This window comes from Plectrocnemia conspersa, unplaced genomic scaffold (assembly GCF_051122295.1).
Source record: "Plectrocnemia conspersa isolate PC_06_02 unplaced genomic scaffold, ASM5112229v1 ptg000013l, whole genome shotgun sequence".
In the NCBI taxonomy this organism is placed as follows: Eukaryota; Metazoa; Arthropoda; class Insecta; order Trichoptera; family Polycentropodidae; genus Plectrocnemia; species Plectrocnemia conspersa.
Genome location: NW_028277177.1, coordinates 7,814,842 through 8,317,844, shown reverse-complemented (window position 1 = coordinate 8,317,844; position 503,003 = coordinate 7,814,842). Strand labels below are relative to the sequence as shown.

General features: G+C 30.1%; 15 protein-coding genes and 1 long non-coding RNA gene across 38 annotated transcripts in view; 8 read left to right on the top strand and 8 right to left on the bottom strand.

Annotated features, from left to right (window-relative positions):
• Positions 1-74,237: 74,237 nt before the first annotated feature.
• LOC148227204 (Ig-like and fibronectin type-III domain-containing protein 1) lies at positions 74,238-166,540 on the bottom strand. The gene is made up of 26 exons (XM_088201783.1): positions 166,380-166,540; positions 135,281-135,363; positions 106,620-106,835; positions 103,634-103,762; positions 103,343-103,562; positions 102,631-102,803; positions 102,220-102,556; positions 100,448-100,601; positions 100,149-100,309; positions 99,867-100,083; positions 99,670-99,795; positions 97,928-98,108; positions 97,708-97,854; positions 97,471-97,646; positions 97,192-97,327; positions 96,984-97,116; positions 93,126-93,318; positions 92,944-93,049; positions 92,713-92,853; positions 90,548-90,726; positions 86,927-87,218; positions 84,249-84,453; positions 83,983-84,155; positions 79,188-79,363; positions 79,000-79,083; positions 74,238-74,878 (listed from the first exon to the last, which is right to left on the bottom strand). Exons 2-26 carry the CDS (start codon positions 135,351-135,353, stop codon positions 74,606-74,608), a joined length of 4,401 nt encoding a protein of 1,466 aa, XP_088057909.1. The 5' UTR covers positions 135,354-135,363; positions 166,380-166,540; the 3' UTR covers positions 74,238-74,605.
• Positions 166,541-188,892: 22,352 nt separating this feature from the next.
• Positions 188,893-191,677, top strand: LOC148227203 (serine/threonine-protein kinase RIO3). Its single transcript, XM_088201491.1, has 2 exons — positions 188,893-190,241; positions 191,198-191,677. The coding sequence occupies exons 1-2, from the start codon at positions 188,928-188,930 to the stop codon at positions 191,513-191,515; spliced, it is 1,632 nt and encodes a 543-aa protein (XP_088057617.1). The 5' UTR covers positions 188,893-188,927; the 3' UTR covers positions 191,516-191,677.
• Positions 191,663-193,203, bottom strand: LOC148227202 (nucleoporin NUP42-like). The gene is made up of 3 exons (XM_088201492.1): positions 192,954-193,203; positions 192,644-192,888; positions 191,663-192,579 (listed from the first exon to the last, which is right to left on the bottom strand). Exons 1-3 carry the CDS (start codon positions 193,045-193,047, stop codon positions 191,722-191,724), a joined length of 1,197 nt encoding a protein of 398 aa, XP_088057618.1. The 5' UTR covers positions 193,048-193,203; the 3' UTR covers positions 191,663-191,721.
• Positions 193,204-195,163: 1,960 nt separating this feature from the next.
• LOC148227201 (transmembrane protein 70 homolog, mitochondrial) lies at positions 195,164-196,832 on the top strand. Its single transcript, XM_088202911.1, has 2 exons — positions 195,164-195,699; positions 195,766-196,832. The coding sequence occupies exons 1-2, from the start codon at positions 195,247-195,249 to the stop codon at positions 195,970-195,972; spliced, it is 660 nt and encodes a 219-aa protein (XP_088059037.1). The 5' UTR covers positions 195,164-195,246; the 3' UTR covers positions 195,973-196,832.
• Positions 196,833-197,460: 628 nt separating this feature from the next.
• Positions 197,461-214,662, bottom strand: LOC148227200 (UNC93-like protein MFSD11). Its single transcript, XM_088202910.1, has 7 exons — positions 214,490-214,662; positions 206,379-206,548; positions 202,435-202,611; positions 200,418-200,713; positions 200,219-200,344; positions 199,847-200,151; positions 197,461-198,885 (listed from the first exon to the last, which is right to left on the bottom strand). Exons 1-7 carry the CDS (start codon positions 214,580-214,582, stop codon positions 198,655-198,657), a joined length of 1,398 nt encoding a protein of 465 aa, XP_088059036.1. The 5' UTR covers positions 214,583-214,662; the 3' UTR covers positions 197,461-198,654.
• A 10,557-nt stretch (positions 214,663-225,219) lies between these two features.
• LOC148227199 (uncharacterized) lies at positions 225,220-225,992 on the bottom strand. Its single transcript, XR_015812106.1, has 2 exons — positions 225,858-225,992; positions 225,220-225,275 (listed from the first exon to the last, which is right to left on the bottom strand). It is a non-coding gene; the product is annotated as an uncharacterized LOC148227199 (long non-coding RNA).
• On the top strand, positions 225,950-233,291 carry LOC148227198 (rho GTPase-activating protein 92B-like). Of its 2 annotated transcripts, XM_088202909.1 has the most exons (7): positions 225,950-226,289; positions 229,482-229,732; positions 229,931-230,106; positions 230,177-230,432; positions 230,504-230,653; positions 230,726-232,540; positions 233,110-233,291. In XM_088202909.1, the coding sequence occupies exons 1-7, from the start codon at positions 226,237-226,239 to the stop codon at positions 233,121-233,123; spliced, it is 2,715 nt and encodes a 904-aa protein (XP_088059035.1). In that variant the 5' UTR covers positions 225,950-226,236; the 3' UTR covers positions 233,124-233,291. The 2 variants fall into 2 exon arrangements, with proteins under 2 accessions (XP_088059035.1, XP_088059034.1); XM_088202908.1 differs by lacking the exon at positions 233,110-233,291 and having other exon boundaries at positions 230,726-233,080.
• A 4,891-nt stretch (positions 233,292-238,182) lies between these two features.
• LOC148227197 (sodium-independent sulfate anion transporter-like) lies at positions 238,183-249,579 on the top strand. The gene is made up of 12 exons (XM_088201076.1): positions 238,183-238,457; positions 246,040-246,231; positions 246,307-246,502; positions 246,573-246,793; positions 246,863-247,040; positions 247,117-247,281; positions 247,356-247,517; positions 247,576-247,716; positions 247,779-247,924; positions 247,987-248,178; positions 248,238-248,391; positions 248,465-249,579. The coding sequence occupies exons 2-12, from the start codon at positions 246,058-246,060 to the stop codon at positions 248,554-248,556; spliced, it is 1,821 nt and encodes a 606-aa protein (XP_088057202.1). The 5' UTR covers positions 238,183-238,457; positions 246,040-246,057; the 3' UTR covers positions 248,557-249,579.
• Positions 249,580-249,940: 361 nt separating this feature from the next.
• On the top strand, positions 249,941-286,271 carry LOC148227196 (sodium-independent sulfate anion transporter). 8 transcript variants are annotated; one of them, XM_088202953.1, is made up of 13 exons: positions 252,582-252,682; positions 252,755-252,872; positions 280,206-280,436; positions 281,517-281,712; positions 281,775-281,995; positions 282,114-282,289; positions 282,510-282,664; positions 282,735-282,896; positions 282,964-283,076; positions 283,147-283,320; positions 284,891-285,041; positions 285,116-285,292; positions 285,362-286,271. In XM_088202953.1, exons 3-13 carry the CDS (start codon positions 280,218-280,220, stop codon positions 285,559-285,561), a joined length of 1,944 nt encoding a protein of 647 aa, XP_088059079.1. In that variant the 5' UTR covers positions 252,582-252,682; positions 252,755-252,872; positions 280,206-280,217; the 3' UTR covers positions 285,562-286,271. The 8 variants fall into 8 exon arrangements, with proteins under 8 accessions (XP_088059083.1, XP_088059080.1, XP_088059079.1 ...); XM_088202957.1 differs by lacking the exons at positions 252,582-252,682; positions 252,755-252,872 and adding an exon at positions 249,941-250,110 and having other exon boundaries at positions 282,100-282,289; XM_088202954.1 differs by lacking the exons at positions 252,582-252,682; positions 252,755-252,872 and adding an exon at positions 249,980-250,110.
• On the bottom strand, positions 286,261-306,651 carry LOC148227195 (uncharacterized). 2 transcript variants are annotated; one of them, XM_088202960.1, is made up of 8 exons: positions 306,432-306,651; positions 304,138-304,384; positions 297,214-297,321; positions 296,706-297,134; positions 290,432-290,633; positions 289,724-290,363; positions 289,359-289,493; positions 286,261-286,936 (listed from the first exon to the last, which is right to left on the bottom strand). In XM_088202960.1, exons 2-8 carry the CDS (start codon positions 304,370-304,372, stop codon positions 286,805-286,807), a joined length of 1,881 nt encoding a protein of 626 aa, XP_088059086.1. In that variant the 5' UTR covers positions 304,373-304,384; positions 306,432-306,651; the 3' UTR covers positions 286,261-286,804. The 2 variants fall into 2 exon arrangements, with proteins under 2 accessions (XP_088059086.1, XP_088059087.1); XM_088202961.1 differs by lacking the exon at positions 286,261-286,936 and adding an exon at positions 289,194-289,264.
• Positions 306,652-343,680: 37,029 nt separating this feature from the next.
• On the top strand, positions 343,681-384,134 carry LOC148227194 (uncharacterized). Its single transcript, XM_088202886.1, has 22 exons — positions 343,681-343,930; positions 363,183-363,365; positions 363,436-363,590; positions 367,264-367,445; positions 371,960-372,089; positions 372,158-372,287; positions 376,153-376,348; positions 376,417-376,557; positions 376,626-376,888; positions 376,962-377,087; positions 377,148-377,300; positions 377,374-377,546; positions 378,154-378,289; positions 378,367-378,638; positions 378,707-378,880; positions 378,947-379,327; positions 379,850-380,277; positions 380,342-380,607; positions 380,678-380,827; positions 381,100-381,246; positions 381,323-381,479; positions 383,280-384,134. The coding sequence occupies exons 1-22, from the start codon at positions 343,920-343,922 to the stop codon at positions 383,529-383,531; spliced, it is 4,206 nt and encodes a 1,401-aa protein (XP_088059012.1). The 5' UTR covers positions 343,681-343,919; the 3' UTR covers positions 383,532-384,134.
• Positions 384,130-399,334, bottom strand: Not1 (CCR4-NOT transcription complex subunit 1). 2 transcript variants are annotated; one of them, XM_088202885.1, is made up of 13 exons: positions 399,024-399,334; positions 397,053-397,265; positions 394,210-394,390; positions 391,613-394,136; positions 388,859-390,842; positions 388,550-388,795; positions 387,811-388,479; positions 386,598-386,744; positions 386,390-386,524; positions 385,889-386,317; positions 385,638-385,822; positions 385,297-385,560; positions 384,130-385,231 (listed from the first exon to the last, which is right to left on the bottom strand). In XM_088202885.1, exons 1-13 carry the CDS (start codon positions 399,123-399,125, stop codon positions 385,165-385,167), a joined length of 7,146 nt encoding a protein of 2,381 aa, XP_088059011.1. In that variant the 5' UTR covers positions 399,126-399,334; the 3' UTR covers positions 384,130-385,164. The 2 variants fall into 2 exon arrangements, with proteins under 2 accessions (XP_088059011.1, XP_088059010.1); XM_088202884.1 differs by having other exon boundaries at positions 385,889-386,524.
• Positions 399,335-402,297: 2,963 nt separating this feature from the next.
• LOC148227192 (ATP-dependent DNA helicase Q1-like) lies at positions 402,298-404,383 on the top strand. The gene has a single exon (XM_088201954.1). The coding sequence runs from the start codon at positions 402,411-402,413 to the stop codon at positions 404,331-404,333; it is 1,923 nt and encodes a 640-aa protein (XP_088058080.1). The 5' UTR covers positions 402,298-402,410; the 3' UTR covers positions 404,334-404,383.
• Positions 404,384-405,331: 948 nt separating this feature from the next.
• wmd (serine-threonine kinase receptor-associated protein wmd) lies at positions 405,332-411,818 on the bottom strand. 2 transcript variants are annotated; one of them, XM_088201956.1, is made up of 8 exons: positions 411,555-411,818; positions 406,976-407,110; positions 406,749-406,904; positions 406,569-406,693; positions 406,421-406,502; positions 406,184-406,351; positions 405,866-406,120; positions 405,332-405,438 (listed from the first exon to the last, which is right to left on the bottom strand). In XM_088201956.1, coding segments are annotated over exons 1-8 (1,035 nt in total). In that variant the 5' UTR covers positions 411,667-411,818; the 3' UTR covers positions 405,332-405,436. The 2 variants fall into 2 exon arrangements, with proteins under 2 accessions (XP_088058082.1, XP_088058081.1); XM_088201955.1 differs by having other exon boundaries at positions 405,879-406,120.
• Positions 411,819-412,998: 1,180 nt separating this feature from the next.
• mRpL12 (mitochondrial ribosomal protein L12) lies at positions 412,999-414,022 on the top strand. Its single transcript, XM_088201957.1, has 3 exons — positions 412,999-413,174; positions 413,374-413,662; positions 413,722-414,022. The coding sequence occupies exons 1-3, from the start codon at positions 413,113-413,115 to the stop codon at positions 413,923-413,925; spliced, it is 555 nt and encodes a 184-aa protein (XP_088058083.1). The 5' UTR covers positions 412,999-413,112; the 3' UTR covers positions 413,926-414,022.
• Positions 414,023-419,742: 5,720 nt separating this feature from the next.
• The window catches only part of Axn (protein axin), a 115,338-nt gene continuing 32,077 nt past the window's right edge, over positions 419,743-503,003 (bottom strand). The window contains exons 1-18 of one of the 12 annotated variants that reach the window (XM_088201937.1): positions 494,963-495,349; positions 469,357-469,456; positions 427,229-427,310; positions 427,058-427,160; positions 425,570-425,711; positions 425,332-425,486; positions 425,148-425,262; positions 424,934-425,071; positions 424,697-424,875; positions 424,044-424,190; positions 423,835-423,946; positions 423,616-423,759; positions 423,448-423,550; positions 423,151-423,370; positions 422,992-423,081; positions 422,740-422,919; positions 420,182-420,454; positions 419,743-420,106 (exon numbers count right to left, since the gene is read on the bottom strand). In XM_088201937.1, the coding sequence (XP_088058063.1) occupies positions 419,980-420,106; positions 420,182-420,454; positions 422,740-422,919; positions 422,992-423,081; positions 423,151-423,370; positions 423,448-423,550; positions 423,616-423,759; positions 423,835-423,946; positions 424,044-424,190; positions 424,697-424,875; positions 424,934-425,071; positions 425,148-425,262; positions 425,332-425,486; positions 425,570-425,711; positions 427,058-427,160; positions 427,229-427,262 (2,262 nt within the window). In that variant the 5' untranslated portion in view covers positions 427,263-427,310; positions 469,357-469,456; positions 494,963-495,349 and the 3' untranslated portion in view covers positions 419,743-419,979. Of the gene's footprint in view, positions 420,107-420,181; positions 420,455-422,739; positions 422,920-422,991; positions 423,082-423,150; positions 423,371-423,447; positions 423,551-423,615; positions 423,760-423,834; positions 423,947-424,043; positions 424,191-424,696; positions 424,876-424,933; positions 425,072-425,147; positions 425,263-425,331; positions 425,487-425,569; positions 425,712-427,057; positions 427,161-427,228; positions 427,311-432,406; positions 432,426-432,704; positions 432,800-469,356; positions 469,457-494,962; positions 495,350-503,003 lie in introns of those variants that run through there. The other 11 variants (XM_088201941.1, XM_088201938.1, XM_088201942.1 and 8 more) reach the window with 11 other exon arrangements.

Genomic DNA, 503,003 nt, shown 5'->3' with positions numbered 1-503,003 from the left:
TAAAAAACCTCAAAAGATTATATAGAGATATCAAACTTGCGGTTAAGTCAATCTTAATTATATAATAATAATTGTATAAGTTTCTGTGACTTTACAAGATGCTTCACACCATGGCTAAAGTGATTTTTTATATGCGCTTCTAAACTGTATATACACATACATACGTATAAGCATTTCAATGATGTAACTTTGCAAACGTATATAATCATAATTTAGCTATGATAAAAAAACGTTCAAATTCATATGCAAATGTGTATAAATTTTAAACTAGATACGCGCAAATATAGCGTTTAGTTTTGAAGCGAACACCCATCAGACCGGTCTAAACCTCACTCAACACCACTCGTTTGGTCAATAACCTGGCTTTAAGTTTTATTTAATAGTTCGAAACGAGTTACAATGAGTGATGATACAACGACCTTTCCTTGAGTTCTACTAAAAAAAATTACCAACGTCTTTGCCCTCTGTTACTGGGTTGGAAATCTCGATGAGTACGTGCCCTCGTTATTCGGCCGACGTAAGCCTTTTAATAAAGATATTTTTTATTATGATAGTACCGCAAAAAAAGTTTATTTAAAAAACCGGTTGTAACGAAGGTTAGGTCGTTTGAAAACAATACTTATTTTTTAACTATTAAAGACGGTTGTATAAACAAATAATTTGTATATATTATATTTATTTTTTATACATTAATAAAAGCAACAAATTTTACTGTTACTATCTTAGCTTTTAAAGCTTTCCGATTTCATTTGAAAGGGTTTTAAAAATATTTAAATAATCGATATACGCAAAAGCCTTATAATATAAATTATTTTCATTTTAGGTAAAGGTCAAACTTAAATATCAGTAAGATAACTAATGCTTGGTAATGGTTAACATATTTGGTTAAATAATATAATTGAAACCTCAATTTACATTTTATTTAACGAACTTAATATATACTATAATAACCGTCGCTCCGATGAGATATTTTCTCATTCTGGAGTGCGACAGGGATCCAATCAGTGTCCTTTGCTCTTTTTGCTCTATATTAACGACATACATACATGCGGCCATTAATAACTCGGAATATTTATTATATGCTGATGACTTAAAAGTGTTTCAGAGTATTCGCACAGATTCGAATTCATTCTCTTTACAAAAAGATCTAGAGTGGCTGTGGAAATAGTTGATCGACAATCGACTACCTTTCATCATTGCGAAGTGTCATGAATGCTTTTAATTGTTTTACAACGACTGCATTTCTTTATATAGCTGCATAGATAAGGATGGGTCTGTTCCTGACATTTTAAAGTCATTTAAAAAAAAATACTGTGACCGGAAAGTTGTAAAACTTGTTATGCAAAATGTAACGCTGCCAATAACTACGTAAAATTAGACTTTTATAGAACTCAATGTACTCTACAACTTTGCATTACAATATTTGCTATTTTATACAAATTGCAAATTTTATCGATCTTATGCATAGGGTAACATCGCCAATAACTGCCGTAAAATTAAATCTTTCAGCATGATAACAATTTAAAAACATTAGGAGTATATAGGATTTGAAGCAATATTTTTTAGAATATAGTCACCAATCTTTACCACTGGTTTATTGCGAAAGTAAGCTCACTAAACCATCTGATTTACAAATTAGTTAAAATGCCTAAAAATTAAGTACTTTATAGTGTTATTCTAAGTTCAAAAATATTAATAGTCAAACAAGCAAAATTTACAATAATTGAAATGATTTTAAAAACACACAAAAATTACAAAATAAATGTTAAGCATTATTGAAAGCAGCTAAAACGTGTTTGATTCTGAATTCTAAACATGTTTGATTCCGAAGTTGAACACTATATAGAAAAATATCTATCTTCTAGATCTACTTAATGTATATACAACAAAAAGAATTTTATAATGAAAATCTAGAGAAAATTGTATTACTAAATAAAGGCCTCTAACTAAAGAGTTGGCTGTATTTAAAACGACTAGAAAATGTCAGAAAATTTATATATATATAATTAAACCATTTAATGAAAACGACTATAAACTCTCTATTTAAAAAAAAATATATCTAAAACGTTAGCTTTAGACAATGAATAAAATTACTTTAAAATAAAGAAATTGTTGATTTAGTTAATTTAGTTTCAGTAAATAATTTCTTTGTAAATATCTTTTATTTAAATTTTACATAATCCATGGGTTGTATTTCTATATTATTTAAATGTAAATTGAACATTAATATCTGTATATGACTTTAAAGATAATTTTTTTATTGTTTTGAAAATATATTAGACAATGATTTTAGAGAATATATGTCAAAAAAATGTGGCAAAATTATAAACACCATAATTTTTTAATTAAAAATTGCTGAACTTAAATACGAATTACTGCCTTACATACATTATTTGCCTTCAGTTTTATGCTTAAAGTATCTCACTTAGAGCTTAAGCGAATTTTCACCAAGAGGAGCTACGCCGACCATCAACTGAGACTTATAAAACTGAAGCGCTTTCCACTTTGCGTCAGGCCTAGTCCAGCTACTAAGTCTGAAGTCGAAAAATACGAGACGCAATAGTAAATACACAAAATGTACGTGAAAAAATAAAGTACTGGATAATTTCTAAATAAATTTGTTTGAAGAGATTTTATACATATTGATTCTAAAATAAAAATATATAATATAAAATATTTATATATTTTAATAAATACCATTCTTGCTTAATACAAAAGTAGAGAGTGCATTTGAAAATCGAACCAATTTTCCGACCATTAAATCGCAAACGACTTTTAGAATTCAGAGGGGTCATTTTCATTTTCCTCGCGTATTACAAACGCTAACAAAGGCTTTGTGTTTTAATAATATAATATATTAATGTGACTGGATTGAATGGCACTGTATAGGCTTCAATAATTTAGCACGGTCGAATGTTAATGTAAAGTTTGTTAATTGCTAATTGTCCCATTGTTGCCGATGAGCATCAGCTCCACGGATATCGCATCTGAAGTGAAATCGTTATTTTTTAATTGTCCCACAATTAGGTATATACTGTTTGAACACGGATTAATATACCCCGAGGGTTCGTAAGGTCTTTGAGAAAAATAAAAGCATTATTCTCATTAAAATTTTTTAAGTAGACTTATTATGATAAGTATGTATCATTTTCCTTCAATAAAAATTAATTGCGGATGCTCGATATTTGAGATGAATATTGCAAGAAAAACAAGATTTGAAATGAATATTTATATTGTATTATAAATTATTGATAATTTTACACCTATAACGTATGGTTAGCAAACAAACATCATGAAAGCGCTTCGATGCATAACCACAGAATGGAAAGAGTTGTAAATGTAACCGCAATAAGTTATATTGCCTTATATTAATAAGATTTCTAGAACTATTTTTAGATACTCCTTTTTAATTTATTTTCAATTTGAATAATTTATAACAACGCAATAATATATTTACACAAAATTAATTAATGATGAATTATTTACAATAATATATTATAAAAAATACGAAAAAACTCATTATTTAAAATCAACACATATACCATAAAACAGGTTACGGAATCTTTGTGAAAAAATATATAAAATATAGCGTCATAATTATCCGTAAAAAATCGACTATGCTAATAAAATACTTATGCTAGCGCAAAACTAATACCATACATATAATCTATACATCACTACAATAACTTGAACGCTTACTATGAACTGGAAATCTTGAATATCTATCTCTGTTGTAAATTATTTGTATCATTCGCAGTGTATAAAGTATTACAATATATTTATAACAAAATACTGATTTTTTTATTATTTTGTAAAGGCGCCAGTATACTTATTTAGTTAAAAAAGCAATAGTAAATATGCTGACGTTTTTTATTATATTCGCAATAATTTTCAATCATATACAATTTGTGTAATTTGTAAGTAATTGTATATACAAAATTAAGTTTTAAAAAACATTGTAAAATCATATTTTTTAATATGAGAAAAATATGTATGTTATCCAAAATGAAAAATATGTTAAGTATAAACACAAAAAATAAATTTCAATAGTACCATATTACCTCATTTTACTTATGGTATTATATATGTTTAATAAATTAGATAAACAAATGTTGCAAAAATTACAAAATAGGGTAATGAGAGTAGTCTTAAATAAAAATAGATTTACTAGTTCTAGAAGTATGATTGATAAATTAGAATGGTTAAGTGTTCAAGAAATATTAAATATGAATGTTTTAGTATTTATATATACGTTAAAAAATCATATGTTACTAGAGTATTTAAATAAATAAGTATTTAATAAGAAATAAAGATGAACATAGATGTAATACTAAAAATAGAGAAAATTTAAGAATAGGTATAAGAAAACGAGTACGGCTAGGGGAATCATGTACGGAGGTGTGAATTTCTATAAGAATATTCCTAGGACAATCCGCAAAAATAAAACTGTAACGGGTTTCCTAAATGCAATAAAAAACACCGTCGTGCATTAAGAAATAAATTATAATAATAAGCGTTTTTTTATTTTCTGTTTATGATATATAAAGGTGTCCCAAAATTGGGCGACCAGGAAATGTCTATTCACGGGCTGTATGGCATGTGGAACCGTCTTGTTGAAACCACATATTGGCCACATCAATATCATCCAATTTCAGCAGAAAGAACTGTGTTATCATGTCGCGATATCGAGCACCAGTAACAGTTACTGCTTGACAAGTCTCATTTTTAAAAAAGTATGGTCCAATGATGCTTCCAGCCCAAAATCCGCACCAAACAGTGACACAATTTTTTTTCATGACGCCGAATTGATGTTCCGGGATTTTCACCAACACTCTCACGCACTGCTTCGATATTGACATTTGAACGTCTTGTTTTTCGACGACCAGTGTGTTTAGCGTCTCCAACTGATCTAGTCTCTCTGAATTTTTAATTTATATCTTCGCAGTTGACGAACTTAAAACACTATTCCGACCATATTTTGTATTAAATTTTCGAATTGCGGTCGCCAAACTTTCATTATTTTTCAGATATTGTGTAACGCTCCATTTTTACTAACCCTAAGCTTTCAGCTGTCAAATTTTTTTTCAGGGTTGCCAACTTTTACTGCACAAATATTGCGTTAATTTTAAAACACCCTTTATTATATATATGTTTAGTTAAAATTTGTTTGATGTAAAAATTAGCTATTAAGCTAAATAAATTAATAAAATAAATAAATAATGCACCTATCCGCTAAACAAAATTAAATTTAGTTAAATTGTATAGACTCAGAACGTGATTTTTAATATATTATATATAAAGTGATAAAATTCATGAGTCTGATGTATCTATTAAATAATATATAAGAAGAAACACACATTTTTTAATAAAATATCAAGAAAAGTGCAAATTAGTATTTATATGATTGAGCTATAAAAAACGTTTAGGTTTAAAATTAAGAACAAATATTAAAATGGTTTGCTTTAAAGATACTAAAAGGCAATCTCGAAATATTTTATACAGCTTATTTTAATTATTTAAATACTCTCTGAATTTTGTACATTTACTTTTCGAATATCCTTCTTAAATACATTAAATAAGTGATAAATTCATTCAAAATATCTGTCTATGTAATATTTATAATCATTATTTTTGATTATAATAAGCATGCATTATTAAAAGTGATAAAGCATATACTGATTGTATTACTTTAATAATACGTTGTGAATAAAAAGCAAATAAACCCACTAGTGCATAACTGCTGAATTAACTAATATATTTATTATATGCAAATCATAATAAAAGTGTAATTTTCATTTAAAGAGTTATAAAATCAGCTGATTAAATTATTGATCGAATCAAAAACTAGAAATCGAGTGTTAATAAATATAATAAATGAAATTGAAACTGATCATTAACATTTTTATAACACACAATAATTTCACTGCATTAATCCATTTTTACGCACATAACCATCGGATGTATATCGCTTGACGCCAATCAGTTAATCGAAGCAATCGCTTTCGTTTGTGCGCTTTCGCTAAAAGCGCAACGTCCGAGCCCGAGGAAATTGCTCGGCAAATACAAAATACACACGCTGCCACCAACACGTACCAACAACAGCACCGAATGCTTATTTTATTATTCAATTAAAGAGACATACGGCATACAATTATCCATTTAAAGTGTTCGCACTGCCGTGTAATGGGACGGAGCGTTTTGAAGGCGCTACTACTGCAGTGTCCCTAGTAGTAGTAGTAGGTATTATTCTAACAAATGGATGGTGCTGGACTGTGTAAACCGGTTAAACTGGGGATTTGGATCCTAACTTTGAGATTATTAAATAAAATTTAAATATTAAAAGGATCATCGTATGCAATTTGCATATTTTATTTTTTATATGCCATGATATAGTATATTTAAAAAAATATTCGAATTAGGTGCATTCTACATATTTTTTCTATCATAGCTTGTTTTTGCACAAATTAAATGAATCTTATATTAACGTGATGCAGGAAAATTGATGATCTCATGCCACATGAATTACTTTAGAGAATGTGAAAATTATCTTATCATCCCGGAAGGCTGTGGAGATTTTTCGGGTGCGCACAATTCGCGCCGATAGTAATGCATCGCGATGAAAAAACTTTAGATGGCTATAAAGATATCGCTGATGCTTTCATAGAGTATTTTTATTCCGTCTATGACGATTCATATACAGCTTCCGATCACAATATTGACAATCTGACCTTACGATCTAGCCGGTCGCCCGTTTTAGATATAAACGAAATTGACATTTTAGATATGAAGTACAGAATATTTTTTTTTTATATTTTATCAAAGTTTATTTCTAAAATATACATATGTATAATACACTTAATGAAACATTTAATGCTGCTATTTTTTTTTATTAAATTTAACTGCTTTAAAAATGAGACATGGACATAAAACTATATATGTATGTTTTAGGAGCGGGAGGTGAGTTACTTTCCCTCTCGATCGCTTACTTGCTAAGTAACGAGAGGTAATGAGAGTTAACGGCATGCGGACCACATGTTCTTATCTCTCACTCACTCTCATTACTTAACACGCGAGCGATCATGAGCGAGTATGTCATATTATATATTAATGTATATATAATATGACATACAAAACAAAATATTACATAATTTATATAAAAATGTTATAACAAAAAATAAACAATACTAAAAGAAAATTAAAAAATGATGATTGAATAAATTAGAGAATATTGGCTTAAGTGAAATATTTTTTAGATGGCTTGATAAATATTTAAAGAAAGAAAGAAAAAGGTAAAATAAATTATGCATATTCCAAAGAGAAATTAATATCTCACGGTGTACCACAAGGTTTTAAATTAGGACCATTGTTATTTATATTATATGATAACGATATAGTCAATAATGTAAAAAAATGTAAAATACATCTGTTTCCGGACGACACATTAATGTATTGCATAAATGATAATATTAAAGATGTTTTAGATAATTTAAATAATGAATTAAGTATAATAAAAATATAGTTAAAAAATAATGTACTTTAACTAAATGTATGTTTATTAATTAAAAAAATATATTAGATAATAATATAAAAATAGTTATAGATAACTACTCTAGAAATAGTTGATAATATAAAATATTTAAGAGTAATTGTAGATAAAAAATTAAATTTTAGGGAACATTGTAATTACATTTAAAAAAAATAGTAAAACATTAAAAAAACAAATATTAAAAAGTACAATAGTATCATATTGCTCCACTTATGAATGATAAATATATAATTATAATTTTGATCAATCATTATAAATTAGATTTTCCTAGATTTTTCTAATCTTTCGGATATATATTATAATAATTATTTTAACGTAATTTCGTACATATACGATACGGAAAAATCTCTAAAAATAAGCTACTTAAGCTAATAGGGAATATAATATACGTATATTTTTTTTAAATAAAAATATGCTACGGTAATGTTAATAATATTTTTTCCACACGTGTTATATGTACAGCATGTATCATATTACAACCCAATCTTAATAAAACTCTGCAATGTTCCATTTTATTCCGTCTAGTTTGAATTTAAAACGTTCCCCACTTAAGAAAAGCCATAGCTTACTGTTGGCAGAGCATTCAATGACCCCACTAGGCTTGTATTTAAATTGGACTGCCTTTGCTAACCATTTTTAGCCTCCTTTGAATTTCCTTTATATTCCTTTTATATTGTTAATAATAATGGAGTAATAAATTACATACTGTGTGAAAGATATTGTATTGGTTTTTAAAATTTACAATTATGTTCATCTGTGGAGACAGGATATAAATATATTATTTAAACAGTATATATTGAATGTGATATGTGTTATATTATGTTATAATTTAATTAAAATATAATTTATAGTAATAAGTTATTTTTGCATATAATTAAATTTAAGATATATATTGACTATATGATACAAAGCACTACAAAAAATAAATGTTTAAAGACAAAGGATCTTAAGCTGTTAAATATAAGATAAAATCAGTCACCATATATAAAATACCATAATAAAAAAATTAATATCAATATAGCTAATATTTAATGACTGGTTAATTTAACAGAAAAAAATGTTATGTTTAATACTTTGACTGTACCTGTTTAAAACGGCTATAATAATTAATAGGAATAAAATTTGATTTTAATAATTTTTAATAAATTTTTTTTTTTTTAATACTATCTATATTTTAGTATAGGATTATATGGGATATTTTTTTTGTATGCGTTGAAAACAGAAGGAACTGCTCATAAACTAAACATTGCTTTTTATGTTAGTATTGTTAAGACATGTACTGTACAATGATGCTTTTAAAAGGTCGTATAAATAACAAGATCTATGAAGATGAATGACTTTCGTCAGTTCAATAAAAAATATAAATAATTTTGCAAATTATTTTTATATTTTTTATTGAATATGATATATAAGAAATAAAATAAATGTATTTTTTGTATCACATGTACAGAAAAACATATCTTAAAAAAATCCCTTTGTTTATGTTTAGTTATGCTAAGAGCAGTGGTATCCAAACTGTTTTATTCGCGTAGACAAAAGACCTAAACTAAGAAAATAGAGTACAAATCCCTGAATATTTATATATGAACATATTTACATATGTTTGTAAATGCCTGTAAAAAATCATGGATGAACCTTTTTGATTTTAATAGTGCAATTTAAATATGCGAGCTACTAGTTGGTTTGGACACCACTGTCTAAGTGAAATGCAAACAATTTTCTTAATCAGATTTTGATATTGTGATTTTTTAAATGTTAAATATAGATAATTGAAATCGAAAATTATTATATAAATTGCATTTATTTATTATATACAATTTTTAATACACAAATTTGACAACCACTGACGAACAAATTGGCGTCAGTTTAGGAAACGAGTCGTCCATCATCATCACGCAAATTTTCATTATTGAAAAATTCTATTGACCATCACCCGTTTCGTGCAAAATGTATTTCGAACAACGAAAAAGCGAAGCGACAAGGTCGGGTTTATTTGTTTAAAACACACACAGTGATTGCATAACTTTTTACTCGGTCGTCGAGAAATATTTATACTTAGATCATTAGCTGTTGACACCTTGACATAGTTATCACAAACTGTGGGCCGCGGGGCGAACGGCGGCTGCTTTCGATCACGATGCCTGCATGATGATAATGATAATGATGATGAGAATGACAATAACGATGAGCTGGTTGCGTACGGATTGTTTTGAAGAAAATTTTTGAAAATATCTTAAATGAACCGGTTTTTCAATTGACACTTTACGCTGATGAAAGAAAAGTTATTATTACAAAAATAAACAAATTAGTCGATGCCTTCTGTGTTTATTTAAAAAATAAGTAGGAAATATATTAAAAATATTTGCAACATAAAAAAATATTATATGTTTGAGATTAAATTATATACCTTTTTTATTATAAATTTACGAGAACATCTCAAAGAAACGACGATATTCGTTTCAATAGAAATTGTCATACCGCGAACGTTAAATTTTATAGGCTCTGTCATATCCGACGGAAAATTTTCTCTCCAGGGGAGACGAGCTGACTGTTAAACGTGAAAAATTCACTAAAAATTTCACCCTAAAATAGATATTATTATTTAATGGATTTGTGTCTGAATAAATGAAAAGAAGCATATATCTCTTATCATTATTGACCATTTTAAAGTTGATTAAAATATGTTTATATATTGCTTAAATATTTTCTACAAATTTCAGTTGATGTTTTTATGAAACCATAATGAAATAACCACATATATAAAATATAAGCAGCACTTCATCTGAAAAACATTGTAATTATATTTCGCTGAACGAGACACAATGACTATTGTTCGATTCTACTAACCAATTTAATTACAGTATATTCAACAGTGAGTTTCATAATATACCTTTAGATGTATGTACACTATAGTGGTGCACATTACTTTTTTAATAATATAAAATATTCATTGCAGGTTATTACAAAATTAAAGTGTAGCTAAATGTAATAAGATTTAAAGTAGAAAAATTTTACCAACATACTTTGCCTTAATAATTTTTTGGGATTGTTCTACGTTTGATACGTAAGTGTATTAATTATTTACTTTTTATTAAATTTAACAAAAATGCAATATACCCGTTTAAATATAAAATTAAATACTAATTATAAAAATAATAATAATCGTGTTTTAAAATACTTTTTCACCTATTTCTTTTATGGAGAAACAATTAAAATCTCAAAAATAATTTTCTTCTCATTTTTACATTTGGGATTGACATCAAGGTTTTTATCGATAAATTTCCCGAAAGAAAAAATTACATCTAAATATATATTTGCTATTGCTTAATTTATAAAATACATATTAAATCGCTTTTTTGTGTTTATGCTACTTGTCTATTGGTATTTATAGAAAGATTACAATTTAACAAATAATTTACTTAGTTAATATACATCATATAACGCCATTGCAATTCAAATTTAACTGTAGCATTTTATATTCACTAGCAGAACTAAAGTCAGAATAAACAGATTGAATAATTAAATATATGTTCATTAGCATTTAAGTGAAATTCAGATCATACCATATATTTTTACCGGTAGTAATAAAATTTAACTAGTAAAAATAAAACCTTTCAGTGAATGTGGATTTAAATTGTCATTTGACAGGCGTAAATTACGTAAAAAAGCAACGTAAGTAGTGGTCTTTGACTGAAAGTAAGCAAATCATATACGCCATCAGCAAATTTCGATTAAAAATATAGTTGGTGAGTGACACATCACATATATAATTAGCTATGCCTTGGTTTGTTTGACAAACATAAATCAATTTAGGTTTAGCCTAACCTAATACATCGTTTAATAAACAAAATTTATTTTTATATATCTATATAATTTATATATTTTCGCTTAAAGCTAGTTAGTTTATATATAATACATATAATATTTAATTTAAATTTAAACTCAAAAGTGAATGTGTTAAAAAAACTTTTGGTTACTTTTAATTATTTCTAGTTGTGTGCGTACAATTATTACTAGTATTGGTATAGTAATTTATTATTTAATTTAATTAACCCCTATTCATCCCTCGAGTCTTTTTCAACTTCAAACGATTTGTTTCGGCAAAACACTCCAAAATAATAATACTAAATGACGTTTGAGAATTGTTTATATGTTTTGTTTTTAAGCAAAAAATCTGAACAGTGGTTTCATCCCTGTAAAAATCGTAACACTGGAGTCCCTCAGGTCTAAAACGACCCATGTGAATCATCGTATAAATTACAGCCCATTTTTTATGTTTACATTAATATTAAGGACACGCACAGATGTGTAATGTTTATGTGCTTCTGGGAAGTACTATTAAGAAAGAATTATTATATATATATTTTTTCTTTTATGAAACTATTTGTGCCACACTGATCTGATTTCATTATAAATAAAAAAATATGTTATTTAAAAATTTTAATTTTGATATGCAGGTTTAGCTTCATTGGTTTCATACCGCAAAAAAAAACAATTTGACAATACGGGGCAAAAACCAACTATGTATGGAATAAAAATTGGATGCTGTGCAATAACAAAAATATTTATGTATTGAATATAGATGTTTATACTATAAAATAGCTGGTGAAACACCTGATAGAATATAAGGCAGGCAAGTGGTTTTTGTTTGGTGTCCACAAATAGAAGGGAGAAAAATAACAGTTTTTCGTGTCTAGTCAAATATTGCTTACTAAAAAAATAATGTAAAAAAATACATCGACATTTGCATGTCATGTGTCATATTTAAAAAAAAATTAGGCGTTATTCTTGAACGCACTCTTCATAAAATTAAAGAACTATCGGGTGATTCTGAAAAAAACCCAAACGTTATATTATATCATAACGCAACAAAAAGAGCAGTTGATTTTAAAAACAAATAGATAATCAAATACTGTTTTTATAAATATAATAGATACATCATTATCGAATGCATTTATTATTTTTATAAGTGCTTATCCAACTTGAAATGCTAAAAAACACATTATTTAAGGCGACTTTTTATTGAAACTGTTAGAAAATTAAATATGCGACGCGAATACATTATAAGACTGAATTGAGATTTTAATTGAAAGATTTCAACCTACTGTTACAAAATATAAAAAAAATCTACCGGCAAATGAAAAATTATTTAATATAAAAAAATGTAACGTTCTTAATTTCGAATTTGTTGTTTCCTAAAAAAAATTTATCGTTTTTAAATATTTTGTGTCATATTTTTTTTTAAAAGACCACTATTATATTTAATTTTAAAATTATGTATTAGTAGATAAGTTTTCGACAAACAACATCATAACTTACATTATTCCACAATTGAAAATATTCAATATCAGGTTAATAGATACTAGTTAAATATAAAAATCTTTCTGAGGAATATATTATAAAATACATAAAACATTATAAAATTCCAATAACGAACTTATGTAAATCTATAAATTAACTTATAACGTAATTCGCGTCGCATATTCAATTATTGATAAAAAATCATATGACGGATTCATTTGCCACGAGCGGTTGATTGGAAATAACTAATAATGAAGCAAAAAAATATCTGCATTTATAAAATCATCAACAGCAAGCACACAACTTTTTGTTGGCAGATGGTACAATTTCCAGAAATCCAACAATAAACATGCATTACGATGTAAAGATTGTTTGTTTGTTAAAGGTACATTTTCAAAATATATATTATAAGAGTTATAATATATTGATATAGTTCATACTTATTATTCTACTCTTAAACATAATGTTTTCAAAAAATAAATATATATTTTTTCTCTTAGTTTCAAGTCATTTTATGGGTCATAAAAACCCGAGGGGCTTTAGTGTATTGATTTGAGAGACAAATAAAGATTAGGAAGACTAATAAATATAGTACACTTTTTCCTACACCAAATCAGTTTATTGAAAAAGAAACTCTTCGCTTTGTTTTACATAATTTGGATTTTTTTATCCCTTATTTTTATTATATTTCAAATGCTGCCAAATAATTTAAATATGTTTCATTGTTTCTTAATCGACGGAAAAATCTACATTCTTACTAATTTTCTTAATTGTATGTACATTTAAATTTGAGTGTATTAAAAATGAATTTTGTAGTCATCTATCATCACTTCCACATCTTCATCATACTTTATTTAATCGTACAACTGCTACGTTAAATTGTTCATTGGGTTATTTCCTAACATTTTGATTATTCCCTGAGCCTATGTAACATCATATTAATTTAAAATAAGATACCTTAATATATACATTTTTTTTATAATTATAATTATCGTCAGTACTAGAAATTATAAGTTGATATATGTGTAAAAGCATCATACATTCTCGAAACATTTTTCGGTATTCAGGATTATTTTTTCTTATAAATTTCGTAAAAAATCTCGATAAAATCAATAGTGGCAAGTGATCAAGATTTTCAATTAAAATATCGAATTAAATTTCAGAATAAATACACAATGCTTGTTTTTTAAAACGAAGTATTGAATTGGAATTTGATACACGCCTTCAGCGACGCATTCCTTTCATTGAGTTATTTCAATAACACTATCGAACCTCATTACTCAATCTCGCACGTCGAATGCTAACGAAAGTGATTCGTAAGCGATGCCAGTAGCATACTTTACTCACCAAAAATTTTCGTCTCATCTCGGGTCATTGTCAGCGGTGTTTTCACCCGTCGAACGCGCACTTCATACCAATCGATTTCTTTCCAATAGAGGAACGAGGTCGCACCATCCTAACGCAAACAAACAAAGAACACTATTGGAGCGTTAAATTGCGCTTCGTTATGCAAACACCAACTGCAAGACGTGCCGTAACGCGATAATTAAATACAAAACGTGTGACAACGTGACCGGCCGGTGTCAAAACATCATGCCAATTGATAATAAGACACTTTTATTGGACGTTGAATAGGTCTGGTAGCATTTTTGCTGCACGTGACGCTGCAATGAGCTATAAGAATGGGTACACAGTTTAATGGAGACAATCTATATGTAATTTTATCTTGTACGTACATAGTACTAATACTTAGTTACAATATCACATTGCTTAGTCTGAACGCATAGCTTAGTACTCGGCCGAGTAATCTATTTTCATCCCCCCTATTGGCTACTCTTATGTATGTAAATGTAATACAAACGACGTTTCATGTGAAGAATAATAGGAATCTCAAATATTTCATGTTTATAAGTTAAATTAATGCAATAATTTATGGCGCTACCTTAAAGTCTTCACAAAAATTAAACTCTCAACTATTTGGCTAGATGAAATCTGACAAACATAATTAGAGCGGCTTCAAATATGGTGTCTGTGTGAATTCAGCTTCGATATGCTTCACTAGATATTAGTTCAGGGCTGAACTATTGTGTATTCAGTGAAAGTTCTGAACGGAAGTTGTAGTAGAAGTAATTTTTCTATGGCAGCGTTTCAGTTTAAATGTATATTATATGATTGTAATAAGAGAAGATCAACAATCCTCACATTCCTTAATTCCTTAAGAAATAATTAAGAAAATAATTTAAGGTGGAACTGGAAAATGTTTTCACTAAATTTTAATTATAGAAAATATGTGTCTCGTGGAATTTTTAGGTACCTATTATTTACTGGCTTTATTGTGTGAAGAACGGTCGGTTAAAATCGTAGTACATTTTATTTGGTTTGAGTTGTTTACATCATAATTCACATTTAAGCGGTAAAAGCGAAAAAATATATTCTTTGCTGATTAATAATCCAATTTTATGCACGTAAAGAGGACCATACATCTATTTTTAATATGAATTTTACACTAACAACTTTTAATGAACTGTTCCATATCATCCAAAATTATTTTAAATTATACTAGCTTTTGAATTGTTTACTGTTTATTTTTATTAGAATATTTATTTTGTAAGTATCAAAATTGATTTATAATATAAATATGGTAGTCATCTTATTACCCCAATATAATTTGAAACCATTTTTTTTATCTAATACTAGATAATATCGCCACTCAATTATGTTGTGGCGGCCGACATGTGTCACACAGATTAAAAAACAATAGAGTTCAAATGACTCAAAAGACCGATTAAATAGCACCCGGTGAGATAATAAATAAATAAATTTTAAATAGTAATTCCAACCAGTGGTTTTTAAACTATTTTAACGGCATACTTCTAAGACAGAAAATATTTTAGAGCGTATCCTTGAACGTATACATACATTTGTTATAAAAATATTTTTTTTGTAAAAGATTTACGGTCAACTCTTCTACGATTATTCGAATGCATCGCAGCTGTTAATTTCTCGTTTATGTATTTAATACATGAAGTACCCAATTACTGATTAAAACGCATAATCCTAATTCAGAATATATAGTCCAAGCCAGACTTATAATAGAAGTCAGGTCCATCACTAGGATCTTTGGACAGTTGGCTTCTCAGAAATCCTCTAGATTTTCGTTAAAAAGTACCTGCTTAAAGCGCCTCTTTAAAGATTTCAGAGAACATGCAGAGAACACAACTCTGAAGAGGGCACACGCATGAGATCCACTCTTAGACGTCCACTAGCTCCAAAAAGGGTACATTTAAGAACTACGCAATAAGGACTAGTCTCCCAGAAATTAAAATTGCTTAAAAAATATAGCTCCAATGTATATGGTGAATTACCGTGCAGTGTAAATAATTGCAAAATCAACACCAAATGCTTGATTTTTAATTTCACAACCTCTTAATAACCTGACCTTAAAGGATAGTGATTAGATTCATGAGTTTGGATGGCTATCAATATTTCAAAACAATAGGTTTGTTAGAGTCAAAAATCTTTAAGCATCCATTTATTGCGTTTGCTATTAATATTCTTAGCGCCTCATATGTACCATTTTGTTTGACGTACATATACGTTAGTGTTATTTTCGTCATTCTATATGTTCATTAAACCTTTTAAGTACAAAGTGAAATGCTGTTTATTCATTTCCACAAAATGTTCAATTCAAAATTTAATTAAAAAATATAAACACATTATAAAAAACACTTTCCAATAAAGCAATTTACATTATATGTATATCACCACATCGCAAAATAATAAAATATAACAAGGAAGCTAAAAACAACGAGGCTCATTAAGAAACGATATATCTTACGTATGTCACTAAATCAGTGTTGAAAAACATCATTTAGCATGTAGCAAATAATTTCCAAGCCATACACGAACGCTTATTGGTATTCTATTAAAAATGACCATAAACGTTTTATTATGCAGATTTGTTGCGTTACACTTAACACGTTTTCTGCGCGCAAGGTCGCACGCTATACGAATACTTAAACAAGTGACATCGTTTAAAGATGTGCATTATGAACATATCCATTGATGGTAAAAAAACGTAGGCACCTGTCACTATTTAGTTCAAGATCATGACCGGCGTGTTACAGGTCGAATTGGTTTATAATAATCGAGTTCAATCGGTGCTGTGTGTGCTAAACCGGTTGATAGCTAAACTTAACTGGTTGTTAAGTAACGTGCAGATGTGCAGAATGGCACTTTGCACGATATTATAATAACGCTACGTTGTCCTTGAGTGATTGATTATGTTAAATATTGTGAGATAAGACAACACGATATAATAATATTCAGTATGCATACACAATCAAGGCTTTAATTGTATTATACTTATTCGATAGTGTATTTAAGAATACATAAAACAATTACTTAGTTAAAACTATATATTGTTTTATTTATATGTCAAAATAAACATTGTGATAGCATACCAATATAATTTATTGTTTTTTTAATGGATAACTATTTTTCATAATATTTGTATGTATACAGATTTAATAGCTTGCTCTTAATTTTTTACAGAAAAGAACGTAATTAATTGATAAATTCTTCAGAGCTAATTAGTGATCGTGTATATCGCAAATCTAATTATGCTATAAGAGGCAAAATATGCGCAAAATTATATAGAACAGACTCAGATTAAAAATATCGCTGCACTGGTGATGAAAAACAACTAAATAACTACTATTTTCAAATAATAATGAAAAGATAAAATGCATATTGCAAATATATTAATATGTGCGGTAAATGTGTATTTTTCTCTTATGCTTAAACAGAAATATTTATTGTACTTTTATATTAAAATGAGCTATTAAATATTACTAATTTTATTTAGTTATTTTTCTTCAACTCGTTTATTTTTTTTCTTCGACTTTAAAAAAGTATTTTTTACGATAGATTTTTATATTTAATAAAAAAACTAACCAATTTAAACAAAAAATAATATTTAATAAGAGACTTTTAAAGTACTAAATTCAATTTAAAATACGCAGCCCTTTTTATAAATAGATCGCACTAAACCAGAAGACCTAAAATTTTAGGTACAGAAGTATTAGTATAATGTTTTGGAGATATCAATTTAAGAACATTTAGGAAATTTAACATATATTAATAGAAAGACCACGTAGGATTTTATTGGATACAAAAAAAGTTTAAAATTTTGTAATCATTTTAAAATATTAAATAAAACTTAAATTATTTAAAACAACAACAGAAACCTAACATAACAGGTTATTAGATATGTATGTAAAATTAATACAACTAACAATTTTACTAATTTAAATAAACATAATCTGTTTTAATGCATTTCAAATGAGTAAAGTAAATATTTTATGTATGCGCTTATATACGCTTGGTCTGACTGGGAAAGGTATAGTTGGTCACCCACACCTGCCTTGACGGTAAATACAAATAATAAAGAATATAGATTATTTATTTTTGCTTGATTTACCACCTTTGCACTTATTTATGCAATTCTACATCATTTGTTTTTGTCGTTATTCTTTGATTTAATCTTTCAAAATATATTATCGTCTTTCGATTAGTCGTAATAATTAACGGTAATTTTGTTTATTGCGCTTATAACGCGTATTGCGACAAGCTTTATCTCACGGTCAGTGCGTCAATTTTAATAATGGTTTTATACCTGCACAACTGTACAGTATCATTGTATAGAGAAAGCTTAACATACTTCAGAGGCATTATTATTACTTTCTAATATATGGGGGCGTGGATTTAATTATAAATAAATGATTTCGGAAACGACAGTAATCGCTTTCAACAATGAAAGAGAGATAATAGATTTGTCACCAATTTTGAATTAATAAATCATGCAAACAATCTTTAAACAACGAAAAAGAGATTTGCCATACAACAAAAACGTTTGCCATCAACAATAAATATAGAAATCGTGCACGAAACCTGATATTGCACAATAACCATAAAACTTTAGAATTATTATTAAGCCTTTTTAAGAGTCAAGACACGTCAGAAACAATCGAATTTTGTCATTTGAACCATTTGGGCTATGATCGTTTTCTCTTTGGAGGTAGGTTTCGAAGATTGCTTCACAATTTTCCATGATTAGCATTCATTACTTTGTCAACAAGCACATTGATAGATCAGCATGAGATTAACAAATTGACAGAGAGATCACAACATCACGATGACAGAGATTTACTCACTCGCTTACGGAGGATCACTGAAAGCAATTCTGAATATCACTACAACCGAAGCAGAATAGTCTCAAAAGATCACCCGACTATCACTCAACACCCAAACAAAGACTTTCATACTTCTAATAAATGTTATTTCAATTATACTGCCTGATACTGACAGCTACATTGATCTATTTATATACATATATGATAATTCATATATGTTTAAAAATAAACTGTTACCAACTTTTCTGGGTTCTATCTAGCTGCAGAATCACATACAAACTTGGCACTTAATCCTAAATTTTTCTTTGAAAACCAATGCTTATGATCAATTCAGAGGTATGATGGGATTTACATTAACTTTTGTAGGTGTATTTAACGATCACTAATTGTTCTAAAAAAATATTTTTAATAGATATATTGAAGATGTGTCTATACATAAATTTAAGTTAAAGTTAATAATATATAAATAGTAGAAATTATAGAAACAGTTTTATTACTAGGCATGTACAACAGATACACAAGCAATTTATTCAAATTGTTTAGAAATTTTTAGCATTAAAAAAATAGTAAACAATAAAAAAGAGCTGAGAATATGGAAGTATATAAACCATTTCTGACGTCCTTAAAAACATATGTTTATTGCTCATTCACTAAAATAAACTGTAGATCTTGCTATTAAATATATTATTTATTTAAATATGTACGTTTCTTAATAAGAAAATGAAAGCTTTAAGTCTTAAGCATTTACACTAATTAAACACATTATAACTGCAACTTTGCTTGTTATTTTACAGACTCTTTATAACTTTGAAATAATTAAGTCGTATCTATGCGAATATTGTTCATTCTTCCCGTTTTTACTGCTTCGTGTGAGAGAAGTTTTAGCAAGTTGAAATGAATTAAGCAATATTTTAGATCGACTATAGGAAATTATTTTATCATTCTGTAATTTTAATTAAATATTAATTATGATCCTGTAATAAATGGATTGACCATGCTTATATATTGTATACAAAACTGTTTCTATTGTAAGAATTTTAGGGGCTCAAAAATTTAATTTTGCACATTGTATGGAAGCTGCTACCGCTCTGTATATTCTAGTTTATTTATTAAAAATAAATTTATGCACATCTATGCATCGCAAAACAGGTATTCCGATTCTATCGATTAGCCACATGCATATGTATAATGTGGTATCCTTCACATTTTTGTTGCTGTTATTGCCGTTGCTTTACACCTGTTTTATATTTATATACTCCTACCTATTATAATGCATCGTAGTTAAATCGAACGAAACGAGTTTACCCGCAACGCTTAGCGCCTTTTCAACAAAGCAACAAAAGTTTATTTTGTTGCACGTAGTAGTGCAAATTGACACTGGGTCGTGCAAAAGCGCACGTGAAATTTTCGTGCATTTATTAGCCTAGCTCGTTGCCGACGCGCGTTTTCCCAGGCAAGAATGGCGCTTTTATTGAGTTTGAATAGTGAAATCTGCCTTTGTGTAAGTGCAGGGTTTGCATTTTTGCTTTACGCCAAAGGGATGGCTCAAACGCGACCGGTGACTACTGCGGCCAAAGCCAAATGTAATATTGGAAGCTCAAAGCCCTCGCGGCTTTCACTCTAAGCTCTAAGTTAAATGAAAGCCAAATTTTCATAAAGTACACCGGACGTGTCTGTTCATGTTTTGTTTTTTTTTTATTTTCATGGTTTAATACTACATATTAAATTCTACTGCAAAATCAACAAAGAGTATTTTAAATAAATGAACAAACCAATCGAAACCAAACCATCTTAGTATATAATATTTCGTTTTAATTAATAAAACTGAATAATAACAATTACATGGAAATCTAAACCGCAACTACAACGTAAGCACACCATTACATTCAAAGGTGTAGTTTTATTTATACAAAATACTTATTTAGATTGTGCACTTATATCATCCAAATTGAGAAAAAAAAAACTAGACCAAAACACGGATTAAGCTCCTAAATGTATTTGCCAAAAAATGCCACAGGAATTTTCAGCATTATGTAAATTTTATTAAATGTATGCAGTAAAAAATATAATATCACAAAAATAATTCAATTAATAATAAGCTAAGAAAAAACTCCATTTTAAAAATAATTTATTATTGGTCGCTTTTTTTGGCAATCTGTTAGCACATGGCTAAAGAATCAAATTAATTCCAAATACCCTTTCCGTATTTATTGATGGTCAATATATCATTTGTCGGGGAACGTGTGCGACCTTAACAAGGCCATTACTATCGAAGGGTACGTCCCTTAGGTCGTTTATGCCAAACGGAACTTCTTTAATGGACACTTTCATTCCATTGTACTAATTCGATCAATGGAACTTAAAAAGCTCGCCGCGCACTGAGCGGATAAAACCCACTTTTTCCTTATGGATATTAGTTTTATTATAAATTCAAAATAATATTCTAAAAAAATAAGTATTTCACTAAGCTTTTTATGTAAAGTTGTAACAACATAGTGTTTTTAAGCGGAAAATAATGGACAATGAACTGTTTTATCAGAATGTTTGGTGTTTAGGACAATAGATCACACTGTGACATTTTTATATTTTATATAACAATTTGCATATGTATTGTAAATATATACTTTTTCTAATCATCATAATTTGGAATAGCTATAAGAACCTAATCTGAACTATTATATTTTTAATAATATAATCAATCTTCCCGATACTTTAAAGATTGCTACACTTTACAGATCTTTTATAATACATACACCTACAAGCACATATATAAGTAATAGTATTATTGAGTTGAAAAGTGGCTCAATCTAGACTCTCTTGCCTTTTATAACCTATAAAGCTATAATACTCATTCACATCTTTTACCTTTTACATATCATATATCTATAATATATTTATTGTTTCAGATTAACATATATAAAATATTAAGTGTTTATATATATATGATAATAAAATTCTGATGCTATAAAATATATATTATATGTCTCATAGGATGGCCAAATATAATAGTAATGTCTATTCTATTAAAATAATATAATATGTATATGATGTTAAAGCAGACCTTTATTTATTAAAGAAATTTTTCATTACTATGGCCAAGGTGATTTTTTTTCATTTTAATAAACAAAAATACTTTTACAACCCGCCTGGAGCCGGCATAAATAAACCATTACTCAAAAACATACGACATACCTAATTCCAGACATTTATTGTGTGGCTCAAAATCATTATTATTAAATAAGAAACACCTAGATCCATGTGTAATGCATAAAGTTGATTACAATGAATGAATTTAAACCTAAGTATAGTTTATATACGTAGATGTATGTCTACATACATAGAATATCAAAATAGAAAGACAATAGTTAGAGTACTAATGTTTTCTCCACGTAATCTCCCTTAAATTCAATACATCTCATCCAAAGATCGAGTGGCATTACCCCGATGGTAAAGTGCGATTTGCCAAGCTCTTGAAAATAGACATCCATTCGGACTATTGTCTCCTTATATGTTTTAAATTTATTCCATGAAAATATTATTTTGAATTAAAAGCAATTATTGTCAATGCTTGTATTTTTAATGTTTGTATTGATTTTGTGATATATTGCGTTGTGTTCAATGTCGTATTTTTAACAGTAATGGCTCGTAACTTGTTTAAAAGAGCACAGTATTAAATTAAACTGTTTTTCTCTTTTGAAAATATCCCGAGCATCATAAAAAAATTAAGCCATTACTTTGCATTTCTATGGATCTGCTTTGATTTTTTTGTGATCTCTCTTCTCTCTTAGTCAATTTCTCTTAGAGCTAACAAAAGCTACAAATGCAAACTAAAAAGCTGTTTATTAAATTTTCAGATGCCTTAGACATAAATCATCGCTTTATTGACATTTTGTGTAATAACTGTAACTACTGCCTCTAAATATTCTGCTTATTATAAATTTATCAGTTAATTAATATCTTTAAAAATACAAATTAAAGAAGTGTACAATATTTAAAATTATAATTATAATAAAAATTGTCAAACAGAATTATCAAAACTGAGGGAAGTTTCGTGATGGTTTTGAAACATAGATGATTTACATCATCTATGTTTCAAAACCTTCTTGTGCATGTAAAATAAAACATGTACAATCAAATAAATTTGATTATGTTTTGTAAATAAAATGTATTCTACAGAGATTTTTTTCTATGTACAATACAGTATTATTTAAAGTTGAATGCCATTGAACCAAACGCAAAGTCTTTTATAAATCCATATATCTGAAACAGTATGTTTCTATTAAATGCTAATGTAACTGCAGTCGGTTTGCAATAGTATTTTTAACAGATAAAGTGAGTCAAGAAAATTGACCGATAAACTGCAAGAAGCTGAATGTATAGTTGAGAAAATGTAATCATCTCTATTATACAAGTAATATGTAAGATGTCTGAATAAAATACAAGAACACAATGTTGGACTTGCTTTGCGTCAAAGCGGTTCTAAATATAAAGACAACCTATTAAAACGTTGCCTCAAATAATGTGTTTCATTGCTTTAAAATTATAATAAACCAACATTATAAATTATTAAATTAAATACAAATAAAATAAAGTGAGAAGCAGTGACAAAAATATAAATCGATGCATTTGTAAACTTTAATGAATACATTGAAGATATAATTAAGATCATTAAGAATGAAACGGGATCGTTTAAACTTAAAAATGGGGATAAATTATTATGGAAAATAACTAAATTGCTCAAAAAATAACACAAAGAAATTGTAATATCATAGTTGACAAGGATCAGGTAAAGATTCTAGCTAATGTTTTTTTTAATATTGTATGAACTTACTAATTTTTTTAAACATTCTTAAACTAAAAACAAAGCGAAAAGATATATTAGAAAAATATAAGCATCCGCTGTAACGATTCAATTTGCAGAATAAGCTCAAGGAAAATATAAAATAACATTTAAAATTTGATAAATAAAAAATATTCTAAAATAATACTCCAAAGTAAACAGGGTAGTAAGATAAAATAAAAATCGTTAAATATATTGGCTTACATTTGAACTCTAAGGTCTAATTTAATAAAAAAAATGTAAACTTGACTGTAAAGAGCTTGCTGGCATTATGATCCGAAGACCGATATTAAATAAAAAGTGGCACACAAAAAAATTAAATCCTCAATCACAAATACTTTATAGAAACATTTAAACATATATCTTCCTGGTGAAGAGTAATACCAGTAATACTATTTTTTCGATTGCGAGTCACCCAAAAAAAAAACATTTTTTTTATACCATAAATTAATATAAAAATATTTAGCGTAATATTAAGCTCATGAACAAATATCAATGGTTCCAGATTTAAAGCTAAATGTACTTAAATTTACTTTTTTTTCTTTCATTTACCCTAATAGTTACAGTTTTTTTTTACTTTTTTCCTTTAAATAATATTTAAAAACGTTTAATATTGTATTATACTGTGGCTAATAACAAAATTGTATAACATGGAGAAAATTATAAATCATTAACATTTATTCTAGAGTAAAGATTAAACTGTTGTTTTACGCCTAGATTCACAATATAACTAAATAAGGCTGCATACAACCAAATTTATAAATGCCATATTGTTTACTCAATGCTCATAACTTTAAAAATATTTATAAATTATAAAATCAATGATAAAAACATTTATAAATGATCGAATTTTCTAATTCACTATTTAAAAACATATAAGACATCACACAGTGCACAGTATTTTTTTAAGAATGTCGTTTTGCGTTAGTTAGCTACAAAAAAATGTTAATACAGCTATGATTAAATTTAAAGAGATTTTTGGATATCTAATTGAAAATCACTCACAAAGCACAGGATTTTTATTTAATAAATCATATTATAAAAGTGTTGCAGTACTTTTATAATAAAAAGGACAGTATGTTGCGATACATTGGAAAAACTGATTGGTAAAATAACACAAAAATAATTTAAAATGTTGATATAAATATTTTTAGAAACACTGCTTAAACACTAACTAAAATTTCTAGTAATTAAAAATAAATAGAGAAGCCATTGTAAAATATGTGTATATAAATATTTTTATTTTAAATATATTCATACTGTATAATACTATAAAAGAGATAGCTGATACTATCTATCCACACGTGGGAAAATTGAATCACATTTTCCTCGCATGCAAATGTTAATACATCTCAAACGAATGATTCTTTAGAATTTTCCGACTTCGGAAACTCACTCATCGGCCGCCAGGGGCGCTGTCGGTAACGATTTTCCGATAAGTTCTATGCGAAAATTAAGTGAAAGCTCTGTGCCTCCTCGAAGAAAAATGTACGACGATCGTTTATTATTTAAATGCTAACACTTTCTAAAATATCGAGCTCGTTTAATCCTTCGTCTCGTTCAATCTCGCGTTTTCGCGAGACTCCTTTTCGGATCGCGCATCGGAAAATTTAATACATTCTTCAGGCGGCGACTCGAATCCGACAAAACGAAACTGTTTCTTATTATGCCGAATCCAATAACGAATAACGGAACCCTTGTCTATCGACGTACTTTAGAGAGGATTAATATATTATAGTATACTACACAAACAGGGTGTTCAAAATCGCTCCTAAAATATTTTTTTATTATTAAAATACTGTTTCTTAGATAATTAATTTATTTGTAATTCATGCCTTTTTTTTCTTTAAATAAAACCTAAACTCAAGTGTACATATAATACCTACTTACATACAATTATGTGAACATTTTTTTTTATTTAAAAAATAAACTGTATAACACTAACTTGAAATGCCATACTTTATATTAGGCACATATTTACCATGATCTTTAAATCTCACAGTCTGATATCATCTAATGTAACCCTTCCTAAAATTCCAGATATTCATCAACTGTGCAAACATCGACCCTTACTCTGGGGGTTGATTTCGACGCATGTTTTTCGCAAATCTCGTACGCACAACGCCGGCGATAAAACAAACGTTCGCGCGCCCATATAACCGCGTGACTTTTATAAGACGAATAAAACGAAATGCCTGTTCTTGTGAACAAAAGGGGCGCCCATCAGTCTGTTCTGTCGTAACAATGGCGGCCAGGAGTCATTGTTTTAGTTTAACACCGACAATGGCCTCAATGTCCCCGCGGGATTTATTATTTCAACCCGTTCCCCGTTTCAGATCTCAATTTCACATCCGTGCACCCTCGCTCGGTTTACACACTGTCAGACCCATCCTGAAATTTTCAAGCTGCTTGTATTTAACACCCGATTTTTGTATAATGTATATATTCACTGCTAAGTTAATACGTCTAAAAATGCCGCTCAGTTTGGCTCTGCCTGTTTGTTATTCGGAGCTTTTTTATTTGCGTGTGTTGACTTGGCAGAGCGGAGTTATTGAAACTTTGAGAAGATTAAAACGCAACTGCAAAAGCAAAGCTTTTGACGTCGCATTTATAATTATATGTGCACAGTACAAAGCGAATATCGTAAGGCGCTTATAATACGAGGACTGTTAACTTAAAAAATGCATGTTTTAAAGATAATCTACTTCAAAGTTGGTAAACTGCTTAAAAATAATAATAAGGACTTTCTATACTAATGAGACTGATAAGTCTGTCAATAGCAAATTATTAAGTGGTAAGAAAATAGAAAAATATTTCGCCTACAATAATATTAAAAAAATATTATTAGTTGAAAAAAATATTATTTATTTACATATATAAATTATATCCCAAATTCCTGTCGGTTTTTTAAATTTTAGTTTTAACACAATCAGTCGTGCTTTGGTCATTGATACATGAATACGTGTTTTATTGAATCTGTATTGGTTTTGGCCACAAAAGTTGTAACTGAAATTGTATAGCAATTTTTGTTTATGCGTATAGTATAATATTTATCGTATAAAGTAATCAAAAATATAACTTTAATCCTTGAATATTTTAATATGTCTATTAATTTTGTAGTGAAAATATTTAAAGAGCTATTTCTGGCCATAAATGAATTACCAAAAAAAAATATAATTGCTAATTAGAAAAATGCAATAAAATTAGATTTTAAAGCCAAAATGTGAAAAAAATTATGTAATAAATATTAAAATAAAATTATTTTAACTAACAACACTGTGATTTTATATTTTTAAGAAAAATCTCTAAACAAGTTTAACAATAAAGTTTTAGTAATTAATTACAAAATATGTTTTTATTTTAAAATAAATTTAATGTATTTTTTTAAATAAAATGTATATTTTTATAACCTATGCATTGTTAATGGTTAAAACCATAATAACACGCTTAACCAATGTATTTAAAATAACATACGCTCTGCAAATTTCATTTTCAGTTTAATATGACAATGAATCTCACTTGACCTTTTCATATCACGTTTTCATAAATACTGTGAATTTTCCCGGAAGTCCTTAAATACCTGAAAGTTTTAGTATGATGTTTTGCTTTGCTTTTTCATATTTATTTAAATTAATATTTCAGAGCTAAGTAAAAAACGAAAAAACATAATGATTTTTATGATATGTTTATAAAAAACAACTTGATATATTAAAGCATTATGTATGAAATGTATAAGATGTTTAAATATTATATATGATAAATAGACAATTTTTCATCTGAATATCTCACGCAGACCCTTGAAGAATTTTAAAAATTGGCAACGTTACAACCCGCCGTTTCGGTTATAATATATAACCTTCGAGATTAGAGCAATATTTCACGACTCTCAGAGTTTCAGAGCAAAAAATGTATTTATATTTATGTACGCAATAAATTATATTATCCAAACTAAAAAATAAATTTATAATATTAATTACAAATATGAATAAATCACTTCGGAAAATATGTAATTACTTAACACCATATTTAATTATAGCAAGTAATCTAAGATTAAACCACAAATCGTCCCTTTTTTCTTATATAATACATTGAAAAGGTACTGCAAAACATCCACACATGCGAGAACGTGTCTTTAGCTGAAACATTTTAAGCTAATTGGAAGTAAATTTAATCTATCCATATAAATCAATCGAATTGCCACAATAATTGCCCATAAAAAGTAGATGGGATAATTAAATTACATATAAACTTTAAGCACGATAAATTGCTGCTATAAAACATTTTGGTGAAATTATATTTTTGCATAGTAAAATGTAGACTAGAATCTGTGCAATCCCTTCTACGATGCGCTCGACACTAAATCTGGTTATACCAGCTGGTTAAACACTTAAAGTTGCTCAGTAACTTGCAGTTACATGCACTTTGCATTCAATGAAAATGCATCTTGCCATGAATTATCCGTTTTAATTTGTTCACACATTGTGTGAACTAAAAAGCTTAACGGAGTCAATTAAAGCTTTGGTTATATAGTAACACGTAACTCCTACCCTATGGAAATTGCATTAAAAGTAAATTAGTACTCACTTTTATATTTTTATAACTCTTAGTATAAAAAAAATAAAAAATAACTAATATATGCAATCTGTCTATTTGGACAAAAATCATTTTTTTATATTATATATATATTTTAACAAATTTTTCTTTCAACAAAAAGGAACGAAAAACTAAAATAACATGTATGAAGTCTTCCACTGAAAGCTTCCTTAAAATAATTACCATACAATTATGTATATAAATATGTTTAATTAAGTTAAATTAAAGTTTTATCTCTACATTATATTATAATGGGTTAATTCTGTTGGGTTCATGATATTTTATATGGAAATCAGTTTTGTTATATATACATATTAGTATGATAAGATGAGATTTTAATCTCTCCAAATACTGTTCATCTTTTTAATTGCCCTAAGGCACATCCGATGATATTTGCTACAGTTTTGTGTTATTATATATTTATTTGGAAGTGTCCATCTTTCAGGTAGAATTGGATTAATAAGCATATGTTGTATGAAAGCAGTCTCCTAATTTTTTCGAGTAAGATCGAGAGGGTGTCACACTTTTTCAAAAGCCTAGATTATATCTAAGAATACGGTTGGGCAGTATTTCTTATTTTCATGATATTCATTGAAATTTGTTGCCAACTTATACACTTTCTATGTAAAATGTTAATTACTCAAAACAAATGGATAATTAAGTTCCATAATTACCGGTCTAATTCTTTTTAATAATTTTTTTTACAATAATTTTGCCATAAGTAAACTATTTATAGGTTTTTAAAAGTTAACATCTTTTATTTATTTTCCCATGGTTTCAGTAAAAATATATTTTGAGTATCCTTTCATTAATTTGGAAAATAGTTTAATCTGAATACTAAATTGAATTGGTCAATAATTAGATGACTTTTACTGGCAATTGTTTTATCACTTAGCCTTTTTGACATGTATATTCTTAAATTGAGACTTTTTCATAATTGTAATTATTTAATTATTTTAACAAGTGTCTTTCATGGCAAATGACTTAAACGTATTAATTAAGTGATCCCCGAAAGCTTCAGCTTTTTCTCTATCGTCTCTGACCTATTTTCCGCTATTAAGTCTGTTCGGGGGAGAAATGGTTAAGGGTTTCTTATTATCTTTGTTACTCTTTGTTATAAAATAATACACTACAATTTTATATGTAGCTATTGTATATGCCAAAAATCTAATACGTCTATGTAAACAATTCTAACGTCCAACGAAAAATGACAATGGACCATTCAAAATCGGCTGTCGTTGTCAAAAAAATATTTAGTACTATAGATATTGTGACGTTTTCCGGTTTGGATTTACCAATGAACTTGGTTAAAAAAGCTTTACGTTTACCAACGTTTTACTAGTCACGTAGTGTGACGCTGAACTTTGTCGTTGAATTGCAGAAATCTGCAGACATCTACACCTCATCCATTGTACTGTCGTAATGAAAAGGTCGAGCATTCCAAAGGATGATCGATACGGAGAGCGGCAATATTTCTGTATAAACTATATCCATAGAATGTTTTATAAAGATCATATTTTAAATTACATTTTTTATTATATCGTAGAATCTGGTATATAATGAAATAAAACCTTGTATCAATTATAAATTAAAATGTAAACCTTTTAGATAAAGGTTATGCAGTGTTCTTGCATAACTGAGCATCGGTTTACATATTGAACTTATAATAAAAACAATAGCAAAAATATCAAAATGATCTTTACAGCCGATAAAATAAGAATTTATTATCAATGACTAGATTGAGTATTTATAATTAATTATTAAATATTTATTTGTGTAAAAATTTACCCAACAATAAATGATGTATTATATACTATTATATAAATTAAGTAACTTATGTATTAGATAATTCAAGTTGTAATATTTAAAATATTATACGTGAAATACAGTAAAAAATATCAGTGAGAATTAAAATATTTTATATACATTTATTCCCTGTTCTATTATATTAACTGAATATGTATGGTTATATAAATAGTTTAGCAAATTTTTTATCATTAAAAAATTGAATGTATAGAAAAAGTAAGATAAAAAGCAAAACTGAAAATTTAAATTTACATGTGTACTTGTTGATAATAATTAATATTTATTAGAACCATAATAATACTATTAAAATATTTGCTTAATGTGTGTGTATATTGATTTTTTTTTATGAAAAATTTGTAATCTGTTCTTATGGGACATTAAGCAATTTGTTTGTCCGTTTAGTGGCAGGTGGGTGAGTTGCCCATCAGCGATTCACTTTAATGTATATTGATAGAGAATTAATTAACACACATATAATTTTTATTTAATGTATTTAAAGGTACTAATGTTTTTAAAAACTTAAAAAAATTAAAATACGAATAGTTTATATAAATACAATTAATTAAGCTTAGATTTTTGATTTAATTTAAATTAAATTCCATTAAAAATTCCGAAAGCGATCAAAGGCTTTAGAGTATATATATTTAGATGTGCGAATAAGACTACTACAAATATTCGCTAAAATATTTCTAATTTTTAATCAACATAATGATTTATTATATTTAGTAATACTTCTAAATAATAATAAATTAATTATCATTATCCCTTAATATTGTTCGTATAAACGCATAGTTTGGATTAGATTTTCGCTAGCAATCGGAATTGATACAGGAATTATCTGTAACTTCGATGCGGATATATCAAATTCTGGGTCTCTCAAGGTTTTGTCAAACAATAAGGACGACGCGTGATAACCTTATCTACTTCCAGCGGGTCCAAACCCTTCTTGCAAATCTTAACCAGAACACGAGAGCATTGTTCTCTATTGCAAAGATTCAAATTACTCTCAAAATACCAACGGAACAGACACGTACTACAAAGACGGTATCAATTTCGGGTCGAACTCAAACGACGCGTTTTTTAAAACCCTTTTCCGACTATTTTTTTTATTTTCAAAGAAAAACAGGGTAAATTTTCACGGCTGAACGATTGGATTCGAAAAAAAATCACTTTGATGTTCTAATTCTTTTTATAGACGAAAAGGAGGCGATTTCTTAATTAAAAATAAAAATCGGCGTTCCCAATATAATTTATTTTTAACTCTTAATACGTGTATAGCGTCCCTGATTAAACCTTAATCAGTTAACCGCAAAACAATTACGTAATATAAGTTCTAAAAGAACGCAGATTACGTGAGCCGCCGCCATATGTTAAAAAAAGTTATATAAAGATATATTATACATGCAAATTTTTTTTGTGTTTTTAAAAGTCCGCTTTTCAAATGCACCCACTCTTGTTCAACAAGGGTTTAACCTTTTGCTAAAAAAACCGCAAAAGTAGCCCTAACAATCCACTCAAATAATAATTAGTATCGTTAGTATGCGCAAACTATTCCTTTCGCGAATGTAAAAAATGTAAAAAGAAGCAAGACTTTTGAAACGTGTGTAGAATATTAATACAGTACACGTTGAATGTAAATCTAAAAGTTACATTGTATATGAGGGTTGAAGCTTAGATTAATTAATTAATGACGTAGGATACTGACCACTAATCGCAGGGATAAGTGTCATAATCGCACCAAATATAGTGTGTACAGAATGGACCAATATATAATTAAATAAGAACATATCTAAAACTTTGCCTTCATTCAAAGTATATACTTATATACGGTAGATTTATTATGTGTTTATATCCTCTAAAAATTTATATTTCTCTTTGACAATAAAAATAGAATATATTTGATCCTCTTCATTCTCACATCTTGCATATCCTCTTTCAAACTTTCCAGTTCAACTTACAATGCACTCGAAACAATGTTTTATATATTTTTTTTTAAATATTTAAACTACTAGAAGCAAACTTTTTAATATAATAGATTAAACGACATTTTTATGTTTTTTTATCAATGAAAAACTACACATAAATTTAAATAGTACTTTTTAATTAATCGTAAATATATAGTCATGCATTTCGTGGTTAAACTTAAATAATCAGTTACTACCATATTTAAATAAATAAATATATGACTTGTGTAAATTCGCTATCTTTAATTTTTAAATAAAAAATACTTTGAAAACCCACTTTTTTCCACTACTCTGATACTTATGCTATGAAAATCTCACAACAATGAAACAAATAATGCTTTTATTTGCAATAATATTTCACTGCACTATAACTTTTAAAATATACCATAAACATAGTATGCTGTACAGCTTTTTTGTAAAAACCATTTACACCCTAGGTCATTTATATACAATATGTACACATATAAGTTAAAACTATAAATATTAAGACGCTATGACTCATTTTTTTTATAAACAGTTCGAGTGAATCACCATGTTCTAAAAATCTTATAATAGCGTTGTTGCCGCATATTTATGTGTGAACGCGTTAAAAATATGCGTTCCAAATTTTCACCCCCATAATATTTCTATAGGTGGGTAATTACAGTATTGACCCTAAATAGTTACTATAGTAACGTTTTAACAAAACAGAACGCCGCTTATCTCCAAAATTATCGAATTCTCGAAAGAAAAATGTCGCGATTTTAGGCAAAGAATATTTTAATTCAAATGCATATATAAGTGTTACATGGAATCAATAATTGGCAAGCTGATTGCTAAAACTATTTTAGAATATCGGTATTCCATTACAACGGGGCCGGTTCGTCTGAAGGTCGCAGTCAAATTTATTTCCATTATATAGAGCGACTGTTTTATACACTTTGGTATTTTATCATGTACACGATTAGGCGATTAAGTTTCTGGGTTGGGTAAATGAAGATAGAAAATCGATTTAACTGGCAGTAAATGAAATGAGAAATTTATAAATATACTATTATTTTATATGTAAATGTAAACTATTAATAATTTAATAAAATAGCAGTTAAATAAATAAGCAAACATATAGTATTCATCTAAAATATATAAATACTTTTGCGTTTTAATACTAATTAAATATTGTTTGTAGTATGTATCATAATAATTAATAAGTTAAAACATATATAAAAATAAAATAATCTCTTAATTTTTATGCTTCCACAAAAAAAAAATATAAAACACATTTGACATAAATGCATATGTGTTAAATATTACTAAAGATTATTATACTTTACGTATATTTTATTAATAAAAAAGGTGTACTATGCTTTTTTTAAGGAACAAACAAGTTGTATACAAATAAAATTTGCACAATAAAAACAAACTTAAAGCATTTATAAAGCTAGTTATTAAAGTAATATCTAGAATCACATTAACGACAATAATACAAAACATTTTATTTTATTAGAAACAGAGATCGATACAATGATATCTTTCGCTTTCAAATTTACAGTTAATTTTATTTGGGATTTTAAAAGCTTATTAAAAATAAGGTAAAATTAGTTTAAGTTGATAATAAATTAAGATCCGTGTTAAACTTAATTAAAAAACCTAAAATCTATTATCATTTGTGATAATTTAAAACATGAAATAAAAATCGAAAAATTTCTCAAAACAGAGCTGCTCAAGAAAATGATCCACTAGATGATGCTTAACTATAATTTTAGCGTAACTTTGTAAAATTAAAAAACGCATCCCAGTAATTATTTCGTAAATAATAAAATCACGTATAAATATTAAACCAAATCTAAACATAAAATAAAAACTGTGATTTTAACAAATTATATGCGTTCTCAAAAAATTGCTGCTCAAGAAACAAAACACTAGATTATGTTGAATCATAATTTTGGTGTAACGTTGAAGATTTAAAAAAAACACATCGCAGTAATTATTCCGTAAATATAAAACAGCTTTAAATGCAAACTGTTATTTTAACAAATTTTGTGCGATCTAAAAAAATACTAGAAAATTCTGAATGACATTTATGGCAAAATACAACGCAGTAAAAATAATACAATTAAAAAACATTTAACTATTAAACCTACATTTGAATATTTAAATATTTAAAATATAACAAAGGTTTAATAAAGTTAACTAATTTATTAAAATAATTTCTTTATAAAATGTAAATTTATTTGATTTTAATTTAGAGGGTTGTTTTATATTATTAATATAACAGTTTATTGAAATACGACAAATGGTTTTTAGCCCCAGACAAAGATTTAGTAAATAACAAATATTGACATGTGTGTTTATATCTTAAAATAATTTAAAGATACATTTAATATATACATATGTTTTATTATGTAAAAAAAATATCAAAATATATAAATACATAATATTTAATAAAGTTCAATGTATTCTGTCATTTTATACTCAAAGATAAGTAAATATTGTGTCTAGAGGTCACAACTTTTTACTTAAAAATATGATGAATATACATTATATTATTGTAATAAATATTTCACTATTTTTAATTGCATTAATGTTTTACTGCAAAATAACTCAATTCTCTTACTTGCGTATCTATCAGAAAAAAATGACACGTATTTTTATATATTATAATATCAAATATTATATAAATATCAAAATAAATAAATATTTAATAATTATTAAAGTTCAATGTATATTGTCGTTTTATACTCAAAGATAAGTAAATATTTTTTCTAGAGGTCACAACTTTTTATTTAAGAATATGAATATATAAATACAATAAATTATTGTATTAATTCAGAAGTGTATTAATAAATGTTATATTAGAGCAATATAAATACAAATCAATTGTATAGAGTTGTTTTTAAAACGCCACTAACTTTTATCACAAGTGTTTTCTAGTCGGTTCTGCCAAAATAAGTATAGTCTTATTCTTTAACATGAACACATTTAAAAAAGAAATGAGCAAAGCATAAAAATACTTTGACGTAATAACTTTTAAAAATATTAATCAACGATGTAAATACATACATTGCTATTTTATGAATTACTCAAAAGTAAATATTGGTTCTAAACGTCAGATACCAATAACTTAAAGTGTAAATAATTTATAGAGATATATCTGGTTCTTTTCACAGTAAAAATATTTCAGTGTATCTACGTAAACTTTCCATTCTGACAGATTCGTGTATAAAATAATAAATTTATTCTTTAGACATTTTTGGCAATTGAGTAATTAAATTTCCTTGACGTACTATGTACAAGAAAATGGGGAAGAAAATGGCATATTATATATATACATAAATCTATAAAATACATGTTTTAGTACATAACAATTCAATATTCTATATTCGATTTAGTTTTTTAATATCATTCTGTCACTCACATTAATCAAATTAATCTACAAACTTTTCCACCCTACAATGCACGTATTGTATTGTACACAAAACATACATATAGAGTGCACTTGTAAATAAGGTATATAACTCACGTGCACAAGTGCCGCTCATCCGAACATGTCTCTGAGAGGCAGGGGAGTCCGTCACCAAATTACATTTCCCCTGATGTCAGGTGGATTTTCCCGCTCTCGCATCGGAGTTTTCCGGCTACCAAAGTTTTCCCCAGCGGCAGGAGCGCGTCCTCGCACATTCGCGGCCAGGCGGCTACTGATCTATGAAAACGTAATATCCCAGACGGTTTCCCGTCTACTTGTGCCGTCCTGGTGCCTAGACTATTTTATTCATAATTCTGATTGAAGCCTTTCGTGAACCAACGCTACTTTGGCGCAAGGCGTGCAAAGCCGACGCGAACGGAGCGCGCGTTTTCGCGCGGAAAATTCTACCCTTGTGTGTTGTGTTGTAAATTTAGCAGTGTTGACAATCGGCGAAATAAATGTGATGTTATACAGGCGTATTTATTTGCTTTCCTATTGCTTGTTATTTGTATGTACGTTATATGACAAACAGTGTAGTAACTAGCTTTTCATGTGGCATGTTTAAATTATGAATGTGCAGTGATGAAAATGTTTTATGCACACAGAAAATGTTTATTTATTTAAACTTCTATAATAAATGTACTTAATATAAAAATAACGTTAATATTACATATTTTATGTTTAAGGACTAAAAGCATTTTCGACTTGAATCCTTATTTCTAAGGCATCATACAAGTCATTTAGACTTGAAAAGAAAAGAAAGGGATGCTTGTATCTAAACTCATTTAGCATTGATTTATACATATTCGGCTAAAATCCGTAAAAATGTTTTTAACTTTACCATTTTTAGTGATTTTTTTCTTGAGTAATTAAAAGTACAAATATTATAAGTACACCTAGCGCATTCCTACTTATACGTTATCTATATATTTTTTTCAATAATAAACACATATGTGTATATTTATAAAACTTGTTCATTAACAATATTTTTTATCTATAAGATAGCCATTAATATAGGTAAGGCGTTTTTCTTTAATCATTTTTAATTTTCATGCTATACTACTTCGAAAAGCTTTCTTGGAAAATATCCGATTATGTTAAAAATACGTTTTTTAAAATCTAATTATTACTAAAAACATAAATTTGTGAAATAAACGGTCAAGTAGTTGTTTCAAACAGAATAAAATATATCTCTACCATTTTTTATATAAGGCCTAATATTCTGTGCTTTTTTTATGTTGTTCTACTATTTTCCTTAAAAATCTTGTTTAATTATTTGGGAATATTCAACACTATTTATTTTTATAATTCATATAAATATTTAATGCACAGGTTTATTTTTAATTGGTGTCATTTAAAACGAGCACTCGAACAATTTTAAACTCACCTCGGCCCACAGAATCGAAGTTTTGAATTAGTTCGGCAATTAATTATACTTTGCTTCCAGTAGTAGGCTACAGCCAGTTTCTCGCCAGTGATTAATTGGTTTTCGCTTATTTATGCGCTTGGCGTGAAATTAAAATCAATTATTGGCAGATCATCCTAACAAAACGAGATGATTTAATTATATCCTTTCGAGTTCCAAACCAAAGAACGAACAAAACGGCTTTAATGTCCCAAAGCAAAAAAACATTAGACTTGAGGGTTACACTTCTCTATTTAGAATTGCAAATTAATTTTTAGGCTAATTTTCGTACGTACGCATGCATATTTGCGTTAAACGCGAAACCCGTGTTACACGGTGGTGTACAAATAAAAAAAATATCTTTGAAAGCTCCGCTAATGAAGTGCTTATAGAAAAGCTTGTTAGATGAGTTTTTCTACCGTAACTCATTAGTGAGCCTTTCAGTCTTAATGCATGGCTTTTGACCGAGCCATGATACGAACAGAAAAAATATGTATATAAATACGATAATATTACATTTTCACTGAAGCGATTTAATGTCATACATAATTCATAAACGCTATTATACCGTGCGTATAATTTTCGGCGGTATTTTTTTTATACTTCACTTTTACCCATAAACGTATTTCACGTATCGCTCTGATACTTAACGTCACTTTAGTCAATTTTACGATACATAAAGTAAACTACGTTATATAATGTAAAGTTAACGTTTAATTTCGTTGTTATTTATTCGAACACAAAACAAAGTATCAAAACCCATCATCTTTTGCTGGATGATAATTCGACAAAAGTATCCCAGCAATAAATACCCTCTATCTCTCTCGTATCCCGCAAATTCTGGGATAAAGCTTTCGGTTAATTAAAACGGTTTCCTTACTTTGCAACCGAGAGGAAATTTCCCCGTTCTTTGTGCATAAGAAATCTAATAAATCTTGCATACTAATTTCAACATTATATTATTCTATGAAAACCTGCCTCAAACTCGATTACGCTCATGGATTTCAGAAAATTTGACGTTGGCTGTGAATTTTTGATTAAAAATTTAATAAGACGAATATTGGCTTAGTTTTTATTAAATATTTAATCATGTGGATATGTACTAAGGATTCTGTCCCAAAATTTCCAAATCACAAAAAAACATCATCTAGAAATATTACTAACTTTTTTTACTGCAATAATGCTGTATTAAAAATGCTATGATGAAGTATTCAATTTAATAACATACAATTTTAACATTTAGGAGCGCAATAAAGAAGTTCAAGAACATATAAATAAATGAAAAGTAAAACTAATTAATAAAATATATTAGAAATATATTAAGAATACGCTACGGCTTTTGTATTCATACCAAAGTCGTACATAAATTTTTTTAGAATTCGCTGACAGATAAATTTTAAATCCCTACAAATAAAAACATGAACTTTTAAAAATAAAATCGACGCAAATAAAGTTATATCATTAGAATTAATCACGAGATAAAACTTGATTGATAAGATGCTTACAGAGTAAAATATTTTTTGTACTTTTAAATCACAGTGATAGCGAGGGTACTGATAAAAGTGTAGTGGACTATTATTCAGTATTTTTTTTTTCGGTTAATTTTTAGTATTTAATCTTTCTATATCGGATTTTCAACAATAGATGCATATTTATCAGGCTCTTAATACTCGTATTTGACATGTAACTTGTATTTTGGAATAAAGCAAGAAATCACTGTTATAGAAGTATCTTAATATTAATTAAATGATACTTTTTAAAGTAATCAATATCATAACAATGTTAAAAAATTAAAAAAGATTATGAAAATGAAACTCATTCAAGAAAGCAAAGAAGAGTTTACATCTACAATATTTTAAATTCGTTATTTTAGAAGTAAAATTAAATGTCACTTTATTTTTAACATATATCAACTTATCATATTTTGTAGAAAGCTGAGATAAAAAATAAAATACAAATGTGTTTTATAATAGGTATAACCAGGGTTTTTCTCATGTAACGCGGTAGAACAGCGTTCGATTTTATTGCTTTTGACGTGAATTTTTTACTTCTGAGAAGTGATGCGTCCTCCTATTGAGCAATATTTGGTTTGAATACACTTTGACCGATACTCTCATAGCAATAAATTTTGAAATAAACAAATGTCTTATAAAAAAACTTATTGATTCTTTTATGCGCTTCGTGGCATAGAAAAAGCTGCTTTAAATTCATTTAAATGCTATTTAAATTTAATTTTCTTTATTAAAATGAAGTGAGTCTCGGCACTTTCTTGTTTAAAAAAAGCCCTGAGATAAATGTGTTTTTAAAAAAATCCAAGTTTCGATAAAATCAAAAATCTTGGCTGGAAAGTTTTATCTCATCCAGCTTATTTTGTAGACCTTGATCCATCCGACTACTTTTATTTTGATCGATGCAATACTTTTTTAAAAAAATATTTGAATATTTTGCATTAAAGTATCTAACAATTTATCCTAATGAAATTTAAAAAAAAGAGATAAGTGGGAGAAGGTTACATCTTAAGAAGGAAATTATAATAATAAAAAAACATTAAGAAGTGTCTTTTTGTATTATTTATAAACGGCATTCATTTCAGAAAAATCATATAGTAATTTAAATTATTCATCACAAGACCTAAATTATTAATATTTATTGGATAAAATTGAAGAATTGCATAAAAGCATTAATTAATCTAGGTATAAATAAAAAAAGTAACAGGTACGATTATTATTCTTAATTCTCGGATTTTTATGCTTTCAGAAATCTTGTATACCATTACAGCCTAATTACTAAAATAAACGAAAAATAAACGTTCTCGGAATCTGACGGAGATTCAATATGTTATTAAAACACAATATAAAGTAGCGTACATACAGGGTAATATGTAAAATTTTCTCTTTGAACTAATGAATTTATGTATAGAAACTGCCACAACAATCACAACCAATTCATTTTAAAACAACAATAAAAGGCCCTAAACTTAGGTTTAGAATTAAAATTTTACGCAAAATTATATTATATCAGAGAGTTATATAACTACGTTTATGTATTTATTTTTGCAAGTCATCATAGATTTGAACAAACTACTATTGTTTATATTTGTGTACATTCCTGAATTTAAATCAAACGATAATAACTAGTTCAAATGAACACTTCGAGAAAATTGCAATACGTTCAACACTTGTCAATTGCATAATGCACAAGTACAAGGTACTACTACTATGCTTTATATTGCCTTGACACAAACTATTGTTGACTTCTTGCGCTCACGTTGTCAACTGACAGGAAAATTCAGAGCGTCGTTTCACTGGAACGTCTATAATTGGATAGATTTAACGTCCAATTCGCAACATTCTACAGCAGGATATATACAAAATCTAAGCGATGGGCAATTTCACAACCTTCAGGATATTACATGTATCGCTCACACGATCAAACCATAAAAAATGCATTAATTTTCCAATTTTATTCAAAATTTTTCAAGGCCTGTTGTATAGTTATTGCTTCATTACATTGTTAATAAATGTAACAATAAGTATTTTTAATACGATAGTGGCACGTAAAGAAAGTATCCTATTAGATGTCTCTCTATATTTATTTATACATAATCTAATTTATTTTATAACTAACTAATTAACTGATTTATTTGTTTATATTATACTAATTTACTAAATTTACAAATATTAATTATTTATTTGCTATATCTGTCACATGGCTTTAATCGTCTAAGTTCAGTGTATCTTCAGATCTATTGTACATTCAAGTGGTCAAGCGAAAAAACAGAATTCAATAAACGAGTTAAAGAACTAATGGCTCGACAACTTAAAAAATAAGTTTATTGAAAATTACTTACATGAATAATTTGTTGGCCGCATAAATAAAGCGACCCATAAAATACTCAGCTAATTAGAAACGAAAACATTAAATGGATTAAAAGTAATAGAGAAGAGGTAGATATGTTTTCAACTCACTTGAAATATGTATTCACACTATTTGATCTTGCGACAAAAACTTCAATAAATGCAAAGAAAATCGCGAAAAGCAAGTCCAATAATTAAGAGAAAAACTCCAAAAAAGCGCCGGAATTTGAATCAATATCAATAAAATTACCAAAAAAATATCAGAAAAATAAATGAAATTTTTATCACAATAAAATTGAACGCCATACTAAGTCTTACATATTTTTCCTCTTTCTGAAAAGTATCAGGCGTAATATTGATACTAAAATCAGGAAAAATACTCTAAGGAGGGAGATCATATGAAAATAATCAATGATTTTGAAGTCAAAAAATATTGCACAGCTTCATTCATAGATATCAGTCAAGCTTTTGACAAATTCTGGCAAGATGGACTGCTCTATGTAAAAGATAAAAGTAAAACTGTCGAATAAAATCTATAAAATATTAGAATCTTACATAAAATGTAGATATTTTCACGTGAGATTCAACGCGGAGTGCACGGAGCTAAAAGAGATCAATTCCGGTGTTCCACAGGGAAGTGTATTTGGATCATTGGATCAGTACTCTACTTAATATATAAGGCTGTTTTCTCAAAGATAGGTTCAGCAAAAATGGCGACATTTGTTGACGATAAAGTTGTGATGGCTTCTCATCAGGGCATATTGAAAGTGTCGGAAAATCTCCATATAAACTCTAACGAAAGAGAACAATGGATGACAAATTAGAGAATGGAAGCAAATACAACGAAAACAACACATGTAACGTTCACATTGAATAAAAAAATACCTACCTAAATGTTTCGCTTAATGACCTAATGTTACAACACAAAGAAGAGGGCAAATACCTAGGAATATATTTGGACAGAAGACTTCCATGGCGAAAACATATTTTTGTAAAAGAAAACAACGAGGAATTTAATTTTGGAAAATGCACTAAAAAATAGAAAGAAGACCCCAGATGACACTGGTAAACAAAATACTAAATGTACAAATATTGCTATTATAATAAACCCTTTTATCCTTAAATTTCAACTTATGATAATGAAAAAGAGCAGGAGTTTTTAAACAAAATTATAAGCATTAAAATTTAGACTTATAATACTTTTGTACATATTTATTTTTAAGATTTACGTGAGATCAAACTCATAAAATATGTATATTGATTAGGTGTAATTAGTTTCATAATATTTTGAATCAATATGAAACCTAATCATTTGAAAAATCATAATTTTTGTGTAACCTTAAGTTTGATAAGTAATAATCGAATTATTATTTTAATGGCTTTTATCACTTTTTATATTTTTTTTAATTAATCAATAGCTTACTACATATATTTTAATATAAACTTCAACGTAGCCCGTATTCCAAAAAAATATTTTTTACATGCCTGATCAACTTATGAAATTGTATTTTTAACCTTTTCGTGTACTTTGATGTCAGTTAATTTATTTTTGCTTTGATTTATAATATATAAATTATTATTCTATTCAATAAAATACCTAAAATTATAGTAGATGAAAGGTATTATATTTAAAATCAAATGTGAAAATTTTAGAACATATCTTTCAATATATTCAATACATTTAAATAGAGAGAGTGGGTTGGAATTCGATTGAGTTGTTTTATCTTTATTAGATTTCTAGAATACTAATAAAACAAAATGAGACATATAGTCTAATTTACATTCATGTCAAGAGAAGAACAGTAATTTCAGTGGGTGAGATTATTTTTTTCGGGGTCTTAATGTATGTGGTGCAAAAATTTTAAATTTCATATCTACAACTGTTATTTTTCACTTAATTATTCTTTGCCAAAATATGGATCATTTTCAGTATATAATAATTGTTAATCAATATATAAGTATTACGGTGTATTATCTGTGCGAATTATCCGTGATTAAATAAAAATAAATTGTTTTAATTACCTTTTTTAAAAAAGACTGCGCGTGTGTTATGCCATGAATCAAACGCTGTGGTCAGGCCTGCTGAGAGGAGAGGGGAGACGGGACAAATTCCTGGGGCCCTTTCTCCTTGAGGGGCCCGACTCTGGAAAAAATAATAGCAAAAAAGTAAAAACCGCCTCAAAAAACAAGTCTGATTTAAATTAGTTATTTGAGATGTATATATGTATAGATGTATTTCAGGTATAAATACCTTTAGGCCTTTTTTATACATACAAGAAATAAAAGGAACGGAACATTGCCTTCAAAAGCACCCACTCTTTAGGAAGTACTTCGATAATATACATTATTTTTCAAAGAGACTGATTGTTTTGACGCGGCTCATATTCATCACTAATTAAATGAGTTTATCGTGCTGATCTTCTCAAAATTCTTGTCGAGGAAGATGATGGCTTGATATTATTTCTGAAAAAAATTAGAATATTGGATGCTATACATTAAATAGTACTTGTTCGATCACGGAGAATGATTATTTCTAAGATCGATTTTGAAGAGACTGTATCTAAAATATTCAGATTAATAAAAAAATGACAATGCATTAAAAAGTCGATTAGGAAAACATCGAAAAGTGGTTTGCTCGCAATTTGATACTGGTTTTCAATGTTTCTGTTGTCACTAAAACGGCATAGAAAGGAAGTGATATTGAGAATACAAGTCAAGGTGATACTTATAATTACATTATTCACAAGACGGTACCTGCTTCTGTTCTGAGGATTCGGATATAACGATATAATAGCTCTTAGAAAAATTGGTACTGACAATCGAAAATTATGAAGAGATTTTAAAAAAACAAACGAATATCTCAGGTTTTATAAACAAAAAATTAATAATTATCTCTTTTGAAAATATAAAACAAATTTCATATTTTAATAAAAATGAATTATACGTGCTTTTTAATTATTCGCGCCCTTCTTAACCTGCATATAAAAAAATCCAACTTTTTATTTCTTTATGGTTTTTATATATGGATATATTATAGAATATTGCAAGTATTATTTTATGTGTCCCAGATCTTATCACTTCACATTATTTTTCGGAAAATATTTATGAAAGCTGGTAAAAAAATAGTTAAAGGTTGCATACACACACACGGTCCCGTTAGAAAGTGTCACTATCACACAAGTCGATTAATCAATTGCATAGTTGTTTCTGAATACTTTCCCCCGCGACCCGTTAGGGGTAAGTAAGCAATGTTCGGAAGGCCCAAAGGGCGAACAGTAAAGCCTTAATGACGGCCAAATTGCGCCATTGTGTGTCAAAAGACTAACTTTGGAGCAATTTTGCGCAGATAACAATTGCCCGTTGAACGGACCCTGCGAGCAGGGTCACGGCAAAATTAATACAAATTGCGTGAACAATTCTTACCGGCGGACTAATTTAAGGACTGCGTCCCCATTCCGACCCTGCGTAATGCGAAGATTGGGACAATTTCGCAGGCCGTTGCAAATTGGCCGTGCGAAATCGACGCGCTTGTGACCGCTAATAAAAAAACTGATTTGCTCTACGTATAATGATTCATTGTGTAATTTGCATGCATTAAAATAAAAACCACCTAGCTTAATATTATGTTGAAAAAATATTTATATATTATTTATAGGTGTTTTAATTACGTATAAAACACTTCAAAATATTATTTTATTATAAATCTGATCATTATGACCTGACAGATTTTCCCAATGCGTCATTATGGGCATAATAAAATCAAAAATAAATATTTAAAAAAACATTAGAAAAAAATTCTTCCAAACAACATTTTAAACTTTACTAACGCCTAAATGCATATCATTAAATTTTTCGGACGGTTCGTTTCTAAATATATGTTTCGGTAGCTTATGCTATACTTAAACATTAGGTATATAAGTTGTATTTGCCAAGATCAATTTATAGATGTTATATATTTTTATGCTTTTTAAACTTTTGTAGAATGTCTGTCTATGGCAAAATTCTTTTATCGTCTCTATGCTTCCAATTTGCAAGTAGAGTTTTTTGACGTTAATTCTTGGGTGGGCATTTGAGGCAATTTTTAAGCATTTGTTTTGCAAAATACTTATCTCTAGGAAAGATCCATGGGTTATGCTTGATATTACAGGAGCTCCATGTGTCATCAGCGGCCGTATCAAGAGTTTATTTTTGCAACTGAGACTACTTTTTCTTCATAAATTTGGATCAATAGCTGAGATGGCTGCGATTCTTTTTTGTCTAATGACTTCAACTTGTTTTTTCCGATTTCTACGGCAATCATAGTGCAACCCGTGATATTTGACAGATTTTGCCGAGGGAATTTCTCAACCGTTAATTTTTATTTGTGACAAGCGAATCCCTCTTGTTCTATGAGAAAACATGATAGATTCCATTTTGCCGTCATTTATTTTTATCATCCACTTGCCTTAGAAGTTGTGCAGTTGCCGCATTTCGCTTTAGAGTATTTTGGAAATTATTTTCCTGCTTGATGAGCAGGTATAGATTGCCAAATCATCCGTACATAGCGCAAGTGTACTATACTGTGGGGTTGGAACGTCATGTATATATAGAAAAAAGATGAAGGCCGAGAATTCATTAACACTTAGTCGACGGGTCATTTTTTGCCGCGTGATTTTCGCGCAACACAGAGTTACATCGATAAAATTATTTTATCAGCGACCTGCTTCTTGCATAAAAAAATAATTTAAATAATAAATTTCGTATAAGATACGTTTAATTATTTTGCTTCGCGTTTTATTAAAATTCCTAGTGTCATTTTACGATCTCGATGTATAAGTTATACAAAAAAAAAAATATATTTCCATACCAGAAAAAATACATCGTCGATCGCATATTTTTTGTCTATATGCGAGTAACTATATGTATATTTTTTTGCATTTTGCAAATTTTATACAAAATATTTAGTATTAAATATTTTTTAAATGTACTTGCAATGTAAATTTCATTGCAATTAAAATGTCAGGCACAAAAAATGTACGAGGGAGACGCCCTAGCCCACTCTGGCCTCATTTCACCACTACTCAGATTGGATCCCTGTGATATCCTGTGCTATGTGAACTATTCATTAAAGCGACGATTGGCATAGCTCACGTATTGACGGCACGAGGACTAGAGTAACTTAAAAAATCGAAGTTGCTACACTTTTTTTAAAGTAGCTCATGACAAATTTTTATCAAATGCTTTTTAAAAGTCGGTAAAGACCACTCGACCTAAATTTTAGAATCGAGCTATTTTGCCACTGCCTTTGAAAAATGATATTGAAATAAAAATATTTATTGACAGTATTCATTTTTCAAAAACTCGGTAGTATTTCTATCGAAAATTAATTAGGACTATCTACATGTATATTACAAACTTCACTGCGCGGTAATTCAAAATCTATTAATACTCAAACCAAAATAAACAATAGTTTAAGTATAGCTTTTTTTTTGTAAATATAAAAAATATAAACTTCTGTTCCCACTTCGGAATCCATTATCATTTCCAGTGAAAAGCATACAATACGAACGTGATTCGATACCGACGAAAGAGCTTTCACGTTTGTTCTTCTATATTTTATAAGAAAAAAACACATCAAATATTTTTATATATATTTAAGTCCATGCAATATGCAGTTTAAGAATTATTTAAAAAAAAATTAAAGCCATCTTACATTTACTTTTACGGAATCTTTTTAACGGGTCACTGATCTAAAGTTTTTCCATTGCATTATGCAAACGGTTACAGTGGAATATATATTTATTTTCTGATTCAAAATGATGCTCGTAAATAATATTATAATTTTAATTATCATTACTTACATTTCAGATCTAATATATTATTATTAATTAAATCGTAATATCGAGTTTCAAATTGATTGCACGCTCTGTAGAAATATTCCATCAATAAAGCTTTTAACTGCCTATCTTAGAAAAACATCAATCAGAAACATAATATCCGCTACAGAATGGTTTATTTATTAAATATATCATATCGTAATTGAAAAAAATACCCTTCGAAGAATTCTTTTGTTCATTGATATTTTATACCACATTGTTAGAGTAAAATCTTTCCGTTTTTTATACTATCTAATTTTAAGTGTGGGTGCTAAGGCGTTGTTTGTATGCTCCTCCCGGTGCCAATTGTGGCGTAAGATTTATGTGGGGTAATAAATTGCTCTTCAACTCGTGCAGGTAAGGAAAATTCTATTAAACAACCTCGAGGGTCCAACCTTAGGCTCTTTTGGCCACTCTCGCCGACTCCTGACGCTTTCGACGTCAAAATTTATTAATATCGGCTTCATCTCGCGATTGAAATATGTTTTTTTATAATATTTTCTCGCATACCTGTTCAAATATTCCATAAAATATACTCTAAAGACTTTTCGAAATTGCTTTTGATTGATTCGCCCTAATTTCGAAAATGGATATATTATAAATATTTATATCACATGTGAGTATTATATGTTTGTTAGCGTAAACAAATGTAAATGTTTGCTTAAATCAGAATCATAATTGTAAACTTATATTGATACTATGTTAAAATAAATACAGTGAAAATAGTTCTTACTGAGCAACGGATATTCTAAAAGCAATATATATTGTTTTAAAAATAACTTACTTAGAACACTAATGTATTGGTTGAATCGGTGAACAAGTTTCTTGGTTTTCTCTTTTAAAGCACACAATGCGCGTATAGTTTTTTTTAATTATAATTATGTTAAATAGCACAATAAAGCAGTGCATTAGTCGGCAACTAATACTTATTTTCTGACTCAGCTTGGCCGAATTTGCAAAAGCGGAGCTAAAGAAATTATAGACCAAAACAACTGTAAGAAGTGCGAGGAAGCAGCCGCTTTCTACTTCACGTCACAACTGGCTCAGCTACGAAATCTAAGAATGAACTCAATTTTTGAAGACGATTTGAGGACTTTGTAGCACAGATAAATCTACAATAATAGCCGTATGTATTCTATGTTTGATTTTAAAAATATTGTAACAATAAGAACCATTTTTTTAATATTAAATATAACATATAAAAAATATTTAATTACATTATTTGGATGATTAACTATATTTTGGTAATAATTCTAGAGAATAATAATTCTATAATTGTACGAAAAACGACGGAGGCCTACCGTATTATTAGAATTTATAGATATGCTAGAAGTACTTTATTAGACATGTATATATTTGGTACGAGCGACAATGAGCACCGATATATAATAAAACAGCTTTTAATTTACATAGACAAAGTTTTAAGTAGAGCTATCAGTAAATTTAATAACTTTTGCTTTTGTTCCCAAGTGTGATTTAAAATTGATTATGCGAAAAGTAATTGTCTATCAAATAGTCTTATCATAATAAACTCTTCAAACCTTAAATATTTTAGTTAATTTTGTGGAGGATCTCATTCTTGAAACTCGCGTTAAAGACTACAACCAAAAATAAAAAGGCCCCTGTTATGACTAGCACTAAATAATTTCCCATAAATAACACGCAAGGATTCTCCGGTGCATTGAATGAATATTTCTTTGTTACCAAACGGTCACGGGAAACAATATATCACCGGAAGACAAAAAGCACTGTAAGGCCACAACTTCCCGTTGCACGATTCGACCTGAGATATCCATCAAGCAAATGTTAATTTCTAAAGGCGTATACATATTTTGTTGTTCTGAGAAGCGAGTGCAACGATTAGCTGGATGATCGCTGAATGATTATGATTGGTCAGCAAGCTTTGCAGCCCTGAATATATGAGGCTGGTCTCCAAAGAGGACCAATCAGACACCGGCAGACACCCAAAGAGTCAGCCCGCGGGCAACATACGGTCATGGAAGCTCATATCCTGAGAGAGCATCGCAGATCGTCTATAAACATCAATCCTGCCCAGCTTCACCACCGCTACCAAAGAAATACATCTCGCCCTCTCATAGTATGTCGTAATATTTAATATAATCTAATAAAATTCTTACTAGTTTCCACCTGCGTCTTACTGGCTGCAAAGTCACACCTCAGGGTTAAAATCCCGAAAGCTACTAAATTTTTATGTTAGTTAGTACTGCTTAAAACTTTAAAACAAATTAAAGAACTGGATAATTGGTGGTCTTTTACGTATACTATTCTTACAATGAAGTAAAATTATCGTTTTTCAACTATACATTTATTTATTCTGCTCTTCAGCCATTGCTTGTTTTGAAAAAAAGGTTGTTTGTGCTTATTTATCGATATGTCGGCTTGCGATGGCAGCATAACCAACGTCAATGGGTTCGTTTAGATATTTTTATGATAATCGAAAAAGAATAACGCCTAGTTCTTTGGTCGTAAACCTCTTCTCTTGGTCTTAAACGCCATTCTCACGACTTATAAATTATAATAAAAATATTTTGAATTAAAAAAAGCTTTAACCCATTAATTTTAAGTAAAACGTTTTGTAAAAATCATATGTTATCAACAAGTTTTTAATTTGAAAGCAAGCGCCATGAAGAACTAAAATATATTATTTAATAAAAAGACAAATCTATAGATATATGCATTTTTATATATTATACATGTATGAAAACATAAGTATCTTTTTTATTGTCTCGGAAAGGAGTTAGCGGTGAATTGGAAACCATTTTACCATATTTCTGTTTTAATCAAAATCCCACAGGGCGGTCAGAGAGTCGATAATTTTCAAATATCTTTTTCGATCCAATAAAGTAAAACGGCGAGTGTGTATATATTTCCATATTGGATATTCGCGGTACGGTGGTTTAACGTGTGTATTGTGTGAAAGGGCGAACTCGGGGAGCTTGTGGAATTTCAATTAATTTAAGCGCAAGGAGCGTAGCGGCCGCTCTTATTTGGAAGGGCGATGTAAGAAAATATTTCATGAAAACAATTTTTCAAACCCCTATTCAAATTAGACCCGACGACCCAGTCGTCGTCGTTAGGTGAATCCTGATAACACCTTGCGTAATGAAAATAATACCTATGTATCTATGTTTCTCTTACGTATGATAAAAGATAAACATATAAATAATATATGTCTAAAGGACGATCAAAATTTGGCTAAAAACGTATATTAAATTTATTTTTTAATTTAATATAACTTTTATACAATATTTGACACTTGATATTATTTTTTATTATACATAAATATGTATAAATTGACTTAGATAAATGCAGATATAACGCATGGGAAATTCAGATCAGGTAATACGAGGCCTTGTCTTATAAGAATAATTTTCTTATGAGATCGTCGCTTATTTGTTAGAGAAGCTTTTTAATATAACACATGAATTTTAAATTAGATTGAAAATTCACCCTGCAATCTAAGTTCCTGGGGCTGAGTTATATATTTTTATTAAAATCAATAAATGATGCTTTAAATGCCGAAGAGCAGGGCCGCTACTCGAAACGATATACAGGCGGCCCTCGACTTTTGAACGTTCGACTTTCGCACAATTCGCTATTTCGTACGTTTAAAAAAAAATACAAACAGGTCTACGATATGTTCAATTTTGCAAAATAAAAACATAATTACCGAATACGCTAAAAATTGTGGAAAATAAAGATATATTTCCACAATCTTTAATGATATGTTTAAAAAAAAACAGCAAAAAAAAAAACATGGATGAAATGGAAAATCTTTGTCATCGAAGATCGATGACCAACATAAAAAAGATGTCCCTCTGAGTATTTCAATTATTCAAGCAAAAGCTCTTAGTTTGCACAAAGATTGGAAAGATAGATTAAAAAAATATTTTAACACAGTTTTTCAAGGAAGTAACGTTTGGTTTTACAATTTTAAAATGAGGTATTATTTTCATAATATTAAATTTACTGGAGAATCGGCTGATGCGGATAAAGATGCTGCAAAAGAATTTATTTCCTAATTATCCAAAATTATTGAAGATGTAAAATATTTCTCTAGCCAAATATTTAATGTAGATGAGACAGGTTTATTTTGGAAAACTCTTTAACAATGAAAAATATGAATGAAGCCTTCACGCACCATAACAAATTTTTAAATATTATGGAAGATTGTGATCCCAATGGAGAACGCATATCTGAAGTGCATGAGGCGATCAATAAAAACATAGCATGTTATAAAATACTATATGAAGAAAAGAAAAAGAATAGTGGAAAACAGTTAACTCTTGATAACTTTTCAAAGGAAACTTAAACATGTCTCTTAAAATCCTCTTAAACATATTATATTTACTTGATAAATGAATATTTTAAAATACACACAATTTCAATCTTTTTTACTTTCCTCGACCTTCGTACATTCAACATTCGCACACATTTTCAGGAACCAATTATGTGCGAAAGTCGAGGGCCGCCTGTACCATAACATTCTATATATTTAATAGCCAACAGCTTTAACGAAGCGTGTTCGCGTTTAATATTTGGTACGTTCTTGAAAAAAAATATTATTTTAAGCAGGATTGTCTATATTATTTTTTAATAGTCAATCTGGATCACCGTGCTTTTCTGTAACTAAGGCTAAATATACTTTGCTACGTCACGTGGACCCTAGCGGTAATATAGTATTGCTAACAATATTGTAATCAAATATTTTTGTACTAATTATTACAGAATATGCATTTATTTTTATTTTTTTTGAAATTTTCTATATGAATTTGGTGACACTAGCATTTGAGGTGGTCCGCCATAATGACTCAGTGGCGATTAAAAAATGTATTGTTTTCTTAAATGAATAAGATTTTTCCCATGTCGCAGTATAGACTATGCTGTATTATTTTTTTAATTTTTATTTTGATTAACGTGACTCGACTACGCACATTTTATTAAAAATCAGCAACTTACAATGAATACGTAGTAAATTTATATTTTCACTAGTATAAATAATAATTTAAAGGTCGGAACAGCGTAACCCGTAAGATCTAAATGTCTAAAAATATCATATAGAATTTCCTACACATAGATATAGGTCACGCTACACGCACTGCTGACTGTATGGGTTGATATGGGTTGCTATGGGTTGTGTTGCACATTCCTGTCAACTGAATATTTTTTTAAGACAGCGTCCCCAATCAACAAATATTTAATTCAGATAGATAAATCTATTATTGCGGGTGAAAAAACCTGTTTAAAAAGTATGTATGTTTTTAAGTTTATATACATAAATATTTTATTAGATTGTATTGTTTTTGGCAAAGTTTCAAGAAATCGAGTTTTATGTATACTTCGTAAATAATTATGCTTTCATATTAAATAACATATGCCAGTATTAATTAAAAGATTCGTACTAAAACGTTTCAAAGTACCAACTGCAACACCACTGATAGTCCTTTTGTTTGACAGTTTTAATAAGAGACACAGAAGTTCGTCAGAGAAATACACACAGATACGAAACTAAACTTTTGATTTGCAAAGTTCTGAAGATACTTACTGGACATCACCCGCTCTTATTAACGGCAGTGGTCTGCGAATTTCGTTAATATTTGGTATTGAATTTTCCAATATCCTCAGTTTATTTTTCCTTCGATTTCATTGCAGTTCGTTAGCAGAGAAAGAAAAGCAAATACCCATCGAACAATAGTAAAAATATTTCAAAACCGCCGTCGGGGAATTTCCAGACTTTAATATAAAATTAATCTATGAAAGCACAACGAAGCATCTCTAGAATTTTATGAATTTATAAATATGTATCGGTATTTTATAGCAATATTAATATTAGATGCTAAAACCCCATTTCATAATATGAACCGCAATAGTTTAAAGTGAATGAATATATACTATATTTAATATTAAATTAAGGTTTTTTGGTACTAATATATAATTAGCTTACTTCACGCGTTGAAGTATTCAATTATAATATTTTATATATAGTGCGTATACTATGTATTATATTTAATATAAGATATTTGCAATCACACGCTCGCTCGCCGTAATTGCTTGTGCGAATTTTGATTTGTTCTCAAAGCGTTTAATACTAAGTTTCCTTTGATCAATTAAATTAAACTTGTAAATGATAACATCGCACAATAATCTAATTGCTGTGGATATGTCTCAAAGTGCGCCAATTTGTTGCGCAAACATCAAACGATTCTCGTTTCTTATGATAAATTCGACATTATTTTATATTACACCACACAAATTTATTAAAACGAAAAGAGGATAATATTTCCATAAAAAATAATTATATAAAAAAAGTAATAATATAAGGAAAAAATTAAACTGTTTCATATTACATATCAGTATAATCAGTACCAAATATAATATAATAAGTAATGACATTACATTTTGTAAATAAGTTTTGTATATAAATCTTTTATATGAACAAATTTTACAGTCCTTCAAAAATTTACATTTACTTGAGAAATATATATATATTTTATTTTAATTTCTGAGCAATTTTCAAAACTATTTTCTAGAATTAAAATCGAGATGTTTTAGATTTACCATTATCATAAAAATTCCCTGACACAATTTTTATATATTATCGTTTTATTACAAATAAAAATTGTTTAAGTATTATGAAAAATATAGCGATGTCATAAAATTTATTTAATGACAAAATATTTTTACTAATATTCAATGAAAATGGAAAATGAACACTTTGTATTTAGGGAGAGATTTATTTTTCGATTGGTATTTTACATCATAAAACGCGACGCAAATTATGTGTAATCATGCTTTCGATTTTTGTTCATATTGACTTTGAAATTTTCTCGTTTGACGTGCTCGATTTCAAAAGCTATTTGTGTTTCATGTCTAATTTGTGTCGGTCCAAGTATGGTTTTTGCCGGGATACGTGTATGTACTACAACTGTATGCTTGTGTGTACGCACGAACACACACATATATTGATATAATATAGTACACATTTATGTGTAAGTGTTACCTGTAGAAGCACGCAACATCATCAATAATAATGAGCGAAAGCATGTTACGTTATTTAATTACGTTTCGAATGAAAGCCGATGAGGAAAATACTTCGACGATATGTGTATATTACAAATCGACCGTTTTTTTTTCGGTTTTCGCATTTTCAGTTTGACTTTTCGCATTTTTTTTATAAAACGGCACAAATACATATATTGACACTCACAATAGGTTAAATTAATCACACATTAATTATTATTTTATAAAAAAAGGTTGCACAATAGCTTTCCATATTAAATAAATTTATATGAATTTTTTTATACATATTGTAAACTAAGTTATATTTTTAATTTATAAAAAATGAGATCCTAGTGATGAAATCTATATATGTACTTATTTTTTTATTAAAATCCAATTTGGACAATATGCAATTTTTATATTATATATATATTATAAATATATATTTCCTTCTTTCTCCTTTCTCCTAGCAACTTGAGGAAGGAAAAAAATGGCATGTAGGAAGTCTCCCACTGGAAGCTTTCTTTAAATAATTACAATAAAATTATAGTATATTGATTAAGACAAGTCTTATCTCCATCCTTTCATATTATATTATTAAAGGCTAGTTAGTAGTACTTTTGTAAGTGGTAATGCTATTACTCATATTATTTTAATCTATTTGTTAGTTTTAACATATTTACATTTATAGCAATGTTTTTCAGTATGTTGGGATGAATTTTTAATCTGTTGAAATATTGTTACGTTTACACTGGCACAATTGATTATTAGCCATAAATCAAAAAGCACCAGTCATCAACCCGAATAATTTATTCTGGAATCTCTCAATAATATTAATATAAGATATGGAGGTCACACACTAAATCTGTTTTCCATAAGACTACGCCAGTTTTATGATTTTGATCCTGTAAGTCAGTACTGCCTGCGAAATAATAGTCTCAGATGTTTTTTTTTGTTCCAAGTCTTCTGTCTTGATGCATGTAAAGATATTCGGCGGAATTTCCTTGTAGTTATTATTTTCTGTTAAAAGATACTGGATGACAAGTATCTTTATTTAGCATAAATGTAACATGGATTGATTTAGTTTCATTATTTCTGATCCGCCATTTAGAGAGCCAAGCTTGGATTTTCGAAATATAATCTTGCAGTCTCTTCGATACTATTTTTGGGTCAAGAACACAGCCCTTAGATACGCTCGATAATATTTGGTACAGTTTTGTGTTTACTACTCTGATCTTTCATATATGATTACATTATTAAGATATGTTGAAGTAATCTCTTAAATTTGTAGAGTAGTACAGGGTGACACTTTTCGAAAAAACCTAAGTTATATAATAAATAATAATAATATATTTTAAAGTCTTCATTGATATATTTTGTCAACTTATAGACTTGCTCTATCGTAGAACATTTATTTCTTTAGTGAAATTGATGACTTAGTAAAAGATTAAGTTCCATTATTACAGGTTCGATTCTTTTTAAAAGCATTGTTTTTATTATTTCATTCTCATCGTCTGGTTCTTTTTGTGGTTTTAGTAAAATTATAATTGAAGCAACCTGCCATTATGTTGGAAAGTAGTTTAATCTAATTACCGAGTTAATTGTCATCAGTCTGATGACTTTCACCTGCAATTCTTTTATCACGTGGCCGCTTATTAGGTCATAATCCGGTGTCTTCTAGACATTTATATTTTTTATTATGTATTTTACTTCATATATTACAACTTTTTTTTCTCATCCCATCTGAAGTCACTGTTCATATCATTTTCCCAAATAAGTGAACGCCGAAAGTTTCAGTTTTTTTCAATCGTCTCATTTTCCTTTATTAAGTCTGATTGGGGGGGGGGGAGAACAAGAAACTTAATGTGATGTTTTTTAAATAAACATTTTTATGTATGTAAAGTATATATAAAAATATGTATTTCATAAAAATTGCTTCGTATACATACAACCATGGCCATAATAATGGGACACCTCTTAAAATGGTAAACTTTAAACAAAAAATTTTAGCAAATAGTTTTAACGGTAATTCTAAGAAATAATATATTTTTTTATATACGTGCGTTGAAGAGTCAGAGAAGAATATCCAACTGTTTGCGTAGTACCCAAAGTCAAATATAATGGCGGAAGCGTCATGATTTGGGATTATATGGTATCAGCAGGAGCAGGAAATCTGCACACTTGCGAGGATAGTATGAATAGTGACATTTCTAGTTCAATGTTGGAATCCACTTTGATGGATTCATACTGAAAAATATTTCTAAAGACTACCATCCGATTCCAGCAAGAAAATGTTTCGTGTCATATTTACGAAAAGCAGGGTTTGGTTTGCGTCAAAGGGTTTGACGCTTTTATAATACAACAAGAATACACAGTCACAAGTCCTATAGAGCATTTGTAGGCAAAATTAAAAGAAAATGATGCCCAACACAATTGCAGACCAAAAATTACGCTGCGGGAAAAATTGCAGATGGAATGGAGAAAACTATCTCCGTCCACCTGCAAGTCATTAGTTGACAATATGCCAAAAAGGGTTGCGGCTGTAATTATAGCTAAGGGTGGCTTACTAAATATTAAAAATAAGTTTAAAACAAGCACTTTAAACAACCATAGTTGCTTTTTTCTTTATATTTTCACAGTTTTTAAAATATATATAGCATGTTTATTTGGGTGCCTCATTATTATGGCTTAGCCTGTTTATTTATATAAATTAATAAAAATAAAACTCATTTATTGCATATGCCTGCATTACATTAAACTAAATATCGGTCACACATTCCATTATAACTTGATCCGTGATTTGACAGATGAGGTAATATATGCATTAGTATGCGCTAACTTCCCTATTAGTAACATGAGTTAATTAGCGTATAATGATTTAAATAGATATACTCAATTATATGAACATGTATAATACAATTCATAATATGTATTAAACCTTATTCTCAACGATATAATTCATATTAAATATATCTAAATTAACGTTCAGTTATACGTATACGTATATTTACAATTCAAGAATCGCTTAACAAGTTTGTGAATTTTATACGACCATTGTGATTCAATTTATTACTACGATACATCAATCCATTATTACCTATTGTCGTGAGAAATTGTATTTTCTGAGAAGCTACATTTGAACTGAAAAAGCTTTTTTCTGGTAGTAATAAATTCACTGATACAACTAACATATATACTTGACGATTTGATAATAATTGCGGTTTAAAACAACATTTATTATTCAAGTAAAATATTAAATTAAATATATATACATATGTATTATTTTTAAACCTATATATTGTATATTAAAAATACCATTTCTAAATATAAAAAATATTACACAAAATAAATTCATTCTTTAGGAAATTATATATTAATTGACTAAATATATATTATTAGACTGAAACCATTATGATATTTAAAGATTTAATGAAAAACTTGTACGATTTTATCTATTTTTAACTTCATTCGAAACAATATATTTCGTGAATGTTATAAAAATATATCTGTGTTACCTAAAGTCGAAATAAACTGAATTTAATCAACGTTTTTATTTATAATTACTTGTTGACGACATATTTATGTGCTACTATTTATGTTATTTTTTGTTAAACTGCTGCTTTACTCGTTACAGTGAATCTACCTCATTACTTGCAAACATCTGGTTTCTAACAAAGTTGCTCTCAAACTAAACGTGTCCATTTGATTTTATGCACCTCATTGATTTTCCACTCCCATTCACTCACTGGTTTTGGTAAATGTAAGGAAACTACTATAACTAAGAAAATATCAAGTTACACTCATACGCATTTGTTCAGTAATACGATTAAATTACTTACAAATATATTGTAAAGTTTTCATCTAATAAATACTGCTTAAAATAACACAAACAGTGTTACAGATTTGTACTTCAATACTTTTTCATAATAAATATTATAAATGTATAATCAACTGTACATTACTGAAAAAATACTTTGAATTATAGTAATGGTATATTTTAAATTACTCTAAACATTACTAAAAAAATATTTTAGAATATAGTAATGGTATATTTTAAATTCATAATTAATATAAAAATCAAAATATAAGATTTTAATTTAGATATGGATAGTTAACATATTTTAAATAAATACATATTGCTATTAAATTGCGTTCTAGATACTATTCTACAACTACTAAAATAATAAAGAAGATAAGTATTGATTATAATAATATTATTTTTAACACAATAGTACTACTCCTTATTGTGCAATAATTTTATTATTTTCCTATAATGTATATGTATTAAAATTTAAATAGCTACTAAAAAAAAATATTGTGTAGTTATTTATAATAACAAAGGATTTATATAGAATAGAATTACTCTATATTGTATAATGAATAACCTAATAACATTAAACAGATTAACAATGTAATAAGGCAATTAAAATAATACCTATGTACAATATATAATTTATATTCCCAAAAAAATTGTAAATTAATTAGTCGTAATCAAGGTTTTATTAATTAACTTTTGCAAAAAATTTGCTAATATTAGAGTGGTATGATTATTTAAAATGTGATTGCTTTAACCAAAATACTGCTGTTCAATTTTAATACAAAATTACTAATAAGCAATATTTTTTAGAGCACTTATTCGTCCTGGTTTTATTTTTTTATTTTCTAAAGGTTTCTGTCAGATTTCACATATTTTAATTGGTCCCTTTGGAACTTTATAAGCTTTCGATGCCTTCATATAACCCATCTTTGTGTTTTAATACGTACAGAAAGTACTAATATTTATTTTAAATAAGATTCAGTAAACTAAGTGCAATATAACATTAAAAAATAATATGATCTTTTAATATTTTATTTTTTGATTACCGTCAGTTAAAATAGCAATTCAATTTTCTATTCAATGCGTATTTTAACTTTTTAAATTGTAATTTTCTAGTTTTTATATTAAAGTAGCATTTATTACAAAATTATGAATATATAAAAATCGTCTAGATTGATCAAAGAACCGAGGAATATTAGTCAGTTTATCTCCTCCCTTATCTGTGATAAGACAGCATATAGCTATCAGTGATAAGATTACGATATTAACATTTTTTTATATGTATTTCGTAATAATCATTTTATATGAATATTTTTTGATTTTAACAAATAACATTTAACATATTTAGTAGAAATAAACTTAAGTTTATATTATTTCATCTGGGGAAATATGTTTTGCTATAAGAGTGTATTGAAATACGACTACGTTTTAGAAACGAATTATGCTCATAATCATAAGGTTTCACTGTACTTATATTCACTTTTAATCTTGTATTTTCATACAACAAGCCAAAGTTAAAAAAGCTTTAAATCCGAATTTCACATTATGAATAATACAAATTTATGTCTGACTATCTATAATATAAAAATTTATTTAAAAAACAGTGTTAGTGAGTTTTTTAAATGTTAATATAAATCGACAATTAACTTTTAATATGTCTGGTCTAATATTAGCAATGTATAACACTTACGGTACATTTTCCTAAAATATATATATATATTTTCACAGATCAAATGTAAAAAATTTAATCTACCACAACATCGACCGAGGAGTCAAACAATATTAAATCAAACGTAATCCCTCGTCGGTTAGACTCGTCGGGAGTAGATGCCCTATTGTGGCCGTGTCCATGGAAAAGCGTCACCCCTTTCGTATAATTTATTTACGCCGTTTTTCCCCGGCCGGCGTCGTAAATTGTGCGACTTCTGTCAGATTCCATGCCGGAATTCTGGCGTATTTCGCTCCGACTCATTTAAACGCAACATTCCACTTGTTAAGTCGTCTCATTTGACTCTGTGACCCTTTTCAAGCGCAGTTGACAATTCCTTTTATGTGTTGTAAGTAATGAACACACGCGGGAAACGAGAATTTTCCATACGTCCATCGTCGAGACACGACCTTACCCTAGATATTTTTAAGATATTTTTTTTGCTGAATATATATAAGATATTTTCTATGAGCTGAAATCTAAATACCTAGCATGTATAACCTAGCTCGATTAAAATTAATCATCACGATATTTATATGTGAGATTAAGAAAATCAAAACAAATATAATCTGTGATCGGAATTATAATTTTAAAATAATCACTAATATCGATCTGTAAAACACGATATAAATATAAAAACTTAAAGTACATATGAAATTCAAACCCAGATCTATTAGGTTAATAGCGACCATTACCACTCGTCTATCTTTTATGGTGTTAGTATATTCATAATAAATACCTTTTCCTTCTGATTTTTTATACGAAATGTAAAATATGTCTTCATTGATTAGTAAAACATATTAAAAAAATATGCATTTAAACGAGAATATAATATATTACTACATATAAAACAACCCCTAAACAATATCACAGAAAAGTCCTTAATCATAATTGGATATTTAATACTTAAATTTGTAGGTGGAATCAGTTCTTTGTCAAATGAATTTAATTATCTTTTAGAAAGTCCATGAAAAATCCATAGTAAAGTAATGAGACTTGTTTATATTTTCAACCTAACAAATGTTTTATTTATAATTAAAAAATTAGTTGAGGCTTCAGTTGCATCTAAACTATAACTTTAAAAATATTATTTATTATTCAAGTATTTTTTTTTTAATTTTCCGAGAAAACTTGACCGATAACAAGACAGATTTCCTAGTTGAATGCATGTGAATGTTATGGAACAAACAACTAAAGTTTGACATGAAATACAAGGTAATGCACAATACCTTTCGAATATTTTAATAGATGTTTTATCAGGTAAACATTTCTATGGAAATTTAGCGAGTAAAATTCTAGCGCTACTAAGATAAACTTGCTTGGATATTTGCACGGAAAATAATAATATACCATCTGATACAAATATCTGATAAATTTATTTTTGTATCCATTTCAATAAATAATAAGGAATATATTATTGTATTATAAAATCATGACAATTAACCACTTATAAATTAATATTATTCAGTTATAAATTTTTTTGACGTTGAAACATTTTGCATATATATAGTATGACTAATACAAATAATAAAATAATTTATGTTTTAGGTATATGTATATGAAAATATCGTTAGACATGCATATGAAAACTTTCATGCACGGCATTATAATGATGACAACAAAAAGGAGAAAAGCATATCTGCATTAGTGGTTTGTATATTTTATTTATTGTGCTGCAGAATTTCTAACTAAAATATATTGAAAATGTATAGGGAGAAGCAATAAATATATATTTTACTTTACAACCTATATTGTTTTATTCTGAAATGATATATCATAATAAGCAACGATCATAGAAAACATATTTTTACATCAGATAATCAAATAAAAATATTTCTTGTAACTAATCCTCAATATCGTAAGCTATGGTAAAAACAAAGTCAACTTTCAATTTAATTACAAAATACCAAAGCATATTTTACATTATTTTATTAGTATTTGATCCTTTGTTTCTCATTTTTCTAATTACAATTATCCAAGTTTTTTCTTAAAAAGTGAAAGCGACTATTCTAATTTTCTCCTATTATTATTTATCTTTTACAATAGTTAATATGAAAAAAGCTACACATAGGTTTGTCAATTTATTTAAGTTAAAAAAAATTATGGTATGGAAATTCTTTCTTAATATTTATAAAGAAAATATAATTAAGAGTTAAAAAATAGTTTTTAATTATATATTTATACCATTTATTTTAATTTTCTATAATAAAGATGCTCAGATTTTTTAATTAGTATTATTTTAGTTAATGAAATGCAAAAGTATTCTAAAAATGTTGATAGTCTATAAAAAATAAAAATGTGCTGACACCTTTTCAGGTATGCGACTTACTTTGTTATGCAACAGCAGTTATACAGAGAGCTTATTGTAGTTATAACATAGTGGCTTCTTTGTTGCTCCCAGGTAAAATTTTCAATCTGTACAAACAGAAATGAATGTAATTATTTAAAATCAAATATTCATTAATCGTATTTTTACGATTAATGAATATTTGATTTTACGTTCTTCGTGGGAGTTTCTCACAAAAAAAAAAATTATTGTTACATATAAAAATAATAATAGATTTCAAGGAAACATATAAGTGCTTAATTTCTTTATAAATATATCTTGCATGAAGCGCTAATGTATTATTAAAATAAGTGGAATTTTCATTCCGCTTTGTGCCTTCGCGGTGTACGGACGCACCTCGTGCTCTGTGCGTAGACCACGCTGCTGTACACACTCGGACCTGCCAGCTGCGCCGCTGAACAATTTTGCTCACTGCCTACCAAACAACAGCGCCATGAAAAAGGCGCAGACGCGTAAGCGTTCTGTGGGGACGATTAAGGCGTTCCTTAACCCCAGTCAAGATTCGGAATGGCAACTTCCGAAAAAAACTGCCAGACCATCCACTGAGTCCAGGAGCCCCGGACCAACCCCGAGCCAAAACAGGTTCGAAAAGCTTCCCGAGGTATTAGGAAGCAAATCAAGCAGAGTTCCGCCTGTGATTATGGAGGTCACGGGCTCACATCTTCAAACGACGGACCTTATTAAATCCGTCACCAAATCCAGCAACTTCACGTTGCGTTACACTGGAAAGGGCAACGTGTCCGTCCAGTGTTCTTCACTCGAGCAACGAGCCTTACTAATGGAAGGATTGAGGGGGCATCGCCCATTTCATACCTTCACCACTGACGAGGACAAGACAGTAAAGTCTGTCCTGAAAGGACTACCAGAAGTTCCAACTCAAGACATAGCTGCTGACCTCCAAAGGCAAGGACTCAATGTCGTCAAAGTGACGACAATGAAGACAAAGACGGAGGTACTGGGAGGTTCTCGCCTCTACCTGGTTCAGTTCTCTTCGGATACCAAGACAGCTGCAATCAAAAACATCCGGTACGTTTGTTTCGCCAAGGCCATTCTGGAAAGGTATAAGCGTAACAATGGACATTTAACCCAATGTTTCAGATGTCAGCTTTATGGACACGCAGCCAAAAACTGCCACCGAACCCCACGATGCGTCAAATGTACCGGCAGTCACGCAACCGCTGACTGCTCGAAAACGGATCGTGAGACACCAGCGAAATGCATCGGATGCGAAGGAGATCATCCGGCCAACTTCAAGGACTGCCCTCGCAGGAAGGAGTATCTCGTCCAGACTCAGAGGAGACATCAAAGGCCAGCTACCGTCGCGGCTGTCGCCCCGGCTGCACCTGGACCGACATTTAACTTAGTTCAGGAGCATTTTCCCGCACTCCGACCATCCCAACCGGCTAAGAACTTCTCAGCTGCGGCCGCTAATCTCAAACAGGCTCAAAGATCACAACCAGAGCCGACAGCAGCACCAAACACCGGCGCAGAGGATGCCCCCATGTCGTCCTCGGATCTACGGAAGATGCTCCTCGTACTTCAGGAGATTCGGGTCAAAGCTGGCAAGTGTGCGAGCAAAATGGAGATAGCCATCATGATGGTAGAGTACCTTGATGTCCTCTTCTAAGAAGAAATTGAATTTGCTGACGTGGAATTCACGTGGAATTCGACACAAAACTGGCGAGCTGGAGCTATTGATCAGTGAGTATAAAATTGACATTGTCATAGTTACCGAGACGTATCTTAAACCTCACGTTAAAATATCTTTGCCGAACTTTGTTTGCCTCCGGAGAGACCGACTCTCAAGGCCAGGTGGCGGGGTTGCGATTTTTATTAAAAAATCTATAAAACACGCGCGTATAAATCCCGACGTAATTAACTTAGAATCTGTCGCGATCCAAATTAATAATAATAATAAAATCATCACAATTGCTGCCGCATACAACTCACCCGGAGACGAATTGTTGCAGAGTGATCTAGATGCTGTGCTTGGACTTGGAAGCTCTGTTATATTAAGCGGAGATTTCAACGCCAGGCACTCGCACTGGAATTGTTCTAGTACCAATCGATCCGGTACCATGCTCTTTAACTACTTGCACGATACTGACACGGATATTCACTTTCCAAATTCACACACACACTATCCTTTTAATAACATGTCTCCATCAACTCTTGATTTCGCATTAGTCAAAGGTTTTACGCCAATTTCGGGGATGCACTGCATCCAAGCTCTATCTTCGGATCATCTTCCTGTGTTTTTTGCTCTGGAAGGCGATGTTGAGGTCATCCCTGAAATATTTTTTGACTACGGAAGAGCTGACTGGAAAGGTTTTAGAAGTTTCATTGAATGTCGTCTACACGGCGCTCCACAGATATACACTTTACAAAACACCAGGCAAATTGACGATGATATTAATTTTTTTACAAATTTAATCGAGCAGGGTAAACTATCATTTATACCGACGCGTAAAAATATACCAAATAAAGTAAAATTAACTCCAGAAATTATCGAATATATAAAAATCAAAAACAGAATTAAAAAGCAATGGCAAAAAAATAGATCACCCCAACTTAAAACTTTATTAAATAAATTAACCAGTGATATCCGCGTTAAAATCCAAATAATTAAAAATGATTCATGGTCGCGTAAACTGAAAAAACTAAATCCCGCAGATAACTCATTATGGAAAATCGCTAAATCAATTAAAAATAAATATTCAGACATTCCGCCGTTAAAAAATGGAGACGACATAGTAACCTCGAACATACAAAAAACTGAGGTATTAGCTAATGCATTCTCTACATCCTATGTGCTAACGCAAAATTATACGCATCTAAAAACCCAGAGTAAAGTTGATCGTTCAATTCAAAGACTTGATAAAACTAGAATAGATAAGAAAACTATTAACGAAATTACCCCGTTCGAAATTTATAACATTGCAAAATCACTTAAAAATAATAAAGCTCCGGGAATTGACCGATTAGATAACATCTTAATAAAAAACTTTCCATTTAAATGCTTTCATTTCCTAACTAACATATTTAACTTTTGCTTATCTATTGGGTATTTTCCAGGTATTTGGAAAGTTGCAAAAATAATTCCGATAAAAAAACCCGGTAAAACTGATAGCATCCCATTAAATTACCGACCGATTAGCTTACTACCGTCCCTAAGTAAATTATTTGAAAAGATTATCTTATCACGTTTAAAAGAGTGTCTAAATAGTAAAATCATTGACGAACAATTTGGCTTCCGCGAAGGACACTCAACAACGCATCAACTTAATAGACTCACGGAGCACATTTCTGCGAATTTTAACAGGAAAAAAGCACAGGATTTTTAATGTTAGACGTAGAGAAGGCATTTGATACTGTGTGGCATGAAGGGCTAGTATACAAACTAGATAAGTACAAAACCCCACACTATCTTATACAAATTATCCGATCATACCTCCAAGATCGAAGCTATGTCGTCTCCTTAAATAACGATAATTCGACACCGCGTAAAATACCAGCCGGGGTTCCTCAGGGGAGCATACTTGGGCCGTATCTTTATATAATATATACAAACGATATTCCAATTTTAAAAAACACCAGTCTCTCTATTTACGCGGACGATACGGCCGTTTTAACTAGTTCATATGGTCTTAAACCAATAGCAACAAAACTACAAAAATCTTTGCATAACTTAAATAAACATTTAAAAAAGTGGAAAATAAAAATAAACGATGATAAAACTGAGGCAATCATTTTTACGATGCGCCGGCAACCGTTGCCTCCGCCTTTAAAAACCGAGCAGGGCAAAAACATTGAATGGAAAACGAGTGTTAGGTATCTGGGTCTTCACTTAGATTCTAAATTAAAATATACAAAGCATATAAAAGAAGTACGGTCTAAAGGGCTTGCCGCCATTTCAGCTCTGAGACCCATTTTTAACAGAAAAAGCGCGTTGACGATTAAAAACAAAATTTTATTATATAAACAATTAATACGACCGATATTAACATACGCTTGCCCAGTGTGGAGTAATACGTGTAAAAATAATTTTAATAAGTTACAAGTAATTCAAAATAAAGCTGTAAAAATAATTTATAACACCCCATATTATACTAATTTAAAGAAACTCCACACTCGATATTCTATACCTACAATTAAAAATCACATTATTACTAATACGATAAATTATTACAAAAATATCTCGCGTGAACATAATAATAAATTAATTGCAAAAATTGGTAACTATGACAAAGTCACACTAAATTTCAAGTATAAACATAAAATGCCTAAGCACATAATGCTTTGATAGCAAATCTGTAACCACGACTTCAATAGCCCCAGTTCGTAAGTGTTATTTTTAATTATGTATCTTATATTTTATTTATTTTATTTTCTTTTTCTTATTGTATAAAGGTTTTAGTATTTTCTCCTTAAATTTTACTTATTAAATATTGCATAATGTCGCCTCTATTTTTATTTAAACTATTGTAATTTCGCTTGTAAACATGATAATGGCTAAAAGCCAGAAACATGTAATTTATAACTTGTATAAAACTAAATTATTTTTGAAATAAACATTTAAAAAAAAAAAAAAAAAAAAAAGTGGAATTTTAATTTTATGTGTTAGTGGGAGTGGAAGTGAGAGTGTGATTTCAGGCAACAATTCAATAACATCGTATTTTGATGTTGTTGTAATTGATCTGAATGTAGTACTCAATCTTTATAATGTGTTATACTGAAATAATATATTATTTTTAATATATCTATAAGCCAAGGTTATGTTTGTAGATTTAGATCCTTTGAGATGCTTTATTCTAAAAAATGTCCTGTAAAGTCTCACGACAAAAAAATAACAGGTGCATCAGATTCTTAAGAAGCAAATACAGATATTTTTTTACTAGATGCATATGAGAAAATATGAAAATAATAAATAACCGATTAAAATATACCTTCTGTTCTCTCTCTTGATTTGCAATCTGTCTTTATCCAGGACAATAAACAGGCTTTATGTCAAGCTGAATTTCCTTGTGGAGGAAAGCTCACTAGCTATTTTACGTAAAAAAACAAAAACAAAACAGTAACATAGCAACACTATTTGATATTCCATTTTTTTATTATTTTATTTGAATATTTAATCATTTGTTCTATCTTTTCACGACTACGAAGCTAGGCTAAAAGTTTTTTAATCATTTGGTTCATCTGGTTGCAGTATACTTCTGCCGTGATCAATGAGCTAGATTTCATATACTAAAAATGGATCACACCTTGCAAAAAGCAGCCTAAATTGGACTACCGATCGACTCAATACTAGACCGAACACAGCACAAATGACAGTGTTGGAGTTAGAAGTTCTCCTCCATATCTTGCCTCCACTGACTACTACTGCTTCCGGAATTCAGGTAACTTTTTCATAGGAAAACAATTTGATTTCGACAATGCCAGGAACGATCAGGCCTTCCAAGATTTCATTGACTTTTACACCACCAGACAGAACAATCTACTGCTGAAATGACAAAAGTATATTTACAATATGGGTGCATACAATTCCTTGTATTTTTTAGGTGCATAAATATTAACAATCTTTGGTTTAATTTCTACAAATTTCATATTTGATGACTTAATAGTGTGTTTTTAATTTTAATACAGTACCGAGAGACTTTTTTATTTGCGATAATTTTATTTTTAATATTTTACTTAGTAAAGATATTAGGTTAATGATACAATAATTGCTAGGAATCCTATCTTCTTTCTCGGATTATTTTATTGAGTTAATTTTAGCTGTTTTCTAAGTAGTACAAAAACATATTTTTTTTCATGAGATTTTATTTTGGTAACAATTTTATTTTTTTCATTAATTATAAGCTAGATTTTTAGTAATTAATATCATCATCGATTATATTAGTTACTTGCGTATAATATATTTTCTGTTTGAAGTATATACAATATTCGGAAAATATTTTGGGCTTTTTCAGTCAGCTCTCTCGTAATCGAATATTATTTAAGGAGCTACTTTGGTATTATCTTTTAGTGTAAAAAATACTAAAAATTAGTTTTTAGTATTCTTTCACTTTTTCTTTAAATATTTTTCTTTGTATAGAGTGCATCTATGAGATCTTAAAAAGACCCTTGACAAAAACCATTTTTAAGATTGACGGTATCATGTTATCAGTAGTGAAATGCATTAATGATTTTGGGTGGTAGATAAATATTAAAACAGAATTCTTCCTGACTGGTTGGCACCAAAACGATTTTAATGAGAGAATCTAGCATTAAAATTGTGAGTTAAAAAGATGGAGCTTAAAAGTAAAATCACTCTGAAGCAAACCGTCTCCTAAAAAATTATAAGCAGCGACAATTTTTATCATTTTGTATTTAAATCGCAACGGTTTATAAGTATGGATTAAATCTAATTAGGCTTTAAGAGACGGTCCTTCTGGAGGTAGACAAAGCATCAAAAAATATATATTTTTATCAACATTGTACTCACTAAATAGTAACTTCAGTAGCTCTAGTTTGCCAGTTTGGTTTAGAATTTCAGGAATATATTATATCAGTATATTAATATTACTCTTAAAATAAGTCATCAAGGTATTTAGCCAGCATCAGTGCTATTTCTATTTTACTTGCGCATCATCAGTAAAATAGACAGCGAGCCGGATATGGCTCACAGGCCGTAGACGACCCCTATCATAAATAATGCCCAGCATCTTTTTGTTGAAAGTAAAATATCCGTTTAGGCACGACTCTCTCGTCTCGTTTTTGAGTGAAGAATGTATTCTTTCTTGCCCAGCTAATCTTTGAAGTTCACCGGATGGTCTTCACTGCATCCGATGCATTTAGCTGGTAAATCTCAGATCTTCTTGGCACGGTCGGACGTAGTATGATTGCCGGTGCATCTTAAGCATCTAATTACTTATTTAATTGCTAAGAAAATAACGTTTTACCGTTAATGTTTTTAAATTTATGGTTAGTGTTATATTATTAAAAATACTATTTTTAAATTTTATTTAAAAAAAATTAATATAGGATTTACTGAAATAAAAAATTCAATATATTTAAATCAGAAGGTTATATACACTAAAATTATTTTCCCAGCAACCCTTCATTATGCATGACGCTTAGAGGTAACCTGTCTGTAAAATTGGTTATTTTTATTTATTTTTTGATTTTTCCGCCGGTACGATTTTCACATAATTCTCCAGAGGTTCCAACCGTTCCAGATTTTTTCGTCTACTGAATTCGTTCCAAGCATGCGAGGTTTCATTAGCATATTTGCAGCGCTACGTCGTGCGTTTGTACACACAAACATACATCCCGATGGGGAAAAATAATTTTCATCCAAAAGCTCTTATGCAAATATATAGAGACTGCTTTTCGCGTCGTGTTTTCTGCGCGGAGCCTTTTTCGGAAAAGTCTCGTCGCATGTTTCGCTTCAGCGAACGCCCTGAACATGTTCGACGGAGCCTTTAAGCCAGGAACAAAACATTGCACCAAAGATTCGACCGTAAACTGAGGGAGGCAAGGACTACAGTAGTTGGTGCTCGTCTTGTGTAGGTACTAGTCTCGCCTTACGTACATTCTAATCCGGATATACGTACACACGTGCGCCATGCGAAGCGTTAAAAGCGAACGGAGTGAAAGCAAAATTAGCGCGAGACGGTTACTGCCGCGCGTGTTGCTTTTTTAAACGCAAAATGCGCACATTATACATTTTAAGTTGTTTGCTTAGTTAAATAAACACTGCGGATGTGTGTGTCGATTTCAACATTGGATGAAATGTTTTTCCTAGCCCAGCAATTTTAATATTTTTTTTAATAAATAAAAATTTATCTAGAATAGAAGATACTGAGAATAATTTTTTAAAGCAAATATACCTTTCCATACATACGAATTTTAAATGGCGGTTCTTACGAAATAGTATATAAATGTAACAACACTAATAAACCGTACATAAAATTTAATTAAAGTAAGACAGTTATTCGTTTTCGGTTAATGTTTAATCGGACTTTAACATAGATATATTGTATAGCACAACTTAATAACAAAGTAATGAACATTAAGGACCACTTAATTTGATGCGATCTTAAAAAATATAATAAAACATTATAATAAAACGTCAACGAAGATAATGTGAATATGCAACATTTACTTACATTATTTTAGAATCATTTGAGACATATATATCAATTTGACGTAGTTTTAATAAAAATAATAAAATTTGCATATTATAAAGCTAAAAGTTTATTCGCTTTAAATCGGTTTGTAAATATTAAAAGTTTTTCATTTTAAATATTTTCTAGCTTGCCGTTTTCTGTTAAGTGCAAAACTTTTGATTCAGAGTAGTTTAAATTTCAACCGATACTTTTAATACTACCTTGCGCTATAAAGGTATATAGTGATTGTATTTTACTGCAGGCAAAATCACCCTAAAATAGCCTTGGTCCTTATAATAATTATTAAGCACATTATTCCGGGAGTCATAACATATTCCCTGGCGTAAAACAAACACAACTGAAACAAGGAAGCCAAAGTTCAATACTCTGAAACCGGAATACTTAACTTAGTTAAGCGCGGATCGTTTACTTAATTCGGATTTATTTTGTTTTCTTTTTGCCAATTTATTTTTAAGCAAAACCTCTCCGCGATACTTAATCCACTTGTGCTCGATCCCCGGGCGTTCAATTTGGTTTCAATTACGTCGCCGAAGGTGTTGATCTCGCGGCTTATCGAATCCAGGCCCTGCCAAAAGCCGCGGCTAATGTGCCGTGAAGTTGGCTTTTCCAACTGCTTTTCATCGAAGCTGTGGAAATGGATTTCCAATCTTCCGATGCACTTCAACTCGCCAAGAGAGCAGGATGCAATTACACTTCCTGAACTTCTGAGCGCGCTGTGAAAATTTTCTCCGGCTACGATTTTATTTCCATATTTCATACAAGTTCCAGCAAAGTTGAGCACATAAAATATACACTGTCGATATGTCACCTACAAGACGTGAACTGGCGCTCAAATGATCGATGAGCACAGGCTGGCCAATAAAAACTGTTGAATTTTTTTAAAACTTTACTTAAAAATAAAATGCTTGTTTTAATAGTTAAAGCTATTTATTCTTTATATACATAACAAAGAGCGCAAAACAATTATTATTTTTAAAAAGGCAAAAATTCACGTCAAAGGCAATAAAATCGTACCGGCGCTAAAGAGCGTTCCCATTGCGACGATAGTGGCACGATTTTATTGCCTTTGACGTAGATTTTTGACTTCTGAGAAGAGATAATTGTTTTTTGCGCTCTCTTTTTAAGCAAAATTTTGTTTAGATGTACTTTATTAGATTTTCACGCGTAGTATTGTTACAAAAAGTCTTCTCAACTCAAGCGTTTTCCCCACGATGGCACGATTTTACTGCTTTGACCTGAACTTAAAATTCAGTATATGGCAACACTGAGCAGCAAAGAAAACACGACTAATATTCTTGTAAATATTATTAATGCCTAATAAAAGTATTTCGCATTAAATATTATTTCAAAAAATATGTCGCAACGATGGTTAATTTTTATATTTATTTGCAGCATAGAAAGTATTAACTCTTACTTATTATTATTTATTCAATAAATTATATTACGATGTTATAAAACATAAAAATATATAAAAGCCCGAAATCTTTGTTTTTCCAGTGTTTTCGCTCTTGGTGGTCCTGTCCATAGTTTCCAAGGGTTTCTAAAGTGTGTTTAACTTTGAATTCCGACCGTCGAGCTGGATCAATGGATGCGAAGAGAGAAGCGGTAGCTTCTGCATCATTCGATGGTCTGATGTTGAAGTGCGTACGAACAAAGTGAGTCCTAGTTAGAGAACTCTTAAGATTCTGATGAATTTTTCAACTCTAAAGTGCCAATAAAAGAGTCAGTCTAAATGTATATGAAAGTGATCGTTAATGGTTCGCGTTTCTGTATTTATATTTCCATGTGATATTTTTTTCACAACTTTTGATGGAACGGCTAATTAAATTGGACAAAATTGGAACAAATTGATGTTGGCCGCTAGAGCAGATTACGAATCACTAATGCATGGGTTATATTTTTTTTTTGAGGCGTTTGCGATGTATACTTTTAATCTTACTTAATCATATCAGGTACTTTGCATTATTCTATAAAAAATATTTTGCATATTGGTGTCTTATTTTTTTTGTCTAAGACCTTTAAAACTAGCATTTGTATATCGCATGCTAAAACTAATATTTAGCAAGGCTAAGTGCTTTTCGACCCTTTTTAGACCTACTGATATAATCCCTTTATTAAATGGTCCAATATATAAGTGAAGGGTGGTTCGATTGGTGAACCGGACAGTTAGAATTCATTAAATGTGAGCGCAAAATCTCATTGCAGTATGTTTACAAAATATGTTTACGTGTAACAAACTAATAAACAATGCTTTTAACATCATATAGCTATATTTGTGCTGGTACAGGACTGCTTAGCATTGTTTTGAATTATTAAAGTGTGCATGATAAAGGTGTATATACATATTCGATCTTTTAAGCAATGTTGTAGTTCGGGTTGCTCTTAAACTTTTTGTATTATATTTTGAAATGTTAAAGTACGTAACTATAAAACTACAGTTTAAATGCATATTCCACAATTTTTGTGCTTAGTACCAATTTAGCCAAGGCACAGACCCTTGTTTTTGTTAAAGTAAGGTCTACGGTTTTTATGAAATTGCTTTGAATTTGTTAATGAATTTTATCTGATCTACGTGAAGGAGAAGGAGGTAATTTATTTATATACAGCAATAGTACTAAGAAAATTAGGTTATATATTTTTTGGCAAGGAACATTCACATTGCTAATTCTACGTAATTTTTTGCTAGATAAAAAACATATTTTTTTTCAATGTGCCAGTAAATAAAATTGTCTTGAGTCGCTTTTTACATTTACATATTTTTTAGACAGGCGCATATGGGGAGATACATTCCCTTTCGCTCACTCGCGTGTTAAGTGACGAGAGTAAGTAAGAGATAAAAGCGTGCGTTACATGTGTTCCGCACGCGCATTTCTTCTCACTCACTCTCGTCACTTAACACGCGAGCGAGCGAAAGGTAATGTATCTCACCGTACGCGCCTGGTTTTAGAGATGTAAAAAAAAATAAAAATGGAACTTATCAAGATTTTTTGATTTACTACATAATCATCGTATAATTTAAATAATTTTGATTTATCATTTAATATACAAATTACTTATTTTGAATTAATTGCTTATTAAAATAATATTAAAAAATATATTCATTAGGTTTCCTTGACTATTAAAATTAGCAGTTCCTTATAATTATCTTTATTCAACTTTACTTTATATATATATATATATATATATATATATATATAAATTTAACTTATTGCCAAATCTCTTTTATTCATGGATATATTTAATGTTTATTATTCAATATTTTGTTTATTACTAATTAATTTCGGATTTGTTCTGTCAAAATAAATATTGTTATTTTTTTACAATTAATACAGTTTTTTTTTTTTTAAATAATTATAGTTATTATTATTTTACAAAATATAAGCATCCTGTATTATATAAAAACATCGTCGTTATTTCTTCCAGTTCATGTAGTATGTATTATATTTATGAATGGACGTGTTTTCACGTTCCCCTTCAAAAAATCTTAGCTTACCTTTCTTTCTATCAACAATATCAATGTCTGACCCGTATTATCGACCCACGTTTGAGTCGCATTCACTGGTGTACCCTTTTCTATACCCTTTTAGCATATTTTCAGGCCTTCTTTTCACCCCCCTTTGCCGAGATATGCCCCTTGCCATCCACGATACAGCAATTTGTATCGTTCGACGTAGAACCACTATCATTGATAAGTATATATAGTATATTTTTAAACAGGATCTAAAAAAATATAATCAAATAAAAACAATAACGGAAAATACTTCGTTTATTTAATATTTTATATATATACAATTTACATACATTTCATGACCGTTCTTAAATATTTACAAATCACATCTCTAATACGTCTAAAATATATAAAGATACATATACGAAAATTGCATATTTTATATCATACTTATACTCATGTAATAATTTTATATGTACAATTTATTATCGAATTAAAATAAAAATTATTATCAGTTGATTGTGTAAAATTGTTGTTTAATTATAGTGTGGTCCTAATATATTAAATAGGATGGTCCTTTCCTATTGTTTTTCTTTCTATGAAATCCACAAAGAATTTTATAATAATTATTTATTAGTTTAATATTTACAATTTAATATTACATTCAGACTTTTCAGACATTGCGTCGAATCAAATACATTAATGTCAATTTAACTATCTTATTTATATATCATCTTTTCGACGAGATTTTCAATACAATAAAGGGGGTTCAAGAAAATATTTTCATACTCAAATTATCAAATTTAATAAATTGGAAGCCCGATATCATCAGATTGAAAATAATATAATTATATAACATACAGAATAACTAAATAGTATAATTTTTAAAATAATAAATATTTTTAGTTTACTACACCTTAATAAAGATACAGTCAACTGGTCAAATTGACTATTCAACTGAAATATAAGTTGTTAATGCTATAAAGTAAAGTCAAAAATAGTAAAAACTCTTAGTTAATACAAGTTGTTAGAGAAAATTTTTAATCCATTCGTTCAAGATGGAAACACTAAAAAATATTATTATCAATAACTTGAAAATTTTTAAATTAAAGAATAAAATTTATAGTATGTCACTATTTCGACACTTCTTTCACACAACGCTTTTTTATTTACAAAAAATGTGATTATGAACATCGTGAACCGAAATTAGTTACCATTCGAAAATAGTATTGTTAAATATTTGCTTACGTTTTTATGATCTTCAATCTTAGCAAAGTCGACATTTTTATTTTCAATAAGCGTCCTTCCTCGGCGTCTCGTCGAAAAGTTTTTCCTGCGCTATTCTCGTGAAGCTGTCTTCGGAGGGCCCCTTGGAGACGAGCTTCAATCTCTTGAATCCGGCCCCGTCCTGACCGAGTTTCAACTCCTCGTACAAGGACGGGTTGACTTCCTGTTGAACTTGGAGTAGCTCCTGCCTCAATACTGTCCCGCCGGAAACCGATGGCAAACTTTTAATTACGCTGTTCGTCGTTTCCGTCACGCCACCGCTTTGGGCCACCATACCCTGAAAATACACACACACAAAATTTACACACCATAACCACCCTTAAAAAGCCTACCCAAACCGAGCTAAGTGCTAGGCGTATTGTGCAACAATGACTTAATTTCGAACAACAACCCGCGCTCGGTTTGTGGTGGTTTCAAATCGTAAGGAGGCAGACAGCTGTATATTATGATTTAATTTTAATAATTTAATTTTATCTCATATAATGGACTTAGTTTGCTTTTACTAGAGTCGTTCGAGAGAAAACTTATTGTTTAATAAGATTTACCGCCGGTTAGCTAAAAATAATGTAAAGGTAATAATATAATATTTTAATTTGTAAGATAATAAAATTATTTGGTATCCCTCCATGTGCTAAACCTATGTATCTGTATTTGATGGTTTAAGAACTTAAAAAATATATCTGCTTATTAATTATTTATAATATATACCGTTGATATTTTTAAATGATAAATTTAGAGGCAGAATTTTGTTTCTATTATTACTTAAGATTTCTAAGAAAACCACATTTAAATTATGATTTCTATAATAAAAATATTTTTAAAACCTAAAAAGTGAATAAGGACATTTAATTATAGCATATAATGACAATAATAATCTAAAATAGCCTAACAATTAAATTAACGTACACTGCGAAAGAAATTATGCCACAAAAATATAATATCAATAAAGCAATTTCACACTGATTCTATTTTAAGTTCTGGCATAGATAATTATTTTCTTGATTTTTGACTATCGAGTCAAAGTTTTTATTTAAAATAACTAATTAAATTACACAATATGTAAAACATTTCTGATAAATAGAAATGATAATAGCTAAATATTGAGCCTTATATTTTAATTTTAAAATACAAATTTGACTAAAATATTGTCAACAAAAAAATAGATTTTTTTCATTAAGTTTTACATATAACAGGTATTGTATGAAATGCAAAGCTAAGAATAAACTCTATATTTTATTTTTTAATTATAAAATTAAAAAATATAAATTTTCTAAAATTCGCTACAAAAATATTATTATAGTTATTGAAGTTATGCATTAAATTCACTGTTTTCAATATACTTTTATTATAACATATATTGTACGTAATGTACAATATTAGTAGAGTATATTATTTATATAATTATTTTACAATAAATAAATATTTTTGCCACAATATTCAATAAATTTTTAATTAATTTTTAATTTCATGCCGCTTAATCTTATTCTTAAATTTAATTAGTCATCGATTTTTTACTTTCTTCGTTGATTTTAAAATATTCTTTCAATACTTTAGTATTATTAAATAATTAATAATACCGATATATTATATTTAAAAAATTTTGAATAAATTGAAAGATAATTTTCAGACTCAGATAAATATATAAAATAAATATTTGTTTAGACAAATATTTTAATACATAAAATAAAAAATTCGGTCAAATTTTTTTTTGTTATTGCAGTAACATAAATTTCACTACTTTTTAATGAAATATTGCTAAACATATATCTTAGATACTGTGCCACTGGATGTTTACCAAAATTATAAAATCTTATTTAGAATTCAGAAATTCATTCTGTATAGTTTTTTATTTTTAAATCTTACTATTTATACATGCTCGATTTTTTTTATATTTGACAAATTTCATAATTTTACTGATTTTTTGCTATTTTTAACTAAGTTAAAAATATATTGTATAAAATATTATGTGCACGTAGAATTAATACTTAAAATTGTGTTTTAGGTTTTTTTTTATTACCTATTTAAAAACATAATAATTCTTAATATTTTAGATACATCTATAATAAAAAATAAATTATTTTACTTTTAATTTAAATATTTCTCAACACATGTTGTTTATACTGTGCAAAAAGATTTATGCAAAAAATTAATTAATTGCTGATTTTTTTTCCAATGAAAAAAAATGGTATTATTGTCGATAAGATTTTATTTTTTTGCTATCTTGTCGACTATAATAATTTACTTTAATACTAATTGTTACTTTTTATTAGTTTAAAGCAAACTTTTGGAATTTTTCTTAAAAGTATTTATTTAAAAAAATAGAATTTGCATAAAATTCGTTTCAAAAAATAATATTTTAGTTACATAAATAAAATTTAATAAATTTTTGCTCAACATATATTCTACAAATTGTGCAAAAAAAAATTTATAAAGAATAAATAATCTGTATTCATTTGGGTATTTAAAAAAAAATCATTCGTTATTGCAGTTACATATAAATAATTCACCACTTTTCAATTAATTAATGCTTAACATATATTTGACATACCGTGCAACAAGAATTTTTTCAAAATAATAAATAATCTGAATTTTTTTATTTGTATTTAATCAAAGCTTTTAAAAAATTCAATGTGCACGTTTTTATATTAAAATGCTAAGTTTTAGCTTTTTAATTTTTAATTAATTTAATTTACTACAAAAAATGCCTGAAGATTTTTGCATCCCTGCAAGTATTTACATAAATATAATTCGTTACTATATATTAAATTATTGCTTTACATATCATATATTTTACATAATTTGAAAATGAGTTTTTAGGTTTAAATTATGAATTCAAAAATATAAAATGAGAAACTGAATATAAGAATCTATAAAATATTTTATTGTTATTGAAGCAACATTTATAAAAAAAAGTTAACTGTTTTTTTTTTTTAAAAAAATAAAAAAAAACATTTAGGTAGTTATCTGTATAAAATTTGTTTTAATAAAAAAACAACTACGTGTAAAGCATATTATTAAGCTTAGATTAAACTTATTTACTGTTTTTTTATTTAATAATTTTATTTTAATTGTAAAATTATTATACAGTAAAATTTATTTATGTATTATATTTTAACCCTTAAACTATATACAATATTGTACCATGTGTCAAATATTAGCAAATACTATTTAATCTAAAATTATATTTTTATATATAGTAGAAAGTATATTTACAAAAAAATAAAACCGTTTTATACATAAGTAGCCAACTTGATATTTGTATTACAGTTGATTATACTATTTTATATAACTAGCTAATTACTTGTATTTTGAAAGTTTTAATTTTATTAATTTTAATAAAATTATAAAATCGTATTTTTTTAGCAACACAAACTTATGATGCTTGCTTGGCAAAATTATCGTAAATCAAAATATTATTATTTTAATACCAAAATATGTTTAATCTTAATAAAACATAAATCAACATTTTATCATAAAAATACACTTCAGTCAAAATATGTATATACTTAAAAATTAATAGGAATATGATTCCATACAAAAAATATCTGAGTAAGTATAATATTCTACCTTGAAGTTTTAAAATTATTTTTAAAGTTAGGTTTTTTAAATTGAAAATGTTATTATATTTTGCCTAAATATTTAGTGAAAGTTTTTTTTAATAAATATAATTAATACACAATTTATTAAAGTTGATGGTAATCTCTTTAATTAAAACACAATTCTCAGAAACTAAACATCATAATTATTCACGTAGTGTATAAATCATGTTATTTAATATTAATTAACTATCAATACAAATATGAACGTAAATTATATTGCTATAACAATACACTTTATATACTGAACTAAATAACTTTAGTAAATAATAATATAATTTGAAGCTTATTAGGCAAACTTAAAACAATTTTGATAGCGCATTTAATTTATTAGTATTAATCAAATAATTTACTATTAATGAAATGATAAAGATTTTCTAAGGTCCATCAACGTAATTTTTTTTCTGTGGCAACGTTTTTGGCACCTTAAGGTAGAGCATTATTTTAATCTCTAATTTCAAAATTAAACAGGCCAATTGACCAAAATGTATGTACTATGTATTCCTGCCCTTATTATGCGGTTTCAAATAATGTTAAAATTCATCGTTATAATAACACTAAAACGTACACGCAATTTCTGCAATTTTACCCGTTAATAACTTTTATAGCAACAATTCAATTCGCTTATCAGCGGCATCGCGGAATATAAACTCTCACCCAATAACCCAAAAATAACATTTTGACCTCAACCCAAAACATGTACAACGCATTTGCGAATCGGCCTAGATTGTTCCTAAGATTAAGTTACACACATGCGAAATCGCAAAATTATATACCCTGCATACACACAAATTTTACTTACGTTTTGCACTACGTCCGTATTGATCTCTTTCAGGTAACTGGGGTTCTCGAACGCCACGCCGCTCAGAGATTTAATCCCGAAGATCTGCGATTAAAGGCCAGACATTGTTATTATATAGCGTTAAATGTTATATATATAAATATGGTGTTCGTTCGAGCAGTTTAATGCGAGAGGCTTCGGATACATACTTTTCTGTTTCTGACAAGCCATACGAGACCAATGAGCAGAGATGCGACGATAACGGAGATCAATACGATTCCGATGAGCAGTCCTTTGTGGGGGAAATTGTTATTAATCGAAGCTTCGGCGACCACATATTTGTCGCCGACTGTGAACTGTATAGGCTCGGTCAAGGCAGATGTGCCTGTTGATAGTTAAATAAATTAAATCAACAGTTTGATAAATTGTTTTAGAAAGGTCAGAACCATAATACAACTAAGCAAACCAAATAAAAAATATATTATCACATATGCTTATATTAAAAAAAACAATTCTTTAATATACACATATCTACTATATCTTAAAAGTATTAGTGTGGAAGCATATACTGGATGTCGTGTTATATAGAAATATGTAACATACAACCATGCTGAAAAAGTCGTCTTTTTCCGTGTATTTTCTTTGACTACGTGCAAAGTTTCCTAATATAGTACCATAATAGATTTTTACGCCTGATCGTCGTTGACAGTCTTGACATATTATTATAGTGTGATTGAGTCACTTTGCACACTATAAATTCTGTATGAAATTTGTGGAAAATGTTAAATAACCAAAAATTCTTTTAAATATATATCATAATATATTATTGCTATATAGAAAAAAAATTACTATAATTTTGTAAAAATTATAATTAAGCTTTAAATCACATAAATTTAGCAACAAAAACAGGGGTCATACAATAGCTTAAAAATAATAATTTAAAAATAGAATTTTAAGCACTTTAATTTAATAAGTAATACGTTAATAATAAAAAAACAAGCTTCTTCAATTGATTTTATAAGGTTAAATAAAAAAAGGTTAAAGCTTAAAGTGCTTAAATATTTATGTTTTAAAGATATCTGTAATATTATTTTCAGTGATGATATTACTTTATAGTCATACATCGATGAAAAACGCTATTTTAGTGTGTTTTTATTATATTTTTAAAGCAACTACGGTTTATTATATAGCAAATAACATAACTAGGTTATTTTTAATGCTATACATTTTATTTAATTTATTTTAATATCAAACAACTTATTAAATTTATAAATATTATCTCATTTATCCAACAATTATTTCATCTTGTGACAAAAATGGTATAAATAAATTAAATCAATCTTATATTTTATATTACAAAATAAAAAAATGAAAGGTGTTAAAGTTACTTTTATATTTTACAATATCATTTTATTCAACATTGCTTTAACAATATTCCTAAAACTTTATTTGGACACATTTTGCTATTGATGACAAATAATTATTTATGACTACATATTACATATTAGTATTGATTACTACATTAAACTAAAAACTTACATGTCTTTATTACATTGGTTCGTGAATATTTACGAAAATATGCGATGTTTTTCCATTGAAATTAAATCATAGTAATATTTTACAGAATTAACTGTTTCTATGAATTTTATCAGTTTCTTTCCATACTTTATTTTGTAATCAAATAATAAGTTAATTATTAGTTTCTTTGATACGGATTTATAACGTTTCTTAAACTTTTTTTTTATAAATGTCAAAGTAATATAACATAAACATATGTAAGATTTTTTTTGTAATGGCATATATTAAGGTTTGATAATAAATAATGATGTTATATTGTATTTTGCACGATATTTATTTTCAGATTAGTACAACTGATTTTCAGACATATTAAATGCATGGGTTGTGATTGACAGCTTAGTATTGATAACGCATTTGTCATGCTTACTGATTTTTTTATTTTGAAAATTATGACACTTTCACATTAAATTTTTCGTTCTAATAATTTTACAACCGAATGATGCAAAGCATTTGTGTATGTAACACGACAGAAATCTCACCTGGAAAACCCATATTTTGAGTTATATAAGACCTCTAAAACTGAACGATAAATATATTATTGCCAATTGGGCAAAATCTCCCAACTGACTACTCGTATTCAAATCTAATAATCAGCAAGCAACTCCAGCATAGAAATAATTTAGAGGTTCCAGAATAAAATTAAAGTAATATTAGACGCTTTGTGGTTAGGGATTCTGTGTCGAGACAACCCGGGAATTTATTCCCGAGAATTCAAAGATTTTTTGCTGTCTCGAGTCCCGGGAATTTAAAAATGAATAACCCGGGACTCGAGACTTTCCGAAGTGCAATTTTACAAAAATATGTAAAGAGCGAATTTGATGTCGAGCTTAATTTATGTCTTGATATGGAGACAAGGTGGAATTCCTTATTACCCATGATCTCGAGATTTTGAAAGTTACGAAATTGCATTAGAAAATCATTAATTGATCTTGGCATTGGCCAAATTTGGAATGAATCGAACATTCACGTATTGGAAAATATTTGTGAAGTACTCACTCCTATAAAACTGGCAGTTAAAGTTCTAAGTCGTCGAGATGCCACTTTATTTACTTTCGAAATTATTGTTAATTTCCTTTTAAAAAAAATATTTGAAATCAACACAACTCTGTCGCACGAACTACCAAAATATTTCAACGACTAGAAATAAAAATTCCAACTTTAAAAAGGAGTTTCAGATATTAGATTCAACTATCAAGCGAACTCCGAATCTAGAGATTTTATTCAAATCATTGCTTACAATTAAGCCAACATCTACAGAAAGCGAGAGAGTTTTTTCTACATCTGGAATATTTGGCACAAAAACCAGGAACAGGCTATGTGATTCATCATTAAACGCCTTCGTGTTTTTAAAAACATATTTTTCCTTACAAAAGTAAAGGTTTTAACTTAATATTGATATAAATATTTCGATTAAAAATATTTTAATAAATTAAATTTAAATAAATATCGAATAAAGTATTTTTAAACTGTTTCAATAAATTTTCACCTATCGTACCTATAACACAAATAATATAAGTTAATAATAATAAATTAATTAAAGTTATTAATATTAAGTTAATTAAAGTTAATAATAATAAGTTAATTTTTTAACATATTTTTTTTTTATGATTATACGAAAAATAATCAAAGTCTCGAGTCCCGGGAATCGAAAAAACCCGAGACTTCAGAACCCCTATTTGTGGTGTGTCCTAAATATTATTTTTCATAAAGACCTTAAATTAAAATTGTCAAGAAAGAAGTAGAAAATGCAAGACAAAAATACAAGGAAAGTCTGGAGAAACATTCCAACAAACAGAGCAAAGTTTGAGAAGTGGAAAATTAAAATCAACCAAACTAAAACATAAGCAATTATATTCACAAAACGTAGACAAACTCTGCCACCATCTCTCTTAAGTAAAGAGGACAATAATGTCGAATGGAAAACAAGCGTTAAATATATGGGCCTACATCTGGACTCTAAGCTTAAATTTCGCTGTAAAGGGCTTTCCGCCATTGCGGCTCTTAGACCGATATTTATTATAAAATAAAATTTTAACTAGACCCATTTTAGCATATGCCTGTCCAGTATGAAGTAACATTAGTAATACTACTGTTTCTAAATTACAAGTCATGCAAAACAAAGCTTTAAAAATAATATACATATAATATACTTTCTTATACTAATCTTAAAAAATGCATATTAACCCATAAATACCAACAATTAGAAAACACTATCATTTTTATACCTGAAAATAAAAATAACTCGCGAAACCACATTAACCCAATAACATCATGTAACGGTGTCTATAAAATTATTTGTATTATTAAAATAAACGTATTTTAGACAAAAAAAATTGAGCAATAAATTGAATACGGAGAGATCAACTGGAAAATTTAATAGAAAACAAATTGATTTATTATTGTCCTGATGAATTGCTGATGGACGATTCGCCTACGTGAGTTTTTAAGATTGAATTTTTGCTTAACGTCAAGATGAAAAGACCAATTGCAAAAAAATGCGTTAAAAATATAGCAAAGTTTAGTGAAGTAGTAGTGCAAATAAATATTTAATTTTATAAGTGTTTTCAAGCCATAAAGACGTCAATATATCAAGGAAGATGGTTGGTCAAATATATTAACGACTGATAAAAATGTTGGAAAAATTAAGAAAACCCTTATTAAATAAGGCATTTTTGATTAACATTTTAAAGTTGAAACGAGTAGCAGCCAAATTTGTTTTTAAAACTGTTCAAGTCACAATATAGACTGCTGAACAATTGTTGAAAAAAACGACTAATTATAAGAATCATAAGTTTGTTCTAATATAAGCACTTATAAAGACGAGACCAGAAGATCACGTTAAGCTTAATTGAATAATAAGGTTCAGAGTCCAGTAAGAATTTTCACTACCATGTTGTGTGGGCAATAATGAGTATAACTTTGCAGTTTTGCGTTGTTATGAGTAATTCAAAAGAAGACTACAAAATTAAGAGCAAACATTGTGATTTGGACTACGATAACGCATTGAATCATGATTAACTTCTAATTCTTAAATATTTGATCGTCGTGACATAGTCACAATATTCACAATAAGTTTTTCTGTTTCCGCGGATCGAAAGTTATTGAAATTTTGCGTCCATAGAAGAGATAAAGGCAAAATCGCTGAGTGGGTTTAAAACAAGTCCAAATAGTGCTTTATACAAATATTTTACAGATTAAATAAACTACTACTAAAGCTGTTTTGTATATGATAGAGACTATATAGAATCGAAAAATAACAATAATGCAGAACAAATAAATTTGTTGTATTTTTTAAATTACTTTGAAAATATATTAACTAGTTATTACTATAAGCAATCTTCTTAATGTAACTTAGTTGTATTGATCTAGTACTTACAAGCAAATTTGGTTCTGACCTTCCCTTTTTAAACACACACAACTACTAACCAAAGTGGTTTCCGGCCTTGATCACACACTCATAAGTCACACCCTCCTTCAAAGCCGTGATGTGCAAATTCATCTCTTTCGTATCCATCTTCTCGGGCGTCCTGACCCCTATGGGCCTCCAAAACACCCGATAAATCTCCACTGTGTGCGGATTCTTCATGGGATGATCCCACCTACGTATAAAAAACATAAAAAAGAGACAATAGCCGCGGGAAATCGGACGAAAATAATTTTAATTTGCGAAATTTTCGCATAAATAAACATACCTGATTCTGACGGACCTGTCGTCCAGAGCCACGACCCTGACGTTCTGGGGTGGCCCCGGTAATTTATCGCGGCCCTCGTGAAAGCACCCTGCTATTTGTTTGGTGTGCGAAAGAACGCAAAGTTTAGCGCTCAAAAGTGGCTCTCCCCTGCACCAGTCCAAACACCTCCTAGGCACACCCCAGGCCGCGCAACAACTTCGGTGATCTAAGTAAATACGTATATGTGTAGGTGAATTTATTACGGGGAGATATTTGTGGTTGTGCGGTAGCAAAAATAAAACCACCCCTTGCTGTATGCGGTCGATATGTAAGTGAAAGCAAATTGAGATATATAATAACTCATAAAAAATATTGTTATAAATATAATATTGAAAGATATAATTATATATATAAACATATAGCTTTTAGATTACATTCCAAATTCTGAGACACAAAAAATGCTTTAAAAAGTATATTAAGCAATGCTTAATCACTTTCTTTTTAAATAGTAATTTATATTACTCATTATTAATAAAATATCATCAACAAATCACAAACTTGTTCATAACAAGTAATAAATATTTAACTAAATATCTATTGTATATATATTTAATAATCACAAACATAATCTTTTGTAAAAATTATATGTAAAACTATGCGAAATTAAGTATTATTCGTCGATCGTTAATATTCGAATACAAATTTGAGCTTACAAACTAACTAAAATAAATCTATTTATACGTAAAATTACATGCTATTTTAAGCTCTATTATGTTTCTCAAATATTTTTTATTTTAATTAAATATATACGACATTTTAAACTTATTCAAATACAAGTTTTTTTATATATAAAAATTACGCTTTTTATATTATTTCACTATGAAAAAGTATCTAGTTTCTTTGTACTTTAGTCGAAAATATTGGAACGGTCAAGTTTAATAAAAAAAACATATTGTAAATAGATGTTCAGTGGTTACATAGTAGTTATTAAATGTTTTTTATTTAATTAAAATATAGGTTAATAATTAAATGGTCTATTTTCAGGGCTGTGGAGTCGAAGTCGGAGCATTTTAAGTGTTCTCCGACTCCTTTTTAATCAATATATTTTTAATTGTTCGTCATGCGCCATGTGTTTTTAGTCGTTAATATGAAATAAACAAAAGTTATTATGCACTTAATCAAATATCATACAACAGCCGGCCGGGGTGGTTACAAGTAGACACAAACAATGGCGCGGCACTAATCCTGAGAAATATTAATATAACTAACGCAAATAAGGTATAGAAGAAACATTTATTCTAAGCAATCTGACTACTTCATGTATTGTCTTTTTATGTTTTTTATATATTATAGAATCCACTGGCTTAAAACTTTTTTGCTAGCATATGTATTTTATTATTTATCACACAACTCTCGCTGTTTCTTATATGTGGTATAGAGGTTAAACTCAATTTTAATACATAATTTTCTAAGCTAAGAGCCGATACTTTTTTATTTTTATAAAACATTAAAAAAATATAAAATTAAGTTTAATACGAAATCGTACTACGTAAATAAAATATATACGTCAATATAAAAGCAGATTAAATTTTGTAAAAACTTTTCAAAATATTAAAAGCAATTTTACTTTTTTTTATAAAGTCTAAGTTTTAGCTTCGTATAAATTAACAATGAGGCGTTTCGAATATTATAAGTTAACCCAAATAGATTTTTAAATTAATAATTTTAATAAAACATCCAATAATTTTCTATTAACATAATTATTTACCTTTCAATTCGATTATTTTAAGACATATACATTGGTTGAGTTCACACTTAATATTCTTTATGCATCATATGTTTTGTTACTATAAATCATTGTCACTCATAATAATATTATAAAAAAAGATATTGCCATAACAAATTATTTAAAAAAAAATACGTTATTAGTGTATAATTAATCATTTAAACCGAATTATTATATTTTATTTAACAAAAGTCAGAAAATATAGTGTATGAATGTAAAATGTGTATTTTAAAGCAAAAAGTTGAGAATCAGTCAAAAATTGGGCTTTAGAAATTGGCATAAACTCACGCATTTTAATTCCGACCCCACATAACAATTAATAAAATTCACTCGGACGACTTTGGAGTGATTAATTTCCATTAGGTCGCACCCAAATTCGCAAAAGTTCAGCAGAACAGCAATTATGGAAAATGATTTCGGTACTTAAATGCCCACTTGAACGCTTTAATTTTTCATTCGCCCCTAAAATGTGTAAGGGCGAGTGAATGAAAATAGATGTTAAAAATACGTCAAGAAAGTCAAATAAAATGAAATAATTCAATTAGTTGATGAACGCTCTGCTTTCGAGCATTAATATTAATTTTCACGGCTTGAGACTGCTAACGAAAATTATACGTATATATTAACCATATAAATTTTAATACTTTCAAGAATCAGTTTTAGTATTCTTTTATATTATTAAGCTTTTGATTTGTTATTAACGATGCAAATATACTTCTAATTAATATCTCATTAGTTTTAACATAGCTCTTACTTTGATCGACCGCACAATCTAATTAAACCGGGATTTTATGAATTGAATATATATTATTTTTATCAAAATCTATATTACTACGTTATTGAATTACACGAATATAATTCGCTTTTATAAGCGTCTTGTGTATTATATTATATGTATGTACATGTTGGTTACCTGATCCGTCTGCAGCACACTTCATGAGCTTGTCGAAATCAGCAATGCACTCAGGCTTTTCTATAACAGAATCGATGTCTAAATAGAAATTGCACGCCTCCATACAACCCGAAGTCACATTTTGTTCGATGCAACACTGGGTTACGTTATGGGTGGATGCTGTGTTATGTATTCTGACAGCGACTTGTTTCACCACAGAGCCGAAAGCATTTTCGGCGTGGCAGAAATAGTCTCCCTCGTCCAATTCAGTTATTTCTTGAATCACCAGACGCATCACATATTTGCTCTTCTCCTACAGGTAAAACATAAACATGTTTATTAAATTACATTTAAAATATTTGTAATAAATCAAATTTATTTTATAGAATTTATTGTATTATATCAAAAGAAAAACAATAATCCAAGACTTAACTCATTACGGTCCGTTCACGCATTTTTGCGTGATAACGAAACTTTGCGGTAAGTCCTTTTGCGCGTTTTCGAGAGTTAAGTAAATGAGAACCTAATCGAGATTTAAACTTTGCTCAAGATATGGCAATCTACATTTATTTCAGTGGCATAAAAAAATTCAACTTTTGTCAAAACATATACATATATTACATACATTTAAAATTTTGTGTTTACCAACACAAAATTTTGTCACTTCGTATTTTTCCATCAATATTCTTAGATTATTTTAATGTCGATACACTTATTAAATAAGGTTAACCTAATTACAACTGGAGAGTTAGAAAAATCCATAACTTGCTTATTTTGAATGTGCAACAAGAAAAATGCATTGATATAATAATGTAAATAACAGTAAATGTTCATCAATTTATTTTTCTTGGCAACTTTGATGCGTTTTAGCGGCCAACATGTGTCACACTAACAGGGAAAATATATCAAAATTTTAATCTTCAATTTACGTTCCTAAACTATCAACATTAAAAAACAAGTTAAACAGCTAATCTAAGCGTCTCTCGAGGACATAGAAATTGGGATCATCACCTTGGCTGTTTTTCTTTTTAACAGCATCTGTAGATATCGCAATTTTACGAAGCGACCACCATCAAGAATAAAACATGAATTAAGACATATAGCTTATTTCGTATTTTCAAGGCTTTTCAGATAACAAGAACGAAAAACACTGCGATCTATATAAGAATCAGTAATTATAAAGCTTAATAACACTATTAAAAATGCCATTTTAGATTAAAAAAATGCTTTATATATTTATCACCATCGTATAAAAAACAATTTTCGGACTTAATAGACTTCTGTGTGACAAAAGCAACATAAGTTTTAACAAGACCAATGCTGACAATACATACAGGCAAAAATGCTAACTGGAACTTAATTAAGGACCTGGTAGAAAAAAAACACCAAACTAAATGTTCTTCTTTAAACTGAAAAAAAATAATTAAGCAGTTGTTAAGGTTACGGAAACCATACAAAACTTAGTCCTTAGAAAAAAAACACCCCCAAGAAAAGAATCAACAAACCAGATAACTTAACTCTACTGGTTAAACAAAATTGGAAGCAAGCATTAAACCTAAATTGAATACAGCCACGAAAAAATACTAATCTAAAAAAAAAAATTGCAACTGAAGCCGCAAGTAAGATTCTCTAGAAAGCAATAAAAAATATCAAACTCCCACAAAACATCAAAAACCATCCATTAAACTAAAAAATGGAAACTAGGCAAGGAATAATAAACATGCTTTGTATTCTCTGATCGCCTAACAAAGTTTTCGCATCCTGTCTATAAAATTAAAATAAGAATAGAATATAAAAATAAAAAAGTCATTTCTGGATTCCACATCAACTCGAAATAAATAAAAATTTTAAAGAAACTCTCGTATGCTTAAAAGTCTACCGGAAAAAAAATAAAAATAGTTGCAAACATTTTCAGCGCAATAATAAGACATATTATTAAGCACAATAATAAGACTCATATATTACATAAAATCTTACAGGCCAATTAGTCTTTTGCTTATTTTATCAAGGATGTTTAAGAAGCTACTGCTACGTAGAATATATACAATAGTACAGAAACGAGAAATAATCCCAAGCCACTAATTTGTCTTTCAACAAGAGCACGGCACAATTGAACAAATACACAGAGTGGCAAACGAGATAATAAAAATCTATTAAAGAGGAAATATTGCTTAGCTGCTTTCCTAGATATAAGTCAATCTTTTGACAAAGTACGGCATATAAAATTAAAAAGGCACTACCTCACTATATATATGAAATTATAAAGTCATATCTGAGCGATAGATATTTTACAGTTAAATATTAAGACAAACAATCTGGAGTACCTCATGGCAGTGTACTAGGGCCCGTACTGTACTACATATATATGTACAGTAGATTTGCCAACTACAAACATGACTACCTGCGCAACCTTTGCTGCATATGATAACCCAGACACAACTTCTACTTATCTTCAAAATAACCTAAGTAAAATACAAGAATGATAACCTATTAAAAAATAAAGGCAAACGAGTCTGTCCGTGTTACGATTATCATGAAAAAAAATCTTGTCTTCTCGTCCGATTAAATAACGCAATAATCCAATAAAAAATATTTTAGAATGAACCTCAACGGTATATTTACATGGAAAACCATATTTGGAGTAAGAAAAAAGCAACTGGGACACTAAAAGTAACAAGAAAAATCTTCTGGCTAACGGAAAAAACCTCCAAAAACTGATATGCTACTCGTATATAAATCTATCTTAGGAGCAAATTGGATATACGGTATTTAACTCTGGGGATCAATAAGCAACTCTAACATTTTGAGAGTGATATAAGATATTCCGTGGCATGTCCAAAACTTTCTTATTCACAAAGATTTGCGAATGAAACATCTCAAGAAAGAAGCGGAAATTCTAAAGAGTAGAGAAAAATCTTAACAAATTGTACAATAAATTACAAAGAAATGGACTGAAAAATTAATAAGAAATATTAATGTTTTATAATTGTACTGATTAAGTTATGATGGGCGATTTACTCTTGTAATAATTAATAATATAAGTTCTGCTGAATGTTAGGATGGATAAAAATGATTCAAGTTGACAAAGCTTAGTTCAAATTTATCTAAAAGTAGCATTTCCATTTTATTATTGTTAAATCAAATATGTATTTTTTTCTTAGTATATATAATATTCAACGAATTATTTAATAATATATACACATCGTTTTTTTCCCTTTTGTTATTTATAAGAATACATTATTTAAATTGTATTATTCGTTTAAAACTCAATTTCCATTAAAATTCCTGGATTCTAGGAATCATAAAAAACAACCTTGTTTACATCACTTTATGCGTATATACAATAAATATATAGAATCAAAGCAAATAAAATAGAGTAATCGATATATGATATTATTCATAACATACAAACATACATATTATAAACGAAGCTAAACCGAAATAGCCCCTTAAGAGGAACTACAACTGCTAAAATCGATCCATCTAGTACCGAATTAACCACCCCAACACACGCCGAACCGAAAACAAACGATCGACCAAATTCTGATGGCTATCCTCGACCGAGTGTACATTTAGTTTTGCCCCAGAGAGAAATACCAAGGAGGCGACAAATATTTGTTCGCAGAGCATGCATGTACTCACCTCATTGTCTGGCAGGATATTAATGTCATATTTGGGGCCCTGTATGACCGGTATACGACCCAGCGGGTCCCTCCAGAATGCCATTTGGGGCTGGGGTACGGCCGTTACGTTACACTCGAAGACCGCCGATCCGCCCAGGACCGCCATTGTTGTGCCGCTCGCTTGTATTATTGGCACGTCTGTGAATTAAAGATAAATTTAAAGGACAAACAACAACCATTGTACAATATAATGGAAGCAATTCGATGGCAACAAATTAGTATCCGATAGTTACTTTGCTTAAATTTTATTCATCGTGTATGTAAATAAATTAACTTAATACTTCCCAACATATTATACTTTTATAACAAGCAAAACGAGTAAAATTAGAACGTTCCAAACCTTCCAAAGTTTTTGGTTATATATATACTCGACATATCTAAGAGACATCTAATTTTATGACGAATTATTTTTCAACCCTATTATACTATATTTGTAAAGCTCATTTTTGCTAATATAATTGGGTTTAATTCTAGATGTTCCTAATAAATAAATTAAATAAATATACAAAACAATAAAAAATATTTTTTGATAAAGTTGCTCAAATTACAAAACTACAAATAAAATGTTTTGTTATTTTTAATATCCAAAATGATTCTTTATATTGGTTATAAAAACAGAGTTAATACAGTAAAAAATTATTATTAAAATAAAAAATTAAATTAAAAAGTCTTATTTATTATTAAAAATATATTTTTTTCTTGATCTTTAGATAAAAAATGACAAAACGTAATATACTTATATAAAATATTTTTTTGCGTTTCCAACCATCCTGATTTTGATACAGCAGAATCTGATATCAAAATGAGAGCAGTAACAAGTATGAATGAAGATGATTAAAGTGAACCGATACGCTATGAAAAAGACAAGAAATTCATATGATACTATCCACAAGAGAATGTTTAATATAATATACAAAATAGATAAACTCACACCGGAAAGAAAAACATTTAATTATTTTTAAGCACTTTTGTTGTAATTATTTTTTATCGTAATTTATATTTTATTGTATTATTAAAACATCGAAATACAACAAATTTAATAAATAAGCAAATATTTAATATTATAGCTTGAATTTGTAGGAACCGAGAGGTGGCTAACCAACGACGTAAATTAAATACGTGCGACTAGCGGCGGATTCGAGCGTGAATTCCGTTCGTCCAATAATCGAGTGAGCTAATTGGCCTACCAACATCCACATATGTGCTAAACTATCACATCGGGAGACGATCAAGCGATTTAAGATGAGAGGCAATGACACGTATCGAGAGATACGATCAACCTATTTAGGACGATGGACAACCAGACCGAGACCGTGAACAAACAACAACGACAAACACGGATCTTCAAGAGGACACGGCTTCTCCACCAGCTTCTCCATCGGCACTCAATCCATGAAACATTATTTACGTGTAGAAAATTGTACTTAATAAGAATAAACTGTCACCAGATTTTTCCGGCGTCTATTTTGGCTGTGAAGTTAAACCAATTTGCCTTTAAAATACAAAAGTTCGGAAGAAAGAAAAATGATTGGTTGCGAAACATTCGTCTATGGACAAAATATTTAGTGACCAAAAAGGATACTAAGAACTTATCAACGAATAAATCGCCAACTTCTGAAATCGGTCATGACACTAGAAGAAGAAGCTGCAACTGGCATTATCGCAAATTAAGAAATTATTTAATCGACTTTTAGATCGATTGCTTGTTTTTAAAGCCATATTATAAACTTTTAAAAACAACTTTTATTGCAAGATTAAATCATAAACTATTTTGAACTCAATTTTATTGTTAATATTCTATATTAGATTGTGCTAAAATTTTACACGTATGCTCGCTATTTTAATTAGTACTGTAATAAAAAAAAATAAAAGCCGTTGAATATAATGTGAGACAGGTATTAAAAACATTTAAATAGGGTCTATAATTTATTAAAATAAATATTATATAATCAAGGTTACGTTAAATCGATATAAGAAATATTGTCATACATTTTGTCTGAACATTTTTTTATTATGTATTATGGAATAATGGTTTTCCTTCGCATTCAATATTTATATTTCAATATGAAAGAAAGTGTTGTAAGTACACGTACAGTATATAATGTGGTTATTTATGACACTTACGTGATATTGTAATCTTCCTGGAAGCTTGCATCGGCGTTCCGTACCCGTTGTCGGCGTAGCAAGATATCTGATCCATGTCTCTAGTCACGTTATGGATCTTGGTCACCATGTGCCGGGTTATCTCCTGTCTTATCAGCCGACCTGATCAGATTTTGAAAAGAAAAAAACTATAAAATTGCCCATTCAAGTCCATAATTACGTTCTAGATAAGACTACGTTTTTGGCACCGACCTGATATGTAAAGCGAAATAGTTGGCATCGGCGTTCCCATGGCTATGCAGAGAACTGTCATGCTGGAGCCCTCCATGATCAGATTCACCGGGTGAACGGTCGGAGGCTGTACAACGGAAGATAAGTAAATCAATTTCATTTAAGAATAATAAAAATGTTATGTTAAAATGACTTATTTATACCTCGACGAACGCCGGATACGCCGGATCAGTCCAGGCGACTAATGTCTCGGAAGGTAAGCTTTCGCCCTGGGGTATGTGAGCTGTGGCATAAATGATATATTGCTTGTTCGGGGTCAGTTTATCTAACGTGTGACTCGTTACACTGGTGGTCACAGAGGAGAAGGCCTCTTCGTCGGAGGATTTGTACAGGAACCTGGTGGCACAGTATCGGTGAAAACTTTAGTTGAGAAACTTCACATTAAATTAATTTATAATGTCAACTTGAATCAGAAACCTAAAAGTCCAAACCATACTTACTTTACATAATTATAATTTACATATATTTAAAATACTATTTCCTTAAAATGTTAATCATACTAGCAAACTTATCATAAAATCGTCTATTGTAAATCAATTCAAATATATGTAACTAATTATAAAGGATTAGACAAATATTATTGTTTTTTGAAGCCAAATAATTTGCTAAATAAACGCCAGTGATTATTAATGGTTGGAGACATTTGAGCAAAGTACATAAAAAAACCTGAGAGGATATTCACTGGCGTTAATACAACAATAAGTTAAATAAAGGGCTTAAACCGTAAAATATAAAAAAACATACAACCCTTAAGATTAACTGAATATCCTGCATTATTTGTTTAAAGCCTACAAAGTGGGTTACTTGTGTATATACAACGAAATAATTAATTAATATATTGAATATAATAATTAAATTGGCTGATTTTTATTGATTTATAGTCAATCTTGTATTTGCATATAAACACAATAATTTCAGTCGTATTAAGAACATTTTTTTTGTCAAAAACAGTACTGTAACGGTCAATTCAGAAATGATAAACTAATTTAGTATTACTTAAATAATTTTAACTAAATTTTAAATTATCACACACGTCATGTATCTTAAAATATATTTTTTCTGCAACAGATAATTTTATCTATATTATGTATATTTAAAAAAAAACATTCTATATTGAATTTAGCAGTATCATTCAAGTGAAGGACAAGTCTATTCATAAATTAAGATGTTATCACGTGTCAAACCGTTTTTCATAATTTAACGGTTTGAAGAATGCTTGCGTCAGAATGCTTGACATTATTACAATATTTTTTTATTAAAATTTCTCAAATGTCATTTAAATGTTTATATTAGATTAATTTGTATCTTATATGTTACAGTGAATGTGTATTTTTTAGTCAAGATATATTTTCAGTGATATAAATATAATTTTAATGAAAACATATCCGAATTATTTTTTACCGATAGAAACATATTTATAATATCAAAAATATGATTGAACCAATGCGCTAGTCAAATTATATGTTCCACTAAAATATATATGATACTCAATTTTACATTTATTAAACAGAAATTTGCTGTTTAAACCCAAACCTAACCTAATGAAAGTTCAAAAATTACAGTAATTTTGAAAGTTTTACTTGATCAAGTTGAGTTCGGTTAATTTTCATTGGTTAATAATAGTTAAACTGTATTTATTCACTATGCAAATGATCCGGTCAACTCATATTTGCAACATTTTAGATTTAACATATGATTTGCCGCCTTACAATTTTTTTTGTAAATTAAATTAGCTAGTAGCGTTTACAATTAAGACCTAAAAGATCTACGTTTCATGCATATCAAATTTAGATCAGAGATTAGATAAGCATATAATTTCATTAGCACCTGACAGATTAATTTTATATTTACTAGTAGAAATATATATCTTAAAGGACGGAATAGTGTAGCCCGTAACGTCTCAGACTAGATACTCTGAGGTTACGGGTTCGAGCCCCGGCAGTGGTAATCGAATTTTGACATCGTGTCATCTATTGATTATAAATTGTATAGCACATATTAATTTATATTTAATAATATAGATGTCACCAATACCCAGACTTTCAGTTTAGTGATTATTACTAGCTTGTAGGTATTCATTATGTCCGATTGACTTACAGATTTGCCCATTGTAATGCATTGGGCTTACGCCTGTCAGGTTACAATGGAAGATTAAAAAATTAAAAATAATAATATATAACGTTAAAAACATATTTCGATAAATTGCACTGAAATGCTGATGAAAATATATTTTCACTGGTAATACACTTACAATGTTTATATAATAATTGCCATAAAATTTAATATTTACATTGAAATTGAAAATAATATTTTTTAAATAATATTTATTAAAGGTTTGATATGATGAAATAAAATTTTATCTACAATTAATCTGACGATAAATAAAAAATAAGATCGTATAGAGCAAAATATTGCTATAATTTTACCTGAAATAAATAAAAAACTAGATATTTATAATAAAACAAGTAAATTTATATGTTTCACTGAATCATAATTTAGATTTTATCTAAAATATATGATAAATATAAATAGAAACAACTTAACAGTCAAAATATGATTGATTTGTTTAATTAGAAGTCAGATCAAGCAGCTAATACTCCGATCATACCTCCAAGATCGAAGCTATGTCGTCTCCTTAAATAACGATAATTCGACACCGCGTAAAATACCAGCCGGGTTTCCTCAGGGGAGCATACTTGGGCCGTATCTTTATATAATATATACAAACGATATTCCAATTTTAAAAAACACCAGTCTCTCTATTTACGCGGACGATACGGCCGTTTTAACTAGTTCATATGGTCTTAAACCAATAGCAACAAAACTACAAAAATCTTTGCATAACTTAAATAAACATTTAAAAAAGTGGAAAATAAAAATAAACGATGATAAAACTGAGGCAATCATTTTTACGATGCGCCGGCAACCGTTGCCTCCGCCTTTAAAAACCGAGCAGGGCAAAAACATTGAATGGAAAACGAGTGTTAGGTATCTGGGTCTTCACTTAGATTCTAAATTAAAATATACAAAGCATATAAAAGAAGTACGGTCTAAAGGGCTTGCCGCCATTTCAGCTCTGAGACCCATTTTTAACAGAAAAAGCGCGTTGACGATTAAAAACAAAATTTTATTATATAAACAATTAATACGACCGATATTAACATACGCTTGCCCAGTGTAGAGTAATACGTGTAAAAATAATTTTAATAAGTTACAAGTAATTCAAAATAAAGCTGTAAAAATAATTTATAACACCCCATATTATACTAATTTAAAGAAACTCCACACTCGATATTCTATACCTACAATTAAAAATCACATTATTACTAATACGATAAATTATTACAAAAATATCTCGCGTGAACATAATAATAAATTAATTGCAAAAATTGGTAACTATGACAAAGTCACACTAAATTTCAAGTATAAACATAAAATGCCTAAGCACATAATGCTTTGATAGCAAATCTGTAACCACGACTTTAATAGCTCCAGTTTGTAAGTGTTATTTTTAATTATGTATCTTATATTTTATTTATTTTATTTTCTTTTTCTTATTGTATAAAGGTTTTAGTATTTTCTCCTTAAATTTTACTTATTAAATATTGCATATTGTTGCCTCTATTTTTATTTAAACTATTGTAATTTCGCTTGTAAACATGATAATGGCTAAAAGCCAGAAACATGTAATTTATAACTTGTATAAAACTAAATTATTTTTGAAATAAACATTTAAAAAAAAAAAAAAAAAAAAAAAAAAGCAGCTAATATAAATATTTTATAGGGGCAAAAATTAAAATTATACCTATTCTGATATCTTAGATTTGGACAAATATTTTATGCAGAAATTTGACCATTTGTTAAGCAAATATTTATTTTATATATTAATATCTTAAAATAACATTATTATTTTTAACAAATTAAATTGTATTTTACTTTAAATATATTTTTCATAAAAAACATACTTAGTGTATAAATACAATAGTAATACTTTCACAAACTTGTAGGTTATGTTGTCCATCGGATGACTATAGCTAGGTGGTTGCCAGCTGAAAGTTATCCACGTTGCTGAATGTCCAGAAACCGCCAAAGATTGTGGTGGTGATGTTACTCCAAAAATATCAGTATTATTCTCTTAATAAAAATAATATTAAAAATATATTAAAACATACACTTTAATGATATGTAAATACAATAAAAGTAACATACTTTGTTTATAGCACTTGATAATTAACACACTTGAAGGCAAAGATGATCCCCAATTATTGTGCGCCGTCACATAAATTTTATAAGTCTGCTCTTCGTTGACAAACACTTCTTCAAATATATTTATCGTCTTTTTTTCCTAAAAGTAAATATGAATCACTATCGCATGATGTTATGAATATAATAATAAAAGCATTTTATGGATTTATGGGTATGATAAGAAACGCAAACCGCAGATAATTCTTTAACGTGACACATTAATCATATTTTTTATATGCTTACGTATTTGAACGGTTTTAATAGATCGCTTGCATTCTCATTGTGATACTCGTCATAATGAACCATATAATGAGTTGTATTATGGCTATTTCTCGGAGCGTTCCATTTGACCATCGCCATGAGATCGTTACGGCAGAATCCGTAGAATTCTTCCACAGGTCCAGGAAGCAAGTCGGTACCTTGATATCCAAGAAACAATCAATTTCGATTCTAAGTACTGTATTATTGCTTTGAAATTACCTTCTTCGAAGCATTGGACTATGTTTCCTATATAAGGACTGCAGTTCTTTGTGATGTTCGGCAAAGAGTCGAGCATCTCTCCATTACAAAGGGGTAAACAAGCGATGGGCACACCCCGTCGCTCGCAACACTTGCCGTGATCTCTTCCTTTATAAATTGGACACTTCGTTTAATATGAAATTGCAACTAAGTCATGTGTGATATTCGCATTAAGACTCACCTCCGGCGCCGCATTTCAAGACCTTATGAAAGTCTTGAGTGCACATGCTCGCCAAAGACTTTAAGTCGGACATTTTAGCATCGTACGTACACAGCGGCATGCAAACTTCGGATAATGAAACGGCTATGCAACACGATGTTACGTTGTAAGTTAACGACTTTTTAACTTCCTCCTCAAACAACTGTAATATTTTTGCAAACATTTTAAATCCGAATACAAAGAGACGTAGAAAATAAAAGCACAGTATTAGCAAGAAAATCGGCGAGTTAATAACACTTATTATAATTTTAATTTTAGGATCAATGAAAATCTCAAAAAAAATTAAATATAGATATATATACAACCACAAATTATATTTATATTTAAATACAATGTACAAATTTAAAGTTTTATTTTAATATAATAATTACTACAAAATATAACCAAGTACAAATACAAAATAACTCATAGTCGAGAGAAAAATTCATAATTATTTAAAAAAGGGAATAATGTAACTACTGCGACTAGAACTGTATGTTTAGTGTACGGTGAAAATGTATTAAAAATCGTACGTGTCCAGTTTTACAAATTTTAATCAGAAAATATATGTGAATAACGAAATAACAATTGTGAATGTGGACCGTTGACTGACATCCATAAAAGTTACAAAAATATTAAGTATTGTTCGGTCAAAACTCCATAAACTGGGAATGCTGGTAACGCTGTGCTTGGGTGCCACATATTTTTTACAGAAAAAATATTAGATAGGCTGACAATGCTTGCTAGACAAAATCAAAAACGGGGGACGTAAAGTTGTTTGAACACAACAATTTTATAACTAGAACAGCACTCCTTTATATCCACTAGAAATTATTTATGAAATATTAAAGATACAGTGTATTATAAAATTTAAAAATACTTCAAAAAGTTATCAAAAAAATAATTATAGCAAGGCGTTTAATGGACAGAAACATTATTTTTTACCACGATGACATTAATTAGGGAGTTTTACATGCTCTCAATACTTGGCAGTTTTTTGTTGTTGTATACAGCTTTGGCCATAATAATAGGGCACCCCTTAAAATGGAGTGTAACTCTTTACAAGTGCATAGTTAAATTGAAATATTTTAGCAGGTATTTCTGAGAACTACATCTAAATTTTATAGAGCATTCATGACCAAAATTAAAAGGAAAAGTTGCCGAATATAATTGCATATCCAAAATTGAGCTACGAGAAAAAATACAGGTGTAATGAAAAAGCTTGTCTCTGTCCAACTGCAAATATAAGATATACTAAAAATGTTTTTTAGTATATCTTATATTTGTAGCAAAAATATAGTTTTACAGTGTATGTATATAACATTTCTTATACCTTTTATATATTTCCCCGGTAAAACTACAACCATTATTAAAGATTAATTGTTCTTTGCGTACAACGTTAGTAACATTTCCGTAATAGTTAACAGAAGCAAGGTTTCGTGTATTATCTCAATTTTTAAATAACAATAGCTACCTTTTTTTGTATGCAATTGTAATAAAACGTAAGTATCGATTCTGTGCAATTAAATCACATGCATTAAGAAACACTGAATGATAAATAATATTAAATAAATACATTCTTTACAGTACTTAATACACATATTTTAAATTTTGTAAATTAAACAATTAATATTTGCAGTGTATCTCTTTAGTAAGCATATTGTAAACGTTTAAACCGTAACTTTCTTGCCATACTGTATATCACATAAACCACACTGAAGTACCTTGCTTTGCGTTTTGAATATTAACCTAGCGGACGGTTGTCCGATCCCATGGGCATTAACCGGATTTAAGTAAATCTCATATTCAGTATTTGACTCTAAGTTTTCTAAAATATAAGGTGGATGTACCTAAAATATATTACATGAATAAATTATTTATTATAAGTTGTTATTATATATATTATGCATTTTTAACAAACCTTCCTGATTATCGAATATCGAAATTCTTCATAATTGAGCTTTCTAAAATATAAATTGTAGTACTGCACCGTATCTCCGAGAATATTCGGAGGTGACCAATGCAAAATGGCATAGTACGGAGCCACATTCGTGACGTGGACCTTTGACGGAGGTCCCGGCAAAACCCCGTACCCTTGCAGTAGGCAATTTACATAATCCGTCATGAACTCGAGACATCTGTAAAGCACGTCACGCGAAATCGTTACACCATAAATCAAGTATAAATACAAAAAGGTTTATACTTGTAATGGTCGTAGTGCAAAGTAGACACGTTTCCTCTACAGAGGTCCAAGCAGGCCTCTGGTAATCCCCTGCTCTTGCAGCAAGGGCTATGATCGTGTCCATTTGCTAAGCACGAAAATGCATCGGGAGCTTTGGAAGCGCAGTGCAAGAGATCGTTTTCCTAGAATTTAACGCCAACGCTTAAAAGCCGCTCCGACATTTGAAACGGGGTAATAAATTCGTTGCCACTGAAGCAACTAAATGCTATTTCAACAATGCTAAATGCCTGTGAAATTGTATAATATAACTAGATGTATACCTTTGCTCTGCCCGAATTGCTCGCGTCGCAAAAAATGTTTATACATTTCGCATTTGTAATGCCCTTTTCAATGCAACATTGTTTCGTGTCAGGCACTCGAGGTGGTTCGGCCACTTTTAAACGTTTCAGAATTCCAGGGGTTAAAGTTAAAGATCTGCAATGTTACGTTATAATAAACAACGTGACTTATACTTAAGAATAGAACCAGATTGTTTCACATGAAACGCCCAATTTTTTTTTTTATAAGTGTAAATATAATAAAACTATTTATACTAAATTTTGAGAAAATAAATATTGTATAAATAAACATAAAAAACATATATTTCAATTAAGCGCTTTTAAATCTGAAATACACCAGAAAGGTAATGCATTGTACTCGATGAGATATAAAGAGCTTTGTGTATAACAGTTTCCTGGAACTTATCTTTAGAGTAACATAAAATACTGCTTTATAAAATACTGATTAGGTGAGCAAAAAAGTGCTGTCATGATTAAAAAAATATTATATTAAAAGGTAAAAATATTATTTAAGCTTTCAAAAATATACAATGAAAATATAAATAAGTGGAAAAGTGGATAGTCGCCATCTTAAAATATACAAATTAAAAAGTTAACTAATAACTATATTTTCTGAATATTATTTATTTTTAGCTATTCGCATATCAATTAGTAAACTATAAAATATTCTAATTAAGAAGAATCGCCAAATACTGTTTAAATTATGAACAAAGGTTTATAATTTAAACTTAATAATAATTTTATTTTCTAATTTATAGCAAACCTATTTATTTTGATTTTAGAAATAATATAGCATAGAATGTTTTAAGCTCTAAATCAGTAAGAAGTTTAATTTTAATTATACCTGCAACCGAAAAAACTGCAACTCAGTATCCACAAAAAAAAATATTACTATAGTGCATTACTTAAGATAGACCTAACAGTAAAAATATTCGTAGTGTTTTATTAGAGATAAAATATTACCAAATTTTGAGAAAGTCTACAGATTCACAAGAATAACTTGGTAAATGAATATTTTCCGTAATTTCGGCAATTACAGAATGTTTTTTTTAATTGTATTTTGTTTGTGGTCTATATTTTATAATAAGCATGGCTATTTAAAATGATCTGAAGATAAGTTATACAAAACAAAAAGAGCACAATTGGGCTGTAGATGAAGCAAATATTTTTTAGATTTTTTTTGATAATTTTAGGAATATTTCTCTATAAATATGAACAAATACTGTTAAACTGATGAATATATTTAATATTCAAATATACATTTAAATTATATCAATATATATTATATATGATTTAATCAATTTAATATAAAACATATTTTTTATTTTACAAAAAAGTACAGTAATCAATTGAAAACGTTAAAAAAATCTGCTAACTATTGTTCCATATAATTTGAATTTACGAGAGTAGCTGACCTTTGAACTCTCATATTTCGAGTCTGAAATACTATAACAAAAACGTATCTTTACAAGAATAAACTAAAAGAAAGTCATAAAAGGGAATTCTGTAATGGAACAAGTTTAATAATTACGCATCTAAAAATTTATGTCATATAAATATAGGCTCTCGAAATAAATGTATTAAGCTTATGTAAGCTTAACAAAGACTGAATGATATATTGCAGAATTTTAATATTATTTTTAGTAGCAAATAATAATATTATATTCACACTATTTTAAGTATAAAATATTGCCATTTCATACAAAACAATCATTTATAAATATCATAATAAAACACAAAATTAAATAAAATACCTCACAGCATTACTCGGTAAGCTCGTTCCGTGTATATTAACAGCAATTGCTGTTATTTCATACATCGTAAAAGGAGTTAAATCGTTTAATATGGTCGATTCTTTATTCGCCGGTACTTTCACCTGCCATGACCTCGTTTCTGTGACGTCGGGGTCCGAGGAAATTATATAGCTCTCTGACGTGCTTGTCGGATTGTCAAAGCTCGTCAAATATGTAACGTTTATTATATACTCCGTCACAGAGGCATGATTCCGTCTGCTCAAAGACCAAGAAACTTTCAAAGACTTTTCAGTCAAAGGTTCTACTTCCAAGTCTTGAGGAGGGCTGGGCAATAGCTCTTAATACATAAAACCATATTACATCATACATTTGCTCGAGTTTGTATACTTGAATGAATATTTATTAGCATACCTATACCGCCGGCTATACAAGAAATTGTTTGTTCCATGTACGTGGAACAAGACGTGTGAGATTTTACGTAGTCCGTAATTGACGTGTATTCGCCCCTACAAATATCCTGACATATATTAGGCACCTTTTCTTCTATACAACACGGCACGTGGTCCCTTCCGTCCATCATACACCTACATGTTAATTTCAAAATTATATTATACGCTATGTTTTATCAAAATGTATAAACAATTATAAAGTTGTTATGTTAATCTAGAATGCAGAAGGGCTGTTTTAAAATTTATAGCTAAATCACTAAAAAATACTTAATAAATGTATGTATTAAAGAAGTAAGTTAAAAGTAAAAATAATACTGCCACATTTCACGTTATTGTATATCTTTCATTTTAAAAGTATTGTATTAGGAATGTTATATTATCATAGGTTGAGTAACACTGATCAGGGCTACACCAAAATATGATATAATGCTATTATATTAAACTTATTAGATCGAAATAAATCTTCGATATCAAATAAAGCGATTATCAATTATAAAATGTTTTTTTTTCATAATCGATCTATAAAGTTTGAAAAGCTCAACTTTTAACAATTTCCGTATATAATCTTCATTGAAATGTATATATATTTGTTATGAGTATCAAATAAGAATATATTCTAAGACGTATCCGTATCATAAATCAAAATATTTCATGATAAACGTCAAAAGCGTGACCTTCTTATGGCCGGAAAATCCTGTTCACAATTTTCCGGATCCTGTCCGGTGTTGCCGTCTAATATCGACTGGACGTTGCAAAATCCATAACAGGGCTCGGATACATTGTTCGCTTCGCAGCATCCGGTGAAGTTAAAAGCTGCGAATGATTGCTCACGCGAAAGCTCCCAATATTTCTCCTTCAGCGTTCTGTTACGTGGCACGGCGAATTTCGACACAACTAAATACATATATACAATTGATTTTCTTTTAACATTTCATTCTTATTACTTTATTAAAAAAAATACATACCGTTCAATTTGGATAAGCTCATGATTTTAGGCTCGTTTATTATTTCGCACACGTAAAAACCGGCGTCGCTCAATTGCGCAGATTTAATACTTAACGCCCACACGTCTTCGCTGTTCTGCTTAACTGCACCTGTTAATAATAATAAATATATTGTTAAATTATATCATCTAAAATCTTACCAAGGAAAGTCATTAATAATTTAATTAATCTAAATTCACTAATAAGTAAGAGTTGTGGAATACTAATATCTAAAAAAAAAACATTTATTTTTCAAGTCTACTTTTGTAAATTTAAATCTAATTTTGAATCAAAGTTTAACGTAGCGTTAAACCCATAAATGTATTTTTCATAGTTAGTTTTTAAATTTATGAACTATTCGGAACTCTTTCGCTCACGTCAAATTCAATTATATGCATAAACTTTCCGAAACTAAAATTTAAAATTTGTAGAGTTCAAAATGCAAAATTCATTCGATTTAATGTTGAATACGTGAAAATGATAATCTTATAACCCTGACATATTAATAAAAATTTAACCAGTTAAATAATTATATACACAAAAGTAACTCTTCCATTTCAGGTGGCGGTTAGAGTACAGTCGTGTTGCACAGAAGTTTATATTCGAAACTCTGGTTGCTTCTTATCGTATTCCGGTCCGTACCATCCCTCGCTTATCGTTTCCGCAACAAAGCCGTTTATTCACAAAACACAACCAAAACGCCGTATCCGCCTTGATAAAACACAATAATAAACTTGATTTACAACAAAAGTGACCCAAAATGCCAAAATATGCACGCGAGGTTGATGCGAAATCTATCAACCCTTCGGAAAAAAACTTCCCCCGGGCGCATGTTGTGGACTTGGCGTACAAGTGGGACCGTTGTTTGAATAATAATAAACCCGAGGTCAAAATGGTAATCTCGGTTTGGATTGGAGCCCTTCAAATTTTATCCCTCAACTTATGAGCGGAATATTAAATATTGACGTCCTGAACGAGCCGTGAAAATATTTGCATACGCATTATATGCGTGAGTATCACCTGGTATACTTATTTTATTAAACTTATCAAACTAAATTTGCATGAACTTTATTAAGATATATTAAGTAAACTTAAAAATAAAAATATGGTCTTATATATAGGTACTTAAATAAGATATATATAGTTTATTTTTTTTACACACTTCTTATTAATTGCTGACAAATATCAAATTAGTGCTTGGCTAGACCACAGCTAGTGAACAAAGTAAAAGCGGCTGCTTATCTTCGAGCCTTCTTTGCTAATCTGACGTAATTTAAGACTGATTTTGTACATAATTATACATCGAAATCGAAGCGAAAAGTTCTAGTAAACGCGTGATAATCAGAAGCAAAATTGAATGCTTGGAGAAATAGGAGGAGATCAACGATTTGACAAAAAAAATTTGAATTTCTTCACAATTTCTCATCAATGAAACCATCCTCATCATCGCTCTCCGCTTCTTGATTCTGGCGCTGACTAGTTGTCTTTTAATATAAAGAATCTATAATGCGTGTTTATAGCAAAGGTGAATAATAATATTCGAGTAAGTTCCATATTTTTTTATTACCGCTGCACAATTATTTGTAGACGCAACAACGTCACTTTTTTTATCAATGTCAAATTTAGCATACTTATTTTCAAGTATGCCAAATTTGATTTATTTTTTTATGAAATATAACTAAATGCATTTTTTAAGTAATTTGAAATTATTTAAAAATATATTTTATTCGTAATTTAAGTTAATTTTACAGTTCACGAATAAAGCAAAAATTCGAGCAAAAATAAATCATATCTAAACTTTTCACAACGTTTTTAGCTCATGAGAATTTTTCACATATAAAGTCGTTTTTTGCGTGTTTAAGAAACGGCATATTATTTTACATGTAGTAGATAAATACGTACGTCTAATGGTCAATGTGAAATTCATATATAATCTAAAAGATCAGGGACAAAAGATTATAGGTTTGTAAAATGTACGTACTTTACATCCTAACCTAATAATATTGTATGATATGAGAAATTTATCTGCACAACAGAACAGTTATTTTATATGTGTAGAATTCCACTTTTTAATAGTCGAATTTTAACTAATGATAACACCATAATTCACTACATGAAATTCACTAAATTTACTACACTAAAAACTTGAAATTTTTTAAATATTAAAAACAGAAACATTAAACTTTTTCAGTACAAAAAAGAGCAAATCTTTATTTAAAAATAGGTTATAGATTATATTTTTTAATGTGTTAGAAGCAAATTGCTTATTTACTAATTAATTTAATAATTATTTATTAGCACCATATTCTTATTAGATTTTATAAGAAAAAAAATTATACATCTGGGACATTTCGTGACCTACTTAAAAAATTCGGACAAGTGCTTCATCAAACAAAATTAGATGTAACACGCAAGATTGCCATTAAGTGAAAAAATGTACCATTTATCGAACGCAAACGAGTTGTAATAATAAAACAGTTGTTTTTGGCAATGTAACCTTCAAACGAAAGCACAATATAAGCGTGACAAATAAGTAAATTATTAATTCATTACCACTCATATTTTAAATGAAAAAGTAAATATTTTATGAAAATAAATAAAGCTTTGTCAATTTTATTAAGAATATATTATATAGCTGAAATTCTCACAGCCACTATAATAAAAAGCTCTTGATAAAAGAACGACGTCGCGCATAAATTGAATAGATTTTCTTAAAAGGCGTCGCGACGCCTTTTGACCTGTCAAATCGTTAAGACGCCATTGTTTCAATATGAAAATGTATCTGAAATAATTAAATAACCCACAATAAAAATTAATATCTCAAAATGTTCAAATATAAATATATTTTTTCTATATTAAAAAGAAAACTATGTGAATTGTTTCAACTCATTTCTATGTTTTTGTTTTTCACCTAAATCTCTTGTATTTTTTTTATTACACCTCGCAAACAAGCATTGTATTTCATTACCTGGATTGTGGACAACAGAAAATCGTGGGTCACGAGTGACCCTCGTCTCGCCGGCTGTTAGTAACGTTTGGAACCGTCCCGGCTCATCCTTTTTCCACAACTTCCACAAAACAGGACGTCCTCCGGCGTTGCGCAACACACACGTCATCAAAACGTCCTCGTCTTCTGTCACTTCCCATGGCACCTTCACCGTGTTGGTTATTGAAGGTCTGGATGCTGCGAAAGAGTAAACAACTTATTGAAAAAATATACTTTTAAAAGCAATATATGTAAACATGACATGAAAAAATAAAATATTATTCTATAATATATGTTATGTGGTAAGATCATATAAAAGCTTTATTTAAGAAGCATCTTATGATACTATGATAATATTGATTGTGAGATCAGTTGACGTGAAAGATCTATGCATGAATAAAATTGTTAAGAACCACCAAGTTTAAAGTACTTCAAGCATTTTTAGTAATAAAGTTATTTTAATTTCAATTAAAAAAATCAAAATCTCGAGTCTCTTTTTTTTGGAATTTTGGAATTCCCGGGTTATCAGACACAGAATCTCTAAAACCGTACAATGAACCATTCAAGATCACTTATTATCATACGATACAGAGCAAAAATTGGAAATAAATCAATCGTTCAGAAACAAAATGATCATCTACCATTTGATTAAATTTGAGTTATGTACGTAATTATATATAAGCCAAACTTATTCATTAGCCTACATATTTGTTTCAAAACAGACATTAGTAAAAGTATTTGATAAAGTTTGGCGTTAGATGAAAAATGATTAACTTCTTTGGTGATTTGTTACGGATGCTATTTATATAAAATACGTTTAAATTATTTGTCTGTATTTTATCGAAAATATAATGTCATTTTTTTATCCATTATTGATATTAAACGATTATTTAGATAAATATAATTGCGGTATGAATGGCATATATTGTAGTTGCTACTCAAAAGTCTAGATTTACATTAAAATTATCGTACTAATTTTAAGTTACATTTCACCAAATGGCGTTTCTAGTCTGATACGGACTAATACTTTTTTTGCGGCTCTTGAATATATATTGATGCTATTTGCACTGTCTGTGCAAATAACATCGATAGTGGTAATTTTTTTTAATATTAATACAAAATAAATCTGATTATAATATATACATATTTTTTACCTTTCCAAGCAACTAGGCAATTTGGGAAAGAAAAAGAAAAAATTGTAACAAATTATTTAATAAGGGTAAATCCAGAATAATCTGCTGCTAGATATGACTCTGATAATTATGATTTTAAAGCAATTTTAAGGAAACAAACAGGTTAAATTAGAATACAGCAGTGACGAAGTTGTATATCAAATTTATTTTTTATTGTAATTATAAAGTAATAATAAATATTTTTATCAAACTCTGATTTTTTATATTGATATACGAAAACGTACATTTTACATTTTAGTGAATTAGACATGGTTTTCCATATTTTAATATTATATATTTTAATAAATACAAGAATTATATTTTTTTGAAAGTTCCATATTGTTTAGTGTTTGTAACGTTCTTATTATTTTATCAATTTATTTTTGAGATGTACTGTCACATAAGTAGATAAAAAACAGAAATAAATAAACTTTATTTAAATATTTCTCTTTACTTAACTTTACCTTATATATGATATTAACAAGCTATTCGAGTTAGCGGCTGGGCCGCGCTATTGTGAAAGTCCCGACTTAATCTTTTTTCAAACTTTTTTGTTAAGCAGACAAATCTTTTTTAACATACCCAAAATATATTTTTTAATAATACTCACATCTAAATAATTATATTACGAAAGAGATGAACAATAAAAACATAACAAAAGTTTTAACGAACCATTTTCACAAAACTTTCAAAGTCGCACTCGCTCCCGTTGTAAAACTAACAACATTCCATATTTCAGACAACATTAAAGTAAGTCAGAGAACTCGGACAGTTTATTAAACGTTAATATTTATATCACATATATATGTATATCTAAGATTACACTAATAAACTTCAACTTCACATAATACATACACAGATCCACAGAGCGTAGTTTATTATAAACAAGGCCGTTGTCCGTCTCGGGATCTCTCGTCGTACCGGGGGCGGATTATTAAACGTGTTACTAAAACCGGGGGATGTTTGATGAGGGTAAACACGCAGAGTGGGCACAGAAAGACATATTCATCAAGCGAAAGTGGAACTGTGCGGCTGACACATAAGCGTAATGCTTACAAATGACATGTGCCCCGCACGAGACGAATTCATCTTCGACCGAACTGTGATGGACGCGGTTTGGTGATTCGCTATACTAAATGCGAAACAAACGCTCAGTTCAATCACATTGCTTCCGGACGTTTTACTGGTTATATAGTGTAATAAATAAAAATAAATATTTGCAAGTATAGTTGTTAAAAATGGTTTTTATTCGGTCGGTAACATTGCCGTTTTGTTAAGATGCAAGTGCTTTTAGTGTTTCTTTTAAATTCCTAATTATGCTTAATCTGTTCAATAATATGTTTATTTTATGCAAAAAGTACTAATGTTAAAATTCAGATATAAAACTCTAGTGAGATCGAAATTACTGTTTTATATTCATAATATAATCTACCACCTAACCATATTAAATCAAATTTTAAGTAATGAACCTAAGTTTATCTAAGACGTCATGTTTGCTATATATGTATACATGATGCGACACAGCAATAAAATGCGATTACTTAACACCTGAATTCAGACCCATCTTACTAAATATCCTTTCATCGCTGACGTCATATTCAAAGGGTCTTAAAGCTAATTTATGCTACACGTGACGTTTAAATGCTTCTTACGATATAACATCCGTTTAAACTTTGCAAAACAAAACGTATGAAGCTACAGGCTATTGGCTTAAATAGGTTTGTAATGTCCAGGGGCAGTGGAGCTGATTACCTACGCCGTGGTTTCTAGTATGTTTGAGTTTCAACCCCCTAGATGCCTAGATCGTTAGCACTTTACCAGAATCTCGTTTTAGACAATGCACAATCCGAGCTTTATGCAATCTAATATTGCAGGATTAATTAGAACACCACATATGTTGACCTCAAATGCATTTTAAGAAGACCACGTAATAATAACATTAACTGTAAAATAACTGCATCAACTGCTAATGCTTTGTTGTGGTATATTTTATATATGAACTAGACTTTTTAATTTTGGTATAGTTCCATTACTAAGTTTATTAGAGAGGCTCTATAGCGCATAGAGCCACTCTATATATAAATACCTATTTTCCTATAGACATTAAAAATAAATAAGTACAGTTTTTAATTTACAAAAAATCATAAATTCTTTTGCAGAGTAAAATGAAAATTCATTAGTGATTTATTTAAATAATTAACTATAATTAATTATTTATATTTATTAACTTAAAAAAGAACTATAGCTACTAAAAAAAATATACCTCTAAAGCGAGATATGTGTTCTTAAGTAATATTTACGGAATAGATTCCAGATTGTTTAATTCTTTATTTTTTTTAAGGATTTTAACCATAGAATATATGGTTTGAAATCAGGTACGTCATTTCTGCTTTTTTCAGGGAGAGGAGTAAAAATTGGTGAGTCAGTATTTTTTTAATATTTTGATTTCATTCAAATTCATTATTAAATGACATGCATTTTTCTGGCAAAATTCCTTTGGACCCTATCACAAAGCTGCTGTACATTTCACACCATGATTTTTTTTCGAAAAAGATCGATATTCCATGTTTAAATATGATGCTAGATAGAAAAAATGCACTTTGGGTTCGCGTACTCGACTAAAATTATCGGTCTGAAGATACTGATGTTTAGTTGACATTTAGAGAGATGGAATTTTGGAACATGTCAATCAGACTACCATATACGAAAAATAAATGATTCGTAGATTTCGCGAATAAATTCTCGAAAACACATCTTGAAAAAATATGTATTAATAGAACGTGAGCACGGGTTTTCGCAAATGAATCTAATTATTACCCCAATAAGAGTTTCGTTAAAGACCAATATATTTTCGGTACTCTTCGGACCTCCTTTGACACTTCTCGATCCTTCAGATATTAGATTTTATTCGACCAAAGATACTAACACAAAAAAGGAATCGAGAAGATTTGTCAGAAAAGAATTAGACAAAATGTATGCTGTTTTACAAATTAATTTTACATTTAGTCTTCAGGTATTTATTCGTTTACCTTTAGATTTTACATGTCTAAAGTAAAGAAAAAAATATGATAAACTTTGTTTTATATTTTAATAAATAATTTAAATAATATGTAAATATTTCATTTAACCTTTTAATATAATATAATACATATTGTGTTTTATTATCAGCATAAATTCACTATTAAATAAAATTTGTATAATGCACATAATAGATTATCAAAAAAAATTGCTGCATAATTTAATTTTGATGTTATACCGTGAATATAACATAAAATACAATTTAAAACACATGTTACCAATAATAACATAAAATAAGAAAGTTAATAAATAATCATATACATCTTTTAAGATCAAAACTATAATTTCAAGCCAAAAGCTCAACACTAAATAAATTAGGGTGTATTTTATATCAATAATGCAAAAAAAAAATTACAATATAAACAATTATTTTGCAGACTAATATATAAATTATCTAAAAAAAATTGAAAAACTCGTCTGTATTATAAACTAAGAGCTTATGATAAAAATATAAAATAAATTTTTGGTACGCTTTATATAGAGCAGATAATTTATAAAATCGAAATATATTTAGCAACTAGTGTATTTGAGTTTCAATGTTGTTTTAACATTTCTCCTACACTTTATATTACTTGTATGTGGTTTTACCGAAGTACTACTTTATAGTTGTATCGTGATTGTGTATGGCAATAATGTTTATGAAGGCATGTTCTTGCAATCTGCTGTAGTTATTGCATGTGTTAATTTTCTAAGCAATGCAATTATGTTTAATATAAGACTTTTTTCTATTATAGTTTAACTTTTGATTCGGGTTTCTTGTATCGCTTACATTATATCAATGTCAGTCTTTATGCGTATTTGTAATATTAGTCTTAGTTTGTTGATTTAATTTTGTCCATTAGTAAAATGTACAATTTTTATTACTGCATCTTACTAAGTAGTAAGTCAGCTTTATATGTATGCTTTTATTTACATGCAACAATTTTCTAATGAAGTTGTTTTCAAGTGTTTATCGCGTACGAGGTAATACAAAATAATCATCACAACCACGTAATTTGTATTCAACATAGTATTCACATGCTTCACTAGATCCGAATCTCTCAAATTATGAACCGCAACGTCAATTTGACAAAACACCACAAGACGACCATAATTGTGTTTGTCTCCCTTGTTCTAGCCTCACTGTAAAATCGTTAGTGCTCACGTGCGAGCTTTAAGCTCTCGCGCCGCGGAAGCGAGCTTTCTCATCACACATTTCATTTGCGTCAGATACGTCCACGTTTGCACTAGTGTTGCGTCAAGAATCCAAAGTTGGCTCAGCTCTTAATCCACTTAATGCTCCACAGTCTCGCGGAAGTTGTCAAATAATATCGCGAGGGGTGACAATGGGCCGGGACCGCTCTCGTCTGCAAACTCGGCTAATGTCCCGGTCCCGCAGGGTGATAACATCACGTAGTGTCATTAGGCGGATGCCGTAATAAAACGGGAACACTTGCACGGGATACTTCGATACAAGAGTCCCGCGAGCTTTCCGGCTCTGCTGAATGACGAGAGTACGACACACGTAGTCCGACATCACCCCTGCTGCCATCTCATTACAACACACATTTGAAATGTTAAACGTGACAAACAGTAAAGCGTTTCGGTAGGCACGAGATTGCTATTACGTCAAAGATTTCTTAATCCAGCTTTCATAAGATGCTGATAAAAAAATCACCAAAATTAAAAAAAAAACAGAATTTAAAAATATACATAACAATTATGTTTATTTATATATAACATTAGCTAGACTGCCTATATCAACTGCAAGTACATAAATAATAATAAATTAATACTGCTCTAAAGAAGGTTAAAAAGCTACTTCAAACAACACTTAAGCACTGGTAATAAGGTGGCACACAAAAACAAGGTTCTTCTAGAATCTCCAGATTGTAAATATTCCCAACCAGCAACTTAAATAAGTGCTTTCTCAAGTACACTCGTCAACGCAACTCAAGGAAATTATATCACGGCATACATTTTTGTGAGAAATAAATATGGATTATATTTGAATCTGTAGTCCTCTTAAAATAGGACAACTAGTTAATGTGCTATAAATCACATTGTTATCCGTGTTATACTCTAATATAAGTAGTATTTTTTTTCTGAAATATTGCATAGAATAAACGTGTTTATGGAAATCAACAGAATGCAAAACGATTTAGGGCTATTTTTCTTGTTTTGATAATCCAAAATGTTTTTTTTATATTGTTTGTAGTAAAACTTACTCAAAAAATATATTTGATTTATATGTATTAAAGATAGTCTTATTTTTTATTTATTATAAAATAAATAAATAATAAAATGAAATATAAAGTGCTATCAATATAAAGGGTAAAATATTAGATTTTTTATAACGTGTTATCCTTTATGTAGTATTATGAATATTAAACTGAATGAACCCTACCCCTGGATATTATATTACGAGCAAATTTTATTTTATTTCATACGTGAAATCTAGGTCTGAATCTTACCCTTTTGCTACTTCATAATTCATAATAAAATAAACTATAATATTTTATTTTTATACGTGGCTTTACTTATTTAATTGGTAAACAATAAATATAATCATACTTTTTTTTAACAATTAAAATTATAATCATGTTTTTCCGTATATAACTTGAACATACTTCTGCTTGAAAAAAGTGTGCCATTCGTTTAATTTATTAATATTTGATTTGTATATATTTGTGTACTCAAACTAAATCCATTTTTACTCTATAAATATAATATTTCCTATTTCAATTTTCCTTGAAACCATACTAAATATATAGTCAGATGCGGTCAACTGAGAAATGTCGGTTATAACACACCTATTCCTATTTATTTTGTATTTCTAATTTTAATCATAAACCAGCACGTGTAAATCAATAACCTGTGCTTTAATTTTGGATGAACCTTAGTGGAATTTTTTCATTTTAATCGTGTCTAACTAATCGGAATTAGTGCTTAATATATTATTAGAATTCCGATCAATCATTTCAGATTTGCTTTACCTATATTTTGTTAATCATATAAATAAATATCGTAATGATTTAATAAAATCAAGCTTGGTCATGCATACATAGTAAAAATAAAATACTCCATATGTATAAACAACAATGCGTGAGGATAAAGGGTATTTCTGTTTTTTTAATGGGTTTAATATTGCTTAAATATTTTCTTTACATTTTTATAAAAAAATGTTTAAATGTCTAGTCAAGAGATTTTCCAGATTTGCGTTTCTAATATTTTTTGATACATTAATATTACTAATTTAATTGATCTTTAATCTGGTTACAATATTGAAGATATGCAGTAGATTTTGTATTACTTTTTATGAAAAAATGTTTTTTTACTATATGAATCGAGCTGCACAAAAAAGATATACTTTTACACTTTATAAAATTTCGTGCTATACAGCAAATTTATCCTTAGTATTTTCTTTAAGATAAATATCAATTTATGAGTAATATATATATATATATATATTTAAGAAACACAAAATAAAAAAAAACAAAATACTTTTTGCACAGTCTACATTAAAATTTTAGTGGGGACCGCTGGCCTACATATTATATAAATGTACATATTATATATACCAAATCTCCCCTTGCGAGCACAATAGTTGGTAAACAATCGTAAATCTCTCGATGCGAACAACACAATAAAAATCTATTTATCTCGCTTTGCAAAACGCCGTTGTCGTAGTCGTCGTTGAATCGTTAAATAACGACGTTATTAAAATACGAGTGTTTTCCAAGCGATAACGATGCACACAAGCGCCGAAAACTCGCGAAAACAAAGTTCAATCTAGTCTACATACACACAAGAACGAGAATGGGTATGACAGGATATTGTAAGGCGCGAGTTTAACCATTTCAAGGATACCGTCGAGATTAGTGTTTATTCAAATTCGCTTTTGAGACACTCGCAGAAGCTGCGGTTGAGATTTTCCATGCAAGAAACTGTCGCATTGTCTTTGTGATGTAGGGATTGTTAATTAGAAGTGTACTAACAATTGATAATAACTATAATTAAATAATGGTAAAATCACGAAGAGAATGTTGAAGCATTTAAGAGATCAACGAAAATGTAACAGGCGATGTGTTGAATCAATATTATATACATATATCCCGAACAATTTATTAATGGCTTATTATTAGTATGAATGGCTTTTTCACAAGCATTTTGTGGGAGTCCAACCAACTGTAACATCTTATTGACTCTGAGGTCATTTTAAACTTATAAATAAAAAATAATCAACTTGTTTACAAAGGCCTAACAGTAGAAGTGAATACACAATGCTAAACAATTGCGTGAAATACGTAAAATTTCACGTGATCAATAATAATTACATGCAAGCATCGAGAAAACAATCATTTTGTTCGTAAATACAATGCATCTATCCTGCGTAAAAACCACTATTGTCATTTTACTCTTGTAAGTATTAAAAGTTTTACCTTTCACTGAAGCATAAAGGCGAGAAACATTATTCAATATTTGGGTTATAAAGCGATGTAATTGACTCACCAACATCTGTATCTGTGATTCAGAAGAGACGTCTCGAATCGTTATTAGCATATATGTGACAGTTTGTCACATCGGCAGACGATTAATGGATTCGAGACGAGTGACGATCAGAGGTGAGTTCAGACAGACAAACAACATTTGCGACAGTAAATGCCATCCAAGGCAAACTGAGAGAGATCCGCATTGACACAAGAGACAAACGAATCATACAGACTACATCTCGACAATAATCGCAACTTCTCCATCAATACTCAATCTACAGAATTTGAGTTGAGACTATTTCTCTTCTGTCATTACGGTGCTAAATTTTACTTAATAAAAATAAACTTTTAACAGCCTTTCCGGCGACTACTTTAACTAAAAAGTCACACCTCTTTGGCCTTAAAACACGAAACATATATGTTATATGTATACTCATATACTCATCAATAAAACAACACCTCACAATAAACATTTGTGTACCAATTTTTAAAACTTGATACAAAGCAACAAACACCAACAATAAAAAAAACAATATTATTTTCACACTAAAATAAACAAATATTTCATGTTATCAAACTGAATATTAGAGAATACAATCAAAACAAAGTACAATTAAAATATAAAAACAAAATTCCATAGCACATCTTTTTATAAAGACAAAATGTTTTAGCTAAATATATTTTTATTAGTCCATACTATTTTTTATTCTTGCTTTCATTTAAAGTGTTACACAGACGAAAAATTAGAGAAAAGCCTACTCTTTAATTGCAGTCCATCGACTTTTCATCCCTTAGAGTCAACGTCGCTATGGCGCTGAATCACAAGAGCGTCTGCAGATATTACAATGCTCACCCCCGGGGCTCCGCCCTTGGCCTGCTGCCCCCCCCTCTCCTCTTTAAAAATGTATAGCTCTAAAGAGAAACCGCTTATTAAAACTAAAGTTACTGTATTATAATTTTATTTTATGTATTCTTAAAACAAAGCCTACAATAAATATAATATATTATATAAATAATATTACAATTATTGTAAAAATAAGCAACATGAAAATAAGCAAACTTAATTTATTTCAGCATTTGTAATTGTATACATTATAGTGAAATAATAATAATGAAGTAAAACAATACTTATGACAATATATATAAAATGTACTTTTTTAAATGCTTATTAAGTCACATAGTAATTTTAATAAAATAATTTACATATATTTATTAACTAATAATTTAATTTATTTATATTCGAATTAATTTAATATACTATATGCCATGTATTTTTTAACAAGAACTTTATTTTTGTTAGCACATTTACCTTATTATACATTTTTATAATACTGTATATAGTAAAGCGATAAAAAAAGGGATTCACATGTAAATCTAAAAGCTTTTACGGTATTACAAAACAATATGTTATTGTTCTATATTTAACGAAAATATAATACCGATTTTTCTTAAATTATTTCGATTTCCAAAAAAGATATGTCGGAAACGTTGAGAACATATTGATACTATTTCTATTGTCAAGAGAGTTTGTGAATAAATTTAAAGTGGAAGAGTGTTTTTTCGTGTTAAGATGCATATTATTTATTTACTCTATTGTCAGACAAAAATAGACTAAAGCTTTAAATTTCAAAATAATTTACATTTACATATATATTGTAAATTATCTACACATACACGCAGCTCTTGATTTTAAAAATTAAGCTTATTGCTATTATAGTTATATTTAAATAACCATAAGATACTTATAGTTGTGTGCTATCTTGAAATGAATACATAAAACATTAGTTCAATTTTATAGATTCAAATGTATATATTTAGAAAATAAATACATAAATTTAGCAAACATTTGCGAACTTTATCTTAATCACAGAAAACGTCCAGACATTAAATCAATAAAACTATTTACAGACGGCACCGTAAAAGTATGGATTATAAAATAATTAGTTACAAACTATATAATTATTATTTTTAATAATAATTTGATCTATATTTATATACTTATATATTGTCTTTTAAGTTGTAATGGTAATCTAAATCTTTTTTTAAATACTTTATAGTGGCAACTAATTTTATATGTAATTTATTTTTAACCATATTAACATTATATAAATTAATAATTATACATATTTTTAACACAGATTAATTAAATTTTCATTAGGGATTTCTGATTTGAACGTATTTAAATTGTATATCATATTCCTCATATGGACACTGATTATTTGTACCTGTTGCAACTGTCTAGTAATGGTTTTGAGTTCAATCGATTCGAAAATATGGTATACGAATAAGAGCAAGGTATAACAAAAAACTTTACAATACTCCGGTGTATAATTAGAAAAATAAGGATACTGTTCAATTTTTTTATAATTTAGAGGTAGTTCTAATGCATATTTTAAACAAACAAAAACACGTTTCGAAAACCTTGCTTTTTGTGATCTCGTGACCAAACAATTGCATTAATAATTATAAATTTTGCACAGAGCACCTTATAGCATATATGTTATAAGACGTTAATCACTTATAAATACCGCCAAAAAAACTATTTTAAAAGGACACGCGCTAAAGAAACATTTTGCCCTACGCATAATACTATTGATATTCTACCCTATGGTTAACGATCGTCAGAGTAAAAAACTGGACAGTTTCTCTTGTCTCGAACCAATATTGTAAAATATGTGACACTTGGTCACAAAGATGCAGAAGACAGCGGAGGAGAGACGCTACGGAGTCACAGCAACTCAGACAAACAAGAGACCACATCGACCCCAGATACATCTACGGATCGTCAAAAGAGCATCGCGAGAGCACATTGCAACAATCTTAGTTACTCTAATGAAATCACAGCTGATAATAGTATAACTAGACACGCCAACAAATACTCTCCGACTTCCAAGACCTGCTATTTCAACTCCATCGCTTGATAGCGACATCTACATTGCTCCATATGGTATAACTTATATATGTTTATAAAATAAACATCATTTTGCTTTTTATATATGTAATATATTGTAGTATATTTATAATAAGCAACAATAATTCAAGTGCGTACTTTTTATTAATAAATACTGCTTAAGCTTAAATATCTTTGCACCATAACAATCGGCTTTAGAAGAGCTTTTTCTATGACTGCAATTAGTCATACAGAACAATACGTCTTTACGACCAAAGAGGGTAAGAAGTCGTTATTGCCGAACACCATAATGAATCGCTGTCAAAAACACACACATACATGTATGTGTGTATATATGTATATATCCATCGGGGTGCGTTTCTTGCGTTTTATTTAATTAATTTTCTCTGGTTCGTCACAATTCCCAGGAAATGCGATAAGGGGATTACCCGCGTGAAGCGCGCTTATCAAAAGAAAAAATAAATAGATTGAGGAAACTACCACTCGCCAAAGGAAGGGAGTAAAAGAACAACGGGAAAACCTCCATAGCCGTTTGAGGGAAAACTTGCGATTTTCCCGGCGCGTGCGTGCACGTACGCGAAATCCCCTAAAGAAAGATTCGCTCTTTATAGTCTCTCGGGCTACTAAATAAAAGCCAATTCGACCTTTGTATGCGAATATCATTGTCGAAAACGAAGCATCAGCGAATTTTTCGCGCATCGATTGTGCGAATTTGTATTCGCCCTTTGTCGAGCATTTTTTTTTCAACCTATCGGAATAAAACGCCGCAGGGGCGTACACGTTACCTAATCGGCTGTGCGTGAATATTTTTATTTATTTGTTTATTTTAGGTAACGTAATAAAAAAATACTTCCTCGTATGGTATACCATAAAAGCATAAATTTAATGTGGCAATGTTATGATTTTTTAAATGCCGAGCATATCAAGTTAGAGATCGAGCACGATTAAGATAGATTGCGTATAATAAGTGACTAAGTTATTTAAGATTGTGCTCTTCATTGACTTTAAATATATCATAATTTTATTTCTGTGTGCTCAAATGTGTTGACTACATTTTATATGCATTTAATATGGAAGAATATCTAAGTATTAGGTAAAAATATTTGAGGACATGTCGGATAGTCAGATAATAATTCAATTATGATATGAAAAAATAGTTTGTTGCTACAATCAATAAAAAATAAAAGTTGATGATAAAACGTTTCTTGTTAAAAAAACTTTTCCACTCAAACGAATGGAAAAAAAACTTAAATTTAAGGGCATAATAAAATAAAATAAAAAACCATCGTTATGTACATATATTATCCTAAATATCTGGAACCATTAGCCTTTAAAGCAAATGTGCTTTGTCATTTTATGCTTATATTACAATTCAAATTTGTTTCTGTCAAAGTCTCAGATTCATGAGATTGGTGGGTTATACAAAATATTTTTATAGTATTTTCTGATTTGAAAATGACGATGTTAATTTATTGATATTTTTTAATTAGCTATTCAATAATAAATTATTTATTAAAGAAGTACACCCTTATACATTCCTTATGCAGTATTTGACAGCATTAAAGCTAAGATGTATCTGTGATTCTGTGATTGTACCCCAAACATCTGGGTCTTTATAAGAGGCAAGTGAGAAAGAAAACATTTTGAAATAATTTTAAAATAAAATTACGCTAAAAATTAACTGATAATTTATGCCATAATAATTATAGATATTTAAACTTTCGAATAGTATTAATCTTGAGTCGAGACAGTTAACATTTATATATTCATTATTTAATATTTTACTATTCCTCTTAGCAATTATGATAAGATGGATAATAAAACCTATAGAAAAAACGTATGCTAGCTGCTGGGTCTTTGAAAAGCTTCAGTCAAATTATATAAATCTCAGAAAGCATTTTTCACATATTACGTTCGTAAGAAAATATTAAACAAGGCCATTAAAATAATAACCTTTAATTCGCATAGATAATTTATATTTCAATAAAAATAAAAATGTCTGGTTAGTATTTCAATACAGACTAGACTAATAAATCCTATCTGCGTGCATATATAATGTTATATAATTATAAATAAAATTGCATAGTGTTTTAATTGCGGAAAAATACAAAAAATATATTAAATACAACCATAACAAAGTTAATTGTAATTTTGATTTTACACAAATATTTGTTATTACTTCTACGTATTTTAATATTTATTAATAGTTTTTAATGCTACTTGACCTTATTATTTTAATTTTTTAACCGTTCTAATGCCACACGCCGCATATATATAATCTGTTACTTACGCTACAAAATCATATAACAAGACTATTTATGCATCTTTGGAGAAACTGTGTGTTTCTCCAGAGATGAAAAAAAAAATGTGCTTCTTTTCAACGTCGTTAGGGTTGCCACTAGGAACTTACGCCTTTGAAATATATGTAACGTAATTTTTAATATCAAATGATAATTGGTGTAGAACTTGACAAAAACTATTTTTGTTTCCCAAAATCAGTATGGGGTGTCTCTCTAGTCCGCGCCTTTTGTTGTGACAACCCTAGCACAACAATTTTTAACAGCTGAAAATATTTTTGTGTTGTGACAACCCTAGCACATCTGAAAATGGTGTACAAATGCACCGGAAACGGCACTGTAGGCTTCTTTAGGTTAATAAAAGTCCTTGACAGGTCGTTAATACTTAGCATATATATTTTTTTTAATTCTAAAAATAGATGTTATTTGGGTTTCTGTAGTACGAAATATATTGTGGCACGAAAACGGTTAAATAAAATATTTAATGTGCAATATATTACCATAATAAAAAATAATTAAATATACTATTAACGTAAATACCTCAAGTCATTATATTTTTACGGTTAATAATTTCCATTACAGTCAATTCAAAGCACTGTTAAATTTAAGTTTAAGAAGCGAAATTAAAAGTCGAATCAATATTATCAAAACATACAAATTTTTTGCAGAAATATTTTTATATCACATCTGCTAATGTACAGGACATATTTAAACATTCCCAAATCCCATTGTTATCACAGCAGTTTATAAAAATAATTTTCTCGTAAAAAAATTAGAGTTATAGATAACAACGATCATTTATTTATTGTAATGTTTTGTTGTAATAAGACAGATGTTATACAATTTATGCCTAATAGAGAAATCCCAGACTAAAATTGTATATTTTATTAAATATAAATTACAATTAATGTATGTCACGATTTACGTGTTTAATTAATATATAATATTATAAATAATAAATCATTATACATAAATTATTTTTAACAATTATGGTTTAAGATATAAAAAGATATCACTACATCGATTTTTTTATTTAGTATACTCGTAGACATTAAATTCATTATACGATACTCAAAAACTATTCTTAACTTACATATGTATATGGTAAAATAGTAAATAAATATTATAATTGTGACTTTAATCTAGTTTGACAGTGTAAACCTCCACCCTTGTCCCTTTGGTGTAGCGGTTGACGATTCAGTCTCAAATTAACGTTAATCGTCTGTGGGATAGACAATTATGATATGGGAGGGGCTCGAGGGTTCAAATTCACGAGGGTCTTCCTAAGACAATAATAAAGAAAGTAATGAAATACTACCCTCAAATTAAAATATTACTCATCGCGTTTCTTCTGATTCTAAGGAAAATGAAAATGAATTGGTTTAATAAAAGTAATAAATTAAATAACTAAATTACATAACTTTATTACTTATAAATCTATATATGTATGTTGGTATGTATTATTAAATTAACTTATATGTATTACATTATATAGTTACCATTAATTTATATTGATTGTTTTAATACTTACTAACATGATATTGAAAAATTATTAAAAATTAGAATTTAAATAAAAATATGAATTAATGCATGTTTTCAACTTACTAAATAAAATATTATATTACTTCCACTATCAAATATATAATTATGTAATTATTACTATTGATAAAAATATTGTGAAATTTGGGTTTACGTCGAAGAAAACAGTTTATCTGTTTTCTTTGACGTAACTTTGGGTTTATCTCTTATTTGTTGGATTTTCTTCAAATTGATATAGCTTTATATATTGCTTTTGTTTTCATCCTGAATCTACCTAATCAGCTACATATCCAAATACTTATGTAAATGTATAAGCATTGTTGACTTGTTTTTATACATGTGTGTAGTATACTAAGAAAATTATTGTAAGGTTAATTTCAGTATTAAATTAATGACTACATATATATGATAATCCCTTAATTAAAAGTTATCACAGTGCACATTAGCATTATTATGCACAACTAACATCATAAATCAGTTTGATTCCTAGGACTGAACTAAATACAAACATAGTGTGCAATAATTTACGGGCTATTAGTGCTCGAGTTAATTAACGTACTTACTTGGGCAACTGTCTCGTAGTCGCTTCACGTTATTGCAACACTCATTGCAGCGACACATATATAGTGCAATTATAGCCTAACGTATATCCTACTACTGAAAATTTAATTAAATTCAACGCTAAACATTTATATAAACATTTACAATTTATTTTATTTCCCTTTCGCCGTTGATTCTTATCTGTCAACGGCATCGGTTCTTATGTGAAAACTTTCACAGCGAGATGGCAGTAAATAATATGAGCGAATCTTTTCGGCGGCGTACGATTCGCCATAGGAAAAGTGGAAACTTCCCGTGTCAAACGAATTTTCCGCGAATTTTGCGCGAGCTTATCTGTGGAGGATAACTTTTATACTTATTAACGACCAAGTTTCAGCCGTGGATTTATATCGTTTTTATGTATTATATTTATAAGCCTGGAATAAATTTTAGTATTGGCAAAATAAGTGCAATTAAAAAAATGTGATTATGTATTGAATAAATTTATTTTGTTTATTTTAATGATAAATCTTTCGCGTTTATTTGTCAAAATTACATTAAAAGAGAATTACAATGCTTAATCTTTATTAATTATTTTTATTTTATTTGCTGAAATTTTATCAGAAGCTATATAAATGTATATTTTGCTGTTTGAATCTATTAAATAATTCTACAATTTTAATAAAAAAAAGATTGTGAAATGTTTAAAGAATATATTAATAATTTGCTAATAAGTTACAGTGCTTAATATTTTATTGAAAGCCCAAGTTCTTTACTTTTTTTTCTAATATAAACGTTTGTTTTATCAAAATGAATAAATTCACATAAATAAATAAATTCAATACAATACACAAAAACACATGAGACGGTTTAATTAAAAAAAAAAACTTTAGCATTTTGAGATAAATATTAAAAAAACAATCTAAAGACCTTAACCGTTAAAATGTGTGCTTTGGCATTATTAATTATAAATGTATTTGAGGTTGTTATAATCGTAGTCTCTGACATATAAGATTAGTATATTTTAATCAATATGTGATTTTATTTGTGGATTTAAGTATTAAACTCATTAATATTTATTATGAGCAAACTTTACAAATCTTATGAGCTGTTTTTTTAAAACTTTATAAAAAAAATAACTCGATTTTATTGAGATTAAGAAATCTAGATTAATGTATATAGAAAAATCTGTAATGATCGATACAAATTAAAAATATAATATACATCACTAATACTGATTTTCCAGATACGATAGAAATTAAAAAACATTAAGGTACATGTGAAATTTGAACCAAGGTTTTTCAGGTTAATAACCAGTGACTTATATAACTCGACCATTGTGCTGGTCATTATTTTTCTATTTACTCTTTTTACGCGGTTATCTATTGTTATATTTTTATAATATTTCTTTGCAAACCCCCTTAATTAATGCAAAGGATAATAAAGGCATTTCTAATATTTTTTCCCTAGATGAGTTGCAAAGCATATAAAGAAAAAGGTTAAAGTAGTTTGTGTTGTAAATTATTGTATTAAATAAAAAAGTTTGCATGGCTGCTGTGCAATTTTGAATGATCCGCCAATTTATTGTTTCGATTATTTCTAAATTCTATAATTAAAATCTTTATATATAATTATTTTTTTATGCGCAAATGAAAAATTGACATTTTACCCGATATGAGCAAATAAAATAAATATTTAATTTAGTTAAACAGATGTTATATAAGTAAAAATACTATCAAATTGTATTTTATATTTGGAAAATGGAACTGTTTAATAATATTTTTGTCACAAAATAAGATTACTATATTTTTGTAATACGCATATCTATATTTATTATTTTGCTTAGATTGATTGAAACTTTTAGGAACATTATCGAAAATTTCCAAAATCAAGTGTAATATTAGATTCTTTTGTGAAAAAATTTTGTTTTAATTTAATAAGCTACCAAAACGAAACTAATAAAATTTGTTAAGTACATAATTTTTTTTTACAAAATAAATACAAAAAATATATTTTAGGTCAACTAATTCCATGCATATCTCATATTTAATTTATATTTTTAATAAAACAGCAATATGTATTTTTATGTATAGGGTATATAATTTACTTAATTAAAACAACATAGTTAAACTAATATTATTAAATTTAGAATATGCTATTTAATAAACGCTTTTTTTTAATATTCCCATGGAATTTGTTCTAACAAAATATTTTAATTATTATCTAACCTATAATAATAACAAATAAAATATTTTTTTCATACAAACTTTAATAAATTTAATTATTTACCATAATACAAGAATTTAATAGAGAATAATTATAGATTTGCAATATAAATGTGTGTTCTATCTGTTATTTAATATTATCAATTTGTGGCAAAAGGTTTAGTTGTATACTGCTTGAACTGCATAAAGAGACGCATTCATTCAATTTACAACTGGCATTATCGTAAACTGAAATGTTTGGAGTTAAGAGCTTTTTCCAGTTCATTGGTCGTCGTTTGATCTCGTGAAAGGCAGATTTCTCGCAGCATCAGATAATAAAATCAGCGTGGTATCTGATTTAAAAAACAACTCAAGATCAAGCGAATTTAATTTCGCAATGATCGAACGAGGGATTTCATAAAGAACGCGCTAATAATATATTTTAATTTTTGATTTCTATAACAAGCGCTAAAGATATAATCTTATGCGAATAGAGCTTTTATGCGAAAGCTCACATAATCACTCGTTTAACTTACGCGTATAAAAATATTTCACTAAAAATACAGCGTTTTCTTTTGAAATTCAATGCATATATTACATTTTTTGTTGGGTGTATATTTTTTTCAAGACAACCTTTTTAGTCATTCAAAATGAAACGCTCCATTTGCATACGAGAGAAAATGAGTATGAACAAAGAATATTTTACATGCATACATTATGTTAGTATCTAGGCATAGGGTATTGTATGAAGCATAAAAAGGTCAGGGGCATTTTTACGTTTAGCCTTAAAATTATTGTTATTTCTATTAAGTCGTGAAAAATTATTTGAAAATATTTGCATTAAAAATTATAATGTACAACTAAGTATTGAATAATCAACATCGATGACGTTGTTAATACTTATATAAAGCTTTATTAATTTGTCAATACTGAAACGTCACACGTGATTGATGGATCACGTCAATACTCTTTGGTATTCAAAATAAACGACTCGTGTTTTCGACGTTGAGGGATGAACACGTTAAAAAGGTAAATAAATAGTTCTTTGTCTCGTAGCTACCAAATCTACATTGAAAAATCTCTACAGACGTCCGAATTAATGTCTACCCAATCGAATCTTTTTATATCGATCTTTAAATACATTTACCGAGTTCAGTCGTTATAGAATAATAATATTATTCAATGGAAACATTTCAATTTACAAAATGATACAATGAGCACCGTCGTTAAATTCCGTGTAAAGTAGTTTTCCGATAAAAGCTGAAAGGCTTGCGATAATTTAACGTAGGCGCCTTCGATAAAGTAAATGTTAAGCGTAGAGCCTTTCGCTGGTTAATTATTATTTTAAATATTCACACAATAATAATGACGGCGATAACGACAAACTCGAAAACGAATTTGTCAAGCTATATTTCAAAACGTTAATACGAAATCGATAGTCGTGGTGATACTATTTATTTTGTGAGTTTTGCAATTAGGTAACGTAAATTTGAAACTTGAATGTTAAATGGCTTGTCAAAAATTAAATTACTAAAAATTAAATTAGATATGGTAATTAAAACATTTTGATGAGCGGGTAAAATAATGTTAAAAGGGAATAAAATTTATAAAAAATATCAAATATACATTTTTTCTAATTTTTCAATGTAATTTAATAATAAAAATGCTTCGACTAATTAAATATAGAATATTAAAAAAAAACAGTTCTTTTACTGTTTTACAAAAGTTTTAATGTTACATCGTATTAAAAATAATAATATATATAATTGTTTAATTTTTTCAATATTTAAAATTTATGTATGAGTTTTAAAAACGCGATTGAATAAAACAAATATTGGTAATGATAAAATATTTAACATTAGATTAAAAAACTTTTAATAATTAATGTTAATAAAACTACAAAAACCAAGCTTTTTATCCTTTTGTCTTTTAAAGCTTAAACAAACTAATGATCATATGTAAAAATAAATAATTATAAAAATACTACATATATATAATAAAATAATAATTTTCATAAATAAATAAACTTATAATAAAATTATAATAATGCGATTAAACACAGCTATTACACAAATCAAGCACAAAACTTGATAAGACCCTAATGAAAACCTTTCAACAAATGTATTTAAAAAATAAATTTTATTATATCTTTCTAACATGAAATCATTGTATACAGTAACATCTAAAATTTAGCATAGCATTTGTATATCTAAAATATATATTTTATTAAAACTATCGAACAAAACGTTAAAAGCGCTTCGCCGTTTTAATGCTAAAAGTCAAACAGGAAATGGGGTGCAAGGCTAAAAAATTCTAGCTTATTATTATGGGTATAATTTATAAATGATAATAATAAAATTATAAACAAGAAAATCATAATTACATTATAGCAAAAAAGATTTGTTCAATCAAAAAATATAAATACGAATGAAAAAAACTATTTTTATTGCAAAAGAATTTTTGTATGGTTTATATTTGGACAGTTTTACATTATTTAAATTACATCTTTTTAACATATTTTTATGGTAATTTTTGTGTCTTCTGATAGTGTAAACTCTTAACGTTTATTTAACGTTTACATGTTTTCATGAATTAAAGCGGTTGAAATAACATGTAATTATTAACCATATTAACATCAAAGCGAAAGCTATGATAGTATTAAAATTTTAATTAAAATAAAAATTCATTTTCCACACAGATCATCTGGTAATTTTACCAACCAGAAGGAGAGCTTCTAATAAGAGCAAGTTTTAGCCTAAATTATTATACGCATATTAGGGCACGTGCACACACGCGCAATATCCGCGTCCGCAAATCCCGCTTTACGATAACGACGCAAAAGTTTTCAACGCTCGTTTTAACGAGTCGGACTTAATCGGGGGCTTTGTCATTAGTGGAGCATTAATTGAATATTCAGCCGCATTACGTGGTGGACCCATGTGAATAATGAAAGCCCGGCCCCGTGCTCTACCAGCCCTTGACCAGAATAAACTCCAGACCATCGACACGAAACCGGCTAATGTTTATTTATGTGCACGTAGGTGCACAGAAGTAGCCTCCGGACGTAGAAAAATCACCATTGAAAATCTCGAACAATGCCTAATGCGCCGAGGAAACTCCATGCTGAGTGAAAGCTCAGTTGAAAGCTCGGCGCCGTATAAATTTCCGCCGGATGATGAATGCGATAATGATGCAAGCATTACAAATTGCCGTTTTTCATGGCTGTGTATCCAAGTGACAAAAGTGTAGTTAAGAAAACGTGCATGGATACAGAATGCTCCTAAAAATACTATGTGGCAAATTAAATATATTTATAAATAAATATTTTGTATGAAGTTGCAATAAATATGTTGTATAAGAGATATTCTGAAAGTAATAATTAGGATATTTTTGACGTATTAGAGTTCGCTGGACCTAAGTCGCAGCATCGTTATCTTTTATAAGCAATACTAATTCTATTATAATATGATATATGTCATTGGTTTTTTCTGCGCGAAAGCATAGACTACTACTAAAATTATACACCAGCTTAATTATGTACGAGTGAATGACGTTTCAGAAAATGTAATACATTTAAAATAGTAAGAAGAAGAAAATAAATCATATATGATGTAAAATGTTGTCACTTAAGAAACGAAAACAATTATTAAGTTATTTAAATTTCCAATGAAAACTGAATCGACAAATTTGACTACTGATAGCTTTACGCACGTGAGATGCAAAAAATAAACCAAATGATATATTAACTTTACTTATATCATAAGGCAGTCCCAAAAAAAATATTAAAAAATATCATGTATATATTCTAACTATTTTCTAGTAGGTTTTAAAAGTGTAAATAATATTTTAAATGGCAGTAAAAAATTTAAAAAATCAAGAGCGCCATAATTTTTATATAAAACTAATTTCTTTACTCTCTGAAAGTTATTTTTCTTATATTTTGAATATATCTGTATTGCAAAAAAATATTTTATATTTTGTATTTCAGCAGTATTTCTAAACTATATATTTTCAATAATTATATTTTTGTATTAAACGTTTATTTCACAAAGATAATTTAATTTACAAACATATGTTTGAATATATTCATGAGATTTTAACACATTAAATGTTTATATTAAAGATTTTTTACTACAAAGTAATGAAAAAAAGAAAAACATTATTGGGCACAATTCAAGACAAAAACCTTTAAAATTGTATGTAAGAAAAACAAAAAATTTCAGACTAAGATTTACTTTATTAAAAATCTTTACTTAAAAACTTATTAATTTCTAGTGTAATAACAATAATATTTAATTATCAATACCTAACATAAAGATTTTTAAATGTATATTTAAAATATGTATTTAGCTTATAGATTAAAAATAAAATTTAGTTATTACTTAAAATAGATCTGATGATTTGTCTGTAACATTATAAAAAATATATCCTTTAGCTAACGCGATGCTTCTAATAAATAACGGTCTAATAGTAATATTGCAGCAAGCCTTTAATGGCAAAATTTCAAAATATATTTATTATATAGATGATCCAGCATAATTACTTAATAAAAATAAAAAAAAACAATCAAACCCTCAGGAAAAATCATCATATCAAGAACACCCAAAATAAACAATGCCTGCGGCAGATTAAAAAATCTTAAACATTAATCAGCAAAATTTGTTAGTTGTTTGTCATCCAAGGCAACAAATACCTATACAGTATATTATTGAGATTATTGACAATTCAGCCTAATTTATCTGAATAAGTATTTTATCCATTTGTACAAGCTTCTGTAAAGACATTTAACACTGACGGCTCACTTAACCAATACCACAATTAAAGTCAGAGAAAACGGATCACCAAAAATAATCACTAATCACTTTTTCAAAAACACTAATGCTTTTACTAACTAACTATTTTAAAGTATATTTTCGATCTACCTGTAAGCAATTCAACACCGATGTCCAATAATGAACCCCTAATTATATCTGCTTGTGTTAAAATATGAACAAATCTTTCACCGTCTAAGTAGATTAATGAGTTAAAGCACTTGGCGTAAAAATCTAAAATTAAATTAAATTACAGCTTGAAAATTTAAATTATATAGAGCTTTTTTCCAATATTCAACTACCCTGTTTACTTTAGCGAGGCGGTAAAAATGTTTGTCTAGGTTTCAGGAATAAATTGCAATTTATTACTCAAAAATATTGTTGATCCTTTTTAATTTTCCTATGTATTTATTTTTTCAGTAATTTAGTTTAAAACAAGTGAAAGGAAAAACTCAGCAATAATTTTAAGCGGTCGCAATATTAAAAAAAAAAACAAAGATTAGCTGATAATTAAAGATAATATTCAAACACACATAGCACCATACAGCAAAGATTTTTACCATAATCAAAAAAGGCCTTTCTCTTTTTTATATTAAAATTACGCAAATATCCTTTAGTGAAATATTTTTTCATTTTAAAGATACTTGTTTTAAAAATTTGTTTCGAAATCTATTTGATTTCGATTGTTCACTAAGGCCTTGTCTTTTTTAACACCCCAAAAATAAATAGCTACCCTGCAACTAAAAATATCTTTTAACTATTGTTTATCAATCAACAATTCTAATTTTTAAACAAGTGTTTAATAATAAATAATACAGATGTTATAGAATATTCAGAAAATGTGCTTCTCCAAAATCTTTGTAAAATGAGTTCTGCATTAATAAATATATACTAATACATATTTTAAAATCAAACATCAGTATTTAAGCTGTTGAATTAGTCACCTAATTTGTCACAGAATATTCAATAATAATCACTAAAAAAAAATTACACCTCTAAAGAGGAAAAAACAACATTTATTTATATAAAACCTCCTTGTTTTATATTAAATAAAATTATAAGATTATTTATTACAAAAGATAGATAATCCTACATGAAACAATTTTAAATATATTACAGCTGCCTTATATAATATATAATTATATATTTTACTTTTGCCTATTCACACCCTCCTGCATTACTAACGAGCTTTTCCTTTATTCTTAGCATTAAAACACATTTCGCTTGCTTCATTATATTATACATTTTATGCTTTTCTGCCATATGTATGCGCTGTTTTAAACTACGAACATATATATTTTTTTTCGTTTTAGTTATTTTGTGTTTATCTCGCGTCTTGTGCCGTATTTCTCGAGCTGTTTGTTATATGATGCCTTCGTGCTTTTATTAAAATTTCGCACCACGTGTGGGTTGTAAATAACAATTATGTACATAAAACGATACTTTTGTAAGAATGTAAAATGTGTTTTGGGAAAACAAACATAGTAATGAAGGGAAAAAAGCGCATTTTTCAATCTGTATTGCCATTATTTTAATACTAATATAGTCTATAAAGCTTGCGTGCTTAAATTAATTAAACTTTAAATATCAATTTATTAAATCAATATTCGATTTACCACTAACCGCAAACCAACGTACCAATATCTAAATATGCATTATTAAACGCACCAATAACCTACCAAAAGTTATATATAATATATAGCATTTAGACCCCAACCTTCAGTTCATTATCAAACTTAGTACGCAGTAATTTAATAAGTTCTAAATTTGTTTTGAACATTGTACTTATGTAACTAAATGAAGGTGACTAGATTTCCGGGAAGTAACTTCAATCTGGGACGCAAAGTTGTATTAAGGAAAAACACATTTGATTTGCAATAGCTTCAGATAGATTGGAACAGGACTGGTCACCCTTATTTGTGTATTTCTATCATCTGGAAGACAGACAGATGAGGATCAATACTCGACCAAAATAGATATATATAGGTGCAGATGAAGGCATATTACCTGTAAAGATAAAAACAGATGTAGTATTTGAATGCAGTTATTTGTTTTTATATTTGTTTTTATTCAACTAAAAACGATAAAATTATAAGAACTGATTGTTTCATTGGAAACTTAAAAGTAATAATGGATTTACTGGAAACTTAAAATTAGCGATTATTAATTCCAAATAAATATATAAAAAAATTGTACAAAATAAAAATTTTATATAAAAAAATGTATACACTGTATACATTTATGTAGACACATATCTCTCCATAAATCACATATAGACGTTTCAGGATTTCCGAAGCGACTTTTATTACCTTACACAACAAAGGTTACGTTTTTATTTTTATTTTTATACTACAAGCTATTTTGGTATAATTTAACTTATTTCCTAACTCTGTTGAGATTTAAGGTTTAATTTTGAGAACATGCATAATATAAATTGTTTCCAGCCCGCACGTAATTCGCTCATGAGGGTTTAATATAGGCCAACTATGAATGATGTAAACAATTCCATTTTCGGAGGGTACAAACTAGATGATTAGGCAATTGTTTATCTTCTTGTCATCTGCAGAAAACGCTCGACAAACACGACGTGATCAAACAAACCCGAGTTATAATTGTTGATTTCAACCTAAACAATTATTTTATATATTGCTATATTTCGTACTAATTTATACTTCTGGTACAAAATATATTTAATATCGATTATAAATACAAATCTATGATTATCCTGACATAAGTGCACGCGTACCAAGATTTACGCGAAGAGAGAAGCGGCTACTTTTTATGTTTTAAGTCAATGTTAATGATCGGCTTAGCTCCATTTACACACATAAATTTCACGGCAGTTCGGGTGAAATCTCTTATATCCGAAGTAAGTGAAAATTTGTGTCAGAAGTCAGTTCCGAATAGAATCTCTCTTTGTCATGTACCTACTTGTTGACAAAACAATGGCACTTACCGACGAGTCAAATAGACTAATAGCAATTTTATTTATTGCGCTTTTTAAGCGTATAGTAACAAGTTATTTCTCACGCTTAGTGAGTCAATTTGCGTTTGCTGCAGTCTACATCCAATGAGCTAATTTTTTATTTTATTTAAAATTTTGTTTATATATATTTTATTAAACACTAATAAACAAACTTAAACTGATTTCATCATATTATTTTTTCATTTATTATTTTAGCAGAAACCACTTTCCAGGCAAACGCTCACATATGAGCGCAAAAAAGTTGGCACACATATGCGTTCCAACTCGTATTGAAAAAAGAATAATGTTAGGAGAAGAAATCTGATCCATGTCGTTCACATGCGTCTACACGCATGTGAACGACATTTATAACAACATTATTTTACGAAGGTAATGAGCTAAGCCAGGGGTCGTCAACCTTTTTTCCCCTTATTTTTTATGATTAAATTTTTTACCGCCCACCAACATCGCTACATTTTAACCCAGTATATAGTTTAAAAAAAATCTAGAGGGAATTCAGAAGATTTGAAAAAGAGTTTCCTCTTCTTTTTCTCTCTGCCCAAAGTGGGCGGTACGGACCAGGTGGACGACCCGCGATCTAATATGTTGTTTTCTATTTTATCAGTGGCTCTCAACATATTTTTTATAATAAAAATAATCAATAATTTTAATACATATTCAAAAATATTTTTACGTTGTAGTTTAATTTAGTACTAAAAGTAATTATAAGATACAAAATAAGTTTATTTGTCACGTCAGCATTATGCATACGCTTGAGTTAATTGCCTTTTGGGGTGAATTAAGATCTATACAAAAGCCAGTCAATGCCCATTTAAAGTCAAACAATCGGTGAAATATGCCTAGCAGATACCCAAATTAGAAGAGCTCAGATATATCATTTATTAATATATAAAAATATACTTTAATCTATATTGATACATTCTGTACATAGATTTTTATTTATTCCCTTATTATTATTTTTATAAAAGGGAAATAAATTTATCTGATTGAAAAAGAAGTATATAGTAAATATCAAAATAATAGTAATAACACACAATTACGGCGAATGAGATAATGAAAATAAATCATGCTATTTAGTTAGCAGATTAATATACTCGATAAGAATTCTAGGTAAGAAATAAAGTTTGTTGGGATCAACATAAAAGTATATTTTCAATTATTAGATAGATTTATATCACTCTTGCCATAAAAATATATTTTGAGCTTGAATAATCTAATAAAATATTATAAAAACTTTCTTTTTCCACAAGGCTAGGATTATTTGCTTTATATGTAATAGTAGACATTTATTTTTATTTATTAATATAATGGATTATGTTTAATATATCTACATATATAAAACACAATGCTTTCTAGATAATATTAAACATATTTAAAACCTAATATTTAATAAAAAAGACTGCAATAAAATTATTTACAGTATTTTGTATTATTGTAAAGATGAAAAAGTCTATATGATTCCAATGTATATTTTTTGTGTTTTTAAATAAAATATATCAAAATAATAAGAACATAATTAAATATAAATGAAACAGCTATCATAAAAATCCGTATTACTAAAAAAGCCTTATTAAAATTATTTCAAAACTGCTATTTTTTCTATTATACAATAGCTTAAATTTAAACTTAAGTAGAAATTTTAGCACACGTTACAAATAGCTTAAGAAAATTAAACCAAATATAACAAAAAAAAAACTAAATAAGTCGCAAATAATATAAGAATTGACCCCTTAAAAAATCATATTACTTTCAAAAATATAATTACATTTAATCTTATAACCAAAACTCAAAATGAAAACTAAATTTACAAGTAATCATACCATATTTCATTGAAATGTATTTCATTTAAAATTACACTATATTTCATTTTAAATAGCATTAAAATGCAAAAATAGATGATTATAAATATTTTATAGAGTTTGTAGAATTTGTAAAAATTAGAATTTACTAAGTTTTCATAAGATATAATTTTTTTAGAAAACTGCTTATATGTATGTATAAAATTTAAAAATTTAGTAAACATTAACCTAATAAATTTTAGGTCATATAACACTCGCAAGAGTCACTATCTATTTATATTATTAGAACATTCGCTTATAAAAAATCTCCTAATTCACTAAAACAGTTTTCAATAAAAGTTTGGCAAAATTGTAAAATAGGAAGCAAAAGAAAATTCATAAATAACAGTTAAAACTAATTTTTATGTATAAAAAACTACTTTTTCACTAAGCCTAATAAAAAAGATATAATTGAGGAATCCCGAATTAATAAATCTGGTTGTTTTGATAACTTAAGTAAAATATAATAGTAAATAAATATTTTTTAACTGTTTTATTTATTGTAAAAATGTTAATCTGGTTTTAAATAGTTGCTGGAAATACTAGAATATAAAAAACATAATGATTTAAAAATCTTTATAAAAGCTTTGATATTTTCTTAGGGCAAATTTTATATCTAGAATTTGTTCGAAAAGTCAATCGACTGTATATGAAATAACGATATTGTTTGGGGTTAAAACTACACAGGTTTAAAATAAGAGCTATATTATTTTTTCGAATAATAAAATTAATATATATTACTATACAACGTAGTTTTGACTAAAACTAGTTAATAAAAATATTTTATAAACTTACCATCGCATAAGCAGCCTGCCATGATAACAACACCTACGACGCTAATCCACCATAGGAAACTTTTGAGCCCCATGATTCGGCACCTGCGAACAACAACGCAAACACCTTTAGTTTGTTAGCTATTTAAACGCTTCGCTAACTTCCGCAAATAAGTTTCGTTCGTTAACTGTCTTGCACACATTACTACAATGTTTTAAACTAGACTGACTACAAGCCGATCTGATCCGCCTCCATAGATTCGGATCACAACGTCAAAATCTTCAATAACGTCTCAAACCATCACTCCACATAAATTATTCTTACCTTGAAACACGCTGTGGGTTAAACACATTTCCGTGTTGCTCAACGCCCGAAAACATGCACCTACCAAAGTAGGAGTTTCCTCGAGTGAATCCTAGCTACGTATATATCCTTACATGACGTACACGTACGAGACGTATGAGATTTAATATCGTCTATTTAATAATTTAATTCACTTTGCATCCGTTTAATATTGACGAGATTATGTGTATGTGTATACGCAAGTGATAACGCGAGTACTTGATTAGACGATCAAAGCGAAGAACGAGTACTCAAATATGCACGTAATTAACGTATATTAAAGTCGCTTGTCTATGGATGTAATACAATGAAGAAGACACAATATCGATTTTAATTAAATAAAATATGGTTATTAAATTTGAAGGTTTAATTATAATTAAATCGTTTAAACGACTCGTGTACAATTATGACGTACTCGCTGTTTGTAGCTCAGATATATTTTAAAAGACATTAGCTGGTAATATAATATATAATTTTATGGTAAAACATAGAACTGGCGTTTGTTACAATTAAGAACTTTGCAGTTGCTTATATTAAATATTTTTTTGAAATAGATCTATAAATACAAATAAATTGAAAGTCTTTAGTTAATCGAATTACGTTAAATATTATTAGAAAAAACTGTGTTGTGACATTTTTTAGATGGATTTTGACCCTGCGAGATATTTTAAAAATATATGTAATTTGTGTGGTAACTTAACAGTACATTATAAAAACAAATTTAAGAATGCTTAACAGTATTCTCAACGTCTTATTAAAAACCGCGTTTCAGTGTATCTGTTTGTCATTATATATGATAAACAAGAGTCACTTAACATTCAATTTGTATTTTAAACACTTTGTTTTTTAGCATATTTAAATTTTAATGGATAAAATGGAATCTTGCAACAATAAAATATTTAATATACAGAGAATAATTAAAAATATCTAATTAAATACGTAAGTTTACATTAAGAGCACATGCATTTGATATACTGAGTTTTAAAAATGTTTACTTAATAAAATAGTTGTACAAATATATCATAAGAAATTGTTTTTCAATACTCTCTTAATTTTATTTGCTTATCCTGGGATACGCTCATGCATAGATGCTTATATTTTCAACCTTATATGACTTTCAGCGAGAGCAATCTAACCCCTGATTAAAATTTCTAGAAGGATCTCTCTATATTCTATATAAAGTAGTTCATATTTCGTACATTGCGCCATCCCAGAGTAAATATATAATAATATCTCTGGTACATCAATTGAATAAACTCAATTTGTAAAACAGCACGGACTACAATTATTTTAACTTAAAGAGACGTTTCCAGACCGATTAATCTTCATCAACTGATCGGGCTTAAATCTCCAGATTTAAGCGCTCCAGACTTTTGTTGTGAGTTAATCATACAAAACGTATATTTATCAACAAGCTTAAATTTATTTTATAAGTCAATAACAATATTCATATAGTAGTAGTCAATATATAATCCTAATTTTTTTGATAAAACACATGTGGGTGGCATTACACTTATGGCACCCAAAAAATTATATTTAATTTATCCATTATAAAAAAAAATTGATAATGTTTGCAAATTTTCGTGATTTAAAAATGAACGCTGTTTGGTACCAGTTATTTATCTAAGATTTAATATTATCAAGAGCTTACACAATTACAAAAATAAAGCAATAAAATTGTTTTTTGCATTAGAAATATAAGATATACGTAAATATTGTTTAGAATTTTTCACTTTAATATATATATAAATATTTTTAAATATATTTTTTCTTTAAATGATATCTAAAATATATTAATAATAAAAAAATAATCTCTTTATGAGCACATTTAAATTGATTAAACAGATACTACCTATACAAACTATAATTAATTTATATGGAATAGTAAATAATACATTTTCTAAAAATATACTATAAATAAAAATATTTATACTTAGCACGTCAATATATACAATTGCTTGTCATAATATTTTACGTAAAATCGTAGTATTTTTATATAATTTACTTTAATATTTTTATATATTTTTTTTTCTGTTTCTTGCCTCTGGTTAATTTTATAATTAACAGTTGACTTATTAATAACAGCGATAAAATATTTATAATAAATATATATATTTGGGCGAATGTCTTTGAAAGCAATATTTTTATTAATTTTCTAAAGCAAAACTTAAATAATAATTAATTTAAATAAAATACGAATAGTTAAAGTCATTATTATAAAAATGAATATTTATTATTTTTTTAATTTTGCTCGCGAACAGAGCTTTTTTTATTTTCAGTTTCATTTAAAAGATTTTTCAATAAAAAATAATAAATAAATTCAGTCTCGCAAATTTATCTTTTATATAGATATTTTAATTATTTTTATTTTCATAGTGATTATTACTTATACCATTTTTATACAAATACTATAAAATAAATCTAGGCCAAACTTTTGTTTATAGTAATATGCTATTACAACTTAAAATGAAATATTTTTTTTTAATCGTTACATACCTATTTTTATGAATTTTGTGGTACGAAGTGACATTACTAAAAAAAAAATTGTTTATATGCTACGCGTTTTATTTAACCTTCAACGTACAGAACAAAAATCAACACGTTTGCAATTAAAACGAGGTACAAATAAACTATATTTAAATATTTGTATTAAAGAAATATATTAGTGCAAATAATGTTTATGGGAATTTCAACCACCTGCTTATTTTTTTATATAATTCATAAGTTAATTTTACGACTACTTCTATAAACGAAAAGAGATGTCAAAAGTTTAGAAAGTCATGCCACAAACAGTATATTCACACAATGATGAAAGAAAGATCACAGACGTTCGGCCGAAAAAACTACTCTTTGATTGAAAAAAACGCGCTTTAGCTGTACATAATACTATTGGTTTTCTAACTTTGGTAGCTGATCGCTGGGATGACCATCTGGATCGTTTTTTATTAATATGTGCACACATTTAGAGGATGTGTCAAAGAAGCGATGAAATTTTCTCGCAAACGTCCTTATCTGAGATTCGCCAGAGCTGTCTTGAACTAGCATAATAAAAGATATGACACTTATTCAGAGAAAGAGAGAGACGACTGAGTCACAGCAACACACGAGAAATGACAAATAAAAAACCGCATCGTTACGAAAGACTTTAGCGGATCGTCTCAAGCGTATTGCGAGATAACAACACAAAAAACCCAGCCGCTTTACCAAAATCACAGCCGACAATAATACAACTCGACATACTATATTTATAAAATAATCTGTTACCAGATTTTTTGTGTCTATTTTAGCTGCAAAATCACACCTCCCTAAACTCAAAACCCGAAAAATATAAAGATAAATACCAGAGTTGTGAAAACATCGTATTCACAAAATATGCAACTCTGCGACATTTTCTTGCTACCTTAGATAAAAAATATTGAGAGTTTAACGTTTTGCGACTATATAGGAGATTAAAGCAAAACCCCTATTGAACTGGAACACATGCTAAATACTTCATTTTCCAAGTGTTTGCAGAATTAATGTAAACCTATTATATCTGATAATGGCAATATCGTTATAATTTAAATTCAAATTTATAAAGCTACATTTTGGCCATCCAGTTAATACATAATCTAATTCACATCTCTATATAAATTATGAAAATTTATTCGATACTCGTGCGTGTACATATATTTTTACGTGCGTATGTAAATACCTTCTGATCTTCCTTCCAGACGTGATAAACCTCATTAATAATGGGGGCGATGTGAAAGAAAGAGGAAAAAGGAAGCCCTAGTTACGTGGAGGGCTCTCGTCGCTCGTCAAGGAAGAGAGAGAAAGAGACGTTCAAGAAGCGGGCCATTATCGAAGGTAATTAAATCCTTGCCCGTCCCACAGCACGTCCAAGGAATGGAATTTCCGGATAAACATCGTGATAAAAGCAATTAACCGACAACCACCGAAAACTGAACACCCTTTAATTCCGGCGGTATCTTTGGATAGGGCAGACGAAATTTGACAACGCGCAACAATTCGGTGCTGGCTAATTTCCATTTCAAGGACTTCTTATGATCTTTAAATCAAAACAATAATATTTTCATTGTATTTTGTTTGATACTATTATATTAAAAAAAAACTTATATAAACCGAATGATGTAAAATACTTAGTATTAAATTAGGTGTGCTTCTTGAAATCCTAAAAAATCAAAGTTAAATTTTGCCTTTCACAAATTCTAGCGACATCGCTTATTTTATTTTGCATAATTGATTCAGGATATTGCTTTTAGAGCGCTTATTTTTTAATAGCAAGAAATTAAAATTATGTATACAAAAATATAATGAAAGTACGCTATTATAAAACCAAAAGAAAATGCCTTTTAGATCCGTTAATTATGTCTTCCATTTATACATAAAGCTTTACCACATACACGCGATTGAGAACAAGCAATTTTACTGACGCACAGTGGTGCAAATTAACCATCTACAAAAAATCGCACATAAACAATGTAACGAACAAAGTGTTATGCTTTACGAATGTGAGTTTTCAAATTATTTATATTCATAATAAGGTTGGATTTACACTATCTATACTATAAAACAGAAAATATATCATATATATTTTTATATATTTCATATAATATTTTAAAATACATAATATGTATTATTATGTCTGTCTGGTTATATATTTGTCACAAAAACTTCTTTCAAACTGCATTTTTTTCTACTTTGCTCTTTTCAACTTGCAACTTTCAACTCAAAAGTTGAAAGTTGGAATCCTATTTGAACAGCGATGTGCTGACTACTGGGTACAAAAAAGAGAAAATATTATATTGTAATATAGCTATTATTAAAATATTTTTTTTAATAACAAGATGCATAAAATTATATATAATGGGTTTTAAAGCTAGTATATTCTTATCTAAAGTATAATACAATATATACACAAGTATCTGCATGCCTAAATATATATATTAAAGTGAATTTGTATTACCAGTTAAAACATATATTTACTGGGATTTCAGTGAAATTTTATCATAATATATTTTCGTCGATAGATATTTATTTCTACTAGTGAAAATAAATTTTATCTGACGTAATTTATATGCGTTTGATGTCGCGAAATAGTAATATTCTACAGCTGACAGTTGTGAATGCCATTTGTTAAATGACACATCAGCTGTTAAAGCCAAATGTTATAAACGTACGTGTACCAGTGAAATTATAAATCAACATTTAAAAATACATGTTTTGTGTAACATTTGCGAAACGTTCATTTGGTGTTCAAACCCAACTCTAAACGAATTAACTAAACCAAACTTGCTCTAATGAAAAATCTGAAAATAATATTTATAAAATTTATTATTAAGGTTAGGTTTGGGTTTGAACAATAAAAGGACGTTATTAAGTTTCATATACATTTATAAGCAGCACATATCAGTTAAATTATATTTTTGTTAGTAGAAATATAAATCTATGAGTAAAATTGTTTTTACCTGTAGATAGTTTTGCCTTTCAAAAAAAGACAAAACTATCTAGAATTAAAAAATATAAGAGTATATATTTTACCCAGATGTCGTTGATCACTGTGTGTCGCGACGTTGAAAATCTTACGATTTTCTTTAATGAATAATGCGTCAGGTTTGGAATTTAATTTTTGAATTATTCACGAGGAAAATTGCCGCCCGCCGAAATGGCACAAGGGAAAAGCGGGAAAATTCAAAGACAGCATCGCAGGACCAAATGAATAAATTAAGCTAACCGCGGTTTTCCGCGGAAACTCTCAAGTATTTTAATAACTGGAGTGACAATCACGTAATTTTAATTTGTAATCTAGAGATTGGTCATATTGTCAAATTTAGGCAATACATGGTTCACTTAAAGCTTTCATAATTTTATATTCTAATAAAAATAACAAGACTATATGGGAATTTTTCACTAAAAAATTATACCTTTATTTTTTTTTAACTTCTTGGAACACTTTTATTAGAAACTAAAATACATATTTATAAGAAAAAAAAACAAAAATAAAATTTTATTATTTTTTCTTTACTTTGATAAAGAGCTTTTGAAACATTCATCGTTTCAGTTGGACTTTTCTCAAGTATAATAACTAACTTTGCCTTTTCTTATGCAACCTTTAAATTTTAAGTAATAATTGTATTTATTTATTAAATACATAGCTCCATGGTAAATTATATATTTAAAAGAAAATTGTTATATAAATTTACGTAAACTGCTAGGACGCATTATTAAGTTAGGTGTTTTAAACACACTTTTACAGTGTGATTTATGGGACGTTCATCTTTTATGGTATATGATGGTCCCACTGACTTTTCATTTCACAGCATTGTTCGAAAAGATAACACTTATCTTCCTATTCATCACTGAAAAGGGCACTATTTACGACGACAATGGCCACTATTATTCTTGGGCGCACTTTCGTCGAGCCATTCTCAACACGAACTATATTTTCATGACGTGCTTTTGGATAAAATCCACCAAACAAAGACATCTTGCTTAAATTAATAACCCGCCATTAAAACGTGTTTATGTCAATAATATTTATTTTTGATATTGAAAATACGTGGTATATTTATAATTTATAATTAAATTTTATTTTATATAGATATACGCATATCAAGTTTAAGTTAAAGTTCCTTTAAAGCTCAGTAAAGTGACATAGGTAAAGGACAAGTTTGTTGTCCTCAAGATTGCTCAACTCGAGGGTAGGAAAAGCGATCCGTTTTCACTTTTCTCCAAGGGACCTTAGCCATAAATCACTCTTACGACACTTCCACGGTGCGCCAATAATTGATTCAATAAATGATAGCATTCACGTCAGATAACAATCAATAGGTACAAATTATATTGTTATTATGAATAATAAACTAAAATAAATTCTAAAATATAAGTAGCTCTTAATTTTGAATGAATAATGTAGTACAGTATATTATTCCTGATTCTCATACAAAGGTAGAAACTGGTACACAAAAACCTTACATAATCCCATCGTTAACTAATTGTTGCTGGAAATTAATTTTCGGTACATTGTTTTTACAATAAACCCAAAGCTGACGGGTGTCAGTGAAACTTTTCAAAAAGTACTCACACTTTAGAAATAAGTTTCCGGAGCGTGTTGCCAATCATGTCGACTAAAATTTATATGTGGTCATTAATCATTGGATTAATTGCTCCCTTCAGTGTCCTTTACAGGTCCCAAAATTTTGCAACGTCATCGAGGCAACAACAAAAAATTTAGGCGCCAACAAAATAATTAAAACACACATATTGTATACAAAATACTGAAATTCTTTCCTATCCATGAACGTATCTCTTTGAATGAGCGCACAGGAAAGAATGTGAGTTATCGGAGTTTTCCTTTATATTTACAATGACGCAGTTTCTAACAGAGGACTGGCTCTATATATTCATATTGAATACAAAATAAATACATTCTCCTTTCATAACCTGTTAGAGAGACTAGAAGAAGTCAATACAAACTCGTATCTTGATGCTCGAAAACGACTCGCATTAAAAAACCAGCCGCATTTTTCTCTCGTACGTGAATCAATACTTCATTGTTCGTGTAAAAATATATACGGCCATAAAAGCCTCCAGATGCACGAAGTGTATGGCGAAAAAATCTCTTAAGGCATGTATAAAAAATCCACCATAAAAATAACATAAAAGTCGATGACGTAAACGATTGCCATTGAAGTGATATATATTATTTTTTCGGCATACTTAAAAATAACGGCGTCAGATTTTTATTAGCATATTTTGAAATAATAAAAATGAGTGCGAAAAATGATGAAATTAAAAAAGTATATAATTCCTTCAATTTATTAAAATTTTAAGATCCGAAATTAGGGTCTACTATAAAATTAAATATTATTTAATAATTCTAGCTATATTCTACAGACTCTAGAACGGACAAGTACTGCATATAACTAGTTAAATAACTACGTATCATTGAAATATTCAAAGATTAAAGTCTCACATAAAAGTTTGTATTCAAACTACTAAAAAAATCGTGATAATAATATTATAAATACATATTTTGTCGAAGTTAAGCATATAACGCATAAAGTCGATTATGTTCACATTTTTTTATATTAAGGATTCATTTATATACTACTTGCAAAAATAAAAAATAAATCACAATCTATATAATTTTGATAAAACTATATTATGTATTTAGATCTGATACGACGTTTAATAATAACACTATAAAATATTTGTGATACAATTAGGAGACTGCTTCCACGCAACATATTCTTAATAATCCAAAATTAAGATATGGTAATCTTAGATCATCCTGAAACGGACTTTCTACATTTGATGATGACACTACAAATTGTAGTGGCATCATTAAATGTAGAAAGCCATCAGGCGTCTGACACTGGACCAAAAACAGCTTGGCTCTCTAAAAGGCGAATCAGAGCTAATGAAACTTAATCAATCCATGTTACATTTTAGCTAAACAATGATACTGGTCCTCCAATATCCCTTAATGGTAAATGGATATCACAGGGAAACTCTGACAAATATCTTGGAATTTATTAAAACAGAAGACTGACATGGAAAATTCATATTGGGAACAAAGGGAAATATCTAGGACTTTAACTTTGCAGGCTCACAAGACCAAATTTAGGCTTACCATTGTAAACAAAATTATAATATATTATTTTATAATAAAACCGATGTCGCCTTGTGGAGCTCAGATTTTTGGTATGACAAATATCAATATTATTGATTGAGGGATTCCAGAATAAATTCCTTAGCTCCATGGTTTGTGCCTAACAATTACATATTAAGTGACTGAAACTAGGTTTGTGTAAAATAAAAAATAAAAAGATGAGTTAAAACTCATCCAAACATACTTTGAAATAATCTGCTAAAAGACAATGTTATTACTAAACGTAGACTGAAGCGTATAACTATGTTAACACTAACAAATAAGTTTAATTAACATAAGTAATATTATAACCACTAATAAAACTACCACCAACTAACCTATAATAAAGTAATACATAAAGATAGAGATAATACTTTCATTAAACATAATAAAACATATTATAATTTTATGTTAATTTTTTAAAGTAAACTTCCAATGGAAGACTTCCTACATTATATGTTTATGTTTCCTTGTGCCTGGATGTTTGGAGGAAAGAGAAATATGGAAATACATACGAGTATTATAAAAATTACTTATTGTATTAAAATTATATTTTTTCTACATCTAATGTAAAGTATAACAATTTTACGATTGAAGATTAATTTAATATAATTTGTATGCAAAATTACACGCTGATTATTTTTTTTACAAAGATTAATTTTTATTTTTGCTTTGACTTTTTCTTTGACGAATTACTCGAAAATAATTAGTAAACCATGTTCTTTTATCATTATATTATATTTTAATACAAAGAATAATTTATATTAAATTGAATTAAATAAGAGTTCTGATCTATAAATATAAAAAATATTTAATTACAAATTGTAAAAATATATGTGAAATTTTCTATTAAAAAAAAATATGATTCTATCAAATGTATTAATCAGTTGGAACAGACAGACATTTGCTAAGATTTTGCTAGAAGGTTCTCAATAAACTAATTTATTTATTTTTGTCCCTGAACTTTTTAAGAACAAGGTTTTTTTTCTCGTCGTCATAAAATAATCCTGTACATATTTAATGGAATCTATTTAACGATATCTACACAGTTTCATATGTATTTAGTGCCCAAAAATATCCTAATTGACAAATGCATTCAAACTGATACCAAAGACCAGATTAACAACGTTGCTAACATTGAGCGATTTTAAACCACTATTAGGCAGATACGGCTTAACAAAATCATTGTTTTCTTCCCTGTTTCCACCCTAAATCATCAAGACAGAAGACTGAAAGAAACGTTGGAACTCTGCCATTCTATATTACTCCTTTTAGCACTTTATTGAGAAGTGCTACTTAACTTCTAACTTGAATCAACAGTTCAGTAAAGTCTCAACAAACAGAACTACGCTAAATTGATCCCAAGAAACCGATAAAACTGCAGCTTTCATATCAACCATCAGATTCACATCAGCTAAGTTATAACCTTGAACCAAAGAATTTAACTGTTACTTCGATATGACTTAGAGACTATGCCGAAGTCACGTATGCATATAAATTAATTATTGCACATATTGCAAAAATAAACGTGTGTATCGGCAGATATATATAATATCCAACTGTATTCTTATATTATATTTATGAACCCCCCAACGTATTTTATAAAAACAGAACTTAAAATTCACGAAAGCGTAAGATAATCACACAGTATGCTTTTATAATATATTCAAAATAAATATTTAATATTATTATTTTAATATCTATCATTATTAAAATATATATTAGTGCATTCGCAGCTAGAGTTCCTTATATAAAAAATATTTAAAACTTAAAAGCAAAGAATAAAGCAAAAATTTATGCAAACAGAGTTATTATATATAGGGCGTCTGATTTTAATTTAATAATTTATTACATGATTTAATGCAATAAGGATGAGTTTGAATAAATATAAAAAAACTTTCACTCTATATATTTTTTTGATAACAATTCGAATTGAGTGAAGCATTGAAATCAATTTGTGGCCATAGCGAGTAAACCGCCCCATGTGGGTCGTTCACACAAGCCCCCAAAAAAAAATACCAACCCTTACCAAAATTGAAAGTTTTCGCTTCGAGTGGCACACAAGAGCTAAGAGTAATATAATGTTTTAGATATGTTACTTTACCTCCAGAGCGTGATTCCTTTCATAAAAAAAGTCTCAGGAAATTTTGAGCTTATAGCCGGGGGTGGCAATATACGGTTTAAGTGTCGCACGTAGCTGCAATGCGCATATTGAAATTTTAGCACATGCATCTTTATTGAGTTTACCTTATGAACCCATAAATCAGGGAAAATAAAAATGACATTCCTGTCACGTAAGCAATTTTCACCTTTTTGCGAAACTAGCTTGTAGCGCTCTCCTGTGGCCAATATATCGAGTAGGATATAAGTTGCAGTAGACCCATGACGTATTTTTATGTCACCGCAATATCTACGAGGGTTTGTTAAATGCAATTATTTCTGCCCAAACTTCTCGACAATCGACTGTCAAATGATTGAATCATCAATTGGCACTTTTCGAGTGTGGCTTAAAGTTTCGAAAGCTCTTTACAATAGGGAGACGCGTGAATTTGTGCAAAGTTGTGCGAAGAAATAACGGCTGACAACTTTTCGTTTGGATATTTGCGGAATATCCTCGTGTTTTGTTCGGTGTGGGATGATGCTTCGGAGAATTGAAAAACTTTTCAAATTCAATTTGTATGGAGAGTTTTATTTTTTCATAAATACGTTTTCATTTTCTACGTGCGTCTGGTTTGTATAATAGGTCATGATTTCCGAGGGGTTTCTTTAAGAAACCGATCAGTGGATTCAGACCGAATAAGTTTTTTAACTTTTCGTTATCATCAATTTCGTGTTCTTTCGTAATTTGACTCGATTCTCCACCGCAAAAAAGTTTGAAGGCGCTCTAGAATCAATTTTATATTCTTATTTGAAGCCTACTTGCGCTTTCTATTGTATTACTATGATATCAATAATATTTTTTGCTTTTAGTATTTAATGATGAAAGTTTTCAGGCGTCTAAAAATACTTGTTCTCAAACTTATACAATATATACATAAGCATATTCATCATATTGATTAAGAAAACAAATATGGTTAGAATAAGTGTCTAGGGGAAAAAAACATCACAACTTTTCTATTATCGTATACCATAAAAATCGACTCTCATCCTGACCAATTTGTAAATCTGATATTTTGCGAGGATATAACCGAAGGGGAGATAATTACTCAGACTGCCTTCTGCTCGCTTTCCCTTAATGGCTTTTTTAACTAAGCACTGTCAAAAACAAAGGGTCTCAAATTTGCGTTAGTCTTTGTGAAGAAAGTGCTCGTTTTCTATTGAAAAAATAACTCTCAACTTTAAATGCAGTTAAAAGATAAATAAAATATATTATATTAATATGTATTTTAGCTTAAATATATTTTGTATTAAAACATATGTTTATATTATTTCTTGGTTCTTCACATTATATTTTAAGGTCTTTCAAAAAATCTAGTGAAAATATTTTTTTTTAGCAAAGATAAATAATTACTTTTACAGATATTATCCTAGCGTCTTTTTTACTGAAGTTAGTTGTGAAAATATTATAAATATAAATATTATCTCACATTTATTTGCTTCCATATTGTATTTTTAAATCTGACAAAATATTTCAGATTTTGAGATATTTTTCTAGGGATTCAAAATTGATTGTTAAATCGAGTACTAAATCTCTAGTACATATATTAAGATTATTTAATACTCAATACATCGCAATCAGATAATTAAAATGACATAAGCAATTTTATTTGGTCTCTATTAAAAATAAGATATGTTATAATGAGCTAGTTTATAAGCCTATGATCTACTGCTTATACACAAGCATTAATATTATGCACTAATGGCGTATCATTTTAATGTATTTAATTAATTTAAAATTGGCATGTGCGTACAAAGCTCAAGGAATTTTCTTACCATTTATGAATATTTTTCTGACGAAATACTTTCTGAGCGTTAAAAACGTCCCTCGCCGTTATTAAATTGGCTTTCTTTATAAAAGCTCGGCTCGAATGCAATATGAAAAAATATTTATATTAGGGGAGAGCTTTCGGAAGCTCGCCACGTAGCCCAGCACCCGCCTAGGTACGAATATGTACGTTGACACTGAAGAGTCTGGGGCGGAAATAAAAAATGTCGCGGCACGAAAGTAGGCGTAATATGAAATATTGGAGGTGGTTTGCAAAGTGACAGGTTCACCCCGCGCTGAAAGGGGTTTCCCGGCTCAAGTGGGCCGAGAGAGATAAGAAAGGGAGGACAGAGACCGTACACCGACCCCTTGTACCAGAAGTCCTCTTGTAAGCGAAAGGAGGCCCAGCTGTAAGCGAAAACACAATCGGAGAATTTGCCAGAGATTTAATAACCCGGTGACCTTTTATTTGACGTCAGGGTTTGGGACTCGAAACCTTTAAATGTTGCCAAGTTTTATATCGAAATGCAAAAGTCTAGATTAAAAATGTTGTCTGCTATTTTGAATTAACGTTGGCTTATTTATATCACAAACTTTTATGTTTTTGCATATAAGTTTAATTGTTCGACATTTATTCCGCGTTTTGTTTATTTTAACTTTTGTGTTTGACATTTCTTAAGTGAATAATTCGTTTTGATATAAAAACATAATTTTTTTCCGAGTAATCCGAATACCAATTGTGCTTTATATGTAGTATAATAAGATAATGGATTCGTAGAAAAAGTGAATTCTCTCCAACAACAAGAAGTGCTTTGCTTCACTTTGAGTCTAGACAATAAAGTGATATTTGAAAGGACGCTACAAATAAATTGTCAACGTGTCATACTAATAAATTATTAAAGTGACACGCGCTCCGCATAACAAAGGCGAGCATCCTCTATGCCTTATCGCTAACTTTGACGTCATAGACGAAAGTATTTATGCTTAGAACACCTCTGCCTAATCTGTAAGAGAATTCTGCTCGGCAATTGTATTTGTAAAATATGGCACGGTTAGCATCATAAGATTCCCTATCGAGCTCGACGGTTTACCGTTACAATCTAATTAGAATCCACTACTATTTGCCTCTCAGCCATACACCGTGGGGGTGTTACCCTGTACTTCTAAAGAAATATTTACCATTTTATTTTTATTATATAATAATGCTCTTTTCTTATAATAAATATAAATATTTTATTGGTTTTGGAAACAAAAGTAGTAAAAATACATTTAATAATGACTATAATAATTATATTTATTTAAAATATCGTTGAAATTCCGCACAAAATTAAAAAAAATCAGATACATAAGTAGTAAAATTATAGAATGAAGTTAGTGGTATTGTAGGTTAATCAAATTTATTCATTTAGCTATCCAGAACTGACGCCGATCCCCTAGAAATAAAAATGGGAGTGGTGTCGTATGCAACGAAGAAAGAGATAAAGCATGCTCTTTCGTGTAACGGTATTTCGTCCAGATGACATGAGAATCTTATGAAGCGCACGGTTACACTTATCGATGCTAAAAGGTCGTTGTTTTCAATCGACTACTTCCACAGCAAATCTAGATTTTTTTCTATAAAGAGAATAAATCCGAATTTTTTATGAGCATATGTTATTAATTTCCGCGTGTATTTCGTAAATAAAGAGTAAAAAGAGAACCTAGATTTGATCCCTGTGGTACTCCAGAATGAGCGAAATTCTCATTGCCGTAGCTAATATGTACCCCCGTTCAAATAAGACGAAATACCGCAGGTAGTAAGTCTCGCAATTCCGAGCAGAACGGCAATATATTAATAGTATTATTAACTAGAAAATATATTATTTAAAAATCTGAATTGAAGCAAAATAAATGTATCATTTATTTAAAAAGTTACACTCGATTCATTTTTAACTTTTAATTTATTCTCGTCCATTCAATTAACTATCATGAAACAAAGAGAATGCTTCTGCTTATTAAGAACTTAATCTAATTAAAAGTTTACTTTGTTTTATCAAAATATTAATAAATTCAGACCTTTAAATAAAGAGAAAATGTCGAGCGTAAATATTTTATTTAATTAATGCATAAAATCAAGAATGAATTTCATACACATTTTATACATTTCTTTATTCATTAGCTCTATGTATAAATTAATAAAGTTATTATTTCTCAACAAAAGAAAATAAGTATCAGGTTTATTTTTGAATACTATTTTTGGCAACAAGAATATTTATGATTATTTTCAATTTTAATAAAATGTAAAAGAAATTTGGAAATATTTTCAGCAAAAAATAGAAAGCACGACATAAATTCAATAAAATAAAATGTCATATATACTATATATATATTGGTATATAGTCAATGTAATAACATTTAACTATAATTAATGTACACGTGAAACTTTCGCTACGTCTAATAATCATTAAGAAACGCCAAAGTTTTCCACAAGTGTTATACGAAAATTATTAAAATGTGAAATTTCTACGCCAAATCGTTATGGGATAAATTTTCAAACAAGAGCTATGTCCAACAACCAGTGCCAACTCAAGTTGAGAAAATAAAATTTTATCTCTTAATATAACAAGCGTTTGATTATGAAAATTCCGCAGAATCGTTAAAATAAATATTTTAAGAGATAAGTTTTTGCCTTCCTATATATTTTCAACTGGTGGTTGAAAATATGTATGTGATTTTAAATTAAAATTAAAAAATAAAATATAAATACATATTAATAAATTTATTTGTAGTATGAAAGATCTTAAGATAATGTTTTTAAAAAAATAAATCATTTTTTTCTAATAAATTAATTATAAAATGATTACAAGATTTAGTCCAAAGTAAGATATTTAATTTTAATAATATTTTTTTATTTAAAAATATTTTTATAGACGCATTTCATAAATGGCAAAAAAATACGATTGAAGTGATGGCCAAAAAGCGAATATAACTTTATCGGATTCCCAAGATCTGAATCATACCACATATGTAAACAAATTGATTGTTCACGTCACGCTGTCCAATATACGTTAAAAGGACTCGGTGAATAATGTATTCCAATATATCTTGAAGTAGTGAAAAAATATAATATAAATATTTTATATTCATTACATTTTTTAACTGTATTAAGAATTATGTTAAATCCCAGGTTCTTAAAAAAACGTGAAAGTATCCTTAGAACCAGCTAATAATTAATCAATTTAATTAAAAACACTAAGCAAAAGGGTCAGCAAACTAAAACTGACTTTTAAAAATAGCATATAAACATATTCATTGTAAAGAACTATGAAATATTAATGCCTCTAAGTTTCTTACAAAATATATTGATCTATTTAATGTCAGCTATGATGAGCTTGTCCGGTTCGTATCATTTATTTTTAACACTTCTCTTACATACAAAATAACAATTTAAAGAAGTTATTTTGTCTTCCTGTATATAAATCGCGCATTATTTGCACGCATTTATTTACGCCCGGTCGTATTTAAAGTATATAATAAAATATACAGAACCATAACCGAAGTGTGCCTCATGTAAATACGCCATGATATTCAAAACACAACACATGTTTCGAATGTTTGCGCTGAGCGTATTCCCTTCAGCCCTCAGTCGTTATATTTTTTCCCCTGACAACGTTTGAAAATGTTAAATCGTCCCCGGGTGATTCTATTAAACAACCCCCTAATGTTGACGCACGTTCGCAATAACCGGGATTCGTGTTAAAAGAAAAACCTCGCCGTGCACGTACGTGTATATCGAGTGAATAATTTTTCACGAGAAAAGGAGGCGGTGGGAAAAACAGCTTCCGCCGATGCGGATGTCGGTTTTTGAACGACACCGTTTCCGGAGAGCTTGTGATCGAGATAACGTAGTATCGCGATGCTGGTTTGAAATGTTAAAAAAACACAGGGTTGGAACAAGTTTACGGTTGGAACATCCGGTGAGTTTAGCATAAAAAAGCACACCAAAATCTGTCTACATTTAATTAACAAAATATTCATAAGGGTCTAATGTGAAAATCTATACCATACTATAAATTTTTGTTACCGAACATCGCTGCATGAACCTTTAATGATGTTTTTTTATTAGTTCATGCAGACTTTCAGATGTTTTTATTAACTCGCAATAATCGGACTATTAACATGTGTGATGCATTTTTGGTTTCAAGCAAAAAATTATTAATTAATATAATAATTTTGCAGCTGATGTATCGTTGTAAAAAAAATATTGCCAATAAAGACAAGTATTCAAAAATGCCTTTAATTAAAAGAAATACCGCAACAATTAATAAATACTATTAATTTTATGATTTTTTCAGAAAAATTCCAAAACAATATTAAACTACTTTTTTATAATGTATTATGGCGCACACTATTAATACATATTTTCTATAACTCTTATATAAAACGTATGGTCCATACATTCTAGCAAAATAAACGGAATTGTAACTCCAAAAATTATACCATGCTAACCAGATATTAGATCTATACAGATTATCATCATTAATAGACTTGAAAAAAAACGTTCCTTTAGATTATGTATGGCTTCTATATCATTATGGTTGACGACCCAATATTGTTTTTTTTTATCAATATATTTTTAATACCTAGCTTCATTTAATTCAATTATTACGATATCCGTCAGATCAGGAAAATCTAGAAAAACCTTATCTGTAATCTATCGAAATTATAATAATTTAATAATCACTACTTCTGATATTTTATATTTAATTAAAATAAAAAAAACACGAAGCTTTACTGGGAATATAATTCAGTTCTTTAGGTATATAGCAAACATTAAAAATTATCCCACAAAATGTAATTTCAGATTACATTCAATATGAAAAAGGAATCTCTTTTTCGATACAATTTTTCAGAATAAACACGATAATATTTGTTAAAACTACTAGCCATCATACAATAAAACGGTTTTTACTAAGTTCGTAAAAGTCGTTTTATTTTATGATGGCTTGTTGATTATTTTAAGCAGTTACATCGAAAAAGAGATTCGCCTTTTTTGTTTTGACTGTTATCCAAAATTATATTACAAATACACTAGGCAATTCGATTCAAGCGGCGCCAAAAACATCATCACTCTACTACACAGTTTCGACATCAATTTAAATTACGGATTTATGCATAAAATTAAAATTACAGATTCTTCAAACTATTTTATCTGGAAATTGCAACCAAATATAAAGTTAAATCTAAAATAACCTCAATAAATAATCAAGTGATCTAGGAAACGACAAATTTTAATGAAATATAAATCGTGAAGACGACATTAACGTTGCCATCCATGACCTCACGGGACTCGCAAAAGCAATCAAGAAATCATCATGAGATCACTACATCACCAGGTGACGCAAGCTATAAGAAAAACATCGACTTCCCCTGAACAAAGGCACTTAAAAAAACAGCGAAAATTCCAATGGATTTTCAATGCATTTTAACCCATTTTAAATTTTTATTACAAATATATTTAGTTATAAAACTAAAAAAATACTGGTTATAAAATATTTTTTATGTAGATCATTCGTTTACCCTAGCTGACTACTATGTAGTAGTAGATTTCCAAGAAGCTTAAAAGCATAAGAATACAATAGTCAGCAAACTACGCCAGCTGCTTATTTTAATCCGGTCTAAGATTATATTTCACATTTTCTAACTAAATTTCAACTTTTAAAGTATACATTTTAACGTAACGGCCAACTATCAAGTTAAAAGTTACGAGATATGTCCGAGATGTGACATTACGGAGTTACGATTTGGCATTTTACGCTTTTTGTGATTTTTTTTTCTCATTTTATTACTCGTATAACCATGTCACTGTCAAACCCAGCAAAAAGAGATTAGTGAACTTTGAATGTCGCACTTTTTACGCAGAATGGAGTGTTAATTACGCTGTTATCAACTTAAATAAAAAAGCATTATGGTTAATGTGTGATGTCTTGATATATGTACTAAAAGAATACAATTAATGTCATCACAATAAGACGATATTCACAACTCACAAAAAAGCAACAATTTTTCATTACAACGCATATTATATAGATATGAGTCCGTAACTTATTTAATAACTATTAAATAAAAGCTTTTTACTTATGGTGAATTATTTAAGTCATGTTTGATTGTTACAGCCGAAGAAATTGGTTCTGATAAAATATATTTCCAGTTGCTAAAATAGTTTAATACATTATGCATAACATCAATAACCAATGATTTTAAGTGGTTGGAAAATAATAAGTTTATAAAAAGGCAATATGTTTGAAGCCACTGTTTTTTATTGTATTTTCCATCAGAAAGTACTTTGCGAGAAATATCTCAATCTATTGCACCACTTGAGCAAGCGGTCAACTTTATTTATTGTAGACTTCACCATCGTCAGTTCCATATTTTTTTTATTATAAATGAAAACGAATATTCTAACATGCACTAATATACAGTAGTTCGATTTTTCGCTACTCATTAAACTTTTCCTTGACAAAAAAAAAAATACTAAATTACTTTGGAAATTAGCTTTTGCTGCATATACCCTAACACTTCTTAACGACAAAAAACAGTACATATTAAAGATACACTACGGTGAAGTCATTTTATTGATAACTGGTGTTGGTTAATTCACAAAGCATGTCAAGCTGCTTTGCGTTTTTTTCATGGTATCAAATTTCGAAAATATATGAAATCTCTATATCTTATATTAAAAATAATGAGGCTGATATATTTTCAAAGCTCAAACCACAATTTCAACGGCATTTTTAAAATCTTGATGAAAGTGCAGAATATATTTCGATTTTTTTAAATGTATTTCAAGAGTCTTATTAGGTAATAAACAAAATAAAACAGAACCTTTTTAGTCAAAATCACAAAAAATAATAAAATAAAGGGGATGAATGTAAAAATGTGGCATCCACAAATAATTCTTTCGTCCTTTTTACATTACATGACATGATCAAAAATCAAGATTCTTCTTGGATCAATTTGTTCTGATCCAGAATCAGCTAAAAGAAAACATTCTAATTGTGATGAACTGAATTCATGATTTAAATATTCTACATGAATAATTATTGCTTCATTAGAATCAGGATTAATTGGGGATTTTAATTTTTTAAATCTTTTATGATTTGGAAGCATTCCTTGTACTGCTGAAGAAAAATATTTTAAAATTAGAGTTCTGATTTGTGATGGGTTGCTCATTATCATATCTGCTAATTTTTAATAATTTAAAGTTTATTTAATTTCCAAGGCTCAAAACCTAAAAAATAAATCGCGTAAAGGACAAAATCCACGATAAACATTTGTCGTACAAGTGCAGAATATATTTCGATTCTTAAAAATGTATTTAAGAGTATAATTAGAAAACTGTTATCTTACTTTTATTTGTAAGTATTTTCTAAAAAACAAATTAAAATAAAAATCTGAAAGCAAAACTATAAAAATGTTTCTATATAAGTGTGTACGATAATTACTGGAAAAAAAAAGATTTTGTGAGTAGACTTATCTATTTTATAATTCTCGAGTTTAATTATTGGCTAGCCAAACCTAAAATATTTACGATCTGGCTATGCACAAATAAAGTTGTATGACCCCTGATCACGAGTAATGTAATCGAGTTTAAATACAAAAAAGGATGTAGATAAAGAAGAACCGTTTGCATGCACTTTTTCACGTATTTAAATATACACATGTGTATAGAAAAAAATGGTAATAATCGAATTAAAATTCAAAATTATATTATACAGACTTCAGGCTCATGACCAGTCATATATTTTCCTTTTCACTCTACTAAATAATCATGACGTGTTTTACTTATTAAAAGCCAAATAATGTGTATCATAGTATATAATGATTCATATCATAAGGATATTGAAACCTTTATGCGAGTATTTTAATTTAACGTTTACTTAATAATATTAATAAAAATATATTATAAAGTAATTTCAGTATTATCAAAGGTTTGTGCTTCTGATACCTCATTCTAGTCAATAATCAGTAAAAAATAATAATTACATGAAATCAATGGTTTGATTTTCATTAACAATGCACTCTCACTATTAGCGCATTTAAATAGTTGCACCATTAACACCTAACACTCAACATCAAAAAACCTGCTTCCTAAGAGCGTAATTGGCGTTTTTACCCTTGCAGGGAGAATTTTAAAAAATATTTTTCATCGAAGCGTACGCATAAATGATTTATATTCGCCCACATTCGCCCGCTCGTAGCGACGGGGGCCTTATCACATTATTCCCCCTTATAAAATTCAATCAATCGCGAAACGCGAAACGTTCGAGTGATTTTCTAGAGTTTTTCCGAAATATTTCCCGTTCACATTATACGCACATGTGTAATGTAAATACACATCAGTGTAAATCGCGCGTATGTAGTAGGCATTATGTTTTGCATATTACATACCTTATGAATGTACACACACATATGTGCACACTCGCAAACATGGCAGTAATGTGGTAGAAAGCGCGATCGCAAATTAAAACGACGTCGTTTCGTATAAATCATTTGCAAATGTGTAGCACGTACAACTACGTGTATGTATAAGATGTATTCCGAGTATCGGAACGAAAATTCATTACAACGAGAATTAATCGCTATGCGGGGACAATAAATTGCCAATATTCAATATTTTAAAAAAAATATTGGACAATGCAAAAAATGCAAATAATTTACGTAACGAATAAAAATATTGATATTTTTATATAATTAATACATATTATTAAAAAATATTTTCTGATTTTGATGATGTCACATAAGACACCCTTTTTTTCAATCGTTTTCAAAAATATTTTGTATACACTTATTGCATTAGACATTATTCATAAAGTTCATCGATCAAACCGCATGATATAATATGGTTTGGAAAATAATAACTTTAAGTGCTATAGTTTTTCCACAGTCAGTGTAATCTTGTCATAACCCAAGCACCGTCACTGTGATTTGTATTCTGATGAGTTCATCAGACAGACGAATTTGAATCAAAGTTATAGACTTCCAAGCTCACCAGACTAACAGCGTTCATCCCCCTGCGCCAAGAGAGCTAAAGCCATCCATCCTGATGAATAATTTCAATATATCAAATCCCATACGAGATTGGGTTAAGCCGAGCGTTTTATGAGTGACGTTAAGCCACGCCGGAATGGAAGTCATAATCGAGAGCTCGTATGACAGGACGGCGATAAAGTTAAACGGATAAATCTGAACAGGGCGTGCAAGATGCACGGGCACCCGGCTGACTAAGTGGCCACATAAATTTTGAAATTGAATGCCGGCGGTTCAGGTGTGGTCCCACGATGGGGTCCATCCGCACATTCGGACTGATATTGCCACATAAATCTGTGTATGGGCGGCCCTTTTGCCTAAAGGACGGCAATTTTTCTTCCTGTTTAGTCGCGGGCATAGTGCCGCGATCAATTTGCGCCGATTTATTGTCGAGCTTGCTATAAATACGAAATGAAAATAAATATTATTCACATGCGATAACCGACACGGGCGGGAGGATGACCATTGAGATTGAACGGTTTAACCTGACAGATAAATAAAGATTATTTAAGTTGCACGAGATCAAAGCAGCATTATCTAATAGATTAATAAAATTTGATATATTAGTATTCAAAAGTCAATCTAAAAGTAAATTTCTCTATTCTAAAAACATACAAAAAAAAATATTTTTACATACGACTGACTTCATTGTTATCACTGAATCACTAACCGAATAAATGAATTTTTAATTATTAAAAAAAAAAAAAAATTCAAGCAATGTTTTTTCTTTCCCGCAAAACTTATTTTGTCGCTTTTCTTATTGTAAACTTGCAGAGGATCTCTTTTCAACATTCAGAAATAGTCTTCGATCATGTTTACATTCCATTTATCTTGGTATCGTATTTCCATATTCTTTATATCCTAGTGAAATCATGACCTCGCTCTTGGCTAACTGTACCCAAATTTTTAGGAAAATAGTCCAGATGTAAATGTACTTTGACACCTGAAGATCTTGATTTTTTAAACATATCTCCACAAATATATAATACTTGTAGTTTGACTCTTTTTTATTTCCAATATAGCTGCTTACAAGTTTTATTGCTTTCCAAGCTTTTTTATTATTTTTTCGAAATTATTATCCTTCATAATTTTTCTGATGTCGGGTTCAACAAAAATGTCTTCCTTCAACTTTGCCTCTGACAAACTATGAAATTGGTCACAGATATATTTAAAGCTATCTCCTTCTTTTGGCAAAACCTTGACAAATTGTTTCGTCGGGCCCAGCTTAATGTGAAGTGGTGAAAGTTTTTTTCGTACTAATATGACATTCTCTTTTAATGTTTCTAATTCCTGATTAGCCAAACTTTTTTGATATAAAGCTGCACTTCTTAGCTTCCTCCAAACTATTGGTATTTCAATAATTTGAAGTACAAGAGCTTTGGTATACTAAAGAGAAAAAAATGCTTTTTACAACGAAACAACTGCTTCAGTTCTTACACGTAAATCGAACAAACTTTATTGAAGGTTCAAAGCTTGTCTTGATCTAGCAACTTCATGCCAAACAAAGCAAAGTACACTTTTTCCACATAATCTGAAATGTTTTGTTGTTTTTTATTCAGTATAATTGCCACAAATATATCAAAAACAATTCGATGAGTTAACACATCCTCGAGAAGCCATTGTTGCTTAAAAAACAAGCACAATTACTCTTAAGTGACACTGTATAAATACAAAAATAGTTTAACAAAGTTAAGTCTAGATACACACTGTAGGTGGACGAAGGGACCGGAGAGACGCTGAGATAAAAGAGGAAGTGTGTAAAAGGTGTATAATCAGTAGGTGAACAAGTTAATCAACTGGTTTAAACTGGTTTTCACTAATTTTATTGTTGTAATTATGCTAGTTTCGTTTATTTTGGGGAAAATGCTTTTGATTCTGTAATACTTTTTTGAAGTAGTAACACACTTTCATTTAAACTTTACCAAAAATAAATTATCTTTCTTTAATTAATCAAATCTATAGAGATATAAACTATAAAAAATATTTTTATATTACTAAAACACGGACTAAATTATATACTTTAAAATTAATATTTTCCTAAAAAAAATTAAAATGACACCCAATATTCATATTATATATACAGCTCTAAATTTAATATGTATCGTATGAATAACTTTAGAAATGACACATGTCACATGAATAAAATAAATCTTCTCTTTCGAAGAATAGGTTGTTCAGGGATAATTTTTACGAAGCGCTTTGAATGATACACCTTGACTTTATTCTAAATTTAAATCTAGCACATTCTGCCAGACATTACATTCATGGCCTTCGTAGAAACACCCGGAATGATATTTTCCAAGCACTTTGTTTTTTTTCCAGCAGCGGCGAGTTTTCTTCGTTATAAAATTGACGACGCTCGTCTGCGAAAATCCGTGAATGGCCGTGCGTCCCGATAAAGAATTTTATCAGCACTTGTGGCCCGCAGACCGGCGATAATTACGGCCCACCCCGCAAGGTAATGTCCTTCTAAAAACCCAGCGAACGAGACAAATTTCAAACCCACAAAAGGTAGCGACAGCAGCGGCTCCTCTTATTACAAATTTCATTACGATCCCTTATTATACACCCTCTCAAAAAAAAATGAGACAGGGTGCGAGAAATGACGCAGAATACTCGAGCAGGTGATGGATCTTTGTAAGCTAAGATTTGAATGCAAATTTAATTAGCGATGCGGAAAATCGATGATATATTCTAATGAAATATTTCATTATGCCATATCTAAATATTAGGGTGGTAAAAATATATAATATCCTCTGGTAGGTGTTATCTTGGTTTGACTAAGATTTGGATGCAAATTTAATTAGCAACGCTGGGATTCGATGGGACTGGCATTATGAAAATTCATACATACGTATGTAATGTATATCCGGGCTGGATATGCAAATTTTTATATGAAAATATCTCTCGGCGTAGTATATATAAATGCATGAAAACTCGCCTGTAAAACGCCTCAAGCGAAATGGAAATTTTAATGGAATTTCGTGGTTTGAAACTTTTCACTGTGCATTTAAGAAAACTACTTAATGCAGGTTGTTGAGATTTACATAACATACAACGACGACAATAAATATTTAATACTTTTCATTTTATTCTGTAAACATACTGTGTACTGCTTAGTGTATGTAGTACAAATTTGCACACATGTACTGACCTATGTATATTTAAAAATAATAATGCTTAAAAACAGCGTTAATCTCATGCAACTATGATGTGTAATTCAATATAAATTAAATAATAATTATTAACACTAATATAAGGGATGACAATGTAAATTGCCATGGAATGATGAAGGATCTACATTGCTGTAATATAAGCTGTCAATGACAATATTTCTGTATTAATAACTATTTATTGTTTGTTTGGAATATTATTGTTTATAAATTATTGTGCTTAAGACAGTCAAAGCAACAAAAATATACTTCATAACGTATTTAAAAATCCACCAAGAAAATGTAAAAAAAATACTTGTAAACAAGAAAATATATACATATGTACTCTCTGCAATAATATGATATCTACTCCCCGCAGTTATGTAAAGCCATTTATAAGGATAAATACTATGTGGGTATTTAAAGCAAATTTTAATGCAATGTATTTTTCATGTGCGTTTTTTTTCTGTTCATTAGAACGGTTCTTAGGTAGGATTTTATGCGAAATGCAAGAAACATTCCGAATTCAATCACACTTTAAATTTTACTTGACATATTTCTAGAATATAAATGACATTTAAATGATAATAATATATACATAAATGCTTACATTAAATATAAGGCAATTTTATCTTTTAAAGCTCTTGAATTTAGTTAAATTATGTATGGCAATATTTATGTAATGAAACACAAAATATATTATTTTGTCATACTTATTTTTTTACAACAAAGGATAAATTACATATAATAATTTTTATTATTTTCATATAGGAAATCAATAGCATTTCATTATATGTTACATATTAATACAATATGTTATTATGTATTCTTTATAAAATACATTAGTATCGTAATATATAAAAATACAATAAAGTAATAAATATAATTTACGAATGCGTGATACAATATGCAAACAGATCTTAAATTTAAAGAGAATATATCGAACTCGTCGAGACGCGTAATAAAAGGGTAGCTTTATGCAAGATTGCATGTTTCAAAGTAAACACAATTTACGCGAATCGAAAGGGTTGAGCGTAATTTATATTCAAGGCCGGCTATTACTACCAGTATAATAAAGGGCTCGTGTTTAGCGGATGATAAGCCGGAGGCTCAATCGGGAAAAATCGGTAAAGCAAAAGTTCACCCCCACCCTGCAGCGCGGAGAGAAACAGGGTAGGGAATCTTATTCATGAAACACTTCATTCGGGAAATGGAAAATTACGATGGGGCATATTTTAATAAAACGAAAAACGTTATGAATAAATATGTTATGATATATACAGTATATGAAAAGCTCTTGCATCACTTGGAAAATAAATAATATGTAGTCATATTAAATTTTTGCTGTTTAAATTATGACATACATACAAATAAAGTAAATTCTTTCCTCTATGATTAAATTCTCAAAGTTAATTTGCTACAATAAATGCTCTCTAATAGAACACAGAATTTTTTAATAGGAATATGTACTTTAAAATAACAGCAATATGTAATATTACATATTAAGTAGCAAAGTTTTCAAATACGCTATTTTTATTCTCATCTCCATTAAAGATATGGTATTAATTGTAACAAGTATAATTAACACAATTACTAAAACGACTTAAAGTTAGTAATTATGCAGTCGTTATTTATAGAAGTTTTTGATTCAATATATAATGATTTTTTCATGTGCGTCTTGTCATTTTCTCCATAAGCGTACGCGGAGTGTGACTGACTATTACCCTCTCTACTTAGAATTTCTGACCCGTCTTCTCAAATTAATAATTGACGTTGAAGACCATCAATAGTTTCGCACCGGCTTACACTTACTTTTCGCGCGACAACCTAGGTAGGAGATCAAGTTTGACTATGTTTGGATCGCAATTACCAATGGGCCAAAACTCCCGAGTTAATGTATCTACTAAATAAGGACTGCCCGCCTAAGCTATATATACTACTCCTGCTCACTTTGTGGCATCTAATGTTTGTTTTAGGTGAAACCTCCATATTTCGACTAACTGAAGACTTATAGTCTGAAATCCCGAATCTTAAATTGTATGGTAATTTTTATAGCTTTCAATAAAAATGCTGGGTTTACGCAGCTGTGTGCTCGTCGTCAATATTTTATTCTCTAGCTGACCGACGATACAATGTTTCGTATCCCGTATCTAGATTTGCATATTCATTTGTTCAAAAGCCTGTGTGGGAACAATTTTTTTTTTTTATTTTGAAAGCTTTACTTGCTTTGAAATCTCATTTAATGCTAAAATAATATCTTAGCGATTTTTTACTTATCAGTAGCACTCAAACAGTGGTCTTAACAAACGAATAAAGATGTTTGACTTGCGCTTCCCAGAGGAACTGCGCCACCAGAGACCGAGCGACACCCAAAAACTGCGCTCCCAGAACATTTACTCTCGAATCACGAATGAAAATGCTTCAATGATCACCTCCATAAAAAAAGTCACAAAAAATAAGCATTATTTAATAAAGGCTCATTTGATGATGTAATATGCTTTATACAATAATTATTTTTTATCTCTATATAATTATTTAAAAAAAAAACGATGTTGAAAATACTCAAATTGCATCTAATGAGAGCTCATCAGTTAAATCAAAAAGTCTAATCAAACTACACGTGGAAAAATTATATATTTCTGTTGAAAATAACTATTGAATCATTTGCTTGCTAACTACCACTAAGTTTTATAGTAAACTTTTACGATAAATTGTAAATTCTAAGAATATAGCTAGCACGCCGGTTTTAGATGGGTATTTGTTATATAAATAAACTACCCCTCAGGTCCCCGTCAAATATAAATTACATAAACCATTTTAAAAGCCTTGGAACGGCTTATACAAAGAATCCCTATCAATAAACTGAATCGCCAGAAAAAATAACAAAATTCTAGTCGCTTCTAATTGACCGATAAATGATACGGCAATAATTAGAATTTCATGAAGTCATCCAAATAATTAAATTCCGTTATAAAATCTTTGTCACAAGAGAAAAGGAAACCTGGTAATCTGTGTATTTGAATTGTTTTTGAGTCAATTTCGAGAACGCAGTTAAGATTCGGGACCGTTAGGGCTCTGCCCTTGTCCACTTGAGCTCCTAGAGAGTCGTTGCCCTCAAAAATATACAACTATACAAAAAATCCTCCATTGGGGGTTGCTTCATGAATACCAAGTCCACATAGGGTTTATCCTTACCAGAGAGCCTGCGCCATAACGCCTACGCCTTTCAGAAAATCGATACCACTTAACTGCCTCCCCGCCGCAAATGTTACGTCATCAGAGATAATTCTCAAAATAACCATCTACCAAAAAAGCTCTCCATTTCCATAAAAATGGTTTTAATCACCTATTTATTTTTTTATAATTTAGATGTTACCCTGAAGACTATTTGAACAAACGAAATGGAGCACACAATAAAATAAAGACCTTGTGATCAAGTTATAGCGCTAACAATTAAAAAAAGTTGCACCAAACATCTAATATCACATCCATTTTGAAAAACTATTCTTAAAAGACTGCATCGATACAAAAGAGCATCGCGTAAGCATATACGACAATTTAAACTGCTCCACAGAAATCACAGCCGACAATAATACAACTCGATACGCCAGCGAAGATTTTCAAAAGACACATTTTTGATACGACACTATTTTTTAAATTTGTACTTATTAAAAATGAACAATTATATATTATTCCGCCGGCTATTTATCTTTAAAGACACACCCCTATGGCCTAAATACCCGAAAAATAAAATTTTGCTAGAAGCATTCAACCAAGTCAATAATGATTTTTGACAAAATATATGTTTTGTGTATTTAAGATATGGAGCAGTAATTTATTTATATAACATGTAATTTTATTTATACTATTTATTTTTCAATATTAAATAAATATTTTTATTGCAAAAAATACTTATGAGCCACTCTGTACATATAATAAATCATTAAATCAAATGGCATAATATACGTATTCGTATATATTTCGTTTATATTACCGATTGAATAAGACTCCATTGTCCCCATTTGGCATTTCCCCTATTTTTCTTTTCACTACACATAAAACCTCGATTCCCTCGTTTTTCCGAATATTTTCATTCGTTCCTGCTTTTTCCTCGTGGGAATTACTCGCAGACAAATGAACTGCTTCGTTTATAGTCATTCTATTATTGAAATATATGAATGTTCATAAACATACATATATGTATTTATTATTATTTATTCTTAATTTAATTTTTATTAAATACCAGTAAGTTTTTCGAGGAAAGTGCAAACCAGAAGTTCTAGTACGACTCCCTGGAGAGTAAGACTTACTCGGTTCGAAAAGTTTCACAAAACTAAAAAAAACACATCCAACAGTGATGTACGACTTTAGAGAAAAAACGCAAACATTTACCTCGCGGAAAACTCTAAGACTGAATAAAACATTTGTAGCTAAATATTTTTGTTTTACACAGTTAAAATAAATAATATTAATAATATTTAATTGAAATTAAATAATAATATATATTTATTTAAATTGCAAAATACGTACTGAACTTTTCTCTAACAATTTTGATAGATATGCTATAAAAATCTCGCCTATGTAAAATTCCAAATAATCATAAATATACGTCTCGTGAATATTTGAGCTCTATTGTTACTGAAAATAGCACTAAAAGTAAATCTACAATTTTATTCACGGAACTGTCAGCAAAGAAAGTGTACGTGAATGAACTGATGAAAATTTCGCCTGTCAAAGAAATACTATAAATATAGATGGTTTAATATTTCAATGAAACAAATCACATGGCTTTTTGTCGCTTTTGTCAAGTTAATTTTTCTTGGCAATAGAAGATCTATAAATAAATATATTGTAATTAAAAAATGTGTCGATAATCAAATCAGAGCAAAAGCGGCCATACGAATTTATTTTCTTTAGTGTTATATAATTTTTATTTATGATTGCTTACATATAATATAAAGTTCTAGGTAAAAAGTAGTAGCGATAGAAATATCTGTAATTAAAAAGAATAAGATGTATATAAAAATAGGTATATTTCTAAGAATATTTTTTATTTATATTGTTATTGTTATTAACGAGAATATAGTATTAAAATTGTACAACGGCCAAAAATCAAATGCCAGGGGGGGAAATAAAAACGATGCATCGTTCTTAAAATAACAAATCCAATTATAAGAGTAGTGGCACGATGGTTTTATGGGGGAAATATCAGGCAAAATAAATGTGTCTCGTTCAATAATCGTGTCACGTACCGTGTATTTTATAACCAAAATGACCATACGTTTGAACAGAAAAAGCTGCCTATGCAGATTATTTTATTATATACGACAGACCCTCGAAACGCAATATAATAAAATTGTAATATACGACAAAAAAACGCGACATTTTGATTATATTTAATTTGTATACATAAAAAATAATTGTCTATAAATAAAACACGTAATTGAAATACACTTTCTACATGACGTTGATTTAAACATGTCAATGTATAAAATACCCTAAGCAAATAATGCCACAAAAAATAGCATTATTTAAGTTAAACAAATTGAACCACATCAATGGAAAATAATTTTATATTAGTGCCTAACCATGACCTTGAAATTATCACTTATTAAAAATACATTTTCTATGATTTAAACGTAATTATAGTATATTCTTTAGTATACATCATTCAGAGTGTATAATTTACGTTAATGTAAAAATATTTATTTTGTAAAAAACATGTATGATATCATATATGTATATATTGAAAATGACAAACTTAAAAATTACTTCTCTAAATTATTTACATCGAACTTTGCTTAGGTACGCATAATAATTACTATAATCATTTAGTTAACATCATTCAAAATATTATTTATATTTTATAGTATAAACCAAAAACAGTTGTAGTATAAATCTAAAATAATCTAGAATGAAGCCTAATATACGCAAGATAATAGATAAGATAGAAGTAATATTAAAATGAATCATTACCTGAACAGGCCCCGAAAGGGTTGGAAACAGCTCACGACACCCCTAAATGAATAATCAATGACAGATTTTCAATTTTATATCGCGTCGTGAACACAATTAATTTCCCTTGTGTAAAGAATTTTCCCGAAGCGTCCTGACGGTTTCCCGGCCGGACGGCTACTGGTATAGGGACTCTGAGCATTTCTGCGTCTCTTTTCTGAAGTTCCTCTCGTTTCCACAGCCTCCCACGCGATCATTCAATTTTCCCTTCATGGTAATGTAAATTATGCCCTCTTGCGAGTAATGAACCATTTTTAAATGTTACAATTAACGTTTAGATAATAATATATACTATGACATCAAATAATAAAATATGGTTTACAATTATATATATTGTATAATTTATTTATACTAATGGCTAGACATAAAAAATATAAATTACTGTAAATATTTCAATTTAAATATAGAACGAAAGAAGGTGTGTCTTTATTCCCGTAGGATATCCTGCTATATTTTTACTTTGCGGACTATTCTATGGGTACTATTATATAAACCCTAACTCCGTACAATATTATCTTAACCGTACTTATTTTCTTACTACCATTCTTATAAATAAATACACCTGTATTCCTAAATATACCCCAGTTACATATTTATTTTAAATATTTTTCTAACATTTAACCATTCCAGTGCCTTAAGCATGTTTTAAATCTCAGTTTAATTATATGTATTACAAAATAAAATATTATGTTATTTAGTTGCACAATATTTTAATTAATACTATATTTTTTTATTATCTACATTAGATATATTTATTATTCCTGACAAAAAAAAAGATTTATATATCAAATGTCTCGATTAATATACTTGATGATATACCTATGTATGTATGTACATATATTGATAATACCTTAAAACAAATTTGATACTAACAACAAGTTCACGAAATTATTATATAGATGTACAAGTTGATATCAAATATTATATATTATATGTGTATCTATTAAATTAACTATAGAAAAATTACTTAAAATTTTAATGATAAAGAAATTCTAAGCAAAAGTAAAAATGAACATAAATAACTTTATTCATGAAGCAAAAAACGCAAAAATAATTACAATCAATTAAAAAATTGCATTAAAAATAATTTTTAAAATATTTATATATCATTTTAGCAATATAATTTTTTAGTGTGTTGAATTTATGCAATTGATATTATGATGCAATTTAATATAATAACTTTTCGCGTATTTATAGTAGAAAAAAGTGTAAACATATTTTTCATTATTTTTTTAAAATTAAATTTAAAAAAAATTAAAAATCTATTTAAAATAGCATATGGATAATAGTGATTTTTTAATTACTATCTTGTCTGGAATCGTCTTAAACAGATTTATTACAAAATAATACTTAATATTACGTGGCGACCATACACAGTTTGAAAGGGTCTTTGTCTCAAAACTAGCGTTAATTTACTGTGACCAAAATGATCATCCATCAATAAAGAAACAAGATAATGGGGGAAAGGATTTGGACCACACCACTCTCGTTTAGACCAGAAAAAAATCCCATAAATAACACGAGTTTTGTTCTTATTTAAAAATTCACCATCATTGAGAGAATATTTCTTTGTTGCGAAACGGTCACGGATATAATTAATCAGCGGATCCACAACATTCTTGTTGCAATGCAATACGATCTTGGACAATGCCCATCAAGCGAACATCGCTTTCTAAAGACGTATACCTATTTCGCCGTTCTAAGAAGCGACTGCAGCGATTCGCTGAATGATCGCTGCATAATTGCGATTGATCAGCAAGCTTTGCAGCTCTGGATACTTAAGCCTGGACTCCGATGAGAAGAAGGCAGTCACCAGCAGTCATTTGAAGACTCAGGCAGACACTCGAAAAAAACAGCAGCAGCCTGCCAGACGCGCCCCCACCGACAGACGCGAAGATACGACCTAAGACTCCCAAACGCGATGATCACCTCCAGACACTCTCGCTGCAGATACCTACAAGACCTTTGAGGACCTCTCACAGACATCATCCCTACGCCAGCTTCTCCACCACGACTCGGAGAAAACATCTTGCCTTTTATCGTCTATCGCAACATATGTAAACATAATGTAATAAACTAACATCTACCTAGATTCCACCCTGAGTCTTACAGGCTATGAAGTCATCACACCATAGTGTTCTCAAGCCTTAAAAATAGTTTATATTGAATCAGCGAGGTATAAAGACCCTGTTAAAATTTACGCATCGATCGTGAGTAAATTTTTGACGTAATACACGTTAAAAGCGCAATAAGTCTTTGTGAATCACAGACAAGTGCTTTCGTAGGTGACGATAAAATAGCTAGAAAAATTAGCATCACAGTTTGTTTGGAATCTTTAAAAATATAAATGCTATTTTATTACACTGACAAACGCAGCAAGAAAAATGCAAGGACAATGAAAATTGCATAGAATGCGTAAATTGCGTGAAATACTTATTTGCTATTTCTGCAATAATTTGAACGCAGATAGTGCTAAAACACGTATCATCTCCGAATTATAAATACACAAAAATTGAGTCCTGATCTCGCTACCAGTGAAGCTAACGCCAACTCGACACAGTCTTTGTATAAGCTTAAACTTTTAGGCTTTTACAAAGAGTCCTTGGAAAAGCAGCCTTTTTATTATGATCGTCAGATCTGTTTTAACTAGACCTTCCCCTTGAGTTACAGAGCTTTATCAAACATCAAACGATGCGAATGATCCATCACTTATGTGTGAATACAATAAAAAATATAGCACATATTAATACAGCTTCTGTTAATATGAAACTACAGGACAATTTTAAATAAAAATAACAGAATAAAAATACTAAATAATTGTATATAATCCACTTTTAATCAACGTGTTATTCAAAAATATAGTAAAAAATTACAGTTTTTATAATTTTTTTATTGAAAAATTGTGCTTGAGAATGAAACAAATTATTACTTATCACAAAAAATTCTTTACTTGTAAACAAAATCTGAACAATCATTTTTTTTAGTATATACTTTCTTTCTATATTTCGATTGATATTCAGTAAAAAATACCGTATAGAATATTTTAGAGTTATCTAAGTTTGTATTTGACCTAAAGTTTATTTAATCACAATTTCTGATCCGTATAATAAATATATACAATTAACCTAAATAATCTCGATTGAATAGCAGAATAGTTGCTGCAAAATCGGAATTCATTCGCTTTCGATATTAAAAGGAGCAACCGCACGCGAAAACAATAAGCTCTGGTCCAGCTTTGCATTCTCCTAATTCCATTTATTAGGTACTCAGATTCGGATTGCTAATTGTTCCAATTCAATTCGTTTAGCACTGAACGATTCAAATAGTTATCTTAGTTTCCACATTGACTATTGGTACTAATAAATCATCACATTTCCGATGAATGAATGAATTTGGATATAATTTATTTAACTTTAACCTTTCAAATATTACTGAGAACGTCATGCGTATAAAAATGCGATTTATTTTTAATTGCAACGCCAAAACGCGAAAAGAATTACAAATGAGCGAAATTACAAATTGGGCTTGTTTCTCGTTTAATGCGAAAGGACCAGTTAGGTAATTGAGTCATTGAGAATTTGAGGGCTTTTCGGGGAGCTTTTCGCGGTCAGACGTACAAATTTCACGTATACGAGTTGTTTTAATTAAATTTTGATTGCACACGTATCTAACGGTTAAAGTTATTTTATATATTTTATTCAATATTATACCTTTAATATGATAATAAATTGAAAACTAACATTGAATTACCAATCGCATAATTTATATATATAATATATAAGAGAGAACTCTTGCCACTATTTACTACCTCTAATTCATATATTCAAATAAACTCATATGAATAAGTAATAGAAGTATTATAAAACATATACAACAATTATATACCGTATATTCTGGTAATAATACGACGTTTTTGTAAGATATATTATTTTCATTATGTACCGAATGTGCATCGACGGTCGTAAAGGGGCTTTACCCTAAATTACGAGTGCAGTTAGTTGAGTGGATATTGGAAAAGGCGAACGTTGAATAAATAATGTTGACATAGCAGGAGGCAATAAAAAGAAATACACTGCCATCCTACTAGCGTGGCTATGCTCTTTTATGCTGACCGATCGAATGGCTTTTAATTATGTCACGTATGTATGTGTCTTTATCCTTTGAAAGCTCAAAGGATCGAGCTTTGGATGTTGACTGCATTACGACAGTCATTTGATAATATATACATATGTTACATAATTTGATTTTATCAGTAAAGAATAGATTTCTAGTTTAAATGCAGTAAAGTGGGTTTACGTGCTACCTAGTATTTTCCGAATAATTATGCAATTACGGACATGCATAGTACGAGCTCTCGTTTTGATCAGCTTTGATCAATTTAGTTCAATCAGTAGTCAAATTGAGCAATGCACTTGAACGATTTTTAAGCTGTTTAAAGCAAATCATAATTGTTAGATAATTTAATGATATTATTATATAATAATATTAACGTATCATTATCTAAGATATATTTATATAGATCCTATTCAAGTCATATTGTATAATATTAAAATAAAATTTAACATTTTTTATGACTATTAATTTAATATTATTTTATCTCTCAATCAACGAAAAAGCAGGACGCTTTTAAAAATAAAAATTTAGTCAGGAAATTTCCTATTTAAAATACGCTTTGATAGATCTAATAACATTATCTGTACAAAGAATTAATCCAAATCCACATTTAAACACCAAGGATATTGTTTTAAAAATTATCTTAAATAAAGCATCTGTTTTAAGATATGATGTTTGGATTTTTGTGTGCTTGTTTAACCACAATACAAAAATACCACCATTTTTCGCATTGATTTCTGAAGCTAATAAATCAGTTGTCTACATTAAATTTACCCAAAAATATTGAGCAGCATCGACAACTCTAACAAAGCAAACATTATCGTTCATTATGGGCAATTGAAATCTAACTACTAAACCAGATTTTAAAGGGAGTTTTGCTTAGCAAAAATAGAGTTTTTATCTCAGCTATTTTTTCGAATTGGGTAAAGAAATTGAATTTTAATAAAATTATTGTGTGATGAATTATATAAAATAAATAACATATATTACTAAAACGGTACGTGAGTAATTATATTATTGAAATGTCGGGAAGAACTCACCATTTTATATTTCGGCAGTAATGCACCCGCCATGGTCACGATTTTTCAGTAACTGCTGCTCTCCGAGACCTGCGTGTGAATATATACGTCATTTTTAATTTACATAACGCGTAAAAAAAATGACAATCGCATTTTTTAATATTTTTAAAAACACTGCAAAAAATACTTTAGCAAATAATACAGTCAGTGCAAATACAATAAGTCAAATGGTCACTTGTGTGCGCCTACAGATACCGACGCAAAATATGTTCTATATATTTAGATAATAATAAATATTCTGATTTCTCTTTAAATCATCGCATGGGTTAAATAATTAAAAATATAAATTTAAAAGACATCCCCTAACTGAGGCGCTTAGGATCAATTCCATCTATATCAAGTTTGGATAATTTTTGACAAATGAGAAAAAACTTCTTATTTAAGCACCATAGCTTAACATTGCAAATGTGATATTTTAAATTAAACTATAAATAAATAAAAACTAGTAGTGATGTACATATATTTTCAATGTAATCTCAGTAGTTTTTACAAAAAAATGGAAAATTAGAATGGACTTGGAATGTTTTGATTGAAATACAAATGATTTATGAGCTTTTGAAAATGAACTCAGATGGATTTGGTATTTCTGCTAATAAACAGTGTATAAATTGCGATTGAGGGCTGACACAAAAATATAATATCCTGTACATACAATAATTATTGTTTTGTTTATTTAATATTTTCATTTGTATGTTTTTTTTATTATAATTTTTACACTAGCCTCTCTATTTCAAATATGCATTAGGTTTATTCTTCGATTTAATATATATTCAAACTTAATAAAAAATAAATGAACAAAAATTCAGATGTTTATTAACGCCATTTATTTTTAATAATTAACTTTAATATGAAATCACCTTTTTCGTTTCTCCCTTGCGATCTTTGACTGTCATGACTGTCAATGATGACACTTCCTCTTCCGAGCCTTGGAACCTTCTATTTCTTCAACTTGTGATGCACTTGTATTCACTTTTAACACAATAAGGATAATTCAACGGTCACCGACAACAATCGCGAAACAAATGACTGACTAATAAAATGTTGTCATGGCAACCGTATCTGATTGGTCGGTTTGCTGATACACACGGATTTGAAACGTTTTGATTTTCAAACATTGCAAACCTGTTGAAATTTGAGTGAGTTATTCATTAACAATGAACATATCGATCTGGACTAAAACATCATAACCTATAAAACTAAATTTAATAGGAATTGATCCAAAACGCCCCTTTAGTACGCTGTATTCGTGCTTAAATAATTTCTCATAGTTACCATATTTTATTTTATTTTATTTTATTTTTAGATTAAATTAAGACCATCGTAGCCTAACAGGTTACCCCAATGCGCCACGATATTCGAAAACAAATTTTAAATTTATAAAACATAAAAAAACGTATATATACATAAATATAACAATACTTAAACATAACGAAAAATTATAAAATAGCAAAATTAAATGATACAAACTGGATCAGATCCTCGTAGCTAACATTAAATAAGTCAATATGTAATGCCAGCGTATTAAGGAGCCGGATGGCTATAGGCGAGTCGGCAAGTGCGGATGTCCTAACCCTAACGGCCATCAAAAGAAGTCTCGATCGTGATTCTCGAAAATGTTCCGGAACTCAAAACTGGAATTTCTCGAGAATAGTTGGATTGTCGACAGTACCTTTTAGTAATTTGAAAAAATGCTTAGCGACACACAGCTTTCTGCGAGAACTCAGCGAATCATATCGCAACGCTCCTAAAAGAAAGGCGCTGGGATATAAGTACGGATAATCACCAAATGTCCTTTTTTTGTAAAGGTATTTTAAATACCTTTCTTGAATTTTTTCCACTAAAAGGGAATATTTGGCTATTCAGGGATTCCAAATTATAGATCCCGATTCAAGAATGCTACGAATTAAGGTGTCATAGAGGATGCGAATAACTGACGGATCGTCAAAGTGAAAGGCATTCCTCATAACAAATCCGAGCATCTTGGAAGATTTATCACAGACGTCGTGTATGTGTAGAGAGAACCTCCATTTGTTCTCGAAAGTGATTCCGAGATCTTTAATAGAAGTCTCTCTAGTCAAAATGTTACCACCGAGATGGTAGAAATAAGCTGATGGCGAACGGGATCGAGAAAATGACACAGTATGGCACTTTCCGACACTAAAGGGCAGACGGTTAACGGAAGCCCATCTCCACAGAGAGTCTAAATCACTTTGTAGAGAGAAGGAGTCCGCAACAGATCGAATGCATTTATATAATTTTAAATCATCTGCGTACAGAAGAAAACTTGAATTTTTAATTGCTGTATTTATGTCATTAATAAATAACACAAAAAGCAGAGGTCCCAGATTGGATCCTTGAGGAACCCCCGAAGAGGTAAGATATTCTTTTGACAATCGTCCACCATAGGTTACAAACTGTCTACGATTGCTTAAATAACTCGAGAATAACCGAGTTGAATTATCTGAGCAGCCGAGGTTTAACACTTTTTTTAATAATAACATATGACATACTTTGTCAAAGGCTTTCTCAAAATCTGTATACACAACGTCTACTTGAATTCCCGCATCGAGAGAAGTTGTCACCGTTTTGGTGATATGTAAGCACGAATACGGAATACTAAATTTATCCATAGCTACCACTTATTTTTTCAACATTTTACAAACGTCTATGTGAATGTTTTCAGAAATTTAACAGCATAAAGAAAATTTCTTCACAGTAAGTGACTACAGATTAAACGCTAAAATACTCCAGCTACCATAAATATAATATAACCAGTACTTCACTTGCAAATGATTATTATAAAACACCCTGAGAACATCTTTCAACCACTTTTAAGATTGACAGATGATGAAAATATAGGTCCAATAATGTAGTTTACATCAAAACATATAATAATATGTGCAAGAAAAACACATGAAATATTTAAATCTATCGTAAAACTTATCTATATGTTCCATGCTAACTTGAGTCTAAGATATATTTCTAAACCAGAGTTTCTCCATTAAACAAAGCAATCATAGTGAATCATAAATAAAAAAAATACTAACTCAAATCGTACATATATAAAGGTATATTTTAATTAATAAATACCGAACACTGCGTATTACCTACAAAAATATACATTTAGTATAACCTCTATATACATACTTCTGTACAGTACCTATGTTGTGCAGGTATTTATTCTTGGAGATTATATTTGATATTTCACAGTGGTCAGTTGGTATTATTCCAGTGGAGCGGACCTGAAAGCGTACGGCGAAATGGCTTCAGTAATTGTTTCCGTTAAGGGAGGACTTTAAAAAAGGGTACGGAAGATAACAAAATGGATTTTTCATAATCCGACTTATACATATACATATATATAGCTAATACAGTTGGATAATATCCAGTTAATTTGCGTAAAAAGCAAACTGCTAAATTCGCATTTGGCTTCGAATTAATGAGCCTTTTTGACAATGAGGTGGAACAACTATAAATTTAACCTTCATCGATCGACCCCGAATACATTTGTATGTGTGTGAAAGTATTTATGCGTGGGTTGACATTTTTGGACCGATTCCAATGTAAAATCTTTTAATGGACAAACATTGCTTTTGTTTGGCAACACTAATCCAATGTCGATTTTTATTCGGTAAAATCTGTCCGACCTTTTTTAATCAAATTTTATTTTATGTGTTACACTTTAATATATCGAACATTGTAAATATATGTCTAATTACAAAGTTATAATGCAATTACTTTAAAACCATTAAGTACTTGGTAATTGGATGTTTAATTACATATAATACATCCATGTTTTAAAGCCATCATTAAATAGAAAATCGCATTATGCATTCATGGCTTTTGTTGTTTGCTTATAATGAGAAATAATACATTTAATGCGTTTAAACAACTTGTATATATATAACGTTTTAATGATGAATACAATGTGTTTTATTAAATATATGTAATATATATTATTAAAAATATATTTCTATACATAACATACAAACTAAAATCTAAAATTGTGTTTTTAATAATAGCAAACATATACTAATTCAAAGTTTAAAAAAATCAATTTAAAAAAAACAGTTCAGGACACCCGATACAATTTGTAAAATTTATTTATTACAATTATTATCAATAAATATTAAATCCATATTTTTTTTAATTAAATATATTATTGAAAACTAAAGCCTAGTAATTGTTCTACTTCATTCTTCTTTAATGTTTTATGTCAGCATTTTTCATGACATACATGGCTTTGGACTTTAAAAGGTTAATAGGGCGCAATTTTCCAGACATTGTAGCAGGAAGAAGAGGCTGTTTTTGCCATTCTTCCATGCCTCAGAAAATTGTGTATAATCGTGTAGAAAAAACAATATCTTCAGATTTTTTTATCTGCTTATTAATTGTGTTTTTTTTATTCCTATCGACCTAATAACAAAACGTACGTGAAGTGGAAACATTTTTTATTTTGTTTTTAATATATAAATTAAGTCTTTACTGCTCATTTAATAATTTAAAATGCATTTTTATAAATGGTTATTCTTTGTTGTTTTCAAAACAAAGTCTAAAATTATGAACTCATAGAACACAGGCGCAAGTTTATTTGTAAAGATTGTTATTTTTACATAACAGCAGCTCTACCCTCTCAGTTTTTTATTAGATTTTTTAACTCTGAATTCCCAGAACCTTGTTCCCGGTAAACTTTGACACCGGCGGCGCTGCATCGAGGCCAAACACGCCATGTTTTATAATAATGAGCGGGTTTAATTAAACGTGTGGATGTTAATGAAAAGCGCGAGAGAAGAATGCGAGCTTCGTCGTAAGTGTGTCAGTGTTGCCAACGTGAACGCAATGTATCTATGTACTAGCAGTGTGTATACAGTACGTCGACGGCTCTAACTGCAAACGTAATTTATATACCTCATAATGTCTGTAAAATCTTCACTTAAGTAACTCCTCGGGCGATACACACAAAGGGAGCGTCTTTTTACCTTTGTTTCCCATAAAGAGGCGTCTGCAAAATTTATCATCCATAAATAAATTACCCACCCTCGCGCGCGTAATCGATGGCGTTAATTTCGCGATATTCCTTATTAATCGGCGCCAATACGGCCCTGGGCGACGATGCATGTCGAAATACGTCTCAGATGGGGGGCTTAATTAGCGTAAGGAAAAAAATTAGACTCATTAATCTATTATTAGGTTGACGGTTTTATTAACCATTCGCAGACTTGAGTAACTTATTAGTTTTATGACCTAATTATGCGTTGGGTTGAGGTTACCCAGAAACCATAAAAAGCTTCGACATATATTTCTTAAAATTAGTTTAATACCTCTCAAGAGCACACGTATTATAATATAATATTAGTGGGACCGAAAAGTAATCAAAACTGTTATTATTATTTGTCAGATCTAATTGTGACGAAATATGGTCCAGTAAACACAATAGTATCGTTACTATATGTACATAAATAGCGTCTCTGCAGATTTATTTACAATTAAGCTAATAATACATTTGCGTCATTTTATGCTCAATAATTCTACAAAAATTGTGATAAATAAAGAAATAAAAAATGGGGTGAGATGAATATATTTTTTGAGGGTCCTATAGTTAAACTATAATTCATAATTATAACAAAGAAAATGGGTGGGTTCAAGAGAGAATAAATATGCAAAATTTAATTCAGATCAGGCCAATGACATGGAATTATATATATTGTCATGATCTATATGTCAGGGGTTATTTATTTTTATATAAGATAAAGTATTTTTGCTTTAATTAATATTGTGCAACAATTAGAATCATTTTTTTCTTTATCAACGTGAATATTTATGTTATTGTATACGTGATGCCTGCGTCTTTAAAGTAAGAGAGAAGCAGTTACTTCTATGATCTTCTCCGTCTGTCGTTATTCGGCAGCTTTTCTTTATTTGGAGTTTGTACAAAGTCAATGATTCCTGTTCAGTATTAACAGATGACCTTCTGCAATAAATTTTGCCGATAAGAAGTGACGAACAAGTTTGCTGAAATGTTACCTTAAAAAAAGCAATTACTTTATGTTAATAAATAAAGCTAGTTACTAGAAACACGTATTTTTAGCAATTTGCGATATATAGCAAAATGTATTATATATTCGAATAGACAAAATAATGAAAATAAATGCTAAAATTGTAAATTTAAAAAAAGTTTTTAAAGCTTACCTAAAATTTGCTTTCTTGCCCACCGAGTCTAATGCCTGCACTACACTCTCTGGAAGCTGTCCAAACCGAAGTTGTAACTGAAGTCGGCCGAGACCTATGACTTCGAGTAAGCGACTACACTGTCGCAAATTTCATATGCCGTCCGGACGGCAGCTTCTGTCACGTACAGCTGGCATATCTGCGCGCGATCGAAAATGTGCCAAATAATCGCAATTTTTAAATTTTCATATTAATAAAATTACGCTACTGATAATTATAAAATTTTGTGTAGGCACTCACCAATACAATACCAGTGAAAACTTTTCGGTCGTAAATATTCAATTTACGCAAAATCTTTGTCGCCTTTTTCAATTTGCCATAAGGCATAAAAATGATACTTCAGAATACGAACACCACATCTGGGACTATCCTAGAATTAAAATAAGAATTCGTTACGGTGTGAGATTTATATAAACCGATCTAGAAAAATACATAAGAATATTCGAAACGATTTTTTTTGACAAAATCAAGTACCGCTAATTATTTAATTTTATATGAAAAAAATATAATAACGATATCTGTTAGAAGAATATACTATCAAAAATATAATTAATCCCTTTTGGTGCCCTAAAATATTTTAAAATGTCAGTAAGAGTCTGTTCAAGTCCCCGATAAGCATGTGGTATTATAAATTGACCACGTGACCACGATGCAGCGCTTGACATGCATGTTAACCATAGGACGCCTACGCGCATACTGAAATTGAAGCGAGTAACTCGTTCTATCTTAGTTTGCGAAACACCATATCATTATCTCTCTCACGCGAGAGAGCGAAAGGGGAAGTATCTCACCGCTCGCACTTAGAAAGAGCAGCTCAGACATCGGACCCTTTGACTCCGGTCCTTTTGCTGACAATGTTTGGATGCGCTCGAAGCTGGCCAAGTCGACTGAATTACCCCCACTTTATCTCCCGTTCTCGGTAACTTCGGACATCTTCCGAGAGATTTTAGAGCGGACAGAACCGAACTCAACCGAAGTAACCCACTATATTCTACGTCCTTGGCCAACCTTGGCGAACTTCCAGAAAGTGTAGTGCAGGCATAAAATATTTCCAATCGGGCCCTTCACAGATAAAGTTTGCCGATCTCTAGACTAGATATTTACCTTTTATTTTTAAAAGACTCGAATGTAATGCACGAAGAACAAATTTTCAATATTTTTCTTATATTATATGCTACGTTTTCATTGACTTGAATGCCATAATATGCAAGCACTCGTACAATAATATAATTTATGTTAACATAGAAATCCTAGAACATGCATTCAACTCTATCTTTAGCTACCATTTACGTCTATGTGGTTTATATGATACGGAATGTATGTATGTCGAGTTACATATTTGTATAACTTGAATAAAGCTAATTTTATATACCTTAATTATAACATAAACATTCAAATGCAACAGTAAACCATTCCTTAATTAGTTTATAGTTCATATCAGTTAAAAAATCACATACAATATGATCATTAGATAATATTATATATTAATTCCCCAACATCCTTAGTCACGTTCACACATGTGTGATTTATGTGTAAACGTAGAAACTAGTGAAGCAACACTGCTAAACAGTACGGGCTAGCAATTCTTGCGAACCCTTCGCTCCACTGGGAGATTTGTCTTTTTCACATCGTAATTTCTCGGTTAGCAGCCGAAATTCCGTTAGCTATGAGCACGAATCAAATTATTCGCATTCCTGGCTTATTCGTATCTACGTTATTATCCAGGTATTCGGAATTCCGCGGCGTGTTACCCTACATCACTCAATAAGACGTAGTGCGGGTTCATTAGATCCACCTGGCGGATTCCACAAATTACCCCTTGCCGGGGTTTAATTCGTTCACTGTTTTGCATGCAAATTAGATGCTTTTCAATACTGATAAATTATAATACGTTGTCACTAAACATACCAACAACAAAATTGTTGATTGATTTGAAGATTCTTGTAATCAAAATATTACATGAAAAATTATGTAACCTTACAATTGACAAACATACAACAAATATATCCTTCACTTTAAATATCTAATTAAACGCAACTTTTTTATTAGACTAATATGTAAAAAAGTGCAAATAAAACATTTGATATTACAACCACACAAATCTGTGCTATAAAATGATATTTAAATATAGATACAAAATGAATATTTAATTCCATGAATCCGCGTCAAAAAATCTCTGAGCTATCTTAAAATTCAAGGTAGCTCCTGGTGATTCAAAGATAATGGCTAGTATTAACTCAATCCGACAATTGATGTTGAAAGTTTTCTTATGTAGTATGTATCGATTTGGTGCAAGCTCGACTTCTGGAAAGCTCATGGTTTAAACTATAACCGAAAGTGAAGTGCTATGTGTTATATGTATCTTTTGATTTTACAATAAGCTTTTAAATAAATAGTTGATGCTTTTTGTATTAGCTTTTAAAGTTGCTATGCTACTATTAAAAAATGCCTCTCACCTGCGTCACGCTTCAAAATTGATATACCTATTTTGTGATATTTTTTAATTTAACACCTCGAATTGACAGGAACCTAAAAGTGTGCAGCGTTTGTGTTGGCAGACCTGCCAGTCAAACGTTCTCGGCACGAAAGCTCCAGGAGAGCAAAAGTTGCTCGTTCGTAGGGCGTTCGGTGGTGTAACAGTGTGCTTAAAACGTGATTAGCGGCTCACACATCAGATAAACTTATTGGCGGAAGAGCACCTGAGCGGCTGCTCATTTTATTGGATCGTTATCGAGACGGTTGGCAGCACTGCTCGTAGGTAACTGTTATAGTTTCGCCCGTTTAATATCTCTATAATATTCGTGGGGAATAGAAAGCGAGACCACAGAGCTCAGTGCGCATTATTTTTAATGGTGATTATGCCAATTTCAGTTCTGCCTCTCTCTCTCTGCCTTTAACTTTTAAAGTTAAAAATGCCTACTATTAATCATATTCTTTATACACCCATTGAACAGCTTACAATCTTAACAACTTAACTTCGACAAACTTTTTAGATAGAAGAGCCAAATATGAGTCTATCAAACGATATATAACTTTATCGAGAGCCATAAATTTAATAATGTAAACAAGCATAATAGACCGGTGGTATAAGTTAGTGAATAACACCTGAAAGAGCTAGGTTATAATCTCTTTATTTATTTTTATCGTGTCTGAAAGTTTGAAATTAATGATTACTATACAAGTATAATTCCGATTGATCATCACAGATTAGGTTTTTTCAGATTTTCTATGTTATGAACATTTATAACAAAACCGAGCTAAGTCGTACAAAGTGACATATAAATATTAAAATATATGTCACTGACTCATAAATTTGATTTTAGTCTCACTACTTACTTTGTAGTTGTTGATTGTGTTTACATCGTTGTATCACATTAACACATGCTTCATTACAATGAAAGATTTACATGATCGGATGATCGCTGAATTAAAATAATATAATTACATCCAGTTTTTGGATGTATTAAATAGAACATATTTTTTTATAAAATCTTCCGTTGTAACCTGACAGGCGTAAGTCCAATGCGTCACAACGGGGTAAATCTGCAACAACTGAGTAAGTCAATCAGATATAATGAATATCTACGAGTAAGTATTAACCACCAGACCGAAACTAAGCTTTTTTTAGTGTATAAAAATTTGAGTGCCGGGGCCCGAACCCGCAACCTGAGAGTTACTAGTCTGAGACGTTACGGACCACGCTATTCCGTCATTAATATCTGCTAAATACATTGACTGCAGTGTTTCAAAGTAATTAAAAAATGTCATTTTTAATTAGTTTGATGATTTTTATAATTTCATTCGTATACTAATGTAAATTGTGTGTATTTTGAAAGTTAGTTGATACTAATTATTTATAATAATAGTATCTTTTAACATTATTGCATAAAAAATATATGTTTATTGTCCAGAATATATTTAATTGTATTATTTTAATCAAATTTGCATCATCAAAAAAAATATTGAATTTATTTATACGTTTATTTTCAGAGTTGTTACAAAAACGGCTGGTGCAATAAAACATTCAAACGCTTTTAAAAGAGCACACACAGACTAAATGGCTCAGTTGAATACGTTTTTATTTAGCTTCGAACACGTCGGGATAAACACTTTTGCAACGAGACCGGGATAACAGGTTCGAACCAAAACCGGAACCAGAGGGCAATCGCATATTCATGGGGCGGGAAAACCACCCCTCGCTCTCTCTGAATGTATGTATGGGTGTGAAGTCAGCTTTACAGCGCCAATTGTTTACTTTACTTCTTTTCGTCTTTTTTCTCACACTTTCTTTCTTTTTCTTCTGCGACTTCTGCAAAGGTTGTTTGCTAACATCGCCATTTTCCGAGGACGAATCACGCCGCTTGTTGTTGGGCGATAAATATTTACAGTCGACCTGCGCTATGCAAAAAAATCATTGAAACTTGTTATGTGAAGTCAACAAAGAAACAATATGTAGAACGTGCCTTATTAGTAAAGCTAAAGATATTGAAAGTTCAGAAATGGCATTCATTCTCGTATCGCAAAAAAATAAAAAGCGTAAAATTGCTTTGAATCTTGAACTATATAAAGCTAGAGAAAGATTTTATGTATGCATTTAGTCTATTTTTTCAGTGTATAATGAGATGTGAATCAACGTTTGTAATATTATACAATAGAAAGGCTAGATTTGTGAGGTTGGCGTGAAGAGAGAAGCAGCTGCTTTTTTGGTTTCTCGGTTAATGAAGTCTGATTTTTTATCTCCAGTGTATTTTTTTCACTCTCTTAAAAATAAATTTTATTTTAAGAAATGAGGGATAGAGTCGCGTTAGACGCTATTCTTTTGGTATTAAATGCGAGAATGAATTTCAGAATCTGGTAAGTGTACCCAAAATAATATTTACGTTATTCGCAAATTTAAACATAATATATAATTCACTCCGTTTCAAAACTTTCCTGAATATCATCATGAAGCAAGATAAGTAATTTAAGGCAATTCGTGAAACGTTTTAGTATTTTTAGCTATAAACGTCCAAAAAGTGGATATATGCGCAATGTTTTCAAGAGCAGGTCTCCAGGTGGCAATTTACGTTTGGTCCCGGACGCTCCTCGCCGTCCAAGTGCTATGTACATAGAGATGTGTCTGCTCATAATTTATTTAGGTATTTTCAGGTCGGAAAGTACAAATGTCGCCTTGGCACTAACACGTACATTATGTATATTTTCATACCGTAATTTTCAGCGACCATATTTAGCCGCCGTGTCACGAACAAGTCGCGAAACTTCATTAAATACGGGGCCTGTATTCTTTATTGCCGAGCCGTGGTTGCAGTAGGTCAAAATTAAAATAACCTTCCCCGTATGATTTTTTGTATGTTTTGTAAGCAACAAAGTTAAATTAATAATTGTAGTTTATTCTTCAAACATTAAAGCACGAGGAACATAAATGTATGTGGCGAGAATTCATTATTCTAATATGCAATACAAAGTAAGAAGAGTAGGATAAGTAAAGTGGATGTGAATGTTTTACACCCCAATTTCCATATCATAAATCGTACAAGATTTTTATTATTTTATGCCCGAGATGATGTACACCAGACATGAGTTAGACATTCTTGCGTCTGGGCAAAAGTTAACAAATGCTCCTATGCTATGTTTTGTCTAAAAAGTAAATTAAATATAAATTATTTGAGTAAGGGTAAGACATTTTACAAACAGACCCTCAAACTTTTTGTTACAACTAAAAATATATTTTACTCATCGATATAGTAAGCATTATCCTACATACCAAAAATATGTTCTTATTTTAATGGAAAATTAGGAATAATCTACAATGGTTTGGTTAATAGAGGGTCACCCAGGAGATATACTCATGGTTCATTAGAAAGGCAAAGCTTAAATGTTTCTCGTTCCTTGGTTTTTTCACGTTTAAACCTTAATAGATAAAAATGCAACCATTACTACTAACACAGAAAGAACTGCATATATTTTTACGAAATCCATTAGACGTTCCTAAACACGTTTTGTAATTGAAGCTTTTTACAAGTTCCATTTACGCCCCGTCAGCGTAAATTGGTTTAAGAAGCGCATGCATCCCCCCACATAAACCTATACTACGAATTAATTAATCATACACATTCAGATTCAAGCTTTGGCAGGTTTTATACTACCTGCAGCTAATAAAATAAATATTTTTAAAGATAAAATTTAATAAAATATACCGAGTAATTGAGTAAGACTGTAAATGTATTTATAATAAATCTAATTTTACCGAAAAATATGTTAATATAGTATGTGGTTATTGCATACTTGAGATCATAAAAAAATGTTGTTATTGTCAAAAATCAAAAAAATATTAAAGATGATAAGTTTATATAGTAAATCACTAATCTGTCTGTTTAACTGCGATTTTGTCAGTGAGCATGTACCTACTCGCCCTGAGGTCTTTACACAATCCAAGTTATTGAATTTTTGTTGGAAGTATCGTGTTGTATTATTTTTATGACACTAGTTACTGTGAACGTGTCGATATTACATTTCCCTGACCTTTATTTCAACTGTAAAGTTAAGTGAAACCCTGAGAGAAAACTAAGTAAACTTGATACATAAACTGTCTCCCGAGAAAAATAAAGTAACCGCGTTATTTTTACGTAAACAACCGCACAATGTATTTTTATTAAATTAATAATTTGTATTCTAAAATCTGCGTCTAGACATTTTCTCAGCATTATTATTATATTATATTGAAACATGTTATTGGCGTACGTGAGGTTTATATCAGACAGAACGCGGTAAACAAAATTGGAAATAACACGTCTTTGTGTATATTTATATATAATATGAGGCAGACAAAAGTCTTAATTTCCCCTCGATGTTAACACTAATGACATCCAATTTCATTTTCCTCAAGCGAATCTGTGCTTTTTTTAACATCTTTTTTTGTTTCCTCTTTTTCCCCACTAAGTCAATAAGCCCGTCGTCGCTGTCCAGACTGCGCAAGCCTGTCAGATCAAGATTTATTTATTAGTCGGGGGAGATGCCACTCAACTTTTCTCATTTCGCCAGTGCCGCAATCCGCGCGGAAAACTTTCCAAAGCAAATTCCGTAATTGGCCTGATGTTCAATAAAATCAAATTAGGCTCGCCCCCAAAACCGAAACAAATAATCCACCGACATTATGGACAAATACAGTTTCGTTTCGTTTCAAATACAATTGTATATCACTGGCAACTTTGTTGCTATTATTTATTTATTCGCTCTAATAATTTGATAATCGCTGTGGACGGCGATTCGCATAAAGCTTTGAATTCCCCTCATATAATAAAAAATTATATCATTTTTTTATTTTTTAATATAAACAATATGATCAATGTAACCCATATATAACGATTTTGAACACTATGGCGGTCATGAGACAATTTTATGATTTCTCAAAAGTCAAGAATTCACGTCAAAAACAATTAAATCGCCCCCATGGCTGTCACAATGAAAACTCTCGATTACACAAAAATCAGTAACTTTTTAAACAAATGGGTTGCAAAAAAATATGAATTTAAATTAAAAATATATATATCTTTAGGTATTTTACAATTGACTAGGTAATTACAAAATAACGATAATTATTTTAAAATAATTAATTCTTTATGTATGTAATAGTTGTGAGCCGGTGCGTTATCATGGTGTAAGAACTACCGTTATAATCTATGTGGACTATACAGTTACAATTGAAAAAAATCAGTAATGGAAACTCTGGAATGGGGTGATTCAGTCTGAATTCTAGAGCTACGCTAGCAACGGAATGACATATTCTACCGATCGTAACAAACGTTTTATAATCACAATAAATCGTATACAGTGGCTAATTTTTGTATTATTGTGATCCGTCATTACCTATTCGCTATACCGGTAAAACTCCGTCCGTGAAAAGCCGCAAAAATAAATTTATATTACTCCTCTGGCGGAAGCACGACGACCGGTGGCGCCTCGTCCGCCGATCACGTTCGTAAACTTTAATAAACACCACTGTAGCAGCCCAATCCTTGTCTAATTGTCACCTGTCACCATCCGTACACCAAAAAGTCTGTATAAAAAAAGTATTTTTAATTGTATATTTTGTTTATTTTAGTTAGATTTTTAAATCGAGTTTTTTCATTTTATTAAAAAAATGTTTTACGTATCTGTATTGCCAATGCAGTGAATAAATGTGTAAATTCAATAATAAAGAAACTTACTTTTTGTATTAATACAACAAAATATTTCACTGGATGAAGAAGTTGAAGGATGCGATGACCAATAACGTGACATTTCCGACCTAACAGTGGGTTAGAGATAGCACTATATTGCTAGCATCGATTACTGAAGATTGTTCGAAAATTCAATTATTGTAGTGTGGCAATTATACTCGACAGCTAGCAATCTACCCTGGATTGAAGAATGAAAATGCAATTAATATATTAACAAAAAACCAGCAGGTTGTTATCAAATTACGAACACCAACTATTCATAATATTTTACTGAGGTTATATGGTCGAACTCAATCGCTAGATACAGTAACTCGATGGTGTTCAACATTTGCTTGATCGTCTTCTTTTGTTTTAAGATTATTGTTAACAAGCAGCTGCTGCTGGAAAAAAGAACTGTCACGAAACAAAGTAGGATGGAATGAATTGAAAAATATGACGAAAGATGTCTTAGAAAAGCGAATATTACATCCGTTACCTTTCAAGATGCTAGTGTTACTTCAGTTGTTTTTTTATTAAAGAAGAGGTTAAATTTTATTTAATAAAAAGACAAGAAAGGAATTTTAAGGATAACGCTTTTTAAAAATATATATTTTCTTACCGTAGTATATGCAGATCCAAGATACAAGATTTTATTAAGCTTGCATCATAAATTAAAAGCAAGAGAAGTCATTGCAGACATTTTTTGGCGAATTAAGAAACAAATATTTTTTTGATTTGACAGAAGAACGTTTATTTGTTCAACTGTCACAGCTAAAAAATATTAATACAAGCATTAATTCATCAGAAAATGCCGATTTTAAAAGAGACAGATAGGGATGATGTCCATTAATAAGCTTCTGCAATATACAATTTAACTTTCCCTTACTGTGCCAAATAATTCCATGTGATATTATGCGGCATATACACATACAAAAATGAGTGATTTATAAGCGGAATATTTATAAATATCGTTTTAATTATTCATAGCTGAGGTGAACATGTAATTTAATTGCTGTAAATAACAAAAAAGTCATCGGCTGAACAACAAAAATATCCAAATAGAGCTACTGGTCTGCACCCGCACCAGGCCTGGTCGATGAGTTATTTTCCCTTTCGTTCGCTCGCTTGCGTGTTAAGTAACGAAAGTGAGTGAGAGATAAGAGCGTCGTCCTGCGCGCGTGATACGAGCCATCGAGGTCATTGCCAGGGGTTGCAAATCATATAATATTTTTTAACATTAATTAATAAAATATTATTATATGTATATACAAAAAATATATTGAACAACATATTTAAATTTATATTTTTTTTTCAATTAATAAATCAACAAAGATAGAATAATAAAATAAATAGGAAAAACATAATAAAAATTACGCATTTATGTCTACAAATATTTGTGTTTATTTTATCAAAATCTAAATACGAAATATATTTATTTTCTTTCCTGTGGGTGTTACGCACAGTTTTTTGACAAGTGTAACAAATTGCAAGATTTACGCGGAACAGCCATTCGGTGGTACTAAACTAACGGTGCTGATAACTACCAGATTGGCAATCAAAAAATTGTTAAAACATGTTATCTAGGCAACAATTTTACCTGTAAAATTCAAAGGAGAAGATGTGGTGCTAATACGCACACCAATGATTCCAACAGATATGCCATTCCTATGCAAATTACACTGGCTTTTGCAATAACGATAAACAAATTACAATGTCAATCGTTGCAAGTTTGTAAATTAAATTTGGAGAATCTATGTTTATCTCATAATCAATTATACGTTGTATGCTCCCTTATATGATTACCAAGCGATTTTTTTGTATATGTGCCAAATGGAATCACCAAAAACATCGTATATCCCAAAGCATTGTAATGATCTTGAAGGTAAATAATTCATTAATTTCAATTTATTTTAATTTTTCCTTAAAATATCCAAATGGCGCTAAAGCTAAAAAAAGCAATATCAAAAACAAAACAGCAATGAAACAGAAAAAAATTAAATATTCCACATCATTCAATTCATGTTACATTTTAATTGAATAATTTCTTCTATTGTATTTATTTAATTCTCTAATTTAGCAATAGCGAAGAATTGCCGGGTCCACTAGTATATATTATAATATATACATAAAATTAAATATATACTATGATTAGTGTCGTTAATATATGTATGTCTATAATAAATTATTATTTATATGGACGTATATAATATTACATTGTTATGGTTTTTAAATGTTTCTGATATTTATTTTATGCGGCCTGCTTATATTTATATTTCAATTTTGATTTCATTATGGCCAAAATCTGACGGCACTGTGGTAACACTGGGGTGACGTTTTTTTTCTCACTACTGGCAATCTTTGGCATTCGGACGCGCGCCATCACGCGCTCGCGTCCCGTTTATTTACTAACATGTAACAACTTCATATCGCAATAAATTACTACTGCAGCGGCTCAATCTATGTCTAATTGTCACCCGTCGCCAAAGCTTTATATTTATTTTAATTTTATTTTTATATATATAATCTTAAAGAAAAAATATTCAGAAAAGTAGTTCTTTAAGGGGCAGGGCTGATTTTTATTTTTGCAGGGAGATCCAAAATTTGCAGTTTCGCCATTGGAAGATATTTAAATTATTAGAAGCAATGTGTACTAATTACACATCACAGAGATTAAATGGTTAAACAAAGAATGCTTCGAATTTGAACAAACCCAAAAATATGGCAATAGTAGACTTGAATTAAAACAAATTTACATTAAATAGTAAATAAATAATTATTAAAAGTTTAAAAATATAACGAGAATTCGATGTAACGAGCATTCGTTTTTAACGAGCTGTCGCCAAACTAGCACAATGTGACACTTGGTCATTTCACCATCTGAGGCAATAGCAATGGCGGCCTCTGCGAGCGCTTGGGGTGCAATAAAAGAGCCCTCAACTTCTGACCTTCAAGATATCATGTCCGAGGAGGTAGCCAAACACCTCCAAAAAAAGGAAAACACCAAATACGCCGAAGCGATGGCTTCTTCCATACCGCAAGATTCCCAAGACGAAATACCATCTGAGTTGCTCCATCAACTGCAGCATGACAAAGCGGCGGATTTTTGCGACTCTGACGCTATCATCGCCCAGATGCTCCAGTGCCAATTCAACCAAGAATACGACGACTTGGTAAAAATGAGCGAAATGAAACGCAACGGACTGTACAAGTATAAAATTGTACCCGAGCATAGCGTGGGAGAGAGCGAAAATGAGACAGTTCAACGAGAAAACACAGATTGGGACGAGTTCGAGACTAACGAGAAAGACTTCGCTAATATACCGAAATGCGGGTATACATTCAAAGATGGTAAAGTTGTGACTAAACACGATATGACGATAGCGAGTAGGAGAAACGCTTGTAAAGTGATGGCTTTTCCGCCTGAATTTCACACCGGAGACGGCGCCGCTTTCGATATGCAGCTACCTAACAAAGTGTTTAACAGTCTGAAAGCACACTCCAGATCTGAGCAATCCAAAAAGAATAGAATGTTAAACAGAAAAGAAAGTCATGCGACCGCCGAGCTGGGAATCGACGAACCCACACGTCTACTATTATATAAATTCATAAATAATGAAATGCTTTTAAGCATAGACGGCATAATAGCTACTGGTAAAGAATCGGTCGTTCTTCATGCTCAATGCAATCCTTCGTATCCAGAAAAGCTGCTACCATCAGAATGTGCTATCAAAATCTTCAAAACGACTTTGAACGAGTTCAAAACCAGAGACAAGTATATCAAAGACGACTACAGATTCAAGGATCGATTCTGCAAGCTAAATCCGAGGAAAGTGATACATTTATGGGCCGAGAAAGAAATGCACAATTTGATCAGGATGCAGAAGATCGGGATAAATGTGCCGGAAGTAATTTGCCTCAAAAAACACATCCTTGTATTGTCGTTCATAGGCGATAACCACAAAGCTGCTTTAAAATTGAAAGAAGCAGACTTATCGCATGCACATTGGACCATAGCTTATGAAAAGATTGTAGAAGATATGCATAAATTATACAACGAAGCGCATTTAATACACGCAGATTTATCAGAATATAACATATTATGGCATAATAATAAATGTTGGTTCATAGACGTATCCCAGTCCATTGAACCGAGTCATCCGAGAGCTCTGGAATTCCTACTTCGGGACTGTACCAATATTAGCAATGTAAGTATTGATATATGACAACCCCTCAGCGAGAACCTATTAACTGAAATGCTATTAAAATATTTCCATCTTTAATCCTTTGACTGCGGATGACACTTATAGATGTCATCATGAAATATGTTTTTTGTGTAATTTAAGATTGAAAAATACCTTATTTTATTGAAATAATATTTAAATAACTTATGGCATAAATTGGTGCTCCTCCACATATTAGCAAAGTGCGAAATAATCCTTATCAATTCAGACAGCTAGCTGACTTCGTGTCTTACGGACTCTTCTTAAAAGAGTACTGTAGATCTCTAGACTGTGCTGTTTCGGAACCAGTTATTTGCCTACGAACTTTTAGACCCTAATTGATAATGAATGTCCGATGTGATATCTCTGTTCATCAAAGCTAGTATTCACGCATTCTTGGTTTAATGAGGCGTGGATATACTTTGTGCATAATTCTATCTTTAAAAACTTGTTTAACAATGTCTAGTAGATTGTATAAAATTACTAATCTTAAAGCGGTTGATATTTTTGCGCACCATTTCGAATTTTTTTAATATGTGCAGGCACCTATTTATGCCATATTTTTTACATTATTATGGTTTAATAAATTCAAGTGATTTACAGCCTTAAATTATACTAAATAACCATGTTATTAGACTCAAAGGTTTATGGCACCTTTAGGTGCCCAATGAGTATTGGCGATTTTCTATTAGGTTAAATGACCTAATTTTTTGTACGACTTTCTGCCCATATAGAAGGGTTTTAACAATCTTTAAATCTTCATAAACTAATTAGTTAGTCGCTTTTCAGACTTGCTTTGAAGTTTTCATGTATATTTGGTTATTTAAATGTGTCAACACTCGAGATAAAGCAGCTCCTTTATTTAATTTCACACAATTTATTAAGCAACCTAATAAATATGTAATATAAGCAAATCAACTAATCGTATATTTAATTTTCAGTTCTTCTCGCGTAAAGCGATACCAAATGTCAAAACTCCAGAAGAATTATTTGAACATATTACTGGAATACAAGGCAACGATCTACCTCTATTGGAACGCCTTAGACAAAAAGGTCCATCATCTAATAAAATAATACAAGAAGCTCCAGAAATGCCCGAAGACTTAAAACCGGAACCTTATCCATTCGATTACGCATGGGAAAAAAGCCAGAAAAAAGTGAAAGACAATTTTGTCAATCATGAAGGCATAAGAGACGATTTTGAAGAACTGTGGAAAAAAAGTCACAGTTCCAAACAAGTCGACGAAACCTCGGATTGAAATATTGTTTTTCATAAAGAAACTATTTTACTGCTATTTTAAAATTCAATGTCAAAAGCATGAACGGAATTATTCTAACATTATAATAATAAAAGCGAGCTCTTATTGTATTGCTAAACAATGTAATGTTTACAAATAAAATTCATATTTTTTTGTTATCAATATTTTATTTTATTTACAAAAATGTATCAAATCATTGAACAAACTTAATTACACAGTTCTAAAGGCGGAGGATTCTCCGGTATCTTTCCTTTTTGAAAACTATCGCTTTTAAACGCGTCAATTTCTTCCTGACTCAATTCTTCCATTTTGGAATAAACATTCTCTTCCAAAACCTCTTTACTCCCGAAAATATTACTACTAGCATTTCCAAAAACGTTTGTATTCTGATTTTGAGTGAAACTACTATTCAAACCAACACCGAAAGGATTCGAATTTGCATCTGAATTGAGAGGTTTCTCAAACACATTAGCAGAAGCGGGCGCACTTTGACTGAATGCTGCATTAGCATTTGCAAATAATGACGCTGGAGTTACCGGAGACGCAGTTTGTTGCGCAAACACATTACCGACTGGACTCGTTTGGTTCTGATTATTATTAAATATAGAAAAAGTATTTTGCGGTGTTGGTGCAACAAAATTACTAGAATTTTGACTTTGAACGCCAAAGGGAGATTGCTGATTATTTTGACTGAAAACATTAGTCGGTGCTGATTCCATCTGCGAAGAATAAGTATTGGCACCGAAAAACCCTGATGGTGATTGCTGCTGACCGCCGAACGGGTCCGAAGATTGATGATTTTGAAACAAACTATTAGCCGCTTGTGCGAATATATTATTCGGTGTAACTGTCGGTGCAACGTTTGCCTGCATTCCTCCTCCGAAAGCATTAAAAGCTGTTTGATTCGACGGACTTCCAAAGCTATTTTGATCAAAGACGAACGGATCTTTCGGGGTGATATTCTTATATACAGATTCTATGGCTTCAACAATGATCGGAGAAGGTTTTGTCAAGGCTTTTAATTTCTCCATAGCTTCCATCTGAGATTGATGTATCTGATTTTCCTAAACAAACACAAACATTAATAAATTTACATCCAACAGCAATAATTATATTTTGATTATATACCAATTGGATTAAAGTGCCATTGTTTTTTGCTTCGTACGTTTGAAACCTAAGCTCCTCGGGAGATATATCATTAAGTCCCGGAAAATTCGGTTTCGACTTGAACGGTCCATAGCTAGACAAAAGCCACTGTTTGCCGTTGATAGCTGCATTCGTATCAACTGAAACTTGATTGAGTAGTTGCTCAGTGGTGACGTTGCCCGTGCTAGATGCGGCTGTACTCGATGTTGGAGTTTGCGGTTGAGCTCCTGTAAAATATAGGAAAGTTAATTTATGTCACAATAGTATTGCATGTTTCTCGAAGTTTTAATACCGTAATTTGTGTATTTGTATGGGTTTGTATGCTCAAATCTACAACTATTGCCATAGCGACAAAATCCTTGTTGAAAGAAGCGACACACAGTCATTTATGCGCAATTTTATGATATATAATTTACGACAAAAGTATTGAATTTGCGTATTCTCGGTTGCTAACAAATCCAAAATTTATATTAACAAACTTCTCATCAGAATATAACAATGAACGTTTTTAAACCATTAAAGTGACAGCTGAGAATTAGTCTAAAGACAAGAAAAAGTGTCCTTCTCATTGAATTAAAAAGTATATCGAATATGTACATACATACTTAATAATTTCTTTGTATTTCGTAACAACAATTATTTTTTCAATATTTTTAATATGAAATCGTTTTTAAACGTACACAATGATTTTCTCCTATAGTTGGAAACGAATTTAGATGAAGAGAATGTCTAGGCAGTGGCGGATTAAGAACTTGAGAAGCTCTAAGCGCATTTAAAAAATGCAGTTAATAAAATCAATTTGAATATTAGGCTTTTATTTGTAGTGTTTAATAATAAAGTCAGTGTCAAGCTCAATAATTGATATAGATATTAACACAAAATCAGCAGTTCTTTCCTCCTGGTTAATATTTTATCACAAAGAAAGTTTAAGTTTTGAAATTGGTAAGTTATATTCAGATTCTACGTATCTGATAATTAAAGTGAACTGATCAGTATGTAAATTACCAGGAGCATACTCTACAGAAAAGTAGAAATCTTCAGGCTTTTTCACATCAGAAACAATTACGCCCTTAAAATTACTTAGCATTAATTTTCATATTTATTGATATAAGCAAGTACAAATGGATCGAATTTTGCAACTAGTACTAAAAGACCAAGATAATTATTGTTATTTAGAGATAAATTGCTATGATTATTCACCTCGGCTGAAGGCCACTGGCCTATAGGTAATTGGCCTATAGGTAAATCCGGCTTTGCACACAGCGACTAATATTTAAGGAGACTTACTTACGAAACTTGCCTACTACATACCAGTTGAAATGTAGTAGTCGAGTTTTTAAGTAAGTAGTGCCTAACCCATGTAGTTATAAAATAAAATTTTAGAAAACAAAATAGGATAAAATAAATATTTAAAAATTACTTATTTATACTTATTGTTGTTAATTTAGAAGCACTAGTTATTTTTTTATTGATGTTGTTGAATGTTATTTTAATCTTTCGCGACGTCTTGTTTTAAACCTATTAAAGTAATTTAAGTAAGAGTCTATTTTTTTACAAATAATAACTGAGCTGCGGACAAAGCAATGAGAATTTGTCGTTATTTATAATGAGTATTTTAATTGGATTTCTAGCGTTTTTGCACATTTTCACGGATGTAACCCCAAACAGGTTTTGTTGTTGTAAATGTGAGCATATGATATAAACAAATGAGCATACACAATATGTTGTATATTATGTGAACATCTAAATATTTATTTTTTGTATAAAGTATCTTATATATATTTATAATTGCTTTAATAGTTATGTATTACTTTTCATACATCATAGATTTTTAGCGGTTTTTAAATGAATCCTAACATATTAAATGAGCTTCATATGTATGTATACGTATCTATTGCGTAGATCCTATCTCCAAGATTAAATTACTTAATTTTTAAATAAATTTATTTTATTATAAATGCAGAAATAAACTTTCATCACAAATTTCGTTATTAGATCGTTATAATAAACATGACGCTCGCACACAATAGTTATTATTAGACAGTTTACTAATTAAATTTTTGATAAGAATATTTCTCTGGAAGAATACTTGTTGGTGATACGACTTTAGATTTCTACACATATTTAATTTACAGAAAATTCAAAACTGTAGACCATAGGTTGCCCATATATTTGCTTCAATATGCTAATTAATATTTTTTTAACTTCATATTATGAGTATGCTTTAGTTTTAATAAAAATAATTTATATAACTCACCTGAAAATTCTTCACTTTCAAAGTCAGAATCGTCATCCATGTACTCAATATGTACAGTCATTATTATTAACTTCAAATGCGACGATCTACTCTCTAGAAAAAATATTTGACATATACTAGAATAAATAAATACAAAAAATGTTTTTTAATTAAAAGCATGCCTTTAATTTTATATATTTTTAATTATTATACATATTATCCGAAAAACATTAGCAAAATATTTTCATATGGCCATACAAAATACTCGCGTCGATAAGGTAGATTCCTTCGCACTCATCACTCAAAAGTCAAATGGGCGTATAGGTTAAGTTGTATAGAGTACATCAAAATGTTGGCTGTACGCTCTTTATTTAAATTGAATCCTATTATTGGACGAGTTTGCACAAATTCTATTGCAAAATGGAACATTGAAAGCAATCAGTTTCGCACTACTCTCCACATAATAAAATATTCTACTGCAGTCAAAGATGAAAACACAAAAAAATCAGTGGACAATATATATCAAGGCAACTTAAACAAGCATATATTCAGAGTGAAAGCGTTTTCGTTATTTTCCAGCGCTTTTGGAATAATTTGCCAACCAGTTCTTATCCCGAGAGCTCAAGAACTCGATAGCATCCCAATAGCTTGCGCCATGTATAGCGTTTTAGCATTTTTCACTTTTGTAACTCCAATTTTCTTGCATCAAATAACAAAGAAATACGTTTTCGAAATTTTTTATGATATAAATACCGACACATATACAGCATACACTCTCAGTTTCTTTGCTAGGCGTAAACAGGTAAAATAAATTCATGTTTATATAATCATTCAATTTATGTGCTTTATTATATTTATATTATTTCAGTTAACATTTAAAGCAAAAGATGTCGTCGTTCCTGATATTCCTGGAATGTTTACAAGCTTTGTAGTTAAAGGTCATTCTGTATTTGTTGACCTCAATTTATTTAAAGATCCTGTTCATTATTCAAAGTTAATAGGTTTCGATAAACCTATTAATTTGCATGTAAAGCCTATCAAAGAAAACGTAGAAGATACAAAACAATGTAAATAGATGTTGAATAATTATATATTTTATTTATTTTATAAGTGTACAAACATTATTATAGAATTATATGAGAAGTAGAATGAGTTTGTGTTTATATATCCAGTAATAAGTTGCTTAAATTGTATAAATTTAAATAAAATATGTACTTCCTGTTATATAAGTGAACCAACCTTATATTAGTTATCTCATAATAAGTGAGGGTACCTTCTACTGACTTGATATTTCAAACTAGCAATAAATAACAGTATGACGATTATATTGTACCAATCACAATCAGCTGGGTGACAAAGTATATTTAACAATACAAATGTTACTGTTATTGTTCATTCAAACTTATTGATTAAACCACTGGTTGCTAATTATGTTCAAAGTGTACTATTTTCAGATCTGTGGCTATACCTCGATTTATAAGCAAGAAAAGATCGCCAACCTAATTTTTATACTTGTTAGCTAATATATGAATTTGTTCGTAAGTTACAAACTATAATAAAATACATCAATCGCCGGATTACATAAACGAGAGAAGGTAGCATGGCACTAGAAGATAAGTCGCCTGTTCCTATCTACCTTCACCCAATTTTGTCCGATTTTTTTCTTAAAATTCATAAAATTTTAATAAATCATGATATATTACACAACGAAATATTTATATTAGTTTTATACTAATTTTTCGAGATGTTCCAAAAATGGAAAACTAGGAATACAATGAGGTAAAAGTTAAATACGATTCAAACACAATTAATATTATAAAGGAGTATAAATATAAATAGAATATATATAAATGTGAATTAACGAATATGGAAGAGTGAAACATACTTCGTGTAAATTTAAATCACATTTTTCCCAATAAAAGGTTCAAAACTACACACGAGATCTTTTGATTTTGACCAATAACGCTGAATTTTATTATGTTTCTGCCTCTTCCGTAACTCAGAAAGTGCAAATTTTACATCTTCGTCTTCCCTATAGAATATTATACGGGTGTATGAGACAAAGAGAGCCATTAGAAAAGCCCAAAAGCTGCAAATGCCGACAATTCCAGGTCTTCGGCCACACTTTCACTTACAGCAGCATCACTCTTCAGTCTTTTAAATTTTTTTCACTACGTTGTGAATTATTCGCTCAGTAGGACGATGAAATCGACCAAAATCTTCCCGTACATTTCGATACACAGTTTGTACAAAATTGTTATTTATTTGAGTGGTGCTTAAGCGATACATTTCGTAAATATGTTGTTGCAAACTAACATTTGACACTTTGAACATGCGTGATTATTGACAGCTGTCTGATTTACAGTGTTATTTAAAAAAAAAAATTTTAATTTTACTTACTTTGTTACTATTTTTCCTTGTATTATATGTTGATAAATATATTTTTATAAAGACTATTGTCATCCTTATTTTATTTAATCTTAATAAATAAAACATAAAATATTTATTCCAAATTAAGTTTAAAAAAAAAATTGTGATGGGTAGAAATGATTAGTAAAATAACTTTTTTCTCTCAGATTATGCTTTATTTTCATATTGTTAAAAATTACTTATATTATAATATATTACAAAAAAATCTTAACATGTTCGTCATTAATTACTAATGGAACTGTTCAAATCAAAGTGGAACTTGATTACAATACAGCACACAAATAATTAAGAAAAAGCAAAATACTTTACATTTTTTTTAAATTTCCTGTTACTTATAATCTATTTACAATATTTAAAAATAAATTCATATTCACAGTTGTATATTAATCTATTTATATGCGTATAAAAATGTTCTGACTAGACTTTATTTAATTGTCCAAATATATATTATTTGTTAATGAAAATTTGTATTATAAAAAATCTGAGGAATATCAGTTTCCGCAGATTTAATCATAATCAAGATCCACTTTACTTAATGTATTATTTATTCGCACAAAAATACGTATATTTATCATTTTTTCTTAACGATGACGATAAAATAAATGTTTGTTATTATTCAATAGTGCATTAATCTCAAAAATTTTGTTCTGTCCGATATTTCGAATGAGATCTAAAATGCTCTTGTAACAATAATTACATTTTAGGAACCGAAACTTAAAAATCATGATAAATAAACTGAATTCGATTAATGAGTACATCAAACATTTGGAATGTTAAAATATTAGTGTGGCTTTAAACTTTCACAACGTTTGTCCAATCTTAAAGATAAGTCTTTCTTCTTTGATCTTTTAACACAAATTAGTCAGTCTTACAAAATAAGTACAAGCCACACAAAATCAACAATTTTATAATAAACTGATAATGACTAATGAATATAAATGCATTTACTTTATCAAAGGCACTTTTGGTGTACATAAATAAATAAATGACTAATATACACAAAATAAAGGAATTACAAATTATGTTTATAGTGTTATTTACAAGATAAAAAGCAGATAAGGCACTTAAACCTTCCAGTAAAAACATTTAATGAATTATTATTTTATAAATTATTAGTAGTAAATAAAATAAAATATCTCACTTTCATGGAAGGTCATTTTAAAAATTACAAAAACCAAAAATAACTATATAAAAAAGGCGTTATTTACATAATTAAATTCATATATACAATATCTAGTTTACATTAAAATAAATTATTTATTCTTAGAATTAACACATTAAAATAGTTCTATAAATTTAACAGAATACTTTATTGTAGTCGTACAATTTACGTTTGCACACTTCCACTTGTGTAAGTGTCGTATATTTTGTTGATGTCGGTTGTTAAGTCTTCTCCACATCCGTTTATACTGGCATCTTTAATGGCTTTCTTCTTAGCAAGCCATTCGACGAAACAGAACGCGATTGTGCCAATCGTTCCTAAAGTAACTAAAATGGCGAGCTGGATGTTGAGTGGCGCATGAGATGAATAGAAGAAGCATGCTGCAGCGGCGACGGACTGAAATAAATTAAATTATTAGCAAACAGATTTTTCATTATATATTACAATAATTAAAAAAGAGCTGTGGAAGAGTTTGAATCAGCAATATATTTTTAATTTAAGTCTAATATGACTATGTGGTTCAGAATATATAAGCAAGTTACTTTAAAGAAAAGTGGCTGACTCTAAGCTATACATTATAATTGTAAAATTTAAGTCTAATAAATTTACCACCAATGAACGAAAAAAAATATGAAGAAAAATCTTGCATTCTATAAAATACCAACCTAATAAAACTTATATGTTATAGAGTAAAAATTAACCATCTAACAAAGGTGCATTGCCAAACAAAAACAAGAGTAAAATCATCATTTCGGAACACCTAAGAATTTAAAAAATGAGTTAACTCACAATAGCTGCACATACTTATGAAGGCCATTATCGTTAATTACTAAGTAAATTTATTTATTTTAAATTTTCAATACACGCATCAAACAATTGGCATTGTCTAATGCACAAAATGGATTGTTATATGAAATCTTCGGAAGCGAAAACAATGGTCCCCTACAAATGATCACCCGGAAGACTAACTCTTGCTTCGTTAAAAGGTTTGCACGTTGGCTAGGTTTATCAGTGCAATAATTGGTCTAAATCAGCCTTTTCTCTTATTCGTCTAAGGAAAGGTATAAGAGACACCACTCGATTTTACTTCAACTCGAGACTCACTACTTGACGAATATAATTTATTCCCAGAATTCCATTGATTTGTAATGATTTCACTTTTACTACAATCAGCTTTAATTCCTAATTCGCTGTGTCTATAAATAAATCGCAAAGAATGGCTGTCAATGTAACAAGAATGACTTAATAATATTAATACTTTTCTCATGATATATTTTATCTCGCATTATCAAAACTGATACAAAACAATTGGGAAGAAAGCTAAACATGTATATATTATAGTTAAAAATATACTTACTTGAGTAAATTTGAAGATTGCAAACGCTGACGTGCTGTTATCGGCAAATGTACCACCCAACGTCGAATAAATCTGTGTATTATAACAAGCATCCCCAAATCCTAGCAAGAAGCTGCACAACATAGCGACATACGGTGATGGATTTATATATGACATATCATCGGTTTCACCAAATGGAGCGTTATTCGGCAAATTAAGGAAGATCAAGAAGAAGCTGAGAATGTGGATGAGATATCCGGTTATCACAATTGGATCTCTTCCCCATCTAGTGGTCTTATTTCCGAATATTCCAAACAAAGCACCCCCTATAATAAACATTTAATATATTAATGTTTAAATATTAATTTAATACATTTTTATTATAGAACATACCAATGACTTCTCCAAGACCGATGAATATTCCTGATAATCCAACTAACTGTTTAGCATTCGGTCCCATTCCATTTGTGAATCCTACACTCGGACTGTAAACACCGCTAAAGAACGACAATTCAATACCTACAATAACATAGTATTATATTAAACATGCGTTTTATTAAATAAATATATATTTAAAAAAATTATAATGTACCAGTATAGAAGAATGTGATGCTTAAGATTAACATTTCTTTGGTACAGAACAATTTTACAGCTCCCCTCAAAGCTTCCATAGGTCCTTGCGGTTCTTCTTGCTTCTCAATCTTCTCTGTATTTCCTACGATTTCAGTTGGTGATACAAGTGGCACGACAGGACGAAGGGAAATCAAAAATCCAATTCCAACGATGCCTAAAGCGATCAGTACTCCGAATATGACATGCCTTGAATCGGCGTCAATGTGTGTCTTTCCTTGGAATTGGAAGTAGACGAATAGATTGCCTAAGAACATGCTGAAAAAAAGCAATAATATTGTTTAATTAAAAATATATGGTGAAGTATTTGTTTGAAATACGAACTCAAGATTTTGAGTAATCATTTTTCATCTATCAAATTTGACATAGTTTTCGTTATCATTTTGTAGTGTTAAAGAGTGATAAACTATTGAGTTTCTTGATTTTTAAAATATAACATTGAGCTCCTTTCTTTAAATAAGTGAATTGATTGAGATTGTAATAAAATTGATAAACAATGTATTAGTAAGGTTTTCTATGTGAGAATGTAAATAATTAATCAGAAACCTATTATTCGGATAATAAAAAAATATTCTTCGAAAACTACTGGTCGGAATAATGCAAAAGCTTAAATCTAAGTTAAATTATTATAAATATTGTAACAAAATTTGATTGAAATCAGTTACATCACACTGGAGATAAAGCTGTCATACACTTAATAAAAAAATCGTGTCTTTAGATATCAAATTCGTTTTCGTACACGAAAAAGATTTATGATAACTTTCTTAATTCACTATCTTAGCAATGAATCAAAATAATGTTTTGGTAAAATGTTGTATAAAAACTAACAAAAAAAGGACAATCTTTGTAAATTATAGTATATTTTTTAAATAATAAACATATCACACTATTTACGCTAAGATATCTAAAAACATAATCTAAATATATACATAAGATCATAATTCAAAGAACAATAGCTAATGGAGTGTGGTTGTTTATATGACGCCACTGGTTGTTATCTATTTAGATTTTTATATATTTTAGGTTAATCAAGTAAAGTTAGTCTAATTTTCAGACATATACTAATTTCTTATAGAGTATATATGCAAAACTTAAAATATTTTCAAATACTATTTCATGATTTTCAACTAAATTTGATTTAAATTACATAACATTTAACGAAGATAAATATTTAATCACCGACGTAGTTTACTCAAACTTAAATAAATGTGACACATCTGATATTGATTCTATTGTAGATGTCAAGTATGTATTTTTAGTTTGACAAATAAGTAGATATAAATTAAATAATTCTTGTACATTAACCATATTAAATAATTACTCAATATAATTGATAAACTTTTGGATATATAATATAATGTAAATTTAAAGTAAGTCAAATAATCCCTTCATACCATAATATTATTGAAGTTAATTAATGTATTATCACGTGTATGTTTAATCTAAACACAAGATAGTAATCCACTCCTGTGAAACGTTTGGATTTATCACATAAGACTTTTTAATATAAAAATGATAAAATCGCTTAACGTTCAAGTTATCAATAGTTAATCTGTTAATGTTACAGTTATAAATAAGATTGAATCACATTTACTCTAACATACATGGTTTATAATTGCAAGCACTTTACAGCTGATAAAAAATATTGTTCGGTATACTGTTGATTGCTGTAACTGTGCAAAAGTTTTGATAATTAAATAAATTCTGAGAAACATACCATTATTTCCATTTATCACACTATGATTATGTAAAAGTAAACATGATTTCCAATCGTGTAATATTGACATTCAATACTGTCGTCTAATGTTAGCTGAATAAGGTCAATGCAATCTGGTGCATGCAATTGATGTGAATTTGCTTTCATATATAAGAATATATATAATCCTTTTTCCTTATACACTAATACCACAACTAATGAATTTTCTTAGAAAATCTTCTATTAAAACATTATTAATTATATAAAATATCCCAATTATTACCTCATCTGTAGCATGGCCCAAAATATTCCAGAGTTCCTTGAGATAGTGGCTGGATCGCTGTTCAACGTCAGATAGTTTCCTTGTCCCGTCCAAATAATTGCCGCTCCGGCTCCAATCATGCAACTGGCTGCATACAATAGCCATGTTTTTGGAAACAGGAACGTCACAATAAACAAACTGTAAAAATAAAAAAGGAAATTATAAAAAAAATGATTACTTGTTTACAATATTTCAATAAAATAACACTGATATGAAAGCATTCAAAAAAGTAATAAAGTTATTTTGTTGTTATCCAAAATGAAGAACAAGGCTGCTGTGAATTGTTTTAAATATATTTTTATTTTACCAATCTTAACCTTAACCTTAATCGTTTACGAGTGTTTTGGTTTAGGTGTATATTTTTATTTGTCAGTTATCTGTTTTAATTAATTAATATAATATATAGGCCATTTGTGTATTCGTCAATATTTTGGAGTGTTGATAGTCTAATTTGTGAAGGACTTTGGATATAAAAAATAATATTAGTCTGCAAAATGAATATATGTATATATAAACATGACAGATCATTGTTTATTATTAAAACGTATTTACTACAAAGTATATTTAACACATTTTTGTACTTATTAAAATAATTTTAAAAGTAGAGTATTTAATTAAGAATAGCATTTCAGTCTAATAAATCGTATGATTACATATAAAACTGTATTTTTAATTATTTATTTATAAATTATATATATTTTCACTATACATTACGAACCTATTGTTAAAAAATATTTTTTAATTTTATTTTTACTGGTAACACTACATTGGGGTTTTCTAAAGTGATCGATTTGACACGGTTAGTGTGATTTTATCTCTGGAGTGAATAGAAAAAAGTATATTAAATATCATAAATGATATTGCTACACAGTTGTATTAAAACTTTATAAATTTATAGAGGTCATGTCATCTACATTTCATACTAACATACACACCCTTATATATGAACTATGTACAGATTAGCGGTCTAAAACTAGTCGGCATTTTACAATCTAGTCTTTCATGCTTAAAGCGTTGAAACCACAGATTTATAATATTGCACTACTGTCAAATTGTTATAAAGCATAATACATAAGTTACATTCCTTTCTATTGTACTGTCATACTTTATAACTTATAAATAAAAAAACTGATAATTCATAGAGCCCGTGTTATATGGTGATTTTAACAAAACCTTGACTTTAGAACAGTATCTAAAAAATAAAAAAAATCGCAAATGTGAAATTATCGCTAATGCGGCCTTGTAACGCTTAGAAAGCGCCAATGCCTAATTTATAGAATATTTGTTTTTTGTTAGTTTTTTTCGATTTTGCGTACACATGTGCCATGTGCGTTAACCGTATGATCTACAGAGAAAGTATCGTTTGAACTATAATAATTAACTCTTCCGTGCGCTTGCTTAGAATTTCAACATGAGCTGCCAATGGATCAGACGTCGAATATGTCGAGGAAATGATGCAACAAATCATGGCCGATGCACAAGTGCATTGTAAATATCGTGGCATTAGAAATGGTTTCGCCATTCGGTAGCATAAAATTGTTTCGTTTAGGGTCGGCGAGGAGGTTGCGACATCAATGTGCAACTAATTGTGAATTTCAGAAATACGCAAAGTAACGATAGGAAAGGCAAGTTTAATAAGCTACTACGAAATAGTTTATAATAATAAAACTGTACAATAGACTGAAGTTAAATTATTTGCTTAAATAGAAGTAAAATTAGATGTGGCGCTAACCTTAATTTCGCCTATAGCTTTCTTATTCATAATCCAGGATGTGATAGTAATCAAATAAGGTGGTGTAATTAGGTATAATTATCAAATCAAAATTAATATGACTTAATGTTATAAAGCAATTCATATACTTGTTCATCAATTCATATAAGTTGACGAGTTTGCAGATTTCTTTATACTATCCAATGATCATAAAAAAATCACGTAAATCAATCCCTATTTTTTTATGTTATTAGGTATGAAATAATATTTAACGTAATAGAAAACTTTTATTGTTCAATAAAATCTTGTTTTCTTTAATTTTAATTAAATAAACCAAACACAATTTTTTTCATGAAATTGAACTATAATGAAAGCTTCTGCAACGCTTTTGATGACTAGTTCTTGTAAATTAGATATTCCCTTATTTTAATTAAATAGCGAGAAACTTCAAGCAGCTAAGGTTGAAAAGTCAAAAATATATTTTATAATAACATGTTACAGTGAATAAGTATTACCAGTGAAGTTATATTTTCACTGGCATTTCAGTGAAATCATATTTAAATACTTTTATACGACTAGATATGTCGATAAAATTCAATTTGACATTTGCAAAAGTACATTTGATAGTCAAACCAAAACCTAACCTAAACGAATTAACATAATAAAAGTTAGTTAAAAAAACTAGTTAGTTTTAGAACTTTTTCATTATTTTTATTAGTTTAAGTTGGGTCTGGTAAATTCGTTAATTAAGATAGGTTTGGGTTTAAACATAAAATGGACGTTACGCAAATGTCGAATTGAGTTTTGTAATACTAGAGCTAGTTAAATTATATTTTCACTAGAAGAAATATATGGCGAAAATGTATTCGCATACGATTTCACTGTAACAGATAGTGAAAATATTTCACTAAAAAATAAACATGCACTGTAACGTATCAAATAAATAAACTTATGTTTCTTTTATGTCTGTTAGTACTCAATTATTTGAGTCAAATTGTTAGATATTTTTAGATAGGAGATTTATAACTAAAGCTACTATTATTCGCCATTAGCTTGTTGAGTAATTTGAAAAAAATATTATAATACACGTGCAATCAAATTTATAATTATGGTTGTCTTCTTATGAGCGAGTAGCGCGATATTGTGAGTGCGTTGTCTTCAATCGTGTATTTTAACACACGTTATACATACAATTAAATAAAATTGCTTATAAATATAATCCTAATGTGATGTATTAGGTGTAAAATATTTTTATGTTTTATGACTTTTCTTAATAAATAATAAACATATTAAAGTGTAAAAACGATAAAGATTACTAGGTAAGATATTTTTAATCTCTTAGATAAATATATAAGAAATATCTATTGGCGTGATCAAAACTGATTTCTATTAATCTCCATTTAAAGCTAAGCGTTCAATTTTGACTGAAACAACTAAATACTACGTTTCAAAAATATCCTTGAAAATGTTATATCATATTAATTGAAAGCATACCGATGTTGTTATTACATTTAACATTTTCCGGTTACAATAACAATACATTTTTTGCACTCACGCAATTTTAGAATCTATAACGAGTTTTATAAAAAAAAATCTACGTGTCTACGAAACAATCTTATGAATTTAACTTTTGACATTTAAACCTGTTAGTTTTAAAGGTCCTGGGCCCGCGATTTAGAGGATCTAATTAAAATATTAATTGAGACAAGTTTTTACATTCCATATTCCACTTGTCGCCAAGATGGTAACGATGATATGTGTGGATATAAAACATATTTTTGACGTAAAACATTTGGTAATTTGAGAAATATAAACTTACAACATCGTACTTTTTACTAAAATCTATAATCCCGACATATTTTACAAACAACCCAATCATATAATCAGTGGTGCGTTGCATTTTCCGATTAAAGCAGTGATTGCGATATGTGGTCCGTGGGTTTTGTCCAGTTCAATTGATTACAATTACAACAACACTCAGTGGTGTTTACATAATAATATCGTATGTAAATCAGTAAAAAAATTGCACATCTAACGCCGCCTAAATATATTAGAACTGTTTTGCAATTTTAGAAAGTGAATGTGATTTTTGCAAATCCTTGACGTCGTTGGCCATTTTTCGCGACCGATCAAAAATGTCGAAGGCTGTATTGGCAATGACTTTTTTATGTATTTGGTAGTCAATGACACTAACCAGTATGTGATCGCTCCTACGATCATAGCAACCCTGGGTCCTATGATACTGATGGCCGAAGGTGCGAGCCAGTTACAGATTGCCAAAACTGCGTAGATGACAGCTAATGATGTGTAGCCATCGCCGGTGAAATCTGGATGATCTATCGCTATACTCTCAAGGATGGTTTTCTGTGAAAATAAAAAAAAAATATTTATAAACATATTATGCAAGAATAGATCTAATTAAAACTAGTTGTCAATGTAACTTCTATAATAGTTGTATTTCTTCTATAATAATAGTCTTTTATAATCATACAAATTTAGTGTCCCATCAAAACATCAAATCGTGTTCCATCAAAAAGTACATAAAACCCATGTGCCAGTGTACGTGATCGACCTTTACTTTATTTCCATGACGCCACATGCTGTTATCTCCACTGTAAATATATTAATTAATTGTATCAAAATATGACAAGTCCAGTAAAGGTAGTTTTAGATTTTCAACTATATGGATATTCGTATAATATTTGTTTATACCATACCAAATTAATTTGAAAGCTCTTAAAATAAAACAATTTGTATACTTGAGCAAGTATACAATGTAGTCCTTCTTTCTCGTAATATACCCCAGTGACTAGTACCGCTCCAAAATCAATAGTCCTTTATGCGCCTTTATTTTGTATAAAAAAATGTTTTTTTATCTATATTTATTATCCATTTGCTAAAAGTTGACCGACAAACGGTCGCAAATCGTATGCCTAGAAAGCAATAAAACTCCTATATCCGCTGTAAATTTGCTTTTGACTTTCTCGGAAATACCTTAAAAATCTTTTAACGGATTTCGAAATAGCACATCACGAACAGTTCACAGTCGTCGAGGAAATGTCAAAGAGTCGAGGTGTTTGGATCTCTAAGCATTTTTTTTTCGAATGTGCGTGCTTTTACAACTTTACGGTGAATTTTTAAATTTATATATATCACTCGGTAATAGTCGTTCTGTATTAATATACATATGATTTTTTGCTGGATACGGAATTTTTAAAATCTTAAAATTTCCAAGATTATATAGCTGTTAAAAAAGCGGTGGTCTGTTGCAATCATCATATCATTTGCCTAACCTAAAGTTTGTCATTTGTTAAAATCCAAAATAATGACACTTCTAAAATAATCGTATTTCAGTTAAAATCAAATTCACTGAATAGCATTATTTCATGTAATCCATATACACTGAAAATTAATTAACAAAAGCATTTTCCTTTTGACGGCCTCACAGCTCAGTAATTTTCACAGCATTGTGCTATGCATATTTTATAAAAAATAAAAAAATTAACGATCACGATAGTAATTAAAATAATTATTACTTACCAATAATTATTGTTTATTTAAATGATATTTTACGGAGAACTAATTGATTTTTGACACTAATTAAATAAATGAATATCGGTAAAAACCAAGAAAAAAATTACGAATATATTCAAATATTCGAATAGTTGGTAACTACGAATAATTAAGAACCATATTCCTATAGTACACGTGTCATACCAGCACGATAGATCAGAAGTATGTCGATGACTAATACCTGAAAGATCTGGGTTTGATATTATTTAAGGCCTATTGTTTTTAAATATCTCTAACATGTCTGCGAGATCTGAATAAGTGATAATAATATAATTATAATTTCGATTGATCTTCACAGATTAGGTTTTCCTAGATTTTCCTTATCTCAAATATGCATATCATGATGAATTATTAAAATAAAATTGAGCTAGGTCATGCATAGTGACATATATTGAGTGTAAGCTGTAATATTATAATTAATAAAGTATATGGCGCTAATATACAGACTGATTTCAGTCTGTTATCCCACTACTTACTTGTAGCTATTGCTTATATTTACACCGTTGTAACACATTGGGTTAACGCCTGACATGTACAACGGAAGATTTACATTAAATTAATTTGTAATCATAGTTCATTAATTAATAAATCGTCTATCATAAGGTTTTTATTTATCAAATTTTATGACAATATATGACCTTTTACCCCTATTTTTATTATTTATATAATTTATTTCTTTGCTTAAAATTAACAAAACGTCTTTGTTTTGGAATAAAATTACAAATCGGCAGTGATGTGCGTGTAAACGATGCTATTCTATTTTTCAAAAAACGATGCTTCTTTTAATCTTTCTTTGTAACATGGCAGTTGTTAAGTCTAATGCATTACAACGGGGTTTACACAATTAACAAATACTAACTAAGTAATGGGACATCAGACTGAAATCAAAGTCTGTAAGTTAGTGACATATTTTATTAATTATAATTATTATCACAGCTTACAACCGATAGATGTCACTATGCACGACTATTTTTTTCATTTATTTGTCACAATATGTATCCGTGAGATTGGGAAAATTTAAGAAAATTTCATCTATGATGATTGATCAGAATTATTATAATATAATACTATATATAATACACTATCAATTTAAAAAAAAAAGTTTTTTCATGTATTGGTATATTTTGAAATTGTTTACAAATGTGTAATTGATCGTTAGGCGCCTATTTAAACATTATTTTTTTGAAAGTTCATCAGTAACAAATGATGGCCATCGACCATTTCTGTCTATTATTATTTAATGCTTGCTTCAAAACGTTTTTGTAATGCGAGGTGGTGCTTGAGTTAAGGTGTTTAATCAATCGTTTTAAGCTTGTTTTAAAAAAAAGGCAACTAAAATTTATTTTAATTTAAAAATAATTCATGTTTTTCTAAATGGGTTTAAAGTTTTTTACTCATTTCAATGATTTATCAACAGTAGTGGACTTGTTGGTAATTCTCACACACTTTACTGCAAAGTCATCACATTAAAACAAAACCTTTATTATTTAAGCGCACCTAAAATTAGGTGACAGGTTTCTACTAGCTTTAATTTTATTATGAAAATAATTCATTTTGGGTTAACCCTATATATAATTTTGGCAAGTTCGTCACCATGTCATATGATAAGAGAAAATCTGAGATTATTTCTATAATATCATACAAACAAACGTCACAACCGCAGATAATTCTTTAATACGAATTTCAAAATACATTTCATATATAGCTATAGAAATTAACTTATATAATTTGTTTCATATAATTTACTAATATATTTCACTTATGAATTAATGTTAAAGTTATTCAAAAATATATTTGTATCGATCGATAATTATCAAAAATTATCTGACATTACCGAGAGACACGTAATCAGATATCGCATCATAATCTTACGTGTTTAACAAAAAGTCAACAAATTACGAAAATTAACCTCAGTGGCATTTCAATGATAATTTGTTGGTCGTAAAAATAGTTTTGTTTTCGCTCAAAAATACTGCAATGTATCCTGTACTGATAAATTCACAATGTTCTGTGGTGATAAGGAACACATTTCGAATAGTTTATCTATTACACACAGCGTAACAAATTGCTATTTTAAGGCATGCGTATGATATAAATCAACGCAACTACCAGGAAGAGCGTTTAAGTTTAACTATTTTAGGATTGAAATCCTCCATTGGACCTCAGTCCTAATCTCCTGACCTCAATGAAAATCTTCCTAGTGCTCAGTAACGTCATTACAATACCACAATTATCCATAAACGTCACACAAATAGAACCGTTTTGTCGTACTCAATACTCCAAACGAGTATTAACAGTCCGCAAGGTGCTTCTGTGTTGATTGGGTATTCAGTACCAGTAGCTGCAGACGAAAGGACCAAAATGAGTCCGTGGAAGAACAATGAACTGCCAATTTGGTGTAGAGTTAAAAAAGTGGTCCTTGTGGGCACATTTTGGATATTTGTCTTTCCACGTCCAGGACAGGTGAACGAACTATGTATATGTTTATAAATGTATGCTGTAATAACTGCTAGCCGAGATGGAAAGTCACTTTTACCATCGGCTGCTTGACGATTGGCCTTATGGTAAAAATCTAAATAAAAAAGGAACAAACGAGACAATCTGTGTCACGAGATGAGTGATATAATCGCGTAATTAACGATGACATACATCGATTTGTTGTAAGGTCAGACGGCAAATATTCAAAACAAAACGATTGAACATCATTAAATGTGATTATCCTAATCACATTTCGGGTTAGTAAAGTGTTAGTAAAGTTAATTAAAATTTAAAATGTTTGTTTAACAATACAAATACTTTCATGGGGTTGAAGAAATACAATATTGTCACATGTGTCTAAAATATATTTATTAATAGATTTTTTGTACATACGCACAATATGCGCCAGGATATTAACACTATAATTTAGATAAGCAGAAGGTCGATTCTGCGTTAAGAACGTTTTATTTGCTTCTATAAATAAATTTATCAATTGCAATTATATAAATTAAAGCTAAAAATAAAATTTAATATCACTTGGTTATTATTGTAATATAATAATAGCTATTTAAATATTTTTCTGAGCAAATCTTCATCCTAACAATAACGTAGTTTATTTTGTACGCGTTTTCTCGCTGCGCTGCTTACATAATATATTTACACAGAATAAAAATCAATCTCCTATTAAATCAAATGTTTAGAATGGCGCCTTTTCATTTTTAATATATGATTTTTATTATTACAAGTGGTGATATAAATAATATTAAAAAATATAAATATAACTATTTTAACTACTATATAAAGCAGAAGATATATTTGCTAAGACAACAAAAACTCTCATACAGTAAACTTTGGCGTCATAAAATTCGCAAACCTGGAAATTATATTAATGGAATGCTAAGCAAACGACATAGTTATAAATAATAATAAAAGTTTTACACACATACACCTACGTAGCATAAGTACATTTTCAGTGTTTGTTCCTAGTAAATCATAAAAGTGTTAAGAGTGACATCATAACGCCACTACGAAAGTTTTATATATTTTTTTATGCACCATATCGATGACTATCTAGAAAATGTTTCCAATCCAACATTTTGTATAAGCAAGAAACGGGCCAGACAATAAAACTATTAATTTAAGCGATAATTAAAGTATGAAAAATAAAATAATTAAGTACGGCTAATTGCCGTACAAATAAGTGATTGATACGCGCTAGGCATTATATTTCATCTTCACTAAAAGTGCCATTATAAAAAAACGCCAATTTAGTATGTCTAATTTGTATAATCTCAACTCGTTTTAAACAAAATAAAATTGTCGTTTAGTAGAATCAATAATAGGTTTGTATTTGAATTAAGTAAAAAATTCCACGAAAACACAATAACAGATATTTATTCGGCATCAGTATTCTGGAGTCATTTTACCGGCCGGTATAATGGAAAATTTTGATATTGTTAACCGGTTACGTCGGTTGGTGTAAAGGACCAGTAAACGCTTTGCAGAAGTTCAAGAATCTCTTTTTAAACTCATCAAACAAGCGTGTCTTTAAAAGCTCAATTATCTATAAATAAATATTAAAAAATATACACTATGCTAATCTAACAAAGAGTCAACTTGAGCCAAAAATATACCACAGTTCTCACGAATTGTTTTTTTGTATTCAGATTACACCCAATGAAAATCAATTAAATGTAACCCCATAACAAACAACACATTTGACACGCCATAAGACATTTCGGCAAATACTTGACGTATATGGTATTGTGACGTAAAATACTTATTAAATTCTCTCATACACACATGCTCTTGATAAACAATAGTCAACTCTGACCCAAGTGCGTGAATACTTTCATTTAGTCGCTAATATAAAAAATAATAACAATTTGAACTGCGCTATCTTTATAGTCTGTAGATTAAGACGTGTGCGTATTGTTGTTAAAGAATTGGATCGAAGATTGAAAGAAGTTAATATACTTTTGGACAATGGACGAAAGTGGACCTGAGTGTGTATACATTCGTCGACGAAAACGAGTTTTGGTATAGTATAGATGTAAGTATAAGTACGTTATGACTTGCAAGTCCCTTTTTCAAGTTTGCTTAAGATGTATCGTACTAGATTCAGTAGCACAATGTAGACTTTTGATTGAGCTCGTGGGTTAATTGTTCATGTTCATGCCTTCAGATTTTCATATTTAATAAAAAGGTGGCATAAGTGCAAATGTCTTGAACTCAATTATAGAACTAGTAGTTTCGCAACATATTTTTTCAATACTATATTTGACCAATTGAATCCTTGAAATAATGTGCCAATATCTTTGAAAAGTTTACTTGACTTTGCCAAAAAATTGAAGATTCCAATTATGGCTTAAGCGTTTGATGAAATTTGGGACACTCAAAGCCTACGCCAAAATATTTTATTTTTGGCAAAACGCTTATGAACAAAACAAAGACACTTTATGGGTCAAGAGAAAAGTATAATAAATATCTTAAATCTTCTTTCTTTGCTCTTACTCATTTTGGATTTGATCCAATGATCTAATAAATGCGAACCAGATTCTTTTAAACTTGTACTGCGTACGTCCAGCAAGGACAGAGTATGGACGTACTTAGGAACTTCCTCATTGGAACGAGATTAAAATTATAACACATAATCGCCGGTCGCAATCTTTTCGCTTTCTGTCGCGTGTTAGAACAACTTTTCAAGGCGAAGGCACTCCTAAGAATAAATTACGCAAAATATTAAAAATTCTTATGTAGATCAGCAAAGAGTTTTTTTGGAGTTGCTCTAAATCAGGACGAGACGGTGGACTGTTGGACTAAATAATTAAAAACCTGCCAAGTGCCTACTCCAAGGGCACACATCCACATATACACATAACTGTAAATGCAACATGTGTGCTTATTTTATTTTTTATTTACAAAAAAAATCTGATTGAATCAAATCAAATCTTAGTGTTATCTCTACATCAATACTACAGTATCATGTATACCAAAAAAGTAAAAATATTGTTTTATAAATCTGTTATTGTAAAAGAAAATAAAGAATATTTGTAACAATGTATTTAACCATGTAAAGAACAAAGAACATATTGACATTATTCACACGCAGAATTATACTCATAGCTGTTAATCGTCACTATCGTAATAAAATATAAATTCAGTTCCAAGAGTATCGTCATTCGAATTGTTGAACATCATGTTGGAATTTCTATCGCTTGTTTCTAAATAACTTTTACTATTTCATTTCGTTAGAATGTTTATTACGTTCTCGTTTAGTTACACAACTACCACGTAAATAAACAGAAAAACTAAGCATGCGCTTATCAGTTCACTAGAAAATTGATCTTGACCTTTTGTAATAGTAACATTTTGTTCGATGCTGATAAAAATTACTTAGGATAAGTTTTCATAACGAATTTGTTTTAACTGTTGAATATAATCCAAAGGAAGTAATTATATAAGCAACAATATGTATATAAATTTCATTTAATTAATTTTTCAATCATAACTTTACGGCAAGCAATTAAATATATTGATACTAAAAATCTGCAATACTTAGAAACTCAAAGAAATTGCTATACCATCAATATTAGCTTTCTACTTGATTCGTATAATTAAAAAGTAAATTGTGGCCTTATTTTTTGACCTGTTTTTCAAAGGGGAAAAGCAAAATAAATAATATAATTATTCACTAAAATCTTAAGATAATTAATGTTTTTGTGTACAATTTGTGCCATAGATAGTATTTAGAGCGTTGTGGATTTTTTAAACCTGAATATATAAATATTTTATTATCTATGGAAAGTTAATTTTTATGGTTTCATTAAAAACAATAACAAAAGCGAATGAAGCGCGTCCGATTCGATTTACGAATCGATCGCGAGAGCATTCATGCGCAACCTCCGATATGTCTATACAGAGAAAATATTTAAATTTACGTATACGTACGTAGCGCATAATGCGCAAACAAATCGGCGACACTCTAGTCTAGTTTTTGGATACATATATAAAATGCAAATGATTTTTTAACGCCGCGTCTTGGGCAATTTCGCCGTGAAAGGTGAAAACACCTGCGGCCATTTAGCGGCGTCACTTTTTATTCAATGTTCGAACTTTGTCGCGTTATGGCCAAGATGTATCGATTTAATTATGTAAGGATCCAGAAAAAAAACAAATGTCACTTTGACGTTTGTGGATGCACGTGAGGTGGGGGGGGCGGATAGACGTCAAATGTCAGATTTGTTTACTAACTTCGATGTTGCCCATAGTCTGGAAGGCCGTGAAGACGAACATGAATCCGAATCCTAGAAGGATCACGTTCAAGAATCGCCGCTCGATCGCCATTTTTGACAGGTGCAGCAGCGGCGCGCGAAGTGAAGGAGAAAATCGAAACGAGCGAACGCAACAATGGCCGAACGCTGACTGACTGGAGGCTCGTCCGTTCGCGGAATGCGGAGGCAACAATCGGCCGAGGACAAATATTGCCGCACCAATCAAGATAACCGAAACGAGGGTGGCGGCTACTCCTCCGGATTCATTACCCCCACCCCTCACTTTTGTCAAGTTGATAGATAAAAATGTCGTTGCGAAATATTAAAAAGACAATCGGATCCTTGTGTGTGAAGATGGCGATTTCGGATCTAGGGCGTGCTAGATAGAAACGATCGATCTGGTCCGGGGTCTCTTAATCGAAGATAATGTTTTAATTATTATTTATTTGGATCAATGGCGCTAAATGGCGATCGATCAGGGTTGCCTATGTATAAAAAATACTGTAATAAGGGGAGATTAAAAATATGATAAAATCCAGTGGTAGATTTATGCACAGGCGGAGGAAACGCTCTCCTCAGGGCCATGGTTGAATTTTTGAAAAATATCATTTTTGATTAATTATAATAGTTTTTATATAGTAATCCAATACGACATCGTGAAAGTTGGATTACTTTCCGTAGAAAAAAAACGTTCGTTTGCACAAGAGCATTCGTTATTTTACAAAATACATCACATTTCCAAGAAGCTCCATATTTGCACTTATTTGTAGCTTTGAGCTTGGTTTCATTTATTGTTTCCTTTAAATATCACAGACAATAATAAAAGGCAATATCGCGTTAACGCGCACACGTGCATTTCTATTTTTGAGGATGGATGCGAATGCACGACTTTTGTATTTATTAGGTGACGAAATATTTTTAGTCCGCAATACGACGGTTAAAAATCGTTAAAATTTGACTAAAAATTTTTTTTCAAAAATATTCTTGTGTTGTTGCGAAAATGCTTATGGCATTTTATATTTATAATATAGTAAATATATTTTGCATAAAATATAATGTGTTTTAGGATCTTTTAAAATTGGTTACTGTAATTATTTTTTCCAGGTTAGTTACAATACTTATTTTGCTTTTTTTTAATTGCAAATACTATTTTTATTTATAACAAATATTTATAATAAGTAGCAAATATTGAAAATAATAGCTAATATTAATTAGAAATAGGATTTTTAGTTTTATAAATAGCACTGTATATATAAAAAATGCAATTATTTAAAATAATATTAATGCATTATTTTATTTTATTTTATTGAATAGTTATTAGGTTATTACTGATAATATTTAAGGATAGTGATTATACATTGTTATAAGAAGAATAGAGAACTTCATAAGTGACTAAATAACCACCACGATATGTATAGGTTGGTGACGAAAGTTGGATCAGTGGTATAAATCGGTTTTTAAAACCCAAACGAACTAGGTTCGAATACCATATTAAAATTAGTGTTTTTCAATTATTGTGTCTATTGATCGATTATCAGATAAAGTTTTCCTGATTGTAAGCTGAAATTATAATATCTTATAATTAATTAAATAGGTATTACTGATTTACAGACTTTTCTTTTATTCTGGTGTCCCACTACTCACTCACTAATTGTTAATTTTATTTAACCGGTTGTAACACAATAGGCTAACGCCTGTCACGTTGTAAGAAATGATTTGAAGCCAAATAAGAATTAATATTTTACCTTTTTCTTTCCAATATTATTAAATTTTAATAAACTGCAAAAATATATGTTGCCTATTGCCTCACTTTTCTAATAATATATTAAAAATAGGTGTAAAAATGAAAAAATATCTGGTTGGAACGTAATTGTTTACATACATAAATTAAAGTTTACGTGCCGAGAATAAAACCAGCTTTAATGAAAAAATTAAGAAGAGTCGATCGAACGTTTCAAAACAGAATACATAAAAAAACTTAAGCGCTAAAAGACAGATCATCCCACCACCTTGTTTCACGAAGAAGCGCCTTTTCATAAATACCTATTGCACAATGTAGATAAAAATTGTCACTCAACGTTTGCAGCATTATTTCTTTTATATCGGATAAAAATGTCTGGAAAAAAATATTTTACCGGCCTAGAGAAATGTTTGTGTCCTACTCTAAAAAAATGTTATATAAGACTGTTTTTTACTTGTATAAAAACTTATAGCAAGCACTCTAAAATAGTAACTACCAACTTATAGAAAATACCAACATTGGATCAAAAGTAAACTAACCATTTACTTTCAAAGCATAACGTTTCATACACAAAACAAATATTTAAATAATTAATTCCTGACAAGTGTACATTTTAGATAGATTTCGATAACTCGAAACTTTGCATTGTTGTGAGTTACTCACTTAATATTTACCTAAAATATTGTTATTTATTTCTTTCTTATAAATAAGTTTAGGCTTTTGCAATTAATAAATATTTTATTTATAATAATAAAATTAGAAACATATATTATAAGAGTCAGATAAGAGTAAATGTCAATCGTCGTGTTTCGTACCATTTATAATTTCTTTGGTTATCACCAAAAAAATTTAGTATGGATTTTAAGGACACTATAACTACAATTATATTTCATTTAGATTAGATTAGATAGTTTACTTTATAACCATTTTTTACTGTTCTATCCTCCATTTGTGAACCTATTAAAAATGTATCATATTCGTTTTTATTTAATATCGTATTTGAATCAAAAATAGTAATAAAATCTAATTTAAAGTTAATAAAATATAGACCGGAAATACACTTTAATATGTTATTAAAATTAGCAGGATAAAAAACATAATAATTGACAAAAATAACGTTAAAATAAAAAGAAACATACACAGCTGATATGTTTTATCAGCCTAATGCTTTAACCACTATTTTTTGGATTGCTAAGCAAAAACGGTAGAAATCTCTGCTTTAAAGTGAGTCACTTTCACACTTATCGACTGAATGTTGCGCAAGGTCAACTAATGCACGTATAAATACTACATTTTCTACATTATCAATAATACATTTACAGTATTTTTCGTTTGAAGAAAAATGATGTTTTTATTCCGTCGTTAAACGTTATCATAATAGTTGTTGATTTATACATAGCTGTTTTTGTTATGCAGTAATGATAATATGAAACGTTAAGAACGACTTTCAGCATCGTTGTCTTACTTGCATCATAATCAATACGAATAGACATTCTAACCTCGCTCAAGAACCTAGATTGATCTATAAACACACTAACTTAATATTCCATATTTTATCAAACATTACTTTTGTCTGAGTATATCAATGCTAATATTTACACTTATTGCTAATTAAAAATCATAGACATAATATTAGCCAATATTTTTAGCCCTCGCTTATCGTCTTCTATCGACTAGTAAATTACTACTTAGTATAAAAATACATTTAACTGCTTCAATATTTTATCGCTTCAATAATTAATTTGATAGGGCCAAGATGATGGCCCTGCAAACCTGTTTTAACCGCTCATAACTAGTTTCCATGTTTTATTTATATATATACTATTAACAAAATGTGAATGATTTAATCGCAATGTTCTATTTTAATATTTTAGCTAATCTTTTACTTTTAAATTTGCTATAGTTTTTCATTCATATGCACTAGAAAGTAATACCATTATCTTGAATACATTTTTTATGTCAAGTTTTAAAAAAAATCTTGTTTATATAACCGATAATATGTTAAGAGCATAAGCTCTTTATAGGTAATTTCTCTTTTTTATTACAAATTTTTATAATAATATTAGCTATGTGCTACAATAATTTCGAATACGTTATGTAAGTTGTATTATAGAATAAATCCCAAGTTCGATTAAACCGGACTAACATAGTTGAAAATTAAGTATAATTATACACACAATAATAAATTTTGTATTGAGCTCATATAAAGCTCTGACGCAAATATCAAGGACTGTATAAATTTAATATTTATAGATACTAGATACGATCCTTTCTAATAAAATAACATCTTCACGTTTATGTTTTATTTTTGTAAGAAACTAGACAGATGTTACATAGTATTATTAATAGATCTGCAATTTATTCAGCGAATCGTCTTTTTGCAACACTTGCTACAAATTCGCAATATAAAATTCTGCTCGGCGTTAAAGTTTTCAGAATTTTAACAAAACCGTTATGAAAGTGGTGATACATTTTTATCATTTCTCGTTTCTTAGCGAATATATATATTTAACAGGGCATTTTTTACTTTTTATCGTGAAAAAGAAGCATTTTAATGTCATTACATTACACATTAATCGTCTTTTATTGGTGTAATATTGACCCGTAAACGATTATAATTGAATAATTCTGACCGGCAACAAAAGTTTGCGATAAGGGACTGGCAATTTTGATGATTACCAGCCATCGTCTTCTCGTGGACATTTTTTATGGCACTTTAATGATAAACATCGAAAGGTCGACGTTCTCAAATAAAATATAAGAACCCTATAAAATTATTGTGTTAAAAATAATAAGAAAATACCGTTCGTTATGATTATAAACGTATTTGTAGTTCAATGTCAATCTTAAATGTGATAATTTGTTCAGCGTAGTAAAAATAGATGTCACTGTTATATTTTAAATAATTTATATCTGAATTAATATTATTTTGAGATTTAATTTAATAATAAAGAAAATATTTTTCATTTTATCTTTTATAATTTAGTCTAGACTTTTAACACTATATTATTGTACAATTAAATTGTAAGAAAATTCGTTAGAAAATGTATCAAACTCAATATATAATTTCCTTTCATCCATAACTCATACAACAAACAAATAATCAAATGAATACTGGAATAATTATGTATAATAAAAATAATTTAAATAATACTTTAATATTATTATTTCATAAATTTAGCAATAAATTACTTAATTACAGAAATCGTAGAATATAATACATATTATTTAAATTAAATTAAGACTATGTTGATCTAACAGGTTGCCCCAATGCGTCACGATAGTCAAAAAACAATTAATAGTATTATTTCAATACACAAAAATATAAAATAAATAAGATTAAAAATAAAAAAATCATTAAATATTGAAAATTAAATTTTACAAACCGTAACAGCTCCTTGTATTTAACATTAAACGGATCAGTGTGCTATGCCAGCATTTTAAGGTTATAGGCGATATATATATAAGGTTATAGGCGATATATATACAGTTATAGGCGAGTCGGCTAGTGCGGACGTTCTGGTCCTAGCAGTCAGCAAAAGAAGACACGTTCGTGATTCTCGAAAACGTTCCGGAAACCAAAACTGAAATTTATCGATGAATAGTTTTATCAGTAGTTTGAAAAAATGCTTAGTGACTTAATTGTTTTCATTGTCCTTGTCCATAGAGCCTAATATATTTACGATATGGCCCTTCACAAAAAAGTTTGCCGATACCTGGCTTAGTCTGTTTAGTTAGTGAATCGTTGAATGCATTTCGCAAAAACCAAATTGTTCATTTATATAATAATTATACGAATGAGAGATTTTATTATGTATTTTTTATATTAAAATAATTGTTTTTTTACAGTCCACTGAACGATCGTCATTTTTTTGCAAATATTAAAATCTAAACAGCAAAATACTTCATACTAAGTTTATATAAAAAATATATGCAGAATTCGCAGATAAAGCGTTTTAGAATAGTGTGATTTTAAAGTGTGATATAGCGTGAGATGAATGTTATATGAACTTAATTGCACGAGTGTGTGGCACCATGTGAAATTTAATGTGTTTATATATAATTTAGAATCTTAGTTAGAATTGTTATAGCATATGTTGTTACCAATTTGTTCTAATATCTATTTATCAGAAATAGCGATGTGCATTCGTATAATATCAGAAGTAAAACACATAGTATTATGGAGACAAAAAATAGACAAGTACATACTACACCCATACCTCGCTATACGGCCGCTCTTTATACGGCCTTTCGCTATAACGGCCCTCTTCAATTAAGGCACGTTTTAGGTTTACGGCCTAAAATGTTTCGCTATAACGGCAAAAAAACTTTTTTCGATGTCGATTTTTTTTAAAATTTAAAAATAGATTTAATTTGCATAATTTTAAAATGAAAGGTGAAGCAGCTAGCGCCGACGAGGCCGCATCTAAGGAATATCCCAACATTTTAAAGGGAATTATTGAAAGAGGTGGTCATAAACCTGAACAAGTGTTTAACGTAGACGAAACTTGGCTTTATTGGAAGAGAATGCCTGATTGCACGTACATTTCAAAAACCGAAAAATCTGCGCCTGGTTATAAGGTGTCTAAAGAACGATTAACTTTGCTACTTGGTGCAAATACCGCGGGTGATTTTAAGCTAAAACTACTTTTAATATATTTGTCCGAAAATCCAAGGCCTCTTAAAGGACTAAATAAAAATCAATTACCCATCATATGGAGATCCAACAAGAAAGCTTGGATGACTAAAGCTACTTTAGAGGATTGGTTCAAAAATCACTTTTGCACAGAAGTGAAAAAATATTTGCGAGACAATAACTACAACAAGGCTTTGCTAATTTTGGATAATGCACCAGGGCATCCTACTAATTTATCCGAACTATCTGAAGATTTCATGATTGAGTACCTTCCGAAAAATACAACAGCTCTGATCCAACCAATGGATCAGGGTGCAATAGCCACTTTTAAGGCATATTACCTACGCCGAACTTTCCGACAACTTATAAGGGAAACCGATGGTAAATCTTCAATTAAAACATTTTGGAAAAACTATAACATCAAGGATGCTGTTGACAGCATCAGCGAATCATGGAAGGAATTAAAATTGACAACAATGAACCATGTTTGGAAAAAATATGGCCAGAATGTGTAAAAAGTACTGATGCAGAAGTTAATTGCCTTCCTGAAATTAGGCATAACATTTTGGATCTAGCACATGATCTCGGCTTTGAAGGTTTGAACGAACGTGATGTGCTTGATCTACTTGAAGCTGATAGGGAACCCCTTTCATATAAGGGACTCATTCAGTTGCAAGCAGAACCGGCATTTGATGAAGATACAGAGCCTTTTGTATTCAAACAGCTAACATCAAAAAAATTGTCAAAAGCTTTTTCCTATTTCGAACAAGGAATAAACATCTTCCTTGAAAACGATCCTGACGTCGAACGTAGCGCTAAAGTTTCTCGAGGAATTAACTTAGCCATTAGCTGTTATAAATCACTGAAAAACGAAATAGACAAGAAGGCAAGACAAACAACGTTGGACAATTTTTTTAAGCCAGGCCCATTCTTACCAGCGAAAAATTATGACGACAGTGATCTGCAGGTTACCATTTCTTCATCGTCTTCAGATCAAAGCCATTTTAAAAAAAAAGATGTATGTATTCATACACATATTTTATGTAACATGAAGTTGTTTCATTTTTGTTTATGGATTATTGTTGGTTTTTGGAGTCTGTTATTATTTTATGTACAAATGTATGTACTTGTTATGTATGTATTTTTGATTTAAATGAAATAAAAAGATAAAATGCATTTTAAATGATAAACCATGTTCCATATTTAACAAATTTGGAACCGATCCCATTGAATTTGTATGAATTTGTATTAGAATAATTGATTCGTTATACGGCTTTTCGCTTAGCGGCCAAGTTTCGTGGAACGTATCTAGGCCGTAAAGCGAGGTATGGGTGTATACTATATAATGGAAAGAGAATTTTGTACAGATGTGTAATATGTATAATCATTGCGTTTTTTGTAGAAAAAAAAGTGCAGAAACTCAAATCTTATTAAGAAAAATTTAAATAAAATATGCTTTATCTTTTTTATGTGGGACACGATTAAACGAAAAATCAAACAAACAAATAGGAACATACAAAAGAAAAAAATCCTAAAACACAATTATAGTTCAAAAATGTTCATAAAAAAATACAAAGTTTTGTCAAAATATCGTTTGACAAATTGTTTCGATTTTTATTCCTCGATGGCTAAAAATCCAATGTCCCGGGACGTGACTCAAAACTGTTGATATTCCTAGTGTCTGGAGAAAGTATGGTTTTTCAGAAAACTTCTCAAAAACAAACGACTGACCGTTTTTTTTCTTTTGAATAGCCCCGCTATCTATTTTTCTTAGAAAGCAATTTTAAGTTTTGTTTCTGAGAAACAGCGTTATCTCATATAATTATGTCACAATGAAATAATCTGTAATTAGGCAAGTTTTAAAATACTGCCCCTAACGTGCGTGATATACATGCGACTTTATGAATCATAAGAAAAATGTCTCACACATTACATCATTAATAAGCGACTAAATAAAACCACCAACGCAAATTGCTTACGCCTTTTGCAAAATTACATCAACATTGGCGTGATGTTCTCGAAAGATTAACAAAGAAAAGAAACTAAATTTGCCGTTTCGTGGGAAATCTGATGAGTTATATAAAAATAGCAATGAAGTTTACATAGAATTTGTCGAATGCTTGGGCCTATATGAAAATGTTACAAAATTACACCTTTATTGAATAAAAAGGAAACCAACGTTTATTGCATTGACAAAGAAATTTAGCACAAATTATAATATAATTAGCTAGATTATTGATTGATATAACAAAAAATGCAAAATTCTTCTCGGATATTATGGAAACCATTTCTGACATCAGCCACAAAAAACTTAATTTAATTATTCGATTTATAAATACGTATACTAATAATGTACATTCATTAATACAAAGCGTTTTATAAAAATTTAAACAATATGAATTATCTGCACCGCAGTATTATTAATTGAACAGTAACATAAACATTTGAGTCTCGGTCAATTTTTACACTTTATAAAAACATGTAAATTAGTGACTTCTTATAACTTTTAACAATAGCTCTATTGTATACAATACAGCAAGATCAATTCTTTCCATAGCTTTGATATCACTATGAATATCTAAACTATAAAAAAATAGCTTGATTTACAAATTCAAAGGACTGGTGAAAATAAAGATTTTAATTTTAATGAAAATTATTTGTTTATATTTGTTTTTTTAATTAAAATGAAAATTATAAACATATTTGTTCTTCTGAAGTGATGTAAACTATTTTCTTGTTCTAGGTATTTTCTTATTCTATTTCTCTTGGTGATTGCTTGGATTAAGCACTTCGATTAAGCAAATTTTTACGCATTAAGCCTGTGTTAAAAAGTTTTAGCTTGCTTCATTAATATTTTATAGAATCTTCTATTCCTGATTTTTATAGATTTTTTCTCTGTTTTAGTACAATTTGTTGCTATTCTTTTCTTTGTACAGTTCCACTTGTTGAAGTGTTTTGCTCTACAGACATTTTCTTCTCGTTTAGTTATTTTGTGCAATTGCTAGTATACATTAATCATCGTACAATTCTTGTTTCTTTCTTATTGTGTGTTCTCCGAGGACTTTTTTGTCGCTCTGCACAGTACATGTTTGTAGGTCTTGCTAGTTGTCGTTGTTAAATCTATATTAAAGGGCATTTATAATTTCATCATGTTATGGAAGTCTTAATAATGACTATCCCAAGACGATCGTGCGCAAGAACACTGTTCTCACGGAAACTGCACCCACACTGAACATCGCTCACATGGAATATTACTCTCACAAAAAATTTCTCACTCAGAACATTGCTTACACTTTTATAATTTGCTGCATGTATGTACATCGAGAGTGTAAATTTCAAACTAAATTAGCGTGTCAGAATTCAAGAAAATATTTGATGTCGCATATTATATCGTAAAAACCTAGGCCGATATTCCTAGCTTCATGGAATTACTAAGCTAGCCTCAAGTAAATGTTTGTTTGCCGCATAGACAACTAGAATTTCGCCAATATAAATAGACGTTCAAAAGACGCTATGGTAAAATCACTTTATTGCCAAGTGGTTTGTTTGTCGTTCATATACCAAATACGAATGCTTTTTCGCAAATATGCGCGAATTTAACATTTATTACTTAAATGTATGTAACTTTTCATAGAATGTAAATATTTTAATGGGTTTCTAGACAAAATAGTTGTTCTCGTTAGATAAAACTTCAAGCCACCTCTCCTTCAACTTTTTTATACCTTCTTTGTAAAAATTCCCGGTTTTGGAATCAAAATTGTACAACAGTCCTTTTTCGAAGTCACTTACAGTATTATTATTTTTTCCATTCAAATAGTTTACATGGACCGGAAAAGATAATAATCGGAAGGAGAGAGTACGGCAAGTGAGGTATTACTTTCCAACCTAATTCCAATATTTTTTCCATCGTCACTTTAGCAACATGTGGTCGTGCATTGTCGTGTTGTAAACCACTTGAGTTCTATTGATAATTTATGACATTTTTCTTCTTTATTGCTTTTTTCGACAATCTGACTGCTTGCAATACATCATTCCTGTAATCGTAAGACTAGGTCGAAGAATTTCATAGTGTATGATTCCAACGCTATCCCACCAAATACACAAAGAATTTTTTTCTAGTCAGTCCGGATTTCGCCATTGATTTTGCCACCTACTTCTTTGATAACCATTGTTTTTAACTTCTACAGTTGTCATATATCACTAATTTCCCGTCTCCGGTAATCAGATGGTGTAAAACGATATTTTTTCTTCAAGATGTAAGAGTTCTCGACAAATTTGCACACGTTCTGCTTTGTTCTCGTCTCTTTGTTCTTGTCTTCAATTTTTCCGATTCTTTTTATATATTTTTTCATGAATGGTGGATTCGGAGAATCTGAGCTTCTCTGCCAGCTGATGAATAATTTATGTCAGATTATTTTCAATTTCTGTGTCAATATACACAGAAATTGAACAAAAATGGGGCTCAGCAAACAACTCTAATATAGATATAATCTAAAGATATCAAAATAAAATGCTAAGGTTGATATTGGATACACCGTGGCTTACTCCAAATTCATACGTCCACCGGGACCTGAATATAGTAATGGTGAAAGAAGTGGTCTACAAGACAAACTATAATATTTAACAAAAGTCCAATACAGGAAACGCCTGAAGAGGAAGGAAATCTTATAAAGTAAAGGCTAAAATGATATATTCAGTTGCCAAGTGAATCGCTGATGGGCGATTCACCCACCTGCCACTAAACAGACAAACAAATTGTTTAGTGTCCTATAAGGACAGATTACAAAATTTTCATATATATCTTATATAAAAAATAAGCCCTCACACTACCAAAAGTGCATTTAAAAATACATTAGCGGAATAAATTAATAGTGAATTATAACTGAGAAATATGTTTTATAATTTTTAGGTCTTAGTAAAGAAATATTTTTATTGTTCGATATTACCCCTTTAAATTGAGTTCGTTATTACCCCGCTCGGTTTATTTGCGCAAGTATTGAGGCGTAATCTGCTCGCTTATGACGTCACCTCCGCGCCTGTGTGTGTTGTCAAAGCCGGCGGTTGTCTATGGGCGGGTGCGCCGTCTATGGCGGACGTGCTGTCAGTCGTGACGGGCTGACGCTCCAAGCGCTCCGTCGCCCCCTTTGCGCAAAGCATCGCCCCTGAAATTATTACCTGCGCAACGCGAACGAGTCCGCGAACCGAACGGACGGAACGTTCGAACGGAACACTTTTTTCGGACAATGCACCTATCGTCGATGATCTCATTGGTGCGTTTCGTCGAGGTCTTCGTCTCGTTATCGGCGCGCTCCGATTGAATAATTCATCACTGGGGGCCGTTTAGCGTATTATGATGAAGCAGATTATGCGCGTGAAGCAACTCGCCGACCAGACCTTTTCCAGGTATTTATCTCTTGTTCCATAGATAACGAATGTTCAAATTATACTATGAAATTATTTTATGCGATTGTGTATGTGTACGTATATGTGAAGTCGTGGTCATTGTTTCAAAATAAAACGTAAATAAACAAATGGATGTTTATTGTATTTTTAAAACATATGCAAATGTGTGTGTCCGTTGTTATCTTCTTACTGAAAAACATATCTAATGAGTCACTTCCACATATGGTTTATTGTATCACTCATTCTAATGACTATTATTTTTTATATTTTATAAATGTTTTTGTTAGATTAGTGTTTTAATATTTGTATGATATTTCCATTTTCTAAATTTAAATATCATACAAATATTAAAACGATATAACTAGGTACTCGCTATGAAAAATCTCCGTTAACTTTAATGGTTAGTCACTGTAAATCGTACTAGAAGTATTTTTTCTTATAAGAAAATGTATTTGTTGTTGACCAATTTGGCCTTAAAAGTAAATTAAGTACTAAAAATATATAACTAATTTTTAAATCTATAATAATACCTGACTCCTTGGTCTTGAAAGAAACTATTTTTTTCTATCAAAAAATATGATTAATAAAGAAAGTTGCTGATTTTCTACCTAAATCACGTTGTCGATGGATCTAAAGAAATAATATTGCGAAAGAATGGTGAATAAAGAAGATTAGGTAAAACTTAATAATTTTAACTCCTGAAGTTTTTCATCAACTTCCCGATTCAACAGCTAATGTACTACTATACTATAAAAAAATAATAAGACAATTTAATTAATTTATTTATTCAACTTCATATGAAATTAATGAAAATTCAAAAATAAACTCAAATTAGTATTTTTTTTATATTTCATTTAGTTTCTCTTCGGAAAATATGACTTAAAAAAATACAAAACGTCCACGGATCGATCACAGAGATATAAGTTACAAATTTTCTTGAAATGGAAAATACTATTTCACTGGGTAAAGAAGTGGGTTGAATACTATTCAGAGCATCAAATAGAAGATCCAAATTGTTTGTAGACTCATATATTATATTTACAATAGAAGAAATTCAGCCTTCAGTGTTTTCGAATCAGAAGTTTTTTCTCAAGGTCCCTCAATAAACTCATTGATCGATTCCTCCGTGACTCCTTTAAGAGTAACTCTCTGTTTGACCATCTACTACGACACATTCATTGTTAGAATCTGTATATATACAAAGATTCGGATATATTCTACAATGGAGCAATCCGGCAGACTGAATGGCATTCCAGCTTCATCCAAGATTTTTCTACCCCAAAATACTATTTTGACAATGACAACAAACAAGTCCCTTACAAAACTAAACAGACTTTCATTTCAGCTTTTTTCTTGAAAATATTTCTATTTCATTAAGATTAATAGTATTTCATTAAATGACATGCATTATTTTGGCCAAATTCAAGGGGGTCCCTGTTAGGAATCCATGTCAAAAATAATAAAATTGTACAATCGCAGTAAAAATGCTTGGTTATGTAGCGTTTATTTTAAGACTTTTTATCACAGTATTACGATTAAATATATAAAATATATACGTCAAAAATCCATGTCAAAAGCAATAAAATCGTGCTGTCGCAGTGGGAACGCTCGTTTGAATTCTTAATACAAACATCACTTTGATATTATTAAGACTTCTCAATTTTTAAGAGCTATATTAAGAAACTCATTTTATGAATTTTCTTTGGCTTCACTTAAACTGGTAACTGAAATGCTTTCTTCCTTATTTCAAACAAGTGTTCAGAAATATTTATAACCTTTTGTTTGTGGTTTATGGTTTTATTTGTACATTAGAAAATATTGATTTCAATGGTTTTGTTTGAACTGAATTTTTAATAAATATTTTTTCTAATACATAACATGTTTATATTATTTTGAGTAATACATACCTCATTAGAAATTTTACTTAATTATGCTAATGATAAAAAAATTTCAATGATTTATGTATATTTTATTTATTTATGGTAAATCTTCCGGTGTATAACGGGGTAAACACAATTAAGAAGTAAGTAGTTAGTTGGACTGAAATCAGTCTGTAAATCAGTGACATTTATTTTATTAATTAAAAACTATTATTACAACTTGCAATCAATAGATGTCACTATGTTTGACCTAGCTCGGTTTTATTTTAATTATTTATGTGTGAGAACAGAAAAATCGATGAAACCTATCCTGTGATGACTTATCGGAATTATAAAAATCAGTCATTTAGATATATCAGACATGATAGAATTAAAAAAAAAAACACTAGATTCGATGTGTACCAATTTCCCCATGGACGTTTATATCCGTTCGTTATGGTCTCGCGTTTACAATATTAATCCAACAAATGACAACAGAGACGAAATAGTTTACCATTCAGAAATTAAGATTTAATGTATTTCCTGCCTTGCCTCAGTGTATTTATTTGTACGTAGGCCGCATATAAGATATTTTTTTACTTCAAATATAATAACCAATTTTCTTTTTTCAATCACATGTGACACATCGTTTAGCTCTCTATTATCGGCTGACACACGTGTCAAACTTTTTTGTGTTAGCATGGAGTAAGTAGTTAAAAATAATTGTGTGTTGTTCAAGGATTGGATTAATTCTGCTAATGACCAGTTATGAAGTATTGTTTGTATGTTCTAGACAAAAATGCATTTGTTTTTATTTTGCCCCTAAAAGAACATTAATAATTAGTTTTTAATTAATGAATTTTGGTTGTAAATGACTCAACTTACATATATAATGTTAATCTTAATAATGATAGTGTGGATATGTCGATAGTTAAATGTTTGGTTACTGATCTTAATCTACACAAGAAGATATCCACAATATTCCTATGTTTGATAAGATAATAAAATCATATTAAATTTTGGTAAACTTTCAATGTGCAATATTTGCAATATTATGGAGTCGAGAATTTTGATAAAAGTTAACCTAATCTTTGGTAAAGATTATTATTTTAAAAGTGAGAGTCAATAACATCTTTGCGGCGAAATCGTAAACATGTTGATTTTATTTAAACATTCTCATTTTATATAGTTTCATTGCTCTAAGCCCGTCTCACAATTTTGTCTATAGTCTATTATCTCTTAAACAGGATGTCCTCATTTTCCTTATACTCCCGGATAGACACTAAGGTGAATTGCAACGTATTTTATGTAGTATTTATTTGTTTATTAATAGGTCTGGTAAGCCGGAAGAATTGAGCGATGAACTGCAAGCGGCTGAACGTAAAGTTGAGCAGATGAAATCGGCTCTACAAGTGATATGCAAGAGACTCGGCACCGGGACTTCTGGAGTCGCGCAAGCCCATGATCCCGCTGCTCGGGAGAAACGTCTGAAGAAAATACCAGAATACAATCTTGGATTGGCTTTGCGTGAAAATGGTTTTAAAGATGAAGACAACCTATTCAAATACGTCATGGAGGAATGTGGTAATTTTTTTGATTATTTAACGCTTATAATATAATATTATTTTAGTACATTCTTATCAATAATATGTATAATAATTTTTTAACATATTTACGATTGCTGTGTTATTATCTTATATTAAAACATGTGTTATATATTCCTGGAAAGAAAATAGCTTTATCATTATCATATGTTATATTATATATAATATTTATTTTAAGGTAATATCGAAGTTGATTTGGCAAAGGAAATTGCCGAACATGAAGTTAAAGTTGAACAGATGGTTTACGCCCAATTTCATAGCGTGACTGAACAAGAGTTGCCCAGTATCGCTAAAGCAAAAAAGCATCTCACAAAATGCATAAATGACAGAGAAAACGCAAATAGTCGTTACTTGGTAAGCGTCTTATATTATTATTTATCCAACGTTATTGATAATATTAATTTATGATATTATTAAATTTCAGAGTATGCAAAAGCAAAGTGATTCAAATCCAGGATTTCAAGCATCGAAAGTGAGTCAAGCGAAAGTCGATTTAGAAGACGCCGATACTAAGGCTGAACAGGCGATAGATAATTTTGCTATTGAAATGTTTAAATTGCTGTCTAAAGAGATTAATTTTGTTAACTTAATTCTGCAATATTTGAAATTGCAAAAGGCATATCATGAAAGTGCACTGTATTCGTTGAAGGATGTTGTTCCGCGCTTAGAAAAATGCATTAGTACGTATTATATTTTATTTTGATTCATAATGTTTACCTATCATGATAATAAAATTATTTAAATGTTATAGATATGAGCATGTCTAAACCGATCTTTGGATTTCCAATTGAAGATCACTTACGAGTTACAGGACGTACAATTGCATATCCTATTGAATTGTGTGTTTGTTCTTTGCATGAACTTGCTTTGGAAGAGGAAGGATTGTTTAGAATAACTGGAGGTCTGTTTAGTTCTTTATCTTTATTATGAATTCGTTATATATCAATAAATAATAATTGCCATTTGTTTGAAGGTAATACCCGAATGAAAAGAATGAAACTATCACTCGACGCAGGAATGTTTCATAAGCCACTTTTGCCGCAATATAGAGATGTACACGTATTAGCTGGAGTGTTGAAATCGTATTTGAGAGAGCTCCCAGAACCACTCCTGACTAGTCATCTCTATGATTCATTTGTATCAGCGATAACTAAAAATTCAACCGAAGAAAGCCGATTGAATGCCTTGTGGGAAGTTATTCATCAGCTTCCCGAACCCAATATAGATAATTTACGATACTTGATCAAGTTCTTGTCAGTGTTGAGTAAAAATCAAACCATAAACAAGATGACGCCGTCGAACATCGCAATAGTGATTGCTCCTAATCTGCTTTGGTGCGATAATGACGGCGGCGGTGTTAACAGTCGAAACATGTTTGACACGACGTCTATAAATTGCGTTCTAGAGTTATTGATTAAGCACGCCGATTGGTTTTTTAAGGATGAGATCAATTTCTTTATGACTCTCTCAAAAGAAGAGTTATTACCTGATCTGTACGAGTATGGATTCACGCCAAGTTTTGGACATGGGATTTATAATAAAAGTTTCAATCCTAACGATCCTCCAAATGGAGATTATAGTATGAGCAAATCTATGTATGAGTATAATGAAGAACATGGAAATCCTAGTACGTTGATGCCTAAACAAACACATTCTAGAAGTAACAGTCACGATTCTAGTATGATTCTCGTCGAGAACGATTTTAAAAGAGCTCAATCTAATACATCTCTGACTGAGAATTCCAGTCCTCCACCTGATAGTCCTAAGCTTGTTCCGAAAAGAAAGAATAAACCTATAGCACCGGTGCCGCCGAACTTCGTACCGCCCGATAAGAACAAAGACGTCAAAACTGAGAAAAATGTTTCCATATCGAAAAATATAGCGCAAAATAAAGATACCAATTGGAAGGTGAAGTATAAGAATGATGTTGAGAAACCGGATAAACCGCCACGTCCTTCGGTTCCCGAATCTATGAGACCGATTAGCGTTCAAACGATTAATAGATCGACGTATAAAAGTAGACAGTTGAATAGGATAGGTAATAAATTGAGTTCTAGTCGAGAAAATTTATCCACGGAGAGGAGAAACAGTTCTGATTTTGAACATGTTGTTACTGCCAAGCCTGAAGTAGATGCGATCGTCGTAAATTGTGTTGATTCTATTGTAGTGCAACACGGCACCGTCGGAAAGATGGCAATTGGCTTTGAATCGAATCAAGACGTAACAACACCGACACCAGCTTCACCCAAACAAATTCAATTAGTCGAACCAGCGGTTAATTCAATTAAACCTATCAAACCAGTTGCGACACCGAGGACGACGATTTTAGCATTGAGACAAGAAAATGCTTCAACAGTCGACATTGAAGGAGCCGAAGTTCAATTGCGACCCAAATCTGTATCTGATATTTCGTCTTTGCCTGCGCCTGGAAATAAACCGGCTATACCAGAGCGCCCAGCTATGCTACGGCCGTCGTCTTTCAGAAACTCGACGCATAAAAACGCTTCGCTCGAGATACTCAACATTTTGAATGATAATTCTCAGAATTTAAAGTCGGGAGAAACATTGCTAGAACGCACTCATGTTTATAGCGTCGATAAGCAACAACCGACTATAATCAACGTTGGTAGACTGTCCGATCCTTCTGTGATCAGTCCCGAAGAATCTAGCAAGTTAAACGTGCAGCGAACAAACAGCAACGGCCCAGGCGTTTCGGCGACTTCCGGAGATCATCCACCGGAGCAGAAACCCCTCACTAGTCAAATGCGAAAATTGTCACAATCCGAGGGTAATATACTTGACGTTCCTCCTTCGCCTAGGCCTTATCAAAAACTCCCAAGACCTCAGATTCCAGCGCCTCCTCCGCCGACAGCTTTTGCGTCATCGCAACAACCCCCTGCTGTGATAGAAAGCACTAATCTATAACGGTTAACAAAGTTTTGCCGCAAAATAATCAAAAACAATTAACATTTTATAATTCAAGCAGCAGCTACTCACACGTTGTGATTAATCATACTATACAAATTATGAATAATATGTATTCAGTGTACATAATCATATACTATGTAAGCATGGCATGATTATTAACTCCATTATTTGTATCGTAAACCGTGTACTGCTGTGATTCTCCATATAGATTCTTATGGAGACATTTTTCATCTGTATATATACATTTATTTGATTCGATACATTGACAGTCGTTTCCAAACTAATTAATTAAATTATATATCATCTTTTTAAAAGATATTTAAGATGTAGAGATTGACTATTAATTATAAGACTTGAGAGTTTGGAAACTGCTGTAAATAAAGAAATGCTTTGTGAAAAATAATAGATTTTTACTACGTGTTTTTACAGGTAATACACGTTAACTACATACAAGGAAGAAGAGAGTTTTGATATATACAATAAGAGTAAACATACTCTAAAATCAGTTTAAATATTAATTATGGTGCTGCGTTGATTATGTCGTTGCATTTATATTGTTAAATCGTTGAAATCTCGTATATGGAAAATATAACAATAAATATATATATACGTATATTATATAATATGATACTTAATGAAATAGTGTAAGTGAAGAATATGCACAAATGCAAAATTTCTAGTTTGACGTTATAGAATAATAATGACACATGTTCATCGTTGGCAAAGATACAATATTTTATATAAGCAAATGTTTTATAACGTTGAATGTAATCGATTAGATATTAAATATACATATGCGAATTTCCAAAGGCTTATATTAAATATACTTATGCATACTTGATAAATTTAAGCTTTCATATTTTTTTCCCATATCATAACAGTTGCCTGCTGGGCATTTCATTCTTTTAACAAATAATTCAATTTAACCAAATTGATTATTTTGATAGACTAGTCATATTGAATAAGCATATGAAAATTCGTCGTCATACGTAATGAAAATTTAAATCATTTTTAGTTACTACTTCGTCTAGTTTGTCAGTGTTTATTATGTTTAATGTTTATTTTTTCTTTTATTTTAACAATTTCTAGTTATGATTCGTCGTACTTATTTGCATGCTTTATTTTTTTCTTATATTTAAATGTCCACTTTAGTATACACACACATACATACAGATATATATATATATATATATATATATATATATATATAAATATATATATATATATAATATATATATATATCTTAAAAAATATATAAATTGTGATTGCTTGTTAAAACTATTAGTGTAGTGTTTATTATTATCATAATCAAATCTGGTTAATCCCAGTGCCTTACAAATTATGTATGTTGAACGCCAGGTTTGAGCATATTTTTTGTGATGTCGAGGCTCGTTGTCGATACTAGTGTTTAATTAATAAAAAAATACAAACGTAATAATTAATATTAGACAAATAATATTGTTAGTCGTATGCTATCCAAATTATGATTAATGATCATGCTTGAGAGGATTATATCTAATTTTTATACATGTATTGTTAAAATATATATATATATATATATATTATTTGAAAATGAGTTTTATCGAGATTGATGATCCTGCCATGGTCATGACTTTTGAGTAACTTGAAAATCATAATCATACCAAAACCATCGCTGCCGAAATAAGTACTTTGAATTTGTTTTTCAAAGCATATAATAAAAATAAATATATTACAGTTATATGTATTTATATCGAAGTAATAAAATTGCGTATCAGCAAATTAAAGAGTGATTGTCTCACATTAAAAATTGGTATCTTTTATTCAGACATATCGATGAACAGACTGTTGCCAGATCCATTGCGATTTAAAGATATTTGCATGAAAGAACCCAATGGTGTCTTTCTTTTCGGTTTAAAGTTTGATGTGCATTTAGATATTTACATAAGAGACTCGAATGTGATCATAGCATCAACCTACTATATCAAATGTTGTCAATTAATTTTTGAATATTGACCTTGGAACGAACGTAGAACGTTTTTTCAAGTGTTAAATATAACAAATTGAATTCACTTAGCACCCGTGTGTATTGTTTTTCCAATCTACAATATTCCGCTAATTTTACTGTTGCAAATGAGCTACAAATGACTTATGTAAGCCTCGGCATGTGGCAGAGTCGTCTCTTTGTCATATATTAATTATTCAGTAGACGATCGTTGTATTAAACGGGAAGCTCATGAAATCACTGGATTTTGTACCGCCCTGTATTGCTGTGCGTAGTGTGCAAATCGATGAAATGGTATTGCGCTGTGAATTAAAAAAAATGTAATAAATTACTTATAAAAGAATATATAAGAATTCCGTAAGCCTCATATAGTATATATGATTAAAGAGAAATTTGTATAAATTATATAAGTGTTGTTAAATATTAATTTGTTACAATTTTATATGATCTCATTGGTTAAAAAATATGTGGCATTACTATTATTACCATTATTGTTAATCTTAGCTGATCATTATTATTAAAATGTTATGAAAGGTTTTCGTGAGAATTAGTCCATTAAAAAATTACTTACTATATGAGGTCACATTTTATTGTAATTTTAACCATTTTTTTTACTATTCACCGAGATTCATGACATGTGTATCTAATATAAATCACGGATGAATTATATTATATAATTTTTACATTAATAATACAAAATATGATTTATTTGCTGTTTTATTTATCCTCCTTGTCTTGATGTAATGATATAAAGCTTTTCATTGCGAAAACAATTTAAGATCCTTGAAAAGTTTATTGAATTGATGAAAATATTGCATGATAAATGGGTAAGTTATCGCCTTTGATTTACGTTTGGATCACAATATTGACATAGATTTAGCAGATGCGTTCAACTTTATAGATATATAAGTAATATATTTATCAATGATTTGAGTACTTATTTACGAGTTACTATTTGGTTTCCTGTATTAAGATTAGCGATAATTCTAAATCTGTTTGAATTGAATGCCAGATAATTGCACCGAACTGTATTTTTAAAATCATGTATAAAAAATATTGTTATTCTGACGACGTTGTAAAATTCTCAACCTTAAGGTTTTTTATCCATCTTTTTATTCTTTAACATTACAACCTTCTAAAGGTCTTGGCCTGGTCCACAATAGCCTTCCACTACAACATTTTTTTAATTTAATTCTTATCAGACGTTCCTTCTAATCTTTTCCTGTGTCATTTATTTTTATTCTGTTGTAATAGAAAATGTCTTCTGTCCACATAAGCTGGTTATTTTTATTATATAAATACAGGATTTTATGTTCCTTTCGAAAATTCTGAAACTTTATCTTTTCAATCAACTTTTATTTAGTACATAAAAAACATAAATATATTCTTCATGCAAGAGAGACGCAAATTTGTCAATTATGCAAAAAGTAATGTAAACAGTGAAAACTCATTTGTTGCATTTAGTGCAGAATTATACTTTTTAATGTGAACTCTTTACTTAAAGCATGTGTATGAACTGTGGTTAAAAATAACGTTTTTACAATAAGTCTGAAATATTTCTTACAATCTTTATTTTCGAAGTGAATTTTCTTGTTAATTTTTTTATAAAGATATTGAACGATTCGTCGAACCTTAATAACTTTAGAATCAATATTTAATTATTTTCCATTCGTAACAATATCCCTTTATGTTCTCACCCATATTGTAAAATATACATATTTTTCATGGTTGGTCAAGCATCGTCATTTTCGTGGTCAAATGCATTTTTTTTCATTAGTTTGCTTCGAAGTTTTTCCTGATAGTCAGAACCTTGATAAATAATTATACATAATACGCTTGTTTAAAATATAATATATAAATCCAGGAAAACTGCATTGTTACTAAATACATCAATAGAACGTAAAGTGACAAGTCTACTTGAAAACTGCTCATGTAATTTGTAATATAAAAATAAGTTTATATTAATATGTTCCTGATTTTTTTTAAATCAGGAACATTATAAAATAAATGTGCTTAATGTTATATTTAACTATCACTCTATATATTTCTATCTATTATATTATTAAATTTTACAGTTCACTAGATCGGCGTTTTCTGTTGTACAATCAGAGGCGTAGTGTGTTTATTTATCAGTTTATTTTTAATATAATGTTATTATTTATACATTCTACGCATAAAATACGTAAATAAAACGAAGTCAGGGGTAAGTATACTCTCATCCGTCTCTACGTCCAAAGGATCCAATGGTCTACAAAAAAGGTTGAACTCTGGATTCCGGGTGTCGAGCTGTAGCAGATCTGACGTGAAGAGAGAAGCGGCTGCTTTCTCGATGGTCGGCGGCTTCTCTTAGTTCAAGCTCGTACGAATTCAGTGAGTCCATGCTGGAAAGCTCGATTAAAGTTGTATAATATATTATATATATTATCTATTTATTTATATTATGAGTGTATTTATTATATAAGTATATTATCTATTTATTTAAGTTTGTAATATTTTAAAGAGATTGCACAAAAGTTAGATATAATAATAAAAAGTTGCAAAAACGTATGTTTGTTCTGCGCTTCTCTTAAGCAATGAGATCAATCTATTTCTCGATCGTATTGTAACGTGTGACGAAAAGTATACCATTATCTGCACAATAATAGAACCTTAAAATTACATCAAAATAAACATGTAATGGTACGTTTTTCTACGACTGGTACGCGTTCCAGTATCTTAGCGCCGGCCCTAACTAGTACGACAGACTAATGGTATAAGTCGCTTGACATGTTACAACATAAGATTTACAATAATTTTAAAAATAATGGAATACCTTAAAAATTATTAGCGTAAGTAATTGTCATAAGCAATCGCTTTATATGTGGTACTGCCTCTTCCGCAATTTGACACGGCTTATCGAGGCGTTAAACGTTATCGGGATGCGCAATAGAAATTTAAAATAAATGTAAACGCTGCATGTAAACAATGATTTGTGTGTATTTTTTGTACTGATATTAGAGAGACATTTAAATTTTAATTTATGCATTCATTCCTTCCAAATGCATATACTTATTTATGTACATGGAAGATAAGTTTCAGATATTATTGCAAACAATTTTACTGATAGTACTTATTTGTCTCTGCTGGTGCAGCAACCAATTTCAAGAAGAAAAATGACATAAGATTAAAATCGGAAAGTAATGATTGAGTAACTGATTTAAAAGAGAAAAAGAAGGAAATGTGATCATTAAAAACAAATAAATGCAAAATAGAAATTGAGTGCTAAATTCAGTAATTTTATTAATACAATATATTACAATAATGATGGATAAAGTTTTAAAAAATTAAAGGGGAATAGTGATTTTATTTTTATCGAATATATTTTATTACATTTTCATGAATGTAAATAATATATTATCGATATTAGAAGTGGTAAATGAATCTAAAGTGTCTTAATGCACAGCAAGTTTAACATCAACACCTGTAGAATAATGCGAAAATTGGTAATTTATTCAGGGTTGCCATGCGCATGACCAGGCGGAAGTGGCGGCGTCATTGGCGGGCGATTATGACGCTTTGTTCCGCAGCGAATCGGAGCTCGATCTAAATCGGCCTTCTGTTCGCAGAACACAGAGACATCGCTAAATGGCCCACCCTCGCGTTAAATATTTTGCGACCGGCTGAAGCACGCCATTCGCTTCCAAAGTGTCATTTGCTACCGACCGGTCCGCGGGACGATCGCGTTTCGGCCAAAAGGGGCGAATAGTGACCGTTTCAAATCATGCGATAGCACCAGTGTTTCCATTTAAACGCAGTACGTACATATTTTGGTCATAATCAATTTCATTTTGTGCAACAATTGTGTATTTTATAATTAAGCCTCGAATTTTGGCTGCTGAAAATTCATTGTTTCAGTATTTTAATTTTCGCCTACTGGAATAATATTTTAAAATAAGTATTGAGTTAAGCAAAGAATTTGTAATATATAAGGGTCATATATAAAAACGTTTGTATAACAAAATAAAGAGTTGTAATAACTTTTTATTATATATTTTATATTCATTTTTATAAAATCAATTTCAATATAACATGTAAATTTCGCAATTTGTTTTTCTTATAAATGATTCAAAACAATGTTCCTTTGTTAGATATAACATTTATTTTCCTTTATTTAAAGTTTTATTACCTTTTTCATAAAATTCTAAAAGCTTAGTATTTAAATATGAGCAATACCTATTATTTACTATATAAAAAAAATATCTCAAAACCTTCGTAACTTTATATACACGTGGATTCATAATGACAGGCCATATTTCTAGCTGATCGCAATAAAAATATACGGTTGTTGTCTGGTCAGGTTTGAGCATTTAATATATAATTATCTCTCTGCAGTTTCACCATAAATACGATAAGATCTATTTTTATGTTAAGGCTGCATTAAGATCTTTCGGAAAACATTGTGATTGTTTGTATCCAGTTATTAATTGATCTAAAAATAGCGTTTTAGATTTCTGTACCCATTGTTTTCTTACCTGTACGATTTTTAATATATTCCTGCACATTTCGCCAATAATATCCTGTATTGTGATTATTTCTTAAATAGTTACAATTCAGTTTTTTCGATTTATGTAGTTAAGACGTCTTTATTCACTTATTTTGCAATTTCAATTCCAGAACTTTATTATATATTAAAGAGTTAGACCATCTCTGATATTTCGAACGTCCAAATCATCTCATTGAACATTTCAAATGTTTTTAGTTGCGGTCTCTTTTTTCAAAAAAACATGATTGCGCATGAAATTGCGAGTAAATTCGATAAAACACCAAAACCGTGGCGAACACTCGGCAGACACAGCATAACTGATGGTTTAAAATGGTCATCATAAAAACAACATTCTTTTCCATTACACCTTTAATATAAAGAAGGGCATTGAATAACCAATAGTAATATAAAAAATAGTATTGAATAATCAGTTCCGCAAATCATATAATTACCCCATATATTATAAAAAAATCTGATAAGTTTTTCCTGATAGTCATAAAAAATAATGTATATTACCAATATAAACTTTAAAAACATGTATACAAATGAAGACATTACTTTCAGAACAACCATTGTCACAAAAAAAATTTACAGGAGAGAATAAAAACTAATTTTCTTTTTTGATTACAAGGAAATACTTTATTTAATACGTATTAAATATAAACATTAAATATTGAAATTATATTTGAAATAAAATAATACACTCAAAAATATAAAATAATATTGGACATTGGTTGCTTTTCGGTCATATTTTACGTTAGCTGTCTTAATAATACTAAAGAAATAAAAAATATATTAGGAAATAATACAATAATAGTTTTCTAAATGTAGAGTATTAATCTTAATCACTAGTGACATGGTAAATTTTCATAAAAAAATTAATTAATTGGATATTGAAGGTATTGTGTTAAGTTTAATAAATCATATTTTTTGAGCTATCAAAGCAATAGGTCCATCATATGCTCGCGAAAAGTTTATTGTAATGGGAAGGTCATTTTTTTTTATTTTAAATCGATCCCTAGGCCCAAAAAAAATTGTATCGACATAGTAACTCCCCTTCTAACGAATGATCAATTTTGTACATCCGAATTTTCCCAAGTTTGAAATGTTTACCCATAAAAGCTTTAAAATATGGTTTTAGAGTATTTTTCATAGAATAAAAATGTTCAATATTCTGGTATTTAGTCAACAGTTTCTTGAATTATACATACATATTTTATTGATTATTTTAACCTATTGATAATTAAAAAAATGTAACTAGTTTAATCGACATTGATTCATATCGATTCTTATTCCATAAATATTTCTGATTTATTAAAACGCCTAAATCCCACTAAAAATATATTATTAAATAAAAAGAATTTAGTTATATGATGAGTTGCAAAATTTCGAGCGCAAAGCGCAATATTACAAGTGTAAAACTATACTGGCAGGCTAAGATTTATGTAATATGCATTACTAGACTTTAATAATAACGATTCCGTTAAAATATAATATTAATTATTTTTGTACAGAAATAATTTAGTTGGTGGACTATTTAATTAATTGTCTGTAAAATTCGACTTATTCTGCATCAGTTTTACACTTATTTAGCGCCGTGCCTGAATCTTATCAGGTCATTCAGTTTAAGCATGATAAGGAAATGATTCTGGGAAGGACTAGAATATCACACTCATTAAATCAGCATACGAGTCTATCCGATGTGCTTCGCAAAACGCACGACAAAGTTCACTTGTAGCCTTATCAGTAGGATATGCTCTGTTTTATTATGAATTTTTCTTTTAAAAAAAATGTATTTTTATCTCGTCACTTGAGTGCGTCTGAAATGGACCTAAAATTTAGCTGAACATACCGAAAAATGCTTGAAATCATATAACATTGTCGATGTTATATTATTATTATTAATATTATTAATAACCTTTTTTTAATATGTATAATATATTAATATACTATATTTAGTAGTTTAGTTTCAACATATAATATATAGTTACTTAAAAAACACTACTAAATTATTCTTACGTACATACACACAAGTAGGGATTCCAATCCCGGGATCCCGGGATCCCGAACGATTTTCAATACCTGATGAGTCCCGGGATTATAAAACATAATCCCGATTTTTTTGGATTGATTGATTTATCAAGCACAATCGAAATATTATTGACAAAATCGTTATATTTCGTATACAAACTTGCGCGAGTTGCACGTGTCATCTGTGAATCTTTGAGGCTGTGAGTCTGAACGTGCTTTTTCAGCTGCAGGCTGCTTAGGAACCAAAATCAGATTAAGGCTAAATGATGAAACGCTTGATGCTTTGATGTTACTTCGTGAGTTTTTTCCAAAATAATGTTTTCCATTAATTGTGTCTATGAATGTACATATGTACATACATTGTCAAAAGTTCATTTTTTATCTTCTCAAATAAATAAATAAGACCTTCCCTTTTTTATTTTTATTATATTATTTTCTATTTTAAGTCCAAGACTAAAATTATACGTACTTTATACATTGTACGTTATAAAAAACGGATGTAAAAAAATATTGTAATATTCATTTTAAATTATTTTTATCGATAAAATAACATGAAAATTATCCCGGGACTGGTCCCGGGATCCCGGGATCGACTAATTGCAATACCGAAATCCCGGGATCAAAATTTTGGCCCGGGATTGGAATCCCTACACACAAGTCATTAACTTTTAATTTTTCACATGGGCTGTAAAAGTAGTTTTGTAAAACTTTAATTTAGTATAGAAAAAATATGTACATTTACTGATTTATCTTTGAATTACCATTTTTCATAAAGAAATTGATGTTTTAGAATGTTTTTAATAGAACTGATATTTTCCTCAAAGACGATGTCACAGCATAATTAACAGCGTAGCGTGAAAATTAGCACGTTGTGGATTAATTGGTTGCGATTATTTATTCATACGAGGTGTGATCGAAAAATACGGTGAATAATTTTATAATAATCTTACACCAAATTTGAATTAATCTCCTTCAAAGTACTCTCCATGGTTAGCGATGCATTTATCCCAATGCTGATTCCATGATTGGAAGCATTTCTTCCGGAAGGGCCTTTAGTTGCTTCGTCGTAGTCTTCATAATGTCGGAAATCGTGTCAAAACGTTTTCCTTTTAATTCGGTTTTTATTTTGGGAAGAGCTATAAATCACATGGTGCTTAATCCTGAGAGTAAGGTGGATGTGGACAGACAGAAACCTTTTTTTCGGCCAAAAATTCGCGGATCAGAAGCGAGGTGTGGCACGGCGCGTTGTCATGATGAAAGAAGAAGCCATTGGCCCATTTTTCTGATCTCTTTCTCCGCACACTCTTGTAATATTTAGAGTTTAGAGTGGTTCCCCTTGGATCGAACTCTGATCGCAATTTAAGTCGGATGGTGCACATCTCTTTTAGGCGTGCATAATTATTAATTTTGAGAATAGATGTGGTAAAAGTGAGCTGATCTTATATATGTATATATGTATGTACATATTTTCTTTAACTCCCTCCCCCCACCATTCGGTCTTGCACCATGTAGTTCTGTGAATAATAATAAACACAGCTGTTATTAATTAGGGTAGTTGTCTGAAAATTTGTTGTTGAAAAATATTTTAATATATCAGTGGTAATTGAAACAAATGTTACTGCATTTGTTACTATTTACCTAGACATTTTCTTTGTATTTAAATGGATGTTTATGTGAAAATATTAAGAAATTTCGCGCTTCGCGGCTAAATGAACCTCGAGACATTCTAAGTAAAACGGCAATTTATAGGAAAAATATCCAAAATATTCGCACTGCGTAACTAAATGGGCCTCGCTTTTTGTATGAAAAAAGCAGTATTTAAAATAGTCGCGATGTGTAGCCAAATAACCTTAAAGAATTTTCATAAGTAAAAATATAATTTGTGAATATTAAAAATTATATATACATATGTATATATTTATCTGTAGTTAGAATCAAGTCGACAATTATTTTTTGTACACAAGTTTTATCGATTACTGTTAAATACTTATATAATGCAAGTTACTTTGGATCTATTTTTATATTATTATTTTAATTTAATTCAATTAAATATAGTTAGAAAATCTAATTATCTCTCTTTCATATTAAAAATAACATAAAATTTAGCTTTAAAATATAAATATCACTTTATATACTATATATATATATATATATATTACAATACTTTTAATTTAAATGACACTGTCACGATATGTTACCTTAAAGTAATATGTGCATAATTTAGATCAATATTATTGATTATGTTAAATTAAAAAAACTTACAGTTTATTAACACACTGAAAAATTCCTACGTCGATATGTTTAAATGCATTTTTATTAAGGCTGCGTGTTTTTATAAACAATATGCTATATTAACGACATATTGTTTAAACACGTCTAATGGTTATGAATAAAATATAACGGACCTCTTAAGTATTTTAAGCGGAAACCTCATATTATGTATTCGCATATTATAATCATTATGGTAAAAGCGTCATCTGTTTTAATGATACCCAAACACTGTGAGTAATCAGTTAAGTATGTATGTCTGATTGTTTATAAACATAACATACATTGCAGTTGAACACACCGACAAATGGAACGTGTAACATTATTATGAAAAATTATAGGTATACAACGGCAATATTGCTCCTCACATGCAGCGAATTATTGTAATTTTTCATGAATTGTGATTTTTAATCGCATGCACGTGAGTTGCATCATTATGCAACTCTTCTATGTGAACCATTGATTCCATTAAAAACTATTGTAAAAACACGCGAATCAGTTTCCCGTAAAGATATATATCTATCTAATAAGCAATAATCAATAATCATATTATGAAGTTTGTACATAAATCAATTATTTAATTAAAGATAATTTAGGTAATATTTTTGCTCGTAATTTATTGTTGTTATAAATTAAGAAATTAGTCTATTACATTTATTTAAAAATAAGTAAAAAACTGAAACATAAAAAAAACACCTAGCTTACTTTGCACAATGTTGTACTATAAATAATACATTTTTTTACGATCATATAAAATAAAGTAATAGTGGAATTGCTTAAGTTTTTTTACCGCTTGATGGTTTTTATTACTGATTACAGTTTTCATTATTTTTTTGTGATCTAGAATTACTTTCTATTATAAAGCTCAATTTTATGTATATAATTTAAGCAGCAAAGATTTAAAAAAAAATATTAATAATAAAATTCAAAAAAATTTAATTCAACCAATTTGTCCGTATAGTCAATATCTGCCCCTCAAATAAACGCACTTGTAGTAATGCATATGTCCATAAATTAAACTATTTTCTGGTATCTGCAGTATTTTACGCTTGTAAATGAAAAAACTGACCTCACTAAATAATGTTTATGATTAAAAAATCTGGTGATGATTTCTAATTCTAGGGCATTCTGGCATATCGGGGTTTGTTTAAATGAAACTTTAAACTATTATTGTATTTTTTTGTTATTAATTATTTATAATAATTTAAGAAAATAAATATCTTAAAATATCGAATCTTGCACAACTTAATTATTTATTTATTGTAAATTTTCCGTTGCAACCTTACAGGTGTTAACCCAATGCATTGCAATGAAAAAATGTTGCTTTAAGTCTTTAAGGCAACACAAAATTGTTATTAAGTGCATATTTACTTTTTTATTTTTATGAATCTTCTGTTGCAACATGCGGTTAACACAATTAACAAACATTAAATACATAGTGAGACACCAAATTGAAATTAAAGTTTTTAAATCATTGACATATATTTCATTAATTATAAACTATTTGACAGCTTATTATTTTAATTATTCATCCACTAGATTAGGAAAATCTAGGAAAACCTAGTTTGTGATGGTCGATCAGAATCATAATTATATGATATAAAAATCACTAATTACAATCTATCAAACACGATAGAAATTTAATAAAATTAGAGTCCATGCAGGGTGCAAACCCATGTCTTTAAGATATTGATCATTAATGTTGCGTTTCAGAAAAAATATATTTTTAACTTAAAATTATTTGAATTTTTTCCGTTATATTGTTTCAAAATGTCGGCTATTTTAAAAAATTACAAATTCATAACTCCATTAAAAAATATTAAAAATATTTTTTTTATTATATAAATTTAAATTGAGCGGCACCTAGCGGTGCACACGTTACTTTATATATACGACTAATTTCGTATCAACGATTAAGGGTGGTCCCGACAATATTTGATTCAACGATGTTGAGGATCACGATAACTAGAGTAATTTTAGTAATAAAAATATAACTAGTAAATATCTAAACTAAGTTTGTTAGAGTCTGATCCACTACCTTGTTTAAAAATAGTAGTCATTTGAAATCTATTTTAGAAAATTAACTCCGTTAAAAAGATGTTAGTGAAAAAGAAACGAGAAATGTTAAATAGAAATATTTTTTTTATTTATTATATGTACATATGTATATACTCTGGTTGTTCTAAAGCTGTATTACTAGTTTCGTACGATAACGCTTTTTAGACTTGTTATACATACTCGTGATGACATGGACATATCTAAAAAATATACAAAAATAAATTTTTATTACAGGATTAAAATCCAAATTTAATGCCTTTATACACTTTCTTATTTGAACTAATAAACTTAAAACACAATAGTTCCACTTTAATTTAAATTTGTCTGTTAGCATAGCTGATCAAATGAAATATACTTTCTTCACACAGTTCTATAGAATCATTATCCGCTAAACATATTTATTCATTCTATAAAACATTATCAATTAAATGCCATATTAGTGAGATCATGTTAACAAACATTCCAATACGATCATAACTGCTAAGTTTTATTTCAGATCACTACAGCCGTCAAAATGGTCAGAATAAACGTGCGGAAATTCGTATCCAAGATCTTCCCCATATTCACCTGGTCCAAAGAATACAATACTACTATTGCTATTGAGGATCTGGTGGCCGGTATCACTGTGGCATTGACGCTAATTCCACAATCAATTGCATATGCATTGCTAGCGGGGCTACAACCTCAGGTATAATATAACAATGTTATTAAGCTATTATCGATTCAGTTATGTGATGATATTTATAAACGGATGTTTTTTAAGTATGGATTATACTCTTCGTTTGCCGGAAGTTTGATTTACATACTGTTTGGAACGACTCCAGAAATCAACATCGGTCCCACTGCTTTACTATCGTTATTAACATTTACATACACTCACGATATGAACGCTGATTTCGCAGTTATGTTATGTTTTTTCGGTGGCTTTATACAATTAGTTGTTGGAATTTCAAGATTAGGTTTGTTATATAGCTATTATAAATATGTTACTATTTTTATTTATTATATCAATTTATGATTTTGTTGTAGGATTCCTTGTTGATTTTGTATCAGTTCCCGTTGTTTCTGGTTTCACATCGGCTGCTGCATTGATCATTGGATGTTCTCAAGTAAAAGGATTGCTAGGACTATCGTACAAAGCTGAAACATTTTTAGAAATTTGGAAAAAAGTTTTTGAACATATTAAAGAGGTTCGCACAGGTGATGCTGTTCTAAGCGTCATATGTTGCATTATACTTCTATCCATGAGGGTATTTATTAACTATTCCATATTTTATGATTATGCTTATCTCAAAGCTAAAAATATTCGCTGGTTATAGCAATTGAAAGAGGTCAAAATTAGTCCAAAGAATGGCGAAACGCAAAGTAAAGGTGAACATATAGCTCAAAGGGCGCTCTGGTTTACTTCTGTTGGACGTAATGCTGCTGTAGTTATCGCTTGTACTATTATTGCTTATGTGATGCACTCTCAAGGATCAACAGCTTTGATTTTAACGGGTAATGATAATATAAATATATTTAATAATACTGTACATCATGACTTTCGTCATAATATTATTTATTCAATTTTTAGGAAATATTGTGTCCGGACTGCCATCTGTCGGATTACCAAACTTTTCAACGGTTGTTGGAAATCAGACTTATACATTTGAAAAGATGACTAAACATCTAGGATCTGGTATCATAGTAGTTCCATTGATTGGTATTATAGCTAACGTGGCTATTGCTAAAGCTTTCGGTACGATTAAAACATATATCGTATTAAATTATTTAGAATAGGATTGAGAAAATATTTATATTTATGCATTACAGCTAAAGGAAGGATGTTAGATGCCAGCCAAGAGATTATAGCTTTAGGGATGAGTAATATTGTTAGCAGTTTTGTACAATCAATGCCCGTAAATGGCTCGTTTGCTAGAAGTGCTGTTAGTAACGCTTCCGGAGTTAGAACTCCTTTTGCAGGACTTTATACAGGTAATGTCTAATTCTATATTGGAATATGTTTGTTATTTAATTACATTTGCTATTTCAGGTGTTATTGTATTGATGACTTTGGGATTCTTGACTCCGTATTTCTATTTCATACCGAAAGCCGCTTTGGCCTCTGTAATCATTTGTGCTGTCATTTTCATGATTGATTTGCCAGTCATAAAACAGCTGTGGCTTTCAAGCAGTACGTATGAATAAATATAGATAAACATTGAAAAATGTATTCTAAATTTATCACTTTTACAGAATTAGATCTGATACCGCTATTTGGAACATTCTTCTCATGTTTATTCCTCGGTGTTGAAATTGGAATTTTGATTGGTATCTTAATCGATGTTGTAATATTGCTCTATTATAACTCAAGACCGAAATTAAGGATTGAGAAAATATTCGTAAGGAAATACTAAAATAATTTAAAAGCAATTCATAGTAATAATAACGTTTATTTATATAGCATTCTCAAAATATTCAATACACGCTAATCACACCGAGCGGTGGATTATTCTTCCCTTCTGCCAACTATGTAAGGGAAGTGATAACCAAAATTGGCAAGAAAGACAAATCGACAGAAGTAAGCGAAATGAGTAATGGAGTAGTCGTTATTGATTGCATTCATTTACAACGAGCTGATTGGACTAGCATTCAAGTATGTTATATTTAAATATTAATTATAAATTATATGTTAAATAAATCTTTTTTGCTTAGGGTCTCAAATCTTTATTAGCTGATTTTAAGAAAGTGAGCAAAATAGTAATATTTTTAAACTGTCGCAAATCCCTAAAGCACAAGTTGAAATCTGAAGTCGGCGAAGAACTTATATACAGTACATCAGATGAGGAATTAATATCTATAATCGATAGTAAGTATTTAGCTAATAATTTCTTCTTCTAAACATGCATATTTTTAATTTGATTAAATATATTATATTACAGAGTTCGTTACAAATAATGGATTGAACAAAGAAATCAAAGTCAACGTTCTGGATGAAAACTTTCACATAAATTCACTATCATATCCCACATAAATATTCAATAGATAGATGCATTTGTATAGAAAGTACAAAAAGTGTTAAAAGACCAGTATTAATTATTAAATAAGATATCATTTTATATAATGAGATGTTGTTCGTTTTATAATGTGATTAGAATCAAGTGTGTTTATGTAATAAATAATAAATACAACTGATACAAGGGTGAATCAAATAAAAATTAATATTTTTAGAATGTAAACTAAAATTTCCAGCGCTTAGAAAGTACCTGGAAAGAAATTATATTGGTAAAGTGCGCAGCTATTCGTGCACCACTTGCTGCACCTCTTCATCGGTACCGAACATCTTCGCTTCTTTAAGTGGCTTAAAGATGTTAAAATTATCGGATGGCAAAATCTGACAAATATGTCGTATGTTGAAGACGCAGAACTGTAGAGCATTTTGAACTATATGGTTAGCTGATCCATGATTCATCCCCATAAATGACTTCAACTCTTGCAATGAATGAAATTTCTAGTCCACCAGACACTTGCTGAAGTGAAATTCGTTCATACTGATTTTCATTTGTATATGAATTTCAGTTTATTTTGTTAATTTTGCAGATTGAAGATGATTTTTGAGTTTATATATGTCATATAGGTAACAATGTTCTCCTATATTACACAGTGCTCTAAAAATCTCTATACTCATCCATAAAAAGAGTAAGCATAATATATGCCTTACTCTTACGCCCTTTCAAAACTTAATCTAGTCCATTTGTATATTTGCTGGAGTGACAGATACGTGTCATCATACGTATGAATTTTAATGAGTTTGTTGAAAGTGCAGCAGACATTTTAAGCTAATGTCTGATTTGTAACCCAAAATATCGACCATCCTTTAAATTATATGTAAAACTATTGCTATTTTACAGGACACAAACATACAATACAAACGTAGATATTTTATTTTGGTTTGTATGTATGTATGTAGTAAATATAAGCTATAGCATTGTTTTTGTCATTTTGAAAACAATAAAATTGATGAAAATAAACTGTATTTAGAAATATAAAAAAGAAAGCAAGCATTTTAATAATTTTGGGGAATTAGATTTTTTCTTCATTAAATATTGTGTATTATTTAGGTTTAAAAAAACTAAAACTATCCCTATTACAAAACCACTAAAATATAGCAGAACTAATTTTAATATATGAATATGTATTAATAGTTATTCTCAGTCATTATTTGTACCCCAGTTATTATGAATTTGTTAATTATTTAAGTTGAAATGTGTAAATATATTTATTAAATAAAAAATATTATTTTATTCTTAAACCATTAAAATATATTATTCACTAGCGCCATCTCTTAACGCAAGATTAATATTATTGGTATAGCAATACTCTACTACTACCGACACGTCAATAATTTGACATTTCCCAGTGTTTTCTGGGCATTTGAGGTTAAGCTCGCGATTTGGGTGTTGTTTTTTAAAATTTGTCAGCTCGCGTGTATCTTTTTATATAAAATACAAAATGAGTTTAACGCCGTTACGCAATGTGACTTCACACAGAAACTTGAGCTACCACGACTGGCCAATGGGATGAAAAGGTAAGTCATTCAATTTGTACAATTCGCGATTCAAAACGTTTTTGCGTCTATATTCAAATTAAATTAATATTATTCATCGAAATTAAATTTAGTTTCATTTATCAATCAATATAAAGTAACATATTTTACTAAACTATCAATATGTTTTATTCCGACATATTGATTTGGTAAACAAATAATTATACTTGTACTACATTTAAAATTATGAACAAATGCAATAGTATTATTGATTTAAACATAAAATCTACTATGCATGGAATGTAATAATATTTATTAACCATAAAGAAATCGTATTTCTAATCAAGATATTTTATTGGCGTTTTGCCAAAATAGTCGATGCACTTTTGTAGGGAAGCATCTGGAGTAAAAATATACTCACAACTTATATAAATCTATATCTATATCATTATATTTATTTGTAAATATTCTACGTAATAAAAAATGTGTGTCACTTCTTATGTGATTGACAATAATCGCACTAAATTACATCCTGCTTACATGTAAGTAAAGGAAGTAATTTTCTTAAAAAAGAAGCTACGATTTTTTGTTATTTTTTTGTCTATTTTTAGTTTAACTTAAATCATATCGTTAACAAAATTTTAACGGATAAACATTGTAATGATCAATCTAACGATTTGATTTACTTCCAACTAGTAGCTATTTTATTACACACCAACCGGTTTTTGCCAATTTCATTTTGCCATAAATTGACCCCTATACGTAAATTTCTAAATCGTTTAGATTAGACGTTAAAACGCCAACCTTTTCCTGTGCAGTACAGCATTTCTGCATATTTTATGTAGATAATCTGGTAGATCAATATTTGTAGTTTTAATTACGATGATAAAATCTAGATATTTAATTACAGCATTTAATACATGGTAATAACTCTTCCAAATATTTTTAATTGAAGCCCATGTCGCTTGCTTCTAAAAAAACATAAATGTAATACACATCTTGATCTGGATAAATAATAAAAAAAACTCTTAGTACTATATTTAAAAGTCTTGCTATCTATATTTAAATTGTGTTTATTGTATAAATATGTAAAAAATGGTTATACCTAGTTTTAGAACCATTGTTTATGGTCGTTTCTCTTATATGTATTGTAAGTTGTCGACTAAAAAAAACTGGGTTCAAATAGGAAAAAAAAGTTTATGATTTTATTTGACTAACGAAAAATTTACTTTGCATAGTTTATGTCGTTTAGTTTGTTCATGCGGTACCCATTTGTCCATTTTTATCTTTCCAATGGAATCAGAAGCCGTGAAACGGTTGCAGAAAATAAAAAAGTTTTACAGCGAATGCACCAGAGCCTTATAGTTCTTTGACTAACAGTACCTTTGCCAATTCTCAAAATTATATTTCTCACTGCCTGCGCCGCATTATTACAGTTTAAACTCATATAAAAAAAATCATAATGCACAAATTTGACTATACATCTTGTTCCAATCACGGTCTGTTTTAAACAACCTAATATTTTTGTTCTTATAAGATATTATACTACAGTGACACTGTATAATATTTCAAGATAAAACATACAAAGAATATTCACTACCATTTTTAATTACAATGACTTTGACATTTTTAGTTATTGATCGAATCAATTTTCGTAGCACATTTCTTCCACTGAATACGGTTTGCCATATTCTTGAATTTGCTGACATGACATTAAATTACTGAATAGGTACAGCTATCGCCCTCATTCTGCGTATAACCAGTTATAAGATATTTATGAGTTATTTGTTGTATGCTCTACTCTAACTTTTGCTTTAATGTGTATAGAATAAAAATACATTTCTGCTTATTTTGCTCCAATCTATTATTGTTTTTTAAACTAATCATAAAAATAGCAAACACAATAACCAATATATCTTTACTTGTCCTTCATGTCATATTACCCATCTTCAGTACTTTGCGGCTGACTTTTAATTAAATTGCAAACATTTCTGATATACATATAGGCCATTGTAAATCACAAATAGTAACTGCGCTGGTTAATGCTTTATCTTTATTTTTACCCTCGCATATAAACACATATCTTAATATCTGTCAGATTTTTTCTGCTTTTGAATATTTTACAAACGAAAAGCAAAGATCGCATTGCTATTATTCAAGTTAAAAAATGTAATATTGAGTGATACTAGCATAGAAAAAACGACACTTTTATGACAAAAGCCGATTCAAAACTAGCTGACACAAACGCTATCTAGCGATTTTTATAGGAGACTTTCAAGTTGTTTTATGAATGGATCTTAGAAATTATTACTATTGTGCTGTGTTCTTACTCACATTCCGATGATATTGCCTTATTTTTATTAATAATATTTTTTTTTAAATATTTATTTTGTAAAAGAATAATATTTAAATATCTTAAAATTAACAGTTTAACTGAAATAGTATACCAGCTATAAAAGGTTGATAACAACAGCTCATTCATTCAATAAAACTCTTGGAACACGTGCTTTTACAATCAGTTGAAGTACAGACATCGAGTACTCGTCATATGTGAAACTTTAGAAATCGTTTAATAATATTAAAAACATAGCAGTTTTCCATTCGTTAAATATATGTATATAATCGGTTGAAATAATATACTATACAATACAATATTTTAAACTCTTACTTTATAAAAATATTTTAGTGAAATCATATTCAAAGCTTTTATTAATTAATATGTAATCTTGTTTGATTGAATCTAATTTTGCATTCTTGTTAAATATAAAGTCGCATGAGCATTGAATAATCGACCTTTAATATAGGTGAGTATCTTTATAATTTATGTATGTATGTCCCATTAGGGTTAACGTATCGTTTATAAAGCTGTCTGTATTGTTGATGCATGGATATTTAGACGTGAAAAATAATATAGTAATTGAAGCCGCTGTTCGATAAATTTGCACAATGCTAGGTGTTTGAACTGAATGACCAACTGTGCAAACGACCGTGTTTCAGGGTCTTGTGTGTTTTTTCTCAAAATATATGTGTATAATAATAATGGCGATCGTAAACACAAAAAGGTGGTTGAACAAAAAAATAGTGTTAAAAAACAAGTCGAAAAAAAAAATAGTAAATATCTATGTCAGTTAAAACGTGTTACAGTTAACTAAATGTGTTTGTTGTCGCGCGTTATCGATTGTTATCAAACGTTTCATACATATTCGATTTGTTTCGCAATAAAAATATATAAAATAAATTAAGGTAATATTAATTAATAATTATATTTTTATTATTTAGTACTAATCTATATTAATTGGATATTTTTATTTATTATTTCTAAATCATTTTTTCACTGAGAGTTTTTATTTTTAAATTTCAATAAATCAACAAAAAATAATTTGTTCAAAAAGTTCGACCGAACATGGATTTAAACAATGTTTTTCTCAATAGGCAGCCTCCGTCTTATAAATTCTTAATCTCGAATAATTGGTTGGACATACGGTTATTAGAAACGGCCAACTAAAATGCTTTTTAAAATATCCAACAATTTCGCGCTGCTCAGTTTAAAAAATGGAAATTCAAATTGTATCAATATTGCGCTAATTGCTAAACGCATGTACAAATTATATTAATAAAATAACAGTCAATTGTATGCAAACTTTTTTTAAAGTATACATCTATATATGTATATATAATCCTAAAAAGCTGTAAATATTGTTTTGAAAGAAAAATGGATACTAGGAAATTTATCGCTGCTGTACTGCGTGACAGTCTTTAAGTCGTTTTGATGATCGGATTGAACTCAGTCGCTTAATTTTGCTTGGTTGAGTTCTCTTTTCCATGTGGTACATAGTTCAGGATGTTTCCTGACCGAAGCGTCTGAAGAAACTGATTCAATACGAATGTGTTCTGGCTTATATACACATAAGTCCTACGTCCCTTCCAGTTCTCAATCGACTAGCCAATTTCGATGATTTGGGGCAGAAACAAACTTTTTGTTATTGTCTTTTCAAGAATAGGGCCGAGTGATGTGGCTTTAGCAGCCAATAAAACGCCGGAAAAGATAAAAATATATCAGGTGGCAGAGTCGAAAGTCTTCGTTGTGGTCGTCTATAATTCGATTGGTGATGGATGGTACCGTGTCGGTCTTTGGTTGCCAGTATTTAGTGATGTTAGTGTCACATATTTGTATAATGTTTCTTGAATAAATTAGGGTCTAACTTTGCCATTTAGATCACTTAGATCATTTAGACATTTGCTTTTGAGGCTGTTGGACGAATAATTGTTGGATAATTTCAATAAAGATAATTGCAAAAGATAACTCAATGCAAGGCTATTATGGAAGAGTTATCTGCGTGGATATTGTGTTAAATACAATCAACAACTACTAAGTAGAGTACGCTCGGGATAAGGATGCCGGTTTGTTATTGTGTGCGTGTACATGTATATGAGAGGGAGAAGCGATGTAGCGTGTACTTCGTTGTCTCTCTTTCTAAAGTGCAGTGTGGCACAGAAGTTCGATCTTCTCTAGTGATTTATTTTAAATAATTTTGTGTTGATATTGGTTTAACCCAGATGTGCCCACTGTCCCATGGGTAGGTCACTAAACTCGTGCCACTATTTTTTATTTATAAATGAAATTTTAAGAGAACAAAATTTCTTGGGCATATCTGGGTTAATTGATATCAAGGCTTCAAATAACTGTAAGTTATTCGTTCTCTTACCCGTTGATTAAAATATTTTAATTATTTTTCCATTAATCCGTACGGTGTTGGTTTTTTTACACTATTCTCTGTAAGGCTTTAAAAATTTATTATTCTTATCGTTGCGCAAATGATAATTTTGTAATTTATTCAATGGTTCTAATGATTTAATAGAGTCGTCGAGCCATTAAACAATCTGCGAATAATTTCTTTCCCCATTTTATATCTCTTTGCTTTTGAAGAATAGCTAAGGACCTTATTATTTTTTTGACTAGTGAAAGATTTTGAATTTTGCAAATATTTAATTAATGTCATCAATGTCTGGTTTCTTCGATTATATAATATATTTTTAATTGTCCGTTGAAATTTCCAACTTAGCTCAGATGTATGTATGTTAAATAAACATATATTTTCTTTTAAAATAAAAAAAATAAATATTCTGAGCGAAATTGTTTTGAGCCACACAGTTCACGCACACAATAACAAACCGGAATCCTTATCCCGAGCGTACTCGAACCCCCAAAAATTGGCCGCCATAGGTTACAAACTATCTACGATCGCTCAAATAGCTTGAGAATAACCGAGTTAAATCATCCGAGACATTTTTTTTATAATACAGTTTGACAAACCTTGTCAAAGGCCTTCTCAAAATCCGTATATACGATGTCTACTTGAATTCCTGTGTCAAGAGATTTTGTCACCGTTTTGCTGAAAGACGGAAAGTGAAACGTGTGCAATAAAACCTATGCTGTTAGTCCAACAAAACTTGACAAAAGTGATTTAAGACACGTTTCTATGGATAATTATTTAGAACACTTTAGCAGGAGTTGACAACATAAATAATAATGGAGATTAGTTCAAGTCTTGTTGCATTGTTTTTTTTTTAATTAAATGTTATTTAGGTAACAATTCTGTAATACAGAAAATAAAATTAAATCCTTAGAAGCGATTAAAAAGATGTATACTATTTAAATCGATTAAATGATATGGAAAATTGTTGTTTGAAATCATATTATTATAATATAATCGATTTGAATACACAACTATATCGTGCGCAATTAGTTAGGTTATTAACAATTTGTACAGCTTTATTTTTATTCTCATAATATGCATATAGGAATACTATTATTATGTACAATGTATTTTTATGTAAAAAAACATGTGCGTATATTCATTGTTTGCGCTAAAAATCTACATAATTTTACAACATCCTTGTTTATCTGAACCATTTCCAAATCGGGAAAATAATTTTGCTTGTCTTCGTCTTTCATCGGTAATTAAGTTCTTTTGTCACGCCACTGGCCTTTGTGGTAAAAATTGTTGTATTGTTGTCTATTTTGGTTTAGAAATTGCACGTGTAATTATGCAATGTACACTTAAAATCAATTTTCCAACAAAATAAATTATATTTCATCACATTAACAAAATTAATAACACGTTACTCCATTCCCACGTTTTTTATGTGCTTTGAAAAAAATATTGCGACATACTTCCGTTTTGAATATTATTTTGGATGTTCAATAAAATGGGGCTTCCCAAAGAAGATCACCGCATACAAAATGTGTTGCGTAGAGGAATCAAATAAAATTATATACTAATTAGATAGATATATACAATCGACAACCAGTATTTATTTTTCAAGTTCAAACGTCGACACGTATAAGAACAATCGTATGCTTGTGATATGAAAGAAAAATAATTAAATGTATGACGTAGTGAAAAACAGGTACACGCAACTGTTAGTTGCCATTCTGGAGCGTAAAAGCAAGTACACATTTTTTACATAATCCATAAATTTGTGTCCTGAAAACCTGAGTTGAATAACAAAATTTATAAAATCAGCGGTTCGCATTGGCAATCTGATCGGTGGTAATTTCTCAATCAGGTTTTTCCGGTTGTCCTGATCGGCAAACAAGTCGTTCCCTAATTATGATCGTGGGAACGGCGGCAAATGATGTAATTAACCAATTATTTAGCTGTCAATCCTGCTGTTATTGGTGAAAGCTGTTAAAGAGCTATTTTTAATTATGTTTTTTTTTCGATACACGTTCATTGAACAGTTTTATCATGGTTTTATTAGAAAGTTATTTAACCTACCTTGGTACTGACGTGCGAATTAAAAACAAGGACCTGAAATCTGCTGACTGTCCAAAATTTAAAACGATGGAACGAACAACGTTTGAGAGAGTTTTTTGTATTTGGCGAGCACAAACCGAAATTAAAATAGTCCTTGTATTTTGACTGTATAAAACTAAAAACTGAGACTGAGACAAATATGAACTCTATAAGCTCTACGAAACTCCATGAACTCTATAAGTCATATAACCTAGCTCGGTTCTGATATAATGATATGAATCAAGCCCTGAACTTTGACTGGTTAAAACTGAAGACGATGAAGCAAACAATTCTGGGAGAGATAATTATTCACTATGAGAAAATACCGTAAAGTGGCGTCGTTACAACCACGAACTTTATTAAATATATTATAAGAACAGTGTTCTTGCTAGTGATTTACAGATAGTAAACAAGCCCTAAACTTGGACTATCTCAAACTGAAAATGATGTAAAATGTGCTCTATGGATTATATTGTGAGCACAACATTATGTATCCTATCTTACTGATAATACATATGGACATTGATATTTGACTGTCTTATACTAAAAACGATGAAAGCAACGATTCTGAGAGAACTTTTTGGTATAATATAATGTGCGAAACGATTGTATGGCGACGTCTTTACAACCACGAGCTCTGTTAAACATCATTTAATCTGATGTACAGTTAAGAAATAAGCCCTAAATTTTAAGACAGGTTGAAACTGAAGATCATAAAGCAAAAATTCTATAAGAGTTTTTGTACAATGTGCGAAAATACTGTAAAGCGGCTCCGTTGCAACCACGAGCTCTATAAACTTTATTTTGAGATGAACCCAGGCCCCGGGAAAACAATGATTCCGGGCCTCATGACAAAAATGGCATTTTATATATTTTTTAACATCGTAATATAATTTATTGAATAAATAATAATTGCAGTTAATCTTTTCTATGCTACAAATAAATATAAAAATTTGCCATCGTTGCGACATATTTTCTGAAATCATATTTTATGCGAAATATTATAGGTAGTATATATTTACCTGATAATTAGTTTTATTTGCTGCTTAGTGCTGCCATGCAGTGAATTTCCAGTGCAGGTCAAAAGCAATAAAATCGTGCCATCACAATGAAACGCTCAATTATCAAGCGTTTATATTAAGACTTTTTAACATTATTACGAGTGAGAATCGATTAAAGTACATCTAAACCAAATTTTGCTCAATATGAGAGCGCAAAAAACAATTATCCCTTCTCAGAAGTCAAAAATCCACGTCAAAAGCAATAAAATCGTGCCTGAGAATAACATTATATAACCTACCCTGTTAACATTGTACAAATAATACATTAGATTTAAAAATTAACTCTCTGAAATAAAAAACTGTGGGGGATTTAAGTACAATTTGCAAACGTCGAGCTCAATTAACTCTATGGTGAGCACAACGTCGTCTAACCTATCTTGGTTCTAATATACAGATAAAAACACAAGTCCTGAACTTTGACTGGTTGACACTGAAGACGATGAACTTAACAATTAATTTTAAGTGCAATGTACTATACGAATGAAAAATCCCAGTAGTGATAATTTTTATGATTTCCATAATGAACTTCTATTTTATTTTAATTTATTGCCATATTCTTGGCGTCAAGAGTGTTTATCTCGAAATAATAAATTTTGTTAATAATTAATATTGTGCAACAATTTGATTTGTTATTGTATACGTAAAGTTCTTTTTCCGTATCTGCTTCCAAAGAATTCAATCGTTTTCGAAGCGGGTTAAACTCTGGATTGCGAACATCGAGTTGGACCAGGGCTTGACGTGAAGAGAGAATCTGTTGCTTTTTCGTTTGCCTCCTCTTGATAGAGTTTCTACAAACTCACTGAGATCAAGCTGGAGAGATAGAGGGCCCTGTTATAGTCATGAGAGATTTTTGTTCCTGCCTCTTTTTCTGATAAACTTGGGGTTTGGTATTTGTTTCTGAACGTTGCATTGATTTTTAAAACAGATTACTTTGTTGTTCGTGTAGGTTTTGAACGCTATTGTGATGCATTTGTCTACTATCGTGTAGTGTTTTGTAGCGACCTGCTGATTTGTATGGCTTAATAACGTAAGATTTTGTTTTTCGTGGTTATTGCGTCAATTTCACTAAAATAGTTTTAGATTGCATTGTATGTCAATGTACGCTATGGTTTTAAAAGGTGTTCTAATTTTTAAAGAGATATGCTATAAAAAAATTTAACCGCATGAAAGTAATATTATTAAAATAAAAGATTTATATACTAATGACACATTGAAAGAAATATGTATTCACTATGCATAATTATATTTAAAAATGTTTAATACTATCCTAAATATTAAGGATCTCTTTGTATTTTATACAAAACAATTTAATTGACGCAAGAGAATTATAGTGTTGTATTTTATATAGTATGTTACAAAACATGTATGTATTTAGTAGCAATATAAAATTAAATTATTTTAAAATTTTAACATACATTTAGTCATGACCAAATATTAAAGTAGTTAATTAATTAATTTAGCTAAGTTTAAAACCATTAATAAAATATTTATTATTTTACTCTCGAAAGCGATTATAAGTTTCTGTTTTATTTGCCACTGCTTTTATATCCTAATGATCCCATTAAATTAATTAATAAATACCGAAGTTGACCTATGAAATAATATTTAATTTTCCTCTCTTATAAAATATGACTTACTGATTATATCATTTTCTAAATACTAGTTGTAAATAACATTACTTTAATATTTTCTCACATTTCATACGTAATCTTCAATAAAAACCAGTTTAAATTAAGAAAAGATCGCTATCGGATAATGATCCTATACGATTAAATAATAAAGCCAATTTTAATAAAAAAAAAAATATTCCCATGGTCAAAAAAAACACGTGCTTTAAGTTTTTTATCAATCTATAATATACGACATGAGTATTGTTTTCGTTCTGATGACCTTGTGATCGTTTTTTTACTTTTTGTACCTATACTCGTAATTTATATTACAGTTGTTAAATTTAGTGTCTGGCGGTAAAAATATACCAAAATCACATGCATTACGTAAATTGATCAAAATAACAAATCAAATAATGACCGTGACTCTTGGTGAAAAAATAAAATGCGCCCAAAAACTGCTTTATAAAAAAATTAGCACTCAGTTCTTTTATTACTGCAATATTTATAACATTTATACATTTTATACATTTGTTTATTTATGAGTTGTGAGTCATAAAATCATGTTTTTTTTACATTTTGATAGTAAGTCAAGGCAGTATCAAGGCTGTCGACTTAATGTCGGAAGCAAATCTTTTCTTTTTAAAACTATGTACTTTGATCACAATTTAAGGTAAAAATTTCGTTGTGATGCGCAGATCGTATTTTTATTCTCACGGTTATTAATTTTTCTTTTGGTACCTATGATCAACGTTTGGTACATATATACTTGTTGGTCTTTTTTGCTGGTTGTTGTTCATTCTTCAGAATCGTATATCGAACTGCGATTGCGGCTTGTATTGGTATTTCGTAACGATCGGTGAGTCAACGATGTAAAAAAGCGATGGTCATATTTTTATGCGAGACTTTTTTTATAAATAAAATATTAAATTGACGTTTTGCAATTTAGATATGATAGTAAAAGAAAAAAACTGGATTTAATTATATTTTCAATGTTTATATTACTATTTTTTGCTAAACATTTTTCCTGTTACTAGAATGGTGTTCAAAACCCTTGGTATGCATGTTTTTAAGGACGAATTAGACATAAATCGTTTTTGGTATAATTGTTAATGATGATCAAATAATAATAATCATAAAAAATATACAAAAACTGTTTAATATTATTTGTTAATAAAATAGTCTGCAATAAATATATAAATTTATAAAAATTGTACAATAAAATTATTTGTATTTAAATTTTAGTTTTATAGAAAATGATTTCACTGAATTAACATTGAAAATAAAACGACAATCCAGTTTTGAAAATAAACTACATAAAGTAATGGACTTTCTATAATTAGTTGTTCTTATTTTATTTAGTTTAATATAACTTTTCTTGGGACATTTCTACGTTTGAAGAACGGCATAACTTTATATTTCCTTTTTAAAATAAAATGTAAATTTGGCTGATTTGAAAAAGCTGATCTTATATGTGAAGGCTCAATTGCAGTTAGTTTTTACTATATACACTTTTCGATAATTTCCAGAAAGATATTTTCGGGTTTGCATCCCGAAAAATCTGGTTTAAACAGTTTATTTTATAAACGTATATAAATTACGACAAATAAATAGATATGTAGATGCCGTGGTAGAGTTGAAATGGCAAGTCGAAAAGTCCTCGCTGGAGTGTCGAGTTAAATTATTGCCGGCTGAGATATGTTCTTGTGATAATGCTGGACGATCCGCTGCCTTAGCGTCTCTCATGGTGCGACTCTGGAGCTTTTTTTTTCTTTGTCCGTCTGCCTCTTTCCCTCTTTGTGACCAAGTGTCACATATTTTATATTGCTGGTTGAAGACAGCTCTGGTGAATCGCAGATGAGGATGTTGGACACGTCAATCAAATATATTTACGCCTTAAAAGTAAATCTGCAGATAGTCGTTACGGCGATCGTTAACAAAGGGTTAAGAATACAATAATCCTTTTGCGCAGGTTAGCGCAAATTTTCCAATCGAAGTGTAGTTTTTTTCTGGTACTTGTCACGGAGGTCACGAGTGACCTCCATTGTTTTTGTATAGTAACTTTTTTTAATATTACCAGGCCAGAACAGAATAAAACAATAATTACACTATCTTTCTCGCCTCAACCAAGAAAAGGGTTTGCCTTGTGATGATGCCCATCTCAAACGACGTTGCTTCTTAACCACAATAGCCTAATAATTTCCAAGGTTGCGCACAGATTCATCTGTCCCACAGATGGAAACATTATCCTACCTAAAATTTAAGACAAGCTACTCTTATCCTCTTATAAGATCGCATCTCTTTGCTGTACCGTGATATCAATCGATTTTACCTCCGCTGTCTGTGATCTCAAAGGCTATCGTATTTTCGCCTAAGCACTCATCGCATACGAATAAAGCTTTATATTATATAGTATACTATATATTATTTGCTACATCCCAAGATCCAGATGCTATTGCCTGCCGCTAAGTCGCACCAACTTGCACATAGCATTTCGGGCTTTCTCCTTGGCGTGCTGTATGTGCACGCAAGGATCGATATTTTTGCTTAATATTACGCTCAGAAATCTGGCATGTGGCACAAACTCTATTTAATAAACCCCTTCTATAAATAATCAAAGGTTATAAGAGAAGGGGGGGGGGTATTTTTTACAAAAGGACGTAAAGCAAAACTACCTGAGTTTACTTTGCTATATTATAATTACAATGTTATATTTATATACATATATTGACAGATAGCACAGCAGTAGCTTAAAATAACCGCCGCACTTGCGGCATTCTGCTATTTTTTCGTTTTGTAATATTAGTAAAAGGAAGTAATTAATCGATAAAGCTCAGTCACTGACAATAGGCTCTAGGAAAAAAGAGGTTCAGGCTTTTCGAAGAGATAATATTGTATATTAAATTTACAAGTGACAGAAAACTTGTATTGATCGCCATAGAAAATACGTAGAAAAAATATGTCACTAAATATTTTATTATGCTATTGTTTTTGTTTGATTTAAATAACATATTTTTTAATAATTTGTCTTTTTTCGTTTTCTGAAATATTATATAAATATTAAATTTAATACACATAAATATGTGTATTAAAGTTTGCACAAAATATCAAAAGGCAGAAAGAAACAAAATAGTTCAAAAGTCACCACCTTCTTGTGACTTATATATTTATCTTTTTTAATTATCAAATTACTAGTTCTCTCCATATAAACAACAATATGGTATATTCTCTATATATACAAAGACTAATGCCCCTGCAACGTTAGGCGATCTTCCCTATAAATAAAATCTTATACTATCTTCTTTTTGAATTTAGAGATGCATGTAACTCACATGCATTTTATACAAGTTCTAAGAACACTATTTTATTATTTTGTGTATACTAGATCTTTAAAAAGCCATTTTCCTCCCAAAGCCTGCAATCATACTCAATTATTTTTAATACACTCGTCCGTTTTATTATGGTCATACATAAATTGCGTTACTTTTCGCCGTGTGTGATTAACTAAAAAAAGAGAAAAACACAACCAAATAAAAAATCAGTTTATTTTTAACCATAATGATGTTTTTCGTCCGATGATTCACTCGGCTGAAGAAGAAAAAAAAGTCTTAGCTGATTGTGGAAGCTCGCCTCCGGGGTATCTTCACCAAGGTCACCGGGGTGGGTTTCTCCGCTCGGAGGCTGCTCAGTCAGCATGATTGATGATGAACAGGCTGCAAAAAATGCTGTGGCGAAAAATGTTATCTCATGGCGTAAGGGATATGTACATTCCGATCCCCGAGGAGAGCGGAGAGTGCCACTTTGGTAATAATAAAAGTACTTCATCGATCTTTTTTTGCGCCCTTCTGGATCTCTGTGATCGAAAACCGGTGAGACCGGTCGCGAGTTCTCGGTATCGAAAAAAATTGTTTACATTCACGTCTTATCTTATGGGGATAATCAAAACCCACAAAAACTTCAGATGCGCTAAACTTGAACCAGTGAAAAATATTTGTTTATAATATATCTTAAGTATTTACGTATATTTGTAGCTTAAATAATTTTTAATATTTCAATGTGCTCCTCTTTGGGTTTTTAGTAACGATATTAAAGTGTTTCAATTGACAACGAAGCAATCAACATCGATGGAAAAATCATGATGAAATGTTTTCAATAAGATGATTAAATTTACATACATATTTTTAGATATAACACATGTAACTGATTCAAAATCATTTTTATGTTTCCATCTGTATCGTGATAATATATAATGTAGAAGAAAATAAAAAGTTAGTGGTTTTATTTTAAGGAAATAGTTTTGGGGTAAAACTATCGCAAAATTGAGTCTTATATTGTTTAGTAATATTGCTGCCTCAACCTTTAAATGCTGTACAAACGCAGCTTATGCCCACACGCATGCTTTCTGATTTATTTTTCGAGTCTTATTTTCATGGCCAGATGAAGTCAGTCTGTTCTATAGTATCGGGGCGCCTTCGTCACAATTCCATGACTGGATACCATCTGCCTATATAGATTTTAAAACTTCTTGGTACATATATTATTTGATATATATTTATAATTCGTGATGTCCTTCGAAAATCTTGTTTAATAAATTAGTAATTTATTTATTAACGTTTAGTTCACATGTGTTTGCTCCATCGCAATGTGTCAACGTTTTACTCTAAAATATAAGACTTCAATAACAAATGCTATGGTTTAATGTAGGAGTTTTTCCATATTAAATTTGCACCTTATGTGCCACATAAGGTTCAAATTTCAAGATTTGAAAGACGTCCAGGAATATTTCTGAATAGAATATAACTGGTAAGACTTTATTAGCTGTTTGTTTAAAGTATAGGTTTGCCATGTTAAAGAAGCAGTTTTTCAAATAGTTTAGAGGTGAGTAGCGATATTGCTCGGCACGGAGTTACATTTTTTTCTAGTTTTTTTTCTAGTTTTGGTATCGTAATCACTTTAGTCATAATTTACCTTTACATGCAGCGCTAAATATATAGGTAAATTTTAAAATAAATGTGTTTATATTTGTTCAATCCGAAGGTGTGTAGAACAAATGTTTTTTGAGTTATATATCTGCTTCTTGAATACGACTTGTATTCATACCCTTGCACGTATATATCATAGTATAGTTGTACTTCATTTGAGCGAAGCTTATAAAGCTTTTAAATAACCGTTATGCGTTAGGTAAAGCTGTTTTTATTTACGATGCAATTCTCATCAATATTTACAATTAACGCGACTCGTTTTATTTAAAACCATTGCCTCTTTTTAAGTGCATTCTATGCATATTAGTACATAATAAATAATACACTATTTTATTTTATTAACTTATCGATGTAATAATAGGACATATTTTTCTAAACATTTTTATCTTTATTGTTTGTTGAGCACTATGAACTATGTATCTACGTAAATATAAATTAATTGAATACAAAGAAAATTTAAAACACCTGTTCACCCCGTACAAATAAGCCAAAGAAGCTCTCGTCTATATCGTAAACAAGCCATAAACTCAAATAAAAAAACACATGCATAATATAATTCGTCCTCTATGACGTCATATTTTTTATTCGCTATTTTTTACGATTCATTTATATATGTATATACTATAGCTGCTAACCGTAATTAACTCGATAACACGTGTGAAAGTATGATTCATCTTATTTATATGCGAATGCATTTATTTTAGATATAAAATAAAATAAAACCCAATAAATTAAGTCCACCCTTGGCCTTAATCACACGAGCAAATGTATATTTTATTTATTTCATACGTTTTGAATTAATATTTAATTTAGCATACTTTATTTTATAATGTACTCTTGGCGTTTTCATAGTGACCATAATATTTCATCAGCTGCATAGTGAAACCATTACATAATAGATGTATCTTTACGCATAATAATTTAGTATAATGTATAGTTTATTTTATCAATGAATTTTATTTCACAAAACGTTTGTGTTGAGAGCTTTGAAAATAGCTAGGGACTAGCTATTCTGTAGTGCTGCTTCTTTGCTAAGAGTGCTACTGTGCTATATAAAGATACAAGCAATTCTATCCACCTCAGATTGAAACAATCATACATATGTACATGAAGATACGCAATTGATACGACCACAAAATTGTTAATTCAACCATTGTTTTTTTATTTATTGTCATTTTTAAAATGTTATTGTACTATTCTAAGAAAATCAGAAGGAAAATTTAGTATTCAAGTAGTTTATATTAATGGCTTTTAATTAATATGATGATATAATACATTAAAATAACGTTGTACAAGAAATATATATTGTTCTTAGTATTGATTGGCATAAAATGTATTGTTTTGTCGGTACTTCCCGACCACGGGAAAAAATTTACTCGCAAATACGTGCTAAAAGCGTAATAAATTAAATGGTTATTAGTCTTTACGACTTACTTTTTTTTAATGTAATTACAAACTATTTCACATTGACAAGTGCTAATTAGCAGATGAAATGCGTTTTCTGGGATTACAAGTGCTCCATTTGTTGCCGAATCTCCAGCTGTTCAAACTGTGTCGATTACGCAAAAGCGTTTTTATATATTAATCGTCGCTTCAAAAAGTATTTTGCTAATTCTGGAGTGCCACAGGGACCCAATGTGGGTCTTCCGCCATTTTTTATCTTTATAAACGACATACATGCGGCAATTAAAAACTCGGAATATTTATTGCATGCTGATGACATGAATTCGCACAAATTTGGATTCACTCTCTTCGTTGTGGAGGCGGTCGATCAACGATCGACTACGTTTCAGCATCGCCAAGTGTCACGTTGTCACATTAACTAGATCCTCTTTCCCAGCGGAATTTATTTATAGCTTAGGCGACTGTGTTGTTAAAAATACTGCCGTCGGGGACTTGAGAGTGACATGTGAGTAGGGAAGGAGATTTAATATGCAAGTTTGCAATATGATGTCGAAGATGCTCTGCTTCGTTATGCGGAGCGCGTATCATTAACAATTTATTTCCGATTCGCGTCCACAAATATTTCTAAATAAAATAAAAAATATTTTAAATAATTAATAATAGCTACTTTATTGGAATAAATTGGTGAGTGGTACTCTTGATATAAAATTTTAGGAGGCATCCAAAAATGGTTGATCAAAGACTTTTTTTTTATCAATGACAGTGTTCCAAAATAAAATGATTTACCGCCCGTATATTAAGTTTTTTAGTTGAAATAATTTGTAATTTAAATATTTAATATATCGAAACAATACTGGAAGGGGTATTTTGCTAATCAATAAACATGGTGAATCATGCGAGTGGTACTCGGATTATTTTTTCGGTCAATTAATTAAAAAATAATAATAATTACTATACAGGTAATACCGGTTTTGTTGACTATTTTTTTTTCTTTCGGTAACACCGGTATTGAAAATTCTGGTAGTATGGCAATCCCTACTTGTACCCGAGACGATTACAAATAAAACGTATTTTTTTAATTAACATTGTTTACAAATTTGTATATAAGAAAACAGTTTTTAAAACGTGGTTTTTTCGATAAACCCTAAAGCTATTTATATTAAGTATCCTTAAAAGAAATTACTGAAATGTTATAAATAACATTTTCTTATAGTACTCTCTATTGTAAATATGGGGATTTTTTATTTTAATAATCTTTCCAAGTGAATTCGAGCATGTTCATCAGATGTACATTTTTATTCCAGAAAATATATTTTAATTATAATTTAATATTTATTTTTTAACATATTGATTCTAGTATCTAAAACTGGTATTTGAACTTAACAAATTTATCTGCAAAAACTGTTTTTAATCTTAATACATTATTTTACTATACATTTAATCAGATTTTTAATATATTTAGTCATTATAATATTATGTCTTCAGACATAGTCAGAAATAAAATAAATTAAAAATGTGTTTCAATAAATGAAGCATTAGATATGGCTTCTAGAATATTTACCAATATTCTAGAATAAGTGAGGAAATTTTTCAATCTTAATCTCGATCAATTAGTGGATAATTACTGTTTCACAGCTGTAAAGAATACTACTGTTTATATGTCAACAATCAGATAGATATTTGGTTGAAATGAGCATAATAATAATGGAGACAATCCACGAGACATTTATTAATTAATTAATTTACATACATAAAATCATCGTGTAGTTTTAATATAAAGTTATTCTTTTAGCAAAATGCTAATGATATTTTACAGTATAATTATGGTATTTACATATCAAAGACTGTCCATTAGCGAGCTTTCAAGTTCCAAGAAAAAGCTTAGGCAACATGTTTGCTCACAACAAGTAAATAACATTATCCAACGAAATTCCCCGATGTATTTTCCCAGGAGGTTGCACATCAATAACACTTGTAAATCAAACCGAAACTGGTTCTCGAGCTACGTTTGCGTATTCCTTTTTGTAAAGGCGTCAACCGTGCCTGATAATAAAATATTTTTTACAGAAAACGATCCCAAACTGACGTAACCTTTGCGGTTTTCCGACACAACTTTATGATTTGTCGACTTTTAAAAATAAAAGAAGTTCGCAAAGCTTCTTCAGAACAAGGTGAACAAGTCTTGAAATAGGACGCCGGCCTGAGAACTAAAAACGTAAGCCTTAACTGTCGCTTTAAGTATGTACACAGTAGCAAAAACAAATATTTGTCCAGTGTGTTATTGCCGATTTGAGTACTAAACAACTGCTCGTTGCTAATCTACATTGTAATTGACCTGTGAATTATAATCGAATTATAAAATCTAATTATTGTTTGCAGTATTAATAAAAATATTTATATTTGCACAGTTGTATATTATCAAGTTAGTACATTTTTAGTTTTTCAATGTGGTAGTGTAACGAAACAAATATTGATAATAATTTAAAACATACTAAATACGATGATACGAAATTCAGTGTATAACAATATTATGCATCTATGCTGAGCTCCAAGCTAGAAATTACTCAATTTACATGCAGCGAACATTATTTAATTGCGCCATTTATAATACACTAGCATCGTGCATATATATTTAATCGCAAACCGCGATCATGGCAGGAACATCCCTATCGAAAAATAGATTCCGCGTGCGGTGTTTCTGTTGATTATCCTACTGTACGGAGACATTAAATGAAAATGTTATTAAAAAAATGAGTGGCTGCTAAAAACATTCTTATGAAAAATATAGGATTCGAAGATTGAAAACGCTTTTTGAAACGGGTTAATCAAAGTTTGTTTATAAAAGAAAATGAGATCGCCTTTTCTTATAAGCTTATTACTTTAAAATGCATATCTGTCTTCTTGTCGACCTTTATTGCACTTCAATTTTTATTGTGTCTTAATGAGGTTCTTAATACTTTTTATAGTATTTTTTTGTTACTGAAGCACTCTTGGCAACGTCTTAGAAGTTTTGTGTGTTCTAAAGATAAAAATGAATATAAGATTTTAATATTAATACTATGCTTCTTTTCACGATTAAATCTTGATTTTTACTGTCTAACGTATTATTTTACTCATGATGATTTGTTTTAGTTCAATCTTATTTTTTTGGTTCGAAGACAGAAGCAAAAGGCATCAAAGATTCGCCTATAGTTTTCACTCAAGTTTTAATAGACTCCGAGAAAACAAAATACACAAAACAACTCGTTAAGTTAAATACTCAAAACGGTTTCTTCGCAGCGGTCACTTACTTTTGAACAACGTTTCGGCAGGTATATTCCTGCCATGATCACGTTATGCGGTTAACTGCCGCTCTTGTCTTCAATATGGTCATCATGCGGTCACTTTTAATATTTTTGTATCGTAATCGTCTGTGTTGTGTTGTATGTATAATATTTGATGTTCGAATTTGGTCGTATATTATATTGTAGAAGACAGAACTAGGAGCTTTGTATAACTTTAACATTGTTTGTTCATCAATTTTGAGTTATTAAATTTTTGTTCTGAAAAACGGATTATATTTTTTGATAGTCTTGGGACTTCTTAAACCAATTACGATTAATAAAGATGATTTTTCATAGATGTGACATTTAAGATTAAATGATTTAAAAAGACTCGAGACTGATAGCTAAATATTGACTTTAATTTCTATTTCATTGTTGTGACTGTGGTATTTTTTATTTCGGATTATGTTTTCGATGTGTTAAAAAATATATCATAGTTTTACAGAAATAAATATAAATAAAATCGAGCTAGGTCGTACATCTATTGATTGTAATCTGTAATAATACTTAATAATTAATAAAATAGTTGTTGATTGTGTTTACCTAGTTGTCATGTTGCAAAAGTAATTTTAATATATATGTATTGTATTTTGTATATAAATGTATAATTTTAGTTTCTCTCTAACGTACGTGTTTATTTACAATATATTTTTAACGATTTTCGGAAAACAAGTTTTCTTCGTATTATTTTAACCCTTTGCCGGCCGCGCCATTTGGACCTAATGTATCGCTCTATGCCGCGTATTTTTAGATTTAAAAATAAAATATATGTCAAGTGTCAAGGTACAGATGAATGACATTTATGCCCCATAAGGGCCTCTGGGCGACCGGTGCATTTGATGTCCATTATTGACAGTTAAAAATCGAAGTGCTAGGGTTGTCACAATGAAACAATTATGAATTATTTTTTTGCTTTATTAGCAAAATAAAAAGTAATAAATAAATTTTGTTTAACAATAATAAAAATATCGTTGATAATAATAATAATCATGTTTATTCCAGTTTAATGGGGCAGGGTCGATCAATTTCATATTACAAACCTAAAAACCGAGAGGCATCCCTACGTTTCAATTTTTTTATTTGTTAGATACTAACACAAATCATATTAGTCAAATTCCACATTAATTATCATTTGTGATTTATACGTTTTATACAAAGGCGCAAGTCACTATTGGTAGCCCTGGCGACGTTGAAAAATAAAAGCATTTATTTTAGCCGATTTTAAAATATTTATTTAAGTGGTTTAATTTTAAATATTTCTTCAGATATATTTTTTTATATTATTTATTAATGTAACTAATATGTTCACGGCAATAGCGGTGCGATCGCTTAGAGCCACTATAGTGGTCCGCGGCAATGTAGTGGTTAAAACGATGGAATAAACATGTTGTGAAACATATCTTACTTTTGTTAACCTATTATATAAAGAATATATTATTATTTTTTATTTGTGAAAACTGAAACATATCTACCGATTCTGTGAATTGGGCTTAAATTAAATTTAAGTTATGTAATCATACATAACTTTACATTTTAAATATTGTTGTAAAAACAGTTTTTTATTTCGATTTATAGATGTTTCATATGCTCAGTATATAATATATAACAACCAAGGCTTTCAATTTCACATAATATTGGAAATAAATAACCATTTCTTATGCAGGTATCATATTTATTTCACATAGTTCCACGAATCTGTCAAGCGAGTAGATTTTATTTTCGATAATAAAGCCACAAAATTTAACGACGATCTCGTTAAAGAAACATTTAAAGCCTTATTTATAGCCGATTTACGATCTTTAACGAGATTTCGACAGATTCTCGATTCTCTTTTTTTTAGTTTATGTGCTTTTTATGTCTTAAAAGATAATCGTATGCAGATTGATGCGTAAGAAAGAAAACTACCTTACAAACTGTTGCATAAACAAGCCAAGTATGGCGAGCGTTGGCAGTGTTGACAGCGTTGCCAGGTCTGTTATTACTGCTTGATTTGACAAATAGTGCAAAATTATAGAGCGCATTTGAGACAATATATTACAAGAAAAAATGAAACCGCACGCGGCCTCGTCAATTTTGACTGGTTTTCCTTTTCACCTCGATACAAGGGCAAAATTAATAAAAGGAAAGCGTAGTCGAATAACAGGCCGAAGTAGAGGATCAAATGTATGTTTATCTCTGTGTTTATGTCACAAAGCTCCTTGTGACATAAACATTATAATTTCAATTTTTATAGAATACCACCATAGGAGCTCACTTGACGGTGTAGCTTGTTGCATTGATTTTGACTTTTATGTGCTGAGTAAGTGTGACTGGTCAACTAAAACAGTTCTTAGGGATTGTTAGTGAGGATATTAGGGCTGCCACGGCACATTTAATATCGTAATATAATTTCTTGAATAAATAATAATAGGTACGAGATAACCCTTTCTATTGCGACATATTTTCTGAAATTATATTTTATGCGAAATATTTTAATTAGGCATTAAAAATTATTAAAAATATCTACTCATAATATTTACTTGATAATTAGTCGTGTTTTCTTTGCTGCTCAGTGTTGCCATATAGTGAACTTCCAGTCCAGATAAAAAATATTTTTAATGTAATAAGTTAACAATAAGATTTTAATAAAATAGTTGCTATGCAAAATACACTCAAAAGGTTCATATATACTAAATAGTTTGTAAAGTTAATAGTTCATTTTTGGTTTCGATTTTTCAAATTTAAGTTATAAATGTATTGCTTATTTTGGTTACTAAAGCACTACAGCTGCAGTAGTAGATGTAATTGAATGCATATCAAATCTATACTCCATTAAAAAAACGTTTTTCTAATTTTTATGTTACCTTGGTTGAGTTTTTACTCAAAACGTGTAAAATTCTCTCTTCTCTATTCATACGCGTGTTCACCTCGTGTTTCAAGGAGGTTTTATAAATTCGCTCGATTGCCGTTAATTGTCTCGATACTACTGGTCGTGTTCGTTATTTATTACCGGGTTTACATAACACGAGAGAAATACTACGTATGCTAATACATACATACATTCATATTATGCTCGTCAATTTTCCGGGAAAATTCGTTTCAAAGTTCATCGTACATTTTGTCAATAAATAAATAATTACGTCACTTTGTATATTTTTTGTATAGTTAGTTATATGTACCTGAAGTTTTCCGTGGGTGGGTCCGTAGCGAATTCAACTCTAGATGGGGATGTGAAGAGATAATGCGATTTTTGATGCTTCTTTGTGGTTCCAAGTTGGAAAGCATTTCTGATGCCTTGAATTCCAAAGTGATGTTCAAGTGTGAATGTAAGTAGAAGTGTCAAGAAAGTTTTGAAGTCTGAAGAAGTGATCGTTGGCTTCATGCATTCCTGTATCCATTCTTCCTATGGCACCCTCCATGTATGATTTTATTTTTTGCCGACGGCTAATTATAAAAATTAATTTTTAATTTTTTAAAACAAAATGCCGTTGGTCACTAGAGCATATTATAAAAATAAACATTTTCACGGTAGGGGTTGAAATCGCCGTTTCTATGTAAGATAGCTTGTGTTTTTCTTAGTCCCATTTGAATAAAAGACCCATTTTTTGTCGCCAGTGATCTGATTTTAGAAAAATTGTTGTATTTCTTATATTATTGAATCCCTCAAGTTATGTGGTTCACTTCAAGGCTAATCCATCAATGAAAAACACCAAATTTCATTTTTTAAACCCTCTTCCTTCAATATGTCGCCATAAATTAAACAAATATTTTTTGTAGCAGTTGTTGGAAATTTATATAATATGCAGGTCCTTAGAATTTATTTTAAGGATATTTTGTTCTGTTATTTCCCGGTAATCAAGTGAAAGTGTATTTTTTTTGTCAATAAACAAAGATTAACTAGGATATATGTTTTCAAAAACTATATGCTAAAAAAGCGACATTACTTCTGGGTAGCTATAATAAAAATCAAGTTGTGTAGAGGCGGCCCTCGACTTTCGCACATAATTGGTTCCTGAAAATGTGTGCGAATGTTGAATGTACGAAAGTCGAGGGAAGTAAAAAAAATGAAATTGTGTGTATTTTAAAATATTTATTTATCAAGTAAATATAAGATGTTTAAGAGGCGTTTAAGAGACACGTTTAAGTGGGGTTTGCGGGTGTTTCCTTTGAAAATTTATCAAGAGTTAACTGTTTTCCACTATTCTTTTTCTTTTCTTCATATAGTATTTTATAACATGCTATGTTTTTATTGATCGCCCCACGCACTTGAGATATGCGTTCTTCATTGGGATCACAATCTTCCATAATATTTAAAAATTTGTCAAGGTTTCATTCATATTTTTCATTGTAAAGAGTTTTCCAAAATAAACCTCTCATCTACATTAAATATTTGGCTAGAGGAATATTCTACAGTTTCAATAATAATTGGATAATTAGGAAATAAATTCTTTTGCAGCATCTTTATCCGTATCAGCCGATTGTCTAGTAAATTTAATATTATGAAAAGAATACCTCATTTTAAAATTGTAAAACCAACCGTTACTTGCTTGAAAAACCGTGTTAAAATATTTTTTTAATCTATCCTTCCAATCTTTGTGCAAACTAAGAGCTTTTGCTTGAATAATTGAAATACTCAGAAGGACATCTTTTTGATGTTGGTCATCGATCTACGATGACAAAGATTTTCCATTTCATTCATGTTTTTTTTTGCTGTGTTTTTTTGGAAACATATCATTAAAGATTGTAGAAATATATCTTTATTTTCCACAATTTTGAACGTATTCTTTAATTATATTTTTATTTTGCAAAATTGAACATATCGTAGACCTGTTTGTATCATACGAACGTCTGATTGAAGCAAAAGATTCTCCGCTATCAGAACGTTTTTTTTAAAAAAAAATTAAATTTAAAAAAATTGTTTTTTTTTTTAAATGTGCGAAATAGCGAATTGTGCGAAAGTCGAGGGCCGCCTGTATATAAATATATGTATATTGTATGTATATATATAATATATAATATATATATATATATATATATATATATATATATATATATATATATATATATATATATACATATATATATATATATATATATATATATACATATATATATATATATATATATATATGTATATATATATATATATATATATATGTATATATGTATATATATATATATATATATTTATATATATATATATATATATATATATATATATATATATATATATATATATATATATATATATATATATATATATATATATATATATATATATATATATATATATATATATATATATATATATATTATTTGTCGAACAAGATAAAGTCATAAGAATGACAAGGTAATCAAGTAGATCTACTTTTTTGGAAAATATTTATGCTTCGCGTAATATGGAAATTCTTGATTTTAAGTCGGCTGTTTATTTATAATTTGTAATATTATTATTTGTATATCAATCTTAACTTAATTTTGATATAAAAAGCATAGTTTTATATCAAAAGTCTTTATGTAAATTTTGTACAAGTAGTAAATAATAAAAATCATTATGCAGAAGTAAAATAAATATTATTTTGCGAAAAAATTGCAATGTACCTATGCTATGCAGCAAAATAAGACAATTTTCTATTTACATAACTATTTTAAATCACCTGTATTTGTCATTAGAAATTGATGAATGTAGACAATGATAACATCAAAAACAGCTGTACAAAAAAAATAAAAATATCATGTAATAAACGTAATATTGCAAAAAATTATATTATGTGCATGCTGTAATATGAGTAAGTTAATACATAAAACCATAATTTATTTATTTATAAAATCTATATATTATATTGTTTTTAACAGATAATACTTTACCGCAAAATGATTAACGCATTATTGTATTTAAAACACATTTAAAAAATTGCATTAAACCTAACTGTTTATTAATAATCAAACTTAACGGCAGTATTTTTTTTATTTGCCGTAAATTGTATTTATATAGTATATTTTACAGTAAACAGTAATTATCGAGTTATTTACTTTTACCGATGCTACTTTTTATTTTACAATATTTCGCGATTTCACTTTATTGCGCTATATGTTCATGCATGTGTTTATACTGTAATCTCTTCTCTTCTTTCTTAGTGGAAATCACAGGAAGGCTCGCTGGCTTCAAAGACAGCAAAGATTACACTTATTATTATCAAATTGTGATTTATACGCATTCATATAACGAATCGTATAATAATTTTCTTTTCGTATTGCATTATCCACTGCACACGATCATCGTGATGGTAATTGAACCAATAACGACTACTATACAAATATTAAGTGGTTGATTCACAATAATGATCGTTCAATGGCTTGTGACAATAATTTTCAATGTATATGTACAAATATTATATATTTTACGTTATACTACGTGGTTCATTTGAAACGTTTGTATTTTTGAATTAATAGAAATGGACTTTTATTTGAAGAAAACTATTTACTGACTTTTAATCTCCATTGATTTTAAATAGCGTATGTTATAAATCAACGAAAAACTAACCTAACCGTTAATGAAATATGTATATAAATATGACCTAACCTAACAGACGTTTTAGTTAAATTAATAAAAAATGTGAATATGTTTTATTATGGAGAAACTTTGAGACTTCCTTGTCGTAAAAATAAGATTGTATACTAGAATAGAACCTGTTTGCAACTCAACGAAAATCAAACCTAACAGATAATAAAATATGTATATAATGGTAACATAACTTAATAGCTGACCTAACCTAACAGATGTTTCAGTTCAAAATAATTATATACGTTTTAGTATAAAAAAATATAAAATTAAATACTAGAATATTATCTGTTATTGATTTCTTTACATATGATTTGGGTGATTTTTTAAAACATATTTATTGTTTCTGAATCTGCATTTTCACACACAGGAAACGGGTCATTATAAAGCAATACAGATACTTATTTGAATATGTAAAATAAATGTTTTATAACAACCGAGACCAAGAGGCAAGTTTTGGTCTTATGTTTTGATTAAATGTGCCTTAAAATAACCATAAAACAACCACATAGATATACATCGAACCAAATAGAGATAGTATGTCAAACAACTTTTAGCGCTGCCGTCAAAACATTTCGCGTAAACATGCAAATTAACGTGGGTGCGTCATATAATTAGCATATCAATTAAGGTTCAAAGTTGCATAATTTGTAAAGTACTGGACTGATCAAAAGCTGTCGGTTAAATTACCGCAATTTTTACCAATGACAACAGTGAGCAACCAGTAAACAAAAACTTTTTTATATAAAATATATTGCACGATCTCAAAAGAACGTATTGATTGTTACCTCGTTGTAACACTTTAGACAAAAAAAACTTTTGTATTATTTTATTAAATTGGCATTGCTAATTGTGTTTCAAAATCTTAATATGTGTTTATTGTTATAATTTAACGCTATTTTGAATATTTTTGTCAGTCAAATTTAATACGCTATTTTAAGAACAAATTACTCCATATAATTTCGCATTATGTAAAATGGTTTATTAATGCAAAATTACACGCTTTCTGCTATTACAATACGTACAATAAATGTTTGTCTAGATTTGTCAAGATTTTTTTTAATTTTAAATTATATTTTTAATCTATTGATACACGTCTACAAAACAGGTATTCTTAAGTATATTAATAAAAAAACTGCTTATAACAGCACGTGATGGCAACAATGACTCATTCAAAATTTGCATAATATATTTATGAACACTAAAGAGTCGTGGCATCGTTTTTTTCGCGCCACGAGAGAAACCAGTGTTGCCACATTGACGATCCCTTGCGTGAAAGGGCGCCGCAGGCTAGCGGCTAATTTTTTCTATATCACAGAACGGATCGTAAAAAAATTATGAAATTCGACAAGGCTGAGCGAGTCTCGATACAGCGCCAATGGTTTGCGAGATTTGAATTATTTAAATTGTTACGATTCGGATCGTTGATCTCTGCCCTTGTTGCTGGGTGCAGGAGCTCTCAACCTTGGAGCGCTATCGAACAAAACCATTTTCGAAAGATCAAGGCGAAAAGTAACTATTATTATTAGAGAAGAAAACCTACTTAGTAAGGTATGTAAAATCAAATATTACTATTTAAAATATATATATTTAACAATCGCGTGAATTATAAAAAAATATAAACCTAATCGAATAAAGTTTTTAATTAAATAAACTAAAATAATATAATTTAATTTGAAATGAAAAGTATTTTTTATTATCGGTTTTTTCCCACTGGTTGGTCGTCACTGACCCGCTCAATACAATGTGATTTTCAGTTAGAAGGCCTCCACGGCCATATTGAAAGAAGTCCGCATTTTTGCACCGTGATGATGACCTACCATCATAAAAATATTGAAATTTAAAATCTTCAGTCAGGGGTTTGTGACTTTTCTATTTATTTTTGTTGAATATTTTGATAATAAAAACTTTATTAAAACATTCAAGATTTGTATGAATTTATATTGAAATACATACATACGAATTATGTTTTAAAAATAAATATTCAATGCTTCTAAAATCTGTCTGATTTCTACTCGGCTGGTTACGTTATGTTGGTTACGCTATGTAAAAGCTTATAAACAAGTAAGCAATGCATGAGAATAGTAGTGAAATCTATTGTCACTGATGAACCTATTAAAAAATAGTTGTTAAATGGTAAGAAATATCCATAAAAATTGTGTATACGTCTGAGCTGAGTTTAAATTTTCAAATATTGAGGAACTCGTGTTCAAAAGGCTTACCGCTATTGCGGCCTTTAGACGGTATAATCAAGACATTCAAAGTAAATGGATAAAAATAATATATAACACAGTTTTCGATACTAACATATATAAATAAAAGTAAAGTTCTGTGTTAATTGATCATATTGACAATCATAAAACTATTTTTTAACACCTGAAATCATAATAATAATAAAAGATTAAATTATATATGCTTTTACTACACAACTATTTAATAGTTAATTTGCATAATGTGCAATGCAAACTATAATTCTCTATTAAAATAGAAAAATTAGGTAAAAATATAAATATTTATTTTTATTAAAATTCCGTTGTAACCTGCGTTGTAAGCCCAATGCGTTTCAACGGATTAAATCTTACCTTACAAAAAGTCTTGGTAGCCAATTAACGTCACCAAAACTTGAAATAATGTGACCTGGGAACTTTCAAGCAAAACATCCAACGTTGCACCCGATGTGTGGCAAGTTGCGCCATATTGTTGGAACAACGTGTCTTTCACATCAATATCTTATATTTCGTGCCAAAAATAATCGTTTATCATGCGCCTATAGAGCCCACTATTGACTATTACAGTACGACCTTCATTCTTTTTAATTAAATAAGGCCCAATGACGCCGCCTGACCACAATTCGCACTAAACCATCACTTTTTTGGTTGAAATTGTCTCTTGTGGATCTCATGAAAATTTTCCTTGCCTCATATGCGGCAATTTTGCTTATTAACATACCCAGAGAGGTGGAAATGTTCCTCATCAGAGAATAATATTTTCTTTGAAAAATTAGCATCAACTTTCTACTGCTCTAACACTCACTCTGTGTAAAATGTTTGCTCTCCGTGGTCTTTGGGCTTCAGTTCTTGTGTTATCTGAATTTAATATGGGTGTAGGTGCAAGTCCAAATGCAAAATGCGCCAAAAGGAGCAATAAGAAAAGCCCAAAAGTCGTAAACGCCGAGGAATCGATAATTCTAGGTCTGCGGCCACACTTTCACATACAGCAGTAATATTCTCGATGATGCACAGGTCTTATTCTATCTCCAACTCTATATAGTCTTGTTCATTTTTTTCGCTACGTTGCGAATTATTCGCTCAGTAGGGTGATGTTATTTATGTAGAACAAAAGTATTATTTCTGTAGAACAATTACACAATTTTAACGCATTTCTCAAATGTTTTGTTGCAATTTGACACTTTGAACAAGCGTGATTACTGACAGCTGTCTGATTTAGTGCTGAAAATATAGGAAACTGGAATGTTTCGTATATTTTAGAATAATATTAATTAATACAAATATTTTTTAGACCTTTGAATATCCTTCGTGTAATTAATTTGATGAGCTCATTTTTTAGATATTTCTTTTATACCGTGCAAAGAAAATATTTTTGATCGTCTACTTAGAAAAATTAAAAATATATCAATAATTTTTTAATAGTTTTGTAAAAGTAGTAAATATTATATAGTGCTCTAAAACTCACATTACAACGAACAATATATCTTTAAAGTCTCGAATTACAAATTAGAATGAAAATTAGAATGTCACTTTTGCGCACCGCAAAGTTCACTATTTTTTCTCAATCATTGCTAATTTAATCTGAAAAACTACAGATTGATTTGCCGAGCTACTGTGAATGTATGTTAAGGAAATTGCGTTGCAAGTAGCCTTACGGTTTTTTCGCAAACATTGCTCTGAGAGTTGTTTTACCCTCGATGTTTCTAGCAGAACTTATTAAAGAAGTGTTCTTTGACTCAATAATTATTTAATTTGCATTAGACCATCATTTTACTACCACTGTACTATGGAATGGATATATTAGGTAGACATTATATTGTGCAATACTGGATTATTGTACTCTGATTTATGCCTCTGAATAACCATCCAAGCTGTCACATTACAATGCCTGTCAAGGAAAAAATCGTGTTTTGTATCAGTCTGCGAAAGAATGCGCGCCACCTTAAGCCATTTTTTGCCCATTCTTCGGGCCCCAACTGACCAGTTTCTTTTGATCTTCGTCATTTATGCATTATTTTGGCGCCGGCCGCCAGATAAGACTTCGCGTACTAGCGCACGGTGTGTTAGAGGCACCAGCTGGTGGGGTTGCGGATAAGCGCTCATTGTCGATCTGGCCTCCGGCTGAGCAACACTGTGCTACTCACTCTCTCCGATCAAAACTTGCTTAAGTTGATAAAAAAAAACGTTTTAGTCACTCGAAGACATGGCTTCGGAACTGCCGACGGTCGCGACTCCTCGCTGGAACTCTAAGAAGCAGCGCTGGACCAAGAGAATGCTCAAGAAGCACTTGCCCATCACTAGATGGCTGCCGCAGTACACCAGCGAGCAGTGGATAGCAGATTTGATAGCTGGAATCACCGTGGGATTGACTGTGATGCCTCAAGCTCTTGCCTATGCCACTCTGGCTGGATTGGAACCACAGGTATATATATTATATATGAATATATGTTATTTTACTACATAAACTTATTTTGAGTCAATTTTTTTTATATTGCAAAGTTGAAAAACACTATTATTAGCATTATAATTATACTGAAGTCTTATAAAAAGACATTGTATGACTCTTTAAAAAATATTGTAAATAGTTTTTTTTCAATTTAGATAATATTGATTCAGCATTCAACTACCATATTTATAATTTTATATGTTAATTATTTGTAGTATTATATTATCGATAGAGTAATGAATTATAAAATAAAATTATAATGGAATATTTAAATAAATTACACAGTAGAAAATCCTAATATTGTTGTATTTTATAAAATTAAACAGTGTGTTATTATTTCATTGAACATTAACTTATTTTATCATAAATACAAATTTGTAATTAAATTTAGCCAAGCTTAAAACCATTATTGAAATATTTATTATTTCTAGCTGTTTTTATATTAATTACTCTATCTGTAGTTAAATTTTATGTTCTTTATTATAGAAGTAACTACAAAATAAATTAAATTGTTTAAAGTAATATTTGTATTAAAATTTCTAGTTGACAGTACGTCGAAGAAACATGCTTTGTCATTTTTTAGCTCATTAATAAATATATTTTTCTCTAACAAAATATAATCAATAAAATATTTGAATCTGAACCTTGAAAGATCGAGCTACTTTAGACCTATAATAATTATTATATATTAGATTTAGGCCGGCCAGCTGTTTCGCGATGGGCTTTCATAAATTCTTACTTTGTGCTTATAATCTCGCGCTTTGCGCTCGAAACCTTGCTTCTCTGTTAGTGCTATTTACTAAATTATTCGTATTTGTTGCTTATCTTATCTTATTAGTGAACTTTCGACGTCGTAGGAATTCAAAAATTATTATCAAATAAAAAACAAAAATTAATGTCAGGCATCGTGTTTCGTACATTTTAGAATATTAATATAAGATTTCTATCAAAAATGTATTTTTATGTAAATCTATCTGAAGACATACCTATACAAATTTAAGAACTATTTCCTAATTAAGTTAGCGGTTTTATAATATCAATTGATTTATTTTTCAGTATGGATTGTACTCTTCATTCGTCGGCTGCTTCATATACGTAATTTTCGGTTCTTGCAAAGACATCACAATTGGACCCACAGCCCTCATGGCTTTGATGACATATCAGCAAATCTCTGAGAGAAACCCAGATTTCGCCGTATTACTGTGCTTCTTGTCCGGAATCGTTCAAATGCTAATGGGAATACTTCACTTAGGTATGCCTTTATTTGCATTTTATTGTATCGATTGATTGATTAATCACGGTCTCTTTGTGCAGGTGTTTTGATTGATTTCATTTCAATACCCGTAACCGTCGGTTTCACGTCGGCCACGTCTGTTATCATAGCTGCTTCACAATTGAAAGGTCTGATGGGACTACAGTTCCAATCTAAAAACTTTCTGGATAACATATACAAAGTTTATTTGCACATACACGAGACTAGATTGGCGGATACTTTATTAGGAGTCGGATGCATCGTCATTCTCTTACTACTAAGGGTATGATCTACTTTTTTGTTAATCTAACGCTTGTCTAAGAATATTTTTTATTTGTAAATGCTAACGAATTCGTAGTAAAAAATTAGTTTTTAATTAATATATAGATCGTGTGTTTCAGAAACTTAAGCAAATGAAACTGAACGAAGATACGGATAAAGCTAGAGCGATAGCCAAAGCTGTTTGGTTGTTCTCTACTTCTAGGAACGCTCTTATTGTTATTACATGTTCGATTATAACGTATTTTGCCGAAGAATGGTGGGGCGGATCACCATTTTTGTTAACCGGCACAGTCAGGTATGAGATTCTAGTTCTTAATACAACATTTTAAATTATTCACGCGATGATAATATAATAAAATGGAATATATAGTTATAATATATGAAGTATTATTTATAACTCATATGTATAATGATTCATATGTGTCAATATGCTGGATGATTTCAGCTATAGGAGTTATAAGAAAATAACGCCTGGATCAGCGTAATAAGTAAAAACGTTTTTTAATTAATTTTAGATCAGGATTACCACCATTAAGTTTGCCACCGTTTAGTACAACGTTAAATAATCAAACATATAATTTTGTAGAGATGTGTTCGGAACTCGGTTCTTCGATAGTACTTGTTCCCGTCATTGCCGTTTTGGGAAACGTCGCTATTGCGAAAGCCTTTGGTGAGTATCAGCGATAATGATTTATTTTTTCAATTATGATTCTATTCTCAATGATGTTCAATGCTTTTAGCGAGTGGTGACAGTGTTGATGCCACTCAAGAATTGGTTACTCTGTCTTTGTGTAATATTTTGGGGTCGTTCGTGAGGTCTATGCCGATAACTGGCTCGTTTTCTAGATCAGCTGTTAATCATGCTAGCGGTGTCAGAACTCCATTTGGTGGATTATATACTGGTATGACGGCAAATTATTAATAAAATATAATTATTGTAATATAATCTAATTTTTTACATATTTTTAGGCGTTTTGGTTGTATTAGCTCTCTCTCTTCTGACTCCGTACTTTTATTACATACCAAAAGCTGCATTGGCTGCTGTCATAATATGCGCCGTTATATTTATGATTGAATATGAAGTAAACATATTTATATACATAAACTATAATTAATCATATATATTATTTAACATATATTATTTTTATTTAGGTTGTGAAACCAATGTGGCGATCGAGTCGGAAAGATCTCATTCCAACATTTGTGACATTTTTACTGTGTTTGATTGTCGGTGTAGAAATTGGAATTATTTTGGGTGTTGCTGTTAATATCGTCTTTCTACTTTATCCAAGTGCAAGACCTACGTTACACGTGGAAAAGGACACGGTAATATATACAGATTAACGTTAATGTTACCTTAATATTCTAGAAATTTCTAGAAATGCAATCAGTAAAATTATTACGTATTTAAGCACTCTATAAAGTTCTGGAATATTGTAGGAAGTATTTATCAATTTTAGAATGTGCGTAAGAATCTTTTATAATGTGTTACAGTCAGATAGAAGATTCTCATGTACTTTCAGCTTCTAAAATATTGTAGAAAGATCTAATAAGTACTACAAATGTAACATAAAGATTTTTAAATATGTTCATTAGTTTCCTTAGTACTTTTATTATCTTTATTATTTTATCTGAATTATTCTACAAAAAGAATGTACTTTTTAAAGCCCTTCTATGTTATGAAATATTGTAATTAGTTTTAAAAAGTACTAAAAATTTTATATACGTATGTATTATATTTTTTAAATATGTTCACAAATTGCATTAGTAGTATATAATTATCTAGAACCTTCTACAATTGGAAGATTCTAGTGTTCTACTTTCTAAAGCCCTTGCTCTCGAATCTAAGCCTGTCAGAATTTGTTTGTTTTGAATAATACGCTCAAAAATTCGCGCTTTGCACTCATAATCTCAAGCTTATTTAATATATTTTTTATATATTAGTGAACATTAGACATTTTAATTAATCAGAGATATTTATTACAACAAAATCATGTATTAATCTTAAAAACTTACTTTTTAAACCCTTTTTAGGTTATGAAATATTGTTTTAAAAAAAGTACCACAAATTAAGAAACAAAATAGTATTGAAGAATGTTCATAAATGTTCTTAATACTATAGAATTATCCAGAATCTTTTACAATTGTAAGATTCTACTGTACTTGCTAATCTTAATATAGTTGAAAATTCCAAAAAAATAATCTTAATATAGTTGAAAATTCCAAAAAATAAAAAGTTGAATCTTGTTTATATGCAACATAAAGGACACTTTTTATTCATATGTCCGTGCGTGCTCTTGCTCATACTGAATCTAAGCTTGGTGGTAGGTAATAGAAATATGCGCTCAAAAATTCGCGCATTGTGCTCACAATCTCAAGCTTGTTTAATAATTTTATTTATATACTCGTAAACATTTGACGTTTTATTAAATCAAGAATATTTATTACGTTCAAATAATATAATAATCATAAAAAATACTTTTTAAAGCCTCTTTAAGTTATGAAATATTGTTTTAAAAAAGTGCAATAGAATTATCTACAATTTGATTGATTTTTATGAACCTGAAATATTGTAAAATGTTCTAAAAAATGTCAATTAGAATAATTAGTAATCTAATATTTAGTTCTAAAATATTGTAGATAGATCTCAAATGCATTACTAATTTAAACCTATTTTGTAACTAATATATTAGCTATATTTTCTTTGTCTTTTGCAAACTTTTTTGTACACTCGAATTTTACAGACACTACAGCCAATTTTAATATTAATACTATTATAAAAATGCCAAAAATACATTTCATAACGAAATAAATTTTATTAGTTTATAAATGACTATGTAATAAATTTTAAAGTCATGATTTACATTTATTAATATTAAGTTTATCATATTTACAGACAACTTCTGGAGTAGAATACTTACTGGTCACTCCTGGCAATAGCTTATATTTCCCAGGCGTTGATTATATCAGAGCTTCTGTCAGTAAAGCTGCCACAAAACAAGGCGGATGCTATTTACCTGTGATAGTTGATTGTCGATACGTTTTGGGTAAAAATCTTTCTTCTCACTTCTGCATATTTTTATTTTATATAATAATATAAATCTGGTTGATAAAATTACAGGCGCTGATTTCACAGCAGCTAAAGGTATAGCCGCTTTAGCTGACGATTTTGCTAAACGAGGACAACCGTTAGTATTTTACAACCCTCGTTCTACAGTTGTGGATGTTTTCAAAGGAGCGTCTATCACTAGTTTCCAATATGTGATGGGACATAACGAATTGGACAGTTATCTGAATGGTAATTAATAATACTATATTATTTTATTAACATGGATTTGATTTTATATTATTGTTTATTCATTATTAGGATTTGGTAATCGTACAGTTTCGACCGGAAAAAATGATATGAAGATGATTGAATCTGTTAAGAATATTCAGGATAATGCGCAAGAGCTTCTCGAAGTTATATCACCAAATAAGAACGGTCTGCCGAATTCAGAGGGTCAAAGCAGCCAACCGCTATTAGAAAAGAACAACGTACAGATTGTTAAAAGGACGCCATCTTAATAATTAAATATGTGATATAACGATTACTGTACATAATTCGATTTTTAGTATACATATATAAAAATAATGTACAATATAATATTAGCGTTAAGATATTTGTACTTACATCGCAGTATTTTATCAATGTATGTGTAGGATGGTTTTGAATTGATGTTGTTTATTTATTATTGTCAATTTGTGTGATATTTATACTGAAACGGAGTAATTTGTGTTATATGTTATTATCTAATCAATGACATATTAAAAAGTTATATTGCAGATGTAAAATATAACTTTCACCCTACTGACTTAAATGAATCTCGTTCTTTAAAAATTACATTATTGATTTTTAAGATATACTATAGACTATTTTAAATAGCATTTATGGAGCATTTAAGTTTTGTTTTAAATATGAACTATCGAATACACAGATTGGATTATGATTAAGTTTTTTGTACAAATACTTTATTGTATAACCTTTATTATTATGTTCCTCTTAAGTGTTTGTATTTACGTATTGTTTTATTTGCGAACATACTGCAATTTTATTCTTTATTGTTGCGTTTCAGACAATTTTTATGTAATCATTTAAGATATACATGCATACAATGTATATCAATTTATAGTTTAATTCATAATTAGATTTTTACTTATAAATACATTTTATAAATAATTTAACTGTAGTTTTATTTTTAATGTCGATAGATCAATAAACACAAATTTATAATTAATTATTTTATTAATTTAAATAAATACTTATAATCACAATAAATAAATAAATGCATCGTTTTTGAGTCCACATTTCACTCGATTAAAAAATTCCCGACTGAAATGAATGCAGAAAACGTTCACCCTGTTGTATAAAAAAACCTTCACACCTTTATATTATAAACTTAATCTTATAAATGCGAAAACTGGTATTACCATAATATATAATAAATGCACGATTTCAATAGAACGATTCACAATTGTTGCCGCATGAACAACGATGAACATTTACTAAAATTATATACTTAAAAATAACTTTGCTTTTCTTGATAGATATCATCGTTGTTAATGCAACGTATTCAAATGTTTTTTTAATATATAACTGAGGCAAGATAACCGATAGACAATCATGAGTTCTAAATTTCGCAATAAATACAATTTTAATACGAATGACTATTAAATGGGAAATAAATTACTTAAAATTAACTATCATATTAAATTATGGGAGACGGATCTCCTCGGCGGATGAAAGTGTAGTACAAGTTATGAGACTAGGCTAACAACAGTTCTTTAACAGTGATCTAGTCACCGAAGTCAGTTTCTGCGAGACGACTGAAGCTATGTGAGAGCTGCGTTGCCAGATGAATCTCGTCGTTCTGTCGTGATTGTCTACGCTGTCGACACGAACCTGCAACATCACACACCTTTTCATAAAAATGTTTTTAACTTTCGATCACATTCAATACATTAACATTAATAATGTTATAACAAAAATAATAATTGTCACAAGTACATCTTTTAAAACAACAACAATGGTAATAAATATAATTATTGTATAAATACATCAATGTTAAAATCACGAATATCTGTAAAATTTCAGTTTAGAAAGCAGTAAGAAAACACTGAAAACATATATACAAGTGTGAGTCAAACGATAATCTTTAAAATGTAATAAAAATTCAAAACACAATTCTGTAAATTGTCATTAGTGTTACATATGGTTTGATGAGTAGATTACATGTGGCAATATGAATCAATCATACACTACTACGGCACAGCAGTAGCTTAAAATATCCACCGCACATGAAACATGCATTATATCATTTGCTTTTTCGTAAAGACGGTATGAATCCTACTAATCAACGAATGAAATTTGAGTATAATGATACAAATGTAAAAGAGCAGACTTATCTGGACTAGGTCAGCACACCAGGTAGTGACATTAATATCTATTGAAACAAAAATAACTGAGTATACTGAGCATATCACATTGTCTATAATGTTCTGCAGTTCCACAAAGCGTTTTTAAGCAGAAAATGATGGCTTCCTAACAATAGTTATAACTGGAGATAAATCCTGGATTCACTACCACTGAATAGAACAAGAACCATTCTTTAACTTTTCACTGAAACAATGAACACAAGCATCTTCCAGAAAGATCATGCTGACTTTCTTTAGTGTAAAACAAAGAATAATTTCAAAACACTATGTATCCAAAGAAAATAATACAAAAATCATCTCTGATTTCATCTCTACATCTTTATACTGTTGAAAGAGGAAATGAGAGAGAAGCGAGGTTCAGGTCCAACAAAGAGGTGCTGCAGTGGGTGCACTCTTTTTGAGTGCGCATGTTTTTAAATGTATCTGTACATTTTCTAAGCGTTGTATTTAGCATCATGGATACTACGTAGAAAAATATGTATTTTTTAGAAAAAATATCGGATAAAATATATTTAAACTTTTCATTTGGCTCTCTTTGTATCAAATATATTGAAGGTAAATATCTTTAAATATCCATATAAGTTATAATTGTTCTACAATAAATTCAAATTAGCCTTAAAAAAGAGAAGTTTAGGTCTGACGAAGATGTGCTAGTTTTTTAAACTGCGCAGCTTTCTATATGTATCCATTCATTTTTCAAACTCTTAAAAACATGTATCGGTTGATATGAATATTATATATATATATAGAAAAATTATATGCTTTAAGCTATTTAGCAAATTTATAATAATTTTTGCTTTAATATTACATAATATTAAATCATGAAATAAATTAAAATATTTTTTTTATTTCACATGATTTTTATATAGTTATCATTACTAACTATTTTTTATTCATTATAGTTATATATTTTTTATATTTTAATTTTAGTTTAGGACACGTTTGATGTTAGTTAACATATATTTTGAAACGAGAATGAAATTTAAACTACTGGATTTGTCTTATTTTGATTAAATCAACACAGAAAACAATTTAAATACAACCAGTGGTGGCAATAAAACAATCACTTAACCAATCTTTAACTATTTAATGGTTGTTCTATTGATATTTTTTAAGCCTTTTTAAGACAAATTTATATTTGCTGTACCATACAAATTTAAGATGATTTTTCACGAAAAAAGTATAAATTTGGCTGATTTTTAAGTATTATTGTGGTAATAAACTGTTAATTTTCTCTAGTAAGGAAAATATTAAGTCAAATATTCGAAAATTTCAGACTTGACTTTGGGTGAAAATAACAAATATATAAAAAAAAATCATCATGCTAGACTTTGTGTTTTGCTACTACACTTAAAGCAAATTTAGTTTTAAAAAATCACTTTTAGTCAATCTTTTAATCAGTTTTATAACATATTTTTAATATTATTTGATTTATCGATTACTAAAAGTGTATATTGATTAACGTCACTCTTGATATTTTCTGACACATATTCTATAAATATATATCATAGCGGAAAAATAGCGACAAAATTGTTTTAAAATAAAACTTCAAAATAACTTATGAACTAAATACATTTGACAATTTTAAAATTAGTATTTCATTTAAGTCATCGATATTATTCATAGACATGCTTTTATTTTGTATAATAGAAATAATAGATAAACACATGATCTTCATACTAATTAAAAACAATTAATTAACACAAATAATGTAAAGATTAGCCACACAATCTATACGTGCATACTTTAACTACGCTACCTATTTAAAGAATTCTACTGTCGTATTGTGGACGGTCTGTAATTGAAGGAATGCATTTATAATCTATTTCGTCCGATATGTTACACAAAATTGTCTTCAAAATTGAATTCAAATGAAATATAATACTAACTTGTTTAGGTTGTAGCACTTTAATCGAATGGAGAGTCGCTCCTCCGCCGTTCTTGATCCTCAACGTCAATTTCCCCAACATTTCAGTAGTCGTGGCTGTGGCGCTCTTCAATTCCTTCTTGGCTCCGCGTCCGGTCTGCAAAATCAACAATTTCATGTATAAGCATCACAAACATAACCCAAAAGTGTTGTGGATTTATTCAATTGAGTAGGCGTTGAAAACCAAGAGGTCGTAACCCAAATTGTTCAGTCGATAATTCGAACATTACACTAAGTATTTTTACCGGCGTGAAAGAATTGTATAAATATTCAAATGGCCGCTTTCACTGTGTCAATCTTAAAGAATGTGTTAAATATGCAAAGTACCTCCTTTTCCACTTTGAGGATCATCGGTCCCATTGTAAAGTCGGTCTTGACTGTCGTGTGATTGGCCATTATGTTGACAGTCACGTCGCCGCTCCTCTTCAGAGAAGACAATCCAAAGAGCGTTCCCTTAGCTCTGGGTTTGCTCCTCTTGTTCTGTTTTCCCTTATTCTTCTTCTTCTTATTCTTCTTCTTATTGCCGCTTTCGTTGGAAGCCCTATTTCCGGTTGGCGTTGTGTTGCTGCTTTGTACCGAATTCTGGGCCATCGTAACCGCATTCCGAGTGGTGGCTGTCGTTTGGGTGCTGGATTCTATAATCAATTCAGCTGTCGTCTTAGCCTGTTCTGCCTTTTCGGTAGTCGTAGTTCTAGCTGTCGTCTGTTCTTTGGTGGTAGACACTTGAGTAGTTGCCGCTTTAGTCGTGGCAGAAGTTTGAGGAACGGACACTGTAGATATTCTTATGATAGATACTGGCGAAGAAGATGTAGAAGGAGACACTTGGATTGTAGTCGTTGCTGCCTTCGGTGATACTGCAGCTTTGGTTGAGGGCATATCTTCCGTCACTTTGGTCTCGATTTCATTCAAGATTGTCGTCATCTCTACGCTTTTGCCAAAACGCCTCTTAGAATGTCCCTTGCGTTTCCTTCAAATAAGATTAAAATATAACATAAATAATCATATTCTGAAATAATATATATGTAAATATCTTACTTATTTTTGTTGCTCTTTTTGACTCCTTTCTTTCCGCTCTTTTTCTTGGTGTCTACAGGTTGAAGCCTAACACTCACTGGATCGTAGGATTTCCTTAAAATGTTGTTCATGCGTCCAAGAATGTTGTCAACGAATCGGTTGTATTTGGCTACGTATATTGCTGGCATGCGATTGCTTGTAGGTGGTTTTTCAACTATAGCTCCTGTTTGGAATTTTAACGTAATTCTTAAGCATTGTTTCTTGAATATTTAGTAAAAATATACTACATAAAACTTGACCGAATCAAATTTGTATGTTGTTACAATTCAATGTGTTTAGTGTAGTGTATGTATTCTTATGTATGTATCTTAGACTTATTTATATTTTCAATGTTTATATATTTTAATACTTATTTTTATGATGTGTTTATATTATTATGAAAATATTTTTTTATAAATATATTAAAGAAAATTTATACTAAGTAATATAAAATTATATTATCTTAAAATATTCACAACTGTTAATATTTTTAATAAAATTAATTAAAAATATTAGATAACAAACTTTTTTAAATTAATTGATTTATTGACTTATTATAATATACGTATAGTAGTTTTAATATGATTTTAGAAACATCGCTGAATTATTCGATTAATATTTAATTTAACTTGTATATTTTAAAGCATTTTTTAATATTATATGTTAAATATATACACTTTGATAAAATTCAATTAATCATTATTTCTTTATCTTATTTTTAGTCATAAAATAAATAACTTTTACTATATTAAGCTCTTTAAATTTTACTAATTTATTATATTTATATAAATCGAAAAATAATTATCATATTAGAAAATTACTTTATTTTAATACTACAAAATATTTTATAAATATATTATATGTCTTTTTACTAAGATAATAAAGAATTCTATATCTTAAATTATAAATAGAATTATTAATTAAAAATATATTTAATCCTACACATATTTTTTATCCAAAACGATTTAAGATCCATTCTAACAAATGTTAGGTTTGAGATAATTTTTTAAACATCAATACGATATTTTATAGAAAATTTAATTTGTATATCCTTAAACATATATTATATATCTATGTAAAATAACTGTTACATATGCACATCGATAAAATATAAATTAAGTTTCATCTTCCTTATATTTGTTTTAACCATTTTATTATCATTTAAAAATAACTTTTACTTTCTCAAATTCTAAACCCCTCTATTTTATTAGTGTATTATATGATATTTATATAATTAAAAAAAATAGAAAATTATTTTATTATAATGCTACGAAATCTGTTATTTTAATATTTGTATATTTTAGAAAATAAATAAATTTTAATATCTTAAAATTATAATAATTGTTATTATAATTAATAAATATATTAACGAATAAGCATATTTTTCGAGTAAATTGTTATAAGACTCATTCTGATATATTTTATGTTTAAGATCATTGATTTATCGAAAATATAAAATTGTATTTTAAATTAATTTTTATATTTCAAACACATTCTTTATACGCAAATTAATTCATATTATTTTCTACATCTTTGATATGTGTTTTTTAATTTTATTATTATATTAAAAAAATACTTGTACTTTTAAATTCTCAAACTCTTTCCACTGGTGTTTATTGTATTTATATAATACGGGGGAAAATTATCATATTAGAAAAGGACTTTTACTTTATTATATAAAATCTGTTTTTTTTTAATTTATTATAGATAATTTAATATTTTACTAAATTAAAATCTTTAGTCTAATTATATACAAAATCGTTACTTATTATAAAAATATGTAATAAAATTATTTTAAAATATTATTTAAAAATATATGAAATGCCAAAATTTCTCCTAATAAATTGATTAAATAATAATAATTTTAAATATATATCTTAGAATTTTTTTTAAATAAATTTAATAATATATGAAAAAGAAAATTCCTTTTCTTTATTATAATAATATGAAATCTGTTTTTTTTTCATATAAACTACTATTAAATTTAATTTATAAACTATTATTAAATTTAAGTTTTTATATAAGAAAATAAATCATAATATTATCTTTAAGGTCAGTAGTAAAAAATATCTATGGATTCACCTTGACAGAGGTTTGTCTTGGAGAACTTATATTTGGAAAAAAAATAAGCAACTGGGACTCCAGATTAACTGGCCGTAAATCAAAACTTTCATTAGCAAATAAATACTGATATACAAAGAATGATTCTAATATGGGCATACGGAGCTCAGATCTGGGGTGCTTCTTCCAGGTCAAATATAAATATTGTACAGAGGCTCCAAAATAAAGTGCTCTGTATCTAAGAAACGCTCCTAAGCGAGTACATTGACAGTGACTGTAAGTGCAAAAGTGTTCAAACTGTGATAAAATATATGTGCATAGACTATATAAAAATACTAAAAGTACACCATAACAAACTAATTAAAGAACTAATCAGTGTCTCAGCTAACATTACTAACAAAACTAAATCAGAAATATATTTAAAAAAATGTAGGACAGGTGAAGAAAGTTCCACTGGGTATCTTTCAACGTATTATTATCTATCCCTTTTTATTATAAATCAAGGTAAAGAAAAAAATAGTTATAAAAATCACTCCTTGTCAAAAAGGTAGATGTTATGCCATTTGCGGTTGAATACCACAAAATTAATTTCTCGATCATTTTCTGACCTAGCACGCTACAAAAAACGCTCGACTCTCATCGTCCTTGACCGTCTCCAAGGTCCACGGTAACTCTTTCGTTTTGCGACACGCACAGAGACGCGCCGGGTTTTTAATTACGAATCGCGGCTACGTAGCGGAAGAGCCGTCCGAACAGTTATCCGACCCTGTTATTTCTCGATCGGCCAATAAATTTGTATTATCATAAAAATATATCTCTAGCTTCATTAGGCCGGCCGCCATGAAAATGGGAAGCGAGCAGCAGCAGCGTGCTTGGAAATTTAATTGGCTTTTCCTGTCCATTATGGACTAGTTGGACTATTTTTTTATTTTCATTGAACGCACGTGAGAATCGATCGTTCTCTTCTTTAGTTAATTAGGGCTTTCTCTGAAGGCATTTCATGCGCGCACTATTTTCTAAAACATTTCAGAGAAACGGTGAGAATAAATGCTTTAAAAAAAACATGATATTCTATAATAATCTAACTGCACGTTACATATGCCGCACAAAAAAACTAACCAGCGTCAACTGGTACAATAGTTACTATTGCACTTACACCCTATCGTATTTTTAAGCAAAATGCTTTTTGATTGCTTTTTTTATATCACTCAAATAAAAATATCATGATAATAATACAATCATGAACTTTACAAATAGGATTAAAATTACTATTGTATAAATTAGTTCATTATATTGATTATGTAGATTTATCCAGTCCTATTTTTATATTTTATTCTTTATTTTCTTTCGTCCTTACAATTTATTTATTCATGCTCAATTGATATTTTAAATATTGTTTTAAATCATTATAAATTGAAATAGGATCTAGATATTTTGCAATTAAAACCATTGATTCTTGTATATTAATTTTATGCAATGCTAAAAACTTAATTATGAATGTACATAATGGCAAAAATACTCTTTTGAACTAAGTGAACATTGTCCGAATAAACGTGAGTAGATCAACGTAATTCAAATGTAATACTCTGTTGTATAATATTCTGATAGTGACGGTATTATGTTTTTCTGCAATATATTTATATAATTGCTATTAAAGTAAAGTGGCTGTAATCAATCAAAATGAACTAAAAATGAAGTTAGCTCAATTATATTTAAGGATATAAATATGTTAATTGTATCAAACACTATCAAAATACTATTAAATACATTTTTTTATAGAGCAACGAAAGATGTCTGAAGTGACAATTATATTTGAAGATGAACTCTTAATATTATAGTGCAACCAACTATAATGCAATATCATAAATTATAGCTTATAATTTATATTACAATTAAACTTATGCAATTAAATATATTACATATAAAGCATTTCATATACTCAATTTATAACGAAGACGTAGTATTAAAATATTATATCTCAAACAAACGGATCGTTGAAATAATTCAAAAGAACCATGGTAAAATTTTAGGATATATAAATATACATATATAGTTTGTTTTATATTAATTTTATATAAATATGGGCTACTTTTAATTGCACCATAATTGTTTTTAAATTTAATTAAAAAATATTAATGTATTTGTTACGTTATTTTTATAACAAAATGCAAAATACAAAATTTATATTTAAAATTATCTGAAAATGATAATGCATTTTAGATGCTTTTTTCGTATAATTAATCAATAGAATTATATATAAAAATACAGTTTTAATTTATATTTAACTGTAGTTTAAATCTAATCGAATTCAGACACGTGCACGTGTACTGAAACCGTCCGGTTTTTTGAGATTAAAAAAAAAATTGAATCGTTTTGAGGATGAACCGCGGCAAAAGACGTTTGTCTTTCGGTCCCTGTCTCAGTCGACCTTAATAAAAACGTGTTTGAGTCGGAACTACCGTTACACTAACGCTCAATACAGGTCTCGTTGGTGTCGAATCGGCTTAATAGACGGAACCCTCCCACACTTATTAAAACCACCTGTGACCGAGTCTTCAAACTACCGAGAAAGCGAATAATTAAAAAAGCATCAAACAGTTTACTATATATCTGTAAAATCACGTTGAAGTGAAACAAAGTTAAATTTCCATTGAAACGCGGAAAATGTATGGGAGAGACATCGACGCGCGCTAAGCGGCAAACCCGCGCAAAATCGAAATCATACATTTTACTACCGAGTATTCGATAATAATTGAATTGCATCACTTGCGTAAGCTTAAATTTATTGTTTTAAGATGATTTATGATCGAGTCAAGGACGTAGAAAGTTTTCCGAAGGCCGCACTTGATTGAAATTGTCTCGCCTACGACGCTCCTACGTTTTCTACCTTAAGTTTAGTAGGTGACACACTGACACCATTTCTCCATTAACAAGTCCAGCGGCTTCCACGACGGTCACTCTTTCTTATGAATTAAAAAAGAAACTCGGGAGAAGCACCTGTGTATATGTGTGTTTTGTATGCATATTAAAACATGTTAATTTTATATAATAAAAATAATAATATCTATCAACCACTACATAACTACGATGATGCTGAGGAATGGGGGTGGGATATTGCGGTCAAAAGTCTAGGTCAGTTGTCGTTGAGCGTTTTGTTAAAGTCAGATAGCATCAAGCTTGATGTGTATCGTTTTTTATATATAAATGTCTAAGCAAAAGCTAAAGGTGTTTTGTCGGTGGAATAAAGCGCCGTTACGGGTTTTATTTTAGATTATAAAAAAAACGATTAGTAGATGTAAAGCAAAAAATGATCAAACGTTACAATCTGTGATTAAAATTAAATTAATTTCACTAGACAATGTCACGCTAGTTAAAAAATACTGAATCAATAACGCGTGATGTTCTGACAGATTAATAAAAAATAAACTAGGCACAATCTTCGCTAGACCTTTTGACCATTAAATTAAAACACATAGTCAAAATAAATATTTTCGTCTATTGAGAAATACTTTCTGTACAATCTGATTTAAAAAACATGAGTGTTCCATTGACAATTTAGTATTGTTGCTCTTCGTGTGTTATTTTTTAAATATATTTGACACGTTGCCACCGTTGATCTGTGACATTGATCTAGGCGTTAATTTAACTTTAATTCCAGATTAATATTATCGGTGAAAAATTTTCATTTTTGTAATTGTTCATAATAAATAGACTATTAGATAAATAAATAAATAAATACTTAAATGATAATTTTTCGCTTACGTAATATTCAATAAATAATATTGCATGCTGCGTTGACTTTACCCCGTTGAATTGATCTTAAAAATGTATGTCTAAGTGTTCGATTCGAAGAGATTGTGTTAAATCGACCGCTTTGAAGACACGTCCGGTTATTGTTGTTATATATTTTATAATAAATAAATAAATAAATAATATGATGAACACATTCCTATTGTACCGTATATACAACGCGTGTCTTCAACGCGGCTGGTATTCGAAGCACACCGAGGCAAAATCTTATCGTACACATTCATACGCGTGTATCTCTAGAACTATCTGATCATTTTGGGCTTTTCGTCGGCGTTAGTGAGTTTCTGGACTTTCCTACTGGACTTTTTGCGGTGTTGGTGATCGCTTTTCCCCCTGCTCTTCTTTTGCGCAACGCTCTTCTGTCCCTTCACCGATTTCGACTCACGTGCTCTCCTGGCGTCGATTACGTCGTCTCCGAGGATCTCTTCGTCGTCATCGTCGTCATCATCGTCGTCGTCGTCGTCTTCATCGTCATCGTCTTCTTCGGGATCCAAAGCGTCTTCGATATCATCTCCGTCATCGTCTTCATCGTCTTCGTCATCGTCGGTGTCATCGTCTGTGGATGAAGCTACGGGCTGGACCAATTGCTGAGCGGCAACCTCTCCGACTACTGAAGCATCAGCGACGTTATCGGCAGCATCTAAGGCAGCTCCTTCGGCAACTTCGTTTACTTCATCACCATTATCGACAGATACGGCTAAAGTTTCTCCGACGGTTTCAGCGGCTGGTGCAGCTACGGTTTCAGCTACGACTGGTACTACTGGTTGGACTCCGGTGGATGGCGATACGTCATCGTCATCATCATCATCATCATCTAAATACAAAACCACAAATACGCATTAAAAAAAAACTCAGAAATTATCAGTTTATTTAAATATTACAAACAGACTCACCTCCCAAGATATCATCGAAGAATCGCTCTAAATAATCATCGTCATCATCGTCATCGTCCGATGCATCATCATCTTCATCATCGTCATCGTCATCGTCATCATCATCATCTATACAACAACAAAAAATAATTAAATAAACGTACATGATTAGACCCCATTAACATCAAAAATTATATATTTTTTCTGCGTAATTTTTTTAATACAGGATAAATATTTCCGCTATTATGTCTTTATATTAAGATAATATGTAAAAATGTGCGTATTTTTTAAAATCAAAACAACAATTCTGTATTATGTTAAAAACTTGTTTCAAAATTCACACGCCATTTATACCGTATCCATACGCTATGTAAATTTTGCACAGTTATACGAAGAATGTGTTATTAAATAGATATAACAGTGAAAAAAAATAATTTCAGAACGATGTTTATTATTGTGATCTATAAAATAATTTTTTACTCAAATTTACTACTTTTTATTTATTTATATTTTAGGCATACAAATAAAACATTATTTATTTATAAATACAATTTATATACTAATGAAAGATATTTTCATGGTCTCTATATATTTTTTAAAACTAACTATAATCATATATATAATTCAAAAAACAGATTTAAAATCATAGTATATCAAACTATGTAGTATCAAAAAATAACTACACGTTACACGTAGCATACGTAACGATGCATAATATTTGTGCTCTATAAAATAAATTTCAACCCGCAAAAAATCTCAGCGAGTAAAAAATTGATTAACTATTATACTATATTCATTTTTTTCTTCTCCTTATATATTACTGTTTTTTTTATTCAATAATGATATAATTTAGGCATAGAAATAACATATTAATTTAATGAGATAAGGCTTATAAGTTTAGAATCATAATAATTTTAAGTTTGCAAAAAATTTAAAAGCAAATATTACTATTCATGAAAAATGTTTTAGCCACCTTTAAATAACATATAATTATATTATTTGTAGTATTTTTTTAATCTACACATACTTAACTATATACGATTTTTAAAAACTTAATATAAGCATATATATAATACAAAAAAACGATTTAAAATCATAGTATATTAAAATATGTTGTATAATACCAACGAAAAAAAAATAACTACGCGTTACACTTAGCATACGTAACGATATATAATATTTGTGCTCTATAAAATAAATTTCAGCCGTCATAAAATCTCAGCAACTAAAAAATTAATTAACTACTAAGCTACAGTTTTTTCTTGCCTCTATATATTACTGTTATTTTTCTATACAATAATAATATATTTTATGCATATAAATTATATATAAATGTTGTATATATACAGCTTTTCTTTCATATATTCTGTATATGTTCGATAGCAAAATTCAATGTGTCATTTTTTTGCAAAATAGCGACAAGAATAAAAATTTAAACACTCGTAACTCAGTAGGTTTAAATTTTAACGAAAAGATCGCTATACATGAAACGTTTAAAAGCCTAAACTACATCTAAATAAAATATAAAAAAAATAGTTTTTTGCTTCAAAACAAGCGATGTATCAGTTCGATCGGACCCCCATACGAGCCATTTTGAGACTTTCAGAAGAGTTAACGCTCTTAACTGCTTGGTTTTAAAGATTAAAAATTTAATTTTTAGTATCGTATAGAACTACCGAGCACCCCCTATACGTTTTGTATGAAAAAAATATATAATTTTTTTTTACAAAATGGCGGGCAATGTAAAAATTAAAAGTGTCATAACTTTGCAAAATGAAATCCTACTGAAAAATTTCGTATGAAAAAAGTGTTAAGAAGGATGATTTGCATTTAAAAACAGTTTTTAATTATTTATTTTTAATAAAAAACGAGTCAATATTATTAAGTGTATCTATACCAGATTTTTAAAAGTTACTATAATCATACCTACATACAAAAAAAACTAAAAGAATAAAAATCATAGTATATATCAAAGAATTTATAGTAATATTAAATAACTACACCTAATAAATATATCTTAGTGAAGAAATCGATTCTTTATAATTAATTAAGATAAAAAAAAAATTGAAATGAAAAATAAATGAAAATCATCATAATTTAATACAATTTAAATATAAATAACACATAGTTATGTAATTTTAAGTGTATTTGTAGTATTTTTTAATCTACATATACATATTTTATTTTAATTTTCAATTTTAACTGGCGATTTAATGCTACAAATGTATATTATCTATAATGATTGAAATTACAACTATATAATGAAGATATAATAACGTATCTTTGTAACACATACTAATGATTTTTAATAAGTAGTAAATACAAAAGAATTTAGTTCAATTCCCATATGAACATTAATATTTATTTTAATTTTATACTATCTAGGAGATCGGAATTAATCATTGATATGCATATATAATTATGAGAGGTTTCTTAGATTTTTCTAATCTCACGGATAAATAACGATTTCTATTAAGATATAATACAAATAATAATCTATTAGCTATCTAGTTAAAAAGTGTATTAATACAGCATAAACTCAATTTTGAGGTAAAGAATTTGGACGCCTAAAGATTTTTAATAGTCTAAAGAATGCTACTGAAGAATTTGCTTCTAACAAAATTAAATAATGAAACGCGGTTATATGTTAAAGCATTAAACAAATACATACGTAATGGAGAAAAACATATCGTTTGGCAAATTTAAGGCAATAATATTTTATTCCAAAAATCGAATACTTTCCAGCGATTTACTTTTGCATTTTAAGCGCTTTTAGTTGTTAGTGTTATATGCTTTTAAATGACAATAAATAAGTCACTAAATGCTACAAAAAAATACTTGAGAGATTGAGGCTTTTATTGTGGTGAATTTTATGTCAAAATATCGTGTTTGGAACTTAAAAACTGGTAGTGCTAGTTAGTAGATGAAAACAGTTCAAAAGAAAATATCATAATATCAAGTGCCCAAATTACGCTTGCTTATTTTTAGCAGTATCATACTATACAGATCTTTTTACTGTGTACTGAATTACACTGATTCGCGTTATTATATCTCAATTAAATAGCATTAAGCGGACATCCGCATCGCATCGAATAGACACAACAACTCCAGCGTGCCACTTGAGCTCGTCGATTCGCTCAAGCGATTTTCGTCATTTCGTCGATAAAAGAAAAGTATCTTCCGTCAATAATGAGCGATTCTCGTCGTCCGGGTGAAAACTCCGGCGGTCAAAAGTGGACCGAGAGACGATTTGTGGGGCACGTAACAACCGTTAAGGCGAATCGAATTTACCGCCGAGCTTTTCTATGTACCAAATAGACCGACGAGGGGGCTCTCGTTTCGGATCACGCGGTCAGTGGGGCGTAGTCTTGCAAATTCCCCCACTACCTAATATCGACTTGGAAAGTGATGTGCCCCCGGGGGCACCGCCCCCGGAGCGACGTCCTTAATCGCGGATGCGTGCAGTAAAAGTGATTCAGCGAAAGCGGAACATTCGCTCGGCAAGGTCATCTGCGGCACGGGGAATCCGCCCTCGAGGAGTGTTTCGGCTTTTTGACCTCGATTGGCGACGATAAATAAATAATTGGCTTAAGGAGATTTTATCTTATGCTACGAGAGCTATTATTAGAATTTAATTGCATAGTTATTATTTTTCACGCGTTGTATATTTTATATTTTTATTAAACTGATATATTAATTTAAAATATACGACAAAAAAAATGTCTTTAAATACAATAATTTTGCATTATACTAATGTACAGAAATGTTTTAACCTAATTATTTTAATAAAAAATAAGATTTTGTACTTTTCCGCTGTATATTTGAATTGTAACTGTAATTAAAATCCATTTCATATAATGCTTTACTATATTTTATAATTTATTGTGGAAAAATATTAAATTGCATTTTCTTATCACGCCTCTTTAAAAAAAGGAATTTTCGCTCCGCGGTTTAATTAAAAATATGTCTAAATAAGCTTATATATTTTTTATTAATAATTATATTTATGCTATAAATTTATTTTTTGTGCTTAAATTATGTTTCAAAGATTTTTTTTATTGGTTTATGGTATTAAAAAACCTCTTTTTTTTAAATAAAATATATAATTTCTCGTTGCCAGAAATAATAAGTATTTTTTTTTAAATAATAAATTAAAATGCGCGAAACTTGTGGCCGATGATTTTTTTTAAATATCTTACAATAACAATAAATAAAAATAATTTATTGTAATGTAGTTAAATCATGCATTGTGATTTAACTACACAGCAGTTTTACTAACAGGAAAGTAATGTTTTGAGTGTAAAACTTAAGATCATGGGCACGAAGCGTGAGTTTTTGAGCATGTTTTAAAATTATGTACCATTTGCCTTATGTAAAATAATCGTATTTAGCACGAGCTTTCGTTAATGATGTTCCAGACATTTTCAGATGTTGATCATAATACGTAAACTAAATGTAAAAATAATGTTCAAACTGCAGAGGCAAAAACATAAATCACACATTAAATATTGATTTAAGCTGCACCAGCTGTATTTAATTTACTAAAAATAGAGATTTTTTTTGTTTAAAATATTGTTACACATACGCAAATAACATTTCAAATTAACAACAAAAAGTAGAGTGAATCAAAAATATAATTAAAAGCCCAGAGTTAAACGTTAAAAAGTACAAAGCACCTCGAGATTGTTAGATATTGCTGAATTATACTATAAATAATTTACCAAAAAATAGGTACAATGTTTATTTGATTAAAATATTGTTACAAATACGCCATTATTATTTTAAATAACAACACAATAGCAAGATATTAACCAAAAATTAAAGTTAGAGCCCAAAGAATTGATCGTCCAGCACCCAGCACGCTTGCTAGCTGCGGTATATCACGACAGTGAGGGTACCACAATATATTAAAATATTCTACTAAAAATAGAGATATTGCTAATTTGTTTTATATTTTGTTACATACACGCTATTAACGTTTTGATTAACAATATTTTAACAAAAATGTCAGCAAATCGCGTCCAGTTCCCAACACGGTATTCCTAGTAATAATAATCGTTTCCTAATAAATTATATAATATAATATAAAAATTTACACAAAATTAAAAACGCGTAATATATAAAATTTATTACCTAAAATATTTGGAAATACAGCAAAAATGTTTTATTTTTGCTAATGAACAAACTACTCACTAGCTGAAGAAACGCAGTACAAAACAATTAATAAATAGTAACCTTTTAACGCTAATTAATTAAATAAATATCAATTTAAATATAAAAAATACATAATAAATATATTATTGAATCTCAAAACTAGTGCACCTGTACAAAGACAAACTGTACAATTTGTATGGTTGATAATTATGGGAAACTTTCGGTTGAATTCTCCGTGTTTTTTTTATTTTTCACAATTCAAAAAAATGTGCTTCTCATTAAGGTTGCGAGGTCAGGGCTCCCTAGATTCGTCTATTGCCGGAAGAGGCCACGAAAGTGTACCGCCTTTCATTAGCATAAGTATGCAGGTGTGACCGTAGAGAGTTCGCCAATAGACAATGTTATTGCTACAGCTGTAGTCGCGGTATTTGTTTCATCTCCAAACGTGGAAAGTTGGGTGACGAGCCACGTGCTGTGAGGGCGAATCAAAAAGTCTGTTTATAATTCAGACATTCAATAAAATAATAAAAAAGGAATAAGATAAAATCTTGTCATATAAAATCTAAAATATTTTATATGCACTTAACGTTAATTATGATTTTAATCACCAGAATCACAATAATAACTGTGATTTAACTTTTAATATATTAGTTTACTAAACATCACTTTACCTACTTTATAAAAATGTCTACAATAAAATACAAAGCACCGTTTAATATGAATATTTCATTTGAGTTCATTATAAATAATTGCATTTATTTTAAGCTTAGTTAAATTTTAAAACAGAAACGGCACACAATTGCAAATCACGTTATATATATATTTAATTACATGCACCTCTGTTTATTTATTAGTTAACTACCAAAGTGTATCGTTAGCTAAAATTTCATGCTGAAATTTATTGAGCGTGAAACTATTGTTTTTATGATGTTCATAATCTGCTGAGATATAATCTAAGTTTCATAATATTATGCATAATTTATTTAAAGCACGTCTCGTACGTGCACATACAATCAACTGTGCATATGATAGCTATAGCTTTTAAAATGATAATGGACGGTTTCTTCGACGTCTTGAGGAATTGTTGTCTTAACAGTTTCAATGACCTCGTTTGTTTTCAGCTTCAGTCAGACTAGAATTTATATACGTACATATGTATGTATGCGGTATTGTAATTATGCAAATTGTTTTAAACTTTCACGCGTAACACAAAACCGAAAGGAAGTCATCATGTCAGACTTTTGGCGGCATTCGATCGACATAATTCGCGGTTAAGCCTCGGCTTAAGGACATCCTGCAGAACCAGTCGAGAGTTTATTTTAGTTCATTGCCCGATTGCCGTCGAGTTTGGTCGGCGAAAAAAAAACGAAATGTGCATTAGGCACTCAAGATGTATGCAAAAGCGAACGAAAAGACTTGAACATCATAACTAGAATTGGCAACCAAATATTTTTTATACTAAATTAAAATATTTGCTACAAAAAATTTCCAACATGACTTTAAATGTTGTTTTTATAAAAATAGTTATATTATTATGTCGGGCTTTATAAAAAAAATCCCTTAAAAATTGATTGATAATACTGTTCTGTATAAATATAATACTTTATATGGGCACATTAACTCTTTCAATGTGTAGCAGATGAACTACACTTTATCTTAAATGAACAACATTTCATGAAACTTTAAATTCACAATCACTATGACACTATTTAATATCATTAAGTGCTTTATTATATTCAATAGTTTCAGAGAGGCACAAACTGATCAAATATGATATTATGAAGTACTCACCATCTTCGAAGGCATCTTCAATGTCATCGTCATCATCATCATCGTCGTCATCATCATCGTCGTCGTCGTCATCAGATGCTGGTGCTGGTACGGCAGGCTGAGCAGTCTGGCGACCGCCCTGAGCCACCTGGAGGGCCTGAGGGGCCGCAGGGCCCTTCTTGGCGACAATTGGCGAGCCCTGCGTCAGGGCTATCGCCGTACAGCTGATCAACAGGAATATAAAGGCGATTTTCATATTTACACGCACCTATAAATAAAAAAAAAGGAATTCATTGTTAATCAAGTCAAAAGAGGCTGTGAAGCGAGCTTGCGTGCGACCTTTGCAAGGTCAACGCCATCGAACCCTTCGGTCATTTTCGATAAACAGTGTTTCATATCTTTGTTATTTTTATATATAATAACAGGGTTATTAAAATTGATTAGCTTAATGACATGATCATAAAAAAGCTGCAAGATTTATTTTTTTAAATTAATAATTTTTTAGCACATTTACAATTTTTTAATAGTTACTCTATTCCAAAAGTCGATTATTTAGAACAGTTATATAAATATGAATAAAACTTTAGTTATCTTTATTATATATATTTTATATTTATCTAAGAATTTATAACAAAATTACAAAAAAGTATTTTTATTAAATAATATTACTCAAAATAAGTTCAGAAGTAATAAGCATAAATTTAATTTAAAATCGTGTTTACACTATTAATATTAGGATTTAGCTTATATTGAAACATATATTCAACAAAAAAATATGTATTAAAAAAACGTTGTTTAAATTTTGATATATAAAATAATTAGTGAAGAAAATAAATTAGGATAAATATTAAAAAAATTAAATAATATTTACAATTCTATCATAGAGTTTATTGGTTTGCCTGTACATAGAGAGTTAATTGTTTAATAACATTAATCTTATAAATAAAATTTATGTATGTTTTAATTAGGAATATTAGAATATTTCGTTTGTCTACGTTTCGACCACCAATGCTGGGGGCATTATCTAACAACCCAAAAAGCTAAATAATCCGGTAAAAACTTAGATTTTTCGCGAGTATAATTATTTTTGAAATTCCGGGATTTATCGCGATTTTTGCTTACTTGTATTCTATATTTCGGTCGTGATTTTTCGGCCATGATCATTAACTAAAGTTGCGAATAATTCATGATCATGGCCGGAAAATCACGGCCGAAATATAGAATACAAGTAAGCAAAAATCGCGATGTATCCCTAGATTTCAAATATATATATATATATATATATATATATATATATATATATATATATATATATATATATATATATATATATATATATATATATATATATATATATATATAAAAAACAATTTTTAAAATATTATTATAATAATCTAGTTTTAAATTAATCAGGCTTTTTAAAAAAAATATTTACAATTTTTTAACTTAAATTTAAAATTAGGTGACTGGTGTAATAGACAACTGTCTAGTTTATTGTTGATTAAAGAGTTTAATTGCAATAAATAAAATAATATTTGTAGATCACTAGCATAACTTAAATATTGCACATTATATTTTAACACAGATTCAGATGAAAATTTAATTAATATATTTTCTTTTACATTGTTTTTCAGTTTATTTCAACGACGTTTCACCAAAAAAATCAATTATTTATGAGTTTATATGTGATGATTATGGCAGGAAAATCAATGTTCCAATGTATGCTCAGTGACAATAATAAACTATAGTGACAATGAAACCCATACATTATTAGGGAGTTATATGCATAAACAAATCTCTATATAAAAATACGTTTTGATGAGCTTAAGAATATAAACAAAATATGTTACTAGGTTAAAAACAAAATGTATAATTTTTTATAAAAAAAAACATGACAAAGTCGGATAATATGAATCTGTTTTATACGTTAGAGGTTTAGCCCTTTGAATGAATGATTAGTAATAGTAATAGAATAATGTGCTTTGCTTATAATTCATATCCTGCATAGTTATTAATCACCGCAGATGAGTGGAGCTCTTTGTGCTAGTTTCGAACGCGGATTTGTCCGAAACTTTCGCGTCGATTTTCCACGAAAGCTTTAACGGTACATGAAAAAATCAACAACCAGCTGCACACTCTTATCTTTGTCATCCGAACAGCCTTCGAACGAGCAACTTTACCCAAGAGGTTAATCAACTCTACAGCGATATAAACGCGCGGTCATTGTCAAAGCCAGTCTATCTCGTCGATCACCAAACACTGCACTTTCGGAAAATCGGAAAATTACCACCGTACATTGTTTTCATATTGCTTACCTTCGACACTGGTCCGAACGAGAGGAAATTTCAACAATACAGAGAATGATATCACTAATCACTGACGAGCATCAACTCGCCGTTTCGTACTCGAATGTGTTCGTACTACTACGGATCGGCGAGGTGTTTGCCGCGACGCGCTTTCAAGTGAAATAGCGGTCCAGGCGCCCGCCCGGCTCTTTTATACAGTTACGTCACGGGCACCACGTGACCTTGGTCCGGTGTCTATTCGCGACGGGGTGGGGGTAGAAGCTCCTCTCTCGAGTTTCCACGCGGCCTCAACTTTTCCCAGGCTGAAGATGCTCGTCTGTCTAAGAACTTGTTGGAGATGTGAACTCAAGGATGAAACACGTGTTTTTTTTAGTGTATAGAATAATGATGATGATAAAAATAATACTTTTTTGGTATACATAATAATAGGTATAACTACTTTAACAAGTTACAAAAAATATAAATATTTCGAGCTAAGATAACACACGAAACTATGTTTAAATAATATTTTTGGTGAATATGTATTTTACATTAGGTTCTAAAATATGTTTATATTTAAAGCTTTTGAGTTATCTGTTAAAATAAATTAGTAAACGTATGTATGTATGTTTCATTAATTTTTAAGACACTCCTGCCTTTCTCTGATGTACAATAAATATATATTGTAATATATGGAATGGCATCCGTTACAATTTTTGATCAATTACACTTTAGAAAAAAAAAATAAAAATATAGTTTTCCTCTGTATGAAAAAAAACTGAGCATCGTCTTTAGATCTAATATAAAACTAAGATACCTCTAATATACTAATAAAGCAAAGTATTACATATATTTTAAATGCATTTAATAAATCAAATAAAAATGTGCTATTAGTTTTTATTTTTTGCTTTTAAAGAACCGCCTTCCACACTATGTATGTAAAATTAAAAAATGGCGCTCTCTTAGCACAAGATTATTTTTTTTATTAAATCGAGCTATGAAAATCTATATAAATATACAAAGTATATGAACATATGTAAAATTATTTAAAATTTGTTATTAGATTTTTGACTCAACATGTTATGCTTTCTATTTTATAATCCATTATTATAATATACAATTTAAAACGCAGCTATAATTTTTTATACAATATGTGTCAGAATGATTTTTAAATAATCAGTGGTTACACATTAAATCAGTACTGATACTTAAAGTGATGTTTAAAAAAAATATTCTGATACATAAATATTTTATCACTTCACACATAGATGGAAAAATGTATTCCAATAAAACCAATAATCATTACAAAAAAAAACTAATTTTTTATTAATTTGAAAGGAATTTTTTGATTTTTTACTGTCAAAATTAGCTATATATTTATATTCTTAAATAACGAATACCGAAATAACGAAATTTCTAATATAACGAATCTTCAATTTGTCCGCGAAAAACTTTCATACAAAATGTTTTCATTGTAACGAAAACTGATCTCAGTATAACGAAATATTTTGATCCGAATTTAAGAATGACGTTACTACTAGACACTCAAATTTTTTTTATAAAAAACTACAAAAATGATCTGTCAATATTATAATAGGTTATTTTGATGCTGTAGTAATATTGTAATCAAAAATAAAATTAAAATATATCATCTTCTTTACATTTAATATAACAAATTTTCAGTATAACGAAATTTTTTATTCTTTATCGTGAGCTTCACTATACTGAGATTTCACTGTATATATAAATTATATATTCTATAGAGCAAATAATTATATCAGTCATGCCTTAGCTGTTGAAATATAAGTACGTTTTTTAATATATTATATCTGTATTGATGCACATCTGGACTCTATATTTTAATAAAATAAAGAAAATAGGCCACAAAATATACGATGACAGAATTATTACTAAGTAAACATTTTTTTATAATATCGCATGCTATGCGAATTTCTTTTAAAATCGGCAATTTCGACCACTAAAGGGATTTGTGTAGTGGTAGGTGATTCATAAGATGGTTTCAAAAAAATCGAACGAGAAAAAAAAATACCAAGAATAGTCCTGGTTGTGTGAGACCAGCAAAGATACACGCAAATACTACTCAAACTATTTATCAGTTGGCCTAGAAACTAAAACAGTCCGATACAACAATGCATAGACACATTAAAAATATATGGAAGGCTTGGAGATAAGTTGTATTGATTCCACACGAATTGCGCGAAGAAAACAAGTTAGTGCGTATCCGCATATTCCAAGAGCTTCTGTATCTTGAAGCTGATCGCCTTTTCTCAATTATTTGATAACCAGAGATAAGAAACAGATAATGTACTACAACAATCGTTGTAAAAGAACCTACCACAAAGCCCAGGCTCAGTTTAAAAATTTTTTTGTGCGAATGGTGAGGTTGCAACCTGACAAAACAACAAAATCTTGCATCGTTTGGATAAGGAGGTTTGCACCAGTCAACAGAAGTCGAATAATTCTACAACATGACAATGCGCGTCCTCATGTGACGAAATTGACTATATAAAATCAAGGAACTTGCCTGGAAGGTTTTATATTATCCACTTTATTCTCCGCATCTTGCTCCTTCTGATTACCATTTTTTTCGATGGATGTATCACTTCCTAGACAAAAAGAAAACAAAATTCAGACGATGTGAAATAGAGGCTATAGGAATATTTTGCATTAAAACCTTAAAAATGTTATGCTAATGAAATTAAAATAATATTTTTTTTAATTTGTTATAAAAACATTTGTTATAATAACATTTATTTTAGGATTACTGTTTTTACATTTAATTAAAATTAAATCATTTTTATTGTATAATATAATATTTTCGAATCAAATAATGCAATATTTTTTTTTAATATTTAATAAATAATATTCATATAATCAATCAAAAATCTACCCATTACTATAACCTTAAATTTGAACCATAAGTGAAAATGACAGAATTGACGTTTATACCATATAAAATTATTATGTCTACTACCGCTATTAAAAAATATAGATCAAACCTATTTTTCTTGAATAATGACGAACAGAATAATATAATTCACAAGTCACTGTTTCGAAATAATAATGCTTTTTTTATATTTGTTTTATTGTTACTAATAACATATTTTGTTGAATATTCCTTTGTTATTAATGAATAAGTTCAAATGTAAATAAAACATATTTAACAACTTCTTTGCTATTTTAAAATGATTTAATTAGATTAAAAATAAGCTACAGTTATTTTAAGTATATGCACGATTTGGTCATTTAAACACATCTGGGCCATTTCCCGGAACATTTTAACTAACGAGGTTGTAAAAAGAAATGGCAATGAACTTGAAAAACATGCACTGATTTTTACATTCAGATGAATATAAAAAATGCCTTAATGCTAACAGATAAAAAGATACAATTCCACAGTGAAATGAGTCAATCATGCGTGTTCATTAGTAGCATATATGAAACTCACTAGAAGAAAGCTCCGTATCGAGTTGCATAAAAGAGCTATAAAAATTATCTATCGATAGAAGAAAGTATTGATTCATCATAAGCACGCCAGCGATTCTCAAGCGTGAGAATTAATAAGAATTGCACACTGGTTTACATGCGATGATTGAATAAGGTTAAAAATATTAATGCAATTAGGTTTTTATTTCTTTCTCATTATAATTGGGTAGAAGAATATTGATTGTTTCCTTTTAATGAGAGATATTATTATAATCATGGTTTGTGATTGATCCGACGCGAGCATAAAGTGAAATGGCTCTCACGACTCTTGAGTAAAATCTAGTTCAATCTAATCACACCGATGGACGTTTTGAAATCGATTCCTGTTGGCAAACAACCATTGGTTCAGTTTTCTAAAAATACACCCAGTTTTGCTAGCCAACCTTAACGGTCTTGGATCAACGCCTGAGTGAAATTTATGCGACATTTATAATCACGACAGCTATCATTAATAAATAATCTATTACCAAATTTTTATTTTTAGAATTCTGTTGCTCCACTTTTAAAAATTCTATATTTATTTTAATTTAAAGCCAAATTTTTTTACGTCATATTATAAGTATTGATATCGAAATTATTAGCACATATGTAATGGAATATCAAGTACCAAATTCAGCAATGTAATCGAACATTTATTTTGAAGGACTCTAAATAAAACATGTATCGATTACTTAGTTAACTAAATAATACTGACATTTAAAAAAGGTTAAATCATTGTCTATAAAATATTTGTTCTCAAACATTTTTAATTTTAAGATTTACTTTTTGTTGATATTGTGTATTTTTTATTTATTGGATTTAAATAATATATTTGAAGTTAAGTTTTGATTATATATTTGATTATTATTATTATTATTATTAAATAATACAACAAAAATAACCGTTCAATATACAAGTAAAGCAATATTACGTTTAATCGTAATTATGTGTCAAAAATCTTCTTTTACAGTAATATTATAAGTCAACATAAGTATTCTTAAAAAAAAATTTACTACAAATACATTTTAATAACAATTTAAACACAATTTATATATTATTTATTTATTTATTGCCTATTGTCTGTGAAAATAAAATATATTATGGTATATGCTTAATCAAAATAAAACTAATTTTTATATTTGTATGTATTTTTATCTCTATAAATTCACTATAGTTTTAAATATATTTTAATTTAATTTTATCAACCCCAAAGAAAAGCAAACTTACTAGTTAAAATTGCAGAGAAAATAAAAGTAGAAAGAATGTGTAAAACATCAAGGAAACCGAGTATTAAAACCGAACTAAACAAATCTAAGAAAGAGTTATGACAAACTATTAGTGTCATAAAGAATTAATCAATACATGACTATCTAAAAACATAACTGCAACGAAAATCACAAGTTGTTTTCTATGAAAAGCAATAAAAAAATCGCCCATTAACCCTTTCACCGCGGATGGCTTCTATAGAAGTCATCAAAAAAAATCGACAGTACCCATTGAACACCTAAAGGTCCCATAAGCCTTTGAACCTAATCATATGGTTATTTAGTATAATTTTAGGCGGTAAATCACTTGAATTTATTAAACCATAATATTTTTTTAAATATGGCATGAATAAGTGTGTGCCCCCCACATATTAAAGAATTATAAATGCGCGCAAAAATATCAGCCGTGGTTAAAGAGTTAAACTATAAAATGGAAAATTAGTAAGATATAATAAATAAAAAGCTATCGCGTTCTCTGATTTTCTATAAAATTAAGAAGAAGAAAAGTCATTTCTGGAAGCACCACATCAACTCGATTTCTCTTTAAACAAAAAAATCAAATTTGATTTCATAATTAAATATAACCTTAGCCTCAAAAAAGCTTCTGTGGATAATTTAATTACAGTAAAGACGCTTAAAGAACTATCGGAAAATTATATAATAATAATTACTAACATTTTTTCAACGCAATAATATGACTCCAATGTTTCCCAACACAATGGAATGTTAGTCTCCAACAGTGGCGTAGCTATGGGGAGGCGGAGGGGGTGGGCCGCCCCGGGCGGCACTTGCTTGGAGGCGGCATATTCGCGATGCAATCGTCTAGTGTGGTTCTTAACCCTGAATGCACTAAAACATATATAAATCCTTAATAATAACCAATTTATTATTTTAAGAAATGCTGATTTTGTGACCATATACTATAATTACTTTATATATGTACATCTTTTAAAATAATGAAAAGATTTAGAAGAAAAATATGTTTTTGTTACTTTTCACATTGCAATTTTATACATCCATTCTTTAACAATTATCTCAAGTAAGTTTAACGTTAAATAATATATCAACAATATTTCTCACGCGTATAAATCATCTTATTATAACAGTAAGCACCATGCATAAGAGAAGGTCGTCTGTCAATTGAACAGTTTTATATTTCAAGATCAATTCCTCGAAACGAAACGGCACAATGGCGTGTTGAGCATGCGTGATGCATTACAGATTAAACCGCTTTTGCATTCGCGCATTCCATAATTCGCGAACAAAACGCTCATTTCATACAGTTATAAGTGGACGATAAAATTCTTAATGCCACTTTTGAAGATGCGACAGTCACGCGTTTTAGATTGATTGTCTGTCATTTCACGGGTTATCGTTGTGTTAAATTGTTAACAACTCGGAAGATCGACACGCTCTGAATGCCCGATTTGACTCCCTTATAACTGTTTGCGACGTTCTGAAAACACTTGCAATTATGAATCTTGCCAAAAAGTAACCAACAAGATGATTTAATGGTCTGTTAGAAGTGAGAGTTTCATTGCATGAATGAATTTACAGAACACGCCCCCATTTACTTAGATAGAATTTATCTTGTTCGATATTTATTTATTAAAAGTTCAACTATCGTGACTTGACAGTAGAGTCTCCAATTCGAGTAATCGAGTACTCGATACTCGAGTATTTTTGTCTATTTTTCAAGTACTTGATAATCGAGTTTTTTGAAAATTACTCGATTAATACTCGAAATTGAAAAATTTTGAAATATTTCAGAAACAAAAATAACTTTAACTCGGTCCGGTAAAGGTTAATGTCATGCTTTTATTTGGCGTTTATGCCCGAAGTCCCGAGTTACTATCAGGTATAATTTTTTCATAGTTCCATAGTTGCATAGTTCCGGTCGTCGGCTATGTTAGTGGGTACGACGGAGAAATTTCTTTTGTGTTTTCTGTTCGACAGTCCCGACTTATCTAATTTATGGCAATGAACAATATGAAATATCAACAAAAAAAATTTTTAGATTTTATGACTATGCAGTTGTAGCGTAAAGTGTTGTAAATTGTTTATACTGATCCCTCAGCTTAAAATATAAATCAAAACAATTGTGTGTTTTAAAGGCATTTAAAGTAAAGTCAGTTCTTTGCGAACCGTTTAGCTCTAGAGTGAAAGGGATTCACCCAAATACATCTTCGAAGGATAAAGATTTAAATTCTTCGCATTAATCAGAAGGAGTAGAATATTGTATATTGTTAAGAAAAAAATCTATTCAAGAATAATTACAAAATGCTATTTTGTCAATAGTCGAAGGAAATAAGAGAAAAGCAGAGAAGGGAATGAAAGAAGAGAACATAAAAAGAGAGTTAAAAAAAAATTATATCTATAAAAAGCGAACAGATATAAATTAGAAGCCTTATCCAACGCGTTAATGACAATAAGACCAACATCAACAGCAACGGAAAGGGTTTTTTCCATAACGGGAATAATAAAACCAAAGGTTAGCAGTAATATTAAATTCGAGACACTTTTTGCATTATTGTTTTTAAAAAGTATGTTCGTGAAGTTAAAATAATTGTAAAAATTAACATACTAAGTATTTTATTTATTTATTTATATGTGCACGAATTTGAATAATAGCTATTTTGGTACATTTGGTAAATACTCGAAAGTACTCGAGTACTCGAGTATTTTAAAATTTTAATATTCGATACTCGAGTAGTTGATGGTTCGAGTAATTGGAGACTCTACTTGACAGACTACCCCAATGCTTCCTGATGATCTTTCATGCACGTACGTATACATTACTAAACCATGCACTCATATAATATTATAAAAATAGACACGAAACATTTAATTAAATAATTAAATATTAAAAGAATGGTTGTTGCGCACACTCAGTACTTTTTTGTCATAAAGCACACCAAAACTTTTTTTCGATGGATTTTAAATGTAATTTTTAACAAAATTATGTACAGTCCATATGGACTTAAATTGCCCTACTAAAAAGTTGGAACCCGTTTGAGTTAAAACTAAAATAAAAATGAAACTTTCCTATGAATAGAGCAACAATTAAACTCACTTCAATAAAAATTTGATAACAGAGAATCTGCTTAGCATAAAGCAGCATTAAAAATAGTTGCTAAAAGCGAAAAATATACACTTGAAAAATATTTTTAACGTCATTATTGCATAAAAAAGTAATAACTGCATATTAAGTATTAAAGTTGAAATGTTGCCTTATTCTACAAATGCGTGTAATAACACTGTTAATTATATACACATACAAGTAAAAAATGATGAAAACTGTGATTAAAACTATTGATAATTGATAAATTAACCATAATAAGCAAAAATATGTTAGATGCTGTATTGAAGGGAAATGAATTCATTGATAAATTTGTCTTGGATTTAGTATAACTTGAAAAGTAATTTGATTCCTTACTTAAATGTCTATAATACGTTTGTGGGATAAAAAAAATGCTGAATTGTGCTAGACTAGAATTATCAGGTGATGCAGTTTAAAAAAAATTGGAATAAATAACTTAAATCATTAATTGATAAAATTACGTCATATAAAACGCTTCGGCAAAGAATACCAGAGAGTTGCATTTATGTGCATGATTACTTGAAGCTGAGCTGCTGAATATTAAAGGAATTTAAAGTACCCGTTGGGTGTCATCTAACTTGCGAAAGATTTGGCTGTGTGACATAATTTTGAATATCTTACATATTATTTTGAAGAAGCAATGCACGATCATATAAGAGATAATAATTATAAATGCACTTATGATTGGTTGAAAAAAAAATTCACAACTAAAGATTTTTTAATGGACCTAGGATTAATAATGTAAAACACTTTCCAAGAATTATCAGAATTAAGTTTGGACTTAAAGGACCGCAACATGAACCTACACAAGGCAAATGAGAAAATAAAAATACTGGTACAATTTTTTAAGAGAAAAAAGACCTTGGGCCATATTGTAAATGTCATGTTACTGCTGTACATAATCTTCATTTAAGATTGTTTGATAGCAAATACGATGAGTTTGCGTATTGGTGTTTTTAACACGTCACAAGTATTGACAATTTATAATAAATGGAAGATTTATTAATAGTTAAAAATTCAATTAACAAATTAAAAATCAATAACTATTATATAAAATGCACTAAATCAAATTTATATAATAATAAGTTTACAGACTATCACAGATTCTTTATATAAAAGTTTATTATGGCTTTATCTATCGTCACATCTTAACTTATATCAATTGCTATATTTTACGTATTAAATAAACTACAATATGTTATACGTATTGAATTTAATAAGCTGAAATTTTCAAGTATGAAAAGACAAATTTCAACTACAAAAGTTGTTTTTATAAGTAATATTAATTTATTTTTATTTGTATCAATTTTAACATATTTCAAGCTACAAGTGACACATAGTTATGTAGCAGACGTTTTACTCAGATATTTTACACATAGATTCAATATAACATGATAATTTTGATAGCAAACATTACAAAATTTTAGTAACAGTATACTTATAAAAACAGCAACAATTTGATTTTATTTACTATTGTGTTTTTCAATGGTATTATTATTTAGAACTCTTAATTTAAAAGTAAAAAATTAAACTAAACCGCAACTTTTCTCTTAAGAGCAACCAAGCTTTTTATATTATTTTATATAATTAATTCTCTTTAGCATTAAATTAGCAAGTCAAAAATATGACTTCTTTATCTTTTATATTTCACTAAGTGAACATTTAAAACAGTTAAAATATAACATGTATTTATTAAAAAAATATTACTTTACGTTTATTGCTACTCTTACTTTAAAAAGATAGATTAAAAAAATTCAGGATAGCGTCGCTTTACCAATTTATAACTATGATATTATTATTTTTATAGCTTTATTATTTCACTAATATTATATTTAAAATATGACATTTATATTTTTAAAGAACACTGTTTATTTTCCTAGTTTATTCGTACCTCAAAAACAAACCACAACTTCACCCCATAAAGTTAGTGTTTGTTTCCGAAAATAAACTTGAAAACTGTGAGATTAAATTCTCTTTAACATAAAATGAATAATTTATATCAGTCGAAGAAGAAGCGGCCGAGCTGCATTCCTTTACGCCAATAACTTCATATGAAGATATCCTCGCAAAAACTTTCTATTAAAAAGTTTTTCGCAGATATTTCACGTTGCATATTATACAAAAATATTAAAAACAAAATTTCTAAATTAGATGAAAAAATCTATCACGAAATTTGAACCACAAATAGACCATGAAGTTTTTTATAATAAACATTCAAAGCATACCACATCGTTTAAAAGGGAAAATGCAATCGATGGACGAAAGCAGGAGTGAAATCGAAATTGGAGTTAAATTTAATCACGTCTCTCTCGAATGTGTAGGATGTTATGATTGTTAAAACGTATAGAACTACGTGCAAAAAAATGGCACAGTTACTGTTCGCCTCGAAAAAAATATAGAACTAACTCAATCAATTTTCAAGATAATTGTCTCAGAAAATTTTTTATTAATTAATCGACAATGATACCGTAACATTATCTAGTAATCGCTGATTTATGATGATTAAATAAAAACTAAGACATTCCATGGCCACGGGGAAAGTCTTTACAGTTATCCTGATTACTATTCATTCAATAAGCTCTCAGTTACTACAGGTCTAAAATAAAAATCCACCGTACAGTAGCCCAAATATGATACAGCGGTATGCAGTGTTTTAAAAATATAAATATAAACTAACACAACACTGATTAATATAAATTCATTGCTAATATATAAAATTGAATAATAAATGAATAAATAATTTTACAGGTGACATTTGATTGAATGTAGCGTCATTGATAATGAATGACCCTGTTTCTCAAGCTGTGGCCCGGACGTTCTAACCGTTTGAGTATGTCATGAATTTAAATATTTAATTAAATTTTATTTAATGGCAAAAGTATTGTTCGATAGTATTTAAAAAAATAAATTAAAAATTATTTTAATAAAAATACTTTTACTATTTTATTGAATATTTATATAAATGAAAGATGAGCGAAAACGCATGTTTAAAAAATTAATCGGGTTTGCGTGAACCCCGCGCGTCGATCTCTATTAGTGAAATTTCGCACATTTTTAAGTAAATTAAAGCAAAACGACTTTTATATGGTATTTTAAACTAAGAAATATACTTTATTTATTATATATTATTAAAATTTATTTGATTTCAGATGAAAAACGTCTTTTAATACATATCGATGCCTATTTGCTGTGTGTAATCAGCCGAGCTTTATACACTTCCTTAGTGAAGAATATAATTAAGTTGCGGCGGATTCGATAACCGGTTTTTATGTTTGTAGGTCAGACGAGAGTTCAAGAATGAGAGAAATGGAGAGGAAGAGGCGGTTCTGTGGTCAGGATTGGACTTACATAGGCGTTTTAATAACGCTCGCACACACAAAAAAAAATCAATGAAAAATTTTCTAAATGATATAATTTGATACAAAATTTCCAACGAGGTCAATTTTGAGGATCTAGTTTTTTTACTAAACCTATATATTTTTTTATTGTTGCACATACAGATTAATTAATAATAATTTAGAATAGATATTATTTAAATATATTTATATAATATGTCTAATACGACTCTGAACAAGAAAGCGCTTAAACGCAATTATTTTGGTTTATTCGATTATAAATTATTATATAATATTATTGCTGCTCATTTTCTTTTGAACGATCTGCAATATGTTATGTTAATATTAAATAATACAATATTACGATATTAAGCTCTAATTTGTATATAAAATAAAATAATTAATTTCGATATTTTTAAGTAAATTTTAGAAAAGCTCATAAAAAATAATTGACTGATCTGTTTTTTTATTTTAAATACGCTTTTAAGTTATTTCAGTGCTTTAAATTTATTTTTAAACATAATAGCAAAGTGGAGACATCTAACAGAAGGCAAATAAAGATTTTATAATTTAATTTATAGAAGAAAAACGTAATCTTAATAGTATTAATTTTTATTAATAATAGTGACATCTGTTACATTAATTTGTAATTTAATTTATTATTATACTTTATTTTATAACACGAAACTAAACTTTGATATTTATTAAATAGCAAAAAAATATATTACATTTAATATATATTATATTATATTTTTTCATTTACCGACAGATGACATTTTTATTTAATAAATGATGAAATATGTAAATCCAAAAACATATTTATCTAAATATTTAAAATTCCATCAAATTGATAAAACCTTGAAATTGTTTATACTAAAATCACTAAATTTATATTAATATAAAAATAGTAATTAGCGACCGTGACTTCGTGCCCTAAATATAATTAATATAATATTTTCTATGTCCATGGTTATTGGCGACTTACTCTAAATAAACAGAAAAATTTCCTCATTCATCAACTCTCGTCAAGAAAAAATGTATTTAAAACATAATTATCTCTAAAAATAACTTTTTGTATGTACATGAAAAATATAATTTATTATGTATTAATTTAATCAGTAAGTTTATGTCATACGCGTTATTTATACCCTCGTTAATTGCTCGTATAAATCGAGTTGGGTTCGAAAGCTCTGTGAGCTTTCAAAAATGGCGTCGATATAAATTCGCGCAGTCCAATAAAAAAACGCAATAATTTATTTTGATAGCTCAATACACACGAATCTGAGAGAAGGAAGAGCCATTCGAATTTTTTTTTGTCAGCTTGCGTGTTTCTTGAGTTTTAATTATAGACTCCGGTCACAGAGAAGCGTGTTCTTGAACTTGCCGGTCAATGGCGATATCTTTGTGTATGTAAAAAGGCGCCTCAGCCACTTTCTCTCGCTGCGGGAAGGAATCGACACCATGTTGTTGTCATTCTTTTACCAAACCAGTTTTGCACCCGCAAAACGGAAACAGATGCTCGATGAACGATTTTCCACAATTTTCTTAAGTTGCTCTTTTAATTCAACCACTTAAATAATAATAGCGCGTTATATAAATCATTTTATTGAAAGTATATAAGTTAAATATTTTATTATTTTATAAATATATATGATACATATAATAACAAATACTAATTTTAAAATTAATCAATTTTATATAAATCAATAATCTAAATTTTCTATAACGCACATAAATCACTTATTTTTCTTTGTTACCAAAATTGCTTTACAGTGTAATTTAGCTTCAATTATATCTAGTTTAAATTAGCCTCAGTGACTTTCCACTAAATTTTTACTTTGTTAAATATAATATAGTTTACAGTTACAAAAGTATTTTTTACAGTTTAATTTTAGTAGTTTAGATAGAATTTTATATAATATTCAATCGCCTAAATACAAATTATTTTTTTATAATTCTAATATAATTTAAATACTATAATAGCATGTGCGGTCTTTTCTTTCCAAAATGACATAATAATACACTTAAATCGGTAGTATAATATTTTTAAGTAATTAATAATATATAATAAGTACATAAATACATCAAAGAGTAGTAGAGTCCTCTCATGTTTTGATTGCAAATTGACTACTGGGCTACTGAGCTGTGATGCTACTTGTCTAAAGGTCTGAATTCTAAAAGTATGATTGCAAGTCTGAATTTAGATTGAATATTCGTTAACTGTTTGTAATAATGCTTATAGTGAACTAAATATCAAACGCAAAATCCTGATTTTTTTACTATTTTTACTAACAAAACTCCTCATACCTTCTGCTTCCATCATGTCAGCATTCAAGTGAAATTTTAAATTGTATAAACTGTAATTAATTAGCGAATATATGCTAATTTTAATAGTGCTTATTTTGATTATTAAATAAATTATTAGCCAAGAAAAGATATGTTTTTAATAATATTTTTACAAATATTAAATTATGACACTTGGAACATAAATTACTGAATTAAGCAGTATTTGTCACAAACTATTTGGATTAGAGATACGAATGTATAATGATTTATTTAAATAGCACTTCACCACTTCACTCATTACTATTGAGGACTTATCACAATATTTTACTAACCTGTGTATCATTGTTGTTGTTTTAATGCTATACGTATGTATACATGAGCACTTAATATTAATATAAACAGTTACATTAATAAAATCAATGAAAATTAAATAATAATGCTTATTTGTCAGGCTGCAACATCCCTGAAAAATTCAGCATTGTTTTAATGAATATTAAGATAAATTATATCGTACTTAAATTATATTATTAAAAATAAAGTATGAAGAAGAACACAATTGTTCATCTTCCAAAAAACTTACTCAGCCTCCAAAGCCAATTTCCAATTGTACGTAATTAAATCAATATTAATGTTCTTCTGCATTCGATCGTGACCGGATAAACTTATCGAATCAGCGCTGAATCGGTAGAAAGGTTGTTGAGTTTTTATGTACTGTTCGAATCGTCTGAATTTTTTCTACTCTTTTTCAATGCGAAATCGTCTGCCGTGACCTTCGACATTCTTCAGCGACTTTGATTCGATCGATTTCCGTTTTTAGATCCAGCTCTATTTCCGCGTTCGCTTTCGACAATTTTCGATTACGTCATCGAACAACAAAAGAATCTTATTAAATCGTTCAATTGTTAAAAAAAGAAAATCAAATTTATATTGTAAAATAGATCGGTTTCGTAGCTCTCTACGTTATCATTATTATAATTGCGGTTTGATTACAATATCATAAAAGCTCGTAACGCAAGAAATATACACATACGTTTGTATTAAATTAGATCTAATTTTTTATTAAATTATAAAAATTCTAATTTTGATTTATACTATGCATTATACTTATATTTATTTATTAAAAATTTAATAATAATATCACTGTGTAGATGGAGTATTAATATTTAAATTTTAGATTATAATCAATATTTATCAAATACTACGCCTAAATAATTACGATCATATTAAATAAGAAAACTGCCTAAAATGATATTTATATGCCTGTGGATTAACATACACAAATAGAGATAAACTAATAGCAATATTTTTTGACGCTTTCAATTTTTAACAATTAATACGGAAAATTATATTTGACTACCGTTAATCATATGACCAATTTTCGCGAGTTACTTTTTCTTGTAATTATATACTTGAATCATTTTAAGCCTGATTTACGTTATGAATATGATGAAGTAACGCTACATTTTTTCAATGCTTGATTAAACAACATTAAAATTCAATATTTTATTCGCTGTTTAGCTTACTTCTACTTAAGCCTATATTATCTGATCGAAAATCATTATTCATTGTTGCACCGTTATCATTTGTATCGCTCGACAATCATTAACGTTATTAAAATTAATTTATTACATGTGTGTATCGCGACAGGTTTTTTCCAGCCAAAAGTAAAGAGCGGGAACCACCTTTCTCCTCGGCGCGTATTTCGTAACGCTTTCTTTATGAGTAAATATTACCATTGAATATGTATGCTCGTTTGGGGAAATTTCACTCGAGACAGAGCCTCTGCTGCGAGAGAACAACAAACGTTCGCCATATGCTACAAGAAAAGACCTTCGATATTACGTGCACATACGAGAGAGTTGTCCCGAGTGCTTCCTGTTCAATTTTTTCGTCCGGTGCTTTATTTACAATTAATTCTATGAGAATAGACTCGGAAACTATATAAACAAGCTCTACGAGGTCTAAATCGAGAGCAAAAGTTTGACCCCGTTATACTGGCTTTGGTGCGTACAACCTGGAAATGCATAAAAGTTATTTATTGTACATAAAATCGACTATTCATAAGCTACAGTTCCTTACGACTGTATTAGAAAATATAAATATAATATATACTTCTAATAGTAACGTTCATGTAATAGCACAATAACCTAGTGTAGTTGTTATTATTTATGATTGCGATGAATTATCACGCGATTTATGTGTGTCTTCATGAAAAAAATTGACACGATCGAAGAGTTACATAACTATTACATTATATTGTTATTTAATGTGGATATTTTAGATATTGCATATGTATACAATATACTCAAACCGTCATGAATTTAAAATTAAACAATATTGTACATTTATCTTCGATAATAAAAATAGCTTAAATAATTAAACTAATATTTTCCAAATCACAAATTAGCAATTCTAATGTATATTTAGTGATTTTAAAATACAAATAATTAATGCAGAATACATAGAATTGTTTCTGTAATCCAAAAAAGATTAAGTTTTTCGGTGTATTTTCCTCAAAATTACTTATTTTTCTGCAATAGATTGCGTGAAACACAATCTTAAATATGTTTGTTTCCTATATCACAAATTCACTATGAATGAAAATCTTTAGTCATAAATATCTCTATAGTAGAAATTTTACGTTCATATTGAATTTAACACATATTTAATTTTCATTGATTCTAAAACATACAATTAGCCCAAAATTGTTTTACTTTTTCAGTGTAGTGACCATTTACCTTCAAATAACTTTACTGCAAATTTTAACTAAGTTGAATCAAAAACAAATATTTGTATATTTTATACAAAATAACATCCCACAAATTTGCAAAGAATAAAAAACACAGAGTTTTCCAATAATTAATCTTTACGCCCTAAACCCCACCCATGTGATCTATGAATGTTTCGATCTGTGGGGGTTTAAAATATGTGCACAATTAATTTAGAGTTCATTTAAACGACCATTTCGAATAAATGAAAATAAATACCAACGGGTCTTGAAAGTAAAGCCAAACAATGGAAGATAAATCTCGGGACTTACGAATTGCGTTAATAACTGTTATTTTATACGGCGTTTAAAATTTCATGGGTATGTTCAAGAAGCGATGCAATTGACCCGCAAAATCCTCATCTGCGATTCGCCAGAGGTGTCTCAAACTTGGTCACAGAAATGCAGACTGGCAGACGAAAACGCGGCGAAGACGCAGACAGGTGGAGAAAGACGCCTCAAAATCACAGCATTAGATACGTTATCATAAAACCACACTCTCCTGCTCCACAGACGGGGGTGCCAGTCCACCACACGCTGGAAGCCCGTCATGTATGGGAGAGCAGCGTGGACTCCTTTTGGGTTAAAACCCATCCCTCAAGGAGCAGAAACTCTCGGGCAGCTGAGGTAGCATTAAAAAAACCCTCGAGGTTTCGTGAAGGGTGGTGCTATACGAAGACAAAAAAGCATTGCAACGCAATACAAGAGAGCCAATAAGAGCCCATCCTGAGTTTATCGGGGGTTAATGGCTGCGGTTGAGGTAATATTTAACACAACCCTATCGATCCTGGGGGGTGATGCTATTACGATGATGAAAACACAATGCTAATGCAACGCAAGGTAGCCAATAAGCTCTTATAAAATAATTAGTATTAACGCTCTTCTGGAATTAAAAAGCCGGGAGCCCACCCGAAGGGTTTGACTCGTAGGACTCTAGTACAGAGAGTAAAAATAAATCGCATTTAAATGTATATCAAACCAAACCAAATTAGTTATCAAGTTTATCAATTGAACTACTTTTCTATTAATAATTGAAGGGATTAACTTATGCTGTTAATTCTAAACCATGTAAGAAAAAAAAAATTTCTTCAGTGAAATGGGACACCATCGTGAGAAACTTTTTTAAAGCCCAAGTCACAAGGTACGCACAAGGTATAAATCAGAAAATATTAAATTATTTTTCACCTTGAGAAAAGAAAATGCGTGCATTGGGGTTGCCCTCAAAACGACCGTTTCTGACCTGTCTTAGTGGCTAACGACAATTTTTTCAAAATAAAAAAACTCGCCACCACCAAAAAAAGAGCGGACAATAAACGTTCCTCTAGATTGAGCCATGTATGCAGGTAAGCAGTTATCACTTCCTCTCCTTCAATGATTTTTTCTGACACTACTAGCATCTGCACTTGAACATCTGCTTCGAAATTCAAGCCATCAGATCATCAAGAGCTCTTCAGCTTGTACTACAACAAAAAAAGGGACTGACTCAACTTCAGACCAGCGAAAGTCGCAGAAGCCAGCACTTTTTTCTTTGCATTCACTGGTCCAGCTCGACGTCTGAAATCCAGAGTTCAACCCGCACCTGAAACGCCTCGAGCCTACCTACGCACCCACGGACACTTTTCAATTGTTGCGCAACATATTTATTATTTATTAACAATCTTTGTCTTAACAAAAACATATACACTCGAAAGTAATGACAAAATCTTGAGTGAAATGTAGGTTACTATACATGAATAGTGTATCAAGTCACAGGCGTTATTCCTTTGCTAATAAACAATGCAATTATTTTTTGCGATATTCGCGTGACAAAAAATAGATGTTTAAATATTTTTTTTAGTTATAATTGCATTATTTCTGGAAGCAAGTTTCAATTGGCGTTGCTTTATGTTTCAAATAAATAAATAAAAAATTGCAATAAGCTTTCATGGCTTCTTTGGTGGGCTAATTATTGTATGCAAGTATATATTTATAAATAATTAATATTCTTCGACTTATGATGCTGACCTAAAATATTAAAAATGTTAACTATGTACTCTTTGAATATTTTTATTTATTATAGTATTCAACATATAGTACAAAATATAGAATACTTCTAAAATATTATTTATTTGTTTTCTCAAAACTTAAATCGGAAAGGTAATGAATTTTCCGGGTAATCTCGATCGAGAAATGTCAAGACAGAAACCTTAGCTGGAATGCTAATAACTTGTTTTCTCGCTCGTTTAAATACAAGTAAACATTATTTAGGCATTTTATAAATCGGGTTTTTCATTCCTCACATGTCCGTTTTTTAAACAAGAGTCACACCATATGAGTATGCGGTTGACCTTGATAATAAATTGACCTTTGGGCAACTTTGAAGACGAAATTAGTGGAATGTCTTATTATTAAATACGAAAAACCGTCGCGATGACGACTCGCAAGCCGATGCGTTTCCGCTTCGCGGTTTCGGTTTCGCTCACAACGCGCCAAAATGTCGCCACAATAGACTAGACGACTCTCGATTTTTGGCCATTTTTCAATATTACCATAATACACTAGCAACTTCTATAGCATAGATAATATTCAGTTGTATAGAGTCTATTAAATAAAAACACGCGTAGCATCGGATTCAGGCGTGCGCGCGGAATTAGATAAACCACACAGATATTTTATCTCATTGCTTCTCCTGTTTATAATTCGATCAAATTTGTTTTGAAGTACATATTTCGAAACAAATTTGATCAAATTCTTAACTATATATACATAAATTCTATTTTGTATCAAACGGTTGTGAAATAGAATAATTTTGCGCAATTTTGATATAATGGTTTTATTTTTTATAACACGTAGTCGTTAAATCAAAGCGTTATCTTAATGAATGGATTATAGGCCATAAAATTTGACATTTTGAATTTATTAAAAACAAATTATAATAATAATTCTAGGAACAGTGGCGCCACATTTTATAAGATTTATGTATAAACAGGAGGATTCTAAATTATATAAAAAAAATTGTAATGCTACACATATAATTATATACTTATATTTTTTTTAATAAATTTCATTATTTGGCGACCCTTTGCCATGCCAGAATAAATATACACAGCTTGTCGTAACTAATTAAATACTGCTTTTCAAGAAGAAAGAAAGAAAGAGTGACTTTCTGATAAAAATTTCGGAAAAAGTTTTGCCTCCAAAAAACCTCTTTCGAGAAAATAATTGAAATGTTTTTTTTATAATTTTTTTTATTGGATAAATTTTGGCTGTTTTTCAAAAAGTACAGAAATTCCATAATATTGTATTAGATATTGCTCCTTTAAATTTTTTCTTTATTTGATACCATAAATTTATAACAGGTTTCTTCCAATCCATAAAAAAATACAATAAAATGCAATATTTGGTGTCTTTAATGCTCACTGATGGTCACAAAACTTTATCCTTTCAGTGCCTTTTTTATCTGCAAGAACAGCAAAACATCAATACGTTGGCTGTGGCACCAAATCGATATTTTTATAGCCTATAATCACGAATTAATAGTAAAATGTGAGTCAGTGCGTTATCGGGATTAAAAATCCTTGAGTGTTCGGCCTAAAATTTTGATCGATTTCTTTGGAGTGCCTAAAATAAACCGCATATAACTGCATAATTACACTCCATATGGGTTCCTAACTGGTCGATCTCAATTACTGTTAAGTATTTTGAAGGACTGTAAGGACTGTACTTATATTACCTTTTTATTTTACTTTTAATCAAAGAGATCCGCTTGATACTTGTAAAAAGATGCAATTGAATAAATTTGCACTTTTAGTATTTATATGTAAAATAAGAACAATTGATAATAATTCCTATTAAAGCAACAACCAATTAAACGCTTCATATTATATATAAAAAAAAATACCTAAATACAAAAAATCGTTAACCTTCGATGGTCGGCAGCGAAACTAAATTTCTTGCATTGTGCAGGAAAAATACTGATATCTTAAATTTTATAATCCACCAATCACTGTATAATCCACAAAGTCTTTTGCGCGAAATTATTTAATATTAAGAAATTATTTAATTATAGAAGAAATATTGGTTTATTTCACAAAAGGCTCACTGATTTTAATGAGCTTAATAAAACTCGCAGTTCTTATCATTACCTTTAAATATGCATGAAAATAATATCCTCAAAACATCGCAATGATTTTTTCAATGGATCTGGGGAATTTCAAATTACAGTTAATTGAATTGCAAAAGGCGTTATAGTAATACCATTGAAATCTAAAAAGGACGTCTATCTTCGAATTTGTCATGTTTTGGAAGCATATTATTTGAAGATTGCTAATGATTTACAATGTTAAATATATCACTAATTATATACTAATTAAATTTATTTGAGTTAGTAAAAATATTTTTTTTATTTCTATTTCCTTTCAAATATGTATTATATAATAAATTATGAAAGTACTAAAAACATTTAATTTTTCAGATGTAATGATTGTCTTTATAAATAAATATATTTAACTTAAATAAATGTTTATAAAATTCTCATTACAAGTCGATCGCCATGAAAATTAAAATAAAAAGTAGCTTCCAACCTCAAAAAATTTAGAATGCTTGGATTGAACTTGATGTACTTGTCTTTGCTTTTTCATTGAAGATCTTTCAGGTATGTCTTAGAACGTTACGATTAAAACGCAATTCACTAGCCTCTTGTAAAACATAATTATATAACTTCCGCGACAAGTTTAAATTATTAAAAAAATCTTATAAAGTAGTATATATTACTACACACTTCTGATATGAGTATTGGTCAAAGTGTATTCAAACTCAATTTTGCTTAATAGGAGGGCGCAAAAACAATTATCACTTCTCAGAAGTCAAAAATTCACGTCAAAAGCATTAAAATCATGGCGGCACTGTCGCATTGGAAATATTTGGCAAACCCTATCAACACAGCACCATTATATATATTAACAGCTTAACGCCCAAGGACTCATATACGAGTCTTGAAATGACATGAGTCCTGCGTCATGATTAAAATGAGTCTTTTATTAAAAAAAATACTGGGATACCATCAAGTTTGCTTCTATATAATAATCATAAATGGTAGTGTACTATTTCTACGTACTATCAAAAAAAATTATATTTTACTTCAATTTTTGTAAAAAGAATCGTCTTATCCCATTGCGATGCAATGCAATGAGACTTCGCCTTTTTGGGGCATGTAATTTTTTTTTATGAAATGTATGAACCATAATTCTTTATTTCATATAAAAAATAATATTTTATATCACAATTTTTGAAAAAAAAAATTCAGGGTTAAACTGTCTAGCTAGGTAAACATAAAACCAATACAATAAAAATATAACGAAACATCCCGGTTAATAGTACATCAATTAACACAGTTTTTCAACCTAAAATTCTGTATATTATTGAAAAATGTAGATAAATTAGACAATACAGTAATCAAAGAACTTCCAAAAAATATCATCCATTAACTTACGAACATTTATACCGGGTGTTTGTTATTTTTAATTTTCATCACCACTTGGAAAACCACAATGATTCACAGATTAAGAAACAAGGGGGGGAAAGTTACAATTCGGATAAATTTTAGCCGTATTAGTTTATTGTAGAATAATTGGAAAAAAAATTCCAAGGAATAAAATCATGAGCAAATAAATTCATTCCTAATATTTTGTGGAAATTTAAAATGGTTGCAATGGTTACAAACTAGCTATTTATAATTTAATATTATGTATGCTTAAATGCTTGTATATTTTTTTTATAAAAGATTTATAAAAAATATCCGTTTATAATATAATATAATTTGCACTCACCAAATTTTTCGGCGTCCTTTTTCTGCTTACAACTGTCACAGACACATTTATTTTTATCACTATACTTATAAACCACACTATATTTAAATTTATATTTATTTTTATTATTTCACTATTTTTTGATACGTATAAAAACATTCGTAAATATGAAGAGGAATTTGACAACTTCTACACATGTATGCTGTATCTTTCTTCATTACATGTGCAAAACAAACACGACATTTTCTTTTCACATGTTTCTCTTCACTTTTTATTTTTATTTTGCTGATGGTTTTTCAGCTTAACCGAAAGCCTTTCTGGTGGATTGACAGCACGGGCACCACGTCAAGATGTGGTAGAAACTGGTGAAATGTCTTCAGAATCGATAGATTCCACTGAATTCTGCATCCATCCTTTAGCCTTACTCAAAAGAAAATCTTTGAATTTAATTTTTCTGTTACGATTCAAATTTTGATAGACACTGAACGAATAAAACAATGCGCGTTGAAATCAATAAAAAAACAACATTTTTGTCTATTCCTTTGTTTTTCAAAATATTAGGTAACTACGTAACTAGGTATTGATTGGCGCGATCAACACCTCATATATTTATTACAGTCCATTATACATTTAGGCCTATTTACATATTGTAAGGTCGGTTTTTTTCCCGTGTCTATCATCTGGCTGTTATGGAAAGTTTAAAGTATGCTTAGTTTTTTCCAAATAAGAAAAAAGATTTCATTCTGAAATCTCTTTTCTGCCATGTTTTATCTGAAGGGGCTTTAATTTTATATTTTTGAGATTCTGGTCTATATTTCCATTTTGATTTTGGCTAGAAAAAAAATTGTTAAAAAAAATCTGAGTTTTGTAATAACGTAATCATAGATCATGACGAATGCAATGGTAAAAATATATCTACTTTCCGGTTTAGGTGTTCGATTGAATGAATGATTTCGTAATGTAACGCAATATTAGAGCAAAAACAAATAAGGAATTTTTTTAACTGCAAACCCAAAAATAAAAATAATAAAATTTCGTTCATGAGAGTTCGATATTGGGTAGTAGCAATAATAAGAAATAATTAAATGCTCCTTTACCTGTCGCATCGTTCGTATACGTTTTTACAAGCACGTCCCTTGCACAATCATATTGACTCAATGTTCTACCTCCGCTCTCGATTCAACGCTCTTCAAATTAAATAAATTGTGACTTTTATCATGGGCATCTTAAACACAACAATAAATAATACAATTATTATCAATATGAAGCATCTCTTCACTCCGATTGGAAAGCACGGACCTTGCGGGTCGGACCCCATGAAATTGTTGTGTATCATCTCGCTGCTCGTGATCTGGCAATAGACTGCGCCGAAATTACCGATAGAAAGTTTTTTTATTAGCGATCCTCAGACAACGGCGCCCGTAGTGTTTACGAAATGTATCCATCACAACAGCGGAGACCCAAGGAGGAAACAAAGAGTGAAATTGATCACGTGCCCAGATTGTCAGAAGGGAAATGGAATGTGGAAGAGTGTGTTACGGTCATTATTGCTTCGCGGTTACATCACCCGAACGCCGAGAGAAATGTTCGTCACGGTCACGTGACTGGCTTTTCAGAATAGTTGCGACCAATCTTTTCGCTAATTAAGTGCAAACCGACGCCAATTTGCACCCATTTTCCACGTGATAATTAATAATTTGATACTTACATTTCAAATACACAATTGCTGATAAATCGGCGTTTAACATACATGAGCAAATTTTACTTGAGGGCATAACGAACGAGCCCTTCTCTTTGATACGTTAATATAATAGATATTTGTTGTATTAATTTTGAGTTGGGTAATAATGTACTCATATAAAATTGGTTGCGTTAAATTTGATTATAATATTTTCTAAATATACCTACAATTTTTTTTAAATTTATATTTAAATGAAGCTATAAATCATCATTTATAATTTTAGCGAATAAGTTATGTGAGAAAATGTAACTAAATATATTTTTGTGAAAACAATGTATGTTAAATTTAATACTCTAATTAAAGCTTGTGAACTTATTAGGCGCTAAAAATTCAATAATTTACATTTGGTAAGTTTTTAATATTATTTTAATATTCCCTTATTATAACGCTTCTTTTTAGTTGTTCTTTTATAAAGCAGACTGTTATGACTATTGATCATTATAAATTTATTATCAGTATTTAAGGTATAATATAATAATAAATATGATTAATGGCAACCCATTATTTTAAATGTAATTTCCTGACTCTCACCTAATATACATTAAGAAAAAAGTAAAAATATTCACACTTTTATGATATAAGAAACATTGAATAAAAAAAAACGTCAAGGAACATGAAAAATATTAGAATTAATAAACACAATATAAAACATGCTTTTATTAGAAAAAAAAATGTTTTTTTAAAGACATTCCGACTATAAATAATATAAATTTAAGAATAGCTGACCTAGAAAAAAGTATTAAAACACTAGACTATCTATAATATTGTATTTTATATAAAAAATAATACCAGGTAATAATTATTAAAATATGTATTCTATATCATAATATACTATATTAAAAATAAATATTATTTTTTACTGGTGAAATATTCTTTTGAAATATTATTTTTTTAATTTTCAGTTATTTATTATTCATTTTAGTACCCAATTCTAAACTATCTTAAATATAAAAATAAATCTTCCCTGTTATTTAAAACAACTGTTTATTTTTCTTTCAATTTCATTTTAGCGCTGTAAATATTTATAGTAATAAATTTGTAAAAATTTCAGGCTATTGCAGCAGAAAATTAGTATGTCTCGAGTCTGGTGTTATTTTTCTTAATCTCAGAACAAAAGATAGAATTTTCCGGATTGTTTCGATAAAAAATCATTATTTTATATACATACATATATTTTTACTCAAAATAAAAAGTATACCAAAAATATTTTATATATTTATTTATTTATTTATTAAAATTATAGCCATCGTAACCTGACAGTCAAACCCAATGCGTCACGATAGTCAAAAGTACTAATACATCATAATACATACAAATATAAACAAGACAAAACAACAGACACAAATCACCTCAACAGGTGTGCATTGTCCCATACGAACTGAACCAAAGCTCCATATGTGCAAGAGAAAATGTAAATATTACTATGGACAGAATTGAGCAGATAAATAGCCTTGGCCAGAGAAGAGTTGGCAAGTGCTCCAGTTCTAGACTTAACAGGCAAGAATAGTGGACGCGACCGAGAACTATAACCACTTTCAGGAGCCCACATTTGAAGCTGCTCGAGCACTGAAGGATTGTCTACGATGCCCTTGAGCAATTTCCAGAAGTGTTTAATTACATAAACACTTCTGCGAGTCGACAAAGAAACGTATCCCAGGGCTCCTAAAATAAAAGCACTGGGAAACAAGAACGGATAATACCCGTATTCCTTCAAGTATAAATATCGAAGAAATTTACGTTGTACTTTTTCCAGCTTTAATTCATTACATTGATTCATTACGCCTGGGATCCAAATGATGGAGCTAGTTTCTAGTATGCTGCGGACTAGAGTATCATAAAGAGTGCGCAATACTAAAGTATTCCTGAAGTAACGCGCATTTCTCAAGATAAAACCGAGCATTTTTAAGGATTTGCTATGAGTATCTGCAATGTGCTGGCTAAATTTCCAACGTTCTTCGAAAGTCACTCCTAAATCCTTAGTTGAAGAAAATCTTTCCAGAAAATATCCGCCTAGATGGTATGAATATTTTGCCGGCGTTAATGACCTTGAAAATGAAATTGTGTGACATTTCTTTACACTGAAAGGCAATTGGTTATAGCAAGCCCATTTCCATATAGAGTTGAGATCCTCCTGTAGGTCGAAGGAATCAGAAATCGAATGCATTTTCTTGTAAATTTTCAAGTCATCTGCATATAATAAAAAATCTGAATGCTCTATTGCTGTTTCTATGTCATTAATGAACAATAAAAACAACAATGGACCCAAATTGGATCCTTGAGGTACTCCAGTAGTGGTCTTATATCGTTCTGAAAAGGAGTTATTATACTTGACGAATTGATATCTATTGGTCAAGTAATTTGAGAATAGATTTATGAGATCTTCAGAAAACCCGAAATTAGATAACTTTTTTACAAGTAAAGCATGGTTAACTTTATCAAATGCTTTTTCAAAATCTGTGTATACGACGTCCACTTGTACACCAGAGTCCAATGATTTTGAAACATAGTTAGACAAAACCATTAGATTAGTGACAGTGGATCGAGATTTACGGAAACCATGTTGTTGGTCGAGAAGCATACACCTGCAATGATTAAAAATGTATTTATGCAAAACAATTTCAAATAATTTTGCAGGTGATGAGATCAAAGCTATTGGCCTGTAATTGTCAATCTGAGATTTGGGACCCTTTTTATGAATCGGAGTGACTTTTGAACATTCCACAATTCTGGAAAACAAGAGTATCTCAAAATTAAATTAAATATAAATTTATATTTTATATTATTTAATATAGAATTAATTGCTGAAGAAGTAATTAAATTAATTAATAAATATAATAATACAATATTTTATTCTTAAAAATGCATTAAATATGATAATAACATAAAAGTCAGATTTTTAGTTATAGTTTAAATTATTTGAAAGCTCTATTAATGAAATTATAATGCTACATATTTAATTTCATGTCATTATTAACATATAATTTGCAAAGATGTGATACATTGTAACATAATTTGATTATATTTCTATATAACTCCAGTGACAAATCCTATCATTAAAATATTTTAAAATCAGCCATGACACGTTAATTACTTACAGTGAAATCAATTAATTGACCAAATCACTAACTAATAATCAAAACAACACATTTAACTGTTTAATAATTGCGCAGTGTTTCGCAACGTGTATAATTGTATTTAACGACCACGAAATTGTTTTTAGCATATATGAATCACAACCGCATTAATTAAACGTTTGTTAAAATATTCGTATAAAAATTGTAATTGAACAGAAAAATAGAAAATGTGTGAAAATTTTAACGAGAAAGAAAGGCGGGACGAAATATCATTTCTATTACTTTTTATACTTTTATGTTAATTTTGCATATGATAGTGATTTAAACGATGACGTTAAACCGCAAACGTTACACACATTGCGTGTTAGTGTTTTCATGTGAATTAAATATATTTTGTGGTTTACCAAAATCATCAACGAAGACGTAAGTGTTGACCTAAATATGCGACTTTCTTTAGATTAGCACTCAAAATATTATAAAGGAAAATAAGGTATTTTTTATTGATTTGTAATTTGATTAAAACAAAAAAGAAGATGATCTCTGTCTAATGATCTCAGTAACTCTCTCTACACGAAGTTCGTGATCTTGTGAGGTCAAATGGTCATAGTTTTCAGAGCAAAACGACGAAAGCCGGCCGCTCGATATCTACACGTATATAAATATAATACAGTTCTTGAATGATCAGATCCTGTTCTCCATTCGTTTGGTCATCCAGCCTCTCGAGAGCGAAAGTTCACTTCTCAGTGGGTCAGTCAAAAAGGGAAAACTTTATCTAATTTCCACTCGAACTAATTAGGACACACCCAGCGATAAAAAAAAGCGAGAAACGCAATCAAGCAAAAGGAAAATGATTGATTACAGGTGTCGTCATTCAGGGCATTATTCGATAATCCCTCAGTTTTTTGCGATCATCAAACACGAAAGCTTTCGAAAGTTAAACGCTAGGATTAACGTAATTGGACACTTTGAGAGGCGCCACTTATTCGTAACTGACACCCATTGTGTACTACAAATGATATCATATAATGAATATTAAATATCGTGTGTATTTTAAGGTTATCGTGATATACCTAAGAATTCCGATGTCATAACGTATTTTGTTATTTTATACACGTAACCACGTAACGAATTAATATAATTAGGTCGTAGAACCGAAATTGATCGAAATTTATAGTGTTGTAATATGACGTGGGATTAAAAAAACAACTTGACGTGTAAAAGAAGAAAGCTTTCGGGTTTTTCCTTCAAAATGCGTTTGGTCAACTTGTTATATTTAAGAAAACGAGAGTCACTTTCGCCCATGGCCTTGACTGTGTGTATGAAGACGATCATACATATGTATGAATGTATATAAATACATACATAAATGGTGTTCGAAAAGAAATCTTTTGGGGCCGAAAATATTTTTGCTTCTAGTTTTAAAGCACATATTTTTTTATATAAATGATTTTGAAGTTAAATTAACCTTGATTTGAAAACGATTTTTTTGAGCCTCCGCTAATGTATTCTTTTGTTGTCGACCAATGAAAAATAAGCATTCAAATATAAAACAAGATGGCCGACATCAACATGACAACAGTTGTAAATAATTATTATTTATTAATAAAATTTTGCTACGCGACAATAATTTTCATTAATTCGTCATATGTGTTGTTCGATTTGACTGAATATAAATATTCGGATTGCAAACTAACTAGGTATGTTATAATTATGAAAATGAAATATATACATAATGTGTGTAAGGATTATAAGAATATTGATTAAACTAGATCATAAAACAATCTTCGTAACGAAATCTTCAAATTTTGAATTCCCGTCGACGGGCTCCGAGGGCAAAAAGTGAGTTTTTTCTTTTATAATACAATACATAAACATTGCTTCACATTTAATGCCCATATACGTTAGATTTGACTGAAACAGGTACGTTTTAAACTTGAACGTGTAATATATACTGTACGTGTGAAGTTTGAGGTTAATGTCGATCAAACCGTATAAATGCTCATAAAACGTATTTTTTATTTATTGCTATTTGGGTATACTATCTTTCATGACAATCGCATGACAATGCTTGTCATGTTATTAAGTTTGGTAGCAGCAATATAAATTAAAACCATTATTGCAGCAAAAAAAATCACCCAGATCGTTCCGTTCCGAGCGACGAATCGCAATATACATATGTGTAGTTTCTTGGATGTTATCTAATAGACGATATTTTACAATGATTATAAATATGTGATTGAATACTTAGAATAATCGATAGCCAAAATATCTAAGAGTGGCTTATTTTCAATTTTGATGTGGCTAAATATGTATACATCATGGTTTTTAATCAATTTTTGTTCTGTGCTTTCATTCCCCTTTCGGAATAGCCAAATTCAAGATATTCAGTTACATCAAACTTATGTAGTATGTTCTTTATAAAAAGATAATATTTACTGACAGTGACTTCAACATAAGAAGATTCACTCTTTGTTTATAATTCTACGTTGTAGCCATCATATAGGTCATCATTACTTCTGAAAAATAATTAAAAACAATAAGACGTTTATTAAGAGTTAAACATTGAACATATTATTACTACTGATATAATCCATAAATTAATCCGTAAATTGGCATCTGTTCATCTTTTTCAAAATTTTCGCAATATGTCATATTTTAATTATTAACCATACGTAAATGTTATTAGATCTATCATTGCTTCTGAAAATTAACTTTAAACGACACTATATAGTGGGTGAAGTGTAACTTTAATTGCCAAATCACTGCTGTTTGTTTTTTAATATTTTATCCTATAAGTCAATAGTAATTTTGTTAGAATAACCGTGATATATTATTTATATACAGGCGGCCCTCGACTTTCGCACTTAATTGGTTCCTGAAAATGTGTGCGAATGTTGAATGTACGAAAGTCGAGGGAAGTAAAAAAAATTAAATTGTGTGTATTTTAAAATAATTATTTATCAAGTAAATATAAGATGTTTAAGAGGCGTTTAAGTGGGGTTTGCGGGTGTTTTCTTTGAAAAGTTATCAAGTTAACTGTTTTCCATTATTCTTTTTCTTTTTTTATATAGTATTTTATAACATGCTATGTTTTTATTGATCGCCCCACGCACTTGAGATATGCGTTCTCCATTGGGATCACAATCTTCCATAATATTTAAAAATTTGTCAAGGTTTCTTTCATATTTTTCATTGTTAAAGAGTTTTCCAAAATAAACCTGTTTCATCTACATTAAATATTTGGTTAGAGGAATATTCTACATCTTCAATAATTTTGGATAATTAGGAAATACATTCTTTTGCAGCGTCTTTATCCGCATCAGCCGATTCTCCAGTAAATTTAATATTATAAAAAGAATACCTCATTTTAAAATTATAAAACCAACCGTTACTTGCTTGAAAAACCGTGTTAAAATATTTTTTTAACCTATCCTTCCAATCTTTTTGCAAACTAAGAGCTTTTGCTTGAATAATTGAAATACTCAGAGGGACATCTTTTTTATGTTGGTCATCGATCTACGATGACAAAGATTTTCCATTTCATCCATGTTTTTTTTTTCTGTGTTTTTTTTGGAAACATATCATTAAAGATTGCGGAAAAATATCTTTATTTTCCACAATTTTGAACGTATTCCTTAATTATATTTTTATTTTGCATAATTGAACATATCGTAGACCTGTTTGTATCATACGAACATCCGATTGAAGCAAAAGATTCACCGCTATCAAAACGTTTTTTTTTTTTAAAAAAAAATTTTAATTTTTTTTTTAAATGTGCGAAATAGCGAATTGTGCTAAAGTCGAGGGCCGCCTGTAACCAAACATTTACTGTCACTCCTCTATTTTATAGTTCTGATTATATTGTTTATAATTCCAAGTACTACATAATTTTGAATCATCTTCAATTAACACTTTGTAAGAAAAATGCTGTGAATATAACATATTTCCCTTTTTATTTAATTGCACCGAACTGCGCGCAATGAGCGTTTGACAGATGACATAAGAGTAGTCACATGTAAGCAAATTTGAGAGTTAAGGGAAATCTCGGTTTTGGGCGCGCTTGAAAACGAACTACGCAATTAATTTAATCGATTAAAATTGTAAAACACATCAAATTCTAAAAAAAAAAATTGTTTTTACTTAAGAAAAATATGTTTAGTTTATACGGGATTTTAAATACAATATAAATAATGTGGATTTGTATTACGCTTCTCTATACAGAAAAAATGTGCACTTACATTTTGGCGAACATTGGCTATTTAAAGTTATAGTTTTTAGAGAATTTTTAAAATTTCGCTTGAAAAAATATTTCCAACAAAAAGTACTTTCTAAGCTACATGTCTGCTATTTCCTGCTTACAAAAGCACAAATCTTGCAAAAAAATGTTGTCATTGAATTGATAATAAAAACTTAATAAAAATTAAAACACTTAATAAAAATTAAAACAATCAAGTATAGCTTTCGTTTACGTGATTGATGTGATTGTTAATAAAAGTTATTGTATTTCTTTGATATATTCATACATTGCTATGTTACTATAAAATAATTTTACAATACAATTACATTGAGTTTATAACTAATTTTATTAAATTTATTACTTATAGATATAACCTAAAATTCCACATAAAAGATATAACATAAATTTTTTATTGCGAAAAGTTATACAATGGTTACTAAATGTTAACTGTACCTTTTTGTAGGGATATTCCTAGATGGCAAAACCATAGAATAATTTTATACCCATGACCCAATAATATTGCACACTTTGAATTACCACAACATACTAATCATCAATGTTGATAAATCAATAAAGCAATACTAAAATGATTTATTTTAAAACTCAGCTTTCATAGTATTCCAAGCAATATAACCAGCCAAGTTTAATGGTGTTAATAATTGTTATTTTGACACGAATACTAAAAGTGAACGGTGTGGCTGCGTTGTCAACGTGTCATTCGAGTAAATTTTAATAGACGCCAAAGAATGTAGGAACTTAATTATACGTTTGGCGCACACAGTCAGCGATAATGGTGTTAAAATATATTGCATGCACAGCATCCACACATACGATCGTTTTTATGCATATTTTATACGAGATGGTTGGTAAAATGTAAGTAACACACTTATGTCCATTGTTTAATTTACTGCGCGAAGCTAAGATAAAAGACCAGAGAGAAAGATACTCTCTCGACCCGATTTGCATTTCGATACTTAAACAAATACAATTTGACACACAAAACATTGTCAAGTGACACACGCGGATGAAAATTTCTCGTGTGTCATGTGTCAATTTGATACCATTTAGGAATGAAAAGAGAGAGAAAAGTAAAATAATATATACTAATTTAAAATTCTGGACCTAATATGAGGTCGTGAAAATGTCATAGTTATCATTATAAATATTTATGTATTATAGTATAATATATTAAATATACATACATATATTCTATTCGATACCTAACAACACTAGAAGCTCAATTATTTATATTAAATTATAATATTATAAGAGTTAAAACATAAATGTATAGATGTATATTTAACAAAGAATATATAAATACGTTATTATAATAATATATTTATGCTGAGATGTGTTATGTAATAACTTTAATTGTTAAATTTACTCATATATGTGAGAAGTTACCAAAAATAATTGCGGCATTGTGATCGCAAAGATATTTGAAAAAACTTGACATATTTAGATAGAATCTTTTTACTTGCTCTGTTAAAGAGAATATTAAATAATGACAAACATAATTATACTATTATTTTTAATTTAATATATATATTTAGCTTTACCGTATAATCATTGTTATTTATTTTTATTTTAACAATCATATCAAAAATAAAGTTATAAAATAGTTATTTTTATTTGACTTCAGTCTGGTGCCTCACTACTTACTTAGTAGTAGTTGATTATATTTACTTCATTGTAAAGCATTGGAAGATATTCAATAAATTAATACTTATTATATAATATAAATGTATAGCTTAAATAATAAAAATATATATATAATTAAAAATTCAGTCCTATTTGTTAAGAGTAATGTATTATTAATTTTACATACAGTAATGACTCGAATTCATAAGCATATGAGTTTTTTCTATAAGCATTCTTATTGTTAGAGGAAATATTCAATGAATGTAAATTAGTAGTAATAAATTTAGGTATTCGCATCTCACATATCGCTCCATAGTTTGTCTGCATTTCGATATTACACTATGTTTTAAAAATATGATAGCTATCCTTACCGATATTACTATGGACTTCTAATATAATAGTGCTGATTAAAGTATATTCAAACTGAATTTTGATCAATAGGAGAGCGCAAAAAACAATTATCACTTCTCAGAAGGCAAAAATTCACGTCAAAAGCAATAAAATCGTGTCGGCGCCGCCGCAGTGGGAACGCTCGGTAACAAGCGTTCCCACTGCGACGGCGACGGCACGATTTTATTGCTTTTGGCGTGGATTTTTGACTTCTGAGAAGGGATAATTGTTTTTTGCGCTCTTCTATTGAGCGAAATTCGGTTTAAATGTGTTTTATTCGATTCTCACTCGTCGAAAATTGAGCGTTTTCACGGCGACGGCACGATTTTATTGCTTTTGACGTGAATTTTTGACTTCTGAGAAGGGATAATTGTTTTTTGCGCTCTCCTATTGGGCGAAATTTGGTTTAAATGTGCTTTATTCGATTCTCACTCGTCGAAAATCGAGCGTTTTCACCGCGATGGCATGATTTTATTGCTAGTAGATATTTTTAATGCCGAATTAAAATATTTCGCATAAAATATGATTTAAGGAAATGTGTCGCAACGGTGGCTAATTTTTATATTTATTTGTAGCATTTTTTTTTGCAGCTGGGCTTGCTGCTCCCGCCCACTTCCTCAGGTCGTGTGTAAGCCCTAACCTATTGGCTCATTATCGACCCTTATTTAAGCACAATTGCCTCCTATCACTGCCAAATCTCAACCTGAGCCGTCCATGGTGAACGGCCACGGTTTGTATCCCGGCAGCTTCATAAGATTCCCATGTCATCTGGACGAAGTACCGTTACACGAAATAGCATGCTTTATCTCTTTCTTTGTTGCATGCGACACCACTACCACTTTTATTTATAAGGGATCGGCGTCAGTATTGGATTGTTAAATGAATAAATTTGATTAACCTACAATACCACTAACTTTATTCTATAATTTTGATACTTACGTATCTGATTTTTTTTAATTTTGCACAGAATTTCAAAGATCTTTTAAATAAATATAATTATTAAAGTCATTATTAACTGTGTTTCTACTATTGTTGCTTACAAAATAAATAAAATATTTGTATTTATTACAAGAAAAGAGCATTATTATATAATAAAAATAAAATGGTAAATATATCTTTAGAAGCGCAGGGTGTATGGCTGAGAGGCAAATAGTGGTGGATTCTTGTTAGAATGTAACGGTAAACCGTTGAGCTCGGTATAGTCCAGTCAAATAAGGCGAAATAAAGGCTAAACCTCGGAATGAAAGATAACAAGCTGAAATTTTGCACAGACTTTCGTATTGATGTTCTAATGACAGGGTGAAAAGTCTCATAAAATATCGTGTCTGCTAATCAAGATATCAAAGGTCAAAGGTCACAAAATTTGTTTTTTTGCAAGTATCTCGCATTTTATGCGTCGCACGTCATTAGATGCTTCACAAAACTTGTAAAACATAAAATTTTCTACAAGTTTGGTTACAATATTTGTTTTGTATCCTTAATCGTTTTTGAGATATAGCGCGAAGAGTGGGAGGCGTACATCCGTTTATAGAATCCAGCGAGTATTTCTACCTGCTTAACTTGGTATAAGCTTTGAAAAAGTAAGCAATCGTGAAAAAAGTGGTCTCGGCAAGTCGTTTGAACCAGAATTTTATTAGTTTTTTTTATTGTATTATTAGGAATTATGAATGAAATATTGCTCGACTAGAAATTTGTGCGAAAAAATTGAAAGAGTTGAGAGATGTCCTTACGGAGTATGTACCAGATGATAAGAAGATCGATTCCAAATTAAGAGAAAAATATTTAACTGACATTATAATTACAACGAAGATTGGATCATTCCCTATTTTTTCTTTTCGCGATGCTCAAGCTTAAATTTTATCCATAGCTTTGTATGAAAATAAAAAAGGCACTTCGGAAGAAGAACACTTGCGCGTAGTGGAAGCTGCTGCGGCGATTATTAGAGAAGATATTCGATCTTCTGTTGTTGAGACCAAGTCCTATCCGCCCCCGAGTAAAACATTAATGAAGAAATTCCGAAAACTTTATTACATTTTCTGCAAGAAGTTATTATAAAGAACAGAAAAGGAAAGACGGGGCATTTTAAAACGAAATACACAACTATAAGTCATGCTATAATGACTTCCATACGAAAACGGTCCTTTTCTTCGCAGTTATTTATAGGCCTATATGTATTTCTTCATAGAAGAAATACATATAGGCCTATCTGTATTTCTTCATAGAAGAAATACAGATAGGCCAAACATCCATAAAGACTTTTGGATGTTTTGTCAAGTTTAGGTTTTTTCGCTTCATATAGTGATACTGTAAAATGTTAAATTTCAGCTGTTTATCACCCACAGCCTCGTAATCAACCATTAGAGTCAAGTGCCTTAGTACAGTATGCAGCGGATAATGCAGAAAAATATTTATACTCTTGATGGCGATAATACTGTTCATATAATGGGAATGATAAAAATAATAACTTCAAAATCTGAAGTTATATCCGATGACCGCATAAAAAAATTTACAACAAAACCAAGTGCAAAGGAGTTAGCAGCACTATCACATATACCCCTTCTAGTGTATGAAAATCATGTCGTACCCGGATTGAGCAAGAGATTCAAGTTCGAAATTTTAATGATGTAGAAGAACTAACCGAACAAATATTTAATGTAGTTGATTTGTTGTGGATGTACGGAAAGTGGAAAAATATCTCACCGTTGCCAGGGTGGAATGGATTTATTGAACAACTTACAAAAACAATGAGAACTTTGTAACTTCTCGGATTCTGTTTCTTACTTTTATTCATCATCCTGCGAGTAATATGGACACAATTTACAACACATTACAGTGTACTACAAACACTGCCAAGAAACATGAACAAAGAACATGCTTAATAACTTTTGATCAGCCGTTGTACATAAAAGCACGTGAAATCGTAGCAGCTTCAGATGCTAACTCAGACTTGTCCAGAGTAGTTGTGAAACTAGGAGGCTTTCATATGCTTATGTCTTTTATTGGATGCATAGGGTATATAATGAATGGAAGCTGAATCAAGGAAGCTCTCAGTACAATTTATGCTTCGAATTCTGTCGACAAAATGTTGGATGGTCACGCTTTTGCAAGAAGTATCAGAGGCCATACGCTATTAATTTTTGCATTATCGATGATGATTTTTGAAGATATGGAGATTGAAAGTTATAATGCTTTAGATGGGTTCATTCAGCAGATAACAATTTGCGATGTTTCCTATGAAACTGTGGAAGAATGTGCAGGTAGCTCTGGCTCCGTAGTTTACATAGCGTTATCCTATAAACGGATGCACGCTTCCCACTCCCCGCGCTATATCTCGAAAACCATACGAAGAAATAATTTAAAACAAACTTGTAGAAAATTTTATTTTCTATAAGTTTTGTAAAAGATCTAATGACATGCAACGCAAAGGAGGCGAGATATTTGCAAAAAAACAATTTTTATGACCTTTGACCTTTAATATCTTGATTAGCAGACACGATATCTTATGAGACTTTTCACCTTATCTTTAGAACCCCAAAACAAAAGTCTGTGCAAAATTTCATCTTTCATTCCGAGGTTAAACCCTTATTTGACTGGACTAGTAGGGAATCTTATGATGCAAATGGTTAGCCCGTACCTATTATAATTTATTTAAGAAATCATATTTCAATGTTAAAAAATATATAAAGCGCCATTTTTATTATGAGGTCTGGAATCATTGTTTTCCCACTTTCGGCGGCCCTGCATAAAATATAAATGGAATAACAACACATTTATGGTATAATTTCTTAATTACTTTCGTTAATTATATATTTATAGTTTGTTTCATTATATTTTATAACCATAAATTATTAAATATATAATAATTAATAATATTGTAAAATTCTTGATTTACTAATTTACACGTGTCAGATTAATTAACATTATTTCATCAATAATTTTTTCCAAATTTAAAAATTGCAAATACTTTCAATATCAATTCTGAATAGAGCATTGCGAAATTATTCGCAACAAGCCAGTCATGATATCCTTATTTTGTTTTACTGTTCTCGCCCATTAACACCCCGTCCAGGAACTCGACTCATCATCATCTCCGGTAATTATGACCTTTCGGCAAGGTGATTCCTCGTCTCCCTCCAAGCTCTTGCAAGCCATAGATAAGCCTGCAGCAAACACTTTCTCCGCCAATAGTCCGCTCATTCCGTCCTCGGCAGCCGCGACGCGAGTACACTTCCCTCGTGGAGTCACCATCTCGTAACCGAGCCATGGTTGGCCTTTGAAATGCCACAATTTGGTCGCCGAAACATCATAGAATAGTGTGTTCAAGTGTTATTAACAATCGACAAAAACATACAGTGATTAAATCATTTGTGATTCTCCCCGTGCCATTCGTTGCCTTTGATCGAATCAAAAATGTTTCAAAGGTACGTTGATATTATGGCAATTTTATACATGTACAATAATAATATAATAGATTCAAACACATCTCACTCGACCGGTTTGCTCTAAGAATTATTAAATCGAGCGACCTTTAAGTGCAATATGGTCGACACAAAGCGGTATGGATCTATATAATATCGTAAAAAACGCCGGAAGATTCTTCTTTCAACACTTTCTCTTATCATATGATATCATACGTAGCGCGTACGTAGCGTAAATTACTCAATAACTTTCTATGAGCGTCCGTCCGGTCCGTGTGTAAATTATTTCACCGCTGGCATATTAAATATAAATATAAATATTATACGTTGAAAGTCAAGGTTCGAGTGGTTAAATTCAAATATTTAATATATGCACATATACCAAGTAAAAACTTCATATTTTATGTATCTGTTTGAGAGAGAAATTGATTGGACTCTATTTGCATACAAAATAGGTATATAGACAAGTTTTCTATTTCGTGAAAAGTATATGCGATATTATACATAATAAAAAAAAATCGCATTCAGCGAAAATGTTGATTTATTAGAGATGATTAGGTTAAATAATAGACGATTTGTTCCGTGCGCTTTCACTGCTTTTTTTTATTATTATATTCAGCCTTTTTCATCTAATTTTTTTCATATTGAGCACAAGCGTTGCGAAACGTTGCATTTTCTATATAATATAGACCGAGCCGTGAGATGTTTGAACGAACACAAAAAAAAAACAGTTAAATAACGAAAGTGAAACTGTAACACTCTTTTCGCCTCTTGCGCAACGTCTGACTTCTTTCTATTCGGTTAATTATTTTTTTGGTTGACGCTTCGTTGACATTACGAATGCAAATCGATTTTTTGTACACGCTTATTACATATAAAATTTATTTAATCGATCACTTCAGCGGTGAACGGCTTCCTTTTTAATACATTGAGTTTAACTGACGTCATGCTTCGCTGTATGGCGAATGATCTCAGGTCGCGCTTCAATAATAAGGAATTTCCAATATCCTATAAAGTGTAAAAGATTATGCTAATCTTTTACATTTTTCTTAGAAACTGCGCTTCTGCGTATTATTCTTGCGTTTGAAGACAATTAGCATCTTTTAGGATTCTTACGAAACTATGAAGATGCCGGCAAAAATTTTGTAACACCATTGTTACAGATTGCCGTTCTCATTGTTACGATACAAGAAGTTTCACAAGTAATTTAAAATCAGTTTAACAATTAGAATCCACAATTGAATAATAGTTTTAAATGCAATACTTTCTATAAATATTTTAATTACATTACATTGTGTTTTATTTAAAATTGACTCTGCAAATTAAACAGAGATGATACTATATTTTGTCATAATCCTTTTGGTAGCCATAAATATATTATAATTGTTGAATTAATATGCGAAAAATATTTTATAAATATTATTTACATGTGTTGTAAAATTTGATTGCATTCATCTCACTTCAGATTTTAAATTATATTAACAAGAGTAATAAATTTTACTGCTTAAATCCAAAGATGCATTCATCAAAATTAAATGGAGAAATTGATTCAAATTGCTGATCTAAAATAAATAATGCTAAAAAAGTCATTGCTTTTAGAAATATTTTTAATATTATTATTGCATCAAAAACGTAATGTATAAATTCTCTTATAAATAATGATTAATTAACTTTTATTGTGATGTGTTTTTTAAAACTTTTTGATCTATGAAAATTTATTTTCGTAAGTAAAAAATATTGCACATCTGCAAAAAAGTATTTTTCTTAAAAATACTTCTGTTAAAATTTGTAGTAATTAACAGAATCAAAATAATTATTTATAAATCAAAAAAAATATTTTTAATAAATCGATTATTTTCAGTCAAACTTTTTGAGCAAAAATAAAATCATTATATTAAATTTAACTCATATACGAAATAGCAGGAAATATCTATAGTGTAGGTCAGTGACTTAAAACTGAAAGACCTGGTTATTAATATTAATCCAATAATAACCCTCGAGTTTTTTCATTTATATTGCATCTATGATATAAGATCAAAATTTGTGGTTACTGTTTAATTTAATTTAATAAAGCCAATGGATCAGTACAGAATAGATTTTTCTACATTTTTCTGATGTCACAGATGAATTTCGTAGTGATTAATTAAAATCAATATATGTTATGCATTATAGTATAAAGCAATCTTTACTTTTTTAATGATTTATATTTTTATAATAAATCTGTTTTAAATTTTATCTTACAATTCTAGAGATAATGCATATTATATATTAGTTGACATATTTTTCTTGTATTATAATATTATCTTTATCTCGCTGAGTAGCATATCAAAAATTAGGTTACAGTTTAAGCAATCTTTTATTATGAGAACACTAATTGTTTAGAATATATATGACAAACATAAATTGCGTTTTTTCTTAATCTCCCACTTGAATTGTCTGTCATACATATGTTGAGTTGATCCTTAATATTTTCAATGCCTCATATGAACTTGTGCAAATATAAAATTTTACAGTGAAGTATTAAAATTACAAAAAAAAACATTTTTATCGCTTATACGTCTTATAAAACATGTTAAAATATGTATTTATATTTTTTAATATATATACAAAAAATAACACAAGATATCAAAAACGTAGTTTACTGCATAAACGTAAGCTTAGTTTGACCCTATTATTTTTAAAAACTAAAAGTTAGTCGAAACATACTCAAATCCTCATTTAAACTGACGCAAATTCAATAAAACTTCAAGGTGAAAAAATGTTCTATTCAATATTAATCGTAGTTTTATATATTTTACAAAAAATTACACAAGAATCGAAAAAAAATATTAAACCAATACCCTTCGTTTGACCTTAATATTTGCTAAATCTAAAATATAAGTGATTGTCTAACATACTTTGGTTGAGTTGTTACAGACAAGTATTTAAAGAAAAAAATTGTATTTTTTCGATATCTCTTATAAGTCTTAAAAATATGTTAAATATATATCCTATTACTAAATATTTTACAAAAAATATCACAAGATATCAAAAATTAAATTTAAAAGACTTATTATATGTATTATATATACATATATACTGAGTTATTATATTATATATTTATTTATCATTTTGATAACAACAACTTGGTTGTTATTATTTTATATTAGAATTGGCTCTATTTTTTAGTCTAAATATCTTAACTAAAATAAAGTAGATAAAGTAACAATTTCAATAAGTGACGCCTAATTCTTGTCTTGTATTAAATACCTGAATATTTTTAGCGATTAAATATCTGTAGGTGTGGCATGGATCGGGTGTGAGATTAAACACTAGAGCTTTTAGATTATCTGTAGCTAAAAATAATAAAACACAACAACAAATATCTCACATTTTCCAAAATATTTAATTAATACAAATTTAGGTTTTGCTCTCATTTTTTTATATTGCGAATGACTTAATACAAATATATATATATATATATTAACCTTAATTTCTTCAATGAAACTAATATTTTTAACATCAATGCTAATTGAAAATATTGGCAATGTAAAGAAAATCACTGATTATGAAATTTGATATTTTTCACATATTAAACGAGTGACACATTTTCGTAAGAATTTAATATCACTGTAATTTCCCATCGATAAAAATATCAAAATAATATAAAGCGAATCTTCTTCTACGACCTCGACTAATTTATTAATATTGTAATATATATTTAATAAAAAATGTGATGTCATACAAAATTATTTAAAGAATGTAAGTCCAATATTAAACTGATTAACAACATTAAGGTCAATGTCATTATTAGTTTGATTGATTCAAAAGCATTGCAATTTATTTTAAAATATTCATACGACAACTTTATAGTTTTATTTATTATTATAATATATTGCAAAAATGTTAATAGCGCCACCATTTTTTTTTTATAATTTTCACATAGAAAAAGTAAACACACAATAATTAATTATGCACATACGTTAATAAGCACAATAGCTAATAAACTTTTTTATGCAATGTATAATTAAATGTCTTTTTTAATATATTGAATTTAAAACGTGTCAACAATATGGATATAAACAAACTATGCCGTCATTTTTCGGTGTTTTTTCATTGCATTGAATTCCAAGACGACTTTTTTTTTACAAGGATCTTGAGATGAGTATTTCTCTTTTCTTAGAAGCTGTTGCTATACGAATATTTTTTGTTCGTAAAATTCAGCTTTAATTTAAAAAGGTTCCATCCTTTTGATTAACATAGTGTAAAAAAACAAGTCGAGCTAGTAGAAGGCCGGTAACTGAGTTCAAGCCCCTTAAAATCCATTCTCCAACGTCTGTCTGCTTTTGCCGGTTTATTTCCTTCATATGTGCTGTCAGATTTATGTATCAATAATATGCATAAAAATCGCATTCTCATGTATTCAAGAAATCACGATTCATAAGATTTTCATTGAATTTATGCATTGACTCATCTCCACAGTATGTGTGATTTATAATAGGAAATCGATAATTACGATACACATGTAAGGCAGTAATGTTAGTTCACCTATTAACATTATCATACTTGAATGGTTGCTGTATTAATAAAAACGATTATTCTTATTTTTTTACTGAATGAATAAAAAATGTATAAGAGATAGTCATACATATAATGGTTAAAGAAAGACTAGTTCTTGATTTAAACCACTTTTTCAAGGTTATTTGCATGCCTTTTCCGAAGTATGATATAGCAACTTTTTAAACAGTGAGACATGCATGTAAATAAATAAAAACATTGCATTGCAAAAATATTATAATAAATTGAATTTATGATATAATTTATAATAAGACACGTTTAAATTTCACTTTTTATTTAATTTGCTTTTTAATAGTTACTGAAATGATATGCAGTAAATTATAATATTCAACGGTTTTTTATTATCTTTTCTGAAAAAAAGTAAACGTGTCATTAATCATATGTCATTATATTTATGTAAAATTATTTAGAAAGATATTTTGCACGATAAATTAATATAATATTATAATAACACTAGCAAATTATTTATATTTATAGTTTCTGTGGTTTTCAGTATAAATAATTATTGTATTTATTAGTTGATAATGTTAAATTTAATAATTAAATTTAATAGTATAAAAATGCAATATAATATGTTGTATATTTAATATTTCGATTAAAAAATAGGTTTGATATGTTTGCTAGTTAAAAAAGTCTTTATTTGGTTTATTTATTTATCTGAGTTTATATTTTTATAAAAACTTTCAGTTAACCTAATTTAAAATATTTGATTTTATATAATATATTTTTCTAAACCAACCTAATTAAAACTATTAGTGCTATAAAAATTGCTTTAAATAATATAGCGTTGGTTACAAAAATCTATATTTAAGAAATATCTTTCCATCACATTTAAAATTTCATATACACAAATTCATTGATATAATAAAAGAAAAGTGATGGATGTTGTAATCACTCAATTTAGCTACAAAAAATCATCTTGAATCATCTTGAAATTATTTTGCAGTAAATAGAAGTCTCAAAGTTATCGTGTCTTTATCTTTCAAGGCTCTCAACTTGCTGTCAAATGTTTTTCGCTTGTTAACATCAACTGTTTTTTATTCAATTTTAAGTTAAGCTCTTTTAACTTAAAATTGAATCAGGCATATGAAGATACTCCATTGGAGTTGAAAAGTCAAAAATTGCGAGCTTTGAAAGACTTTTTAACTACACCAAAAAATGGCGATCTAACATATGTTATGTATAGATAAAACGCTTCAATAAATTTTCATGAAACTTAACTTAAAACAGATTGAATTCCTGAAAGTAAAGTAGAATCAAGAAAATAAAATATATATTTATTTTCCGTGTTTCAAAACTAAATTTATTATTCTGATCTAATATTTTTTTTAAGAAGCTTAACAATTTTTATAAATTAATCGCTCATATCTTCAGCTAAGTTTTGCGTATAAACTCCCAGATTTTGCACATAGTTACATCCTAGTTTAACGACGTTGAGTCACGACCCACGAGGTTATGAAATTGTGCAGGTCCCCCATAGACATGAATGCACATGCCAATCGATGATATTCCTCTGAGCGGAGAAAGTGCTCGTTAAAACATTATAGTAACCCGCATGCAAAGTTCATCCGCGGTCTATATACCCGTTTAACGATCGCCCGAGCTGCCCCCGATTTGCGTAATTCGCATAACGGCTGTTACGTGAATTACGGATAACTAGTAATAGAAGATAAAAAATAATCATATATAGCAAAAAATCTCGCCTACATACTGCGCGTGCGAAGATGTGGAAGAAAAAGTGGTCGAAATCCGATCCGGTTGTAAGGAGAAATTCGACAAGTGGACGAAAACGAAAGTAAAAGTTCCTACCGAACATTCCTTGTGCACTTCGTATCGTAGCTCTCGATCGCTCTTCGAACGTTTGCGTAACAATCTGGCGGGATTGTCTGGTAAATCTGATACGCAATATGTGTCATGATTTCGAAGCTGGTTTTGTAAGGGAAAATAAATTTTAAACTGATCTCATTTTCCTTCCTCTTTACGGAGAAAAATCTGACAAAAGTTTTCTTGTAATAATATTCCTTATTTCGAATACGTACTATTTTTAATGTAACCTTATTTACAAAATCAAATATAACGCATATAATGTCACAAATGGAAGGTTAACCACTATAAAATTCGGTCTACCGGACAACTCATAGCTTAAGTTATTTCAATCATCAAATTTGTTCTGATATAATAAAATATATTCTTAAATTATAAGAATATATTTTTATTATATTTATTTAATACATACAGTTAATTTTTATCAGTTATTATTTTTTTATAAAACTGTCAGTAATATCAGTAACATACGTATTACTTTATTAGTTCTATTTTAATAAATATTCAGTAAGACTCTGACTGCAGTTAATAACTGTTTAAAGTTAAAAAAAAAATTCGTAACATTTATACTTAGATTCGTATTTTTTTCAAAAGAGTATATGTGATTTTAGTGTATCAATATTTTATAATCGACTTTTATGAAGCAGTTTCATTATTTATAATGTCTAAAATCCTCTGTTAAAATATCAAAATTGAGTCATGATATATATACAAATAATAATTAAATTACTGACTAGTTTAATTAATTAAATTACTGACTAAAATTGTCCTAATAAAGATTTTTTGTGATGTTACAATTTACTTATACTAATAAATTTTATTCATATAATTAAATAAATGTACATATAAAGTACTACAATATTTTTAAAGAGTTCATAAATAGTAAGGATTAAATTGATAATAATTAAAATAAATTACATACGAGTGAATTATATATTTTTCATGAATATTAACTATAGAAAACTTTCGGTTAATTTATACTGATTTTATGTACGCTTACGATACTATTTAATACAATATGTTAAGTTTGATAAATTTAATTATAATTTCAATGAATATGTATGTAAACATAATTTAATTTTATATTGATATAAAAAACAGTTTTCTCTGAACAATATAAAATACAACATCAAGTATGAGATTTAATACTATTGAAATCGAATTATGTACTCATTGTAAATTATATGTCTAATAAAATATCTATATAAATATTATCATATTTAATAGAACAGATTTAAATTTTACTTCTTTTTATTAAAACTTTCTCAAATAAATATCTATAATTGATTAGTATTAATGCAAAGATTCAAAAAACAGTACCTCTTAATTTCATTTACTACAAAATAGCCCAAAAGTTACAAATAGATTGAATGTACATTATAAATATTGAATACTATAGTATGAAAAATCACATAATATAAATGATGTCCATTCTTGGCTTAAATTGTTATTTAACATTGCAAGCTCTTCGTAATTTTGCTCCGCACTTTATATGTACATATATACAATAATAAAATAATATATTGCTTAAATATTGAAAATTACTCTTTGGCATGTAAAACTGAAAAGCAGTAGATTTTAAATCGTTAATATTGGCAACGTCGTCATTCTATGGAATAAATGATCCGGGGATTCGGTACCTGTTCGGCGGATATTTTTGCCGCTAACCCTAGACTTTATTAAGTAAAGTCCATTGTATAATGAAACTGTTGATTAGACGTCCGCTCAGATACACAAAACTACGATTCTTAGTATTTTTAAGAGATGCAAATCTAAAAGTTTCGTGACCCTTTATGGGTAGTCGGTAATATTATTTACAGTACAAACATATTGTATAAAATAACTATAGTTCTAAATATCTTATGTATTTTTTTATTCCGCATTTTTAAAACGTATATCTTATTTTTTTATTGGATAAAACTTATCACTACTAAAAACGTTGTGTTGATTTTTTAATAATATTGTAAATGTCATAAAATCAAGGTTTTTTATTATTTTTTAATTCTTTACTGGTTTCTAAGAAATAATAGAATAAAATTTCGTTGTTTTATACGTAACTTTTTATTTATTAACAATAAAAAATTACAAATATATACATATTTTATAAAAACTTAACCCTGTTTGTTATATTTTACCCAAAAAAATGTATCCATAAATTTGTAAGCATATGTTTTAGAAGAGAGATTTACTAATCTTGTTTATATGAAATGCGTATATGAAAGATCTTGATAAAAAATATTTTTTTCTTAACAAATAATTGCTTTAATATACCTTCACAATAAATCCTTTTAGTACTCTGTATTTTTATACGCCATCCTTATATCGCATATTGGTATTGTTTTTTGTGTTCCTTTTTCAAAAATATTTAATCATACATAATTCATTGAAATTGCTTATAATATCTTTTTTATATTAATATCTTAAATTTGGTTTAATACTTTTTATAAAGTATTATGAATTTTAAACAATTCAATTTATTTTCTATGTCAACAACCAATTTATAAAATATAATAATATTCTTAAATGTACCAAACACGATGCCAGACATTGATTTTTTTATGTAGTAAATATTTCTGATTTTTCAAGCGCATAAAATTTAGTAAAATAATCAGTTGTGAATCACATTAACAAAAAACAAAGTTTCTAGTGCAATGCGTAATACTATATTATTTTTTATTTTAAATCAATTAGAAGCATATTGTATATTTTATTTTTACTTAATTAAATAATATGTAAACAATAGTTTTAAATTATAAAATTTATTTAAACGTAGCTAATTGGTTATTAAGCCGTTTGCTACAATGTTGTTGTCAAAAAAACACATGAGCAAAACATAATTTAAAAATGTATATGACCTTGATAAAACATATAATAAAATATTTTCCTTAAATGAGGCCTATATTTTTATATATTGAAAGGCAGCAGTAACATATCGGTAAAAGTACTGTAAACGGAGCTATCTACAAGCCGCGAGCTAAAGAAAGTGAAATGATTGCCCGACATACACATACGCTTACTAAACTTCCGTACACACTGTACATATTACTTAACGCTTTGTGTGTCGCTTGCATATAAATTAAAAACACGTTTAATATTGCAGTTTGCATGTGACATCGATGTAGTAATATAAATTTAATAATAATATTTGAGCAATCATTTTGAAAATACACATGCTATTCATAGAAACTGATAAAAAAAATGCTTGATAAATTATGCACGCTCTAAACTTGTCGTCCGTGAATTTCTCACGTACTTGCAAATTTATATCGTTATTCATATTAAAAATCAACATAACTTATGTTATAAAATTAATATCTGTAAATCAGACGAGATTCGTAAAGAGCAACGTTCTCCTCATGAATTATGCATGTGAAACGCATTCTGTGCAAAATGCATTTTTAGTCATTTAAATATTATAATTATAGATTTGACTTTAAGATGTCTTTGCGATATTTTAAATGCGATTAAAACACAATAGTTTTTTTAATAATGTAAATAGAAGTCTATATTTTTTTTTAGTAAAAAAACCAAACGTTGTATTCCTTCTCTTTCAGTCAAAGTGTATTTTGATCGCTACTCTTTTGCACATCTTTAATTCACTTTTATGTTTAGCATATTTATACCTGATCTAAATAAATGTTATTGAGTTATTGCCTCATAAATATTGTGTTTTTAATTTGATATTTTAAAATTCAACTAGATTTAATAATATGTTATACTTATAAAAGCTTTAGGTAATCACAAAATTAATTTCGTTTTTTTTTCATTCAAGTTTTACATAATATTGGAATGTGTAGTTTAGTTGTAAACATATAAACTACATATTCCAATATTACAATGAGAGAATTTTCACTAAATAAATTTATTTTTAAAAGTCAACTAGCGACACTTAAAACATTTTTGAAGTGATATGTATTAATTAAATATGCAAATGTTACAAATGGTTTAAAAAATTTGAACAAGAAATTATTAATTAAAAAGTGTTATCAAGAATAGTGCTGGTTGTGGGAGACCAGTAAAAACAGACGATAATGTTTTGACTGTAGAAATGGAACCAAATTCTACTTAAATTGTTCATCAACTGGCCAAGTGACCAACTATTCTGTTTTATCAGTTCATAGACACATTGAAAAGATTTGGAAGACTTAGAGACAAGGTTCCAATCGGCGCATATCTCCATATCTCAAAAGCTTCTAGATCTGAGTGGCTGTTTTCGACCATTTAATACCCAGAGAATAGTAATGAGTGTGTTATGTCAACGTAGTGATCCAAAGGTCAAGTAGCATAACCTTCCTCGAAGCCCGACCCACTAATATGTGTATTATGAAACTCTTAAACCTGACCAAACAAGATATATTGTAATCATCTGGATCGTTTGTACAAGGAAGTAAACTACTATTTATTTCAATCGGTAATAACACATCCTAGACGGCATCCGACGTGAAAAGGAAATAAGAAAAATAAGTAAATACAAAATTCAGTTTGTTTACCACTAGTAAGCAGCAACAATTCTAACCTTGCGTGGCAAACAATGCGTCTAACCTGCATAAAAACCGATATCGTCATTTAGCCCTATATCTCAAAAACGATCCTTGAAACTTTCACTCAAGGCGTGAAAATATTTCGTTGGTTGAATAATGAAGCGATGCAATTGGCACACCAATATCCGCATATGTGATTTGCCAGAACTCTCAAATAAAAAATATAATATATATTACACTTTTTCGACCGATCAACCGATTCGAGACGAGAAGGTTAGTGGCGATTTGAGACGGCAGACGATCACAAGCTGATTACAAGCTTTTCAGACAGAAATTGTTATTAGATTTTTTCCGCATATATTTTGGCTGTAAAGTCAGACCCCTTCGGTCTCAAAAAAAGGTTTTTTTTTCATATAATATCAAAAACTATCAACTATGCAGATAATCATAAAATAAAATAGAATAATATTTAATCAAAAATAAAGTAACTTTTAGTATCAAATATACTTATAATAATTTAAAAATTATATTATATGTATTGAATAGAGGCTGTAATTTAATTAATAATAATAAATTTAAATTTATATCAAAGATATATGCTTAATAAAAATCTAATATGTACAAATATATAATTCACTAACATATTTTGAAGAGAAATTATTAACTTTTAAAATACAATATTTACAAATCTTTTAATCTATATCTTTATAAACCTAAAAATGTAACCCTTTAGTTGCCGCTCTTTTTATAATTAATATCTATATATCCATATATAAAAGCAAAAAATATTTTAGTTATAAAAAATCTATTAAAAATGTATCCAATTATTTTTTTTTAGTGATGACATCGAATCTGAAAATTATTGTTTAAGTATAATAACAAAAACCAATTTTTCTGATTTTGGCAAGCAAAGGGTTAATATAATTATGTTAGATCTTTTTGGATAAAATATAATACTATGAATTAATTATTATTAAAAGATTGCTTATTTATTATGGCATAGATTAAAATCTGAGAAGAATAACGAGGACAGCGTGGAGTTCGTTGTGCCAACGTTTTTCCAACTTTCATTGCCGTTGTTTTGTAACCACAGCCGATTGTGTCATAAACAACAAAAGTAAAAATTTATAGTAGTAACTTTATTTTAATTTCAAATTATTTGTTGTATATTATAAATAAAAAGAGAAAGAGGTGAAAGCGATCGGATTTTTGTAAAGCACTAGCAAATATTTAAACTTTTATCTTGTTTCACACATATGTATCAGATATAATCTATACTTCAAATTATATAATAGTTTATAATGTTTTTTTTGCTAAATATAATATTTAACGATAATAACATCCTTCTTGTAATGAACGTATATTATTTTAAAAAAACACTAATCTGGCGTTAAAATTTTTTCGGGATCAACAACCCGGACCAGAAGTGATCACGTACTTAGCTATGAGTCAACAGAAATATCTGCATGTTTATCTTATGTAATATGATAATTAACGCAAGATTACGGATGCGAAATATTAATTAATTAATTATATACCAAATAAGTACACACGTTGTTTAGTTATTTTTATTTTTCATGAGCGTCACGTATAGTTGACACATAATGCGACACGTGGACTCCATATGAACCAAAAAGTGGTACATATCGCATGAAAAATGGAGTTTCACAAGCCGCTTTCAATTATGTATTCATTTTTTTACATGTATGTACAAGACTGACTTAATAACAAAAGCAATTGATTTGGTCTAAATGTGCATCAATAATAATGAAATTGATTGTACAGTTGTATCTTAAACTATATTTTACTACAGTTATTATATGGTGTAAATATGATTTATAATGAACATAAACACATCGATATGTTACTGATTTCACTATTAAGCATTACTGAAAATAGAGTGCATATTAAATTAGCTTTAAAAGGTAGTGAAAATGTATCATTAAATACATTATATTAATAGTTAAATTTTATTACAAAAAAACATATTAAAATAAAAAATGTAATAATTTTATAATTTTGATTAAAAAGCATTGTTGATGTAAATCGTTTTCCATTAAAAATAAAGAGTAAAGCAATATTATAATTTCAGGCTTAGTAAACTATTTAAATATTTATAGATAAAAAAATAGTGTCTTAAAAATATATAAGGAAAAACTACTAAAAAAATCACTACTTTATTTATTTTTTGATTCAATAATAGTTTTACAAAAACATGCGGAATTATAGGCTTCTACCTTTTTTATATTGAATTATTTACGCTAACCAAAAAACGTAATTTTTATACTAAATATTTTTGTAGAAGGACATTTTTTAGTCATATGTTTCTAGTTTTTCGCGCTTCTCAATTAAAGCAAAAAAAATGATGATGCACAGAAACACATAAAATCTCGATTAGTCTTATTTCGTTATTAGTACACGGAAATCTTCTCTAATATCACTTTTTCATCACGCAATTGAAAAAATATTGCAACGATTAGCATTGTTCGAATAAGAAAAATCAGGCATTACGCAAAAGAGATCGACTCATTGTTCCAATTTGATAAGAAGTGTCATAATTACGAAATTTTTCATTTTCACATCCGTTTGACCTCAAAATGTTTTCCCGGCATCCGGGTACGAGAACTCTTGAACCGATAATGATCGTCACGTTATAGTTCATTCGTCATATATGTACGAGGTTGTAGATGTTCCTAGACGGAATAGGTTAAGATGAGCAAACAGCATCTGCTCGTACATCCAAGGCCTTTCCTTGTCACGGTCGATGTTATCAATACTTGAATTGTAATAAATATTTGCAAGGCGAAATATTTACACTCTGACACTCCTTTCATTTTCGTGCGAATTTCACCAATTTTCAATGTTTGTTCAAGAGTTTGTTTTCGCTTTATATTTGATGTTAAAAAGTGGTAGGTAATAATTGCTTTCTCACACAAATATACTCTTGCAAAATGTATGTCCAAAGTCTTTAATATCAATCCATAAACTGTTACAACAAGCAAGTTTTAATTCTGTAAACCTCTCCTATTATTATTCAGTATATATCTTCGTTGTAACCCAAATTAAATATTTTTAAAATTAACTGCTTATTTAATATTTTTAATTTGACTTATAAATATATATGGATAATATCCAGCGAAATACAGTGTTTAACATATCAGAGTATCTCTTATTTGAGAGTCGAAGGACCAGCGAAATACACACTACTGTTTAAATATTTTTCACGTCTTTCATATTTTTATAACAAATAGACTAATCTCGCGTTTGTGCTGGTATTTTTATATAACCGAGATACAAATTGCAGCTCAGTGGCGTTTTTAACAAGGTTGAAAAATGAAAGATTTTTTTCTATTTCTACCAGCGATTAACAGCGTAATATTTTTTTATACATAAATATATGACATATTGTATAAATATTTATTATAAATAATTTTGACTCATCCGGGATGAGTCAAAAAAGACCTAGTCCGTACGTTACGAACGTCAACAATATAAAATTGAGCGTTTTTGCGCGCTTAGTTTGCTCAAATTTAAGTATCTTGGCCATATTAGTAGTTTAAAATAAAAGTTTATTTGCACATATATTAAAAAAATCTATTGCAAGAATTTATTTATTAAGAGTAACTAATAGAAATATTTATGCATTAAGCTTGTGAATATTATTTATAAAACTATTGTATATATATATACATGTATGAATAACTTTAATTTACATTTCAATGATTTAAATAATAATTGTGAAGTTAAACTAATCATAAACTAACATGATCAAAATCAAATGTATACGTTTTATTATAAACGTGTTTTACTTGGCTTTTGTTATTACTATTGTGCTATTTGCTACAAAAAATTATATTATAACTAAAAAATATATATGACTATTTTTTTAATAATCAATATAAATTAAAATAGAAATAATAAATAAAGTTTTTATATCGTTTTGTATTAAAATAAATACATAGTTATATTTTGACTTAATGTTGCATATAATATTTTACTATATAATATAATTAAAAAATGATTCCAATAAAATCTAATTTTGATAAAATAAAATGTTGTACAATTTTTAGAGTACAATAAATAATAAAATGCAAAAAAAAACAGAAGAAAAAAACAAAAATAATATTTTAAACCCAAAAGCTTGAGCGTCCGATAAACGTACACTTGCTGCGGTACCTCACGATAGTGAGGGACCGACATTTACTTATATCATAAATAATCCTTAAAATATTATTTTAAAGTATTTTTAGTATTATCGTTATGCCTAAATAATAACAAAATTCGAAGCTTTTTTACCATTTATAGTTTTTAAATAAAAACATATATTGCTACCTATTTATTTGTTGCCAAATTTAAATTACATAAACATTTTTACTTTTAACACAGATATTAAATAACTATGAAATAAACCATGATATTTTTTTAATATATAATAACTATTCCAAGAAGCAAATTGAATGAAAATATTACATATATTGTATTCCAATTAACCAAATGCATAATAGCTTCGATTTTTCCTTCCTGCCAATCATAAAATATTCTTTGCGTTACTGTTTTTTGTTAATCGGTATTTTAATATTTTTTATATGATAAAACAGGATTGTACCACTCAAAGCATACAATTTATAAACATCATATAAAAACATAAGTAAAAATGTTAAACATTAAAATGTCATATTATACATCTACTATATTGACATAACATAAAAATGCAAATATCATATACATTTTACTTCTTGTAAAGCATATCTTCACACATAATATGTCAAACTTGAATCACATATTCGTTCGCCTCGTTGCCACATTTTCAGATTATGTTCTTACCCATCGCAATATTAAAGTTACAGTTTTTCGCTTTTAAAAACTTAAATTTCAAACATCACAATGACAAATTGCCTTCATTCACTCGACTTTCACCAAACGTCTTTAAAACTACTTGGTATTCAAAGAGTAGCGTGGGCTCAAAACGATGGATGATGCCGATGAAACTGCTACTGTGGACGACAAAGCTTCGTTCAATAAATTTCATAACGACACGTGTGTAGCTAGAGTCGAATTGTTTGTGTTTACATCGAAGAACGGTGAGGTAACCCGTCGGTCGTCATGCGAGGTGAAGGAAAACCACTTAATGTTTACTAAAAAAATGTATATGTACGCAAAGTAAAGACAACAATTGTTTGCATAAAAATCTTTGGTGGAATTCAAAGTGTTTTTTGCGCTAATATCGATAATAAACCAACGAAACATATTGACTCCTAAAATGGATTTCGTTTTCATTTGGTATACGAATTTCCATTGTGAATTGAACCAATGAGTTTTGTAGCAAATAATTCGAATGTATTTGGTGTGAATTACAATATAATATAATGCTTTTCCTTATTTATTCACCTTATTATTAAATCATTCAAGGAAAATATATACGAATATGTGATACATTTTTTTTTTCATTTAGATCATTTATGACATACACAGATATATAATATATACGTACATATATTATTTAAATTTATTGTCTATTGTATTATACATAAACCTGGTACTCTTTATAAATTATAATAATAATAATAATAATAATCATGTAGTGTTTCAAATAGTATTTGAATGTCATTTATTAACATAGCCTACAAGATAATTAAATCCCATTATAGTGTTTGCCAATGTATGAAATAAGTTATCTTTATATAATTATAATTCTGATTGATCATTACAGATTGTGTTTTCCTAGATTTTTCTAATCTCACGGATGGATAAGCAAAATAAAATTGCGCTAGATCTTACATAGTGATATCTATTGTAGTCACAGTATTAAAATATATGTATGTCACTAATTTACATAATTTTAATAGTAAAATTAGACATAAATTAGACTTTCAGTCTAATGTTTCACTTGTAGTAGTTGTTGATTGTGTTGACTTCGTTGTAACGCATTAATCTAACGCCTGTTATGCTATTGTAAAAATAAAAATATTGCGTATTCATTAACACTCACTTATTGGTTAATTACTAATGTATAGAAAATATAATATAGTGATATTAAACTAAAGTTTAAAGTTTTTAATGTGATTTAATACTGATTTAATACTGATTTACTACATTGTAACGTGGTGGGCTTACGCTTACGCTTCTTTTTATTTTTGAACATAAAAATAGTTCATTTTTAATGATTTATAACATAAAGCAATTATTTTGGTAATTAAAATCACAGGTAAGAATAAGATTGCGCTGAGTAAAATAAGCGCGAAATTTTGAGTCAAAGTTTAAGATTACAGGCGCGAGAATATAAAAATAATCCTGCAATAAAAATTTAATGATATAATTACCTTAACTATTTATTTTTAATTAACATTTAAGGCAATTAACTATAAATATATTTAAGTACTTATTATAAAACACATAATAAAGTCATTAGAAGTTGAAAAATCGTGCAAATAATATAAAATAATTTAAACGGTTACAAAACTGCAGTTATTGCTTATTTTTAAACTGAAAAAATGATTAACGTTACTCAATTATTTGCTTTTTGACAGTAGCAAGCAAGTAGTCAAATAAGAAAATTAGGAAACTTGTGATTACAATACAATTTATATTAACATTACAAGTTTTGCAAATATTTAATATATATATTTTTTATATAATATAATACAATTTTTATGATATTATTGCACATTTCACTGGATCAAAAATTAAAACACGAATGTTTTCTGTGAAGCGGATTATTTGCTAATATTTTGGAAGATTAAAAGCTTCTTTTATTCGTCCCTTTCTTTAGGAGCTTTAATTGTAATTGTAACATTTGAATGTAAATAAACATAATTTTTATCTGAATTTATTGAAAAAACAAATGCAGATGCGCATAGTAACGGCTTTCATTGTTGTTTAAAACATTTAAAGCCGACTATCTGTAAGCAGCTTTAATTATAAAATATATATTAGATATCCTCTATTTAAGACATAGTTTGATTTTAATTAATCTTCACGATATTCATCCGTAAAATTCATAAAATCTAGGTAAACCTTATCTGTGATGATCGATCTGAATAATTATATAATTATTTAATAATCAATAATTCCATCTCTCAGACACGATCCATATGTCATTCAAACCCAGGTCTTTCAGGTTTAATAGTCAGCGACTTATACGACTTTTGAAACATATCGCATTTAAATTTGGCTAATGTCAATGTATATCACATTCTGGGTGATTGTAATTTACAGTTTTTTTAATGTATTTAATTAATTTATATATATATATATATATATATATATATATATATATATATATATATATATATATATATATATATATATATATATATATATATATATATATATATATATATATATATATATATATATATATATATATATATATATATATATATATATATATATATATATATATATATATATATATATATATATATATATATATATATATATATATATATATATATATATATATATATATATATATATATATATATATATATATATATATATATATATATATATATATATATATATATATGGCATTTTTATATGATCGTAGATACTTGTATAAGAATTAAATTACTGTAAATATTTTTTTTAGTGTTGGATTGTCACGGTTGCCCTAATTTTTTTTAATTATTCTAATTAAGATATTCATGGGTCGCAATGTCAGGAAAATATGGTATGTTACATAGAAGTTTCCATTCAAACTGATTTTGTTGCATCAACATTGTGATATGTGATCTAGCATTGACCCGATGAAAAACAATTCTTCTACAGTTCGGCAATGTCGGCCTTCACTCTTTAATAAATGCATTAAACGATTAAGCTGGTTGCAATATATGGTAGCTATGTATTAAACAGGAGCTCTTTCATTTCACAAATTCATTTGCAGCTTTTCTGCATATGGCAACCAATTAAAAAAATCTTAAGCAAACTTTTATGTAGTGTGAACGCTGACAAGAATTTGACTTTCTGCCCTCACACAAAAAACGACCCATTAAAATAATATCGCTACGGTTAAATTTCTCTCTTTTTCACTCGCTCTGCGGCGCATGCAAATTCTCCGCTCTTGACATTCGTTCATTTGTTATTAAATGAGATTAACGCACGTGTGGGAGTCTGAGCCTCCTCCTCCTATTATATTGTTATACGAACTATAAAAAAATAGAAAGTCAGGGTCGAATCGGGTTAGGGTAATAATAATAGTAACGACTGTGATACATTGAAAAAAAATCAATTTATTACTATTGCAGAAGATGCTTCCGCAATGTCGGAGCGTGTCTTGTCCAACCTTGGATATGTGTGTTTTTAATTTTGCGTGCATCGGTTAAGAAAAAATGCGGAAATTTCAACAGTTTCCAAAAATGGTTTAACGCATATTTCGTTTTTGTTGTTGACAGGTCATTAGTGGCGTTAGTATGCGTCGCTTTGAGTTATTCAAAAATCGTCGATGGACAAGCGTATAGAGGCTACTCGGTTAACGAATATGCATCAGCAGCAGCTCCGGCAGATTTAAGGAGATCTTTGGCGACTGCTTTGCAGATTGAGAGAAGATCTGGATTCAATGTTTCGATCAAAGACAAGTGTGTATTTTTATATTGTTTTTCTAGCTATAGTCTTCTGAGAGTTTTTAAATGATTTTTTTAATTCCAGATCCATTAGCTGCAATGAAGAGAGCGTCGGAGGACCACCCTGTCCTCCAAGCAAATATAGAAGCCCAACGGGAGAGTGTAACAACGTACGCCATAGATCATGGGCCAACAGAGGCGATGTATTCCTGCGACTATTGAAACCCGAATACGCCGATGGTACGTTTATAGATGACAGAAAGACAAATTAACACACAATGAATCAACTTGAACTTAATCAAGGTTAAGAGGACACTGTTCTTTCACGCCTCTCACTGATGAAAAAATCGCAATCAAATTCGCGAATGAACACAATTGAAATTTGCATGGAACCAACGCCCATTATTATGTATTTTTTTTTTTTTAAAGAATTAGTCACAGTTTTTTATTGCAGTGAATAAAAAAAGATACAGCACGATAGCAATTAGTAATCGTTTAGGGTTTGATTTTGCTATTATATAGTCGCTTGAGAAAATTTCTTCATTCTGTGATATGATCGTGAAAAAAACATTAGGTTGAGTTGTGTGAACGTAATTGATCGCGATTTTTCCCACAAACGTTCAATACCATTATTGTCGGAAAATGTACGCTAAAAGACAGAACAATGACGGGAGTGACGAAATTTACTCAAGTTTGATCACCTTACGCATTTATCACTAACAATGGCGACTGCGAAATGCGGAATTTTTGTCTTAAAATTTCGAAATAGACATTTGCCATTGAACTGAAGAAAATTGAGCGCGCTGTTAATATGCGTGGAATTTTAAATAATGTTTATAGTGCTTATTAGATACGTTCTTGAAGAGCTAGACGTAAAGGGAAATGCCGTATAACGAATCATTCATTCTGATAGTATATATAAATTCTATAGGATCCGTTCCAATTTAATAGATAATTATAATATCGCTGCAGTCTTTCAGTATGATGTTTATTATTTGTTTTGACAAGTCATGAGGGTAACTGTATATTCTTAAATTGGTATTTTGAAAAGCATGCACATCTCTTTTTTCCACATTATCAAAACCAATGTTGTAAATTTTGACATATATATGTTTTTCTATATTTTTAATGATATTCTTATTTTTAATTAAATATTCAACATCAGATTTTTTAAGCGTTTTCCAAAAGTTCTTTCCTAAAAGTGGTTTAATAGCTCTTTTTATGCCTCATTTTCAACACATTATTTATATTAACTTATTATTTAGGATAATGATGTGTTTTTAATACAGCAGATACGTGAATTTACCCAAAAAAAAAATATTGTGTAGTGAAAAGTCGTATATTATAGTGAGTGTTATGTTTGAATTGGTGGGTCTCAAGAAAGCTCACTGATGCTATCATTTTGATGTTGTTATTTTACCTGATGGAGAAGAAAGGAGAAGAAAAGGTCTTCAATTAATCTATGCGAGTTTTCTGAGCTTCAAATGTTTCAAAGAGGGTTTCAGATCTTTTAATTATACATATATTGATATTCCATTTTTATTTATACACGGCATAAATTTGGGTAATAATCAATATTATTAGAGCTCTGACTGACCGTTTACTACGAAAGCTATATGATTATGCTCTTGAAGTAAAGGATTCCTTACTATTTAAAACATTATGTTAAGTAAGATGTGTTAAAATTATTCCTTCATATTTCTACTAGCTGAAAAAACTATGAGCGAGCAATGTTCTCTACATAAATAAATGTTTTTTTAAGATGTAAGCTTTGTATAAGCAAGATCTGTAAATTATAAAGGCTCATTTTTTGAGTCCGAATTTTAATACGGTTGTGGTCAAAATTTATTTTTAAAGGACAGAATATTAGCGGCCATAATAAATATTAGATGGCCAGAATTTATAATACATGCTTAGAATTTAAATTGGACTATTCAGAATTTATATTAAATGTTAAGAATTATCTTAACGAATGTCAGAATTATTTTTTTCAATCAGTATTTATATTATATGATCTGTATTTAATCTTAAATGTCAGTTTTTGTTGACAGATGGTTAGCATACATGGTCATTATCAAGGTGTTTTAGAGCCAACTTATTTGGTTGAGCTCACAACATTATCAATTTCAATACAAAGAGCCAAGCGTGCTCTCCGCCACCGCTCTATCGTTATTCCCGCTTCGTTCGTCGCTCTGATACTTTCGCGTTTTACATACAGTGGGATGTTCAATACTGCACCTAACCTATCCAACAGTTTTGGTGCGAGCGAGATATTTTATTAGATATTTCTTAAATAAATAATTTATTGCCCATTTATATTTATAAATGTACAATACAATCTTTTTTAATTCACATGATCGCACTATATTTTTATTCTGACCATATGTTATTTTTATTCTAACTATTCGATATTTATTCTGACCCTGAATAATATAATTATGATCAGGCTGTTAATAAAATTCTGACTGAGATTTTATTATTATTTTGACCCAAAGTTGATTTAAATTCTGACCATTTAATTTGTTGCCTATAATCAATGTGTTTTTGTTATCACGTGATTTTTGCGCTACATATGTTATTGCATAAGCTTTACTTTTTATTTATTAATACACTGATTCAATATGTACAAATGATACATATCGAAATGGTCTGTAAGGTCTAGACTGGTAACCCAGAAGTCGCGGGTTCAAGCCACAGCAGCAAACTCAGAATGGTATTTATAAAAATGCGCTATTCATATAAACAAGCCTCAACTGCAAAGTGACATCTATTCATTATAAATTATAATACACATATTTATTTATATAAATGTCACTGATTCTCATACTGATGGTTAATATTTACTTATAGGTATTCATTTTGTCTGATTGATTGACTTAGTTGGTACAGTTGTAATGCATTGGACACACAGGTTACAACGAAATGCTAAAAAAAAATTTTGAGGACAATAATATTTTTTATGCAGAAAAGTGAACCTTTTTAATTTATTTTCATGTAATTGATTAATTAATATATTATAATTCTTCTTCTACTTTTTTATTTCTAATATAAAATATTTTAATAATTTTTCATATAAATGAAATAAGTTGGCTAATATATTGATTATTTATGTAATGTAAAACACATTTCATCTTTGTGATGAAATATTTATGATATTAATGTTTCAAAATCTTTTAAATATGTAATATTTTATAATTTATGAAAAAATACCTGAAATACTATTAATTCTAGTTAAGTAATGAGCAAGTCTAAATAAGGGTAAAAAATACTATAAAATATATAGGTATATATTTGTGACTCAAATAATTTTTACTAAGCAAGAGGTTATTTACTTATACTGTTTATCCCATAAGTCAATCAGGATGTTAATGTTTAATTATTACAGAATTTTTTAATACTTTTCCTGAAAATCTAAGAGTCGTCCTTTGAACAGACGATATAGTTTTAATTTACAATATTTCATTTGTAAGAAGATTTTTTAATTTCGATTATATTTAACAAAAATAAAAGTATGCTTACTAAGCATTATTTTATTAAATTAATCAGATATTTTTGTAGAGCAAATGCTTATTTTTTTTTAATAGACAAGTATTCAGAAATAATATAGCAGTATAAAACATCAATTAAATAAATCAAATAGAAAGAGAAACGCATTTAATGATAGTACAAGATACGCATTGCCCTATTGAAAAAAAATATTACATACCAATCTGTATATTTAACTTAAAAAGTAAAACCTTGCTTATAATACAAAAACCAAAATTTTCTATTCACTCATAATACCTATGTGCACACTCATTAACCTTGACCAATTTCATATTGTAAATTTTCGCCATACTTGTATCATGACCTATTCCTAACGATCGTAGATGGCTTTTGCTGATTGTCATTAATGAGAACGTTTATTTTTTAGGTGTTTCGCAACCGAGGACTTCCACTGGTACCCATCGACTACCATCAAGCCAAAGTGTGGCCAAATCTATTCAACTTGCAGTCCCACCCACAGACCATTTGTATGTCAATACTTTATTGGCAGCTTGGGGCGAAATGATACTGCAAGATTTAGTTCAAACGGTCAACCCTACCATTGAAAAGGTAAGCTACTATATGTATATGTTAAATAAGAGTAATTTATGAACAAGAGAGAATTGGCAACTGAAATGCAAATTTTCACCAACCTTAATCGTTGCACAGCCGGTTGCAGCGAATTCGCTTGTGAATTCCACCTCTCGGGGTTATGTAAGCGTTGCTAATTTTCAATGCAAACACTGGATAGACAAACCGCAGTTTCTCCATAGTGTACTCTACCGCAAATCGAGAAGTTAAACGAGAGCGTCATCTCCAAAGACCTTAAGCTCAATGGCTTCTGAATATAAGCGCGCTGGTGTCGGAAATCTCTGGTTGATTTTTGCTATTTGGATCGATATGACTAATGCGATAGATAATTCTTTATTGTCGCTTTCTAATATATATTTTCTTAGTGGCATTGTGATCGAACGAACCGATATAAACAACGAGTAAAACAATGAAAGTTGCACGAATCTAACGCAACTTTAACGTTTCACATTGGTATTCTCTATGTGTGACTGAACACGTTGTGTAAATTTTAAATGTACGTTCTTCGGTTGAAAAATCTTAGATTTTCATTAACATGAATTATAATAATATCAAATATTTCTTAATAAATGATTTTAGCAGGCTTTTATATTTACATTCAAATGCGTTTTTTCTTAGACACTACACAGTGCAATTACTGACGAAAAAATCAACATTATCGACAACAATTTCGATATATATATTTAATATTCGACCTCGAATTTTCCCTTTCGTCATCTTCACACAGTCGGAATACTTTAATTCCACCTTGCGTAACCTGACATAACTGCGGACGGTAAACTACGTGACCAAGAACTTCAAACGTATTTTGATACGTGATTGCAAAACATAAAAATGAACCGATGTAAAAAATTATAAAATCGTGCCAAAGTCGTTTATAATGAATCTAAATCGGGTGGTAATCTAATATAAATGAAAAACAAACATTTAGAACTAAGAATACAAAGAGACTATGTTCACTTTGGTATTTATTATAACTTAGATAATCCTTAAATTTATAAATTTTAGACAATCCACTTACCCGTCGATGCACGCTTTAATTTATTTTGATTTTTGATTTTATCCTTTTTTGGCGGATAGCGACAACTTCATTTCATATGGTCGATATATCAACCAAAGAACTTTCTCGACGACATATTTTGATGCTAAGGATGATTTTATTATGGATAGGTATTGAATTATAGACCGTGATGTCGTCGGTCGATATATCGACCGATTTCGCCCTTTGCGCGCGTAATTTTTTTTAATTTGACTTTGTGCAATTATTCTATTTTTAAAAAAAAATTATTATTGTTTGTATACTGGCCATCATTATGGTCAGATTTATAATAAAAAATAAAAATATTTCCGGTAAAATTTATTCAGTACGGCCATGTTTTTTTATTTTATATAAAACGACTGTTATATCGTTTAAAATAAAGTTGAGGAAGTTTCAAATTCTGTCTGAAGTGTATTCCCGGTGAAATTACTTTCAGTATGGCCGCGGTCGAATATATTAAGGACGGAATAGCGTAGACCGTAACGTCTCAGACTAGTAACTCTGAGGTTGCGGGCTCGAGCCCCGGCAGCAGCACTCAAATTTTTATTTATAAAAAACAAATGAGCTATTATTAAAAAACCGGCCCCAGCTGCAGTGATATCTATTGGTTATAAATTATATTACACATAATAATTTATAATTATTAATAAAGATGGCACCGATTCCCAGATTTTCAGTCTGATGAATACTTACTTGTAGGTATTCATTATATCTGATTGATTTACCTAGTTGGTACAAATTTACCCTGTTGTAAAACATTGAGCTTACGCCTCTCAGGTTAGAACGGAAGATTTAATAAAAAAATATATTATATACCCTTTGAGAATTAGTGTAAGTTTAACGCCCTTCCAGCTTTCGATGGCCTGACCAATGCGATAATTAGGGGCGGATTTTATTTGGTACTGTGTAATGAATATCCTGTTTATCTATCTGTGTACGGTGCTTGAAAACCAGAAAAAGTCATTGACATGTTTTCTATGGAATGTATAATCTCGAATATCCTTTGCACTTGGCACTGACCATATCCTTTGTTCAAGTTATACTTGCAAGTACTTTCAAACTTTTTTAATTTTAAATTATATCCCCTCAAATATAATTACAATGGATTAGAAAGTCATAAATACAGCTTTTAGTTTTATAAACTTTTATTAAGTTATTGAGACAAATTAATCGAAATTTGCATTTTTAATTCACTAGTTACGTAAGAAAAGGAAAATTAAAAATATATATAATGTAAAATAATCACTGTATTAGTTATACATAATGCATTTTTTAATTTCAACATTATAGTAATGATATTTTTTCTTTAAATTTATGGTAGTACATATATTTACAAAAATTGTATAAATTTAACCCTTTGAGTAGTGAGTTAATTTATACACCTTTGTTAATTTGTTAGTATTCATCTGGGAGTAAGTTAACTTTACGTATTTTTCCATAATTATTTCTGTTGTTATTTATTCATTATTATTCTATATTACATTTATAGTAAACTATATTTGAAAAAAATCAGCGATTCTTAACGTTTTATTGCTTTTATTTATTTACTACTTTTTTGTATTAGTATGATTGAATAATCTATTTTAACACTTTTATATTATTAAATTTCGTTAAATTATTAAAAATATTCTTTACATACTATTTGGCTTTTGTGGATTTTATTTTATATCAATTCAGAGAGCTAAAATTTAATATTTCTTGTTATGCTAATTTATTTCGTACTCTTTAATTTATTAGTACTATTTTCTATAAAAATCGTTTACATTAAATAAAATAAAAATAATATAAAAATATGTTTTTTTATTTAATATTTCTTCAGTTATATATGTAAATATATTACTATTTGGGGCATCTAAAAACAGTGAAAGATCGCGACCGTACATGTACGGCGATACCGCTCAAAGGGATACAATTGCTATTTCCAGATATTCAAAAACAAAGTTTAGCTTTTTTTTCATCTTGCGCATATGTTAAAGGAAAAAATACACCTTATATGTATTTGTGGTATCTAGAATCATTATTCGGCATATTTAACTTTTAATCGTTTTTATAATATATCCACATAAATTAACAGCAAATTAAAGAGTGGATTTTAAAAAAACGCATATTTTTAATATACATATAATATTCCTTATGAGCTGAAATAAAGATTTTTTATACCTAATATGTACGACCTAGCTCTATTTGAATTATTAATAACGATATTCATTCGTGCGATTATAAAAATCTAGGAAAACCTAATCTGTAATGATGGATCGGAATTTCAATTATATAATAATCACTTATTCTAATTTGCCAGACATGATAGAAATTAAAAAACACAAAGGTTCATATGGAATTTGAACCCAGGTCTTTCGAGTTTTAGTCATCGACTACAACACAGGTCTATCGTGCTTGAAAATTTAAGTTTAAGTTTATTGTAGTTTTTGTAAGATTATTACACCATTCATACAATATATTCTGGTCAAACTGCAATTTGTCTATTGTTGATTAAAAATATATTTAGTCTGTGTCTTGGTTTTACTGTTTAACATTTTATAGCTAATATTAAGAATATTGACAAAAAATCTGAATGAAGAAACCAGTTCATTGAAAAATAGTATATTTTATAAAATGTTCTTGTCAGCTTATCAAGCCGAAGCTTTAAAGAAAAATATTTCCTTAAAGGTCAGAAAATGTAAAATATCTATGAACCATCTTGTTCTGAAAATAAAAATATTGCTGTATCTAATATGTAGAGTAAATAAAAAAATCAACGATATAGAATCTACATATGATTAAACGATTTCCACACGACACGGTTATATATTTTTTAATCTGAAATGGCCTTCGTGTCAGATGTGTTTATTTTTGTTATTTGTAAGACAAAGTTTGTGTAGTGTCGTAGTGGGCTCATTTCTGAATTCCGGACGTCAAATTGGACCAGGGGATGCGAAGAGAGAAGCAGCAGATTCTGCTGCTTCAGTATAATAATAATCACTGACTGACATACATTTTCAGCAATGATGATATTACTTCCATTTAGTTCAAAGATTATATTAATATATTATTGCTATATAGAATATTCAATTCACAGCTACTTAAAGGTTAAAGCAGTATGACATCAGAACATATAATATTAAGAACTCTTCGATTTTCTTTTAGTTCCCAATTCGTAGCTCTGATTCAACGTTCAAAGTTTTACCAATCGCTAATAACGGACCTTGAGCCATAGAATCATTCGCCTTGCGGAAATCCGAACGTTTGAGAGCTTTTTTGTCGGAAACGAAAGTGGCTTGCGTAATACTATTAAATGCCGTGCCAATATAAATTTAATACGTTGTTATTGTTGTTAGACTTTCGCGTGTACATACGCATATTTTTCTCAGAAGTTTTTTCCTCGATTCGTTATTTAACGAGTATTTTAACATCCATCCAGACATTCGCTCAATGCTTATATTACTTTCTTTCACAGATAAAATGTTGCGTAGAAAGGGGATCAGGAGCTCCCATCCACAGGGAGTGTTATCCGATGGAGTCGGAAGAAGCTTGCGAAGAATATTTGAGAACCATTCCCGGAAGAGCTGTAGACAACTGCAAATATGGTAAATATTAAGTTATTTTTTTGTTATTATAAACATAAGGAGTGTATTTTATTTTTTTAATTAAATAGAACACAGAGAGCAGATGAATATGGCTTCTGGTTTCATCGATGGATCTGATCTTTACGGAGCAACCGAAAAGGAACTGAGATCCATTCGCTTATATGACGGTGGAAAAGTTGATATTGTTGCTTGCAAAAGGTTAGTATTTATATTTAATTATATAATAATAACTTGTACAAAAATTTTTAATTTAAATATTATAACTATATCATCGATTAAGTTCGATTAACAGATTAGCTTTTCGTTGATTTTTCAATTAGTACGTTAAATATTATTAACATAAATATTTTTTTTACAATATATACTATAAATAAAAAACATCGATTTTAATAATATATTTATGAAGTGTTTTAAATATAGTAATTAATAGTTAGATTTAAGCTAATAGTATTGCTCCAATATTTTATCAATAATCAAACGATTTTAAGCTTATATATTTAACTCAAATAAAGCGGGTATAAGTTATTGAATTATAGTCGATAATTCATTATGAAAGAATCATCTTCTATGCTTCAATAAGGAATTTTAACGTTTTCTTTCCTCACTAGTATATTTGGTATTTGTTATTATCTATAATATATTCATTTAAATTAAATTAAAGTGAATCACGGAATGCTTGGCATCTGTTTAAGTGCACATGTTTACGTTTTTCTGTGTGTTTTGAAACTGTTAATGGATACTGCTTAGTATATGTCTATTTAAATACGCAAAAAAGCAAATAACTACGTTCATAGAAAGTCTAAAAAATAATAATTTTCCAACTAGTATTATAAGCTTTTAGCAAGTCTTTCGCGATTTATTTCATCGCAACGATTATGGGTGATCCCAACAGGAACATTAGGATTAGTTTTTAGTGGTAGACATATGTGGTAATAATTAGCGTTTTATTGTCGCACTAATTCTAAATTTTAGATTGATTCGAATTAAATAATTCTTATGAGATAGAATAAATCTAAATTAATTTTTAATATTTATTGTAATAATTAATTCCAATATTTTTTTATTATTTTTATTCTAAAGCAATTTTAATAATGTTTTTTTTTTACATTTCTGACGTTGTTAAAAATGCACTTTGCAGCATAAAAGTGTTATTTATTGCCTGAGAGCATCCAGTTATCTTGCACGTGACAAGTGCAGGTGTATCTAATATTTAAAATTTGTTCATAAACCTACCCAAAAATTAAACCCGTATTTTTAAAATATTATTTTCACTAAACCCAGAAATTATAAGTATCGTAAATCGTCCAGGATCCCGGAATTAGATTTCATAATCATAATGCCTCTTGTCTACGTCATATTGGTGTTCAAAATCATATATATCCTGATCAGTAAGGTGTTGTATATATCGGAAATAGTGCTAATTACCTTAGAAACAAAATTATTCATTACTAGTAAATTATGATTTAAGCCTTTTTTAAGTTTTTCATCGAAGTTCATCACTTTCGGCGTAATGTATAATATATGTTTATTCATGAATCAAATATTTATGTATATATATACATATATATATTAAAAAAAGACATAATATTATCCACAATACTTCAATATATTCCAAGTAAAAAAGTTTATTTCGTTCGCAATTAATTAATGGTAATCTGAAAACAATAAAATCTGACTTTTTATCAAAATAATAATAAAATTCATGATTTCTAAACAATCCGTGAGCGGATAATTATCTTCAAAAACACTCGACACATATACCATTGTCTACTAAAATCATTATAAGGTCAGCGAAATATTAATAATGATATCTTTTCAAACAGACCCGAGCCTAATGATCCAAAGTGAGTACCTTCGTGGAAATAAAAATAAAAATAAAAGGTTATCGCGTCACAGCCATCTTTGATTCCTACGACCTTCAAGCTTCAACAATAAATTATTTACGAGCAAAATTATCATCAAGCTCGCTATAATCATAGGCTTTCAATGTAATCTTCTAATAGATTCAAACTCCTGAAAATCGAGGACATATCCTGTTAGCATATCCGCCACTCGGAACAAGTACTTAACTAAACAATTTACAATTTCAATGACCTATTGTCAAACGAAGCGATCGTTAACCTTTTTTATGTAATTGAGCAATGCTTAAAATTAATGCCTCTTATCGAATCGTCAAGTTTATGCATCCACACTGACAAGTATGTATTTCAACACAAATTTCATACATCTTTAAGTGTTAAGATGAAACTTGAAGTCCCTTTTTCAAAATGTTTTCCACGAAAATGTGATACTTGCGTGTTTCACAATGGCGTGGAAAACAAAGCGCGTTCAACTTTTGCTACAAAGCCTTGACACTTCTTATGTGCCGTAACTACTACACTTTTAAGCGTGATTGTCTTTTTTTGCAATTTCAGAAAACGTTTTATACTTATTTTTACACGCTGATTTTTTATAGCAATGCAAATTGAATATAAACTGAGTGCGAAATATGTGTGAAATTAAATCATTAAATCTTCAAAATTACATATTAAATAAATTTTTAAATTACTTTTTCACCTTTAAGTAAACTTATATGAATCTTAGGAAATAATATGAATCTTTGCTATTACGAAATTTGACTGCTTCAATTCCAAAACATATTTTTTAAAGAGAACTGCTGATTCTAAATGTGTCAATAGTTTTTAATTAGCAATAAGTACAATACATAGAAATATTTTGCACAAAGATAAGATCTATAATTTAATTTTTTAAATGTTGATAAAAAAAACGCTAAGCAAGAGTAAATAAATATTTCTTTTGCGTAAAAATAAAAAAAAATTACCAGCCTATTTTAATCAATCGCTACATATTCATATTTGTTCTCCCATACATATTAAGTATTTCCTTGATATTATTCTACAATCTAGATAAATGTCAGAAGAACTAGAGAATCTCTTCATGTATATTGCTAAAAACGTACTTAAAACCAGGCGCGTACGGTGAGATACTTTCCCTTTCGCTCGCTCGCGTGTTAAGTGACGAGAGTGAGTAAGAAATAAGGGCGTTCGGAACGCATGTAACGCACACCCTTATCTCCCACTCACTCTCGTCACTTAACACGCGAACAAGCGAAAGGGAAAGTACCTCACTGTACGCGCCTGCAAATCCTAGATTTTTAAATGAATATTTTATTCTGTTTTCTCCAAGAGACACCAAACCATTTATAAATATCGAGAAAACCCTAAAATAGAAGTGCATAATGTGTACCAAGTATGTCCTTACATACGCTTCAATTACAAATATTTGGGGGTGTAACAAGATTGTTTTATTTTAGTCGTCTTTCTTATAAGAATCGTGGAATAACTGTTAAAATTTAATAGATGGAGATTTGGCAACACTGTAAGCATTTCACTTACTGAGCATGTCAATGCAATGCATTTTTGTTTATTGCGCTTTTAACGCTCAAATGCGACGTCCTTTTTCGCGGTTAATACGTATTTGCAATTAATGCTCTCTATATCTAGCCGAATGGCCGAAAATATTATAAATTGCACCTCACCGATGACATCATTATATGTTATTTTGCATGGCATTGATGAATTCTGTGGTTGTGAAGGTTTCAATTTTAAAGATTCGAAGGAAGGCTTAAGGTCTTTTAATAAATCTCTCGGTAACTCTAACTCAGTTTTATAGATTAACTTGATTGAAATGCCATATTTGAGTAATCTGTGATACGGGTGAGGATCGATATTTTTAGGGCCCTGATGGACCGTTTAATACAGTAATTATATAATAATGCCCGCAAAACAAAGTTAATTTCACTTAAATGTTAATTATATCCTTCTATGACGGCTAAATAAATGTGCAGCGTTTGTTGCTGAGCGAATGACCTTCGAATTAGCGCAAATATATATACAAGAACATGGACTTATAATTTTACTATTAGTGTATAGGATTAGGTATACTTATTTTATAAAATGTGGACTTTTTAAATAACGCTATTTATACAGGTCACAAAAATAAGCGCAAATTATAGCATTATTTTAAAAAATATATTTATAATGTTGACTACATATTATTTCAGATGCAATGACAAAGAATCAATTCTTGCACCTTTGTATCATATTCTACTAACGGAACACAATAGAATTGCAAGATCTCTCAGCAAGCTAAATCCTCATTGGGATGACGTAACTTTGTTCTTAGAATCCAAGAGAATTATCACTGCTACGATACAACACATCACATATACTGAATTTTTGTCTACAGTTTTGGGAGAAGTAAATATTACTGCATGATTAAATATGATACTATAATACAAAATATATTTATATCTTATATTTTTTAGGTCGCTATGTCTAAATCAGAACTTCGTCCTTTAACTCACGGACATTACCAAGGATATTCCAGCTCTAACAGAGCTGGAGTCTTCAACGAAGTAGCTATGAGTGGTCTACAAATTTTCAAGTCGATGGTCCATTCTTCTTTGGTACGTTCCTTTTTCAAATATTTTTTTATATACTTATGCAAATTTCACATTAAATTTCTTCGTTTCAGGTGAATCAATCGACAACTTTAGACAAACTATTAGCAACAGCAGCTCATTCGCCATCAATGCACATAAAAAATCCAAAATATCGTTCGGACTACGCATCGTTGCTCATACACAAAGGACGTGATCATGGTTTACCGTCTTACGTCAACTTAATAAATCAGTGCGAATCGCTAATCAATCCAAATCCTTCTGAGATTCAGTACAAAGAATTAGAAAAGGTCGGAATCAGCAAACCTGGACAAGATCTACTCAAAAACTTATATAAGTATGTGTTCGCCTAATGTTCGTATAACTTTTTATTCCATTAGCATTATCAATAATGTCACGTGTGATTTTAGTGACATAAAAGATATTGATCTTTTGGCCGGTTCCGCGCTGGAAAAACCTGTCGATGGAGCACTCGTCGGTCCAACTACAGCCTGTTTACTTACACAACAGTTTATCAAATTACGAAACAGCGACAGGTAATACTGCACTGAAATATATATGTTATGTTTTAATAATTTACATTTTGAATTGTATAGGTTTTGGTACGAGAACGATTTACCTCCATCGTCACTATCTGTGGAACAACTTCAAGCCATCAGGAGAGTCTCTCTAGCTGGGCTTCTTTGCGCTTCTAATCCGAGCTTGACTGAAGTGCAACCAAAAGCATTTGTTATCGAAGATCCCTACTTGTAAATATTATAATTCAATATCGTGATTAAAATGAGTATTTTGTATAATTTTTAGTTAATTTATTATTTAAAGAAACTCTCCACAATCATGCAATCAACACCACCATTTGGATTTGGCGGCTTGGATGGATCAAGATCATATGGATATGAGTGAAATTTCCGCTGAAATGCTAATGAGCGCCGTTGAAAAGGCTAAGAAAGACATGATAGAAAGGAAACGATTGGAATATGAACTTTGGGAACAAGGTAAATGCTATGTTCTAAAAAAATAACTATGAAATATTGCTTTCAATCAGTATTTCAACATAATGTTGTATGACATAGTAGTGTATGAGAATGAAGTAATTGGGAACACCAAAATATCAATATAAATGACATAGATACAATCATATTAATTATGATAATATAAACATATTACAAGATATTGTATATCACTTAAGTTAAAGATATAATTAGAAGGTAAAAATACAACTTCATAAAAAACTAAAGAAAAAAGAGGAGAGATATGTTTTAATATTTATAAAATATTGATGATTATCTTAAGATGTTTAAATTATACATAATTATAAATTTGTGTTACTCAAATGCCATATTTTGTCATAAACTATTAGATAAAAACAATGATCCTTAAGTAACATTTTTTTACTTTTTAATAAATATTTATATTAATATTAACAAATCAATGCTCCAATACATACATGTAATTTAATCAAAATACATTATTATTTTTTATATAAAAAATCTCATACTCCAATTCTTTACTCAAAAATCTCATACTCCAATTCATACAAAACTAGTTATAAATGTAATGCATTTAAGAAGTGAGTAACTTAAATATATTTCTTATTCTCAGCTGGAGGTGTTGATCCTAAATCACCTGCTGGAACTGCTGCTTCCTTCTCTAAGGCCAACAAAAACGCCCTTCTCCTTGCCAATTCATCACTGTTTTTCGAATATGCTACAAATGAAATTATGAATACTCTTGTTGGGTAAGTTTCAGTTATAATCTATTTAACTCAGCCTTGTGATATTCTTACCATATACTTATAATTTGTATCTGTTACAGACAAAGAAGAAAAAAACGCCAAATTTTCGACAACGTCTTAAACTTTGCTCAAGGAAACGATTTCGCTGATGCTCTTCAAAGCGTAGATGTAACAGGGTTCTTAGGAAATGCGGCTCCTCATCTTGAAGCTCAGTGCGATGATTTTGAAACAAACTGTGATACATCAACTCCTTTCCGTACATTCACAGGCCATTGCAATAATGTTAGAAATCCAACTCTAGGAAAAGCTTTGACGACCTTTGCACGTTTACTACCACCTGTATATGAAGACGGTAAGCAATCTACATATTAAAAATACAATATGCTTGAATTCTAATTAATCATATATTATACATTATAGGCGTATCGCGTCCTAGATCAACATCAGTAACAGGAACTCCTCTACCGTCACCCAGAATTATATCAACTGTGATTCATCCGGATATATCAAACCTCCACAATAGATACACACTTATGGTGATGCAATTTGCACAGATTTTGGACCATGATCTCACCATGACACCGATTCACAAAGGTAAGCGCTATTCTGTCGCACGTTGTAATGCAAATTCAAACTTTCTTAACAATATGTAAATCTCAGGTTTCCACGAATCGATTCCTAACTGCCGGTCATGCGACTCACCCAGGACTGTCCATCCTGAATGCTCTCCTTTCCCGGTGCCACGAGGTGATCATTACTATCCAGAAGTGAATGTTACCAGCGGAGAGAGACTTTGCTTCCCGTTCATGAGAAGTTTGCCTGGACAACAGCAATTGGGCCCCCGCGAACAAGTCAATCAAAACACAGCTTTCTTGGATGGTTCTATGGTTTACGGTGAAAACAATTGTGTCGCTCGTCAACTGAAGGGATTTAACGGACGTTTGAATTCTACGGTGCATCCAGTTAGAGGCAAAGAACTACTACCGAGGAGTGACAATCATCCGGAATGTAAAGCTGCTTCAGGATATTGTTTCATCGCAGGTGTGTATTATTAAATATAAACGAGTGCCTCTTTCTATATAACATAAGTCTTGTATGTTTTCTCTATTAAATTGTACCCAGTTATGTCGTTTCTTTAAAATATTCGCCATAAGCGATGTTAAAGTATTTTCGTATATCATCACTACATTTACAGTTTTGGTGAATCAAATCATGCAGCATAACAATCGCCAGAGTGCTAATTTATGCGGTGGTAATTTAAGAGCTTTGCTCTATTGTTTTACTTCTCGTTGGAAGCAAATTTAAAGCACACAAATATATTAGTTTTATAGCCCTTTTAACATAAATAATTTATACACAACGACAGTATGTTCTATCAAGAATGCTTTCAAGTGTTTTAAAATTCTGTGTCTAGAAGGTTCTAAAGAATAATCTCATACTCAGAGAAAATTCTTAACTCACATCGCTGGTTGCTTAAATAAGACCGACAAACATTGACAATAAAATATAGATATAAAATGAATACCATTCGTGTTGTAAATGACACTTAATTTTAAATTTCAGGTGACGGTAGAGCATCAGAACAGCCTGGATTAACAGCTCTCCATACCATGTTTATGAGAGAACATAACAGAATTGTCGAAGGCTTGAGAGGTGTGAATCCGCATTGGGAAGGCGAAAAACTATACGAACACGCCAGAAGAATCCACGTCGCTCAATTGCAGCACATTACATACAATGAATTCTTACCACGTATCCTCAGTTGGAACGCCGTCAACTTGTATGGACTCAAACTGCTCCCAGCAGGTTACTACAAAGACTATTCACCTACTTGCAACCCAGCAATTGTGACCGAATTCGCATCAGCTGCCTTTAGAATCGGTCACTCTCTGTTGAGACCGCATCTTCCAAGATTATCGCCAAACCATCAACCTGTCGACCCACCGATTCTATTAAGAGACGGATTCTTCAAAGTAGATATGTTCCTGCAAGTAAGTAAATAAATCATATATACATTTATTAACGAATGCTTTAATAATACAATTAATATTCTAGCCTTCAATGACTGAAGAACTGATGCGAGGTTTGGCATCAACTCCGATGGAAACCCTGGATCAATTCATCACCGGCGAAGTGACCAACCATCTTTTCGAGGATAGGAGAATTCCATTCTCTGGCATCGATTTGATCGCATTGAACATACAACGTGCCCGCGATCATGGAATACCGTCTTATAACAATTACAGAGCTTTGTGTAATCTCAAGAGAGCTGCCTCGTTTGAAGATTTATCTAGAGAAATTCCACCAGAAGTGATCGCTAGGTGAATATAGTTTAATTATTTTATAATGGAATGCTATTTCTACAGCACAATAATTATGAATTATTTTTAGATTGAAGCGTATCTACGCCACTGTTGACGATATTGATCTATTCCCCGGTGGTATGAGTGAACGACCACTACAAGGTGGTTTAGTAGGACCAACATTCGCTTGTATCATAGCTATTCAATTTAGACAATTGAGAAAATGTGATCGTTTTTGGTAAGCAAATTTATATTATGATATTTATAAAGAAAACAAATGTTTTTATGTTACAATTTGTAATGGCATGTTTTTTTTAATTAAAAATTTATATTAATAATAATTCGGAGTCAGAAATTAGTTTACTAGTTATGAAATGCAGTCATATGAAGAATTAATCTTACTTCAAGGTTTCAACTTTATTTGCTCAAAATCATATGACTTCACTCCGCCAAGTGTTACTAACCTACTATTCATAAACAATTACATCTATACTATGCACTTTTTTGTAGGTATGAAAATGAAGATCCTGCACTACGGTTTACAGAAGCTCAAATGGTAGAATTGAGAAAGACTACTCTATCTAAAATCTTATGTGAAAACTTCGACATTCAATCAGATATTCAAAGAGGTGTGTTCGACTTGCCAAGTAATTTCTTGTAAGTATATGTTTTTATATAATAATATTTTAATATATGTAAGAAAAAGTAATATTGAAATTATTATTAATTACAGAAATCCACGAGTACCTTGCCATTCTCTACCTCAAATTGACTTGTCGGCGTGGAGAGAAAGCACAGCACAAGGATGCCAGATCGCTGGCAGAAATGTAGCTGTCGGAAGCTCAGCATTCCCTACTCCTTGCACATCGTGCATTTGTACAACAGAAGGCGTAAGAATAATAAATTAAATAAATATTGGATATTGTAAACCACTACACTTTCATAAAAAAACTAAAGTCAGGAATGCTACTTGAATGTAAATGAGTTTTATTAGTTACTTAGTAGATTAAAACAATACCTATTAAAAAAATCAAGTGAGAGTATATAAAAGTAGTATAAATTAATCAAAAGCTTTCTATATTTATTACTTATGGAAATCTCATCCATTGCATTATCAATACAAGTGTATGGATAATTCTAAGAAATCTTCCATCAGACCTGAACCACGTTATATATCCTCCCAGCGCCTCTTTGAGTAGTCTATAGATGTGGAAAGTTCTAGGGGCAAAACAGCGGATGTTCGAGACACTTAGAAGTGAAAATCTTGAATCGTTGTAACCATAGCAGGTGTATTCAATTGCAAATCAAAGATAATTCTTGCGATCTGCGTATAATGTACTGTTAACAGTATTAATTCCAAAATTACCCTTCGTTCAACATAATCATTTCCGGAAATTCTTAAGTTTCTTTCGAATTCTTCGGTGGTAGTGAACCTAGCTTTCATCTCCAATAACAATTCTGCTTCAAAGCGCTGTTCAAGTGCCCGGCAGACTACAGCCACCATGCAAACAGAAAATAATGGATACTATTCCACGACTCATTCCCAAAATTGAGGTTATTTCGTTTACTGTTTTTTGTATTTAATTAAATACTATGAATCTTAATGAAATAGAAATATTAAAAAAAGCTGAAATGTAGATATATATTTTTACCAGTAAAAATATAATTTATCAGGCAGGTGCTAGTAAATTATATGTCAATTTTTCCATACATATTAATGTATACATTTACATACTTATTATTGTTTATAAATGTTACAGTGAATGTGTATTTTTCAGTAAAGTTATATTGTCACTAGTGAAGTCCAAATACATTTTCACCAGTAGATATATATTTCTACTAGCGAAAATATAATTAAACTGATAGGCACTAGTGAAATTATATGCCGCTCTAAAACGTCTATGAAGCGTAATTTGACAGTTGCGAAACATCCATTTGCTGTTCAAACCCAAACCTAATGAAAGTTCCAAGCTAATTACAGTTTTAGAACTTTTATTAGACCAAGAAGTACAGATAGACGTCGCATCTCGCATATTGCTCCATAGTTTGTCTGCCTTGATATTACACTATGTTTTAAAAATATGATATCTATCCTTACCGATATTACTACGAACTTGTGATATGAGAATATTGGTCAAAGAACATCCAAGTGATAATTGTTTTTGCGCCCTCCTATTGACCAAAATTCGGTTTGAATATGCTTTTGACGTGGATTCTAAACAGGAACCCCTATGAATTTGGCCAGAAAAATGCATGTCATTAAATGAAATACTATGAAACTTAATGTAATAGAAATATTAAAAAATGATTACTGACTAACCAAGTTTTACCCTCACTGGAATATCTGAAATGACGTCCCTGTGCAGAATTCACTCTGTTTCAAAACTGTTTAGTCTACGCATACACCTGCTGGAGGGATAAGACATGTATCACTATATTATTTTTTATGTAAACTCAGGTAGGCTTATGTAAATTATATGTAACGCTGCTGGTAGCTTACTGAACAATAGATTCTATTGCATTTCAACGTTTTTATTTATGGGCATTTAGGAAAAACAAAAATATAATTAAAATAATAAATAAATTTAGCCAAGTTTAAAACCATTAACAAAATATTTATTTCACTTGCGACTAACTTCAGTGTTCTACACGGGTCTGAGTGTTTCTTATATTAATAATTGATGTTTTAGGCACAATGCGCATCTCTCCGCATCACCGATTGCGCTCAACTGCAACGAGAATGGCCGAGAGAAGCCATTCTGAGAGACGATGTCTGTTCAGCTCAATGCGGAGGTTTCGTATTAAGCGGTAACACACCGCTCACGTCGTCTTCGGGAATCACCGAAGATCTGATTCCGCCGCCGCCAAGACAAGCGCGAAGAAACCCCGGCATTTTCGCCGGATTCAAAGTACCAGATCTCGCACAGTTTGTGTCCAAATAAATGTGATTACATTGTTTAATACGAGAGTTGTTTCATATCGCCAAATTGTACGACAATCAAACTTAAACGAACTGAGTACCATTTTTTTAGCCAGATTCGAGAGTGACGGTCAAAGTACGGCCAAATCATATTGGATAAGTGAATTGTCGATTCGACTGAATTGTACCGGTTTTCTCGAATCTGACTTTAGTATTAGACTGATATGAAATTATTGCATCTCGTTTATAATATATATAATATTATATATTAATTAAAAATAATACAAAATCATTAGTTCTTCAAAAAGGCGTACTCGAGAGTATCGACTTAATTTTAAAGACATTGTAAGCAAGAAGAAATACTATCTATATATAAAATTTCTGATCAGTGCCATTGAAAAAAATGATCATTTGTACATACACATAGTTTTGGCTCAATCTGCCATCTTCAAATAATGTATTATAAATGTATTTTTATATACAATATGTATGTATGTATTATATTTAGAGAATTGTGTGTATTATTTTTTTAATTTATTGATACCAATATGTATGTACGCATGTAAAATATTTTTATATGCACTCTATTATTTAGTTTGTAAATAAATAAAATTATAAAATAAAATCGTAACGATTTATTGGATTATATTATATTATTACAAACATACTTAAATTACAAAAAGAAGAATCATTTTTACATCCAAAACATCCACCGTCGAAGGAACGCCGTTTCGAAGCGATTTACAATGAATTTGTAACGTACAGATTTACACAAGTTGCATTACAGATGCACACTTAGCTCCTAAACATCTCTCTTAATCTACAAAAAAAAAAACCTTCCTACGAGAATATTGAGAAAAAGAGATCTATGACCATCAGTAAAACGAAGAAACTTTAACGTCGCAGACCGCAACAAAATTATCAATAATCAATTTGCATGTTTATCATACACATTATATAAAAACTAGTAATTTATCACAGCATTTAATGTTTCATATACACTTTTTTATTTAATTAAATACAGATAGGTCTGTGTTCCGCCAATATTTTCTTCGCTTTAAAGTGCTCCATACCTAATCTTTAAAGTATACTGGATGAAAATAACTCGTATCTTAATAATTACACTTAATACTATAAAAACTTTAAGACATACTCTTTTAAGAGAGTAATTTTTTTATAAAACAAAAAAATATATTTATAAATTAAAATGCTATATTAACAGCGTTTATGAACTTATTTTTTTATATAGAAATCGTTTTAAGACTACAATAGACAACAATCGTGGATTATCACAAAATATCGTTTATTTACAACATACTCTACTGTTCGACTCCGCTCGCACATTGTTCTTTAATTTACACGATGCACGAATGGTCCCAATTAATTAAACAGAGCACTTAGTTGTGGAAAAACTCGATTTATGTTATATTGCAGTATAAATTGAAAAAAAACAGACATTAAATCTTAAAAAATAATTACACTTAACCTATTACTATGGACAATTTACTTTTCTTCATAATAAAACTACCTTAACATTATTCCATTACAAAAAAATGAAATCAGTGTTATTCAATATAATTGGGTAAAAACAGAGAGTGATTCCGTATCATCAGACGTCACTTTGTAGTCTTTATTTGGATCTTTATCGGAGATTATCATTTTCTTCCGTCGTTGCTTTCTTTTGCACTATAAATCGCCTGGATGTTTTCTTTAGTGCACAATCTGTAAAAATCATAAAGAAATGTTAAAATTTAATGCAAAATGATATATTAAAACGTAAAACTTACTTTTCGATTTCGGGAGCGCAATGTACAAAGTCGTGATCGGAAAACTTGTATGTAGGATTTTTTACAAGTTCGATGAAAGTCACTAAAAGTCCCCATGGATGAGGACGATTTACAATAATCCTCTCTAGAAGCATACGTGTGATTTGCTCTTGAATGGCTTCGGAGTTAGCTTCGGCGAATAAATAAAGCAATGCACAGCTGAAATAATGCGTGTGACTATTGGGAAAGCGTAGTTGATTTCCAATTCCATTCAAGAAGATGTATCTGAAAGAAAAACATTTAAAAATTTAGCATAACGCAAATTGTTGGTACAACGACGGTAAAATAATTTCCTCTCTTACCTTCCTTCGTAATCAAGATCGACTGCTAAATTTTGGAAAATATCCATATGAGCAGTGTGCGCTATAGTCGTCATACTCGGCGCTTGCCCCTGTGATCTAATAAAAGTGATAGCTTGCGTTCCAACGTATAAGATGACGGCGTTCATTAGAGGAACGTTATATTTCTTTCCTGGTTCATTTGATATCTTTAAACAAAAATTTCATTATATATTTCATATAAAAAAACAACACAAATTAATTATTTAACTCACCTGCATAGTAGACCGAAGCTCTGACAGGAACGTAACCGGAGCTCTCGCCTCCAAATATGAATCCAAATCTTTCTTGAAGCTTGGCGGCTGTATCACGCTGGTGTAGTTTCCCAAGATTCGAGGCGCGTGATTTATCTCCGCCAAAACGTCAAACTTGAGATTGGGCGTGAAGGGATCTGGCAGACGCATGTTGCGAGGAAACGCAGACAAAATCAAATTTCGCATTTGGATGCAATTTGGAGAGATTTCGTCACAGAATATGTAGTGATAGTCGCACAAAAACTCAGGGAAATCGTGCAACAGAACCAGCAGAACTTTTAAGATACCGGTGTAAAGTAGCGCAATGGGCTTCGCCAAAGCAGTGTTAGTCAAAAACGGTTTGATGTACTTAAACAAGTCGACCAAGAGCTGCGAATACATTCCCCATCCCTAAAACACGCAATACAGTTAATAAAACGAAATATTTCATACATAATAATCGTCTCTTTATTGATTTTTTACCTTCTGTTGAGGTGTAGATGCCAGCATTCGATGTATGAAAGCTCTATGCGCTACGAAATCTAACCACGCGTATATAAATCCTGGAGCATTAATTGGTTGAATCATACGCAACGTATGACAATATGCCGTTAGTAACTACAAAACATATGTATATTATTATTACAAACCGTTAAATAAATCAATAAATTTGTTTTTTAAAAAAACTCACTTGGAAGTTTAATGATTCTAAAACCGGTTCCGATTCGTTCAAATCCAAAAACAACATAATTAATATCCTATAATAAGGCAATTGTTGGAATGCAGTACCTCGTTCCTTGTGGTCTTGAATTAAATATCCAGCAACGATTGCCAAAATCTATAAAAGAAAAACAATATTACAATTTTTTTCTGTACTGTAATTCTAAATTATAAATTTTTGTAAATTTATCTGTGTAACTATAAATTTTATACAAAACAAGTTTTAACCCTTTCGATTCTACGGACGTCAACATAAGATGTCTCACCAGTGCTATGGACGTATACTGACGTCAACCATTTTATGAGATTTAGGAAGGTCGTATTAAAAACGAATTTAAGGAAATACAGTACCATTTTTGGAGAAAAAATAAAATATAAGATTTGGGTCTTATATATTGGTTTTTATTTTCGTCACGATGCTCCCATACAAACTTCGCGTGAAAAATTCCAGGATTGTGAGGAATTGCCAAAGCATTTTAACTCATTGAATAAGCTAATAAGCTTTCAGAAGAAAAAATCCGAAGATTTACCTAACATAAATGCACAAAGAATTTGTTTTATGGAGCAAAGTATTTATTTAAATGCACATATTTCTTAAAATAATTACATGTTGGATCTCTCATTTTTTTATAATCGAGTGATCCAATTCTAGTTTTCTATGTTGGCAACACTAAATCAGACGGCTGTCAATAAGCACACGTGTTCAAAGTGTCAAATGTTAATTTGCAACAACACATTTAGGAAATCATTAAAACTGTTCAATTATTCTACAGAAATAACAATTCTGTACTAGCTGTGTATCGATTACGGGAAGATTATGATTAATTTCATCATTCTACTGAAGTTTTATCCCCTTTATAAAATTAATAAAATTGAACAATAAAAATATTGACTCATAATACTTAATTCCATATTTTATGTTGTTTTAAATTCTAAGAAATAAGATAAAATTTGCGTTTAAATAATAAAATAAATTACTAAGTGCAAAAGAAAAAAACCTAATGGGTTATATTAAAAATATGCACATATATGATCCTCTGATGTAACACCAAGCAATATCCCGCATATTTGCGGGACTCATTCTTAAGCAGTTGATCAATGCTATTCTCATGGTCAATTGTCACAAACGAATATGATAAAATATTTTAATAATAAAATGAGTTATGTTGTAATGATATGCTTACCTTGGTGAGCAGATTCATCTTTGGCAAAGGATTGCCAGCTTCCCCGGAATTTTTAATCAAAAGAGCGATGAGCCTAACAAAAGCGTCAGTCATGTGATAGTATTTATTTCTCTGAACATTCTCAGGAGGAGCATGTCGTTCTTCTTCGATTATTTGATACACATTGTCGATGCACAGCTGCGTAGCAATTCTAAAGAACTGCACAATCGTCTCTTCGGACTGAAAGAAACCCTTTGCGTTCATCTGTTGAGCGATCATTGTGAACGTCTTCATGACTTCTCTGTTTGGAGGTGGATTGTGATATAAGTTAACCCATTCGCGGAGCAAAAAGCTCGCTTTCTCCGTCAGACCGAGCGGATCCTCTTGCAATCTGGTGTGGAACATGTTCGAATGTATGTGAGACAACGGCGCGATCTGAGGTCTATCGCTTATAACGGTGGTTAAATCTTGATCTACACGAAGCAGTTTCAAAAGCGAAGCCAAGCCGTCGGGCGGTTGTCTGGAATGGGCCAATTTCATCAAGATCTCGACGGTGTTTATGAGATCAGTGTCGGCCAATACTATCCCTTCTCGTTCATTAATCAAAAACATTTGCACAAACTGCATAGCAAACGCCACTGCCATGTAGTTGTTACCGTTGTCCATCGTTTGAGCTAAAGCTCGGTCATACTGAAATATAAATCCAATCAATGATTATTGATTCTCGAGAATCAAAGTTGTTTCAAAGTCGATATATTACCTGATGAATATTGACAAGATTTGCACGAATAAGGCAGTCTATTGCTTCCAAATTTGAAAACTTCAACTCCTCTCTGCATTCAATCAAACACGTAGTCACTTGTTTGCTTGTCCACATTTGTCCGAGCAACGACTCTTGTAAAAACTTCAACGTTCTCAGGTGAATATCTTTGTACCAATTCATGGCTTCAACGTGTTCATTACTGGCACTGACTGTTGTATACCCTTCCAGCAAACCTTCGACGGCCTAAAAACGATTCATTTAGTAATTTTAACACAAATCAATTATAAATGAGAATTTTAATAATACCTTTTGCAGCAAGTTGAACAGTGACATCACAGCCGGATCACGTCGCACAAATAACAGACATTCGAACAAGCCTTGCATGTTTCGGCTTTGCAACGTCAAGTTTGCCAAGCTGACTAGATTTTCCAATATGCACTCCGCGTCTGCCGTCAACCTGCTGAGTTCGTCGGTTCCGTAATGAGTCTGATTTTGATTCAAGTTTATTCCCTGGAAAGATAGCTGTTGTAACGGCAGCGGATTTTGGACCACAGGTTTTGGCACCATCAATCCAGCGTTCCGTTCTTTGATTTGAGCGAATCCGGGTATGTTACGAGCGAATTCTTCGTACACTGTCATTTGAGTGTCACTTATATGACTGACTTTCAAACGGAGCCTTTCAGGCATCCGTTCAGAATGATAATTCATCACCGAGTTGTCGAAGTGTCGACGATTTTCGATCCGAGCAGATTTTCTCATCTCATAGTCGTTCATTAGTCTTTTGTCTAATTCGGCCAATGCTTTTTCAGCGGACGTCTTCTGAATGAAAGCGCACACCAATTCCATGTTTTCGGAAGCCAAAATCGTAGCAGCTGTTTCCATGACTTCTTTTTGTTGTGTTGTTGCGTGAATCAAAACATTCAAAAACGAATTAATCAAGTTTTGATGTATGGCTTTTATTAACTGTTCTCTGCAATTAGTCATGGCTAAGCCGGCCGTGATGTGCCTCATCATTCGATGTGCCGAAGTTCTCATCTTTGTGTCGTCGGCTTCCAAAGCAAAATCTTTACGAATTATATGTTCGCAAGCGGGTAACGCATATTTTATGGATCTGTCAGCAACTGGGTGGATCCAATCCTGAATCGATCTTTCTATCGCTGATTTAACAAACTGTTTAAGTTGCGGATTCGTTTGGAACAGTATGAGCTGAGGGTTGACATTGATGTAGGTGCTGAACTGAGACGTGTTGGTGATATTCATTTCGACGTAACTGAACCTCGGCTCGGCGTGAGCGGTTAGAGGCAATAGAGGCGTTTCATTAGGAGGAATTCCACTCGTCGGGGTCACGGATATGCCGCTGACGTCGTCGGACGGTACCAGAGGCGGCATGATCGTAGTCGGCACGGGTGTTCCCATTGTTTGCGAAACTGGAGTGGATGCATTTGGATCTTTTTTGATTGTATTCGACAATTGATTCTGAATTTTCTGTAAATTATCTGCGTCTTTTAAGTAAGTGCCTGGTTTCAAATTGGCAACGTCAATGCTCAAATTTTTGCACAAGACCTCAATCTCAAATTTCAAATTGAGCTTTAAATCTTGTTCTTGATGCAGTTCTGCGAGAGCGTTCATTATACTCATCGTCCAAGGATTCGGTGGCTTGAATACTTTGCTCTTTGCGCACGACTCTAAGACCTTGGCGACAAACGGAACGACATACAGCAGCTCCTGCTGACCTTTGTGATACGCTTCCAACAACAATCCTTTCACGTCCAATTCGATGTATAAGATAGGTTTGTTCCGTCCGAGCGTCAACATTCCTAGCCAATGGCCCAAATTTTTCAACAATGATCTATCGGAGAAGTTTGCTATTCCTTTGTCAGATCGCAGCAGCACGCCGATATTTCTGAATGTTTCTTTTGTGACCATTTTCAGTAATTCTTTGACTTTCAAAACGTCTAAAAAGTTCGAGTACAAAACGTGAAAGTTTAATTCGATCGACGCTCTTTTCATCACCAGATATTGCGACAGCCACGGCCAGTAGTCCTCGCCGATGATATCCCTCAGTTCGTCGCACTTGGGTTGTAGGTTTAATTGACTGAGATTGTTAAATATGAAGGCAACTTTATCCTGAATGGTGTCGGGAGGTACTGTGATCTTATCTTGACTATCGGTGGCCACCAACAAAGTGTCGATGTTGGTTGCGTTCGCGATCGAAGGCCGAGCCGCAGTGTGAGTGGAAGTCATCTTTGTTGGAAAACAAACAGTTACCGGTATTGTGGTAACAGTCGGCCTAAACAGACAAAAAATAATGTATTAATTAAATGCTATAAAAATTAAAACATACATAAAAAAGCGAAAGTGAATATAGAATAAGTAACAATATTATTAAATGCCTCAAGTGACCGAGCTCAAATGACGAATGAAGAACCAGACTAACCCCCCACCCAATTATTTTCCAACCATATTTACAATGTCATACTTATCAACAAACAAATATCATACACAGAAATTATTACTTCCTACAAGAATACATTGCACACCATCAAATTAAAAACAATTTCAAAAAGAACAAGTCATTAACAGTGCAAGGTCAGTTTTGTAACAATACGCTCAGTTGTTATCAAGTAATTAGCGAGTAAACACGTCATCCTAAGTCTACGAACAAGGTCCTTCTTTTACGGGAGTTCTTGGTAGACGGTCATTATAAAACTGACTACAAGTCCTAGAGAAGCTAATTTCACATAAAAATAAATATACATATAAGATAATGTATGTTGTGTTATTTTATAACAAGAGGTTGAGTAATATTTTATATTAGAAATGTAGGTGTTGTAGTAATAGACTATAGGAAGTTACTCTTTTAAGTCATGGTAACAGTATGACCGAACTATGTGAGATAAAAGTACTGAATAAATGACATTGTAATCATACAAATGTTTGAATTGACAACCCTTTACATCCTAATCCATAAAATTTCCATTAAAGATCTTAAATATATTTGAAGGTAAGACTACAAATAATTTTTAAAACACAAACAACAATAATAAAAATAGTAATTACTTGTATAATGATGATGAACTTCCGCTTGAAATCGGAGTCGTAGACGGCAAATATGAGTTATTGAATATCGGTCCTTGCGGTTTTGTCGGAGGCTCCTGTCCTTGCAGTCCATACTCTACGTACTCGATCAAATGCGGAGGAAATTCGCAGAAATGTTCTATCGCTCTAATGTGTTCGCAATACTTATGATAGTCTTTCAATCTCGACTTGAATCGATCCAAAGCTGCAGCGCCAAAGTAGAACATTTTTGATCCGTGTGGTTTTCTCAACGCTTCCAATACGTATTTCAAAGCTAAGCCCAATGCCATATAACTAATGACAAGCCCCTTCTCTATGATTCCGCCGAACAGCTGTGCGGTGATATGTAACTCTTTATCCGGATACTGTGGGAAGAATTTATACTCCTCGAATAAATTACGAAGCATACAACTATAGACTTCCCTCTCCCGTTTCACAGGTGAATCGGAAAACTTTTTGAGCATGTCAAGAATCTCATCGATCGACAACGTAGGATGCGGGGGATGGTTGTAAATCCTTTGAAAGTAGCCGTTCGCTTCGTCTTCGATATCCTTAGACACAATTTGTACTATTTCTGGGAACAATATTTGACTTTCGCTAATAACTCTTTTATCTACGGTCGTAGATAAGTTAGTTCTGTTCATCATAATCACGTTCGACACGTTTACATTGTGTTGGAAAGGTATCATCGTGAAAGGACTGTTAGAAGGTCCACCGCCGGATACCAATCTGGATGGTGACCCCGGAGTCGTAACCAAAGGACCTAAAGATCCCGGTAAAGTAAACGATGAATTATTCGACGCTCCTATCGTCATGTTGGCTAAATTCGGGGTCAGCGTTGAGATAGGGTCGACAGGAGGGTTAAACATCTGACCCCCGACGTTGATGTTGAACGAAGAATCTAGGGGCCTGTGGGTGCGAGGAGGCCCCGCTGGTATAATCTGTCTACTTTTATTCAAAAGAATAGAACAATTACTCGTAACGCTGACTATCATGTCCGCTAGTTCCGGTTGTACGTTACCCATACATAACGATAAGCAATGCAGCATTGTACCTAAAGTATCTTGCGGCAGTTGCGTCACTTTCGGCATTTGATCCTCAGATATCTTACCTCCGATTATTTGAGGACATCGTCTTTGCAAGAATTTGACAATACTCACTATGAAATTTTCTCCGTGCTCTCTAATTTTATCGGTCAACCATTTGTCTAGTTTAAGGTACTCCCGTCGAGAAGCCAAACACGCCAAATCGATCACAAAGAGAAACGATTGCACGTTCAATAACATCGATAAAGCTTTTAAATCTTGAGCGACGTCCAAGATCCTCGACAATCTAGACTGATCCTGCTCTCCCCTCAAGTACCATTCGGCCATGGCGTGCATTATGATAGGTTTTATGTTTGGATTTGAAGAATGCCAGGCGTGATGTAAAATTATTGCAGAATTGGGATGGTTTCCGAGAAAAATCGGAATCAACGTGGCTAATAACTCTTGTCGTAATAAAGTAATTGGCATGTTAATTTGTAAAAGTCCTAACAGCAGAACGTCCGGACAATGCTGAATCGGCACCTTAAACAATTCTTGAACTTGTGTGTAAAAACCTCTTTCAGCCAAATATATTAACAATTCCACTAAATATAAAGACTGCCAATTTGCAATCTCTTTGTTGTCGGTCTCGGGCAGTGACTTTAATAGGTCTATCGACACAGGATGGTACATGTGGTCAGCAAAGTTGAAAATGTCCGGATTTTTCAATATTTGAGCGATGAGACTCATTTGTCCTTCGGCGTTGGTCCAATGTCGATAAAGACACTCGACGGGAAACACCACATTCGTTATATATGCGGAAGTCTGCATTCCAAGTCGTAATATTGAAAACAAAAGATATAGCCCCTGCCGATCTTTAATTATGAACTCAGGATGATCCAGCTGGAGTATGACGTCTTTCCAAATGAGCTCAGGGTGCACGTGTTTCAAGGCCTGAATGAAAACTTCGACGTTCCAAGAATCCTGTGTTCCGTGAACGGTGCCGTCCTTCTTTATTTCCCTGCTGATCCAAAAGTTCCCAGGTGTTTGAAGAGGAGGTCCATCCGACAGGCCGGAATGGTTCCTCACCATGGTGGATATTATTCGAGCTATATCACTAGCGGTCAAATCTCTGCCGCCTAAATTTATAAAGTTATTTTTACATTCGTCAATGGACGACGTGAAGGAATAGCCTATCTCTCGGACCAGATCGGCCACTGAATTTTTCATCAGGCTGGCCGCCATGTCGTCGGAAGAACTCATCTCTTCCAGAGGATACTCCGTGTCGTCGGGGTACAATAGGGGCGCTAAAATAACGGGAACCTGCTCCCGAGGAAATTCCCTCCGTAACTTGCTCAGGAACAAATCCTTGGTGATGTTCGCGAGACCGTAATTTTCATGAGCGAGATTGACGAGGATCAATTGAAATATTTCCGGACTGCAATCTTGAAGATCGCCGCCTTCGACCTGCCGTCCTGAATCTGTAATTAGACAAAAATGTCAGTTTTATGCGACGCTATTTTACTTATGAAAGATAAAACAATATAACTTTACCGGTGTCGAGATAACACTGAATCAAGTCGAGCAGACGTTTTTTAAGATGCTGAAAAGCAAGATGGGCGATTTCAAGATTCTTTGATTTTCGTAACGCTAGACACGATGCGACTTCCTGAACAGTAGTTAATTTTAAGAAGCGAAACAGTTGGCTAAACGGCGCAACAGACGACTTATTAATCTGAAAAATAAGACATAGCAAAGTTAATATTGAAGGTTATCGAATAAAGCATGATGTAACATTTACTCGTTTGATACCCAATGCATTCTAGTTTTATACGTTTAACCCTCAAAAAACAAATAATTACATATGTATTTTTAATTTTATGATTTTCTATACAATTAAACTTCGTCAAGCCTTTCACCGCGGCTTATATTTTTGCGCGCCATTTCGAAATTCGCTAATATATGGAGGAGCACCTGTTTATGCCATATGTTATTTAAATATTGTTTAAACAAATTAAAGTGTATTTCAACCTTAAAGTATACAAAAAGAACATATTACAAGTGTGAAAGGTTCATGACACTATAGGAACATATTACAAGACTTCTATAGGTGTCATCTGCGGTCAAAGGGTTATGTGGTTTAAAAAAATATTTTAACATTTATAAATATAAATGAGAAATAAATTATTTATTTTAGAAATATCTTATAAAATATCTCGGTCGCACCAAAATTGTTGGACAAGTTAAGTGTGAGCGAACATTAGTCAGAACAGTGAACACCCCATGAATAACTCTCAACGAATATAATTAATTGTATGTAGGACGCGAAGGTATTCAGAACGACAAACAAAACAGGAACAACGACAGAACAACAGTGGAGAGCACTCTTAGCTTTTTATGTCGACATCTGACAATGTTGCGAGCCCAACCAAATAAGTTAGCCCTAAAAAACCTTGATAATATAATATAAATACTGTCTTATTATTTATAAATACTGACTGAAAAAAATGATTCTGAATGATGTCAAAATAATTCTTAGCATTTAATATATATTTATTTTTTACAATTTATATTAAATGTTAAATATAATTTAATTTTAATCATTTAATATAAATTTCGACCAATTAATATAAATTGATCTAATATTTATTCTGGAAGCTTAAACTCTGACTTTTAATATACGACCTATGTAATATAAATTTTGACCACATCTGTATTAAAAATTCTAACCTAAATGAGCCATTAACAAATAGTATTTTGTACCACTCCAGACCTTTTGTACATTGCAATGTAAATGCTGTATTTTGTGATCAAGATAAGTCAGGTCTAAAAAGGTTCGAGTTACACTGTAATTATCATTTCAATAACACTCAAATTAAATTATTTTTTTACTTAACATCTACCGCAGATTTCTAGTTCATTTTTTTAAGATTATTATGTATGTATCCAAACAAACAATTTTCATTATATTGACTTTAACAAAAAAAAACTAAAGCAGGATTCAAAAACAAGCAATATTTATACCAATCAATGTAAATGTCAATAAAAATAATTTCTCGAATCAAGAGACCATGCTGCTAAGTAATTTGATCCAGCAAAATTGTGCCTGGGAACGCGGTCTGATTGTAGACTGCATTGAATACATACATATGTGATTGAGGCAACGATCTTGACTAGCATACTTAAAGGAAATAATATGTTTATTCTCAGAACCACATTGATTCATATATATTTGCCCTTCGATCTTCAATTCGTCTGGCTTTCCCCATGACAACAATTGTCACAAGAACAAATGAAGCCGATTCCGAAAACTAGCAAAATCTAAATTACTCGTTCTAGTATTATAAATACCTATCAAAATATTGTTGAAAAACATTATAATTAAGATCATATAATGCTTGATATGTTAGGGCTTTAAAATGAGACAAATTTGTCAACTCTTCCGTTGTACTCAGAAGCCGCCACTGCTTCAGTGGTATTTTAAACTTTATTCATTGTTTTAAATCATCAAATGTCTTTTGTATTTTATAAAAAAATATATTATTCAGATTAATCAACAATAAAAAGTTAATTATAAATGCGGTAATGGACGTGTTTATCTTTTAGGGGCATCAGGGACTTAAATTTTAAATATTTTAAATTTATAATAAAAATTACAAATATATATACTGGTAATTATATTATGAATAGATATATTTTTAGTCTAAAGGAAGTCATTTTAGGTAGTAATATGAGCCAAATAAGTGCCCGTAGATTTTTTCAATTTGTTCTTCACTGAGGAATTTGTTGACCATATTGTGAAAGAAAACAATTTGTGGGAGAAGAAAAATGCAACTAATCAGATGATCCATTTGGCACTCGGTTGATGTGCAAAAAAGTGAATTTTTAGCATTTATTGGTGTTATTCTAAATATGGGGACAATGCCACTTGCTAGCATTTCAAAATAATTGTTGTTAATTGTTAAAGACCATTTATATTTTCGTACTTTATAGTTGTTAAGTGAATAATGTTGAGAAAATCTAAACAAATTTTTTGACAGTGAAATAATGCTTTGTTTTATTTTTTTCAATTTATCTATTATCTTTTTTATGTTAAAATATGTTTTCAAACCACGTGAAATTTATATATACTACGTATATTCCTTAACATATTACAAAAAAATGACTAAAATAACATGAAAAACACGAAATTTATGATTATTTTTTATATGTTTTCAAATTGCCTAAGAATTTTTTCACAATAAAGCAGTTGTACAAATTTATAAGCACAAGGTCTCCATTTTTTATCACTATGTTGTTATAAATAAACATACAATGAATGTGCAAAAAATACATTAAACGCAAAAACTATTGCAATGCAATTCAAGCGAGTCAACCGGATGGCAAGCGATACGAACCTTATTATTGTTGGGGATCGGTTTGTCGATTGCATGACACAGAACAGAGGTGCGAACCGGATGATTGAGCAAAGTCCCGAGGTGCTGTGACAAGAGGGACGCGTGCACGCCTCCCGTGCCAGAACGACCAGTCTCCCAAAGGCTGCGAGACGCTTCCTTCACAAGACTCTTGACCAGCTGTTTATCGGCTTCTAATCCGTGAAGGGAGACGAGCTAAATAAAATAAAACATTTCATATATTTAATTGTTCTAGTTATACTAGATTAGGGCATATCTTTGTTGTATTTGATAACAAAATTTACATAGTTATAGATTTCGTAATAGTATACGTGATCTTAGGATCACAGAAAAGAAAATGTTTGCACTCATTCGATGAGTTATATGTACTACACTTTCCTGAAAAATGCTAAATAAGTATTCTGCGCTTTTTTCTAAATCATGACAGATTATAAGGATTTATAGATAAATGATTAATCCGGCCGACAGTGCGAAGAAGGCAGTGTTCTTGTGTGGTCGTATCGACTCATGCTTGGGTTGTAAATCGTAATAATGAACCAATGTTTCGTCGACAGTATTGACAATGTCATCAAAATAGAATATCGTTGATAATCTTAAGACATTATATCAGAACTAATCGACCCTTTGTCTATGCGCGCACCTGCAGGTATCCCACAAGGAACAAAGCGATCAAAAATGAATTTAATTAAACCAGAACAGACAAAAAACATCCTGAACAAGAATAATATTATAGTATTTGCATTGAAGGATAAAAAAATAGTCATGTGACTATTCCCATGTGGTAAATTCCTATATTATGTAAACAAAATCTGATGTTTAAAACGTAATCAAAAATCATATCCTCATAGGAAGATTAATTTGAGAAATATCACATAAAATATGTATGTGATTATTGTATCCAGCCAACTGTGCGAAATCCAGGAAGCCAAATGATCTGGGGATGCTTTTCGTATTTCGAAGTGGGAAGTATACAAGTACTTTATCAACGAAACGGTAAAGACGGCAGATAACAAAATCATCCTAAAATTTGTTTTAATCCCTTGGATGGAAGAGCATCTGGGCTCAAATTTCGACTGAATCTTCATGGATGATTCTGCACCATCTTTGGGCAAAAATAGTCACTTATATTTTTTTAAATCAATTCTATCAATACCTTAGAAATGAGATTAAAAATGAAAATAAAAGTAATTATTTATTAAAAGATTTGAGATTATAAGGAAAAATGCGAAATTAAATAGTCGGACTAGCCCGGGAACAGCCCCGATGTGAACACTATTGAAAATGTTTGTAAAATATATAAAAGAAAAAAATTAGAATGCACAAACCACCAAAGTGTATAAAAAGTAAAAGAAATGATCGAAAGTGTGGTAGGAAGAAATTGCCAATAAATAGTTTTCGAATTTAATAATAAATTTGAAAGTATTTTACGTATGTGTGTAAATTGTCATCTAATATTTTTTTCATATCTTTCTTTAATTTTTATGTGTAATACTTTGTAAAAAATTATAAATATCAATGAACGGTGATAAACATAATTATATAATAGCTGGTCGTTTAAAAAATAAATAAAAGCAAATTAGTGCAACGTATTTAATTATTATATTATATTATATACGTAATGGTTTTTTTAACTTCCGCCATAATTGGCAACTTGTGAGTAAAAAGTAACTAAAGGCAACAAATGTTGTTTAAAGGCATCAAGTGGTTAATGGTAAACGAAAAATGAATTTAAATTTTTATAACAAAAAATAGTTTTTATGTGCCGATTTCGGTAAGCCTAACTAATGCCATGCCATTGTCGAAATCTCCAGTGATATTAATCATTTACACTACATTTACGTATGTCTAAGGGGTCAAATGTAAGAATATAGAAAGCGTAAGGTTAAGTCGAAGCAAACGATAGGACAGAGGGGTCGGGGGGGTAGAGTCGTGTCGGGCGACCGAGACGCGTACCTGGGAGAGCTCTTGGGCGCTCTGCTTCAAGTTCTTCTTGGTCAAAGCCTCAACCAGTTGACTGATCTGAGTCAAAGAAATCGAGAGAGGGTCAAGGTTCATGTTCCATCGAGAGGGTTAAACTTTCCGAGTTGAGGGCAACCCCGAAAAGTTTATCTCTGGGGCGCGCGTCGAAGGGCGCGGGGGCGCAGGCTGCGGCGCGGGGTCAGCGTGGCTCAGGCGGAAGCGGGGGCTCGGCGGAGGCCGGCGGAGCCGCATCCCACAGCGCGGGCGCGCAGGCCGGCAACTATACGGCATAGGACGGACGCAACGAAACACGCACGCAGCATCGAGCCTTTTCGCCCCCGAATAAACTTTTTCCACCAAAACTCCTACCTACTTTATAATCTATTTATTTGGACAATTTTTACATATTTATAACATTTTTTTATTTACAAACTTCATCGTTGAGAATAATGATTCAACATCATATGACGATCCAAAAATTAACACTTTTTACACTTTTCCAAAATTCATTGATCAATTTTACTGATTTATGTAACATTTGAAGACGTTGACGTTCTTGCATCTCAATTAATTTTAATAATGTAAAACCATTGTAAATCACATATATTTTTTCGAAACTTTTTTAAATCACTTTACAATCGATTTTTGCGGATAAACGAGCTTTGAAATGTTTTTAACAAATATTGTTTTGCATTAAAATGAATATCGACATTTTATGAAATTTATATTCGAAAATCTCCCGCTGGCTGAACGGCTAAATGCTTTTAGTATTTTTTAAAATGTGCTGCGAGCTTACGAAATATATTTTTAAAATTTGATCTGCACGCGCGAATAAATATTTTTCAAGGTCAAATATGTTTAAGTTAACCCTTTGACCGTGAATCAAGAAAATCGCCAGTATGCATTAATCCTTTCAACGCCAAGCGCATGATATGATGCGCAACTAAATCTACTGACTAACGCCAAGCGCATGATAAGCGCTCGTTAAAACCTTCGTTTTTTAAAGAAACGGAAAGGTAAAAGTTGGCAATATATGTTTTAAAACTCAATTTGAGTTCCTAGTAAACGATTTCAGTGATTTTATTTATAGAATTTGCGATGAAACAGTGGTATATATAATAATAAAGTCACGCCTTAATTTTAGTCGTTTGTATTTCGCGCGCGGTTTCGATCGTGCTTCTTTAGACCACTTTTAGGGTTAGCACAAACGCATCGCGGAAATTCGTTTTTTTATAATTTAATTTATGAATCGAAATTAAATTATGTCATCAATATTTCAATGAAAATTGTGATTTGTAAATACTTGTGAATAGATTTATACGTTATTTCGACTGTTTTAATATTGTCAACTGTTTTTGTGATTGGTTTTTATTGTTTGTAATAATTAAATAATAATAATAATAATTACTATTAAATACTTATAAATAAATATTAATAAGATATAATTAATAAAATATCAATATTAACTCTAAGTAAATATTAAATAATAATAATAATAACAAAAACTATTCCTTGTCGTAGAATCATTTTATTTTACTTCTATTATTTTATAATTTATTTGTAATGTGTTTATTTATTTACATTAAATTAATACCATCGTGACCTAACAGGTTACCCCAATGCGTCACGATGGTCGAAAATTTTATTATTTATTGTATATATATATGTGTGTGTGTGTGTGTAATATATATTACATATTCCGCCTGGAGTGTAGGTATGTTGCACTTTTGCCGGTCCCAAGCCCGGATAAAGGAGGAGGGTTTCTATCATGGAGCAAACCAACCAACGTGGATAAATCCAAATAGTTATGAAAAAATCACAAAGAAATAATAAATCCGCCCCGATTCATAATGACCTAGAGCATGGTTTCCCAAACTATGTTTCGCGGAACACTGGTGTTCCGCGAATCCAAAATATGTGTTCCATGGAGCCTAAATAGATATTTCACAAAAAATTGGAGTAAATTAAAAGAATGAACATATTCTACTTCATAATGAAGGCGAAGATTTTAGTACCTAGAAGTTGGGTACAGCAAAATAAGCTAAGTGTTCCGCCAAAATTTTCGGATTTACGAAGTGTTCCGTCGCTCAAAAAGTTTGGGAAGCCCTGACCTAGACGATCGAAATCTAGATAAACGATTGGACTTCAATTTTGGAAGCTGGAATGTGCAATATTACAACCAGGAAAAATGCAAACAATAGCGGAAGAAATACTAAAACTCAAGATATATCTAGAAGCCCTACAAGAAATTAGGTGGAAAGGCCAAAACCGATCACCGGTTGTAGTGCCGTGGCAGAAGAAGAAGAATAGGTATATATTATAAATTATACATATAATTATATATAGTTAAATGTAACATCGTATCTTGCTATCAAGTTTTATTATTTATTATTTTTATACATAAATAAATATGACAACCTTCAACAACAACCAATTGCAAACACCATTGATCAAAAACAAACGGTTTGGTTATTAGGGTTATTTTTGTGTACGATATATGTGATTTTGTATGCATCAAAGAAATCTTGTCGATTTGTAAAATTTTATAACAGGATGTAGGTCAGACGAAGAAAAAATGCGTTGCAGATTTATATATTAAAATTGTCTCAGTGTGAGCATGACCCTGCTTGTGGTTCGCTTGTATAGTGCCGCGCGCGTACATGTGTGTGTAGGTGTGTGTACGCGAGCCAACACGCGAACCGACCAATAGATTTAGTTTTGTTCACTTTATATTTCCAACAATACGACTAAAAATGTTTGTTTATTGATATAATTAGAATGTTTAAATCATGTTAATCATACATATATAATTTTAAAATTGAGTATTTTGGCTGTAATGATGTGTTAAACAGAGTAAGTAGCCAAAAAATTATATCGCTAAAAACGCAAGGCGTACAGCGAGTAATTAAGAATTTACCGGTCGGCGGTCTAAGGGTTAAGCATCTAATGGTGTCATGAACCTTTGAGCCTTGTAATATGTTTTTTGTATAATTTATGATTGAAAAACACTTTAATTTATTGAAATAATATTTAAATAACTTACTAGCAAATTTCGATACACATATTTTTATTTAAAGAAAATCTACTGTTTTTTATTTAATCAAATATTACTTCAGATTTATTTATTATTTTTTGAGCAACAAAAATTTTATTAAAAAATGATATATACATAAAAATACTTTAATTTATAAAAATATTAAAAATACACATTATTAATCAATTTATCAATATTTTATATTGTTTAATAATATATGTCAAAATAGGACAAGAATTTACGTGTTAAGACAGATGACAAAATTGACGTTTTGAGTCACGCTGTTCAAAATTATATTTACTTCCGTTAAAACTGATTATATGCAAAAGGTTGCAAATATATGAATTATGGAGAGATTTATTTCCAAAATAAATAAAATTGATGAAGAACTAGCAGTTATAAATGCTGAAATCCGCAAGCTCCAAGATAGAAAGCACGAACTCACAGAATTGAAAGAAAAGCTGAAAGAGGAAAAGGACCTAAAGGATTCCAAAGCTCTCGGAGAAAGGAATTGGGAGAATGAATCTTACGAATGGTCAAAAAATTTAAAATCTACTTTAAATAATGTGTTCGGAATTGAAAATTTTAGACCTCAGCAATTAAGTGCTATGAACGCCACGCTTTCGAAGAAACATGCGCTTATTGTCATGCCGACCGGTGCGGGGAAGAGCCTATGCTATCAATTACCCGCTTTAGTGGATGAAGGTATCACCGTCGTCGTTTCTCCGTTGATATCTCTGATGGAGGATCAGGTTATGTCTCTTACGAAGCGTTCCGTGCCGGCTAAACTGATGACGAGCACTAGCAGCAGAGAAGAAACAACCGCAGCTTTAAACGACTTGACCGATGGTAACTCGAATGTTAAATTGTTGTACGCGACTCCAGAACGGTTTGCAAAGAGTAAGCGGTTTATGGCTAAGTTACAAAAATGTCACGCTGAAGGACGACTGCAACGGATAGCTATTGACGAAGTGCACTGCTGTTCTCAATGGGGCCACGATTTCAGACCTGACTACAAATTCCTCGGTATTTTATCGTCGATGTTCCCCGGCGTTCCTATACTCGGTTTAACGGCCACTGCAACAACTCGAGTTTTAATCGACGTTCAAAAAATGCTGAACATCAGGGGATGTTTATTGATCAAGTCGTCTTTTAATAGACCTAATCTTTATTATCAAATAATATCAAAGCCTTCGTCTTCCGAAGAATGTATAGATATTTTAGAGAAAATGTTAGGTTATAGATATAGGAATCAATCGGGCATTATTTATGCGACCAGTATAAAAGACTGTGAAGATTTAGCGCAAGGATTACGGAAGAGGGGACTCAAAGTGGGTTGTTATCATGCTAGTTTAGAAGCGAGCGTTAGATCTTCCATTCATTCAAAGTGGACTCAGAAGTATTATCAAGCAATCGTCGCTACTGTCGCTTTTGGATTAGGAATCGACAAACCGGACGTTAGATTTGTCATTCATCATTCTTTGAGTAAAGCGATGGAGAGTTACTATCAAGAAAGCGGACGTGCAGGAAGAGACGGAGAAAGAGCCGAATGTATTATGATGTTTCGTACTCAAGACATTTTCAAAGTCAGCACGATGGTATTTTCTTCAGCCGGCAGCTTAGATCATCTTTACGGTATGGTGAAATATTGCTTAGAACCGTTCGAATGTAGAAGGAAAATAATTGCAACTCACTTCGACGAACAATGGGGTTCGGACGAATGCGCAAAAATGTGTGATAGATGTTTACATCACGGATCACCACATAAAGAGTTACAAATACAGAGTCACTGTAAGGATCTATATAAGATTATTAAGCAAGCAACACGGAACGACACCAAATTAACTGCTCAGAAGTTAGTCGACTCGTGGATGGGAAAAGGTCCGACTAATCTACGCGTGTCTTCAGTCAAGGTTCCGCAGTTTTTAAGAGTGCAAGCGGAAATGATCGTAGCTTTTTTGTTAATCGAGCATTACTTGAAAGAAGACTTTCATTTTACAGCATATAGCACTATCAGTTATATAAAAATAGGTCCCAATGGTGACGTTTTAGAGGATGAAGATTTTAAATTAAAGATGACATTGAAGAACTTCAACGAATTAGATTGTGATACCGAAGCACCTAAAGCTTTTGTAAAGAGCGATCAGAAAAATCATACATCTAAAAACGATCACAAGCTCAGTAAAAATAAAAAGAACAGAGCATCCGATGAAGACAATAAAAGGAAAAGAATTAAAATGTCCGATAATGAAGTCATTACTATAGAATAATTATAGTGTATTATTAAGTAATCTATTATCAAATACATAATTAAAACACATTTGCATTGTTTTTATTCTCAATATATTTTTGATGAATATGATAAATCAGGAACAATCACAGGAATAATTTCATGATTATCGACATGAAATTATAATTAAAAAATCATTACAAAATTCTATATATAATAAATTAAACATTACAATTCAACGAGTATTACAAATTAAAAGCTTCCAATACTTATGTCGCAATGTAAAAATAAAACCGAAAGCAAAACACTCGGAATCTATCGTTTGGCAGTGATAGTAAAATTAATACACAATAGATGTGTAATCGAAGGATATAAAATTAAAAATGATAGTTATCCGGTATTTTACTTTACCTTGTTTTTTCACTACCCTCTACTGAACTTTTATAATTCATTGCTGTATTGAAAAAATAAATACATATTATATAATCATAGTCGTTTTCAATTTTTTCCATGCTAGTCACATTCATCCGAATATTTAACTTAAAATTAACACTTCATTCAAAAAGTTGTCTGTTATAATAATAAAAAATCAACAAACATAACTTCAACGCCGTTCAAGCTCTTAGATCTATTATTTGCCCTTGAAATCAATGATATACATATAGAGGATTAATACATTTTTTTAAAGTACCTCTCGGAAGTACGTATTTTTTTATCACTTTTTAGGTTAAAATTAAAATATTTTATAGTACAGGTTGGCGCACTGCCTGTAAAAAATTTAAGTTAATTATAAAAGACGTGATTAATTACAAAATCTACCAGATTACGCACTTTCAGAGCGACTATTAAAAAAATTAACCACATAAACAATATCGAACCATGGGAATTTATCACATAAAATAATAAAATATATCGTTTATAAATTGTGTATGTATACACATAGATAAGTGTGTTGACAGTTATTATATTATTAATTTTTTACAATTTTTTTGTCACATTGCAATATGTAAGAATTGCAATGTGTTTTTTATATAATAATTTTTCTATTTTTTTTCTTTTAGTTCGTTTCTTTAAGATTATACACCTGGTCCCCACACGTTACGTTACATGATGGAGTTGTTCTTTCCTAACCAACTGTCGTCATCCTGTTTAAAAATATCATTATTAATAAGAACATTTTTTTTAATATATCAAAATAAAAAAATAAATCATAAAATAATATAAATCTACTTTAAATACAGCGGTTATATTTTGAAATGTAAGGCAATTATATTCTGTTTATTTGTTACATGCAAAGTAACTGCTTTGATTATTTTAGGAATGTATTACTGGCTATATAATATTACTGATTGTTTAATTTAAAAATTGCTGGAAATTTTTCAAAACTGGATTGTTTAATTTGTAGCATTATTTTTTTTTTAGTTTGTTAAAATTAAAAAATACATAACAAATTAGTTATAAAATTATCTTCCTTTAAAAATACAATTGCCTACAAATCAGCAACTAGACTGTATATTCTCAAGTTATCCAAGGACGGACCTAGTGCCTGCCTTACTCTACTAATAAACTTACAATTTGCTACAACCTCTTTGTAACTGGCAGAACCGTTGACTGGCGGCGACGTCGACGACGAGTTGGATGTCGACGGATTATCCACTGAATTTGAAATGAGCGGTGAACCCTCCGAACACCTCCAAAGACCGTAAGAGCGTCCCACGTACGTTTGCCACATTCTGACCGTGCCATCCTCGGAACCGGACGCGTACAACTCGCCGTCTGGCGAAAATCTAATACAATGCACCGGTCCAAAGTGACCCTTGTTCAGTTCTAAAAATAATCAGACATAATTAATCAACATTTCAATAAAACCTATTTAAAAAAATTAATTACCGATTTCTTCTCCGGATGCTACGTCAAATTTATAAACATTCAAATCTTCTCCGCCGCAGACAAACACTTTCTTTTCCGGATGAAGAGAAGCTGAATAACAATTTGTGGGCACTGTAACTTCGCCTACTTTTTCCAGAGTATAAGAATCGAGGAAACAAACTTTACTACCTATAAAATACAGTAATTTAAAAACATATACTTATACTTATAAAATAATGAATAAAAATGTAAGCGTACTGTAAGCAATTGTCACCAAAGATCCATCACGTGATACTTCTAAACTATTAGGTACTGAAGGGAATTCTATTTTTTTTATTTCCTGAAATAAACATCAAAATTAATAAATATAAATAAAACTTATAATATTAAATTCGATATGACTTACATTTCCTGATATTCTATCCCAAACTCTAACTGTATTATCGTCACCACAAGATATTAAAGCTGTATCATTTCTGAAAAATGACACATGCTTGATACTGCTACTGTGACCCACATATTTCTGTAAAACTGTTCAAAATTTATTAAAAACAACTCTTAAATATAATAGAACAAATTATCTTACCATTATCTGGTTGATTCAAATCGAAAACCCTCAATAGCTTTTCGTTACTAGCTGTGACTAGGAATTGATCGTTGTCGCTAAAATTTACACTCTTTACGATATGCTCATGTTCAAAAGTATACAAAACGTCGCCCGAAACAGCATCCCACAGTTTCGCTGTAAATTTAAAATAAAAACATAAGATACATTATCATGCAAAAATAAAACTCAAATTTTAAATAATTCACCTGTAAAATCTGCCGCACCAGTCGCAGCCCGAGTAGCTAACTTATCTAACGCTACGCCCCAAACAGCGCCCTTATGGCCTTCGAAAGTTCCGATCCAGTCCCCAGTTTCACCCTGTCGTAGCATTGGATTTCCATCTGTAATAAAAATAATCAATGTTGATTTAGTTTTTTACATTTATTTATCTGTGAGGATTCCCTCCATAACGACAAGTTCTAATGGAAAGCATTCACCAATAGCGCATGGAATTATATCTATGATGAAATTATCTAATTAAAAAATACTTCAGTCTCAAAAGATGGATATAAAAGGACCGTTTCCAAAACCCAAATCAGTTCAGCGCGAATAACACCACCAGAAACAGCTAACATCTTGTATCTTGCAAAATGAAAATTATAAATACAATATAACTAAAATATTTTTTCACTGCCAAAATTTAAATTATTATACAAAGATATATAGGAATAAGTCCAATGACCTAGTAATTCATTGAACGAAAAATATACAACAGTACATGGCGTTTAGTACAAATAAAATTAAATTTTATACCATTTTAGGAATCAGATATTGACAGATAATCAACATAAATTTGTTTTCGTATTAGACGTAAAATATGATAAAAACTTCGCCCTTGAGAAACAATTGAAATAAATTGTAAAATTATGCCTGAAGAAGCGTTTACTAATACAACAAATAAAAAAGATAAATACAAAGTTTTGAGGAAATCGATTCCTAGTTATTGAATGATAAGTGAGTGATTAATTGTGGTTAATCATTAGTAATGCAGAAAACTGAAAAAATCTTAGATACAAGAATAGTAAGAGGAAATACCCTGACTTCTTGCTACAGAGGACAACGAAAATAGTTCCATCTGTCAGGAAGGTTAACGGCCATGATTTTTTGTCGATCATCGTCGATTAATTTTAAAATAACAAGGACCTATACTTAAATGAAAGTAGTTTAATGAAGATGGTAAATATAATAATAATAAAATATATTTCAATAAAGCATATCTGATTTTTGAGTTGTGATAGTCTTTTATAAATTGACAATTTATATTGCACATTATAATACACATTATGGTGTTTATACACAGTAAACATAAATTATTTATTAACTGTTCAGAATAAGAATTTATAGTATGCATGCTTTGTGTGACCATGTAGGATTACCACGTATACATGTGTGTATTAAATATCTCACACATAATAAAACTGACTTATCCAATTAGTGTGAAATAATATAGAAAACATACAAAGACATTTTGTTGAAAATGTGTATATTTTACATTGAAGAAATTATCAATAAATCAGCTTTTATCAAATAATAACTATCGTTATCAAAATGCTGACATTTAAAATACAAAATGTAAACAAAGATTATCAAGTTTATTTTTGTCTAATAATCATTAACACTTATCATTCGGACTGACTTTTTTTTTAGAAAATTCGGTAAAGGACTTAGGGTGATTATTTTATATTTTAGTCTAGTATGTCTTATGTATAATCATTATCTACAATATTATATCGTTCGATAATAAAAAATGAAATAATCAAAATTTTACAAGGGTGAAACCTCTGGTATGTTTTAAACATTTAAAATTTAAATAAAAACATCCATTACTATTTAAATAGATATGCAAGACAATCAGTAATAAAATTTAGCTTGTTACATAGATACAAATTTAAATTGAAACTGTTCTAAAAAAATACAATATTGTATATAACTGTGAACAGTCGTAAGGTGCTTATTTGCTTTATTGGAGTGAGTCGTCGAAAAATGTATGATGATAGTTTACAATAATTGTAGGTATTTGTATTTTTTTATTAGACTCGAGGCTGAGATGAAAAGATTTCAACTATAAATGTGCACTTTTTAGTTTTCAATATATGCATTGCTTTACACTAACTATTAGTGGATCTCTCTAATTTATGAAAAATTCGATCTATCATAATTTTGAAATAAAGTCTTTTATGTTATACAGATTCTACAGATGCACCATTCGCATTTGTGTATAATTAATTAGCATTTTGACCACGGCTGATATTTTTGCAAGCCATTTTGCTATATGCTAAAGTGAACAGTTATCCCACATTGCAAACTGTCTCTTAGTGTTCCAAATTTAAAACTTATTCTATGATATACTAACAAATATTGAAAGTGATAATAGAACTATTATTGAACTACCTTGTTGCAGAAATAGAAAATTAAAATTAAAAGAAAGGATAAATACCTATCATTCCCTGTACGCAATAAATTAAGACTTTTGGAAGTGAACAGTTGGACTAAAACAGTATTATTTAAATCCAGTTTTGATACCTTTTATCAAAAATGTATCCAATATTCAGATCTTCACACATCTCACTATGAATACATTGAATGTTTTAAATAGATTAGTCTTAAAAACGAACCGTGGAAAAAGTATTGAATATATTTCAAAATGTTGTGATAAACTAAATTTACTTGATGCTGACAAAGAAGAAAGGGAACTTTTTGATGAAATATCGTATATGACAGACAAAATGCAGACGGGCTTAGAAATTTTGAAAGCAATATTACAAGTGAAGTGCAATTTACTAGTTTCTTGTGAGGAATTTTGGAATAACATATCAAAAAATTATTATTTGTGAAATAAATAAAATTTCTATAAAAAATGTTGTTTTTATTTCTTGAAATTTGCGAGGGCTCAAAATTTTAAGCTCCGCCGTGGGGTGAGCATCCCACATTCTATTATATTTATAACATCTGTTCACTTTACTCTATGCTAATATATGGTGGGCACATATTCATGCCATAAATTCTTTAAATATTATAGTTCAATAAATTAATTAATTATATAAAATAACTCAAAAGGTTCATAGCACCTTTAGGTGCCCAATGCCTACTAACGATTTTCTTAATAACATATATAAATGCCACCCGAGCTGAAAGGTTAAATATGAAGGATGTGAAATAATTTTATAGATTTACTCTAAGTTTATAAAATAGTAATACAGCAATTGAAAATGAGGAGCATAGAAAAGAATAAACGACACATTTTATTTTATATCAACTAATTGTATAATACATTCATAATTAAAATATACAAACAAGTATATTTTAATATCGTTGATTTTTGATTAATATTTTCTGTTATAACCTAACATAAAACCGTATTTTATACTTCATAATTGCAGAAATTCCTAATATTTCCGAGTTAATATTGTGCAGCTTTGGACTTTCTCAATGACTTGTATTATTTTTTTTTAAATCTTTTAAATCAATACAAATAATGTTAAATTTGAAGTCTAAAGTATTACATTAATACATTTTTTTAAGCACACCAAGCTGTAGTCATTTCGGCTACAGGTATAATTAAAATGAAACTTATTAGTTTCAAAATAAAAATTAATAGCCTTGATATTTTTTATTGTGTTTTTTTATGTATTTTTCGATTCTTTATAACTATACATCGAGAAAAGTAAAATATATTTTGTTTGAAAAAAAGAAATTGAATTCCAAATTGAAATTGATATATTTAATTATAATTCATGAATAGCTTATGAAAAAGTCTACGAATATTTGAAGTTATGGATAAAGATATGAAGGTTTCAAAGGACCAAAGAAAAAATATGTTGAATTAATCTTTTAAATTCAATTCTATAATAATTATAAATACTTACTAAAGTTTACGCTTTTAAATTTATAATTGCTAAAGAAGTTTTAATCTAATTAATTTTAAAGCATTTAAAATCACGTCTAAGGATTATAGAATCAAAAATCACACCTTGCTTATTAGGTTTGTTTTTAAATAAACATGTTCTCTTTTTTGCTCCCAATGATATTGACATTTCAATATTTAAATTTTGTGTCCGTCCTTTTTTATAGAATTGTTTGGTAAAAGTTATCTTTAGTAGATTTGACTAAGACATAATACAAGAGATTAACGGCTATATGGCATTACATTCGTATTTCATACGTTGCACATCTAACCTTGTAACACATATGTAAATTTGCCTTAAAAAATGATTCGTATTTTAATATATACATATAATACACGTGAGTTCGATTCTTTCTATTGTGATGAACTCGTTTGTTAGATTCATTGCCGACTTGTTTGACTGCATGCCAAAAAACGTTGTTGTCATTGGTTTGAAACCAGGAACAAGTCCCTTTAGGAAAGAGACGGTGATAATATATGTCCTTAATAGTAATGAAAAGTAACACAGTATGAATGCATAAAACGACGAAGGTGAACAAGTACAACCCGACCACAATATATCGATCGTTCAAAATCAAGGTACTTCCTATTTGTTCGGAAGTGGAAGGTCAGCGAATCGCTTCGAACGCGCGGAGACAGCCAGCGCGACCAGAATAGACATTAATAGCATTGCGATTTTTTACCTAATCTAGGTCACGACTGACTTGCGAATTGAAAGCACGCGCAAAACTTACGATATGAAAGTTAGGAAAGTGAGATCTATCTTCTGGACGATGAGTATGAAATTAGGGCCAAAATAAAAAAATAATAAAATTTTGACATTTGACGAGCGATTCGAAGGAAACTTCGGATGCTCGTTCAGACGTAAACATGTGAAATACCTTTGCAGGCGGAGATGAGAAAGTATCCGCAGTCCGTGTGCGAGGAGAAGTGCAAGTGCACTACGGGGCGCGTGTGTCCGCCGCACGTGAGCGCCGCTTGACGCAGCGCCATGTCTGTGTTGGCTGCGGTGTGTGCGGCGTGCGACTTGACTTCTCCGGTTGTTAGACGCGGCGCCCCCGGCGACTCCCGCCGACGCCCCCCACTCCCCTCTCTCCCTCCTACGACCTCGCGAGTCTACTCACTTGACAGACGGCGCCTTGTGCGCATGTGCGGACGAAACGTTTGTTTTTATTATTATTTACATCTGCTTTTTTTGCAAACATATTAAATCTTTACTTATTCCGATATTAATCTAACAAAACGTTTTTTTTTAAATATTACTTGCTTCAGCAATTTAATCTTAGATCAAATATTCAATTGCAACATTTTATTGTAAACAGTTTTGTTAGAGCTTATTTTATTTATTCATTCATTATAGCCAAAACTTGGCGGCACTCTGGTAACACGTGGGAGCACATTCTTTTGGTGGACCTCGGTTCGCTCGCATACATTAATATTCCAACATGTAACTAACACCGGCAATCAGGCACTAAGCTTACACTGATACTTTAGCTTAAGTTTCAACCACATGCCTGTGCTAGAACGAACAAAAACACTCGCGCAAGCCCATTAGTATTGTGACTTTACGAGTCCATCCCGTCGGATAGGTATAATATTTTTTACGTCCAGGAGTGGTCCACACCCTCCGTTTACTCAGTATATTCTCCGAGTGTATGATCGGGCTCTCGTTAGCTTGCATTATCATCATCGTTATAGCTCCACCATCGAATAACTCGGACAACTTCGAGAGAGATGTCAACCCTACATCTGTTGCCTACCCCCGAGAGTCCCTGCTCCTCTAAATCCTCTGAGTGCATATTACTCTCCCACATTGATGTGGTGGGCCTCCAACGTGTGGTGGACTGAAGCCCCAGTCCAACATTATACTACACTATATTTCAATTAATAATACTGCAGTGGATCAATCTGTATGTAATTGCTATCCGTCACCGTGTGTGACAATTGTCAATATTTTAATTAAGCAAAATCCGCTGTACTTCAGTATTTTTATTTTAATTGCATTTTTATATAATTGTTCACGTGGCGTGAAAATTTAGGTTACATTACTTAAAAAAACGCTATTTCTAAAATATGCTGTTGATAGATTGATCACGCAGCGAAAAAATCTAAGTACTTTGTTAAGCAGGTAGCTAATGAAAAATATAAAAAACTTATGTGTCAAGAAAAATCGAAACAAAAAATCGAAGCAAAATTCTGAAACTGTGTCAGTATATTTTGTCATAGTCTTTAAATATTTATATTATATGACAATTGTTAAAAATACTATTTTTGTGCTTTTTTAAATATATTTTTTTTATTTAAAAGCTCATGACCGAAATTTTTATTGTTAGGGCCGGAATAGCTCGGTACATGCCGATCGCTTCTAGGGTTATAAATCGTATATATTCGATATTGTATTTCAAGCTTTTGACTTAAATATCAATCGCATACATCAAAATGAACGCCGCTAAAATGTTTTCCAGAAGAAATCTGCTGCAATGGAGACATTTTTCAAGAAGGTGAATTCTAGTCAATTCTACTTGATTTTTATGTAATTCTCAGTTAAAAACGTCATAAATTACTCGCTTTTTATCAAAATATTATATACATTGACGTATGTGTAATTAAACCAACATTAAAAATGTTGTATTCCATAACATAACCTAAAATTTTGTTCAAATAGAATAGTGTCTAATACATAACCTCACATGATTACAGTTCAGTCCTTTGCGAAATCATCATACCGAAGGTTGGCTCCGCTACTCCGATCGAACCTGTGGCGATTCCTATGCCTGACGCCGAAAAAGTTTTTTCACCCAAGCTAGAAAAGATAGCTCTCGATATTTCAACTTTGAATCTTATAGAAGTAAGCGAACTGAGTCAACTCTTGAAGAAAAAATTGAATCTTCCCGATGCGCCCATGATGCCGATGGGCGGGTTTTCCATGCAGGCTGCGGCTAAGGACGAAGAAGTTGCAGCGCCCAAACAGATTCAAACAGAATTCACGGTAAATATTTGTATATTTGAATTTTTTCAACAAATTTTAATGAAACGTTCATTTTTAAGGTAAAATTAACAGAATTCGACGACAAGCAAAAGGTAGCTCTAATTAAAGAAATTAAGAATACACTACAGGGATACAATTTAGTTCAAGCGAAAAAGTTTGTGGAATCTTTACCCGCCATCGTTAAAACGGAAGTCAGTAAAGAAGAAGCTGATAAACTTAAAGAAGTGTTTACCAAAGTTGGTGCTGTCATAGAGATTGTATAAATATATTAGTTTTAATTAGTAGACCGAGTGAATGAAACCGAGTATGACACGTGAATGTTTTGTATAAACTTAATGATAATAAATCTGTTAGCAATTATTATTTTATTATTTAACCTATCACAATCGCTACAAATAGAAAGATGGCTATTTTCTTTATGTTAGAATTTATGGCTTATGCATGATCAGGAAAAGGAGATGGGACCAACGTCCCTACTCACAATACTTTTATCAACATAGATGACGGGTGGAACTAGGATTTTTGAAATCCTCTACAGGTGCATTTTGCTTAAAATTCTATGGGTTTGCCAACGATAGTTTGCTCGTAGGCGATATTTTTGGTCTAGAGTTAACGTTCTTTCAATAGTTGTAATAATGATCCTTTATACCAACGATCGCTAATCTTTCGGACCACTAAACTCAAAATTTTGTATTCTGCGGACCACTACAATGGTTTTTTCATACAAGTAATTTTTAACTCCAAGTTATATGCAAAAATAAAACATATCAATACTAGATATTTAATTAACGATATAATGACTATTATAAAAAATAATCACATAAAGTTGTATAATGATGATAACGTATACGCAAAGTCCTATCATCTAAGGTGACCAGATTTTGAAAATATCAAAGGACACTAAAAATAAAAAGGTCATTACAAAAATGCTATTCAAAGGCCATCTCCGAAACTTTTTTGAGGAGAAAAAATTGCTACGGGAGCTCGAAAAAAAGTGTTTTTGGAAGTTTTTATATAAGAAAGACAACATTTTTGAGGAGGACAATCGTCGAAGAACGTCTGGTCACCTTATCTTATCTGTGTCTGCGTCTGAAGGATCCAATCGTCTGCGGCAAAACTGGATTTTGGATGTTATACTAGCGGCTGCTTACTCTATCTAGTCTTGATGATCGGCAGCTCCTCTTGGTTTAAGTTTGTAAGAACCCTCGTGTGTCCGAATTGGAAAGCTCTAGTGTAAGTTATTGATGCATCGTCAGAATCAAGTCTCAAACCATAGTTGTTGCTTTGATTTGTGATTTTATACATATAGTCAGCTTGAGGGACGTGTATTGCTCGTTTACTTTTTGTTGCCACGACCAATTAAAACAAGATAGAAGTGTAATTAAATTAGCTTGTTTTCTTACTGAACTTTTATGACCGATGCCTTGGAGTTTAAACAGGTTGCAATTTGTTACCTTAACAGACATAACGGCTGTTAAATATTTTGAGCAATTGTGAGATTTGACAACTTCGCGTCTAATTGTTTTTAGTCCCGAAGTTTATTATTATAATAACACTTAAAGAAAGTCTCAAATGGCTATTGTGATGCTTTTAGTTTATTACAACTTTTGTCACATACGGTCCGCACTAGCTGGCATGAAAATAATAAATTGCCTAATGGCGCAATTAATGCGAAAGTGATCTTGTGCTTGCGCTCAGTGTGTCAATTTCAATCAAAGCTTTGCTTTTACAAATGGTCACTGAAATATAAAATTTTAATAAAAAAATAATTAACAAGTAATATTATCAATTATTAGGTTAATGGAGGACAGATTGCAATGAGAGCTAAAAAATAAAAAAGTTCGTCACGGAAATTTTTGTTTGAAGAGGAAAAATTGCTTTGGGAGCTAGAAAAAAGGTCATTTCGAAAATTTTTTCAAAGACTATCTCCGAAATATTTTTGAGAAGAAGAATTTGCTATGGTAGCTCAAAAAAATATATTTTTGGGAATTTTCATTCAAGGAGGATAACATTTTTGAGGAGAACAATCCTCCTCGAAGAGGACGTCTGGTTACTTTAGCTTATATTTACTTCCGACACTGTTAAATATTGTCAAATGGCGGCCCCACTCAGAGTTAATGGCGCCTTTCTTTAAAGAAATTGACGACCCTTTCGAGGCTAGCGCACTGGTAAACCGCCTGCACAGGCTGGTCCTGAATATTCTCAACAAACCACCAAAATCACGGACCACTACTTCATACAATAAATACAAGGGACCCATTTTATTAGTTTTTATGAAGTATTGTACGAATATTACAGCGCAACAATTATACGTATTATTAAGGTGACTGGACGTCCTCCCCAAAATGTTTGTCCTTCCTAATTCTCCTCAAACAAAAATGTCCGAGGTGACCTTTTTTATTTTTTAGTGTCCTCCATTGATATTTTCAAAACCTGGTCACGTAAGTAGTGTCGGGCAGGTGGTGATGGGTGGCAATTAAACACAGTATTTTATTGAGAATTATTGAAGTTACATGTTAGAATATTATTACAGTTAGAGTGAATGAGGCAGCAGGCCGGAATCGAAACCGGCCGTTGCGAGCCCGCCAAAGTTTGCCAGTCGAGAGAGTCTGCACGCCAGTGCCACCAGAGTGCCGCCAAGTTTTGGCCATAACAAAATCTAAATGAATATAAATAAATAAAAATAGGTCGCTACAAACCTAAATAAATTCATAATGAATAGGCCCGCTACAATAGTATCGACAATATAATTTTTGTGATATAGAAGTTGGTTTAATTAGTTAACATTTAATTTTCATGCTTGTATCAACTGCTATTCTCTGACTAGATATATAGATAGAATCTGTGCATTTTTTATTTAGCAGAGTTTGGCCGAAACTGACTTTTTAATTTTTGGCCAATAAAAAAACCGAATCATCTATTGGTTTGGTTTTGGTCGAAACTGAAACTTTTCAAAGTATGTTGCAAATACAAAATAATCCTAATATGTATATGTATGTATTATATATGCACTTAGAAACATACATGGTATGAATAAAATATGTTTTGCATAACTCTTAATGCGAACTTCATACTAAAGATTAAACATATAATTATGCTTAAAATAAGTTTTGGCGGATGTGTGGTAACGGGTAGGCAATGAGATATGAGTTAGTCGTTGCAGAAAGATCTTAGTTTATATAGTTATAAAAAGTTTATCACGGGCTGATTTTCTCAGTGTTGCCAGTGCAGTTTCAGAATGCCAACTGAATTACTACCACACAGTACTTCCCTCTAGCAATTTAGATATTGACTAATAGTAGAAACTGAGTATATGGCATTGTTTTAATTTTAAGCCTAAAATTGGATGTGATAAAATGAGATGTATATGTTTTTCATAGAATTAATTTTATTTTTGGAATCCTTTAATTTTTCTGTTATTATTTTATTGCTTCTTCTGTCATTGTTTTTTTTTAACATAGAAAGCAGTGAAATGAAAATATTTTTTTCATTTATTAAATCTATTTCAACTATAATGCATCGAACAAAAATCAATGACCGAAAAAGGGGTGAAGAAAATCAAATTTTTACTTTAAATAAGATTTTTGATATGTTTTATTTTCAGTTACATGCTATTTTCTTTATATCAGTGAAATTACTTTAATCCCATCGATACCCTTAACTACTGTAATATACTTTAAAGTGCCTAATCTTTTTGGACTTACTAGTCTACTTATTGGAGTGAGTTATGTATTTTAATAGGTTTCACCCCTACAATACAAAAAGACAAATGACGGCACTATTTCACTTTGGGGTATGTTGCTAGTGCAACGTCCATTTTAAGCTACTGCTGTTCCTTCATGCCTAATTCGTACAGCTATCATATTTTTTTAAAGCAGCAAATATAAATATTTTAAGGTGATAATAAAGAACATTTGAAGTAAAAAATTAGTATATTTTCTCTTTGTATTTCATTATACATTTGCAGTTATGTAAATTTACATTTTTAATGTGGCTTATTAGTATGCTTTCGTGTGAAATATGGCAAAAAATTAAATTTGCTTCCTTAAACGTGTTTCGATCACAATAACGTCCTTATAACAATTATATACAAAAATTAAAACTAAATCGTGATGTTTAATAAATAACCTTATATTTTTACCCGACGTCTCAAACCTCCAGAAACGACCACTGTAAAAAAATAAAGTAAAACGGCACTTTTTACACCCAAAGTGTAAGACTCGTACAAATAGCATTCGATGAAGATAAAAATGTTCGATATACAATATAATATATAAACAATAATACTTTAATTCTAAAAAATATTCAACATTAGAAAAATAATTTCTTCTTACACGTCAGAAATTGAATTATTATGTACTGCTAGATTAGACAGAGTACGTAACTTTCAGTTAGCGGTGTGTTAAAAAATGCGAATATTCATTACAATATACGTACACAAAACGGCAGTTATTGTTAACCTTTCATTAAAATATTATTTATATATATGTAACAAATATTATATAATAATCTAAAAGAAATATGTAATCAAAGGACGAGAAGATTAGGAACAATTTTAACATGAAATAACAAGCAAATACTCGGTGTTCACGGCAAAGTGCCAAGTGACCTTCTTGTAAGAAGAACGAATACACTAAAATAGTGCAATATTTTAAAAATAAATGCACAAATATAATTATTCACCTTCCCACCGATGACTTACTTCTGACGAACGAATCATGAAAATCAAATTTACTCGAATATGAATATGAACCAGTGTTTTCACAATAACCGTCACTTATAGTGTATTGGTAATAATTGAATATGTATTACTTATTTTTTTTTAAAAGTACAGATTACATATTGTCATTGTTGAGCATGGCACTCTTTTTCGGATAAGAAGCAAGTCACGGTTTGGAGCTCTATCTATATCAACATACTTTCAAATATATATACTTTTTTTAAATATATAATAGTACATTTGCTATAATTTACATTTTGTGAATAATTCTGTTTATAAAGGCACAATATTACGCACCCGAATTTATATAACTATACTTTATAGCCAGACTTAACAGCGTGAGGATAATCTCATTGAAAATATTCTTAACATTAAAAAAAAATATATACATTTGTGCTTACGGGCATATAGCGAAATCTCAAAGTTAAACGATAATATTCACAATTCATTAGCATTGAAAAAATCAAGATTTCGCCATTTACACATACATTATATATACAATCTTGGTCTGACCATAAATTACCTACTTAACGACTATTTTGTTTATTTCATCATATAAGCAAGACACAATTATTTTCATTCTTCTCCGACATGGCCCTTTCGATTGATAAAAATGATTGCAGATAATCAGTAATCGCACATATGCGTAGACTGCCTATAGCTCATAATCATAGAAGATATACTTTGATGTCAAATAAAAACATACGAAAATACGTTCTCACAGCTTGACTTTCTCAGTTATCAATACAATATTTTAATATTACATAAATATTAAATAAAAAATGTTTTGACTACAATTTGAAATGTGCCGCTTCTTGATAAGTTGACAGCATTAGTCAAATGAAAAGATTACGAATTTTTTCAGATAAAGCATCGATACAAATTGAAAACCAATGATTGTTAACATATAATAGTGGGAATGTTTATACTTTTCTATATACACGTGACTTAAAGTAATAATAAAACATTGGTAATATACGGATGACACTTAACAATGCTGCCACCTTATTTAAAACATAATATATTTCGTTGATATTATTATTAAATCACATTTTACCATATGCATATATTAAAAAAAACTGCAAGAAATTCATTCAAAACATTAAATACGGATGGAATATTCATTAATGATATAAGGTATACAACCACAGTTATATACAATTGATACATACGCATTTTTAACATTTAGATATGAATAATTAAGAAGCATTGTGACAATCTCGATACAATATAAAAAAAAGTAAATTACAAATAAATAAATAACGCACATTGAAAGTTCACAATTATTGTTAATTAATCAAATATAAATAAATAGATCGTTAATAAGAAGTAAAAAAAATTAGAATTCATCACTGAGTTCTTTTTTTATATATTTTTTAATAATTAAGTTACGAATAAAAAATAGACGCATATCACACTCGATAAGCATTAATTACAATTTAGTACGAAGAACATAAACAAACTATTAAAATAAACATAAATACCCGTTTAAACGTAAAATTAAATAAAACATAATAAGTACTTCGTTTTTTTTCATATAATTCCGTTCGAAAAAAAATTGTGCTTTCACTACACTAATAATAGCTTCACAGTCTTGTCACTCGATATTTTTCACATTGGCTACAACTTTAGCGTCCCAAAGTGGAAGAAGTTCTGCATCGTTGAATATTTCTTCTAATATGGTTTCATTACCCAATTCTTCACATTTCGTTTTGAAAAAATACCTAAATAAAAAAAAAACAATATTACACCTTGTATATATATAATTAATATAAATCGAGAATGTGAAAGTGGCATACCTGTATCGTCCTTTCTTCGGTAAGAATTCTTTAAACTGTTTGAGTGTGACATGGAATCCTGGTATTCTAATTTTATACCGATCGGCTTCATCATAAAACGTAATTAAAACAATAGTAGAATTGGAGTCATCCAAAAGTGGTCCAGTTAGAATTGCAGGCGCAGATGCTGGTGCAGACGCTGGAGCCTGAGGTGGTGGAGCTGGAACAGGAGCTGGTGCCAGCACAGGAGGTGGAGCGGGCGCAGGGAATTTTGCGCTTGATTTTTCAGAGGATCTAAAACAATTTAAATGTGAAGAATCAATACAATTATATCTATATGTAATTGATGTTTCCTAAAAACTTGTGTAAAAAAGATACATTATCCACAAAAATATAAGATTGGTTTTAAACCCGAAGAATCGGTGGAAATAATATATGGTAAAAGTTCATAGGTTTTACGTTCTTATTTCACGATCTTATTCATGAATATATTTTAATGTTTAAATTGTGCTGTTTCAGCGATTTGAATCACAAAATCTGTTATCAATCATTGTATTCCTGTTTTGGTCAAGTTGTTCTCTGTTCGAGCACTGAAAATGTAATCATCTTCAGCGAAGATAGCAATTCTAGTTTCTGGATATTCAGGTATATCTGCAATGTACAATAGACATAGCATGGGTTCAAAAACACTGACCTGTGGAGCTCCAGTTCATATTTTTCTGAATCTCCGATAAGTGTTACAGATATTACAGGTGATTTAGGCAGTAGTTCCTGAAGTTTAACCACTTACCACCATATACAGTGCCATATATGGCCTCACAAGTTAACTTTAAAAATTCATTTATTAAGTGTTTTTTGTTTTGCTGCATCCAGTGACATCCTTGGTAGCATAATTGCGACCACTTTGCCATCAGATATCAAAAACAGAAACTGCGTTAACCGTTGGTGGTTATTTGAAGTGTGTCAGTTGATAATGTCACATTGCTACGTTTTTGAACATTAATTTTTCGTTAAATGTGTACAACACACGTTTTAAAAAAATATCGAGAAACATTGAACATCATTAAGAATATACTGATTAATGTTAAAATCGTTATAATATCATAAATGAGGTTGCTTTATAAGGCCAAATATGGCACTATAAATATGTATGGCTATATAACTACCTGCAGTATTCTTTATTTTTAGGTAAATTGGATCCAAACATTTTTTTATTGGCACAAATGTTTGACACAATATTTGTCAGATGATGCTGAATTTGGTATTTTTCGCAAAACAATAAAAAATCTGTACCTCCCATCATAATAAATAAAACATTCGTATCAGATTTGAACTATAAAGTAAAATAAGGACAAAGGCAAGAATTCTAATAAAGAGGATAACATAAAATGGATAGCATTGTTGGGATCAGAAACAATGTCAACAGAAATAACAAATCTGATTTTTTTAAATAATTATTTACTACTTTTTAAAAATAATTAGGATGATTCTACATGTGTGGAAAAAGAACCAATGGGTACTGCACAAAGGTTTATTATAAAATTCTTGTTTTTATGTTTTCATTTTTTAATTAATCTGTATTTTTTTGTTCTTAATGCATAGTGCCATATATGGCTTAATATATATGTGTCAATAAAATTTTAAATAATAGTAAATTTTTTTTTATTCAATATTTCCTAAAATTTTTTATGAAATATATTATTTTCAAAAGCAATAAAATCGTACCATCACAGTGGAAAGGCACGGCTATCTAGTGTTCATAATAATACTTTATGTATCAATATTACGACTAAGTGAGAAACAAATGAAGCATATCTAAACCAATTTTTGACCAGCGGAAAAAGCAATTGTCTTTTCTCAGAAGTAAAAATCCACATCAAAAGCAATAAAATCGTACCGTCACCGTCGCAGTGCGAATGCTTGTTTCCGAGTGTTTCCACTGCGACGGCGCCGACACGATTTTATTGCCTTTGATGTGAATTTTTGACTTCTGAGAAGTGATAATTGTTTTTATGCCCTCCTATTAACCAAAATTCGATTTGAATACACTGACCAATACTTTCATATCAGAAATCTATAGTAATATCGATAAGGATAGCTATCATATTTTTAAAGCATAGTTTAATATCGAAGTGCGAACGAACTATAAAGCAATATGCGACGTCTGTCTATACTTCTTCTTCCACTTATTTACCCCTGAGAGTTAAATTAACTAAGTTTGTATTTTAGACTTGACCTAATGAAAGATCTAAAATTGTAATTAGTTTTAAAACTTTCATTAGGTCATGTTGGGTTTAGTTAATTTGTGTAGGTTAAGTTTTGGTTTGAACAGCAAATTTACGTTTCGTAACCGTCAAATTGAGTTTCAGAGACATTTTAGAACAGCATATAATTTCATTAGCACCTATAAGTAAAATTATATTTTCACTAGTGAAAATTTGCATTGCATGTAAATAAATACTGATAAGTATGTATTTTCCGGAGAGATGACTAATCATATGGATAAACGTTGGTCTCTTTATTTAGGTTTCGATAAAACTTTTTTTTTAAATTTTATTTAGCATGAAAAATATATTCACCGTTTTGTGTGGCGTGGTACAGGCGGCGGAGCACATCCTCCTGCAGCTATAATTTGTTCTACTACCAATCGACGACGAGCTTCGTCTAATTGTATTGAAGTACTCGGCATTTGAAGATCAGTAATTGCTTGTCCGGGTCTCTCAGCTGATCCGCTTCTACTGAACGATTTGCGATTATACCTAAAACAAGCATTCAATTTATTTTGAGCTAATTGACTTAATTTTAAAAAATAATTATCATTCGGTAAATACCCAAACCTCATAGAATGCATCGGCGGTGTATCACTGATGACAGAAACGCCACTATCAGTCAGATCATTGAGGGTCTTCCTGCTCACAGATCTAAAACAGATTTAAGTCCAATCAGCTTTGTTATTCAGACATGTTAACACGCATAGAAATAATACTGACCGGCTCTTGCAAATGCTAGAAGTGCTGGTTCTTTCGCTGCTTGCATTATCGCTGAAGTCTCTAACATTGCCGGAATCTGCAGAAAGAGCGGATTGTGCCGATAAAGTCGAATGCTGATCGCGATATCTTCGTCTTTGGCCTGGGAGGTGCGGGGAAGCCGTGAGCCGACCGGGTGATCTCGCCGGAGTAAGATCGGCCCACACTCGTGATACATGTTGATCTAAAAGCAGAATATTCATCATTAACAACACATCTAATTGGAATAAACATTTAAAATCGAGAATAGTTTAATGTTACCTAATATATCTTGATCGTTATCATCGTCGAGTTGCAATTTTTCTTTCAAAGCTGCAGCTACAATTCTAGCAGGTATTCCTTGATTAGGTGCATCGATAGCAGCCTGAATTTAAATCAATGCAAATTAGCAATAATACATATATTGATTAATTAAATATTAAAATTTACCTCCATGAGCTTTTTACTGAATTTTTCATGACTCTCTTGTTCCCTTTTGACTTTTTCTAATTTTTCAGTTAATAATCTTGCAAAATCGTCAGTTGGTAAAGGCGTACATTCTTCTTTTTGCATTCGGAAGGTGCGAGGTATTAACTGTTGAAGAGAAATTGTTTTATTTTATGAATTGATTTAAATTTTTTATTATATATCAAATAGCAAAACACTAACCATGTCGCGGGTTTGGATAGATCTGTTCATAGCAGCACTTTCCATGATGCTGGGATGGTGTCGGGTGTGTTGTCGAGTGCTGTGAACTCCGCGACTCAAGCTTATGCCGTCCCTAGATATATACATAAATTCGTTTGTAAATTGCAAGGTTAATTTATGCGATAATAGCCTTAACAAGATCATGCTTCAATAATGGAAAATGTACTCACACACTGCTGCCAGACATGGACATAGCATCCGAATTTGTCCGCCCGCTACTCATCGACTGTAACTCCGAGTCTTGTTTCGAAGTCGGACAGTATCCGGTGTAGGACTGATGCGAATACGAATATACCGACTTGTTCCTTCCGAACATACTGCATTGCGATTTGAGGATAAGCGGCATGCCACAAGGGTACCACACGATTGCATTATCGTCAGCGATTAGGTGGTGGGTAATCGACGTTAAATGGTGTCATTGATTAACGTGGTGTGATGGTCGAATGTGTATCGTGTCCGAGGTAATGGCAACATCGATTGGGATCAGCATCAAGCAAAAACGGCAACAGAGCATGGAGGGTAGGAAAAGAACAGAAAAAAACAAACTTATTTTAAAAATGGATAAAAATAATTATAGGAAAAGGCTTTAGGCACTAATTCTCTAACGAATGAATAAGTGGTTTAAAACTTCTTCCTATCGATCAATGCGGGGGTAAAATAACATTCAAATAAAGCTTATCATGCATCTAAAAATATGTTCAATACGAATCAGATACAAAAAATACATTTAAAGATAGATATTGAACATCTATTTTCTATTAATGTCCTGATCAATCTAACACTGAATTGTAAATCTATTATAATATATTAAATTAATACTGACCCTGAGAAAGGCTCCGGTTGCTGGAGCCTCCTTTCTTGGGTGGCCATCAATAAATTTTTCGTCAATCTTTGAGGCATTTGACTCGAAGAAGACGGTCCTATTCGAAGCGGATGATTTATGCTCAATTCTTCGCCTTCGTGAAGCGTCGCGAGAGCGTTTGGAAATATGTTACCGTACAACTAAACATAAAATAGTTATTAAATTTCATACTTTTTAAATATAACCGATCCAAATTACCTCTTTCGAACTAGAAGAACTGGATATGGTTCCACTTGAATGTCCATGAGAAGATGATTGCGTTTCTTGGGCATATTTGATGTAAGCGTCGGATTGGAGAAAGCTTATGTATGTTGTCTCTTTGATAATTTTTTCAATCTGCAATTATATGAATAATTAATAATAATATTTTACAATTTGTTTAATGTACATTTTAAAATATCGGTCACTATACCTCCATTTGCATTGAATCAAAAATGTCGATATCGAGTGGCTCTTCATTCTTAAGACCTAACTTAATCCTCCTCCTCACGTCTTCTGGTATTGTTAGCTGCGATTTTTTGAGAAATCTGGAAACATTTAATATATTTAATAATGCATTTATAAAATAAACTGAATATTATTATTTATTTACTCACTTATAAATGGCTCCCACCAAAGATTTAACCCGTGAGGGATCGTGCGAAGATTGTTGTTTAAAACCTTGGCAGGCAAAAAAGAAATTAAGGCGGTCTGTATGCGGCGGGCCTGCCCCGTTAACAAAGTGTTGGAACAAGCGTACACCTTCTGCATCCTGTTCAATATGTTCAAATGAGTTTAAGTATGGTTTTTACATTTTATTATAAAAGATTTAGTATCGTTTTAAGTGTAATATACCTCGAGTAAATCACGCAAGTTAGTTGCCCAGTGGATGTATGCTGGTGAGGTTCGACTCCCGCAGGCCATGTCCCCACCTTCTGTGCTGCCGCCATATCCACTTTTTTTTCCAGACGATGCTTTGCTGCTGCTTCCATGATACCTGTTGAAAATATGATACTATCGATAGTGATAATAATAAACTTATTTTTATTCTAATTAGCATTACAGCCATAAACTAATGTGCTGAACAAAAGTAAGAATATTTAAAATTATCATATAGTGGCAGTCAAAGGAATAGGACATTTTTGTTCATAAAGGCTGAATTAATGTGTAATAAAATCTAGGATTTATAAAAATGTATTGGTGCCAACTATAAGGCAAAATGGAGGTTGAGTTGTGGCGTGAGGTTGTTTCTCAGCAGCGGGAGTTGAAAACCTCATGAAAGGACTGAATTAAAAAAAATTTAAGCAATTTTAGAATTGCAAGTGCTACCTATGTGCAGACATTTAAACATGCCAGGTTTTATTTTGCAACAGGAAAACGCTCCCAAACACTCTTCTAAATTGTACAGGTGGTTTCTACAAATAAAAAAATAATATTACAAAATATGATTTAAATCTCTAAATGATCAGCAGATTTAATCTAATTGAGCTTTTAAAGGATGCGCTTGATCAGAAAATTCACAAAAAAACCTTATGGGAACGATTAAAGAGTGGGTGGGCTAGCATATCAACCACTACATTGAAAAATTTAGTTAATAGAATGGCAAGAAAGCCGTGTTACTAATAAGGATAGATTTTTTGATGAAAAGGTAATTATATTTTTTTTATTTTGTTTCAAAAATACTATTTAAAATTGTAATTTTAAGTTTAATGGTAAAGATGTATTTGATCTTTCATATATTTTTTTTTTATAATTTATATTAAAAATATAAACAAAAAAATAGTTTAGTCTTAAACTTTTAAATGGTAGTGTATATAGTGATAACAAAAATAATGTGTACACTAATTTCTCCGCGGACGTATATGTCCATATGGTGTGGTCTCGTGTTTAAAAAATACTGTAACGAAATTCCCAGTCAATCGTAAATTAATTTATATTGTATTTCCTGCTTCACTGTGTATATTTTATACGTAGGCCACATGTAAGATTTTATATTACGTCTAAGCCAAAGTATAATAATTATATGTTTTTATTGGAAATAAAGGCAAAGTATGGCTTTCAACCCTCTGCGTTGACGAATTTTTACCAAAATATAACATTTCAATTGAAATTTATCCCACGAGTTTTATTTTCATAATTTAATTGTTTTATGTGATTCCGTGTTTTTAGTACTTCTCTTTTCATTAAATAAGCTTTATTACATTTTTACTCGCCCACGACTCTAACCAACATATACTCAAATAATCTTAGCAGCATAAAATTTTATTTGATGTGTTTTTGTCAAAACTCAGTATCTAATGACAAAATTAACTAAGTTTATGTATGTACATAGCTTATTTATACCTGTGATAATGCAAAACTTCGGGATAGAGAGCGAGGGGTCGCCCCCTCTCCTCTCCAGGTACTGGTGGTAGTGATGATCTGTCAGCAAGTTTGTTTTCCCAACCTGCAATAAAACACACGAGTGAAGATGCATTTCATTGAGATTAAATTACAAGTTTATATCGGTAGTACCTTGCGGGTGACCGGCCCCAGGGGTGTGGCTCATGGCGCAGAGGCCCTCCTCCCACCCAAAAACAGCATGGCGAGACAGACACTGCAACGAAAAAATCATAATTCAAAATAATTTACATACAATGCATCCACTATTCATAAGCAGCGTACGAAACCGATCAATAAAAGTCCCCGGATCACCCCCCTACCGACGCTTAAAGCGCAGCTTCGTGACGCACAATCAAACAACAAAATGTCGGAGCAGCGTAATGCTTATTCGAAACATAGATCGATAGTCGGAAACGTTGAGGATGCACAAAAAACTTCATATTATAAAAAAACCCCATTGAATAGTAAATATTAATATAATTATTATACATACAATGAAAAATGTGGTTTATTTATTACATAAAAAAATTGGTATTGATAAATGAACACAATAAGAATTCAGGTAGCAGATTTAATGAACCGTAAGTTTTTACCTGTCATATCAAATTAAATCATAACAGGCAACAAAAAAATGGCGTAGGGTAAAAGGAGCGCAATAATAACACAATGGACCACAAATTGCACCTATAAACTTATTATGAAAGCTCACCATTATAATAAATCGTTACCGGAACTATTTTCGACTTAGAGTGAACCGGAATAATGAACTAAAGACGAATCAGTCCGCGGAAAAAGGCAGAAGACTAGAGAAATCAACCTCAGCGTGGCGAGTGACCTTACAACATTGCCGAAATGAGATGGAAATACAGCGGCGGCGGTGGGATACATTCTTTTGTGTTACCCTCGAGTATTTCAGAATAGTGCGCTGATTCATATAATAATATTTTTATTATTAACTATTCATCTTTACAGATGCAATAAAAAATATGTTTTTATATAATATAGAAAAAAATATATAAAAAAAACCAACATCGTACCAGTTGAAAATTCAAGGGAGAGCGTTTTTATTTTAACTAAGTTAATTCCTGTACGTTATTAACCATTTCACCGCGGATGGCTTCTATAGGTGTCATTAAGAAAAACGCCAGTACTTATTGGGCACCTAAAGGTACAATAAACATTTGAGCTTACATAGTTCTTTAGTATAATTTAAGACTGTAAATTACTTGAATTTATTGAACCATAATATTTTTAAAAATATGGCATGAATAGGTGTCACATAAATTAACCAATTTCAAAATGGCGTTCAAAATTATCAGCTGCGGTGAAAAGTTTAATAAATAAATTTGTATAACACACATTATTGCTATCATATGGGCATAAAAATGATATTTTAGTCGAGGAATAGCATTACGTGGAAAATTTGTTCAGAATTGAAGGCAAAATAAAATAATAAGAAAAATATATATAATAGAACATCGACGCTGATCCGTCGAGCTTTGAAAGTTCGCATCTGCGCGTGGCAGCTATCGATCGGTTACCCTTAAGAGTTATGACTCATGTCAAACGCAAATAATAGAATATTTTGAAATAGGTATTACAAAGAATACCGTACTGTACTCATCGGTTAAAACTATTGAACGATAGTATTAAAAAAAACATAATTGGTAGATATCTCTTCCGGCAACAAATACTGAGTGGTAAATCGTACCTATTGAAAAGTGAATGATAAATCAGACGGACAAGTTATAAGATACTGTAGAACAGGTTGGAGTATGTGTTATTAATATTTTGAGATCAATCTTTAATTAAATGCGACAGGTAGGAATATACTAGATTTAGATCTGCATAACCCAATTCCAAATATATACATTTATAGGTCAATGAGTTTTACTAGTTTTTTTTTAAATAAAAATTCATACTTTTCACATTTTTAAATGATAAGAGTAGTGTTAAAATTAGTATGAAAAATGTGTCAAGAAACAATTGGTGACTCGCAGGGAAGAATATTTATGTATATGAGAGTTTAAGTTTAAGAAAGTGCAAATGGCTTGTTTAAGTGGCTATGGTTCCAATACTTAGGTTCAGGTGCTGCTTTCAGTGACAGTGATATTTTAGTTTGAAACCACAAACTACATGAATAAATATTTTAGAACGCTGTTTTAAGAGACTTTTGCGTCTGATGCAGTTTAGAGTGCTGAGCCATAATTAATTGATAAGCATACTTTAAGTATTATTATAGTACATTGCCATTTCTAGATTTTTTAAGCTTAAATTACATTATTTAAAACTCTCGAAAATGTGTAAAAGAACTGACCACGAATGCGTGAATGGACTTTAATGTATTAATAACCCTCAGCCGACATGACTGGTAATAACATCCGTCGCAAAGGTTAAATGCTGTTAGAATCAAGTGGTTACTTTATTTTCTACCATGTCTCAAACAGATATAAACCACTAGGAGCAAGGTCAGGGCTATGTGAGGGGTGCTCGAGAACTTCCCGCTTGAATTTTTTAGCAACATGCCTTTTAAGAGTCCTAGTCGCTTCAAGTAGGATTCGGACGTTACAGTTTCTTCACAAGGTTTTAATGTTGTGGGTAGGATACCTTCGTAATTTCAGAAAACTTGGCTAAAAAATGCTGCTTGGTCATGATACACTCATTGAGAGGCGCCACCACTTCAATTCGTATACATAAATAATTAATGAATATGGCAATGCGTCTTAGGCATGTTTGACCATAAATGCTGCATTAAGATCAGTTAGAAGAGAACCTTTTATTACAATTTTTATGAAATCAATAAATTGAAACAGAGCAGTTACTGAATTTTTGAGTTAAAACGTCTATAATAAATGATCCCCATAGTGACAAGCTATCGACATCATTTACTGCAGGAAATGTTGATAAAGTGCATGATATGGGCTGAGTCACTTACGAATGAAGTTGCATGAAATAGCATATCAACTGGTTGCATATAGTACATTTAACTGAAAGTTTTGTCAAAATAGGAGCCGAGAATTTGAATAAAAAAAATGCATGCAATATTATATGTCAAGGGATTGTTTAGCTATGATGTAGTGCATGGTTTCCCAAACTATGTTCCGCGGATCCAAAATAGGTGTTCCGCGGAGTCTAAATAGATATTTCACAAAAATTTGGAGTAAATTAAAAAAATTGTTAGTCTTGCTAATACGTAAAAATTGTTCATAAATCTGATAAAAAAGCTTGAAACTATTGTAATTTATTGCGTTAAAACAGTATTGGGTGTATACTTTTGGAAATATAAATGATTTAAATAAAATGTGCATAAAAATGAATCGATTATCTTGTACATTAATTTAGTCTGGTTGCTTACAATAGATTTTTTTCCATTTTGTCAAAAAAAAAAAGATTACAGAATTTACATATTATTCAAAAACTACCCATGGATCTTTGGTTGAAAACAGGAAATTTGACGAAAGAAAGGCCAAATACTTCTACTGATACGTCTATCATCGAAGAAGAAAATAATCGAAAAACCGAGAATACAACTGCTCAATATTATGCCTGATATAAAAAAATTGTAATTTAAGAACCCAAAATCATCAGAGTCATTAGGAGTTTTATTTATTTGAATTTTTATGTTTATGAAATAAATGATATTACTATTATGAATTACCCAACCTAAAAAATAAGCTAAGTGTTCCGCCAAAGTTTTCGGATTTGCCAAGTGTTCCGTCGCTGAAAAAGTTTGGGAAGCCCTGATGTAGTGTAACAAAAAGGATTCACTGTGTCGATGGTGACCGACGTTTTGTCATTTCAGTTTTACACAGTTTTCACAGATTCAGTTTTATGGGATGCTTTGGGAATTTAGCTGGTGGAATATTTCGAAACAGAAAAAACAATTAATATTAATTATTACTATGCTGTTTTAGAAAAGTTACAAGCCTCCATAGATAAAAACGCATCAGAACAAAACTCCGATTTACATGGTTTCCATAATTTAAAACATAGGAGGAATTAAAGAGCTGAAGTAGACGTATCAGATTGTTCCACATAAGTCTTTGTATTTTTTTAAGGTACGGGTTAAACAAGTCAAAAAATAAAACGTGTATTACTTTTAATAAATTATATATTCTCAACCTTTTTTGCAATTATTCTCCACATGTTAATCAAATTTTTTATATCCGATTCGAAAAATAATGTATTTTTGGAAGAAATAAATTCTTAAATGTCGTTTTTATAATCGTTTTATTTAAATATTCATTTCCACCTGTTACAGGGATCTAAGTAGATATCTGAAGAATACAGTGGGTAAGAAAGGAGTTTCCAAGAAAATCGATTATTTTTTTCTATCATCTTCTTGGGTACATGAGGGCGAGCGCTGCCTTGATGTTAAATTACCCTTCTTTAATTTATAAGGGAAGGTCTTCTTTATGTTTTGAGTCGCTTTTAAACGAATTAGCTGAGGACGCTGCAAATTGAGACATTTCCTAATTTTTTAAATGTCTTTAAATTTATACAAGCGGAACGTTGAACTTTTGTGCTAGCTTCCGTACCGTTAATCTCCGATCTGCTTTGATGGCAGCCCTAATATCTTCACTAATAACCTCTAATGACTTACATAGATATGTCAAAATTCCCAGAACGAAATTTTTAGAACCACATTTGGCAGTTTCTAAACTTAATGGCATTCCTGTCCATTGCATTACAGATGTTTTTGGTACAATTATCACATTATGTCCAAGTTGAAACTCATAAAGCATAACATAGCTCAACTGGGATTATTTTAACTCTACTGTCATTGTTGATTTATGGTTGATAATATCAAAACAAAAATTATCCCGTTACTAAAGAGCATCATTGATATGATTTTTGTTAACAAACACTGAAAGAATACTAAAATTATTGTACATTTAAAATAGTTTTACATTTTTGCAAATGTAAGAAAAAACGCAGACTTAAGGAACAACCTGATACATTTTAGCATTGAGCATTTTAATATGAAATGTATTGAACTTTAGGAAGATTATGTGGAGAATATGCAACAATCCAGATATTACGAAGTAGTTAGAAAGTAATGCACTACTCAAAACCACAGTTACAACTTCAGAAGCAATCATATCTTAACTTTGTCTCAATGTTCCCGACGTTATTTTGTATGTGCATTCGTTTACAGACTTTTGAATATTGAGTAACTGTCAACAATATTAAAATATTGTCTATTTTGGTTGTATACACTATGCATCCTGTCAAACTAACACTAAACAGCGCGAACAAACAAGTTATAACAGTTGTATACGAAAAGAAAATTTATAGGTTAGGAGTTACATTGTTTTAAAAGTTGGCCGCGATGCGATTCCCGAAGCGACTACGCGGTTAAGCCTTTCCAAAAGAGGCTTCGTGAAGTAAAAAGTCGCTCCCTTGTCGACGCGCGACTCGTAAACGCGCGTTAAAGGACGTGTTTACATTTTGGCGAGGTGAGATAAAAAAAAGTTGAGTCTCAAAGCGGCCGGAGTCGACGAAGTCACAGGCGCCGCCGCCGCGCGCCTGCGCCCTCGCCGCCCCGGCAAAACGGAAACTGCGAAGGGTCGAGTCGAACGAGAGACGTATAGGTCGAATTTCGTACCGCGCATGGAGCGTGCGTCCATCTGAGACGGAGACCACGGCGCGCGTCTGACAGGAGCGACGCGCGCAGGCGACTGTTTTACCGACGCGCCTCTCGCCGGGTCACGTGACAGCGCGCGTTCATAAACAAACCGCCCGCGACGAACGAATCGGATCGGCGCTTCTTTGTCCGAAGGCGACTTCGGGAGGAAACAATATACTAACTGTGTCGGACGACAGTTGGTGAGGTGTTCGAGCTGATCCCTTTTTTCGGAAAGCATAACAAACAAACTTTCAGAAGGGTGTCAGTGAAAGCGCAGTGTTGCCACTCTGGCGAACTCGATTAATAACGGACGGACGAAAAAACAAAGATAATTTAACATCGAAGTCAAATGTTATGTTATCTCACATACACACATACAGAGATGTCATTTCAGCTTTTTCCAGGGGGGGGGGGGCAAAAGTTGGCCAGTTAGTGTTAGTTTTTTTAATATTTCGATTACATTAATGCGGTTAATTTCCTCCCTTATGTTACAATATGTCATTGAGGCTGACTCCTGTTTATTTTAAACTTTCACAATTCCGTTGAAACCTTCCCCCCTAAACCTGTGACATAATTTATGAAAGCCGCCTAAGATTCATAGCATTTTATTAAATAACATTTATTTTTCTGGGCAAATACCCCCCCACCCCATCCCACCAATCCCTTCTAAATGACGTCCCTGTTCATGCCGTCGCAGTAGAAACGCTCAGTTATCTATCGTTCATATTACGACTTTTTAAATCAATATCACAATTTACAATAAGTGAGAATAAAATAAAGCATATCTAAACCTTATTTTGCCGAATAGGAAGGCGCTAAAAACAATTATCCCTTCTAAGAAGTCAAAAATCCACGTCAAAAGCTATAAAATCTTGCCGTCGCTTGTACGATTTTATTGCTTTTGACGTGGGTTTTTCACTTTTGAGAAGTGATAATTGTTTTTGCGCCCTCCTATTCATAAAAATTCGGCTTGAATATACTAATACAAATACTCGTACATAAGAAGTTCGTACTAATATACAGGATAACTATCATATTTTTAAAATACACTGTAACGGCGCCGAAACGATTTTATTGGCTTAGTTTGTATTTTGGACTTGATTTATTGAAAGTACTAAAACTATTATTAGTTTTAGAATTTTCATTTGGTGAAGTTGGGTTTGGTTAATTCGTGTAAGTTAGGTTTGGGTTTGAACTGTAAATGGATATTTCGAAGCTGTTAAATTAAGTTTCATAAACATTTTAGAGCAGCAAATAATTTTAGTAGCGCCTATTAGTTAAATTATATTTTCGCTAGTATATATATCTACTGGTGAAAATGACAAATTAAAAAAAATTGAGGAATAAAGTCAAAACTATCTTTTTAGATTTTCTTTTAGGGTTAACAAGAGAATTTTTGGTTTAAAATCATGGTCATCATTTCCACAGAGGGGGGGGGGGGTGAAATTTGCCATCAGTGGTAATTTTTTATTATTTCGATTTCATTAAAATTCATATTATTTATTAAAATGACATACATTTCAAGAGGGCAAATAATCAATACCCTTCCAAAATGACGTCGCTGTATATATAGAGGTAGTTAATGCATTTATATTGCTAAAGTTTGACAAAATACGTCATAAAAACAATATTTTTAAATTGGGGAGGAAAAGGAGTGATTATTGCTTTAAAACGAGATTTCCTTAGGATGGTAAAATTTAAATATGAGTTGTTAACCTTTTTATATATCTATTGAACTAAAATTATAACAGTGTTTTTCAAACTAGGAGCATATTATTTCAGTGTTTAAAAATCTACTTATATTATGTCGCTAGGTCATATGAACGAAATAATCCATGGGATTAAATGTGACTTATCAACAGAATTTCGATGACTTATGCAAATCTCTGAAATATATACCCAATAGCTTCCAAGCAGGAGTTACGCGTGATAACGATGATCGGAGCACAGAGTTAAATTGCTCTCTAGAATCTTGGCTGGTTAGTTCCTTACAAAAAAACTTTATTTTAAAAACCTTAAAATATATTAATATGTTTTATAAATATGAAAACGTCTAAGACGATTGCTAGACGATAAAGGTAGTTCAATAAGTTAAGCGCGATTATAGTAATACCGTCAACAAATGGAAGATTTAATACCGCCATCAAATGGACGTCTCGGGAGAAAACTTACAGTTGAAAATTTAATGGCATAAAACGCAGAATTTTATTTGTAAGCGACATATAGTAGTATAAACGATCTTTTATCCCACGGGACTGAGAACACTAAAGGTTTACGAACTGTCTCCGACTCTAGATTTACGGGGGCAAATAGTATTCGCAGTATAGATAGAGAAAAAGGAAGAGATCCGGCTTAATATTTGATGAATCCGTCAGAGTGCTTTTAGTTGTTCGAGAACAAAACGCTATTTACCGGCGCCCGTCCACACTCTCTCGTCTTTTTTTAGATCGGCGACATTCTAACGTCGGTCGACGATGATACCTACTATTACTATAGCTACTACGACGCCTAATCTAATCGACAAATTGTAAAAGTTTGATAGGAATGTAAATAAACGATGAAAATCTCGCTGAAAAGCGTCTCGGAATTTTTTTGAAACTCGACAACACGTCACTTTAATATGGTTATCAATAAGTACTAAGAATTAGTAATTAGCTTTATGTTTCATATGTTAATAATAACGAATGAATCTAAAATTAATTTCCTCAAAGGCGAGTTAATATTGTAATGGAGCATAGTCTTATATAATATATAATAAGTATAAAATCCTAGGTGTATGTACATATGTGAATATCAATTTCACACGCTCTGAAATTTACGCTAAGTCAGCTAATTAATAATTTCAAACTTTGTTTATGTATTATATTAGTTTCAATAATAATATTTTTCAAAGGATTGTTTTTAAATAATTTACGTTCATGCTACTCTTCGAGTTTTATGAAATAAAGGAATGGCACCTTTTTAAGTTAGCCCTTAATATTCTTAGCCCCGCACATATATTTTATTGTCAGTTAAGCTAATTATCCGTTGAGTTATCAGTGAAAATTTTTGATATCATTTTTTCCATAACTCTTTGAATTTTATTTTTTATATTTGAAAAATGAATATTTTTTATATAAATTAACGATGATTTCACTATTCTTTCGGTGTTTGTTAACAGTAGTCGTATCAATGATGTTATTTACTAACGGTATATTTTTGTTTCGATATTTTTAACCCTAAAATAATAATGGCAGTGGAGATAAAATAATCTCAGTTAAGCTATATAATGCTTTATGAGTTTCAACTCGGTTATAACGTGACAATAGTAGTTAAAACCATTAAATTTAGATACCGTCAAATAGGGTTATAAAAATTTCGTTCCGGGAATTTTGAATATTTACTTAGGGATTGTTAGTGAGGATATATTGGCTGAATCAAAGCAGGTCCGATATTAATGACACAAAAGCTCGATGTGTCGCCTATATCAGTTAACATATTTAAAAAAAAACTAGTACAGCTGTTAATTTGCAGAATATGGATATATCATTAATTATACGAGGAAAATCTTGCGCAGCGAATCTAAATATGGCAATAATTAATGATTTTAGAACAGAGAGATTTATTTTTTAATCGAATTATTACTGAAGATGAGATGTGTATCCATGTGACGTAAAAAGCAGTGGTTGGATGCAAATCAACCCCAAATTACACCACAATAAGATAATGTTATGTATTTGGTGGTATATGAAGGACATAATTTTATTATGATTTATTGGATTATAGGCAATATTTTTTTATATATTTTTAATGTTTCACAATCATGCAGCGACCGTCCAGCAAATATATGTACTCGTTTCTTAGAGCAGCGAAATAGGTATACGCTTTTATAGAGTGACATTTGCTTGACGGGCATTGTCCAAGGTCGTATACTGCAACGGGAATCTTGCGAATCCAGTGAGTAATTGTTTCCGTGACCGTTTCGCAACAAAGAAATATTTTTTTAATGACGGAGAATATTTACAGTAAGAACAGTTGCGTGTTATTTATGTGATTCTTTCTAGTCGTAGCGAGGGCTTTTGTATTGTCTTGTTGATCGCCATTTTGGTCACAGTTAATTAACGCGAGTTTTAAGAATACGACCCCACACATTTATATTGTAGATAGGGCTGGCTCTGAGCATACACAACCGATTCACTCGCGTTTATATTATTTTTATCACAAAATGTGAAATTATAATTTATATAACGATATTTTATTATCCTAAAAACACAACGAAATCAAAATTGTGCTAATTCTGGAATCGGTTTTTTCGTCTCAGACTTTGTGTATCTTTGTAAAATTAGTATACCTAGACAGAGCCAGCCTCGCGCTTTACCAAAACTCCATCGTCAATTTTGCGAGGCGTTTGGAATCATTTGTGTTAAAGAAACAAGGGCCAGAACACATTGAATGTGCCGTTTCCGTGAATCCTTCCTTAACGCTTGTCGTTGTCACAGTAAATCAAGAAGATACACATTAAACTATGGCCCATTAAGACGCACATGTTCGATCCTGTGTTTTTTTAAATAATAGGAGTTTCAAATTTCAACATACGTAGATTGTTAGCAGTGCTTCTAAGACTTTTTATGTCGAGCCACTTTTAAAATTAGTGATATTTTTACCAGGAAATAAATTTATTAAGATTCAATAATGTAAAGATTTTTTAGTCACTATATAATATATAGTTCTAAAATGTACTACATTGATATTGGAAATTACAAACGATATTTTTTCAGTTTTTGTTGTCTGGTTATGCATGATGTATATGCAATTAATTTATTTGCAATTTTTAAGATTAAAAGTGTCAAATTGCCGCTGAATCATCACAGTATCATATTCTCTGATAATGAAGTGATGACATGGTGTTTTCATGGGTAATATCTGATGACTTTACATTGAAAACTTAATCGATGTAGTGCACGCATTTTAAGTTAGAAGTACGCGAATAATTCGCACACCATATAGTAAAATATACGCTACATCGAAATAGTTCAAATATCGCCGGTTTGCTCCGCTGTATCGGTTGATTAATCGATTCGCAAATAGTGATAAGTCCATTTGTAAAGTTTCACGGACAGGTGAACTTCACGAGGAAGAGGTCCGCGCGTTTCGGGGGCGCTGCTGAAAACTGTATCAAAAGCGCTGGCCAAATACATTCATACACGTCAAAGGGAAACCGCCGATCCTCACAAAGGGCAGGGGAGGCGAACGCACGCGGCGCGGGGAGGGTCGATCCCAGTCGTTCTCAAACATTATCGCGGAGCGGCGCGATCAAAGCGGAGAGGATATCGAAGACAAAAGAGGAGACAAGAGGCGAATTCGATTTTGGCGTAATAAGGCACGTCGGCAATAAAGCAGCCCTTTAGATGTTCTCTCTCTGTGTGTGCTTAGGTGCAAAAGGAAGGGATGTTTTAAGTAATTATTCAAGTTTTTCTTAATTCACTGGAGGTAATTAAGAATAGTATTCTATATCAAATCACTAAATATAGCTATCTGTATTCAGTCTGTAATCTCATTTATCAATATTCATTAGTAAGAAAGAGTCATTGTAAGACAAGAGATGTACATAACATTATACATTCATCAAAATCAAAATAAATATAATTGATACAATGATACAAGAATATAAATTACAATGTAAAATAGAAAAAAGTTAGTCAAACTAATATGTTCCCAGTATTGTTAACTGATGAAATACTATATAAGCAGAAGGGAACCATAGTTTGTCTGCACTTGGATATTACGCTATGTTTTAAAAATATTATAGCTATCCTTACTGATATTACTACAAACATCTAATATAAGAGTGTTGGTAAAAGTATATTCAAATCAATTTTTTTTCATTACATATACCACTGAAAAGAATACATTACAAAATTATTCACCTTTAAAGGTGATTAAGTAAGGTAGATTAAGTAATTTTAATGATATCTTAATTTATATTAATATGACTATTTAATTTTAATTTTAAAAATTTAAAATTTTTTTTAAATTTAATTTTAAATTTTAATACTTTACTATTTTTCCTAATGCGTAAATTATTGACTTTTTTATTTATTAATTATAAACTAGTATTACATGTTTAACATCGAAATTAGAAAAATCTAGGAGATTTAATAAATCTAGCTCATGATTAGAAAATATTGACTTAGCTTTTCGTCTAGTGTAAATTATATTCTAAAAATGTCCGTTGAAATAGTATTGTCTCAAAACCTAATATTATTAATAAAAATCCATTCTCTTTAGTGATTTAAATTCTTTACAATTAACGAATTATATATTTTATTATTTATTCTCAATTACTAAATTTGAAGTATGTATAGCGGCAAGTCACAGTAGGTTTTTCCCTTTACGTGTACCTTCAAGGCTCACTATAGTTTCGCGATTAAATTACCTGCCTCTAATCTAAAGTTCCAGATCGAACTAGCGAGAGAAAAGTAGAGGCATAATATATAATAATTAAGCGTCTGAGAAGGGCCCACCTGACCCGGCGCGGAGGCCCCACAAAGGCCGGTCCCGAGGGGCGCTAATGTACACTTCCCATCGCCCACTTCCGGCCGGTCCGTTCCTCCAAAGGCCATTCGTATACCCTCGATTCTTTGAGGGGCTGAGCTGAAAAAGCAGCCGCCGTGGGAATTTGATAACAACAAAGCGAAGAAAGAAGTGAATTAACCCTCCCTGTGCCCCGCAATTATTCCCTTATTCGATTCCGGTCCGATAATGTACGTGGACTTTTCAGAGAATATAGAGTGAAAAAAAGTACTAAAATAATTTACGAATTAAAATGAAAATGTTTGGGAAGTACGCATCCGCCATTGGGGCGGTAATAATGTCCTCTGGTGTGGCGGTGGGGAGTTTGCATTTTGACCAGCGCAATTATTTCATGATAGTACTTTATCATGTCAAAAATGTATACGCATATTTTTGCTAGACTAGCTTTACTAATAAGAGCGAAATATACGCATTAAATTGACTGTTAATACAATTATTAAACACTAAGCAATTAAATTCAGTTATAATAATAATAAGCGAATAAATAACTTAAGGCATATTTAGAGTATAGTTATTGTGCATATTTTCGTTCTTATTTAAAAAATGTTAAGTAAAATATATCATTAACGATAAGAATGTATTAAACGACGTAATTTACATGTTCATGTAGAAAATGTTTTAGTGAAAATATATAATATTAATATTTTATTATTCATACAGTTTTTAATTAAGAAGATAGTTTACCAAATATTTAATGATAGTATTCAGAAAACATATTTAAAACTTATGTTCATTTTCTTGGCAGAATAAAAAAAAATGTTTTTCATAACATAAATGTTAAAAACACAGCAATTTGTAAATGTCTTAATTTTTAGAACAATACGTTTATATTAGTTACATTTTTAATGCCTTTTACAAAGCATAAATAAAAAATTTGAAGAAAATTTTTCTTTTATGTGAGCCAAGTTAAGAACATAATAAAAACTGATTCTTATAAGAATATTGACATTTGAGAAAATATAGTATACGGAAATCTCACCCGAGAAAAGTTAATCGATAGTATAATAAAACACATGACATTGAAGTTGATATATACGCAAGAAGTAAATTTAAAATATCTAAATAATTACAAGTTAACTGATAAGAAAATGTGCGATCTAAAACTTTTGAACCAAAATACTGTGAAATAAGATGAAATTGTTAATCCACGAAGAGCCGGAGAAGAAAATATTAGTATGAAATTCAATTTCAATATAAATGTAAATGATAATATCATAATAAATAATAACAAATAACTTCCTAAAAGGGTCAGAAAAGCTAAAATCATTATCAATACAATTGCAGTAAGCTCTGCCGAGGCGGAGCGAGGATTTTCGCTCATGAATACTATTTGCTCAGAAAAATGTGAGACTTAAAGCAATGACCATTAATTTGATAGTTTGCAGCTGTCCTCATGGGAACCTACACCATATGTTCAATCATGGCTTCAAAGTCAACATCATTCAATTAACGATAAACGTTGATTCCCGCCACGGTGAAAGTAAGGCGTTCAGAGCAAAAAGGGCGAACTTGACAAATTACCATTTCGAGAAAAACAAGATTATTTTTTTAATGTATAAGCGAAGATGATAGCTATTTATCTCTCTCGTAACTACTGCGTAAGTATGAGAAAGATAGATATTATAATGTCGAGTTCGCCCTTTGTACTCGTAACCAGAACGCCAAAAATCATTAGATAAATTAATAAATTCGTGATTTTTTTTATAAAATAGGGGCAATCTCAGTAAGATAAAAATATGGCTATAATATCTATGAAGTGTTGATTAAATTTTGCAAAAAAATATTTTTGGTCAGATGTCGAGTTCACCCTTTGTGCTCTGAACGTCTCAAGTATTTAATAAAAACCAAAATATTTTTTGAAATAAATAAAATTATTTGCAATTCATTTGATTTTAATTTTTTAATTATATTATTTAAAATGTTAATAAAAAGTTTTTAATTTTATTTTTATTATTACTTTGTGTAAAAATAAAGATTTAAAAATTATTAATGATTAGTAATAAACGAATCCTGTTCAAAAAAGTTTTACCTGAATTTATTTTAATTTTTAAGATTAAATACGTTTAATAATAAACTATTATTTTTTTTTATTTTACGCAGTGGTGTGTTACTAAAATGTTATTAACCGACTCGCATCTCAGTACAACCTCGATTTTTTGTTTGGGGAGGTTGTACTGAGATGAGAGTCGGTTAATAACATTTTAGTAACACACCACTGCGTAAAATCCAAAAAAATAATAGTTTATTATTAAACATATTTAATCTTAAAAATTAAAATAAATTCAGCTAAAACTTTTTTGAATTCGTTTATTACTAATTATTAATAATTTTTAAATCTGTATTTTTACACAAAATAATAATAAAAATAAAATTAAAAAATTTTTTTTTTTACTTTATTTGTAAATTATAATTAATAATTTTAAAAAGTGATAAATTTTAAACCTTTTTAAAAAAAATTAGGGTAAAGTGGTTTTAACAATAGCCTGTATGTTAAATGTAGTTAATTTAAATTTTAAATTTCAAAATGGTCCGCGAGCCATTCGTTTTTTTAAAAAGACAGTCATACAAGAACAATGTTCTACAGCCACTAAACTTCTATATTTCTCGGTACTAAAATTCAGGTTGATGAAACTGGCTTTATGATTTATTAACACACTATTTGATTCCCACACCTGTAAATTTAGTTAAAAGTTTTTTGCCGTTTTAATCCCTCCACTTAGGAGGTATAATTGTGAATTGAAGCGTGGTTCACTTGATGAAGCCGACAAAGCATAGCTTAATTTCGAGCTACTCGTATTCGGTAATGAGGAGTTATTAAAAAAGTAATTGTAAATATGTGTGTACCAAAAAAAATTACATATGAATAAAAACTATTAGTCTTGGTTCTCCAGTTTTTTTAAATTTATGAATTTTTGCTATTCTTACAAACAAATCACTAAAATAAAAAATCCAGCAGCATTGAATATCAAAACTCTACTTAATTGTATTATATTTGCAACAGCTAATTTATTTACTATATTCGACTTTGATTCATTTATGTCAAATATGAAGGGCAGGGTGCATTTAGTATAATCCAGTGTATGATAATACCATACAGAGGTTTATTAATAATTTTTTTTTTATAACTGTCTGATTTTAAATGCTTTAAAAGATCCACACGTGTCTTCAATCACTAAGTTTCGATACTGTCCATCCAACCGCACAACACGCGCAACCGAAATCAAATCAAACAACCCCTCGAGACATTCCCGGGGATTCGCCCCGAGCAAGCAGCAAGCAACAAGCGCACGCCACAAAGCCTCATAAATCTGCAGAGCAGTCTTAAAGGTAGGGCATAAAAAGCATGAATGTTTTAATGTCTTTTCAAAACCCTCTAAAAGTAGCTGTCGCAAACACGACAAAACTACTACCACTTCTTGAAGCTCTCGCACACAAACACACACGCACGAACCACAAAGTGCACCACAAAGAATAAGAAACCTGGCGAGTAATAACACTCTACGACCACGCTCATAATGGAAACATTCGCAAACTTCGCAACACATAACAGAGTATAATTCGCAGGGTAAACGCGAAACGCTGTTTTTAATTTTAAAAAGCTTTATTCGTCCCAGTATTATTGTGCACTTTTATTCTTTCTGAAAACACTCACACGTGTGCACGTAGTAATATACACGTACACGTATGCAGATTTTCCGCGTCGCCGAAGCATAAGCCTTTTGATGTTTCGCTCCTTGTGAGTTTTCATTTGGAGCTTTTGGTGCCTTAGGGTTTTCCGCGGATGGCGGTGTCTAATGCCTCCTTTGAGGTGATTTGTTAAAACGCGAAAAACCCATTATACGCATGTTTTTACGACGAAAGTCGCGTCAATTGACTGAAGTGGTGAAACTTTTAAAAGATAACGACGACAAAGATCTATTTGACTCGAAAATTAATTAAATAAATGCGAAAGGAATTAAGGTATATATGATAAAATACTACGTTTCAAATAGTCAGAGGCAAACAATTGATAGATTAGGCGTGAAAAAAGTATAAAAAATCAATAATGTTTACAAAAGTGAGACATAAATAAAATAGTAGCATGTAAATACTAACCCAAGTCATACAGGGTAATAATCATTATACTATTAACTTAATCACACTTTCCAAGCATTAAGGATCCATATTTGTTTAATTATATGAAAACCCTACGACAAGAACATGCTAATTTACATATAATAGATAAGCGGTTTTTAATCTGGAATCCGCCATTACCGAGAGTCTACGAAACAATTTTAACATCATTTAAAAAAAATAGATGAGAGTGACTCAGATAATGAAGCATCAATCTTGAAATCTATCAAGAAACGTAAAATTGAAAAATATTGTGGTGAGTATTTATTTGGATTTACTTATCTGCAATCAAGATGTGAAAAGAACTGTGTTTTCTATGTCGCGAATGTTTATCTATTGAAAGTATGTCTTCCGACAATCTCTGACGTTATTTGGAAATAAAACACTAAGTAAGAGTGTCGACTTTTTTAAATAAAAAAACGAGAACTTGCTTCAAGTCAAAATCTGATGCAAAAGACCGTAACTGGTTGTATCAATAAAACAGCAGTAAAAGCACATTATGAAGTATCCATACTAATAGCAAAAACTGGAACACCACATAATATAACAGAGCAACTAATTCTTCTTGCTACAAATACAAAATATATAAGTTTGATTTCACTATCGAACGATACGGTCAAGAAAAGTTATAAATATATCATATAATATAAAAGTTCAGTTAATTTCAAGAGTGATCAAAACTTATTAGTAATCATTACAATTGGACGAGAATACTAGTCTCTATTTTTTAGCAATTGTTAGACAGAAATTTGTTATTTTATTATAAAACACTTTCGCGTACTAAATATGAGGACATATTTAATAGTTTTCATCATTTTATAACCAATAATAAAATCAAATGGTCAAAATGTGTTGGAATTCGCACTAACAGAACTTGTACAATGTCAGGAAAAGAAATGGAAAGCGTCACACCTAAATTTGATGCTGCATACACAGAGAATCAACAGATGTAGTTTTTTATTCCTTTTACAATTTTTTTTAAAATTTTATGTTTCTTATTCTATGTGCTAATTATTTATATAAATGCGCAAGACTATTAATTTAAATAGCCAATATATTACAAATATATATTAAAACGTAGAGCCTGAAATTGAGTCTCAAGAACGACGTAAAATAGTTAGGGTTGAGGTGGGGTCCGCAAAAAATGTTGTTTAAGAGGGAGTCTACGGACTACATAAGTTTAAGAACCGCTGTAATTGATCGGAATAGCGTATTCCATAAGGTCTAGATTGGTAAGCCAGAGGGCGCGGGATCGAGCCACGGCAGTCGACTTGAATTATTATTTATAAAAAAAGCGCTATTCAGATACACGGACTTGACACTCTTAATGAATACCGTTTAATCCGTCCGATCTGATACGCAATATCGTTAGTTTACGATGACGAAAAAAAAATCGGTTTTCGAAAATGCGAAGGAAAATATTATTTAGTGAAACTTCGTCGCAGCGATTATGGGTGTTCCAATAATTATTTTGATAAAATAATATTTAATACAAATACATGAACATCTTCACTAATTCTTTCTCAGATATGTAACATATATCACACCAAACAAAGAAAAAAAGTCAAATTTTTAAAATATGGTAAGAATATGCTAATTAAATAGTTGAATTATTGCCGCAAATGATACGTTTGACTTTGAAAAGTGTAATTACTATATTATTTCGATTAATGCGCGTATTAGTTAAAAAGAACAGATTTTAGATTTTATAAGCACGATAGAGCAGTGTTATAGTCGGTGACTAATACCTGAAAATCCTGGTTTCGAATTCCATATGAATAGGGATTCCAATCCCGGGATCCCGAATCCCGGGATCCCGGGATCCCGGACGATTTTCAATACCCGATGAGTCCCGGGATTATAAAACATAATCCCGAATTTTTCGGATTGGTTGATTTATCAAGCACAATCAAATTATTATTGACAACATCGTTATATTTCGTGTACAAACTTGCGCGAGTTGCACGTGTCATCTGTGAATCTTTGAGGCTGTGAGTCTGAACGTGCTTTTTCAGCAGCAGGCTGCTTAGGAACCAAAATCAGATCAAGGCTAAATGATAAAACACTTGATGCTTTGATGTTACTTCGTGAGTTTTATTCAAAATAATGTTTTCAATTAATTGTGTCTATGAATGTACATAGTATGTACATTCATTGTCAAAAGTTCATTTTTTTCTTCTCAAATAAATATATAAGACCTTTCCTTTTTTATTTTTATTATATTAGTTTCTATTTTAAGTCCAAGACTAAAATTATACGTACTTTATACATTGTACGTTATAAAAAACAGATGTAAAAATATATTGTATTATTCATTTTAAATTATTTTTATCGATAAAATAACATGAAAATTATCCCGGGACTGGTCCCGGGATCCCGGGATCGACTAAATGCAATACCGAAATCCCGGGATCAAAATTTTGGCTCGGGATTGTAATCCCTACATATGAACCTTTATGTTTTTCAAAATTAGTGATTATTATATAATTAAAATTACGATCGATCATCATGGATGTTTTGAATCTCAATAATGAAAATTGTGATGATTAATTAAAATCATGCCAGGCCATACATCTTAGAAATAAAAAACATTTAATAATGAGCTACTAAAATAAAATATATATAAAAAAAATCACACGGCCTATCCTAATAGATATTATAGATATAGATCATATCCGATTTTAAATACTTCTTGTGCTTATATGATAAATAAATCAATGTAAGTAATATTATTGGTTTCATTTTTTTAAATAAACGAAATCTTACATATTGATGAAAGTAATATAATACTGTTTAACTATACAAATTGATCGAAATCAATAGATAAACACTTGAGTGTTGAGTTAATATCTGAAGACTACAAATTGATATCCAATCTATTTGCATAATATTTTATTATTACCATATATATTTGCACAGTGTTACATAACCACATATAAAAAAATATTACGCTTACTTTATATATATAAATATTTGGCTTACTGTAGTTTTGAGTATGTGAACATATTTATATTATTGTTGTTATTTGAGAACGCGGATGTTATTTCGACCCAAATTAACTATGAAATATTATCGTTTAAGCAAAACGCAAAATAACTGCGTTTCAACGCCCGATTGCCCCGCTAATTAATGGCGCAAGAACGCAAATATGATTAATTTAAAAAGCGCTGGACAAAGCTTTTAAAACATTTATAATTCGAGGGGACAAACGAAGCTTTTGATATTTATTGGATGAAAAATATTTGTGACCGTGCCAAAAGCTTTCGTTTCAAAACCGATACAATAATCATTCAAAACAATTATATACGAGGTGCTTAAAAGAGAGAAAAAATACTATCGTTATAGTTTAAAGTCATAACAATCAATTAACATTATGAATGGTTTAATACGGGGAAAATAATTTATAGAGCTTTTAAATTATGTTTACACAATTTGATTCATTGTGATTATTATTTTACATTTATTTTCGTAACATATTTGAAAGGTCGCTTAAATTTATATGTAAAATACATTGGAATTTGCGATGGAGCTAACGGTTGAAATATATTAAACACAAACAATAAAAGCCAAGCTAAAAATGAACAACAATATCCCCGTCTCGACCGAATCCAATATAAACAGCTGCCTATTATAAAATGTTATTTATTAATATTACAAATCTTGACCACCGAGTCTATATATAAACATACATATTATTATGAGTGTAAATATAGCAATCTATTTTTATCGAGATTAACTCTTTTTGAACTCTTTGAAGAAGTCATTATATTTATATTGACGTTCGTAACATATTTGTTCAAATAAAAAATACAAAAATAGTTCAATGGTAAAAGCGTAGAATATTTCTATATAATTTAATAACTGAACGAAATATCATATTTATATTTTGTCCTTGCTTTTGCCAGGCACTAAGTTCAGTTTTGAAAATGTGTTTTGAGAGCAATAAAAGCACTTTCATCTTAAAGTTAGTTATAAAGCTGTGTTTGATGTTTGAGCTATGTATATTGGTGTATCATACAAGTAAATATACATACGTACTAATCAATTAGATAAAGAAGAACGAAATAAAAGTTGACAAATATTTTATTATTGTAGCTAAATTTGTAAGCCCCACATGCGATTCACTATTATAATTACAATAGCTTACCAGTAGCAAAAAAATATAATTATCAGTAAAAATATATTTTCAATGCCACTACTAGTGAAAATATAATTTATCTGACAGGTGCAAGTGAAATTATACGCTGCTCTAAGCTATTTGACAGACGTGAAACGTGTATAAAAGCGACGAAAGTGATAATGTTCGACTAAAAATTTAAAACGCCACTTATGAAATCATGTAAGCCACCCGCAAACTTCAATTGTACAACTTTTACCAGATTTTTCTGGGGTCAATTATGACTGCAGTGATTTAATTATCTGCACAGAAAAAAAATCAGTACGCTTTAGTAATAAATTGGATTTAGTATTACTATTTTATTTGAATATAATATTTAGGGTTAATCCGGCAATTATTTTTTTTGTCGAATATGATGATACCTTTCAGCGAATTCCTTTTATCGTTACTGCATTATATATGTTTTAAAATACTTAAATTTTGTTGTATTGTTTTTTCACGTGTCTGTTTCGGTAAAGTGCATATTTTATAACGTAATTTAGGTCGATGTTTAAATACTATTTGCGTTGCTCCGTTATTTGATTGCTGCTATTTGTGCCAATCTGATTTTGTTTGCAAGTATGACACCACAAAACATGCTAAGTATTTATACTTTTACCACAAACATTGAAACTTGAGCTGCATTATAAGTAATAAGATCAATGAATTCCATACGGTATGATTTCTTTTAATACAGGAAAAGCATTTTTTTAGTATAAAATAATGATAAAAGTATAAACAAAATAAATAAATGTAATAGTTTAGGGCAATACATTTTATCAAGATAAAACCAGATTAATATGTACATCTTTTGGTAATTTATCTCTGAAGTACTAAGTCTCGATTTTCGCAGATTTTTATTTTTTGTAAGCTATCTTCCATTGTTGTATATATTCTATGCTTCGATTTATGCGAATTTGATTTACGTGAAATTTCGCGAAACCTATCTACCACGCACATTAAGGTATGACTTAACAATTTACAATACCTACTTAATAATTAATTTAAATATTAATGAATACGTTACCAATAATTTAAATTATTATTTATTTTATACATTTTAAAGTTAGTAAAGAAATGTATTTTATTAAATTTAACCATAATTGTTAGCATGTAAACTCGATAATGAAAACAGATTCAAGTCAATCAACCGTACAAAATCTACAATATTCGTTATTAACAACTCGACTGGCACAATTTAAATTAATTGGATTGAATTAAATATTCAACCGTCAATACGAAAATTCGATCAAATCATATTGAAATTTATACGACAAAAACGTAACAACTCGAGGCACTCGAACATCCGCAGATGGGGTACGCGATACACCCCAACCGCGACGAGCACTCGTCTCTTTTTTTTTAAATTTTATTCAGCCAAAATCAAACATTAATCAACATCGACGGTCCTCGTCGTCCGACGCCAAAGATACGCTCTCAAAACACCATTAAGCATTCAAAGTAACCCATTAGCGAGCCGATTTCCCATTTGAATACGCGTCTCGATATCGTCACAGACCCTCCGCGGTGTTGGAGTGCCATACAAAATAATTGGCGGGCGATTACGAGTGGCGTTAAACAACCACCCCCATCCGGCTGATATTCAATCTGTAGTTCGATTGGATACGTTTCAAAATGTAACGAAAGACAGGTGGTGGATTAAAAAGGATGCATACTAAAATTGATTTAATTGATTAAATGTATTTATTATTTATTTATTTTAATTAAATTAAAACCACCGTGATCTAACAAGTTACCTCAACGCGTCACGATGATCGTAAAATTATACATTGTATTATTACAGTTACCGGATTATTATTGCGCAAACGAAAATTGCGCACACGAAAATTCCAGACAGCGAAAATTAAAATTTAAGTGATTGTTGGATTGTTAAATATATTTTACTTTTAATTTCAACTTCTTATTTTACTCAATTTTTAAGTAAAACAATGTATAATTATAGGAAATGTAAGTGTATTATACCAATATAAAGTACTAATATAATTGTACAATATTTTTAAAATAAAATAATATTAACATCTGTTATATATACAGACATTTTATTTTATATATATATTTACGTATTCTTAAATATACATATATAATCAGAATGTTTGCCTTTTGAAATTTTCGCAAAATATAAATGTGTTAAAACAATTTTCAAGTCAATAGAAACTATTCTACCGAATGGAAAAGACAAAATTTATAATGAATCAGAAGAAGTACACTAACTTTTTTGTATCAATTGTGAAACAAATTACATTCGTCAGACAAACCGTAGGATTTTACATCGAAAAATACTGTTGTCATACTTTAGAAACTATGAAAATTTATTAGAATATTTTTAGTTTTACTATACGCTATTCGAATAGTTGGAAACTCTGAAACAAATACTGGGCAATTTAATGCCTAAATATCTAGAAATTAATTTTTTATCCGTTAATATTGCTCTTCTGGATATGTTACTAAATATTTTATGCCTTTTAGAGTATTCTAGACCTTACTTTATTTAATAAAAACACTTCTTTCAATATGCTTATGATTATACTATATATTTATAGTTATTCTTTGTACTTCATTATGTTGTAATAGCTCGTTTAAATAAATATAGATATTGATATTAGCACTAAAATGCTGTCTAAGCAAAAATAATCCGAAAAGTGATTCAAGTGGGTGGACAAAATGTTATAGTACCATTGGTGACATTCCAGTAAAAAGCGACATGTATGTTCATTAATTAGCTAAAATTAGTTTTGAAAAGCTAGATACACACACATATATTTTAGATAGTAAAACTTGAGCAGTGAAATTTATGCTGCTTAACTTATATACGATAGCCACGGAGAATTATTCTGCATTCATGCTGAAATAGTCTCGTCTCCAGGAATGCGTCCACCTCGCATTCCACTCTTGCATATCGTCCAATATTTTCGGCTGAAATATTCGCGCGCATGAGATGACCGCCATAAATATGGGCATGGACAGATTCCGAGAATAGTCCAAACCAGTCGCGAGGTCGTCTCAGTGAAAAAAATCCGATATCGGGTGGTGATCGGTTTCCGTTTTTACCCCCCGGTGATTTTGTGAGTGAGTGGTGTGCTTCGTTCAGAGCAAGCCAAGTAGAAGAGTCCGACGATTGTGTCACCACTGTAAAATTGCATTTGGAGTTCGCGGGCCGCGAAATTGGAACCGATCGGCGGAGGATTCTTTCAATCTTCGCGGACGCAAATCGGGATGAAATTTTTCAATCGCGGAATCGACGAAGCGCGATGGGACGCGAAGGTGCTCAAAGCGGGGGACGCGTGAATACTTTTAAAATTACAATGGCAAATATATAACTCGCGGGGATCACACTTTCAGATCGGAGCGTTCCAAACCTTCCAAAATTATTGAAAATTATATGCTTATCTCTAACCAGCGTGACGATTTTAATAATTATTTCGTAAAATTTATAAATAAAAATCATGCACAGTGGTAGGGATTCCAATCCCGGGCCAAAATTTTGATCCCGGGATTTCGGTATTGCAATTAGTCGATCCCGGGATAATTTTCATGTTATTTTATCGATAAAAATAATTTAAAATGAATAATACAATATATTTTTACATCTGTTTTTTATAACGTACAATGTATAAAGTACGTATAATTTTAGTCTTGGACTTAAAATAGAAAATAATATAATAAAAAAAAAAAGGGAAGGTCTTATATATTTATTTGAGAAGAAAAAAATGAACTTTTGACAATGTATGTACATACTATGTACATTCATAGACACAATTAATTGAAAACATTATTTTGAATAAAACTCACGAAGTAACATCAAAGCATCAAGTGTTTTATCATTTAGCCTTGATCTGATTTTGGTTCCTAAGCAGCCTGCTGCTGAAAAAGCACGTTCAGACTCACAGCCTCAAAGATTCACAGATGACACGTGCAACTCGCGCAAGTTTGTACACGAAATATAACCAATCCGAAAAATTCGGGATTATGTTTTATAATCCCGGGACTCATCAGGTATTGAAAATCGTTCGGGATCCCGGGATCCCGGGATTGGAATCCCTACACAGTGGTGATCTGGAGTATAAAACTGTTTGTCAAGTATAGAAGGACAATGCGTGATGCACTTCAGTGTCATGTGGAAGTTTTTAATAACATAAACATTTCTACGATAATTCAGTAGTGTAGACTTTTAACTAGTCAGAACTTATTTTCAATATGTTTTACATTTCAAAATCGCTGTGTTCAATATTTTTATTAATAATAAAATTTTGATATTATTTATCGTAAGTTAAGCCAGCAGATACAATAGTATCCAATACATAATTTTCAATTTTTCAATATAAATCTTACGGCGAATGACCGCAATTGTGATCAGGTGCTCGCAAACGAAACCAATCTTGCCAATTCAAAAGAATTCAGTTTCTTTCGAATCGAATTCTTATTGCAAATTGTCCCTCTTTTTTTGGCAAGGCGTATGCAAATTTTCCGTTTCGCGATCCGCCGATGCGATACGCGGCGCTTTTGTGTGTTGGGACGATTATTTGTTTTTATGTGTGGATATTGCGGACACATTAAATATTTTAAAATGCTGCAGCGTTCTTTTTTAAATGTCAATACATAAAATACGGAGAACACTGTCTTTGTTGTAATACTTAAAAACGCCAATAATATAAATAAGCCATTTTTTGAATAAACATAAAATAAATATTTTTAATGCAACTAAAGATTTAGAATATATGATTCAACTATTTCATCGCCACTGTATTTTCAACAGTACTGTTTATTTTATTTTTTTATAAATATAATACATGCGCAGATCTGATAGTATAATGCCTATATCTTATATAGTATGGTGAACAGATAATTGCGGAAACGAAAACTGCGGATCCGAAAATTGCGGATAGCAAAAATTTCGCACATAATAGATAATTATTTCAAAAACAACATTTTTCAAAAAATTTTTTTTAATGAAAATAAATGTTTTACAGATTTTATACAACATGCAGTAATTTTAAAATCAATTATTTTTGTATATATATTATTGTATATTACCTTATTGTTTGTGTTGTATGTTTTGTCCTTGTGTATTTTAGTTTTTTTTATATTTCAATTTTTAATTCGAAATTATCGCTGTAAGCAATTTTGATATACGCAGTTTTCGTGTCCAATGTTTTGTGTGTTCGCAATTATCGTGTCCGTAATAATCATCGAACCCTAAATAGCATTAGGTAATTCCGAAATGAATCTTTTCGTGCTTTGACCGTCAATACCTGAGTACGTATTTTGTTATATCTGCATTGTTGCAAACCTATATTCTACATTTCACATATTAAAAAAAATTGCGCACCAAAATATACAAAGACAGAATTTTTACCAAGTAAACAATTTATAAGTTATATGAACTTATTAAAAAAATCAGCAACTACGGTCACTAAAAACATTTGTAAGGGAATCATTAGATATCTATAAATGTCAAAAATAGTTTAAAAAATTAAACTGGAAATTACGATATCAAGAGTATGGGAGACCAGCAGATAAACGATGATGTCTTGGGTGCAGAAATAAAAGCAAATCCTACTCACTAAACTAGTTTGATTTAAGAGTGCAAAAGTACACCAAATTTCACAAGAATTGAGCGAAAAAAACAAGTAGGTGCGACTCCGCATAGACCTTAACCCCTTGAATGCATTAATCAAAAATAATATTTTATTGTTTTTTTATGAAAAATGCAAATTTTACCTTGATACTGTGTTTAAATGTTCTGATTTTTAAATTTTTATTCATTTAAAATGATATTTTATGTTTATTCACAAAAAAAAGTTTTTTCTTGAAAAGCATTTTTTTACTGATTTTTGCGTAAAGAGATAAAAAATCAATTGGGCGACTTTAGTCGCTTTACGAGTTCAAAGGGTTAAAGCTGAATCGCCTTTTCTCGATAATTTGATAACCGGATATGAGAAAAGAGTGTTGTACAATAAGTCATAAAAGACGGTGGCTATCCAAAGATCAAATAGCAAAACCTACCTCGAAGCCCGGGTTCACTGTAAAAAAATATTTTGTGTATATGGTGGAATTAAAAAGGGATTGTGCATTGCGAAATTTTTAAAACTGTCTAAACAATAGCAGCAAGCTTATATTGTGAGCAGTTGTATCCTTTGCATAAAAAAAGAGCCTGCACTTGTCAACAGCAGTCAATTCCTGTGTGGCGAAATTGTCTCTTGATTAAATCAAGGAACTTTACTGTAAATCTTAAACCTTGCTCTTTTTAACAATTATTTATTTCAATTAATGTAACACTTCCTAATCGAAAAAAGGCGATATGAAAAGGGGGCTATCGGAATATTTTGAATCAAAGCCTCCAACTTGTTATGCTAATGGAATTAAAAAATGAGCAAGAGACGGGAGAAGTTTATATTTTTAGAATAAATTTATATTTAGAACAATTAAAATTAAAATAAAGCTTGTTTCTTTAAAAGAAACGAAATATATTTCGGGATTACTTATTTAATATATATATAAGGTGTTGACATCGATGATTTATTATTTCAGACTAACAGTGCAAAACTTTATAAAATACTAAGTAGGCAATTGAAGGGTCGATTTATTAAGACTAAACAATAAGACTGCAATCTTTTTATGCAATTAATCAACAAATAAAAGAGCATGTATAATATTAGAATGCCATTTAAAAATAATTCCCCATTATTTTGACTAATATAAAACATGTTTTTAATTATTTTTAGTTTATAAACCTACATTGTTTTCAATATGATTAATATTTTATTTAATATTATGCATGAAAAAGTACTGGACACAAACTACAATCAACACGTTTTCCGGCTAATGATATCGCGGTCGTTTTCACAGAAGTTTCGAAACATTCGGTCCTCTTCAAACAATACGACGTTTCGTCGTGTGCGATCGGCGCCCCAACCACCCACCCTTTGATTTCCCTTTGATATGTGAGATCTACTTAAACCGCCGCCCAACGTCGGTGCACACATCAAAGATGTGCCGATAAAAGAGATTGGTGTTCACATCCAGAGCCGACTATTACGGGGGTGGCGCCCCTGGCCATAAGCCACCCTACACCCCACCTCACCTTTTGCGTGTGCTCGTGCGAAAATTGCCTTTGAAACTTTGACACACAGATTTCTTTCGCGCTTGTCCCGATGGGACATGTTGCGTTTTCATTGTAAAAAACGATATCTTGATCTATGTTCTTACAATCTATACCATATTTTTTATAAATCTAAATATGCTTGCTGTTTTTTTGTTCATTACAAAATTTCTTTCATTATAACTGTTGTTCGTTATAACGTTGTATTTTAACAATACAAATTTGAGTATCTATCATTTTATAATATTTGAAATTATTAATAAAAATTGCAGTAAAAATAGAGATTTTGTCTCCCTATGTAATTCCGCAACTGCTCACATCAAATGGCAACATTAAAGAAAGCGTTGCAGATGGGATCGTTCCATTTAAATAGCAAATATGGTGCAATTTACAAGAGCACATGCCACAGGTTAGCCATGTGTCAGGTAATATACGTACACGGGGAGGTCGATCGCTCTTTGGCGCAAACATGAGTATAAATTACACGTACTATACATAATGATATATACCCGTGTTATGCATTAACTTCGAGGTTCAATTAGCGTGTTTTGATCTTTTTGACGTCGGCGCGGGCTTTCGAATGCAAATGATATTCAGGAAACTAGAGAAAGCACCGTCGGGAGGTAAAAACTCGCCGCTGAAAAGAACTGGAGATTTGTTCGGGCTTCATATAAACACAATCAACCCTTTTAACGAGTTTCCCCCATTGATCTCTTTCCGCGTCGAAGAAAAACGGAAGGAAAAAAACGCCGGGAGCGCAGCGGAAGGAAACACTGCAGGCCATTCAGGGTTGAATGTTGTTAATATCCCTGTACTCCCTTTGAGGGTATTTAGCGAGGAATGCACTTGGCGCGAGCGCCACTTTTCATAGTTTTCGTTTGTAGCGTATCAAGAAAATTAACTTGCGCTAGATGAAAGAGAAAGAGTCGGCATGCACGGAGCGCTATTTTCAAAATCAGATGTAAATTGCTCATTGTTAAGTTGTGAAAAGCGTATATTATAATAATAATTAATAAATAAAAAATACGTATAAAATATATTGGGGATTTGTCGAGGAGACTGTGCTTTGATTTCTCGATCACTCATTTCTCAAATTTCTCGAGAATTTTTCATGAATGAAAAATGTATATAATATAGTAAAGTATTGCAGATAAAATATTACATATTATTCTTGAATAAGCCCTTTAAAAAACATATGCCATCTAAAGTAAAGGTTGTCCCAAAATTAACGCAAAATTTAACGTTAATAACTAAAGAAGTCATTATTTTTTGACTGGTAAAAGATTCTGGATTTTGCAAATATTTAATTTATGACATTTAATGTCTGGTTTCTACGATTATATAATATATCTTAAATTGTCCGTTGAAATTTTGAGCTTAGCTCATAATTGTGCTAACAAAATAACACCAAAGCAAAGATAAAGCCGCCGGCTTTAAAAAAATCGCAAAAAATTATGGTTATTTAAAAACTTTCGACCTTCTGTGAATATACACATTTGGAAAGGTTTTTTTTATCTAATGCTTGTACTACACTCTCTGGAAGTTGTCCAAACCGAAGTTCAACTGAAGTCGGCCAAGGTCGTCGACTTCCGAGTAACGGCCACACTGCCACAAATTTCATATGCCGTCCGGACGACGGCCGTGAACGACGTCCGCACGGCGGCTTCTGTCACACAGCTGGCATATTTGTGCGCGATCGAAAAATATGCCAAATAATCGTCATATTATTAAAATTACGCTACTGATAAATATAAAAGTTTGTGTGGGCACTTACCAATACAATATCAGTAAAAACTTTTCGGTCGTAAATATTCAATTTACGCAAAATCTTTGTCGGCTTTTGCAAAATGCAATAAGGCATAAAAATAATAATTCAGAATACGAACACCACATCCGAGACTATTCTAGAATTTGTCGCCATCGATTCTAAATAAGAATTCGTTATAGTGTGACATTTATATAAACCGATCTAGGAAAATACATAAGGATATTCGAAACGATTTTTTTAACAAAATCAAGTACCACTAATTATTTTTTAATTATTTAATTTTATATGAAAAAAAAATATAATAACGATATCTGTCGGAAGAATATACTATCAATAATATAATTAATCCTTTTTGGTACCCTAAAATATTCTGAGTCTGTTGAAGTCCCCGATAAGCATGTGGTATTATAACTTGACCACGTGACTACGATGCAGCGCTCGACATGCGTGTTGACCATAGGACGCCTACGCGCATACTGAAGTTAACCGAGTTACTCGTTCTATCTCAGTTTACGAAAAACCATATCATTATCTCTCTCACTGTCGTCACTTAACACACGAGAGAGCAAAATGGGAAGTATCTCACTGCTCGCGCTTGAAAGAGCAGCTCCGATTTCGGTTCCTTTGACTTCGGTCCGTTTGCCGACAATGTTTAGAAGCGCTCGAAGCTGGCCAAGTCGACTGAATTACCCCCCCTTTACCTCCCGTTCTCGGTCACCTCAGACAACTTCTGAGAGATTTTAGAGCGGGCAGAACCGGCCTCGACCAAAGTAACCCACTATATTCTCCGTCCTTGGCCAACCTTGGCCAACTTCCAGAGAGTGTAGTGCAGGTATAAGAGTCTTTTTTTTATCACTTAAAGCATAAATAAGGCGAATTCGAGTGTTAAAAATTTGTAAATATTTTTTCGTCATTCTCAGACCCTTATTAAAACATTCTCAGAAATTTAAAACTTATAAAAAGGGCAGTGATTGTAAGTCCTTTAAAAATATTCGTACAAATTAAATTTTATATAGAAAAAATGCTTTATAAAATTTCTCGAAAAATCAGAAAATTTCTTGAGAAATAAGAATTCTCGATTTGACATATTTTTTGAGAAATTCTCGAGAACCAGTTCTTGAAAAGAAACTGTGGGAGATGGTATTATTAATTAATTTTACGTCATGTACCATACTTTGGCAAATAATAGTAGCGAGTTGTATTTTTGTGAAGAATTAATTGGGGCTGAGCTGTTGAAAACTGGAAGAATTTTAAGTACCCGATAGGTGTCACCTAGTTTGCGTACAGTTTTGACTGTGTGGAACAATTTTGATTTTCTCGTGTATCATTTTGAATAAACAATGCATGATCATATGAGAGATAAAAACGATAAATTCATTTATGATGGCTTGAAAAGAAAAATCACGTATACAGAATTTGTATTGGACTTAAGATTGGTGTGTGACGTTTTCCAAAAAATATCAGAATTAAATTTGCGCCTACAGGACCGCAATGAACATGTACAAGACAAATGAGAAAATAAAAATACTGGTACGAGTTTTTCAAAATTCTGGACAATATTATAAATGCGCTGTTGCTGCTGTACGTGATCTTCGCTTTCGTGGAGTTTTACTTCACGAAAAAGATTCATAAAAGTATCCTTTCATTGACCCAAGTACATTTTATACAAAATTGAAAGAGTCAATCGAAAAAATATATATGAGTTGGCGTATTGGTCTCGCGTACTTTCTCAAAAACATTGGTATGAATATGTTAACACTCAACTGACATTTGGAAAAGTGGAAATTAGAAACGTATCAATCAGACTGCAACTAAATGAAAGAGTAATGATCCGTGGATTCCATGAATATATTTTTAAAAAGACATATACAAAAAACTGTTGCATTTGATACGGACTCTAAATACCATCCCCATTTCTTCAAATGAATGTGTACGCATTTCGCAATGAATCTACTTGCAGCCCCAACAAAAGCTATGTTGAAGACAATTTTTGCATTTTTGTTCATAAAATTTTCGGACCACCTCTGAGAGTTTTCGATCTTTTAAAGTACGTTGATTTGTAGTTACTCAGAGTACGACATTTGGACATTGTAAATTTTTAAGGTAAATTAACATTTACCTTAAAAATAATAAATTAAATTTATGTTAAGGTAAAGGTAAATAGATAAATAAAAGTCTAGTGCTTTTTATGTGCCTTTTAGTGTATACTGAATCTATTTATATACAAAGATATTTGTAATGTTATATATAGATATATTGTATAATTAATAAATATTTGTATTGCTCAATTTTTAAATAGGGTTAGATTTTGTTATCTTATTACGATATGACATATTTAGGAAGAACCGTGACGTAGCCTTATTCGACATTTGTACGTGATACCATATAACTAAGGTCTCAAACTTTGTGGATGTGCATACTAAATCTCCATGCCTTCTCTAACGTCACTCCCAAGTATTCAACGGAAGTATTTCTGATTTAAACACTTCCGCCAAGCGAGGAGAGCTGGAAAATGTGACAATGTGACACTTGACATCGGTTGTCGATCGACCACCATCAGTGACTCCAGTACTTATTTAGCTTTTAAATCATCAGCATAAAATTAATAGTCTTGGTTATTAATAAAAAAAAGAAGGGCAAAGGACCTACATTAGACCCCTTAATTCAGATTATTCTCCTTAACTAAATGTATTTATCAAATCAGAGGTTTTACAGTATCTATTTTCTAAATAAAAGTAGTTTGTAATTGTCTTTGAAAATAGAGCAATGATCCAAAAATGTTTGAGAAACTATATTCTAGATGGAAATATCATTCGGATTGTTCTTAATATGTCCGCCCACATTATTTTTATTACGCCAAAATTAACTAAATTTGTCTTACACACTGCATACCCACAACTATTGAACAAACTCTATTTGAATATGCGCCAAATACACACGTCTGAAACTCGCAAAAGCAATTAATCACAAATCAATTAGTCTTTCGTTGTACTAATTTGATTTGGCATAATTAATAACAAAAGTATCCACAGACCAGGCGTGGAATATCTACAATATATATATATATATATATATATATATATATATATATATATATATATATATATATATATATATATATATATATATATATATATATATTTATTGGATTATACACAAATCTTGACAGCAAGACATTCATTATTAAAAAGTCTCAAAGTCGCCATTATGAGTGAACATTTGCACTTGACTCTGAAAAATGCGCACGTTGCAGATTAAAAACGTACGCTGGCATTACGGACGGACGTACCGCGTCTTGTCCCCAAATAAGGGACTCGTGAGATGAGTAATCACCACCCCCTTTGAATGGAGGCTACAGTCAGTTAAGTACTGAGTGGCCCATTGTTCCTTTGTTCTTCATTCATGCAACACTCGCTGCAAAAGGAAGCAGACATTCTTCCCGAGAGACCGCGAGAGCGACGATCGGGGGCAGCGATTGAACGCGATTAATAACGTGAACTATTTTAAAAATTCGTGAAAAATGGCAAAAATATTACGTAAGATCATAAGCAGGTCTGCCGAAAGGGAGGGGGGAGAGGGAACAAATTTTCGTGAAACTAAAAATTCAGATCGAATACTTAAGGAAGAAGCAAAGAAATAACGAAAAATCAACAACAGTACAAGCTGTATTATATAAATTTAATGTTTTTATAGATTGTATTATCGGTAATTTGACAACTAGATTCAATGCAGCAAAATAAATAAATAATATTTCAGTTTCATGTGGTTATTCCTAAAAGATAATCTATAAAAGCAGTCTTGAACCTATCCCGAAAATATTTATTAAAATAAGTCATTTCATGTTAAAAAATATATAAAAGGGCCCGGGTTCGCTCTCGGCGGCCCTGATCATAAGACCATAACTAAATCAAATATAAGCCCAATGCATATAACAATAACATATTTAAAAGATTTTTCACTACAAATTTGACATTGAGGTGAAAGAAAGAGGGAGGGAGGGAGTTATTGAGATGAAAAGGGCGTACTTTCTCACCTCGTCTCATCGTCTCCAAAGTCAAAAGATGTTTTGTTGTGTATTTTTTTGTCGTTATGGAAGATGATGGTATCGCCTCCGCCGGAGGAGTGTCGTTGGTCACCGAGGTTAACTTTGATCTTAGATCAGTAGCAGTTTTATGACAATGGAAAGCCTTTTGTGTCCGTCGTTCGTAGCCGGCTGCTGAATAAAAAATCAGTAAGGCGTGCCGACAAAGTGGGCGGCAGGCCTTTCACAGCAATCTATGTAACACACTTCTCACTTAAGCCCTGACATGGAAGCGCACTTTGAACATCAACGAGGATACGGGGACGAATATGAGCCACTGTTGTGTGAAATCGATAGCGGCTGGCATTACTAATATCTCAGAAAATAGTTTGAACTTCTAACATGATTTACAATCAGGATTTCGCGACAAAATAATATAATATTTAGCTTATGTCGAATCAAATATATATATATATATATATGTTAGTCAATAGGAACCGATCTAACATTATAAGTTTGTCCTAGTACGTAGGATTGATCAGCTATAGGATATGTTTCTCAAACCACCACGTCCTGCGAGTAACACTCGCTAGCTATTTGACAGAGAAGTATTAGGTCAAAATATCTTGTACCTTTTCACTTTTATGGGTTGTGTGGCACATATATTTCAGTAAGCGATACGTGATGCTGTTGTTGCGAAATAAAATATTGAGTCGATGGGTATAGGTATTCATAATTAAAGTGGTCCAAAAAAAATATAAATCTAATAAAAAAGGCATTCATATTTTATTTAGTCAAAACAGAAAAAAATACTTTTACTAGTTACATACTAATCCAAATATAAAACTGTTAAGTGCTATTTTGAGTATGCTTATATTTAGTGTTAAGATTGTTCAGGATACATTTACGAATAACATAGGTGGAAGGTTTCATTTTCCTGGTATATTTTTGATATTGTTTCCAATGTATTTTTAAAAGTACATGTTTTTAATAAGTCACGTCATTAAATAGGTGGAATATACTTTCTAGTCAAGTGCTGCGCGATTTTGCTGTTTCGCAAATTTTCTTCATGACGTCACGGCGGTGGTCGCAGCTGACCACAAGTTGGCAACACACGAGGCGCTTCAAAGTCAAGGCACCCACAGCGGTGTCGCACAAAGGCACACACAAGACAGTGTTTGGTATGGGGCAAAGGCTGGACAGAGCAAATAGTAAGACCGACTGACCATAGAGCAATTGCCCCGTGTGCCCCTTCCCTTTGCTTCTCGCTCCTTTGTTTGGCCGCTACCGTCTGGACATCAAACGGATTTTTCAAATAGAGGGAAAAACGGTTTGATTAGAGCCACCCACCCACTCCACTTTCAAAGGATACGTTTTTCATGCGAATTAGTTGGACAACTATTTTCGATGAGACGTACATTACGACGAATCAAACATATCTTGATCCAGATACTGACGTGATTGTGCTAGATAAAATACATTGACTTACATACCTTTCATGTATATTATTTTTGCCAAGAAATGTATTAATATAAATATATGTAAAATACTATGGTTGAGATGTACGTATATGTATTATGTATACATAATAGTGTGAATCATGACAATAGAAAGCACGACTCCAATTACTGGATATATGTGAGTAGACTTGAACAAAAAAAAACTATTGTGTGCGTACAATGTTGCATATATTCAAGGGAAACTAGGGGAGGATGTTAACGTCAATTATCTGGACAGTCGAGGAAACACGTCCCGAAATCGCCTGAATTGGGGGAAATCGTTATCCGTGAGCAGAATCATCCCTGGCACATAATAGGGGTGGTACGTGCCAGGAGGCTACGAGAGCTTCGCAAACTTTTGCGCGCATGCAAACAGCGACGTTATTAAGACTGAAGACATGAAAAACGAGTCGTAAAAATAACGTGGAATATGGGCAGGGCAGTTTGTCTAGGCGGACGGATTTCCTCTCCTGACAAATTGAACGGTGGGGAAATTCGGTTTAACGGACCGTTCGAACAATTCGATTGCGTCGAATTTAGCCTGTCCGTCTGCTGCATTCTGTCGAAAATTTACTGAAGCGCTTTAAAGATTCGCAAATAACTGTGCCTTAAAACTATTTTATTTAATAAGTGTTAAGTTATATTTTACAGGTGAAAAAATAAACATTTTAAAGACATTCCTTATTAACTCGTTAAAAATATAACACAGTTTAATATCTGTTTTAATTTCCTAGCGGCTTCAAACGAGCTTCAGCCGTTGAAAGTTGAGTGATTAGCGACGGCTAATGAGGTGCGATAGTGTCAAATGATGTGTGTTAACAAAAAATAAAGCTGGCAAACACCATGTTATTGACATTGGAAGATTTTCGGTGAGTTTGAAGTTATTCGAAACAATTGGCAATCAGTGAGTAAATATACATTAAACATCAGGTGGGTAAATTCACAGAAAAACATTATGTAAAAATATGTTATCCACCAATTTTAAGCATTTACTTCGTTTTTCTCGTCATAAGATAAAAGTAATATATAATATATACATTTCCTCTGAAAAAAAACTAGAAACTGATTCGAATGTGCCTATAAATGATGACTCCTAATCTTCTAAGATTAGTGCCGTTTCTAATAAAGTACATGCCGTGTTTAATACGGTCACAACGCAAAAAAGTGAGATATTTATATAAGATTTTTAGTGTTCAGTATAGCTCCAAGTTATAATTTGTATTCATTGTTAGATAATGTTTGTAAAATTCGATTTCCAGCCATTTTATATTATATTATTTTATAGTATATAAAATAAACTAATGAAGCTTTTAACAGCGCAGGTGGTATTTATGAAAATATATGGCGTCTGTAAATGTGCTGTTTTTAAATTATTCTGTCACTGGTTACGGTCATGTAAATGCCGTTGTTAGCATTATTTTGATGGTCTGTTCGGTATTCACAAATAGAAAATATTATCTTCAAAAACATCTCAAAATGATACGCTCAAATTTAAAAAAAATCTAAATTAAATGGAAAAATAATCAATGATACTATTGTATAAATTTGATGACTATAAACATATTAATTAAATAAATGTTCTTTATTGAATGTGTTCGAAAGGCTAATTTGACTCTTTGAATTACGTTTAGAGGTCCAAATATTTTTATCAGAATACAAATTTGAACTCTTTCAACGTTTTACTGATGAATTATAATTCTTACGGTAATCGTATTTGGCGGATATTTTTGAAAAACTGAACAAACTTGATTCTAGTTCACAATAATTCAATATGTCTTTACCGTAAATGACAAAATATATGGATCTATGTAAAAACTAGAATACATAAATAAGAACTTAAAAAAATACATTATCACTGAATAAACAAATATGAGAAGATAATACACAGGACTGGTTAATTATTTTCATTCCTACTTTCCTGAAAATTTAGAAAGCGATACTATACTAGATAAAATTTCAGTTACTGTACTTGATAAAATTTTAATTAAAAAAAAATAACTCATAGAAATTGCATGCAGCAAAAATCGTATGAATGAGTTCAAAAAAGATTACTTGTGCAATTTTTGGTTACACCGAAAATACTAATATGACACGGCCACCAGAAATATCAATTTGAGTTTTGGTAAAGGTTAGTCAGAGATTTTTCGTACTGGCAATATTAACATTCAAAATAAGCTTCATCGAATCTGCTCTTGGTGTAAAAAAAGTGTAAAACATTTTAGATGCAAATCTATCAGAAACTGTTTCACGACATCTAGATAACATAAGAAAGCTGCAAAAAGGGACAATTAGGTACCGCAGGAACTGACCAGTTTCAAAGTCTGTTCGTTATTAGTTTTTGAAAACAATGGGGAGCCACTCTAAAAAATAATCGTTACCTGCGCTGAAATATTTATTATTTACGATAACTAGAAGAGACCAGGACAATGTTTAGACAGTAAAGAATCTCTAAAACCGAGTTTTTACCCGAAAAAAGTTATGGTGACAGTGGTGGTATTCTGGGATAAGTATTTATCTATCGTTTCTTATACTACGTTTCAACTGCGATGGAGTTTGTACCCAAAATAAATTAGGGTGACAGCAACAGCATAGTGATATTCTGGGAGAATCGTTCATCTTTCGTCTCTTAAACCAGGCGAGACTATTACAGCAGAATAATATTAGTAATAAATTTAAACCATGAATATAAAATTAACCATAAAACATCTGATTTTAGTAACCAGATTTGGGGCGATATTGCACCATGATAATGCGAGACCTCATACGTCACCAATTACTGTTGCAAAATTATACGAATAAGGATTGGAAATTTGGGACACGGTCTATTGAGCGATTCAAAATAGACGACTGTCTTTTTTGACTTTTTTTATAAAAAAATGTTCAGAAGTTTTGTTTAATTATTGTGAACGAAATCACTATATATAATAAAGATTTATATAATAATGAAAATAATATATACTCTATGTACATATGCGTAATGTCAACTGAGTGTATTGTGAAAAAATTAAGAATAAGAATCATACAAGGATTTGCTTACATATAATATTCTGTATTTAAATTCATCAACATCATTGGTAAATTTACCCACTTCCTAGATGTTTGTCATATAAATCAACATTCAGTAGTTTAAAGGATTGTGCTGCTACAATTTTCCATGTGTAGAAATGAAAAGTTCAACTGATTAATTTATTTATTTAAATAAGCTGTCTAGATAGTGTTCAGAAGTTTTCTTTTCTCCGCGTTTTAATTGCATATTGATGATATTTATTAAATAAAAATTATCATAAGCAACTGGCATGCGATCGACGAAATAAAAACTGCAACTGGCCACAGGCCAGTCATCAGACACATTGTCACGCCCGTTTGATGATTAAATTCGAGCGTACACGCGAAGCAAATTGCCTCAAACGCACCCAGCCTCTACATGCAGTATTATGTACGTACACACGTATCTCGGTTGAAGACTTTAAAATTAAACGATCAAAGGCGGCAAAAGCGACAGGCGGCTCAAAGGTTAAAAAATAATTATTGTGCACGTCGAGAGATATATGCGCCTGGGGCGCAACGACGTTTTTCTTGGGCCGCTACGTATTTTAGGACGAATGCCGACTGAGTGCAGATAGGAGAGTTAATGGAGGAAAATGCTCGCGACACACGTTAGAAGATGAGACGATGTTTGTGAAGCTGTTTATTGTACAACGTGAGTACCACTATACTCAATTTGTCATTTTGTAGCTGTTGCCTTTAATCTTGCACATTGTTGGACGTAAGTGAACCACATTTGTGTTGAACGGACAATATGACATGATAACTGACATCAAAGAAGCTCTTACAAACATTTAAGATTATACTCTAAGCTTATTTAAATAAATAAATAAACAAGTTGATCTTTCCATTTATACACATGAAAAATTGTAGCAGCACAATTACGTGACTATGTGCTTAAGCTAATATATACTCCTTTAAACTACTAAATGTTGACGAAAGTGGCTAAATTTACCAACGATTTACCAATGAAGCTTCTGATGGATATGCTAATTTAAATGTTAAATGACGCTTAGCTTTATTGTAAATATTAGTAAAAACCTGCTATAGTTTTCTCATAATCAACATCATCGCTTTTTTGGATTTTCTGAGACCATTGATAAAAATCCATAAATTTGGATGACTTGACTGCTACGAAATCTCAATAGTAGTTTTCGATAACATTCTTCAGCAAAATTATTGGTCCTATCGCTTCCGCTTAATGTTCTATGATAAACAGACCAAACGTTAGAGGGAAAAGCCGGTGGAGCCCTAGTTATATTGTTTCTTAGGCGACCTATATAGACGTTTGTAAACTCTTCTAAGATTGGTTCTAATTCATTAGATAAATGATTCTCCAGTTCAGAAAAAGCATGTATATATGATTCTGGAACGAGAGCAAATGAAGTAATCGGTTTTGAATTTAAAGCGAATTGCGCATCAGATTTGTAGAGTACGCTCGGGATAAGGATTCCTGTTTGTTATTGTGTGCGTGAACTGTGTGGCTCAAAACAATTTCGCTCAGAATATTTAATTTTTTTATTTGAAAAGAAAATATATGTTTATTTAACATACATACATCTGAGCTAAGTTGGAAATTTCAACGGACAATTAAAAATATATTATATAATCGAAGAAACCAGACATTGGTGTCATTAATTAAATATTTGCAAAATTCAAAATCTTTCACTAGTCAAAAAAAGAATGAAGTCTTTAGCTATTCTTCAAAAGCAAAAAGATATAAAATGGGGAAAGAAATTATTCGCAGATTGTTTAATGGCTCGACGACTCTATTAAATCATTAGAATCCATTGAATAAACTAAAAAATTATCATTAGCGCAACAATAAGAATAATATATTTTTTAAGCCTTACAGAGAATAGTGTAAAAAAACCAACAACGTACGGATTAATAGAAAAATAATTAAAATATTTTAATCCACGGGTAAGAGAACGAATAACTTACAGTGTATATTTGAAGCCTTGATATCAATTAACCCAGATATGCCCAAGAAATTTTATTCTCTTAAAATTTCATTTATAAATAAAAAATAGTGGCACGAGTTTAGTGACCTACCCATGGAACAGTGGGCATATCTGGGTTAAACCAATATCAACACAAAATTATTTAAAATAAATCACTAGAGAAGATCAAACTTCTGTGCCACACTGCACTTTAATGACGAATACCAGCGTTGACGAAGCAGCGACTGTCCTTAAAAGAGAAAGCGAGACAACGAAGTACACGCTACATCGCTTCTCCCTCTCATATACATGTACACGCACACAATAACAAACCGGCATCCTTATCCTGAGCATACTCTATCTGGGCAAAAGATTACATGAAGATTTTGTACCAGATTAAAAAAGCAGCCATTTATGTTAGCTTGTGGAAATACCGTACGCAAAGCTTGATGAATTGCAATTTTAAAATCAACATTTATAATTTCGGGATCAAATAATCGTCACATTTAATTTATCATATAAAATAATTTTGTAAATGTTTCAAAAGTGCTATTAGGTAATAAAACAGGAAAAACAGAACCTCCATCTTTCTGGCCTAAATCACAAAAATTTAAGAAAATAAAGAGGGTGAAAGTAAAAATGTGCCATCCACAATTAATTCTTTCATGCTTTCCACATTACATGACTTTCACTATCATAAAATAAGATTCTCACTAAATCGACATGTTCTGATCCAGAATCGAAGAAAAGAAAACGTACAAATTGTGATGGACTGAATACAGGAATAATTATTGTTTAATTAATTGAGACCTGTAATTCTTTAAATCTTTTTCTTTGAATATTTCTGCGAAGACTGTTATAATTTATTAAGCTAATTCTGTTGAATACCGTTTTATATATCATGATTGGTAACGAAATTTTGAGGCTTCGTCCCGTAATGACCACGATCTTCGAAGCCGGTTTGACCGTGTCCAATTCTAAATTGGCCCTCCTCTCCGCGACTGCAAGGTCTTTTCCTCTTTCTCAGCGAATCGCTCCTCCGGCAACAATATTAAATTGTATACACACATTAAAGTCTGTAATTACGCTGCTGCGGAGGAGAAATCCCTTGCATTTTTATTAAAAACTAAAAATCTCGATTGAAATAATTAAAAAGATTCACAAGATTAACAGAAGCCAAGGCTCAAATAACGTATTATTAAACTATTTTTGATGAAAAGCCTTACTTTATTGGTGAATGGCATTTCTTGCATGGCAAGCAATTTTCTTCTTAATCGCGTAATCTTTTGCTTGATTAGTTTCATCTAATCCATTATCGGATCCCTCTTGTATAGTTTGACGTTCAGATGATTGCATCCGCCGTCATTAGACTTACCAATCATGATAGACATCAGAAGATTAGGGGATGATATAATATAATTTCCTAATTGCGGTATTGTATTGATATCTATATTAATACATAATATAATTTTACTATAGAAACGTTAATATTCGAATACAATTCATTATTACTGACTGATTGAAAACGAGATTAAATTTAGCCGTTACACTTAATATCTATCTGTATGTAAAAAAATCAATCCATCAGATTGGATTGCATGTTTTAAATTAATTGTACCTACGTAGTCACATGCACATTCGCCAACGTGACACGAATGCGTCAACATGACAAACGACACACAATCGAATCGCATAATTAAACCCGCAACTATAAATCGCCGAAATGTCCCGCAGGATTAAGTTAACAAAGACCGTGCGAGTCCGTCGTAATTAAATTTTAGATTAGTTACACATGTGTGTGTTTGAGTGTGTCAGTTAGAGAGCCAAGCCTTTGCGGATCATTAGCGGAATCATTCGTTGGGTGGATGCTGCGTATGTGTCAATTAATATCACATTTGGACGGAGATGATTAAGCGATATCTATGCCAATCAACGAACACGCTCTGGGCTTCCGTTATTTTGTGCGAAATAGTGACTAATACCAGCAATTAGTAAATATTGTTTATATGTTCACTAGTTGTTTTATAAACTCTTTTGGAAAAGATCAGTAAAACTGAGCAATAAATATATATGTACAATAGAAAGCTATAAAATATATATATCGTACAGATTCTGACGACTCTCCACAAAAATAGTACTAAATCGGCGAAAATCTATATTTTTTTATTCTCAAAACAGATGCGACACGTACAAAAGTGACGATTTGGCGAAAAACCGGTATACGAACGAAAGCCATCATTAACGGAGGTGGACGCTGAAATGTCGACACGTGAATCAGCGAAATCGAGAACGGAATTTTGCTGAAAAAACATCGCCGAAACAACCACCGAAGCTCAAACTGCCTCGTAAAATAGAAAAATAAAAATGGAAAACGAATGGTGAAAAAAACGTACCTCATCGAATCCAACAATGGTATACAGTCATTGCAGTTTCTTCTGAATGCGCCGTGGTTTTTTGTGAATACGATCCGACCCGCCGGCCCAGAACGTTGATCTGAAAGGAGAAAAATAACAAACATAAGTACGATAAAGGATTGCGGTGAATGCATAAATCAAAATGCATGGATGGAAGCGAACAAACAAATTTATTTAAAATATGATTTATCTTACACGTGAAACGTAATATTTGGAAACTATAGTGAAATAAAATAATATATATTCACTAAATATAACATTGTGTGTGTCTTTATATGTGATTATTTGCGACTGTTATTTAGAAGTCTAGTGTGTGTAAATAGATTTATTAAATTCTGTTTTTAAAACGGTTTAGATGAAAATTAAAAAAATGTTTCTGTAGAAATGACATCAGTATTTTATTATAAACATTTATAGAATAGTAAAAGTTGTCAGGAAGTTTTTAATAAATAAAGGTATTATGCGCAAACATGTAACACTTTTAGTGCAATAGTTACATCTTTGAGAAATATCAGGACTGTGCTGCAATAACGATGAGATAATTATAATCCTAAGAAAAATTGCTCAGGACATCTGATGATAAGTACATACAAACCTACCGAGAGGGGGCAAATTCCCGGGACCCAACTGTGAAAAATATCATAGCAAGAATATATTTATAAAAAAAGTAAAATTTACCTCAAATAATAAATCGGAACTAAACAACATTTGCTTGAGATGTACCTATATACTGATGTATTTCAGGTATAAGTTGCTTTACCCTTTTTTATACATATTATACAATAAATAAAAGGAGCGGAACATTGCCTTCAAAAGCACCTCAACTTTCTAGGTAGTACTTTCACGATGCATATTATTAAAGGGACAGATTGTAGTTTTTTGATGCAGCTCCGTTTGTGTTGCTTGTAAATTATTGTTGACTTTATTGCTTTTTGAACGTTTAAAAAATATTATACATGAAAGAAAATATTCAACGAATGTAAATTAGTAACAGTAAATTTAGGTATTCGATCTGAAAATTCAGGACCAAAGGAAGAAGCAAAGAAATAACCAAAAATCAAAATAATAGATGTTATTATCGGTAATTTGACAACTAGATTTAATGCAGCAAATAAATAAATGTCTCGAATCTATCCCGAAAATATTTAAAAAAATGTGTCATTTAAGTAAAATCATATCGGAATACATTTTCACCAGTAGATACAATTTTCGATGTTACACTATGTTTTAAAAATATGCTAGCTATCCTTACCGATATTACTATTGACTTTTAATATAAGAGGGCTGATCGAAGTATTTTCAAATTTTGGTCAATAGGAGGGCACAAAAACAATTATCACTTTTCAGAAGGCAAAAATTCGGCGCCGTCGCAGTATGAACGCTCGGTAACGAGCGTTCCCACTGCGACGGCGACGGCATGTGCCCATGACTTATTTGGGCGAATTAGGAGCACGCAATACAAAAGAATACACTGTCCATACAAATTCAAAAGTTCGGTAGAATAAGTCTAGCAGGTTCCCTAATTAAAAGCGCCCAGTAATCTCTAGATAAGTAACATAGTCTGTTTCCGTCCCGAAGCATCGCATTGGCCAGATGGTCAATAGTAGGAAAGAGCAAAACACTTTCTCTCAAAAGTATATAGGCGCAAATATAGCGTACTTACTCCACAAGACAGAACTCGTGGAGTACCGAACAATAATACCATAAAAAGATCGAGGAAGCAGCCGCATTCCGAAAGAGTTCAATCTAATATTCAGATACGATTCGGTGTCTACGTGACGCAGTCTATGAGAATTATAATTTTTTTATTAAAAAACAATAAACAAGCGACTGCAAGGTTCGCATAAAGTTTAATAATATAAATTATACTTTATCAGTAGAAGTGTGTATAGAGTTTTACATAAGAATCCAATATGTTGAATGTGTTTTAAAATAAACTAATACTAGGAATTTTCAAAGTTAAATTAATAAATTTCTTCAGACAGTGATATAATAATTTCTGATGAAAATACTAATGAAAAAATATAACGATTGCACAGGAATGCGCTGAAAGAAAGGAAGTGGGTCAAGGAAATTCCAGATATAAATAAACTTAATCAAAGTATTTATTTATCGTATACATTTAAATAAAATATGTATATAGTTGAATAAAATGCATCACGGCTTTAACACAAAACTTCATATACAAATTTCGTGTCCCCTGAATTCTTGAGATTAATAGCTATTTTATTATATATATGTATTTATCATAATTTTATGGAACACCTATTTTATAAATTCATAAAAGTAATAAATAAAATAAAAAAATTGAACTACTACAATAGTTAATAAAACCAAATAGTAGAAAAATAAAAAATATAAAAAAACAAAAAATATACAGACATAAATAAAAACGTGATTTTTGTCAATAAAAACATTCACTAAAACTAAATAATAAAACAAAAAACCATGGTCTAGAAATCGCAAAACATATTAGATATTGTATAGTAAAAATATATCTATCAAGTGCTGCGCTATAAATTGAAAAAAATATTTTTAATATTTTCATTTAATTAAGAATTTCGTTTGACATGCAAACCGAATAACCAATAATTTACAAGGTTACAACTGACAGTCAATGCTATTAAATGTAAGAAAGTCCTTTCTTTTGGGTACCCCTAATACATAACTAAAACAATTGAGAATAAAACTCCATAAAATGTACTGGCTATTCAGTCGAGGATTGCAACTTTAATGACGAAAAAACTATCAAAATAATCATTAGATTTCAATAAAAAATATTGAGGTGTGTTCGTAACAAGCACATAATGTTAGCAAAATATATATTGATATATTTGGGTTACTTTGAAATGAGGCGGCAAGGGACCTGACCTCTAGAAACAGACGCAGACGGTTGAAGCGTTATAGGCCCAGTGATTTACCAGACAGGAAATATTTTTGGTGTATTCAGTGTAGGAAACCGGGAGTAGAATTAAAACTTGGTCTAATCTGGCTTAATTTTTCAACGCCACATCTAAATGTTAAGATCCACTGTCGACGGGCGCAAATCAATTAAGCTGCGCGAAGGTGGACTCGCCGCAGAAGGAAAGATAAGAGATAAGCATCGTAATTCGAGCCCACCTCGTCGAGGCTATGAAGTCATAACACTATTCATTACGATCGGCAGAGTGTGTGCGAGGCCCAAAGGCCCACAGCGAAACCGGTCTTGAAAGACACCACACCGTTTCCCGACGGTACCGATACAAGGAGAGACGTGTACGTTGACCGAAGCCAGACGAAAGCTCCCAATGCACAGTTGAATTCGGATATAAAATTTAATGACCCATTAATTATACGTATGTTTTTCTAATCTAACATCAGGTGTGAAGGCTATAAGCTATTTTTACTTACATTGTTGTAAGATACGTCAAATTTAATGCACACTCATAACTTGTACATTGTATATTTTTTTTAATGAAAGGCAACATTGACAAGATTATTCTGCAACACCGTGTATTTCGAATTACACAAATATAGACACTATTAGGCACGTATTTCAAAAACACAATCGTTGCTCACGGAGCCCCCATAGCCTCCAACGATTCGTACGAAGGTCAAGGCTTTAACAATACATACTTCCAAAAAAATCCAATCATCAACACCAATCTGAGCTATTCACGGCCGTTCTGCATTCACACGTCATATTAACAATACATTTTTTGTTGTTATTATTATTCTTAATAACATGAAAATAAAAATCCGATTCAACGGTCAACGCACATGGCCTGGGCCGAAATAAAAATGAAGCAAGAAAAACAAATGGAAGAAGACGAAACAAAAGGAAATAAAACTGGGAGGAGGGCAGAGAAACATCGGCGAGGTATAAAAAAAGACAAGAAGGATCGCTCAGACGGAGGTAAAAGACTACAAAGGGGACCGCTCGAAGACTCGGGGTCCGTAAAGTGCACTTAATTCCCCCGATCGCAGAGGTCTTCTGGGTCTGCAACAAATTATTGCTTACATTGTCGCGGGAATTCGTCACGCATGGTGAAACGACAATCAAAACTATTTTTTAAGTAACGTATTAATGTATCAAAAACAGTAACATAATAATATAATATGTCGACTAAGTGACTTTTAATAAGATAGTAATGTTTACACAGAACGAAGGTTCTTAATAATAAATAAATTGATTAGAATATGTTGTGTAAAGAATATATGTATATTTATTTTGAAATGTATGTGCATGATTTTATTTTAAATATTGACATAAAGAAGCGAGAGTAAATAAGCATAATCATCCAACCCAAAATAAAATTAATAATTGCGCTCCTTATGTGTACTGATATGTTAAATTTTATTTAGAACAGGAATAAGAAATACACGTATTATTAACAAGACATTATACAAATATTTTTCGATGCACGGCCGAATATATATATCCTTTAACATTTCTGTCAAAGAATAGTTTTTAACCTACTGTTGGTTATACCGCGGCGAATTCATTAGATAAAAATATGATATTTGACATTAAAATTTAAAAGCAGAAAGAGAAAAATTTGAAAAAAAATAAAATTTTTAATTATATTTAAAAACTACTGAAAAATACAAGAGAGAAAAAAGTACACTTTCATACAAACATATATATTCCGTAAACAAATATTACGTTAGAACAGCGTTTTTCAATTAAATTTAGTCACGGAACATTATTGAATTTACTAAAGTTTATATACAAAAACCGATATGGTTTCTAGAAATGCCAGTATTTCAAGGAACCGGTTTTTAAATTTTTACAACAAAAACAGTAACAAACTATTTATCAATATTTTAACGATATTTTAGACTACATTTAAGTAATAAAAAAAAATAAAGCTAAACGAACTAAATCCATTAAAAAATACACAGTATTTTTAATTTGAATTGCTATTTATATTCATGAAATATGATTTTAAAAAAACATAAAATGTCTAGTAAACTATTACTTAATCGTAATTATTCAATATATAAAATTACTTGAAATATAAAATACTCTATTATTTTAAATTAGTAATTAATCTGATACATTTAGCATCGTGAACTATTTCTATTTGGATACATTCTAAATCGTATTTTTTTAACTTTTGAAGCTTGTGAATTTTATAAATATAAAAAATGGATTGAACTGTAAAGACGCAATAATTAAATATAATATATTAATGTTAAAGAAAAGTACGTAAAAAAGGTTATGTATTTTAATGTTTTATATCTAATATAGCACATTTATGATCTTTATATTTTTTCTCTTATGATTTTTTTCAATTGAGCTACGATTTTTTAAATATTTTTTTTCAAAATACAATATATTTTTTAATTTTGATTTATATTAGTGAACATTTTTAACCTCTTTACTCTTTTCTCTTATGGAGTTACAGTTTTTTAAATTATTTGATTAGCAAGGTCTATATTTAGAACTCTTTAGACTACGACAAAACCCACATAAATGGTAAAAAATGTAAAATATATATAGATATATATTTTTATTTTTAAATGTTTTCAACTCCTTACTTTTGTTCTTTAAGATTTTAATTAAGGATATTTTTAACTTATTTAAATAGTCGCCATTTTAAGAAATCTACCTAAAAGAAACCCTAAAAACCCTAATAATTAATATCGGGTAATCCGAAAATAAATGACACATTTCTCCACAGATTATATAATTTTTCAGTTCTGCTCAAAAACAAAGTATGTGTAAAAATTGTAATCATGTGAATATGGCAGATGTTTTAAAACTTTTAATTAAAATAAAATTCAATTATTTTATCAAATTTTAAGTTTTTTATAACAAACCATTTACCATTTAAAATATTAAAAGCGTTTTTTGTGTATTTAGTATTGGTCTTTCTATAGCTTTTAACATATCTTCGCGAGTGATTTTGTCTCCCTCTTAACCATAAAGATAAAACCAAATAATCCATATGCGTAATATTATTTTATAAGGGACCATGTCAACCATGGTCCAGCTACGGAGTCCGAAATACAAAGTTCAACCGGACTTCGGAGACGACTGGATTTTTGTAAAACGCATACAAAACTGAATTAAAATATAAGAAGCAATTTGTACATGTTTAAATTGCGCTAATCATTTTTAGAAAAATCCTAAATGTCACGTCTGCGATTAATACCTTTGCTTGATGCCTTAAATTATGGCTAATATTATATATTCAATATGTTAATCTTACTCCGAATAAGATGCACAATTATAGTTTTTATATAAAACCTATGCTCCGCAAAACCATATTTTAGAGACATAACATTTTTTATGAGTTAAACCGAGTGTTTCTTTTAAACACGACAAATTATTAAGATTATTTCACGCACGTAACAATATTTTTGTTTTTGTTTCTTTAGAATGGTATTGATATATTATTATTAAAAGGGCGACTGCGGTGCTCTGTAATTTTGTATTCGGCAAGCGGTCATAATTTGAGACTTGAGTGGAAATTACATAAGATGACAGACAAGCAGTCGCGGTCAATAAATGACACAAAATTAAGTAAACACTTAATGGACGCGTATACGTTTCGGTCAAAGACAGTAAATTAGGCGGTGATGTTTTATTGCGTTTAGGCTCAGATGTTTAATTGCATTAATTTGGCACGGAATTGCGCGAATTTCGAAACACTCTGTACCAGCGATAAAACACATTTTTACACCGTCGCAAATACATTTTGAATACGGATTCCCGTTGCGATCGAAGTCTGGCCAAGACGTTCTTGCATTTGACAGTCGAATTAACTGGTAACGATAAGCATTCTTGCAATGAATCCATTCGATTAAGCATGACAAAAACATATTTTTTGCGTATTGCGATTTAAACAAAATTCACAATAAACATCATACAAAAGTAACGCGATGTATACGCTCATACATTTATTACATAAGAGAGAAAGATCAAAACCGCCTTTGTGAACGATATATACGCGAGCATTATACGTTTCTGAGAAGTTTTATAATAATCTGGGAATTTGATTAATAGATGTCGACGCGAAAATAAAAAGTGAAGATCCTTTTTTATATTTAAATAGACATATTAATAAGATCAAAGAAAGGGAAATGAAAGGCCGCCGCTGCCAAACCGCGTCAAAGCAAAGCGCTCACATCAAAAGGATCGACACTCAGGAAACGGCAAAGTTCAGCTCCGCGTCACAAGCTACAGGACATTCACAAAGGCTCTTGTACCCATCCCACAACACCTGGGACACTCGTATATTTGCGAAATATTATTCGCGAGCTAAAAAGACAATCGGACAATGGTATGAGATGTGACATCGAACAACTTTGATTGTTACGTATGTCTCTACCTGGTAAAAATATTCACTCCAGACAATATCATTGAATATGAGCATAAATTAAATTAACTATTAATAATAGAAGCAGAATGGATATATACATATGTATGTACATATATATTAGAATCAGTCTCACATACGCAAACACAACTATGCAATCATAAACATAATCAAACTTTATATACGTAATGTACCACCATCGATAACTTAAGACTACAAGTCAAAAACATTACAAAAGATAGCAATATCTACATGGGATTTAAATAGGCACAGCCAAAGATTGCGAAAAAACGTCGATGATGCTCGATTTCATAATGCGGAGCGCGTGTCACTAACAATTCATTGCCGATTCGCATTCTATACGAAATGTTAATCAGTAACTTGCTCGAATATAACTCCATTTTCTGGAATCCTAGCGAAACAAAGTACTCCTAGTTGCTTTTATGTTAAAAAGAAACACCATGGGAAACCTCTAAACAGATTAAGGTACGCGCCATAAACCAAAAGGGATTGAATATCCGTCACTTTCAGAAGAGATAACCGATGAGTTTATCCTCAAAACGACCGTTTTTGACCTGCCTTAGCAGCCAACAGCAATTTGTATTCAAAAAAATTCGCCACCTTTTTGTAATTGGTCCTCCCACCGAAAAAGAGGCGGACAACGAAATCTACCAAGGAGGGGGCCATGGATATAAATACTGGAACGCTAGCAATTCGTCTGAGGACCAGCTCTCAGGTTTTTTGTCACCACACTTAAACAATTACATCGGATCTAAAGGAGTCTCAAACTTGGACTAAAACTTGTAAAATGACTTTCCCTACTATTGAAAAATATTACAGAATAATTGAGCTTTTTTTCATATTGTATCTAAAGGATGAAAATATATAAAATAATTTTCTAAAAAATATCTAAGACTCCAATCGTTTCAATTGTACATTGTTAATTGGTTATGAATTATAGCATACATAGATCAATTTGATAATATTTAATATATAAAATACGTATGTCAGTAAACATGTTAATGTATTTTTTTCCTCGTGAGTTTTTAACGATATTATCAGTTACGATGGTGCTATTATGTACATTATTTATTTTCGGTTCGATTAGTTATTTGTCGATTTATCAACAGGTATAATTCTAGTTAAAAAGTAATGGCATTATTTAGTCTGTCCAATTTTTTCATAATCAATAGATATTATGTATTACGCTTTTTACTAAAATGGTAATAAAAAACATAAATTTACATCTACTAATATATAATCATTTATCTGTAGATATAGTTACGTTTGTTTATTTTGATTTAATAACAGCACAACTTAATTCAGTTGTGAGCGATTGTGTCTTAAATTTGTAAAGATAATTATTTAATTTTTATCGTAGCTTGCAATGAAAGCGATTAGCACATTATAAGAAACCGAAGTATTCATGTGTCAAAAAGAAATCTATTTTTTATAATTACTTTATCGCCAAAACCGAAACATTTCATAATAAACTAGAGCTTGATCAATATCGCAACTCCTAATAAATCAATTATTTAAATATAGTTATGAAAATTATAAAATATAAATGTTATTTCAATGTTACCCTGTACATCAAAGAACGATAAGATTTACATATACACGCATTACAAATAAGAATAATTAATTATATACGTTGAAAACTTAAAATTAATAATTTAAAACAGAAGCAATTTAATTCTGAGGATGATTACAATTTAAAAATTGAAAGTTGAAATCACACGAGCTTCTGACAGGCGAGGTGCGGGAAACAAAGTGTAAAAGTAAAAAGCTCTCGCCGGCCATTCATGAAGTTCGTACTCCGTCGGATTCCAAATATAAACGGGATATTTTTAAAGGTTTACTAACGTTGAAAGGCTAAAAATACGCGAACGCTTGTAAAGCAAGTGTGAATCGGCGATACGTCAACTAAAATACGGGACGAACTGTCCGTGTCCAGTTTACGATGAATGATCATTCGAAATTGGGAGACATGATTGAAGCAGTTTTTAATAATAAAAACTGCTTCAATCAGGGTTACGGCCAAGAAAACACAACTGATTGTTAATGGGTTTTCCAAATATTCGTTACTTTTAACTATTCGAATATCAATATATGCATAATGTTATTAAGAATCGAAAAATACAAAATACAATTACAATACAGGTTCATTCATACATACATACATAGTTATATGTTCACAATAAAAAGCATCTATTTATTTTAATTTTAAAAATAATAGAGGATTGAGTGTTTTATATTTTATATTAGATTAAAGTTAAATTTTAATTATACCTGTTGCCGAAAATACAAAAATATTACCACAATTTATTACATAAGACAGTTTAATATTAAACATTATCAGTATTTATATAAAGAGATAAAATAATAAATATCTGGCATTGAGAAAGTATAATACATAGCTGCACAATATTATCTCGGATATACAAGTATTTTCTGGAATTTCAGCAAATACAAAGTATTTTTTATTCATTATTTTGTTTGTTAGTTATTATTATATCGGCCGTGTTTGTTATTAATACCATAAAAATAAGATGATATTTTTTCAAAATGAAAAATGGTACAATCGAGTTGCAGATAATGCAGCGGTACAACAAATAAAAAATGCGCATAAAAAGTAATACACAACTGTGTCTTTGTAATAGGTTAGTTTTTGGTACTTTTAGAAATTAAAAATTTCAACGAATAGTTACACAAATATTTTAATAGAGAATAATTTAAAAATATATATATATATCCAGTATTCGTATATTAGAATATTAGGATCTCTATTGACGACGGTCATGTCTATATATTAAGCTGTTACTTTCTAAATCGAGGCCTTGTTTTGTAAGAAAATTTTACGTACTTCGCGTCTTGTAAGTGATACAAATCACAAACCGAGCAAAGCTAATAAAATTTCAAGCTTTCAACCATTTATTTAGCAGATTAATTTGTTGAAATTCGCTTAACAATTTAAGACGATGCTGTTTGCACTGTTATAGGTTGTGTGACACGTACCCTTTACTAGCAATACGAGAGAGTCCAGGAAAGTTATGGTTTATTAAAAACGCACTGAGTAAAAAAAATACAAATTCACCGAAGCGCGCTTTACAAAAATATTCATAATAAAGATAAACAAACGTGATTAAACGGTTCGTACTTCATGCTAGAAAGATTTTTACTACAAAAAAACACTTTATAAATCTCTTTGGTGTAGAAAGGCGCCAAATATTTTTTACCATGAAAATAAAACGTTTTTATGGAACGCCAACTGTCTATGATATGTTTTTTTATAATAGGAAACTTTCAAGCTTTTTATAAAAAATACTTATCACATAAACCTTACAAAAATAAATACGTGTTAGAACGGTCAAATAATAAAATATGCGTTTTTATACTTAAAACTGCATTTTTCTATGACAGTAGCAAAAATTTTCTAAATACATCCTAGCCATTATCCGACAGCATCAACTACTGCTAGTTTCGCTCTTTATTGGCAACATTACTGATTGTTGGTAAAAGTATTTAAGTGTAGTAGATTGTTGAGCTGAAACGCCAATAAATATGTATTTATTTAAATTAAGACTATCGTGACCTAATAGATTACCGCAATTCTGTGGTAAAAAAATACATTGTATTATTAGAATATGCAAAAAGATAGTAAGAAACAGGAAAAAATAATTTAATATTAAAATGAAATATTACGAACCAGACCAGCTCCTCGTAGCTGACAATGTATCAATGTGTAATGAAAGCGTATTAACCCTTTGAGGAGTATTGCCGTACATGTACGGTGGTCGATCTTTCACTGTTTTGACATATACAACTCAAGATATAATAAATAAAAACATTATATTCATAATTATTTTTTTAATTTTAATTATTGTAAATCATTTTTATAGAAAATAATACCAATAAATTATAGAGTACGAAATAAATTCACAAATTCAAATGCATTTTCTGCAAAGAAAACTTGAATTTGCAATTGCCGTATTTATTGCCGTATTGACAAACCACCGAAATGGAGGAATATTCTTTCGGCAATAAATATATATGTTAGCAAAACGTTACAATATATGCTCTCTTAAATAGTTTTTCATTAGTTTAGGCCTATTCAGGGGTATTTGTAAAGCTAGTATGATACAATTGAACCATATTCCTAAATATACTAGAGCAGCAGTTGATATTGATGTAAAATAATCGATAGGATGTAAAGTTTCACATTTGATCTAATCAAGTTTTATCGCCTGTCTGCATATATTTGTCTAACTGAGCTGTACAATTATTTACTGGCGATTTTGTTACGTATTTAAGTACAATTGATTATATTAACTGTAACACAAATAAATATATGTAAGCAGCACGTTACAATCTTTCTAAATATTAAAGAAACTTTGAGCTGAGATATTGCTTCTTCAAAAGCTATCATGTAGCACCAGAATCTTAACGATTATTATACATTAAGACTGGAAGACAATTCAGATTTTTCGCTGGGTACAATGTTAAAAAATTGTTGGCTAATCGATTTAAAGGGCTGAAAAGGGCAATTTGAAATAATGTCAAACAAAATATTTTAATTTAAAACACAAAATTTGGCATAAAATTTAAAATGTAGTTTGTGTCTGTTTCAATATATTTATGTAAGTGTTAATAAGGCAAATTAATAGATAAAAAAACACATTCGTACGAGTTTATTTTTTACACACAAACGATTCTCAAAGGTCCCGACTAGCCCCATTACGATTTTCCCCAATGGGCACAATGGCAGCTCACGCTGTGAAATATGATACAGCCGCTGCGGTGCTACTGACAGGACGCGGCAGGTGAACCGCAGTTTCATGGTTAAATACCGGTTCCGGGACAAAAACGGAAAAAAATAATTATTCCTCTCTCGACCCCTTTTGCAATCCTAAACGTGGTCGTCGAACTTCAATTGTCAAAATAGGCGCTTGACTTTGATTTGTTAGACTTTGTCTGATATAATATAGAGAATCGCGAAAATAACCAAGGGGATTAATTAAAGAGAAATAGCAGATGATTTACGTACACTATAAAAAATGTTTATAAAATAATTAAACTTATTATTTGTATTTTTATTATTATTAATTATTTAATATTAACATATTAATAACGCAAACTCTATAGTACTCTTTAATAGGCATTCGCATGTGGCGCGGTTATCTCTTACGCCGCAACTCTCAGATTTGATTTCACAAATCGAATTCCACATGTCGGAGTCACAAGTCATCAAAGCGACGCTGGCGTGTGTGCTTAATAAGTAAAGATAAAATAAACATGAAAGCTAAAATATACAAGTTTGCCTCAGCTAGCGTTAGCAGCTACAGAGATGCTGCGAAGTTCAAGTCGGCCGGTATTGGCGCTCAAGATGCTAGTTATCCGTTGAAAATGAGGGGGCAAGTAGTGTTTGCAAGTTTTCGCATCGATACTTCGAGTGTGTACGAAGTTCCGATGCAGAGTTGTACGACGAACGTAACATACCTACCTACACACAATTAAACGTTAAAAATAACTGTCAACTTTGGATACGGCGGTCGGAAGCTTTGCGAGTTCGGTTACATTAATAAACGTGTTGGTTGTATGTAAGTATATGTATATGTGTATTGAACGTAATACAGTACGGTGTGGTACGACACAAACTCCTGTCAACTCTCGGTAAAGATGAAAGATGTGAAGATCTTCACAGAGAGATATATAAGGAGTCGAGGAGTCTGGGGATTCATATTGAGAGGCATGCGAGCAAACTTTGTATAAGCTCGTAGTTAATTAACTTGGTTTATGCATAATATACATAAGATGCAAAATAAAAATTAAGGTAATAAATTCCAACAAAACTTACACTGTAAACAACTGCTATGGCTCATAAAACGTCAAACATAAAAGTTGCTTCAAGAAACAGTAGCAAATAAACGCCATAATCTAATTAAAGCCAACTTAGTATTATACGTGGAGTAAGGTGATCAAATTTTCATAGTCCAACAAATATGAAATATAAATTTAATTATATAAGTATTATTTAAAGGTTAGAAACTAGTCCATAAATACGATATGAGGATAGAGGGGATAACTTAAAAAAGTAAAAACAAAAAACGTAAAATAGTATTATGTTTATAACATATCTTTTCCAGCTTATATTTTACTTGTAGAAAAGATAAATTAGAACTGTCCAGCGCTTTATGTAAGGGGTGCTTATTTCGATATAAGTCAAAGTTATTTTTATTTATATTTTTTTACTCATTATAAACGACCATACTCGATTTAAATGGATCATCGCAATGCTCATCCGTGAGATTAGGAAAATATAGGAAAACCTAAACTGTGATAATCAGAATTATAATTATATAATAATCAGTAATTCAGATCTGCCAGACATGATAGGTTTAAATGGTATTAGAACCCAACACTTTCGGGTATAAGTCATATTATTTATGCAACAATTTGAACCACGTCAATTCTGGTATAAGTCATATTATTATTTGTGCAAAAATTTGAATTACGTACATGTACAGTTTGTATATTTATGTTACGGTATAAGTATTTTTTCCGTCTCTGTGTCCGAATGATCCAGGTTGAAGCCGGTTCAGGGTGACATAAAGAGGGAAGCGGTTGCTTTTTCGATCTTGGTTTGGAGTTTGGAAAAACTCAGTTAATACCCATTAAAGAGCTCTTCTTGATGGTGGTAGCTTAAGCGGAAATGATCATTTAGTCACTGCATATCCGCCTTTTAAACACAATGCAAAAATGGAAAGATTTTGTACTTGCACACTTTTTGCTGCAACAGCTAATTATGACGAACTGGGTGTGTAATTAAATTAGTTGTATCCTCGTCCGTTATTATTAATTTTTTTGCATCTAACTACTCTAGATGTGATGCTCTATTGTAATGCATTTTGTGATGGAAATTCCTTGAAATTTATGACCAACGCTTGGCACAAAAAACCGCAATGTATCTATGAACGCATCGCCTAGTAGCTGTCGATACAATATATAAAAGCTCATGCCAATTTAAAAGATTCCTAATGAATAATTTGAAATAAATAATTTTTAGGCACTTTTAAGCTCTGTTGGACAAAGGCATTAATGACTTGATACCTTGAAGATTTTGTTTATCTCGCTTAGTGCGGCAATTTTAATAAAAACTTTTAGAATTGCGTTGCTTTGGATTTGTTAATTGATTGAATAATATGATAAATTTGTTGTAAATTCATACAAAATCTCTAATTTTATTTGAATGCTGTTATCGAGACTCTGTGACGGTTTTTATATATGTTTTTAACCAATTTAACGGTGAAAAATGTAGATTTACATAAAAAAAGAGTGCAACGTAGTTTGATTACATTAGCGTAGATGTAACAAGTAAAGAAAAATTTAAATGTTAAAGGCTTTTATGCTAATGGTGCACACTTGTAAGAATTACAAGTAAATCTATATATGATCATTTGAAATGTATACAAGAAGTCTTTGAAAAATATATGTATATATTTTTAATCAAATATGTTGTATTTACAAAAATAAAAATATATAGATAATAAAAATATGTAATTCAAAACAAGTCCGTCGCAGTACGCGAAGCTCTTCTATCAGGTAATAGCTTCTATCGTCACTCATTTTGCTAATGTAATATCAAACGTAGCCGGGGGTGGGTGGGCCGAGGCAAAGTAGGGTACGCCACCAACCCGCCTACTTCACCTTTCCATACCCTTATCCTTCGCGACACAACTGGTGCTAAGTGGGCGGAAGACTCAAAGAGATATCAAAAGGAATATACTTTATCCCCTTTGATAGTGAATGAATTTTCATTAAATTACGCAATCGGCGATATAGATATGTATGTATATATACGGATATATTTCAGAAGGCGACACTGCGCCAGCGCGAACATCAAACAATCGCATGTGTGCAGATTAAACGCTAACAAATATCGAAACTAAAACACAAAGAGGCATCACAGCGACAAGAATCGATCTAGAATGTAAATAATAAACATCAAAGGAGGAAGTTTGGAGCGGAAACGAAAGGAGAAGAAAAAAGATAGGAAGAACAAGAAGCGCGTTCTCATATTGTGATAGAGATCATATCGGTGCGCGTTTATCGGCGGAGTGATCTACACAGAGTGAAAGAAAAAAATCACACAGAACTAATAAGAGAATCACAATCACAAAAGAGTCAAAGGAGTGTTGGACGGATCGACGTAAAAGGGAAGTTTCATTTGAAAATCCAGATGCTAGATATGTATGTATGTATTATGCATACAATACATTTTCATATACAAATTATTTTTAATTTGGACTTCCAAGAAACGATTAAAAGTATTTATTGCAAAAATATATTTAAAAGATGTAGAATTTTCCTCGAGATTTATGAGAATCAGGAAAGGATGCAGTTTTATTTTTTTAAGATAATTAATTGTTTGGCGGTTCACGCCATAAAGGATGCGTCGATGGTTCCGAGATAACGACGAGTTGTTCGGCGTTCGATAGGGTCCTTTTGTGCGTTTCAAGGTGCAAACGAGTCGATGACCCTGTGTGTCGAGCGATAGAAGGTGTGTAATACAGTCTTGAGGAGGCTGAGCCCTCCCACGTACCAGCGGCTGACTCAAAAGCAGGATATAATATCGCGGCTGCACACAGGGACCGACTATGCTTTGACACGGAAAGGATCCATCCACACAGACTCCTAAGACTGAGAACCGGCGAAGCAAACGCACAGGCGATATTAAAACCGATATTGTAAATTTCGCGAGTTTGCGAATCAAGAGCGAAAACTTTCAACGCTAAGAGGGAAATATTCTGCCGTCACATATACAGAAAATTCAATATTCTAGAACGCATTAATTTTTGCATGCTATATATTGTATAATAAAATTTAAAATTTTCTCTTTGAAATTCATTCTTATAAAGAATTAAACCAAAGGCACAGATTATCTCAATATTGTTAGCACTTAACAAATGTTTGTTGCTGTCTATAAAATCTCTGGCACATGGAAACAGAAAATAATGAATACTCTAACAGCATTAGGATTTGATTATGCAACGTTATATGCCGAATTCATCGAGCTTAAAAACAATACTAATCTAAAAGCAATTTTTAAAGAAATGATAGATGAGTATGCTGAATTTTGGAAATTAATACATGAAAAATACAAAACTATACGAAATTGTGCCCACCTACTGTTCGCATTGTTCGTCACAGCGTATCTTTGTGAATCGTCTTATTATAAAATGAAATATGCAAAGAGCGTATATAGAAATCGACTTACTGATTAACGATTCTCGCTTTGATGATGTATTAAGAGTAGCCTGCACCAATCAGGAGCATGATCAGAAATTACGTTAATTTTTTAACAAACGAATAAATAAATAATTTTGAATATTTTGTATTCATTTGTATTTTTATGTATATATATTTATATTTTTTTCTTTGTTGTCCATGGGCGATTTGGTCTTAAACTGTAGGGCTGCACATATGAATGTGTGTGTGAAAAAAAAATAAGATAAAATAAAATAATAATTATTTGAATTTTATTTTTACATCATTATATTATGCTACGGTCCGCATAACATAGCAAACATCTGTATTTGGCCTGGAGGAAAAAAATATTGAGTATCTCTGCTCTAAAGCAATATATCCAGTGTTGATTGGTTTACGTCGTCTACTCTGGAGCCATGCGGTTCTCTGGTCGCGACATGACGAATAACTGCCAGTCGGCACTCACAATTGTCCCCGTAAAAGTAATCATTTTTAAAAGATATTTTTTAAAATAAATAAATCCACACAATTTTTTAAAATAAACATAATAATGTACCCTAACTGTTAGTACATATCGCCCATTAAAAAGTTGTTTTAAGATTAGTATATGGAGTAATTGTAAATTATTTTATGGCTTTATTATCGACTAAAAAATTCGCCTTACTGGTTAGTCTGCGCGAGAAAAAGTTATGTGATTATTTGTTTGTAGTTACCGCGCTGTTTGAATATAAATATCAGTCAAGGGACGCAATAACAGCAAGCACTTTCGAATATGTAAAATGTACGTACAGGCATTTAACGCTCGATTATGTTCTATAATACTTTCCTGTTTACTTATTCCCTAAAATCAGAAGCAATGTTTTCAAAATGAAATAATTGACTAATTGATATTTTTTGCATCATATATGCACAGCATTTGCATATGATACATAAGTTTTAAGTATATTAGAATAGTGATAGTGATCCATAAAAATGTCCTACTATTAGAACGGATACAAATAAAGATATAATATATTTGTATTTAAAGGAATATGGATATTTTTTATTTATCTTAGAAGCTCTTTATGCTGATTAACACGCTCGTGCGTTACGAACCATATTTGCGAAATAAACATACTTTTAAATTCGTCTTTCGCGTGAGCAATTAGTAGAAATAAATATATTTATACATATACTTTGTACCCTAGTGACTTTTTGCTAGGAGCGTTGGGATACAATTCATTGAATTCTTAGCGTGTTGTCTACTCAATGATATTTAAAGTTGCTAAGGGGCGGTGTCAACAATACGGCAATACACGTCGACTTTCGGATATGTGTCTAAGAGAGTCGCGATCGCGTCCCTTATTTTTGCCTGTCGCGGCCAGGATGTCAACGCTTGAGCACGCTCCTTTTACACGTGCTATACATATACAGCTTTCCAACAAGTATGTTTTTGGCAATAGCTATGATGGTACTCATACATTTTAGGTGTGCAGTGTAATTGTTTTTTTTTATGTTTAATTGTATAATTATTGTTTGTATAATGGCCATAATGACGCATTGAGAAAAATTGTCAATTCATTATGGTCAGATTTGTAGTAAAAAATAAAAATAAATAATTAAAATATGTATATATCAAATATAATATTTCATACGTGGTATTTCTTTAAATTTGTTGCTTAGTTTTATTTATATTTATTTAATACAGTTGTAAAATATTATTTTTATGTGCAAGGCGCATTGACGTTAAGTGTATATATTCACAAAAGTTTATAATATTAATTAATAGTTAAAATCATTTTCCAGTTTATATTTAACCATCAAACATAAATTTAATTTGTATTCATCAATTTATTCTTACCGAGCCACTCTTAAGAGTATCAAAGAATTGATTTAGGCACGTTCGCCTTCTAAACTTCTTTGATCTCGAGTGCTTTTAGCTATTACTAAAAGCTACGTTTTAATTTCAAATTAACAAACTAGTTTGTGTAAGCTTCTAAAGGTTTAGTGCGCAACGAAATTTAATTTTTGTATCAAATCTTAATAATAAAATCGGGCGCACTCGCCAGCGCAATGTGATAAGCAACAATAGCTCGAGAGAAGCGGCTTAGTGAATATTGTTTTCTAGAGCATAAAGGGCTTGATATATTAAACATATTTATAATAACATACATATTAATTCATATAGAATTTCTGGTACGCATAAATGATATGAGATAAATATACTGGTATTAGAAGATGACAGGCAATATGTCATTATCTACTAATACCAAGTTGCTTCAATTGCTAAACTGTGTAACGTGTATTTTTCGTTTTTATTGATATTATGCATTATGGTGTCAATAATAGGTTATCCTATATTTTTATACGAGTTCAAACTGAAACAAAACGTGGCGTAGGTCACTCGAAATATCAATTTGGTATTTGACGAAGGTACTGTTGGTCATAGACTGTAAGGCGTTGGTTCAAGAAATATCTCTAGCGATATTAACATTGAAAATGAGCTCTGTTTAAGACATTGAAATTGAGGTATTGAGAAACGTCGTTATAGCTGATCTACAAAAAAAATGACAGACACTCGCATTAGTGTTATAGGTTTTTCTGGTGTGTCTAGGAATCGGTAACATCTATATTATTAATTATAAATTATTATGTGCTACACAATTTATAATCAGTAAAGCATTTTTATAAATAAAAATTCAATGCCGCTGTCGGGGCTCGAACCCGCAACCTCAGAGTTACTAGTTACTTTCCGTCCTTTACATATAAAATCATCAGAAATACTGCCAATATTAATCAAAAAAATATTTGCAACATAATTGTAATTCTTACACTTCAATTTCACGATACATTTGCTTATATAAATATTACTCAGTCGAAATTACATTCAGGTTAGTTTAATGGCGAATCCCTACCGCGTTGTTTACTTTGCTGCTGCTTTGCAAAACTGCTTTCCAAATACCGATAAACGTACTCGCAACGCGCTTCAAGTTTTCCGCACCTAAAAATTTAGTAACTAATCGAATTAGCTAAATATCTGCGCATTCCCACGTTACTCATCTTTAACGCTAAAGGCAAAAGTTACAGTAATATATCCTATTAGTTTGATTACTTCTCTTTGGCAGGAGTACAGGATTATATTAAGTATTATTAAAGTACAAAAAACTATTAAATAACTAATACTATAAATTATTTAATCAAACTAAATTGAATCAAATCAATAAAGCTTTATCGCATCACACGGCCCTTGATAGGCTTTAATCTCTTTTACATAATCGTGGTCAATCTGCACAGTCGATGACGACTCTCTCAAATTGAATAACATTTTCGCTCGCACATAATTTGTGGAGTTCATGGTTGTATCACACGATGTAAAGGGTAATAATTACCATGACATATATAATGTGCCTTCATATATTATTAAAGTTTTCCCCGTCTTAAATTTTTCCCAGCTAATCGAATTAGCTGTATCATGCGCCAACGGTTGACGATCCGCGCATTCCCACGTCTCACGGTCTTGAAACGTTTCACCAGGCCAAAGTTTACGGGAAAAACACTCCAGCGATAATTACTAGACATTACGTCAAAACCGGAGCGTTATACGGCGGCGTAGCTTTTGACTTTTAACTTGAATTTGACTTTAGCGGCGGCTGTGTCGTCGTCGTAGCGAGCAAGCTAAGAGAACGTCAGATATAAAGTAAATTAAACGGCAGATTTTCTTTTGATGCCAAGGATACTTTTTGCCCGAGAACAAACAGCGGGATTGAGACGCCACCGCGAACGTTTATGGCACAAAGACGTGGAAATAGAGTAAAGCCGCAAATAATTAGACACGCGCAAGAGCCAATTCCAATTGGTTACGTAGATTAGGCCTATTAATTGTATACGCTCGTGTGTATACAAATTTATTTCGTACTCGTTTATGAGTAAATTAATATTCAACAAACTTTTAAAATTATCTCAAAAATCCATTGGGCTGTATAAAAATATATTATTAGAAATAATAGTGGGGGTTTTAATCACCGGCACAATTTATAGATCATTCTAACAACCATTGTAAACAAGCAATCTGGACTTATCTGGACCATTTGCGTCTAAAAAGCGATGCAATTGGCCCGCAAACATCCTCATCTGCGATTCGCCAGAACTTTGAGATATAAGAATTTTATTTTTTCAAGTAAACACTTAAAAAAATTTTTTTAAGTAAATACTTAAAAAAAAATTTTTAAGTAAATACCTAAAAAAAATTTTTTTAAAACACATGTATAACAAAATTTATTTACAAAATGCATATCAATGATTTAAAAAAATCGCATATGTTAGGCCAAATTGTCTGGGACTAAAAGGGTTTTGCAATATTTACGTAATTTTTAATCTCTAATATTTACAGTAACATTTAATTATTGATATTTTTAATATTAATATATGGTTATTATGGTAAAAAACAAATCAATGACAATCTCAAAATAAAATGCTTAAAAAATATGAATGTGATTTCAATAATTGTCAAATTTAAAAGTAAAGGATTAGACCAAGTGGGACATAGGATCTCCACTCGGTTAACAGTTAATAGTTAAATTAAGTTAACCATAGGCCGACATAATACCTCAACCCTATACACACCGACCCACACAATTATGCAAACTGTTGCTGAAAGACGTGTTAAGGGGGTCGACTAATCCCCCTTTTCTACCCAGAACGAGTTGCATACCGCGTCCCTTTGTGAACTCCGGTGCCCTTTGCTGGGCCGGGGCTCGCCCCCAGCACCGCCGGGATTATCTTATTGTCAAACAATATCTAGTATCGTCCCGTTTGTCGCCACTTTGACGTGACCCAGAGACAGAGGAGAGTTGGCTGTGCGCTCGATTGTTTGTAATCCCACTCGAGTATCCGTCCGTCTCTCTGTGCCCTTTGACGGTTGCCCGTATTAATTGCTCTTTGCAGGTTCTCGCGGGGCGGCAACAAAGTGATTGTCTTCGCAAGGATCAAAGCTTTGATTTACAAGTGAAATGCCGATACGACGCCGCAGCCATTTCAGTTTGTCTTCCGCTCTTCAAACATATTGGCAAATTGCCCCGTCTCGAGTCTTGTCTCTTAGCGGCCGTAGAACACTCCCTTTGATCTACTTGCTCGAGAGATCGAGACTGGATCTGGGACGGGATGACCCTAAGCGCGTCACGATGCGTGATTCAATTTATTGGTGAAATGCACGAAATCGTTTTATCATCGATGTTAAAATAAAATGACATTTATTTACTCTGCGCCACACGAGTGGAATCGGCAGCGTCTAGTAATGGTGTAAGAAATCCTGGTTAGACAATAAAATTAATTTATTATGGATATACAGATCCAAAGATAAGTAAGTCAAAGGGGAATTTATATATTTATTTTTTTGTATAAGTTTGATTTTTTTAACATTTTCTTATATAACTCATTGCTATTTTAATTAATCATAAAGTGTTTCCCATTTTTCTCCTCTTTGATATAGTCAAAAGAACTTAAGAAATGTAATTGGTAAACTTTATTTGCAAAGAGTTTCAAAACTGTACCACTTGTTACTGAAATTTAGAATCTGAAGAAAGAAAAGTGTATCATAAAAGTGTACAATGTCAACTATGAGAAAAAAATGTTATAAAAGTTCTTCTTTACTTAATAAATACACAAATAAAATGTGTTTACTTAATCGTACTCTTAAAATATACGTATAGGCATAAAAAAAAAGTATTTATACTTTGTCGTTAGAACTAGCTCTTTGATTAAATAATATTGTTGTATTTTATAAAATTAGACAGTAAATTTACAAAAAAAATATTCTAATATTTTTTTATTAGAAGATCTTGTTTACTTAATAAATATACAAATATAATGCGTTCCTTTAAATAAATCGTATTCATAAAATATAAAAAATGCATGTCATTTATTTAAATAATATGAATCTTAATGAATCTGAAATGGCATTCCTAATTCTAAACCAGAAATTCTCAGGTTATCCCTAAAAGAAAATCTGAAAAAAAACACTTTCGAATCTATCCCGAAAATATTTTTTTAAATATGTAATTTTAGTGAAATCATATCAGAATACATTTTTACTGGTAGATATATATTTTTATCAGTAAAAATTTAATTTATCTGGCAGGTGCCAGTATAATTATCTATATGATTTCAAATTTTCCAGATGTAGTACTATTGTATATATATGTACACACTTATCATTATTTATTTACATGTACAAATGTTTTTCAGTGCAGTTATGCTTTCAAATATATTTTTACCAGTAGATATATATTTTTACTAACAAAAATATAGTTGACATAATAGGCGCTAATGAAATTATATGCTATTGTAAAATGTCAATGAATCTCAATTTGACAGTTAAAACTAATTATAGTTTTAGTAATTTATTAGGTCACGTCAGTGACGTAGCTAGGGTATGTGCCACCCAGAGCGATCCTTAAAATTGCCGCCCCCCCCCCATACAATTTTGTGGGGTCATAAAATCAGCATTTCTTAAAATAATAAATTGGTTATTATTAAGCTCTTGTTATTCGTGGATTTATATATGTTTTAGTGCATTCAGGGTTAAGAACCACACTAGACGATCCCACCGCGAATATGCCGCCCTCAAGCAAGTGCCGTCCGGGGCGGCTCGCCCCCTCCGCCCCACCATAGCTACGCCACTGGGTCAAGTCCAAAATACAAACTAATTCAACTTATCTCTAAGGTAGCGTTAAGTACAGAAACCACTCCGAATCCAGCCCTCCAAACTACTACATTGACACTGTTTTAATTTTATGTGAGCCGCAAAAAAAACAAGGAAAGTTCGACGTGGCACCTCTTTTACTATACTAATTTTAAAAATTGTTATAAACAGACACACTGTATTTTTCTGTATTCTTAAACTTGTACTTTGTATTTTTTTACATCAAATCTAAATTCACCAAAATTGCAATTACCTTTATAGAAAAATCAATAACTAGTCTTAGTGAAATATTGTGTTTTCAATTTAAAAATTGTCTGGTTGTATAAAGTTTTTTTTTTTAAACATAATTTAATTATATGGTAATTTTTAAGTAAAATATTCAAAAAATTGTGCTACGAGGCCCAGTAATTCTGTGTGATTTTTAAAAAATAATACTACTTTTTTATAAGTAAAACATATTAGTTTTACACTCCTCAGCATTTTATTTAAGGAAATAGCAATTCATTAAAAAAATCATTCTGTACATATTGAGTGAATTATTATTTATAATAGTTGTATTAAATTAGTTTTGCTTGCAATTAATAAATTAAGTGAATAAATAGTAATTTAATTTTAAATCTATTTACTAAATATTGTGCAGGCAAACTTTTTGTGCTTTATAGCCTATATAATTATATATCATAACGATTTGTCATTTAACTAGCCAGATAGAATGTATATTGGATATATATGATAGCGTTTTTATCAGAACGTTTTAGGTCTAATCAAGTAAGACCTTTTAAATGTCCACGATTTTGTACGATAACAGCCGTCAAAAACCTTGATCATTGTCATTGCGACCAATGAACCTTATCGATGCAACTGACTTAATCACTATACGACGTTTTTCTTTGTCGCTCTTCAGTGATATTTGTAGAGCTATCGTGATAGAACTTAAACAGAATCCTGAACAGACTAAAGGGTAGCTCCTTGTATTTTTATTTATTATAAAAAAATATCAATTATTAAAATTAATCGTTTTTTTATAGATATAATGCACCGGCGGTGCATTGGTACAAAAGGAGGGGGCAATAAACGACGATCGTCAAATCGAGCAATCCCACCGAAGGATATCACGTCAGACGGTCTTAAATATATTATCGAGCACAAAGCTTCTGGCGGTTGATTTAATAAGAAACGACAAAGAAACCGGAGTGGAGCTCACAAAGGCTCTGAGGGGCCGCCGCGTTGCGGTGGATAGTCACTCAGCTACCTCATTCCTCTATTCTAACTTCCACCCGCAGTAAAAACTTGGACCTCTATATATACACCTACCACTAATATTCACGTATACTTTGTGTATGCATGTTTTATATATGCGACTGTGAATGACTAAAATAAGTATATTTTGATTGTTTTACGAATTAGATTGCGACATACTATCAAATGTTATGTTAGAAGGGAAAATCATTTTTAAATATCGATGAACTTAAGAATAAATTTCTCAGTCTCCACTTTTGGATGAAAATTACTAAATAACGCCACGTTATGGAAAAACTATTGTTACAAAATAGCAATCTCAAGAAAATTTAACAATTTTATTGTCAGCAAAAAAAAATAATGCAAACTGCTAAAAACTGATAAATCAATATGTCTCTTACTATTACTTTGACATACTCGTTGTTTTTTCTTTTTATCTTACTGTAAAGAAGATATTTGTGGACTAATAACTATGAACAAACTAATTTATACTTCACACACACATATGTATAACCCAAATGTTACTTTTAATATTAAAATTCTAAGAAACGATTACTAGAAGATTGAAATAAGGCTGGCACACGCATAACATAATAATTTTCTTTATTGTTTTTAAAGAGATTTTCGTAAACATTTTCAGATATTATATTATATTAAAAAAACAGGATATGTAATGTTATAATTCAATTCCTCAGTCAATATTATCAGTTAACAAAAAATCATGACAGATGCATTGTAGATCACAATCGTATAATAATAACATCAAACGTTGCGAAAAAGAAGATAAAACTTAAAAGAGAGTCGCGCCTTTGATCGAGTTCTCGTGTTCATATGTAAAAATGTTAAACGTTCGCCAATTTATCAGTTTCATCTGCTTTGTGAAAAAATGTATACATTTATATGGAACGACATCTAAGAGGTGTCAAAGTGTCACGGTGTAAATATATGAACGAAATGACGCGATCTCGAGAGAGAAAAACATAAAAAAATAAATGTTTATTTCTACAAAACGTCAAAGATTGATGGCAATATAACAAATTTGCTGAAGTGCGATTGAAAAATTGAAGATATAATACAAAAAAAAATAACTCACGTTATGATATTTTCAGACGTGTACGTGAACAAAGTCGGCTCCGAAAAATTCACAACATACATAGACATCTTAGATTTAATATGTATATTTTACACAACACACTATTTTATAAATGTATTAATTAAAACTAGGAATATACAATAATTACAGCTGAATATTATCGAATCGCAGCGTAAACACTACCATATCAAAGTGATTGTTATGGTTTTACTTTTATACAATGCGGCGAATATCTCACACTAATAATAGTTATTTTAAACGTTTCTTCGATTGTTATTGTTAAATATAATGCGCACGCGAAAACTCGCAAATAGATCGAACTTTTCGGAAAATTCGCGAAGAATGGAGCAACGGTCCCACTCGCTCGGCGTACGAATGACAACTGGAGCTAAACTCGAGCACGTGCTCTACTACAGAGCCGTCAGTTGCTCGAAACATTTGGTATCTGATCGAAAAATATAATACGCGTATGCATTTGATTTTATTTTGACTATTTCAATTGCGATTAAATAAGATGAGTAAAAACATTTTAACTGTGTGTTTTAGGGATTGCAATACCGGCAGTACCGATACTGAAAATACCGGTATTGAAACAAAAATCAATCTTTGGTATTACAAAATGAAACATCGGTAGAACCGAAAAATTTTTTCTCAAATCTTTGATTATTGAGATATTCTAAATTACATCTTAAATCACATAAATCTTTTTAAAAAAAATATATCGCATTTTAAATAAACAGATTTACAATTTTTTCTGTAAATCGTAACTGATAAAAAATTGAGTAACAGTATAGGAATATATTTCATTGGATTAAATTGGCAAGTGGTGCTCTGGTCCCTATTAAAAAAAAGGAGGCACACAGAATCGATCGATCAAAGACCTATTGTTCCAAAAAAAAAGAATTGGTGCCTGTATTTTAAGAAATATTTTTTTTCGACAGTAAAGTAAATGAATGAAAGTGAAGAAATAAATAAGAAAAAAAAGTTTTTGTCAACATGTCAATAACTTATGTTTGAGCTCTCCAATTTTGACACACTAGAGTTCGTTCGATCTCGACCCAAAAGAGGAACAGCTGATCCGCAACAGACGAGATCGAAAAAGCATCCGCTTCCCTCTTCACGTTAATCTTGGTCCAGCTCGACTGCATCTTTCTGACGCAGACACGGATACTATGCATATACGTTTACATATTTTTTTAGATATTTTCTATAAGCATAAGTAGCTCATTATTAGAGAACTTTCAATACCTAATACGTACGACCTAGCTCGTTTTTAATTAATCATCACAATATTCATCCGTGACATTAGAAAAATCTAAGTAAACCTAATCAGTGATGATCGATCAGAACTATAATGATATATTAATCACTAATTATAATATCTCAGACACGATACATTTAAAAAAACTAAGGTCTTTATTGGATTTGAACCCAGATTTTTCGGGTCCATATTCAAAGACTTATATCACTCGTCTATTATACAATTTTACGTAAACGTGACTATTTTTTTTGCAAACCAAAATAACTAATTACATAAAAAAAAACATCACTGACATATTAGATTTAAAATCATATTATTATTTTATTTATTGTATATCTTCCGTTGCAACATTATAACATGGTACATACAAGCAACAACTACTAAGTAAGTAGTGAGACACCAGACTGAAATCAAAATCTGTAAATCAGTGACATATATTTTATTAATTATAAACTATTACAGTCTATAGATGTGACTATGCATGACCTAGCCTAATTTTGTATTTCAGTTATTAATTTGTGAGATTAGGAAAATCAATCTGTAATGATCGATGATAATTATAATTATATAATAATTACTACTTCCTATTTTCCAGAGGGATATAAATTTAAAAACATCGGTGTTTATATAGAATTTGAACTCAGGACTTTCAGGTATTATTCACCGTTGAATACCACTGTTACAATAGTTTTGATTATTTTATTTTTAGTTGTTAACGCACTGTTTCTATAAAATATCGGTCTAAGGGTCGCTATGGCAGCAAGCCATTTGGAACGAAGTATCAAAAATTTTGTACAAGAAAAAGTCAGATAAAAATACTTTTTCATTGGCCTGTAAATTTGCAGCTGTGTTTTAAATGGCCCTAGCACTTGCAACATGTACTTAAGTGCAGTAGTATAAAATTCCGCGTTACGAATCTTTATTTAAGCAAAAGCCCTTTAGGAAATAATTCTCAAAAAATATTTAATAAATAGTAGTATATCACCCAGAAATAGAAATCGCCACAAACTTTTAAAAACGTAAAACTATGACGCAACATATGATTATACAAACACGTAACTAAAGTTCGTTAATATCAACATATAAAATATGTATATATAATCCACAGTAGTGCAGTAGCCTCATAAAGCTTAGTAATTTCAGGCAATTAGCAACTACTAATCGAGCTTCTGTTCCAGTACGCTGTACATACAGACAAACAGGTGTAGTTTTGTATGTCCACAGATGTAGAATAAGCCCGTTCACCATTTTCAAAAACTCCTAGAAGCAATTGTATAACAAAAAAATAGTAAAATACGCCGCTAATGTACAGATGCCGCTATCAAGGACTGCCCCTGACGACTTGCTATACCACCATTAATCAGGACTCTTTCGCATTCAATACGCCTGACACTGACATTTGATGTTTCATATGTATATATTGGTATACATAACTTAAACATCTAGGTATGTATTATATGTACATACATACATAATAAATCATCAAAGCGTCAAATTAACTCCTAAACCCGACAAATTTTATATACAGAGTATGGTGATGCATGTCTGTCACTCCAACAAGTGTACAAGTGGGTTAACAAGTTTATTATGCACGAGATTTATGCAACAGACTTTTTTCAATAAAATGCGGCACAACGAATAGTGACATCAGAGTTCATTTCAATGGCAAAATATTCGCAAAATAAATACCACATCAGATATGTGGTAAGAGTGACTGGATTCACTATCATTATTCGGAAGCTAATAAAGTCGGCAAGCATGGACCATAATCTCTTCACATCTAAGTTTCTTAAGTGAATATTTTTTTGTACCACAGAAGAACATATTTCTAATGGAATGAAGTTGAATTGATGTATAAACCATATTTTATATATATAAATAATTACCTATTAAATTAAATTACATTAATTAATATGTATGTCTTTCGCTTTCACCACAAAAACCCTATAAAGCTTTTGATTTTTGTTTTTATAATATTATCATACGAGACATTGTTATTAAAAGAGCGCGCACGAAAGTCTCTTTACTTTCAAATATATTCAATTAAAATTAATTAAATCTTCTAGGGGGTAGGACGTTTCTTTGTTGTCAAAAGATATCGTCAATCGATGGCGAAAGGTTTCAATAATAACACTAAAAGGCACTTTGGCAGCAGCGTTATGGGAGTCATATCTAATTACGGAACTTTGCTGACAGTGAGCGGAGCAAATAACGTTTGAGATTCTCAATCTCAAAGTAAAGTCTGGCGAAATAGAGTAAACAATGGCTTTCTGTTGACACACCGTAGGCAAAAGCAAAAAATACATACAACAATATAAAACAATAATAGAAACTTAGGTACGATTTAAAACTGGTATGGTAAACAAGACGATGGAGCTCTTACTCGAATTTAGTCAGGAATTATTTCCCGGATAGATCGCGACTACTTTTGTGAATAAAAAGTTAGACTAGAACTACTATTTATAAATATAAATCATCGGATGAAATATAATAACAACGTACCTGAATTAATAAGAGCACAATAAAAGCAATTTATGTCCACGGCTATACTTACAAAGAAATCAATTTTCTAACGGTGAAAGGCTTCATCGGATTATTATTGTGTTCATAAAGAATCTACACACGTATGATATCCATAATGCTTACGACGTGAGATTGTCTTTCATCGGCATAAAGAAAACGCTAGATAAGAGTATTTCAGATATAACAATGAGGTTTAAGAACGATATTGTGATGGACTTTGCGAGAGTTTATGCTTCAGCGCAGATTGGGGGGTAGAAGATGGATGTTTTATATGTATATGTATGTATAGAAAAAAATCATTTTCTTACAGCGGTTCCATTAAGAATCGCATCGGAAAAAAAGTATGCATAACAACGGAACGAAAAAGAATGGCGCAATTTCATAGACGGTCCAAAGTGAAGATGCGGCTGCATCACATTTATTTACGATTCAATCTTGGGATGCGAGCATTTGCATTCGCTGCGTTCGCCACTACCGCAAGAGTTACGATTCGGCGACGGAATACTTCCGTGAGGTATGTTTTAAATATATTTACAATAAAATGTTTAAAGCAAAAGTTATTTATATATGAGAGAGCAAAGTATACATACTTACGAGATTGCAAATTTTCGCAACCTAGAATAGATAGGAAGCAGCATAATTATTTTTGCGAGGTTATGTGATCTGTCATTAGAATTTCTGCAAAGTTTATTTTATGTCAATGTGATAATTCGTGACTTTCGAAAAAAAAATCTAAGGTAAAGTGTGCGTCGACAGGCGGAAGGTTAATTCAAACATGCTAGGGAAAGCATTGAAGATTCTCTTCGCATTGGAGGTTCTGAAACTGCTACCTTTGAAGAAAATATCAAATTGATTCACGATAAGGTCGTGAAAGAAGGCTATGGGCATATGCAATGAATACCTTCAAAGTATATTAAACAATAGTTAAGAACGCTAAAATAATGTATGCAATAGTTTCTGTTTTCTGACGGTCGTGTTCGTTTCTGAAATTATTGTTACTTTGGAAGAGTAATGTGGGAATTATTATTAAAAAAAATTGTAGGTATAATCTGAGATTATTACATAAAAAAAACACGAATTACGAAAATACTCAAGATTTATTAAAATGAGAGTTTCCCAGTATTCTTTATATCTTTAATGCATACTTACTGAAAATGACATATATAAAGATTGCAAGCGCAACTGACATAAATATAGTTTCGAGATATACAGACGGTTTTTGATAATAATATTGTAATTAATTAAAAAATATAACCAAATCATTCCGTAATGTTTTTATCGTAAACAACAAAATCTACCATGGAGGTGGAGATGGATATAAATACTGGAACACGGGTAACAAGAACCCCTCAGGTGAGAATTTCTCTGAGACTTTCTCATAAACACTTAAATTGCTATTTAAGAGGCGGTTGATTTGACTTCAGCCCAGCGGAGACCACAGAAGCCGCCGCTTCTCTCTTCGTATCCACTGTTTGGCGTCCGTAATCCAGAGTTCAACCCGCACAGGAATTGCCTGGAGCCTACGGACGCACCAAAGGACAACGCTGTTTAATTATTGTGCAACATATGTATATAATATTTAATACTAAACTTTGGACAGGACATTTTATTTTCAATGTTTGGTAAAGCTATTTGAAAAATTCGAGTATTTTATTAAAATAATATTTAGTTCAAAAAAATTCATTCACAGATTCAATCAAACTGAACAACATGTATTACTCCTGAAGTCTACTTTTAAAATACATTAATGGCAAGAATATATTCTTTGTATATTTTAAATTATAATTTGTGTCCAAAAAAATAGTGTTTTTAATAATTTTTTATACTGCTTTCGAGCAATGCGAGTGTATTAATTAATATATAATACATATTACCACTTTAAGATCTTTATTTGTATTATATAATAATAATAAAAATATCTTAAAATTTATAAATTAGGATAACTTTACATTTAAAAATAATATTCGGATTCCATAATTTACTTTTTTTTCCATAACAGTTATATAATTTGATAAACTAAATAAAAATGCATGATAAAATCATGTCTGAAACAATACCATTATAAATATGTATGAATTTACTTTCACATACTAATTATTAATACAATCTGAATAGATAGAAAGCATGTTGTATTTAGTCATGTTGCTTTTATTTTATATAATGAATACAAGATATTTCTCGTACCTTCAAGGATCGTGTTTGCAATTGGTACGATCCAAAGCCTTTCTAAATTCTATAGAACGAATATGTTGCATCAGAGCAATTCATGTATTCGTTTATATGAAATAAATGTAAATCAAAGTTTAGTTTTAAAAGGTATATGTTTTAGGGAAATTATTGCAAGTTCTGATTAAATAAATAAAAAAATGTAATCGCTGAAATATCCTCCATCACTTGAACGGAAAGAGCGTGAATTCTTTTCGCAACCGTCTGCTGGATGAAAACCAAATTTATTATCTCCGTAGCACAAACCGCATTCGGCTGCGCGAGATGTGCGCTTTCAAATCAATTCAATAAAAACCGACGCCGAACGCTAAGAAAAATCCCTTAAATCGCGAAAACCCATTCCGCATTCAATCGGGTAGTCAAATTGAGCATAAATACATATTCTAGTCCCGATTCGGGCCAGTACTGAGCTACAGAGTCGATGCAGTTGAATGGAAATTTCCATGCACTATGGAATCTATCAACACAAGTGGAATGAATACTCGTTTAAAAGTCTTAGAAACACACTAATTAATGACAAGGACCCTTATAAATAACTAGTACAAAGCGAGAAAGCAGCCGCTTCCCTCTTCACGTCAACCCTTGCCCAGTTTCAACATCCAAAATACAGAGTTCAACCCTATATTTGGATACGACTGGATTCTATAGACACAGGAAAGATTATTTATTGTTATTACATAAAGTATTATCACTTTTTTATAATGCAAAACTATTCAGGAGCAACATAAATATTTAAATTTAATAAATTACATTATTAATAGGATATTGTAGGTATATTGGTTAGTTATTACAAAAATTATAATTCAAAATAGAACATATATACAGCATTTTAATTATTTGGATAATTTCAATTTCTTGTGCAGAAAACATTATAAGGTAATTTTACAGCTATAAACCTGTTTTTTTATATCTCAAACGAGATGAAATTCAGCAAGTTATATCAAAACTAGAAATTTATATATAGCTGCAATAAGTAGCTTTAAAATAAAACAATACATTTCAAAGTTTATGATATAATATTACATATGTACGCGATGAAAACTATTACTACAATTCGCGAGTATTATGACAGTCTGTCAATATGAATATTGAGAACACAGAATTTAATAATTTAATGTCTTCGAACTTTATATTTCATATATGAAGCAATGCAATATAATATATTGCATTGCGCTAGATATGAATCTATATATATTATATAAACATAATTTTAATTACAAAAGAAAAACATATTATTTTATGTTCATAAATTAATGAAGTAAGAAAATCATTGTCATCTTATTTCCCATGTACATATTAAAATCACGTCTGACGTTGCATTTCGATACATAAGTCTACTTACTAAGTGTCATTTCTCCGTAAATATTTATCGCTGCATCAATTTAAAATGAATAAACTTTTTGATCTGATATGTGCATCATATATAAAGAAACTATTTTTAAAAGTAAACTTTTTGGCTGTGACCTTTCGCTTCGCCAAGGGGAGAGAGGCGACTATTCTCTCGTAATTCGCTATTTGAGGACGAGGATGCAGAGGGTGGACTAAAAAGGTAATCCAATCTGAACTAAAAACTGAATCGGAAACTTTACCAGACTCGTTTATGGGACTTCCTCGCTCGAGTTGTACCGAGGCGAAACCAAACGAACATCGAGGCACAAAAAAAAATAATCGGCAAAGAGCTAAATTCAAGACTTCGGGACGCACCTCCGGATAACGTCGAGATTATTATACAAAAGTTTGAGAAATTCTACGAATCTATAAATCACATTATTTAGTTGTGGGTAATATAAGAAAGTTTCTTGTGAAATTTCCATCACCCAATCAAACCGTAGTTCGCGAATGAAAGCAAAGTTTTCGCTTTATGGTTACATGTGTAAAGTAAGTGGTTTTGGTACATATGTAAATATCATACATATATGCGAGTTTACGGTGTAGACAACATGCTGGGATAAACCTCTTCGTTTTATCTGCAAAGACAATGCGAAACCGACAAAGGAAACCAACAGCCTCTCGCTAAGATCTTGAAATTAA

Coding starts and splice junctions, on each gene's coding strand:
- mRpL12 (XM_088201957.1), top strand. CDS start 413,113: ATGAACGCCGCTAAAATGTTTTCCAGAAGAAATCTGCTGCAATGGAGA. Junction 413,175..413,373: donor TGGAGACATTTTTCAAGAAG/GTGAATTCTAGT, acceptor ACATGATTACAG/TTCAGTCCTTTGCGAAATCA. Junction 413,663..413,721: donor AGATTCAAACAGAATTCACG/GTAAATATTTGT, acceptor TTCATTTTTAAG/GTAAAATTAACAGAATTCGA.
- LOC148227201 (XM_088202911.1), top strand. CDS start 195,247: ATGTTGGCTGTACGCTCTTTATTTAAATTGAATCCTATTATTGGACGA. Junction 195,700..195,765: donor TCTTTGCTAGGCGTAAACAG/GTAAAATAAATT, acceptor ATATTATTTCAG/TTAACATTTAAAGCAAAAGA.
- LOC148227195 (XM_088202960.1), bottom strand. CDS start 304,372: ATGAAAATCGCCTTTATATTCCTGTTGATCAGCTGTACGGCGATAGCC. Junction 289,494..289,723: donor TCCTCAAAGTGGAAAAGGAG/GTACTTTGCATA, acceptor TTGATTTTGCAG/ACCGGACGCGGAGCCAAGAA. Junction 286,937..289,358: donor AAGTGCTACAACCTAAACAA/GTTAGTATTATA, acceptor GTGATGTTGCAG/GTTCGTGTCGACAGCGTAGA.
- wmd (XM_088201955.1), bottom strand. CDS start 411,666: ATGGCGCTGCGTCAAGCGGCGCTCACGTGCGGCGGACACACGCGCCCC. Junction 407,111..411,554: donor TCTCATCTCCGCCTGCAAAG/GTATTTCACATG, acceptor TTTTTATTACAG/ATGGAAATCCAATGCTACGA. Junction 406,905..406,975: donor TGGTGCGGCAGATTTTACAG/GTGAATTATTTA, acceptor TTAAATTTACAG/CGAAACTGTGGGATGCTGTT.
- LOC148227194 (XM_088202886.1), top strand. Junction 376,349..376,416: donor TGTCTACAGTTTTGGGAGAA/GTAAATATTACT, acceptor TATATTTTTTAG/GTCGCTATGTCTAAATCAGA. Junction 381,247..381,322: donor GACTTGCCAAGTAATTTCTT/GTAAGTATATGT, acceptor TATTAATTACAG/AAATCCACGAGTACCTTGCC.
- LOC148227200 (XM_088202910.1), bottom strand. CDS start 214,582: ATGGCGATCGAGCGGCGATTCTTGAACGTGATCCTTCTAGGATTCGGA. Junction 200,714..202,434: donor TGGGCCATGCTACAGATGAG/GTAATAATTGGG, acceptor GCTTTTTTTCAG/CATGTTCTTAGGCAATCTAT. Junction 200,152..200,218: donor CGGTCTTGGAGAAGTCATTG/GTATGTTCTATA, acceptor TGTTTATTATAG/GGGGTGCTTTGTTTGGAATA.
- LOC148227203 (XM_088201491.1), top strand. CDS start 188,928: ATGGCGGCCTCTGCGAGCGCTTGGGGTGCAATAAAAGAGCCCTCAACT. Junction 190,242..191,197: donor ACTGTACCAATATTAGCAAT/GTAAGTATTGAT, acceptor TTTAATTTTCAG/TTCTTCTCGCGTAAAGCGAT.
- Not1 (XM_088202885.1), bottom strand. CDS start 399,125: ATGAACCTTGACCCTCTCTCGATTTCTTTGACTCAGATCAGTCAACTG. Junction 394,137..394,209: donor TCAGTGTTATCTCGACACCG/GTAAAGTTATAT, acceptor GTCTAATTACAG/ATTCAGGACGGCAGGTCGAA. Junction 386,525..386,597: donor TAGAATCATTAAACTTCCAA/GTGAGTTTTTTT, acceptor TATGTTTTGTAG/TTACTAACGGCATATTGTCA.
- LOC148227192 (XM_088201954.1), top strand. CDS start 402,411: ATGGAGAGATTTATTTCCAAAATAAATAAAATTGATGAAGAACTAGCA.
- LOC148227202 (XM_088201492.1), bottom strand. CDS start 193,047: ATGACTGTGTGTCGCTTCTTTCAACAAGGATTTTGTCGCTATGGCAAT. Junction 192,889..192,953: donor ATACAAATACACAAATTACG/GTATTAAAACTT, acceptor TATATTTTACAG/GAGCTCAACCGCAAACTCCA. Junction 192,580..192,643: donor ATGGCACTTTAATCCAATTG/GTATATAATCAA, acceptor GTGTTTGTTTAG/GAAAATCAGATACATCAATC.
- LOC148227204 (XM_088201783.1), bottom strand. CDS start 135,353: ATGGGGCTCAAAAGTTTCCTATGGTGGATTAGCGTCGTAGGTGTTGTT. Junction 102,804..103,342: donor GATTTTCCGGCCATAAGAAG/GTCACGCTTTTG, acceptor ATTAACATGTAG/GTGTATGATGGACGGAAGGG. Junction 87,219..90,547: donor ATATCCTGCCAGACAATGAG/GTGAGTACATGC, acceptor TTTTACCTGTAG/GAGAAGAGCAAATATGTGAT.
- LOC148227198 (XM_088202908.1), top strand. CDS start 226,237: ATGATGAAGCAGATTATGCGCGTGAAGCAACTCGCCGACCAGACCTTT. Junction 230,107..230,176: donor ACGCAAATAGTCGTTACTTG/GTAAGCGTCTTA, acceptor ATTAAATTTCAG/AGTATGCAAAAGCAAAGTGA. Junction 230,654..230,725: donor ATTGTTTAGAATAACTGGAG/GTCTGTTTAGTT, acceptor ATTTGTTTGAAG/GTAATACCCGAATGAAAAGA.
- LOC148227197 (XM_088201076.1), top strand. CDS start 246,058: ATGGTCAGAATAAACGTGCGGAAATTCGTATCCAAGATCTTCCCCATA. Junction 247,041..247,116: donor AACAGCTTTGATTTTAACGG/GTAATGATAATA, acceptor TTCAATTTTTAG/GAAATATTGTGTCCGGACTG. Junction 248,392..248,464: donor ATTAATATCTATAATCGATA/GTAAGTATTTAG, acceptor ATTATATTACAG/AGTTCGTTACAAATAATGGA.
- LOC148227196 (XM_088202954.1), top strand. CDS start 280,218: ATGGCTTCGGAACTGCCGACGGTCGCGACTCCTCGCTGGAACTCTAAG. Junction 283,321..284,890: donor TACACGTGGAAAAGGACACG/GTAATATATACA, acceptor TCATATTTACAG/ACAACTTCTGGAGTAGAATA. Junction 285,042..285,115: donor TGATTGTCGATACGTTTTGG/GTAAAAATCTTT, acceptor ATAAAATTACAG/GCGCTGATTTCACAGCAGCT.